Source organism: Struthio camelus, chromosome 3 (genome assembly GCF_040807025.1).
Source record: "Struthio camelus isolate bStrCam1 chromosome 3, bStrCam1.hap1, whole genome shotgun sequence".
NCBI classification, from domain to species: domain Eukaryota; kingdom Metazoa; phylum Chordata; class Aves; order Struthioniformes; family Struthionidae; genus Struthio; species Struthio camelus.
Window position 1 is genome coordinate 10,414,080 of NC_090944.1, and position 567,659 is coordinate 10,981,738.

At 45.1% G+C, this 567,659-nt stretch overlaps 6 protein-coding genes and 3 long non-coding RNA genes across 15 annotated transcripts; 6 read left to right on the forward strand and 3 right to left on the reverse strand.

Annotated features, from left to right (window-relative positions):
• Positions 1–9,055: 9,055 nt before the first annotated feature.
• C3H8orf74 (chromosome 3 C8orf74 homolog) lies at positions 9,056–30,509 on the forward strand. Its single transcript, XM_068936395.1, has 4 exons — positions 9,056–9,178; positions 15,396–15,588; positions 27,958–28,358; positions 30,291–30,509. Exons 1-4 carry the CDS (start codon positions 9,056–9,058, stop codon positions 30,507–30,509), a joined length of 936 nt encoding a protein of 311 aa, XP_068792496.1.
• Positions 30,510–41,749: 11,240 nt separating this feature from the next.
• SOX7 (SRY-box transcription factor 7) lies at positions 41,750–46,032 on the reverse strand. Its single transcript, XM_068936889.1, has 2 exons — positions 45,708–46,032; positions 41,750–43,970 (listed from the first exon to the last, which is right to left on the reverse strand). The coding sequence occupies exons 1-2, from the start codon at positions 45,928–45,930 to the stop codon at positions 43,075–43,077; spliced, it is 1,119 nt and encodes a 372-aa protein (XP_068792990.1). The 5' UTR covers positions 45,931–46,032; the 3' UTR covers positions 41,750–43,074.
• A 7,231-nt stretch (positions 46,033–53,263) lies between these two features.
• On the reverse strand, positions 53,264–118,781 carry PINX1 (PIN2 (TERF1) interacting telomerase inhibitor 1). The gene is made up of 7 exons (XM_068936890.1): positions 118,671–118,781; positions 113,795–113,904; positions 111,312–111,404; positions 110,490–110,568; positions 106,681–106,770; positions 103,856–103,932; positions 53,264–55,296 (listed from the first exon to the last, which is right to left on the reverse strand). Exons 1-7 carry the CDS (start codon positions 118,687–118,689, stop codon positions 54,700–54,702), a joined length of 1,065 nt encoding a protein of 354 aa, XP_068792991.1. The 5' UTR covers positions 118,690–118,781; the 3' UTR covers positions 53,264–54,699.
• A 55,782-nt stretch (positions 118,782–174,563) lies between these two features.
• XKR6 (XK related 6) lies at positions 174,564–389,427 on the reverse strand. Its single transcript, XM_068936891.1, has 3 exons — positions 388,576–389,427; positions 199,478–199,674; positions 174,564–177,418 (listed from the first exon to the last, which is right to left on the reverse strand). The coding sequence occupies exons 1-3, from the start codon at positions 389,340–389,342 to the stop codon at positions 176,454–176,456; spliced, it is 1,929 nt and encodes a 642-aa protein (XP_068792992.1). The 5' UTR covers positions 389,343–389,427; the 3' UTR covers positions 174,564–176,453.
• LOC138066665 (uncharacterized) lies at positions 190,028–200,400 on the forward strand. Its single transcript, XR_011139956.1, has 4 exons — positions 190,028–190,396; positions 190,551–190,616; positions 199,519–199,655; positions 199,985–200,400. It is a non-coding gene; the product is annotated as an uncharacterized lncRNA (long non-coding RNA).
• On the forward strand, positions 388,833–433,380 carry LOC138066664 (uncharacterized). 2 transcript variants are annotated; one of them, XR_011139954.1, is made up of 4 exons: positions 388,833–388,943; positions 392,033–392,111; positions 420,885–420,939; positions 433,251–433,380. It is a non-coding gene; the product is annotated as an uncharacterized lncRNA (long non-coding RNA). The 2 variants fall into 2 exon arrangements; XR_011139955.1 differs by lacking the exon at positions 388,833–388,943 and adding an exon at positions 389,161–389,264.
• A 27,083-nt stretch (positions 433,381–460,463) lies between these two features.
• Positions 460,464–486,771, forward strand: MTMR9 (myotubularin related protein 9). Of its 2 annotated transcripts, XM_068936892.1 has the most exons (11): positions 460,464–460,556; positions 461,367–461,678; positions 464,524–464,632; positions 465,560–465,685; positions 472,886–473,059; positions 475,052–475,269; positions 476,897–477,058; positions 479,443–479,584; positions 480,202–480,422; positions 481,866–482,017; positions 482,935–486,771. In XM_068936892.1, exons 2-11 carry the CDS (start codon positions 461,494–461,496, stop codon positions 483,096–483,098), a joined length of 1,653 nt encoding a protein of 550 aa, XP_068792993.1. In that variant the 5' UTR covers positions 460,464–460,556; positions 461,367–461,493; the 3' UTR covers positions 483,099–486,771. The 2 variants fall into 2 exon arrangements, with proteins under 2 accessions (XP_068792993.1, XP_009665216.1); XM_009666921.2 differs by lacking the exon at positions 460,464–460,556 and having other exon boundaries at positions 460,860–461,678.
• Positions 486,772–507,899: 21,128 nt separating this feature from the next.
• Positions 507,900–520,877, forward strand: LOC104138996 (L-threonine 3-dehydrogenase, mitochondrial). Of its 4 annotated transcripts, none has more exons than XM_068936895.1 (9): positions 507,900–508,030; positions 513,544–513,745; positions 514,094–514,136; positions 515,576–515,646; positions 516,411–516,560; positions 516,666–516,838; positions 517,727–517,817; positions 518,283–518,552; positions 518,784–520,877. In XM_068936895.1, exons 2-9 carry the CDS (start codon positions 513,562–513,564, stop codon positions 518,921–518,923), a joined length of 1,122 nt encoding a protein of 373 aa, XP_068792996.1. In that variant the 5' UTR covers positions 507,900–508,030; positions 513,544–513,561; the 3' UTR covers positions 518,924–520,877. The 4 variants fall into 4 exon arrangements, with proteins under 4 accessions (XP_068792996.1, XP_068792994.1, XP_068792995.1 ...); XM_068936893.1 differs by having other exon boundaries at positions 507,985–508,064; XM_068936894.1 differs by lacking the exon at positions 507,900–508,030 and adding an exon at positions 510,316–510,333.
• A 7,158-nt stretch (positions 520,878–528,035) lies between these two features.
• LOC104138995 (uncharacterized) lies at positions 528,036–551,687 on the forward strand. 2 transcript variants are annotated; one of them, XR_693023.2, is made up of 3 exons: positions 528,036–528,269; positions 531,742–538,324; positions 547,539–551,687. It is a non-coding gene; the product is annotated as an uncharacterized lncRNA (long non-coding RNA). The 2 variants fall into 2 exon arrangements; XR_693024.2 differs by lacking the exon at positions 547,539–551,687 and having other exon boundaries at positions 531,742–538,034; positions 538,151–539,058.
• Positions 551,688–567,659: the final 15,972 nt, after the last annotated feature.

A 567,659-nucleotide genomic window follows, 5' to 3' on the forward strand; every position in this document is an offset into this window, starting at 1 on the left:
GGTAGAGTTGTTAATACGGGTACCTTGGCTGAAGTATGAATTTGTTAATTTCTGCAACTTTTGCTTGTCTACACTTTTGACATAATAACTTGTTCTTTGTTCTCCTGCTATTGAATCTCAATGGCAGCTTCTCAGATAGAGTAAGTCAGCAGGAGTCCCTTGAGCTCACATGATGTCTTGGGATTAGCATTGGCTGAACATCTGGTCCGGCTGGGCACTGCACAGGAGCAGAACGAGCAATGCTTTCCCTCCAGTGCCAGCTGCATTTGAGCAGTAGGTATTTCCCATACACACACTCCTTCCCAGATGTGTTGGGGACATTCTGGAGGAACTCAGTGTTGTGGCGGGGCAGCTGGCCAGGTGGCTTCATGACCCAGAGAGGTTTGGAGAGATCACGTGTGGCAATATCAAGGGTGGAGACTAGGATCAGCCAAGGCCTGGGTGCTGTGGGACAAATACAGCATAGCTGGGCAGAATACCTTGAACTGGATATGGATGTCCAAACCTGGAATAGTTTCTCCAAGCTCCCTTTGGAGTCATCGGAAAGATATCAGCTCTTCTCAGCTAGTCCTGAACTGAATGTCTCAGAGGGAGTTTATCTTAAAACTATTATTTCTCTCTACTTCATTAAATTAAAGGAAAATTTTTGCCTCATCTATTTCTCTTGTAAATCTATTTCCTCTTGTAAATCAACTGAAAGAAAGTTCGAAGGGGGGAAAAAAGCAATTTAACACTGAAACATTCAACATTTCATGAACAGAATGGTTTAGGTTTATTTTTAGCTCATCAGAAAAAAAGATAATCAAAAAGGATGAAATATTTAAAAGACTCCAAGTTTGAACTTGACAAAAAAAAAAATTCTTCTAAATTAAAAAAAAAAAAATGTCCATATTAAGATCCCTCTCCTGCTTGAGCTGCACCTGAGACCCAGCTCTTCTCCATATTGATGGACACCACGTTTGTTAGCTTTGGTCTACTTTGTAAGAGACTAGCTATCTTTGTCGTCTTCCCTCTGCATCTTCTTCAGATGCTCCAGCGCATCAGCTCATTCTCTCTCCTACTGATGCTGTGCTCCATGTGATGTCACCCTGTCTTGTGACATCCTTCTCCACACTCATAGTAGCAGGTAGCAACTGTAATTCTCTACTGCTGGTCCTCTTCTATTCTTCCTCTGAGCTATTTCCCAGCTGTGGGTCTGCCAACACTTTCCTTGCGGTTGAAGAACACCTCCTTATCTTCACCACAAACTCTTCCCTCCCCCAGCCCCTTTTACTGCAAATAACCAGAATGTCACTGAAGCTCACAACCACAGTGTCATGTTCAACACCTCCCTCTCCTTCATACCAAACACTCATATCTGGATCATTGCCAAATCCTACAGATTCTTGGCTGCAATCTCTCCAAAATCTCATCCTGACTCCTGTCATCCCTTTCTGCTAAAACATCTTATCTTTTTCTGAGTTAGCTTGTTTTTACCTTTATAAACTTTCCTCTGGATGTGCCAGCTTCCACAGTATTACCCTAGGTCTATTCAAAATCCTGCCTATAAAATTCTTCTCTTCTGGAATCTGGTGTTTCCCTTCTGTTTTCCCATGTTTTTGCATTCACCCTTACCACACCCTGCTGCTCTGATCATCTTCGTCTTCTGCTTGCTTACTCCTTTCTCTCCTGAAGATTGCCAGGCTTGGACCATTCAGCTCACACCTCACAGTCCACAGAGCAGGAAGCGTTCAGATATCGTGGCGATAGGGCACTTGTGAAAGTGAAGGGGGAGATACAGTCCTCCTTGCTGCTGTGCACCTCCCTTCGCTGGCCTCACCCTCATAACACAGATCTTCTCAAATATGGAGGAGTTAATGCAAAGCTTATATAATAGCGCAGTCATCACAGCTCCTCATCACCACCATTTCCCAGCCTACGTCTGATCCTGACCTGGATTCAGATGTGAACACTGTCCCATTTGTCCTGTCTCTCACTCAAAGGCAGATGTGATAAGAAATAGCAAGATTATTTATTAAGAGGCTTTGTGTACCTTTGAGGAAGCTTAAAGTGATAGGGTGTTGAAATGGGCAAGTGAACCCGGAACAAAGAGGGAGTAGATCTGGAAGAGTACTGCAAAATATACGCAGGCTTATTTGCGCTAAGTTCTTCATGGATTGGCCTCATGCCATGTTTATCTCTCTTTAGTGTTCACTTTGCTTGAACAGTCATATGGCTGAACTCTAACTGCAGGGGCATTTGCCAAATGTGTTCACGGGCTCACTGATGTGCTCCAGGAGTGCAAATCAGAAGTAACTCCCTGCAAGACCTCACATCCAGATTCTAGTGGCTCGAGACTTGCTTGTGCAGTCAAAAAACAAGGACAACAATAAGTGACTTGGTGACTAAGCCTGGCCCGCCAACACAGAGGCGTTTTAGACGGAAAATATCAAGAAAACAATCCCCTGAGCAGAGGAAAACTGTGAGCTATTTGTATGGCATAATTTCAAATAACAAACTTTGATGCAGCAGCAAATGTTCCCTCAAGTAGGGACAAAGGGAAATTCTGCCAAATTGTAATAATTTATTGAACCAACTGTAGTGGCTGACAGTTACCTTTTTGTATTTAGGAAATTTATATCTCATTATTTTAAAATACAGTTTTAGTATCAAAAGTTACTGTAAATATGAGTGTTTCTTCCTAGTAACTCTAGATCAAATATTCTAAATTTATAAATGTAATGTGTAGGTTATTTTTGTTACCCATGAGAACCTTATTGCTTTGTCTGGGCTCTCAAAGGCATACTCTCTGTTCTTCTGTCACTTCCAGTGTTACCCAGTGCCATCTCAGCAACTGGATTTAGCAAATGTATATATTTATCCGTAAGGCGGCAAAGAATCCAGTTCTCGTTGTCACAGCTTTGTTGACTGCACCAGGCTAACAAGTATATAAAACATAAAAACATGTATTTGTTTAAAGAACAGAATTGACACAATGTGGCTCTGGGACACGCATTGTGTCTGTTAAGTAAGATGATATCATTTCCACAGATTTATTGCTTCTTTGGATTCCAGCAGTGCTCCAAGGCTGCTGCTGAGATGACTGATGGTAAATGCACATGTTAGGACATCCACACTGCCAGTTAACATGGGTCCAGGCTTGTTGTCAGGAACAGACTTGCCCACCACCATACTGTGATCAGGCATGCATGTGCAAAGAGGTCACCTCAGCTCTCTGGATGCTGCAGCATGAGCCAGGCGGTCTTTGCTGAGGGCTGGCTGGGCAATGTCAAGGTGGTCCTGCACGTGTCACGATCAGGCTATCAACCGATATCCAAGGCTGGGCCCCTTCCAACCACGTTATGAATGCCCAGCCCCAGCTGGAGCCTGGCACAAAGCCCAGAGGTAGGTAGGAAGCATGCAGGTCAGGGAGCCTGGAGGTATCTCTCTCTCCCAAGACTAGGGTGGACACAAACATGGGTGACAGTCACATGCCTAGATAGAAAATGCGGTCAAAGGCTAAAAGAAAAAAAAAAAAGAGGTACTGACAAATCGAGTGAGTTGTCCAATAGACTGAACAGCATTCGCAGCACTAGAAACCCTTGTCTCCTTGATCTTGGTATAGCGATTTACTCCACCTCACCAAAGTAAGGAGAAAGACAGGGCTGGTTTCTGGCAGAACTGCGTTTTTTTCAAGTGAGCTGTTCTGAAACTAGCATGGAGGGACTTGCAGCACTATCTCAGTAGCCCTTCCCTCCTGCTAAGCCTTGAAGTACATACATGACTCTGCTCACGCAATCCAGGCCACCAACGTCAGCGTAAACACCTTTGAAAGTAATGCAACAAACAACTTGCATGCCCTGTAGGATTAAGAATACCGAGGATAATGTTGGGCAGCCATAAGCCTGCAGGATGCCGACAATTTTGAGAGGTTTTTGAGAAAAGCAACAAAATGATTAGGCAATTGATTAGATGAGAAAAAGATTGAAAGCGCTAAACATGCATCGCTTGGCCAACCAATGCCCGAGGGAAAATAAAAGAGCTGGCAGGCAGGAGGGAACAGAGAGCCAAGGAAGAAGTAGGATCTCCATTGTTAAGAGCACTCACCCCTTGTAAATCAACAATGGAGAATGACTGCAAACTGCAAGCCAGGAGACAAGTTAGGCAGTGCTACAAAGCTGAGGGGAAGGTGAAGTGTAGGCATTACACAAATAGATGAAATCAAGGCTCCTTCTAAACCAAGGAGGGCTTTGGCATTGGATGCACTTGGGTCATGGTTTTGTCCTGTGATTTTCTTTCTCTGTATGGCCTAAACGATAAGGCGCTGATTCTTCTCGGTCATGCAGAGGAACTGCTTAACGTAGTGCAAAAGGGTATAAATAGATGCAATGAGATAAAACTGAGAAAAGGGGAATTGAGGTCATTTGGATTGGAATAATCCACAAATGAAGTAGTGTAAACCCCTTCTTACAGGTTGCTTAAAATTAGACTAGGGGAAAACGGGTTTTTAAACGCAGAAAAGGCTTCAGGAGAAAATTTTTGCACTTTCAAGGGAAGAGAGGAGGGAATCCATTGACTGTGTCTCAAAAAAAAAAAAAAATTAAGCTGTGGAAGTGTCACTTTACACTTGAACATACATTTGTTCCTCTTTTCATGTCACGGACACACATTAATAACAACAGTTGATAGTAATAAAACACACCTGTTCGGACAAATGATTCAGATTTCTCCTGAATAACCATAATCATAGTTAGAAGGACGTAAACAAAGAGATGAAAAAAATCCATTTAAAGCTCCGAAAGCCACAAAAGCAAAGGGAGATCCAATGAAGCAGGACAAAAGCAGCAAGAGATGGAAGGACTGTCTTGTGCCTTCAGCTGTTCTAAAGAGCAGTTTTGGGGAGCGAAAGGTGACAACTGATAATCGATAATAATCGATAATCATTACAACCAATAATTCATAGTGATTAAATATATACCAAAAAACTGCTGTGGTTTCAAGTGTTTGAAAGCAGATACAGGTGTTCGCCACAATCTTACAGGAAGAGTTGCCACCAGGCAATATTATTTCAAAACAAAAAGATGAAATTAGATGGCTTTTGAGCAAAAGCTGACTGAGCATTGCAAGGGTCCTCACTTCAACGGTTCAGCGAGCAGCTGACCTATGGCCTTGTCGTAAATTTATATCAGTCCTTTTCCTCCCTTCCTTATGTCTTGCCGAGCAGTTAATCAATCCCTAAAGACTCAAGTCCTGGCATTATGAGTTTCCTAACACAAATATAAAGACTGTAAACGTAAGGCCAGAAGTTGTGGGATGAAATTTAGCGCAATTCAAGAGGTCAAATTCGATGATCGAAATGATCCTCGTCGTATTAATTGTATGAATCCACATTCAGCCCAAGAAATGAATTCATTTTTTAATTATAATTCACTCAAGAACAGTCAAGGGTTAATGACCTCAGGCCTGAATCAGCCAAAACACACAAGGTCCCCCTCTTGTGTTTAGAATTACTAAGGCATTGCAAAAAAAAAAGAAAGAAAAAAAAAATCCTTGTGAGCTATTCAGATCATACAGTTCTGGTTCAGACCCCAGCTGGGACTGCGGTGAAAGTCACAACACTCTTCCCACAAGGGACCAGTGTCAGTGCAAACCTGCAATCAGCCTGGCTCCCTGCCTGGCAACGTTGCTTAAAATGGACAGGAGTCCCCTCTCTGTGCTTTGGAGCCCATATATCTTCTTACGGCCCTGATCCACTCCTAATCTCCTGCTGTCCCTGAGTAGCAGGAAAGACGTTAACTGCCTGCACCAAGTTATATCAGGAAAAACAGAATTCCTCTCCAGGCAGAAAGGAGACCTGTTTGCTTGGGAAATACCTTGCTAAGGATTGGATCTAGAGCCCACTGATTTCAGTGCAAAGCCTCGCAGGGAAAACAACAGCCTCTGGAAACCCTCCAGTGATAATATCTGCGTTGCTCAACAGAGCAAAATACAGCCACCAGCTATGGCTTGATCACATCAGCAGCCTTCCCCCATAAACATAGTTTTCATTTAATGTGGGCGCCTACTTCTCCCACACGAACTTCAACATATCTTGCTTTCCTAGTAGGAGACAAAGGATGACAGAAGAGAGGACAAGAGAGCCGCCGAAGAAGGCAATCAATACTAACATTAGATCTCCTGCAGCTTTCCGTTTTCTACCTGTCCAGTGTCTTCCTTAGTGGTTCCTTTTCCCCGCATTGATTCAGAGCAGGAAAGACCTTCATAATAAGCAGCACATAGTTCACACATGCACATGCATAATTCACACATATGTATGTAGATACATATACATAGGGACAGAGAGAGCAGGAGATTCTACTCACCGCGCTGAAGGTAATCCAGGAACATAGCTTTGCTCAGGTCAGTAATCCATCTCAGGTCTGGCCTCCCCCAAGCGTGCACGGAGGAGGTCAAAAGCCAAGCAGAAAGACCTCCCTTTTTTATTTTGCAAGCCCCTACGAACAAAACATGGAGCACGTCTGCTCCCTTGCCACCTGTTCAGGGGGACAGGCCCCAACCGCCCTTCCTAAGACTTTACATCTCTCCCCTCCTGCAGCCTTCCCCACAGCCTTCTGCTCCTATGCTGAACCACATCTCCAGATAAAGAAACAAGTGGGCTATTCTGCCACTTTGAATTGGATTAAGATGAGCGGAAAGGAGCTTACAGCTGGCCACCATCTGCAGCAGTGATAATTAACTAATGAGGTTATGAAGATGTTTTTCTTGTTCCTTGCACAGATTTGTTTATTGAGAAATTTGCACCAGTGCGTGCATCATGCTTTCTGCTGCCCCATAACCCTGACTCAGTGCCACCTTCTCCTCTGTACGTAGGTATTCAAGCTACAAGCCTGAGCACAGGGGAAAAACTGGCTCCTTTGCCTGAAATACCTGGTGAAGCTTTCTTGCATTTTCTAATCATGAAGCACATATTTTAATCTGTGGCCTGTAATATGCAGGAAAGAGATGAAATGATTGTAAAAGCTCCTCCCAGCCTGAAAAAAACTCTATGTCTGGCAAAATTGAGAAAAGAAAAACTCAGTCCAGGACAAACTTTCATATATTCCATAAGAGGATCTTAAAGAGCATCTATAAACCCTACAGAATGTTTCCCCCCACAGGGAAGTGGGGGAAAACATCATTCCTCATTCACCAGTGAGAAAAGAGAAGTAGATAAACTCACAGATTTTTTTCCAGAGTCAGGCAAAATGAAAATCCCAGATAACCTGACAGCTAGCTCAATCCCTTCTCCCTTGGATCATGCTTTCTTGCTAAAATACTCTCATACCTTTCTTAAATAAAGCCATTCTCTACCTGTTCCAAACTACTATTTTATTTTTCCATTAAATAGAAGCTCCACTCTGCTCTCACAGCAGCTACCTTTAATTGGGGGTAGTGGGAAGGAAATAAAGCCTTCCCCGAGTGCCCCATTCCAACTTAAATCATGAATAAATCCTCAAAGGTCGACTACGGAAGGCAAGACTCTGATGTCAGTGGCCACTTTAGATGGCCTTTTTGGTTTCAAGGGCAATTTTACTTGGTTTTTAGTCAAAGGCTGACCTCCCTCAGCTTTAGAGCATGCGTGTGAATCGTTGAGGGGTACCTAATATTCCTACTCATTATTTCTGCAGTCAACTAGAGTACAGAACTGACCATCACTGCCATGCATTGGACTGCACCATTCTCATACTGGGCACAATTTATAATCTGTCCTTTCCTGACTCCTTCTTATTGCTTTCAGAGGAAAGCAATCTAACCCAACATTTTTCAGTTGGAAGCATTACCTAGTGGTTGCAGTGAACTAGGAGAAGTTCACTAGGAGTGAACTAGGAGAGTTCAGAGGATGGACTTTAATTTTAGCTCTATTTGGTAGTATTTATCTGACTTACAAGGCTAGTGTGCTCTGCAGTCCCTGCTAATGATCATTCATGCCAACAATTTGCCAGTGTATACTGAGACTCCATTCCAGCTTCCTTACCTGGGCTTCCTTTCTGTTGGACCAAGAGCACTCAGAGAGGAAGACGCATGGCTGAGTTTCATCCCCCCCTCATTGTACTGGTACATAGCACAAGTGGAAGCTACCTGTGAACAGGTATTTAAGGAATAAATGGCTTGACCCAGTATAGACATCTACACTATAGACCCTCTGAACTGGCAGCCTACACTCTCTATTCAGCGTGCTCTATAGGCACAACTCTTCACATGCTACAGCTGCTGTCAATAACAGATTAGATGATGCAGCCCCAAGCGTGCCTACTTTTCTCCAGGGAATAAGGGAAGCATGAGATGTTAGCTCAGATACAGACCTCTACCTTGTAGACATCTAGAGTTAAATGAGGTGGATCCCTATTCTCAGCCTCCCCAGCCATAAAATGGAAGTAAGGGTAAGCATTTCAAAAAACTTTCCATATCCTAGAGTGAAGGTAATCAGCTAACTATGATTCTGAATAACTATTATCTAGTATCATCTAGTAATTGCTACTATTATTTTGGTGGCAGTCAGGAATCCATATTGCAAATCATGGCCTCCGTTATGCTTTACCTACAAAAATGTTGGTGATGCCCATGTTTTTCTCAAAAATGTAACATTCTTTTATTTTAATAAGGTCAGAGGCCTCCTAACGCCACCTTAGTTGCAGATGAGCTTATGCCTAGTAGCGTCAAACTGCCAAATCTCAAATAAGGTTTCCACACCCCATTACAGCAGAGCCTAAAGAGACTCTGTGGACATCAGTGGAATAACCTGGATTTATGCTAAAGTAAGAGATAGCACAGTCCCCTTTGGAGGTTGATATTTTTTTTTTTTTTAAATTTGGGGAGGAGGGAAATAAAACTGCAAATTTTGCAATTTTATCTGGAGGAAAGCAGACACCTCTGGGCTGTCTACTTTAGGATGAGCTGGACCATACTCCAGGCTCTATTGACCAGGTCTCCACCTGCTGCTAAGGGAGAACAAACAACAATTATATGCAAGACACACACAGTAGAAGAATAAAGAGCTCAGTGGCTGAATTTACACAATGAATCCCACCCTTACTCCATGGGGGCTGTAGCCCAAACAAGCAGTCCCAATAGTCATGGCTTAATTTCAGATACTTCTATTTCTTCTCCATCAAAGGAGATCAAAGTTGAGTCTTCAGCCAGGTCTGAATTACCCTTACAGGTGAGTATTGCCCTGCTGATTACAAACCAGAGACTGCTTGCAACATATCCTTCAAGGGACATAACCCAATCAGAATTACGCAGTTCTGCATAATTTGCCTGGAATAATACTCCAAAATAAAAGATCGAAAGGATAGAAAAAGATTTTCCTTTTGTGTATTGTGCCCCAGCTTCTCTCCTCACCTTGCCCTCTCTGAAACTTCAGTCATGTCTACTGTGCTGTTTAGAAGTGCAGCTGAGAAGCTGGGGTCACGCCAGACATGTGTGAGGACTCCACATGGTGCGGCGTGTAACTTTAGACCGGTGTCACGTTCAGTCTCTTAAGGGATTGATTGCTGTTTGTCGTAGGAACCAGAGGAATCTCCTGAGCTTTAGCCTGTGTGAAGGAATGGCTTTGCAAGTTAAAGCTGCACAAGATCAGCTTTACCTTATGCTGTGGCAGTTCATTGTTTTTTTTTCCAAAAGAAGATTACATGCCAAGTTGCTCAGAGTGGGGATTTCCAGCTCTTTTCTCCTCTGAGATACTCGTAATGATTAATCATTTATTATCATTAATTACATTTTGGCAGTCTCCCGGGCCTATTTTACCTGTAAATCTCCAAGCAGTCCCAAGACATTAATGAAAATGGACTCATCTCAGAGAAGACTGTGAGTTTTGTGATTAAGTTTTTTGGAAGATCTTCTTGAGGAAAAGGATATTAGAACACATGTTAGTTTTGAGAAAATTTCTGCTGGGGATGCTTCTCAAATTCAAAACTGAGCCCCAGGCAAATCTACAGAGAAGAGAAAACACCACCAGTAGATAGCTGTTAACCCAGACTCAAGCCTTTTTTCTGAATTAGGAATCACATTGTAAGTCCCTGCTCCACACCCACAAAGGCTGTCCTCACCCTGTCCCCTCTTTGGGCAAACAGTCCTATAAAGTCTCAGCTTGACATGAGCCCAAAAACAAAGCCACAATTTATTTTAGCACATTTTCCCAGCTGGCCCTACTCACAGCAGCACCGTAAGACTAGTCGGCAACATTTTCCCTCTTTTACCTTTGCTGTGAGCAAAAAAGACATGAAATAGCCTGCTGAACATGACACAGCAGCAAGTCATGTAGCAAACCCAGAAGTCCCCATTTCCCATCCCTTGTATCTATTAATAAACACTCCTTGCCACACAATGAAATTAGGCTCTTTAGTAGAAGACTGGAGAAATTTGCTGACTGAGAGCTACAAACTAAGATCTTTGACTCCCATAAAACCTTCTTTACATTGAGATATTGTTAGCACCTGTTTCTAATCCATTATTTAAATATTTAATACCTTACAACTGAAATTGCCAAAAGTGTTAGGTCTCACTCAGAAAAAGAGAGTAGAGTACAGCTGGGCCTATTTTGAGCAAATCACCTGTCCTCTGTTCATAGAGGAATGTGAACCAGCACTCCTCATTTCCAGCAGATGCTTAGCACCCTCTTAGGTTGTCCTCCAGTGAACAGGACTTCAATTTCTCTGTATAGCCCTGGTTTACATATAGTGAAAGAACATCGTTCCCGGCCTCTCAAATGTATTCATCAAGAGATAATTGTGTTGCTCAGTCTGCATAGCAGAAGGGAATGAACACAGATCTCCCTGATTTTCTCAGCAGTCATTTATTGCTATCTATTAAAGTAATTTCCAGAACGAATAATGCTCAGTGGGCTACACATACCTATGGCAACATGTCAATATCATGTAATATTAGGCAGACTGCACTGAAGGTATAGTTTGCTCAGGTGATCCCAAATGTGGATGATTAACTTCATCTAGGAGTACTATGAAGCCTCAACATTATCAAGAATATATGAGAACCTCTGGAGAGCCTAGAAACTTGTGAAATCCAGCTGCAGGCAGATTTCTGCCCTAGCTCCAGCAGATTCCCTCTTTCCAATTGACACTAAATTTATCTCTTTACCAAATCTCCCCTCCTTCCTTACCAAACATGTATCCTGCTTCAGTATTTCCAGGTTACTTGAAATAGTTTCTAATGTTTTTTTGTTTGTTTGTTTTATATAAAAACACAAGCACCTGCAAAACTAACAAACTATGAAACTATGTCCTGAAATGCAGCTGTACAAATGCTCTGAACTATCAGGGGTCAGTGAGAGTGAAAATGAAGTCAGTTACTCTCCGCAAACTTTCATGAAATAGCTCTGGATTTTCACTGCTGGGGGTGATGGAAGAATTTAAGCCTTCAGCATTTGAAGAGATTATCAGGTGGCTAATTCAGGTGAGAGCCAGAACAACAAGTTACATTGCTAAAAGGACACAGATAGAATCAAGCACATCAGCTGGAGTTTATTACAAAGGTGTTGCTGCCTCTAAAGTAGGAAGCACAGGGCTGTTTTCTGAACCTGGCCAACAACTGGCTTTTGTGAGCCAGGCCACAGGCAATGGTTGTGCACTCTTCTCTCCCCGATAGCACCAAAATAGACACAGCAAGGTGTGCAGCAGAGAGACTGAAACCACAGGGCTCTGCCTGAGGGCCCGCATTTCAAAACATTGATTGTATTTGAATCACAGGGCTGCAAGAGCACCTTGCTTTGGTCTGTTACAGAGATAAGTGATTGATGGCTGTGAGATGCTCACACATCTCCTCAGACCCCACCTGCTGCCCGGGCCCCTCTCTAAGAGTAGCCCTGGTCTCGCAGAGGGCCAGTGACCACAGTGGAGAAACCTCAGCAGGACCCTCAGTGATCAGCAGCCCTCCTGGGAAAACTGAGAGAGAGATGTAGCTTTACCAGGCTTTGCTGTGCTTATCTTATCTCTGCTGGAAGCCAGCCCCTTGCATATCTGCACAGGTTCATCTTGAGTGCAGTGACACCACCAGGCAGAGCCTATGGGTAGATGCTTAGGGTGATATCGCTGCCTCAGCCAAACACTTCCACCTCACCGTGCTCTCTGTGCAGTGGGCTCTGAGATAGGGATCTTGGGTCACTGTCGGGAGGCAGCTGAAGTACCACAAGCCTTGTTTTTCTGAGAGGAAGGCCTTCAGCTTTTATGCAGTCACACTTGCAGTGGATAATCTTCAGAGTTTTTTCAGGACCGTATTTTTCACACTCCAAAGTGCTCTCTCTTGTGCTAGAACAGACTGTGCAACGCACAGAGAGATGCAGAACGCAAGGGCAAGAGATGATAGCCCTTCCCTACTAATCTCCTTGCACCCAAAATCTGTATGAGAGAGAACTGCCTTATATGCTAAAGCATTAATGTATTAGCACTAAGAGCATTAGGGACTCAATTAGTTCTGTAACCTCCACACCCACCACGTGATCATGTTCTAAAAAGCTCCATCCTTGCCTGGTCCTTGTGCCTTCCTGCAATTATTCATCATCTTCTGCAGCTGTATGAACATACAACCATGTATCAGCAATAGGAGTGATGTCTCCAGTTCTTCCTGCATGACACAGGCTCCTCACAGGAATCAGACGCTTTGCAAGCACTTGTGGTTGATTTCTATGGCCATACCAGAACAAAATCCACCTTCAGATCTTGTCTTCAGTCCTAAGGTAGTTTCTGCAAAGCAAAGCTTTTCACGGCTAGATAGTTTTCACAGTCTCTTTCCCTGCTTATCTGCATAAGCCTGAATTCATCCGACCAAGCTTCAGGCATGCAAGGACTAGAGATGAGTGTTCCTTAAGGAAAGTTTGGTAGGATGAATTCAGGCCGAGTACACTAGACGCAAATGGGGCACCTCATATGAGGAACGCTCCAGTTGAGGGATGATATATTTTTTCCTAAATTTGGACCTCAAGATTTGGCCCCAGTCATCTCAGCACATGGGGAGATCTCTCCCATTCAACCTATCCCATGAGCTCCCTGCTATTTTGAACATTTTGAACTCCAAATAGGGGTAATGGGAATGATACTGCTGAGCAGCTTACCAAAACCTCTGGTGCTCTCCTAGGTGTGCTGTGAGCCTTGAGTGCTCTAACACTTACTCCACAGCCTGCACTCAGACTCTTACCAGCTCACCTGATCCGCAGCCATGGTGAACAAGAAGACACATGGCTTGAACAGCACCAGGCACCCTTTGGGTGAATATGCCTTGTCATGCTGGAGAAAGTCCTCTGGGCTGTGGGAATTAGAGAGAAATGACCACAGGACCAGCTATTCAGATATATGTAGGGACTGGGAAAGGAGAGGATGGTCAATCTCAGATTCCAGACAAAAACAGTTACTGACATTCCAGTTCAGAGAGAACTGCCAATAATAGCCAAGGTTTGCTCATGCCAACATTTTCATATATCAGTTGTGGAGATACTACATGGATACAGAACAGGAAGATGACTTCTCTACTAGGAAACTGAAGAGTACTTATGCCCAATTACTGGTCCTAAGGCCAGAGCTGGCAATGTCTACGCTATTAAACTCCCTCCAATACAAGGTCATGACCTCCTAACAGCCTGGGATTGGAGATACCTTTTGGCCCATGCTATCCCCCAGTGTGAGCCTGGGACTTACTTGGCCTGGAACTGTGCTAGCTGTGTAACAGTGTAGGCAGATCGATCTCCTCCAGCTGCCTGTGCCCTAGTGCTGTGTAGTTTGCTAGAGTCAGCCTAGACACTTTGCTGGATTCAGAGAGAAGGGTAAAAACCTGGAAGCTAAGAGGAAAGCAGGAAGCATGATGAAGAACCTGGAGGGGGTTGAACCTTGAGGAAGATGAAAGCTGACGAGATTCAGGCTTTGAACTGCCCAAGGGTATGCAAAATAGTGCAGAAACACTTCCCTGAGGAGCTGCGACTGCAGCCAGCCTAGAAAATCCTAGCTCACCTCCAGCAAGGTGAGATGCGGCTCCCATCTGCCCTGGATGGCCACACTGGGCATGCACGGCTGCTTGCCAAAGGCACAGACAGGGCTGGTGTCCCCCCTCCTAGGGGCCCATCTGAGCCCTGAAACTTTTCAGATAGGGAGAATCCTTGCATCCAGACTTTTGCCCTCTTGGATCCTTGCATCCAGACTTTTGCGGGTAGACATTTGTTCACAGCTCTGGGACCTGAGACATTCAATAGCAAACTGTAAAGGAGTGGCTGGGCAGGGGAAAAGGGGCTTGTTATGGCTGCCGGGAAGGCTGGATTGCCTCTGAAAACGTTGCCAGGAGTAGAACCAGGGTGTCGCGGAGCCAGGGAGATGGGCTGTGCTGCCTAGCAACCCAGCCCAGTAAGGATGGTGCTCCTATCAGCCGTAGGGGTGAGGGCAGTTGTCCAGCTCGAGGTAAAAGTGCCATTTACTAATATAAATGTTCTAAAATAGCAATATTCCCATATTGGGCAGTAGGTGGCTGGGGGACACATGTCACTCTGCTGAAGCCAGGGGAAGTGACCTGAGTTTCTCCTGGCTTCACCAAAAAGGGAAATGGCTTTCAACTCCCTGACGGGGTAACAGGACAGGATCTACCATGTGTCCTTATGGGATTTAAAGTTCACCCCCTGAGCCACTTTGCTGAAACTCTGCTGAAACTCCAGACCCTCTTTCTCTTTTTTTCTTACTTTCATTTTGCTTTCCACTTTCAGGGACTAGTTTGGTTGTATATTCTTTCCCCCTGGAAACAGCAGCAGTGTTTTCTAACCGGAAGCCAGATCTTGGCTCTAGCTTCCCATAGCCTCCCCTCAATGCCCAAAGCCCCCTCACAAACACAGAACGAGTCATTGCAAAGGGACACGATGAGTTTCCAAGCCTTTTATGTCCTTGACACAGTGGATATCAGTGCTGGGAGGTGGCCTAGTGGCAACCACATGCATGGAGCCAGACTAAACTGCCCATTCCTCCCTACTAAAATGGAGACGGAAAGATGTTTGGCCAGCCTGCTTCTCCATAGCATGCTCCATGCCCTCAGGATTAGGAAGAGGATTAGCCTGCCCCCCCAGTGCACTCCTCTGCAAGGAAAGCTTGGTCTGATGGCCTCTAGAAGGCCACTAGGAAGGGGGCAGGATTGAGGTCCACCTTATTCTCCTGCCACAGCCAGAGTGAGCAGGGGCAGCTCTAGACTGGAGAGTTTGGCTTTCAGCAACCCCGAGTCCTGAGGCTTGCACAGCCTGATGAATAAAGTTGGTGTCCACCTCGTAGTCCCTTCCTGGGGACATCCTCCAGGGCACCTCGAAGCAGCTCCTCAGAGGGTCCCGTCCGGCATGTGGTGTGGGCTTCGGGGTCCTGAGTGGGCTGCCACACTGCACTTATTTTCTGCCTTGGTGCTAGCGGGAGGAAGGGCGCCAGCTTCTGCGGGAGCTCCTGGGATGGGAGCCCTTCGATGAAGTCTGGGACCTGCGGCGAAGCATCCGGCTGGACATCCTCTACAACAGCATCATGTTCGCTGCGAGGAAAGGCCTCTCCTGGGCAGCAGTGGCAGCAGTGGGGAAGATCGCACAGGAGCTCCTCGAGGAGATGAAAGGTGAAGGAGGGCTGAGCTGGTGTGGCCCAGGCTGAGCTTTTTGCACCTTGTGCCTGACCAAGGAAAGGGAAAACTGAGAGGAGACTAGTACCTTGAGGTCAGCAGTAGAAGAAATAACCCCAAATACACCTTCCTTTTGTTCTGGGCACTCATTACTTTGGCTGCACCTACAGCATGGTGAGTAGTGGGCCAGATCCAGCTCTTGGGATAGCCTCATCCCGTTTGGATAAGGAAACAGGGGATGATGTTAGGCCAGCATTTGAAATCTACAGGTGTGTAGCAAACTTTGGGTCTTCTGAGCCAATTAAGAGGAAAAATTGCCTCCAGAGAAGTGTTTATGTAAAGAATGTAGGATGGTTACCCGAAATCCAGGCCCTAGGAGGTAGGCCTTGTTTCAGAGAGGGAGTACGTTTTGCACTGTATATAAACAAAGGCAGAACAGTCCATGGCGGTCTGAGAGCTGCCCCAGCTTGGGAACAGCTCTGCGAGTGAAGGGTTTATTCAGAGCTGTGGTTATTGGGGACACCAGAAACAGTCATGCTCTTCTTTACTCTGAGTTAAATGTCTGGGAGCGCAGCCCAGTAGAACAAGTCGGGTAGGGTTGCCGGCATATTCATACCGGTGTGATTGGTATGAAATCATGCCCTCACCCTACCTCCCAGTGAGCTGCTGAAGCACTTCCCTGTTTTGTAATAATGATGACAACATCCATCCATCCCCTGCCAAATGGGGACCTGAGTGCAGCGGGTAAACATCCCTGCACTTCCCCATGCAGCTGGCCAGGGGCAGGCAGGCAGTAAGGGGTCTGAGAGGTGTGTGAGAGCTTGCTCCTTTGTAAAGCTTATCTGTAGATATTTTCCTTCCCTAGAGAGGACATTCAGCCTGGAGGATAGCACTTTACTGCTCATATTACCTCAGGGGGCTACTTCTTAGCTCAAACAATGAAGCTTTGTGCTTTGCTCTCAGGTTCCATCTAGATGCTTTCCTTCATCTTTGTCTCAGCCTTTTCGAAGTATACCTAAATCACAGCAGAAGAGAGAAGTCAGATTAAAGATTGAGACTTGGGCCCCTTGTGTGGCAGCAAGTAATATTATTTCTGATTTTATTTGCATCTTCCATTGTTTTGGACTTACTTGCTTGGATATCAGGTCTAGATACGTATTCTTCATTACAGAAGGGTAAATCTAGAATAAAGATATTAAAGTTGAAGGAGCTACTAGGGTTTTACACCACTGAAATGAACCCAGAATTCAGCCCCTCCCTTGCCATGTTATAACCATGTTAGGGCATAATGGCCTGGCCAAGAGTAAGAAATGAGGTCTGCTGTAGGGAGTTTTGTGGATACTTGGCTATGACACTGCTGCAAATCCCAGCGGAGACGGGTTATTCTTAGTCAACAAGTACATCCTTTACACTGTTCTTCTTCCAAAATCAGCATCTCTGTCACTGAACCCTCCTCTCCTATGGCTGTAGGCAAGTCACCCCCTAACCCAACTCTGAGTGTTCACTGTGGTGGTATTGTCAGTTCTTTAATGAGAGGCATGAAGATTCTTAATGGGACATTTTCTACTCACTTCCAATAGCGGAGTCCCCCAGAAGTCACCACAGATGTGGATATATTGGGATCTTGAGGGCTTTACCCTGCGAGAATCTCAGTTTGTATTGTTTTAGAGGTTTCAGTACTCAGTAGTGCACAGTAATGCACTGTTGTGGCCATTTATAGACATCATCAGACTGTTTGTTTCTTGCCCCCACTTGCTGCCAGGAAATAAATTAGGGTTAATACTTTGCTTATTTGCTTACGAGATAACAGTCACTTCACACCACTGGGTGTGTCTGGTGTGTACTCAGCACAGCTCTGAGCAGTGATGGGCAGTCACCTTTCACTGTGGAGCTTGGTGTGAACTTCCTTAAAGTTTCCTTTACATACTGTGTTGGCAGAGAAAGCCTGCAATTTGGGACTTGTCCTAGGCTCTTGACAGACTCACAGGGTGCTACAGTTTGGAAGGGATCGCTGGAGGTCTCTGGTCCAACCCTCTCATTCAGAGCAGGGTGACTCTGAAGTTAGATCCAACTTCAAAGTTTTAACACATGGCTGAGGGTCATGCCTAGCCGTGTTTTGAATATCTCCAAAGATAGAGATCCCACTGCCTCCCTGGGTACCTCTTACAATTTTTGATCATCATCATGGTACTTTTATTTTTCCTAGTGTCTAACGGGGATTTCTATTGTTGCAGTTGGTGTCCACTGCTTCTGGTCCTTTCATTATGGACATCCAGGAAGAGCCTGGCTCCACCTTCTCTATACTCTCCCATTAGGCCATTGGAGACAGCAATAAGATTTCCCCTTAGATATTTCTGCTTAGGACTGAACAAGCCCAGCTTGTTCGGTGTTTCCTTGTGAATTCTGTGCTTTAGCCCCCTAGCTGTCTTGGAGACCCTCTACCAGACTCTTCCCAATTTGTCAATGTCTTTATTGCACTGGGAAGCCCAAAACCAGATACAGTACTCCAGATACAGTCTCACAAGTGCCAAATGCTTCCATACAAAGTAGAATAAGTCTCTGCTGTTGGTTACACTCCAGAAGGTGTGATAAGGCTGATTCTCCTTGTGGGCTGTTTTTCCATCCATCTCTTTGTCATCTTGAAATTCCTTCTTACTTGAACTGATACATTTGAGGCAGGAATCACACCTAAGCTAAGCTAAGAGAGAAACAAGGATGATGATAGATCCTTTTATCCTTCATTCCCCCATTGAGAATGGGAAGGATGGAGTAGGTAATGAGAGAAATCAGTAGCCAAGCCACATCAACACAGTTCAGCAGGAGATGCCCACCTAACAGAAGGGGGAAAAAACAGTTATCTTATCATCTCCTACTCAGGATAGAAAGAGAACAGGGAACAGTACTACCTCAAGGTACCAAGTTTTGTGTGATATGCATCTCGCTCATCTTTTGGAGGTGGTCCATGTCTACCACACTGGAAAAGAGAGATGATAGGGTTTTGTGCTGATTCCTGAGTAAGCCTGCTTGCCCCCTGGGGTTTTCACTGTACGTATGGAATGAAACTAAGATGTCAATGCAAAATCCATAAGAGAGCTGATGCCTCTGGCTGAATGGCACTTGAAGTCCACAGGCCCTAAGCACGACGATATTGAAGGTGCTGAATTGAAGTGAATGCCCTAATCTGCCCTGGATTAGGCCCTCCGCAGGGATGCCTGAGAGATTTGGTATTCCGGCACTCACAGAGCTGTTTACTCATAAAATAATGCAGGGCCCGTTCATGCAAATTAGGGTGGGTCACATTTGCATAATGCTGATTTCAGAAGTGAATTATTGTCACAGACAACTTGTTTCTATCGCAGGCTTTATCCATTCAACACATTCGATATGGGATGAGAATCTCAGCTTGATGAAATTGCTGCAGGGTGGATTTTGAGGGGAAGGAAAGAGGAAAAGGGATGCACAGCCAGAAAGGTAGCTGAGCATTACTGCATAATTGCTTCTGGATTGCTAGGTTTAAGCAGAGTTTATCAAAGGGTTTATAATGTAGGTGGGGATTGCCTGCTGACTCTTTTGATTAGAGAATGAGTTTAATAATCACTCATTCCTTATTTATTTTGCAAATAATACAACTTTAGTCATGTATCAAACAGCCCCCAAACCTCCCTGTGCTTCTTGACCCAGAGATCTTACAATCTGGCTATCCTCCCTATAAAAATGTGGCCTTTCATTACTTTCCTGACACTACACAGGATCAGGGCACCAACTTTTTCGTGTTCTCTTTGAAATAAAAATCTATTCAGGACATCCACTTCTTCTTAACAAATTAGATTAAATTTTAATTAAACATCACTAAGAAATTAAGTGTCCTTGTGCAATCAGCTAGGTCAGGAAGGGCTATGGGGCATTCTGACCAAGTTGCAAGCTTTTCTCAGTTTTCAGAGGGGAGGGATCTATGCTGATTCATTCATAATCAGCCCACTGAATAATGCATGTGATGCTAATGATAGACTGAAGTCCTGAGAAGGAGCCAGGGTGCACCTCCACAACTAATATTTTTGGAGGGGAGGAATGGAGGGGGGGATTAAAAAAAAGTCACTTCAGTTTAAGAAGCCAGGATAGGACGTGCACCTTCGAGGACTTCTTAGTGAGTGCCTGACAAATATTTGGAGGTGTCTTTTCATGGATATTTCAGGAACTGCCTTCTGTGCTCTCACTCTGTTACTGCATTTTCACCTGTCTCTCATCCCTGCAGAAGTATTAATAGAAAATAAGTCCTGAGACAACCTATGCTTTCGCTGAATCCACACAAAATCAGAGATCAACAAAGGAGGAAATCAGAGGTGCAGGCTACTGGGACAGAACGAGGAGGCTATGGGGGATCAGGAGCAATGATACCTTAGGAGATGCGGGGCTCTAAAGAGAACTTCCTCTCATATTGCCCCTACAGGCCTCGAGATTATCTCTGATTAATCCCTGATTAGCAGGATTTTTTAACAGAGACCCTGAGGTGAATGGCTAGAACCACAGCGCGTCTTTGACTAAGCTATACTTTTAAGCCAGGCTAAATTACTCATTATTCAGAGAGAGGGAAGGGTTTTCCTGCCTTGCCCCATTTTCAGGACATCTCCAGGGTGAGGGGCATTTCTGAGCTGAAGGAGTGAAACCAGCTAACGTGGCTTTAGCACAGAAAGGGCTAGGCCTGGCAGCAGCCAACGTCTGGACGAGAGGAGATGAAAAAGCAAGTGTCTGAGTAGTGGAAGTATAGCCTTTCTGGTTTATTCCCTGACCTTGCTCCTTGCTTTACTGTCTTTATACAATGGAAGGCCAAGATTATCTGTCTCAGGGAGGAAGCTCATTTTAACTGGGGATTTGAAGAAAGAGGTGGAAGTGTAGAGTTAGGGGCAGATTGTGCTCTCCTTTTCCCCCTAACCTAATCTTGGCACCAGCAAGTGGAGGTGGTTGGGAGTGCAGAGTGGAGGGGCTCTAAGGTAGTGAGTGAACAAAGGCAAGAGCAGAGGTCCGTTCTGTGTATGGCCACAGCATGAAGGAAGACGGAGCCAAGATGAGACCCGTAAAAGTCCATGAGGGCCTTTTTGCTTAACAGTGAAAGTCTAATGAGGGAGCAACAGGCTCAGATATGGCCCATAAGGGAAAGGACTTGCAGTAGTGCAGGAGGGATTGAGGGGTGCTAGGAGTGTGGGAGAGAAAAGAGTGGTTGTAACTGTGTGGGCAAGAGGGACCTACCACGGACTTCAGAGGTGGTTTCAATGGGGCTGCCTGATTTTAGAGGCTGAATGAGTAAAGACATGCAGGGAGTGCCATCTGGCCGGAAGGTCAGACAATCAATGCTGTTGCTGTTTTGCTTCCTAGGACCGGCTTCCTAGTACTGGCATAGCAAAGGATGTGTCCCAGCCCACGACGTAGTCTGCAGAGGGATGGTCATGTTCCCTGAGGTGTTGTTACAGCCGCTCGGTAGCTCCCTGTAGCTCATCCTTCATCTCGATCTGTTGCTGAAACCAAAGGAGTGGCACTGGTTACCTCCACACAGCTTTGCTCTCTCCTGAGAGCTACAATCCCGCTTTTTAAGATGTGAATAGGAATTGCCTCCAGCATGGTTTCAGCTCCTCCAAGGCTTCCTGAAATTCCCAGCTTACCCCCTTAACTTCTTCCTGCTGTTGCCATGTGTGGGGCATGGTTCCTAATCAAGTCCCTCAGCACAATATCACTGCCGTTCCTCATGCAGCGTGGTACTGAACTATAGGCCATGAGTAGTTTTAAACATCGAGAGATCAGCTTCCCTCAGTCTCTTTTCAGTCTCTAAGCAATTTCGTTGACGTCCACCCACTCTGGGCTTACACTACTATACCAGAATCAGCTTCTGGCTCTAGACCCCTGGTAATGTATATAAGTGGACTGCGGAGCAGACGCCAGCATGGATGTTGTCCTGGAGACTAAAGGCCAGACTCCAACTTAGAAGTACCAGAAGATACCAGCCCCACATAACTTCAGGCTCACAAGAGGTTGTCTTAGAAGTGCATTAAAAGTGTATTAAATATAAGCTTTTTGTGCCCTAGTGAGAGGAATGGGCATACCAGAGAGCAGAATTTGGACTTTAGCAGACCTACGGGCTGTGCTCCGTCTTCTCCATTGCTCTTGCATAGCTGGGCAGAAGGGCCCAGGTCCTCTGCAGATGGCTACCCATAACTAGTGTGACCACAGCCCAAACTGCCTAAGCATTAAGCAACTTTAACAGCTGCAGGGAGCTCAGGACCTTCATCATTGACTTGACATCTCTTTCCGCTGCAGCTGTCCTTTTCTTTCAGCCCTGGGGTGCTGCTAGTTCTTGGTATTACGTGCAACTTTCCTGTGCAGGTGATCTTCAGTGGCTCTTCTGCCTGCTCTGGGATGCCTCCTCTTTGACTAGAGGGAACTTAAGGAAATTAACTCAGGCTTGGACTTTTAGGTTATATCTCTACTAGCAAACTGGGAATCCCATGGCACCAGCACTGGAACGCCACCGTTCACTCTGTTGAATAGGTAGCCCAGACCTTGACACGTTCTTTGCTTGGGCCAACTAGCAGTGACTCAGGCAATTGCTGTGCAGTTTGGGAATTAGCACTGACCAGGGACTTTCTCAGTAGGCAATGTGGGTGTGTCACCCTGATAGGGAAGTTAATAGTATGGCTGAAGTGAGATAACGGCAATTTGGCCAGGGAAAGGGCCTGGCAGCATTTAGGTGGCTAACAGAGATGTAACCCTAAGTGCCTACATTTAGGTGGGCAAAATAGAGCCCTAAATTTCCCTATGATGCTATGATTGACGCTTTTTCTGTTGCTTTCACTACCTGAACATTTGCCAATGTTGTGAATGGAGCTGTAGTGTAAATTCGAAAGAATATTCTCTTGCTTTCAGTTCCCCAGGTACAGTATGAGTAGTCGTGATAATAATAAATAGTGGTGATGAATTCTTTCTCCTCTTGCATCGCCAGCTACTGTGCCTGTTTCAGCACTAATTGCTGTGGAGCCAGGGCTGTATTGCACTGTGCACCTCAAACGAAGACCGTCCCTGAGAATGGCTGGCACTTGTGTATCATATGACGTTGATAACACAAGGATTTTTGTCTCCTACTGGTTGTCCTGCCGAGAAATGTGTGCAAAGCTGCTGGATTTGGGGAGTAATTTGTTGCAAGGTTTCTCCTGGATGCATGTGCAAAGGATCTGGGCTCTACTTCTGTGTATGAACCCGTATTGGCAAAAGGTTGGTGAGGTACTCAGACACTTTACTCAGTAATAACCCATTCTTGTTCATCCAGTGGGATTGCTGAAGGATTTGCATGCCCAGGCAGAAAAAAGTGTACACGCTCAATTCCTGATCATCATTGCCCTAACCCCATTCCTGCAATATGACTCATTCATGGACATCAAGCCTGAAGAAAGTCAGGGAGATTTGCCTCCAAGTGAGATCGGTGGGTGACAGGCTCCAAACCCCCTTGAAATTCAGGTCTTTCAGACTTTCCTCATCAAAAAGCATCAAGGGAATGGTGCACTTAATCACCACATCAGTTTGTTCAACACGGCTTCTCCTCTGTTCCCCTATAGACTTGGTTGTGCTCTTGCCATGTGTTGCTGGAAGGACCGCGGATCTTTCTTACTAGCCAAATATCTTCATGCCAATAACTTCATCTCCCAAGGCTCAACCTATTACTACAGACATTTCTCCCAAAAGGCACCACTCTCTCTCCAACTCATTATTGTCAAATTGGAGGAAATTGTAATAACAGCATGCGTTCACCCATCTCTTTAGGATTTTGCAGAGCATAATGGAAGCTAAGTAATTAAGCTTCCCAGTTCCCTTAAGGGAAAAATTATCATTCCTGTGCAGCAGACATGTTAACCAGCACTCACCGAGCTTAAGAGACTTGTCAAAGGGTATGTGGTGATTTGGTGGCAGAAGCAAGACTGTAATTGTCCTGCAAAAAGTCCTGACTCACTCCACTGGTAATTATTGTCTGCCATTAACATAACTTAGCCTGTAATGTTAGGAAGGGGATCACTCTTTCCCTACCATCTCCAAATGTGTGTAGCCTCCACACCTGATTTTTAGTATTCACCAAGTCTGTAAATGAAATTTTGTGACTTGGCTGAAATCAATAAATAATTAGACAATTTGAATTGCTCTCTCAGTTTAGAGCATCATAATTCTTTCTTTGACAAAAAGCAGCCTTTCTGAAAAAAATTTTCTTATAAAATTTTCATTTTTTGGCAAAAATATATCTTCTCTGATCCCATTTTGTTTATTTTAATTGAAAATAGTAATCTATCAATCTTATGTTTTTATTGAAAACCTCATATTTTTAGTCAGGAAGAAAAACTGTTCACTAATTAATGTTAAAGTATGGAGTTCTTTAGGAGGCTTTGCAATATTTCCAACACATTTTAATAATCTGAAAGGCATATACTTAAAAACAATGAAATGAGAAAAGGACGCCTTTCTATTTGGGAATACTGCAAAATGATAGTAAGGTGGAATTCTTGAAATTTCCTCACAAAGCTTCAGTGGTTTGTGTTGGCTTCTGAGAACTCTGCACAGACTGTGAAGGGGCTGTGTGATGGAAACCCCATCTCCTTCTAGCTTTATTACTGTTACACTGAGTGTCTAACCATTGCCAAGGTTAGGTGTAATATTTTTAATATCCTCTCACTTCCCCTCAAATATTTCCCTCAGTCTGGATGTATTAGGAACAGTCTCCAATATTAGAAGATGCTCCCATCAGAAACCTTGGGGTGGATTATGATCTTTAGCTCTCAGATAGTTTCTCAGATATACATCCCATCAATTCCCTTTTCTTTGTCATCTATAAAGTGAGTCTTGTTCCCAAGCTGATGTCTGCTTATAGGCATTAGAGGTGGGATTCAGCTCACCTACTTTTAGATGTCTCCATTGAGTTTGAACCCTGCTCCTGAACTTGGGGACATAAAAATCCCATTTGTCCAGGTTCTCCCCTTCCTACCTGTGAAATAAACGATCCTTTAATCTTGTAAGATGCCTCAGTGCCAAAAGCAGCCCCAGTTTTACAGGCTGAGAATTGAGAATAAGAAGGATGTTGTGATTTGCCCAGAGTCATGTAGCAGGTCATGGCATGACCAGGAATTGATGCCTGGAAGCCCGGCCAGTCCTGAGTAATTCTGCATCATTCAAATGTCATCCTGTGAGGAGCTCACCTCAAAGCTCATCTTGCAGACCAGGCACTGCTCATAGGATTGGCCTGTGTACATTCTCTAATGTCTAGTAGTACAGTTGAGCATGTCCTGTGGCCATATCCTCAGAGGGGGAAGCGTTTTGGGTCTCTGAATTCTGCCCAGATGTATTTCACTGAAATTATCTGAACTTCAGATCATCGGGACTTCTTCCACTCTCTTGAACTGGATTACAAAACCACAGAATGACTGCGGTTGGAAGGGACCTCTGGAGATCATTTCGTCCAACCCCCCTGCTCAAGCAGGGTCCTCTAGAGCACATTGACAGGACCCTGTCCAGTAAGGTTTTGAATATCTGCAGTGAAGGTGTGACTGTGACTGTGAGGGTGACTGAGCATTGGAACAGGTTGCCCAGAGAGGTAGTGGAGTCTCCTTCCCTGGAGATATTCAAAACCCGTCTGGATGTGATCCTGGGAAATATGCTCTAGGTGACCCTGCTTGAGCAGGGAGGTTGGACTAGATGATCTCCAGAGGTCCCTTCCAATCTAAACGATTCTGTGATTCTGTGATTCTGTGATTCTGTGATTCTGTGAAGGAGACTCCACTACCTCTCTGGGCAACCTGTTCCAGTGCTCAGACACCTTCACAGTCAAGAAGTTTTTCCTTAGGTTTAGATGCAACTTCCTGTGTTTCAGTTTATGCCCGTTGCCTCTTGTCCTGTTGCTGGGCACCACGGAGAAGAGACTGGCCTCATCCTCTCGACACCTTCTCTTCAGATATCAATACACATTGATGACATCCCCCCTGCATCTTCTCTTCTCCAGGCTGAACAGGCCCAGTTCTCTCACTCTTTCCTCATAGAAGAGATGCTTCAGGCCCTTCACCACATTAGTAGCCCTTTGCTGGACTAGCTCCAGGAGCTCCATGTCTCTCTTGTACCGGGGAGTCCAGAATTGGACACAGTACTCCAGATGTGGCCTCGTCAGGGCTGAGTAGAAGGGGAGGATCACCTCCCTTGACCTGCTAGCAACACTCTGCCTAATGTACCCCAGGATACCATTGGCCTTCTCGGCCACATGGGCGCACTGCTGGCTCATGGTCAACTTGTTGTCCACCAGGACTCCCAGGTCCTTCTCTGCAGAGCTGCTTTCCAGCAGGTCAACCCCCAGCCTGTACACAATTGAAACTGGCCAAAAGATTTAAAAGTAGTAAAGGAGGAGGCAGCAGACATAGATAAACAGTGAGATTGCAGAAGCCACATTTCCATAGGAAACAAAGTGAAAAATATACTTCATCACATACAGTAAAACCAGATCCAAAGGAATCTTGACAGAATGTTATCTCTAAAATTAAGCTCCTATGGCTTTATCTATTTCTTAGAGGCTAAAGGTGTTTGCTAAACAAGAAAGGTTCAGAGCTGGGCATTTTATGTTTTCATTATGTTCTCTTTAAACTACAAAGATTAGATTGGCTTCAAAACTGATATATCTGATTATTATAATAAATCTTAACTTGACCAAGAAACTCTTAATTACAGCTAATGAAAATAGAGAGGTACAGTGCATGAAAAATATCAGTTTTCCCATTTTCTATGAATGTTCTGCAGGAGTTTGGGTTATGCTATGAAAAAATGTTTTTTTAAAAAGAAATACGCATCATTTTTAAAAAAATTCAAATAACCTCACTCTCATGAGTCAATCATCGCTTTCTTTTATTTTATGTATGGGGGCCATTAAACAGTAGAGAAAAGTGGAAAAAGTTATATAAAATGTATTTTCTCTTTAAGTGCGTTTGAGGAAAACTAAGCTAAACCTAGAATTTTATTTCAATTTCTTTTTTTTTTTTGCTTAGAAGGATGTTTTTTGCAAGGAAATGATCAATGGAAAATGTTTGACCAGCTGTACTCTTATCTTTCTATCTGGAAACACATCCAATACATGGAAATCCCCACCTCACTTGAAGTTTCGAGGGGGTGACTGGATTTTGCGCTCATGCTTATTTCGATATGAGTAAGTGTTTTAGTATTTGCTTTTGTTTGCTATCCATCCACTCCAGTTGAAGGAAAAATACAGGAGAATTTCCACTCTTGCCGTGACAGCGCACAATCACTCTGCAGGGATCAGCAATGTCTCTGCCTGTAAATCTTTTCAGTCCCCTGAATTAGGCCTCAACCTTGGCTCCTTCTTCAGTCTTCAGGGAATTTTAATCTGGCGATTAACTTCCAGCTAGCAGGAAATAACAGAGACCTTCTGGATACATCTATTCATCAGAGTCAAGACATGGGCTGGCCACCAGAGCTCAATCGTTCACATTGTTGTTAACACAGTCCTTGGCTAGGCTTCGGTCTGAGCCCACTGAAACAGGCTCTAAGAGTCCCCAGCCGTGGGTCAGGAATTAGCATGGGCCAGGGACCATTTCCAATAGATTGTTTAGAGAAGCCACCGTGTTTTGGAGAGGGTTTAGCTCTATGGGCTTGGTCAGACCAGGCCAGCTCGCCACAAAGCCAGAACATGGGCCCTGGCCCTGGTTAGTCTGCCTGTAAGCAATCATCATGGAGTGGTTTTCTTTCTCTGAAGATACTGACTCAGGTACATTTTTGTATCATGGAGCAAAGTAGTAGACGGGAGTTGTCCTTGGGTGAATATTGAACTACCAAAATGCATGTCCAACTGCTTCAGTAGTCATATGCCTCTAGGCAGAGGCTTCTGGGTTATTGAGGAGCATTCTTAAATAAGAATTGATTTAATAGTTCTTTGGAAACAACAGCCTCCCACCTTCTGCCCAGCCCAGGTAGAAACTGCAGGAAACGAAAATGAAAATAATAATAATAAAGGCTAGGAGGAGGTTAATTTACTTTTTCCCATGGAGTGAACATCAGTGGATGCTAATAGCTGCATCATTTCAAAGAGAGAGTACCAAAATAGTGCACGTTGATAGCTGCAGGGCTCTTGAAGCCTCATTTAGGCCTGCATTCACTCATCTTTATGCACATACAAAGTCTCTAAATTAGGACTGTAGCTGTCTGGTTTCCCTCTGGAGTCTGTGGAAAGAGCTGGCCACCTCTGGAGAGCTAGTAAAATCTTAAAGCAGGAGACTTTCCCTCGGAAGATCTTCTCTCTTCTCGTTGGACTGAATCCAGGCCTCAGGAGCTGTTTTAATCTCTTTCCAGGTCTAACCATCTCCCAGGCCCTCCAGGTCTTCCAGGATAAAGTCTCAGCATGTGAGCCGAAGCTGAGGCCACTCAAGCCAGGCATTCTGTGCGATTACTTTCTCAACACGTATTTCAAACATTTCCACCTCTACCAATTCCTGCTATGCCACAAGAGGACAGTGCAGCAGCGCTACGCCACCCTGGAGGTCTGCGTGCCCCCACATCCCCTCCCGCTGGAGACTGGCATAGATGCAGAGGTTGAAAAACACCAGCAGCAAATTGCTGCCCTGTCAGCTGCCGAGACCCAAAAACGTACCAATGTGCTGCATCTCCGAAAGATGCTAAGGGCAGAGAAGAATACCATCCTGGAAAAAGTGTACAAAAAGCTGGAAGACCCAAGCGAGAAGCTAGACAGAGAGGTAAAACGTTATTTTTACTGAAAGAGATACAGTCAGGTACAGCACTTGAAGTAGGCCAAAGGGGTTGGAGGTGGCTCCAAGCCTCTCCCACCAATTCACTCTCTGATTTGGGGCAAATCACCTGATGTTTCTATCTCCTTATTTTCCAATATTTCATGTATGAGGCTGAGGGAGAGAATAAGACATGCCCAGTGGGACTTGTCTTTGAGATATAGAAATCTGTTTCTTTTGCCATCCAATGATGTTGAGTTTGGATTTCCTCTGCATCTCTTTTTTTTTTTTTTTTGCCAAGCTTTGACTGTAGAAACTAATCTGTTTGCGGGTGACTCCTCTAATTCCTTGTCCTAGCAGCTTCTGCTTATATATCACAAAGAGAACGTGATACAAGATCCTGCCGTTCTTCCAGGAGAATAGTGATGTCAGTAGGAGTGGGTGCATGAAATATGCAGGATTTGGCTTTTTTTCATGCAATTTGGACTGTATTGCCCCTTATGATTTTAGTTCATGCCCCAGCCATGAAGCATTGATAACAGTTTGGGAGAAAAAAAAAAACACATGCTCAAAAAAGAAAGAAAGCACCAAAAAACAGACGCGTGCGCACACACGCACACACACACACGTGCACATACAGACCTGCTTCAGCTTGCTTTACAGGTTCTTAGCCCGGGAGCAAATCGCTTGGGAAATTTAATTAAACTTTAATGAGCTACTTTGATTGTTGGGCCGTATGCCTAGTGGAATTAATGTACAATGAAGGGGCACCTCATCATGCTGCTGGCAATAGCTGGCAGGTTCATGTAGAGCAGAGCATGTCATCCTAAATCACCTTTTGAACTCAGGAAAGCAGCAGGGAAGAACAACCAGGAAGCTCTAATGGGTTTTTTAATTACAGCGAGCCCCTTACATGTCATTACCATGCATTGGAAAAGAAACTCTCTCTGAGTCGCTTTCAGGCTTTCAGGAGGTTGGGGAAGGCAAGGCATGCAAGGTACTCTTGATGGTGGTCTCAGTTGTGGGTTTTCTTCTCTTCCTTCCTCTGGAGTCAGCAGGGAAGGGCTGGTTTGTAATGTAATGCTGGTTTGGAAAGGAACGTTCAGCCTCATGAGATTCATGCAACCAGTTCCCACTTCTTTTTCCCCTAAAAGCTGGGCCTCTGCTTGGAAAGAAGATCCATCATGCATTCCCTCCCATCCCATGCAGGATTTCCAGAAGTCCCTTCCAACCTCAGCGGTTCTGTGAGAGATGCTGCACCAGGCTGGACCTGTGACTCCCACGCACTCAGCTCTGTTTGGCATATGGGGTTCTAGTGAGACAGGAAAATTGCACACTCACCACGGTGTTCTGCTGCCCAGGACTCCTTCCAGAAAGGATGCCTGTTTGAAAGGGATACCCTCCTCTAGGCATCCAGGGGGGTGAGTTCCACATGCTAGGAGAAAAGACAGTTGGAGGGTTTACGATGGAGAATCATTGGATAATTCAGGTTGGAAGGGACTTCTGAAGATCTCTAGTCCAACTCCCCCCCCTTGCTTAAAGCAGGGCCAACTAGAACAGGTTACTAGAGCAGAACCTTGTTGAATTGAATTTTGAATAATCTCTGGGGATGGAGACCCCATGGTCATTCTGGGACCTTGTCCCCACACTTAACCACTTCCAGAATTTCATTTGATGCAACTTGTGTCCATGACACTTTATTCTTTCTCTGTGCATCTCTCAGAAGGTACTGTCTCTATCCTCTCCACAGCCTCCCATTAGGTAACTGAGCCTTGTTTTCTCCAAACTGAGAAAACCCAGGTCTCTCAGCTTCTCCTTACACATCATGTGTTTCAGGAGGATTACCCATACTGGGAAGCTGGACTCGTTCCAGTTTGCCAGCAAGAAGCAACTCTAAAAAGAGAAAACTCAACCTTCCTGTGTTTCTGTTTGCTCCTTTAGAGACTGGCGACCTTAGTGGAAGAGGTGATCAGAGTTGAGGAGGAAACCACACGTGAGATCTTCCAGGCTGAGATCCAGGCCACCTTTGAAATCCTGGAGCTGAGACTCCAGAAGAAGATGCTAGCCTTGAAACCACCTGTTCCTAATCTTCCACCTCTTGCCCCTGCTGTCCAAGCCAAGAAGGCACCTAAACCTCGGGAAAGAAAAAAGAAGAAATGAAGAGGTTTTGGCTTGTGCAACACCTGGTGGAAATCCTCCAGAAATACTCTGTGGCCATGGTTTATCCTTTTTGGGTTTCTGAGTTGACTTTTGGGACATGGCATACACAGCTTGATGCTGCTTTGTTCTCACTAGATTAAATAAAGTTTAAACCGCCAAAACTAAACTGATACGGCAGATAAACCTCTCCTTGGCGGAGACTGAAAGGGATGGGGGAAAGTTATTGTGAATTCAGCTCCAGCAGCTACTGTTTGATTTCCTCAAAACTTTCCCAGGCAACAGCCAGACTGGCCCCAAGCTAGTAACAGAATAGGACAAGCCCTCTTCAACATCTTAGAGTGTCAACCCAAGGCAGCCCTAGACATCCCAGTTTGGAAACACAGTACCGCTCTGCTCTCACTCACATCAGCATTGCAATGAGCAGACACAGCAGGGGAACTGGGCAGTGGCATCTTGCTGAGGGAAGAGATATTTTCCAACTCTGGGCCTCGCTTCTAGCATTCATCACCAAGGCAATGAACAACAGCAGTTCCCACTGAGGATTGCTCCTAGGAGGATAGCTGTGTTTAATTCGATGCCCGAGTGTGAAAGGCTCACAAAGGACTTGCTATTCCTCACTCCATCCAGAAGCGCTGGGCATACTCCAGCCAGGATACCGAGGTCACACTGAAGCTCCTGGCCATTGCAAAGTCCGAAGTAGTTCAGCTCTGACTTCTCCTGACTCTCAGGAGACCTCAGGGACATGGTATTGTTGGCATGTCTTGGGGTCATCAAACTGTAATGAAATACCCTAGTGCTCTGCAGACCCACCGGGACCTGCTGGACACATTATTGTAGGTCGGCCCTCCACAGTACCCAGACAAGATCCTTTCCCCTCCTCTTGTCTTTTTACTCTGTAAAAATGAGCTGGAGCAGTGCTGGGGGCATGTCCCAGGAATGGTTGCTTAACTTCAAGCATAGCATGAACTCCTGAAATCTAATTCAGCCAGCCAGGCTAGGGCAGAACAGAAAACTACGCCTGCACATGCCAAGATATAATGTACTATATTATTGGAAATCTTGAGGCCACCGAGTCAACAGTAGTATTTCTTGGCATTTATATAACGCCATTCACCCGTGGTCTTACAAAACTGAGACTTCAATGCACTGATGTGGTATAGCTGTTTTATGCCCTCCATTGTTCTTTCAAAGACCTGTCCATTCCTGCTTCTCTCCCCAGCAGTGGGTGACAATCCAACTTCTCCACTGCTAAGGAGGCATGGCTCCAACATAGTCAGGATTTTGCTGTGCAGGGTGCTGGATGAACATAGAACAAAAAGTGTCCTCTTCAAACTACATTTCTTTTCCTGGTGGCAGTGCTTCCTGATGCAGCCTTTTACTACCTCTCACCCTGTCCAGTGTCCAAACCAGGATCACTCCACTGGGTGGCCCAGATACCTGTAATGAAGCAGGACATTGTCTCTAGGACCACTGCCTTGTCGGTGGAAGACACAAGAAAGTGTAAGATGAATGAGGCAGGGATCCTGGGAGAGTGTGGATGTCCTTTCTCAGCGTTCAGATGGGCACAGGCTGCCCTGAAGAACCAGTTCTCTCTTTACCTCTGCCATTCAGACTCTCCGTGAGGGTTGGTAGGGGACCATTTTCCTGGAGTCACTGGCAGCAGGTCTTTTATTTCTGGATGCTCAGCTTGTGACTTGGGTTGCTGGGCAGAAGATGGGTCGGTAGGCATCCAGCATCCTAAACTCACTGGCAGTTCCTCCATGTCTCCCTGTCTTCTCTGTGAAACAGGGAATAAAACCAACACCTTTCTTCACTGGTGTCCAAGGAAATGACTAAGTTTGTGAAACACCAATGTATTGGTGGGACAAACATCAAGGAGACACCCCTACCCAAATCCTCTGCTTTTGCAGCAGGGCACAAAGAGTAAGCAAAAAAAAAAAGCCTGAAAGCTGGGTGTCAGGAACAGAGAGAAAAAGTCCAGCAGATGCTCATCACTTGGTGGCTGTGGTCTAGGTTCAGCCATTTAAATGACAACTCTGCTGTGGTGTTTAAGTTGGGAGCCTTGTTACTCTGGGATCTCTCAGGAGAGAGAGCTGGGCATGTCTAGGGAGTAAATCTCACCTTAAAACACTTATGAGACTTACCTAAATCTCTGCAGTCATTGGGGAGGGACCTGGAAAACACAATTACATGTTAAACATAGAGTGGCTGCATCCCAATCTGTCTGCGAGCTGAAAGGAGCAATGGTCCTGTGGGAGGGGGGAGGGAATTCACACATGATCCTGCAATGTGATCATGTAATGAATGCCTTTTGCTGCATGATCACATCACGGGATCTCATGTAATCCCAGCTCTCCTGGCACCTGGAAGGAGCGGGGCGGTTACACAAACATGCTCAAGTCTGGCATTTCCTAATCCTGGAGCACTCGACTTTGCAACTGTAATACACTTCTTCAGCTATAGTGTGCATGGGGTGAGGGAAGTGGGAAGGGTTTCTAAGGTTATAAAGAACCTAACAGACAAGTCCACCCAAATCCCATCCGGCGGCATTGTCCAGCAGCCCCGATCTGCATCTATACTCGTAAACGGACAGGCCAGGATCTCCTCCGCACATGCTCCTCTGTGATCGCTCTCCGTTTATTTTTAGCACACTCCCTGGAGTGATTTTTACCCAGGCCATGTAGCACTGACCCAAGCAATGTCCAGGTAAAGTTCAAGGCTAGCTCAGGCCAAGAGTCATTCCCAGTGGGCACTCTGGGTGCTATCATCCTCTTTTGGAGGCTGAGAGAGTTTAACGCTAAGGCTGGATGGACCAGCTGGGCTCAGGCCGGGAGAACAGGCCCTGGGCTGGTTATTTACCAGCACAGATGCGTCTGTGTGAGCCATCAGGGCCTCAGGCATGGTCATGCCACCTAGGCAGCAGTAGGAGGCTGTCATTTTCCCCGGACCAGCTTTGAAGGGGATATGTGGGACGTGCACTCTGCCAAGGCCTTCATCAGTTTGTGCTGACAGCTGCAGAAAGAGAGACAGGGGATCCTGCTTTCCCCAAGCTGCATTTAGTCTGCCCCATTCCTGTGGCTTGGCCTTTCATCGGCAGCCCGATCCCTTCTCCATCCTGTGTGATCTATCTCCACCCTGTTTTTTTTCTATTAACAGTCCTGGGCCATACTGTAAAGACTGCCATCCCAGCGTTGTCCAGTAGATCCCTCGTCTCACTCCCTTCCCTTTCCCAGGCCAGTCTCCACTCCGGAAGGTCCTTTCCACTATTCCAGTCCTTTTTCCCTCTACCGTCCTCCTCATCCAATGTGTCTCCTTTAGATCATGCTCTGTTCCTTCACACAGTGTCCCAGCTCTGGTCTTCATTGCCAGATCATTGGTTCACATCCACCCCCTCCTTCCTTGGCTGCTTTCCTCAGCCTCTTTCACCAGCTAGTCCTGCTCCTGTCCCTGGCACCCCAATTTCTTGTCTCCCATCCAGTGTCCCTCAGTGTCTCTTCTACCCAGTGTGCCCCTACATAACGATAGTTTAAAGCTGTTGAAACTTGATAATATGTAAGTCTGCCTTTGCAGTACCTTCCCCCAATGCTTGACAACTGTTCCTGGAGTGAACAATGAACAAATCAAGCCTCAGTGCTCCCAAGTTAAACTAGCACCGAGAGAGGAAGACTGGAGCTCTTCAGGCTGGAAAAGAGGTGGCTAAGGAGATGAAATATGATTTATGGTTACAAAATCATGAGTGGCGTGGAGAAGGTAAACAGGGAATAATGTAACATGAGAAGTAAGGCACCAAGGGAACCTGGCAGCTGGGAGGATCAAAGCCAACAGAAGGAGGTGGTTCTTCCTATAGAGAGGGGATCTGACGGATACTAAAATTTTGAACCCACAGCCAAGGAAACGTGCAGAGGAAAATCCCACCAAACGTGATTCAGTGCAGAGATCTCACACCTGCATCACAAAGTCCTGAGCTGAAAACTGTCTGAAGTGGGAGAGTTTCTGGGGTGGATCACTCCTTTGCCCCATTCTTATACTCATTTTTAGATGTGCATTACTTACACCATCAGAAACAACATCATGGGCTGCAGTGGCCTTGAATATGGCCTTTGTATATGTATCATACCTATCTCCTGCAAATGAGAGAGGTAGAGCTGGGAATACCCTCCCCTCTGGACCAGAGCCCATGGTGCTCTTGGGTTCAAAAACAAACTAGATCTTGGGTTTTTTCTACTCAGGAGGGGGCTGAGCTGTGATTACCTTTGTGGTATCATGTGATGCCCAAGAAAACAAGTCTGCCACTGACAACAGAGAATTAAATAGCTAGTCCAATCTCAGCGGTATTGAAGAGTTTGTTTTAAACAAAGTTCTTCAGTGGTCTCCCCGGATTTTGGCTGATGCCCACATGGGCAGCATGGATGGAGACTCTTCATGTGATTCCTTCACTTCTTAGGGAAGCCAATCCAGCCATTTTTTACTTCAGCCACAGAAAAACGGTAGCAACATTTTGTTTTTTTGAAGTAAAGAGATAGAGTAGGGGAATGATTTGGTGTTAGAATAAAGCCACACTAAGAAAGGAGCAGTCCCCAAAGTCAGGAGCAGTCCCCAAACTGTCTGGCTGGGGAAGCTGACTCCCCCGCCCTGCCCAGCTAGGCAGGAGCGGAGCTGGGACCTGCTGTCCCCTTGGTGCCTGACGTCAGCCAGCAGTCACCGTGCTCCCTGGGATGCCAGGGCAAGGAGCAACTGGGAGTGTGACTCAGCCTGTCACGTGAGCACCTTTCCTTCCTGCGCCACCAGCCTGCGCTTCTGATGTTTTGTTCATTGTGAAGCTCTGGGGGCCAAGCATCGCAGCAGATGCAGGAGCTCCTAGAAATCAAAGGGAAAGAACAACATCTTGTGCCTAGGAAGCCTTGAAGTGTCCTGGACGGCTGGGGAGATGGGGGAGACTTTCGGGGTGCTGGTGGAAGAGAGCGCGATGGAAGTGGGAGAGCTGGTGGAAGGGCACAGGTCAGGTCTCTAGTGTGGTCCTTCTTAACCCCAAACTCTCCTTGCATGTAGCAACATCATGGCTCCTCTGGTGCCCTTCATACCAGCCAGGTCCCTCTTCCCACCCCACAGGGGGGCTGGTGCACCCTGGATTGCGAAGCTCCTGAGGGGGAGGAGGGGAAGGGCTCTCTCCCTCTCCCCTTCTTTCTTTTCAGGGTCTGTTTGGCTTCTCTCTCTGTCCTACAGGGTGAGAAACATGACCCCCAGCTATCCCTCTTGCATTGAAATGGAAGTCAATAGGAATGGGGGGGCCCCTGAGGGGCTCCACTGTTGCAACCCACCCTGGTCTGGAGATTCTCAAATCTTCTCTTTTATCAGATTTTTTTCTCCTCTGATGCTAAAAACAAAACTCTCAGCCACCCTGACAGGCCAGGATTTCTCCCTCTGCCCTGGAGAATCGTTACCTTGGGCACTGTTTCTGTAATGCAGTCTCATCCCGGCTCCGACAACACCTTGAATACGAGACCTTGGAGATTCAACGCAGCTCAGGGTCCATGGCTTGTGAAGACAGAGCGTGGGTCCTGCTCTGTGGTCCTCAAGTTAGCCCGTGATGGCCCTCATGATAAGCACAGAAAGAAGGTTGGTAATACCCTGGAGTTCACTGCAGTGCTCAAATTTGTTGAAAGTGGAAGAACCTGCAAACTTTTCACCAAAGAAGAGCGTTGTATGATAAGCAGCCGCCCACTGGTACAGCAAATGCTCAATACTAGCAAAAAGTGTGTTTGCAGATTTAGAGGGTCCCTCTCTGCTACTGGCTGGGCTCACTGGCCCTGAGGCCACCTGAGCTGGTCAACGCAACTAAACTCCCCTCCCAAACAAGGTGGCCACATCCAAACCTTCCCTGGGGTGTGCCTGCAAACACTGCCACAGGAATGAGACAGAACTCATTGGCCTGGGCACTTCTGTGTTGGGTCTGTGATAATTGCACAGTGTAGACAGCTGCAGTTCAGGGCTTGGGATTTTCTCTTTCCTGGTTCCTTGACTAGTGTGAGCATAGCTACAGGTCTCTCCATGTCCTCCTCTCATGCAGAGGAGGAAAACTGTTGCCTACATCATGCAGATAGCAGAACGTTTACTTCTTTTTTTTCCAGCAGCCTCTTATCCTGCCATCAACCAAGGCTAGTTTTCACCTCATGAGGAGAAAGGTGGACCTAAGCATGCACCTAACAACATAATGTCCGTCCATGCTGCAAGGTGTTAGCTTAGGCCCACGGACTCCACCCTAAGGGGCTAGACTGAGGGTGATGAGTCCTCCAGGACCTCTGGTCCATGATGGGCACATAAAGGGGAGTGTGGGGGACCTCACAAGTCTCTGAGGTTGTCCTCCAGAGAAGTCCCTGATCATATGCCAGCCTCCAGTCAGTGGGGAGATTTTCGCTTGGGCTCTGTGGACAGACCTAGGAGGGATGCAGGTGCTCCCAACCTCCATCCAGAAAATGGAGATCTAAAAGATTATCTAAAAGAGTCTAGCCAGCACTGGATTTTACTAATTTATTGCAAAATGATGAAAATTAGTCCCTGGGAGAAGATCCCCATTTGTCCCATTCCCTCTATACCCACTGCACACCCTCTCCATCCTCCCTGGCTGGCTGGGCCCCACCAGCCTGCCAGATGCAGCTCTTCCACCTCCTTTCATCTTTCAATGTCTCCAACTCCCTGTAGAGCAGAGATGGACATGGAGGCAAGCCCAGGCCTGGAGACAGGGCAATTGTTGCTGGTTTCCTCAGCTCCCACCTCAAAGAGGCCCTCCGTCCCAAACCCACACGCTGGGAGAGCTGAGCAACTCCTTACTGGAAGATGACTTTCATCCAGGTGGGTGCCAGTGGGGCAGGAGTAGATGACCCTCCAGGTTTGGCCAAGTGGGCTGACAACAGAGAGATTCTGGATTGATGTCGAACCTGAGAACACGGAACTGAGCCTGCAATATCCAGCCGTGGGCTCGTCTCACCAGCTCCCTCTGCCTTTACCCTGACACCTTCCCACCCTGTCTCCGGAGGGGAAGGAGAGGCACCCCAGTCTGCCCAGAGTCCTCCTGCCCTGGGGCTGAGACCTTCTCCTGCAAGCACCCCGTGCCTTTGCCCCTGTTTTCCCATTCCCCATGTTTATTCTCCTGCATGTAGCCCTGGGGGAGCCATAGGATTGTACGGAGGGAGAAGTTATTTTTCCTTGACATAAACAGCCAGGCCTTTCCTCAGCCCCTTTGCTTGAAACGTGGAGGTAGGACCTGGACTCATAACATCCGGCAGGAGGGGCTGGCCTTATCTGCCAGGAAACACTCAGCTCCGGATACATCCTCCCCTGCTCCCGACACCAGAAGCAGCTCCCATTGGCAGTGCGGAGCAGGAAACCACTCAGCAGCTTGTCTCATTCCCTCCTCTGGAGGGACGGGAGGGAGGGCCTGATCCTGCCCTCTGAGCGCCGAGGAAAGCGCTTGCCAGCGGGAGCAGACGTGGCTCCCCGCGGGGTGCAGTGGGGTAGGGGAGCAGGAGGGAGCAAGGAGAGATTGAGGGAGAAGGTGCACATGCATGAGCAGAAAGGCATTGTTGGGGGCAAAAGGGAGTTTTGGGGGAGTTAGGGGCATTTGGGGGTTCCTCTGGGCTCTGCCGCTGATTTGCTGGGTGATCTCAGTCAAATCTCTTCACCCCCTTCCCTGCCCTAATTTCTCTTCCCGTGTATTTGCCTCCTACTTTGAGTCAAACTAGTAGCAGTATCTTAAGCTCTCCCAAGGGATGAAGACCCATCATGCGAGGGGCTGCACAAAAACAGTTCATGTCCCAACCTCTATACTAAGTAGGCTCTCCCACTGCCTCCCCACCAGCCTGAACCCCCTCCCTCTGTCCTGGTGAGCGACAGGGATGCTGTCTCCCTTCCCATTGCTCTGCTCCCACTGTGTCCCCAGAGCCCATCCTGTCGTCAGCAAATGAGCTGGCCCCAAGCGCCAGCCCAAGTGCACGGTCCTTGCTCTTGCTACACTGGATGATGCTCTCTGCAACAGGCAAACCCCACGTTAAACTATCCCCTTCCAGGATTTTTTTCCCCCTCCTGCCATCTTGCTGCCAGGGCAATATGGGGCCAGAGGTTGGGGTGAAGGGTCCCCCAGGGACAAACTTTCCCCATCAGGGATTAGAACAAAATTTTGGCTTTGCCTCTCGCAGGGCTCTACGCTCATGGAGAAGAGACACCACCTGCTCCTTGAATTTGAAGGAAATTGCCCGTCCCAGGAGGGTCAAAGCATGACAACACACGGCAGCACCCGGCTGGTCTGGACTGCAGCGCTATCCGGGAAGGTGACCTCATCTCGGCTCATGACGGTCAGTGCCGTGACCTGGGCTCTGCGCCAGCCCCGCGGGGCCACGACCGGCCAGACGCTGGGGAACAGAGGGCTTGTGCCCTGGCCACCTCTTGGCCTGGAGAAATCCAGCCTTGGCCGAATCTGGTGAGAGCTTGACCGCAGCTCAAGGTCATTTCAGCCCATCTTGCAGCCCTGGTTTGGTCTGCTGTGATTTTCAGATTGATTCCCAGCCAGTCCTGGAGACCGCAACCCACAAACCACAGGGCTCTCCAGCCTGTGCAGATACCACCTTGGGCTCGTGGCTTTGGGGCCGTAAGGGGAAAGTACTGGCAGGACCAACACAGGATGAGCCCCACTGCAACTAGAAATGTCCCTGTGCCGATACACCACCACAGCGACCGGTTCTCCGATGGAGGACACCTGATTTCCAAGCAAAACAGGCTCCTTCCCACCTCTGCTGACCACTTGCTATTTTTTGACAGCAGTGTTTCTCTTCCCAGCTCGCTGCTAAGCTGGGGTCTGGTGGTCCAGGCAAAGTGCAGCTACCTACCATCCTGCTCGCCCTGCTACTGTCTCTGCCTGTTCCTAAAGCACTGGATTTTAAAAAAAAAGTGCATATGTATGTACGTATATGTGTGTGTGTGTGTGTGTGTGTGTCTGTGTACATATGTGTGTATATATATATATATGTATATGTATATATATATATATATATATATATATATATATAAAACATATATATAAAATATAAAAAGCTTATTTTGACTTGGGCCAAGCAGGGGAGAAATCCACGCTGTTGCACTCCAGCATGCTGGAGAAGGAGCGCCTGGCTCCTCTGCTGATTCTCGGCTCGGCTCCCGGTGTCCCGCCAGCCGCCGGGAGGCGGGAGCCGGCTGCTCCTGGCGCTGGGTGTGTTGCCGGATCCGGCTGGCGAGTCCTGGCTCCCAGGGAGCCGCACCTCGTCTTGGCTTCAGCTCCAAATGCCCTGCGGGGCCCCAGCTCCCGGTTGGGGCCTGCAGCCCTTGCTGCCGTGCCGAGCACGGGGTGACATGCTCTCGCCTTGCCTCGAGTGGCTCCGGTCCGGACAAGTGGGGACAGATCCCCCTTGCAGCAGTCGCCTGCGTTGCAAGGAGGGGGTTGAGCCAGCGCCTGGCACGCAATGTGGCTCCGGGGCTTTCTGACGCCGGCGGGATGCTCTGGGGGTGGGATGCACATAAAAATCCTTTTCCCCAGGAAACCAGAATCAAACCTATCCGTCTTCCCTGCACACGCGGCACATCCCGTGGGTGCCAGTTGTGCGTGGACTTTGGTATAGCTGTCCCACGGCCAGGCTCAGCTCTTCATGGGAACCTCCACACCACAGATTTGGGGTGCTGCAATCCCCATGGTCCTGCCACCTGAGTGACCTTCGCGCTGGAGTTGCTGAGGAGCGCTCACATGTTCTGCCCTGCCACTGCCACCGTGATGGGTAGGATTGTCTAGCAACAGGCTGGGACCAGCCATTGGTGCCCTGCTGCTTTGGGTTTGGATGCATGTAGCCCCCCTTCCCATCCCCGTGGCTCCAAAACAGCTTTTACAATTCCCAGTGGACCCTCCTGCAGCAGCTCGGGTGCTGCAAACATCCCTCAGCTCTGAGGCACCGTCAGGGCTCATGGCCGGAGCAGGAGTCAGGAACAGCAGGATTTCTCCAGTCCCTCTCCTGTGCAAGGTGCTTAACGTCACCGGGCAGCCCTGTGCTGAGACATAAAATGAGTCCACCTCTGCAGCGGAGCCAAGCATCGTGCACCCAGCCCCAGCCCCGGGCGGTGGTGCTAGTCTGACACCATGCAGGTGCTACGGCTGTTACAGCCTGGGAAACGCAAAAGCACCCACTTAGCAGCAGGACCTACAGAGGAACCCCGGCCATGCATGGTTAAGTGTGGGTTTGGGTGTCTGACCGATGGGCAGTCAGAGAAGGAAGTGGTGGGAATGCCAGGAGGGCTGTCTCCAGGGTCACACAAGGGAAGAGGATAAGCACCAGACTGGCACCTAGATCGACGCCTCCTCCAGTACTCACTCAGCCTCCCGCGTTTTGTGACCAGGGGCTCCCTGAATCAGAAATGAGTGATTTATTTTCTGTGGAGGTAACCCAGACCTTTGGGTGGGAGGTAGGGTTGGGTTGGGTGACCTCCAGAAACCCCTTCCAGCCGACGCACATGGACACTCATCACAAGGTGCCTTAGAAAGCTCACTCCTTGGCTTTTTCTGGGCCAAGCAGGTTGGCTGGGAGGAAACAGCCTTTGCAGTTGCATATGGGTCAACAGCTCAATCTCAAGGACTACAGGGACAAAGCTTAATCTACCTTCTAGTAAGATCAGGCTGTGATCTTGGTCTACAAGAAGGACTGAGCTTTTCTCCCAGTGTTTAGGAAGCTGGCTCTGTCCACGCGGCTCTTCACTAGCTACGCCTGAAGGCACCACCTAGCCTCCACCCACTCTCTGGACCGGCGGCCTCCCAGCTCCCCAAATTTCCTGTTTTGCAAGACTCACAGCCTTGATTTGCATTTGCGGCAAGGACCCTTCATGTGGCCCTTGTACCACAAAGCGGTCTTAAAGGGTACATGAGCACGTACTGTGGAAAATAGTCCTAAATATGAGTTTAAAAAAAAAAAATCATGTTCTAGAGATTGGTACTCTTTCCGCAAAATAAGCAACATCGCTTGTGTCCGTGGACACACCAAAGGCAAACTCCATGTTAACCTCACAGCACACATCTACGTAGCATCCAGCATTAAAAGGCCCCGTGATGAGATGACGAAAGCAGGATCCAGCCCATTAAAATGATTTGCCACCCGTCAGACACACTGTGAAAAGTAAAGGTATGCTCAGCTCATGCCTCAAGCCAGCTCGTTAGAAAGCAGTCCACAATTTGTAAAGATAACCACAGATCTTTTTTATTAAAAAAAAAAAAAAGGAAGTAGAAAAGTTTGGCTGAAAATACGAACAACAACAAAAATAGCATTCACACAAGAAATGTTTCTCCTTTGAAAACTTTGTCAACAGCTACAGCATTTCAAATCATAAAACAATCATTGTATAAAAACATATTTATTTAAATTAAATATTTTATGCAAACTCATATCTACACTCATTCAAAATGCACAGAGTCACACACACAAAAAAGATGGAATGTATTAGCTTAAAACCTGTGAAGTTGTGTTTTTTTTTTTTTAAGTATTATTTGCAATTATTATTAATACATGTTCAGGACTGAAACCAGAAAAAATCATAGCCACGCTACTAACTAATCATTACCAAGTGCCATACAGTAAACACTAAGATTAATCATGTCATATAACTGATTTAAAATAAAGCTTCATCTTTATGAAAAGAAAGAGAACTCTAGCAATACAAAATCTGAGGGAAAAAATAATAGAACGTATAAATCAATGTACAGCTTTATTACAAGCAATAATACGCTGAAATTAGAGGAGACATTGGGCCCTACGTCTCTAAACAGTAAGTGTTTGCCTTCAAATGATGTTTGAGAAAAAAAAAATTGTGTCTGCTACATTATCACCTCTTTTCCAAAGTGCTCATCCAAATAAATTCTCCCAGCCTGGGAAGGAGGGTGGGGGAGGCCCAGACACAGATTTAAATTCGTGGCGGTGCCTTTTTACACGCCGGGCGAGACTCGCTCGTCCCCGAGCCCGACCGACAGCCCGAATCCGCACGGGCGAGCGACAGGTTCCCGCTCGTTTTTTTGCAGCAAAGTCGACGGGAAGCCGGCAGCGGCCGGGTCCCTCCTTCTCGCCCTGATCCCCCGGCTGCAGACACAGCTTCCCGGCGGGTTGCGCCACCCAACCTTCACTTTTCTCCCCCCCCTCCATCGCTACCCTTTCCGCTTTCACGGGGTTTTGCCCGCGTCAAGATTTCAGGGCAGGTACCCGCGGGATGCTGCGACCCTCCCGGCACCGGAGCAGAGCCCCGAAATGCGGCCCGACCTTCCCGTCCGTGGCGGGAGCATCTCTGGTTTGGAAAAGGGACTCGGCCGGGGGGCTTTTGGGCAGCAGGGAATCGCGTCCCCGTTTCGGAGCGGGGGACCCAACGCTTGATACCAGCCGACAGCCAAAATCCATTGCCCAGGCCACCAAGGAGACTCCGCAGCCCTTCTGGTGTGGACGCAGTCGCCCCGCGGACGGGCAGGCGACCTCCCCCGGGGATGTCCCTCGTAATACTGTCGGGTCTTCCCGCTGGCCTAGGAGACGCTGTAGTTATTGTAATAGGTGGCCGTGGCGTCCGCCAGGACAGAGATGAGGCTGGTCTCGGAGGTGTGGGAGCTGCCGGCCACCGAGGCTGCCGGTGCGTGTCCATTGAGCAGTGCGCCGCCATGGTCGGCATGCCCGGGGGTGTTGAGATACTGGTCGAACTCGTTGCGGTCCATCTCCCCCAGGAGCTCGGCTTGGCTCAGCTGGTCCAGGCTGTCGAAGCTGTGGTGCTCGGGTGGCGGCGAGAGCTGGCCCAGGTGGGCATGGAGGTTTTGGGGGTGGACGGGGTGGAAAGCAGGCGTGTAGTAGCTGGGAGGAGGAGGAGGAGGAAGGGGAGGGCAGCTGGAGGCTGGAGGGATCATGCAGGCACCAAGAGCGTGGGGGTTGCATGGGAGAGAGGTGGCCGCATACTCCGGGGAGAAGGTGGCTCCGGAGAGGTGGGAGCGGTGATGGTCCTCGGGGCAGGGCGAGGAGAAGAAGCTCTGCTCAGGGTCTATGGCGTCCAAAGGAGACATCTCTGGTGGGGTGGGCAGCCCGTAGGGGTAGGTGTCCACGCTGGTATTGCTGCTGCCGCTGCCACCGGCTGGGGCCTCCCGGTAGCCCCGGGCAGGTGGCAGCCCTGGGCGAGGAGGGTACTCACCCGGCCCCTCTTTCTCGCCTGCCGCCCTGCCGCAGGGCCGCTTCTCCGGCACAGCGTTCTGGTCCCGCGCCAGGGTGCCCAGCAAAAAACCCGGGTCCACCCGCTTGCAGATCCGCTTGACCTGTTTCTTCCGCCGCGGCCGGTATTTGTAGTTGGGGTAATCTTGCATGTGTTTCACCCGTAACCGTTCAGCCTCCTCCACGTAAGGCCGCTTCTGCGCGAGGCTCAGCGCCTTCCAGGATTTGCCTGTAACAGAGAAGGAAACTCCCCTGAGTGCCTGCGGCAGCAGGAGGAAGGGGGCTGCCTCCTGGGACACCCAACTGAAAGCCTAGGAGATCTCCCATAGCTGGGACAGGGCCTCCCGTTCACCGTGCGTGGAGGACACGGAGCGTGCAAACCCGGCAGGAGAACAAGACGGCGCCGGGATGGCAAAGCAGCAGGGGATTGAAGCGTGAAGGCCAGGTCTTCATGCCACGGTAGGTCCACCTACCCCTCCCCCCATCCTAAATCTTCAAAATGGGTTGGGAACGTCCCTGAGCAGGGCTGAGCCCTGCCACCACGGTGCTGTGGGGTACTGGAGCAAAGCAATGCCCCCGATGCGGGGGACATGCGCAGGGGGAGCGATCTTGCGATGTCTCTCTAGGATGGGGAGCCCAGCAGCAAGCCGGTGCAAAGAGAGGGGACGGGTGAGGACATCGTGGTGGAGCAGGGCTTGGGACGTGCCCATCCCGGTCACGTCCCAGCCCTGCCACCCAACAGCGCCGGTCCCCTGTGGGGACGCGCGTAAAGACCCACTGCTGCGACCTCGCCGTTCATGCCACTCTCCGCTCCAAAAAACGAATACACAAAATGCCTCCAAGACACGCAACAGTCGCACGGACAAGAGGTGCTGGAGGTGTCTGTATCCCACAGCGAGGGTGTCCCAAGCTGTTTCCCAGGGTGGGAGAAGAGGGAGATATGTGGATACAGCGCAGAGGGAGATATGTGGATACAGCGCAATGCGTTTGATGCCTTCCCGTCTACCAAAGAGGCTGCAAAAATGACATTAATAAGCTGAGATGCTGCTTGGAAAACCCAAACCACCAAGGAAAACACCGCAAAAACTGTCCAGGGAACCACAAACTTTGGGCAAGAGAGCAGACAGTAAAGCTGTGTTGCAATCCAGGCAGCTCTCTCTCGGACTGTTTGGGTTGGTTATTTCTGTTTTCCCTCTCAGTCTCATAGAAGAAATTGGGAAGGGAGAGAAGTGGGAAGGAGTGGAGGAGGGCTGGGGAACCGGTCTGTATTAAAAATGGATTGTGACCCCTGAAAAGAAACAGCAGAAACTCCCGCTGCCTGGCTATGCGATATTGGGGTGGGCTGGTGAGTTTGGGGGAAAAGCGGGTCAGTAAAGAGAGGCCAAGAAAATTTGGTGGGGTCCCTGCTTGCGCTGTTTCCTGGGGCTCCCACATACTGGCAGCCCTGAGGAGGCCAGATGGGTGCACGGTGTCTGCCGTCGGGTGCCGGACACCGGCAGCGTTGGCAGCCCATTGGGTGCTGGGGGGGGGTGCATGGGTGTATGCCCCCCAGGATTTGCAGTGTTTGCAGCCCAAGGGCTGGCAGGGTGCATGCAAGGGGTGCACAGCACCCAGGGCTTGCAGACCGGCTGGGGTGACAGCCTGAGGGGTGTCTGGGTGGGTGCACGGGTACCTGTACCCCCGGAGTGTCGGACCCGGGCAGGCTTTGCACCCCGAGCGGTGGCCGAGTGGGTGCATGAGTGCCCACCGCTGGGGTACCGGACCCGGATAGTGGCTGCACCCTGTGGGGTGGCCGGATGGGTGCACGGAGCCAAGTGAGCTTTGCACTCTGCGGGCTGGCCGAGTGGGTGCATGCGTCCCTGACCCGGCTCGCACCCCGTGGGGTGGCTGCGTGGGTGCAGGAGCCAGGGCTGCAGGGACCCCCCCGCCCCGACGCCCTCCCCAAATACCCCGCGCCGCTCCTCACCGAGCATCTTGCTGAGCTCCGCGTTGTGCAGGTCGGGGTTTTGCACGGCCAAACGCTTCCTCTCGTCCTTCGCCCACACCATGAAAGCGTTCATGGGCCGACGGATGCGGCTCTCGGCACCTTTCTCCCCCGCTGGGGCCCGGGGGGGCGGCCCCGGAGGCAGCCCCTCGGCCGTCCCCTCCAGCCGCTCCGGCCAGGGGTAGGTGCCCAGCAGCGCGGCCATGGCCCGGCCCGGCCCGGCCCGGCTCTGCCCGCTGCGCTACCCTCGGGGACGGGGACGGGGGCGGGGGCGGGGGGGGGGGGGGTTTGTTACCGGCACAATCGCAACCTCCCGCCCGGCCCCGCTGTATTTATGAGCTCCTTGGGAGGAAAAAAAAAAAAAAAAGAAAAAAAAAGAAAAACCCCTCCTCCAATGACACCGAAGGTACTTGCTGCTCCTCCTTGTTTGCAAACTCCCGAGCTCCGGCCAGGATGGCGCGGGGGAGAGAAAACTTCTCCCCGCCCCGCACCGCCGGCGAGCCGGGAGGCGGGGGGGGGGGGGGGGAGCAGCACCCCTAGAGCCGTCCCCCTCACCCAGCACCTTGCTTTCCCCCCCCCTTTTTTTTTTTTTTTTTTGGCCCGCTGAGCGCAGCCCGAGGGGGAGCGGGGACGCCCGGCTCCCCCCGCCCCGCACAGCCCGGCCTGCTCGGGGCCGCCTCCTCGCCCCCCTTGCTCCCCAAAGGCCCGAAACTTCAAGGCAGAGAGAAGATGGAGCGAGAGCGCCGAGATTCCTTATTTTTTTCTTTTTTTCCTTTTTTCCCCCTTTTTTTCCCTTTTTTTTCTTTTTTCCCCCCCTTTTCCCCCTTTTTCCCTTTTTTCTTTTTTTTTCTTTTTTTTTCTTTTTTTTCTTTTCTTTCTTTTTTTTTTTTTTTGGCGAGGCCGAGCGCTTTCAGCCCCGGGTCTAAAGAAAAAGGGGAAATAGCCCCCAAAGAAGGGTGCTCGGGCTGGAGCCCCCTCCCCAGCCTTGAGCGAGCGCCCGGCGTGCCAGGGGAAATCGGGGCGCAGGGGCAGGCACCCCTTTCCCCCCTGCTTTGCCCACACGTGGGTTTTCACCCAGCCGCCCCACATCCCCAGGTCCCCTCGTATGGGGGCCGATGCTGGAAGCGGGAGGACCTGCTGGCAGGTGGTTGTTCAGCCTGGTTGGGCTCCTGAGCGAGTTTTGCAAGGGATGCACGGAGCAGGGGCAGGGACTGGGGGGGTCCCAGAGGGGCTGTGACATCCCCAGTTGCTCCCGCTGCCCAGCTGCAGGGCGCTGGGAGGTAGAGGGCCAGCCCGGCGCGTTGCAGCCCTCTCCTTGCTGCGACCTCGGTTGCATTTTGTGGAGACCTCCTCCCGTTCTGCAAAGGCCGGACAGGATGAAAATGCCATCGTTGGGCCAGGTTATTTCCAGGGAACCAGCGCTAACCCCCCTGGTTGGTGCTGAGAGGGCCGTGGGCAGGAAAATCGCCCCCAAGAAACACCCCCGCGGCCAGGGGTGGGATGAAGGACCTCCAGGGAGTGACAGGGACCAGGAACCCACCGGCAATCTCCCTCCTCACCCCGTCTAGCCCTGCAACCCGCCCGGCGATATGTATATTTAAGTCGCTTGAGTCCTTTATGCTTCTGACCCGCTGACATGGGCTGACAGAGCGGCTCCGAGCGATCGCGGATTTCCCATCCGGGCTGCCAGAAAGCCGGTGGTGGGACAGGGCCCAGCGCGGGAAGGCGTTTCCTCGGGACGGTGCGAGCCGTGGCCGGGGGGGAAAAAAAAAAAACCCCAAAACCCCCAGCGCGGGGTGTTGGGGCAAGTTAGGCAGCGACCGCACACGTGTCTGGGTGTTCCTATTGACTCTTGTCAGATTACAAGTGATGGAGAGCGCGGTATGTAAATGCAAGCTATGCGGGGTCAAGATCCGCCTCGGTTTCCTGGTCTCTCCCAGTCCTTTGCACGGGAGCCGAACCGCTGCAAGACGCCGCCGTTCGGGGTTTTTTTCGGGTGCTTGCAGCGGTTCGGGGCAGGGGGAGGTCGGAGCCCGACGGGGGACGCAAAGCTCGCCGCGGCGCGGCCGGGAACGCCAGCTGCCCCTTTCTGAGCTTTTCTCCGGGACCGAATTAAAACCGGGCGGAAACAACAACATTTTCCAAAGGAACTGATTAAATCTATTAAGCTATTTACAAGTGAGCTCCATCAGAGCCCTGTTATCTGGGAATACAACAGGAAGGCAACTTCTCTTAAATCTCAAAGGCGCGGGAGATTTCCTGAGCTCGGGACAGATTTATAAACCCTTTGCACACACGTACATGCAGCCCGGCACATAGCGACCGCCGCCGATGCGTGGCTTGGGGTGCAGTGCTGCGGGGCACGTTTTTGGGGACGGGCCACGGTGCCCCCAGATTTGGAAAAGCGGGTCCCCGTCTCGTGCCTCGGCGCACCAGGACAGGGCAGCGGCGGCGGCGGAGGATGCCCGACCCTCCGTCCTGCTCCCAAACGGGTCTCCCGGGTGCCTTTTGCAAAAGGGAGTTGCTGCAGAGCTTGTCGGCAAGGATTTCGTCCCTCTTTCCTCCTCCCTTTTTATTTTGCCTGGCCACAGTCAGGTTTTGCACGGAAACCTGCAGATCCGGATGCCCGGAAGAGCCCGGTTTATGGTAGCAGAACTGGGGCTTTAGTTTAATTCCAGAAAGGGCCATTGCCGCGGCCTTGGTGACAGGGCTAAGTGGCCTTCAGGCCGAACTTTCCGTCCTCTTGGAAAGCCAAGGGGAGAAAATCCATAACATCCTTTTTTTTTCCCCCCCCCCCCAATTTCTCTTTAGTAGGTGTTGAAGCATGCCAAAACACAGACTTTCCTGAGTTGCAAGCTTTTCTGTTGTATTTGGGATTACCCTGCTCAGTGTCGTTTTCAGACTGTCAGGATGCACAAGGCCTGCGTGTAATTACTATTTTAAAAATATCACCTTTCTACCTGAGGCCCCGGAGGCCGGAAAATTGCTGGGGGTAGCATAATATGTCAACCCTAGGGGGAAAAAAAAATTGATTCCAGTCGAGCCGTGTTACATGACATATGGCAACGATTCCAGCCCGCATCGCGTTTCCAAGGTGCATTTTTGCAGGGTGGGATGCTAAAGCGCCGAGCCGGGATGCAGGAGACCCGCGCTGAGTTCCCGGCTCTGCCGCAGATGCCGTGAGCCTTTCGGAGCCAAAAACTCACCCGGTTTTCCCGATCCTTACAATTCCCTTTGCATCGTGGGGGTCACATCGCCTGGTCTCCTCTGGGTATTGCAGGGGTGAACTCAAGTGCGTTTCAAGCATGCTGAGATGCGCGCTGGGACTACTAGATGGTTCCCGGACAAAGCAAATAATACAAAAGATTACTCACTTTGGATCGTCTCCCACTTGCAGAGGCAGCACCTTCCTAGAGGCCCCCACACCGCATCTGGAGTGCTCTAATGCAAACAATAATAAACTCTTGTTCCCCCCCCCCCCCCTTTAGCACCTGGCATTCTGATTGCATTAGTAAGATGGGTTTCATTCTGCACCCTACTTAAAATGCTGGTTAAACCTGTCCTGGAGCAAGCTCTGCATTACATAAAGGCAGCTGGGGCCATGTGAAAATGCCACCTTCGAATTGCGAGCGTATCAGGGTAATTAGCGGCAGTCTGGAAAACTCATCTTTACTTTTTATGCTTACCTTTCGTGGCGTAACGCTTACCTGTATCTGGGGCACAGGAAGAAGCAGAGCTCTCACAGGGCTTTGAGAGCGGGGAAATTACTGCTAAAGCTACACGCTACAATAGACCGAGCAGACAAAGGGTGGAAGAAAGCTTTGTTCTCCCCCTTCCACGGATGGGGACCAGGGGCCGTAACTCCCATGGGGTCACGCAGAGAATCCAGCTCCCCTTTCCGCCGCTTTCCCTCTGCACGGGCAAGTCCATCCTCGCTCTTTAAAACTATCCCCTGCTTGACTTTTGGGCTGGATCCTGACATATGGCATTTTATGCAGCTTGCAAACGGCGAGTTTATTTTCATGGTCCCCCCTCGCTCCCCGACACACACACACTTCAAGACATTACAATGCGTTGAGAAAGAGCAAATCCTAAATTAGCTCAATATTCTCATGCTCCTTAATTATTGATGAAGCCCTCGTCTCCCAGGGGCCGTTTTTTTGCAAGAGGCAGCTGGGGGCTAACCGCAGAAGCGCCGTCTCCGCGCCGTGCAGCTCCCAGCCAACCCTGCCCGCCTCCCACCTCCTCGGGTCCCCCACGCCTTCCCCGCCAACCGCTACTGCGATCACCTTTATTTGCTAGCAGAAGAAATCCGAGCTTTCCCCTTACGCACCCTGCGGCGAGAAGCGAAGACGAAAAAAGATCACGCTAAACTCTTCAGCGCACACGCAGTCATGATGCTGGATATCGCTTTTATTACTCTCTTTTTTTTTTTGAAGTGCAGTTTTGTTTTTAACAGCTCCCAAATGACACAGATTTTATTTGGTTAAAGGGGACTGGCAGATTTTCCCTTTTTTTTGCTTTAAAATTCAGAAGAAAAAAAAGGGGGCTTAAGATCAAAAATAAAAAAAAAAACTTGAGTGACTCAGAAGCAGAATTTTTAACTTCTGACTTGATGAAAAATTGAGTTGCAATATGGAATTGGGACAATCTTCCCGCTTCTGCCACCCCAAATGTTTTGTACCACGTTCACCAGTCCCACATCACTGAAAGTTTCAGAAGTCTCTGCTACGGAGACGACAATCTTGGTTATTGTCCGGACACTTGGTGAGCGCTGATCCTTCCTTGGGGCTCCTCGGCCACCAACCCTGTGCAGACGAGATCTACAGCCCTTACCGTAACGAACCTCAGAGCGCCCAGGACTTGGGAGGAGTTAAGCAAAAGACTGCTTTAGATGCTAGCAATCCGCCCGCTGTTTGAGGACGCGCTATTATAAGATCTTTTCTTAAGATAGGCGTGATGCTATGCAGGGTTTCCAATTGACTTTGTCTGGTTTTCCTCTCTTCTCACGGCTTCCTTCCTCCTCTTAGTGCTGGCAGGTTTGGAAGTTTCGTGACGTAAATTGGGCCTTTTGAAGGTGGATGCTTTGGGAACTTCAATCTTGTGTGTTTAAACAAGAGAAAATTGGTTAATTACATTGGTGCATTCAGTTAATTTTCTTTGCTGTGAGCTTATTATTTGAAAGCAGCCAGCACCAGAACTATCTTCTTGCTTAAAGGGAAACTGTGTTAATTGAAAAAGACACTGAACTGGATGGATCCCCAAGTACACTTGACAAATTTCACAAAAGTAGCTGCATTTCGGATAGTATCTTATGGACTGAAATACCCACAGAAGAAAGGCTCTGAGGTTCTGAGCACAAATCTAAAGGGGGTGGCTTGAAACGTGTATGAGATAGTGTCACCCAGCTATGCTTTGAAATAAACCATGACCAGTGTGAAGCAAGAGAGCTAGTTAAGTCTTGGAAAGAAATCCAGGGAACGGCGTTCAGTGCCCATTCCTGTGATTCGGGTTCTCGCCCAGCTCCCACCACTGCAATCTCCCGTCCTCGGCTCAAGGAAGGCACTGAAGAGTAAGACACCAGTAAAATCCAAATAAGCATTTAAAAGCCTATAAAGCTCATACAGAAATTGGTCCGATGCTGGCAGCAGACTACTTTTACATGGCCTCTGCTTTCCAGGACACAGTTTTGTGCTTGCAGGTAATTACAAGCACAAAAGTTAGCTTATATATTGCCACTGACACAACGGCAATTGCAAATCACGCAGCTTGGCATATAGCAGCCTTTGCACCCACAGTTAATTTCAAGGCTCAGAGCAAAGAACAACACTACACCTGCGACAAATGGAAGTAACTCACGGGCGACCGTCATCTGCATAAGGCCCCAAATGCGTAAAAGCAAATTCTCTTCTACGTCACTGATGATTTGGGATTGCTAAAACATGTTAGTATCTGTATGCTGCTTGTGCATCACTCTCAATTTGGAAGCAAAGGCAGACTGGTGACTATCGTTTTGCTTCGTTTCTAGGTAATTTCACTTGGAGGTACGTTAACTTTGTGCTTCAACGTATGGGCACAATGTGCAAATATATAACAGAAGATCCTGCTGTTTAAAAGTCCTATTTTCACAGAAATAAAACCAAATCATTTCTTTGTGCTTACATTCTGCTAATTTCGCCATTTGGGTAATGACACAATTCTTTCTCTTATGCTTTCTAAAAAAGACCTTCTGGCCAAACCAGAGTTTGGTTAAAACTGGACTGACATCCCACTATAAGCACAACATCATTTATTGCTTTGAAATATGTTCTTGTTGATTCACTCATCCATTTCACTACACAGTATCTGCTAAGAAGAACTTATTGTCAAGTACTGCAAAATGTGTTGATGACTAACATACAAAGAGAAGCGCAGCTAAGAAAATCACTTTTCCCAAATTTTAGTCCATTATACTTTTTAATCCCCATAACCCATGTTCTGTATAAGTTTTCTGTTCGCGTTAGGCATTATAGGCACATTAAAATAAATAAAATCACGCGTTTCCTAGGTTAAAGTGAAATTCACACTTCTTCTGCACAAACAGAGAATTCTCTGTTTGTAGCTGAAATTTAAATCTGAATCAGATTTAAATCTTAGGTGTAGTGTGCTTGATTGTAGTAACTCCATAAATTTAAAGATTTATTCCTGTTTTTATACTTTCTATGACTAACACTGGAATTTGGCCAAACACTTTCCATAAGAATTAGCCCTTAGAAACTCACAGAAGCTTAATACAGAGAACAAACACAAGCAAGCCCAGTTTTATTTGGAGAGGAAACCCTTTTCCTCTACTAGCACCTTTTTAACTTTAAATCCCATAAAGACTGTAAAGTTTAGCTGCCTAGGAGTTAAAAAAAGATATTGGAAACAGTTCGCTTTTTGGCTCTTACTGATAAGCAAAAGATCTTAATTTGTGGTGACCAAGAAACTGCAAGGGTCGCTTTGAAGGAGACCTACAAAATTTAGGATGCGTCCATGAAACATGAAAAATTATTCTGCTGCCTTCCTCCACCAAGAAGATTTTTTTCACCTCAAGCACGGAGTTTATTCAGAACTCTATAGCAGCCTCACCGTGTTAAGTGATATATTGTTTAAGGAAGCCAGGGAATAAGCCCAGCCATAGCACCATCGTGATGGCTAATATTTGTTTAGCACTGAAAAGCAAATGCTACAAGAGTTTAAACACACCAGCCAGCCAGTGTGCAACACACTGAAAGGCATCTTGTGCTCCCTTACAATAGTGTAAAACCACAGTAATTTTGCTGCAATAAAGGAGCATGCCCTGGGGGCAAGAAAGGTGCATTTCAAACCAAGATGTCTTTAAAAAGTGAGAAGTCCAGTTAAGCTGCACCTAAAAAACCCAAAGCCATGTGGACCGTGTATTGTCGACTGTGTTTCTCTCAGTGGACAATAAAGACAGCTTAAAGAAATTTGCTCATGTTGCATCTGCATCTTGATGGTGTTTTTCAAGCCATGTTAAGCAACTGAGGCAACACAAATAAAAAATGTACCCATTTTATTCAGTAAAACAGGACAACCGGATGTTTTAGATTTACATCAATGAAACACAGCCAGGCTCAAAGTCAGCAACGAACAGCTAATGGACTTAAATTCTGCTCAGCTACTCTGGATTATGCCACGATAACCAGCCTCAAGGCTGGCGACTGCTTCTTCCCATTGCACGACTTCACTTCCGGCGCACTCCTCTCTTCTGGCAACTCGTAGTTGGGTGAGATGAAAATCCTGAAATGCATCCTGACTCTTTAAACCCTTACATAAAACTGCTTTTGCGACTGCTGAGTTCCAGCATTACTTATTTGCAGGTCTGCTGTTAGAAACAGGCTCTAATTTGGTTATAAACTTAAATTACGAGGTTTCAGTGTGCAAATGGCAATATTAATACATCTGACCAGCTATGCTTTTAAAATCTAGTTGGCCTCCGAATTTCATAGAAAAGCTTTCTCCATCCAAGGCAATGTTTTGAAGGTCAGATCCATCAGTGAAGGTACCATGAATGTTGCCTGGGAACCAAAGATTTAGATATGGCTAATAAAGGCACAGTTCCAACAGCTCTGTTGCAAAGTTACACTAGCTTAACAATAGTTAACTGCTGGCTAGGGTAGAAAGGGAGTTGTTTTGTTTCACTCTTTAGTACTCACACTCGGGCATAATCCTTTCATTAAACTAAGTATTTTGGGAAGAAACAACGTTTATTTTATATATATATATATATATATATATACACACACACACAAAAGGAAATCAATGAAAAAATTACATACAACTTTGCAAAACCTCTCCTGTTTCTACAAGCAGAGTTGGGCTATCACAAGTGAAAACAGAGGTGGCTTTAAGAATAAAGGCACCGGTAGGATGACTTTCTTTTTCTTTTCTCCCTGGATTGAGAAAAATGCAGTCAGTGTGGTGGAGTGGATAGCAATTTACTGGCTCTCACAATTATAGCCTACAAGGGCCTTATACACAGCAGCTAAAAACAGGCGTGATTTTGCTTACGGTCATGTTACATGAATGGAGTCACACCAGAGTGAATCCGGGCTTAAGGCAGCACAAGGTCTGCTGCATTCAAACATAGCTCTTGCAAAGTCAGTAAGGGTGAACAGTTGGCCATACTCAAAGAGACAAAGCTTAACTGCTTTTACCAAGGTTGCTCTGCAGACATGCAAAAATCTTGGCCCTGTGCGTGCAGATCTTTATAACATGGCTCCGACACTCACGTTGGCCTGTCACTGTGTTCCCACCTCCTTGAAAGAGCTATATTTAAACACAATCTGTGGTTTAGGCTCGACACCGAGCAGCATGCTGAAGTCTGAGTTACAACCTGACGTCTGGCTGGTGCATTTACATCGGCTTCTCGTCCAACATGATAAAGCTCAAGTCATCTCAAAGTCACAGCTTGACTGCTAAATGGTTAAATCTACTTGCAGTGTTTCTTTTTCTTTCTCTGCGTTTCCTCAATACACTCATCCGTCTCTTCCTTTTGCTTTTTGTGTTTCTTATGGCGCTTCTTTTGCTTTGCCTCAGAGTCTTTTACGTTGCATTCTTCCCCATCAGATATTCCCGTATAAATTTCTCCACCGCCCACATTTTCGTAACAACTATGGCTTTCCTTTTCATGTTGATCTTTAACTTTTCTTTTCTTTTTTCCTGGGTGACATTCTTTGTATGGAGCATCCGGTTCATTTCCATCCAAGCTACCTATCTTACATTGTTTCACTTTTGGTTGCTCGTAATGTTCTGTATTCTCTGCCTCATTCCTCTTCTGTTTCTTCTTTTTCTTTTTGGCTTTGGTTTTCAGTTCCTCCGAAGGCTCTAAGGCTTCGTCTGCTGTTGGACAAGAATTGTCTAACTTGGTTTCGGTTTCATTTTGGGATCCTTTCAATTTTGCCATGCGCTTGGCAAAATATTCCTGTACAGTGAGAACACTCTTCACTGTGTTGGCACTTTCTGCAGGCTCAGATAGCCAGGGGTCTCTCTGCTTCTTTTCCTGAGACTCAAAATTGGCAATATCCTCCTGCAGAGGAACAAAACAAAGAGGAGCAGCAGTGAGAGTCACAAATAATGCCTTTAAACATAAGGTTATTTCTTTGCATGCTCACAAGAAAAATATTTTAAAATCAAACGCTACTTTGGAAATTAACAGAAGTATAGACTTTGGCAGAACTTGAGAGGCAGCTCTTAATGCAAAAGACGGTGTAGCTTTAGGAAGAAGAAAGGGTGGCTGTATGGAAAGCAAAGAGAAAATATATAGTACAGTACTTCAGGACAGGGAAGGGGATATGATTCTCTGTTGTTCTGAATTTCTTATTGTTTACCTATGCTTGTGCAAGTCATGCAGATTATGTATAATACTATCACACTCAGTGTATTATATCCACTTTGCAAAAGCACATGTCTCTACAAGATATAAAACAACCTGGAAAATAACACAGTGTGATCTATTAGCCTGTGGCATAAAGGAAATCCCATGCCTGGAATACCTCTACAGCAAAGCGCAAGAACTTATGGTATACAGAACAATTCAGCACTGATGCATCTCCTCCATCTTATCTGATCTTTAGAAATATTTGTTTCATAGCTGGTTCACTGTCCTAGATGCTGTTATTTAAATAGGCTCCATTTGATCATAGAACAGCTTCAAATGTTATCAGATGGCACAAACAACATGATAGGTGAGATCTTACAAGGCTTCTGCATACACAAAACAAACAGTCGCTGAACTGCAGCTGCAGGTGAAGATCTATAAAAAGAGTCTACTATCTACAGAGTAAATATAAAACAAAAAGCAAACTATAGCCATTCAGCTGAATAATGCAAGTATGGCATGAGGAGAATTGACTCTGAGAAAGCAGCAACTGCAACGAGATGAAAATACCTAACTTGTTAAATTGCCTGTGACTTACAAAACAAACAAGCCAAAAAGGCAGCTGAAATTCAGACTTGTTTACATGGATACTGAAGCAGTCAAAAAAAAAAAAAAAACCCCTTTGTGGCATGTCCTTTTGCATCGGCAAAAGTCATAAATAGGCTCTCTGGATATGTCCCAAATTTTACATTGCTTTCTTTCAAATCTTGTATGAACTGCAGGTAACTAAGTACGTCCCTGCCGGTTGGGAAAGCTGAGCAGGTAGGAATTGTGCACAATCCTTACCAGTGGTTTGGCCTACAGGACACAGGTCTTGAACAGAAGGCAATCCACAGCTATTACAGGCAATCGTGGTGAGCGTAATGGAGATACTACACTTTTTCCATTCATAAATGCATATATAGATAAGAGCATCCACTATGCCCGTGCATCTTGTATGTGAACTGAACTGACTATAAAACACAACCAAACCAGAGCAATAAAATTTTACACGCACATTCACTGGCATAAACTGATACACAGGGTGAAGGCCAGCAGCAAACTGGGAGATATAAAACCACTTATCTCAACACTTTATAGTTATTGCATGATGGTGTAGATAAGTGATCTGGCTCTCTTTAGGGCATCATTAAACTTGCTGGCTGAAGTGGGTTTTATTGGAGTTTCTAAGTAAGGTTTAGCAGGTCTGACTCCTTACAGATCAGTAACCTTTACTCACACGAGCAGGAATGAAAAAATCTGTGTCATTAGTGATGCATTAAGAGTAGCGATTTCCTCATACATCTGCTTTCAAGAGAGCTATTCCAGTGGAACGAAAGTAATGCTACACTTGAGATTCCAGTAATGTTTGTGTGGGCATTTACAAAAATTAGGTACTTTTCTTCTACGACTACCTTGTAGGGTATCTTGAATTAAGTTTATGCAGTAACTGAAACTATTTGACTTCCATCAAAAAATTCTGCAAAGAAATGTTGAACACAGGGAAAAAATATATGTATCTATGTGCACACACACACACACACACACACACACACACACACACATATATGGAGTCTACATTTGAAAGGAGAGCTGCAGCAGAAGTTTGACAAGATAGAATCCACAAAATAAATGGTCTGAGCTATGTTTATAGTTGCTGTCTTTTAAATAAGATACATGTCCCAACCCAGGCCCAGGCAAGCAGCATTAGTGCGGATCAAAAATAGATGCCCTGCTAAAGCAAACTTAAACAGGTCACTTGCTTTTTCTTCTACCCACAGGAGGATTTTGACACCTTGTATTGCAAAATGACAAACAGTCTCCCAGGTTTCTTGCCATAGATGCCAGCCAGAACTGTCTAGCTCCCCACCCCAGTACATAAAATGTACTTGCAAGCAGAAGACCAATTACCCTCTGGCCAACCAGGAAAGGATTTTCTCAATCCCTTGGTGAGTTCCAGTTCTGACAACTTAATTACTGTAATTGAAGGCAAATATTACTTGAACTCTACACATTTCTCTTATAAAATACATTAGGCATAGAAAAACGTTCCTTTGGTTAAGCTGAGGAGTTCAGAAGGTATGCATGATCCCAGAAAACAAGAACCCTACTCAGAAACTCCTGTATTGATAAGAATTTTAATAACCATGGGCCACTGAACACAGAACTAGCAGGGCATGGAGACAAGCAAGGAGGTGCCAACCCTAGAAAACCTCTCAGTTTAGGAAAAGCTTATGCAAAACCATAAATCATCTGGAAGGGCTGTTAAATACCAGAAGTGTTCCCCCTCCCGTGATGTACCTGTCCAAGTAGCCATGGGAACACTGTTGAACTCTAAACATGGTTTTTCTCTGACCTCTCGACAGGAGAGAGACAGTTCTAGGCAATTCCTTCACTGTCTGCCCCAACACACATGCACACACGCACAGAGGACTCGACAAAGAAAAACAAGGTATACATACTAAATGTGTACTGTTTTTTTTTTTTAATCTCTGAAAAGCAATTAGTTTTACAGGATAATAGAAAGCAACACTCCTGCCCCAAAAAACTGATGATCATGAAAAAGGAAAGGAGCGATCATGCTGTAACAGGTTGGAGGTATGAAGACTGGACTTTGGAGGAGATTTCTTTCCCCAAGCTATGAGGTGCCACAATTGCCAAGGAAATCAGGTGGAGAGGATGAAGTTAAAAGGAGCTGTGAATACTGGCCTCTAGGGAAGTGGCAGAATGGTCCCATGCAAGAGAAGAGGACTGCTGGAAACACGGTGTGAAACGCGAAGTGATTAAGAGGAAACAATACGAAAATTGAAGGAGAGGCTGGGAAGTTCACAGGAAAAGATGAAGGTCATTTGTAGCCAGGAGTCACCTGTAAATATCATCTGTTTATATAATTGGTTCAATGTATGGAAAATATTTTGAAGGACATAAAGCACAGCAAGTACTAGCAGTTTTTTTCTGCCTGCTTTCTTCACTTTAAAAAAAACAATGCTGATTTAATCATTAAGTTAGTACAATAAACCTATAGAGTGACATCCTGGTTCCCTTGATTCTTGCAGGATCAGGATTGCATCTATAATGCATCATACTCTCAGAACATCTTTCAGGTCTAGCTATTTAGTGAAGGAAAAAATAAGGTATAGCAGTCAATTATATATAAAAATGATTCACGTCACAATGTGAAAACAGTTTGGTAACAGTAGGAGGGAGAAAACAAATGGTATTTAGACATTTCATAAAATCAAATGAGTTTGAAACCCAAATATCTTTGCAGATTGAAGAACTTAGCTTGAAGGATTAAGGCCTAAAAAGAAAAACTGCATCTCTTGTGCTACTCTGGGACGAAAAGCAAGATATAACACTCTCAATGGTTGCCAGTACATAAGCAATAGAAGGAGCTTGGATAAATTCAGTGAAGTTTCCCTCCTCTTTGGACAGCAAGTGTTTCTTTTTTAGCATTTACAGCTTAAAACAGGGGAATCAAAAGATCTACAGTACAGTCTAACATCTACCACATATGAACTACAATTACTTAAGTGATTTCACATCGTTGCTTCCTCTCATTTGCAAACAAGGGTGCACTACTTCACAATTTTGTTAGCACAAATTCATAAAAATGACACAAAAGGACAGAATAAAGCTAAGCTATAATTTTAGTAGATTCTCACTTACAGTATAGAAAATGGGCTGGATGAAGCAAGTACTGGCTATAACTCCAGCCTGTGTTACAAGGCAATCACACGAGCATTCACGGCTTTAAAACACAACCCTCTTTCTGTGGTCTCACTAAATCATGGTGATTAGCTACTTTCTTGTTGAGAAACCATAACAATAAGATTAATATAATCCAGTTCTATTCCTGCTGCTTCAGATGCTCACTGCAGAGCTGCACGGGTATGACCCCCATGCCGCGCACACAACTTGACAGGCAAGAACTGAGGGCATCCCTGTATCTTTCCAACACACGTCTAGCTCTACTGGAGAGAAGTACAGAAGATTATTGATAAATAGTCACTTTGGAGTTTTACAGACATTAAGGATGACAGTCTTGCTTTAAGGAGTTGACAACTTAAGTACGAGCATAAACATTTGAACTGGGATCAAAGAGACAAGAGAGTGAGCAAGTACTCGTAGCATGATGCGTTTAAGCAGGATTAAAACAAATACATACATAAATAAGGCCATGTACTATCAGTTCTGTACCATTCAGCCAATTCTGGCATAAGAATTGGTACCTCTACCACGTTCAATTCACTGGATTAAGGTATACTGCAGACAGCATCTTATGAAGAGCTCGTAACAGATTTCCAATACAGAAAAGGCTGCTGCAAAGAGAAAGGGGACAATTTTTCCAGTGCCTATGATGAAGGGGACAGGAAGGAGTAGGTGTAAATCACTATCAAACTTTGCTAGTAGGACAAATCTTCTAACGGTATATGTTGTGAAGCCTCCACCACTGAGAGTCTTTAAAAACAACTCAGACAAACACCAGTCAGGAAAGCGTTAGGTAGAGTTAATCCTTGCCTGGACTTGGAATATCCGGACTCCAGAAGCATCTTCCAGCCCTGTAATGCCTTAAAACCTGAAACAGGACACATCAGGAGAGATACAAGCTGACTTCCTGGTAATAAAAGATGGTTTAAATGAAAGAGATGAAAAGCAGCAACACTAAACCAAAAACGAAGAACTGCTGAACATTCAGGAGTTCCCTCCCTGCCATTTCCTTCTTTCACGGACCCTGGTATTTTAATTACCCTGACACCTCAGGCAGCCATAGTAATTTTTAATTGTGCTGCTACTTACACTGAGTGCCAATACAGCAACGATTCCACTTATGGCAAATGGAATGAAAATCCTGAATGTCGAATACTTGGCTGGGCTGCATGACATGATAGCATTTTTTTTAACGGACAAGTTCCAATTACTATACAGACACACTTCCCTATTTGACTCCATTAAAATAAATTCTGTGCTAAAACATCTAGAAAATCACCTGCTATCTTGAAGTTGAAAACTAAGTACTGTAGTCGACATGAACTATCAGGTCAGCTCTGTCCCTTACCCAGTAAGAGCAGACACAGAGAGAGGTTAGGAAATAACGCATAGAAAAGGATAAGGAAAAAACCCTTAAAAAAATCCAACTCTTTTATCCAGGGAATTACGAGGATCCATTTTTGCTACGTTTGCTTCCATCTGCAACTGCAAAGAAAGAGCAGTCAGGCTATTCCTGTTACAATCCAAAGGGCAAGGAATTTTACTGTAGTAAATCTCTGCTTAGAATAATTTTTTTTTTAATCACTGATTGGAAGCAACCTCCGGAGGTCTCTAGTCCAACCTCCTGCCTGGAGCAGGACTACCACCCTCACTAGATCAGGCTGGCTGTGCCTTTTTCTAGCTGAATCATAAAAACTGCTAAGGATGGAGGTTCCACAGTCTCTCCAGGTACCTGCTTCAGTGTGGCACTGTATCCTAGGGAGGAGGTTTTATTACTGCGTAACAGCACTCATTTCATTCTACTGTATAAATCTATAGGTGCTTGGTTTTCAAGTACATTTACATTATATCTGCTGACTCCATTTTTATTCAAGTTTTAAATTCAGTGGTGATGCGTTTCTGTTAGAACCGCACTGAGCATCTCCGGCTGTCCTGTAATTCTATTTTATATTTTTGCCAAAAGCTCATCCCATATCTCAGCAAGAGGCCAATTTTAGCATTTTCATTTATTTTCATAACTCACACATTACTACTGCTAAAATAGAAAGCCACTGTCTCACTTGCTGGATGCAATCTCTAGGCATCCAAAATGCCATTTGCTTGTCATATAAACAATACATTTTTACTGCTGTACCACATATTGGATTCCAGCCTGTTTGCATCAATGAAACGGGAGCCGTCCAATCCAATGTAATACACACAGTCAGGTTTTGCCTTTGGCCTGAAAACAACAGTGCAATAGGAAGTAACAGGGTTGCAAAAGTGCAACAGATCAGATTTTCACCAGTGTCTTGATTACAATGATACTCATGGAGATTCTTTCCAGCTGTCATTATCAGATCCTGGTCAGTCCTCCAGCTCTAACGGTTACAACACCTGTATTTCTAATGCAAACTTGGGAACTCTGACACTGTGCTGCACAGAGAATACAGAAACTTCCTCCTACTGTTCTTACACTTTTCAGGAAAAAAAAAAAAAAGCATTCATTTCTCTTAAGTGTGAGCAAACAACTGCAGGGAGAAGCATCCACGAGCAGAATGCAGGCTGCGAAAGGCTAAGGGAGAATACGCACAGTGAGATAACGCCCGAGAGGAGACTGAAGGCACATAGGGAAAGAGTTAAAAAAGAAGTCAGAACACCGCAGAAAAAAGTCCTTTTCATATTTTGAAAGAGAGACACTTAAATATCTTTGTGACATCTCATTTCACTGTAGCTACAGTGCTGAGGTCAGCACAACCTCTCTTCCTTTGCATTTCCCTGCAAATTACATCTGTGTGTGAAACTGAACATAAACAAAACTAACGGAAGAGATTTCCCCTAGGATCTCTCTGTTGGCACGATGCAGAGATCCAAACACAGTGACTTCATCTTCCCAGAAGTATCTAAACCAATTCTAACTGCTCTGTTCTCACCTTGAATAACAGAGGAAGCACGGTCCGGCAATGGGAGCGCAGGGCCGGGAAGGTCACGTTCCCTGCTCCAAAACGGAGCTGTTGGGAAACCCTGGAGAAGGAGTCATTCCCTCCAGCTATGGCACGGGCTATCAAAGAGCAGAACATGCCTTATCAATGCTGTAAAACTTGCAGCAGAGCTCCGAGTTTCATTGAGTGTTCCTAAAGTGCTTTGGGATCCTTGAAGGAAAGAGGTATCGCATACGTGCAAGGCACTAGGCAAGTACTGAAAGAACTCGGTTCCTCCTCATGTGAATGCGTTGTGGAGCTAGGACACTTAACAACAAACAGACATATCGCACTTTTTGCGGGGGCAGGACTATAATCGAATCAGTGCAGACTGGTCTTTTCAGCCTGTACCCACAGTCTGAACGTCAATGCCACTAAGTGTCTGGGACAGTCATTCCAGTACTGTAGGTATTATTCATGTGGCAGTAGCACTGTAAGGTACACTCGGCACGGATCAAATCTTTCCTCATGTAGTTGTTTTACTACTGTCACACCATTCCCTGGGCACTTTTCATTAGCCCTTTGTAAATGTGTGTGGTTAATCCCTTCTAATCAGGATTCAGAAAGCCAAATCCTTCTTGATGATCCAATTAAAGATTCCTTCCTATACCCCACAGATACAGAAGCAACTGAACGGACTAGATGAGAAATAAAAAGCCAAGCTGTAGTTATAAGCAAAGGTATTGGCAAGGGGTATGAAGATTTAAGTTGCCAGGATATGCCACTGGGAGAAAACCGTTGGAAATGCTCAGAAAAGAGTTCTGGTAGCAATGCTACCAGGAAGCACAATCAGCATCAGAGCTTGCCTTCTGGAGGAGGAAACCACATATATTCTGAAATCTGAAAATAGTATCTACCTATGTATAGAACCCCACTTTTATATCTTTGCTAGTAATAAATGTAGAAAATAATGTCTAGAGTGCTTCAAGGAGCATTTGAAATGGACAGTTTAAACGGCCCAACCTTCACTCTTTTCCCCTTCCCCTTATAAAATCCTTCTGAGAAGGAACACGCACACTTGAAACTCTTCCACTTATTTGCTCTGAGAGGGGAATATGCTAGAGAACTGATCCACATAATCGAAATCAAGCCAGACCTCTGTGCGAGGGTACAGACATTTCCTGTTTTTCAGCACGAGCAGTGGCAGAAGAGCTGCTGAGAAATAACCTTCTTGTGTCACCTTTTAGTCACTTATTTGTTAAGTATGCCTTCATCATGACTTGGTTCCTTTTCTTTAAGCAGGTGTGCAAAAGTATTCGTAGCACAGGAAAATGAATCAGAACATAATAATTTAGAGCTGCACGGACCATAAACACCAGCAAAGTCCTCCTGCCTGAAAATGTGCGGTCTAAAAGACAGATGTAGAAAAGCAAGGCAAGCTGCAAGAACCAGAGAAGAAAGCCAACATCTGAAATACAACTGCACAGATGTGCACATACAGTATTTTCTTCTCTCTTGTCTTTAAGAGCGTCAAGGAAGATCACTCATGTAGCGTACCTACGGTTCATATGGATATTGTTCTTGATTTCAGGAATTCACATGGTACAGCCCTGTGAAGTTCCACCTCCACAATAATCAAGCCAAATACAATCTTTCTGCTGCCTTCTTTCATAAATTTCTCCACGTTTTTTTCATCATCACCTTTAGTTTTGGTGCTTCCTTGTGCAACAGTTCTAACGAGTCAGCTCCACAGATCAATTCAAATTATCACCCAACCTCTCCTGCCGCAAGCCAACCCAAGTCTTTGACAGTAAGCTTCATAATCATACTCAGTTTTCAAACATACACACGAGTGTTTAACTAACCACACTGCCTGTGTCCTACCTTACCCTTTCGCTATCTGGTATGTGTAACATCCTGCCCTTGTTCTGTCCATCATTTGATTGTAAGCTCTCTGGGGAAGCAATTAGCCCACATGTGAGCACTACAGAACATAATTAACAAATAATAACCACTGAGAAATGTAGGCCAAAAAAGCCAAGTTATCAGAGCAGCATTTCTGCAGAGACTTGTATTGTTCTGTACTCACTTGCAACTTTAGCTTCCAAGTTCCTGGAGGCACATAATATACTCCACGCAGCATAAAAGCAAAAGTGAGCACAGCGCTTTACAGAAGGCATACAATGTTCTGACTTTATTTGGATTTACAGGCTTTGCTATTTTTTCTACCTTCATTAACATTACTAGTAGTACATATTTACACAGCACACTGCAGTTAATAAATTTTGGAATTGGAGGTGAAAGGCTTATAAATTGGATCTAAATTACCTTTGGCAACAAAAGTATCAAAGGAAGGAAAGGTGGGATGAATGTAACCATGAGCAAGATACAACACAAACTCTGTATGTGACATCACTTAGTACAGAAAAACTGCTTGAGGAGGCACGGACATAACCTCTGTTCTTAGTTATTCATTGCCACACTCCACATCAGCTAGTAGGGCATGGCAGCAATTGTTGCTGTCCTAACAGGAGAAGCGTAAAAATGCCCTCTTATTTCAGGAGGAAATGGAAAATATTTCCCAGTTCTGAGGCTTCCTACTACACGACAGACATTTCAGCTTCTTGTACTCTTGCTAGAAAGTGAAAAGACCCTTGGGCATCCCTTCAATACTGTTTCTACCTGTACAGCGCTGAAAAATAAGTCTGACCAAACATGCCAAAGCAAGCAGACAGAGGTTTCTTAGAAGCCTGAATTACGACTTCCCCTTCCAGGGGGGGCTGGGGAACTGAGGAAGTCAAAAGAAAGATGAAAAAAGGGAAGAAAAGGAGAAAGAATCTGTTTTGAGTGATCAGTGGGAAGAAGAAAGATGGTGTTCTGGATGTACGAAAGGAGAAAGAGTTTTCAGGAAACAGGAGGGAGAAAGTATGTGAATGCATCTCTGAGTTCTCATCCCTGAGTATGCCAGCAACGGAAATCATACTCTGAAATACTGATTTTAGATTTAGCAATACGTGATCTTGTCTTGAAATACCAAAATAAGGTGGTCCCTACTTGAGAGCATGAGAATAACTGGTCAGATTATTTCAGATGCAAAGCAGGTGCAAGATTTGTCAGGAAGCAGCTGAAGCTACTTCTCAGGTAAGTCCACGGAAACTACAAGTCCCAGCATGACCTATGCAACCTTGTTCTCGGAGCAAGACAGAGCATGTCTGCTGTGACCTGCAACAAAGATGCTGGCTTTTCACGGTCAGTTTGTGAAATCTGCAGTCTTTAGCAGAACTTTGGCCTCTATCAACCTATAAAACAGCTAACCTGTTTTAATCTATGTAAGTGAGCCACTTGAGGAGAGAATAACTTAGATCAGCATGTACGGTAGCTATACCACCGAGGCCTGCTTCAATGCCAAAGCAAATCTTAATGATACATGTGAAGAAGCCAAGTCTTGTGCTTAGGAATTGACAGGCATCCCTATGATGTGGAGATTTTTAAAATTCTCTGTTATTCTACCCAACGAGGTAGCCAAGTATTTCAGTTATCAGAAGATGGTAGCCAAAACTATAGAGCAGAAAAGATGCCCATGTGGATATCTCCAATTTAACACCCTCTCTTCTATTAATGCTGCTAAGTTTGCCATATGCTCTGTTCTCAGCCACGTTCATTGCCATGAAGATCTCACTTCCATTCTGCTGGCTTGCCTTTCACTCTGTTCAGCAGGCTATTGTCCCTTCTCAGTCCACCTTGGACTCATTATGCAGCCTAGGAGAAGATATCCACGCTCTCATCCCATTGCTTTTTTAATGTACCCTCACAATCACGGTCTTATCTCAGATTTTTCTGCTACGAGCCACCAAAAGCTCGTAGGCCATCCTATTCTGATTTCCCAAACAGTAAAGGTACAAACACTTAGCTTATTCGTGGTTCACATATTTGCCTATCCAAGCTGTCCCAGTGCTTTCATAACCGTCCTCCCCTGGGAGTAGAGAGCCTCACTCTCCACCTTTGAACCTCTCCTTAGACTTCATTTCCTTTGGCTTGCTTTCCATGGCCGACTTCTGTGTTTCTGCTTTGCTTTTCTTGCCTCAATGTGATGTTGTACCTCATAAACTATAGGCTTCATTTCACACCTTTCTTCACAGTTTCCTTTCACCCTTACCTTGTCTGTTTTTTTTTTTTTCTTTTTGTGACGGTTGCTTCCAAAGCTTACCGAGGTCAAAACTGTAAGACGCATATGTATGTCATTATGGTAAGCATCAGCCTTATGGTGCTGAATAAATATTTAGCAATAATGTCAAAAAGACAATGAAAAAATCCCTGTGCCTATAATTCCAAGTAGATTTCCTAGGATTTTATTATTAACACTTTATGTAATGCCCTAAGGGGAGTGAAGTGCTCTATGGTTGCTCAGTGAACCACACAAAACACATAACCTGTGCCTCAAGGGACTTGGAGGTTAAAGCTATGAGTGGGTACAAAACAATTCAAATAATTGCCAGGTAGGCAATCCCGCAGGGAACACGTGTGTTCCAAGCCACAATGTCTCCTGGCATAGGAGCTTTGAAAAAGGAGCGGGAATAGGATGCTCCTCACAGCATAATAGCAAATTGCTCCAGGAATAAGCAGCAAAACAAAGAAAAGTGAAAAGACTCAGGAGGCGATGTCAGGTTAAAGGAAGAGCCAGTTTGTTCCCAATGCTCTACTGTCTATGGTTAAGGAAAGATGCAGAAGCAAGTAGAGTAAGTTGCAGCTGCAGAAGCCATGTCCTGGGAAGCTGTCCTCTGCTGAAGAGAGATGTGGTGTCGGTCAGGGTCTCAAACCCTCAGTGCAAGACGTGGAGCAGTTTTCACTTGGATGCCCTAAGCCTCCTGAAAGAGAAACTGGATGCCAGACAGCAGAGAAGCTCTCTCTGGATATCAAGCACTGAGAGGGTGTAGAGCAAAGAAGATCCCTGCCCAACAGATCCAGCTGGTCTAGAATTCAGCAAAAGCAGAGGCCAGATAGCTTTACAAGATTTTTTTCCTCCAATTAGACTTTCTTAAAAGCCGCTTTCTATTTTTGGTTTACCTCCTTTCAATTAATCTTCCTATTACCCTGCCCTCCTTCCATTACATGAGCCCTCCGCTAGTCCCTTTTGCACCCTGCAAAAGCTGGGTGCTCCCTTCCTCTTGAGAGGAGCTCCAACAGCAAGTCAGTCAGCCTCAAATCACAGCAGTGACTCAGCAATGCCAGCTCAGTTTTATTTCTTCTCTTCATTATCCCAGACTTAATGTCATAAGAAAAGCTGGGGGGTGGAGCTACCAAGTTTTTAAAGAAGTCATTCCACACAGAGATGAAGGTCATGGCTGCCCCAAGGTCTGAGCTGCATGTTCCGTTTAAGAAAAAGTTACAGTGGTTCTATGAGCAAAGGAACTTGGCTTCCTGTGGCTTTGCACCTTGTGGCTGGATGACCCCCTATCTAATGAAGTGTACGTTCTGATCGAAGCTGTTCCTGTGGCTAGGGCACTCGTAACGGCTTTCCTCTGTGTGGATTCTCTGATGTCTAACAATACAGTTGAGCCTAGCTAGCTGGGAAAACAATTTGTCTTTCTCTTTATGTGACTATTTATTTTCGCAAAGAACAGGGACTCAGTATTTTTAAGGTTGCTACCTCCCTGTGAAATTTGGTTGAAATCAGTGGGAGGAGAGGGAACAGACTCACAGTATGAACATACATGCTTAATTTCCCTGAAAACTAGGTTACAAATTAGGTAGTACTTTAAGCAATCAAAATGATAGCAAAAGAAACGTGATGTTGATAAAGAGAGAGTAATGCACTCGGGTGAAAAATAACCTAACAAGCAGTATACTACACAGATAAAGATTAAAAAGAAAATCCCTGTAACACTGATTAACGTCACCCATTAGTAAAATTAAGAGTGCCACCATTGCTTGATATTGATGCGCGCATTCATACTGTTCTTGAGCTGGTTTCTCAGACATCTCTCATCTCCCTCATGAGAACATGATTTCTGCTAAAAGGCAGATGTTGATTTACCATGGAAATGAGGCTCAGTGAGAAATAGGAAAACACTAATGACAGCATAACCCACCACTAAAAGCAATTTAAAATAACCAGCTGACTTTGTGCTGAAGCAGATGAGAGGTGGTCACAGAGTCTGCTCCCACACCTCTGCTGCAGAGGAAATCACCCCTGGAAAAGGGAAAATAACATAAAACTGAAAGTGGTGAAGGTAAACTGCAGACAGCAACTATTAACATGACTATTTCTGCAGCAATCAACACCTCTTGAAGAAAAAAAGAAAAAGAGGCACCCCCCCCCCCCCATGCAAAGTCATAGGTGGTAAGAAGCCAGCACACCACTAAAGAGGAGGAATTGTTCAGTTATTACTCTGGATATGAGCTTTGCAAACGCAGGCACCAACATCCATGTTACAACCTGTTAGCAACCGCAGCATGTTGAAGGGATTAAAAGCTAATGTTGCACCACTATTGCTCTTAAAATCCTGTGCCAGGCCAGGGTCTTCCAATTTCTCAGCTTAATATCCATACGGTTGCAACATCAGACCAACTTTGTTTGTTCTTAATGAAAGAGGTGATTCACTTCCTTTCGAGGAGCTACACCATAAAATGTTGATTAGAGTGCAAACTGTCCCAAAAATTTAAAGCTGAGGAAAAAAGAAAACAAAGTGAGGTGTAAAAGAAGATGGGAGTCGAGGGGAATATCAAAGCACAGAATTCACCAGGAGGTAGAGATTTTATCAAAGCGATTGGTTCATTAGGAAGAAAATTTGACTGTGCATTAACACTGTACAGCCGTGTTTTTCGTTAGTGAGTTCTTCAGGGCAGACACCTTTGTCTTTATACTTGTAAAACACCAATTAGTATCTTGGGCAGACTACAAACAAATCAACATTAAAACAAAGCAGCAAAATAAAACCATTTGTATATCCTGTTTTGCCTGGAGTCACTAGGACAGATTCAATTCTCTAGAGAGAGCCCATATTCTCCTTTTCTCTAACTGCTTTTGCCTGCGTGTTCCACGCATCTACAGTAGTTAAAAAGTACAAACTTTGATTTATCTATATGCTTCCGTTCCGAAGGAGTTCACCGCAGCATGCTGCTCTGGGAATTCTTGTTACATGTTTTGTGTATGTGTACTCAAGCTAGCTTTAAACCACCTGTGACAGCATAACTGCAGCAGCAGAGTCCTCTGCAAGGTGCAAAGCCCACTCAAGACCCTGTTCAACATTGCACAAGCCAGCCTCAACACTGCTTTCCTAGCATGAAACCGAGGGTGCCTGTTACACATCCTCTGAAGGGACAGGGGATGTTTGGGAGTTTAAGGCATGCTCGAATGGTATTAGGAACTATATGGGGTGGACAGAGCAAAACCTGGCCTAGTCTTGTCCACGCTGTTGATTGAGAAGTGTCTCTGGACAAAACTATCTCCAGAACTGCAGAGGGGGGTTGTCTGGGAGGGAATCACCTGTTTCAATTCAAAGGAAAGCCTAGAAGGGAATTGATATTGATATGGGTGACTGGTGACCAGGAGGGAAAAGGAGGCCCACCTTATATAATTCAAGAGCACTTAATAATCCAAAGCCAAAGCAAGTTTCCCTTTCAACCTGCCCTTCCCAATGCTGCATTACTGCACACACTTTCCAAACTGCATAAGCTATTCAACATTGCGTCAGCTCTTTACTATATACTCAGAGGTAAAGGCCAGACACACAGCAAAATCTGTTGTTTTAGGGTCATGGCAATGGTTAAGAAGCTGCACTACAAATCCAGAGGTGTAAGTCTGAGTCTTCCCCTGATTCACACTAAGGACTGGCCAGGTCAATCTTGCTCTAAGTAGGTAGGTGGTGATTTAGGCTCACAATTGAAAAAAGCTGAAAATATGCCAGACGCATCTCTGTCTCGTGTGCCAGAAGCTTTAAAAAGCACTAACCAATACCACAACCAGGAAAGTACGATGTGGGGTTTACAATTTCTAGAATAAGCTTAATGTCAAAGGTTGGAGGAGAATATCTCCATGTTCTATTCCCCATGTTAAAGAAATAAGGATCTTACATTTCTTTTGCTACTCTTTAGTTTGAGAGTTGAGAAAGTCTTTCCATGTTTAGCATAGTCACGCACAAAAACAGGTTGTGCAGACTTTGCAGAGTTCTTGTAAGACAGGCACCCATTTGGTGGGTTTTTAAAAAAAACATCTGTCCAGAATGATACAAGCAGAGTCAATCCTGCCTAGAGAAAAGGTGGTCCTTAGGGTCCACTGCAAACTTACCTCTTAGAAACAAAAATGTATTAATTTACAAAACACAGAAGTCAGAAAAGAAGTAAGTGCATCCTGTGAGTGAGTGATGGTTCCAGATCTTGTCCTGAGAAGTGCTGGCAGACAGCAGCTTGGAAACAGAAAGGCTGCGATTTAGAAATTTCATGAAAGAGTTAAATATTCACACAGGTTAACTTCTGAATTTTGAAAGAATTTGGCCACCAGAGTTATTTCTCTGCAACAATTACAAGAAGCTGCTGCCAATGTTAACATCAGAAGGCAGATACTGACAGGTCTTTTTGCCCAGTCAGATGCCAGTATTGACACTCATTTAGACAAGCCAGTACAAACATGCATAAAAGGACATTTTCTATAGCAACGGCTTCTCAAGTAACTAAGGAATTTACTGACAGTCATGAAATCTCTGGCAGGCGGGTGGAAGACAGTGGGGTTAGCTTCCCAAATGTCTCGGGGCACGGAAAAGCTGATGCGACTCACATAACAACGGTTCCTAACAGCCTGCCGAAGCCGAGGCAGTTTGAGAGATGAATGACAGTCTCCCCGAGCTGGGCAATACGCAACAGGAATTATCGAAACTCGGTAACGTGCCCTTTTGGACGCAGGCCAAGCGAGGTGGAGGAAGGGTGATAAATCACAAGTCCAGGTCAGGCTCCTCATGAGAGGACAGATATTTGCGCTGAACCAACAGCTACTTCCCCCCCCCCTTTTTGACTGGAAAGCAAACAGCAAGTTTCCTTATACAACTTTGCATAAGAATTACTGACCAGTTAATAAAACTCATTAAGCAATAACCAGTATCCTTTCTGTGGGAAAGCCTCAAAGTGCTTTATCAGTGTTAGACCTAACAGGACCAAGCTGTTGTGAAGGAGGGAAACTTGCCAGTGGCAAAGAAATAAAAATAATAAAGGGTGCAGGGAATTACTGCCCAAATTTCTGACCCCGCACCTTGTGCCACAGTTTACACCACACCATCTAACCAGAAGCCCTGTAACTTTATGGCTAGTGCAGGAGGTAAAACTGATTCACGGAGAGGAAGCTGATCTAATTTGGCCAAGTCTAGGGGAAGGGTGAGCTATGCACAAGGTGCGGTACGTTCCCTTGCAGACTGGGATCTCCACACCCAGTGCTCAGACCAGTTTCCAGTTTTCCTGTCTGAAGGAAAGGGGATGCAGCTATGAGCTTGGAGCTGAACTCCCAGCTCAGGCTGCTCTCTGTCGCAGAGGCTTAATCTCACCAACCCTCCAGGTGGATTTTGAGTCCGTAGCTATCAACATATATGCTTTTGGTCCATCGTTAGGTTTGAAGGCAGAAGAAAAACTTTAATCTCGACAAGTTTAATCTAGTCTGAGATTCACAATGTTTCAGGAAAAGATTCTGTAACTTCTACCACAGATGGGCTTTTTTCTTTAAAGCAGAGCTGAATAGAACATGAATCCTGGAAAGCTGATACCAACGTGGGAAAGGTAAGCACATGAAAGGTTCCAGGATGATTTTTTTAAATATCAGAAGAGAAGGCCTAGACAGGTAGTTGAGAGTCTGCTAGAGATGACAGATTAGCCAACTCTTCAGGGTACAATTTGCATCCGATTCATGGGGACTGGATGAGAACCAGAAAGTTGAGATTATAATGAGATTAATCATACTACTCTAGGGATCCCACCCATCCTGCCCCTCAAAGGTCCTAGAGCCACTATATTACCTTAGCTACATTTAGGAAGCTATTGGGGGTTTGCTGGGAAGAAGGAGGGAAGAGAGAAAAGTTTGGTGGTTTTCCAATCAAAGCTAGTCTGTATCAAAGTTATGTGACCATGAGCTGGGAGTAAGGAATGTGGTAAACCTCAGACTCCGTACTAAACCTGAAAAGCTTTGAGATTTAATGCTAATTCATACTGCTCTCACATTTACCAGGAGTGACTGCACAAAAAAAAAAAAAAATCAATCGACCTGGAGAAACCGTTCTGCATCCTGAAACAAAGGGAAAGGATGAGATCATACCTATTTCTTCAGCCTTAGCAAGGTCTCAAAACTAACGTAGGAAACAGATGAGGAGACTCATTCCTAGCAGGGCATGCCAATGTTGTAGCAATAAATACGCATTCAAATAATAAGCTGCACCTTCAGCTGATGTGGCAGCACGCTACACTGCTGTCAAACCTGGGCAAACTGCATTAGTCCCACGACCCTTTGGGAACTGAAGATCTGGCACCACACTTACCTGGAGGTAGACTTCAGAGCACAGCTACTATATAAGTCTTGGGTTTGCCAAGCAGGCAGTTAGCCGGAAGAGAAATACTGTGCACATCTACAGTCTCTTTCCTACTGTGATCTTCTATGTTGAACTTGGCGTTACCATTGAGTACTTGGGCTGTTCTACCAGTGGGGACACCAAGGCCCAGAAAGCAGTGAGGCAATCTGCCCCAAACCTACAGTGTCAACGGGTGATGCTGGACTTCAGGTTTTGTTCCTGGATTTCCAGTCCTGGGCTTTAGCAACTGACATGTGCGTCCAAATGTGGGCAAAAGAAGAACTGCAAGCCTGTACTTCTTGTGCCTAGCTTAATGGAGACAATTAGGGAAGAAACTTAAGACCAGAGCATAACAGAGGTGAGCCTGTCCAACCAATTCATAACTGCAAGTGTATTTTTCTAAGGATCAGTTACTAACCCAGAGTCACAGTACAGATCCTGGCTAAGATCCTGCATTTCAGTCACAGAAGCCTGGACAGTCCTGGTAGAAGGTTCTCATTCACACCACCTTTTACTTAGAGCTTTCATTTCATTTCTAGGTCAAATAAGGACCACATGTAAAAGAAAATCTCTGATGATATTATATAAAAACACTCACTGCTCAAATACCTCCTTTCTTGAGGACAATTTCTGTCTGACCTTGGTTCCAAATGTGATAGCATAACCTTGATTTTTATGAAACTGTCTGTTAAGAAAACCAGTTAAATCCTTTTTACTTAATTCACCTCCTGGCAGAAGTCTAAACAAACAATCAGGAGTCGTGCTGAATTTATGCCATTACCAAAAAAAAAAAAAAGAAAAGGTAGCACAATGTATACAGAGTCGCCTATTGACCCAGGAGTTATCAGAATTTTCTCTTTTTTTGCTGGCACAAAAACAGCTTTCTAAACAGCCAGTGACCCACTTTCACCTAGCTGGCCTCTGAAGTTCAGAGAAGATTCATACCCTCTAGACGTTAGAGGCTCTGTTTGAAGTCACTGCTGTCAGGAGATGGTCAGTTTACGTCTCCTGTCCTAGGACAGGAAAAGGATGCACTCTCAGCTCCATGTGTTGCAGTGAGATAAGCACAAAGATTTCTGTCCTATGCCCTTATCAGCTTTTCCTGCTACTCTCCAGAACAGACACCACCAAGACTGGCAGTAAAAATTAAACTTGCTTAAGCAAAAGGGGGAAAAAAAAGCCCTCAAGTATTTCTGATAACTGTTTGTAGGAGAGCTGCTGAACATACAGAAGGTTGAAGTTTTGTGCAAAATTTCACAATAGGATTTTTTGAGAGCACTCAAAACTACCTAAAATCTTCTGTATCCTCAATATAATCTCATCTCCTCCTCTGACACAGCCAGAGTGACTTACATTTTAAAACATATTTCACTAGTTAAAATAGCAATCTTTACTATACCAAAGATAGAAATTTTCCCCTTGCAAATAAAACCAATTTGCTGGCAAAATGAATGCCTTGCACAAAGAAATTATCCTGATATAATATTAAAATTTCTTTTCCATGGTTTCCCTTGCTTGCCTTTCATTATTTTTCCTTACTGCTCCCTTATTCTACGTCACTTCTGTCCCTCCACTTCAGTTTCTTAGTGTGCAGAGGAGAGATTAGACAGATATTTCAAGGACCTCAGTTTATCTCCTATCCTGCTATCGCTTGCCTACATCAGGCAAATTATTTCACTTATGGGTGTTTCAGTCTCCACCCTGTATAAAACTGGTGTTACTCCTTGTTAAAACATTGTCATCCGCAGATGAAAAGGAGTCGACATCTCAGCAGCACGTTGGTCTAATAAAGGGATTTCACAAAGTTAGAGTTAGGTTTTCCTAACCTAATTGGAAGATGGGATTGTGCAGAACCCCATGCTGCCCAACTTCTCTTACTAAATTCTCTCTCCCACTCTCTGTCCCACTCCAGTGGGCAAGCAGCGCTGCTGGGATCATACACCCTCACCTAGGTATACATGGCACTTTTTGACAACCACTGACACAAACAGTTTTTATCTTCCAGGGACTGTGAAAAACGCTTCAGGAGTGCAGGCCCAGGAATAAGATCCCACCATCGCTGGCTCTATATCGATGGCCTAAGTGATAGCAAGTGGCATTGACACTCATCATGGTAGCACTCATCACCATGCCGACAGATATAACTCCCAGGTACCGAGTCAACACATCAATACCACTTAAGGCAGCATCCTCAACTAAGACTTAAACGTAGAGATGACAAATAAATTCCAGATAGAAACTAAGTTCTCAGTCCCTCTACAAAGCCCCACTTTCATCTGCCAAAATATATAAAGACAAACAATGTTCAACATATACCCAGATATCATTGCCATATGATGTATTTCAGAAAAATCAGCCGTTGCCCTTATGTTCCTCCCTAGCCCTCAGTATACAGCATTATTACAACCGCTGACCATCTACTATTGCCTTTCTGAAATACCAAAACCCAATCCATTCTTATCCAGAAAGAAAGGAAAGCTGGTAGCAGTATGGTCATTTTATATGTTTACAGAACTTTATAAAACACACTAGATTTCACTTAAGCAGCTATTAAATAGGTATATGTCACGGGCTGTCATAAAAACAGGGGAGAACTTCACTACTCTGAGAGAGAGCACAGCAGAGACAGGCACGCCCCAGGAAAGCAGTTGGGTACTTCCTGATTTCTGATTTCTAGACTCACTTCTGCTACTAATTTCTTGTAGAAATACAGACAAGATACTTCAGGTAAAGTTTAAAACAACACTTGAGTCCCATTTTTAATAGCACACAAGATCCTTAAGCATTTTAACTTTCCATGTGGCTAAAGACCTACCTACCTACCAAGAAGAACACCTAGAGAAGAAAAAAATGCAAGCCACTGAGTTATAATCACGATGACTCCATATATTGATTCACCAGTATAAGTAGGCCTTTTCTGTAAACTCTAATGCTTCGCTTTTAAAATTAATATGCTCCTGATATATTATACCCTTAAATCTGACTCAATTTCCTCACTAAAGAAAAAGTGAAAGCAGCATTTCCCTACCTCCATGGAAGATCACAATTTAGTTTGTTAATCTTACTAAAATCCATTAAAATTTTCAAAAGGAAGAAGTTGATATATCAGCATTTCTCAAAGTTACTCTGCCATTCCTCTCTAATTCTACTATAATAAAAAACATTTACTCAACAAAATAAAAATATGAAATCGACTGAACATAAAATCAACATTTCTTGGCTAAAAGCTTACCGCAAAAACAAATCTCTCTAGAGATTTTTTAAAAATATTTTCTACATATCTTAATTGTTTTAGCTTACTTCAAGAGAGTAAGGGGATGTTTAGCAGAAACACATCCTCATAATCACATGTTGAAACCTTCATGAGATATAAAGCAGGGCATTTCACATATAGACATTTGCCCACGCAGTCGGAAGTTCAGAGGCTGCAACGATCCTCGGGCAAGACAAAATGTATGGTGATGGCACAAAAAATGTAAAGGACTCCTTCAGAACCAAACTGGAATGAATCAATTATTTTAAGACTAATATGGAATCAACAATAGCATTATATTCAGCATTCTGGATAAAAAAGTATGTGATGTATGTGCTTGTGTCCGTGTGTGTTTATCTTTAGATATCAGACAGAACAGGAAAGGAAGAGCTGAAACACTTGTCCAGAAAATCCTCAAAAAGAAAACACAGCCAGGCCAAATTTAGAACCTTTACTTAGCTGTAATATCAAAGGCAGAGTTGACTGTAAAAGCAACCACCTCTCAAGAATGGCAAAATAAACTCACGTAAATCTCAGGAGAAAAACACCGATCAGAGACTGGATATTGTTAACTGCTGCTGTTTCGGTTAGGCAAGGTCTTTTTTGACACTACCAAGATAATCTTGTCAAAGAACAACAAAAATGAAAAGCCAAAAAAAAAAAAAAAGGCAGAAAACAGCCACTTCAGGGGGATCTGTTTGGCAAAGCCTGACCTTCTGAGCTGGCGTCTGAAGAAACAAAACCCTGCACGAACTTCCAAAAACGTTTTCTGTCTCCTTTGGAAAAGTGATGTAGGGCTTTTTGCAAGTATCGATGGTCTGAATGGCAATTTGCTTCTTGATCAAAGCAAAAGCTTAAAACACACTTGAAAAAAAGGTGTGCTGACAAAAGAAAAAAAAATTCATGCTCGATTCTAATACAAGGAAATTTCCCTAGAAGGAACTAGAGTATTTGCTTTTAGGTTAACAGGAGAAAAAAAAAAAGGTGCTTCAAATATGATCATCGAGACGAGTTAAAAGTCTTTAGGAAACAGCAGACACCAGTGTAGGTTGCATAGATCCATATGCATTACTTGGGCATTATACCAATGTGCTGAAATCATGATTTGAAACTCTGGCTTTCCATATAGCGCAGATTTTTTTGCTTGCATTATACAGAAGAGAATTTACCTCAGACTCTGAAAAATATCGGCCGGATCTATTCTCTTACAGTAACCATAAGCACACACGCTCAGAAAGAGCATGCATTTAGACAAAAGTGCGGCATCTGTGCATTTCTGCCAAAAGAGCTTAACTTGGTCAGTAGCATGCCTTGAAACTGCTGCTACTTCACCTGCAGAAGTCTACCTTGAGGATTTAGTCAAAGCAATAAAGCATGTGTGTCAACATGACCTACACCATCCAATGGATAAAACTGGCTTCAGAATTCACCCTCGGAATGCCAAATTCCCGTTGTCTAGATCTTCAGAAGTTTAAGTGATATCAAGCAATTTCCCTTGGCTTAAAGTAATGCCAGCAGACAGACATTCTGACGCCAAGTAAGGATGATCGCGAGATAGTACGTCCCCTCTCATTTTCACAAGAACTCGAGGGAACTGCTCCCATATCTTTTGCAGAATTAATCAAGATAAGTTAATGTGTGATAACATGTATCTGAAGGGCTCTGAAAGAAAGAAAACTTCAGCAGCTTCTGGCTCTCCAGGACTAACTTTAGCAGCTCTCCAAGAAACACAAAGCTTTCCTTTTCTACCCCTATCCACTCCCCAAAACAGAATTCATACTGCGGAGCCTGAGAAATTTTGAGAATAGAAGTGTACGGTCACAGGAATGGGACGTCTTGGAGTAGCATCTGGTAATACACCAACATACTATTGATGCTGTTGCACCCTGGAACAGAAGTTTTTACCTAAGCTGCAAATACTGCTCTCGCTTTTCCTCTTAAAATACTGCACAGTAATAATACATAAATGGTTTCTGGATATGCAAGCATGGATGTTTTGGGTATTTCAGAGCCGTTTAACCTTTTTTTTTTTTGTTTCTACACGACAAATGGGAGGCATTTTACATTAAATGCAGAAGTCAGAAACTACTGAAACATTTGACTTCTGTGGAAGGGAGGAAATCGAAACAATTTTTTGATGAAATACTTCAGTTGCGACCAAGTAAATCACAGCGAGGAGTATCAGCAGATAAGAACCACCTCTCCGCACACATGCGTGCTTTCTCTCTGTAACCCAAGTGTTGTTCCAAGCTGGCTGCTTCTTTTACAACCGGGTCTTACCTTTCACACGACATATCTTTTTAATCTTCTAAATGCTCTTTTCACAAAAACCGGTTGAAGGGACAAGCTCCCGTTCTACCTCCTCTATACCGAACTCATTAGCACTCTGGTTTGCAAGACACTAGAAGGTGGGCCATGGAATGATTGCAAAATCCCCCACATACAATCCTTCTGCACTCAGCTGATGGGGATGAGTCACTGCATGCTGGCACACATAGGCAAGAACCAATTCCCCACAGCAGTCAGTACTTAATTAAAAAGCTAACTGAAACAGTAAAATGGGGGTTTTGTAAGATAATATAATTTTGCTTACTTCAATATAAACTACTTTGGTACCTCACTCACCCCCAACCGTCAAACATTTGGACGTAATACAGTCTGCAGGATGTTTCTCTCAAAGGGGCTGTGGTCCTTTGATTAAGGACTTGAGAAACACTGCCTTCCCCAGTGTAACACAGCAATTAACACAGTTCTCAGCCAACTATCAGCATCTAAAGCCTCTTGTATCTCTGTAGCTTTATTCATCACAAATGAGGTACTTTCTGCAGATTCCAGAAATCTTCTAGCCACATGACACCAGTAATCACGTGCTAGCAAGCAAATATCTGCATCAAGCGCTTTGAAGTGTTCACAGGGAATTCCCAATGAGTGCAACAAATCAGACTGAATTAATAAACCACACTAGCAATACATGGGCTGTCTGTGTATTTGTGCTTACAGTTACTTCTAGGCACATACAAGCACAGATGTAGCAGTAGGCAAGCACCAGGAACGTGTACTTTACATGCAAAGATAGCATATATAAAGAGTTAAGACAGCTGAAGAAGTCCAAAAATATCACTCAGTATTTTTACAGAAAACTCTACTTGAATGGAGAGCTTACATGCTCCATTTTCTCACCTGCACCATTCAAAAGGTGACACATATATAAGAAGCATCCCTGATGGCATGGATTAATAGAGTAACTTCAGAGGATGAGTTTCTACCCAGGTATTTATATCATTTCCCACCATGAGTGAGCTGACTGTACTTATACAAGAAACTGTAACCCAAAAAAGGCAGACGTCACAGGATCACAGTGTCAATGTATCAAAAATGAAACCAAATAGGAAAAGGAAGAAAAATCCCAAACTTGTCTGTTTTCTATGCAAACAGACATGCTGGATACTGAACAGCCTTCCAAACGAAAAGCGACTTGACCAACATGTTTCCCTGAGGCATAATTTCCCTCTTTAACAACACAGTAACTTCTCACTGTGCAGTCGTGAACAATATCAACTAAACGAAGGCACATTTCTTTAATCTAGCAGTATATGGAAGGATGAAAAAAACATTCATATGAATAGCCAATCAACAACAAAGCAGCCAGACTGATATCAAAATCACTCTCTTCTTGAGTATTCTTGCCATTCGCTAATAGTAAAAAACTAAAACTTCTCAGGTCTAGGTGTGTAAATCTGCGTTTCTAAATCTTTATTACAATAGAGATAATTTTCAGAAGAACTGAACACTCTGAACAGTCACAGAAGTCTGTGAGTGCTTTAGGGATCACCATAACCCAGATCCACATGAATACTCGGTGTTCAGCTCTCATCGGTTTCAGCACCATTGTGCTTTTGCATACTGATACCATTTCAACTATGTAACTACATGTTATGTTTTTTGCACAGGACCTCCCTTCATCCAGTGAGCAGGACAGACTTGTCTGGAGATGAATCAGGGGTTTACAGTGCAGGAGGCGGCATGCTACAGGACCCCATCTCGTCTGGTGCAAAATGCATAGAACAAAATGAACAAGAGAGATCGGGAAGAGAAAGGATGGTTTTGTGGTTTAAGATAGCAGAATACCGACCGGACGAATTGTATTCTGCTTTGGTCTTGGCCATGGAGCACAGGGCATGAAGTCAAGCCCTTCATTTCTGTTCCTCTTTTTATGGGTGCCTGTAGAAAACCTCAATCAAGAAACCATTCAGAGCTCTACTTGAAGTCAAGAGCAATCGTACTGTGAATATATGCAATCCTATATAATCTGAAGGTATTAACGCAAAGAAGCTGAGGTCCTAGATATCTCAAGTTGAAAATGTAAAATCAGTAGGTACTTTAGACAACATCCATACTACATTTTACAAACTGGGGCAGCACCACCCAAAACACCTCCTAGGAAGAGACCTTGTCCTATGCTAAACATGTCTGGGCATTGCCTGCAACTGTTATTTGGCCAGGGACTCTGCTCCCAGTTTAATAGCACGGCCAATTTGAGGCCAGTGAACAGGCTGGTACCCCGGCCTTTGAAGTTTCCCACGAACAGATGCAGCTTTTGAGCCCTAATCCCCACCATCAAGCAGGGATTGCACCTTTTCCATCTCACAGCAAAATTACAAAGATTGGCTCAGGTGGTGGGGGGAAGGGATTCTCCTTGCTCGGGCCCCTCCAGAGGTTGCCTCATCCTACAACTTCAAGATATAATGATCTGTCTTCTAGGAGTACCTGATTTATTCCCCAGAATAGAGAGGAAACACTGAAAAGAAAGGACTTAGATAGTACTGTAGCAAATAATGTAGAAAGCCAGCAAGAATATTAATAGTTCTGTCTTCTGAGCAGTGTTCGAACAGTATGCAGTAAATAAAGCCCAAGGCCACACCCTAAATAAAAACAAAATACTGAATAGCTGTTCATTATATGAGTGCTATTTCCAGAGGAATGGACAGTATATAATTAAGTAATCAACAACTATTACTGCCTAAGTAATCTTATTGCAGAACTGGGGGGGAGTCAAGTTACTCGATCAATCTCAGATTCAGCATTTTCTAATTTTGGAGTACTTGCACAAACAGTAATATTTGAACGAGGTTTGGTATAATACATTCTGCACTGAGAAAGACATTACACAGTGTAGAAAGAGCATGAAATAAACATCAAAATCCTAACTGTAAAATAAATGTTTTATATAAAGGCTTCCAGCAGGCAGTCTGATCTACTTCAATCCACGCAGGCTAAGGGCACGCGAAGTTTTTAAAGACACTAGAGAGTTTTCTGTCAATGTTCCCCCTCCCCTCCAAACCCCAAAGAGCCCCCCACAAAACAAATAATTGTAAAACATACTGCTTGCCACCTAGTAATGGTGAAACTTTTTATAATTCCGAGTGCAATTGAAGTTCAAATGTACATTAAAGACTAATTGAAATAAATACATACTGGACTCTGTTTAACTCTTTCCACTGCAAGCTGACTTATTTCAAATACAAAGAAGCTAAGCGTGATCTATTAAATACAGCACTCTTACGAGCAATGCAAGAAATGCAAACTGCACTGAAATTTAGCAAGTCCCCTTATATACGGTATATTAGAGAAGCAATCGTTCTTACAAGTAAACATTTCATCTTGTTTGGCTTAAGAAGGATTCTTTTTGTCAAATGTCCCTTCAAGAATCTTTGGAAGACAATGGATTTCTATGGTTCTTCCTATGATTTCCGGTTCAGAATTGACCAAAGCCAACATTTCTTTCAAATAAAGCCAGCTATTCCTCTAGGCGATGACATTACCTACGCACCATCCCAGACAGGTGCTGAAATCAATGTTGCAGGGCTTGCAAAACAGAAAGTCACTTCCCACTCAGATGGTTCAAACCTGTCTCTAGCCTGGAGTTCCTGTTGGACTCCTCAGAGCAACTGGATGCTCCGATAGTTTTGGCAATACACAGCCCCATTTTCACTAGGGTTAGCCAGAACAAGATTAGACCGCATTCCTGTTAGCCGACTTGGGCCGTGGCAATCTACGCTTGTGTAACTTCTGTACAAAAGTACGAGGAGTTTATATCCATGTCTGCATGCAGCTAGTCCGCTCTGCAGAACTGCCTGCAGTGAAAAGAGCAGCTTGGTCAGCAAGCAGATCTCCAAAGCCTGGCAGCCCCCTGAGGAGAGAGTTCAAGGTCACTGGCTTGATAACTCAGTAACCCTCCTTAGGATCAGTGTAAAATACTCAAGAGACTATTTCCATTAACAAGCATTTAGGGCAGTAAGTCTCTACGACAACAGGGAAACTCCAGGTTGCCAGGAGGAAGCTTGCATGTGAGACAAGGTCTGTCTTGCAACAAGATTTAGGTGATGGAATTCATCTCCTTGTGACAGAAGGAGAAAGGGACAAGGTACCGTTGTAAGAAAATCACTTGCACCTTCCAACAGCTCAGGGATTTGTTTGCACATCGGCAGATATAGCAATTAAGGCAGGAGAAGAAGTCGTTCCTTTTTATTTAAAGAAGAAGAAGAATTAAAACTATATTAAAATGTTTTAAAAGTGTTTAAAAACGGTTTTAACAAGAACTTGATCCACCTTACAAACAAATAATAGGTGCCTGGGAGGCAATATCAACTCTAGTAATAAATTTTTGTTTAAATTCTCCTGAAGAGAAAGATAACAAATAATACTAGAATAAAATACAGCATACCCTATTCAGGCTTTTCAATGGCAAGCAACACAGTTTTGTGTTTAGGTACTCTGAAAGATGATCAAGCAGCTTAGGTACTTCCCAGCTGGTTATGGGAGAAGTAAAATAATCTTTTCTAGTCTCTATACATCAAAAACCTTTTTCTCCAGCAATCTGCAAAAATAATGGGGAAGACGTTTTGGTTCCAGTTGGGGCTAAAACTAGCTTCTTTCAAAAAGATTACTTTAGAGAGGCTTTGCTTGTGTAAGAAGCCACAGTCTGGCGTTAAAGGCTCTGAATGAGCCTCAAGAAATCTAAATTCTCCCAAATACTTGTAACTCAGGACAGTCTTTGGAGGCCTAAGCAATTAGCACAGCTTGCCTCAGTTTCCCTGAGTGTTAGAGGGCTACCTATACATTACAGGGATGTCAGGGAGTTAATCAGTTAAGTACTCCAAGCATTCACAGTTTTGCTGCTTTAGCAACAGTCTCCAGTGACTGCTAATTAACACATCTTTGATGACCTGCTTCTTAGAGAGACCCCAAGGTTTGATGCACCATGCAAATCTCCTTTAACGCCCCCCTGCTGCCCCTTGGTGAGAGTATTCCATGGTTCTTCTGGCCAGCTTTAAGATGCTGTCCCCACCTCCCTCTCCCCCACGCACTCTCATAAAAAAGTTTATTTTCTAAACTTTGGAGCATTTGGTACAAAGTAAAAAGCAGCAAGCTACATCAAAGCCTCCCCATTATCACTCCCTAGTGAACTGTGAAAATATAAATTCAAAGCTGACAAGCTAGTTAGACTTTTAACTAAAATCTGAGTGCAATTAACTTTAACCATGCCACTCTGCTACTGTACTTCTGGCACCAACTTTGAGAAGTGGCCCAAATTCTTCTGAGGAACAGAAAGACCATTTATCTACTATATTTATTCAGGGCAAGCCTCCTCCTTTATGTCAAGCAGGGAATGTAGCGTTGCTGACGATGACTGGCAGTGATAAAGGAGTTGGTGTGATTTCCAAATGAGTAATATGTCCCGCTTTTCCAAATGTTAGAAGAAAGTGAATAATATGCCCTCCTAAATAACAACTGGGCACCGATTCTGAGAAACACAGTCGGGAAAAGGTGCCTGTAAATTACTGGACATAGAAAGCTGTTGCCTTAAGAAGGCTTCCTGCTTAGATCGCCTACATACAGCCATTTTTATTTATAAAGACAGACAAAAGTAATTCAGAAAGAAGAAGAAAAGGATCATCTTTCTATGGTGAACTTAGGAAATGATATCAATTTACAGAATAATTTGTATTCATGCAGTCCCTTCCAAGGTTCCTTGAGGTTCTATGTACATTCTGTGTTCTGATCCATGTTAGTAGTACCAAATCTGTAAGACAGAAACTGTCACAAACATAATGCGTTCTCTCAGCATCCATATAGAACCAAAAAAGTGTATTTGTTATGTATCTAGCTATAACTATAGATAGATAAATGGATAGATATGGAGAACAGCACCCAAGGCTCAATCCATTCCAAATACTTACACCTAATGGAGGCTTTGAATCTGGAGGCCAAAATCATCATATTCAATGGAGAGAGGTGGCATTCAAAAGCACAGGTCATACCTAACATGGGCTAAATGGCCTTTTGCTGGTGCTTTTCTCTTCCCCTGTATCTTAGCTCTTACATCACTAAATTCAACCTCTCAACCGGGACTGATCCCACTCTACTTTAGGCACCTAGCTTAACTTTGAAACAATTGAAGAATACTATCTTGCATCTGCAACTATCAGCAAGTCTCCACAGCAACAAGATAACCTGAAGGACGAAACAAGAAAGCTGAGTGGGTACCTCTTTCACAACACCCTGCAGATGACTGTGCCTTAGGACCCTTAAGAGGTATTAAACCCCATGACTCTCCCTTGAGAGCAACCTCATGTTTTCTTTCAAGGACTTCAGACCCAGGAATAGAGGCTACCAGACTGACATATAGACTCCAGAGAAACTGGTTACACAAACGAGTTGTGTAGCTTAGAATTCAAAACTTCTAAGCATAAAAGGAAAGCGTCTCAGAAAAATAAGTACAAAAGTACTTTAGACAGTTCCATGATTTGTTGCCTGAAATTCAGCTCCAGCTAATTTTTCCTAGTTACCAACCCTGCTAACCCCTGAGAGAGTTGCTGGTTCCTGTCCCTTCAGCCATCAGTGTCGCCTTCCCATCCAAGTGCTTTCAGGAATTCCATCTACATTTTTCCAGATTTTGCCCCACAGTGGTCTGCCTCAGTGCTAGTCCAACGACTTTAACAGGTGAGTGCTGGTGAATCTTGCTGTGGTGATTGAAGATGTCAGCAGATCCAGTGCTCTGCACATGTCTTTGCTGAAGGTTACGGTCCTCTCTATAGTGCAAAACCAGCACTGGAAAACATCTGCCTGTACATCAGTCACTACTGCAAAGCCACTTCACTCACGGGTTGAGCCAAAAAGCCACACTTCATACTAGGGTGGCTGAGGCATATGTACGCTATTCTCTTCAGCTGACTGCTGCAGGGCAGATTGCTGGGAACAGGAACATCTTACATCCCTAACGGAAAGATTTACCCAAGCTCTTCTGTGCTCAGGTGAAGAACATTTCGTTCCAATAATACTTACTATATTAAGGAGAGAAAGAAGATTCAGGATTAAATGCAATTTAATTCTAAACTATGATTCGACAACATCTGCAAAAGCCCTGCAAGGCTTCTGTACTGTTATGATTTAGATGTTATCAAGCCTGTGGAGGTATGAGACTTTGAGGTACAGAAGGCATCTGGTAGCAGACAGGTGATAAAGCTACTGTGCCACCTCCTACAAACCATGTTGTGAGCTCTCTCACCCAGGGCCAGCTCTGAGGGTTAATGCAGAGGGGCAGCATCACCACCACGCTGGAAGGTTCCCAGAAAGCAAGCACAAGCCAGCACTGGGCATGAAGCCCTTTATTGTTACCAGTGTTTTTGTAAAGTCAGTTGCCAGGAGTGACAAACCTCTGTTTTCTAGTAGCAAGTGTTAAAATCAGAACACCCAGACTTCTGTTGCTGAAGAGCGAGGGCTATACCAATGGGCGTCGCTTGGAGACACCCATTTCCCTACGACAATGGAGGAAAAAGGAACAGACCATATTTTGTGCCTTTGGATGTGATCCATCGCAGTTGCTACACATAGCATTCCTTTGCCATTTGGTAACTGAGAAACACTAGGCTTATTAAAAAGAAAAAAAAAAAAAAAACCTGCAGTGCTCTGGTTGGTAAGCGCTGGTCAGAGGAGGTCTGCTGTAATGAATGGATGTCAAAGAATCAGCAGCCCAAATGATCCATTAAGTACTAGCTGTCAAAACAAGGGCTGCTACTTCACTTTACCAGAAGCAACCAATTATACAAACACTCCTGCAGGTAGATACTTCTTCACTTCTTGCTTGACCTCAACTTTCCAATATGCAAGTAACTTGGTGCTCTGGAGCATATTCCCTCCTCCCATCCAGACTTTAGGTAAACAGCCTTGCTTTTCCAGGTATTTCAGAAAAGCTGGAGACAGTCACGCTTCAGGAATCTCCGAAAGTTTAATTAAAACTTACAATGTCCTAAACCCACAGTATAGCTTTTACAGGCACTGTGGCTGTAAAGTTCAAAAGGTAAATAGGTAAGCACGAATAGTACACTTCAAACAACTCTTCTAGTTCTCTAGAAGGAACTCTCATGAGAAACTGCACAAGCATGACACACATCGCACTTAAACATTCCCACTTATCTAAAGATTTCAATGCGCTTCATAATAAAGAACTACACACTTAACACAAACCACCTACACGGGGCGAGCGGAACATCTCTAAATTTAGGGAATGGGAAACTGGAGTGCAGAGAAGAGACTCGACCCAAGGCTGCACAGCAAGTGAGTAGGACAGCGGGGAAAGAGAAGCAAAGAGCACTGACTACAGGCTCACAGCGCCTCACCTGAACCATACTCCTGGGGTCTACTGCGGGTGATGTCCATTATATGCAAATCTCATGCGCAATTCCACGTTGGCATAAAAATACCAAGGGGCTGGCAGAGAGGAGTGTAAAGATCAGTGATTAATATAAGGCTTAACAAGGCATCAGTTAAAATAGGGACATCTTGACTTCTACCTCGCTAGTGTGCAAGTTCCAACAAAAAACTTCCTCCTTCAGTCGCTTGCTTATGTGTAAGATTACACAATATTCTCTCATCACCTCAAAGTTTGGCCCAGCACTCTCACTGCTTTTAAGATGCAATGTAAATGAATGCCTAGGCTTTCAGCATTGCCTCAATCACAAATATTAAGAGACTGAAAATCCAGCCACTTTGGTCAGTGCTGAATTGCTCTCCACAGAACAGTCATTCTTAAGTTCATGAGGATAAGCATTTTTAGGTAGAAGCAAACTTGAGAACCGCATATGTGACCAACGTGTGACTGACAGTCACATGTTTCATTTTATCACTGGCCCAAATTTAAGCTGAGTAGCACCAAAAGATTTACATATGTGGACTATTATGGTGGTGTTCATGGAACAATTTGAGTTTTCAATTGATTCTGTAACCGGACAGATTGAGAACATAGAAAAAGGAAGATATTTAGAAAGCTTAATAACCACTGGACTAAATACGTTGCTTACTAACTAAGGACCTGATTCTAGGAAGAGCTGAGCCAAGCAAGTAAAAAAGGATTTGAGGCCGTTAGATAATCTGAGAATTGTTGCATTAGTGAGGGAAACAGCTTTTGTTTGAATGTGACAGCAGTGGTATATAGACTATATAGCACCTGATACGCTTTGCATCAAAACAGAATTCAAAACGTTATCTTTGCTTTCTGTGGCACTTTTCATATCAGATTCCTTACTGTATCAATACTTTAGTATTTGCAGAGATTCGAGTTATCTAACTGAATGACAGGTAAACCCAGGGAGTATTCCAGACAGCTTTGAAAGCATGATTTGAATAAGTGTCTGGTGCAAGACTAAGGTGCTTTTTGAATCCAGGTAAGAGTTAAAGGAGAAGATTAGAGGTGGGGACGGTGATGAAAATACTCCTGCTTAATTGCTTGTGCTGTTCCTCTTGTTCTAGAAATCAATGAAAAATATGACGTATATGAAATATATACATTCAGATTAATGAGATAAAACAAATACTTTATATAAAGGATTACCTGAAATGATAAATAACTAGGATTGGATTATTTTGTTTCCCATCTAAGATTTTTAGTTCCATTAGGAGATAGAGCGGTCTGGTGAATAATAATAAAAAAGCACTTGCAAGAAACATCAGATCTAAACAAAACATCTTTGTAGAAATTCATATTTCTCCAATTAAAAATATTTGTTGCAAAACACAGAAGTTATCTATTTTAAATGAAAAACAATTTTAGAACATTTTCCAAAGAAAAATGATCATTTTTTCCTGGGAACTAAAAAATATTTCCTAATTAGATTTAGCCTCTGACTATCTTGCTCTACTATAGTAACTTTCTTCTCCCTCACAAGCTTATAGAACTTTCTTTGTAAAACGTATGTAGAAAAAAATCATTTTCTTTCAAGTATTACAGAATCACAGAATCGTTTAGGTTGGAAGGGACCTCTGGAGATCATCTAGTCCAACCTCCCTGCTCAAGCAGGGTCCTCTAGAGCATATTTCCCAGGAAAATATTCAGGTATTGAGCAACATTTAACTTCTTTAGTATTCTGGAAAACAGGATTTTAAAGCAAATAATATTTCTGATCTTCATTTGTTACAATACAATCTGTAACACAGGGGCACAGGATCTTGTGACCTTGTACCAGGTTCAACTCTGCTCCTGCCAACAGTATGGCCCAGTATTCAGAGGCAATCAGCTCATGTGAGAACATGGCGGATCCAAAATAAAATCCAGCAAAACAGAAATAATAAGAGAACTAAATTTGCAGAACTCTTCAACCCCACAGATAGCCACACTTCTCTCTCACAGTCCATTCCAGTCTCCTTGGTCAAACCATTCTTGGTGCTGTCCCTTTCATAGAACCTTGGCGGTCAGTGGTAAGGGCCAGATCCAACAAAACATTAGTGCTTCCACTGAGGTCAGTGGAAGAGCTGGTCACCAAAACAGCCTTGGTGAATCTAGGTCCTCACACACACCAGGATTTTCTACCAGGAGGTGAAAGCTCATCTGCACCAAACTTTCTGGAGGTCTGCCACAGACTGTGCAATAAACTTGCACAGAAACTAGTTATCATAAAGCGCATCATCTTCTGCTCCAAAGCTAGAACACACTTCAATTTGTCTTCACTAATACCCAGTGGGTTAGTATTACTGAAAATATGCCAAATCAAAACACCTGACTGCACAATCAATTTCCCCCAAGGACAGAAAGAACAAACCACACACAACAGACAGACGTCACATCACTTAATCCAGTGCTGGGAAGAGTTCAGACACTATTACATGTATGGAAACTTCAGCATCTGCGCAGTATGGTGCCCAAACACCTTCCAGCCGAGCAAATCTCCATTCTCTTTTCTATTCTTACTTCAGCCACTAGACTCTTGCTTCCCTGCTCTCTCTCCCTGCAGACACACAACCCAGCTTGCACTGGCTTAGCATTCACAGTTGGACAATACTCATCCTCAACATCAAAGCTGTGTTCCCTTCAAAAAGGCATTCTGTGCTGGGGAACAGCAAGGCACCATCACGACACGGGCAATATATTTTAAAGATGATGCTGAAGTAAACAGAGAATAAAAGTTATCTACTATCACGCTGCATGATCATCTTCTCCATCATACTCTTCCTTTTTTCTTAACTGAGGGGTACATGCAGTCACTAGCAGACGGCCAAATTAGTGGCATGAGTCAGCAGGTAACATTTGCCTTTATAAATGGCAGCAAGACAATCACTCAATGGAAACACGCTGGAATTAATGATAGCTGGCAGAGTGAGGTTGCAGAAGTAGGGAAAGACACAGACAAGGGATTTCTTGATCTTGTCTTATTGCTTTGATAAAACTCAAATGAGCCCAAATGAAGGCCAAAGTGTCAAACTTTTCAAATATGCCAGCTTTCTCCAAGTCACCCTGGTGGGTAAGTTTACCATAAGCTACGCTCCACCACTAGATATTTCTCCTAATGGGAGAGAAAAAAAGCAAATGGTCACAGCTGAAGAAAGAACAAGTCAGTAGAGAAGTTGAAATACTGGATTGGAAGTGGAAAAGCTTGTTTCTTTGATTTTAAGCGCATTTGCAGGTTGAATCATTTATTTTCCTCCAACTTCTGGTTTGCTCAACCCATCTGAACCAACTAGCAGTTTCATAATCAGTTTGGTAAGTCAAATCCAGAAAATACTCTTGATGAAAGTTTAGGTGCCGTTTTATAACTACAATTAGCAAAAATAACACCACGCCTTGAGCATCCAACCCTTCTGCAGGCTAGCTGAGTGGATCTGACCTTCTTTGTATAACAGAGCACAACAAAATATATTTTATTACCTAATATCTGAGAGAGAACATATGCTGCTATTTGCCTCTCATTCCTCTAGCAGTATTATTTCCACAAGATACTTCATCCCAAATGCCATCTCACACTGTCCCTATTCCTTGTGCACATCATCCATCTCTGTGCTGTATGGCAGAAGGAAACTGCAGCACACGCTTACACCAGGACATCAGAGAAAGCAGGGCAGGTAGGAGCCTGCTAGATCAACTGGCTGTCAAGAACGTGTCCTCTCTGCACACCTGGCTTTAACATTAACAGGAAGCCACCTGCTTAGCTCACACTTCCATATACAAATCCGGTTGTGATAGGATCAAAAATGTACTTTTTCCTTGTTTTGAACCGCTATGTCGGAATTTTTTTTAAAGAAAAGTCTTTGATCAGCCAAATATTTTTAAAAGGAAAACCAACAACAAAGGCGTCCTATGCAGGCCCATGACAAGGGCTGTTTGGTAAGAAGGGATTACACAAGATAAAATTAAGGTTAATTTTGCTCTCCAGTACCTGAGCCCCTATGCTTAGGCAGTGGCTTGTTACTTTCTCACAGAATACACACTGTAATAAAAAAAAAAAAAAAAAAAAAATTTGTTCTGCACACCCATTTAAACAGCTATGCCTTTTTGCTTTTTCTACCATCATTGTTTTATGGTTCCTTGTATGGCTACGCTGCTTTAACCTTATCTACACATACCACGCGTAAGAGTGGCTCCAGATCAAATTTGTACGCAATTTCATTTAGAACTGCAAAATTTAAGGATATTTTCTCCCCTTTATAAAATCCACAGTGAATAACCCTGCTCAGGAACCATATTTGCAGACTAAGGTTTTATTCAGCCTACAGATGACAAAATTCAGCACAAAGATGCCAAAGGCAGGAACTAACTGAACTGGGCAAGGTAAAGCCTTTTACTAACCCAAATCTGCACCTTGCTCCATATGTTTCACCAATTATCTTGCTATGGCTGTTTATGGATGTTAGTTTTGTCCATGCAATGTCTGAGGGCTAGATATGACCCACTGAACAGTCTCAGTATATTAAAATGACAAAAAGCTATCAGACGTTATAATTAGAGACCCACTCAACTTCTTCAATGCAAAGGTAGGACAATGATTTTTTTATCTTCTTTAAATCTAAGAGGGGCATTTTTATGATTCAGAAAACAGAAAGAACAATCATAACAGAAAATCTTGTCTGGGCTTTTCCTCTTGAAAATGCTCATAACCTAAAAAGCCCCACAATGCAAAAAGCAAGGGCAGCAAAAATATACCTCCAGAAATGCAGTGCAGCTTTCACACAAAGTGTAGTTAAAAAATGACTAAGTTTTCTTGATATATGAATTTGTGGGTAAACCATTTATCAACGACCTGTTTACCTGTGCAGCAGAGTCCCTCAAGCCGAGGGCCATGTCATTCCCCTTTGACTGATTAATTAGCCAATAAGGGGATATTTTTCACCGTGAGGCATGATGGTTTACTCCAGCTAATGCATGGTCTCTAATGGCAACACACTAAAGCCAACTTGGCTCTTTAAGCCTATCGAAATGACCAAAAGGGAAGGAGAGAAGATAAATCAAAAGAGCTCCCCCCCCAGTTTTGTTTCAATCCCTAACAACCCCCACAAGGAAATAACGCTAGAGGCAAGCCTCTTCACCAATGAAGAGAGAAGAAAAAGCACCATTTCTTCCAGATTAGGAGGTGTCTCTTCCTCTCTCTCTCTCTCTCTCTCTGCTAGTATCTGAACAGCAATAATTTATCCTCAGTTGATTAACAAGGTGCTTATAGAATAGGCAACAAAACATCAATACTTTGCTCTTCCTCCTTTTATCAAAAGCATGTCTAGGACACCACGCCAGGTAAAGTAATTCTTACCAGTGCTCCTGAAACAATCTCATCTGTATGGAAAAGTATTAAAAATATGGCCCAAATTAACACCTTCAACCTAATTCAAGCTTGTTCTGACCTGCTACATATGTTGTTGCAAGTTATCAGCTCAGAGCAACAGCATTTTAGACCCACTTTACAGTAGTCTTGTGTCGCCAGATGAAGATTCGTTCTACCCATACTGCTCTGTACGTACTGTTCTGAGGATCCATTTAGCCTTTCAACTATACAGACATGCTGTCCCTGTAAGTTTGCATCGCTACCCTGTACTGGTTGTTCCATAAGCATTGGCAAAGGCCTTGTACGGCTAACCGCTGATGGAATCTGTGTTTTTAGGAAAAAGACCTCTTTGAGCATTAGCAGCCCACGGCATGCGATACAGCAAAACTGGAGAGGCCAAAGAAGTAACTGCAATATTACAGGTTTAGGACAAAGCACTTGCTAACGGTAATTTGAATGTGAGTGATTCAAATGGACAGAAAGAAAGAACGTAACAGGTGAACACAAAAGCCTATTGATCTCCCTTTACATTCATGCTGCAGAAAGTAGAGAGCTCCCACTGAAGTCAAGAACTACGTCACTGTTTTTAAAGGGAGCAGAGTCTAACTATTTCTTAAATCATGCATCTAAAAACTGTAGTGAGTAAGCTATGCTGGTCAAGGTAGCAGCAAACTAGAGGCTCACAAAAGCCTTGCCTAATCAGAATCTGGTTCCTGGGGATATCAAATGTGAAAGAACACCATTACATCGTATCGCGGACTTTGCCAATAGGTCACCAGCCTCTTTCCATGATCCCACATACAGAAAAAAGAAGAGATGCAGCCTTCGTAAGAACTGGATGGTTCAAGGGGGTTGAGCAGTAATCACAAGTTCACAGGAAGTTTTTAGTCAGCTTTTGCACTGAAACAGGATGTCCAGAATATTTTGGATAGGATGCACCTCACTGTTATATGGCCAGATGTCCTCTACAATCAGTGAAAAGAGAAGCAGGTCCCTCTCCAGGAAGGATTCAGCTTTGTACATTTTTACCATGTTTGGACAGAGTGAATCCTCCTTTGTGGACACCTATGCTTCACCATGATGGAGGGAGTCTTGAGAAGACGCCTACATCTTATACTAACAAAGCTGGAGTGGGGGGTAAATCCCACCTTTTGCCACCTATGTTTTCCTTTCCCTTGATTCTTGGGTATTATTATATTTACTCTTCTCAATGCTACAAAAACATTACCTACTTCTGAGCTGAAATGGCCAAGTCATATTCAGGAATAAGCACCGCGTGGTTCTAAATTTTCACATCAAATCTGACAAACTCTATAGCCCGGGAAAAACTAAAATAACTTCCAGGAACAGAGCATCTAACATGCTAATACTCTCTCTGACAGTTTATGTGTAATAAATAAGAATGAAACACATGGAAGACACTATCTCAGGGTTCTCCTACCTTCTTCTTCTGGAATATACTGTCAGCAATTACATTTTTACTTCAGTTTCTTAAGGAAGCAAGCCTTCCATGACCATTCTGCCCAAACGTGTACATCGTACACTCCCGTCTCCCCAGCAACTTTTTAATCCAACCTGACAAGAGCTTAGACATTTCAAAGATATTAAGGGTCTATACAATATTTCACAAAACAGGCTGGACACAGAGGGCCAACAGATCGGAGTACTCACAGGCAGGGATTTCAACATGAGCTCATCTCCTTTTAGACACCACAGAATCCAAGCACAGCACAACCACAGGAAATCAAGCTTCATTACTGGGAGACGTTTTATCCAAACTGATTCATCTCTCCCTATTCCAAAGGGTCTAAAAGTGTTAAATTCATTTTTTCTTGGCTTCGCTTCCTAAGGAGCTGGGATTTCCCTCAAGAGACTCTTCCATGGCCCTGCTGACATCACTGCGAGGAAGCCTGCCGAAGAGCTAGCTTGTGTCTTCCTTTTTCTAATTGAAGGTTCTCACCCCTAGTCCCATTCTTAGCTTCTGCCTACCCTGATTACTATCCCTTCCCTTCCTCTGTTCCTCCCTCCCCCAGCCCCCAGATATTTATAGGCAGCGAGGTCATCTTTTTCTGCCTCTTTTCTAAGATGAACATATCCAGTTCCTCCACTCTCTCCTTCTAGGACATGCCCTCTAACCCTGTCGCCCATTTTACTGAGTCCTTTTGGACTCTCTCCAGGTTTTTGATGTCCTTTTTCTGTTCTACTTCTCAGTCCCAAATACCTCATGCTAGCTGCCGTCTCCAAAGCAGAATAATAATAACCTAAGTTAATTTTTAACTAACTTTTCTCTTCTGCAGTCTTTTGTATCCTAAAAGCGCTGGGGAAAAAAAAAAGAAATAAATAGTGAATTAATTTTTATGCTACCTCTGCAACAGAGACTTTTGTTTCAGGTAGAAAAAACAACAGATGGAAGTTGTGACTTGCCTAAAAGTTACAGCTGTCAAACCCACAAACATAAATATCACCATGTGCATTTTGCAGAGAGAAAGTTGAGGTGCAGGGAATTATATCAGTTTACCCACAGCTTCAGCAAGCCAGGGGCAGAGCCAGACTCTAATGGATTTTCAGTTATGTCCCTTAAGATTAGCCAACAAGCTTTTCTGATAAGTGCTGGGAAATGCAAGTCAGTTGAGGAAGTTCTGCAAAATGTGTCAGAAGACAATTTCCTGATTAAAAAAAAAAAAAGAAAAAGCAACAGGGTGGTTAGTTACATTTCTAATGACTAACACGGAAGAAATCACCACTAACTTGAGACTTTCGGGCTACTTGGATTAGATGGTTTAAGGGAACTTACGCATGATTACATCCAAGTTACAGAAACTCAGAGGAAGCAGATTACTCATCAAGTGGCCTAAGACATGGAAGTGAGATGGACACAAAACATTCAGTTTTCTATGCATCTCATGCAGAGTTATTACAAATGCACTAGCAAATCAGAACTACTCCCCCAGCCCCCAAAGCAAAATCAGTGCCAGAATCATGTTGTTCAACAACCAAGTTAGGACTGTCTGTAACTCATTCCCAAATCCTCAGTCTCACTCAGGAGTATTTTCTCCAGTGATAAGGCTTCATCAGGAAACACAGCTGGATGGAGGAAGGAAATTCTGAGAAGCAAAAAAAATAGTGGGGGTTCCAGGAAGTTCAACCAGATAGGAACTAATGGAATTTGTTTTTCTGTCTCCCCAGCTCCCAGTGTTCCTAAGTGAGAAAATTAGAGGGAAAGTTTTGGGGGGGGGGAAGTCTGGCAGATCTTACCCTGAAAAACAGGACCCCATCGCAGGTCTCCAGAAAACATCATAATTACAATTCAATATTTTTGATCACTTTCTCCGGGAAAAACTGCAGACGTTTCCAATTTAGGTCCACTCCTAAGCCCAGCCACTGTTTTCTTCCCCTCACCTTTTTTAATTTGTATTTTTTTAGAAAGGTTCCTGTTAAGGAGGTTTTATTTGGACACACGATTTATCAAAAATTTAAAAAAAGTCACTTTATGTTTAACATTCAGGAGAATTAAAGGCTGCAAGTGCCTAACATTAACAACACATATCCCAGAACCATTAAAACAACAGCTAAAGTAGTGTCTTGATTTCATTACTTCTACAGAAACTCCTTTCAGCCCTTATGGTGAACAGAATTTTCTTCCCTATCCTTTGCAATTCCACTCTTTTGCAAACTTTACAACCCTCTAGCCAACTCCCCCTTCCTCTGATAAGATAGATAATCCAAATTTCAATATCCCCACTTACTGCATGGGTGTCAGTGCGACACAGAGAGAAGATCCATCAGCCAGATCAGTTCTGGGTTACCGAGAGAGTTAAAATGTGGGTCCAAGATCAGCTCTCCAGTTAAGATAGTTCAGCTTAAACCAGCACAAAAAGTCTCAAGCCCAAGATTCAGCATTTCACAGGTCAAAACCATAAAGAGATTGCTGATGACCACACTAGGAAAGACTGTATATGACACTAAACAGTGTCCCTCTGACGTATGCGATTTGCTGAGACACCGTTTATCACAACGGCAGTTCAGAGCAGGCATATTTTTGACAGGTACTTCAGAGGAGCCCAGGATTATCTTGCTGGGTCAGCGTCCTGACCATGTTACTTGGCATTGAGTCCTTCTACTGGTTTCCATTTTAGCTTAAGCATAGATAAAGTTTCCTGGGTTTTACTTTTTTTTTCTTTTTTCTTCTTCTTTACGCTTGGTATAACCCTAGCCTATCAATCACATCTAGTACCGCAGTGCTGATTAACATTAAAATAGTACCACTGCCAGGATGTACTACATGTTAGGCCATTTGTACATAGGTAAAAGCTCAGGGGCAGCGTATGCAACATCTCTTGAAGTAAGAGAAGCTTCATAACCCTCAGAGAAGAAAAACCTGGCCTTAATGCCATCAGACAACGACATGTATACTCGAATTTTTCAAAAATTTTCACATCTCTGATGTCTAGAGAACTGCCAGTGACCACCCAACCAAGCCCATTTATAGTATAAGCATTTTATTATGCCAAAATGTTCCCTGCTCCTTAAGTGATCTGTTCATTCCATCTACTTAATCTTATTCGAGGCTTACACTGGAGGCTTTCAAGGCAGGGAGATATTCAAAAGCCAGCTGGACAAGGCCCTGAGCAACCTGCTGTAGTTGATCCTGCTTTGAGCAGGGGGGTTGGACTAGAGACCTCCAGAGATCCCTTCCACCATCACAATTCTGTGATTCTATGAAAAGCAGTTCCTGCATGTTTGCATAAAGTTATACCTGAGATAGTCCTGATCCTTGACTGAAACTAGAAATCTGGGGAAAAAACTATGGTGAACATCTTTGTCAAAAGATCAAGAGTGGAATGCTATCTCTAGTGAGAGCTGAGGAGAGGTCATTTACTCCAAATCAAATCTGTACCGACTGCTCTAACTGCATCTCTGAAAAAAAGAAGAAGAACTTAACATCCGCGAAAGAGCTTTAAAGATCAGACTTCAATCTACAGGACCAATACATAACAAGTATTTCCATATACCATCTCAGCTGCAACTACAGCTGGGAACGTGACTAAATTGCTTGATTGACAAAAAGACGTTTCAAGCTCATGAGAGCAATACAAGCATCTCTGTTGCAATAAAGCTTTAAAAAGACAACTGGATTTATTGAGAGCAGCAGTTCTAGCACATACGCAAGTATGGAAGCTGTCCTCATCTGCTTTGAACACAGATGGCAGCGTACAACTCTTACTATCAGTTGCAGGAGCGGCAATTAAAAGTGACTGTAGACTACCACAGCTTGAAGGCATACCCCAGGACTCTGATGGACACCAGGACTCTTCCTATGTTATCTCTGCACAGGAACAGATATGAAAAACTAGCTTCCAGGAGAATGACAGCACCTTCCTGCTCCTGTAGTGCTCTCTCTGCCACATCAGGGAAATGCCCAGTGCCTAGGGATTTCAAAACCAAATGCAAACAAACACAACGAACAGCACTGCAAATCCTCACGGGGCAGTTAGCGCCACCTTAAGCACCAGGCTCTGCATACCAGAAAGGGTAGGAAGAGTTCATGAGTGCAATGAAATGAAAATTGCTCAGAGGGGCTGAGCAACGCAATCTTCTTCTGGGAAAACTCCACAGATCTCTGATCCATGAAGAAAAGAAGAAAGAAAAAAGAAAAGAGAAGAGAAGAGAAAAGAGAGGGAAGGGAAGGGACTAGGGAAGGGTGAGAAAAGAGCAACTGTGCTGCCTCTAGCTTTTTCACCCAGTAGCTGGTAGCCAGAAGACGACAACGCGGCTCCAAAATTACATTACCTCCTGCCTATTTCTGCATGTGGAAATCCAGGCACTGAACAGGGAACAGTCTGTGACGTTTTACCAGAACGTCAAACCATTAACTTAGTGTTCAGTGAGGGAAAGAGGAAAATTTGCATCTAAACCTTCAGCCACTGGACTGGTCAAGGAATTGGTAAAATCATGCACAAGTTGTTATACGCTTCACAAGCAGGCACGAGCAGGCACGAGCAGGCACAAGCACACATGATCCGCAGCGTGTTCTATCACCAGAGGAACAAATGCTCTGCAGGATAAAGTCCCTGAGGATGCAATAGCACTTTCCAAACTTATCATTAGTTTCCAGAGATAGGGAGAAGCAGAAAAAATAAGATCTATTATTTGGACGGCTTCTGGGTGGGCAAAATCTACTGCCCTAACCATAGCTTTATCTCCTGTTGATTTGCATCAAATCCCAGCTTGTCTTGTTTCATATTGATCTGATAGCAAGAGAACTGAGAAGTAGATCCACGGGCATTCCGGCCAATCAGAAATGTTAATCAAGGGGAGTCTGCTGGTGAAAGCTTATTTACAGCATTTGAGGCCTCTTACATTCTCACAGACTTCAAGTCCCAAAATGCCTATTTCAAGACAGCAATAAATTAAGACGAGTTCTGTTGTGGCTGATGGCCTCTTCCCAAACTCTTACCTTTCAAGCCAAGGTATGTGACTTGCAACAAAGGTTTGTACTGTTATCCACAGTGGCAGACAAGACAGGACAGTTCTTAATTTGTCTACGTTTCTTTCAGCCTCCCGGTTTAATTAACTGTAATTGTAATTTTGCAGTTTAGAGAACAGTACTCAGAAAACACAGATTTGATGCTTTTCCCTGTCCTACCAATAACTTACAAACCTACACCACATTCATTGCAATTATAGCACTATATAGGATAGCAGTGAGACCAAAACCTTCAAAGAGTGTCCAAGACATCCCACTGAAATATTTTTTGTTCTATATTAATAAATCTTTCCCGTGAAGAATCCCTAATGAATCACTGTTTGCCCTTCACAGCCTCCCTTGTCATTCCACCCAGCATCTAGACAGCATACAAATATTTTATTACTTGCATTACTACCCAAGATTTCTTAGTGCATTCCCCCTCCCATCCCTCTCCTCCCCCAAAGTTCAATGTCACTGGCTTCCAGTGGAGTGCTTTCAAGCGATGGGATCCACTGAAGTGAGTCAAGAGCATCTTTGCCAACAGGCTGGCTAACCTGGTAGAGAGAGCTTTAAACTAGGAACAAGGGAGGAGGGAAAGGATGGCCAACAGTAACGTGAGGAAGTGGAGGACCAGGTTGGCAAGTAAAGCGTGTGGGGCAATGTAAACAGCAGGTACCTTGTAATGAAAAGAAAAGGGCTGAAAGGGGCCCAGCCGAAGCATGTCCACATAAACAAGTGCCTACCACACAGAACTATGGGGATAGCTCTTGTACCCCTTCTGGGAAATCAGTACAGCTGGGCAGCTCTCTGAAGCGCCTGCACACTAATGCATGCAGCATGGGGAACAAACAAGAGGAATTAGAGGTCGACCTTCAGCTGTGGAGTTATGATCTCACCGCGATCAGAGACATGGCTGGACAGCTCACGCAACTGCAGTGCTGCAATGGACAGATACAGGCTCTTTAGGAAGGTCAGGCTGGAGAGGTGAGGAGGGGAAGTTGCCCTTTATGGGAGAGGGCAGCAGGAACACATAGAGCTCTGCCTGGAGATGGATGACGAGCCAGTCGTAAGCTTATGGGTTAGGATTAGAGCGCAGACCAACGTGAGTGATATTGTGGGCGTCTGCTATGGACTAGCTCATCAGGAAGAAGATGATACCTTCTTCAGACAACTGCAAGAAGCTTCATGCTTCCAGGCCCCGGTCCTCATGGGGGACTTTGACAACTCTAATACACGCTGGAGGGACAACTCAGCGTGGCACAAGCAATCCAGAAGGTTTCTGAAGTGCATTGATGATAACCGCTTAATACAGGTGATCAAGCAGCCAATAAGGGAAGGCATCCATACTCAAAAAAAAGGAAGAACTGCTGGGGGTGTAAAGGTTGGGGACAGCACTGCCTGCAGTAACTATGAGATGGTGGAGTTCAGGATCCTGAGAGGAAGGAAAAAAGCAGGATCACAACCCTCCACTTCTGGAGAGTGGACTTTGGCTTTCTCAGGGAGCTGCTTGGAAGAATCCCATGGGAGAACACCCTGCAGAAAAGAGGGGTCTAGGAGAGCTGGCTGATATTCAAGGATCACCTCCTCCAAGCCCAAGAGCAGTTCATCCCAACAAGAAGCAAAACAAGCAAAGGTGGCAGAAGGCCCGTATGGATGAACAAGAGCTCCTGACAAAGCTCAAACATAACGGATGGTTGATGGAGCAGCCTGAGGATAAGAAGGGCATCAGGAGTAGTCAGCACGCATTCACCAAAGGGGAAATCATGCTTGACCAATCTGAGAGCCTTCTATGATGGAATGACTGGCTGGGTAGAGGAGGGCAGAGCAGTGGATGTCGTCTACCTGGACTTCAGCAAGGCTTTGGACACTGTCTCCCATCACATCCTCATAGGCAAGCTCAGGAAGTGCAGGCTGGATGAGTGGACAGTAAGGTCGATTGAGAACTGCCTGAATGGCAGAGCTCAGAAGGTTGTGATCAGTGGTGCAGAATCTAGTTGGAGGCCTGTGGCTAGCCGTGTCCCCCAGGGATCAGTACTGGGTCCAGTCTTGTTCAATGTATTCATCAGTGACCTGGATGAAGGCACAGAGTGCACCCTCAGCAAGTTTGCTGATGATACTAAACTGGGGGGAGTGGCTGACACACCAGAAGACTGTGCTGCCATTCAGAGGGACCTGGACAGGCTGGAGAGCTGGGCGGAGAGGAACCTCCCGAAGTTCAACCAAGGCAAGTGCAGGGTCCTGCACCTGGGGAGGAATAACCCCAGGCACCAGTAAAGGTTGGGGGCTGACCTGCTGGAAAGCAGCTCTGCAGAGAGGGATCTGAGAGTCCTGGTGGACAAGCTGACCATGAGCCAGCAATGTGCCCTTGTGGCCAAGAAGGCCAAGGACATCCTGGAGTGCGTTAGGAAGAGCACTGCCAGCAGGTGGAGGGAGGTGATCCTGCCCCTCTCCTCAGCCCTGGGGAGGCCTCACCTGGAGTACTGTGTCCAGTTCTGGGCTCCCCACTACAAGAGAGATATGGAGCCCCTAGAGCGAGTCCAGTGAAGGGCTGCTAAGATGATGAAGGGCCTTGAGTACCTCTCCTGCGAAGAAAGGCTGAGAGAGTTGGGACTGTTCAGCCAGGAGAAGAGAAGATTGAAGGGGAATGTGTATGAGTATCTGAAGGGAGGGTGTCAAGAAGATGGGGCCAGACTCTTCTCAGTGGTGCCCAGCAACAGGACAACAGGCAACAGGCACAAACTGAACCACAGGCAGTTCCATCTGAACCTGAGGAAAAACTTCTTTGCTGTGAGGGTGACTGAGCACTGGAACACATTGTCCAGAGAGGTGGTGGAGTCTCCATTCTTGGAGATATTCAAAACCCGCCTGGACGTGATCCTGGGCAATGTGTTCTAGGTGACCTTGCCTGAGCAGGTCCCTTCCAACCTCAACGATTCTGTGATAAGCAGGAAGCATACATGAGGCAGAGACAGGGAGAGCTGACCCAGAGACACTGTCTGAGCATGCAGGTATGGGGTTAAGAAGACAAAGCGCACATGGAGTTGTATCTGGCAAGGAACGCAGAGGGTAACAAGACGGGTTTCTACAGGTACATTACCAGGAAAAGGAAGACTAGTGGAAATGCGGATCCACTGACGAACGGAGACCTGGCCATAAAGCAGAAGGCTGAAGTACCAAACACCTCAGTCTGTTCTCCTAAGACTGGCCTTCAGCAATCCCAGGTTCCTGAACCAGTAGGAAAGTCCAAGGCAAGGCAGACTTACCATCAGTGGAGGAAGATCAGCTTAGGGAATATCTAAACAAAGTGGATATGTACAGGTCTACAGGTCCTGATGAGATGTGCGGCAGGAGCTGGCTGATGTCATTGAAAAGTCACTTTTGATTATTTTAAAAACTTTAAAAGATCATGGCAATTAGGGGAGGTTCCCAAGGACAGAATAAAGCAAATGTTACTCCTAACTTTAAGAAAGGCAAGGAGGAGAATCCAGGGAACTACAGGCTGGTCAGACTCGCTTCTGTCCCAGGAAGGTAATACAGTAAATAATCCTCAAAAACATTTCCAAAGCAATGAAGGACAAGGAGGTGACTGGGAGTAGTCAGCATGGATTTATGAAGGGGACTTATGTCTGACCTACCTGCTAAGACTTCTACAATGAGCTCACTGGCTTGGTGGATGAGGGGAGGGCAGTGGATGTTATCTTGACTTTAGTAAGGCTTTTGACACTATTTCCCATAACATCCTCATGCACAAGCTGATGAAGTACAGACTAGATAAGCTGACAGAGAAGTGGACTGAAATATGGTTGAAGTGCCAGGCTCATAGGGTTTTGATCAGTGACATGAAGTTCAGCTGGAGGCCAGTCACGAGCAGTGTGTCCCAGGGCTCTACACTGGATCTAAAACTGTTCAATATCTTCATTAATGACCCAGATGATGGGACAGAGTGCACCCTCATCAAGTTTGCAGATGATATAAAACCAGGAGGAGTGGCTGACGGACCAGATGGGTGGGCTGCCATTCAGAGGGACCTCCCCCTCTACTCAGCCCTGGTAAGACCACTCCTGGAGTGCTGTGACAAGTTCTGGCCACCCCAGTACAGGAGAAACATGGACATTTGGAGATGGTCCAGGCAGACCATGCAAATGATTAAGGTACTGAAGCATGTGACATACAAGGAAAGGCTGAGAGAGCGGAGACTGTCTAGCCTGGAGAAGCCCACCTTTGAGGGGGATCTTATCAATGTGTATAAATATTTGTCCAGAGAAGTTGTGGCGGTATCTCCATCTTGGAGATATTTAAAGCCCAACTGGACCATGTCCTGAGCAATCTGCTCCAGCTGACCCTGCTCGGAGCAAGCAGGTTGGACAAGACGATCTTCTGAAGTCCCTTCCAACCTCAACTAATCTGTGATTTTGTGAAGTTACGGAATAATTTTCAAGAGTAGTGCAATGAAAATTGTGTCGGAGAACACACCACATATTTCAGAAATTTCCATCCAAGTTTTCTGCTGCTTCTCTTCCTCTAACTGTAAGAGACTTCAGAGACCCTTGAATTAGCAGTGCAATTCTAGAAGCATATTAATTTGTCCTTCAGTAGATGTTATCTTTTCCAAAAAAGTTTTTGGACGCAGGAGTCATTTCCCAGTGTAAATCTGACATTCTGTATACTAATATACCAGACTTATTCTCTGCAAGTGCAAAATTCTCAGAAAATGCTACTGCAAACTTTGATTTGATTATATGTTCAGTTGGGGAAAGAAACTTTTCATTTAATATCTGTCAGTGTTCTGTGCATCTTTGAATCCTTTGTTCAAAAATGAGCAAACCTTTGAAGCTGCTCAGCCTTTCCCAAAGCTTGTGAAAATAAGGCCTGTATGCTGGGATTGGTCAGTTGCTACTGAAGGCCAAATTTTGTATTCATAATATTTATGGCACTGTCAGTCCGATCAAGCAAAATTTATTTACTTTGCACTGTATATTGACGGACAGTGTAAAATTAAAATAATGAAGATTCCTAACTGATTCCAAAGAAGTTCTATCACAGCAGTTCATAAAAACATTGTGCATTTATTAAATGCACTCTTATTTCCTAAGAGTTCCGGCGCAGCCCTCCATCTACAAGCCTTCACATGGAAACAGTCAGTTCACAGGCAGCAGATCCCTTGTTTTGGATGAGTGCATGATAATCTCATGAGCAGAAAGACATTTAAATATGTTTTTGTTAAAAGAGAAAACATGCAAACACTCAGGAGAAAGGTGAAGCCTCTTGTTTACCTGTGCCTTCATATTCTTCTGTCTCTTCCCAAAAATACAGGACAGATCATCTTCACTGCGGGAAGAGAGATCCTTACCTGGAGGGGGTAAGGGAGGAAAAAAACCCCACAATCTTCATATCTGGTGATGACAGGTAAATTTAGTAACATAAACCATGGCCCAGGGAATTAGAGAAATTGTTTTTGGAGGTGAAAAAGGAGGACAATGTTAAAGACACTTAATGAAGGCTGTCCATATGCAGTAGGAAACATATTGCTCCAATAAGCAGTAGGAAATATGTGGACAAAAAGGCTGCTGAGGGGACAGCCACAGCCTGCTGGTGTCTCTCCACAGGGAAACTTGTAACAAGTCCTGGTTTCCTCGCCTCGACTCTGTAACTGGCAGAGCAACATGAGGGAAGCAGCCTGCACTGCTCTAGAAGGAAAGAAAAGCTGTATCCCCCTACACTCAGGAAGAGTCCAGGAAGAAACTGCACGTCCTGAGGCTCTCGTGAGATTTCCCTATCTCTGACAAGGTTAGTCTCCTCCAGATAGTGAAAAATCTGTCTTTGCTCAGTGGGGTCTTTCCTCTGATTCATGAAACTGCTTCTGAAAAGCAAAACTCTCATCTGTGCAACATACTGGGTTATTCTGACTAAAAGAATTTCAAGGGTGAAGTAGAAGTTTCTCTGATTTCCAGTCGGAGTGTTTTCCCCATCTCACTGTTGTGTAGCTAGTCAAATACCAGACATGGAGCTGTGAGGGGGAAGAAAAAGAGTGTGATATATTCTGAGATGTCAACAAAAGTTCAGTTGGGCCCACAGTGCAGAGGCCTCTACATTCAGCTGCCCGCAGCTTGTCTCAGAAAATTACAAAAAAAAAAAAAAAGTCAGTAAAAGTTAAAGAAAAAAAACACAGTCCAGATAGGTCAACTGATATCACGCAAGGAGTCTGCTGGGATCTAATCTTATTCCACTCGATTGTCTGATTCCAGAATCACTGATCTCAAAACCAACCTAAGCACTAGTAATGGACAAAAGAATGAAAACCTGACTATTTCACTTGCTTTTTCTTCTCAAGATCCTTAATCGCCCACAGATGGTAAGCAGACACACGGACTTAAAGGGCAAAGCCTCATCTAACTTTCTGACGTCTCACTGCAGCAGCCTCTATGAGATGTCCTTACCCAAGTGAGCCAGATGAGATTGGTATCTCTGCTGTTTCCAGCTTTACCTTCACCATGGCTTGGAACATGAGACTTGTATTCCTGCTACTCCTCTCATCTTATGCTTTCTTTGCATGCTGTTTTTTTTTTTCTAATGTAATCCCTCTCTTTTTCTTTCTTTAACAGAAACCCAGCTTAGCTGACTGTCCAAATCTTTTGCAGTATCACAGTGAAACAGCTACTAGAAAAGCAGTTGAAATCAGTCTTAAACAGTCTTGAATTGGTGCAGATTTCCCAGATCCTCATGTGGCTGCTAAGACTGTGTGTGGTGCCTATGTTCCTCCAGCAGCAAGGATGCAAAACAGCACCAGAAACGGAAACTGCATTTTTTATCATTGCTGCTCCCTTCTCCCGCTTTTGTGTTGAGCTCGTCTTGTTTAGTCTGCAAGGAAGCAGGATCGGACTTTTAACAACAAGAGCCACAACAACAACATTAGCCTTTCTCAAATAACTTTTCCTCTTTCACTGAAAAAGGACAATTTCCCTGTTTTACAACGCAGAGGCTACTGTCAAACAGGGGGCCTACCTTATAGAAACACTACAGCCAAATAAATAAGGGATATTGATAAGATGAAAGCCTTGCTCCACATTTTACATGCTCAAATCACATTTCTTTTTTGTCTATATTTAGTAAAAGGTTCATTCCAAATCAAAATAAATCCTCTTTGCTACTACTTCAAACAGGCCGTGGTCTCCATACTCAAAACCCTGAACCAATTCAATTGTTTAATGCTGTAAAGTGGCAGGGTCATGTTAACATCTTTAACTCTCTAGGTTAAATTATTTCATCAAAAAATCCAAAGCTCAATACTAGAATTTGGCCTCCATTCAGAACTCAATTACCTGTGTTTTAGCAGAGGTATTTGCTATCGGAAAACATTAAATAGAACTTTAAGTTTTATAAATTAGCCATTAGTGGAAAACAGCATGGCTCTGATCCTATCCATATACAGAAAAACATATATACACACACAAAGTGTGCAGGGTGTGTGATATGGAAACATAACCGGCAGAGAAATAAGGTAAGTGATTGAACAATGGTCGAAAGCAGAAATCAGATATGGCTAAGTATTCAGCTATCATTCTCTAAGAAAAAAAACACAAAACTCCAGGAGTTCTTGATATAGTTTTTTTGGCCACTGATTCCTGTCCTAATTCACCCAACAAATTAGCTGGTAGATATAAGAGGGCTTTCCTCTTCCTGCATTCAGGTTTAATTTGATCACTGATCTTATCCACATGATCTCTTAGCAGGGGTTATTGGAGACTGCAGAGGATAGTGCCATACAGACATCCAAGTAACTCTGTTATCACCTTTGCATCCCCCTTCCCATTCCCTGCCCACACACACATCACCCAGAATATTTATCATTCCTCTACTCAGCTGATGTTTCCTACAGGCAGAAATTGAGGTATTCACTAATACTAGCCTAAAGCTATCCAAAGTTGCCCAAAATAAGAAAGAAATAGTGTATTATAGCTTTAAGCAGGTTGCTGCAGGGGGTAAAATCAAGATTTTACTTGCCAAATTTAGACCTCAGAAGGTAACAGAGATCACCCTGACATATGTGTTTTTCTAATCTTGGCTAGAGATCATGAAACAACAACAAAATTCCTCTTACCTTTTGCAAACTTCATATAATGGACACGTTTCTTGGAGGATTTGGACTTTTCTTCAAGACTAAATTTCTTCTGATCACTTGCTGAGGACTCTTAAAAAAAAAAAACAAAACAAAAAAAACCACCCAGGCTCCAGCTCCATTAGAGAAATGCCAACCATAGAATTCAAACATCAGTATATTTAACTTTCCACCTTAGAATTAAGTCTCAACAACATATCACAACACATTACTGAAAAAAGCATGGCAAGTCTTGTCTGAGACATGTTACTGCATGACTTTTTTGCCATGTTCTCTTCCCTTCTCATTTCCGACCTAATGCAATTTGAGAAGGGAGATATAGGTACTTCAGGTCAAAGGCAAAGTCTGATTTAACATCACTTCTATGGTGAGCAGAGACTAATCAGGTCAGGGTCTATTGTGCTGTTTTTTACAAAACCATTTCCACTGCCAGAGTCTGGGAATGCTGTAAGAAACACACGATACAAAAAATAGAACAGTAAACATGAGTGAACAGGAAAAAGAAAGAAAAAAATCACAGCAGATAGGCCTTCCACTTCTAACAGTACTCAAAGTGCCTCTATCTGGACGTAGTGAGATACACCTATGAAAGGAAATTAAACAGCAGCAGAGCTTCAATATCCCTAAGGCTAACTGGAACAAACTGCCACATCTGAACTATTTATGTCTCCTAGCTTCCAGAAGAGACAGGCTGCATCTAAACTGCCCACTGGGAATGGTCTACGAATCTCTCTCAACTAAGCCCCAAATATTGCTCAGGAGTTGCTTGGGAGAGCTCTTGCTGGTGCAGGCCAAAACCCTGCAAACGACTAGTCTAACTACTCAACAGTAGAGAGGAATAAGTTTTTGTGCCTTGGCAGGTTAATTTATTGGTACAGATGAACTCTTTGCCTGTTAAACAGAGCCTGTTAATCTACAGGAAAGTCTCAGAAGGAGGTATCCTGCTGTCCTGCAAGAATTACTTTATTGGTGCTGTCCTGAAAAGGAATGGGCACTATGGGATTCTGTGCTCAATGACTCCAGAAAAAGTTACGCAGGTGCGATTTTTTTCTCCCAGTGGCAGCTGGGATGGGTAGGAAAAATCAACCCATACCCTAAGGGCCAAGTTGAGTCACCTTTTTCATATGATTCCACCCCTGAACGCTCTGCAGACCAAGCTTTTCTGACACTGGAATTACAACTTTCCACGGTTTTACAGATAGTGCCACCTGATGATAGGCATTGAGCTAAAAATGAAATCTACAGCCTGCAGCGGGAGAGTTTACTGCCAGAAAGCAGCCTCAGATCTTTTCTCGCATTTACAGGATAAACCCTAAAGAGAGGAAGAAGGACTAGCAAATCTAGTTTCATATAGAATCTGCGGTCAGCCTGACAAATCCTAAAAGAAAAAAAAAGAAAAAAAATAGTAAAATATCCTGACCAAAGATTAGGTACTTCTGAGTCTGCTCTCTAATCCACTTATACTGAAGGGAATATCACACAGCAATGGATATCTGCAGGGCTTCCTGCTGCACTTTTTTCTTACAGCAAAAGGGGCACCAGCACCGCCTTGTGCTTTAAGGAGGAATTTCACTACTGTGCAAAGGGGAGGTACATCACTGTCTCTTCTAGTGACTGCTAACACCTCTGAGGAGCTGAGCAAGTGCTGCAGGAATATTAACACACTTTTTAAAGCACTTCAGTCACAGCAATAAAGTCCTCTGGCATTTCTATAGCAAGTATGATACAGATGAGTATTTCAAAGCACATTACAGATATGGCCAGCATGTTTATCCCATTTTACAAATGGGAAGGGGACACAACCATCATCACTTAGGACCCCAGCAGAAGAAGCAGGAATCAGATCTCCTCACTAGGTGATTGGCTAGAAAAAAAGAAAGCTAACACTATGTAGATTAAGGGTATTTGAATGCTGGCATAAGAACCCCCACATGGCCCTTCCTTCCCAATTTCTAATTGCGATCCAACTCCGGCAACTACACCAGTTATTTAAGAACAATGAACATTTTCAGCTGACTTTTAATGCAATTTGAAGCTGGACGATGGCCAACTATATAACATTTGATCCTGGAGCACAGCTGCAGGCAGAGTTATCTGGATGAGTTCTGCCAGCTTAAACAATCGCCAAAAACCAAGTTTTAGCGCAATGCTTGCGGTCTGCAAATCACCAAACTTGATTCTTACTGGGACCTTTCAGCTTGCACCCACATTTGTCCTCGGTGACAGAAATCTCCTGTCACGGTTGCTAAAAAGACCACAGAAAAATAACCCGGAACAACAGAGAGAAATGTGGCTTTAGGGGGCCACTTTGCATCAGTACAGATGACCCAGGGAATACAGCACAGGTTTAAGAACAAGTCAGTCTTGCTTAATGAACCTGCCTCTGTGCTGACTCACTGTGTCCTTGGGCAAGTCATTTCAGCTCTCTGCTCATCAGTTTGCAGGTTTCTCACCAGTTACACCTAACCGATCTTCCCATAGCTCAAGTTGGAACTTGGGTAGGATTTATACATAAAGATAGACAGGAACTTTTGGAATTTCCCTACAACATGCTATTTTACCTCTTGAGGATTTTAACTACGGCACATAGCACTGTGTGGCCTCAGATCACCATTAGCACTCCAGTGCACAAGAATGACTAATATAGCAACTAAAAAAAAAAAAACTCACGTCTTTAAGCTTTAGGTCCATAATTTTAACCCCGGTTCTCTGAACTGTCACCAGCTACAAGAGGTAAGGAATGAAATTTCTCCCTAAAAAGAAATTTGATCCTTCTTGTAACTGACTTCCCTCTTCCTCTCTCTCCCCTCCTTCTCCTAGGAAACCTTCTGCTCTCAAATGTAAAGAATTAATTAACAGTTACTGAATTCACTAGGGTGACAATTCTGCCACTGGCAGCATGCGGACAGGCTGCTGTGTCCAAACAGAACCCCCTTGATTTAACGACACTCCACAGAGGCTTGTTCAGCTATATGGTTAGAGTCTGAACTTGAGAGATGTACCAATCTAACTAAAGGAGAGAGATGATAAACCAGCTTGGACGTGTGCAGTTCTTTCTGTAAGCTCACATCCACCAGTCAAGCATTACTTCACTCTTTAAACAAAGGTCAGACTGTACATACACCAAGAGCTTTTCCAAATTAGATGACTTTATAAATAGCTCTTTTTGAGAAGTTGTGTAGTTTCCTTAATTGTGTGCTCTACACCAGGGCTACAAAAATCACATTATACCATATTTAAAACAGAGATGCATAACTCTGAGTCAAAAACTAAGAAGCAGTTCTTGAGGGTAGGAAAAGTAGGCATTTAAGAAACCGCTAGAGCATGCAAGCAAGATGTGACAGTTCCTTAGCTAACGGAAGGCAAATGTGTTGCAATGGTGAATGTTTTTGTTGTGAGCTCTCGTATTCGCTCTAGCTGCTTTTCAAAGAAACAAGTGCTGCCGTAGTACATCCCAGTAACAGGTCCTCTGTGCTGTGGTCTTGGGTAAAATGCAGAAATTCAAAACTTTATCTTTGCTTTCCCAATAAAAAGCCTTTAACAGGAGCCTGACCCACAGCCAAACCAATACATTTAAGATTTACACCTCCAATCAGACAAACTTTAGCGTGATCATGGATGACAACATGCCCTTCTGCTCCCACTGATTTTCAGGGAGAGGGAGAAGGGGAGTTGTCCATCTCAGCAAGGATACTATTAGCAGCCCAAAGGATTAGGCCCCAGCTAGCCTTTTGAGACAGAAAGAATGGAAAGCCTGTTAAGCTTCCTGCATCTGACTGAACAAAGCGTACCTGTTTCACCCTGTCCATGGCAATCATTCAGTTCAGCCAGAAGCTGGTTGAAGTCATCCTGATGAGCAATCCAGCTGTCCTGTAAATATCACCCACATGAATACAAGGCAAGAGCTTTCAGTCCTAACACAAGTTTTGCTAAAACGCGTATTAAGACTCTGCACTCCAAGAAGTAACTTAATTGCAGGTATTCAGCCCTTCTTGGTGGGAGGGACCCTCTGAAGCTCCACAGGTGGCAACACTAAAAAGAGCTCGCTACAGTCACTCCAAAGTGCAGAAGTGGTAAGGCTTGTGTTTGCACATGTTCAAACAATACTGAGCTGCTGTCGGCTCTGCATGTCCCAGTCTGGGCAAGATGTTTTTAACAGTAGGCAGGAAATACTAATGTGATTTTCCGGCAATGTTACTTGAAATGTTGACTCAGAGTCCAGCACCTTCAGGACCAAATTCTGCTTTCCCTGTATACTTGAGCTCCACTCAGGAAGGTGACTGTTCCAGAAAGAAAGGCAGAAGGCATAAAGCTACGCTAGGTAGTCTTTAGAGAAGAGGCACAGAGGAAGCAAGTATTTCGGTCGTTTGCTAGGACGCAGCTATTCTTTAAACAGCCTCCTGTACCCACTGTTAACCTTCCCAAACAGCCACTTTCTCCCAAAACACCCAGTACAGCATAACTAAACCGAAGGTCAAGAGTTTCTGCAGAGACATTCACATAGGTGTACGCTGTCACCAGGGGTGATGACAGATTTCACTAAAGTCCCATTACAAGTATTGTGCTTTAGCTGAAATGGGAGCCACATTTTCTCACCCGAGTCTAGTGCTCACCTCATAATTGACGGTTGCTCCTAACCCCAGCATGTTGTTTTTCACGTGAACCTTGATATGTTCTGTATTCCCTTGTTCCTGAGCCCCGAGACCCTGAGGAGGATTTAAGGGCAAAAACGTGATTTTTCCGCAGTGACTAAACAACTAGAGCTTTTGTACTGTAAGACGATTTGTAACAAAATACAGCAATAAACCACACGTTACTATTTATTTGCTTGCCTGCAACTTAATTCATTTGCAGGCACTAGCACCATGATATTATGTATTTTTAATTTACTACTAAAGCCTCTAGCAAAATATCATAAACACTAAAATAGCAAAAACATTATGTAGTTGGGTGATTAATCAGGAAGCCACCTGACATTCCAGGCAACTCCAAAGTGTTTACAATTTTAAAACAAAATACTACACAAAATGAACACGTCTCTCACCAAAAATACAGCTGCCATTGGGAAGGCAGCTGCGTAACAACAAACAGCTATAAGACACAGGATAGCCCATACTGCATAATGAAATTATGTTGGGATGAGGGACAGAGAAATGATCAGAATGGAGTTAACAGAACCTTGAAAACATCTTCTATAGCATTCACACCCACAGCGTAGTAAAGAGATGGGGGCAAAAAAACATTGGTTTTATCTATTCTAAAAACTCTAAGCGTTCACATCTGGGAAGCAATCTCCAGGCCCAGTATTATCCTTTTTATCTGTGTGATCGAGGGGAAAAAAAGACAAAGCATTTGGTTTTGAACTTTATTCCTGGCCTCTACCTGTATTTTCCCTAACCTGGCCCCAGTAACAAATCATCAGGTAAGTGTATGGCTATAATAAACACACACTTACGAGGCTAGTGGAGGGAAGTAGAGAAAAGCCCTATGAGTAGATCCTGTGCACGTGCAATATGTGAAGCAACAACCCATAATTAAGCTGTTGCTACCACTGACCCAGTAGAGTTTATTTGGTCAGTTGTGTGCAAAACTTACCTTGAAACTTCTGCTAACCAAAAACGAAGGATACAAGCAGGACACTTGGCTACACTTCCTGCCTGATCCAATTCCAACACAACTAATAACAAGGCTAGTGCAAACTGCTTAATTTCATAGCTCACACGGGCTTTTATCCATTTACTTGACCAAGCTGTGGTTCCATTTGTCTGAGTTCATACTGAAATGGGGATATAAAACCTTCCGGTATAGCTGTGTATAACTGTGGTAAAGGAAGATCCTGCAGCTCAAGCTAGGAAACTTATTGTGAGGAAGATGAGGGGAGATGAGCAGCACAAAGCAACACAGAGCCTTCCTCCCACACCCTGATAGAGTGTTCGTAATGGTAAAGGCATCATCTACGCTGAGATGAGCTGGCTGCCTAAAATACAAACAGGACATTTAACAACATTTTTTCTACTCTGGGTTACACATCTATTTTTATCTTACACACAAAGCAAGCATGCATGCACCTTCACACAGCAAGACAGTTCTCAGCCACATACGTTAACAGTTTGGTCTACAGCCTATTGAAACCAATGCCCAGTTCCTTGATTTCAGTGGCCTTTGAATCAGGTGCCACTGGTTGTTTTTGAAATTAAAGGTGGGCAGAAGATTTATATGTACTAACTATAAGCCATTTTTTTGAGGCAACAGTAGGCTACAATGAAAAATCCAAGAGCAGGCTTATTTTTGTCACTACGAGTTTTCATGTGTTCACAGAGTTGAAAAGTAGTCCTAATTTTATTCCTTTTAAAAGGGGCAAGGAGAGGAGATGAAGGAGAAGAGTTAAATATATATTGTGGATTTTCTTTGTGCGTTTCATTAGCGATTCAAGACCTGAAAAGACGCTGACACGCAAGTTCAACTCCCAGCTTTGCTGAAGCACCTTTTTGAAAGTTAAACTGCTTTTAAGGGAGAGCAGAGATGTCTGCATTGACCTAGGGAGTTATTCTTAGCACCAAAACCAGTCACCTCACCCCTGCACCCCACAGGTATAGGCTGGAGGTAGGAAGGAATACAGCTCACATAATACATTTCCGCCATTCAGGGAACACATCAGAAGTAACTTTTAAAAAATAGGTGAAAGATTATAACAGATCCTGGGGGTGTTTTAAACAATATAAAAGGTCAAGGAGACAACTGAGGGAATAAAGGCAACTTAAAGACTTCTCTAACTCTCCCTGATTTTATATCCCTGCTCCTGCTTTCACTGGGGGACATTATCTTGTTTGGTGAGACGGGGAATGGAAAGCAAGAAAGCCACAAGTTGGTGAGCACCTGTGTGAAAAACTATAAAAATTTAACATTGCTCACATTTTCTCTGCACTCTCAGCAGACTTCAAGAATAAATCATATAAAAAGAACGTGGTTGTTTAAATCCTGGGATCAAGAGTCACCTGAAAGTCTTGCACCCAGATCGCTCCTTTTCTCAGCATTTTAATTTCAGAAACAACTTAGTTACAACCTTTCAGTTAGACAATTCCTCTTTAGATCATACCTTTCCTTTCGACCAGCCCATCTTTTCCAGCATCTTCTGGCCAAATTTAGATTCATCTTTACTCCAGGCACTGTTTCGTGGATCCACAGACCACTTCTGCCTTCTACGGGCTACAGCAGGAAGGAAAAGTTAGGCTCCGTTTACATTCCTACAGTGCGCTCGGTATTTATCTTTAATCATTTCAAGAGAAGTCCTTCATTCCAAAAAACAGAACCTATGCCAGACCAAACATGTTTTGGAGTTTTATTTTTGCTAAATTACATAATGTGAAAAATTATAGTGAAAGTTTTTACTATTAATGTGAATAATGCCACAGTGAAATACCTATGGAATTTGTCACCCCTGGGGATGGGCTGCACTTTAGCAAAGGCTTTAAGGAAAGTCATTTAAAAGTTGCGGTCTAAACTCCATGTGAAGTTATTTTACATTTGGCTTCAACAGGTAATCTGTAGGAGAAGAGATGTCAATGCTGGTTTTCCTAGTTCTGGAAAAGTGTCTACTGTCCATCCTTCCTCTTACCCAGAATACAGGAGATCTAGTATCTGCTTTCATAACAGAAAGCCAAATCAAAAAATCAAACCTAACCACAGATGCGGAATGACAGAACAGAAATCAACTGAACTTCAGATTTTTGATTTGCCACAAAATGGCTTATTCAGAAACCTGCAAAAGTCAATGGAAATCATTGAAGGTGTTAGAAATCCTCAGGATCTGGGCTCTTGTGTCCTAAATGTACTACTGAATGAACTACAATGCCCCATGCCCATATACTTATGTTTGCCTGTATCACCATGAATATCTTCATTGAAATCAAGGAAGAAGAGTTAGTACAGTTAACCAGTCACATTAAGCACGCACCTAAACATATGCAGGAAGGGAGCTTAGATAAACAAGATGAAAAGAACGGGAGCCAGGAAGATTTACAAACTTCATTAAACAAGTTGGGAAATGGGGAATCAATGTGACCAATTCACTCAAGGCCATAAAAAGTCAGCAGGAACCCATGTCCACCGAGACATTTTCACAATAATCAGGAAGTCATCTTTCCCTAAAACGCAGTACTTATAATCTGGGCCAGAGGGAGAGACTATTATAGGGATGTTCAATTCATTTTTAGCCTTGTCTTGGCTCTTTCTTAAATAAAAACTAATACTACTAGAAAACACGATGGTGGTTGTTTTTTCTAACGTTCTTCTGGAGCTTTGAAGCTCAAAATAGGCTCTGTAGGGCAGTCCCTTAAAAAGTGAGGGTCTGATAAAGATTTTCATAAAGCACTGAACAATCCATAAAAAAGATTTTACAGTATAAATGACTCAGTGCTGTGACAGAAATCCATATAGCGCTCGTTTGGTCCACTTCTCTATAGACAAATGATTGACCTATTCCCATCAGGCATCCACTACAAGACCTGTGCTGCTAACATTAGGTGGTGAAGTGCTACTGTGGACTGTGATTTTTAAATGTGCCCAAGCAAATTAGGGTTCCCAACCGCTCCACTGTGAACAAAACCTCTGGCTAGGTGGTTCATGGCACTCATTTATTGTGGTGTTTGAGACAATCAGCTAGGAATCTGGGGCAGTTCATCTTCCCTCACCCAACATTCAGATGATTTCTAAGGACCCAGGTTTCAGAAGGCTTATGGGAGGAATGAATTAAAAAGATATCAAGCTGCGCACTGAAAGTTAAAGCCTACCAAACCTGGGAAAATCTCAGCCATTGCTTTCCTCAATGAAAAAGCTGAGCGTGAAACAGAAAACATTATGGATAATAAAAAGAACCAATTGAATAAATAAGGTTTTGCAGCCCAGCTAAGCAGCAGCCTTGCTTTTCAATCACATTTCTTAATCACTCCCTTTCTTTAAAATCTCTCAATTCGCAACAACTCTCCTTCACTGAGTCACTAAAACCAACTTGCTCAATATTTTTTTTTAATCTATCTTTAACAACATACCCAGTACGCTCATCTACTATTTCATTCTCTGTAACTAGCTCCCCAGGTGGTGACGTTGCAAACCCCAAGAAATTAAAGTCAATGCAATTCACACAGTTGTAAAGTACAGGGTGTATCTAAGGATTTGTCTACACAGTGGAGGTAATCTATGTCAACTGAACATGTGAATTTAAATTAACTTCTAACTTGAATTGTTTGATGTACTTCAGCTAATCCACTTTAAAAGTTAATTCTGATTAATTTTCCTGAATCTCTCTCTGTAGACAAGGCCTGAGACGTTTTACTCCCAGCAAAACCCTGGTAACAAAACACAAGACTTAATGACGAGATTTCTCAAGTTTGAAATGTTAAGAGATCTTTGTCTTTCCACCACTTCTGACCCACATACTTCAAACCTTGTAACTACTGCAAGGGGATTAATCCTCACATTTCTGTCATGTTAACAGAGTCTTATTTTCAAATACTGTAAGCTAGCTGCAGGAAACCAAACAAAGTTGCTTATACCTATCAAAAGTATTTAAGAAAAATCAGGAACAACCTCATGTCACACATATTAATCAGAAAATCATCTACCCTCTTCAAATAAATGATAAAAAAGGTATTTAGCCTAAAATTTGTCAGAGATGTTTGCTCACAGAGGTCTTTTAAAAACCTACTCTCCTCCAGTTAAAAAGTTCAGCTCTGAAGTTAACACCAACGTTCCGGGCTGCTCTTAGAAAAACGATGCTAGAGATATTAATGAAATTCTGGGCAAGTAGCACCATCCAGTGGAGAAAAGTGTCGTTTCTTTAGATACTTCTGCTTCGCTCTTAACTCAGGTGCCCCACTATTTGGAAAAGGTCAACTGCTAAACTGCCCAGACAAATATGTGCATCAGACAAGGAATTAAACCATAATTTTCCAAAAGTAAGATAGGAGGCACTCGAGTTCTGGTAAACCCAGTTCAGTTTCCAAAACGACCAAATCCTATGTTTTCATTCATAAATCCTTCTGACACAGTATCCCATCTTCTAGTTTTGCCCGTATCTCTATAGCATCTGGGATTATGGGATCCCATCCAAGCCAGAGCTGTGGGTCTATATATGGTGATAACACGGACGATAATAAACAGGTGGAATTTGTCTTCAATGACCGGGAAAAGAAAAAGATACAGTTCACAGATAGGATTTTTTTTTTTTATTTCAACCTAGTAAACTCATCAATACAGGGTTTTTTTTTTTACCCCCAAAATGAGAATCACTAAGATAGACAATAAGTTTATTAAAAATTTTGATTTAAAAATAAGTGAAAAATAAAAGCTAACCTTTTGCCCGTTTCTGCTATTAATATGCTTTTTAAATTTAAACTACATAAGCACAAAGTTTTGGGTTTACCCTTTATTTGTTATTTTAGGTTCGTGAAATGCATGTGTTTTCACAGATGTAGTAAAATCAATTAAGCCCCACCCATATGTCTCCTTCTCTTTCTCAATATGAGCATCTGAACTTGATCCAGAATTGCAAACAAAAATACAAGTGGGTAACACAGCCTTACTGCACTTGCAAGTGATAAACAAAAACATACAATTCTGGGAAGGTGGGTCTCAGTAGCTAGATTTGTTTTTAAGATAATCGATTTCCAAAGCATTTTTTTGGGGGGGGGGGGTGGGGGGGGAGGGTGCTTTTCACTAGGTACAGAAGCATTAACGTAGCATTACAATATTGAAAACTGCAGGGTCAAATTGCAGGGTCAAACTAAAAAGAAAAAAAATTCTCAAAAATGGTACCACCAAAGTTTACATCTGAAATAATCAGAAAATTATATATGTAAAAGCAATTTTATTTTTAACAATTCAAATCTGTATTTCCCAAAGGAAATCAGATTTTCTATTTAGTCATTATCCTTATGTCCATCTTTCCCACAGTCAAGGAAATGAATTTATTAGACCTTCTGTCCTGATTTTCAAGGTGTCCTGACAACAGTTAATCTTACCAATACCACCTAAGGACATTAGCAATCACACCGAAGTATACTAGAGCTGTTACACAGAAAACTGCACTCATGGAAGATTTTATAACTATTATTAGAACAACTTCTTGTGTCATTTGCACTCTGCACTAATAAAATGAAATACTGTGTGTGTGTAATTGAACTATTTACATGCAATTTTAAACTTACTACAGAAAGCTACTTTGCAGAAACGCTTCTTGAATTTGGAAGATAAAGTACCAAAAGTTTTTTGTTTCTAGAAAAAAACAAAACACCATCATTCCCACTTTGGGCCAACCCCAAGAAAGTTCTTAGTCTTGAACAGACGAACTTTACCCGAAGAGAAGTTATCAACTGGGATATTCACCCCAAGGCTTTAATCAGCTCTGTTAAGATATAGGGAGCCCAAGCCTTCAAGCATCTCCGAGATATGAGCGAAGCCCTCTTTCATTCCAGCATCAGGGAAAAAAATAAATAAGAAAAAAACACTCAGATAGCTTGTAACAACATGGAAAACCTTCACAAGTGCTTTATTCAGCAACACATTTATGCGAAAGGCTCACAAGAAACAGCCTCGCCTTGAACACGAGCTCTCCCAGTGAGTCCAGGGGATCTACTACACGTAAAAGATCCACGCAAGCTGGTACCTTTACTGAAGCACCGGCCTAAAATCCTTTATAATCTGCTCTCTCCTCCTGCCAAGCGGAATTTAGCCCTGACCCCCCAAATCCCCGGCTTGGGGGCACCGGCCCAGGGAGCGCAACCCCCCGGCTCCCGCCACGACCCCCTCAGAGCCGAGCCCGGCTCGGCAGAAAGCAGCGGCCGCCGGGGCAGCTCTCACCGGCGTAACGGCTCCTTCCCCTCCTTTTCCCGCTATCACCCCCCGCCGCAGTGGTATCGCGTCTCCCCTGCCCCCAAGCGGTTCCTCCCCCGGGGAAGCCCCGAGAAGCGACTCACGCTCCGCCAGCATCGCCATCTTGGGGGCCTCTCTCCCTCCCTCTCTGCCGCTGAGGCACCGCCTCGGAGGCCGGCGGGGGCCTTCACCTCTCTCGGGCGCAGAGAAAGGCGGCCGGAGCGGAGCCCGCTTGAAAAACCGCGGAGCAGCCGGCAGCAGCCGTCACCCGTGGGGAAAGGGAGGGTGTAAACCTACCTCCCGGCTGATAAAGCTTAAATAAAAAATGCGTAGCCTGTCGAATATCGGCTATTCCTGCGCATATCCCCGGGGATATGAGACAGGCGTTTCTGCGGGCAGCTGAAGCGCTCGCGCGTGGCGGGAGGGCGGGAGCGCGGGAGCGCGGCCGGTGAGGGCGAGGGGGGTGTTCGCGGCCCCCACGGGCGGCGCGGCGGCCTGGCGGCCCCGGGCTGCCTCGGAGCACGGTGGGGAGCTGCTAAAGCCGCCTCACCGCGGGGGGAGGGGGGGGTGTTGGTCGGCGGGGCCGTTTGGGGCGTTCAGCCGTCTCCACAGGCAGAGCCCGTCGTGAGGGGCGCGGGGGGCGGGGAAATGACCTAGAAAATGGGTCAAAAGCAGGACGAATCGTGCTGTTTGGCCGTTCTCTTGCCCTCCGTCTTCCTTGCTCACCTTTCACATCCCTCCTAAAGCTCTGTTAAGGCTCTGCGTTCCTGTCGTTCTCTTGCAGGGCCTTGCTGAGAGGCTCTGCCCTCCAAACAGCTCTGAGCCCTGCAGATGTCAGAAGAAAGTGCCCAGGTTCTTCAGGCGGGAAGAAGCTTTTGCGAGTGCAGATTAGCTCAGTTTGCTCCTTTCTCAAAGAGCTGTAGAGCTGGAAGGGGCCTCACAATGCTGCGTTGGCCATCCCGTGCTCATCGTCTTGTCCCAAGACAAGTTCAGCTTTGTTGCGTGGTCAGGGCAGCTCGTGGTGGTACCTAGTTCATACAGACATCCAAAGCAGAGCCTCCAAAGCCTCTTCAGGCAAACTATGCCTTTATTACCTTCTCATGATTTTCAAGATTCTGAGATTCCCCTGCCTAAATCTTCCTTGCTGTAATATAAGCTCATTGCTTCTTGCCTTACTCACCTTAGATGCGGAAGCAATTTATTTTTTCCTTCCTGCAACAAGTTGTTAGGCGTTTGAAGACTGAGCAACTCGCTTCCTTGGTCTTTACTTGCTGAATCAAAACCACCCCTATTTAGCAGCCTTTCTTTGCAGGTCATGTTTTGGAGCCCTCTAATTGTCCATGTCTTATGTTTTCTAGCCCCTTGCTAGTTGTTTCTCATCTTATTTGAAATACAGCACCCAAAACATAACACGGGGGTTGCTGTTGAGTTTTTCAGAGCACTTACTGGAGTTGTAGGCTGCTTCCTCTGTGTCTGAAGCATTTTTCATCGGAATATAATGTTTTGTTCTGTAACCTCCAGATACCCTTCAGGGAAGTTCTGTTTAATTAGGGGTTTTGCATTCTGCGTTCGTGCAGTGGATTAATGCTCTCTTTTGCCCCTGCTGAATCAATACTGATTTTTTCCAGACTGTGTTTGCATTTTGTTCATATTGTTCTGAATTCCAGACCTATCTTTCAGTGTCTTTGCTATCTCTTTCCCAGCTTGGAGTCACCTGCAAATGCGGTATGTGTACTCTGTACCATAACTCAGGTCATTAATGAAAATATTGAATATGATTTGTTCTTGGCAAGTCTAAAACCTTACAAATAGTTTGTTGATTTATTTCAATAGTTTAACTTCAGTTCCTCTTAAAGTGACTGCCCTGACTGCCCCAGTTCTTCCCTTCCCGCTCCGTCTTTAAAGAAGAGCATCAGACTGGCCCTTTCATAGTCTTCTAATCTCACATCCAACCTATACAGGTTCTCACAGTACATACTCTCACCTGATGGTTTTGTCAATTCTCTAAGCGTTTTCAGGCCAAATTCATCAGGCTTGAGTGCTGTGAAAACAAATAAAATACTTTCCAATCCTTTATTGCCTGAGACACAGATCTTTTGTTCTTTGTTTCTGTTGCTAATTTTGTTAGCTACTTGATCGCTATTAATTCTTTTAGTGAAGACTAAATGGTCTTCTGGATGGATGAATCACGTCATGCCCCCTCTGCTCTCTGGTGGATCAGCCTTGCCCTTGGTCTTCCTGTTTTGACTGCTGCGTTATATAAATGTGTCTCATTGCTTATTCCGTGCCTTGACTTTTCTCATTCTATCCCTTATACTATATGTCTGTATGCAGTCTGTCTGACTTGGCCTTGACTCTGCTTGTTTCTTTCAGCTTGCGCTGGTTTCTTATCAGTGTTAGCTAAAGGAATGGCTAGCTGCCATTAATTCATAGACCAAGCTGCTAGGAGACTTTACCCAATAATTTTCGGAGCTTACTGAGGTCTAGTTGAAATCTGTAATTTTTATTTGGCGATTTCTCTCCCTTGCCCTAAGAAGAGGTACTGGGTGCCATAGCAGCTTTAAGTCACTTTCACTTAAAATTTTGCTCCAGGAGGAAATTCCTGGAGGTCAGAATCAACCCTTAGAAGAGCCTTCTTTCTGTTTGCTTCATCTCCTGCTCTAAAAAGATAACATATACACCACACACCTGCTTGGACAGTCTAGAACATGGTCCATCTACTCCCTTAACTGTATACAATGCAGGCGTCTAATCTGAACTCCGGGTGCCTATCTGTCTCTGCTGACCTGAGGAGTTTCGATACCCAGCTGAATCTTCTGATAGCTAAAGCTGAATCTCCTGCTTGGTACCTCCAAGGTACTAACCTTGCTAGTGGAAGTCAGGCGAGATGAAATCTCTTGTCACCTCCCACTTTGTCATTCTGCTTATTCTCAAAAATCATTTGCCACCCAGTCTGCCTTCTCGTGCTCCCAGGTCACCTACCAGGATCCTCTTCCCCTTTCATTACCACTCAGGGACTTTCAGCAAGGGCCACCCTTTACCTAGTGTCTGTGTCTGAAATACAAGGTGTTGTATCCTCACCTCAGTCATCCGTGTACCTGTGCTTCCTGACCAAAGTACTCCTCTTCACAGTAATAGCCATTTCTATGACTTGTCTGTCCGAGGTCTGTAATCCGTCGGTTAAATTGTAGTGTCGTCTGTGCATTAAGAGTTCTAATGGCCACTTTCCTGGGTGAGCCATTTCATACGAGCCAAATCCTGCTTCCATTTTTCATTCTACAGAAGTTAAAGTCTCTTAGCTGAGAGTGCTGGTGTAATATCTTATCACTCCAGTAGATAGCAGCATTACACACATTTGAGTGAGCGTCACTGTGATCTTAAATCACTGAAGGTGATCCACCAGAGTACGTGTTGTCTGCACGGTGGGCTCATTTCCCTCTCAGATCCTTGTGCCTTGAGGTTTGTACCCTCTTGTACTACTCCCAGGAGCAGAGCGAGCATCCAGCAGGTGACAGCTTCTCACATTGCTGGGCTCAGTGCCTTTCTCTACCCAAAACCAGACCATTCCCGTGTCCAGCAGAAAGGCAGCCACAGATACTAGCAGTGTGCTAATGGCACAAAAAGCTCTACACTGGTCACTTGCCACTTGAGGACGCTGCAGTGGGATCCGTGAGCAGCTGTTCACATTAGACATGTTATAGCCCCTTTGGAGCTGATGGAAGGAGAAACAGGCACTCACAGGCAGGGTTTGGGTCCCTTAACACTAACTAGATGCCTGCAAGAATTGTCTAGACCTGAATACATCGCAGTTCGCTCAGCTGGAGAAGAACCAGCACCCATCAAAACACCCATTTCTGACCCATTCAAATGCCTCATCAACCAGGGACATATGAGGAGGGAGAGGAGAAGCATCCGGGAAAAGAAAAGATGAAAAGTGGCAAAAAAGGACGAGAAAGGCAAGTAAAGAAATAGGATGTGAATCCTGGCTGTGCAACAGGTCATTTGTGAGGCAAATCAGCCTCTGTTGTGTGATAATGGCCTGAGGCCAAACTGGAAATGCTTACTGAGCGAGTCCTAGGAGAAGTGTGATGGAAGCACGGGGGACAAGGACTGCCTAGAGACCGTAAAACGAAAAGGCAGGTTTGATATAGGACAATGATTCAAAAGAACAGGCGAATTAGATGTGAGCTGTGGTATAAAGCTGTATTAGCAGAGCAGAGAAGCTGCCCATCAAGCGCCAGGCAGAGAACAAGAGATTAACAACATCTGACCCATGGAGCAAAAGATGTCAGAACAAGTGCCCGCAGCCAGGAGACAAAAGGGTTCAAAGAACAGCTACTAGGGCTAGGCGAGGACCAGAAACTGACTCCAGGCAAGAGGGTGATGTTATTAGAAATGCTGCCAGCAAACAACTGAGCAGTAGGGTGCAATGCCTGGCAGGGAACACTGGAGGGAGTGTAGGCAAAAGAGACAACAGCCAAAAAACCAGATATTTTTCCTTATATCCACGACCACAACGTGTTTTTTTATTACTGTTACTATTTTTGTTGTTATTAATATTCATTAACCTGTGCTTTATGGGGTGTGAGACTGAAGTTCTGCTCTAAGCAGTTTGTTATCCAAACAGAGAAAGGAGATAGGTAGCAGATGAAAGAGCAGCAATGGTTTAGGGGGAAGGAGAGAAACAGAGGCAAGTCAAGGAGTTAGCAGCTTGTGTTTCGTGTGGAGGTATTTTAAAGAATAAAGGAGTGTTAAAGAATTGGACGCTACTGAGACATTAGGCTCAATAGTCACAGTTATGTTATTTCTGTTACAGCTGGTTTTTGGGTGGTCAGATTTCATGGCTGGGCCATACTGAACTTAAGTTGGAAGTTCTTACATAATCAGTTCAGTATTTGGCACTGAAGGACGAACGTGGTGATGGTGAACAGCCTCCGTGACCTGCTGGGAGCAAGTCTCAACAAACTAACTTAATTACTATTTCTGACCAAGAAGGTGGCCTTGGTGACCAAGGTAGTGAGGTTTTCCTCTAGCCAAGAGCCAGAGACACATGGCCCACACCTCAGAGAGACAAGGATAAGGAGAGCTTTAGAGTCACCCACAGATGCAAAAGGACTGGAGCTCTTCGGAGTTCCATGGCCCCAAGACAAGACAGGTCTGAACTGAAACCCCAGGAAGTATGATGGGGTCCCAAGGTGATGTGGAGGTGTCAGATCCTAGTGCTTACTTCCTTCCACAGCCAAGGATTTGGGCATCCCAGCAGCCTCCACTTGCTGCTGATAATGTGGCAAAGTTCCAGTATGGGATTTGCTCTTGTCCTTCCCTCAAGCTATTTGCAGCTCAAAAAGCCACAGCTTGAGCATTCTTACTGAAAAAAAAAAGGAGAAGTGGTTTAAAAGATGACCTTCAACACCATCCCACATGCAGACCTATATTCCAAACAGTATCTCTGTAGCATGGGTGCACAATGTGTCTAGTCAGTAGTTTGTGAACAACCTGGTGCGGGACAGACCATCTGTTGATGCACCATGCATAGGAGAAGAGCAAGCAGTTTGGAAGGTTGGATCAAAATCAACTGATGACTTTCAAGTGGAGGAATACCCTGAAAAAGATGAGGTAACAAGCAGCAGGACAAGGCTGAAGCCCTAAGCGTGGGAAATTTCATACAAACAGGAACTGGGAATTACCAGAAAGAGCCAACACTGGGAGGAAACAAAAAAAGAGGAAGGAGCAGAAATAAAAGATAACTAAGGAAATGACAACCTATAGTAAAATACTGTTGTGCACTTCGGTTTACTTCTGGGCAACATCGCCTGTCTCAGAAGAGATAATTGCACCTTGACTTAGAGATGGAGAAGCCAGTAGCTGTAACACCATGTCTGTATCTGGCCACGACCCTTTAAGTAAATTTGGGAGAGATTGGAGATAGAGAGGATAGGAATTGGGACAATCAGATGATTAGAAAGGAGAGTCTGAGGAATAGCTTGAAGGAACTAGGCTTGTTTGGTTTAGAAATGAAAAGCAGGCAGAAACTCTGGTGCAGGCTACTGGGAATGAGGGTGAACAATTGCTCTCCTTGTCCACTGTGATCTGCACAAGCAGAAATCAACTTAACTTACCACATCAGAAAGTAACCGGGGTACCAGAAACCCTGGGACTGGCTAAGAGGTGGTGGGATTGCCTTTTTTGGAGGTTAAGAGCATGACAGTCCTATGTGTTGTGGATGGTCTGTTTGACCCTACTGCGGAACAGGAAGATGAGCTAGGTGGCTTCCCAGAGCTTCTCCAATTCATCCAGTTCTTCATGTCTGTCATTTTAATGAATTGTGTAATTCAGGAAGCCTCCTCAGAACCAGTCTTTCCTCAGGTCCTATGCAATATGTTAACCACAAAACCAATCCTATTCTATTTACTCTTCCGTAAGTGCCATTTACTCTTCTGCAAATTAAAGTGTCCCATTCAATCCTGTGAAACGCTCACTTGCTTTGCTCAAAATGAGAGGGGGAAGCAAAAAAGGATTTCCTGCAGATACTCATTCCAATTTCAAAATGAGTTCCCTTCCACCATCATTGTACTCATTTTCTGAGAAGCAGCTAGGCAGCAAATTTCATTCACACAGAATGTATTGCTTCCAGCAAGGTTTAAGTGTTATTCCACAAACCTGGGATAAAGAAGCAAATGATACTTTTGTACATCTAAGAATTGCTCATCTGGTCAGGAAGCAAGAGGGAGTAGCTGAGCAGCGTGTAACCAATTCCAGTGGCTCATTTCAGCATGATCTGCAAAAAAAATTCATCATGACATTACTGAAATAAAAAACATTCCTCCCCTAGATATCAAATACTTTTGGATTCGCAAATGGATGTTAGGGAAGTTCATCACTTTCTGTTAGAAGGAGAAAATGCTAAGCATGTTTAATACATTAATCACCAGAAATTATATGCTGAGGGCTAGTCAAAATGCAGTAGCAGCAAGCAAGGGTCAATAGTGAAAAAATACATGGATCTGCAAATGTTTTTAATTTATTTTAATGTACTGAGTTTATAGCCCATTTTATTAATTAGCTCTGCATGTCTGCTAAGTTCTCAAGGCAGGATTGAGGCTACTTCTGAAGATGTCAGAACCAACATTGCTCACATTCTCAGCAGGGTTCGTCTTTGTAAACACAGCAAATTAGATTTAGGGCTTCTGAACAGAAATAAAGAGGGAAACATGCAAGGACATTGCTCACTTTTCAAAGCGTAACTGTACTTTCAAGACTGACCCAATCCTGTCATTTCGGGACTGTTTGAGCAACCACTGGAAAATAATAGAGCACTAAAAATAGCCAAAATGGGCTCATTAGCTCTTTAATTGCACATTAGTTTTTCTTTCTCTAATCTACACTTGCCGCTTTGCCCTATGATCTCACCACTGACATTGGTTGAGGAGTGCCTGGAGCTGTCTTGGGCTGGTGGACAGTTTACTGCCAGTTCTTTGTAGGATCCAGTCCATCTTCTTCTCCCATTCTCTGAAGACTGGAAGAATGTGATTCCCCCATGAAGCTCCTGGAAAGGCAAGCAGCAAGGAGATGAAAATGCAGAGAGAACAGGGTAGGAGTGGCAGTAACAGCCTTTGAAGTGCTCAAAGTTTGTCCCGGTACATGAAATCCATGTTCTCTTCAACAGAAGGCATGTGTTAAAGAAGCAACCATGACTCCAGCTAAACAGACATCCATACAACTTAAATATCAGCAGTGTGACCACTGTTCCCTGGGACAACTCCAGTTTTAAATCCTACTCAACAGCTATAATTGAATAACATATGGCATTCTTTACACAAAGGTGACCCTAAGAGGATCTAATTAGACAAGGTAGTGGATGTGGCTAGGGTATTTCCTGCCACATCATTTCGATTTGCTAACTGCACCAATTCTAAACACCAAGCTGGGCTCAGGCCCTGCAACGCTATTGTCCACACTGTTCAATTATTAGCATGGTCATTGGCCTGGTTTTGGCCCAAACTAACTAACATTGACCTAAACGCTGCCCAAGGACTGTTTAGGAGTCAGCAAAAGCCAAGAATTATTCCCAAGAGCAATGTGAACCAGGGCACAATGAAGGCAGTGAAGCACTGATAACTGCTTGCCTTAGAGCTGCTGGTCTTGCTACAGGCCTTGAAGCAGCCACTGGTGGGCTGTATCGTGAGAAAGCTGAGCGCTACGGCAGCCACAGCGCTCACGGGCATGCCTCTGGAGCAGCAAGAGGGGCAGGCAGCTCCATACAACCTTTTGTTAATGTCACAAATAACATCCAAATTTTGCAGCCTGGGCTGGACATCTGCAAGAGAGGGGGAAGAGGAGATGTGTGAATTGTGCCCATCAAAGAAATCAAAGAGGCATTGTCTTTTCTGCAGCAGGAGGCCTCTTAAAAGTGAGGGTGCAGGAATGCACCTTCAGGCTCAGCTGCCTAGGGGTGGTTGGCAAAATGGATCTCAATAAAACAAGTGCTTCCCCGTTGTCAGCAGGTTAGACCCAAACTTATTGGTCCTCCATTAGGGATTCACTGCAGGTGCTGAATCAGGCACTTGTCAACCTACCTGCTTTTCTGTTTGCAGTGCCGACCCAGGAGCCTCCTTTTTGCCACCGTTTCTTCCCATATCACAACTGCTGCATTGTGGTACTCACTGCTGCAGGATGCTGTGGAAGGATACAGGGGTTGAGAAGGGATCAGACACACTGCTGAAGGGCAGGTCCACCAGGAGCTATTGAACACAATAGCTCAAGTGCTACCTCTAGCTCAGAAAGTCTCTAAAGACATAATTATTAGAAGCGAAGGATATGTGCCAAACAGAAAGACTGCTCCAGGCTTGCTATATTTCTTATACTTTTTCCTAGACATCAACCAATAGGCACTATTTCAGGCCGTGTGCTGGGCTAGATGGACCTTTGGTTTGATGCAACATGTCTGTTCTTGTGTTCAGATGCTATTGAATGAAGCTTAAAAGGTGCTTTCTGTGGAGCCCAAAGACAACAAATCCACTGGTTTTCACAGCTTATTTAGCTGCTTGCATCCATGACTCTGCTCACCTTACCTGCCCCTGCAAATAACCTTGATGGGCTGACAAGTTGGGATACAACAGCATCTCTGAGCTACAACAGGAAGAAGAAACCGAATGGCTGAGTGATCTCATGCTCTTGCAACTTCCTGAGCAGCCTGGAAACACTGTATACCACAATCTTCAGGACATTTCTGTTTTTAACGCTGCTAACTTTTTAATTTTCACATGCTCCTTGTAAAACAGGAGCTGTGCTGGAGCTTTCATTTGTTCGCTCATCGTAGAGTCAATGAGCCAGGGAACGTATCATTGCACACTTATCCCACAGACGCATTCAAATCCTCATCTAACGCAAATGGCAGCACTAATAGTGCTTGTAAGTATCATTGTTTACTTAGCGTTTCCTGAAGCACTTGGAAAAGTGCTCCGCTTGAAAAGAAAATTTCTGCTTTAACTCAGCAATCAGATCCCAACTTGTTTTATATAGAAAGAGAGATTTACAAACAGATAAAATTCACATGCACACATGATCAGATGTTTTATTAAGTTTTAGGCAATCAATTGGGAAAATCACAGCTCAGTCTAGTGAGGTGTATGCCTACTAAACCCTGCATTAGAGTGCACTTTCCCAAAGGCACTTAGAAAGAGGGGACTGCAAGGGGTCACCCATGACAGGATTGGTGCTACCTAAGCCAGTCCTGACTGAAATGAATCTAACCACTTCTTCATCTCCGGTTATGAATACTCTACTCCCACCCAGATAACCTAGCCAATGTTGACTTATCCTATCAAGACAAAGTTTCTCCTAATTTCTCACAAACCCCTCCTTTGCAGACTGAGGCCCATTTGTTCACTTTTTCTTCACTGGTTGTTTTCTGGACTATTTGTCTTATTGCAGTAGGTTCCGCAAGCGGCCCTTGTGCCAGGCACTGTATAAACACACTGATCTTCAATTAAACAGTTATTACGTGACCTGGCAGTCTTCTCTGTGATTATAGAGATGCTGGAAATGTCGGCTATTTCTATAAGAGGAAATTAAACTCTGTCAGAGCCCATGTCTGGTTGCTGTAGTTCTACTGTTGCTTACCATGGTCTCCGTACATAGCTTCAACCCAGGCCAGCTAGCAATGACCCAAACAGTCCCTAGACACTACTAAGGAGTTAGCACAGGTCACAGATGGGTCCCAACATGTGGTTTGGATATAGCCATTTTGACCCTCTCCATGGGTCCATGGGCATATGTACCTCCACCCCTGTGAAAGGAATTATTTCCAAACCTTTCCCTTGAACCAAAGACTGGAGGAGTCTCCAAATAATTCACTGTGAAATCCTGGTCCACACGGAGGGAACTGCTACTTACCTTGTGCATATAATGTGGCAGGAGTCCACTCTGGAGGCAGATGAAGCACAGCAAAAAAAAAAGAGTCAGGTTAAAGACTAACCTGAAGTTATCCTCGCCAAAGCATTTGTCAGTAGCAAGCCAGAGAAAAGTATCAAGGAAAATTTTAAAAGGGAACTTGGCAGACAGATGAAAGGGTACAGGGAGCCTTTTCTATCAGAAGGATGTCCTGGGACACATATTAGAAGGAAACATGGCGATGTAAAGCACTTTCTTTGCTTGTTTTCTCCTCACCCTTCTAGATGAAAATAGGGCTCTACAGGGAGTGCTGCTCTGCTCTGGCCTGGGTGTGGATTAAAACCCCTTGGCATTCTTCCCTTGGCATTTTTTTCTGCTTCCCTTCCCTTTCAGTACTGTGCCATTCAGCACTTGGATCATGGGGTGGCTGGATCAAGCCCATCTCTGAAGCTCTCCTCACTCTGCAATTTTTTTGCATTGCACATCTATCTGCTGCTGTGTTGCAAGCGGCATTTCCAGGCCTGGTTCGTCTGCCTTGGCAGAAGGCGGAAGCGCCAGGGCTGTTGCCTTTCATCAGCTGGTTTCTCAGCAGGAATCACAGTTTCTGCAAATTTGAGGTGCTCCCACACTTGGAGCCTTGTGTCTGTGAGTGGCAGCTAGTCCTAAACGAAAAGGACCTGGTGTTGAATGAGATCATCCTCAATGGTGTCCCAATGGCTGTTTTTTTCATCTTCTCTTTCCTTAGTTCCCTTCACAGCTTCTCCCACTGATCCCTGCATCAAAACCCACAGCACTAAAGCATTTACCCTAGTGTTTGTGAGCAAGACTTGCGGTTGTGCTGGGATCGCATCACTCCTGACACATCTGGGGAGCTGAGAGCAGGGAGGAGTGAGAAGAGATCCTCTGAGGCTCAAGGCTGGTTACGCCATGAGAGTGTTTTTTACAGTGCTAGACAGCTGTTCGGTAGCTCTCAGACCACACTGCTGCCCATGGTGGTACACACAGACCATCCCTGTAGTCAGCATCAGCAGCATGTACTAGGCTATAGCAGGGGGTGAGAAGGGAATGGTGTGTCTCCTTTCTGCTAGAAGTATCTTTCTGCCCCTAAAAGAATAGGTGAGGGACTTCAGAGGGAGGTAACCCCCATTCCCAAAATTGGATGACCAAAATAGACTCTGACAGGGAAAAGAAAGATCACCTACATCTTAAAGATGGAGAAAGGAGATGAGGTGGTTTTCCTAAAATTACAAAGCGTATTTACAGAGCTGGTCCCAGGTCCAAGTCTGATACCTTGTATTTTATTAATTAAAATGAGATCAGCTTTAGAGAGGATTTTGTTTGTTTGATTGTTTGAAAACCAAGCACATTCCTTACCTCACGGAGATCATGCACTGGTTCCTTCCACAGGGTTACCAATGGGTTCCGTGGTCCGTGCTAAATCCTGTACTTTTGGCTGTCTGTCAAGGATGGGATCTTCTGAAACATCAGCCCCATGTGACATACACAAGGCCTTGGAGTGGAGTAAGGGGCAGCATTGGGATCAGGGGCCTGCAGGTCTCAGTCAAGGGTTTGAGGCACTGAGACATTTCTCTTCCAGACCTCCACAACTCTTTCTGGTTGCTAGTGGGAGCTTAATGGAATTTCTCTGGGCAGGGTATGGTGGTCGGAAAGGGAAAGACCTCCATACAGACTTAAGGCATTGAAGTGAAAATCTGTCACAGATGGCCACCCCCCAGCACAAATCCTCCTGTGGTGAAAACACCCCTTTGGGAGAGCAATGTGTAGGACTCGTTCTTCTATCTGAGAGTCATGACCAGGGAATACTCCAGAGCTCCCCCCAACCTATGTCATCTTCCACATAGCAATGGCTCCTTCCCTTGAGGAGGTGTGGATGCAGTGCCGAAGGTGCCTGTCCTAGACTGGCTTGCAGAGAAGTATGAATTACTCAGCTCAAAGAAGATAGGTTGAGTAAGAATAATATCTGGATTGAATGCCCATGCTCCCCTGGTTTTCTTCACCCTGAATCCGATACCTCTCAACACCCTATGTGTCCCCTTCTGTGATGTCCCTCAGGTATAACTTTCAGCTTATACAACTTCATGCTCCTACCTCCTACCTTCTCCTGCTCCCTTGACCATTCAGTATCTCCCAAATCTGCCTCTCAAGGAAAATTTGGCATGAAATTCAGATCCTGCCCAGAACATCCTGGAAGCCCAAGTATATTTGGCTTGTACCAATGTGTGTATGTCATAGCTCTCTTCTTACTGTGTATTCTTTGATAGGCAACAAAACACTGGACCTTCACTGATGCCTGGGGACAGCTCTGGAGTCATGTCACTTCCTTTGCCTATGACCTTTTTTGCCTATGCTCCTTTTGACCTATGACAGATACTGCAGAATAAGTTACACTCCTGCTCTCGGGTTTGTGGGGGGTTTTGTTGTTGTTATTCTTTGTAATCATAGAGTTTCTTAAGAGGAAGTGGATGCCTTGCAGAGCAGGTCACCTGTGTTTTGGGACTGTACCAGAAGTCCACTTTCCCATAATCCCCAAGGGTCAGATGTTTGACAACAGGACTGGTTCCACAAAGCGTTTTAGTTTTTAATGGCTTGGCAAGTTTGTTGAGGAACATTTCTGCAGTCTGTCTATACTGAATTTTCATTCTGCCCTGAAATACATGGGTGGAGAAATTACAGTCATATTCCCCACTGCTAGAAAACCCGCTTCCAGAGTGAAGAGAACAGCAATTCCATGAGGGGAACAGGTACAGACGATGGTGGAGAATGTATTGCATGTCATGGAGAATATTATCTGCCCTTCCTAATAATACCCAGAGGCTGTCACCAGAGTACAGCACCCCACTGGCCCTCTGTAATGAGGGACCACCTTCCCTTGTTATTAGCGTGCTATGTAGTGCAGCAGATTGGCGTGATGTTCTCATACGTTATGTCTATAGCAGGGCAGATTTATGGGCACTGGAGCTCCCATCCACACCCTTCGACTGTTCGCACATTCCTTGGTACTGTTTTAAACCAAGTCAATAGGAACTGTCCTAGATAATCCTTGGACTTGACTCAGGAGTTAGCGTAGACCATTCCCATCAGGCAGTTCAGATGTGACCTGACCACCCTGTTCTGGAGGCTGAGGGAGTCTGATAGCATGGACCTGGCCAGACAATACCTCAGGGCCAGGGATGTAGTCGTAGCCTTTACTTCGTGTCACAGGTGGATTTGCTTTCTCCGTAGAACGACAGTCTCCAGCATGCAGTCTCCCCCATACAATGGGGTGCCATGAAAGGCCTCACAAGTGAGTTTTTCTCCTCACTACTGGCACATCGTAGGTGCCCATAGGCAAGAGTTAACCACTGCATGATAGACCTGCTTCTGAGGGAGGTCTGCTTGCACAGCCCACATGATCCTCTATGAACTGACAGGTCAAGGGGTCAGTTATTAACTGGGATAAACGTGCGTTTGGTTTCTACAGGAACTTGGGAGAGGGGCTCAATAGGAGGCACAACCTGAAGACAGGGAACTGGAGAGAAGAAGCCACAGCACAGGTCATCAGCAGTGTTATAGACACATCCCTCTAAGCAGTGGGTTGTACGTTCTCCAGGACAGGGGTGTGGAAGAGTGGGAGGTGACAAAACGTGGCTGAAGAAGTGCAGGAGCGGAATTTGGGGACTGGTGGAAGAGATGGTAAATCCTTGTTTAGGGACGAGCGCGCCCAGCAGGGACAGAACAGATATCAGCCACTTAGTCCCTGTGTGACTAGGCTCACCAAGGAGTTTCGATGTGGGGACCGCTCCACTGCTAAAGGCTGCAAACTGCTTGACCTGCAGCATACACACAGGAGACGTGGTTTAGTTGTGCCATCCCATTGGGGAATCCACAAGGAGGCAGCTTTACCCATCAGCAGATAATTACATTTGCAGCTACGCAGCAGTTTACCCTAACCCTGGACCCTCCTTACCTACCACTTCTTTTACCCTCTCAGGCTACCACATCGTACGATTTCAGTGCCCATTTGGTTTCCCTGGAGCATCCTGCTAAAGATGCAGTCTTGCTCTGGTCTTAAAGTAAACTCAGGATTGCTGCGATCCAAAATACTCAGATGTGCTTTTGGTTTCATAGACTCTGCGTCCAGCAGCTCTTCCAGTATGGAGCAGAAGGGAGAGAATAAAATGACACAGCACACTGCAAACATGTTATTAAAATGAACTGTTTATATTATCTCAGTTGAGTCAATACATTATAATGTATTAAAATGGAAAGGTACAAAATTGAAATAAATACTTTCTGATTCATGTATAAATCTTTTGTCAAGATGACATTTTGTTTGTTTCTTCATCAGTACATGTTTCAATAAAACATTTAAAATGACATTTAAAGTATCATTTAAAATATGGTTCATGGAAGAAAAGGTTGAAATCAAACAACTTTTGGCTTGTTTTGGCATGAGATCTTGACACAATCTGGGTTCCCCAAAACCACGTAAATGGTGGTAAAATATAAATGCTCAAACTCATTTAAAAAAATAAACAGGCTTTACAAAACCCTCTGATCCTTGACTTAGCCACTTTTCTGTATAGTCTGCACTTACGATATATACATTCATTATTGTCCAAGGGAAGACAGCCACTGACTTTCATTTAAAGAGCTTGGTGGAGAGGCCTAACAAACAGTATGCGGCTGACTACAATTAACACAGTTTAAAAAATTCCTGACAGTGCAAAAAACAGCTCAGAAATCAAAGCATACAAATGGGACAGGGAAGAGGCAAGCGCACAAGTCCAGATCTGAAGCAAAGCTCTAGGCATTTCGGCCAGGTCTACAAAACAGCTTTTGCCAGGATAATCCAACTGGTCAGCTACCCTGGCAAAGGATTGCCAGCGTGCACTTAAGGTAGACTTGCAAATCAGCACATCTGCTGACAGATCATTTCAGGCTCCCCTTCAGCTTCCAGTGGTATTTGCATTCGCAGGAAAATACAGCTGGGCACACAGGGGCCTCTTGCAGAGACTCCTTTGTCACTCACTGTGAATGCAAGAGCCGTGCTAGCAAAATTCAGTGGTGTAAGCCTGGCCTGGGAGAGGGGCACGATCTCTAGACACAAAATTGCAGAGTGGGAAGGGAGGAGGGGAGTGTGAACGCGAGTTCAGGACCTTTGAGGAGAGGCAGAGAGGAATTCACTCCCAGCCAGCAGTTTTTATCAGGATCATGGAGCAGGCTTGTTTGTGTGCTTTAGTCTCAACAGTGTGCTTATTTTTTAATTTGTCGCCGCAGCCGAGGGCTGCTATGGTCCCTCTAACCTCTGCCATGTGCTTATTATTCTGGGGCAATGGACAAGGTGCTGTTTGGGTTGGATATCCCTATTGGATAATGGTGACGTTTTCCTGAGTATTTCAGGAACCTTTCAAGTTTCACCCAAAAGGGGAAAAGAAACACAATTACATGAAAAATAACATGAAAAAGAACTTTCCTGCCAACCTCCAGATGAAACTTCTCCATGCCTGGTACAGATCCTGCAGGTAATAACTGCTACCAGCAAGCTAAACTGCATAAACTGAAGAGTGGGTTTTGGTTGGTTGATTGGTTTTAAGGCAGTAAACGATTTCATCACCTCGGAAAGGAAGTACGGCCACATCCTTGCTTGGGTGAAGGGCAGAGAGGATCAGAGATAGTGCTGCCTATGCCAGTTCTCTTTCGTGCTCTGTAGGTTCATTGGGACCAACTCCTCTTGTGCACCTCGTTGTCCCCATCCGGCACGGGAGGATCTCGCGGCACTAGCTGTTTGCAACGCTCTGAACATTGCCATTGATGCGGGGCTCCCACATCAAAGCCAGACCCATTTCAAAGGTTTGTGCTGTCTGGGCTAGAAGGTCAAGTGATGTGAATGGGTGGAGGTCCTTTGCAGCTCACGAAATCTAACTACTGGGAATTGTTTGGAGAAATCATTTACCTCCTCCCCAAAAAGTCAGTGCATCATAATTAAAGCATCTTGTAGGAACATGCCGGTTTCAAACTGTTCCCTGCTGAAAAACACCACAGCCATTGGGAAGTGGAGGACATGATTTGAGTTTGTTGGATATCTTTTTTGACATTTTTAAAATTAAGCAATTAGGGCTTCAAAACGACTTTTTGTTTCACAATGCAGGGTAAATATTAAAAAAGGAGCACACAAACAGGCAAAGATCAAAACAATTTCTCTCCAAAATACCTAAACAATGTTTTTTACTGGCATATGCATTGTTTTGCATATTTTTATTTTGTGTTTGCTGTTATATTTGAGGTTCCACGTCGACTGGAAAAACAAATTCATAATAAATTTTTAAGGGATGGACAAATTCTTTCCTATCTAGATCTGCTAAGCAGAAAACTTAATTCATCTCAGCTAAAGATCCCCTAATCTGTATTTATCTCCAAGAATGTCCTTATATATTTGTGGGCAAAAAGAGACAATTTTTTTCTGCTGTTTTTCCTTAACCAAACTATGTGGTGCACAAGAAGGATCTTTCATGGGCTCCTTTTCCTTTTCTGGGAGAATAATTTGCACGTATTCCTTTTCTACTGTTTCTGTCCTTTCCATTTTTTCTTTCAGCTTTCAAGAGACCACCCCAAAGGCAGTCTTTGGATCGTTGGGTCCATGGAAGGAAGCGGTGGAAATTCCTGCCCTTGGATGGAATGAAAACTGGATGAGACAAAGCTTTGGAAACAATAACAACTTTGCTGACTATGTGGTAGGCTAGGAACATCACAAGTTTTCCTCTTCTCCAGTGCCAGTTGCTGGGATTCATGTTGCAAGTCCTGTTTGCAACAGCCTGAATCCATTGACTGAAGTGTGTATGGTCAAGGAGGGGCTGTCTCTGTGCATCAAGGTGCTGTGCTCTTAGCAAACCAGTAGGATGATTAAAAGATAAGCTTTCTCTGCACATCCTTGCAATAGCAAGAGGCAAGATATTTCCCTGGCTGTTCCCATGGTGCTACAGGACAACCTGGACCATTGCACAGAAAGCAGTGGCATCTAATACCCAATCAAAATGTGCACTTACATGAACCTTAGTGTCTCTAATGAGATTTTGCAACCCAGAGATTGGGTAGTCGTGGTGACAAAGAGATTAATGATGTGGTTGTTATAGGCTTGGGAGAGTAGGGCAAAACACCCTACTTCCTCGTGTATAGGTACTTTGAGCTAACTCGGGAATAAAAGTGGAGCTTCTCCTGTTGGGCTGATCTCTTCCACGTGCCATGTCCAGCCTTCCCGAGGGTAATTACTGCAAATGATCCAAACTTTGGCACCAGATGAAAGCAATGAATAAAACACTTACGTTTCTTTTGCCGATGCTGATGTCTCAAGAAAGAATTGTCAGGAGTGGTGAAGAGCTAATTTACGAATGTGCGGCATTTCTACCCCACCCTCCAGACAAGGATATCAATAACAGAGCCTCACAACACCCCTGTGAGGTAGATATTATTATACTTGGGTGGGTAAACTGAGGCACGCGTAAAAGAAGTGGCTTGTTCAAGGTTACAGAGCAAGTGAGAGCAAAAGCTAAGAACAAAATCCAGGGACCCTTCATGCCAGTCTCGTGCTCTGAGTAACACTTCCTCTCTGAAAAAAAAGACGCATGGCTGCCTGCTGGAAGGTGGGAGAGACAGGCTGATGCGCTCCTGCAACAACATTCCCAGAGATAATAGCATTCATTTTTCTGGTTGAAGTCCAAGGTCTGGTTTGCTAAAGGCCAAGCAAGGACACTGAGCATAACAGCAAAGAAAGAGATAGCCAAGATTAGGTGAGAAACCAAGTCTGGAGGACATGAACAAAAGTGCAACCAAAATATAGCTCCACGGGGACATTTGTGAGCCCTCTGCAAAAACACCCTCAAATAAACTTGGAAACTGTGACAGAAAGACCAAAAGGATTTGCTTTTACAGGTCCAGTGGCTTCCAGTGAACCTTGTACCTCCTCATCTCCCTGAAGTGGATGTACTTAGAAAGAAAGAAAGAAGACGACATGCACAAGGAAAGCCATATAGTTTTCTCCATGTGTAACCCACCCATGCTTGGACTGAGACAAAGGGGGTATTTTCCCTTCCGAAATTCTGCAAAGTGCTGCTAGGCAGAGAAGATACAGGGCAGACTGTCCCATGCAGAAGGTTTTGAGAGATAGCACCTGGTGCAAACTTTGCTACAGTAAGTTGATTACTTGTTATTGCGCTGGAAATAAAACAGTCATGTAAAATCCTGCATAAATCCACAGCTCTGGCCTGCAAAATCTCAGCTTCGCCTGGGTTTTGCTGAATATTTTCAGGGCTTTTAAGTTTTTTCATTTTGTTTTTTCATTGTATTTAGCTTCAAGAATGCAAATTAATGCTGGTTACAGAATTTATCCTTCTTAGGGCAAGGAAGGGGAAAGTCTATCTGTACAGAGAAATTCTTCTAAGCAGGAGCGTGTGAGTTGCTGTTAGAGAGTGAGTGAAGCAGTTTGCCTGGCTTGTAAACCAATGTATTATTTTTCAGGAGGGTTTTCATCTAACTCCGGAACACACTCCCATTAAGCAGAACAAAACCTGGTAGGCAACTAGAAGATGAATACCTTTCTAGCAGCTGTGCCATGCCCTTGGCTGGTGAGTGTTAGAAAAGCTCCAGTTATTTCAGTGGGACACTGATAGTTTACATCAACTGTATGGTTAATTGCTTACGTTAAAACATATTCATGCTGGTCTTGCAAGAGGGGAGAACGACTGACCATCAGAATCTAACCGGGAAGGGAATCAAAGCAGATGTGCCATTGAGTGCTGAGCTCACAGGTCTGCAGCATGCTGGTCTAAAAGTTAGCTTTCCCTCAAGACATGTGGGCACATAAAGGAGCATGTAGACCAAAGGTGAAAGTGATATTACAAGAGCATACCTCCAGATTGCAGCTCTCAAGGAATAAGCTCTTTCCTAACAGGACACAGCTCATTTTCCCAGACATCTTGAAGACACAAAAGGCCAGATTTACAGATGCAAAATCCTGACTAATAAGAAAGGCCCTTACAAGAGATTGAGTCTGATCCGAGGATGCTCTGCCTACTACCTTGAGGGATCTGAAGTAACAGATCTGGCAGCCTTTGAAAACAGAACTTGATTTTCATAGGAGCTTTTCTATGTAAAGACTTAGAACTCAAGATTGACTGATTCCCATGTAAAGAGAAGGAGAAAATCCACTGAGCATCATGCCATGAAACATCAACTAGGTGATCTCCCCCTGTCACCCGAGAACCATGTTTGGGCTTTTCCACTGTTTTACAGGAGAATGTCTAGATCTGGAGTGAAGTAAGAAGGAAAGCAGATCACTTCTGCTTACCAAGCTGAGGAGATGACTGCCATGAGCAGCTTCTCAGGAAGGCAGCCAGTCCTGCAACAAATCACAAGTTTTGTAGTCAGCATCAAGCCCCCAAGTCAGCTATAGACTTGCTTGACAGCATCAAGCTATAGAGTTTGGCCACACAGTCCATATATCTGCACTCCAAGCAAGGATCCCTGCCAGTGCCTAATGTCAAGGTCTGTTTATTTCTTTCTGAACTAAAACCAGTTAGCAGGAGGCCATCAAGCAGCAAACCGAAAGTGTAATCATGGTTTAAAACAAGTGGTAGAGATCAGAGAAGATCAAGAGAAAGTTAATTGGACAATAGCTATATATAAAGGAGGGAGACAAGGAAAGAGAGAAGGATGGAGTTGTCCTCTGTCTGGAGCAGAGGAGGGGCTGTTTTTTTTTCCCCTATTCCCATGTGCAAAAAGAATGTTGTAAAAGCTTTTAGGAAAGAAAAAGCTGATGAAAGCAAACTGGAGAAGTTTTGGTTACCCGGCCATCTGTCACAGCCCAGCGCTGCGTGAACACAGGTAAAGTGAGTGGAATTACCTAGAAGGGGAAAATGAAACGAGCCGGCCCGTCCTCTTTGGTTGTAGTCTGCACCCAGCCAGGAGTTGGGACTGTCATTCTTGATGAAGTTCCCCCTGAAGGTGTGATCTACGCCTCCAGCGCTAGACTGTTGCATAGAGTTGCTGTGAGCTGGCAGACCTTGGGCAGGTTCTACCCCAGAGGTGGCTGTGTTTTAGTAACAGTGATCTGCCATTTATAGGCTGCACGAGTAAGATCGTGTTATGCTGGAAAAGCCCTTTGAGACCCTCTGGGTTGAAAAACACTATAGAAATGAACAGCTCTATGTATCTAAGTCTAGCTCTATCTTATTTTTGGGAAAGGCCACTGGAGTTTTGTCAGGCATTAATAGACAAGAATGTGTTCACATTAACCAGTTTGGGTTAACCCCAGGAGCTGTTAAACAGTCACTAAAGCCAATGACTTCTGATGGTGTTGGTGCAATCCCTGTTGGAGGCTTGAAAATGTCCCATTCTGGCAGTTCAGCAGAAACGATGGTTGGACACAAACTGATGAGAGCTTTGATGGGGGCAGGAGATGCAAAAACGAACCACGACCATTGCCCGCGTACTCTCCATTTCGACATTTGGTCCTAGGTCTTATCAAATTCGTCGGGCCAGACTCAGCTCTGGAGGGTACAGAGTGAGCTGCTCTCGAACGTAGAGGGCTTGTGCTTTTGGTAAGGGAGTATGGAGTTTATTGCAGATGCTTAAAGGTTTCATTTCGTTTCTTGTGGTGGCAGGGGCTGATCATCCACACTCCGCTGTTGGTACCCTGTTATTTCAGCAACGCTAAACAGCTATTGCTAAAAGCCAGATTTGCCCATTAGCTGGGAGAAAACCCAGGGGATGCCTGCTGTGATCCTGATAAAATGCATGCTGCTGGGAGGAAAATCCCAGCCTTGGTTGCGGAGGGACCAAGGATCTTGCCCTCATACCCCTCCGTTGTCAGATACTGCCAGGCCTGATGCTGATCTCTTATGCCGGTGTCGGACAGGAGCAAGCCGCTCGGTTCATCCTTGTCTTAGTGGCACTCGCAGCCTGGCCTCTAGCATTTCCCAGCTGGCATATAGGATCCCAACGGAAAGTCAAACCTAGACTTCACAGCAAATTAAATGGAATGCAACTGAATCAGAACTGTGATGCAAAACATCATTTTGCCAGACAAAACGCAGTTTCCACAACCTGGTTTTAAGGAACAGTATTACATATAGATAGATACGCTATGCTAGATCTTGAGAAAAAAATAAATAAATATGCTAAGTAAACTAAGACATACAGTATAGGGGATATTCTGATTAACAAACCAATCACCATTAGAATCAAAAAGTAAACCAGCCTTTCACTTAGGACCCTAACAACATTTCTCAATGCACTAAGTACATTTTAAACCATGCAAGTTTACACAAACATCTTAACTAGGTTTTTTTTTTTTTTACTTTTTAAAACACCAACATTATGCATTTCTTTGTTAATTATATTGGTTAAAGTTGCAGCCGTTTGCTGCCAAATATCAGATACATCATATACATATTTTTATACAGAATCTGGACAACACAACATTACACAGCCTAAAGAGAGAAAAAAAGATTATTTGTTCCTTTGTTTGTTTGTTTGTTTTTTCACTTTTGTAAAAAATATGAAATGGTAATAGGAAGGAGGGAGAAGGTGTGGGAAATCTTCTACCAAATTAAAGATTTATATCAAAATAATTCCCAAATCACAATACAACAAGGAAAAAAAATGGTTCAAACTCAGCTCCACATTTAAGATTTTCTTAGCTAAGAAACAAGGCTTTACACACAGAATGTATTAGTATTTAAAAGTAGAAAGAATTGCAACACCATGCTGTCTGATTCCAAATACATCTTATTTAAAAAAATTTGTTTAAAGGGAAAAAAATCAATGAACTTAGTGATTGCAAAGTTATCTCGTTGGTTTAGATTTCCTACCTACTCATAATGCATTGCTGAGTGATGGAGCTGGACAGCCAACGTGGCCAGAACAACGCCAGGATAAAGAAATGACTCAGGATTTTCCCCCTGGTTCTACTGGTCGCACATTCGGGGCAGCGGGAACTGTTAATGGTATCTGAAACCATCAAAGCGTTTGGGGTCCTTGCTTTTCCTTCTGCTGGGATTGTTTGAGTGCATCTTTCTCACAAGAGTGGGGGTGACCTACTTGGTTCCCGTGGCCATATCCTGCCCATCAACATCCTGTAGCAATGCATGCGTTTGATTAGACAGAAAGGAAACAGAACCCGGAAATTAACCATGGAGGATGCTATCGTTGACATGGTAAGTATACAAAAATGTTAAAATTTCAGATATAATCAAAGATACAAAATCAGTTCTGACAAGAGTTTTTTTGTTGTTTTTTGTTTTTTTAATAGTAACCATTACAGTGCAAGGTTTTTTTAAAGTTATTATTACAGTAAAAGGTGTGTATCTGGTTTTACAGTAACTGTATCACTGATTTTTGTTATGTATAGTAAGTCCCTGATGTTAAGTGTATGCACCAGTTTGAGAGAAAACCCCGCACAATAACGGCTCTTTTGCTTTAAATACATTTTTTTTTTCTTAAACAGTTACAAAATAACACATCAGTTTCACAATTTCACAAGCACATACTTTTGCCTTAATAAAAAGCATGAAAACTTTGTCGAAACCCCGACATTTAAAGAAACGTAAATACCGGTCAATGAGGGACATGAGTGTGTGTTTGAGTCATGGCGTTTTGCCACCCCACTGAGCTCTTCGAGTTTGAAGATGCTTTTGTGTTGTCAAACTGCTAGTTCTTGCCCGTCCACCAGTATCTGGCCAGGGGTTCTCAGCCTGGCTTGTGGCAGACAACCTGTTGTTCAGCTCTCACAGCTGAGATTTGAGTCTGTGCATTTAGCATTAAAAATAATCTGCCTTTTGCATGAACGAGATCCCCAAAGCAGGATGCTGTCCATGCTCTGTGATTCCAAGCCACATACGGATTTAGGGGGCTTTTTTGTTTTAGAAATAATCAAGATGAGATACAAATGACTGTGCAGCCCTGGCAATATCCCACTGCGCGGGATTAACTCAAGGAAAATGGTGAGCTCCTACCCTAGAAGAACAACTTCACAGCTAGGCAAGCAGACATGCATAACACATCACGAAAGAGGCAATTCAGGAATAGCTGGGGTGAAACTGATTTTAGCCTATTGATTTGATGGAGTTAATCCAAAATTACGTCAGTGCAACTGACTGTCCTGTCTCCACAGGCTGGATGAATGCAGCTAAGATCCCATAACTTTATACTCATGTCTACTCTGAAAGTACAGAAAACATCCCATCGCTCAAAGAGGAACCATCACTGTGCTACTTGTCTGTCGTTCTTGATGCACTGCTAATACATCTCTTCCCTTTGTACATCTTTGTATGTAGCCTAAACACATGCTGTAGACACACAAATGTGATTCAGTGCCTATAACATGAGACCCTACAGCTCCTTCATCTCTGTCAAAAGGTATAGATAAGACTCCTGGTTTCCTCTAGAAATAAATCTCTACTAACAAGTTTACCTTTCTCTGCAGTATTTACACAGAGTTCTCTACCCTGCTTACATTAACAGTGAAGGCTTAGCCTTCAGGGAAGCCCCAGGTGGATGGGCTATCCAGCCTGGACCACTGTAAGAGGGCATCAAGCACTACCAGACATGACAGATCAGAGTAAGCTGAAGTAATGTCAAAACATTAGGTATCCCCCTCCTACCAAGTCACTGCTGGTCAGACGTTTACGATCAACAAGTTGACGTTAAAATCTGCCTGTTTTGCAATCAATGGGCAGAAACAGCCACTTTGAGAGATTGACTCTTCTTCTTGTAACAGATGTGGCCAAAATGTGATGAATCACAGCCTGATAGTGCCTGTTTTGCTCAGTTGGCTATCGCAGGAGCCTAGATAATAAGTTCAACCAGAGAAGCCTTTTCCATCAATTTAAGATTAGGTGACATGAGTCCCTCTGTTCCTGACTACTATCTGAAAGGCGCTCAAGCCACTAAATCAAACAAGAATGCAAGCTAAAGTAAGGACTATATCAAAGTGCCAAGATTTTGTGGCTAGTAGATAGTCATCTCCATGTGTCAGGTATGGCCAAAGCAGGAAGAACCAGTTCAAGGAGGAAGCAGGAAGCGTGGCTGAAACTCCAGAATAGGTGATAAGGCCTCAGTATTGCCACTGCACCCATTTTTGGCCAACTAGAAGATAAATGTCTGTGGTGATTGCCTAGGGTCCCTTCTCCCATCTTAAAGCAGGCATATGATAGATCAGTTACCACAAGTGCCTGTCTTTTCCCATTGACTAAAGTGGGGATCTAGACAACTACATTAGACCAGGCATCTGCATTAGGACAGCTGAAGTTTGGGGAGCCCAGCTATCTACGCTGGTTATAGCTACAAGGACAATGGTCAAGCTTTTACCTACAGCTACCAAAGCCAAAAGCCATGAAAGACTACACATATCTTCCTGAGAGATTCACTCTCCACCCACTCCAACTCACAGTCTCTGAGTTACGTTCTGCACTAAGGACCTGGAGTGTTTTATGCCATCTCGGCTTCTACACATGCTCCCTGAGGAAGTATCTCCGCTTGGCTAGTTCTTGATCTTTCATCTCACACAGAAAGAAGGAACGGTGGAGAATCCACTGAGTTGTGTTTTCCCTCCAAGAGTGTTCCTGTCCATCAGACCTAAGACATCAGTTTTTGATGTACCCCGTATAAACATTGTTATAAGCACTCTTATTTGTTAATTGACATTACCTGGTCCATTATGAAATGGCAGAATTCACTGATTGAAAGGGGAACAAGTAATTTAAAAGAAAAATAAATGGAACTGAGGGATGTTCAGACCTTGACTGAGTAGCTATTTTTTAATTAGAAATCAATGCCATTTAACTCTGCTTATGTTTAGCAGGGGCTACTGGCTTCCTGCAATCACTTTTGACCCTTCTGAATTAAACAAGCTTTAAAATAGTAGAAGCATGAAAGTTACTTGCTAATTTAGCTGAACAGATTGATCTTACTTTATAACCAACCAGACTTTTAACTAAGGAAGAAAGCAGTAATCAGAAAATAATCAGGAAGATCTGAGGCCAAAGGTCAAATCACAACTCCAAGAAGAGTTTCCCAGCTAACCTCATAATCACCTAAAATACATGCTTCCAGCAGAAATGTCCTGTCCTTTGAATAATAGTACAGAAAGTAATTTAGTGGCTGATTCTGCAATTTCTATCTCCTCAAGCTGCCTTTGCCCAGGTAAAATGATGGATGAGAGTCATCTTACTTCATGTTGCCAACCCGAGCGTTAGATCCAGCAAAGCTGTGTGAGACCTGTGGGATGAATCCCTATCCCAAGGTGCCTTTCTCCTTCCACTGATAGCAGAGGAAACTGATGCAAAGAGATTAGACTAGGTACTTTAATTTTTAGAGAGTGAAAGTTCAGTGGGATTAATCACTCTTTCAGCTTCTCTCCCGCTCCAAATGGCCAGGTAGGTAAATACACAGTACTCAGATAGGAAAGGCTGCAGAATTACTTAGAAGGTATGTTTTGCATTGAGATAAAACACCGTCCTATTTTAAAAATTGCATCTGCAAGCCTAAATGAAGTCCCAGCCAGAGGCTAAACGAAGTTGAATGAACATTATGAGCTCAGTGGAGATAAAGACAAATGTTTTTTCAAAGATCTTCCATTCCTACCTCTTTCCTCTGACCCTGTAGGTATTACTCCTAACACTTTTGTGACTGTAAGAAATAGCATGAGTTTAGCACAAGAGCAGGGTGCTCTTGGTTGTGCCGACAGGCACACATCAGTCCTGTCAGACACTACATCCTCCCATCAGGCCCAGCATCCCCACTCAGCTCAGCCGTTGCTCTTCAGTTCCTCATTGCAAGAGCCGTCCTCGTAGAAACCCACACCTCTCGCCAACCCTCAATCCTGGACTGAGGAGCTCCTTGACACGCTAAACCTGCCAGTGCACCGACTGCTCAGCTACCTTCTTTGCCTGAAAAGAGCCTGCTATCACTGGTGCTATCTACCAAACAAAACTATGGGAGTTCATATCGATCTGGGTGGTAGAGAAAACTTAATTAAAAACCCTGATTAGAAAAAATGCTCATCCTTTTAAAGAGGAAAGGTTCAAGGATTAGACACATACTTTTTCATCATAGTGTTCCTCAGTCTTGGGTTTTCATTAAATGGGAAATTTATCTCGAAGTTTGATCAACTACAGGAAGAGCAGCGGAAGTATAGAGGCATGTGCTAGGTGTGCTAGGCAGTGCGTTCTCACTTTTACTTAGTTGTTCTGAAGCAAAAATAAATTTAAAAGACAAACACATTCAACTGGAAAAAAACCTCTTGTGAAAAAAACACTGCCTCGCTTCCCAAATTGTAAGCTTAAGTGAACCACAAGCCTAACCTCAAAAGGCTGAAAAGTCAGGATCTCAATGGAGACTTTTTTACTGCCTGTCCACAAAGTACTCAGATACTTAGAGCACAAGTTCCCAAGCTGGAACAGAAGTAGTCAAAATCTGATAAGACAAGTTGCTTAAAATTGGACTCTCTGAAGCTGTGGGAAGTTAGTCTGCAAAGTTCGCTGAGAAGGGTAGGCCTAGTTATTCTACAAAACATTTAAGATCTTTACCCTCTACAGTGATTTTGCCTCCTATAAGTTAATGTCTGAACTTCTTTGATGAACCTGGGCTAGAAGGAGGACAGCAGGAATGTTGGCTCATTCTCACACAAGAGACTTTGGCTGCGTGACTAGCGAAAATGCCAGGCAATGTCTCCATTGTGTTAGTTTTTCTAAATAAAAAAGTAGTCATGGCAGTACAGGTGGGATTCACTTTGTCTGGTTTTAGATATTGAAAAGCTGACTGTAAACCTGTAAGAAAATCACCCTTGGCTCCTTTTGTTGTCAGTGGAGAGAAATATGCACTTCCAGAGAGCGATTCATCTCTTTTACTTCAGCTATCTCTGCTAGGATGAGTGAGTGTTATTCTTCAAGAATCAAAGAGAAAGTTAAGGGTCACTATCTTTGACTTGGAAAGTTAGCTTTTTGATATCTAAGTCAGACAAAGTGAATCTTAACAATAATATTCTCTCCAAACTCTTAAAAATTTGTAGAGTTCTGAATTATTCAAAGTACTGACATAATTTAACGCTGTTCTAGTCTATCTTGAAAATATCAGTCCATCTTGGAATAACAAATATTTCACTTTTCCTTCATTCCTCCATTCCTAGGTCCCTGTGATCTTGCCTTCCAAGCACAAAGGCCAAGGCATTGGAGCTTCTCTTCTATAGCAGTTATCAGGACAGCTCGTCTCATCTAAATCTCTCTGCAGTTTGCTTCCTCAGTTGGATCACCTGCGTGCAGCATTTGACTGTAGTCTTAGCCAGTGGCTTTGGGAACTGAACACATCTTTTTGGTTGGCCATGCAAGGGCACTGGCCGCTGAAACAGCTCACAGCATCCAGATTCCAGCAAGAAGCCCACAAAGAAATTGGCAAGATCTGTGCTTTATGGAACACAGGGAGTATCTTATTTCCAGAAGTGCTCAGCTGATGCTATTCCACTAAAACTCCTTTTGAAGATGAGAACAAATGATCTGTCGTCCAAGGAGAAATAGGTACACTGGAAGATTCCCGTTCCAATTGTAGGGTAGCAGTCAGTATAGTTCAGATAATCTGAATTATCTTTACAAGCCACAGTAGAAATCTGGAAGAGGTGCTGAAGGACCTTACATTGCCCCTTTGGAAGGGCTTAGTAAGCTGATCTTAGTTCTTTAAGGCTATAATACCTTGTGTTGCAAACTTACCTGAAGTCACAAGTTAAGTATGGCCAAGTCTGGACAGAAGACAAAGACTGAAAGTGATTCTAGAAATTCACCAGGCAGCACATCCATACTAAAACCCTAAACTAGGGAAGAAGAACTGTGTTGTTTGGAAGTACTGGTATACAAAGTGTAAACTGACTATTAAGATTCCAAGGGCACATTTTGCAGAAGTAGAAATGAAAATGTTATCAACCTGGCTAAGTCACGAGTTGTGTTGAATGCGATAGGTTTTTTTCCTTCTACGGAAACTAGATCTTCTACTGCATCTTCTACTGCATCAGCTATCCCTTCTGCAGATTCCCTGGGGAATGCAAGAAACAGAAGATCACCTTGACTGGTAAGCAGTCTGTGGAGTACTTTTTAAATACTCATCTTGATCTGGAGACAATAGGATGCTGATTATCCGACCAAACATAGATAGATGCTTGTATCTGAATTAGTATCCTGGGCTTCCTCTAGAGTCAAGACAGACACAGACAGTTCTAGGACATGATTCACCTGACAAAGTGCAGACAACTGCTTTCTGATGACAGGCATTGCATCCCAGAAATGCGTGTTCCTTTCTAATAACTGTAAAGGCTGCCTGCATTCATTAACCTAGTCATATGGGGCATCCACACTGCAGATGTCTAAAGTCAGGTGAGATTAATCTTACCTGAGATTGCAAAGTGATTTGTTCTGTATCTTTTTGCCTCACAAAGCAGCCAGGATGTTATAGTGCAAATAGATAGCTAAAGGACCTAGAGTCACTAACATGGAAGAGATCCTGTTCCTAATGGATACTCAGTTAAAATCTTAGAATCTCAGAGATTCCCACTGGAACTCCATGGCAGATGTTTTCATTTCTTGCTAAAGAGAAAGGGGAAAAATAAAATTGTCCAGGGAGAATAACTGAGCACAAACATCTTGCCTCCCATTTATCTGTCTAATTTTCACTTAAGGTACAGAGTGGTGACTAATTGTCATGGCAATGGACACCAAAGATATCTTAATAAAGAACAGCAAATAAGCCATGTACTAAGAGCTTTTATTATTAATACTAAGACAAGTTATCAAAGTACTAGAAAGGCAGGGTACTTTCATGGTGTCCTCTTTAGGGCCTATAAAACCAACCTAAGATGCTACCATGATTAAAAAAAACAGGACCCAGGTGTGGGAAGAACTTCCAACTGCATATTGGGCTGCTAAAGCTCGCAAGTTTTAAGAAGATATCTTCTCCTGGAACTCTGCACGTAGCTAAATAAATTGAGGATGTAGCCACAGGACATGAAAATAACTGGAAGTTAATCATTGCTTCATCAGTTTTTGTAGTTTAGACAAAATGAGAAGGCAGCAGAGAATAGTTTCTTCAATTACATGATACAAACTTTAAAGGGAATCAAATGTATATCAAAGCAAATAGGTTGGAAATGGTACTGCTAACGGATGGAATAGCAGAACAGAACAGAGTAAGTGGCTGGGCTATACTCCTCTTGTTTTCCTAATCCAAAGCCACCATGTACCAAGGAAACTACAGAGAGAGGACAGTCTGCCCATCTCCTCCCCACCTGGGGTGTAATGAGAAGAGATTTTTTGAACAGCAGTATTTTTACTCTTTTCTCATATAGAGTGAAAAAAAAAATCAAAATGGAATTTGGTGGGAGCTGGCTGACTTTGCAAGATAAGAAAGGTCTATGAGATCGACAATCTAGAAATAACTTCATCAGATGTAGTAATATTTTTGTCCAACTTGGATGAGCAACTTGAAATGGTGAATTGGTTTCCTAGTGGACAAATATCTCATCACAAAGGCTGAAGCCACAGCACAGTCTAAGCAGCATATCCACTGGTCATTTCAACCAAGCAGCTGGATAAAGGAAAAGCCAAGACAGCAAAGGTTGTGTCAGCACAAGGATGTGATACATCAGCAGTGCTCAGATGACCACTCTGTTGTTACCTACATTAGTCTTTATTCCTCATTGATACCAAGCTCTCTTTCCTACGTTTGCTTTATGTTCTCCATTTTGAGAAGTGATGCCATCTAGTATAATTCTGAATACCAGCTACATTTCAGCTGACGTTTTGCTCACAGTAAATCAGGCACCTCTTTTCTTGAGAAAAGGAGATGCTGTATGGCTCCAATGTAGGGTGTTATGAGTGGTCTCTGCTGTTTGAACTACCTATCTTTAACTGATATTCTTTGTTTGAAATGGGGCTAGTTTGCATCAAGGCTAGTTGTGTCATGACAAAAGAAGAGGCAAATACATTTTTTTTATCCAATAAAAAAGTTCCAAATTTTGGGAAAAAAACAATGCAAAAGCATCTAATGTGCTGAATAGAGGACCTGATGGAGCAAGCAAAAACAAGCTGGCAGAGAGCTGGGCAGCCATCTGCTTTACCAAAATGTGAGCTCTTAACCCAGTCTCAGGTAGCCATACCAAACACCTCCTCAGGCCTCATGGGGCATTCTGGCATTATCTCTTCCCTGGGAGGACTAGGGAGAGGCGAGTCGCTGACAGTGATCCCTTGCCTTCAAGTTGTAAAAGTCTCTCTAGAAACTGTAAAGAGGAAGGTATCCTGAAGTGCCAAGGTTCATGGGATCTCAGACCTTTGCAGGTCCGATGTTTTCTCTGCCCTGATTCCATCATGCTGTGAGGGTTTTAGCAGGAGATTTCCACATATTCCCATGGTGCCTGCATAGCTGTAACTCTTCACATTTCTCTGAAAACAAGCCCATCAACAGATTCCTGTTGAACTCTGTCCTGAAACTCCCACCAGCTTTAGGGAAATAATAATCGGGACCTCCAAGATGCTGATATTACAGCTCCCAGTCTGTATAGGGCTGGTTTGAGAGCTGAGGTGTACCACAGGTTAACAGAGAAGCATATTCCGCTATTCATATAGCTGCTACAGGCAAAATTCTCCTACCTCTAGATTATGTGTCCTAACACTGGAGGAAACCGTCCACTTGACGGAAATTCTTTTAAGGTTCTTGGCTTTCAGTTTTGAGGAAGCCTGAGGGTGGGTTCTTAGTAAGCATCGGAGCTAAGGAAATACTTTGGGAAGAAGGCAAAGGATTACATTTTAAATGAATCTTGGAGTGGGGAGAAGCTATCATTCCACCAGCCTGAAAAACAAGGGATTATTGCAGAAACGTCCAGCCAGCTGAATAGCTGCTGAATTCTGCAGAAATCTCCTACTCGTCTGAGGGAAATGTACATAAGCGCAGCACATTTTAGACTGTTAAAACTCATGCAGCACTCTGGAGTCTTCAATTAAAAAAAAAAGCAAATGTAACAAGGCCATATGCTGTCCTTGAGACTCTGTTGGCAGGGTAACAAAGGGAAGGCATGGAGCAAAAGAATTCTGGGCTCTTCCTGGAACATGCTGATCCTTCAGTTCCTACAGAAAGAAGAGATGGTATTTTTGGACTTAATAAGAAACCTTTGGCACCTTGCAAAGTTGAAGTCTCTTTCTTTGGTGTGCACCCTAGGACGAGAACCGAGTGTAGGCCTTAAAGATTTAAAGAGCCACAGAACTTTGTTAACTTTGTAGAATGGCAATGCTGAGACAAAATATACTGTAAAACATTTCTAAACACTTCGTAGCCATGTTTTGGTAGTGAGATAGTCTAAGGTAATACAAGAGGCACGGTTTAAAGGGGGAGACAGTTTAATAATAAAATATATATTTCTAGCAAAATAGAAGATCTCTCCCTCAAAACATGCCTCTTTTACTGAGCATGGACTTGGTTCTAGGTCTAAAGTAGTATTACCTCCGCTTGACTATCACATCATAACCTGTTATGTCATTTAACTAGCTTTTGGCAAGGGTCATATTGACTTTTTCTATAATATTAAAGAAAATGCTGCCAGGGCCACTCTGTGACTCTCCCTTAGCCTCCAAAACAGGGTGACCACATCCAAAGTGCCCTTTGTCTCCAGACTCCCTCCTAACTCCTTAAGTTGGGTATTGCTTGGGTCAATGCTAGTTGTTCCTAGCCAAAGCTGTGCCAAGGACTTTGCTTATAATTCAGCAATACTGACAGCTGAGTTCCAGCGCCTCTCCCCAGCTGCTGCCCTATTTCATTTATTAGCGTGGATGTAGACAAGGAAGGCGATAGAAATGGGATAACAATCTGTGGATCTTAACAAGTCTATGGCATTTACATGTTCCGAGCCCATCCAAATGTTATCCAACACCTCACCCCACATCTCAGTGGTACATGAAGAGCACACTAGATTATGAGAACAGACCCCAAGCAGGTCCACCAGCAAGGTGGTTCGATTACTCAGCTTGGAGAGTGAAATTGGCTGGGCAGAGCAACACTCATCTGTGAGATGGGCTTTCTAGTGGTCAGGCAGACGTGTAAGAAATTCACTGACAAGGGATATCATTGGTGTTGAGTTTATGATCCAAAGAGGGATAGACATCAAGAAGAACTAAGCATTTTTTGTAGTTAATGCTATTATCACATCAGGAAAGGTAGTTCAAGATGCATTTTTGACACTTAAGGCAACCTCAGAGATGGAACAGGGATGGTGTCCATTGTGCTGGGAGAAGGTTATCCTTTCAGCATCTACCAGGCTTACACCTTCTTCTGGATCTGGTCTTGGCCATGGTCAGGCAGCACTGTCGGCTGGATAATGTGACTGCTCCAGGGTTTCCAGGCTAATTCAGGCTGAGCTTAGGATGATCCATAGCCTGTCTGAACAATCACCTTTTCCTGACAAGTGGAATGGCCATAATAAATAAAGCGTCACTGTCCCCTACCTCCGTAGCTCACTTTGCTAAATGAATTCCATATTTCAGAGAAGGGTTTTGCTGGGCTAAAATTGTAATGGTTTTTCTATATGTTTTAAGTTCTGGCATCTTATGTAGGATCTTCTGATCAGGTGTTGGTCTCCCCTTTAGCAGTTGAGCCTGGGGCATGTCCTCACACCTCACTGTACAGCCATTAAGGAACCCAGCAGCCCTTAAACCATGATAGTTTCACCATGTGCTGTTACACTTCAGACATGAGCCTGCTTCTTGTAGCACAGGCATCTTCCTCACCCACTGCAACCGTCTTGTTCTGAACAGTGAGCGAGCTGCCTCTGCCCCTCTGCCTCCACGCAGAGCTCTGTGCTTCTGGACCTTGGGAGAACACTGAGAAAGAATAAAACAGAGTCCTGTGGACTCTGGTGCTCTCCAGCCAGAGTTTTTCCACACCGATGGTATAAAAGCTGCTTTAAAAGAATTTAGTTCATTGATTTTGTCCATTGGATAGCTTTCCAGCTCAGGCCTTTCCAACTCATACCTCCTAGTTGTCCTTTCTGCCCATTTTAGGGTGAGGGTCCAACACCATCCATCCCAAGGAGAATGAATTCCTTCAGAAACACTGTTAGCGCTCTCTGAAATCCCCAAGTGATTGAGGAATTCAACTTTGATGAGCTTACAGCTTCAAAGGCAGCTGCTGCTGTTAAAGAGAGGACTACCTGGTTGCCCAGAGATGCTTCCACAAAAGCAAGGTGGCCATCCACTAACATAACCTGCTCAACCTCAGTTATCATCTGATGATCTGTTGCTCCCAACAATGCTTCTGACATATGCCCATGTCAGAAGTTCCTCTACGCTCCTTTTTTCGAAAAGTTAAAAAAAAAATAAATTCCTCTCTGCTGTCACCTCTCTACTCCAAACACAGCCTTGCAAGTGGCAATGAGTCAAAACTTATTTGCTTTTTGAAATATGCTAGTAGTTAAAAAAAAAAATCAAAATGAAACGAGGCTTGGTTTCTCCAGGAGCTCCATCCCCAGTATGTGCTCATTGCCTAAATCTTCTCTTTAGCATGTGGGACTGCAGAAGACATTCCTAATGCTATTGTAAGCTATCTGCCATGTGACAGTCAACTGGGAGGCAACTGCTGCTCAAACGGCACACCATTCTTGCCAAAGCAGGGTGCTACTCTAAGCCAGAGTACATATTGAGTCAGCTCCACCAAAGCTCAAAGTTCTCCCACATTTACAGCTTTGGAGTAAGAGGAAAATTTTGCTTATGGTAAACTCACCAAAATAAATGGGACCTTTGCAGACAAGAACAGTCACAACCTGGAAAAGGGCAGGTAGCATAGCACTGAGCATGAAGTTAGGATGACCACTTCTTTCTCCACAGAGCTATTGCACAGGAGAGAAGGGGCACGCAGGGCTTCTCAGTAAAGTAGAGCTGATGTTAGAGAAGGACAGAAAACTTTCCAGTTCTTCCTGATGTTCAAAGTCAGCATTAATGAATCACCATGATATGACCACTATAACAAAGCAACAGGAAGACCCGACGAGAAAACGCTTCCATGACGAATACCAAAGGCATCCCACTAGTGGTGTCAGTGGAAATATTTAGAGAGTAAATGAAGAAAATTTAGGCTCCATTCAGATAAAGAGGTGAGGACAAAGAAGTGTTTAGGACTTTCCCATTTCATGAAACAACCCACCAGGCCTTTGAACATATGAGGATGCAGTTCACACTACTTCAGACGTTCACTTCATCCAGCACCTATCCCAGCAGCTGTGGAACGCAACGCAGATAAACCTGGCCCCTCGTTAACTATCACCGTTACCCGATCATTTCCACAAGGGATTTACATGTCCTGGTCATTCACATATAACATTTCACTGCAGATGTGATAAAACCCAGACTGACTCTTCCGTTTATTGGATAAACTCTTTGTCACTCAGTTAAAAGGAGACCTTTTTGACTTGATAATAGGTCTCAATGAGAATAAACACTAAGTACAGAATTCCACCCTATTTTTAAAGCAAAGAAAGAACAAATGAGGGCTGGAATTCTGCATGATTTCTGATTAGAAATGAAACAGCTGCATCTCCCTTTTGCCTAATGCAAGACGATTAATGAACAGATACAAAGGATAACATATGTGACGTCAAAACCTGGGGATTATAATGTTCAGATAGGCAAAGAATCAAACCATAATAAAACGATAACAGTTTAACAATAATTGTGCTTTTTGGTATCTCAAAAATCGCAAACCTTCATAAAGTCTCATTATTTCATAATAAGCCTTCCGAAAAGCTCAGTCAAATGACAAAATGCTCAAATTCAAACACACATTTTGGAAGCATACTTTTCATATAGATATTTTTCTCATTGTTAGATTTTTTTTTTTCAAATTAACTCCAACCTGTAATTCCATCTGCTATACAATTTCATGAACACATCTGTATTTCATTCCATATAGAGAAAATATTACACCATAAAAATAGAAATAGCTCGGAACAGACAACAGAAATAATAAAAATAAACCAAAAACCAAGCCAGATTTGTACAGACACCAGATCAGAATGAGGAAAAAAACGCTGTTTGTACTGAACAATTGTGCAAATCTTAAAGAGAAGACAACGCAGAAGAGGACTCATGAAACTAACCCTAAGTTATGAGTTTTGCAGTCCTGTCACACCCTTTAGGTGAAACCCAGCAACATTTTCTCTGGTCAGATTTATTCATATTTGAGTTTTATTTTACTGCATCTTTTTTTTTTTTTTTCCTGCTGGAATATGTGAATTTAAGTTCAGTAGTAGGTTTTCTCCTTGCTTTTAAAGAATATATTGTACTCCACACATGGAGCCACAATGGCAGGTTTGACAAGGCTTTGCTGATGTTTCTGGCAGCGGGATCAGGCTGCCCAGCTCTCGGAAAGGATTTGCTAGGAATAAACAGATGAGAGTTCCTGTCTGTCTCGGCAATCCTCCCCAAAGCTAGTGTCCACACTGCAGGACTCAGCCAGCATTTCTGTGCTAGATTTTTGGTAATTATGGTATTGCTGACCGGTCGCTGGGTCTCTCTCTTCCATTGACAGAACACAACGGGCCATGTGGTTCAGCAATGCACACGACCAAAAACTGAGATGGGTTTTGTTTGCCAGGATTGTATTTGCAAGCTGAGGGTGGGAGTCTCTGAACTTAACTTAAGCCCTTAAAGTTGGGGTGTCTCACATAAGCTTATCTTCTTGGCTCCATCCACAGAGATGGAGAGAGACACGCATCCTGAAGGAGATGCATCCCACACATCTCAGGCAAGTGTCTTAGCACCGGATGAACTGCCATAGGCAACTTTTTGCCTCTCTCCACTCAGACAGAAGGGAGCTGGATGCGTGACTCTGGACAAGTGCCTGCCATTAAACACAAAACATTTCACTGGCTGAAGTTAAGTTAAAAGAGTGTAGTCCACATGCTCAGCAATTTGCCATATTCCATTTCAGTTATTTCAAATAATCAATCCCTTCTTTGCCCAAACGGTAACATTAACTTCTTTTTTCCTCCATTGATCCCTCTCTTTCTTCACTCTCTCTGCCCCTGCCGCCACATTAAATGTTAAGATCAGACAAACTACATCTGAAAGATCAGGACTGCAAATCATTTTCTTTCAACTTCACTGTTTGATTCCAGTTACAAACAGGTTATATTTGGGGAAAAAAACAACCCAAAACAAAATAAACCAATTTATGTTTGACAATTCTGGTGTCTATCTCACATCTCAAAAATATCTCTTAAATGGAAAAGTAACAAAAATAATAAGCATTCACGCATGAACACAATATTGATTCTAGTGTACAGGAAAATAGGATCCAGTCAGGATTTTACACCGAAGAAGGGAACATTACAATAAAGATTATGACATTTTATGAATATTCAGTGTTATAGCTTTGAGCTTTATTGCAAAGCAAAAAATATATATTTGTATATATATATATATATTTTTATCTACATATCACTTCTGACATTGTATACAACACTAAATCACAAGAAATCAAAGAAATCATAGTGAGGTAGATACAAAACAAAGGGATGTTGAAGAATTCAGCTGCTAAATTTGGCTTAACACAACTGTCATTAACATATGTATTTCCAACACAGCAATGAGCTTTGATTCACAGCTTAATCAATGGATCCTACTAGCATTGATACTGATATTATAGCCCATTTAGAAATAATGTCATTTTGAAAGGAGGAAGAAAAAAGAAGGGGAAGTAATTCAGAAGCATTTCTGGCAAACTAGTCATCTCCAGGGGAAAATTTTCCGTTGTTTTTCCATGACTTTCAATGTTGATAAAACAACTCTGAGAAATAGCCTGTGTTCTAGGGGTGCTAGTAGTGCAGTGGAATGAAGAAGGAGGACTCTACAGTTGGAGAGTCTACTGGATGCAGTAAAAGCAAAAGAAAAATGAGCCATTTCCCCTCCATTTTTGCAGGCCAAGGGGAAGCAGCACACCCTGGGAACTCTTGAGGCTACATTCACTGATGCATGCTCATGAATATCAGCTTGGACTTGTTGACAATGGCCAACAAAATAAAACTTTGGTGGAAGGGCAGCCCCTTGATGGATTATGCTGCTTTTTTCAGGCAAGAGCAGATACGTGGCAAGAAAAAAGATATCACCGAAGTGAGAGGGTGTTGGTGCAGCCGGTGTTGGTACCTGATGGGATCTGGCCACTCAGACTGCACTTCCACGTGGAGACTTGCTAAGGCACATGGATGATGGGGCTCTTACGTTAATTCTCATCACAGTAACTCAGGAGGGACTTCAAACAGCTGTGGACTTCGTGTATTTTACATTTAGTCTATTGATCCAGGATGACGTGCAAGTAGTGCTTCCACAGGAGAAAGGGCAGGAGGATGAGAGGCAGTGGAATGTAGCACAGAGGGGAGCCAGGCTGAATATAGGAAAGTCTTCCAATACAGGTGGTTAAGCATAGGGATTGTTGGCAGAAGGCCTACTTTAAGCCATTAGACCAGTCTCATCCACTGAGGTGGTATGTGCAGGAAAAGAAGGGCCCAGCCCTCTCATAACTCACGGCACAGGAGCCGCACAGTCAAGTTTGAAGCTCTGGGCAGCCCATTTTTTGCTGCCCAAACATATCTCTAAACTTCTTGCAAAGGTAGAAATTGGTGCCCTGAAAGAGGTGTGATTTCTCAGCTGTTCTGCAAGCTGTTGCATTTTGACCTCGATTCTCATGTTTTTTTACAATATGCTGGCTGAATTAAAGAAAATGAGGAGAAGGGACCAGAATAGATTGCTACTGAGCAGGAGAAGAAGCCAATGTGATTGTTACCTGTTTGCTGTGTGGCTCTCTTAAAAAAAAAGTCACTGCTCTAGCTCACATTTTACATTTTGCATCCTTTTCACCTAACTAAAAGATGACCTTTAGGAAAACAGCCAGAAGGTTATTGCTTGTGTGTTAACTAATTTACAAGTTTTCTGGTGAACTCCCAGAGTGACCAGAAAACTGTGACAGAAAGCATGTATCACTCAAGAAAAATAAATCTCGAACGGTTCCTACTCTGAATCCCAGCCTACCACTCTCCAGTCTGGGAAAGGGACTTCCCGATGTGGATGTGTCACTTGGGCAAGGGCCATTGGGCAAGCATGGAGCTATGCTGAAGGAGATAACTTTGAGTGGTCTTTGGCAGAGTGAGAAGAGGAGTCTCATGGTAAGCCTCGGTGGGAAATGGTGTGAGTGTGGCAAATCCTGTCTGCTTTGGTTAGGTTCAACTCACCTAAGCAGCTAAATTCCAAAGAGCTAATCTAAACTGGAAACCAAGTGGAATGAATCCCTACCTGGATGTGCCTTGCTGTCTCTCTTTAGTATAGAAGGGACTTTGATAACTCATTAGATCCCCAGCTTTTCTGGCTTCATTAGGTTAATTGCATCCCATGTACAAGAGCGAGCAAGCAAAGTACTTTAGACAAACGTCCTTACATATATTTTCTCAGTGAGTCATGGAGGGAAGAGGCCTTTGCAACTTACTTTGTATAGGAAACTGAGTTGTATGAACTTAAAAGACTTTAACTGCAAGGTTATGGAGTGAGTCAAACTTGCCCTCTAGGTTCCTCCATTCACTGAATCTAGCAATTAGAAAAGTATCTTCATTTTTCCATAAGGTCTTAGTACAAACTGCTAACTGGGGCAGAGGATGACTCCTGTTGGCCTCCTTTTTAGATGGGCATCTCTCAGCCCTGCATTTTCAGGAAAGGAAATTAGATGTTCTGCCTTAAAGAGAATTGGGAAAAAAAAGTACCATCTTTGATTTGTGTGGGGGATTAAACATTAACACAGTCCACAGATCCCAGCATCCTCATGGCAAGTCCAGGAGGTCTGATGACTACAGCTTCTTGCAAACACCAGCCACAATCAGAGCCTAAAACCTGTCAGCACGGGCAGATGCAAGAACCTGTGTCCATGCAGGAAGAATGGCTAAGTAGACACTTGAGGCAATATAGCTGCATCTTGTGTTACACCACTGAACAGACAATATGTAACATGGAAGGCTGAGTGAGGTTTCCTGTGTTCAATTATTTAGGTATTAATGCTAATTTCTAGAGAACTGAGTTACATGTAGCACTTACAGTAGGTTTCCAAATCCACCTGGATTTACAGATAACCAACTGACTGCCAAGAACTAAAGTCGTGATGCTGTGTGAGGTGTGTAGAATGCCCCCAACTTTTCCACTACAGTTGTTTTCCGATAAACGTGGCTTTACCATCACTAGGAAGGATGCTATGAAGTTCCTGTTAAGGGCTCAAAGCCAAAAGGCTGGCTGAAAGAGGTACCCATAGTGCCACAGACATGACACGGACATTTGTATTCTCACTGACACATGGAAGAGATCCCACAGACCCGTCCCCCTTGTCCTTCCCACTTCTGCTGACTCCGGTAAGGGCCCTTGCTGCATCCACAGCTGTACAGAATATCCAGTCCAGCTGTCCAGTCACTTAGAAGGGCTTCACTATACCAGGCATCCAATAAGTAGTGAAGTCAGAGATGGGGGTTTCACCAGCCCTACCCCAAGAAACTCAAGATCTGTGTTTAGGACATGGGACAAGAACGGGCTACAGCAGAGGAGCCACTCCAGGGTGGAAGACCACACTCGGTTACAGGACGGAGGGTGCTCTCAGCTCCCCAGGGTCTTGCCCTTTATCAAGCTGTTTTAGTGCCTGTGAAGGGACCATGGCTGAGGAGAGTCTGATAAAGTGCTCTGAAGAGTTTTCATGCGGTGGCTTTGGGAACCTTTGTGGGCTGTTTGCTCTCAAGGATGGGGATCCCTTGAGAGGAAGGAAGGGGAAGCCCAACAGTGTTTGTTTAAAACGTAATTGGCAGGGGATGAAAGGCAAAGGCATGGACCAACAAGGCAGCAGCGACCTTCTTGGACTGAAGAGAGATGGAGGACAAGGGTAAGCTGGTGAAGACCTCACCGTAAACGGGCCCCAATCACCTCCCACTGGTATCGAGGGGAACCCCATGGTGTTTGCAGAGAGAGGCCATGAGTGCAAAGTGCTTAAAGGCTTGGTAAGCATTAGCAACCCCAGTTTTACAGGCACAGAAAAGTGAGAGTGATGTCCTCTAAGCTGCATGGTGAGTCGGCATCGGGCTGGGGGAAATGGCAGCCACATCTTGTGGTCTCTGTTTCCTGAGCTCATCCCTAAATGACCCTGCTTCCTCAACGCTCTCTCCTCGGCACCCACATGTAAACTGGGGGGAACAATAAAAGTTATAAAGGCGAAATCTCCCTAGATATATGCACGCATTTCTCCCATGAAAAGAGGACAGAGCACCGTGAATAACACAGGAGGACAATATTCTACCTTTTGTCTAAGGACAGGGAAGAAGCCTACCCAGTAGAGCCAGGCTATTTGTTGTAGCTTGAAAACCTTAAAGAAATAAAAAATATCTACTTATATGACATAGATCGATGGGCATGATCACGTATTTGGCTGTGTATATGTATTATACACACCCTAACATGGACATACACTATTATATATTTCTATAATATATAATTATAATACACACGTGTGAGATACTCAAATATCTGAACTCCTCTTAATCAAAACTCTCTTCTTTGAAGGTCAGATAACGCTCACTACATTTTCTATATTGACAACTTTGTACATACAACTTGTAAAGTGCGTTAAAAAGCGCGTAAAATTTTCTATGTAGAAAACTATATACATATAGCACACACATGTACTAAAACACTTGAAGTTAAGCCAAATTTCACCTTCATCTTCACATCCCCAATAACTACAATACAAAACCAGAATTAGGAAAAAAAACCAAATACATAAGGGAATAAATAAAAAATCCTAAAACCCAAGAGAGAGAAAATGAATCAAGAAACAAAACCAAACCCAAAAACAGTCAACAGAAGCCTGGCACATGTAGAAAACATTGATTCACTTAGAGAACATAAAGAGGGTCATGACCAAACCTCCTTTTTCTTTAAAAGAAAACCAAACCAAACCCCTTTTGTTTGTCTGTTTGTTAGCTCTTATCGTTTGAGAAAAGTCACAGTAGCACTCTCACCTTGAACCAGAGTTTGGAACTTTTTGTGTTCTTTGTATAAAAGAAAAAACGGTCTGGGTTATGGAAAATAGTTGGGAAATTTGAGGTTGGAGAGAGGAGATAGAGAGAGAAACTGGAAGATTGCATAGTTGTGAACAGTGGCTTCTCATCAAGGTGAAAAAGTGCATCATCTGATAAAATAGCATTTGATTATTATTTTTTGTTCGGTTCCATATGCTTTTTTCCTCAGTCAACTGTACATGTCACACATGAAAAGGTATATACAGCACACACACATGCTAACATTAAACATCTGACACTGAAACAGCCATTCTTTAAATGTTCCATCAGAGTTTTTTCCATGCAAATTTGTATTCTTTTTAAATACATTTTTTGCTACATCCTAAGACCACAAACTTGTCTAAGCCCATCTCATGTAATTTTGATCTTTAGCAACGTAAAAAGGGGAAAAGCACCAGAATGGCTTGGTTTGATCACCAAACCTCTGCTTTGACTTCTTTCTTTTTGTTTTTTTCATTCCTTCTTTTACTGCTGGTTGTTTGCTTTTTCAATTTTTTTCGTTGTCATTTGTTTGTTTTAATTTTCCGGAGATGGGAAAAAACAACTGACTTTTTTGTAAGTGTTTTTGAGGTAAGAGTTATGCTCAACACCTGGGGCAGGCAACAAAGCTTTCAAAAGCATTTGAGAAATGAAGCGAGTCCAAACACTGTCACCAATGTCGTAAACCCCACCTAGAAAAAGAGATAAACATTCCAGGTTGGCTTGCTAGCTAAACCTCCATCTCCTTTCCGCCCCTCTTTCCTTTTCCCAAAATCACGAATAGAGTTAAAAGGAAATAAAACTGACTTGGCGCATCCCCTCTTGTACCAGCCAAACAAAAAAGACAGGTGTTGCACATTAAAAAGGATACTTCAAAAGCTTTTCAGGCTTGTCGTCTGCCTCAAGTGCATTTTAATATATGTCTGATCATTTACATTTATATAGGAAAGTCATATTTGTTACACTTTATACACAATCTCTTCATTTTTGTCCTCTTTTAACCTTTTCACTTTTTTTTGTTTTTGTTTTTTGGATAAAGAGTTGGTTATAACAATCTACAGTAAGGCTGCACAGGAAGAATTCTGTGTATTTTTTTTTTCTCTAAGAACCAAAGTATATAAAATGAGGTTTGATTCTAGCACCTTTTACAGTATTATTGGTGTTGTTCCCTTTAGTAGAAAATGCCTTCACTCAACATCTGTTCTATCTGAAACGGGCTCGTAGTTTCAGCACTACTTCAACGGTAACGATAAGGTGATGCTTGACCTTGACCCAACCCAGCAGTCCTTCGGCAAAAAGTCCCCCCTGAAGTCAGGCAGAACTACTTGTGTGAGCAAAGCAAACCGCGTTTACCAGCTTCCCTCCTCCCCGTCAGCGCGGGCTGCGGGAAACACAAGCCCATAGCAGCGCGGGAAACACAACAGCGTAATAGAAAAAAATACATCAAGTTGCTGTCTCAGGAAATGGAGATGTAACAGGTCACTGGTGGACACGGCAGCCAGTTGAGCCGACAAGGAAAAAGCCACCTGTGACCCAGCAGGTTGCACCTTCTTGCCCATGGGCTTCCACCCACCCCAGCTCCACGGGAACATGCCGCTTGCTGGCCCCACCGTCCTCCTTTCGCGGCACATACAGACCGCCCCAGGCCGCAGCGGGAGGAAGGTGCTGCCGCGCGGCATTTTCCCGAGAGAGCTGGTGAGGCCAGGGTCTCCTCGACCCTGCTGCACATGGCCAACGGCAATTGGGAGGAATCGCTACGGTGCGAAACAGCAACTTTCACAGAGCATATTTCTGGGAGTTGGGAGGAGGAGGAGGGTGGGAGGCGAGGAAGGAGAAGGGAGCTGGAAAACCAACGTGTAAAAGAGAAGCTCCTTGCCAAGATTTTAACACTTTACAGGACATTGAGCTGTTGATTTTACTCGAGTAGTGTATAATCCTGCAGAGGAATGGTCCATTCCCCATGCAGTGGCATCAGAACCTCAATTATATATATATAATTATAACTATAGCAATATATCTATCTATCTATATTTATATATGTATACATTAAAGTCTGTTACTGCACTGGCACATAATACAGAGGAAAAGTACTGGCATTGCTGTTTGATGCAAGTGGTTGCCTTGACTGAAGTTCTGTGAAGGGTAAGCACCACAAGAAAAGGCACCACAAGGTTTTGAGTATTTAATTGTCACTGCCCTAACGTAGCCGTCATCGATAAACATAAAGGGCTTTTGGAGTTAATGAGGGCAGGTGGGGCCAGGCCAAATTCTGGTCTCAGAGATGGTGGAAAACGAGGGCTTTCCCAAAAAAACCCAATAGGGTTCATGCAGGATGCCCAGTGCCTTGGTGAAACTGAGAACAGAATTTGGTCTTTAAGGAGCACATTGATTTTGCGAGCTCTTATCTAGCACCTTGGACGCTTTTTAACAACCTTCCTAAATTAAAAAGACCACATCTTGCCACATTCAACAGGCTTACACTGGGGTAAAGAAAGCAAAATTGAACTTTCAAAGCATAATCTAACATAAACATGGCATAATTTCACATCATCTGCCTCCTGGGATGTGCTGGATGTGTTCAACTCCCACTAAAGTAACAGGAAGTTGAAGGTGCTCAGCAAATCTGATCTCATCACTTGGGAAGGTCCTGCTCTGAATATCTTGATCTATCACTCCCCAGGAGCCCAGAGAATAAATTGACCTGGACACAGACAATGATCCCATGACGGATTTTAAAAAGCCCCTTTGTATTGAGATGGAGATCAAAATCTGTATGTTGAGTTTTCTTAGGCCTTATCCCGTGCTTCTCATTCACTCCTTACTCAGTCAAAACATCCATTGCAGTAAACTTTCTGTTTGGCCCTTGCTCTACTTCTTTTGCTAATAAACACACATCCAAACGCAGACATATACACACACTCACGCACATGCAAACCTTGCCCTCCAACATGCAGAAATTAGAGGAAGAGCTAGGGAGTAAGACAGAGTACTTACTTAGAGCCCTCCTGTGAAACAAGAAGTCACTACAGATATGCTGTATATAAGCAATGGGCTTCCCATGCATAAGGTAATTGCGTGGTGGTCAAAAAAGAAAAAAAAAAAGAGACTCGCAGGCACTCTGTGCCAAGTAATAGCACCAGTTTTGCATCGTGTTGACACCTGTCAGCCCATCCCATCTAAACCACCTTAGTTTTTCAGACAGCTGCTGACAAGCAGCCTGACCCTGCTCTCGGCTGAATCGCACCAAATCAAGGGGAATGCCACCAAGCTCAGCAGAAGTGCGCTCAGCTGGATGTGAGAGAAGGGTCAGGGCTGTGCTTGGCTGCTTCTCTTGGCCAGCTCAGACCAGGGGTCTTTGGCATTCTTGGTCTCTCCCAAATGCTACATGTGCAGCTTACTGGCAGAAGCTAGGAAGTGGGGTTGAAATGCTGTTATGTGGGAGAAAAGGAGTTGCCTGTGGCAAGACTTGAAGTAGCTTTTCCTGTTCCCTCCTGGGTATTTGTCCATTCATATCTACTTCAGGGGTCTGATTTGGATCCCAGTCTGTCTAAGGCATGTAAGGACAAGAGGTTGGCTCATGTGCGGAAGTGACCTAGGAAAGAGCCGGCCTCTCCTAGACTAAATGGTAGATCTTTCATCCTAACTTGGATGGACAGGCATCTTCACCTGCAACCACGCTGGGTAAGAATGGCACTGGGGGGACATCATTAGATGAATGACCTGGGTCCAGAATGGGCTGAGTTTGGTTAATAAGGCAAGAGTCAAGGCGTGGGCATGACTGAGTTTCAAGCTTAACTAGCAAAAAATATACATCCTACTAGGAAAGCTGAGACTTTTATCTCTGTCTTACATGTCTGATAAAGAGGATCTGGGGTGAGAAGCCCCTTCTTTGGAACATTTGAAGCCAAATAGGATTTAGGATGGGAGAATAAGACACAGGGATGCTTGTGGCTCATGAGACTGCACCTGATGACCCACATGTTCTTTCCACCTCTGCTTTCACCAGTTCCATGCCCAAATGGGACTGTGCTAATTCCCTGGGGTTCTCAGTTGACTTCCCCCAGCCGCTTTCCAGATAGGGAGCAGAGCATTTCAGGGGATGGAAAAAATGAACCCCCACAGAAGCTGAGCAGGGTATCTTGTTTGGGTAATGCTAGTCCTCCTCAAAACACTCAAGTTCAGACCAGCCTGCCTCCCCATCTTTGCCAGACTGCATGAAGAACAGGGACAAGGCGATATGCTGTGTTGCACTTTGATGTTAAGGCCCTGAAGCACTTTACTAACATGGACTAAATAATCCTCACATCATCCTTGTGAGGTAGGTTTTATTCCTCCCACTTTACAGATGGGGAAACTGAGGCACAGAGCAATTACATGACTTGCCCAAGGTCAAACAAACAACCACAATGAAACTGAAAGCTATTTCTGGGCAGGTCCCTATCTCTCTGTGTGTTGGTAAAGTGCTTATAGCACAATGGGCTCCTAAGCCTGGCAGTTCCAGTGCGCTTATTGCAAGGTAATTGGGTAATATTCAGTTATTATAGTTTATTACATAGCCAAAGCAGAAAAAGAACCGAGGTGTCCTGCCTTAACAGTTTCTGTCTACCATTTTGTAGTGTTTTTTGAATTTGTGCTCCTTGAATACGATTTTTCTGAGAAATCAAATGTAAGAATATTTTCCTGACTTTGAACGTTTAACAAAGAGTTCCAGCAATGATTAGTCAAATTTCAATGTTTATGGGAAAAGTGGCACTTCTGAAATGTAAGTATTTAAATTGTGCTGTTCTCTATGGCTGTGCCAGTTTCCCAGTACTATGAAAATTTGCTAATCAAAAATGCGCTTAGGAAGAAAGCTAATTTTAGAAGATACTGTGAACTTGCAGAATTCCTTTCACTCAGAAAGTGCTCAAGAACCTCACAAGAAATATTTAACTAGTCTGTCTTCCCAGCACTTTTGTAGCAGAGACCAGGATTTTTAAACCCACATTTCTATACCTGAGGCAAGTAAGGCAGAGATCCAGGGCTATAGGTGGTGTCAGCGATGGGAGTCAGGCAACAGTCTGACCTTCCCCATAGCACAGGCCCTAGAGCACATGCCAGCAGTCCTAGGGAAATTAGGCAGGGCAGGTTACATCTCCTAGTGGAGACATTTCTAAAATCTCCTTGGTTGTCCCACCCAACAGCTGTGGCAGAGATGGAAAGAGAACGCAGATAGTCAGGCACTGTGATTTTACGTATGTACAGAACAGTGTTTCCAAAATATATATTAAAGGGATGATATTTTCATGCAATTTAAAAATTACTAAAAGCTTCCAAAAGACCTCTTCTTAGAGGACTGAAGGTGGAGTGGAAGGCCTGCTGCATGATGGGAAATGTTACCTCAGGCACACAAGCACATCTCCATAAATCTGTGACTGGGGAAACCACGCAAGGGAGACCACGCAAGGTCCTCAACCCAGCTTTGATCTCACACTGGTTTCATACCATGGGAAACTGCATTAATTTTACTGGAATGGCCTGAACTTGGCCTGTTGAAACAAATGCAAATGGCCAGAACTAGACGTGAAATAGTCCTTCCCTGAGTAATTTAAGCATTTTTGAAACTACTTCCCATTTCATATTGGAATAAAAGGCTGGAATGGTAAAACAGCAGCAGAGCAGCAGAGTGGAAACATCAGCCAATATCTTTTTTTTTTAACCCGAGAGGAAAATGCTTTCCACCAAAAAAAAAAAAAAGAGTTTATATCCATTTTGGGAGGGGGCTTATTTTATACCAAACAGTGAACTTTGATGTTTGATATATAAACTCTCTCCTAGCACTCTCCCTACATAAAGAAGATGGGGTCAGGGGACTTGATTGCAATACTTATTTAGATGCTTTTTGGAAAATACATATCACAGCTGTCTTCCAAGTGGCTGCAATTACACCCAATTTAAGGCTTGTTTCATTGCTAGAGCAGTATTAGCAGGTCAAATGAGAACCAGTTGACTTCCCCTAGTATTTATCCAGAATAAATTTGTTGAGTGATACCCAGTCTTCAGTATTTGTTGGGGAAAAAAAAACAGATTATATGGAAATGGCATGAAACTAGTAATTTGGGGGGGAAGATCTGGGGAATGCTTGGTGTATGGTTTCTCTTATAGCAGTGTCAGCTCAGAGCAAGTCCACTGAAGTCAAGTGGCAGGATTTCAAATTCACGCTCCTGAAAATAACGTCTGGCCTGAGGAAGAAGGCAGTTTCTGCGAGTGGGTGTCTCTGTGTGTGCTTGCATGCCTTCAGAAACTGAAATAAATTCCTAAAGTGAACAGATTGCAGGTGTAATCAGCTGGCATTTGTCCTGGACCTTTGCTACTTGGGAAAGAACAGGATTTGCTTTTAAGGTAGAAGAAAGGGAAAGGAAGGCAAGGGAGGCATGCAGGTGGTGTTCAGCTGTGTTTGAGGGAAAGAGGCTCTGGCAGTAATTGCATGTTTTATTGGTAAATACAGCTAACAAGGAAAATATGAGTTACTTGTCCTTGTGACTGATGAATGGGAATGGCAACTGGAGAGAAAACAATAATCATTCATTTTGAGTGGCATTTGGCTTTTGAATACTAAGGGCTTGAAATCAGATTTGGAGGCTTAATCCCCACAAAAGAGGGTCCCATTAGGTACGTGTATTATCAGGGCTGATTTTATTGTGACGGTGATGCCAGCATCAGGGGAAATAAGCTCTTTTTCAGCTAAGGGCAGAGGTGACACAGGCCCCCGTGTAGGTCAGGAAATGCCAAATTCAGATGGCTCTGCTTGGAAACACCAGATTTTGTCTAAGTTTTGCTTGGGTTTCAACAAATGCAACAATATTGAACAGCAAGTCTATTATCACTGATTAAGAAAAACCGACAAAATGCAAACTTCATGTGTTTACACATCTATGCTTTGTAGCAGATAAAAAAACATTTGTCTTTTGGGTTTTTTTTTTTTTTTCCTGTTTGGCCCCGTGTTACCACACTCAGGGCTGAACTTCCTAGGGCTGCTCAGGGTTTCCTTGGGTGAGTAGAGGATGGCCACAGCTCTGACCCTCACAGCATGTTCATGCTTTAAGGGCCCATAAGGGGCAGGCCTTGGTCTGGCCACGCTGAGCCCAGGTTGGCTTGAGAAAAGGGTAAATTGGAGTAAATCAACCAGCTACCTCTGCCCGAGCTTCTCAGTGGTGGAGAAACCCAGAAGGCTCAGCAACACTGAGTCTGGGCTCGCTGGCACCAGCAGAGGTGACAATTTTGGGGATGAGGAGTGTGACAAGGGACCCGGACATCAATGGAGCTTTTCTGAATTACACTAACACTGTGTTTGGCCCTCACTTATGGTCTGAATTTGGCTTCCTAATTTCATGACAGAAGGAAGATCAGACGATATAGCATTTCCCCAGAAGGACGTTAAGCTTCTGATGGTCTTTTGTCCCTATTTTTACCTTAAAAATATTATACAAGGAATATTTTTTCAACCCTGCCTGCAATCCCCAAATTGCTAGCACCTCTCACCAGAAACTACCTTCGTCATCTCTAAAAGCCCTTTAGAATTCACAATGTATTTATATATATTAAAACATATATACTTTTGCAGTAACATGTCATGTATGCTTGCCTATATTTCCACATGGCTGCGTATATAGACACACACATACATTTACTAGTCCCTTTAATCCTGAAAATTCATAGCCATCCAACTCAGATCAGAACTAATAGGAGGATCTCTCTGTCTCTCCCAGCTCTTTTTCCTTTGCAGTTAAAATAGCCATTCCTGCTTAAAGTGTGTCAAAATAAAATAACTAGGTGTGAACACAGCCAGTTGCATATACTGTTAAACAGTGCATTTTCAGGAAAATTAAAGGGTGATTTATTGATAAGGTGAACTTTTTGTCTTTTTTTTAAATATATATATATATATATACATATATATATATAATGCCCTCAATACCTTATAGGCTATATCCTATTTACTTCTATGAGGTGGGCTATAATTAGCTTTGAAAGCAGCCTGCATTTACATCTTTTTTTTGCTTCACTAGGTACACGTAAGACTTTATTCACTTTCATAACCACAGCTGCCCTCTCTCACCCCTCTCAGTCCATCCTTGTTAAAGACACAGATGTGTGGCACTTCTTAGCACAAGGAGGAAGAATCTGTATGTTGGCCACCATTTGGTTGGATAGACAAAAGCAATTAGCATAGCACCGAAGGAGTTGTTACGTTGCTGTTTTCTCTAGCTTCAGTCTTTTTGTAACAGAAGCGGTGAGAAGAACCCAGAAGCACTGAGCTGAAGGCTTGTAAAAGGGAAAAAATGTGACCGGGGAGACGAACGAGGAAGGAGCAGATCCAAAGCCGATGCATGTGAGAAGAGGCCCACCTGCAAGAACAGGGCTTCTGAATTTGCTCTGCCCTAAGGAAAGATCTCCAGCTACAAGGCTAGTTGTGCGGAAAAGTCTGGTCCGAGTAGCCAGAAGATTGTGAACTATCTGCCCACGGAGGCTACAGAAAAGGGGCAGACTAAGAGGTGGAAGGGGAAGGTTTCCTCGCTTCACTCTTGCTTCATCCAAGGCAAGTCCTGGTTTAGCAAAGACAGTGGCCTCCTGAAACACTGCTCAATTATCTGGAACAGGCCAGATTTCACAGTCCTTACTCAGGAGAGAAAACAAGACCCAACGAGAAAGGAAAAATTAAAAAAAGGAGTTTTGTCTGAGTAAGGAGTGCATGAGCAGACCTCAAAAAAGCTTTTCTAGCAGGCAGCGGGAAACCTTTCCTCTCATTGCATTTCCAAAAGAGACACTATAGAATGGTCAGAACACTAAGACAGTAAAAACACTCAGAAACAGAAAAAAAAGTCTTTCTCTGACATGCTTCTTTCACTTTCGAATTATCTGACCAATGGCGATATTTGGAGGAACGAACCGCCTTCCCTCGCTCTAAAGAAAATTATCCCAGGTTAGTGTCTTTGATGGGGTTAAAGCAGGGACGGATCCACCCCGGCAGACAAACGTTATCAACAGCCAAAACTCCCACTAACGCCAAGGGAAGTTTTGCCTGAGGAAGGAAGGCGAAGGCAGGCCTGGTCTAGTCTCTCTGGATGTGGCACAGATTTTCTCCAGGAAAGCGGGTACTTCAAGAAGAGTTGCACGTGAGCAAGTGTTGGGTCTAGTTCATCCTTTCACAACCCACTTTGCTCTTCACATAAGGAAACAGTCTAAAGAAGCTACTGTATAGCAACGTAAACTGCAAATATTGTGCCGTCCTAGGCAGGCAAGAAACTTAAAGGCAAAATCAAAATGAAAAAAAGATTTGTCACATGTTTATCAGTTGAGACACTAGTTTTCCCATGCCTCTAAGCGTCCTCAGCAAACAGTATACCAGCCTCCCAAATAAGGTCTAGGCTATTCCAAAAGAGCGTGAGCAAATTTTTCACTGTATTTGGATGGAAGCTGATGACTGAAAGATTAGTGCACGTTAACCGTGGCTGATGAGAGCAACTTTTAAAGAAATTCAAGTATTCATCAGTAATCTTTTAAGTTTAGAAATACTTTTGTGATACTTCATTTCAAGTTTTCATAAACAGAAAGGAGAAAGGGAAAGGTCACCTGTTGTGTAAGAAAATAATATTGCAAACAGTGCTATTACATTTGACCGAGAAAGCAAGGCTATTAGTTGACGCACAGCAATTTTCTCCATTCCTTGCTTTTGAGGAGAGAAAAGACTTAAGATCACTTTCTCGACATGCGCACACATCAGCAGGTTTTCTTTTCGCGTGTTGTAACAAACCTCTTTACGTCTCATTCCCAATAACAGCACAAACCCAGCAGGAATGGTGGTTTTACGTCACACTTCCAGCACCTCGCACACGCATTTGCTTAAGCCTCACAACACCCCTGTGAGGTAGGTAAATATTATTATACCCATGTACAGATGGGTAAACTGTAGGCACAGAAAGGTTAAATCACTTGCCCAAGGTTACACAGCAACTTCGTGGCAGAGCTGGGGTTGAAACCCAGGAGTCCTGACACCCAGAAATCTCCAATGAGTTTTACACCGTGGCCTCTTTCTACACTTGCCGTAAAAGACCATCTGACAAACACGGCAATGCACAAATCCAAATAACTCCACATATTACAAAGTGCCTGATTTTCAAACAGTTGCCTTGCTGCATGTGTCCCAAAGGGTGGGAAAATAATATTCATTCTCTCAAGACATTTTTGTCTGCTTGCATTTTTTTTTTTTTTTTAATATACAACAGGAAACAATTGTCCACAGTATTTTATCAGCAAAATCACTCACTGGTACCCTTTCCAACTGGGCTGTATGGACAGCTGTATATATGAAGGTCCAGATCAGTTACGTAGATTTATTTTAAATGTGACCAATCGCCTCGCACCTCATCAGTGAAGAGCCAATGGAACATATGCAGCTCTCCGTTATCTCGTTTTTCTTGTTATCCTACTGTCCCAGCTTCAAGTAAGGAACAAGAGCTGAGCACAGGCAATATATTGTTCGGCGTGAAGGCTCCTACCATACTTCAAACTGCAGCACAACAGAAAAGTGTCACCATACTGTTATTTCCAGGGTCAAACACAACAGAACAATGAAGCAATCCTGAATGTGCTCATGGAGAAATAAGCGGATTGTGACATTCTCTCGTGGTACCCAAAGGTCTGGAAATGTGTTTTGCACACAGTGAAAGGTTTGCCCACGTATATTTGGGATAGCCTCTAATCTTCTCATTCAAACCAGGCTGAGATTCTCTGCACCAGAATACACCTGAGCTCCAAGGGAAAAATAAAACAACAGTCATAACCCTGGGTTACTACCATCCACCCAAACCCCAGGGCTTTAGACAACTGCTAAAATGACAGCATGCAAGCTTCAGTGAGCAAAGGGTGTACAACTGAGTTCACATCATCTCTACCAGCTAACATCCTCTACCTTGGCTCTAAGGGGACTGGCATAGACCTTGTTAGGTTTTTTTTTTGTTGTTTTTTGCATGACCACATGGATCTGAACAGAATCCAGAGAAAAACTAACCCAGTAAGAGAAGAAAGGATCCCAGAAAAGCCTGTCTCCACAATTTTCCACTGACTCCGACAACTTCCAAATTGTCTCCTGCCCAAGCCGCCCAGCAAGCAGGCACTAAAAGGTTTTGCAAATGCACAGTAGTAAGTTTTCCTTTTCAAAGCACCTCTGAGCTTCAATGAAATCATGCTGGACGAACCTTGGACCACATTTTCTGCAGCAGGTTTAGTCATGCTGCAGGTACACGGGTGACAGTTTTTTCATGCATTTCTATGTAGGTATGAGAAGCAGCGATAAATTGTGAAGTGAATCTTGCGTGTGCAGAAATAAATCTGAAGAGCAAGGGACGATTACTCGCTGAAAGTCAATAGCAGCACTCCCCTCATGACAGCTGGGTTTTAAAAGACCACTGGCTACAGCTTGAAATTAATTTTGTCCTCTCTTATCTAGTCAGCTTTAAATAAAAGCACATACAAATGCTGCTGACTTTAGGCAGGTGCAGAGAAAGACAGGCTGAAGCAGACAATTATCTCCAATCCAAAACACTGAAAAATATATATTTACATTTGAAATCTGTGGCTCATTTCCACTGGCAATTATGTAACATCAGCTTGCTCCTCTTCTGCATTTCGGGTTGGCTATGCTTTGGATGAATAATGCCTTCTGTAGGTGGCAAAGCATGACAAGGGCATGGGCAGGGACCTTGTAATTTCTATATTTCCATTGTTGTTTTGGTCGGGTCTGAATAATTCATGTCTCCAAATTAGCTGCCTGCAGATGTATAACGCTAACACACTAGCACGCCAGCCCTCTGACATGGATGGAGGGATGGACGGATGGGTTAATATTGGCATTATATAAGTGACGTTGTTTGTAAAACTAATAACCTCTGCCAAAAGAGCAAAGATACTTTGTCAGTTGGTGTGCAGGATATAGAAATACGCCACGTTGGAGCTGCTGTATTCCACCAAGTCCTGAATTCTGGTCTGTGACAGAGTGCTACATCTTTATTAGTAAATTAAGGACTGCCAGGATCTCTCTGGCCATGAAGCCAACTGACTAATGCTGGCCACATCTATACTATTAAACGCTTTCGTCCTCGGTACAGACTGGCTGCGTACAAGCTGCTGATTGGGGATGGTCTCTGGCCAGTGTTAATGCCTGTACAAGCTGGGCCTGAGCCCGGTGCTCATCTGAGTGGGTCAAAACCATGCCAGAGGGTGTTTGAACAATTTACCAGCACGGCTGGTGGAGTCCTAGCATGCCGGCTTTGCCCTGGCATGGCTTCATTGGCTGTTTTAGATGTTTCCAGAGCAAATCCAGCCGCACAAACGTGCTAGAGAAGTTGCCCGCTGAGCTTGTGATGTGAATAAATATGGATTTAGTTAAAAAAAAAAGCCTCAAAGAGTATCTTCAGGCAAAAAGGTGGGACATGCGGTAAGAAGCCAAGGAGTTAAGAACCAAGCCAAACTACAGCAACTCACCGACCATCCTTCCAAAATACACACCAAAAAGCAAAGGGACCCTGGGCAAAAAGAAGGTGAGGACTTGACCCTCAACACTGGGATTGCCATGAATAGGAGCTCGGGGTAATTTTACTTCCCATACTTTTGGCTTGGTAAAAGACGCTGTTTGGCAAAAAAATTCACAGATAATCCCTAGGAGAAGCGGTTGCCACACCAAGCTATGAACTTATTTGGCGTGGCTGTAGAGCGCATGCTTTACATTAAGGCTGTAATGAAATCCTTCGAAGTGCAAGAGTTCTCCAGGGTCAAGACAGGCTCTCACTGGAAATCTTTGCTGAATTAGGATGCAAGAGGGTATCGTACAAAGCAAAGACTAACACCGGAGGCAGACAGCTTGTGCAACTAAGCATAATGAAACAGTCTTAATACGCCGGAAGAAAAATGCTCAGAGGAGGTGTCTGCTGTCGTTCCTATCCACACCGTGAGCCTCTAGGAAGGAGGACGTCAGAGCAGGGATGTGTTAAGCCCTTTGTCAAGCTGGTTTGACTGCAAGAAATTAGCACTGCGATGAAAGGTAAGGTCACTTCTAGTGTGTTTTGCCCCTCCGCTCCCACAACAGGACCCGGAGGCCGGCGGTCGGTGTCACAGGGGGTCCCATTCCTGCAGGAAGGTGGGCTGCCGAGGCTCAGGAGAGGGTTCAACAGCGCTGATGGGCTCCTCCAGTCTTCCCCATGGCCTTGCCTCAGCTTGTTGGCCCACTTGGTCATCCAGATGTGAAGTGGCAGGGTCCGGCCTTTTGGTGGGGTGAAGGAGAGGACTCGCATTTCCAACCCAGACTTCACAGTTCGTGGAATCGGTGAGGGCCACCCTCTCCTTAAGCTTTTGGAAATGAGTGGGATATTTTGTGGGGGAAAAGCCACCAAGGAGCAGTGGGTTACTTGCCGTCCATCCCTTTGTCATGCTTATGCCAATGAAAATGTTGGTGTATGGGTGAGAGCTGCTCATGGCAGGACTAAAGAATGTCTTTACAAAGGGCAAGAGCCTCGGGGAACCCGATCAGAATAAATCTGCACTACTATTAAAGGTAAGTCTGTTCAGAAAAAGAAAAAAATGTCGTAAGGAGTGAAGTTCTGGTAAGAGAAATGCAGGCATGATGTCAGACGACGGGCACCTCTGTCTTGCCATGGCAGTGGTGCAAACTTGTTCAGTAACCGCTACTGGCAAGTTCACTTCACAAGTTAACTCTTTCTATGGAGATGGCATACTGATTAGCAAACAGGGTGAAACGTAGGACGCTTGAGAAGTAACTGGTTAGGGGACACAGCTAATGGAGAAAGGAAATAAAAGCTCTTCACCAACATAAATAAATAAATAAATAAATAAATAAATAAATAAATAAATAAATAAATGTGCACAACAAACAATAACATATAGGGAATTTAGGTCAGGTATGATGAGACAAAATGCCTCCCTGTGCATGAAAATGTGACCATCATATTGGTTGTAATCAGAGCCCAGAAATATTTGCCTGAAATGGAGTTTGACTGGGAATTACAGTACCAGTGACAATTTGGCTTTTTATAAACTTTGCGTGTGTCTATAGTTTGGCGTGAATGAGTCCTGCCCTCCTTAAAAGGGGCAGATACTAGCTAAAAGTTTTCTTTATAAAACAAAACAACTGAAAAAAACCCCAATGTTTTCTCAGAACACTGCAAAGGATCACTGATGGAAAAAAAATGTTTCTCTTCAGGTATATTCAGGCGAAGAAAGCATTCAGCTTCTTTAAACTGTTATATAAAATTTGTACTAGTTTCTTTAAATACTATTAGAATTAAAAAAAACCAACAGATTCCTCAAATTAAAAAAAAAAAACAACGTAATCATAATTAAAAAATATATCCCCCATGTTGATCTTCTCTTCAGAACAGGTCAACATGGGAGTTTTGCACCCTAGACAGTTACAGTATTTCTGGAATAAAAAATTGCAATTACATACAGAAAATACTACAGTATTCACTTAAAAATAGCTTTTTTTGTTGTTGTTTTCCCCCTCCCAGGTAGAGGGATGGTGGGATTGAAAAGATGCCCTGAAACGGGAATATTCCTTTAAAGGAGCAATACTCTCGACAAGGAAAATGCGATTAGGTAGATGCAACCTGTGATTTAACTCGAAACAGAGATTTCAACAGAGAAACAGAATTCAAGATATGTGAATGTTCAGACACCAAGCAGATTGTTTGGAAATGTCAAGACAACCACGAAACCCTTAGCAGGTAACTGTCTACGCTTTGCCATTTTCGGTGGCGGCAGAATCTCCTTGCGGTGAGAACGCTAAGCTAAGCCACGATGCTCTCGCTATGCTCTTGAATTTCCTGTGGTGTTGTTTCTTGCCATGTACTTACAGTAGAGGGTGACACAAGACAGTTTTATCAGCAGTTCCCCAAATGTACCGAGTTGAAGAATTCTCAGCTAAATCACAACAACAACATCAACAAAAATACAAAGCACCAGATCATCTCTAGATGTGAGTCAGTTACAGGTTATTACCGTCTGAAGAAGTTTTTTCTTTTTTTTTTTTTTTAACCCCGGTTTTCATATTTTGTTTTCCTTAAAAAAAAAAAAATCGAAACCCAAAACCCAAAAATGAAACAAAGGATGCTTTACAATCACTTTAAGGCTCGCACTGAATGAGACATGACAGGTCTTACACGAGATTACAAATAATACATGTATGCCTTTCACAGCCTTAAAATGATGATACAGTAGGTCAAATTATTTTGCCAGTCACTGATCAAGTATTGTGCCTTTAAATTGACTCGCTTTTTGCTACTATGCTGAGTTTTATTATTACTGAAATATTTATTAGATATATGTAAATCTACTTCAGAATAATATTTTTTGGTATATAATTTTAATATTTGCAGATTTCTTTTTTTCCAGAAATCAACTTGGCAGGCCTTATTCTGGACTCAGACTGTTGGTATTTTTTGCACCGAAGTCAGTGGTGCTTTAGCGTGTGCGATTGTATGAAACAAGATCAGATACTTCATTACTGTGTTAATCTGGTGCAAATCGACCATTCTGCACGGCCCATTCGCACGATGAAAACGGTTCTATAGCGGGATCACTTCTATAACATGACTTGGTCAAGGCTTGCAGGCTTGGCCAAATGGTGTTATAAACATGTTGCCAAATTGATTACAGACCTGATTTTGTCTTTCAACTGTTTGAAAATCAAACTCCTTTGGGGGTGTCTTGGCTTCGCTTTCTTTAGACAATTTTCTTTTTTTCTACTAAATCCAATAAGATGAACGAGAAATTTTTCAAACGTTTCTCTCTTTTTGTTGTTGCTGTTCATTTTTTTTCTGTTTTTTTTGATTTTAAGTTTCGCATTTCAGTTGTTTTTTCTTTTTTAATTTTTTTTTCCTGGCATATAATCATCAAAGAGTTTTGCATGAGAAAGGTGACAGTACTTAATGAAACTCAGCACCTAAGGGCATAAGGCAGTTGTAGGTTTGTTTGTTTGTTTTTTTATTTTTCAATCAGCACCAATCCCATAAATAATATTCTACACTTGGTGTACGGTATAAAACTGATGTGGAGATGCCTCCTTCTCCACTTGTGAATCCTAGGTGTGGAAGTTGAAATACTGTTTCTTGTGTGTAAAAAACAAAAGAAAAGTTTTTCTTTTTGTTTTTACTTACAAAACATAGAGAATATCTTTTTTTTTTTATACATACAGCAACCAGAAAGAAAGCTTATCTGAAGTTTTGTGGTTGTTTCATGATCTGTGTTTACCGTAAACAAAAATAAGGTCCCCTCTTTTACTTTTGTTTTAAGGAGCTTAAAGTGAAGATTCATATTGTAGCAACTCATATAAGAGAGGTCCATCTCTATACCTAATACCTACAGCTGTGGGGGTGACATACTGGAGGATGTTGATAGTTCTTCTTAACCTCCTGTCTACAAAATGAGCATCCCATGCAGGGTATCTTTTTCTCGGGATGTCAATCTTAATGAGAGGCCCCTCTGGGGGGTAGGGTCGCCCAGATGGAGTAGATGGTACCATTGCTCTCACCTGGAAAACTGGCAAGCAAGTGTCAGCTGTGAGTTCCTCCTGTTGCTCCGTGACCGCTCTGGTGGGCGTAGCCTGGGCCCCCCGGTACCCAGGGGTTTCGGGTGCCATGGGCTCAACATCGGGGGGCAAAGGAATGCCCCAGAGCAGCTCGGCGCAACAGGAGCTGGCAAAGATCTTAGCTCTTGGCCCCATGGGATGCAGCACACCATAATATAACAGCATCAAAGCTATCCCAGCAGCAAAGCTAAGAAAGACACAACACAGTGCTGGCACGGCATATGAGTCAGTAGTGTCAGGATCTCTGTAAAAATACCAAAGGAGCGTCAAGGCAGCGTTCTCTGTCAGGACTACAGTGTAATATGCAAACATTCTGTATCGAGTCCGCCCTTCCTTGACATTAAACCAGCAGAAAATGTACACAATCCCTACCACCATGTTGAAGAGGATCTCCTCCCACTTAGACATGCAGAAATCTGTCCCACCATGGATGATCCAGAAAGCCATGGCACACCAATGGACCACTACAAAGATCCCAAAGTAGAGCTGGAAGATGGAAGCAAAGAGAGCAAAAGAAATAACTCGGGATGAGATGGTGAAGAGGCGCCAGAAGAGATGGATGAGGGCCCCTCTGTAGCTCATACTCTTCTTGTCGTCCCTAGAGTCCCGAAGAAGCTTGTGATAGGAGGCTAGCACCCAAGCCAGGGACATCAGGGAGGCCACAGAGGACACACCTGCCGGAAGACACACAGATCCACCGAGTTAGAAAGGAGGATTCGTTGAAAACATCATCTGCTCACTAAATTACTGCATCTGGGGCAGGCTCAGTAGCCAAAAGGTTCAGCTCACATCAGGTTCTCCTTACAGCGTAGAGGAGAAAAATACAGAAATATCAGTGTGGGAACTGTAAATGATCCTGCACTCAGGAGTTCTCTGACATAGCCTACGTTTGGTACATTATGTTTATATTCATGAGGATTTGGCTCTGTCACCGCAATCCAACCCTTCCCTTCCTCCAGTGCAGAAACAGCCTCTATCCTCACCCTGACTACATCCACATTTGAGAATTTGAAATCCAGATCCCATCTAAATGTTGCAGCCCAAGGATGAAGGTCACTGTCTGTAGAAAGGGATTCATCTCAGAGTGCAACATTGCAAGAGTAGGACAGCTGTATACGCCTTGTAACTTTATGGGTCTTTTTTATTCTAAAGTACATTCAGGCAAGCTACAGTCACATTGACTTCTACTTGATTCTGCTTTGGTCATTGAACAGGAATCCCTCTTTGCGTTCACACTTGTGAAAAATATGCAGTTAGTCAGTTCTATCTTCGCCCTGTGGTAACACGCAGACGAATATATAAACGCAGGGAATGGTAAGACTGACCAGCAGCCTTAAACTGTTCCAAAACACAGAACCTGATCCCTCCAATGACTGCTCCTTCACAAACCCTCAGGCTCAGTGCCCCTTCCTGCTCCCATGGAAGCTCTCTGGCTTACCCCTTCTCAAATAGAGCAAATCCTGTCCTTGCGAACTCATCTCACTGCTGTCTGCTAAACTGTGATTGCACTGCAGCACCTCCCTCCTTTCCGGCCACAGCTAAGGGAAACGTTCGCTGCCCGCCAGCCTGGTCTCTTGAATGGACTTGGACCCATGTTGTAGCTGTGTCTCCAGCCCTGTCTCCTGGATGGACCTTGGACCCCCGTTTTAGCCTTTACTCTAGCCCCATCTCCTTTTGCTTGATATTGGACCTCCTGGAAGCATCCTGGATGTGGCTCCTCCCCTGGTTGTGTCTGGGGCTGTTGATGGACCCTGTTACCAGTACCCTGCTCTGCCTCTGGTGTTCAGATCCTATGGGACTGCTCCTGTTGGTGAGGGCACTGCCCGCGCTGGGGTCACTCGAGGCTCCTAGATCGTTCTGCTCATGGAGCAGCTGGTCCTCGCTGTGCCCTGGCATGGAGAAGGCACCCTCACGGTATTCCTAAGGGGTCGGATCTTATCCCCCTACTACAACCAACACTCGCCCTATTTATTCTCTTCAATGGATAAAGTAGTGCCCTGTCACATTCTGGGAGTGTAATTTTAGAAATAAGTGTCATTGATTATCCCAAGACTGAATTGAACAATCCAATGACCAAAGCATTTTAATAAGAATCAATTAACAGATCCCCTTAAAAAATGGCTGTTGGCACCTCATAACTTTGAACCCACTGCCTATTGCTTTGCAAGGGAGGGAACAAATGATGGACTAAAATATATGTTTAGAAAGCTAACAAACTTGGTAGCTATAGTTTGACTGGGGCTTTGGCAAGGATTTCTGTGGGAGCATCACCTATAAAACCTAAAGAAAAAAATGCTAGTGGTTTCAAGCTAAACAAACAATAACAATACTCTGATGTATAGCAGACTGAAAAATTGGGCCAGCTCTATTTTGTTTTTACTGCTTTAAGAAACACCAAGCAACAGTTTGCTGCAGCTGGTCAGGGTTAAAAGACTAACGTCTGAAAAGTTTGAATTCCCTCTTTTCTTGATGTCTTCTGAGGTTTCCCTCCCTGGGGTGGCAGCGGAGTCATCTTGTCCTCTCCCATCCCTTGGCACTTCTCCCTAGGAAGAGGTGATGTTGCAGGAGGGTGGCAGCCGCTTCCTCTCTTTCTGCATAGTATCTTCTTTCACTGGGATGAAGCCAATAGCTAGGGGTGGCTTTACTTTAGGCCGGGGAAAACATAGAGTGGATTTGGAAAGCGGGACAGATTCTCCCTGCTTTTCTTTCCGATCTTGTCTCGGTGGGGGACATGCCAGCTTCCACCCTCCTTCCACAAGGACCTGGCTCCCTTGGGGACAGGAGAGAGGTCCACTGGGTTTTCAGACACTGCTCCTCTTCTCTTTGAAGAGCCTACCCTGCAGCACTTGGGGTTAAATTCCCCCCTCTTCCCACCTAGCTGTGTCTGGAGGACAGGTGCTGGCGAAGGTGGTCAGGAAGGCAGTGGCAGACAACCATCTCTGCCCCCTGCTGAAATCTTCCCAGTCATTTCCACAAAAATCAGGGGGAGATGACCAGAAAGAGATGCTCTTAACAAGGTAAATTGGCCATGGGCAATAGGGACATCCCACTGGCATGCAGTCCTAGTCTGTCCTGCAGTCCAAGTCCAAATCAGGCCCACCAAAACTATGCATCTCTGCAGCATTTACCTGCCCACAAGTCTTCTTCTGAATACTTTGGCTCTTGGGCTCACATGAGTGCATGAGCATTTCAGACTGAATTTAAAAAGCAAACCAGTAAGATCAGCAGCCTTATCAAAGCTTTAGGTCACTGGCTTTAAGAAAACCACAACTTCTCCGAAGCTGAGTCCTCAGATGTTGATAGAGATTTGTATAAAGGACTTGGGGACTCTGTAAAGGATTCAGACTTCTGAAAGTGCACACTAATGGCACTTCAGATAGATGTAAATTAGATTTGTTTTTAACCCATTTGATTTTTCCAAGATGTATTATATTTTTGGCAGCCATAATTAGCAGTTTTGAAGATGGAGCAATGCCACATAATAAGTGCTGCTATGTGCCTAAGTATCCTGCTTGCTGCAATAGCTTCTAGCTATATAGTTTAAAAACTTTCCATGCTTAACAGAAAAAATGTCATGCACTGACTAATTTTAGTGTTGTTATACTAGAAATTTGTATGGCCTTAGATGTACCTGTATACTGAAATTCAAGCTGCACCAACCCACAAGAGACAGATGTGTCACACTGGCTTAAAAATGTTTCTGTTGGGTTCATTTATTGCAGTACAGAAAGAGGAATAAAATATATCAGAATCAAAAACCCAGTATGCACATAAAGGCTTTTCCCACTGTAACTTTTTCAATGAAGAAACCTACACTAATCACAGTCTCTGCTGAAAATTGCATAAGCTGGCTGACAGTACATATGTTGAGTCACTCACATTGCATGGTACCATGCCTGCTGCTAGTCATCTGAATGTCTCCTCGAGTTGACAGAGGCAGACACCTCCAGAAAGTGATTCATCCTGTCCTAAGATCCGTGTGTGGGACAGGGCGGTGACTCATGCTTTCGAAATGATGGTCGCTATCCTTTGACAGGGGAGCGCGTGGACTTGTCAACACCAGCAGTCAGGCGAGATGAGTCCTACCTTACAAAACAGTTCTTTGCCTCCTCATTTGCATTAAGATCTGAGGGGGAAAATGAAATATTTCTAGACACTTTGACATATTCCTGCCATTGTTTAACAACTCATGAGCCTGGGCCCAACGTGACTCTTGGCATCCTTGTGACAGGCAGGATCTGGACCTTGCTGTCAAGGGGGATGCAACCAGTAGGTGCATATCAACAGCTACCACGGAGCAATATGTAGATTTCTCTAGTACTGCTTTACTGTGCTGTCACAGAAATGATTCCTTGGCTATTTCCTTCAGATCTAAATTACATACATACCTTGGCCTTTGTCATCATGGCCATTAGTTTCTCTACTCCCATCTTGCCCTGTTTCTTTCAGCCTGTGTGTTCTTCATATAATGCATAATTCTCACAGACTATGTGATAAATTGTTCCTTTCTTTTCCACTTCCTCTCAGGCCTTATTTGTAAACGGCTATAGAGATTTCTCCTAGTTAGAACTAGAACAAAAAGTCCTGGTAAGTTAGATCACATGGGAAGTATTTCTTTATTTTTATTTTTGCACGTGGTGACTGATGCAGCTTCATCTAGCGTGAGTGGGTTTTAACTCTCTTCCAATGTTTATTTTATCAAATATGAGTTGGGGTTGGTCTAAAAATGAAGTCACTTCAAAAAACCCACTCCCTCTCCTCCCTCTCTGTGCTTAGTCTTGCGAGTAGAAAATAACTGCCATGAACTGCTGTGCCTATGCAGGCACTCACAAGCTAGCAGGATATCTGCTGCCGTGGGGACTGGCATCTCACAGGTGGAAGCCAGCACCATTGAGGAGTAAAGTCCATGTGTCTTGAATGAGTCCCCCAGGTCCCTTTAGGAACCTGCCCTGGTGGGACATCTCATAACCTATATTCAGCACGGTGAGGCAGAGCTGGACATTACCCCCATTTGACAGATGAGGCACTAAGATAAGAAGGATTTAACCAAGGTCTCATATGAAATCGATGCTGAAGCAGGGAATAGCCCTCCTTCACATCAGAGTGCACCTAGCTAAGACATTTCAAGCAGGGTTCAGTCCTAATGTAGAGACCCACCTTGACATGCCCAGACGTGGGTATCTATGGATGTTCTAGTATCTATGGGTGAGCGATGTTTCTTATTCTGTGTTCTTAATGCAATCACCACAGATAGGAATCTAGTACCATATGAGATGCTCTAGCATGTTCAAGACCTCTGAGTGGGGCTGGCAGATGTGACAAACCTGCATATGGGAGATGGACACATTTCTGAGCTAGGAGCTGGGGTGAGGCAAGGTACCCAGGGTGTCTCAAACAGCACTAGACAAAAGTCAACCAAATTATTTCCTTAGTCATTACAGCCAGTTGAGCCAGAGCTGTACACAGATAGGTGTCTACTTCAGGGTGAACTGAGTCACTCTCTAGCTTCTCCTGGTTATACTGCCTCTCCATTGATCGCAACGAGAGCTTGGACACCCACGTCACATGGTGACAACTCCATTGGAGACACCTTCACTGAGGTGTCTGAATCTGGAGCTGAACTCACCCACCATCTTGAACTGTCTCAGGCCAGGTAATGCTGACTTCTTGGCTTAGTAATTCTGCCTTTCTCAGGGGGACCTAACAAACAGTCCACACTGGTAAACACAATTGGCATGGAGATTAAGGAACAATAAACAGTGAAGAGACACAAGAAGCCAGTAGGAGATAAGGCATCTGTATAAAAGGCTAAACTTTCTCAGAAAAGAGTTGGACCAAGGAACAGAGTCTCTGAGAAAGAGAAACAAGGCCCGTTGCTTGGGATCATGAAAACATGAGTGAATCAGATATACATGATGTAGGAAGCGATCTGATGTTGGAGGAGAAGTGCAAGAACCACTCCGAGTGCAAGGGAAAGTCCTGGAGCCTCACAGAAGCTCTCAGGGACAGGGTGAGTTTCAGGCTGTTTTTCTCCTCCAGTTCCTACTGATGGCCCAGAAAAAGAAATGGCCATTCCAGGAATATAATGAAGCTCTCTGAAAAATCCACATCCACAAGAAAGACTCGAACCAATGATCACCCTTAAACTCATATTGTTTTTAGAGCCCACAGATGTGCAGGAATAAAAACAGCACATGGAAAGCCATTTCACTCTATCCAGCCTGCTCATACTATGCAGTTATGCATGGCTTTACAACTAGTCTAATAAAAGCCGTAGACAAATCACAAAAAAAAGAACAATATTTAAACTGAACAATATATCCACTTTGACCTAACTCTCAGTGTTAGTCTACTGAAGAGAGAGGATTTTCATTAGGTCTAAGTACAGAGTTTTTGTAAAGAATCCAGCTGCTGGGTTATTTGAGGTAAATAATTTGAATGCACTTACTGAAGCATATTCCCTAAGTATTTACTGTAGTGTCTGCCCCTTTAAAGCTAAAAATTGTATTCTATTTCTTTTTTGACCTCAATTCTCCTGAAGAGTGTTCTAAAAAAATGGGAAGATCGTAACGTTTCTCTTGGGTGAGCTGGACACCACAGTGAGTATTCAGTGCCACATGAACCCTTCCATCAACCACTGTGCGATGGAAATGCTTGCTTAATGCAAAGTGCTACATCTCACTTACCACCCATCACTTGCTGGCTGTTCAGGCCTCTGTGCTGTGAACCCTGTTATCGTGTTTTTCCCTTTGGGTGGCATGTTCATCCCTAAAGCGCATCATGAATCTAGGAACAGGTTTTCATTCTGATGCACACAAAGTGAAAACATAACTATATAAAAGAAATTGAGCCAAATTCTGCTCTTGTAAGAACACTGCCTGAGAGTTGCACCCCCTTACTTTTTATCTGTTATCCTTTATTTCTGCTAGAGTAAAAGGGGGTCAGAGTCAGACTCTAGGTCTATTTTTAATTTGTTCCTGTTTGAGTTTGATGCTTGACCTTTCTTTTTTCTTTCTTTCCAGGGGAAGGAACAACTGTATTCTTCTTTCTTTCATTCTTCCTCATTGTTTTTTACTTTGAATATGGAAGAATACAAATCATTAACAGCAGATAAATCATAAAAGCTCTGGAAATACTCTTTTTTCCATTGATTTTCCTCACAGGACTTCAGAACATTTCCCTAACCAGTTCCTCTAGTGTCACATGATCCCACTAAGGCAGATGAATGCTCTTGTACCTATGCTGAGCATTACTCAAGAGTCTGACCTGGGAAAGACCCAGCCACATCTAAGTGCCACCTATTCCACAGTCACCTAATGTTCTGCCAGTGCTTTGTGGTGCTCTGTGAAATCAAGGCCAAAAGGTGAGACGCACATAACAGGTTTTTTCAAACTTCTACATTCCCTTGGCTGCTTTTAATGGAAAGAATAGGGTCAGCTGAGAAAAACAGGCATCTCCTCGGGGGCTGACTCATCTCACACATCTCAGACACCAAAAGATGAGTCAAATCACCTTTTTGGAGGGTCTGCCTCTACCCAGTGACTACAAAGGACTCAACTTCATTTAGACACTTTAAGATGAAGGTTAAGCTGTCTAAGATGAAATCAGAGAGCTGCTTAGTGAGGTGAGTGAACTCCATCTTCAGTACCTAAGGGAGCTGAGGGATCTGTTTGCCTCCTGGGAATGGTGGGTAGAAGGTGGGGATTTGGCACAGTTCCTAGAGATGAACTGGTCTCCACTTGTCATGGGAGTGTTAGTCTACACGGGGGTCTGCTTCTAGATGTGAGAGTGACAATTTACATCTGTACTCTGCTCAGTGCCGGAGTGACGAGGGATGAAAAACCGGAGCCTGATACTGGGAAGAGATGTGACTGGAACATGGGTTTTCCACTGGTTGCACCAGTGTCCTGTCCCTAGCTCTGTTTTCAGGAAGAAAATATGGTTTTGCTGCAATTTGGGCAGGAGGAGAGTATCAAATCCTCAAGTCTGCTGTGGAGCACAACAGTCCCTTCCCACTTGTCAGGGAGCTGCTTTGAGACCTGCCTCTGAGGAGCCACCGTGACCTTGTTCTCCCCAGGCTCTGACACCCACAGGACATAGCCTCACCAGTCTCTATGGAACAGAAAACCACTGGTGACTGTTTTAGAAAGACAGAAACCAAAGGCAAGTAATTAACCTAAAGGACCAATTTCCAACTAGGTCGGGGCAACAAGAAGAGGTTCTTCTACCACAGAATCCCCTTAGGACTTCCTGACACAACGAGGCTTTGTTTGGGTTTCTATACAGGACAGCTTACGTTCAGCCTAGCACACAAATATCTCTTCCATATTAGTCTGGAAGAACAGCCATGTTCCTGAATCTTTTATTGTGAGACTGCAAAAGTCCATAGCAAGACAGTTTCAGAAGAGTTTGCTCACGTGCGCAGTTGCCATCCAAGCCCTGCCATTTAAAGGCTGGCTCGTGTCCTGAAATGTGAATGCTTCCTAAAACCTTCTCCTTTCACTTATTTAAGATGACTGTAGATATCCTCACTGGCCACAGAAATTTTGGATCCCTTTTTAGTTTCCCATCAGTCTTTGCCTTAGCCTTGTGGAGCCGAGCTCAACAGGCTGACTATGCATTATGTTTCAAAAGGACTTGCTTTTCCCCCCTTTCATCCTGAATGAGTTGTCCTGAATGCCCCTTTCTCTTTTCTGCTAGAAGAGGTGACTGGCTGCATTTGTCTGACCTGTTCTCTCATTATCTCAGATACCTCTGTTAGGTCTCGTCTTATTCATCTCCTCTGTGAACTCAGGAGCTGCCCAGCTGGCTGGGGCCCTGGGGGCGTCCAGTCCTGTATCTTCTGGATGCAAGCCAGCAATTGGTCCTTCCGTGGGAGGCACAAACACCTTAGGCCAAATAGAAATGGGATAATCCGCCCTCTGGTTTGGGCTGTCCTTGAGTGTAGACAGTGAAGTGTGAAATTGCCTGCTGAAAATGTTTGCTATCACCCATCATGTAAGGCATGACAAACCTTCCCCGAGTATTAAAACACTTCTTAATGAAGATCATCCTTGAGCCCCTCAGTGTTTATTCCACTCTGTGATTGCTGCCTGAGAGATGGGATGAGTTGCCTTCTTGAGGTGCTCCTCTCTCTGCATTGACTCTATCAAGATTGTGGATAACTAAACTGAAATGACTAAACAAGCAGAAGCGAGTGAGATGAAAAACACCCTGAATGAGAGTGTTTTGACATCCACCAAATCTCCAGTACCCTCCTGATGAGAAAAGAGTGCTGTGACCAGGGTATATTTGAGCTGCATTTTCCTGAATAGCAGGACAGTTACCAACATTCTCAAGAAAGTGGTGGTGGAAACAAAATATCGTCCAGCTATGTCAATGAGAAGAAGGCAGATCTTGACAGATTTGTATGCACATAGGCCTCAGCCATGCAAGTTCGCCATTGGGTTGCCATTAACAGCCCTACTCCTTTCCTGGGATGCGGACCACAGGTACTTCAGTTTCTACCTACCTATACAGGCAAAAAGCCTGCTGACACCCCTCACAGCTGCAAGATTTCTGGCAGGACTTAACTGAAGCTGAAATCTCAGTCCTTATACGTGGATTCTGGAAGCAAGCCTCACCTCACTTAGCTAACAAGGTATTTGATCCTGTACAAGGGCTCTGCATGAGATAGAGCTCACTAAAAGCCAGCAGAGAGGTGAAAGACAGGCTAGCATACAGGAACTCGGGCCTTGAGAGAGCCTGGGTCATTGTGGCTACATCTAAACTGGCAAATGAAACAGTGCCAGGACTATCTGCTGACCCTGAGCCCAACTGGCACAGTCTGGCCAGTCCATATTATTAAACTCTCTCAGACTCCAAAACAGAACAGCTGTCTCCGGTCTGCCTTTTGGGAATGGTTCCTGGCATTTTGCCATGCCTCAGAAAGCTTTTGGAAACAGGCAGCTGGACAAAACCGCACAAGGGACCACATTAACAGAGTCACTGAGTTCCAGCACTGCTTAACTTACTGGTATAGATGTAGGCTGTGCATAGTCCTCTAGCTACTGTGAGCATGGCTCATATAATCACCTTTTATTTTCTAGGCTGGGCTTTTCAGCCGTGTAAATTAGCCCAGGTGGCTGCTGTTTCTAGACCATTCTGATATTCTAGGAGCCCAGGCATGGCAGCTAGAGCTTAGATAAGGCCTAATACAGATGTGTAAGATGGTCTTATGCCAGCAGAATGCTATTTTGGCGGTGTAGCTTACTCCTTCTATAAATCTGGTCTCAGTTATGCTCTCAAAACTACCTCTCAGAACATGCCGGTGTGACTCTATTGAGTGGTAAACTCTGCCTTATGGAGAAAAGCTCTGTTCTGAAAGTCCATCCAGCCTTCATAATCTTCAGTTGGAGTCTAATGGTGGAGTTAAAGGATGTTAAGTACACAATCACACTAAGACCACCTAGGAATCTGGGGTGAATTTGGTACATAGTTTCAGCCCGAAAGAAGTCGGAGGCAGATAGGTAGTGGAAGAGAGGGAGGGACTTATAAAAAGACTAAATATTTTCTTTCGAGACTTTTTTGACATGGCACTTTTAAGCTACATAGTTCAAAATGGCTCTTTCATTTTTAAATTCTCCTAACATTAAGACAGAGTGAGAAAAAAAAATCACTATCCTCCTTCCCCCATCACCAAAAGTAAAGTGTCTCACTTCGCAGCTATGCTATTTCAGGAGTGTTAACAGAAAACAGTTCTCTCCTTTTGTAATTTTTAGCCACTAAACCAGAAAGCTGATTACTCTCACTGATAGTGTTTTGATGTCAGTGTTCGGATCTGGCTACAGTTGATAGTGTTTCCAACTAGGATGCTGCTGCTATCACTAAAATTGGGGTTCTGCATTCACATAGCCTGATAACCCACTCCCCCAGCAGTGAGGACTCAGCCTATCTTGCACAAGTGCCAATATCTCTCTAGGATCTTCCCACAATGCCCCAATGCGTCCTCCCCCAATGCATCTTCCAAAAGGCATGCTGAATCTCATGTGGACAGAGCTGCAACATGATTCATACAGCAGCTCAACACCAACAACTGCGTGCGTCTCTGGCTCCTAACACCATACATACAAGAATGAGCGATGATCCAGTTTCAGCCCGGGTCTAAATTTGTCTAGGCACCAGTTACCTGGGCCAATTCTCCAGTAGAAAGGTGCTGGAAGAGCAGCAGCCGTGATTTCCTGAGCACAGTTAAGCTTGCTTGCAAATAAAGAGAACTCTTACGCGTCTATTTGTGTCAAAGACTGTATGATGTGCCATGTATTTAGAGTGAGACACCCTCTGCATAGTTATTACTGTAATTGTACAGTCTTCAGTTAAATTCCTGTTAATTTGAATGTCTTTAACTGCTCTCTCAGAATCACACTGAAAAAAGCCACCTGAATCCCCAAAAGTGAACCTCCACAGACAAGAGAATTTGAAGATCCTTAGGAAATCCCAAGGGAATTCAACTGAAATGCTCCATCAGAATGACCCTGCAATATTTCCAGCAAGGACAGGACCTAAATCTATGCACGCAGAACAATATCCCTCTTTGTAGGCAATGTTACAGAGGAATAGGGTCTACCACAGAAACCTGGTTCAACCAGAAAGGAACACAGCCAACCGGAAAGTGGAAAAAGTCATCTCTGTTGAGCTGTTCCCTGCTGAGCTCAGTCATTTCTGACCTCAATTCAGAAATTAGAATAGCATGAGCAGACCCTTACACCTAGGTGGCTGTCAGTCAAGCTCGGCTGGGTGTCTGAGATGGGAGAAAAGTCAACCCATGCCCAGTTTTTACAGCTAGTGTGGAGAGCTTGGCACCAGCACATGGCATGGATCTAACATGGATTCCTAGTGACCAAGGATGCCAGTATGACTGTGCTGCTCCTGTAGTCTCTTGGTTAGATCTGCAGTGTTGAGTGGCCAAAACCTATTGCTGAGATCTACGTTTTCGTCATCTGCTCTAGAAGAGTCTTTCCCAAAGCAAGAAAGGAGAGGAGGTAGGAGAAAAACCATGTGATTTTTCGAAGGAGGGAAAATAAGATGGTAAAATCCAAGAGAATGAGTTGCTTTGGCCACATGTTATCCAGGAGAATGTTTGAGAGAGGGAAAATCGTATTGCACATTCACACATCTGCATCATATATTTGCCAGAGTTTTTTGTGAAAGACATTTAGACACAACTTTTAAGGGTCAGTGCTTTCACTGAGATTCTTGAGTACGTTGAGTATCTTCACAGACTCCAGCAGAGTCAATCCTGATTCACACTCCACTAAGATCAGAATGAGACTCCTGTACTGAGATTTTTAGACCAAAAATAGTATTTGAAGTCTAACAATAAGATCCTTTAGAAGAGAAACACACTTTGCAATACCACCAGAATATACTGACATGGGACAAACTTTGCTAAGGGAAACAGTACATGGCTTGATTTAAACAAAATCTTTCCTCATCATTTTGATGTTCTGAATAAGGACATTTGGCATGAAACAATATCTTATCACAAACACATGCAATATACTTGCATTTTAACACTGTACACTTGACATTTATTACAGCATCTTTATCCTGATATTCTTTTTCAATTTAGATAAGAACCATAACCGTTGAGAAGACTTTTAATCTGCCTAACAAAAAAGAAAGGATTATCTTGAGGATGAGACCACAATATTCGGAAAAATACGGGAGCACATCAGCACTAGAGAGGAAAGCACTAGAAATTCTGCTGTTCGTTTCTGAAAGTAACTGGAGGAATCTCCTTTCTGTAGTACAGGTCTGTGGCAAGTTTTGAACCTGGGACTCTGTGCCTAGAGATCAGGAATTGAGCAAAGCCTACTTCTGTTCACTGCTGCGTCCACATTACCATTCTCTTAACCTCCGAAACAGGATGGATCTAGCCAGGCTGCCTGCCAGGAATGGACCTTGTCCCATGCTAACACCTAAGCCAAGCCTGGAAATAGTTTGGGTTGGTGCTAGTGGGGCTGGGCGAAAACTGTGCTGACAATTGAACCATGTGGAGGATCGAGACTGAGAGGCTATGGTCATGTTCTGATGTGTTTCAACTTATTAGCATCGACGAAACCCAACAGACTTATCATTAGTTTGAAGAAGCCACATGTTCTACCAGGGCTTTGTGAAGGAACTTCTGCTATAAATACAGCTGCCACAGTCAGTTCCTTGAAGACAAGGCAACGCCAAGGCAATGTTGTAAACCACGTGTTGCAAGTATCAAACATGGATCCTGCAAAACCACTTCTGTTTAATGGTTTGGCCCGAGCACAGAAAATTTGCAGACCACTTAGAAGAAGAAACAGCTTCATTCACATGATCCTGGAACTTTTAACCTAATTTTTAAGAAATCTGGTAGGGGAGGAAGAAGGAAACACAACTTGATTCACACTCACTGGCCAATGTAAGAGATCTTCGTTCAGTCCGTTTCGAGATGTGTCAGCAGTGCAGACCATGCCCACTTTATCGTTTATAAATCTTTGTTTTCGTGTGTGGGGGGGAGCTGATGGAATTGTCTCAGTGTAATTGCATGTGAGGAGACTTATTTCCTGAAGAGAGGAAGGAAGAAGTATCTCAAAACTTCTGGAGGGTACACAGGACTGGCACCATGGCAGTGGTTCTGGGTGAGTGTTTCTGTGGAGGGGAGTGACAAAGTGACAAAAGATGCAGCGATGAGATGGTGCAGCGGGTGCTGTCTTGCAAGGGGTAGTTGCAGGCACCACTGATTCCCAAGGATAAGAGCAGGAACCTGTTTCTTCCTTTGTTTCCCACGCTCAGTATGCTCTGCAAAGGCCTAAGTGATGTGCAGAAGACCAGAGCTCAGTGTCATGCCAGCATCCATCGGTGAGTCATGCTCAGGTTTGTTTGTTTCTCCTGGCACTTCTTGCCTCCTTAGAAATTCATGTGTGTACCAGATGGACTTTGAGACTGCTTCTTCAACAAGTTAATGAACATCACCTTCCCAAATGACAGGCTGAGATCAAAATACGCATTCGTTTCCCTATTGCAAATGTCTTGTTGCAAATGTCCCTATTGCACCTTTAAGTATTTCAGATGTGGGCTCCTGCAATAGGGAAATGGCCGTGTCTGAGGAATGTCCCCCTTTCAGTAGGCGTCCGTGCGAAGACATGAACGTACTGAGGGCACTGAGAACATGAGGTAGGTTGAATGCCACTTAGGACAAAAGTCATTTCGGGAAGTGATTTCCACTAGCTCAATAAATCTGCTGCACTCACAGATTCAGGACTGTGACCCTGAGCTAATCATATAAAATAAGTGAGAGTTTCCAGAACAAAAAAATTGTTTCCTTCACAATTCCAGTCATTTTGATCCAGTTCCTTCCCAGACTAATTGTCTCAAACTGAAATTCTTGTTCTTCCACCAACATCAAGAATAGAAATGCGAACGAATTCCCCGCCCAGCACCTCCCCTGCATCTTCCCCAGGTTTTTGCACATCTCAGTAGATATCTGTTCTCTGTTTATCCAGAGTAACAGACTCTCCTGGATGCCTGAGGTGAAGCACAGAGTTGCATACTAGAACAACCTGAGGACAAAAAGAGAAGCATTTCCATATATTTTACCAGGCAATTGCACAGCAGTGTGCAGCCACCTTCTCTTATGGTATAATCATGAACCTGCCGCTAGAGAAAGACTGCAGCATTAAATTACCTGAAAGAGCCTTAAACAGTTTCCTGCCTGGAATCTGTTTGGCAAGAACTTGCTCCCCAGGAGCGTGCACTTTAAAGATCCTCCCCAAGACCTTAGGCTAATCAAACCTCTCTCTCTGTGCCTCAGTTTCCCAGCTAACACCTGTGTAGCGCTCTGAGGATGTAACACCCCTACCCGCCCCCGGTGATTACCACACTCTACAGAGCCTAAAATTGGCAGCGCTGGCTACCTGCCAGTACTGTCCTGTGAATGGTGACTCATATTTATCGGCTGTGCCATGTAATATGTGTGATGGTGGCACGTGATATAGGACAGAAGGGTTTGTATCAGTGCTCCAAAATAACAGAACGAGAGCTAGGGAAAGGTGGTGGATGGAGAAGCTGCAGGTGGGGATGGGCTGAGGAAGAAGGAATGACGTCTCTCTCTGGGCTTGCTCCAAAGCCCTCTGGGAAAAAAAAAAGCTGTCACTGGCTTCAAAGGGCTGCTGGACCCAGTCCTTCCCCGCAGCGCTGGGACAATACGACTGATGACAGGGCACTCTTTCCTCACGCTGCTCCCTGCCAGGGTGCCTTGGGCTTGGCCTGCTCTCAGCATGCCGGAGCAGGACATCCTCTGTGCCCGTTGCCAACTCTGGAGATGGCTTTTTGATGCTGCTGAGAATTGGCCCAGGACCAGCAACTCATTTCAAGCAGGGCACCAAATAGCTATCTATCATCCGGCTTTGGTGAGAAGGAGGGGAAGGCAGGAGCAGAGCCATATGCCCCAATCTGGCAAAGTGCTTGAGTCATATGAGTGGCCTCCCAGGGGAGTCACTTTTGTGTCTGGAGCTATTCACGCGTTTTGGGAGGTCCCTCCTTGGTCTGCGGATGAACATTTAAAGGGAAATTGGGGTTGGATCAGGGCAAACTTTCAATGCAGATTACCCTGATTCCTCCCCATATGCCAAAGTCTTTCATCAAGCACACAGCTGGTGGAGTCCACGTTGCAATGAGCAACTGCTTTTCTGCTTGTCCTCCTTCTGTCACAGGGAACCAGAACTGAGTGATGGATCCCCCATTTCTTTTACTCCCAAAGGAATGGTATGAGGGGGAGAGAGAGAGAGACAATATGCCTCCAACCCCACTGGCAAAGTTTTAGTGCCTTATTTTCCCCATGAGCAGTCACACAGCCCAAGCGAAATACCAGAGTCTGACCCTGAGAGACCTACCTCCCACCCTAGATCCTGCTACCTAGGACTCCATGCAAAGATTTTTAAGTATATCTTGCTGTTATCTTGCTGGGTATCAGAAAAATACCCTGGTCAGAAAAGGGATAAGGATTTCCACTCCTGGAGAAAAGAGATTTTGCTTAGGTCTGCTTCAATGGCTCCCTCATCCAAAACAGAAAGTGTAGATGACATGCTGGGTTTTGGACACTGAGACAGCTGGAATCTAATGCCCACGTAGAAAGGCTGAACCATGCCTTATTTATACTGGTTATAGGACTCTGCATAAATGGGGACAATTTTGCAGAGTGAGGTCACAGAGATTTGCACTTGCATTTTTGGATTCATTTTTTGAGCACTGCTGGAATGTATATATTGAGTTAAGTCTAAATTGAAAAACATTTGTGGAAAACAGGCTGCAGCACCCCACAGCAAGCACTTTTCCCTACATATGCTTTTCCTTTCAAGATGGCATCTCCCACCTTTAGTCCTCTGTGGCTGCATCTCTACTAAGAACCAAACATTTGCAGGGATTGTTCTCCAGCTCTGTGGCTAACTAACTGCCACGTTCTAGCCCCATCTCTTGCCAACTGAAACGAGATGCCTGGGAACTGCCCAGGAAACTGCCTCCTGGGAATCATGCTTGCTCTGTGCTAACTTCCAAGCAGTGCTCGGGGATTGTTTGGCTCAGTTGGTCCAAGCCAAAAGCTCATTCAAGGTTAGCAGTGCTACTTGCAGGATGGGTTTTCAAATCTAATTACTCTCTTATCCATCTTCAGTGGAAAATGGAAGTTTTGCTGGCCTAAATTAAGTAGAGGCCAATGTTGATCATATTTGGAAATCACACCCATGGGCAACCAAAGGCTGAGTTGCTTTCTAACTCAGCCGCTCCACCTAAGGTTACTTTGCTCTTTTGGGACTGAATAGGAACAGGAGTGACTAAGAATTAATCCATTCATTTGTTGTCCTTCAGATATAGCCTTGTTTTCAGATCTCAAACCACTTCCCAACAAGTCCTGGTGTCTTGGGATGTATTTTGTATCCTATGAATATATCTAACAGGACATTTCAGCTGGTATATGCAAGCATTTGCAAGCTCTGCAGCCAACATATGATAACTCCATGATAACCATGATAACTCTACAGCCAATGCATATGAACAGCTGAGATGCCTAAATTGCTTTTAGTGCCTAACTTGTTTCACTCTGCCTCAAAGAGCGACCTCTAGACAGGCTGAAGCTAATGTATGAGCAAATATTCTTAAATGTATGAGCAGCTTCAGACTACTTATTGCAGTCTGTAGAGAGTGCATACACCTCTCAAAATCCCAGAGATTTCAACAGGACTTTGCATAAACTTACATTGAAAATTTCCTTCAGATCAATAGCAGGGCTCTGGAAAAGGCAGTTAAAGCATCGATGGATAGACAGTTCTTTTTGTGGGGGGAAATGCTGAACTGAATACTGCAGCCTGAGACGGACAAATCCCCAGCAAAAGCACTGTATAAAGCACTCATGACACGAGTGGAAGGACATTAGAGGTTCGGCTAAATCTTATTAAGTCTTATTAAGTAGCCATACAAAAAAGTAAGTAAAATAAAACCTATTTAAGAAGAGATTTATGCTGAAAAAGCAGAATCCCTCTCACCTCACTAACTGTCTAGAAGTTGGGTGTCTCCTTTAACCTGGTTATACATGCTCCTTCCCATTCAGTGGAGAGGAACAGGCACCTCTGCAGGGTGATGTGGGTTAAGGACAGTTTATTCTCCAAGAACTGAAATGGATTATCTTCTAGGAGTAATTATGAAATGACAATCTGGGTTATGGGGTTTGGGTTTTTTTTTCGTCATATTATGTTTTCTCCTAAAGACATTGTGTGATTTATATCTGAGTTACATCAGGGAAGTCCTCTGCCAAGTGCTGTCCAGGATACAGAAGAAATGGCCACCCTTTTATTGTATCACCTACAAAATCTCAGGGACAGTTATAGTGAGTGAGGGACAGGGTTGCAGCCTCTTCTGCATCCTGTCACTGCTTGCCTAATGTTAGACAACTAAATGGTATGTATTTAGTCTAAACGCATCATCTAGGTTCCCCCTAGATTCTCCAGAGAAAAGTACTGCTGGAGTGCGGGCATCTCATCTCACCTACTTAGGTATCTTTGGACATGGGCTGATCCATGTTTTGGAGGCATCCTTCCTCCCTCACTCTCTGGTGACTCTATTTTGGACTAACTGCCAGTCTCTCAGACAGCTGTAGTTGTAAGAGAAAAATTGCTTGCATAGGGCCTGTGTACAAATACTAGCTACTTACACATACATATTCAAGAGCTCACGTAGACCCATTTGTCACAGTAGCCACAGAACAGGGTATTGCAGCTCCAGCTCTCTCAGCATGCATCTTCCAGGTCAGATCTGCTTGCCTGACCACTGAGTGCACTGCGTTCTTACTTCTTTTTTGTGTGCGCTATTTTCTGCTCTTCTAGAGCCATCAGGCAATGGCAGCTACGCTGGGATCTAGCCTGACTTGTGTCAGTGATGATGTGAAGGAACAAATTCTGACCTTCATGAAAATTCGGGGGTGGGGGGGAGCTATCCTGAACTTTACTGACGCTGGGGCTTGACCTGAAATTCCAACTCTAGCACTTCTGTTGTTGGCAATGCTCTGACCACAAAGGAGATCACAGAATCACAGAATCGTTTAGGTTGGAAGGGACCTCTGGAGATCATCTAGTCCAACCTCCCTGTTCAAGCAGGGTCACCTAGAGCATATTGCCCAGGATCACATCCAGACAGGTTTTGAATATCTCCAGCGAAGGAGACTCCACCACCTCTCTGGGCAACCTGTTCCAATGCTCTGTCACCCTCACAGTCAAGAAGTTTTTTCTCAGGTTCAGATGGAACTGCCTGTGGTTCAGTTTCTGCCCGTTGCCTCTTGTCCTGTTGCTGGGCACCACGGAGAAGAGGCTGGCCTCATCCTCTTGACACTCCCCCTTCAGATACTTGTACACGTTGATGAGATCCCCTCTCAATCTTCTCTTCTCCAGGCTGAACAGGCCCAGCTCTTGCAATCTTTCTTCATAGGAGAGATGCTCCAGCCCTCTAATCATCTTGGTAGCCCTCCGCTGGACTCTCTCCAGGAGTGCCATGTCTCTCTTGTACTGGGGAGCCCAGAACTGGACACAGTACTCCAGGTGAGGCCTCACCAGGGCTGAGGAGAGGGGCAGGATCACCTCCCTCGTCCTGCTGGCAACACTCTGCCTAATGCACCCCAGGATCCCACTGGTCTTCTTGGCCACAAGGGCACACTGCTGGCTCATGTTTAACTTGTTGTCCACCAGCACTCCCAGGTCCTTCTCGGCAGAGCTACTTTCCAGCAGGTCAACCCCCAGCCTGTACTGGTGCATGGGATTATTCCTGCCTAGGTGCAGGACCTTGCACTTGCCTTTGTTGAACTTCATGAGGTTCCTCTCCGCCCACCTCTCCAGCCTGTCCCGGTCCCTCTGAATGGCAGCACAGTCTTCTGGTGTGTCAGCCTCTCCCCCCAGTTTAGTATCATCAGCAAACTTGCTGAGGGTGCACTCTGTCCCTTCCTCCAGGTCATTGATGAATATATTGAACAAGACTGGACCCAGTACTGACCCCTGGGGGACACCACTAGCCACAGGCCTCCAACTTGACTCTGCGCCATTCACCACAACCCTCTGCGCTCGGCCATCCAGCCAGTTCTCAAGCCACCTCACCGTCCACTCATCTAGCCCACACTTCCTGAGCTTGCCTATGAGGATGTGATGGGAGACAGTGTCAAAAACCTTGCTCAAGTCCAGGTAGACAACATCCACTGCTCTGCCCTCATCTACCCAGCCAGTCATTCCGTCATAGAAGGCTATCAGATTGGTCAAGCATGATTTCCCTTTGGTGAATCCATGCTGACTACTCCTGATCACCTTCTTGTCCTCCAGATGCTTAGTGATGAATGAGATACTAGTTCTCAGGTGAGCAGAGACCCATTTCACTTGTGCACTTGCAGTATTGGTACTAAAATTGGTACTACCAGTACAGTACTGGTACCAAATGGTATTGAGAGTCAGAGGGAGGAATTCCTACTTCACGTTAGGAGATACACAATGGAAATGGAAGGTAGTAGCAATAGCTGGCCTTCCACTATTTTGGAGGAAGCTTGGCATTTGGAGGAGAGGGGAAGGAAGTCTTCTCTGTGTCTCTTTGAAAGGAATAACCTGGGTTGGAGTAAAGACCTCCAGTGGATTCACTCCTCTCATTTCAACAGCTATCCTAGCATGGGAACAAGGAGGAAAAAGTAAAACTTTCCAATAGCCATTGCAATTACTCACTTTCCACAGCTTCTTAAATAGGACACGGAGACATTAGCAGATCTTTCTGCAAAAGAGCCTGGCTTAGCTTCTTGCACTAGGCTTGGGATTGCAGTCTTAAGAACACGGAAAACTGGGGCGTAGGGGGATGTATGCCACAGAAAATGGCAAAGTCCTTACCCTAGGATTGACTGAATCCACAAGGGACTGTGTGAACCGTATGGAAATAGCTGGCGTCTGGACATAGTAGCATGAGCTTTAGCTGAGTTTAAAAGCCCTGCTGTGGGCCATTTTGCCAGTTTGCATCTCCCAGTGATATAGCTGATACTGTTTCTGTTTAGAGGCAGAACTAGCCTATTCCTGGACTGTGTAACAAACCATGATCGTGTAGACACAATGAACCAAAAGAGACTTGATTTAATTTTTAAACACAGCAACTCCTTAATAAAACCTATGCCCATTTGCTTTGGTTTCTGCCTGCTTCAAGGCAAAATCTTCAGTGCTCCCTTTCATAATGGCTCCTCTCAGCATTTAATTTCCTTTTGCATAATAATGTACTGGCCAAGAGGAGGAAGATATACATGCACCAAATTGGCACGGAGGAGCTCAAGGAAATCTTGCACCTGAGTCAGGAATGCTGAGCAAGCTCTCTGCTGCTCATATCCCCCGGCAGCATTTGCCATCCACTCAGCATAGCCCACTGTTCAGAGGGCAGCCTGGAGACACGCTACAGCAGCTTTGGCGCGCACAGTGGAGGAAGGGAAAAGGTGCATTGGGGACCCGGAGAACTCAGCTGCTGGAGCGTGTCAGGGAAAGAGCCCTCCAGGGTTCGGAGAGGCAGGTGCATCAGGCACGGACGTGTGCAGCCTTGGAAGAAAGCACAGCTTGTTCAGTTTGGTGGAGGAATGAAGGAACTGCATAGCTAGCTGAAAGAGGGAGGAAAAATGATGCAGCTCTTTCAGTGGATTAGGCAGTCATGCCTGGAAGTGGCAAACTGAAACAGTCACAGATTTTTAAAGCCTAGAGGGATTCTCAGGCCATGTTGTCTGACTTCCCAAACAGCAGAGGCCAGCGAACTTCATTCAGTGCTTTCTGTAGTGAGTCTAGCAATCTGCATAAGGCTCCAGCAAGCTTCCTAGGTTATGATTTAGATACTTCTGGTAGGGTCAATAATAATTGTTAGAAACAGCAGAAAAAAAGGTACTGGCAAACGCGAGCAGTGCTAGCAGGACTTGTAGAAAATCTGTGCGATCATTGTGTCAGCAGTTTGGAGGTCTGGAGGTCTCGTGATGAGAGGTTTCAGAATAGGACTGCGTAAATAGGAGAAGGGAGGCCTCTAGCAACAGCCATGATGGACAACACTAAGATTGGGAGGAAAGAGAGAGTAGTCCAAGCTTACTCATGCTCTGGCTGAGGCTCATAGTGGTGACCTTGGTCCAACAAGCAAATTTAACCCTGAAGAGCTGCCGAGTTCCAATCCCACTGTCAGAAGACTCCTCAGTTATGCCAAACATGGCATGCCACAAACAGGCAGTCTTTGGGAAGCATTATCTGAGTGTTATCCCATGTGCATGGATTGAGCAGGGGCTGAACAAGGCAGTATTTCATCAGCTGATACCACTGTTGGTCCTTGGAAAGGACGATTTCCCCTCAAGCTGGTGACCCTTAGGCCACCAGCTTGCCAACGGGCATGAGTCTGGTACAGCTGTTCACCCCAGGACTGGGACATGAGCATATGCCGTCAGCTGCAAACTGTAGCTGGGCTGAATGCCTGCGCTCCAGAACATCACTGCAGCAAAGGACATCAGAACTGGCAAAGTGGTCTCTGGTCACTTCCAAGCACTCTGCTCATCTACATAGCTATCTTTGCAGTGACACCTGCACTAGAACATCTCTGTCACTATGCAGTCCCCTCCACTGCTTTTCCTTTCTCTTTTCTTGGACTTGTTGAGAATCATGGTATCAATGATCAAGCTTTAATTCCTGGGCACTCTTTAAAAATGGCCCTATAGCCTTTATCTATAAAACCAAGCCCCTTCTATTACACTTTACACCATTGGAGCATTGCACAGGCATTGAACCTCACAACACAAATCCAAGTCTGGCCAATTTTATCATTCCACATATGTTTGGAGGGAAACTGAGGCAGAGGAGGATTGTGTTTACTCAGTGTCAGGCAGCAAACGAATGCTGGCAACTTGCAGTAGTAATACAAAATGCCTGACTACTCTCAGTAATACCAGCATTTCTCTAGACCGGATTGGGTTTGGAAGAGCTGAATCTCACATTTTGATTGATATTGTTTTTCCTCAGCAGAACGAGCAGAAATTTACCAAGTGAATGCCGTGTGGAGCTGGAATGAGATTTGTCCAAAGTGGCAGCCCCTTATGCAATAGGTTGCGAAGTACGGACGGTTAACAAAACCTCCATTAGCAGCTGAGCATATGGATCAGAGGGGGGAAGCCGGAAGGGTGGGGAGGGAAGGACGAGGGGACCACTTACATGGTAATGTTTCTGCACGGTTCTTTTGGATCATTATGCAGAGCTGTAGCACCAGTTGAGGGGCGCTCTCCAGGAAAGTTTCCAGGAGGCGCAACATATTTACGTCTGCATATTCGTACATCATAGCCCAGTAGAAACGCCGCTGGTGTTCCTTCCGCCTCTGACTCTGGATCCCCAGGTACATGGTTCGTATATACCTGCAGCAAACAGAAGGAAAAGCCAAGTGTGAGGCTTTGGCATGCATCATATCCCAAGGGGAATGGGGCTGTGGGTTCAGTGTATGGGGAGAGGGAAGTTGTATGGGGGAGAGGGAGTCTGGGATGGACATAGGAGTCTCCTTGTTTGTAATACCATCTCCTGCAGGATCTGAGAATCACTTTTGATTTTTGATGCAAGAGTGGGAAAAAATTGACATGCACCAAAACTACAATGTGAAGCGTGGGAGTAGGAAATGCACACAAAACACTTGCACAAGAAGGCAATTCCCTCATTTCATTTTCTTGATAGGAAGAGGAGAAGACACCTGACAAATGCTGGTCATGGCACTCGGCTATGCTTCGACAGCTCATCTAAGCCACTTCAGCACTCTCCCGAGGAGCTCCTCTTAAAGAGCCCAGTGATTTGACTCCCACTTCATCAGAGGCAGAGCAATGAGAGACCACCTTCACCTTCTGTACATGTGTGACCTACGAATGTGAAAGGCCACAACTTGCCACCGGCCTGCTATTGAGCCTTTGGGATTGTGCTGACATAAGAAAAAGTGTCTTGAGCTTAGACAGCATAAGATCTGCTGGCTCCATTTCCATATCAGGTGTGTGAGGGGCCTGCAAACCTCATCCTGGGGACTCTTTTCACTTTGAGTTACTCACTGGCCAACCTTTGCAAAGGGAGGTGACGAGGTCAGGGTAGCACAAACTGCCTGTATTTCATGGGACTAACGGAATTTAAGAAAGTAGGCCTTTCCTAACTGCTCCCTCTGTAGTTCTGGCTAATATGGATGATCTAATGTTGGGTCTCTCCTTATCCTGAGCAGCAGATGTAACCTTGTGCTCTGAAATTCTAGATGGGAATCATTTCACCTAATGCTGACCCTAAAGTTGGTCATCTGACTTAATTAATGGAGAGAAACATACCCTCCCCGGACTGTTTGTCTAGCCCACCTCAGATGTCAGCATGAAGTGGGATGAAGTGCCTTCTGGAGGCACCGGGAGGGACTCACAGCACAGGTCCTCAAAACAGGGTGTCGCCAAACTGATTAGACCACTCCTTGACACCCAGGGCAAGATTGCACAGCCTCCATAGCCCCGCTATCCCCAAACTGAAGCTCGGGGACCAGGAGCTGGGAGAGAATCAGAGGTAGCTCTGTAAGCCTTGCCCTTTCACAAGCTCATTGCCCTTTCTTTCTGTTCAAAGTTCACAACAACAGATGAAAAATCCCGAAAGAAGGAACAGAGGACACAAGAAATGACCCAGTAAAGCCACCAGATGGGGCTCGACATTCACGTAGTGAGCTCGACACTCACGTAACTTCTACATTACTCACACTCGGCATTGGTGTGACAGACCCAGCAGAGCCTGAGTTGGGTGGAAATGCCCACGGAGCAACCTGCTAAATGCCCTGCTATATGACACAGGAAACCCATCTTCCCCCTATGAGTGCATGAAAAGAAATTAATGACATATATCCTGCAAGGCATAGCTGGGGAGAATGAGTTGTAATAACTTGAGAAAGCAGAGAAAAGGTGCCTGCAACTGCTTTTTTATAATATCAGAGATACTGGGCCACTAAAAAATAAAGCTGAGGGAACCTATAAGGAGCTGTCCATTTTGGCAAAGACAGCATCACTTCTACCAAATCCTCTTGAAAGCGATATTCACCCAGCCTGTCTTAAAAGTCTTACATGGACTCTCCCGCTTCCCAGGCCCTCACTCCCATTCCTGCTAGCATGTGAAACCTAAATTCCTTTGCTGAAGGTTAAGCTGGTCATTTCTCATCATTTCAGCCATGGACGAGCAGGAGTATTTACTCCCTTTCTCTCTACAGCAGTCTTTTACCTATTTGTACATAGTTATCATGTAACCCCACAGTTCTCTTTCCTCTAGACTAAATAAACCATTTTCTTTCAGTCTCTTCTCATAGCTCATGTCTTCCAGACCTCTGCTTTTCCATCTTGTTGTCCCCCTACCTGTCTCCAGTTCGTGGTGATTTTTAAGGCCATTTTTGCTTTTCTGTGCACTTCAGATGCCACTGCTGCCATTGGGCCACCTAAAAAGATTGAGGGGGAAGAAACTAACAGAAGGGATATCATGTCCTGCAATGACTTTTTCTTTTTCCGCTTTGATCTCCAGGGATTCAGCACCATCCATGCAGTTTAAACAAGTTCGTATCTAATTGGCCACAATGAGAGAAGATGTAACTTGTTCACATACACACAAAAGAATGTAAAAATGGATTGGACAAATGTATGCCCTGGATCCCGTCTCCATCAGCAGCCAGAACAGCAGCAATAACAGTAACAACACCTAAGTCTCTTGGCTGTTGAGCCCAAAGCCTTTTACAGAAGAAAGTCAGCTACATTATCCCCATTCCAAAGATGGGGAAACCGAGGCACAGATAGCCAAAAGGGCTCTCCTCCAAGTCCTATAAACAGGTGATTAGCAGAACCTAGATCTCTTAGTGCTAACTGAGGCCTCTAACCACCACAACACAAACCCCAAGAGTCGAAGTGCCACTCTGCCTCCTGATGTTCCTACACCCAAGACAGATATATTTCCATGATACAGTAAGACCCTAACTTGCCCAATCTGATCCATGCTGGAAGATCCGGCAGATCTCCGGAGATATCTGTCCCTATCCAGTCGCCAAGCAGGACTGTGACCTCTGGAAACCCTTGACATAATTTTGGCCTAAAATATCACAGCCATCTGAATGAACAAAACAGCTCCAAGGACCACGTACAGCAGGAGGGAAATGAACTTTCCCTTGGTCCTGTCTGCTTCCCAGCTTTAACCTGCACCACTTGCTTAACACCCATGGCATTTTTGCCTCTGGAAAAGAGGGAAGACTCAGCCTTTTGAGCATGCCAGGAGGGGTTTGCTCTAATCTGGGCTGCCTGCAAGCTCTGCTCATCAGCAGCACCCACCTGGGAACAGAACCTGCTTCTCCCAGGTGGCCCATGCTGGTGAGCCACTCAGCCCTCAGACAGGGCACAACATACTAAGAATTTTTTTTTTTTTTTTTGCTCTCTCTTTAGCATCCTTCAAGCCCAAATCTGACAAAAAGAGGAGGGTAGAAGTACAGCCCATTTCTCCTTGAGCCAGTCAGGCAGGCAGTTTTCAGCAGAGAAAATGCTAGAGTAACAAGAAAACAGCAGTATTTCTACCCAGCAGGCTTTTAACAACTCCTAAAAACCTGTTTAATTAATCAATATAAAATTTCACACAGCTGTAACACTGTTAATACTTAATCTGATTTTCAAATGGGAAAGTACAGCACCGGTGTAAGCAGTTTTATTCCATTATATCTGCACCTTCTTTGGGGTATTTTATTTGTTTGAGGTTTTTTCCCCTACTTTCTCTAATACTGGTTAAGTGTAGACAAACTCTGAGGAAAAAAAAAAATCAATGTCATTTCACCTGAAATTTGTTGTTCTCGGTCGAGCTAGTAACAAACAGGAGTCTATAATTAGACTTTCAAATCCATATTCAGGCCTGATCTTCAATCTATAGCAACACGATGCTTCCTCTTATGCCAATGAAAGCCATTCACTGCTCGGTGCTTTTGAAAAGCAGTCTAATTTATTTATTTAAGAGCTTAATTTTGGACACAGGAGCCTAACTTTGGACTCTCCAGTTTCTGAACGCTAGTTATTTTTATATACCAGCGTGTGTATTTGTCTGTGTGCGTGTATTTTTAGTTCCAAGTCCCATCATGGCTTCAAGAGACAGAACTAATTTGGGGTTGGAGGAGGGGGTAAGGGGTGATTTTTTGATTTTTTTTTTTAACGCACAGAGGGCTCGCTGTTCCCTTCCTTCTGGCAGGGTTCCCAGATTTCCTGTTGGTGTAATTACCCTCACGTTTATTTACTACGTATATCACAGTAGCACACAAACTGTGTGGGGCAAAGTCACTGCTGTCCCTGCGCCAAAGCACGTTTGTAAGGAGCCAAAGTGATTGGCTGCAGAAAAGTGGTCAAATAATCTTTGGGGAGAACCTCAGGCTACCTCCATGAGTAAGAAAAGGAGAGACTTATTGCAAAAAAACCCTCCCAAAACTAAAACCAAAAACAAAAGCCTAAGCGCTACAGAAAATGATGGTTCATGCGGATGACCAAGTGTGCTTAGCTGTCTTAGTGAGGGCTGTGGCAGAAATGTCTAGAGAAATTACGGAGTGAAAGTCCATAATGGTCATACCATTAAATAAAACAGGTCAATGACCTGCCTTTGTCCCTGGCCAGCTGGCAAGACTCACCCCCATATGGCTAACTTCTCTTCCCACTCCAAAAGGGTGAGTACACCCATGCTGGTTGGCCTTGGCCAAAACTGCCGGGGAGCGTGCTGACAATTTAGCAGTGTGGACCATTGCAGGAGAATGCCAGTGCCTTGGCACTGTTCAATTTATAGAGATGGCTCTGAATATCATCAGCACAAAGTGTAGGAGGATGCCTTAGGCAACAGGCTGGTTTGAAACAAAGAAGATGCTGATATATAAAAGGGTTGCAGGAGCATGGTAAAGCACATCAGCCCAGGAATTGAAGGCTCTGGGCTGTGTTTTGTGGGTAGTACTGATATCCTGCCCCACACAACCAAAAGTTGCCCAAGGTCAGGAATCTCAGACTATACCTACCATAGTAAAAGAAGGAGGTAGGTAATTTCTCTTCCCCTGAGGCCAACTGGCCCAGACTGATCACAGAATTAAATTCTGTCATCCTCCAAAACCGGGTATCTGCCTTCACACTCTATATTGGGAATGATCTCTGGCCCTTCTCAGTTCTGAACCATGCCCAGGAATCATTTGGGAGAGTGCTAGTCAGCCTTGGCCAAATTGTTCATCATGCTAATGATTTAGCAGCATGATCAAGTTACAGTGTTCACATCCAGGCCTTTAAACTGTCCAATTTACTACTACACACATGTAGAAAAATGGAAAAAAAAATGGAAAGACCTGGGGCACTCAGACCACTCCCAGCAACCTCTGTTTGTGAACCTTTACTTGGTCAAGAGCACCAAGGTTACTACTGTGGAAAGGGTCATTGCAGCTGCAAGAGAACCAAACCTTGGCTTGAAAAATTGGAAAGCTTGTTCAGCATGCGAAGTAAGAAACAGACCTCTAGGGAAGCAAGATGCTCAGCAAATTAACTCTGTTGAGCAGGCTGCAGCCTATGCTTGCAGGGCCTAACATACCCCTTTGGCTCAGTAGGATTTATTGGGACCAGAGAGGGAGGTGACAGGTACATGTACTCTTCCCCAGGACTGGTTAAGAGCAGAGGCAAGCCATGCAAGAATGGGCAGGAGCCCAAGTCCTTGGCCAAGTTTTTGTAACCAATGTGGAAATTCGTTTCGCAGACCAACCTGGTTTACAGCCTGCCACCAGGAGCCTTCCCTCCTGCCAGGGAGGAACAGCCCCAGCAACGCCTTAGCCTCCTTCAGTTCTCTCCAGGCAGCTGTCCTTTGCCTTGACACTACAAGACTGTGGTTATGCTCTTGGGTGTCATGCGCCGTATTGAGGGACACCATCTGCCTCACCAACCTGTTGCACCAACCTCCTCCCTGCTGCTCATGGGATAAGGAGAAATGAGACGGGGTGAGTTATTCAGCTGGTAATTCACTTTCCTGCCATCTCATCCACCGGTGCTTCTGCTAACTCTTGGATGAGGCCATTGTCCTTATGCCTCTTTGCAGTGAGCACAGGGCATTTACAGATTAAAAGCCTACTCTTTGGAAGGGAGGAAATGAGGACGTGTGTAACTGCTCGGCTGGAAGGCTTGAAACAGAGGCTGCCTGAACGCACCCTTAAAATGAGGTTATGTAAGGCCAGATCTCAGCTGGAGTGAGCTGGCATCCATAGGGCTCTAGCAATTTACACCAGCTGAGGCTTTGGCCTGCTTTTTTAACTTTAATGAATTATTTTCATTCTAAAGGATGTAAAAGGAATATAAGATGCAGCATGCAAGCAACAGGGGAGCATGAAAGTAAAATGCTATCTATTAAAAAAAATCAAAATCAAAGTTACCATCACAATTAACATACTCAATATCAACATTTGTTAGAGATTTTTTTCTCTGTAATAATGTTGCCAGCTAGCAATAAGAATTTACAGATGGATAATTACTATTCCTTGTAAGAGTGTCAAAGTAGTATCTATGGGCCCCATCCAGGTGCTGACACACCATGGCCTTGCTGGGCTGCTTCCACAGCATTAAAGCCCTCCAGAACAAGGTGGCTGCATCCAAACTGCCTTTGGGGAAAGGTTCCTGGCCTGTGCTAACCTCTGAATGGCATGCAGGAATTGTTTGGGCCATTGCTACTTGGCTTGGGCTAAAATCAAGCTGGGGACTGGGCTAATAGCTTAGCAGAGTGGAGGATGGAGTCGCTGCTCTGGCCCTGCTCAGCACCCTCGTCTGGACATACCCCATAGTGACTGGAGACATTCAGGGAGCATCACTCCACCAGGGGACATTAAACACAAGCATCCAACTTAGGAAGTCTCAAAACCTTTAACTGCCAGCGGCTGGAGGCCAGACTGGGAAGACCACTTGCCATCTCAGAAGCAAGCGAGCTTACTGGACTGAGTAAGCAGAGCCCAAAGCCTTCCTTCAATCCAGTTTCCTCATAGGTCATCTCAACTATAGAGACACAATTTCTCATGATTTTAGTGGCTTTCATCTGGGCCCTGATTTTAAGAAACAGAATTATCAGGGCTTTCTGAAATCCTTCTACTTTCAGCATTTCTTAATGTGATTCATACCTAAGAATAAATAAAATGCAACAAGAAGCATGTTAATCAAGTATTTCAATCCTTCTACCTTGCAATCTCTTCACTCTGCTGCCTGGTAAATGTGCTTCAGTGTACAACTACCATTTATTTAGTTAATCGCTTCTATCAGCTCCTATTAATTAATAATCTTCAGCCCACATCTTGTTTATTTAAGGAGAATGTCACTAAGCACAGAACAAGCTTGTTCAATGCTTTAGAGACCCTTAAAAAGCTTAAATTCATGGCATGAGATCATTTATCCGTTCTGTGGACCAGTAAGTCATGGAGGACATTGTCTTTCTTGGGACACGGAGTTTTTTGTTACCTCAGTTCCAAAACTGGAACTCCAACAGGACGCTTCTTCCACTTTCCAATTCATCACAAAATCACTGTGGTCCAGGATCAGGCTTAAGAGCTGCTCCCAACTAGATTACATAATACTCACAATATTACATCAAGAAGGTTAGAAAAGTGGATTACTTTGCCTATATTAACATTTTTGAGTTAAACTGTACATCAGTCTGCTGTCATCAATCTGTTTTCATGTTCTCTAGCAGCCACAAGCTCCTTCATCCCACTCCTCACCTTCTCATCAAAGTTGGTGTTAGCTTGTTATTTCCTTATTTCTGCTGGAAAACTTTGTGAATAAGATTCTCAGAAGCATTAGCCAAGACCTGTTCCCTTCAAAGTCAAAAGGTTAAGTCAAATTTTTTGAAAACCCCTAGTTCATAGAGATGATCACCAGCACCTCAGAGAAATACTTGTCTTTATGTGAATTCAAAACCCTATTCTTTAAATGTTTACATTTGAGTAAGATGATTCTTGAACGTACATTCATATTAGAAAGTCTTGTTTTTTAAGAAGCTGAATTATCTACTAGAAAGAATGATAGTGCTAGTTTTCTGCTGTGTAGGAGAAACTGTAATCATTTTGTATTTCAAGCCAGTTTAAAGCTGCTTTAAGCATTGATTGCTTTACTATACAACGACCATGAAAAATACGTCTAACTTATTTTATGAAATGCACATTGGGAGAGAATCACATCACAGAGTCATAAAATAATTCAGGTTGGAAGGGACCTCTAAGGAACTCTGGACAAAATCCCCTCTCAAAGCAGGGATAACTTTGAAGTTTAGTCATGGCCTTGTGCGGTCGAATGCTGAAAATCTCCAAGGATGGAGGCTCCACAACCTCTCTGGGCAACTTGTTCCAGCACTTAACCACAATCATTGCAGAAAAGATTTTCATCATGAGATCATTTTCACTATTTAAAGAAAGCCTACAAGAAAGCCTATTTCATCAAATAGTTGGAAAGAGACAATAAAACCATGATGCTGTGGGATTTTTAGGATCTGATTCCCATAGCTGTGATGTTTGCATGCTGATTTAACTTGGCATTGATTATTTGGGGGCTCTGATACAAAGCAAGGAGCTGTGATTGATAGTTTCAGAGTAATGTTCCCAGTTCCTCCGCAGGAGATTATTACTCTGGTAGGGACATGCAGAACAGGACATGCACTATATTGCCTCCTCCAGGTTATCGTCTATGGTCTTTGTTCTATCCCTTTTTCACTGGTGGTTTAAGCAGGTATTTGGGTCTGTGAGATCAAATGGCAGAGCTGCAGGTGTGCATTTCATTCTGCTGACAGATAAGAGGGTCATAACCTCCAACAGATACGTGGGGAAGAAAACTGGGGCAAGGGCATCATTGCAGCTAAATCTGCTAGAGGCTAAAAAGGCACATACCTGTATTGTTCAGTCTGGGGAATGTTTAAGGAATCCATCTTTGGGACTATTCTCTTTTCCTAGTTGCAGAATATTTTTCTGTGGCTCACTCACCAACTGACTGAAAGATCACAACCAAAAGAAGGGAAACGAAACAGAAAAAAACAAATGGTCCTAAAGAGCCCCACTTTCTCACACTAATTTGTCAAACTTTCCCAAATCTAGGTTGTTACTGATATATCCGTGCTTAGCCAAGGGTAACAACCTGGCCAACAGTACTTTATTTGCAAATGTATTCATGAATGTGTCACTAGCATATTCATTATGGCCCCGATTTTACAAGCTGTTGTGCCCAGGCAGTCTCACTTTGCTTCCCCACGGGCTGTGGGGCTCCTCTGGATATCCAACAGCTTGCAGAATCCCTGTTTCCAGATCTGCACTCAGTAAATCAATACAGCATCAGAGAATAGCTTTGTAGTGGGAGCTGTTACAGTTTCGATATAGGCTTGTAGAGATTGTGTTTATGTTTTCACTTGTCAATTATTTCATGAGGTCTACAGCCCTAAAACAGAAGAAAACCAAAGACCTCTTCAACACCATGGTATGAAAGCCCTTTTTCAATTTTAATGTGGGAAGCATCTTTTATGTTGTGTAAAGGAGCAGGCTGGGTAGCAGTGGCTGCTTGAGAGGGTATCAAAGTGATAGGTGCTACAGAGATATGTCACAGCATCTATCACATGTGGGATGTACTCGCATTCTAGGATGGAGCCAGTCATGGCTTTATCATGGATGCCCCCCAAATCAGTTATGAATACTTAGCAGAGGGACTGGGGCTAATTTTACACATATTTATTTGCTTAAACTGTACTCAGACACCTAGTGCTATCGCCTCCGGCAAAACCTTCTGTTTTACATCAAAGCTGTTAAAGAGCTTTACGCAGAAAGAAAGAAGTTGAGCTCAGACTGAATTTATACTTCAGGTGTGTTTGAGCTAACATGGTTTGATGTCAGGGCTCTTCCTTTGGAAACCAAAGAGGTCCCAGTCCAATAAGCTTTGTAGGAACAGAGGTAGCTGAAGGTCTTGAAAGCAAGTGGAGGTCTTTTGACAGACTTATCTTGCCTTGGCTCCAAGCAAGAGAAGTTTCAGGGTAAGTCCAAGATGTTTGAGGGCTCCAAAATTTGTGTATTCTAGGATATGATACTACAGGGACACATGGGAACAGTCACCTTGTTCTCTCTATAGAGATGGGTACAGTGTTACAGTATTTAACTTGGTCTTGAGAGGTGATTTGACATCATGCAGATGCACTGCAGCCACAAGTTATCTCAAAGGATGACATGTTCACATCGTTTTGGGAGGCCAGAAGAAGACAGGGACACGTCCTCATCTCGTCATGGCTCTCAGCAAGCCTCGAGGACCCCTCGAGGAATGAGGCAGAGCACCAGAAAGGAAAGTAATGTCTTTAGTTGGTTATGAGTTTACCAGAGCTGGAGAGATACTGCAACGGTTTTCTTTGTTATGAGCTTTTCATTTCCCGGGCAATTTCACAAACTGGTTTGGGGTAATAGGCCCATACATCTGAACAGAGCCAGCAAGTAGCCTGCGGTTTAAAACTTCAGAAATAGACCTGAAAGAGGATTGAAGAACCCCAGAGCCAAAGAGGAACATGACTGGGACCTAGTTCCCTCCATCAGAGAAGGAAATATTTCCTATTTCCAGGCTCCGGCTGCTGGGGGAAGCAGCCTATGGCACACAGCTTCTTTTACTTCAAAAAGCAGAAGGCAATTGTATCCATCACGAATGCCACCGCTGCTAGAGAGTGTGGCGCACAGGATGTTGAGGGGGTAAGCACGGTGGTAGTGTGACTGGAGAAAGGAAGACTTCTGCTGTAGCGTCTGCACCAAGACAGCTTTTTGCTCCTGTTTTAGCACCACACTGCTAAGCTCTGCCAACTGTGGGATCTGACTGAACAGCCAAGACATTTCAAGAACCTGATGGCTGCATCCCAGAGCAAATCCTGAAAAGCTGGGCCTGAAGCCTGAGATCATAGAACAGTATTTACAGTATTTACAGCATTTTCTCTCTCCCTGGCCATCAACATCACTGATGCTAAAGTAGGACTCAAATTCACTGGGCAAGACTTTCCTGTCCCTCCTCTCCTAAGCCACCTGGGATGTCCATGGCTTTGCAGAGCTGAGAAGGGGGATGTGCCAGGATAGACTGTCTGCAAGTGAGGGAGGATTCCCTACTGGAGGGTTTTTTTTAACATCATGCTAGAAAAACACGTGCCAAGAGGAGTTTTGAGGGAGAGGAGCCTGCGTAGGAAAGAAGAGCTCATTGTTGAGGACTTGATGATGCTCAAAACCACCCCTGCCTCACTGTGGAGCACCTGCAGTCAGAGCCATACACTAGCTGCCGGCTGAGTCCAGCTCACAGGAGGGAAGGATCAGTCCGTAAAGAGAATGTGAGCATGAGGAGAGCTCTCCCCACCTCTTGCACCCCTTTCCTGGCACATGCCACTGCAGGACCTAAGCTCCTCCAGAGCCAGTGAAAACCTCTGGGCGCTGTTCAGCAGTGACTGGGAATAATAGGGTTTGCCCCAGCCTTGTAAGGGGGCCGTCACGGACCCGGGATTATTCGCTGAGCAGCACGTCCCTGGGTTATCTGTGCAGCATGGGTCAAAGGCATCCCTGGAGCAAGACTCCTGATGTGGCAGTTTTATGCAAGGGATGAGACTGTTGCCTTCATTTTGCCATCCACTTGAGAAAAAGGAGCTAAAAATTGGGTGAGCGCCTGTGAAATCCTGGAAGAACGGCCTCAGATCCCAGCTATTTTTAGTTTCACAGAAGCTGCGCATACATTAGTGAAGGCCTGCCTTTCTCTCTGGGTGCACACGGCTCTGTGAGAAATCAAACGCCTGCCTTCCAGCGTGCCAAGAAAGAGTTTAACCCTTCTTATCTTGCTGCAGTCAGTCCTGTCTAGGCCAACCACACCTTGGTATGGGACCAAAAAGATCTTCATGGACGTTTTGGCTCTAGGTACTTGCATGAAGAATTGGGGGTCTTTGCCCCATGGCCCATTTCTCCTTATATCTGGTTCGGAGAGCAGGGATTTTTGTTGTCAGAGGGCATGAAGGAAGCTCTTCGGTTATCACTTGGGGACCGGAAGGAAACTCCACCACAGAACCAGCATTTGACACACACCACCATCAGCTTTTCCTGAGAAAGAGCCACGCTTTGGCCTGAGAGGGATAGGTAGGACTTCAGAGCCTTTGCAGGACCCATGAACTAGGAGCTTACGCCTCAGCTTTGACACCCCGTCATGATGGCTAAGCTGTGCGACATTCATAAACTGCCATGTACCACCTATGATACATATGCCATGAGGTGCCAAACCCTTATCTACAATCTTCTAGCCGTGCAGTCCTCTGGGAAACAAGACCTCAGCCCCAGACAGGCTGCTCAAACGCTGAGCAGGAGATCTCAGTCCTATGCAAGCTCCCCTTCTTCCTACTGGCTCTGTCTCCACTGGTCCAGATGCATCACACCAGGAAAATCATTGCTTCCTCAAGGAGCCCAAATGAATGGCAGAGGGCTATGGGTAGGCAGCTCAGTTCAGTCACTGGAAAGGAACGGTCCCTCGGCTCTTCTGGAGCACGTGGCAAAAACAGGGATGGCATGCGCATGCAGAAGCAAGAGATCACAAGCTTGCAGAAATGCACGACGCATTTCAACACACTATTAATAGAAAATAATTGCAATGTTTGCCTTAGTTGATTCCTTCACAAAAAGATAAAAAACAATGCCTGCATGAGGTGCCCTCAGTCGATCTCTTCACACCCACAGTGTATGTCAACTCCGTTGCCCCTGCACTTTAACATTTTCCAGCTCTTTAATATTTATTACCTCTGCCGCTTTGTATTACTCATCAGCTATTCCTGGCCAGAGGAAATGTACTGGCGGGTTCTGAAGCGTGTACATACTCTGTTCTTTAAGGGGGTTATAAGTAGAACAGCAGTCTTGCAAACACGCACACACTCATAGGCACTGCATTGCATTTGGGCATTACCGTTTCCTCTGGCTTTTGAGACACTGGGTACAAGAGAATCAAACAAGTCTAATTGTCCCCCAGAATTGTCTGGACTGCTTTTCAAAGGCCAGAAGGACATAAGAAGCTATGAGGAGAGGAGACACAGCACTTTTAGAAGGCATAGGGGCCCTTACCTCAGTGTATCTGTGCTGATCCCTGCAAAAACATCCCTTTCCCCCTCAGCAGGCTTAGGAAGTTCAGATGAGCATCATTCCCTGCTTTACTTGCAGTTATTTTGCAAGTCTCCTCCCAGCCCCATGATTAACCACAAGCCTGCCAGCAGCCTGGCTACTTGCAGTATTTCTTCCAGCTGCTGGAGGCTCGGGGACTCCCAGTAAGGATAAAAGACAAAGCCACAAGTCAAGCTGTGTAGAAGCCCATGGGTGGCTGCACTTGCAGCTTTGTCATTTAATAGGTGACTCCTAATTAAGACTGACTGTAAATAACATGACAAAGAGGGCTACTTCCTAATGGTTATGTTCACGAGAGGAAGTAGCTTGGATATGGTATTACAGTATTTCTTTCTTTTTTTTTTTTTTCCTCCTCTTTTTTCCTACGAATTTAAAAGGAGCTTTCTGCTTGGAGCTAATAAAAGTGAAGCCACCTGACTACATCTTTTCTCCACCACTCTCTGGGCACCGCTGAGTCTTCTCTCTGCAAAGCACACGTGCCAGTGGACAGTTTATCCAAGTGACACAAATGCAGTCACAGGATCTTTCTACCAGCTGAGTGAACAGCATCTGGGCTGCGAGGTATGGGATCCCGGAGCTCTGCCTTAGGGACCAATGTTAATGCACAGTTAGTTGCAGAAATGGAGGCACAGAGGTTAAATGACTTTCCCCAAGCTGCTGGGGGAAATTGGGGTCAGGGTGGTATTTTTCAGTTCCGGGGGTCCTTGTCTCCCTGTCCCTGCTACACTGGCTCCTTATCTCCTTTCAGAAGGTAAGTGCCTAACACAAATGAAAATAAATCCTTCCATTTTCACAGATGTCCTTTCGACCTCCTGCTATTCAAAATGCTTCCCCAGCCCAATCAGCTGCCTCTCGCATGCTGGATACAGCCCATGCAGCTGTCTTGCACTGCGTGGAGGATGTTTGCAGTGACATTAACTATTGCAAATACTCAGATAGGATATATACCAGAAACACCAATAAATTGCTGAACGTATTGATCTAGACATGACTCAGGAGTCACCACTGAATAATCTCTTTAGGCACCTTCCTCTGGCTGAGCCCAGGCAGAGTTTCTGCTCTGATCAGCAAAGTAGTAGAGTCCTCTTCCATCTTGCACTCCACCAGGGGAAGGCCAGCTTAAATGACACGTGGGGGTTATTGATTTCTGTACTGAATGAATGGATTTTCCCCTTCTGTGCTCAGGCCCCCTCCCTTTCCAGCAGAATAATTTAGCACTTCTGTCATATAAAGCCCAAATGCCTCTCCCAAGCGCAAACGTGCAACCTTTCCCTGTTGGCATTACCGCTGTCTCCAAGGCCCTGGCATTGCCTCCTCCATTCTTTTCCTGCCTCCCGCACTAACACAGGCTGTGGAGGGAGGATTTCATCTAGCGTGGCGAGGCAAGGAACCTAGGCAATTGAGAATACTTTTTCTTCCCAAGAAGGAAGGCATGTGACCAAGGAGGTTCGGTAGGCTCAGGCTGTGTTGGCTGCTGCAGAATCAGCTGGGAAAGCTGGGGCAGCTGCCTGTTGGGATGGGCCCAGAAGAGTTTCCAGCACTCCATAGATCTGTTGTTTTACAGGAGCTGAGTGGATGGCCTGGTCCTTTAGGAGCTGAAGGGCTAGGGTTTTTGCAGTCATGGGTCAAAGGAAATGTCCAGTACATTGGAGTCAGCTCAGAAGCAAAGGGATTTCAGCTACAAGGAGTCTCATTGCTAGCCTAAAGTGTCCTCCCCTCCCCTCCTTGCCTCCCCCAGCTGTTCCATAAGGACCTACTCCTGCTTCTCCCCAGCCAGGTCTCTGTTACTTAACTGAAGTACTGCAACTGGTCTCCCGTTCTGAGATCCTGCTCTTTGCATTTGCTCATGTCAGATGCAAGCGATCTGGCCACTCTGCCCAGCTTCCATTGTCCACAGCTTAGGGGTATTGCACTGCAGCTAAGGGATAAGCTATCATGCACCGGTCCAGAAGAGCCGTTTTGCAGGTACACTGCCCAGATGCAGCCTGACACTGCTACATCTCTTTCCCTTCCAAGTCCTTCCTTTCCCTTCACAGGAGTTAGGACCTCCAACATCATGGGATGACACTATGTGTCATCTCCTACATTTGCAAAGAAGACATTTGAGAAACCCGCCATTAGTGACCAGTTTGAACAGGCTGTGAAAGATACCCTGCCAGTAAGACTGGGATGACAGAGCTCAGCAACCCACCTACCACGCTAGGGAGCTGGGATTTAACACAACCCCTCCATTAAATGTTCCAAACCTGTTTCAGGTTGCTGCCTTACCACTCTACTTTTATTCCAAAGTTAAACCCTGACTTGTCAAAAAGATGTAGCTTCTCCACATGACTCTGAGCATCTTGGCCCAGAACGTAAATGCCCCCAATGCTGGTCTAAAACTTCAGGTATTTAAGTCCCCTAGGCAGGTAGGCAGCCACCACAGCAGTCTCAAAGTGGGTAGACACAGGAGACCCTGGCCAGCACCATTTACAGGCCTAGGCTCCAAAAGATTCATAATTTCCTCTTCCACTCTCTCCTGTCTGCAGCACACTTCCAAGCGTTGGCCCAGAGCTCAGCAACCAAATACGAACCAGAGCTCACCGTGCCCCTCTCCTTTCACCCAGAAAAGTCCTCATATGGACTCCATATGGTTCCATCTGATCCTGAGAAAAAACTTCTTCACTGTGAGGGTGACAGAGCATTGGAACAGGTTGCCCAGAGGGGTAGTGGAGTCTCCTTCGCCGGAGATATTCAAAACCCGTCTGGATGTGATCCTGGGCAATATGCTCTAGGTGACCCTGCTTGAACAGGGAGGTTGGACTAGATGATCTCCAGAGGTCCCATCCAACCTAAACGATTCTGTGATTCTGTGATTCTGTGACTCAAATCCCTTCTCTGTCAGATGTGAAAGAAGGGCTTGACCTTGGCTTTTGAATATAATGGGTGAATCCATTAAACATCATGAGCTAACCTATGAGATGAGGCTCTCAGCTACCTCTATTGGGGCTGTTTTGAGGGATATCTAACACTCAAAGAGTTCTGGAGAGCATGTCAGAAAGACTCGTCTGCTGGCTCGAAGGGTTGCTTGGAAAGGAGAATGTGCAGGTCCAATTCCCTGCAGCAAGAAATGCTTCCTCAGTTACACAGAGTGGATCAGCGCCAGCAGGCAGGATTACGAACACTGTGTCATGTGGACGCTCTTTTGAAAAGAGGATGCTGCAGGCTTGAGTTAGCTCCAGGCTAAGAAGGGAACTGAGCCTCCATCTTCTATCCCCTGCCTGCACACCCTGCCTCTTGAGGGGACAGCTAAAAGCAGAACACCGATCCTACGTCTTTTAAAGTACTTTTGTGAATTAATCACGTTTTTGGCCTTTGCTTTCCTCAGAGGATCTTTTGCTCTGGGCTGTGTGGAATATTTTGCGTCAAATGCAGCAAGATCACTGGACTCAGTATTCTGGCATGTTTTCACCTCTCCCACAGCCACATAATTGCTGAGCCTCTGGGGTAGCCCTAGAAGTGGTAGGAGTTTTACTCCTGCTGTTCGCAGCTCTTTGTTGAAGCTCTAGTTCACGTGCCTAAAGACCCTGCCTGGAACCACAGAAGTAGAGATCTAGACCTAGGTCTCCTTAATAGGATTTCCTTTCTTACATCAGCTATCTAAAAGTGGGAAAGATAATCTAAACCTATCATCTGGGTTCTGTCTTTTATCAATGAAGAGAAAGACAGAGGGAGATTTCCAAAAGGCCATTTATCCCATCCTAAGATAAGTGTCTACAACACCTCCTACAGATTTCCTGTCTCCTTCCCTTGGCTACAGAACAGTCCAGACAACTAGCTGAGATTCGATGGCTGATGCCAGATGTCTCCCATCTCCTTGGCATCACTGTGATATCATATGTGTCTCACCTCCTTGCCAACATTTTGATATGCTATTTGGGGATTCACTTGCACTGGATGCATACACCTCCCCATTGAAAAGACTCAGGGGACGGGGAGACTAGGACAGTGCCAGGGACCATGCTAATGGCTGGGAAATGAGAAGTAAAGTTCACACTTGAACTGAATGCATTGCTCTCTGATAGCTAGAGGAGGAGATCCTAGAGCTGCCTGGCAGATATGCAGTTTTATTGTTCCAGTCATCTCTTAATCCAGCCTTCTTTTTCTCTGTGGAGCAAATATGCACCCTTGGGAAGATGACAGACTCTAAGAATGGCTCTTTGCCCCCTGCCCCATAGCTTCTAGGTCCGTCCTCAAGTTTTCTACCTACAGGAGTAGATTTGCCTTGCAATGAAAGTCCCCAGAGAGGACAACTGCATGCACAGTCCCCCAGGTGGCTTCTCCAAGGCATCCCTATAGAAGCTGAAGACCGGGGCAAGACTCGTAGGCATGCAGGACCACTTCTGACAGTATCCAAGGCATCCACAGACTGCTGGCAGGTAGGACACGTGGCCTGCAGAAGACATGTGCCGTGCTGGTCCCCAGCTGGAAGCATGATGGGATATCCATAGGCATCTCAAATGGCACTTGGCACCCAGGTGTGGACAACTGAACTGAGCTCCTGGATCTCAGCTCAGAGGGAGAGTCTCTAACACAGCAGGCCTCCAAGTAAGACAGCCAAATCTGCCTTGACTCAAACAAGAAAGTGGGCTCTCCTCCTCCCCATGTCATTTGTTTCTCTAGCCTTTGCCCCATGGGGACTCACCTAGTTTATTTGTCTCAGGTCTTTCCCCTCCCTGACTCCTGCCAGTCACTATATGCACAGGCTGGAAGAAACTCTTGCTGTTAGACTGACAGCAGACTCTGCATGTCCCTAGAAGCCATGGGTCCTATTGGGACCTTCTGTCCTTTCAGCCTCCAGGGCTGCGAGGACTCCTGTCACCAGCAATGCCCTTTGACAAAGATATCATTCTTCAGGGCTCAGAAAAGAGAAGCAGCATGTAAAGCAGGCTTTGGAGCTTGCTGCTTCGATCTGGGTAGGTTTGTAGACACCAGAGAGCGATACACAAGTGGAATATATCCCTCTGAACAGTTTTGTTTATTATGGCAGCAAATGGAGAAGGCTGAGAAGTGAGAGAGAGCAGGACAGCAGTCATGCATGAGAGTCAAGACGTTATCCTCAAAGCCTTTGCTCTGGTATTGGATCAGCTCTACAAGGAAGTACAACATATACATTTTTTTCCTGAGGACTAGTGATCAGAAAGCTAAATAATATTTATATTAATTATTCACAACTGGTTTCTTCTCTTCCAATCTACAACCCTGCAATAAAGTTATTCTTAAATCGATTTCTGCCCCCCTTTCCCGTTCAACCAGTCCTTCTGATCATTATTTTTTGATACTTCAATCTAGCAAGAGGTAACTTGTTCCTGGCTGCACTGCAAGGTTGAGAAACCTGGGCACAGAACCCAGGAGTCCTGGATTTTAGGTATCACTGCTATTTATATTATAGCAATGCTAAAAGGCTTCTGCTGAGATCAGAGTTTGATTGTACTGAGTACAGTTCACACACATAGTAAGAGACAGTTCTTGCCCTAAAGGATTTACAATCTAAACTGACAAGGACAGAAACACAGCAAAGGAAAGGATGTGTTATTAACAGCAGGGGACCAAGGCACCAAGAGATGCAATAAATTGCCTGCGGTCACAGAGGGAGCTTGTGGAAGAGCCAGAACCTGACCCGTGATTTTTCACCTACACTCCCTCGCCTCAGCCATCAGAGAAGGTACATGCCGGGAATCCAGGTGAGCTGGGAACTCCGCAGCTGTTTTCACCCAGACTGGCCTCTTCTCCCATCCCCTCTGACCCCCACTAAGTGACTCAAGGCTGGGGCTGGAGGTAACAGCACTGTTGCTGACCTCATGGAGCTGAGGGTCCCTGGGGCCACCGGTGTGGAGCCGGCAGCCTGACTCAGCTGAGACATTCATGCAGGGCTGGCATTACTGAGAGTGAGAGCTCAGAGAGGCAGATTTTGGGAGGATGAGGGCTTTCTCGGGGCTCTGCCCAATTTTCCCCTACTACTGTGGGCTGCCTTCTCTGCCAAGAGGGAAAGCGTCCTCTGCAGTGGTTGGAGGCTGCTCGTGCCATTTAGTGCAGTGACGATGTTATAGGAAAATAAAGGATTACTAAAGCATCTGGCTGCAGTAAAGCTGATAAACGACTCCACATACTCCAAGTATTCCTCCCTTTTATCCTGTTTTCCTAGGAAGTTTTCTATGCCTGAGAGAGGAAAACGTTGGGAGGTTTGACCAGGTTTTGTTATGACCTGAGCTCTGCACAGGCTTAGCAGCCAATTCAGCTTGGGCTTTCTGCGTCCTCACCAGGGCAAGCTGCAAACGCTGAGGCCAACCTGAGCATGATCCTCAACAAGCACTCGATGGAGAAACGGCCACCGAGAAATGGACGCTCAGAAAGTCGAAGCATGACCAGGATAAAATGGCCCCAGTGTAAGTAACTGAGCTACGCTAAATGACTGAATTTCTTTCTGAAAGGAGAGAACACAGCTGCTTCTGGGAAGCAACTGGAATGCTATAATCTACATTGTTAAACTATCAGCATGGTCCTGGCACAGATTTGGCCTGGGCCTGTTAATCTTCCCCCAGAGATTTCCCCAAAACAGCTCAGGAACTAGGATAGGTCAGGGATTATTCCAAGGAAAGGTGTGTTTTTAGCCACCCTGCTTTGAGGGATAAGAGAGAATGATATGGATGTGTCCAGCCCATGCCAGTTGGCCTCAGGGCCAGAGAACGGGTGCTGGTGTCCTTTCTTTTACGAGTAGGGAATATAACCTTTTGAGTCAAAACCTCAGGATTTCACCCTATAGCACTGGCCTCAGCTACTTTGGTTTTCCCCTCCATAGCATCCATTTTTCATCGAAACGATGCAACATCATTAATTGCTCATGGTGGAAGACAGCATGCTCTTCTGAGAGAACTCCACTGTGATTATTCAGTTGATTCAGGATAAAACAGAAGTGTGGTTCAATGGACTGCCTCAATTGTTCCTTCATTCACAAATCCATTCACTACGAGGTGAATCCCCTACCTCTTCCTCCCTGCGGCGCTCACAGGTCTACTCAGTAAAAAGAAATGACATTTCTCAGAAGTCCTATTGTTCTAATCAGATCTTGCAGTCACAACTCACTCTTGCAATTGTAAGCATTGGCGGGGCGGGAGAAACAAACCAAACCAAATCCAAATGCAGCCTTTATAAAACAGTCCAGGTACTTCTCCTAAAGACTGGGAAGAAAGAAAAGTGAAACTGAAATTGCTTTTCATCATAAAGATCTGGAAGCACACATGACCTGAAAGAGCAACCCTCAGCAACTTTGCTAGGCTGGGCACAGCACTCTGCCCAAAGATAGATGATATTTCTCGGCCACTTGTCAGGACATTTCAAAGCATGAAGAGATTAACCCAGCTTCCTTCTGTATCTGCCCGGGTACACATGCCCTACAGCATTCGGAGCATATATCTGTGTGTTTGTGTATGTGGACACACACAAAGACAAATATATTACCTCTTTCTACTTGAGTAGAGGGCTGGTAGTAGTTTTCTGAGAGTTGGCCTCTGACATCAATTCCTTTTCCATTAGCCTACCGAAGCACTTTAACTCTCGGGCAGACATACTGGGATGGATTTGAACCATAGCAGCAAGGCAAAGGAGATTTATTCTGCCTAGCTATTCAATTGCTCCATCTGAATGGAACCTCCAAATCTGAAGAGTTTATAATTAGGTATGGTAGGATTTGATTTCAGTTGATAAGCACCAGGAAACTTAGGATTTTGCCTTGTCACATCGAGCCCTGACAGAGACAGACATGTGTCTCACTTAACTACTCATTGTCGATTTCATCGGTTTTGGCCCCAAAGTGGCCAAAAGTCTCTAACTGTCCAGAAATTGTAATGGCCAGATCCGCAGGGTAGAAAGAGGCAAAGAAGAGACATGGTGGGGTTGAGGTTGGGATAAAAGATCTCAGAAGCGACAAAAATGAATATAAATGGTAATTAAAAATAAATACTTGCTTTAATTCTTGCTTAAAAAAAAATAAATGGCAAGTCCTACTGAGACTACTTAGAATTTAAATAGCTGAGCCACACTGTGTTGGAGGGGAAATAGAAACTGAGAAATACTAAGGTCTGTTTCTGCACCCCTAACGGCTGTGTCCCAGCATCCCCAGTCCCTGATATAAATTTTTGTGGTGACTACGCTGGTTACTGTTTTGAAGCTATAATAATCAGGAACTGGCTTCTTGATGGGGTCTAGGCCTCATACAAACACAGCTATAATGTAGGAAAACAGGGTAATTTGCCCGTGGTCATATATAGCAGGTCTTTGGCAAAACCTGTGGCTCTTAGATCATCCTGACTTTGGTCATAACTTCACCCTATTGTGTAACAGCTTTTCTCCCCTGCTATCCTAGGATCTGAATTAGAAATAATTATGATATCAATACAAAGCTTACTGTGGGTGCTCTCAACTGCTGCATGTAAGCTTTCATATGAGTGTATGCAGCCACAGCAACAGGGGATTCAAATGACCTGTCTCATTTCATCCTCTCCTTGCAGTCTGCTGTCGCAGGAGCGAACGTTCCCATGAATTATTTGTGTCAAATCAGAGAGTCCCTGTGTCCTAGCAGGTGCAAACAAGCACCTTTTTGACATGATGTTAATGGAGCAGAAGCATTAGGTGAGGAACTGAGCAGTTTTAGGGCTAGCATCATTTCTTAGGCCCATTAAACAAAACTGAGTCTTATACCAACACATGAAGCTTTATTCTGGTCCCTCAGGCTTCAGATAAACTAACCACACAATGCAGGGTCCTTCTCCAGCCCTGAGGCCAACAGGCACAATCTGGCCAGATCCATGCTATTGAACCCTCTGAGCCTTCAAAACAGAGTGGCCACATCCAGTGCCTGCAGAGAGTGGGATCGGAATTGGGTGCTCCAGACGAGACAGATACCCCGTAGGTAACACCATGCAATGTGCTTTTATAGCATCAGGAAGGAAAGGATGTAATGACGTTGATTTATTGTATGCATTTAATATTATTAGTCTTTCCCCATTTGAAAGCATCTGTAACTCTGTGAGCTAAAGCCAGTCTGAGATAGCTGTTGCCTTTGCAAAGCCCTAGTCTTGCATAGGTTCCCGTCCCAAGGCACTGACAGCCTGCTCGTTCCTGAATAGGGTAGCTCCTCCTGAAGAAGGGTGAAGTCTTCAAGATGGGACCCCACCATTCACTTCACTGACCTAGGAGGGTACTCAGTTCCAATTTTCTTCATGACGCAGACCGATTGTTTGCTCTGAGTGACTTGTGTGCATCACACTCCTGAGGCACCCCAGCTCAAAAAAAACCTCACCCTAGCTCAAACAGGCTTTGTGTTTGAGCTTGAGCCCTTGGTAGCTTTGCAATCTGCCCCCCTCCTTCTCCCTTGGCTTCAGCTTTCATTATCTATGAAAGTTAATTTAGGTTTCTAATCTTGAAGTGATAAATGGTGTTAGGCTGAGAAGCACCAGACTGAGGGCAGCTGTCCATGCGCAGAGGTGGTCGCAAAGAAGAGGCATTCCTTGCTTTCAGGAATATCAAGGACAAATGACCAGGAAGCAAAGCTGCATCTAAAACTCCTGGCTGTTACAGTGATTAAAGTAGGAGATGCTCCTGCTGTTTGCCACAGCACTATCCTTACCAGTGTCATTTCAATAAAACTCCAAAGCAAAACCAAGATACCGTAACATAGTTTTTTTCATGGAATGGGTTACTCTCCGATCAAGGTATTTTAAGAGCACGAGTCCCCTGATAACAGGACTCTACCATAATGTTGCCACCAAAGCCTGACAATGCTACTAAAGAGCTGTGAAAGCTGCAGTGCCTTCACTCATTCTACTGAATAATAGGAGTGTTTCTGCAAGCTTGCCATGGCAATTTAAAATCAATTTTGCTTTTCTATTCCCTTATAACTTTTGCTATAGGAAATTAACACTTTAGTAAATCTTACACTGTCTGCAAAAACAACATAGTGCATTAGAGTGCTGCAAGGTTTGGTTAGTTTTCAGTGAAAAAAACTAGTGGATATTTGTGTTATAATTTAAATAGATACTTTTTATAATTATTAAATAGGTACTTTGGTAGCACATCAGCCATGACAAACACAGGGAAGTTCAGCTGAATCTGGAATGGACCGTAACATCTCCTTACTGATGGGGAGAAGCATACCCAGCCATTTTAGACCAAAAACTACCCAGGGAGGTACTTCTTGCAGGTACATCTTCTTGAATGCATGGGTAATTGTATAAAACAAGTAATTGTGCAAGTAACTGACATCCACACTGTTAAATTGTTAGTGTGGTCCTGGCACAGTTTTGGCCTAGGACAATTAGCTCTCTCCCAAACAACGCTTAGGCATGGATGAAGAATTAGCAGAGGCGAGGGACCATTTACAATAAAGCATCTGGGGTGTTGCCGCCTCATTTTGGAGGCTGAGAGATTGTGTTTGATTGTGTGAGTGTGACCAGACCGCGCCGATCTCCAGGTCTGAGCGCAATCACCGGCACTGATTACGTCATTCGTTTAAACACAGCCACAAAATTTGGGCCTTGAGACCCATATTTCACCTGTTATTGTGAGATAACAAAGAAGCCTCCCTTCTTTTAAAAGGTGTGAGGTTTCTTATAAGGAAACTCCAGGGATGTCTCCAAAAGGCCTTTCTGTGATAAAACAAAGAAAACAACTGGGGATGGAAGCATATCTTTGGGTTGAAAATCAATTTCATTTTCAATCTTTCAGATGGTTATATGATAAGGTGATCAGAGACTGCGGTGATGGATGAGATTGTACCTACCTGGATGGATTTTAAGAAAATCCAACACTGAAATAACTATGGTGCTTCTCCTACTAAATAGAGGCCTAGTGAAGTAAGGTGGTTAACCTTTTTCTTTTTTCGTTTCACTGCTGGTTCTGAAAAAAGAAATTATGATTTTCTATGGTCTTCCCAAATCAGGGAAAATCAAACATTTGTTTGAGATTGAACCTAGAATTGTTTTTAACATCTTCGGCAGAGAAAGCCTGGAAGTGAAGGAAGAGCTCCATAAAGACTTGTCAAAAAGCTAAAATAGAGGTGGTGCTGGAGGTGCCCTTCTGATATTAGGTAAGAACATGAGAGATAAGAGCTCAAATTCCTTGGTCGGGAGCAGGAACTTGGGCGCAGCCTTTACCTTGCTGGGCAGTGAGCACACATGGAAATGACACTGTGCCTTGTGAGTGGGCAATTTCTTCTGCTCACCTGGGAGCAGTTATCACCCAGGGGCTGTATCTCAGTGACCTGCAGATCCTCTCTGGGTAGCCATGGTGGGCAAGGGCTGGAGTTCAAAACCCTGCTCACAAATCAGACTGACACGCCAGGGATGATACAGGCATTGGGGGAAAAACGGGGATCTCCTCAAATGAGGCCATACCTGCACATGTGGGTCAGGTGATGAGGCTGTGGGAGGACACATGTACACACCCTTTGGAGGAGCTGGAAGAGCCAACACATTGCTCTGCTAAGTGCATGACAGCCGTGGGCCCCATAACGAGGGCTGTGGAGTGGCTATTAATAGGCGGAGGCAATCAATAAAGCTCTCTTATGCCTGTCCCCCTGCAAATCTGCATTGAATAGGGTCTGAACCTGGGTCTTCCCATGGCCACCAACTGGCTTCACCAACTGCTTGCAATGTACAGTGGAGGACCTTATTCATCCTCCTGCATTTAGAGAATGATGCTCAAATCTCCTAGGGATGCTAGCATGAAAGCCAGGGATGTAACTGCTGTGGCAAATGCTTCATTCACACACTCCCTGATTTATTTCCAATTGGGCTACTTTTCCTTCCATTTTCCTACAAGGGAGTGGAAATTCCAGAATGTATCGGTGACCTCCAGCCCTTTACATGACCACCACTTCAAGTAATAAAAAGTTTGCTAAAAAAAATACGCACTGAAAAAGTTATCACTTGGCTCTGAGTTCTCCCATTTAAAACGATCCAGCCATTCAAAAGCAATGTGTTTCACGCTGTCCAAACCTCCAGATTATGCAGCCCAGCTCTTTAAATGCACAGGACAAAGGCAAAAAAAAGTAGACAGGCATTAGATTGGGTCTTCATCTCCTCTCTTGATCATGCCTACTTTCAGCCCTTGCTGTCAGCAGTCCCCTCCCACTATCAGACGAATCAAAGGTGAAACCAGCTCCAACATGACAAAAAATAAAAGCACTGGTTCCTCACTCCCTAGCTGCAAGTCATTAGGAACTTCCTTCCTCTCTTTCAGTTACTAATGAGTAGAGGGAGAGATGGGAAAGATTTTGCTGTGTGTTTGAGAGAGAACTAGGGAGAGAGACGAAACCTTCCACTCTGTGGCTTTTTCAGGAAAGTTGCTCCCTTCCCAGGCTCTGAAAACCCTAATCAGAACAGCCTGCGAAGGCAGCTTAGCCCGATGTAAAGGATGTGAGGATGAGGAGGGCTGGTCACGGCTCACTCCCCAGAGCTGTGGGGCTCTAGGGTTTCAGAAAGCCCCTCCAGTCAGACCGTGTTGCCCCTCGGTTCCTCGGAGGCAGAGCGCACCCGACAGGGAACGTACGATTGAAGGGTGCTTGGAGCTGGTGCGAGAGCAATCGTGGGAGCTGTGCTGTCTCCTTGCTTGGGGCATTGTTCATTCAGGCCGGGTGTGAATTCAAAGTGCAATAGGAATTTGGGATACACTCTAAGTGTGCACGCTGTGATGTGCTAATGGAGCAAGCTGGGGTGAGCTTACAGCAAAGCATTTAGTGTGGACTACATAAAAACCTCCTAATTGATATAGCGATCCTAGAGGACCATGGGGGCTCTGGGTTGCCTGCCTCAGTTTGGAAAGGATTGTGAAATGGGAGCACAATGGTAAAATTGCAACAGATGGTGCAGAAAGGCAGTGTTTATGCCTGCAAATAAAATGTTCTCAGGACTCTTCTCTCTGGCCAGGCCTTTGGGTATAAATTCTCTAAACCTCCAAACCCATGTGCTATACCCAAACCATTTATTCGCAGCAGTCCATGGCTTGACATAAGTCCTTGGAAATTTGTCCTTGTGTTTGGAAATTGTTTGGGTCAGTGCTACCCGGCCAGAGACTGTGCTTACTATATAACAGGATGGACAAACACGTTCTGCTTTCTGAGAATGTTCCCCGGAGACATTATTTTACTATTACAGATGCAGCTGAAGACCCACAAGAGACATAGATCACATTTCCATGCCACTATCCTAGCACGAAAGGCATACATCATCCAAATTTCCAAAAACTGCAGCAGCAGCCCTGGATGGGTTCTTTGTGGAGACTTAACCTCAGAGCCAGGGTCAGAATTCAGGTAGATACGATACAGAGTTCTAGTGGGAAAAACAACCTCTATACAGCTGGGGCATGGGAGACCCATGCCACCACTGCTAGGACATACTGCCTTCCGCAGCTGCTCCACAAAGTGGGACACGGAGCAAGGAAACCCTATGTCTGCCAGGGTACTCTGTTCCCACCACAGCTCTTGGAGCTCAGAAATTCCACTTTGGACCCAAAATAAGGCCCTCCCCAGGAAAGCTTTTCCAACGCCAGTACTTCCCCACCAAAAACATTTGCTTTTGGCAAATGGGCATTTTTCCCTTGGGTGAAAGTAAGCAGCTTCAGTGTAAAATTCCTTGCTAGTGTTAACGAGTATTTCACACAGACGCAGCCCCATGCCTCCCCCACGTAGGCCAGTGAAAGCACTAACATATGCTAAGTGATTGGAGCTATGTCAGCTTTATAAAGCCTCTTAGGAAGTGGTGAGGTGTTTCGTAGGCTGCTCAGCATGCTGTAAGCCCTGGAGGATTACTTGTGCGATGCCACTCCACTATGAAGTTGCATGGGTGGACACGTGGAGAAGGAAGCACAATAAAAAACAAAAATTTCCCTGTCCTGTCTGCTATCATCCCCAGTCAGTGAGATGCTGTCTGTGCCAGGGGCGCAACGTCCAAGATAATCACGGCTGGCACTGCCTTTGAGGGATGCTGTCAGAGAGTTTTAGGCTCATAATTCAGCAGAAGGAAGATTTCACTGTAAACGCCACATGAACAGGACCCTTTGGAGAGGTACTGGGAGCGCAACCTGCAGCCGATGTGGCTTAACCTGTTGTCCCCATCCTGCGATACTGCTGGTTCCCATCCTGGAAGATGAGGCTGGGTTGAAGAGGTGGTGGCAGAGGTTGGGTGAGGAGGAAGAAGAGCGAGGCAAGGACGAGGGGATGAAGGTGGTAAGCTGACTCTCAAAGTGGATGGTGGTGATGCTTTGGTGTCTACAACACTGCTGGATGGGGAGATGCCCTCCGTTTCTCCTTCAGGGTCTACATTTTTCTGGCAGTTTCAGTGCTGTAGGTCAGCAGCCTGACATGGGACGGTGGGAAGTGTCGTGGGGTTTGTGGTGAGTGGGCGTTTGCTGAGTGCTTGGGGAGTCCGAGGGGTTGCTTGTCTCTCTAACATTAGACAACTGATGTAGGCCGGGCTTCCTCTGTGGCCGATGGAGAGCAAGGGGCAATTGCAGAGGGTGACTCATCTCTCGAAATTAGCCTCTGACACTGAGTCACCCTCCAGAGGAACCGCCCTCTCAGATTGAGACAAGGATGACGAGGTGGATATGCAAAACTCATGGATGGAGTTATGGCAAGGCTGTGATGTGCTTCCTACAGCTGTAGGATGAGGCTCCTTTCAGGTGGCAGTCACGGGAGCAATTACCGACATCTCCATCTGCGCTGGTAACATGCCATGCTCTTTATATTCTACAGGAAAAAGGAGTCGTTTTCAGCGTGAGAGCCATCTGATGTGTTTTACAGGTCTGCTTTAGGATGAAAGGAATTATGAGTGTAATTATAAATTATATAGCTCATTTGGAAATGTCTCCATTGTCAGCAGAGGTGAATCTCACCCTTTTGGTCCAACAGTGATCCTGTTTAGGAATCATTATATATTCACCTGTATCTCTCTTCCGACACTAGGATGTTGACCCACGTTCCTGTTTCCCAGCATTGTGCCCATACGTCTCCTTATGTAATCATTTGGGAATTAATTTTTAAATAGTCTTGATTTTTCAATTTATAAGCATCAGACTGGACTTGGTATATATACCAAGAATATATATATATATATATATATATATATATATATATATATGTGTGTGTGTGTGTGTGTGTGTGTGTGTGTATATGTATATGTATATGTATATGTATATGTATATATGTGTATATATGTATATGTATATGTATATATGTATATGTATATATGTATATGTATATGTATAAATAAATCATATATATATATATATTTATATATTTATATATTTATATATTTATATATTTATATATATATTGATACCCAGATAGCTAGATAGCTAAACAATTGATACAGACTCATATATACACACATACACACACACACAACTATATGTATACATACATATAGTTATATATTTATTCATCATGTGTATATACATGTATTTATGTATACATATATGTGGTATAAATAAATAAACCACATATAAACCATATATATAAAACTACATATATAAAAGAATAAACTCTCTCTATATAAACATATATATAAAATATACAACATATATATGACTATATGTATGATTTATTTATTCTTTTTTATATCTATACAAATATATTTCCTGCTGGTGGAACAGGTCAGATTAGGATGACTGGTCAAACTGTTTGGAGTAAATATTGGAAATCAGCTTTCTAGACAAGCTGGGATAAAAAAGGAATATTTTGAAAATTTCCTGTAAAAGACTTTCAAAATGATTTGCAAACAATTCTTTTCAGAAACCTCTGAAATGTCATTTCCTGGCAAAATTGTTCTTCCTGGTTGCATTTCACTTTTTAAATTTCATGTTCAGTATGTGCCATCAGTAGGCTGGGTGAGATGACCCATTACAGCATGACATAACTTCATGGCAAAAGGTACTTAAAAATAAAATAGAATAAGGGCAGCTGTCACAATATAGCTTGAATCATCGTCTTTGGTAAAGGAAAGGGTTCCTGCTGGCGATCCAATGGAGCAGGTAGAGCCTGGTACATTTTGTCACTGTTAAACATAAGGACAAAAGCTGTCCACAGATTGTGGCCAAGCTCACGCTGTCCTTCCCCCATCCCCACGCTCTTCTCTCACACGCTACATGAGCTGAACTTTGTTCATTATCTGGCCCTTCTTTCAGCCCTTTCCATTACTCTCTTGTCTTTCTCCGATTTCCCTCCTGTGCTGCAGACGGCGGGTCTGGACAGAGTCTCTCCAGCAGGACTGCAGCTATGCCAGCTGCGGAGATCGTATCGTGCCCTATATCCTGCGCTGGGACCTGCGCCCTCAGTAGCCCTGGCTGCCCCACGCTGCTTCCCCGCTGCAGCACATCCGGCTCCCACGCTTTGTTCTGGGAGGTGTGACTTTGTCTTTGATCTACAAATTAGCATGGAAATGACTCATTTGATTATATATATACACACACACACCTCAACCTGGCATATATAAAGGAATTGCTTTCATGTGAATTCGTAGCTCATATCTAAGCTCTGACATCTAGGAACACGTATTTGGCAAACTTGGAGAGGGCAGAGATGTTCTCCCCTTGCTCCTCCTGCCCTGAGATTTAGTTCGACTTTTGATAATCAGGGTAGCTAGTCAGAAAGGAAAAGCTAATGTCAAGGTTATCGTGTCAGATTCTGCCTTCTTTCCATTTGTGTGTTAGTGATTTCATTTTGTTGATTTCTGTGGGTCTCCTCAGCCTGTGCAACCAGCTGAGGGAAATCAGACTGGGCTGCGTGGACCTTATTGGAATGGCATCTCTGCAATGGGGCAGAAGGGATCTGATATTTCATATTGGCTTGGGACCAGCGGGTCGCTACGGGAAAGGCAGCCTCAAGTCCTGCGTCAGATCTAGTCTCTATGGCTACCTTCTGAATTAAACCGATCTAGTGTTAGCTGGCTTGAGGCGAGAGAAAGACCTGGCCCTAGCTGCCTTGCTAGTAGCAATGTAGCCACTGGCCCTGGACTCCACTGCCTGGTGCAATGGGGAACAACGACCCTCTGGATCTCGTAAAAGAAACAGAGGATATGGATACTTCTGTGACACCAAATTCATATGGCTCTGCACAGAGCCAGCTCAGGGGTCTGTGCACCCAGGGCATGGTTTATCCACCAAGTGACTAGTGCACCTGAGAATAAAAGGGATGGAAGGAGTTAGACTAACCTTGAGGTTGTTTTTCTTGCGCTGCCTAAAAGAACTTGAAACTAGAACCTATCTTTTGGTGGTAATTGTTTTTTTCATAAAAGTAAAGAAGATGGTCCATACCATGACTTTATGCTTGCTAATTAAGAAGGGGGTGGCAAGCAGAGGATGTGATTATTTGTGAAGGGAAGAAGAGATCACATACAGGGCCATCTTGCAGCCTTAGATCTGCTTGGATCCCCCAGCTTTCTGAAGAGCAGCTACAAAGGAGCTTATTAGGACTGGCAGGCCTTCAGCTACCACCCGTAAGAAGTTTTATGGTGGCAGGTCTTCAGCTACCACCCATAACAGGTTTTACGGTATCCGCTTACAAAGAGCTAAGAGCCTGCATGCGGGCAGTAACCAGAGTTGCTGGTGAGAAAGCAGCTCACACACCATGCAAAGGCCCACCCTTTCCCTTGAGGACAAGCAATGAAGGGAAGCAAAGAGGGCTTGGACTGTCAAGGACAGAGGGATTGATCCCTTTTAACGGGGTGATGAAAGGTCTGGAAGGAGGGTAGGGCAAGTGAATTGAATTCCACTTTAGGAAAGTCAGAGAAGTGGCAAGATGACTGGGAGGGTGATATAGAGTTGCCAGCATGCTATGGCTGATGACTGCTTTGGGACCTCACCTCTATATTAAATTTGTTCCAAGGCTGGCCCTATGGCCATAGGCTATATCTGTACACATAAAACAACCCCTGTCTGGCTTGTTCTCTGCCTGTGAGGCCAACTGGTGCCATCTGGACACGTCTGCACTGTTAAACTCTCAACCTTCAAAACCAAGCAGATTCATCCAGACTGATTACTGGGAGTGCCCCAGCCTTAAATAACTCCTGAGCTGTGCTTGGGCACTGTTGGGGTTGGTGCTAGCTGGTCTGGGACAAAACCGTGCCGTGGCCCATGCCAACAACTTAACAGTGAAGACATTGCCTGTGCCTTGGCACTGGTTAATTTATTAATTTTGACATAGCCTTGATATCTGGTAAGGTTGGAAAGCAGATACAGAGTACAAGCCTGGACAGACCGCAAGCCAGGGCAAAGAGGAACGGCTCTGAACGATGGAGAAGGATGTGCTGCTGAAGAAATCTGGTGCGTAAAGCTGTATTGAGTGTCAATACCCATCAACCACTGCTCACTCCTCCTCTCACTTGGCCTCTCTGTGTGGAAGCAAAAGGGAATGACTTGCTGCAGAGGAAAGAAAAACAGTCAGAATATTGCCCTTTGCCTCTTCTGAAAAATCACTAAAGCAAGCAATAGTAATTGGCGAGCTACTTGCAGGCTGGGCATATTCTCCCCTGCTAAAAGCTTGCCTGTAGCACTGAAGGAGTGGTTTGTGATAAAAATATATATATATTAAAAATATCTGCTTTGACAAGCGTGAAGATGGAGAGTAGAGAGGGAGGGAAGGAGGTAAGGCAGGTAAAAATCGTAAATCAGCATGTTTTGCTACTCCTAATTAAATCCACTAACCTGTTTGTAACAAAACCTCGTTAGGTCAATAGGAAAGAAGGGGATGAGAAGCTGCCGCTGCCTGGTGGCCTAGATGGCCAACCACTCCCCCAGCGAGGCTGAGTGTCACTCAGGAATACTGTGGCCTTGGTGTTTTTACACTTTGCTTGCAGCTTTAGAAAACCTCCATCCATCTGTGTCAGCCACGGAAAACAGGAGAACGAAGAGCAGGCTGGGGAAAAGCATTACAGGCTGTAAGAGAGCACTGGAAACCTTCTCATGGCACCACAGCCTCTTCAACCCGACTGATGCAATGTGCTCCTGCCAGCCCTGCAGCCATGACTGCTCTTGCGAAAGCTCCAGCCCAGGACTGAGTCCTCAACCAGAAGTGGGTCAGAACAGTAAATCAGGCAAACAGAAGGACTAAGAAAGGAGGAAAACAAATCAGAAAACACGCTACTGTTTCATCACACAGATTCCTGAGGGCTGTGTGCACTTGTGGTCTCCACGCCTTTCAATGAGGATAGAGCAGAACTGGAAAAGGTTCAGAGCAGGATGACCAAGGTGATCATAAAGAGGAAGGACTTTCCATATGGAAAAGTATCACACAGACCAAGACTTTTCAGTCCAGAAGTGCGACGACTGATGAGATATAAGATAAATACCTTTAAAAACATGAGTGCCGTGCAATGAAAGATTTCCCATCATGTAAGAACTAGGAGCATCACATGAAATGAAGAGATGATAGTTCAAAACTGAGAAAAGGATGGCTCTTCTTTTTTATAAAATGAGCAGCTAAACTGTGCAATTCCTTGTCATGGGGTACTTTGGATGCTACGCATTTAAAAAAAAACGACTAAATAAATTCCAACCATTGAGGAAAATTCTGTCAACGGGTATTAAACTGACAGCAGCACATCTAGCCCAGGAAGGCTCTTCAGGAGCACCCTGGGGATGTAGCATCGTGTGCTTTTCTTGTTCTATTACTATCCTGTTATTGTCCTCCCTGGGCTTGATGGACTTTTAACACTGGCTGCCCTGTATGGCCATTCTTTTTCGCAAACCCAAACTCGGTCAACTTCAAGTTCCCTGCAACTTTGCAGCAAAATCAAAGCAAGAAGTTGAGTTAGCATCTGCAGGGCAGCCTCTGCTAAGCATGCTGCTTGTGAGTGAAGCAAGGATTCAACCCAATATGCTGAAATCTAGGACAGGGATGGCTTTTCCATGGACTTCCCAGGCCTTGCTCTTAGCAAAAAGAATCCTGCCCCAGTCAAAGCAATTGATGGTCCAGCCTTGATCAGGGAGATGTTGTGTTGGCTGAACTGTGTTTTGTCCCCATTCCCTCTTTCTTCCACTTGCAAACGTTATCTCACACCCACCCACCCACCTTCTTTCACCCCAGTTCATGAACTGGCACATGGCAAGGGAGCAGGGCACGCTTCCAGCGCATCATGACATACAAGAGACACATGCCTCAGTGACATGCTCTGCGACAGAGCATGTTGCACATTTTGGTCGTGAAGGGGCTTGGGGCATCAAAGCCTTCTACTACGATTTGAAAGTTCAGTCCCTCTGGGCCTTCTGGACTTGCTGGAAGGCATCTCCTGAAAAGGTGTGGCAGAGCAGCCTCCTTGCTCCATGTCCTCTCTGCATCAGGCCCTACGTGACTACCATCCATGAGGGCAGCTGCAGGGAGGCAGAAATCAAATGAGGGAACCTTATGCCCAAGGGCTTGATCTTGTCAGGCCTGCAAGGCTGTACAGAGTCATAACAACGTCTTCCTAGAGGCTTCAACACCAATCGTGGCCTAGGTCTCTTAGCCAGGTAGTGTGTCAGCTGTCCTGAGATCTTGTGGCATGGCTGCCTTATAAGCAATCAACATCTCCTTCCCCTTTTTTGGTCTTTGCTCCCTGCCTTGCATTCTGGCTACTGAATGGATTAGGGGATCTTTATTAGAGGCTAATGCTTTTCTAGTGATCATATTGATTGCGAGTAGGAATCTGCCGATCTGCTAGAAAGAGAAAGGGGAGTAAAAGAGCAAGCTCTGGAGAAACACACTTAGGTTACTACTATTCAGCAATCGCCAGACAAAATAAACACTGTGAAATTTCCATAGCATCATTAAAGGGCTGTGTTAGTGCTGAACATCGCTGTGAGGTGGGCAAAGAGAATGTGACAATTAAATACTTAATAAATGACTGTTTGGTGTTTTTTCTTCACAGCCGCACAGATTGGGAGGTCACATAACAGGATAGTAATGAGCGTCTGGAGTAATTGCCCTTAGCACACGGGCTAAGGAATCTCACTCAAGAACTTCATCAGATTCATATCTTGTGTTCTGGCCTCCAGAAAGGTATCAAGGCTTGACTTATCCATGCAAGTAACGGAAAAATCACCGTTCCTATTGGTAATTTGTTCCCATTACTAATTACCTGCACTGTTCAAAAATGAGAATCTTGTTTCAAGTTGGAATTTGACTGACATTACTTTCCAAGCATGGGAAAATCACTAAGTGATTTTTATCTCCTTACAGCAGATACTGCCTTTTTGAACGTGAGTAACTAATGGTACCCATTCATGAAGTGGCTGTGCTTTTGGAAATCAAAAGTTCACCCACTGTGGCTGTTCTGACTCTGGAGACAGGAGCCATGGGAACCATTGTTAGCATTTCACAGTAGAGTGGGTTGAGATTTTTTAATCAACATTTTCATGCTTTACATTTTTTTCCACTTTATTTTTATCTGTCTCCTTTCTTTTCCTTTTTTCAGAGGACAAAAGGAAAGAGAAAGGAATTTTTTAATTAAACTTTTGAAGAAAAACATAGTACAAAGCTGTTCTTTTTATTGCAGGAGATAAATCACTGCAAACATTTTAAAGAGCCATCCCTATCCTACCACTGTGGTGCATTGTATCAATGCATTCGTATCTCAGAAGTGCTCTGGAGTCCAAGTTTAGTTGCAGGTTGAAGGAGCCACCAAATGACTTGGCTCTCAATACCTGCTTATCAGATTAAGGAACCAAGCCAAGGTGATGTGATGGTGGCCACATGTTGGGTACTGCTGGCCACAGGCAAGCATGCCATAACTGCACTATCCCGTTGAGCCATGCAGGCTTGCCACAGACCTTGCATTTTGGCATCTTTGTCTAGATTTTCTGGACAGACAGAGGTGGCATCTGTGTTAGTAAACCAGAGCCTGAGGACTGAAACTCTCTCATCTGGACTTTTTTAGGATGGTTCTTGTTATAATTTTTGCCCAAGCTAAATATGTTAACAAATTCTCAGTAAGCTTCGAGAATCAACCTGGGGCAGGGACTACTACCAGCCACTCCTGACTACTCCTGATTACTCCCAGTCTAGATATGATCACGGTGTTTTGGAGTGTAAAAGCGTTTAATAAAATGGAAATGGCCAAACTGCTCTCTTTTCTTTACTGAATATGTATGCATTTGGAATTTCCTGATCTGTGATTCAGCATTTGACTTTCTCCTAGGAAGTATCTTCCCATAGTTACTGGTAGAAATCTGGATTTTGACAGAAACCTGGAATGGGATACACCTCTCAGCTACTAAAACTACTAAAAGTATTGGTATTGACCCACATTTTTCACAGGAAAATTCAACTTTCCAGAGAAAGCTCAAAGCCCTACAGAAATCCTATACTCAATAGAATTTCTATAGCATTTTTATGTTGCCACGGTTTTTCCCAGGAGCTGTGATCCAGATGCTCCGTATTGCCATTCTCAATAGGACAAGCTTGTTAGGCAGACTAGCATTTCCCAGGATGTACAAGCGTTCCCTCATGGGAGCATGAGGATGTTGCATGGGTATGAGTCATGGCAAAAAAGTCTGGAGTCCTTCAGTGAAGAAGGAGGCTATGAGGAAACTAAAATACAGTTTTCGTGGCAGGATAGCTGAAGCTAAAAGTACTAGATATTACTTAAAAAGAAACTCAGTACCATGCATTTGCTCGCAAAACAAAATACTTCACTCCCCCTCTCACATCCCTGCACATGATTTTGTTTAGCGGAAACTTCTGTCGTCCAGTGAACAGTTCTGCCAGTTCCTTCACTCTAGGTTTGAATCCAGCGCACGTGAAGAATGACTCAGGAGACATGGTATTAACCACTGACCAGCTATTTGAAATTAGCTGGTCCTGGCCACTGCCAGGTTGGCAGGCTCCACAGAGCAAGAACAAGGAGACTTGGAGACTGCAACCCTCTCCTTGCTGCAATGTGAGGCTTGGACCCCACTGGCAGCGCAGCCGGGAAAAGAGTTGCCTCACAGCAGCCCACACCATATCTGTGGTGCATGTGGACCATTTGTCCTCCATAGTGCCGACTGAAATGTTTCACTGGAAAGCAGCCTAAGTGAACAGTTACTCGTAACTCCCTCAGCCTGAACAAAGCCATGGACGCATCTAGCACGTGCTACTGCTCCTAGGCCACCTGGCCCATGTTACGGTCGGTCTCTGTCTTTTTTGATCTGGAAACAACTGCCAGGATGGTCATTCTGGAGCTTACTGAAACTGTTAAGTAAAATGCTGGCTTTGATGTAGTTCATGGCATAAACAGAAGGAACTGAGGCCACGGTCTTTACCTAAGCACAGCCTCCTCCATCCCATAGTTATAGGGGGGGGAAAAAAAAAAAAGGGGAAGGGAACTTGCAAGAAAAACCTCTGCGTGGAAAGTGTGAAGGCAGAGAACTCCTGCGGGGCTGGAAGCCGGGCTTCTGTTAACCGCACCACCGGTCACTACTGAACAGGACAGGTGTCTGACTGGCCCAACACCACACAAACCTGCCCTATTGGCTGGCTCCAAACACCCCCCTACCATGCACTTTCAAAGAGGCATCTCCTCTAAGGAGCCTGTGCTCCCCCATCTACTCTTCGCTCCTCTGTCATCGTTTATGCCCTTTCCTGTTTGCAGAGGGCTGATCTGGATGAGGCAGCCATCGTTCATGCAGCCTGAACCCAGGGCAGCATTTCTCAGATAGATGACCAGCGAGCTGCATGATGAATGCATCGGTCTATGTCAAAGGACAGTCTCCCTCCTTGGAGTTTCATGATAGCACAGCGGCACCCTGACTGGGCCTTCTGGGCACAGTCATATTAATGGTTAATAATGATTGCAACTGTAGCTTGTGCTGTAATCTCCACGCAGGAGACTGGGATGGACGAGGCCTCTTTTCTTTGCATTTTGTATCATTTTGCAATGTACGGAAAACATAGCCTGAATCTTTGCTGTGTTAATGTCCCTGAGGTACACGATGTCACTTGTCTAATAACAGTGACAGTGAGGATAGGAGTCAGTTTGTCAGTGGTACGGGTTCATTTAAATGTGCTAATCATATGCTTCAAGTACCCTTTGAGACACCTTAGGAGATCCCACCTGGCCTCTTGCTGCTAGTACAGAAGGGTATGGGGCTCCCGTAGGCCCTGTATCCATGCTGCTGTCCCCATGTGGATATCTCTGGGTATCTCAAAAGAACCTAGCCATCTAGGTTTAGGCATAATGCCCAAGCTGAATAAGTAATAAGTAATGACTATGACAATAAGCTGAATTAAATCAGAGCTATCTAAAATATGCCTACTTTTGAGTTAGTTGCCCCAGGTTCTCTTTGCAATCAAGTGAGAGAAATGCATTTATGCTATTTTTGATATATTTCCCTCCATTAACTTTACAGGGGATCTAGGTGACAGCTCCAAAATAATGTCTACATTGCAAAGGTTTTTGTCTGGTCAGCTATCTCCTAACATTTCTATCTTCTTGCTTTTCCCAAAGGTGGGTGCCCCTCTGCCCTCTTCATGCTGTTTATCCAAGGATACTAGTTATTCTATGTTGTAGCCACCACTGCCTATATGTCATAAATTTGAATGCCTTGAGTTTATAAAACACACTCACAAATGAAGCCTTGCTCTTGTCCATAGCGGAAGGGATGGGTTACTGCACAAGTGTCAGATATTGATAATACCTTATTCTGTCACACGTCTTACCATCAGTGTAGATGGTCCTATTGCTTCTGCTCTGCTGTCAGTGACGGGCCAACTCTGTAAGGACTGAACCAACACTACCTTAGAACTGGGATGCACAGCTGTAGAAACATCAGAGGGATATTTCACGAGGGGAAAAAAAAAACCCAACAACTCTGCTCTAGACTACCAGTAGACTAACAGTAAAGGCTTCTCCAGACCCTCCTCAGCTGGCTCATTAAACACCACTGAATACGATGAACTGAAAAAACATTTCTTCATTAGTGCCAATGGGGGTCTTGTCATGCTTCCATGGACTTTGGAGCAGCATTTTGGCCATCAGACCCAAATCTCCCCAGCCGTTTGGCAGGGTAGCCTCGTCAGCAGTCAGTCTTGCTAATGGGCAACACAGAGAGGGATGCTCCCTCTTCACCACGGCAAGAGGGCTCCTTGGATCTGACGGTTTACATCCTGGCCTGTTCTCCTTCGCACAGGAGTGTTTGCCTGTTAGATTAATAATATAGTCAGTGCAGCTTGTCACCACGCATAAGGTGAGCTGTGATAAGCCCAGCATTTGATAAAGCTGTCTTTGACGCTGACAGCTAGTGTAATTTCCCAGACTGTCGGCAGGGAAAAAATTAAAAAAAATTTAGTGGGACTCTTCCAAAGTATTCCTTGGGCTTGCTGATCCTGCTGCCAGTGGAGGGAAAGCAGGCAGTGAAGACCGGGACTGGTAACACAGTGCAATGTGCAATGCCAGCCTGAAATCCCGACAACAAAATCCTCCCGTCTGTTTTTGCTCAGACACCAGGTTTGGTTGATAAAGGTAAGTGCAAAGGATTTCTGTTAAGCATTTAGTCTTATGCCATGCAATATTCAGATGGAAAATCAGCCCAGCAACATGTACCAGTGGAACTCACACTAACTGTCTTAGCATGGGCTGTAATACATCTCCTGCCTGGTAGAGGTTGCAGAGAATCACAAAAACGTTGGTTGGAAGAGACATCTGGAGGCCTTAGTCTGACCTCCTGCTTGAGGCAGGACTCTGTCCGACACTCGATCAGGTCAGACATGACTTGGACTAGGCTGGTCTTTACAACCTCCAAGGATGGAGATTCCTCCACCTCCCTGAGTACCTCTTCCAGCGCTGCACTACCTCCCAGTGCAAAAGCTCTTTCTAATGTCTAGCCTGAATCTCCCAACATCTTGGAGAAACAATACTTTTATTAAAAAATGTCTAGAGCCAAAGGAAGTGATGTATGACTTTGGGTAACAGTTTTGCATTAAAAGTGAAAAGAGATCAAAAAAAGAGGAGAAAAGTGTAGGAATTCTGTTTTGATACTTTAAAAATCAAGTGTTTCAATTTCCAATGTCAGCAGTTAGCTTAAAATAAAAAGGAAAAATCACCCTGAAACAAAGGGAACCTTTTTTTTTTTTTTTAATCTAAAAGCAGCAGGTCACCCACAATGGGAAGGAGAGGGTCTGTCTATCTAATATAGAGAGGGCAAGGACTCCTCAAAATCATGTACTAAAATCAAGGGTGGATCCCCCTTGGTTCAGTTCTCCTGAATTTCCATGGATGCTTGAACCCACCCAGCACCCTTAACAATTATGTGGATGTACCTCTAACCATGCCACATCCCAGGAGACACCTCCTCCGCTGACCATTACTTTGGAGACCACACCATGCATTATGTCATCCTGGCTCAAGGAGGAGCCAGGCAGTTCTGGAATGACTGCTTTCCTAGCCCCCCCTTATTCAATTCACTCTTTAACAGCATTGCTCCAGAGAAGAACGGGAAAAGGGAGCCTGGCCATAAAAGAAGGGATTACAACAGGGCATCCCATGCCAGGATGCATCCCTGATCCTAGCACAAGATTAAAAGTGCCGTGGTGCAGGATTAGCAGTGGTTAAACTGCTTCTCTAGCTGTTCTTCACCTGACGTGTGTAAAAGCCGGTTCTCTCTCGCTTGCAAGAAAACCCGTGTGCAGCAAAAGGTGATGTCATCCTTTTCCTGCTCCTGAAATCCAGCTCCTTGCTGAACGCGGCTCGGGGCTGGTGTTATTAACAGTCTCTTTTGACACATGCTGTACGCTGATGATTTCTTTTTTTTTTTTATTTTTTACTCCTCTTTTTTCTTTTGCTGCACAGTGACCAGGCTCCCGAGCATCAGGTTGATTAAATTTCTATGCCTAGCAGCTTCCCTGGAGTCCACATAATTTATGTAAATACGAGAGATAAGAAACGAGGGGGAATCACAAGAAAAATGGAGCATTAAGCCGCCAAGATCCATTAAATTCTCCATCACCCTTTTCAGAATCTCAATGTTCAGCTGTACCGCCCCCATGTTTTCCCCCTGCCACAGAAGCATGCATCAAATTAACACTCATCAGGCTGAGGAAATCCAAAGGATCAATCCTACCTCCTGCCTAACATTTGGATTTAGCCCTGCCTGCAATGAATCAAGGCACAAAATTAGCCCTTTTTGAAAAACAGGTGGTGCAGCTGGTTCCAATCCTCTTTGCCTAGTTGTATTGCAATGCGATATAGAGCAGTTGAGGCTTCCTTCCCCACCAGACAGAAACGACACTGGGCACATCCCAGTGTATGCTGGTGTTATCAGGTGAGACCAGGTGAGCAGGGCTCCTCCATTTCAGCTTACTTGGGAGACCCACTGCATTCCCTCAGGGTAAATCCACATGGTCAGCTAACGGAGGGTTAATCTGAGCCCACTGCTGCGACCAGACTTACCAGTACCTGAAGTTTGCCTGAAGAAAGCCCTTTAACCCAAGCCTTAGAGAGCTCCGCTGGGAAGGAGAGGGGATAAGGTAAGTACCCTGTTCTCCTTCATGCAGGGAGGACATGCATGAAGGGCTGTGCCCTTCCTCAGCACAGTGTAGATGCTCTGGGACTGGATTACAGCGTGCTGGGCTTAAGCCCTGTCTTGAGCCCACTCATCACTTTAGCGCTCCACACTCAACGGAAGTCTATAAAAAACAGTGCCTAGACATTGACACTTCAACTTGGTCTGTCTCACGAAACTGTTCCTGGTATGGTTTTGGCCCACACCAGCGAGCAATGACCAAAACAATTCCCGAAATTGGCTTAGGAGTTAGCATCGGTGAGGGACAGTTCCCAGTCAGCAATTTTGATGGACATATCCCATTTTGAGAAGGATACAAGGAAAACAGGGAGGGGACACACAGAGTTTAATAGCACAGGGGCACAGGCATGACCAGACTGCATCTATTGGGTTCATGGCCGGAAAACACATCTGGAAACCTATTCCTAAGGCAACACTTGGTAAGTGCCATCCCAGACAGGTCCATGTGTGTGCGCACACAGGCAGACCACTGTTGCCTGCTCCCAAGCTGGGCACTACTAGCTGGTAAGTGGGGCTGAGCTCAGCATTTGCAGATGGCAGTCACCATGGTCACAACTTTCACAATCAATAGCAGTGCTCGAAGGGTACCTGCTTTCACAAAGAGCAGCTGACACTGCTTCTGACAGCATGGGGAGCCTCGGGGCAGGCTGCGCTGTTTAGGAGTCACTCAAACCCAGAAATCTCCTCCTAAGCACAGCCATCTGCTTCCCTTGGATTTTCAGTCCTGCATTGAAAATAAAGCTAACCCCGAATCTTTAAAAGTTTGTGTCTTTCTCTCTCCAAAATTGTGGCATTGCTAATAATACCTCAGACTTTTTAGTTAAGTTTTGAGCTCACAGGCAGCACTTGAATCGCTTTTCTTAACAAGTGTGACAGACAGAAACATCTCTTAAATGGAAGCTAAGATTCTCCCACAGTAGCATGATTTTAGGATGCTGGAACTTGAGGAAAAAACCCTGTAAATCCTGAGTGATGATAAAGTCCAAAACCAGAAGTCATTAGCTCTCAGTCAGGACTGTCCCTAACCTGGATACCGCAGAATTAGCTCGGGTGTCTCCGCTTACAGTGCCTAATGCTGGGAGTCTATCCCTGATGCTGATGCCCAGGGCACAATTAACCACTCCGGTAATCAATTATCAGCTTATAGCTCTTTCAATAGTCATGCAGGATCAAGTTCTAATTAAGACTACACATGAGTTAATCATGTGTGATGAAGCCTTCTAAGAAAATTATACCCAAGACTTGCACTCTTCTTTCCCTGCTGTAGGTACTGTTGAAAAAGCCCCAAAGCAGAGACTTACAGAAAAGACTAAATGGAGTGATGGGCGTGGAAGACAAAACTAGACAGGTTTCACAAAGAAGCCTACCTATAATCTGCATCTTGGAATGCTGAATTATTTGAGCCAAATTTGATTTGACAGATTCCCTTGAAATATCTGTTAATTTTGCAAATTACTTTGCCCGGCCACTCAGTGCCCAGCAATTGAGAGAGACCTACTGAGTCTCTCCCCTTGCACGGGCAAAATGTCTAACTTTCAGCTGTGCGCAAATGAAACACACAACCAAGACTTTGATCACTGCCAAAAAAGGCCACGGAGAAGTGACAAGCTGTTTGAACTTCCAAACCAACACTGGGAACACATAGCACAGTCTAAAATGCCTTGTAAATAATACGTGTGCCTGACATTAAACAGGGTTTGAAAGGTCTGTTCCCTGGCTTCATCCTGTCCCATGGATGCATCATTTGCTGTGCTATCATGCTAAAAATGACTACGGTCATTAGGAACAATTTATGCTTAGGAAAATAATTATGGTCATTAATGGGGCTGAAAGCAGAAGCCGTTAGAAAGTAGGAGCGGAGTTCCGAGAGCCAACCGTGCATGCGACGTGATTGACGTGCACGGCAATTATGATGTTCACATGATTAGGCATTCTGACTAACTCAAGTTAAGGCTCAGAAAGGAACCAATAAGTGATACATCTAAAGGATCTTTGGGAAAGGCTAATAGCATCAGAATGAGGTAAGCCACAACTAGCTTGGAGAGCTAGTGGTAAAAACCATATGAGTAGCAGCAGCCAAGAGCCACCGTTGATTGCGATAGCGTACCAAGTATGCCTGCATTTTTAACCTATTGATAATAGAGTGTAAGTAAGTAAGTGGCTCAAAAATGAAGTCGTGTCCTGCTACTGGACCTCAACATCCTAGAAATGTGATGTCTGCACAGAGATGCCTAAGCTTGTAATTAATCTTTGGGTGAACTTCAGGCCAGCTGATGGCCTTTTGGGATCACTCAGTGTAGGGCAGGATTGAGCATGGCTAGCCACATGGAAGAACGGGCTTATCCTCTGGTGTAGGTCCCCCAGTGAAAAACAATGGCAGCAAAATGAAATCTTTAAGCATCCAGCTGGGATCACATTTTGAAGGCAGGTCACAGTCTGTGATCCAGAAAACACTGCGCTGAGAAACTCAATGAGAATTCAAAGTCCTGCTTGCATTTCCTTAGGCTCCCTCTTTCTGTGAAAAGCATGGAATTATTGGCAGATAGTTAATAAAGGTCATTTGGGTTGTCTGGACAGCCTCCCAGTGATTTAATATATTACTTAACAAAAGAGCGAATTTGGAAAGGGTACTGGTTAGTGAAATTAGCTAATGATTGATTGATGTCTACACTAGTAATACAAATACTTGCTGTTTTCATTGAGATCAGCTAGGAAGGGAAGTTCATCTGTTCATATGAACAGTATAAGACTGTTCATATCGAAGGCAAGTAGACACTACATCTCAGTATAAAGCAAGTCTCTTTCATGCCAAATACAGCAGCGTGAAGTCAATCTTGCTGTGTAACATACGCAACCCAGAACTGTAAGCAGAAGGAGGGTGTCCTGGTCACATGAACCAGTTTCCGGACATGGATGGCCCCAATTTTGCTCCATGGAAGACAGCTGTGATGTGTCAGCTGTGCACGGACAGTTGTGCATTCACACAATTCACCCAAAGTTACTTTCTGAGCTGATCTCTAGGAACAGTCACGCTCATCCAGGAGCCATCCAGTTCTTTCTTCTTTGCAGGTTCTAACACCTTCCTCTCCCTTCCTTAACTCCAAATCCACAGATCATCTCACCCCATCTACTGCCCTTCACGTCAAAGGTGTATGTTTGAAGGGCAAGAAAATTTCTGGCTGCCTATATAGACATGCTGAAAAAATTCCTGCTCCTTCAGGGGAGACAGAGCCGACCGCATTTGTGCCCCTACTCCATTGCAATGAAAAGTCTTTAGTCTAAGCAAGCTGTCTGTGAATAGGGAAGGCATCTCCAGAGGACTAAGGAAGAGAAATCTCACCCTCTGTGTTTCTACCACTGAGGGCCCATCAGTTTGTCCCTAGGTGTAAGCAGAATAAATACATTAAGAAAGCAAGGAGCTCAGATGAGCAAAATCAACATGGCTTTGGATTACAAGGCTGATCAGACAGGAGGGGGGATTACTATTGCTGTAACAGACATCACGTCAGGCAGGATGCAAAGGTTAAGTGGATAGTCAGGCTTCGGTGCTGCCTTACAGGCTTCAGCATTTCTATAAATAGTTCATTTTAAAAATAGGCCATTTAGTTTTGCAAACATGGAGTCCTTCCACACTATATTCCATCATATGCTACACGGAACATGGTGGTAGGAGGCAGCATAGCCAGACTTGCTGCACGAGAAAAACTGGTAAACTGGCAAACTGGCAACTGGCAAACAATCCAGCATCTCAGCTGCCCAGGCAGTATGGAGAGATTAAGACAACCAGGACCAGAAGCTTGACAGAGGGAAGAGCCTTATACAGGCATGAGAGCAAGAACTGAGGCTAACTGCACAGCTGAGCAGGGATGATAACAATAAGTAAGAAAATACATATATTTTTATTACTACATATTTGTGGGCAAAATTGTACAAGAACTGAGTGAGATTGGTGCCAGTGATAAGTTCCCAAAACACAGTTATTTGATGAGTTTGGAGCCCATAGACAAAACTGGCCCATCTAGAAAAAAAACAGTACTACTAGAAGGGTGAAGGCAGTAAAACTTGCCCTTCCACAGTATTAGATTGTTAGCCTGGGCCCTGGCACAGTTTTGGCCCACATCACCTAGCGCTGATCCAAACAACCCCCAGAGGCAGCCTGGGAGTTAGCACAGACCAAGGACTAGTCCAAAGAACAGTTTGGGTGCCTAGAGCTGCAACATCAGCGTGGCAGGCCAGTGCCCCACACAGGAATAAAGCTGCTGGCCAAATTCCTGGGACCAGAGCTGGGGACTGGCTGTCTTTCACTCTGAAGATGGGCGGAAAGAAAATCTGTGAGCTGAATAACTTCAAAGTCACTGCTACAACGCAGAGAGTTCAAGAGTACAGTCCCACTCCACCAAGGATGGGGGGATACATGGGACAGGATGTGCACTCAGGATGCCTGATGGCCTGGCATATCCAAGGGGATCTACAAGTCCTGTGACACTTTGCACTACCCCAGAGGAGGTAGCTTCATGCATAGTAGCACCCAGTGTCACACGAGGTAGTAGTAAGCTACCATGACCTTTCAGTCCTGGGGTAGGACCTACCAGGTGGCTCTGGGTACCTGACTTCCCAGGGAGACAAGTTCTAGGTCAGGATGCTCGACAACCAGCATACACGTGCAGAAGAGAAGAGAGGGGAGAGAAGGGAAGAGGAGAGGAGACAACACAGCATGAGATGACACGGGATGAGAGGTTTCCAGGCTGGAAACCCACATGAGCAGGGATGCCAATCTGGTGGCACGGCTATCAAATTCTGTGAAACTGGAGTGCAGAGCCTGAAACACCTTCCTATGCTTAGTCGTCCAGACCATGGGGTTTCTCTCAGGTCTGCTTATGCATTTGGCCTTAACACAAATCCTATGCAAAACTCAGGAAACTCTGGACTCCCTTCCCATGCCTCATGAGTGCCATCAGATTAAACAGTCACAGACTTCCCAGCCCATGGCTCTTCCTGCTTCACTGTCCAGCTCAAGCAAGGCTGCTTTGAATCCTTCAAAATCTGTGGCTACAGCACTGTCCCGGACTGTGAGTGCTCTGAATTCAAGGCTGCTGGAGATGATGCAAGGCAAATTATAAAATCTCTCCTTTCCCCAGGGAAGTGCACAAACCATGCAGCTCTGTCTAAAAACCTTGTGCTGTTTTCCATCAGCCTTGCTACATGACTAGGATGATCAAATGGAGCTCCGTGGGGATTTAGGCACCAGAATACCTGTTTTCTGTGTCCCAGCTGGCTTGCAAGAGACAAACAGCAAAGTCAGTTTAGCAAAGACAGGGATGCTATGGGACCTCACCCAGTTTCAGACAGCTGGGGAAGTTTCTGCCTGCGACTGAGGGTGACTCAGGCTCCTGTTCTTGTCATATATGGAACATGCCTCTAGTGGAGGATGTTGTGTCCATGGACTGCAGCAGAATCCCTGTCATCCAAAGCCAGAGGGAAATGTGGGTACAAGGAATCACTCGCGAAGCAGTAGGAAGGCAGCCTTGTTGGAAAAGATAGACAGAAGTCTGATAGCAAAGACAAAATGCAGAAATGGGAGTCCCTACCTGGATTCCCAGAACTTACTTCCCCCAGTGAGTTAGACAATAGCTCAGCACAAAGGCAGACCAAGAACCAAGACTCTGCTTCCCATTAAGGACAGCTCTCTGCAACACAGCCACAAAGGCATGGAAAGCCCACAGAAGCAGGAAAGAGAAAGGCCACCAGTCATAAACAAGCAAAACACTTGTGCCTGCAATGCACAGGTGAATAAGATCTGGGTCAAGCCATCAAATAGCCACACTAGGTGTTCAAAGCAGCCAAATATGGGCCTTTGGAGGCAGACAGACTGTGGAGACAAAAATGAATGTAACTAACTGCAGAGCAGTGGCAGACAAGAAGCAGCTTGTGAAGGCAATATGCTCCTAATGCACAGAACAAGAAGTGTGGGCCCCAGCCCTAACCAACACCGAGCACGCAAAGAAAATCAGCTGAAACTAGTACAAAAGCCAGTGCAGCTGAAGGAGGCCTAGCAGGCCAGGCCATGACCTTACAGTGGGCTTTGTATTAGTAACCTCTGGCCCCTGCAAGCCAGCAATCACTTGCAAACAGAGACACAGCAATAAAAAAATATGAACAAGAAAGCTGTAACAGCCTGAGTAGAGCACAGGGGAAGTCAAGTTGCAGAAGGAGGAGGCATCCTAAGCCTGTTCGCCTGCATGTGGCTGGAGAGCTGCACTCACTCCTGGCCTCTTTGGAAAGGATACGTTTAGAGAAGAATCCACTTCATTTTAGAAACATTAAGCCTTTTGTTACACTGGTGCTCAAGGCAGCCAGGGCAGCAGCCCCTGGCCTGTGCATGCTAGCAAGAGCAGGTGGAGGCGGCATCTCTGCAAGCCTTCCAGGCAGGAGAAGGCGGACGGCTCCTTGCTTCTCCACTCTGCCTTTGTGTAACGATGTCCAGAGTGGGAGGCAGGATGATATACTCGTTTTGTGCTGAGTCCCTCTTTGGGCTCCAAACAAGGCATTTTCAAATGTCACTATTCCCGAGGCTCCTGTTCAGTTTATTTATGCTATCTCAAAATGACTGGATTGCTTCATCCTTTCCCTCCTCTTCGGCCCCCACCTGTCTCCTTGGTTCACCTGGGGCTAAAAGGGCCGCAAAGGTACTTTGAGAGATGCAATGGGAAGAGACAGCAGCAGCTGGACTGCTCACAAGCCCCAGCTTTCCAAGGGGAGGAGGACATGTAGTGAGACAGCATCCACTGCCATTTTGCTGCTCTCCAGCTCCCAAGAAACAGAGAGCCGGATGCCACCCTTGATTATGGATGTAAATCCATCGATATGATTAGCGTTCCTCCAGATTTAGGGCTGGATTATTGAAATCATGCTCTCCCCTTTCCCCACAAAGAAGGATGGGGGAGCTGGGCTTTTGGGCATAGGGCTCTATTTGGTAGGCATATTTATTTATTTGCCTGCTTGGCCAAAAATACTAGCTTTTCAAACGCTCTCGGAATCAGCAACGATCTGCTCCCTCATTGATTTCCGAGGTATAACCCCTATTGACTTCAATGAGAGCCGAGTTAGCCCAGCGCTGAGCTGCTTTGGAAAATCCTACCCTAAAAGTATAAACTCTATTAATCTTTTTAAAAAAGATTTCTATAAAAACTATTGCCACACACATTATCACAGGCTTTTGGCATAGCTCCCACAAAGCCAAAGACCTTTTCACTATATCTTGTGAGGCAGTCATAAAGAACCTACTGTCTGTATTATCGAGCTCTTGTAGATATTTCTTTGTCCTTTACTTGCGGCTGTAGCCTAACAGTTGTGACAGATTTCATTTAAGGTCCTTTATTTACAGCTACGATTCACTCTCATTTAATCAGCCCTGTCTATCCCACTTCGTACATTATAGGTGGCTAACAGTGCTTTTTGGCTGGTTTGTTCACCTGCTGCTAAGAGGACAGGAGATACAAGGAGTGACACTTAGTGCTCACCTAACATTTGGCAGCTAATGTCATTTTTCCCCTCCCATAAGTACACAGTAGGTGCCATGATGCCTTCTTTGATGTCAAGTTTCCTCTAGACACTCGGCCAGAAATTGCTGAGCAGATTGCAAGGGCAAGTGGACATCAGACCAAGATGTAGTCCTGAGTCCTGTTAGTGAACATATGCTTCCTTCTCTGGTACCTCTTCTATCCTTGTTCACTTATTCAAAGTGGCCAAAGACGGTGGGACGCTGCAGACTGACCTGCAGTAAGCATCACCCCCGAACAGGTGAGCAACACTCTCTCGATCCGCTGAATGGTGTACATCACTTTCTGAACACAACGCACCTGGTCCTGCAATTGGACCACATCCTGGAGGATGCTGGTGCTGATGCTGTAGTGACTTCTCACCCCTGCCTGTATGGGAAGCCAGGTCTGGCTCACCTGAAGCACAAAACCACCTGGATGCCTTGATGCCCTCTTGAACTTGGAAGCCAAGTAACACAGGACACCTGAATTAGTCCTCCCTCATAGGTGGTCTGAGCATGACCCCTTTGACTATAGTAAAGCTCCTAGACACGCTCTGAACCAAAGGGCCACTTCAAGTGTTTGAACCTGTGCCTTGGGCTAAACTCTTGGCTTGGTGCAGTGGCCACCGACACAACAATTTAGGATTGCCGTTGCCTGGCTTTCAACACACTGGCCACTTCTTCTGGAAGCTGCCTTGACTTATGAAGGTGGAATGGAGATGCCATTCAAGTTTTGTCCACTTAACACATAAGGTAGGGTCTCGTTAAACCACGTGTCAGATGTGCCTGCACTTTAGGACACACGCTGGTAGAGGGGGCACAGCATCAGCCTCCTTGTTCAGCGCCACTGCTAGCACCCCAGCCATCAGCTGTACTACAGCTTCTCCACTCTTCAAAGCCACAGGCTTCATCCCTGACTCACATCCTGTCCCACACATGGGACAGCAGAAAAGCTGTGGCTCGGAGCTGCAGAGATGTAAGGTACAGGAGGTCAGTGCAGAGGGAGAACCAGGAGAGAGACCATCATGTAAGCCTCAGCTTGTGCTCATATGAAGAGATGCTAAGATGGATAGTCCTGCCCAAAGTTTGACCCAAAGCTACTTTGGCAAAGCTACTTCATCATGTTTGTGATTTAACTTTCCTTCTCCCAAATCTCCAAATTATCTGAGCAAGCAAATCAAGAAAAGATGAGAAATACAAGGAAAAAGCAACATGTGGCTTCATGAGTGGTGTCACATAGCTAGATCATCCTTCTTGTCCAGAAGCACCTGTCTACAAGCACCTTGTGCTATAAAGTGCTTGGAGATCCACCAGGTAAGAGTACTCTATGAGAGGTGGTTTCCTATCAGAGCAAGTACATTTGCAGTGTGGTTCCTGGGAGAAGAGCTGTGGCCTCCCCACCACCTCGGCATGCTCCACCTTCAAATCACAACCCCCTCGCTCAGCAAGTACAGCTCCTCTCCTTGCTGTGGACCTGGCTGAGAAAGCCTGGCTAGTATCTTTACATTAATGTCATCACCATAATCGTTCCCCTAGGCAGCACATCATGAGGAAGTTAATGTGAAGAGATGGGCCTCACCATCCTCTGTTCCAAAAAGTGACAAAGATCTCTGGTCATCCTAATCTCTTGAGGATTGAGTCCCACAGCTGAAGGGCAGCTTTGCGAAAGGTCTGACCTCCTTGCATTTGAGAAGTTCACCCGAGGCCTTGTTAGCGCCAGCCTCCCTGCGGAACTGAGCTGTCTTAGTTGGTCACATCATGGGGGAAGAAGACAGATGATCTAACATTTTCCCTCCCCGACTCCACATATTCTGTATTTCACTAATCCTGCTGCCTTCTCTCTGCCCCAGAAAGCCCTATGCATCTCAACGCATGCTTTTGTTCAGTGGTAAAAACCTGGATGGGATTTCAATGAGGAAGCACCTTCCTCTCTGATTCTCCTTCCATAATGGACTGTCCCAGGACTATCCCTGCCCCATGCTAACTCCAGAAGTGCACCTAGGAAGCACATGGGCTGGTGCAGCTGGCCCCAAACCATGTCCTGGCACTGCTGAATTCATCTGTGCCCCTGTACAGACTAAACAGACTGTAATTTGAGTGTAGCTCACCGAAATGATGGAATTCATACCTCAAGGCACTTTCAGACACTTTTCAAACTCAGGCCTGATATATCTTGGCCATGTTTCATCACAGATAGTGACTGGTGGGGAATGATTCTTGACTCTTCGTTGGCTTTATATTATGACGTGGGAGAGAGACGTCAGGCCCTGAGGACTTCCTGCCCTTCCCTGCACTCCTCTCAAACTGCAAACACAGGTTCAAATAAAAAATAAAACAGAATGAGTAAAGTGGTGTGTCTAACAAGCCTAGCCACACTCTCCTAGCTAGGAAAAGGCAAATAGCAGCTATAGTGACTGAAAGGAGTTGAATCCAGTAGTGGAGAAGATGGTTAGAGAAGAAATTGGGATATCCAAGAATGCACTACTGCTGCCTCAGGCAGAGGAAAAGGAATGAGCTCCAGAGATACTAAGCCAAAGGCATAAACTCTTCATTTCTCCTGGTGTCAATCTCACACCTGCAACTCAGATTCTCCTTCAGGATAACAGAAAAGGCTGGCCCTGGGAGATAACTGGTGCAGATGCAGAATTTCACCACCAACATCAGTGCAGTGGGAGTTGGATTTAGCTTGAGAGAGTCACCATTACCCGCAGAGCAGATCTGGCCTGGCACCAGAGTAACAAGTAATGTGGGACTCAGCTTGGTGGGGCAGACCCAAATGCTGCTGGCAGATGGGCACATGGGTGTCCTCCGGCACAGAGAAGACAGCGTGGATGCAAAAGGCCTGGTGAAGCTCCCTCATGACTGGTTTGCAGCAACTCCAGCTATCCTGGGACGAGGATTTCCCAGCAGCCTTCGCCAACCCAGCGACGACTTGAGGACATGGGAGACCATGCCCTTGCTGAGGCCAAGTGGAGGTTGCTTGGGGACAGCCTGTGGAATTCAGCGCCAGCCGGAGCCTTCCTGGGAGGGAAGCCAAATCCAGCTGGCCTGTCATGGTTTGGCTTTGAGAGAGCTAACAAGCCAGTGAGCCGAACACAGCAGGTGTCCCATGCACAGGGAGGTGAAAGGCTTACGATGCTGCCCCTGGCCTGAGGTTTTATTTGTGCTCTGGATGACTTAGGAAGAGCAGGAGCATGCAGTCCGGTGGGGAGTCTAGGAGCTGTATGTTGTATGGGACTTTTATTAATATTGGGGCAGAGAAAAGTTGTTTTACTGGGCCAGCTCTAGGCCAGGACACAGGCAATTCTGGAGGTCTGAAGACCTCAGGACTGGAGGAGATCATGTCATTCACTTAGCACAAGCCACCTCAGGCTGGCAAAGCAAAATACCTCAAACGCCTCTTGTTGCAACCTAGAAATCATGTTTTACACTCTCTGGAAAGCTTGCAAGAGTTTCTTGGAACCAAAAGTAAATTCCCAACATTTAGGAGGATCACTTGCTACTGGGCTTAAAATCAGAGGTGAGATGCTTTGTGTCTGCTTGCTTTCTTGTCATCACTGCCCCCCCGACTCCTGAGAGAAATTCCCACCTCTTTTTTCCCTATCTTTCCCTGATAGCAGAGTGACTTTCTTTACATTGCTCTGCAGCTGGAAATCTGTGTGGTAGTGCACAGGGTTGCATGCCCAAGCACTTAACTCAAGATTAATTACTGACTGGACTTCTTCTTTCTCCATGAATAAATCAGGACTCTGCTTGCAATCTCCTTTGGGACTGTTCAGAAGGCTCCTACCTGGACTCAGGCAGGAATTTGCTTAATTCATGCCAATAGGGACTTTTTGCAACAAACAATATCACAATCCCATCAAGCTGAAGAAAGCAACATGAAAGGAAAGGGAAGACCCTCTCCTCATGGTGGTTTGTCATGTTCCTGCGACAGATGCTGGAGACCACAAGGTCTCTCTGCCAAGCTCCAAGCTGTTGTCGTACTCACGAACATGAAGTCTGACACAGGGTCAGATGAATGAGGTGTGTAGCATTGTCTCTTTTGGCTAAATACCCCCTGGAAACTGTGAAGTTACCCCTTGGATACAGACCCAGTACGCTCGATGCTTTCATTTTCTGAAATGATGACTGCACACAGTAGTCATCAGGTGAATTAGCACTGACTCAAACAAGTCCCTAAATAGAGACCTTTCCTATCAGGCAGTTGGGACATGGTCACACTTTTCAGGGTGGTAAAAGAGTTTAATATTATGAAAGTGGCTGTTGCGTGTTCAGGGTCAGAGGACAAACCCAGGGAGGTTAATTATCTAGTCCCCACGTAGCCAAAGAGTCGGTTACACTGTGGTCAACTGGGCAAGGTCAGGGGACTCAGGAGACCTAGTTCCTGTTCCAAGTTCTCCTGCTGGCACAGTGGCCGTATCTGCACGGCCTGCATGCACATGGCCAAGGATCCCCACGCTGCTTTTGGGGCTATCAGAGCTTAGACATCCCACCCTGTCCCAGTGTCCTTTGCTGGAGGCAGCTTATATCAGTCACGCAATGTTGTCATCTTATGGAAGAAATGGCATAGGTTTGAGCCCTTTGCAGTCATGCCCAGGCTGACCACTGCTCTAAAGCTTGGATGAGACTCAAGGTCTCCTCTCCCCACCCCTCCACCTTTGGCCTGCCCAAACCCTTTCAGTTCAAGGGTTGGACATTGAATATAGGCTCAGACCTCCACTCACAGGCTAATCTAAAGTACTCTGTGTGTCTTCAGACTAGACATGTCCACATTCCCTGCCCTCTTATCACAAGCATCTCCTTCTGCCCTGTGCTTGGTCTAGTTTCCTTGGGAACAGCACGTTTCTTACGGTGGGGGTTTATCAGCCTCTAGTAGAATGACACCTTGAACTCACTAGGTTTCCCTACCAGAAGCACAACAAGAAGCAGTTTGGTTTAATTATTCCCCTTCTTCATATTAAAGAAATTGGTCTCAATTCACCCCATTTCCCTAACTTGTCCTTTCTATTGCCGTGAAAGTGCTTTCTGCCACACATCAGTGCCCCGTTTCTATTGAGAGCATTACAAAGGGGAGAAACGCACCAAAGGCGACGCAGTGAGTCAGTGGCAGAACCAGGATCAGAACGAGTAATGTCAATATTGGCTTCTATGAACCAAGAATTAGGAACCAAACAGGGTGATGGTTAAAAAAGGATCGTTGGCTGTTAGCTGCCCCTTTTCTGTACACTTCCCTCCATGCCACAAACGTGAAAAGATGAACAAGCAACAGAGTCACCAATCAGGCTAATAGTGGTGACTATTTGATTTAACGACCCTCCCGTCTGCCAAACACAGCAGAATTTGCTGCCTTTTTGTTTCACCTTGATTGGCTGTTAAGAAAAGTACATTTGTTAATGGTACCTGGGATGAAATTTCACGCCTATTTCAAATTTAAAAGTTTCTTACATATAGGAAAAAAAACAGTAAAAACACAGAAACACCTAATTGCTGATTTATTCACTTTTAAACCAGGTGGTAAAAGAATTGGCAAACGATCAGCAGCCACAGTCACAGTGGAGCTCTCCTAATCCCTTCTCCTAATCAGGAGAAATCTACGAATTTTCTCTGCAGATTTATTTACATGGGCAGAAATCACTCAGATTACCGCTGGAAGTGAGTTTAGAGTGGAAAAGCTATTTCCCGGCGGGTGCTTGGGGCTCATACTCTATCACATCATGACAACTTAAAATATTACCATACATCAGCTGAGACTCAGTTATTGCTCACGCGTGTGTTTTTTAGTCAGATGCAGGTACTGCTATAAGACTTTATCCTCTGCTCTGATAAGCAAAATTAAGCTGAATTCCTTTCCATTTTCTATGGGCTATGTCTACATATCTGGTTGGTTACCAAGGCTCAGTGTATTTGTGCTAATTTCTTAACCTGGTTTTGTGGCAGGGTCTCATGTGGATTGAACTAAATTGGAATAAGGCATGTCTGATTCTAGAATAAGAGCATCAACACAGGGAATTAATTATGAACCATTAATGTCAAGACGGTAGTCCAGAATAAGTCCTTGGACAGATGAGGCTTAAGGCGAGCTCTAGTTTCTTCTCAAAAGAAATTTTTTTTCTTGGCCTCTCTCTTGATCTTACTAACAGGAGTTATTCATGCGGATATTTTGCCTCATTTCGGCCCATGACCCCTTAAGATCACCTCCGAGAATAAGCGTGCAAAGTCCTCCATACGCTTATGGCTTGATCACGTGTGGGAAAAGGTTGCCTCCTCATCAGGCTGTGCCAGCAGTGCTGCCTTACGTGTGCGTGCTTCCTCAATTGTGTCAGCCAGGAGCCAGATCAGCAACCGGCCTTTTACGTGACTCTACTTATTTTATCTAAAAGAGGTTGCTGAGATCACAGTTCCCCCCCACATGAGAGTTCAGTCAAAGAAACAGAGATTTCTTCAAATTTTCTTAAAGACTGACTGTATTGGAAAACCAATCTGAACCAGTGGAAACTGATTTCAAAGTGAATGAATTATTCTGCAGTCATCTCCATGCAGACGCCCTCTCTCAGGATTATTTCTGTTTATTTGATTTCATTTTGAGTCTAACATAAGTAATTTTATTCTGAGTATGCATATACGTATTTGATGATGTTTTAACTTACCTATCTTAGAAGGCAATCAGGTTGACCTTCTGGAGCATCCCCATGAAAATTCAACCTCTTAAGCTGCCCTTAGATGTAAAAGTTACCCTGGTTTCAATTAGTCTGCTTTAATTTACACAGTATAGGATCTCCACTTGCACCTCCACCTCTCCAGGGAGAACTCAGTCAAATCAGAAAAATAAGGTACACAATAAAAATGGCACTTTTATACTGCACACAGGGCTGTCCAAGTATAACTGCACAAACGTACCAAAGTTCCCTCTTCCCTCTGCCACCTGCTGCCCATGCATTTTTCCCTGAGCACACTCACCTCCAGGCTCCTAAGCTCAAGGAAAACCCTGGAGTGGGATTACGTCAAGCTCGAAAGCATCAGCGGCCTCCTACTTCAGTCGCTCTTTTCCCTACCATCCTGCTAGGAGGGATGAGGACGACCAGGTTGGCTTGACTTGACCCAACACCTAAGTCTCCTGCACTGATATAGACCCAAGTAAAGCCTCAATGAAACAGAAAAATCTTTTCTTTGCTTGATATCATGCAGAGCCTGCCCTGTTACAGCCCTCTTCTGTGTTGGCCCCACTGAAGGGTTTCAGCCTTGTGGAAGTGCAAGCAGGGGAAATTCAAACCTCAGAAGCTTTCTTGGGATAAGCAAATTGCATTGTGGGTATGCTAGCATACAGACACTACTCTATTAGCCATGAAAGTTTCAGCAGCCTTGTTAGAGAACACTATAAAGATATGACAATTCCATTAAGTTTGTCTATTAGTTGCTCAAATTGTTTTCAGATAGAGATGAAGTGCGCGGGCAATTTCTAATAATATAACCATGGCAGTGTGATGAAAAATACTAAACTTAGTTTGATGTGAAGTGATTTGAAGGGCCACCAAGAATGATGCTGTAATGTATGAATGTGGTAAAGGCTTCCTTAGAAAAATCCATGTGTACAGTAGATGAAATAAGGGGATCATGCCGGGCCGATCCTTTGAAGCTCTCCCATAGGTAAGGGAAGGTTTTTTGGCCTCTGTGCCACACTGCTTTTGCCAGCCTCTGATAAAGTAAATGGAGTGAATGATTGCTTTGATTTTTAGCAGCAAGAAAGGGTAATTGTGTGTCTTGATTTCTGCTTGAGTAAACCTGTGATTCTCTTTAATGGTTTTGGTGCAAGCAGTCATAAATAAACCCAACAAAAGTAACAGTTAATTGAGCCTTAATACGATCTGATGGCCAACATCTATCTCGAGAAGTAGTCACAATCCTACCAAGTGCTATAGGGCGGGCTGCAATGATTGCTGTGACTGGATGTATGTAAACAGGGCTGTCGCTGTCCACTCTCTTTCCCTTGAAGGTGGATGTTTGACACCCCCAAACATGACAGTTAGGTCACTAGCTGGGGCGGTTTAGGGAGCTGCTCTGCTCTGATTGCAGCAATGGGCTGCCAGTAACAGTGCTTCTCTCTCAAGAAGCCCAGGCCAGGCCAGTGGAAATCCAGCTGTGCCAGAACTGTGCTCACTAGGGAAATGCATCTGCTCCTGGCGTAGAGACACTGGAGAAGGCAGGAAAGAAGGTGGATGAATTTACCTGTTTAGAGAAGAACAGCTGCCTCTGAAAATTGCCCTCATTACACCACGGGCCAGTTTTGACTTCGCTGGTGGCATCCTCTGTTCTCAACGCCTCATGTGGAGCCAGAGTTTTGCCCCTGAATTCAGCTGGGCTGGGATGACTCCCTGCTGGTTTAATGGTAGTGTTGGGAGCCAGCTATTGCCCCAGGTCTTCTGCTGGGAGCTCCTGGCACAGCAACGATGGACTTGGTCATGGTGACTGCAGACCATGGCCAGCATGTAGAGTGCCACCAGTTTCCACATGTGTAGCTGGCAAGGAAGGCGCTAAAGAGATTTTCCTTTTATAAATGGATTTTCCTTTTTTTCAATAAAAACACATGATGAATGCCACTGATTTCCCTGGGACTCGTAAAAAAAATCAAGTGGTTTCCAGGTATGATTCTTCTGTACTTTCTACCTGCCTCTCTAAAATACACACTCCTGAAATTGTGGTTTCTTTGTTCAAGGTGGGGGAAAAAAGAAGCAGAAACCACTGTCTTCCCCAAAGCACCTTCAGAGGTCGTTCCCTTCATGTTCTGAGAAAGGCTCTTATGCTAATCAGCACTGCTGGCTATTTAGCAACTACTCTAGGATGAAAGCTGCACACACGTGCGCGCACACACGCTCTCCCTAGCCCTGCACGCTCCCCGGCTCAGCCAAGAGCGTTTTGGAAGCAGATGCATGCATCCTCTGTGCAGCGCTTTCGCATCGTCTGCACGCCTCTTCTGGGAATGGCAGGCAGCCGAGAAAGCAGTTGCCAGAGGCTCCTGCCTAGCCAAAAACGCCACTCAGACGGCTGCTCGCTCTCCATCTCCCACAGAAAGCTTCCCTGCACAGCATGGAACAACTGGCTGGGGAAAATCTCCTGCTTTTTACGGGAATGGGTAAATCTTACGTGCCCCAAATGGCCACAAAGACTGTCAGCTCAGCTCCCAACCCCACCGGCACCTCCTGACCTCACTTGCACTGCAGTGAAGCTGCAGGGATGTCCCTGCAGCCCTGCTAGTGCCCAGCTGCCTGGCATCCCAGGCTTGTCCCTGGGATCCCTCTGCTGTGGATGAGGCTGGGTTTCTGTGAAGTCATTTTGTGGAGGAGGGAGCCATGACGTCAGCTTTTCATTGCTGCAAAAAAACGACAGCTCTCCTGCACACACACGCACACACACACAAGCACGCAGACGTGGCTTCTCAAGCACCGGTACTTGCTGGCTGAATTTTCTGCCTTGAATGCAGAAGAAGCAGGTGTAGTCTCAGCCAGACTGCAGGCAGTGTCCTGAAAAGCAGGTTACAGGCTATCCCGGGAGAGGGCAGCTTTCTCCATCTTTCCCATCAGCAACGATTGACTTCACGCGCACTATCACGAGAACAGGGTTTCAAACACCGATCTTCTTCCCCTCACCCTCCTCATTAGATAAAACAGACACTGAATCCCCTTCCAGGGAAAGCACCTCTTTTGGTGTATAAGCCTGGAAGGGCAATCACAGCTTGAACAAAAGTAGATGCCACCTCAACTTTGATTGGGAAGCCTCAGCTGTACCTGGGCACGTCAACGGGCCTTGGTGAACTGCTCCTCATTCTGTGGGCTGACTCCCAACACAGGAGAGGAGGTTCAGACACAGATGTCAATCCAACAGAGCAGGTAAACCTCGACACAGAGTCAACAGACCTGTTGGTAACCTTGACCGCTCACCTTTACTACACTGACCACATTACACACATACCCGGGTGTTCTGGTACAGTCATTGCATAACTGAGGTGGCAAGGGACCTCTGGAGGTCCCTGGCAACCCCTCCCATCCAAAACAGGGCAAACCGTGACAAATAGATCAGGTTAGATCAGCATTTCCTGTGCTGCAACTTGTGCCCATTTCCTCTCATCCTTTTGCTGGGCATCTCTGGGAAAAACGTGTTTTGGTCTTTTCTGTAGCCTGCCACTCAGTAGCACCCCCCCCCCCCCATTCAGTAGCAGAAGGCAGCCATTAAGTCCTCCCTTGGCTTTCTCTTCTCTAGGTTAAACAAACCCAACATCCTCAGTCCCTCCTTTTATCTCAGATATGAGTAGACAAAGGACACTGTTCAGCAGCTCCACTCTATAGCCAGGGTAGACAGGTCGCCTCCAGGACCAAGGAGTACACACTTCTCTGCAATGAACCAAGGCAAGTCACTTCACTCATTCTGTGACTCAGTTTCCTCTTATTTTTTTAGCAATCTTCTCAACAGCTGTACACAGCAGACACTGTCACCCATCTGCGTAGCATTCAGTTGCTTTCTGCCCAGGAGCTCCAAACACTCCCTGGTCCCCTTGAGAAACTTTACACCTCTGGATCACTGCCTAGTTCATATCAACTCACTTTTCTCGAGCACCTCACAGTCCCCCTCTAAGACAACCCACAGGTTCCAGAGGTTGAAGGACACTGATTCAGGACAATACGGCCATGACCCTAAGGTACCCCACCAAACACTGCTGTAATATGAAACCTATCAAAGACACCAGAAATCAGGAGGACATTCAGCAAGAAGCATCTGATCAAGTCTTTGACGAAAATTCCTGGAAACAGAGAAATCCTGATTTTGGCTATGGATTCTTCCACACTAAGATTCTGCAAACTCTGACTTCTCCTCCTTCCCATTACCTCCCCCCCCCATCTTTTTTTAAGAACAGAAAGATTGATGGAGCTTAAAAAGAGGAATTACCTGATCTGCATATTAAATGAAGCTCAAATACTTCATAAATGCAACATGAGTTTTAACATTAATTAATAATTCTTTAAAGATGTCAAACATTTGCAGATTTAAAAAATTTTATAACCTTCAATAAATTCAGTGGGGCTTAATGAATTCTTTCACATTTATATATCTTCTGAAATGTGCTCCATCTCAAACAAATGCAGTAATGTATGCAGGTTTAAAGGGGGAAGAGAGAAAGAGAGAGAGAGAGAAAGAAAGAAAGAAAAAGAAACAGAGAAAGAGGCAGGCAGGTAGGAAGGAAGGAAGGAAGAAAGAAGAGAGAGAGGAAAAAGGAAAAAGAAAGAAGGAAAGAGAAAGGAAGGAAGGAAGGTAAGGAAAAAGGAAAGAGAAAGAATGATAAAGACAGAATGAGAGAGAAAGTGAGGAAGAAAAGAAAGAAAGCAAGAAAGAAAGAAAAAGAAAGAAAGAGGGAGAAAGAAGGAAGAAAGGAAAGTAGAAAGAAGAAAGAAAGGAAGAGAGGCCGGCAGGAAGGAAGGAAGGATGAAAAAGAGATAAAGAAAGAAGGGAAGGAAGGAAGGTGGGAAGGAAGGAGGACAGAAAGGAAGAAAAAAGAAAGGGGAAGAAAGGAAGAAAGAAAGATGGAAAAGGAAGGAAAGAAAAAAGAAAAGGAAAAGAAGGAAAGAAGAAAGAAAAGGGTGAAAAGAGACAATTTATTAAGTCTTGATTTAATGGGAAATAGGTGTATTAAATCACTTCAGCATTTTATTATGTTACTTGATTGGTCTTTCAAGCAGCTCTTTCCTGCAAAAGAACTCTTGACACGAGGAGGGGTGGGGAGCTCCCAGGCTGCATTAAGGGGCTTGGCTGACACAGCTGCTGCCACAACCATAATAAACACGGTGTATGATTTCAGCTCATCATGTCTCACCTGTTCAGTCTGACTATTGCTCAACTAGGAAATTCAGGCGCACAGGTCAGGAGCTGCACAGGCCAGGTGCCGCCCCGAATAGGCAGAGAATGCAATGAAAAATGCTTCAGCGTCAATGAAGAAGGCTTGCAGTGAGGGGTTTTTGCTTCCTGCACGCGATGGGCCAGGAAGGCATGTAAGATCAGCCACCACAGCTTGGCTGGAAGTCCACAGCCGCTTGGCAGCTTGACCACAGACCTCAGACCTGAGCACCTTTCATGCAGGTTGGAAGAGAGAGCCCAACACTGAGCTGACCTGGGACATGACGCTGATGTTTTGATTCAGGAATAGCACAATATCCAAACGGCATAAATCCCGCCAGGCAACAATTTTCTGCAAAGGAAAAGGTTGTTCTGCAGAGCAGTTAGGTACAGGATCTCAATTTCCTTCTCCCAGTCTGAGAAGAAGACAAGAGCTGAAATATTAACACTTGCTCTTGGACAGAATTTGATTTTGTGTTGGTTCTAGAAATTTTACTAATTCAGAAGATGGTCTCTCTATGTCTCATATACCAGTGAGATCCTAATTATTTGTATTAGGACAGTATTTGCATTCCCCTCCTTAGAAAAGGGATCACACACAGCTGGAATCAATCCTGCCCCAGATAATTTATAGTTATTAGTAGGAGCGGAAGAGTTTTCATTTATGTCATTCCACAGCACAGAAGCACCAACTTTTGGTGCCAGAGTTCTCAGTCTAGGTCCTAGAAAGGGATGCAGTGGTCACTATAGCTGCTGGGATTTTATTTTGCAGCTGGATGGCTCTCCCCAGGCACGTACCATTTTGTAAAATCAGCTATTTCACTGAAGTGTTTCCATCCTGAGAAATATTTGAAAACATCTGTAACCAAAATAGGAAATTTCTGGTTTTGGCTTTCCATTGTATTAGGATTACTAACTTCCAAAACATTGTTCTCATTTTATAGGATGATGTTTTGACCTTTTGGAATCAGAAGGCTTCAATAATAGCAGCAAAATGAAGCCTGTCTATCAACAAATATTGTATGCATATGTGTATGCATACATATATATCTATATATAGATACATCTATATCTGTATCTATTTCACCACACATAGGGAGAGAGTCACACAGCCACAGACATACGTGAATACACACACACACACACACACACACACACACTTATACATATTTTGCTGGTATTATTTCTGAAACAAAGTATTTCAGAAATCCAGTTCCACAAACACATGCTAAATGCTGAGTACTTGTATCAATTTGGTATGAACACAAAGTTTGGATATTCCATTTTCTCCCCACCTTTGGTAATTACACGTTTCAGAGAAGCACTTTGCATACCGAAAAGCAAACGTGAAAATCAGGCTTAGGGCTGAAAGTACAGCAGGGGAAGAAAATAGAATATATCTTCATCAGCAAGCTACACATGAAAAGAGACTGGGATTTGTCTTAAAACAACTTCCGTGCCCCCATTGAAAGAAAGACAAGAAAGACTGTAAAACCAATGAGTTTAGAGAGGCGAAAGAGCCTTTGGTCTACCTTGTTCAGGGAGTTATTGATTCTCCAATGCATCTCACAGGCCTTCTAGTCAAGATCATTCATCCTGCTCCTAAATCGTATTGGATATATAAATCTCATGGGACAGTCACTGAAGCGATATCCCTACCTCCACAAAGGCCAGTTACAAGGGAGTGAGCAGATCCGCCGCAGGGCACATTAGCTGTTCTTAGATGCTGGGGCTGGCAGAGGAATCAAAGGGGCACACGCAGCCACCGCAGGTTTGCAAGAGGGTCGGTGTCACCAGCTGTTACTCATAATCGCCTCGTGGCAGAATCAAAATGGCAAGAAAATCAGGGGCAGAGTCCCCACACAAAATGCAACAATGCAAATGTAGATCAGGATCAAAGATTCGCTAGCAGGGACATGGCTGTGGTCCCTTGAAGGCTTCCCAATGAGAGTATGCATGCTTGGGAAGGCACAAGGAAGAACCAGCTGGATTTCTAGGACACAGTGACATGTAATGCAAAAACCAAGGGCTCATTCAAGCAGCAGTGCCTCCGAGAAGGTTTAATTACAGCTTAATAAAGATATGGGAAAGTTTAAGCCACTTGCCTCATCCCTCACACCCCTATCAGTTCAGTGTCCTAAAACTGAAGCTTGTGGGTGCAACTGTAAGCAGGTTGGAGGAAAGGGAGGGCTCCGGTGATGTTGCATGGCCATAGCAGCCTCACTTAATCCAAAGAGTGGGCCCTGCCCTCGGAAGTGTTATGGGGGCTACACTCTTGTATGAAAGTCAGGCCCCCTCAAGAGCATCGGATACACTTCCCCTCTGTGCAGAAAAGCGCTTCTCAGACAGAGGAAACCCTTGCACATGAGAGTAGGGCAGCAGTCCAGCTGCCTGCATATGGGTTTCCAGAGACATCTGAGAGGCTTGGAGGACCTGCCTGGCCTCCAGCTACCCATCCAGAAAGGCAAAGGTCTCCCAGAGGTGCTGAAGCATATCTCCCTGCACAGCAGTGACGTCTCAGACATCTCAGGGTGTCACTGCATGCCTAGGATGAAGCCACTGAAGGAAGCCCTCAATGGAGGAGGAAGAGGTGTGTGGATGAGGAAACCCAACAGCAACAGTCTTGATACGTTTTTGGTGTATTTTAATTAACTACTGAGTTCTTCCCAAGCTAATGACTCCAGTCAGAGGAAAGAGGTCAAGGACTGGGAAGACTGCTCTTCTGATTAATTTTATCAGGCCTCAGTCCAGAAAAAGTTCCCTACAACAAGAGGTTATAGCAGGGCCATGGGTCACTGCACTCCATGTAAGCAGTCCCAGTCCTCCTGTAGCTAGGTGCTTGTTTTTTTTTATGATGGTATCAACAGGTCATCAGAAGGAACCAGCCTTGGGAAGGTAGAAGAAAAGACATTGTACAGTAGGAGAGGCAGGATGCTTCTCTGGAGAGAAGCATGTGAAAGCAGGTTTGGAAAGAGGCCAGAGCAAGCTCTTGTACTTGTTTGAAGGCCTGATTCACGACACAAGCCGCCAGGACAAGCTCTGTCAGGAGAGTTCAGTGGTGCCCTCATGAAAGTAGGGAGTTACTATAATTCACAGGCATCTTCTCATGTACTCTGAGAGACTAATAGAAGAGCTACTGTACCAAACCAATGGTCCACCTAGCCCAATATCACATCTCTAGCAGTGTCCTGCAGCGGGTGCCTTGGAAGGCTTTATAAGTGACAGCTACCTTCTCCTGTATCCACTAGACACTGCAAATCAGCAGTTCAGGGACCCTCTGACATGAAGTTTGCATTTGCATGCACTGATGGACATGTCCTCCATGGACATGTCCGCTCCCTGGTTGAAGACATTTCCAGTCCCAACATCCACAGCATCTTGCAGCACTGCGTCCCACCTTTTAATAGCACCCTGCACCTCCTTCTGTTTGCTTGAAGCTGATCATTTCACTGACTACCCAGATCCCTTCTGTTGCAAACCTTCTCTGAGACAGTCGTGATTTTAGAGAACAGTCTCTCAGGCACCTCTCTTCTCTTTTCACCTTGAAGCCAATCATCCTAAAGGGAATGGAGTCTTCAGAAGGAAGCTGGTCCAGAACCCTGGGCTGTGATCCCAAACTCAGATAAGAGTCCTAGTCCCAAATTAGCTACTGACCTGCTGAGGAGCGTTGCTTTCCTTTTGTGATCTGTACCCTTCAGAATCAGGATTAGAAGGTATGCTTCTGTTTCTAAAAATGTACTATAGCAAGGCTCCAAATTCAACTTCTGCAAGCTCCTGTCATGCAAACCAAATACTAGCAGGTGCCTCTCAGGCTTACCATCCTAGGGAACTCTGTCTGTGCTGGATCATTGAAGACTGTATGGCATAACTAGTGGAAGAAAGGGATGGAGAAGAGGGGCAGGAGGGGAGGTAAATAATGCAAACATTTCTATCCCTTCTACGCCCTCTTTAATGCAGTCTTCATTTAGCTTCAGTCACGATCCTCCTCGGCAACCACTTCTCGTTTTCAATAACCTCAGGTTGACCTGCCCACAACCACCACCCAGCTTTGCCCACTACCCCGCACACTAGGCACTGAACAGAGCACTCAAATCCTGCTTGTTTCCAGTACAAAGTAGAGACACTGTATTTTGGATCTTTCTCCCCCTGTGCTTCCCACATTTCATCCTGTCTCCTGCTCATCACTGGGGAAAAGAAGAAAGGAGCAAAGGTGTTCCCGTGGCCCCAAGCCCATATACAAACCTAGCTCCTTTCCTATGGCTGTCAGATGCAACAGCTGGGATGCTATCACTGTCCGTCAGATAGCTTTGGCATGGTCTACTTTCCCTGCAGGCAGCTGGGACACTGAGTCCCCACAAAGGGACTCGCCAGGATGCCGCCATCCATATGGAGATTCGCACCGGGTGTGTATGTTGCTGACGTGTTGCTGCCTCCGCTTGGCCAAGGAAACTCAGCCGTGAGTCTGGCTCACTCAAGTAGTTATTTGGCTTTTTTGCTTATGAGAATCAGCTGCTTGGACTCACAGCTTCCTGGGAACTTTCTGGCTATCAGCTCTGCTGGCAGGCTGAGTTAAGAGACAAAAAGAGGAAGCAAGACTACAATTGCAACAGAGGGGAAAACTGTAGGGGAGTTTGTCTCAGAATGACAAAGAGGAGCTGTAAAGGTAAGAAGAGACTCAGGGAAAACGGATCAACAGTAGTGAGCATAACTTGACCCGTTGCACTATACTATTTGGGGCGAAGAGCCCTTCTTCCCTGAGGAAAATGACCAGAGTGCCCACGGGTTTCTGAGAGTTCCCATCTGGGGCTCATTAGAAGGAAAAAAAAAAAGGGCTAGGGACCAGTTTCTGGCCCTGAAGCCACCTGGCATGGCAGGTCTCCTGTTCATACTCTCCCTTTTCACCTCCTGGAAGAAGGTGGCCCATCCAGGCTGCTTAGCGGTGGCAGCTCCTGGGCTGTGCTTGCTCCTAACTGATGGCCAAGAATTGTTTGGGTCGGTGCTAGTTGGCCCAGGCCACAGCGATGCAGACACTGTGCTAACAGTGTGATGGTGAGGACAACGAGGGGGACCAGCCATGCACTTGAGCTCTGGCCCTGGTTAGTCTGCTAGCGCAGACTTAGGCAAAATGACTGATCTGCAGGCCAGCATCCCCATGGGTGAAAGCCCCTGGGACCTTGCAGCATGTCCAAATGGACTCGGAGAAAGGAGAAGCTGGTCTCACGAACAGTACTCAAGAAATCAAGTCCTGCTGTAGATCCAGCTGTTCCGTGTAGCAGGACAATCTTCAGCCCACCCAAAGGGGCTGTGCTGCCTCCTGAAAGGTCCGTCCATCTGGACACTGGGCGAGCAGGGTATTAGGGAACACCATCAGTCACATCTGTCCTGCAAGGTGGGTATGGCCAGCTTCATTTTCATCGGAGTTCAGGCTCTCAAATTTATGAAAAAACAACTAAAGCAACGCTATCGTAGTTTTAGCGCTGCTGACCAAGGCTGGCACCCATTATACTAGACCTTGTGTGTGGACAGAGAGATGCAGCCAAGCTGATCTACTGAATCTACAAACACTGGGAAACTGAGCCATAGGGCAGTGAACCATCTTGCTCAACACTCCTCTAGACTAGATCATGCTACCTTTACAGAAATCTGCCTTCCAGGGAAGCGTCAGAAAGGAGAGTACACTCCTCTGAAAATACAGAAGTTATATTCCCTAGAAACAAAGCAAACTTCGAGCACCAACTGGCAAGAGATGTAAACATGAACAGCAACATGGGACTTTAACGAGTTAGTCTAGCTGCTGAAACACAACCATGCTGGTGGCAAATTCTGTGACTGTTTCATTTTCCAAGATATCTTCTGTAGGAGGGAAAGCAGAATAGCAATCTGCTCATCCTACCCAAAGCTGGAGAGTGACCGCGTGTTGCCTGCTGAGTGAGACCGACATGGGCAGTTTGGGGCAGGACAGCTCCAGATCTCTAGCAATCACCAGGAGTGAAGCACAGCAAGGACTCACCTCTCAGAGGGATGGAGGTGGGAGGAGAGAGATACCAGACTGGCTGATGTAGGGCTGCTCATCTTTCTCAGATTCAAGGGGACCACACAGAGGAAAAGCAAGTCGGGAGAGGTTGCCTACTCAGATGCATTCAGGAAAAGAAAACTGAATGAACTCTTGGGAAAAAGATTAGATGCTCCTGCAGCGCCTTCTGCCGTTCTTTGTTCCTGGCCCTGCTTGAAGGCTTGGGTACGCATTGTTCTGAAGCTGGGGCAATAAAAAAAAAATCTGTGGCCTTTTTGGATAATATAATAAAGACCTAGATGCTTTTCGGACGTCAGCTGCTGCCAGTAATCAGTGCTTCCCAGCTGCTGAGTCACAAATAGCTTGAAAAATGTTTCCAGTCCTTGCTCTCCTAAAAGCTAATCCCAGATCAGCCAGTCTTAAAATAAAAAAAAAAAAAAACCAACCCTGAATTATCAGAATGGCCCCAGAAATTACTTTTAAGGATATCAATTAGATGTTGGTTCTAGATTGTCTTTAGATTTGTTCTTTCTCCTCCACTTCTGCCTCCTCCCCTCTTTTTCCTCCCTCCTGCCACATGTATCGAGAAAGGTCGTTCTGGCTGCAGGGCTGGTCCCTAACCTTACCTGTCCTCTGCTCAGTGACAAAAGCTGTCTCCAGCCTCCAAATCACCCTCAGGATCAGCTCTCCTCCTGGTATGAGCTCTGCCTTTTTCTAATACCCCATCCCTGCCCTGGCCCCCTCAATGTCTGTCCCCTCCTGAAGATCAGATAAAATATCGCATTTAACACACAGTGATTTTTGTTGCTGGTTTTTTTTTTTTCATTTTTCATAAAGAATAGAAAAGTTTCTATGTGGAGTTGCCCCCAAATTTTCAAGTATCCCCTCAAACTGAACATAAACTAGAGGCAGACCTGTTTGCAAGAGATCTTATTTTGGCATCCGAAGGGCTTCTCTAAGTTTGTTTTAGGCTTGTTCAAAGTTGGTTTACCAGTATTATTAAGAAGAAACAGAAAAAGTTACCAGCTCCTTTATGATAGCCTTCTTTAGGCAAATGCCAAGCACCCTGCTAAGTAAGCAGAAACAAGGCAAGTTGAAAGCAACATGAGCATGTCCACCTGGTTGTTTGCATCAGTTTAAATTAAAAAAAAGGGGGGAGAGGGGGAATTAAACAAAGCTATTTTAGGGCTCCTTCTCTGGCCCAGGCCTTAAAATCACTCCCATGTCACTAAATTCTCAATGAAGCAGGGGAGCTGCATCTAAGCTGAACCTAGCAATTGCTTGGGTTGGTCCTTCCAGCCACCACAGTCCCATGTCACCATGGTGGAAATCACACCTGAGCAGCTTGTCCCACTTCACCACTACCATGACTGCATTGCCTGGTATCTCCCATGTTGGAAATGAGGTGCCTGAAATTGCATGGCCACAGTTGGGTTGAGGCTGCCCCAAGGCTGGGAAAATGGGAAAGGCTCCAGTGACAGGGTAAAGCCGTCCATACTTTCTACAGCCTCATCCTAACGCTGGGCTGTAGCAACAATGTGACCACACACCAAGGCCTGAGGGGAGCAGTGCGTGGGCTGCCAGGGTGGAGGAAAATGGGAAATGAGCATATCCCTCCAGTAGCCCATGGTCATGAGCACCAGTTGTAGTGCCAATGATGGCATAAGCCCCCTCAGACTGCAAAATAGAGGCATAGGAGTAGGTAGATGGCACATATGAGCACCGGGGTGTTCACCTGAGCTGAATTTGGCAGCTAGGTTTCATGCATGAAACAGGTCTCTGAGTTCCCCCCTGTTCGGTAGTTTAAGCTCACCCAGGATGTAGGAAGGTATGAGATGTGCGACATGCACACAGAGACAGGCTATCAAGAGTAAAAACCTCTATAACTCAGCACAGAATATTCTTACCGTTAGCAATAACAACCGGATGGCCTGGCCTACAAAATCCTGCTACAGGGCATCCATCCCAACATGGCAACACTCCCGAGTGGCTGCTGGGACTCTATGAACTAAGTTTAGCCCTGAAATGATCTCAGATCCCTTGCTGAGGTCTCTGACTCATGATCTCTTAGCTGAGCCCATGGAAGAGGTTACTGCTTTCCCCTTCCAACTCTGGCTGTCCCTGCCACAGTGGCCTCCCCTGCTGAGATGTTGCTCTCTACCCCAGAGCAGAAGATGCAGATGTGCCTGCTGGGTTTCCAGAGTGTCCAGCTGGGGCGTCCCCCCACTCCTGTCTCCTTTGGTTTTCTCATCCATGTTCCTGGCTGCCTGTTGCATGTGAAAAAAAAAAAAACATGGCCAGAGCCAGACGGCTTGGGCAGCTCGGGGCTGGAGTTTTGCCAACAAACTGGCTTCTCCTTCTTCTCCCTCCATCTCCCAGAGCTGGGGGTGATCAACAAGCAGCCTTGAACCTGGAGGCAAGGGGAAGCGGAGGGAGGGCTATCTGCCTGCGAGCTAAGTGCCAAGCAGGAGGCCTTCAAGGGCAAAGTAAAAGGAGCCATGGACAATAAGGAAATAAATCAGGAATAAATCGAGGTGGGGGGACCCCAGAAGACCTCATGGTGATCGCTACGAATATGCACATGTGAAGTGGCGGGGTGGGGGGGTGAGGTGAGAGCTTGCTATTTTAAGGACAAGCTCCAATAGTAAAGTAATCATCTCCCGAGCAATGCTATTTTCTGGATCCGTGCCCTCGAGTCAGCACGAAGCCACTGTGTTTTCTATTCCAGTCACACCAAACGCTTCTTACCAACCTATCCATCTTAATCAGAGCCGCGGCAGCCGCGCGGCCCTGCCAGGGCTGGGGGCCGCGAGGGCGGAGGGACGAGCGGACACGGGCAGGCAACGAGGGGCACCGGGGAGGTGCCGAGGCAGGTGCCCGCCTGCCCTTGAGAGCAGCTGAGATGGTCCTGACTGCGGTCATCCAGTGTGGGTGGGAAGGGGAAAGGGAGCTTGGCCTGGGTGGATTCAGCTGCCGGGGAGGGACGCGCTGGAAATGCAATGGCCCGCGAGCTGTCGCTGCGGCGAGTGCCCTGGGAAAAAAAGACATTTACACCGTGCGGATGTAAAAGGCCTTCTGCTCGTTTCATCTGCATTCTCGCGCCGCCGCCGGCGCTGGACAAAACGCCGCCCACGTAATCATTTTCCCAGACTCCCTCGCTCCTTCCCCCGCTTCGTCCTCCCTCTGTCCTCTCCTCTACTGCACCACAGCGCCAGCACCTGGGAATGGCACTGCCCACGGGGATGGGGGTCGCTTCTGGACCGGCGCCACCGGCACGGGAAAGGTCGACAAGCACAAAAATCCCCTCCCCGCTGCCTGGCTCCAGCCCTGAGCGGCCGGACCGATGGGCAGGAGCCACGCTTCACGCTACAAGGATTTCCCTGCAAACTTCACCTTTGCCAGTCAAAGTCCCTAAAGCCCCGATGCACAAGGTTGCATCCTGTTCAGTGCTAAAAAGTGGTTGTTTTTTTTTTAATTTATTTTTCATTGTTTCCTAAAAGTAGGGTTTCTTCAGAAGCCCCAGAGATTAAAAGCTCTGCAGAATTTTGCAAATGATGAGACGTTTATATGAACAACAAAGATACGGACCTTAAATAAGCACGCACACACATGGGTGCAAGAACACACTGCCACACAAACACACTTCTGGAAGGGCCCTGACCCATCATGGACTTAAAGTAACCTCTAATTATTGAGCTTTGGTAGGAAACTTTCCCCAGGGCTGTGTGTTTCCAATCTATCCTGACAATGCCTACATCTTAATCATTGCCATAGAAAATATACTGCATTGAAAAGTCCGACCCCCCCAGGTAATATTGGCATCCCACTGCTCCCAGATGCTTGGATCCGAACCCCAGTTTTTCCATCAAACTGACCCAGCAGCTTTGAACTCCAAGATGCTTCTCCCCACCGTGCCTCAGTTTCCCCCGATGCCTAATGGGCTCAGCCCCAGCAGCGAACTCAGATGAAATAGCCACAAGTTTCCTACATGTCCAACGCATTTTTTCCACAGAAAGAAACCATGCGCAAATCAAAAATCAAAGCTGAGAAAATGCTTAGGGCAGTTTCTTTTTCGGAGCAATTCACAATGTTCTGAAAAATATATTTAATATCATCCAAAAAGGGCCAGAAACCACTCACAAGACATACAAAGTTTAAAAAAAGTCATGATTTATCCCAAAGTCATGGACCAGCTCTGACCAGCTTACACAGGGGCGGTAATGACCTTTGGTCATTAAGGGCTTTCCAGTCCGGAAGGGATTACTATTTTGGTCTTTACATTCATTTTCCCTCTTCACACGTTCTTTTCTCCCTCTCATCCACTTTGCCTCCAGCTCTGCAAAGCATCTGGAAAGGTGATGCACTTTAAAGAGCTGCATATATGGGGGCTGCAGGTACGGACTTGGCCACCTCCCTCCGTAGCCTTTAAATCCCGCTGAATCTAGAACTGTACAAAAAAGCAAGATTTAACCCTCCTCTGACCAGATCTTACTGCAGCAGAGCTAACTATTTACACATAGACTCGGTGGGAGGATTCAGGCGAATGGAGCTGATGGCGATGACCCTCCCAGGCATGTGCCCTGCGAGGGAAAAAGAGAAATCCCGATCACCCCACCCCCAAAACCTCGGCTTTTGCATCGCTTCTGGGCTTGCGCTCTGTCCCCCGCTGACGTCACTTGATAGCGTGTCTGACCTTTCCGGCTGCTCGCCGCCTGCCCTGCCTCAAGGATGAAGTGACGCTCTCGCCACCCCGCTCAGCGCGAGAGGGATGTCCGGGTGACACGCCACCACGTCTCCGCAGCTGTCCTCCCGCGGACAGGAACAAAAACGACAGAGGTATAAATTGAGGAGCTAAGTCCTGAAAACTGGCGTTTGTTCAAATGTTTGGCTTTTTATTAAAAAAAAAAAAAAAGCTTCCTTTTGCAAAAGGTTGAATTTTAGGGTGCAAACTCCAGTTCTGGGCTGAGATGGAGACAGCAGAGCTGTGCTAGGTACCCTACAAGGTCTCCAAGGGACTAATCAGGTAGGGGATGCTGATTATAAAAAGCTCCATCAGCAGTCAGGCAGGCAGTTGGGTACTGGCACATTCCTCTCCATGGGTCCCTCTGGCCTACTCTGCTAGGATTTATCTAGGGTGCCGGCCTGATTTAGGGTCACGGAATAGGATAGGAAGAACACAAAGGCCAGTTTTGGGAGGTAAAGCCCCAACAGCTATGACATAGTTACAAAGATATATAGATATATATGCACACAAACACTCAAACTTAGAAACACTTAGGATTCTTTTCCCCCACCAAAAAAGGGAAAAAGAAGGAGTTAAAATGGCAGAACAAAATGACATCTAAGAAAATAATGGGCAAAATGAAATCTTGCTACGGAGTCATATCAGGTCCCTAGGACTAAATTAGAGCGGGTCCCTAGGAGTCACTGTAGCAGCAGAGAAGAGACAGAGTGATGCAAGATCCAGCGATATACCCTGCAACTGGCAAAATAATAACAGTAATAATAATAATAAGCCATGTCCAATCAGCCCTAATATCCATCACCACCATCAGGTTCAATGCAGGATTAAAAACTGGAAGTAAATAAATATGCCTGTGATCTCCATTGCTTTTAGACACTGACCGGAATTCCCGGCGGAGGTAGCTTTGCAGCCAAGGATGCATTTCAGTTGCTTCTCCGAGTTGGGGCTACTGAGGCGCTCTCTTCACCGCACTCCCAGTGCCTGACCCTATTCCTCTTCCTCGCCTCTCACTTGAGTTTCACAGTGTTCTCAACCATAGCTGGGGTCATGCAGGGTTGTAGGCCAAGCCAGAGGGGCAAGACCAAGCATCTCATCTATTAATGGAGTTAGGCATTCCTGGGACCTGCTCTATTCTACATTAGTGCCCCCTGCCCCGTCTAGGGTTGGGCTTATCTTGTCTACCTCCAGGCATGCAACCAAGGCCCCTGACATCCCTGCTACGGTCACAGAAATAAGGGGAGCCCCTTATCCAGAGAGTGATCCAGAGCACAGGATGAAATGAATCGTCCTCCAGAAGTGGCTTGTTCTCACTACAAAGGCAGCTTGGGATTCAGGTCAGTGCCTAATATGAACTAGGATAAATCAGGCGTGTTAGGTAGGATAAATAACTTTGCTTGTTATTAGCTCTGCTGCTCATAAAATGCTCACCCCAAGCATGGCTGGGGATGCATTCCTACAGTTGGCCAAAATTTTGAGTTGAGGCTGGGGTTCAAGTAATACCTTGTGCTGCTCTTAGTGGAGCGGCCAGGAAAAAATGCAGTAGTAAATTTTTACCACTCAGGTGACATTGTTCTCCTCTCAGCGCGTTATGAGCAGTTTTGACCTCATGATAGTACAATAAGATGACAAAATTTATTTTCCTCATGGTGGTACCGTCAATACATAGGATAAATGCAATTTTCTCTCGGTCTCTACAAGACTTTGCGTTTTGGTCTCTATCAGACCTAGGGCCAGGGATCTCAAGGGCCCTTACAACCACTCAGTAGATGGGACAAAGTGGAAGGGCAGGGTCTTGGCAGTCTGATCTCAGCCCCTGGGAAAGGTAGCTGAGCATTCGCCATCAACAGGCAAGCAGAGAAATGACACTACCCCTCATAGAGAGACAGGGCCGAGAAGAGCACCTAGGAGTCCTGGAATTGCCCCTCAGCAAAATCTAGTGGGTGTCAGCAATGAACAAATGTCTCAGTGATTGGGAAAAAAAGAGATAGAAGCATTTCACTTTCCTTTGGATAGGCCGAGGAGTTCTGCTGGTCAATCCTAGGCCAGATTTCATCATCTTGCCCTGAAGCTCATGTAAAGCAATAGGAAAATCCTCAACAAGGTAATGTACCTGAGGGAGAGGGTGGAGATCTAGAGAAGCTGGACACGGGTGGGATCCAGCAGCAGAGTAAGGCACCTACATTTAGGTGCCTACATGCAAGCATCCCCAAGTGCATAGGGTGTCAGCCCCAGACAGGAGAACTGTGGTCTGGAGAGCTGGTCAATACAGGTGGTGGAGCTCATGCTTATGTAGACACCTGCCCCAGCCAGCTGAACCCTTCTGTAGGCTCCACGGCCTGGATTAACTGGCTCTCCCTTGATGACAGCAGGTGTTCAGAGCTCACAGATGGAGATGCCCAGATGTCACCTCTGCCCCGGTGAGCTCAATGCACCTCCATCTCCTCATTCTCTGCTAGTGCTTCCTAGCGCCTTGCTTATGAACATCTCCATGACCACTGGCCAGTGAGGTGGCTGCTGGACTCACCAGAATAGCTGAACTGCACCAAAAGTTTCCTTCCAGGAGTCACTCCTGGCCAGCGCTTCAGGGTCCTGCACAGACACCGGTCCCTATATGGTCTTCTGCAGCCAGCAGGTTTCTGCCAGGGCGCTCAGGACGGGTGAATATCCTCCATTCCTGCCTTCTCAGCCAATTCTACATAACTCAGAGCTGTGCAAAGAGTCACAGCCACAATGCCTTCATCTAGAGCGATGAATTAAACATTGCCAGGACCTGGCATGGGCACTGGCACTTCATTAAGTCCCTACTCAAACGGCTAAAATGGTCCTTGGCACAACTCTTGCCGGTCCAAACTATTCCTGGGCTCAACTAGGGAGCTAGCACAGGCCAGGGGCCATTCCCAAGAGGCAGTTTGGACATGGCCCATCTTGTTATGGGGCTGAGAGAGCTTCATGGTGCAGCCTGTCCAGACCAGACCAGCTGGGCTTAGGGACAGAGAACAGGCCCTGCAGTTTGTTCTGCTGGTAGAGATGTAGCCAAAGGGGTTCGATCAATCATTTCTCCATCAGACACACACCACAAAGACATGCGGCAGCTTCCCTCCCTGCCTTTTTCAGCTTGGCAAGAGGGGAAAGAGTTAAAAAAAACGGGTGGAGGAGGGGAGAGAAGAAAGCGAGAGTGTGCAGCTTCTCCCCAGAGCATGGCCAGTGCGATTACGAGAGCTATGCGCCTTTACTGAAACAGCCCATGGTCTGGGGCCCGGGGGACCCGGAGCCGAGCACAAGGTTTGCATGCTCGCCTGCCTTTGCTTCAGTAGCCCTTGAAATCACCGTCTGGGGAGACGCAGCGCAGGCAGGGCACGTCGCGGTTCACCCGCTCCCAGCCAGAGCTGGGGAGCATGGCATGCGCGCGTGGGTGGGTGCGGGTGCCTCCCGACAGCCAGGCACGAGGGCCTGAATGCGGCATTTATACCTCAGCAGGGAGCTGCTTGATTCAGCCCTTTTGTCATTTATCATGTGGTCTTTTCCCGGCCGCTAGCTTGCAGCTTTGGAAGGAGGAAGATAAAGAGCCTCCCTTCCCCTTTTCGCAGCCGGCTCTTCCCTCCCTGAACACAAAACGGTGAGGTCGAGCGGAGCACGGCAGTGCGCAGAGAGCAAGCCACGTCCTCTGCTCGTGGCAGATGACTGCTTGGCCATTTGCGCCCCAGGATGGGCACCTTCCTGAACTGGGGTCCTCTTGCTCCCTTCCGGATGCTCTGGATACAGACCCCAGGGGAAGGCAAAACTGGGGATCTGCAGCTGAGGAAGGCAACTCAAAGCTTTACCCATCAGCCCCAAAGTCCTGTGGGGCCCCCAAAAGCAGGGGGAAATCCCTGAGAAGGAAAATGTGGCATCTTTCAGGGGCACTTAAGGAACATACTCCAAAAAGCACCCAAAATGTCTCCACTGAAATCCTTCCCTCTCCCCCTCCTTCTCTCCCCACTTTCACTCCCTCACTCCCAGATGTCTGCCCTGGCTCTCCTTATGCTGCTCCAGTCAACTTGCTGGAGTTGCTGGTTAGGCACAGCAGGACTCCTCTACCTGCCTTTTCTCTGCTCTCTCCTCCTGTTGCTTCCACTCCTGCTGTCCTGTATCTCCTGCCGGCAGAGACAGCTAAGCCAGCTGGAGCCAGGTGCAGGAGCGCCTGAGTCAGCACCGACTTCTGCAAACATTTCCCGCAGGCTGGGAACGCTCACGGGCCCAGTAGAGCTCCACAATGGCTACGATCGTGTACCTCAACCCTAGCCATACCTGTGCTAAGCTTCTCACGCACCCAGCGCAACCAAGCCACTGCAGGCACACTTCACATAGTGAGTCATTGTTCCCTTGGGGAACTAACTGCCACACAATGCAGCAGGCACCAGAAGTCTTCAAGGATCCAAAATACAGTTAAACAAATACATGATAAAGCAAAAGAGCTGGTGCTGATACTCCAGTGCTTACTTTGGGGTTTTACTTAAGGCTAGATGTAGCCTAGTCCTGTGGACTGAATGTCCTTCAGAGGGTGAGAGTGTTAGGTGTGTGCTGGAAAGGCTTTTTGGTTTAGTGTCATCCCAGAAGGTGTGGCATGTGCCAACACTGCTCTGCAATGTCAATCAGAGCATGGTAAGTGGGGACAGCTGAAAGAGGAGCTTCCAAGGCACGTTCCTGATTGAAGCATTCATGCAGACGCACCAAAAAGTGCCAAAGAATGTCTGCGGGCACCAGAATACAACCATCTGGACTGTTAAATTGCCAGCATGGTCCCATGGCATGGTTTTGGCCCAGGCCAACAAGGTCTGACCAAAATAATCCCTGCGCTTGGGTCAGAAGTTATCATGGGCCAGGGACAGTCCCTAGGAGGCCACCCTATTTTAGAGAGTGAAAGTTTAATAGAAGGGATGTGGCCAGACCAGAACAATTGGCCTCAGGGCTGGAAAGGGGGCTCTAGTATTCTTTGGTTTACTAGCGGAGATGTAGACAAAAGTACCAGGCTTTGGTACTTGCTTGGCATCAAGTATTTTAATACACAAGTGTTACAGCAAGGTGTCTGAGGCGCAGGTCACTGGGAGGTGCAAAGAGAGGCAGTGCCAGGCTGGAGACTCTCTCTCGCCTGATCCATTTCAGCCGTTTTCAATATCCCCTATCTCGTTTGCACAGCTGCACCCATGACTGCACTGCATCACTTCCTCAGCATGCCCTCGTGTCCTCGTTTGAACCTCTGCTCCTGATCAGGGCTTCTTACAATGTTGTCTCCCCTGAAATGCAGCAAGAGGCCAGACTCAGCCTTCTTTTACCTCCCGGCAATCTCCCCGCGTGAAGGAGGAGAGCATTCGATGGCCAAGAGGCAGCACAGAGGCCTGCTCTGGAAATGCAGTCTGTGTCCCTGCTCCAGCTGCCCCAAAGATGTCCAGAGCATGCCACCACGTCCCCTCAAAAAGGCAACGACAAGTTCGGTCAACATGATCTCTGTAGCCTCCCTGCAGGCAACGATGAGATGTCACTTGGATGCCAAATCTTGCCACACCTTGGCAATGAGCTGGGTATAACCCTCTGGTCTTTTTTGTCCAGAAAGCACAACCCACCATGATTTCTCTCTGGTATTACCATCCTGAATGACTGAGAAATGACTAACTTGTCTCTGAAGGGAGGTGCGACAGCAGGTCACTTGAACAGCAGGTACTGACCCATGAAGTCCCACCACGCTGACCGGGTAAATAGGGAAAGGAAAGGTCATGAAGGCTTCTGCACCACAGTGAGGTCCTGCCTGCTGTGCCAGTGGTCCCACACTGCCTCCACGGTGTGCAGTCTCACAGCACTCCCCGAGGTGGGGAAGAGTAAGCATCATGCTGTTTTCTGGGGAAGGAAGGCAGGTTGCGAGGGAGAGGAAAGGGTTACTGTTTGAGACATGAAGCACTCAGTTAGTGATGGGCTGATCCTCTATGCTGGTGCCTTGCAGTGCCACCCTGCAACATGGGAATCATGGGCAAGGGCATGGTGGAAAGCTAGCATTATTCCTCCATGCACCTCTGGATTCTTTTTCTTTTCTTGTGAAGAGCCTGGGTTTTTTTGTTTTTTGGTTTTTTTTTTCTACAGGGAGGAAGAAGTTGACTCGGAGAAGGAACAGTGCAGACAGATTCATCAACTTCAGCCTCGCCAGCAGGGAGGAGCCGAGCCGGCAAGCCGCTGAGCCCCGGCGTGGAAAGCAGCAGTGAGCTGTCTCTGCCTTGGGGGATCTCTGCATTGAGGGACGATGGGAGAGCCCCTCGTCCCCTCCGCCTCCCGAATCCTCCGCACTCTCGGCATCCCTCTCCTCCTCCGCCGCACCAACTCTCTCGTTACCTTGACAACGGCTGGCTCACATGAGCCTCTCCACGATGCAGCACTCACCCACCCCAGCGCAAAGGACAGCCCGTGTTGCCTGTGCATCATAATGTGGGATTTTGCAGGGCTGCAGTGAACCTGGCACCCTCAGGCTTGTGCTCAGAGGAATTTCCAAATTGCAATTGAACCTGGGAGCCGAAAGAAGCCCACCAGGTTGGGGATCACCTCTTTTATCCAGCTCCTACAAAAGGCTATCAGAAGAGAGAGATGCTGTGAACTGCTGGGATGCAGGAAAGGCAGAGACAACCCCTAGCAGTGCTCAGCGGCAGAGCTGATGCTCAAGTTACACCTATGCAAATGAACTAACCCATGCCAGGGCCCGTTTTCCAGACCCCAAGACCTGGCCATGTCCACACTATTAATCTTTCTCAGCCTCCTAAAGAGAGTTGCTGCATCCCCCTATCCCTGCTGGGAACGGTCACTACCCTATGGTAGCTCCTGAGCTGTGCCCAGGGATTGTTTGGGTTGGCCTGTGCTGGCTAGCACTAGGGACGGCGGTAGGAGTTCAAGAACAGAGAAAATCGAACCCCAGCACTTGTGTTCTGACTCTGCTTCATTAACAAGTTACAATAAGCAATCACTTAGCCATGCTAGTGGGTGGCAGGGTCTGCGCAAACCTGAGCCCATCTCCTGGCTGCTGGCAGCACTCTTAATTCATCAGTGCCCCTGGCTGATGTCAGGCAAGGTGCTCAGAGCAGTGGTAGTGACTTTCATCAGTGAATAGATTAAGATGGTGACTCATGTAACGTCCTTTCAGTTGCTTGTTCTCTGTTCCGGGGACAAATTCATGCACCAGCTACTTCGGCTAAAAAGTCACCGAGGACAGAAAGTTACCTCTACGGGCACTGCTAGGAGGGTTCACCACCAGCAAGGGATATGTCTATGCCTATGCCTATGACTTCAGTTGCCAGCATAGTCCGTGGCACAGTCTTGGCCCTGGCCAACAAGCAGTGACCCAAATTGTCCCACTAAATGAAACCTTGAGAGGACTCATGTCCAGGTGCTACACATGGTGGACATAGATGAGACGTCCCACTTGGTCTCAAGACCATAGAAAAGCCCCCGGCTCTGCTTTATTTAACCATACAAGCACAGTTCATAGCATTCAGATTACATCAGGGCCCCCTGTGAGACATTAGTCTGGGTAGCACACAAAGCACTTGTGCCATGATGTGGCTGTGGTATTCTCCCAAAGAAAGATCCATTTGTTCAGATCTTTATAACCAGATTAGACAAGGCACTAGAAAATTCAATGTGGAGAGCGAGCTCCACACTGTGTCCTTTGGGAGCAGCAAAAACGACCTGCTAAGGGTATCTGCCTGATTTCTAAGAAACAGAAACATGGGCAGCTGTGGCAAGCTGTCACTCTCTTACAGGTTTTTATCCCATGGGTCAATTTTAACCACATTTGACAGAAGACCAGAGATCTCCAAAATCTTACATCCCCATAAATACCACAAACCTAGGCACCTAGAGAAAGTGAGGCAGAGAAAGATGAAGAGAGAGACCATATCTCAACCCCCTCTTTCCGAGGAAAAGATTATCCCATAGTCTTACCTCTGAAGAAGACATCAGCAACTCCAAGTGGGATGGACAGCCCTAAGCAAGTTTCACTCAGAACTTGCACCTTTTGAGACACCCAGCATCATCAGTCTGTGGGAAACAGAGCTGCGCTTGCTTTACTTGGCCAAAAATCTCTAAGACAACATTTTGAAATGGCAGAGGGTATAACGACTTATTTCCTCATTCACATTAACTTGGACAAACCTGATCTGAAGGCACAATCCTGCGTTCCAGTTAGGGCTTAAGGACCTGCCCTGGCCTATGGAAATAGATTAACAGTGGGGAAAACATACCTCTGTGTGAACCTTGGACCACTGGAGAGGAAGTTAATTAGCCCCCCCTACAGCTAATTATTGCCATGAGGTCAAGTGTTTTGTGCTTTTTGGAGGATGTCAACCATTCAGTGAAAAGATAAAGTGGGAGAAAAGCAAAAAAAGCATTGCACTGTTGCTTCTGGAATTTGTTTGCAAGACCATTTTACTAGCACCAAGAGAAAGGCAGGCTGTTTTACTCTGCAGAGGCCCAAATCACTCAACTTCATAAAAGGCGGCTTGCTGGAGGATGAGAGCCTGCTGCTGCCAGCTGAGGCTTGTCCTAATGGGGCCCAAAGGTGACTGAGACATTACTTATGGGTAGCCAAATTCCCCGTGCAAGCAGGAAAAGACTGGTGTGGGTAACCCTTCTGTATCAATCAAGAGTCCTGGTTTTAACCTGGGTCAGGAACAGAGTTTGTTTCAAGATCTGGACCCTTGGCCTTGGTGGGAATACAGTCACTAGCAAAATATGTGTTGACCTCATTGACACTGAGAAAAAAGCTGATTCTCCTGGTCCCCAGGAGCACAGAGCAGCTGTACACAACAGCATCAAGATACAGATATATATTATACACACACAAACACACACACACACACACACACACACACACACACACAAACACACACAAAGCTGTCCCTAGCATTAACATTTCATTACAAGAAGTGTACCAGGAATAACCATTATCAATTATACATTACACTGCCTCAGTGGATTGAAAACTGGCTGAATTACAGACTCAGAGGGCTGTGTGTGATCAGTGGCATGAAGTCCAGCTGGAGGCCAGTCACTAGCAGTGTGCCCCAGGGGTTGATACCAGGGCTAATACTATTTAACCTCTTTGTTAATGACCTGGATGATGGGACAGAATGCACCCTCAGCAGGTTTGTAGATGATACAAAACTGGGAAGAGTGGCTGATACGCCAGAGGGTAGTGCTGCTATTTAGAGGGACCTTGACAGGCTTGAGAAATGGGCAGAGAGGAACCTCATGAAGTTCAACAAAGGGAAGTGCAGAGTCCTGCACCTGGGGTGGAATAACTCCATGCACCAATACAGGCTGGGGGCTGACCAGCTGCACAGCAGCTTGAGACCCTGGGACTTGTTCCTAATGGACAAGTTGGCCATGAACCACAAATGTGCCCCTGCGGCAAAGAAAACCAACGGTATCCTGGGCTGCATTAGGAAGGGTGTTGCAAGCAGGTCAAGGGAGGTGATCCTTCTCCTCTACTCAGCATTAGTGAGACCACATCTGGAGTGCCGGGTCTAGCTCTGGGCTCCCGAATATAAGGAAGACATGGATTTGCTGGAGCGAGTCCAGCGAAGGGCCACAGAGATGATGAAGAGATGGCAGCATCTCTCACACAAGCAGAAGCTGAGAGCTGGACTGTTCAGCCTGGAGATGGGAAGGCTTGAGCTGGGATCTTATCATCATGTGTATAAATATTTGACGGCAGGGTATAAAGAAGACAGAATCAGACTCTTCTCAGCGGTACCCAGTGACAGAACAAGAGGCAATGGGAATAATCTGAAATACAGGAAATTCCAGTTGAATGTAAGAAAACACTTCTTTACTGTGAGGGTGGTTGAACGCTGCAACAGATTGCTCAGAGAGGTTGTGGAGCCTCCATCCTTGGAGATGTTCAAAAGTTATCTGGACACAGTCCTAGGCAATATGCTCTAGCTGACCTGGCTGTTTGGACCAGACCATCTCCAGATATCTACGCCAACCCCAACTATTCTGTGGTTCTGTGAGAAGAAATATAATCATTTGAGGCTTCTGCTGTGAGAAGAACTCTCTTGCAAAATTTGAAGCTGCTTGTGTTGAGGAATTTTGTGATTCTCAATACATCTGCCCACCATCACCCAACTAAACTTGGATCACTATTGTGAAGGAGGGTACTGGGAGCTGGAGGAAATCACCACAGGAGGTGACTAGCAGATTGTTTCTCCTGCTCCACGGAGGTCTTGCTGGACTTTGGTCTCAGCACTTCTTAGCTGCTGATGACTTCAGTGCTGGGCTTCTCTTAAGGTCAAGCCCATAATCCTGTGGGAACTTTCAAAGAGGCCAAGGAACCAAACCATTCCCCCAGGATCCTGTGAGGCTTCTTTTTGTATCATATCTTCTCCTTCCTGCAAGAACTTTCTCAGACACTCTCAGACACTCCTTTCACTGAAATTTCTGCTGCTCAGATAAGGCTTGGTCACTCCCCAAAGCCCTAGTATGACCCTCCTGACAGCTCAGGGCCAGAAAGAGATGCCCACAAGGAGACCTTTTTACGCTTTCCAAGACCTTGGATCTACCGTCTCACAGGCAGCATGGAAGTTCACAATGCCCAACAGCGTTACACTTCCAACTTCCATGCTGTGGAACATGGCTACAGCTTAGCCTCTACAGCACCAGGTCACTTACACAAAACATCTACAGTACCCATCTACTCAGCAGCAGAAATCAAATAGGGCTATGATCTACAGAGATGTGCTGCTAGGGCTTGCAAATGCACTTGTCATGTGAGTACGACACTGATGGAGTTCTGCTCACCCAAATTTAAGTGTCTACCTCTGATCTAAAGTATCCAAGGACTCTGCTTGTGACTGACAGATATGCTATGGGGTCTGTTTCTTTCTGGAACAGCAAACAAAGATGAGGAGCAATACATATATACCACCAGATTCTATGTGTCACATCCCATATATCACTGGATACCTATATTAAGACAAGAGGATTGAGGCCTAGATGTGAAGTCACTTTAGAGGGAGTCTAGGGGTGGCATGCTCAGATATCGACACACACGTTTAACCAGGAAAAAAAAAGAACAAACACACTTTTTGTCTTCCTGAAGCATTAACTCATGCTCCTCCACATCTAACAGTTTTCCCCATCCTTGGTCCACCCAAAGATGCCATTTTTGTTTTCTCTAGGGCTGGGGGCATTGAAATAGCCCGGCTGTGCCAGTCAGGGATGGGAGTGGTGTCAGCAGCAGGAAGGAGGATTGCACTTTCTTGACCATATGTGTGAACTTGGGCCGCAAACGATCCTGTAGCCTGCATGCTGTGACAACCAGCCTCTGCCCACCCTGTAGACAGTGCCACATTGCTGTGGTCCATATTTGTCCCACCTCACATGAGCTATCGGAGGAATTTCGGTGAGACACCAAGTCACCCACTTGAGATGCCTTCTACAGTCAGTGGCACCTCTGGAGGTAGTTCATCCTGTGTCCTGGACACCTCTGTCCTCTTTTAGACACTTCTGTCTAAGCATGAGACAGAACCCAGGCTTACCCACTTCCCAGATCTGCAGCATGTCTATGATGGAATTTATCCCATACCATTTATTTTTGATAACTGTGATACTCCTATCATCTGTGCTGTTTGCAGTAACAGATAGCTACCCACATCTCCTATGTCCTCCATCCTACCACGCTTGAAAGCTTAGTGGCTTTTAAAAAACAAAACAAAAGAAACAACCTTATCTGTTCTCAGAGTGCTCTTCATCCCACATCCTGCCTTCAGCCATTCAGTTTTAAGCAGCCTTTGACCTGGCCCTATTGAAAAGAATAGCTGGCTTCCACATCTTAATACTGAGGAATAAATGTTTGCATTGTCCGAAGGCTTTCCAGTTAAATGATTCTCAGATCCTCCTTTGTGGATGGCAGAGAGCGAACAATCCAAGCGTCCTGATAGATGCCGTCTAATAAAAGATAATGACAGGAACACTAAGCTGTAATGGGGTGGAGGGAGGGGCTGCAGTGCTAAAATCTTAGCGCTGCCGTTCTGATATTTTAATCCAATTAGTGCCCCTGGGTATAACAAAGCGGCAGCTCTGGTGAAAACCTCAGTGCAAAGGCAGACAAATGGGTAGCGTCTGAGGGCACTCTGGAGGACTTTGGTCATCTCCTCCCTATGTTTCAGGGAAGATCAGAGAGGCAAAGAGGGAAAGAAAACCACAAAACCACTTGTTCGGTGGTTCACTGTTTGGGAAAACACTGCCCTGAGGACTTTGCCAAAACATGGCTCAAACAGTGTGTTTCTTGTAAAAAGCCTACTTCATCTGTTTTAGGGCAGGTTGGGGGCCACAAGGCTGGCAGAGCTGGTGGAAACATCCATCCTCATCTCCAGAGGTGTGAGCGAGGATGCTTAACGGTCCTCACCTGGATGTCCCAGGGAGGAAAGGGGAGACGAACACTACTTTCCTGGGAGCAGAGAGGTCCAGCCACATGTGCACACAGCTTATGGTGAGCCAACAAGCAGCAAAACCCCATTCACCCCATTGGCTGACCTGCAGACAGCAGCAAGGTTCTCAGCATGACTTGACAACCATCTCACCACTGCTCTTGTGGACATGTGCAGGGATCCCCCAGAGGATGCCAGCAGGACTTGTGTCAAAGACACTTCCCTGCTGCAGCATCTGAGTTCCTCAGTGCACTGCACTGAAGCAAGAAAAACCAAGGCATAGGCTGCCCAGGCCTGTAAATTCAGAAGAGCTAGGCTAGCTCCCTTCATCACCCGTGTTGTTTGACTGCTACCACAGCCATGTCCTGGGCCAGCTAGCTCACTCCCGAACAAACCCAGTCCTGGAGGTAGGTTAACCAGAGACCATTGCCAAGAAGCAGTATGGGTCTGGCCACCATGTTCCTGGGTGGGAGGCAACAACACGAAAGGGAAATTAGTCACATGGACATTAGCTATGTTCAGGTCCACAGAACGAGCCCTGTCTTGTTTACTACGTATAAGCAGGGTAAATATCTCCCTCTCCCGGTAAGTAATTCACTGAAAACCGTAAGGATGAAGGAAATGAACCACTGTCTCTCAAGTGCAAAGGATCCTCTTCTGCGCTGTCCTGAGCAGGTATAACAAGCACCAAATTGAAGTGGGTCCCACCTTTTGTTCTTGCCAACAAGCTCATCTTATGTAGGGTTGCATTTTGAAAGACCTTTTTCCTTTTCCTACTTAGTGGATCATGCTTGGGGAAGTGATTTCTCAGGATGCAAACGAAAGCAGAACACCAGCGAGCCCCCAGTGCAATTATGAAACGGAAGTCATAAAAAAATAGTAATTAAAAGTCATATTTCTTCTGGGTAAATGCCTGGGCAGAGCATGGAGCTGTCAGAGAAAAACATGCCTGAAAGACAGAGGGTGCTGTGGAGGAAGAGACGGGACAGAAAGGCTGTGTCTGCACCAGTGAACGAATAGCACCAGCCACAGGGATTGCATCATGCCCACTGCTGCCCTGTTAGCACAGCCCCTTGCATGGTTTTGGTCCAGTCACCTAGCCCTGGCCCAAACAATCCCTAGGCACAGCTGGGAGTTAGCACAGGCCAAGGGCCATTCCCAGTTGGCAGTGTGGATGCTGCCACCTTGTTATAACGGGTGAGTTTTTTAATAGTGTGGATGTGGCCAGACAATGCGAGTTGGGCTCAGGACCAGAGAGCAGATGCTGACAGTGTTTTGCTTACCAACAGAGAAGTAGCCAGCAAACCCGGGTTTGCCTTCTTCTGCACTGTTGTCCCAGGCAGAGAGAGCCACAGTGTCCCTACCTCATTGCTCAGCACCCCTTTTTTCTCCCTTTTTTCTGTGGAGGAGTCCTTGCTGCATCCCACCTGCACAGTATGAATGCAACCCACTCGTCAGGGGAAGCATGACCTCAGCCAAAATGAGGACTCCCCAGAAAACGAAAAGGAGTGGGCCCTTCTGCAGATATTGGGGGTGCTCTTTGCCATTGGCCCCTGGCAGAGAAAGATTCTTGTGCTGGTTCAATTCAGGATCGCCCTTTGGAGTCTTTCCGTAGCACCTCTGTGGCCTATATAGGGAACTCAGGAACTTACTTTACCTCATTTGCCCCTGCTATATAGATGCCAATTTAGGATTCAAGCAGAAAGAACAACAGGTCTTATCGCTAGAAGCTTAAACTTCCCCTCTAGGGAAGAGGATCTTGTGGCTGAGGATGTCTCTCGGATCCCTTGGATCCTGGTCTCTGCTGTGACTTTTCTTTGCCTCAGTTTCCTGTTGCATCAGCCAAGGGTGCTCATGTGTCTTTGGCTGTCCTGTCTGTTTAGATAGTGTGACAGTGGGATACTCAGCCGTCCTGTGTGCCTGCTAAACTGGAGGTGGGGAAAAAATAAAGCACCTTGGGTTGGATGGAAGTGATTTCTCTCACTGAAATGAAGACATGGGATTTTTATTTGGTTCAACCCTAAACCAAGCACACAATTATGAGAAAAGGCCCCACAACCAAAGCCCACGGCTCCCCGGACAGTTACATGAGCAGGAGGCAATGTTATCCCATTGCCCCTTTATCCAGAGCTTGCCATGCTCCCTGGCTATTGGTGTTCGAGCTACGAGCCTAGCCTATCTCAGACACTAAGTGCTGACGTGACACTGCCTCCCTCCATTCCTCAGTGCATTTCCCCGCCTGGCTGGGCAGTCCTGGGGCAACCAGCTCCAAGCACCCCAAAGCAGCCAGCCCACTACACCTGGACTGAGGAGTGATGGGAGAAGAGGAGAGCCTCCTACTGCAGTAACTACTGCGGCGCTTCAGTAGACCAAGATGCCCACAAGTAGGCACCCAGTTCCATCCGAGGTGTTGCAGGGCTATTCCAGGGCTGGCAAAGAAGACACAAACATTGTGTGACCTCCTGGACTGACAGCCATGGCATAACCAGAGAGCATCTCAAATGACATTCGGCACCTATGTTTGGGCAGGTGAATAAGTAGTAAAGACCTCCCCCCCCCCCCCCCAAAAAAGCAAAAGCTGTACGAGAAAACCAACCAGTGCCAGAGCCTCTTTTCTGAGGTCTGGAGGACTTCTGATTGAACTGCTCAAACTGCAGATGCTCTTCTGGGTCCTGACCGTGGCAGCATTGCCAGGATCCCTCGCAATATCTCAGGCCTGTGATGTCTCCTCCATCCCTAAGGGAGATGGGGGTACTTCTGTCCACTCTCTTTACCTCTCAGGAAGGCACTGATGCTTGCCTCGGCAGGGCTGAAGGTGACATACAGTGATGGGCAGTCAGGAGCCCTTCTCCTCAGCCCATTGGACCTGGATAAAAAAAAAACCCTTTCAACAGAGGGGTTTGCTGGTGACAGCAATTCTAACACACTGCTCCTGGAAACTTTAACCAAGCTCCTGCCATGGACGTAGAGGCAAGAGAAGCTGCCAGTGGGACTATTACGATATCTTCCCAGGAGAAGCTTCACGCACCATCCGTCAGCAGATTTCAGCATAACACGGTGCCAGCCCCAAAGGTAACAGATGATGCCCTGCCTACAATGATCCTTTCAGGACATCTTTTGGGAAACGCTCAAAAAAATCGAAAAGCCATCAACCCTAAAGCCCGGTGGGACTCTTTGCCATCCTTTTGCTGTCCTGAATCATCAGCCATGCGGACAGAAAGTATTAAACAGAAGAAATAAGAATGGAACAACAGTAAATGGAGATTGTAAACAAGAGCCAGATTAAAAACTTAACAGATCTAAGTAGACACCAGGGGAAACCAGGAGTGGGAAGGAAAAGGGCTGAGAGTGACGGAGGATCCTGGTTTTGTCTTGTAGCTGAAAGGACTTAGGGAAGATCAAGAAATCCCACTGCACTCAGCGGAAAGGAAACAGATGCTCAGGGAGTGGGAGGTGGAAATGGAATTACTCTCCCTGATACGCAGCTGCCACTGTTCTGGACTGGGTCAGCTCCAAGAGCTTGCAGGAAATCTGGAGGGAGCTCTGTATGTGACAGAGTAGAGGAGAGTCTGTATGTGTATATGTCCTCCACCATCCCATCCCTGGCTGTGGTCTCCATGTGGATTTTAGGATAGGGGCATGGACTGACAGAGGCTATCTGAGGGATGATTAGAAATAGTGAATATGGTGGAGGAAAAGTTTTTCAGGTCCTATGTAAATGTGCCTGGAACAAAGTAGAGATGTGCTCAAGAAAAATGACCTCCTCACATATTCTCATAAAAAACGAGAGTGATTCAGCCAACCCAAAATGAGCCTGGTGGGTGAGACATACCTCAGATGTGGGACGGCAGAGGCTCAAGTCCCTGCTTTACTTATGCCATGCTAGTGCAGATGAGCATCCTGCCTGCGAGGCACTCTGTGATTTTTGGGTAGGCTGTTCCAGAAATTCTGCTCCAGACCAAAGAAGTAGCATCTCTGGGTTTTGACATACCAGGATTGTCCTAGTGAAAAGCCATTTTATCCATAGATCTCCATCTGTCTTTGTGCCACGAATGATTCGTTCCGTGGCTTCATTTGCTCTGGGAAGCAATGTGCTCCAAAAGCACTGTGTACAAAGCTCCTGAACCTGCCATTTTCCAAGGATGTCTAACAGCCCACCAAGCAGCCTCAATCACATCACAACTAAACAACCCTGCCACTATTTTGGAAGAGAGAATATTTTCTTTGCTGACATCTCAATGAATTTCCAACTCATGCACTTATTTTTTCCTCGGCAAGTCATTTGGAAATGATCTTCAGACCAGGAATGGGCCAGATGTGGCAGGAGCTGGGACCTTGCCCTTCAGAGGCTCAGAGGGCTGTGGTCATTGTAGCTCTCCTGAAAACACTGTGGCACGCTAAAACAAAGGCTTTCCTGGCATAACTCTTCCCATTCAAAAAGAGGAAGCTCCTTCAGTCTCTGAAAACATAACCTTTCTGGCTGAAATAAGAAATACTCATTCTGAGAGAGCAAGTATTCTTGTTACCATACGTAGGATTCAGATCTGCTTTTCAGGTGTTACTTGTCCCTCTTGCTCTGATTTCTGGGTGCTGGTCTGAGCCCCAGTTTGCAGAACGCCAGTGCGTAGCACTTGCTGAGCATCAGGTTTAGGAGAGCTCCAGGTTGGTACCATTGTAGTCGACTGGTCTTAGGGAAGTTCAGAAAGGACGACCACATTGCAGACTTGGAGCCCATAAGCTTGTCTACTTTCTCTAGCTGTATCAGCCAGTGTAATAAAACCATTATCCCTCCCTACAAACTACCCTCTCATTACAATTTGTGTAACCATATTTTTGACACTGTGCATAAATACGCTTTAAGTTTCACTACACCATCCAGAAAAGATGATTGAAAATGAAAGCAACAAACAATCACGGCAACATCAACTTTACTATTATTATGGCCGTGATGAAATGTCAATGTTCTTTCATTTTCTCAGGGTTCAAAAGAAACCTGCTTTTCCCATTTTTCTTCTGAAGTGTTTCTCCACATGCTTTAACATGAAATCATTATCAGACCTCTCCCTACACTAAAATGCAGCTAAGAAAACAAATTGTTCTGCGAGTAAAACAACAACGCAAAGCTTGGTTTCCAGTGTCCAACAGAGCACAAACTCCAACAAAAGATTTACCTAAGGTTGTGACATTCCTAATGTCTCCCTAATGTGTGCTTTTTCTGGAATTTAGGAAAGGGTATGCTTCTGGGCTGCATTTCCCTTTCCTAACTGAGGATATTAACTGGTCTCTCTTCCCTATTCACGTGCCAATTTCCATGAAACTTGTAGAATTTATCCTTGCCAAATGCAGTTCAAAATGACCAGAGCAGTATAAAAAGATATTAGGGGCCCTCCGCTGCCAACAGACAAACATCCTCCATCATTACGTAGGGCTACTTTCCTTAGGGAACCAAAGTAAAGCTGTGATAGTCACTCTAGTGAAAAACACAGCACAAAAACAAACATGGAACATTTGGAAATAGATTTTTGCACCTCTTAAGCTAAGATGGGAATTTTAAATGTCTCTGAGGTGAGAAGATTTGGCTTGAAAATTTTCCTCCAGGCTCAAACACCAAAGGGAAAGAGAAAAAAATATATAAATATCCAGAGCTGATGACTTTTTCACCACTTGCCTAGCCTTAGTTTCTGAAGGGCCGATTTACATCCGGGAGGGCCTGAGATGGGCAACGCCATAGGGGCGGTGGCTACACTTTGAAGCCCGAGGGAAAGATCTGGCTGACCCCCGCAGCGTGACCTAGTGATGGGACAATGACTCTGCATGGTGGCTCCAAGCACTGAGCCCTGCTCAGCACCCGCCTCCTGGATGGTGGCCACCGTGTCACGTCTGTGCCCTGTGCCCATTTCCCCAGCCTATCTCCGAGACCACCTTGGAGAAGCCCCAGCGCGAGCTGTAGCTTTGCTCTGCTGCTCCCATACTGCATGCACAGAGGCACCTTCCAAAGGGGGCACTGCATTGACTCCATGGGAACAGAAAGGGAAGGACAAGAAAATCAGAAGTCATCTGTCAAGGCTCAGCAAAGCAGGGCTGCACTTCTTGGACCTTCTCTGAGTGCGTGTGAGCCTTTTTCTCATGTCCTCTTCCAAGAAGGGATCACGGTCCTGCACAGCTTCCTCTGTCCCCTCGGGGAAGAGGGGTCAGCTACATGCTACCTTGTTTGAGCTCATTTCAGCTCGTGCATGTGTTCCTGCACGTGTGCTTGTGCTCATGTAAGTTTGAGCATGTGCCTATGTGTTTGGGGATATACACGTGTTACTGAGTGTATTTACGCATGCAAGTTTGTGTATGTGCACGTGTGAACGCTTGCTCACCTCTCTTTGCCCATTTTTGCATCTGTGCATGCACCTGGGTTTACGCAAGTTGATGCTGGTGTGTGTGTCTGTGTAGAGCACTCTTGCAACAATGTGAGTGTGCACACGTGGATGAGTGTATGAGGTGTACTTGTGCACACAGGCTTGTGTGTGTGCCCCGAGAGCGAAGTGGTCTGTTTGCACTCCAGAGTGTGCAGAAGTATATGACTGCGTCTACCTCCGCGTTGAGTGTGCGTTTGCTGTAGGTGCCGGCAGGAATCACGCACACATGTGAGTGCATGGTTGTGTGCATGTGCGCATGGGTAAAGCACGTGCTTTGCAGGTACCCACATGTGGGGGTGTGCATGCAAAGGGTTGCATGCAAACTCCTTACACGCATATCCCCAGCTCTCAGCAGAGCTGGGCTGACTCGCAGCAGAGCGTCCTGCTGACCTGCACCGCGCAAGGCGCAAGGTATTAACAAACAGTAATGGGATCTCGCTGTGACTCATCATCACGGATCTGACAAACTGTTGATTCCATTAATAAAAGCCTGGAGGGTTTGGGCACTCAGCCAAATCCCTCCACTTCATTCATGGAAAGGAGGGCTGAGGAGGGAAAGCGGCTGGGCTCAGGTCCAGGGAACAGAAGCACAAGTGGCTCTGGCTATTGCACAGGGCCCTCCGATAGCCATGGATGGAGGCCAGAGGATGGGCAGGAGACGAGAGCCGTAGCCATCCCAATGCAGTGTGGCTTCAGCCAGGAAACAGCAAGGCAGCATTATCCCAGGCCAGAAACTCTCCTCGGGGGGAAGAGGAGCAGCCCCTTCTGCACAGCCCTCTCCCTGGGAAGGGTTGAGTCCCTCTGCCCTCGTGCAAATCCCTCCACCGGCACTGTTAACCCAGGCAGGGCTATTTTCCCAGCGGGATTTAGAAAACAGACTGCAAAGGGGTAGGGGGATGTGGGAGGTGACTGGAAATGGCTAAAACCTCCCCTGAAAAGAAAAACAAAAAAGAGCCGACATCACTAGCGAGGTACAGTTAGTGTTACAGTTATCTCTAGCTTTAACAAGAATTCATGGACCTGCAGTGTTTGGTATGACGGTATCACACCTCACACGTACCAGCAAAACTGGGGCCATCGCTCACTCCCAAAGACTGGCGGAGTGAATTACGGCCAAGCCAGCGGCTGTCCAGGAACAGGAGACAACTGTTTGGGTGGCACTGGCTTAAAAACCTACCATGCCAGTAATGGTCAGGTCAGCTTTGGATCTGCATTTTACAGGTCATGCAGGTCCCAAGGTTTGATCTGGGCCCACCCTCAAGTCCTCTAGCTGTCACAGAGAGCTGTGAGCCAAACAGCCACATTTTAGGCAGCTCCAGGCTCCTACAATTACAGGCACTACAGAGGCACCAAAGGTCCCTCTTCTTCCCCTGAAAAATTTGCTTTGGGGTACAAGGTGCTGCACAGTGCAAGCTCAATCCCTGTTTCGTGAAGATGTCCCAACTTGAGTTAAAAGAAAAAAAAAAAAAGGACAAGAGGAGAAGGGATTTGCTTGAGGCCATTCAGCAACTCAGTGGCAGAGCTTGACCTGAAGGCTCTCCTCCTCTCCCGCTGTTACTCCTACAACCTTGTCGCAGCCTACCATCTCCCCCCGAAACATGGAAGAACAGCAATGCTGAAAACACGTGCTTAGGCTGAGCTCTCTTAGCGTAAGCCTAACTCCCCCCCCCCCCCCCCCCGGAGCCCTCCTCCCACCCACCCGGCTCCGCTACCCAGCCGCAAAGTCTCTAACCTGCAGAAATCACAGGCAAGGATCAATACAGTCTTCCTGCTGCACCTTGTACTAATTAGAAAGTAACCAGGCAGTGGGGGAGAGAGCCACATTTTCTTACTCATCCCCAGACAGAGAGGCAGATAAATGATTCATGAACCATCGGATACTGCATCGGCTCCCAGGGTGCCAAGGAGGCCACAGCTTGCTTGCAGCCAGGCTGGCGCGAGGGCTTGCGTCCTATGCCGACCTCATGGGGTCCAGGGACGCATTCACATCTTTGTGGGTGCTCTGGGTCAGGGACTGTCTGCTTCTCCGTGCCTGTGCAATGCCCCACACGTATCAACTTCCCCAGCTCTCTAGGCTCCCTTGGCTTCGGGAAGCACATGCAATATTTCCTGGTAGCCTTTCTCATGGGCTGCTGGAGAGGAAGAGGTACACCCGGAGAGCCCTTTCACCCGCCTGTAAGTGATGTGTTAGCCCCTGGGCAAGCTCTGCCCTACAAATGAATCCCTCAAGCCCTGTTCTTGTGAGGCTGGGAAGTTCACGGGTTACTGGAGCATACTGCACCCATGCACCCATCACAGGGGAAAAATCTCAAATAAGCAGTACCTGAGAAGAAGACAGAGGGAAGACTTGATGCTTGTCACCGTCAGTATCTGCACTACCAGAGACTATTAGCTCAGAGGGGTCTTTCCTGGTGAAGACTTTTCTTGAAACAAGTGCTCTCCAGGGAAAGGGATTCTTTGGCTGAATCAGTGTTTTCCAGCAGGGAAATAAAAGGCTGCCTTGAGAAATCCCCAATCAGCTTTCTCAGGAGATTCGTGAAGCCACATGAATAGGGTCACCGAAGGAATGACTTACACCTTAGTATGAACTGCTTAGAAATGGGCTGAAGAGGCAGGAAACTTGCCGTTGCCTTAGGCAGCAGCTGGACACGCTGCTCTGCCCTTCAGCACGGAGCTAAGGCGTGAGCACTCCCCGGCAGAGATCTGGTCGCGTAACTCTGTGCGCAGCTGGTCAAAAAGGGCCAGCTTAGTTTACTGTGTAAAGGAGTAGGAGATTTTGAATCCTGAACATTTTGATAGACCAGGCCAAGAGATCAGCCACGTGCAGTGAGCCTGGAGGAAATGATAATTCAAGGAGGAGTTGTACTACCTTTACCAAGGGGATCTTTTTCCTGTTTCAGGTGCAACCAGAACAGACCGTGTCACACACCGTCTTATGTCAAGGCCTCAGAAACTTCTCAACGGGTTTCTTTTAAAGTGCCAGGTCAAGAGACCTAATAGGCAGAGACCTTGTTCTTTGTTGTTCTGTGTCACTTAAGCTGTGGGGACAGGGCAAAAGAATGTGATTTCCCTTCTCACAGACACTCCAAGTGTCTACAGACTCTTGCAAAGCCATTTTTTTTTTTTTTTGTGCTGGTGGAAATGACAATGTGATTTATCTCCTCAGAGAAAAGCCTGAGGGGAGGAATCAGGTAAAACATTGCCTTTCCTGCTCCCAGCACTGAAGCAAGGCCAACGCACTGAGACCTCCTGTCACTTCCCCAGCATCTTCCTCCTGCACCACTTTGTTAAACTTTGTGCACCTTCTTGGCACAAGCCTAAGCCCATAAAACTGTTTTATTTTGTTATCAGCAAGGAATTCACCCCAAAACAGCCACCATAGAGAAATAAATACCTACACTGAACATTCAAGCTGGCTGGGGCATCTCTCTTGTCATATAGCCAGCATAGCCTCTCCATTACCCACTCCTCTCTGGTATCCCCAATTTCGCTGCTCTGCAACTGCTGGGGTTGATGCATTTCCACTGTAAGTGAGGATCAGTCACCTTGTCCTTCTGTTGTTCTTAAAAGGACTCAAGTTGGCTGCAGTGTCCCTGAGCCATACCTCCTTTGATGTCACCCAAGGTGACATGTCTGTGAAGGTGCATGCTGATTCCTGAAAGTGTTAGCCAGGCAATGGAGTTGCGCTGGAAGGGAAAGTAGGAACGATAGCTTGCAAGCAAGCACAAGGCAAGGTTAAAGTATCTACGAATACCCTTCTGAAAAGAGATGCTGGGTGCTGGAAGAATGTCCAGCTGGGAAGCAGAGTCAATTCCACCACCCACATGAAATCACCTTTGCCAAAACTGTGATCCCTCAAGAGACAGCGAGGCTGCTTTAGAAAACCAGGGTCTTATACAAGGCAGACATACAACAACAAGAGTGAAACACCTAAAAAAACCCTGATCCCACTACTGGATCAAAGCAAGCAAACCCTTGAAGAATGATCTACACCATCCCCTCATATCCTCATGTTACTTCTGCGCCTGGAGGCACAAATTACATAAGCACCTGCCTAAGTGCCGATGACTAACCACATCAAGCAGAGAGAAAAATTAGTACTTTAGGCTCATACTGTAGCATTAGTCACGAGTTTTTGTCCCTGTGTTGTGCTTTACCCACATGAGTAGTCCCATTGAGCTCCAGGGGTTACTCAAGCGGGGAACGTTAAGCAAAGAAGTGAAGATGTGTGGGTAACTTACTTTCACAGTGCTTTTAAGGTAACATTTGATGTTGCCATCCATTTTTTTTTCTTCTTGAAATTCACTGAGCAATTTTCTCCCTCTTGTAATCTTTTTTTTTTTTAATCGAAATCCGCATTACAGAGAAAAATGGCAAGAAACTATAATTGTAGAGGAGGGGAGTGAATGCAGAGAAGGGAGAGAAGGCAGCTGTATTGACCATCTGCTATACCGCTAAAAACACCCACTTAAGTATCTGTTTACAAATCAAGTTGCCTGTGTTAGTAGAAACAGAGGCACTTGCTTCAGAAGTATCAGACGATTGGCTGCCAACATGCTGAGTTCATTAGGTAGCAGACTGGCTCTTTGTGAAAATGTGTTGTAGGAGGAATAAAACCAGAACCTGTTCTTAACAAGGAAATATTGAGAGGCACACATTAGCAAAAGCAGTGCTAGGAAGAAGCTTCCGAGTGTCCACCCCTGAGTCAGCTGCTGTTATTGGACGAATCCGAGGCTTTCTTAAACAGGAGATGTATTTTAAAGAAAGATAATGGTAAATTTACACTCAGCTCCAGCTTTGCCTCCTTTGTTTATCAAGGGCCACATCCAGCAGTGCTGTGCTGCCACAGAGACATCTCACGGCCGGCTCTGCATACCGTTAGCAAACTGAATTATTCCCTTAAAAAAACCCACAAAGTTCATGCTTATTTTAATATTTCTTTACATCACTGACTTACTGAGGTGTTCAGAACCTCTCAGGAATAGGGCCTGTATCATTCAAGCAACAATTTATCTTTAAAAAGCTCACATCCACTACTATTTAAGGAATATATTTGTGACATTTTATGACTGTTGCTACAGGATATGGTCTGATACCCAACAGTTTCAAACCAGTCTGGCGGTTTCAATTCAATTCCAAGCAAGTGGACAGAAAGGCCTCTGGAAGTCCTCTCTAAAACCATGAGCCTGAATATTTTCAGAATAACCAGTCCAAGAAATTTGGTCCTCTTCTGCTCTCTGTACATGACCAGGCAGAACCAAAAGAGGAAACTGGCCCCCCTTTTTCATACAAAGATTATTATAATTAAAACTGTCCAACTGCTGGTGGATTCAGGGCTTAGGTTGTTGGATAGCCTCTCAGCCACAGATGCCGAGTTTCATGCAGTTGTAGGTAGACGTACATGTCATGCTGCAAATTTGCCTCGGAAGCTGACTCCGTCTGGTGGATACTTCCCTCAGAACAGGTCTCCGCTCTATGGAGTTCCCATTAAAAAACTTGACTTCAAAACACTTTGAAAGAGACCAGTGACTCGAGAGCAGGACTTCGAACCTCCCAGACTACCTTTAGGCAGAATTAGACCTCTGTTTTTAGGAGCACTGGAAAATAGCAGAGGAGAGCAAGTACATGAGGCTGCACAGGCACATGGGAACAGACAGGAAGAAAACATGTGGTTGACTGCAGACACCTCCATCAGAGTCACCGGCAGAGGGAAAGGATCAATGAAAGACAATGGATTCTGGCACATGAATCACCCACTGTAATGTAGATACCAAAAATAGGTCAGATGAACTGAATCCATGCAGTGCTCACTTCTGTCTGTTGCCTATAAAAAATATCTAAAGAGGTCCTCTCAGATGGAAACAACTACACTGCGGACAGTAGCAGCACTGTTCAGTTTCTTATACATAGCAATTTCCTGCCATTTCAGATGTCCTGAGGTATCTCAGACACTCACACCTGCCATGCCTTTCTGTGGCATCACCCGGCGGCCAGATGGGAACCTGGGGGCATCTCAGATTGCACTGGATGCTTACCAGTGGGCAATCAAATCAGTTCACAGTGATGGGTGTCAAGTCCATATTCAGAAACCTACATTCATGTTGCAGGTGCCGCCATGCATGCTGTGTGCCTAGGACCTCATCCTAGTCAAGGGAGAACAGTCAATGACTCAGGTTGTCCCACCTGGCTTCTAGCCATTGCTCCAGACTGCCTGGCATCGTAACGAACAGCCCATGTGGATGTTCAGACAACCTGGTGTGTCTTAGGTGTGCCTAGGTGTGGACAAACGCTGCTCCCTTAGGGGCACCATAGCTGCGGCAGAGTCAAATGCAGCGCCTAGATAGGTGAAGGACCAGAGGAATGACTTCCACGTGAGACCATCTTTCCCTGCTGGACAGGTGATATCATATCCATTTTACACAGCAACATTAAACGGAAAGGCCCCAGATACCTCCTGGCGGTGCGTTTAACCACAGCACAGATAATGAAGCATCCTGAGCCCTGAGCTGTCAGGTCAACACTCATAAATGCCTAATGGCGCAAACACAGTGTTAAAGATGCATTGCTAACTGATGCACGTTTCCATTCTTGCCATTGCTTGAGAAACAGGTGCACGAGGATACAGCTGCATTTTGGGAGGCCAAGGTTTGCACACACAGGTGAGGTTGCTTCAGTCTAAAAATGAGAGGCTGTACACATCTGACAGAGCTGCTTCTCAGATGTGGCCCAGCAAGGTGGGGAAGTGGGGTCTCCGAAACTGCCTCACCATCCCATTCCACCCTAAAATGGTTTTTAGGGTAACCTGGTAATGACATCCCTAGGCTAGGAAAAAGCCAGAAGTCAGACCGAGGAAAAAAATCTTTGATTACAGAATACAAGGGTTGAGGCCTAAAAAACAGGGAACAGTGTAGGTAGAGTTGTCTCTAGGACTAAAGGCACTCAGCTCTTCCAACACCAGTTTTGAGGAGTCTGTGAATAAGAAAATATGCGCTTGCTATGATGTAAATGCATCCAGTACGTGCACAAAGTTCCAGTAGAAAGGTGTTTTAGGCCCTGGATAGCAGTCAATAAAGCTTTAAAAGTGTTGCCCTGACTCCCAGCTTGGCCACTGCTGGGCAAACATGGCAACAAGTGGAAATAAAGGGTATGACTAGCATTTATTTTGTGAAATAGGAGCCTTTTGCCTTTTCCTGAGGCAGCTGAATGGTATGGACAACTTCGCCTCCTATGCAGCGGCATCAACATAGTCCCTTTGTTGCTACAAATGGACTCCAGATTTTCACCAAAGGGGCTGGAACTGCAATATGAATCTGAATACTTTCATCATCATCAATCAGTGGCCATGACATTAACGTTCAAGACAACCACACCCTCAACTGCTATAAATCAGAGCCGCTCCATGAAGGGCACTGGATTAGTGCTGTTTTACATCCATGGAAGATCTAGCTTGTACTCCATACCATTAAAGAGTTGGGAACGGCTTCCCCGTTTGCTGCAGAAGGAAATTCCTCTTTCATGCACGTGCCCTGACCTCCCTCCAGAGCAATTATGGATACCATCACGGCCGTTCTGTCAGCCTGTCGCCACGGCAAGGCAAAAAGTCTTTAAACACTGACCGTGCACCTGCGATGTGAGTGAGGATACTGGCCTTCTCCTGCAGTCCCTCATTAGGCCTGGCAGGCCTGCATTACAGCGTGGTCTCAGATCCAGGTAACTACCAGCTATTCATCTCCTGCAGCAGAGAATATTCCCTGTCTCTTTGAACAACTGTGTTTTATGAGGGAGTGAAAAGAGCAGACACTGTCGATCAGCTGTTAATGCTCACTCCAAAGATGAAAACATTTAACATGAAATCAGATCTTAGGGGATAGAATATTTTTTTCTCTCTTTCGCTCTCTTTTTTATTCCTTTCCCTTTTAATTCACTCCTTTATCTCCCACGCCTTGATAGTGTCAAGAACTGACTGATGACTATGGTGTTAAGTTGCCTCTGGTTAAATCAAACACTGCTTTAAGCAACGAGTGTCTGGCTAGGAGTTGTTTAGGAGTGACGAGGAGAAAGGGAATAGGCTATGCTTGCTTTTATGGGTGGAGGGAATCTTGGATTGATGGGAAAAAGAAGAAAACATCCCTGCACCAATTATTCCCTTCCTCTGGCAGAATGGAGCTACCCACAGTGAGGGCAAAGATTATCTGGGCAAGAGATGGCATCTGTGAGACTAGTCCAGGAGAGGAACGGCGTTGTAAGAACGTAGTAAGAACGAAGGCTTGTAGAGGTTACAAAATCTTCTACTTGATCCGAAGAGACAGCTTTGTGCTTTGTCTTCCCAAACTGAAGCTGTAAATATAGGTTAAAAAAAAAAAATCCTACTACAATGAAGCTCTGTGCCACACAGCCTCCTTCTCTGCAGGAAGAAATCATCAGTGGCAATGTTAAGCAGGGGACTCATTTCACTCAGTGTTAGCTGCTGCTTCAGAGGGCCATTCATCCTGCCTTTCTCTGAGACTACAGTTCGGGTAGGACAGCCTGGAGGCACCTGTCTTCTTTCACTCAGCGGACTGGGATCCTGGATGAGTAATTTGGGTGGTGCAGCTAATTATAAAATGGCCAGGACCACATGGGAGGTAGCCATGTTCCTGAACAATACCAGGCTGCTCAGGAGCTCCCATAGTGAGGAGTTGGCCTGGGGATTCCTGTGACACAGGAGATGGTCGAAGAGGAAGGGGAATGGATGCAGCACCATCCAGTTGTGCGCAAGGATGTACATGGTAAAACATCACTGCAATACCGATGCCTCAATTTTTCAAGCTGCGCACAGCTGTCCAAATCTGAGGTGAGTTTTCTTCACAGTCAATTCCTGCCTGTACTCCCACCAGAAGCTCCACCTGATGAGCTTCTCTGAAAACCTAGCTGCTGGCAGACTCCTCTCCCTCCACTTCAGGCCATTTTACGTTAGCATCAATGCCACTGAGGCCAGTAGAGCTCTGCTCTTTACTAACTCAGCAGGGCTGTTAATCTGTGTTACGCAGATGAACACCAACACATTTGGAAATGCCCCTAACGAACAGTACTGGGAATCAGTCCCTCACTTACAGGAGCACTTTTGGTTAACACAGTGAAGTGGAAAAGGGGACCTTTTTAGAAGCTATGTGGTCTGCAACGTATGAGGTATGAGCTAGGCTATGCATAGGGAAGGCTGCATTGATTCAGACATGTCCGCAGAGACGGACCTTATCACCTCAGTGGTGCGGTGTGGAGCTTCCACCATGGCTCTAAAGTTGCACAACAGTCACAATCCTGCATCTGGAGTATTTTCAGGACCTTGGGGTATGAACACTTCTCCTGAGGCTGTGCACAGCCCTCTGCGTGCCATGTATAGAAGTCACCATGCTACACACACAATTTAAACATTCAAGACATGTTCACAGTCAGATCACAAATCCAAAGTCCTTTGAATTGCTCAAGCTGGATCAAATTACGTAAGATCTTAGAAACAGCCGTACTGGGTCAAACTAGTCCATCATCTGTCTCCTCTATAACAGATTCGCAAGGACAGCATAAGAATAGGGTAAGAAAATATAGTTCCCCAGAACTCTCTCTATCTCCAACAATCTCCATATCAGACACAGCCTAGGTAGTTCTTTTTTCCCGTTAATGTGTCTACCCACTTTTTTAAGCCATATAAACTTTTAGCACCCCTAACACTCTGCAGCAAGGATTTCCACAGCTTAACCTACACATCACATGAGGACAATAGAGTACATAGCAAGATGTTGAGGGCAGATATCTCTGCATTAAATAGTATCCAGACTACAGGTGATTTGCAGCTAAGTTTAAAGTTAGCATGCAGATGCCCTGTCACCCTGAGGGATCACTGACATTCCTGTATGAGAGGACCTAGGAAGACCAGATAATCCCTTCTTTGTGCTGCCGTATTATTTATGCAGCAACCTGGTACCTGACATTACCTTTACCTTGAATCACCTAATCCAAACCGGTCACCCATCTCCAAAGTGCACCTTTTGGCAGTGGTTTCCAGTGTATGTGGATCCAATCCCTGCCTGTGCAACCCGTGTGATCCTGGTAAGTCAAAGGATTCCTGTGCCTCAGTTTCCCCTGTGTAAGGTAGGGAGGCAATTCTGTTCTGACTGGAAACGTCCTAGAGCTGGGGCTTAGGTGTGTGCATAGAAAACATTGGATTTTGGAGCAATTTTTTTTTTTTGCTACCCCTGGGAAGGGGGGGGCAGCCAGCAGGGTTTATTTTCTCATTAACAGTGCCTAAAAATTCCAGACACCTGGCAAATGGCAGCTTAGCTTGCACAGTCTGACAACACAGCACACAAATCCAACACCTTCAGGACACACAACCCACGTCCATACTAGGAAATAAAATGGGTCACGGCCAGTTCTCTGAGGGCAAGCAGCATGGCACAGCTCACATCCATATGGCTAAACTCGCCTTTCCTCCCAAACAGGTTGGCCTCATGCCTATTGGAAAACGTCCACGCGAAACCCTTAAGCATGCCCAAATATTGTCTGGGAGAAGGACAATTGATCCGGGCCAAAACTGTGCTTGGGACCATGATAACAGTTGAGTGGTATGGGTGATCATGGGCCAGGATTCAGCCTCATGCCCTTTCCCCGTTTTGTTTGTCAGTAAAAATGTACAGAAACTGCTCCAGTGAACTTTCAGCAATGAGCAAACTAAAAGACAGACCAAGTCTGCAAGGACCTATTGCCATGGACTGCCTGGCTACATCCACGCACACTGAATGGTGGCGGTACCTAAAAATTTAACATCACGGTAACTGATCTCCAATGTCCACGTTTTGGCAGTGTTTTATTTACTAATATAGACACATCCTCGCAGCCTGGATACGTCTCCCGCGTGCCCTCTGGCATGTGTCTCATGTCTGCCATCCTGCCTGCAGCTTCCCAGAAAGAAGGGGCTGGACTCATGTGTTCCTGTATCCTACAAGACAGTCATGGCAAAGTGGCCAGTAATCCACACACACACAGGTAGGGGCCATCCCCGCTCCGAGCTAACCTAATGCCAATGCACAGACAGCCACAAGTTGGGTGACAAAGGGGGAACACAAAGCCTGAACGTACAGCACTGCTGGAGCGTATCTCCAGCTTGACTGTGTTCTTCTGCTCACGTGTGCAGTATGAGAACCGGCCTCTGCCTCTCCATTGTAAAACCCAATTATCTCACAGGAACAAAAGACCAAGGAGCAGGGAAAAGGGAGAGATCCAAAATGTGGCTTTGCATTTGAGCCAAGCAACATTCCTCCTTCTCCTTTTGCCAAAACCAGCTAAAAATATGCTTGAGTCTTAGCCTTTACCATTAAGCTATTTACCATTATCTATAACACTATATTATTTTGTGAATTGGGAGTAGCAGCCTAGGAAGAAGAATAGATTTTTCCTTCTAGCAGTTTTGACAATACGAACCTCTCCGCACTGCTGAAGTTCTGTACAGAAAAAAAGAAATAATTTGGGGGGGAAAATAGCCTGCATCAGCCTGATATATCGACTTCAGAAATGGCCTTTTGACAGCTCCTATTCATAAATGCACCCAGACAATCCAGAAATGCTGCCAGCCTCTCAAGCAAAACCCTGCTACGGTGAGGCCTGCAAGCCTCGGTCATTTCAAGAGGATGATCAGCCTTGCACAAAGCAGCACTGCGGCGAGACCTTTGTCAGCTCTAACCACACCAGTTCAAAGCTTGTACTAGCACAGCTGCATTAAAGCAGGCTTCACCTGACTTCTGCTTGCACCATGGAGATGTGCCCTCAGGAATAAATGATTCGATCCCAGAAAGTGCTACTGGAAAAAAGTTAATGCTGCCCTTAATTATTTGCAGAAGTGCCCACTTTGCTTGGGGCCCTTTCAAAATGATGATAATTGCCACCCTTAATACGAACAGATGTAAAGATTTAGCAGGTATTCTGCGTCCTGGAGGGCTGAAGCAACATGAGCCTGCCTGGCAGAGGAGGGAGGGCTGAGGACTCTGAGCTCAGCGCAATCAAGGGAGAACATCGGCCACTGTCCAGGAATCAAAGACTTGACCAACTCAGACTGGAATCAGATGCATGTTTTCTACGGAGAGAAGAATTAGCCACTAGAACCAATTACCTAGGGAGGTGGTAAATGCTCCATTCCCTGCCATACTTAAATGAAGATGGACTATCCTGCTGAAACCACCCCTCTTTGGCTTGATTGGGGATAGACGAAGTGACTTTTTGACTTAAAACTGTTTAAACTAGCTGACCACATAGATTCACCAAGATTTTATACATATAAATGTGTATGTACATCCAGGTATACAAAACGCACGAGTACCTGTAGACACACATATATGTATGCTTTAGGAAAAAATTCCTGTGAGCATTTTCTAATCAGCTCTGGTTCTTCCTTTCTGCCATTCCATGTCTATACTCTCCTTCCTTCTCCTCCCCTTTTGAAGGATCTCGGCAGGTACTGCCTCCTGCATTGCCTTTGTAGAGGACTTAGCACATGGCGGCCCTGAGCCTGGTTACAGGCCAAAAATACAACTGCAGTATTCAGCATAGTAAAGACACAGCTGTGCAGTGGCTGTGATATACTAACGGAGAATGGCCCTAGTAGCTGTAATTAGAGGAAACAATTCATGTGGGTCTAGCTGGCTGGGACCTTCTGTACAGTTGTGAATAGTTTGCTTGCAGTGAGCCAAGGTCTTTCTTTGGAAATCCACAGAGGGGAGCGAGTTGCTGAGGTTTGAAAGGGAGTAAGAACAAACCCAATCGCTAGGAAAGCGCCGTTAGCAAATGAGGGCCACAGCAGAGGCTGGCTGGCTGGTAGCCACATCAAAGGAGCTAATTAAGGTGGTCTGAATGGTGCCAAAGCTGGGGGGAACAGAAATACAAAGACGTGCTTTGTTGGTGCTCGTGAACAGAAGCAACTTCAAGTGGGATTACAAACTGTCCAGAGGAAATTGTTCTGTGTAAACTGAACTGATGGAAACAGCATCAAAGCGTAGGGAGCAAAGGCACAGTGCCAGTGAGGATTCACCCTGAGAGAGGGAGGGGAGCTGGTGAGAGGACCTCCTCGATGTGGCATTGCCCATCAACTCACTGCAGGGGGACTAACAAGAACCTATAGACAGTAGAGGGTAAGGATGAGAATGAGACCCAGAGGAGACATCCGTATTGCAAGCCATTAAGGAGACAATCGGTGTGATCGTGGTTTGCTCAGCTGAGTGCTAGAGGGTATCCAAGGAAAGCTTGGAGCGGTGCTGGTAGGAGCTGAAAGGACCTAGGGGTATGGTCAAGAAATTACAGCCATTTAGCAGGGAAGATGCTGGTAGCTGAGGTGGGTGGAAAGGCTCAGGCTGATACAGTCAGCCAGCCCCATGCGTCCAGCCCGGATGGACCCAGGAGATCTACCGGAACTAGAAACAACAATGACGTGGAGAAGGAATACGAAAGAAGCGGTTGTTACCTGGCTAGATGTTACCACCCTGAGAAGGTTCAAAGGTTTGGTGGCCAACCCCAGGGGGGACAAGACTTGGGTACAAATGTTATAGCAAAAATTCACAGCTGGCCAACTCTGAAGGAAACAATTTACACGCAGGGGGATGCTGGTGTCCGTCTCCAGCTCCCACCTCGATCACCAGTCAATTACATTAATTGTACTACCCAAACAACTCTCGCTCCAAGAGGCAATCTTCATCTTGCTGGCCACGTGTATCGTAGCATATAAAGCAGTGGAGGCACCATTCCCTGGCCGTAAGGGCTTGCTGCAGCTAAACTCTTCCCCAAGAGCAGGGAGGTCCATCCAAATTGCCTACTGGGAATGGTCCCTGGTTCAAATTAACCCCTAGACTGTTGCTGGGAATTTGGGTTAGTGTTAGTTGGCCTGGGTCAGAACTGTCAAGAGCTGTGCTGACAATTCAACAGTGTAAACAATCACAGGGTGGTGTTTGGGCAAGCACTCTGGCCTTGGCTTGGACACTGGTATGGATACAGTCACAGTGTGCCAACAATGTGTAAGGCGACTCCAAAGAAAATATTCCTCTTACCTGCTTTGAGTTCACTGCCTAACTCTGTGCATGTGTGTGTACGCAGACGCACGCCTTGTTCTTCGAAGCAAGAAGCAGAATAGCTCCTAGTAAATAAAGCATTATTGTGCATGCTTCATCACACAACTTCTTATTCACATCCTCTACGGACATGGAATGAGAGCTTCAAATGTGTGCACACTACAGCTCTACTTCTGTGGTCTTATGCCCTGGTTCTGCAACACATCTGAAAGGCTTCAAATCAGTCCTGAGGGGATATTTATTATTACAGCTTTCATGTTTGTATTTTTAACCTCCTTGAAGAGTTCCCAAGGATAGCCAGAGGATGGATACTATTTTAAGGGCATGAAGCAAATGAACAAACACAAAATTAGCACTTAGTGCATTTAGTGGACTGGCAAGTAGAGGGTATGTTCTGCTCCTCAGGCTGGAAAGCATTGGATTTGTACAGAAGCCTAACAGCATCCTCCCAGATAAAAATCTCAGCTTCCAGTACCATCTCACTGGCTGTAGCTTCAGAAGATGTTTGCAACAGCCTCTCCCCCCTTCCCTCTGCCATGGTAGACAAACACCCATGCAACAGTGCAACAGTGCAATTGCACAATTGTTTTAGCTTAAATATGAGATGCAGCGCTAGAAAAGCTCCAGTGCATGTTGGCAAAATATTAGTGATCCAAATTTCTAACAGGATCAGCCTTAAGGAGCTCAGGGGCAGATAAACACCCCAGGCAGAAAGACGACGGGTATTTTTTACTCAAAGTCTTTGTCTCGCAAGGAGGTACTATCAACCCTACAGTACTGGACATAGCAAAAGGAGGTGAGAAGTTTCTCCAAAGACATGTAGAAAGTCTGGTGCTGAGTAGGAAAGTGAATGCACGCTACCAGGCATTTCTAAAGCAGAGGGTGCAGCCTTATTAGCAATATAAACTGTCAGAGGTCTAAACGATGTTAAGAAACAGCCCTAGACAACCGATCTAATAACCTACTGTAGAATTTCTTGTGCTTTCCTCTTACCTAGCTGGTAATGGCTAGGCTGAGACAGACGGAGGATTATAAACTGGGGGACAGAGGGAGGTTGTTTCCCATGAGCCAACATAATCTTTTGCTTCTCAAATTTTCAACCACTCACTGCTAACAGTCATTCTCTGTTCAGATCTTTGGGTGACATGCTGTGGCTTTGAGGTCTGAACTCTTGGAAAGAGAGACCACAATACTTCTTTTACAAAGGCTTTTCTTAATTTTTACATTAATTTTGAAATTATTTTAAATTTAATTAATTTCAAATGGTATGGTTCCTAAACCATTTCACGGAAACTGTTCATGCAGGCCATCAAGCAGTCAAGATCATCAGCCTGGGACTCAGCTCGAGGTTACAGTATCTAAGGTGCCTATCTGTGGGTGTCTTAGCTTCCACCACTGTCATGGGTGACCTAGCCCCTACAGTCAGCAGAGCCAGGGGCATGGTTCAGCTCTCCCTAAAGCAGATATTTGCTCTGGGCCAGCTGAATTGTTCTCTCCAGGCTCCTCTGTGCTTGAGTCTTTTGCCCACAAGAAGGCATCTGGCACCAACAGGGATGCCCCAAGGTATTTCTCCTGGCCTTCAGTTGCTGCTTCAGAGAAGCACTGCAGTCCAGTAGGCTCTGTGTCATATCTGTCAGTCCTATACAGACGTCTCACTGCCCTGGAGATGGTCCTACAGGCCTGCAATTGGACAGCCGAATAAAGGCTTGGACGTCTACTGAATAAATCTGGACTTAGGTAGTGCACACACTACAAGTAGGAGATCTCAGTATGGCCTGTCTTCACCTTCATACGCTGTCCCTAAACGGACTCCTTTCTGCCTGACACCCATGGCTTGTGATCCTTCCTTTCTGAAAGCAATAATCAGTGAATATGTTCACATCCTACCAGAGGCTGGTCTAGCTAGTCTGCGGTCCACATGCTCTCTTAGATTGTTGGAAATATTTTGGAAATGTTTCTAGCTCTGGTCAAAGATACGAGATGGTGTGCATGTGTTTGCTGAAGACAATGAATAAGTTAGTGAAGAGGCTAAGAAAAATGGACTTGGCAAACAGAGGCAGAAGGTAAATGCCTTGGCTGTAAGCAGAGCTGATACACGCTTGAGCATCTGCCAGCAAACCTAGCACACCCCACTGGGATCCGGAGGAGCAGGGGCAGCCAGAACTGCTTGGGGAGAGAGCCCAAGGGATGAAAGAGGGCTTGCAGGCATTTCAGAAGACTTTAGCCTCCATGTCCCAAAGTGTCACCTCTAAATCAAAGGTAGCTTCATATCCTTTCTCCCATTCTCATCCATCTGGGCTGCGACATTCCCTCAGAGCAGCAACCATCTTGTAAGGATGTACAGCACTATCATCAAGAGTAATTTCAGATGGGACCTCTAGATACCATTGCAACACTACTTCTGGGAGGGGTAGCAGGCGAGAATGAGGCTGTGGGTGTGCATGTGCTGGGGAGCGTCAAGACAACATGTGGGACATGCTTTCCTTTTGTGGTGCAGGTTTACTTGTTCTCTGTGGTGGTTGTCACTCCAGCTGCGATTAATTCTGCAAATCTCTCAGGGATGCTAATATTTTTATTAGTGTGCTGCTAACAAAGGAGGTTAATTAGTCCCTCCTCTCTCTCAGCTGCTTGGAGGTGATAGCTGTCCTGTTATGGTTTTAGCCGTTGCAGGCTGTGATAGCATGGCTCACACGGGAGGCTGCAAATTTCTCCCTTCTCTGGACTGGTTGTAGCAAGGCTTGTGACCATCTCTGGGGGCAGCAGGGAAGCTCAGGGGTTGCAGCGCCCTCCTTAACCAGTGAGAATCCTTGAAAGAGCCATTGAGGGGAGGGTAGAGGCACAGATGGTGCCTGTGCAATTCTGGATCTGCAGCAAGTGGAGCACCACGTTCAGCCCTTCAGTTCACTCGACCCCAGGGTCTTCCTGCAAATGCTGACTCCCTGACCAAAGGGGGACCCTGCCCCTCCCCCCCCGGCTCCTAGCACGATGGTCTCCTTCCTGGCTGTTCCAACTCCATGGGGAGACAGTAGGTGTTTGCAGCTGGTATCTTACCACTTCCAGGATCTTCTCCAGTCCAATTCTGGGCTCCCCACTACAAGAGAGACACGGCGCTACTGGAGAGAGTCCAGCGGAGGGCTACAAAGATGATGAGGGGACTGGAGCATCTCTCCTCTGAAGAAAGGCTGAGAGAGCTGGGCCTGTTCAGCCTGGAGAAGAGAAGACTGAGAGGAGATCTCATCAATGTGTACAAGTATCTGAAGGGAGGGAGGGTGTTGAGAAGATGGGGCCAGACTCTTCTCTGTGGTGCCCAGTGACAGGACAAGAGGCAACGGGCACAAATTGAAACACAGGAAGTTCCATCTGAACATGAGGACAAACTCCTTGACTGTGAGGGTGACAAGAGCCCTGGAGCAGGTTGCCCAGAGAGGTTGTGGAGTCTCCTTCCCTGGAGATATTCAAAACCCACCTGGACGCGATCCTGGGCAATGTGCTCTAGAGGACCCTGCTTGAGCAGGGGGGCTGGACGAGATGATCTCCAAGGGTCCCGTCCAACCTTGGCCATTCTGTGATTCTGTGAAGTGCTTAGCTACGATATACAAGAGAGAGCTGTCAAATCCCCTCTCCACTTTTGTTTTCCACAGCTAGGCAAGTCCAGTCCCTCACAGCTCCTGCCAACAGACAGAGTCTCTGTTTCCATGGCCCTGCTCTATTCTAGCCTGGATTTACCTTTCATGAACGGGGGTGACCAGAACTAGGCAGCATGTTCCAGCAAGGTCTCCACAACATCCTGCATGATGGGATTGAGCCTGTCTCTACTAGGGATGCTTCTGATACACAGGACGATCCCCCCTCCTTTTTCCTCTTCTATGCTACATTTTCTACCCTGTGATTAGTTCACACCTGGGCCTTTTCCTTCTTCTGCCATTTCTAATCGACCAGTATCTAGTTTGTGACAGAAATTACCGCAATGAGTTCCAGGTGTGCGTCCTTGACCTCTATAAGCCCAGTTCCACCCTGCTTTGCTCACTGCTCCTCCAGGCCGGCCAGTTTTACTTGATGGTACTCTGCTCCTCTTTCTATATCTATGCCATTCCATCATTTAAGGCTGTTTTGGAGCCTAATCTAAGGTTTGTGGGGCTAATGGAAATCATTTCATTTACTTAAATTAGCAATAGATCAGGCTTTTGTCAATGAAAAGAATCCTCTGCTCTAGCCAGCACATTCTGGGCATTTTTAGCTTGTAATACAAAGCTTCCTGCAGCACATCATGGTGGCTGTGCCAATACCTTTAAGAATATGTCAAAGAGCAAAAGGAGTGGTAGCAGCCCCTGTGTGAAGTGCCTTATTTCAGGAGCTCTCCTGCGAAGGTGACTGTCCTGGTGCCTCCATTATGTTGTAGGACTGGGGCCTCCTGCTTTTCATTTTGAGGGAGTCTGTAAATCCTTTGTATTTCCCCTTCTCTCTCCTGATGAGGCAGAAATGTTCATTCTTAGCTCCTGGAGCACGTGAACCTTCTCAGACGAAATATATCTTCAGAGTAAGGATCTCTAGGAAAATGAGATACTTGACGAAAAACTGCAGAGCCTTATCTTCTCCCCAATTATTTGTTAAGTACTATACACATTGAATAAAATATTTTGATTAAAATGTCACCAAGTAAACAAAAAATCTGAAGAGATATTCAGCAATAAAGTCAAAATCAACTCTGAAAAACTAGCAAAGCACAAGAGTTAACCCCAGACTGCAATTTCTTTCCTAGGGAGACAGCAAAGCCTCGACATCTCTCTGTACAAAAGGGACTACTGCAAAGACTGGCATTATTTGATTTTATTATTTTCACTTCAGAGTAATAACAGCCCTTCTCTAAGACCGGGGCCTGGATTTGTCCTTATAAAATGACCTTTTTGTAACATACCGGTATTAGGAATACGACAAATTCTGGCAGTAAATGGACAAGATCTCTTGCTTTCTGCTGGAGAAAAGTCATGTTTTGCCTAACCTTGGCTCTGAGCTGCTTTGGAGATGAGAGCACAGTGATCTCCACTTATCCACTCCAATCTGCCGCTTCTAGAGCTCCTGCCAGGAACCCAAGGCAACAGCAAGATTTAAAACAGCCTTTCACCACCTTAACAGCTTCACATCAAACTCCTGGGACAAGGGAAGGATTGTGCCTTGAAAGCCCTCTCATATCCCCTACGTGTTCTCAACCCAGCCCCTAAACCACCTCCAGACGCATGCTAAAACAGCCTAAACATATTCTGCATCCCACCCTAAGTGTGACAAAAAAGATTGCATTCATTTCAAATCCCGGATTAACACTTTCTGTGACTGCCATTGAATCATAAAGGAGTGGGGAGAAGGCAGGGAAGCAGGCGGCCAAGGAGTGACGTTAAAAGGCTGATTGCTATAGTGGTTTTATTGCTGATGTTTGCTCCTGCTGGTCTGATTTCCTCACCACACTTCATGGTATACAGCCGTGGCCCTTTTATTTCTCCTCCACACTTCAACCTGCATTCTGATTAGCTCTCACTAGAGCTTCCATGGCTTGAAACCTGTCTCACTCTCACCAGAGAACAGCCAAGCACACTTTCATGCTGTGGTTTTCAGGCATTTAAAGATCTGTATTTCTTTTATTTTCTTCATGTGATTTCCTGGAAAAGAAGAAGAAAACTACAAGTTCACTAGTTCTGAGGATGTGTTTCCTGAAATCCTTTCAATCAGCTGAAAGCAAAGCGATGTGATCTCCACCTGATCCTTTAGTTTACAGCTTGGATTTCCAGAGAACAGATAAATTGCATCAAAATCTCAGGCTTTCTCAGTCATACAGGCGAGGGGCTGGGCTCATCTCCTGGAAAGACCTGGCCAAAATTTTGGGTGAAGACCTTTGCTGGCCATCCTGACCCTCCAACCTAAAACCCTCTGTCAGGAGAGCTTACTTGTCTGCAGTGCTGACTTCCACAGCATCACAGTGACAGAGATGTGTCTGTACGTACGTGCAATATCCTTAGGCACCTGCTGTGATCAAAGGATTATTCAGGTTATCATCTTAGGGACATCACAGTTGTGGCCACACAAACCAGAAGCTTGTGTGGGTCTGGAAGTGATGCAGGTATGGCCAGAAGTGATGACTCTCAGTGGCATTTCCAGTTGTGGTGCAGGGGTGAGACTAAGGGGGTCTCTTCAGCTCCACAGACAACTCTGCCACTCGTCTTCCTGTACTTCTTTACCCTACAGTTGAATTACTGCATAGCCTAATTAAAAAAAACAAAATATTTGTGGTTTCTGACCCACTTCTACCTCCATACAGAATACATGTGACACTTCTAAAGGTACCTGCACTTCTGCTGGTAAGTCTCTACAGGTCTGCAAACCAAAAGATAATGAAATCACTGTTAGATTAGTGTTTAAAGACCCTCCTGACAAAGCATTTAGTACTATTGATATTTGACTCCCCTAGAGCGCTGCTTGGAAGAGTCCAGCTCATTCTTGCCCTCCTTCTTGTTCAATGAATGTTTAGGAGGAAAACATTGAACCTGGACCTTTCCCACTGAAGAGAGCACTGCATGCCCAAAGCAGCTGTCTCTATGCAGGAAAGGGCTCAGGACCAGGAATTCCCATCCAAGACAGACATCTCCCCGAAGCTGTGAGTAAGGTGCCTGGATGGCAGCAGTGCTTGAGGCCAGTGGGGTGATGCTAACCCTAAGGACCTAACTCTCCACACATACGGTGCGAAGAGCCAGCTGCCCAGGGACAGGAGGACTCAACTATCTGCTGTGACAATGCATTTCAGCAAGGGCGACGTGAGCGAGCGAGGGACCTCTGCTGCCTCCTGCCCCTGAGAGGCCATGTCAAAGGAGGCATATATGTCTCCTCCCTTCTGCTGCTGCCCATGGATGGTGGTTAAACACCAGCAACGATGGGGCTGAGTAGGCTGTGGGGGTCACACCCTCAAGGAGAGAGACAAAGTGTAGGAGGAGAGGCAGAGCATGCCCTGGGGCTGGAAAGAGCAAGGGCGAGGGGGTCTCACAGCTCTGATGCTGTGAGAGAGGATAACCCTGCTCGTGCTTTTGGCAAGATTTAATGGCCAGTCCCTGCAGTGTTTCTGCTTTTTTGTAGTGATTGAGCAATCGCTCCTCGCTTTTTGTGAGGGGAGTCCTTCCCCCTTGCCAGACCAACCCAGCAGCCTCCCAGCTTTCCTACAAGTGCCCAGAGCTTTCCTGCACGTCTTATGAGTGGTCTATTCTTATGTGAGGTTGGGGAGGACCCCTAAGGATGCACTCCAACATGCTCCCTCTCCTGTAATCACACTAACTTCCTGCAGGAACATAATGTTTGTTCTCCAGAAGTGGAAGGAATCACAATAAGCTGGAAAATGCAAGTGTTCCTGCCTGTATTAATTCAACCAAGCTCTTTCATCTCCTGCAAACCTCCAGTAAGAACTGCAGACTCCAGCTAGGGGCTTTCTTGCTCACTCTCCTGAATGGATTTCATCTCTCTTCCTGTCAGCTGTTCATTTCTCTCCCCTAAGAAAATCCCAAGGAACTATTCATTCTGTTTCAAAAGGCAAAGAAGCAAATGAAAATGGCAACGTACTGAAAACAGAAGGATAAATTGCTTCCTTGGGTAAATCGGAGCAGAGCAGTGCACTTTGGTCTGTTTCCATTAACCATAAAACCCATCCCTCCAAATAGTGCTAAGGTAAGGAACTGATGGGACCAATGGTGGGACTGGCTCATCTCTTAATGTCACCAATGAGAAAAAACTTACTTATGGTTTTCAAACACATGTCTAAGAAGCGGGAATAAGATACACTTTCAACGAAAATACAAGGAGAGGGAATAGGGCAGAAAACGGCAACCTATTTCAGTATGTAGAAAACACGAAGACCTTCCCAAACAAACCACCTGAAAGGTCAGACAAATCCTTACTGAAGGAGCGCATCAGTAGGTACATCAATCAGACAACCCTTTCTTCCATCAAGCACATGAATGAATAAATACCTCAATTATGGCTGCGTGTTTCATTGAGCTTGACCTTAAGAGTCCAATGATTTATATGAAGGCATTTAATTCAATTAGCACACCAATAGGGTTTTCAGCTGGACTACTAACTGACCAGATGATGTAGAGCATTTAAAGGCAGCACTGGAGCTCAAATGTACAATCTTTCCCTGCTTTCCATGGGGTAGTCCAAAACAAAAGGATGCTAGCAATCCCAGTAGAGGTGGTATTTGTTGCAAAAACATTCCATGTTTGTTTTTGCAGGTTTAATGGCAAGAAGTACTGTAGGCTTTCAAAGTATTTTCAAACACTGATGCATACCAAAGCATTCACAAAACAAGGAGAAAGCCAAGTCCACAGAACACCTAATGGAGGGGTCTTGTGTTGATATCAAAAGACAAGAGAAGATGTCCTCCTGTTTGTTTCACAGCCTGCTGGAAAAGCTGCTTTGCAGTTTAGAGCAGACATATTCTCACATGGGGCAAAGATGGAGATTTTTGTTTTGAGGGAGGAGGGTTTTGTGCTGGACAGACACCAAGCATTGGAAAAGGCAAAGTCCATAGGATCGCACAAGACTAACCTTGTCCACTGCAGTTTTCCAGTCCATTTTTGAATCTTTGGTCTGTTTCTGGAATCACTGACTTCCTGCAACACTAAACTTCCCTAGAGAGATGAAAGAAAGGATGAAATGACTCTCCTAAAGCCCAAAATGGCAAGTGAAATTGGAACCAAGATTTAAAGCTAGGATCTGCTGACTCTCAATCTGCACTTTTTTTCCTGTGGTACTAGAAGTGCTCCCAAGATCAGAACTTGCCCATCAGCTACAATGCAATGCCTGGAGTCAGTGCTACAAGGCCACCTCAACCCAAGCCATGGAGGAGGACAGCCTGAGCACATGCACTCCCTGGTAGAACCTGACCTTGTTCATGCCATGGGGCCAGCTCGCGCAAATGGGGGCCAGCAATCGTACAGCCCACTCTGCCACCAGCTATCCCAGGCATGATTCTTGAGCACCCTACTGCTAACTAAAACAGGCCCAGAGCACGGGCTTCCGCTCTGGGAAGCTGATGATTCACAGTGCTACCTGTGAGCAGGGTTCAGGACACAGTTCTGGCTGATGGAAACTCACATTGACATAAACAATTCCCGGTCAGTGACTCTTCCCAAGAGATGGCACAGAAAAATTGCAGCAGGTTGCTTTCCTCCATCCAGCAAAGTTTTCCAACATTAGCCCAGCCACCTTCACTTCCCGATTTTAACAGCACAGACATAGCCTTTAAGCCAGAAACATGGGGGAAAATACGTGGGTCAGCAGCTTAACACCCATCGTACCCTACTCACCAAACCTCGTCAGAGCTGGGAGGGATCACAACACAGCTGTTTTCTTCTCATTGCAGAGACAAAATTTCGCTCCTTGCTTTTAGGGACAGGGATCATATGGTCATGTTCTGTCTATTTAACTGTGTGTTTTACCTCATTATTTCTCTTCATTATTTCTGCAACTATTTTGGATATTCAGGTATTTCATTTCTGCATGCTTTGTGAGAAGATGGAGAGAGACCCCACAGCATCACCTCGCTGAGTGCAAATGCGCACAAGGTCTCCTGAGCATCAGACCATCCACCAAAGAGAAAATACTGGAAACCATTTCTGTTCCCTGCAGTCCTCAGAGAACAACTTAAGGAGGGGTGGCAGAGCTGGTCCTAATTCCAGAACATCAAATTCCATCTCAGTTCAAAGAAACTTTTTTTTTTAATTCCCAAATCTACATGCAGATTTTTTTCTAAAGATGAGAAAGGAAGGTCACGCTGGAAGGTCAACAACTTTTGAAACACTAGTGTTACCACAGAGTCTGTAAAACTGGTGGCCAAATCTCACTTGTGCACCGTGGAAGGTGTGGATAACGCTAGATCCTTTCTCTTTGGCCAGAATTCATCAGCACAGTTGCATGTGGGATGTCCTTTAAGGTGTGCATGTTTGAGTGCCCAGCAATGTCTCTTGCCTTTTAGCATCTGGCCTTTGCATAGCTCAAGCTGCACTGAGGAAGAGGGGTGGGCTGCACTCAGAGAGGTCTACCTGCAAGGCCAAGAGCAGAAGAGGGAGGTAGAAGGGAGGGGAGATGAGATCTCAGAAAACACTGAGGAAGTATAGGGAGCGATGGGAATTGCTGAGGCAGACGTGAGCTGAATACCTAGAGGAATGGGCAGATGCGGAAAAGCAGCGAGGGGAGCCTTTGAAAACTAAAGGCAGGTTCCCAGTGCATTTGCTCTGAGGATGGCAGGGAAGCAACAAGGGAGCGCGCTTGGCGAAGCAGGGGGAGGAAAGGGCACTGACAGCTCTGAATCCTCTCTAGGCTATCTTGGAACCGTGGAAAAAAAGGAGACAAACCATCCAGCGACCTCGTTGAAATTAGAAACTTAACAATGAACACGCTCCACGTACAACTCGCCTGGCTCTGTAACCATGGAGACGGCTACAAATCTGTGTCAGGCACAATCCGCTCGTGAGTTCCTAAAATTTAAACGAAAAAGGAGGGAGGGAGAGCCAGGAGGAGGGAGCAGGAAAGGGGGAATTCCTCTGCACTGTTTGTCTTTGATGTGCATCACGTTTAAAGGCACAGGGGATTATCAGAGCCTGATGCTGGATAAAGCTGCGGCTGTGTCGCAGCTGATGTGTGCTGGCCACGTTTCCCTCCACCAGAGCAGTTCCCGTGACTTCATAACAGCCATGTCGAAACATTTCAGTGTCTGGGATGAACTGAGCACCACAGCATTCCCAGGCATCCTCCTTGTCGAGGCAACAGGCTGAGGCAGAGGATAAAAGGGGACGCTGGGACCCAGCTTGCCAGCACACACGGGTTAGGTGCAAAGTTTTGGAGAGGAAACACTTTGTACAGTGCAAGGGCAGAGTCGGAGAGGAAATCCCTGCTGCCAGGATGCCATAAGAGGTGCTGAAGTAGGAAAAAAGATGGGCCCAAAGACTCGTCTCTCCTGGGCTTTGAAGATACGGCTGGGATTTGGAGCACAAATAACACACCCAAAATTGGGGACTCTTTTGGCTGTCTCTCTCAATAAAACAGCAAAAGTACGGATGCCTAAATTTTTGGGGAAGGTCGAAGTAACTTACAACTTCTTGGATGCGTAAGCAGGTTGGAGGGTGAGTTGGAGAGGCATACGGGATCTGTGATTATACAGAAAAATCATGGAAAAGCAGTATGTTGAATGTGAAACGCTTACAGGCGAAACTGGAATAACCCTTTCAGCTAGGCAAGAGCAAAGCCTAGGGATAAAAGGAACAATGATAAGCCATTCCCCAGCCTTTCTTGGAGAAATTCTCCCGCATCTTGACAAAGAACAACCAAATAAAACCAAACACTCTCCCTCCAAAAACAAAACAAAACAAAACAAAACCCCACACTCAAAAAAAACAAAACAAAACCCAATACAGACTGGGATTTAGGTCATTTTTACTTCTCCATTTCCTTTGATTTATAATTTTGGCTATTTTGGGTTGTTTTGGCTCATTTTTTGCAACTATACATCTTGCATTTCTGCTACTGTATTCAGTTTAAGACAACATATCAAATGAAAGGAAAAGGCTGCAGGAGACTCATTGGCACAAGGAAAGATTAGAGGACTCTGAAACTCTACTGCAATGAAACGATGTTGAAGGCTACACTGCCAATGCTAATTTATACAATGCCTTCTTCAAACTGCTCTGTGGTGAGGATGGACGATCTACTGAGTTACAAAAAAGGAAGAACTTAGGGCTGTTCTCAGTGTTACATCTCCAAAGACACCCTGGGGAAATGCTGTATGGCTTCCCATCAAGGTCACCAGGGAAAGCTGGAGATTATTCAAGTTTTCATCTCATCAGCCGCCAAGGAGCCATCAATACCACCAAAGTTAGAGCAGCATCAGGCTTCAGCATACATCATACCTACAGATTGTGGCTACCACCCCAGTTGACTGTGAAGTTCATGCCACCATACCTCTGTGATACAATAGGTCAAAGTCAGCTTGGGAACATCTATCTCTGTTTCAAGTGTAGCTCCCTGCTGCAGTGATGGGAGACACTGGGTGCTGCTGGAGTAGAAGTAAGGCTTCAGCAAATAAACAAACAACTTGCCTTCCCTGCGACATTAGGGGCTGCCCACTGTGTCAAGATCTCGGCTATGGATCTATATGGATCTCAGCTATAGCTCTTCATTCAGACAGTTAAAAGAGATATGGGCTATTCCCATCTGCTTCATTGTTTCAAGTGCTAGCTCAGTAAATCATCTCACGTGACCACTGCATACTATAGATTGAAGCCACGATGATGGAGAAAGGAAGCTCAGTTCCCATTAATGTCTGTGTGACTGGAAGATGCTACTGACTCATGATAATCCCCCAACAGTAGTCCTACAATACTTTTATCATTTTCCTGTGCACTCATTCCCTTCTTCATCACATTCCCACTAATACTACAGGGAAATTTTGGATGGATAGGGTTAGGAGGCAAGAAAAAGGTATCCAGTAGAGCCAGACTCTCAGAAGACTATCTCTTGGGCTTCTGCCTTCCAGAAAGACATGAATACGAAAGAGAAACACACAGCACAGCAACTGTAATAACAGAGTGACCTACAGCTCCTAATTCATTAATCACTTCTATGGAATAAGCCTGTTCCAACAGGGGTGAAATTACATAGCTCACTGCAATGCACTGTCAAATAGGTTACCACCTGATGAAGGTCTAAAATGCGCATGGAGGATTTATTGAAATGGTCTCATTTACTGCAATGCAATTAATTAGAGATACATTCCCAGTCAGGTACATTTTTAATGCTATCTGATCACTCTTCAAAAAGAGAAAGAGAAAGGAAAAAAAAATGGGACAAGTTTAGCTCCTTTTAAATCAGGAAATTAAATGCATCAGCGTAACTCTGCTTTCCAGAGCAGAGAGGTTCGGTTTTTCCTCTCTAAGAAAAACCCTTCAGAAGACGGTTTTGCTGAATCTTGGACTTCCCCCATCAGTGAAACGTAGCTGAAAACAGCACTTAGACTGGAAGGAAAAAAGTAAACAAGAACACTAGAAGTAGCCTGTTGAACAGAGAAACATGAACGCCACCACGCCAAGTAATTAGCACGGATCTACTTTGCACGTGCACTGCAGTAATTTTCCAATTAATTCATTCATATTTGCAAAGCCATTGAAAGATATGAAGCATTAAATATAGATACTAAATAAAAACGAATAAATAGTAACCAATACTTAGGTCTCCAGGTTTTTAGGCCCTGTCAGCAGGGACATTCACTCACTGTCCAGCGCCAACTCCTTAACTAAGACCCATAAGTGCATTATTAATTTTTCAGAGTATCTATCAGACCTAATGAAGATTCAGTTATGTTATATATGAGGACTCTGCCCAGAAGAGCTTTTAAATCTCCAGTGTCCTGGCTGGTTATGGCCCTTGCTGAGCTATATCCCGGCTGTAGGGTGGTCTGGGCAGAGATGCATTTCTTCTTTGCAACCCATGCAAAGTAAAGACGGTTACAGCACCAGCAGTGAATTAGAGCCAGGGACATCTCTACAGCCCCGAGACCAGCTGGTATGTCTCCGCTATTAAACTGTCCTGGCATCTAAAAGAGGGTGGCCATATCCAGACTGCCTATTGGGAACGGTTCCTGGCTCATATGAAACCCTGAACTGTGCCTGGGAGTTGTTTGAGACAGGGCTAATTGGCCCAGGATGAACCTATGCCAGGGAATGTGTTGACGCTCTAAGTGTGGACAAGTGAGTTTCGATGCCTGGCAGTGTTAATATAGAAGTAGCCGGTAAGGATACAATACATTGTCCACTGGCTTATAGGATAGATCCTAACATATCCTGGATGGCGTCTAAAGACCCATATTGCAGCCACACTCCAGTGACCAGCAGGACTCTACAGGACTACTCTTCCTAGATGAAGGCTCTTTACAAACGCTTGTTCCTACACCACAAAGCCCTTGTTCCCCTCTCTGACCCTACCACCATTTATTAAAGAGAAAAAATAACCATGTCATTGTGAAGAAACACCTGAACACAGGATTCAAGACCATTCCAAAGGCTCTTAGCAGGCAACAAAAGCCACCATTAAGCCTCGGACATTGGTGGAGATGCACTTTTTTAGACTACAATGGAGGTGTGCCTCAGAGTTACATACCTCTTGCAAAAGAGTATGCTGCGAGTACTGCCTTCATTTTTAATTCAAAGAGATTTTCAAATCCAGCACAAGGGGCTGCGTTGCTGGCATCTATAGCACGAAGGCACCAGGATCCTTAAATTCAGTCACAAAAGTCACATGCTATCTCCTTCACTCATTAACCGATGTCTTCCACAGAAACCCACATTTATTGGCTAACCTCCAGAGAACGTAACTGCTTCCTGAAATCCATCCCCAGAGTGCTTCTTACGAAGACCATGGGGTTTCCAAATTGGCTCATATGTCCCTCACTCACATCACCTGCTGTTACTTCATCACACATGATGATTAGGGAGGCAGCATTCAAAAAGTAACATACACTTATTGCGTATCACCCCATGATCTCCATAGGTTGAGGAGACAGGCTTGTAATCTGTGCAGTCAGTTGGTACGTTCCCTTGGTTTAGGATTACATCAATTATCCCTATTTTTAGGCTTGAGGGTCAAGTCCTGTAGCTCACAGCACAGGCAAACAACTGCCAAAGAAAAGGTATTAACATATCTTTATAGTCTGTTCTTTGTTAAGCTCCATGAGGGATCCATCAAGAACCAGAAGCCTACCAATTTTCAAAGCCTGGAGTATTTCCAGGATTCAGTTCTGCTCCAATCCAATTGTTTTTTTCCTCTTCTTTTTCTTTCCTTGTTCTCTGTAATCTGCGGGAGTTCATGCGCCTTAGAGTACCTCCTTGTATTTCACTGAGCTTGTGCCATTATTATCCTCATTGCACAAATTCTTGTATAGAGTTTTGAAATGCATGATGCATTTCTTCATTTATAACTGCACCTCCATTGCTATTAACAGCTAGAAAACACAATGTCTTATTAGAATTTTCTCTTTGAGCAAGCCTATGAGCTAATCACTTGTAGACCTGCCCCCAAGACTTCCCAAAGTTCTCCTACGGACCTCCTTATTTTTCAAGGCATTTTAATTCATCTGCATAAGTGTTAAGAACTCTGTACCAGGCACTGCACAGCAGAGACCACTGTGATGCACGAACAGAAACATCATCAAGAAGGGCTAGAAAGCCTCTGAATGATGCTCTGGACTCTTCAGTCATACTTCTGCTCTAGATGTCTTTTTGATATAACACTACCAAGATACAGCACTAGGAGTATGGCAAGGTGTGTTATGCAGTAACCTCCTAAACTCAGGTTTTAATGTTGAGAGGACCTTTCTCGTGTCTTCATTTTTTCCTCCAAGACATAATTTTGCCTTTCAAGGGCAAAAAGCAAAGAGAAAAAACTTTTAAAATCATTTCACCACCTGGTTGTCCTTGCTTTGTTTCTTAAATCTCTGACACCAAACCTCATGGAAGAAACAGAGCAGCCTTTATACAGTCAGCACTTCCAAGTGTTTTTTGAAATCCACTCTCAAATGCTGTGTAAGGTTGGGGAATGATCACAGGCAATCAGAGTCTGGCAGCACTACTATTTCCAGTCTGAGACAAGCTTTGAAGTAGGACAGAAGAGCAGGAGGGTTGGTGGTTAGAAGTGGTTTGGGGCATCCCCCTCAAGAGAGGACGAGCAGCTCTCTGCAAGTCACTTTCTGCTCAATATAAAAGGACCCAAGGTGAGTGGTTTGAAATATGCATGGACTCAGGTGCTTAACTGTAGGCATCTAGAGCCACTGCAATATTGCTGTCCAACTAGCCCAGTCAGGCCTCATCCATAATATTAAACTCAGCCTCTATAACAGGGTGGTTGTATTAAAACTGCCTGTTGGGAATGGCCCCGATCCCTGCTGACTTCTGATACGCATCCAGGAACCGTTCGGGAGAGGTCCAGCCAGCGTTGGACAAAACCGTGCCAGGGATCACATCAACAATTTGATAGTCTATGCGACCAGATCCCAGTACCTGCCTCTAACTAGTCTGCTAGTACAGATATATTTTACTACTTAGTCTAATAGCATAGGTGTATTCACTACTACAGGAACAACCAAATACAGGTTTTTTCTAAGGACTGCATTCACCCTCACAGGTTTTTAAGTAACGCAACACTAAACATTCTCTAGGCTGCAGCGAAGTGGCTGTCCAATATCCATGTCTTTGCTTTGGGACTCCATAGCCTCCGCATATTGAAGTGAACAGGGAATGAATGACACAAAACACAGCCAGGGTCAGCATATGTGAGTTTTTCACAACTAGTTGTGATATAGTCTAACTATAAGAAGCTGCACTGAGGTGGAGTACAAGCTGCAGGGAACACATCTATTTAAAATACATCTTTTTATTAATGAAAAGGCTAAAATATCCTTGCAATGGGAAGCAGTTTATTTTAAGTGAGAAAGAAGGCTTGATACCGCAATGACAAGTCCTGCGTATGCAAGGAACAGGGAAGAAAAAAACTTCAATGAGAACAGATAGGAAGGCCTGGTGAGATAGCATCTTTGCTAATGCCTGGGGGAACTGTTGGGTTCAGGTCACCAGTCAAAATATGTCACGTGAGCCCCTCTCTGCACTTGGGCCATCACTCCCTTGATACGAATTTTGGCTCTGGTCCTCAAAGCCATTCAGGAGACTATTTTCAAAGAGAGCTGGCTGCCTGAATATGTTCTACAAGTGCAGAGCAGCCTTCTCCCATGTCTTTGTAAGGGATCTCTCTCAGGAGATACTGTCATCAATGACCCCTAATGAAGGGGCTAATACAGTAAAGCAGTAAACCAGAAAGACCTCCCCTACAAGCAAGGGGACTGGTTAGTATCACAGCTCTTGGGTAGAATTCATCCAACCAAGTGTGAAGGTCTCCAGCAAAGACATCCATCACCGAAAAAGTCCATAGAGATCCACCCAAAACTAGGACATCAGAGACAGAAAGAGACAGTGTCTAGGTTGGATGAAGCTACAACAGCACATGAAGTTGCACAGCCACACAACACCTCCTGTATTACATGGCCCTGAACACGGACAACGTGCCAAGTCACATTAAAGAGGTGCAACTGCTCCCTCAACCTCCTACCTCTTCAAACTCATGAGTGAAGTCATTTAACATTGTATAAAAACAATGTCTAGACTGCCTCGTTGTGTCACATAGGTCACAAATGTCTAACAGGCAACAGATCTAGTCCCCAGAAATTTATCACAAGGTTCCATGGTAGATCCATAGGTCCCAGATCCCAATAAAGCATTTCATCCACTGTATAACGCTGATTTTCCCAGCAAAATGTAAAAAGATATTGCCCACAAACTAACCCAGCAGGAAATTCTAGCACTGAAAAATGTAATGCATGGCCTGACTTTTTGCACTCAGATGTAAATCACCACATGCTGCACCCAGGCTTCCTGAGTGACACTATTAAATGGAAAATTAATATTAAAAAAAATGCAAAACAGTCCTTTTAGCAGAAACAATTCCTGATGCAGAACAGAAGTGGAGGCTGCGCTGTCGTTCAGCTGTCTCTGTACTCACAGCTTCTTTTGAATTCAGAGTTACTAGAAAAATAAGACTCCCACTCAGAGCTTTCATTCTTCACATCTCACACTCACTGAGAGACTCCGTTGCAGTTTCTGAGGCACCGATGGGTCTGTTCCACACACAGATAACAGGCTGTGTGCAGTTCTTACAGGATCCTCTTCGCTTTACACCACATCCCACACAGGAGCACACTGGGATGTTTCGGTAATGTGTGATGGGAACAGCAGGCACAGATCCTTTAGTCCTTATCGGGGCTTTCTGATAGCGAGCTGGGAAACAGGTGAAACACTAGCCTCACTGAGGTCACTGGAGGTTTTCATCTTGATTTCAGTATAAGCCTAGTCTCGCAGTTTCACTGTTGCATTTCCAACTCCGACTCTATCAGGTGCCCTGTCGTGTTCATCAAAATCAGGGCTCCCAAAAAGCAACGCATAGGACACCTGCAACCTGGGAACTGCCATTTGCAGCCTACACAGAGACTATCACGACCACCCAACAGAACCAATCTCCCTCACAGCCCTGTCCAAAATCACACAACGGCCATGACTTTTTCTTCTGCTCAGCTGTTATCTCTGTTCCTTCCTCATTTCTCAGCACTCCAAGCACCACAACTTAGAGATACAGGATGTGAATCCCCCGGGAGGAACTGAACGCAGAAGGTGTAATACACCTGAATGAGAGTGGTTTGGTGCTGAGCATCAGCACAAAGCCAAAACATCCACACCACTATTTGGGTTTGCAGCAGGGCAAATGCATAATATGGTGGTTGCGAGATCTGCCAGGGGTTCTTTGCCCATGATGGCACTTCCTCACTGAAAATGAACATTTTGGCATAAAAAAGAGATGGAAATATACACCTGAACACAGCAATTCATTCTGCAGAAAAAAACAATGGGCGCAGCAAAGGCGGGAACAAGCTGGTATTGAATTCCCATGGGGTATTGTTCAGTGATGGATCTCAGATTGCATTAGCTAGTGATATTCTTCCCAGAGGCCTTGTAATCAGAAAACATTAGGACTGAAGGAGACCTCAGGGACTGAAATCCACCCAAAAGTTCACTGACAGCTGAGCGTCCTCTGGAACTGGTTCTGGCTGTAACATGCTCCTGGAAGAGCTGCTTTAGACTGGGCTCTACGTATATGCATCTATGTGTGTTTGTGTCAATGCTCTAAATCGCACTGGGATGAAGCAGATGTTTTCGTAGGCAACAATGATGAAAAACTCCATGTCATTCTTGCATTCTAGAATCAAAAACGTGCATATACCTGGCTACTGGAAAAATCTGAAGTCATCTTGTCTGCCCATCCTCTCCAATTCAGCTGTAAGCTCTCAGGGGCAGAGTCTGTTACCTCTTACAAGTTTAGTGGGAGACCACCAGGGCGTATCGCAATCCAACATCTAACGAAGGAACCGGAGAAATGTTTCCAAACTGTGAGCAGCACTTTGGAGCTCCCACCATCTTCCTCTGAGAATCGGAGCATCCTGACTCATTTCCATCAGATGGAGAGGAGCCTCTTCCGCGGACAAGACGTGGTCGAGGTTTATCACAGGCAGTGCTGCTGGGTTTGATGTACCATCTGGATAGCTGTCAGGCCTCTTCTCTCGGCAATGAGAGGCCATGCTGGTTTTTTCACCACTTCCAAATCCCATATACTATCATGTCTTAATCTGCTTGATTAGAGCTGTGGGACTCCAAATCAAAGCAGCTGCACAAAACGACGCTGGGAAATTTTCCCCTCTGTCATTCTGGCTGGGACTCTCTGTTAATTCTCTTAGATGCCAGAAGCTTTTGAGAGTTCTACACTAAGAAGAAGTGTTTGGAAAGCTCCCCTTTATTCTCTTCTTTATTGAAAAGGCAGCACACAGAAAGGCACATGGTGAGGAACACCTTTTCAGACCGGGCTCCGGGAAGTCCCCAAGCTGTGGCATGCACTGCAGCCGGTACAACAATCAGAGCCAAGCGGCTCCCCAAGCTGCTCAACACCTCCTGCTGTTCTTGGGCACAGCGAGCATCCAGGTAGGCTATGGTAGATGAATGTGGTATGTTTGGGAACCGTGAATGCTGAACAGAGACGCCGTCCTATCCCCATGGCTAAAGAAGTACCAGAAAGCTAGTAACTGCTCCTTTATCAAGTTGGGTCACAGCACTGGTGGCCTTCTGCACTCCTGAACAACTTCATGGCATCATCAGCAGAAGCCACGGGTCTAGAGGCTATCTCAAAGCACCAACATATTCTGCAGAGCCTGCCTGTCTTTGAGGGGAGAGAAATCCACCTGCCCACCCATCAGGATAAATTTTGCAGAACACTGAAAGTTGTTGATCTGTTCTGGGAATTTCTCCCCAGGTTTGTATTTTTCCTTTCAAGAATAAAAAGCATACTTTTGGTGGTAATGCAACCACAGGATGAGAATGCTCAAAAGGTTTCAAAACACAGTTTAAGAAAAGGTTCATTTAACAATCACATCTGCAGTTTGCAGAACAACTCATTTATAGTGAAGAAAGGATGAACACTTTATACAGATCAGAAGACATTTGTAACAGACTAAGCTTCATGCTCAGAACAGGTTACATGAACCTCTAACGCAGACCTTTAACAAGAGCGAGGCTGTCCCACCTCTCACTTTTACAGCACCACAGTTATGCAACTGCTCTTTTACAGGGAGAAACTCCAGGCCTGCACATATCAAATCACACTGCTGTCTAGCTGTGTGTGGTACCCAACATGAGAGAGCAGCTGTCCCCACCATGGCTGCTCACAGTGACCATGACACTTCCCTCTCCCTGCGCTCCTTTTTCCTGCCACAAAACCTGCTTCTCTCCTGAATCAGTTACGCCGTGCTGCTACGGATTAGTTAAGAGTAAACCTGCCTAGCTCCAAAAGACACACTGCCTTTCTGAAGCATAAGTTTTTGCTGTAAACTTACCTTGTGTTTGTGTTTTTGGTGCTGTTAACTCAAGTGCTTCTTTGCACAAAGAATCTCTTTTGCCAAAAAATTAAGGTGTTTTTAAACTTATTTGACTGGCAGGACTGAGATTTGCAGTGGAACTGGGGGGAATACAGCCCATTGCTGCTACAAGCAGTGCTGCAGGGTGTGGAAAAGAGCAATTTCAGCCCACAGGACCATTTCACAACCCATCCCTAAAGAATCTGCAGTATGCCTCCATTCACAGAAGTGTTAAAACAGAGGGGTCTGTCTTGTGGCTCCACAGGATGTAAACACAGTTTCAAGTTACCTCAAACTGCATCAGAATTTCCACAGCTCCCTGATTCAAAGCACAGATCCAGCATGAACTCATCCCGCTAGCTTGAATTTATTAAAAAGCATAACATCTCCATGCCACGTTCACTGTTCTCCCATAGACACATAAAGATGAAAAAATTACTGTATACTGGGCTAATTCAACAGGAATGAGATCGCAGGCTCACCCTGCTCAAATTCATCATGGCTAGTGATCTGGACATGCACTGATCCAGTACTAGGGAACTGAGCACCATGCTGGTGAGTGCAGGATCAGCTGCAGCGTGCTAAGGCAGAGTTATTTTGCAGTGACTACCCTCTCTTGAGCTTGGCTGAATGGAGAAAGGCACCTTCCGCACAGATGGCTCCAGTCAGCTCTGCAGAAAAGCTAAGAGAGGTTACCCTGATAGAACAAAATCAGCTGTGTTGCCTCCAGGAAGACACTCGTAGCTCAGTTTCCAAAGTGCTAAACAACACTACCACCAAGGGGCAAGTACGACAAATTTTGGGCAGGTTCTTGCCAAACTGCTACAAGGTTTTTTAGATGAGACAAAACCTCACAGAGGCTCTCAAGACAGCTCCAAAAGTCATGTGCTAAAATGAACCTCTGGAGTCCCTCATAGTTCTTGGCGATCAAGGTGCTCCAAGCTCAGCTGCTGCACTTCCACACGCAGCACGTTCCCAGACCCATCTCTCCTGGCCATTGAAGCCAAGGAGTTGAGGTAGCTGCCTCGAGCTGAGGGACAGGGTGCAGAGATGGGATAGTGGCATCTTAAACCACCACAGCTGGTTTCACCAGCCCTTGCCTGCCAAGGTCCAAGGAATTAATACAAGGATAGTTAAGTGGCTTCTTAAGAACATTTCTCAAATAGCCAAATTTTGTTCAGTACCGGAAGCTACAGCCTTTACTGCATCTTAGATTTTCATTCTCCTGAGATAGCGATTGAGAGCCACACGCATGACTCAGGATTGCACTTAAGGAATAACATGTATTTCAGCAGAATCAAAGGGGAAACAGCCTCGATCGCAGCACCGCACTCTCACAGCTTCCTTCTCCTGCTTTTTGAGTCCTTATTTCATGCAGTAGATTCAGTCTCTGCCTCAGTGTCTACATATGCTGCTGCAAATGCTGTACATCTCACACAGGGTCTGGCATACACTGGAGCCGTGCTGTAAAAATCAGGCTGTGCAGCTCTGAATGACACAGGAACTTACTACAGGAAGAACTGCACCTTAAAAGCATGAGACTAGCCACGAGAGTCATTCAGTTCAGAGAAGAGCCTGATATTTAGGCTGCAGATGAAGAAAAATTATGTCAAGAGCACAGTTCAAACCACTGCTGTTTAAATAACCTCCTCCAGGCACCTTTGGTAAATGTAACGCCATAAAGGAGCCCTTCCGCTGCCCACAGAGCGATTCTGAAGTTACTAGACGATAGTGATAGGTCATCTGGATTCCTCTGCCTGTGTTTCTCGACCACCCTGCTTCTCTCTGAGGGGAGATGCTCAAAGAGAACAAAGCCTAGCTGGTACTCTGTGATCCGGAAATATACTGCTGTAAACTGCAGATATGATTCCCCGCTGGCTCAGTGATGCCATAAATCAAGGCTTAGGTCTTACACAAAATGTGCAATAACCTTTAAGTAATGCTTAGCCCTTCCCTGCTATCTGTCCCTCTATTTCTTTTCTCGGTCCTCTCTCATAGACACTAGCAGAAGGAGTGACATTCTCAATCAGAAGTTCTGCAAGCAGACCTGGATATATGCCCTGGCCCCCATAAAGCACAGCTTTGGTCTTGTTAGCTCCAGCATTACCGCTATTATTTTAATTGGCCTACTTTGCGTGCCTGAAATACCTTTATTTGATTACACTTGTGCCCCTGGCGCCAGACATGGCAGCCTTGGTTAACAGGTACAGCACAGAATTTATGAGCAGCAAACGCCACCCTTAACATCGCGGAGTCTTTTTCATGGCAGTCTCATGTGCCGAAGTCATCTGAAAATCCTTCCTGTTGATTTGAAATTTCCCATGCTCCGTCTTGGCCCTGAAGCGATTCTGGAGAAGGGAGATGAGGGAAATCTCCAAGCTCCAAGTCATAAACGCCAGCAGGTTAAAAAGTGCAGCTGGAGAGGTTGCTGCACGCAGCTTTCAAGCCTGCCCTGTCGTGGAGGGTTTTTACCTTTGCTGCAAGGTACAGCTCACCAGAGACGGCCGAGGGGGATGCGGAGGACTCCTCAGCACACAGGACTGAAGTTCACAGCTGGTCAGCAGCTGCTTCGGACACAGCCCAGGGCAGCACCCTGGGAGGCAGAGCTCAGAGCGGATGGTGACTTTTGCCAGCATTGATCTTGGCGAGTCAGAGCTCAAATTCAACTGGATTGAATTGCTTGACGCTATAAAACAGCCTGCCCTGCTTGCACGCACCTCACCTCACGTGCATAGCATACAGTCAGGTCCTCAGGGCAGGGAAACCTTAATGGTACTGAGCCAGTGCCTAATGCATTTGAAAGGGAGCTTAATAAGGGGGAACGCTAATTCCAGAGCCCAAGAAGGGGAACACATTGGCTACAGGCTAATAGCTCCGTCAACTTTTTCTTTTACGTTTTGAAAACAGAAGAGCAAAAGGGATCTGCCCCCTCCCAGGCTCACCTAAAGTACTTTCTCCCAATTCCAGGGAGGCAGGGTGCTGCTGACAGGGCTGGCAGTGTGGCTGGTGCTCCCAAAGTCCCCTCAGCCCGCTGGGACCTAAAGATGCTTCAGCAAGTCTCCAGAGAGCAGCAGTTATTATAAGTGCTCATTTGGGGAAACAATGGCAGGGCAGATATCAGACAATGCCATACTTGTTTCTACTCCGTAAAACTGCGCTTGGACAAGCAAATGCCAAAGGCTGCGTTACTGCGTGTTCCCTAAAGAGCATGGCAGCAGCCTGAACTTCGAAGGGCTGTAAACAGGTAACATTTCCACCTTTTCTTTCCCAGGCAGGTTATCGCGGACTGTTCAATGCACTAAATGTGCAAGGGGGAAGGCTGAGCATCCCCTCCTGAGCACCCACGGCTCCCCTTTCAAACTGGTGAGCCTAAACCAGATTCCTAAAACCACACTAAGGGAAGAAAATAACAGCATCTTAATTTTCAAAAGCGATACGGCCTTGCTGACTTCCATAACTGATGTAAACACCACAGTTAGTGTCTATTTTAGAGTATATTATTCAGTTTTAATACTTTCCAAGACTGATATATATATATATATATTTTTTTTTTTTCTTTTGAATTGTAACTCCACCTCTGGGATTAGCGATTTGATTTTATGATGGGATATTAAGATTAGGCAGCCAGCCTTTTATTTTTTTCCAAGCTACTGGTTAGAAGGCATAGATTAAATCATTAAATACGCACAAGCACAGGAAGCACTGGAAACTCTTAGCCATTATCCTATGAAGAGAATGCCAATGCAGACACTGTAATAAAATATTCTTCACTAAAATCAACACTAATTTTCTGAGGCAATCAAATTCATTCCTGTGATGCCTCCTCTTAGGGAAAACAGCCAGCACAGCTGAATTCAGATCTATGTGGGCCCATGCTTAAATTCAGCTCAGGCATGTTGCAAATCAATAACTTCAGAAAGACTTTCCAAGGAAAAAGTCCCAATAGGCAACATTTGCTATAGAACATGGCACATCTCCCAGTGGAGCGGCAAAGAGCATGGCACGGCATTGATCTGGGCCTCCAGAAAAGGCTGAAGCTTCAAGCACTGCTACAAACAACTCAGCTAACCCAGACCCCCAGACCCAAGGCCTCCATGACCACTGTTTGGAGATGACTGTGTGTCATCCGAAGGTCCAGCCTCCAAACAGAGCTCATGCCTGAATCATGCCTGAAGGACGATGCTCTACCAGGAGCCCAGAAACAGCACTGAGCCTTTTACACCTCCTCCTCTTTCCCAGGTAATCCAAAAAGAGGAAGAAGGGCATGCTGATAGAAAAATACGGCTAGAGCAGGCACGAACAGTAAACTGGCCAGCGTCAGAAGCACACGGGAAGAGCATACACGTCCTCCTCCAGCAATCTGCAATTTGCACCGGCACAGGTTGTCCAGAGACGTTGTGGAGTCTCCATCCCAGGAGATATTCAAAACCCAATTGGACGTTGCACTGGCAACCTGCCCTAGCTGACCCTGCTTCGAGCACGGTAGTTGGACCAGATCATCTCCAGCGGTCCCCGCCAGCCTCAACGATTCTGTGATTTCCTGAGCCAAAGGCTGTGCTCGCTTTCTGCACGACACCCACTGGCACTGCTTCCACAACTTAATGATGATACCAATTACAAAATTCCTTTGGTCTGTTTCCAGAGAGCTCTTAGATACCTTTCTTTGATGCCCCTGAAGTCTTACAGGGTAACAGTGAATAACTGTTCCAAAGTCACCTTCTCTTTGCTTCTTGCTGTGTTACGTCCCTAGGTAAAATGGGCAGGGATGCCTCTCTCCGTTCAGTTACAGCCCAGGGCAAGAAAAGGCATCCACAGCTTCTTGAGCTGAGACCTATCCTTGAACTAAGCTACCAGGCGACAACCTTTGGGGTGAATCATGCCTTGACGCTCTGTTGCACTAGGCCTGCACTATGCAGATAATATTCTAGCAAGGTACCTCACAGGGGGCGCACCCTCAAACATCCAAGCAAAGGTTTCAGTAGGACTGCTTAACTCAAACTCCACACATGCTCATGCTCATTTAGGACAGGAAAAACACAGCCCACGCAAGGCACTTGTTCTCCCTTTGCTGTTCCCCATTTTCTAAGTCATACCTTATATTCAGTCTTAGCACTTCAGCACTGACAGCACGGATAAAGACTCCAAGTTTCCTTCAAGGATCTTGCAAGAAACTGCAACACTACCAAAGAGAAATAGTTAAATATTCCTCCCTAGTGTATGAACAGTAACAATCCCCCTGGATAGAAAAAACTTTTCTTTTCCTCTTCATCAGAGATGACCAAATAAAACTGCAATTGAGCAGACTGCAAAAATATGCATCAGTAGTAACACATCATAATGATTTTACCATCTCTGGAGAGTAGCAGCGGCCCCAAGATTCAATCTGCCTACATATACATTTTAAGAGAGCCAGCATCAGGATCTAATCTCTGGTCATGGTGTCAACAGGCACAGCCACATCCTATTATTAAACCCCTTCTCTCCAGAAGAAAGCAACTGTATCTAAAATGCCTATTGGGAAAGAATCCTGGAGCAGGCTAACTCCTGAATCAAACTGAGGGATCATTTAGGTCAGTGCTAGCTGGTCCAGTCATTGGAGCTTATACCTAGATTCAGGAAAAATACAGAATCCAAAGTGGCGTGTTCTCTGTGTCCTCCAAGGTGTCCTTCGCATCGCATAGCAATATGTCCTCAGGCATGGTTTAGCTAGAACACAGAACTCCCATCCTTATAAGACTTATTTCTGTTCAGATTAATCCAGGAAAAAAAAAAAAAAAAAAAGCAAAGCTTTTGATGTACTGCAGAAAATGCCAGAAATACTTCTTTTCTTTTCACATAACAACACAGAAGTCAGGGTGCAGTTAGTATATTTCATTATGAGAACAGATGCCAGTTTATTGAAATTTCGGTAAAAAGAAAAGGACGTGCAAGTTAAGACGAGGAGCAGCAAGAGCACATTTATCTGCAAGATGCGCAGAGATGCACCAGAAGAGGTAAAACCATTGCAAAGGGACTTACTTCACGTGTGCTCCCTCACTCTTTCAAGCCAACTCTAAAGCACTTTTGGTTGGAGGCAGAGCAGCCTTTGGATACTACAGAATTTATCTGAAATTTTCAACTGCTTGGGACACCCAGGGAAGAGACCAGTTTATGAGCTCTCAATAACAGAATGTCACCTTGCTTATACTAATGGGACTTTGCAAAAAGCCCACAGAACTCTGGGGTTTTTCCTAGCTTTGGATCAGGCTGGGTGAAATCCTGTTTCTGCAGAGGTCCCTGAGAACTTTGCTTTCAGATGGACTGACATTGCACTCCCCTAGCATGCTGTGGTCAGCTTTAACCTACGGAGGACTGTGGTGCTCCATAGGTCCATTTCTATTCTACGTGCCGGAGACCAGGACAGAGTTGCCTCAAGCCCAGTAGCTCCAAAACCAAAGCAGGTCAGTGTAGACCCACTGAGTGGACGTACTACCCTGGTCGGGGCTGGCACAGAGCCTATTTACTGCATTTATTACATACCCAGCCGCGTTACAGCTTGATGTCCTGAACTCGCAATGAGTGGCGGTGGGTGACCACCTCTTGGCTGTGCAGCGGCAGCTCTGTGCTGTGCAGAGCTGTGTCATCAAGCGCTGAAACAGCCAAGCAACTCCTGTAAATCCTTCCCCGTGACAGAGGCTGAATCATTTCTCCTTTCTCTATCTACAGCACAGGATCAATTAACCTTCGCTATAGCTGCTTCTGTGAATCACTTAAGAGGGGTAACAGTTAAACTGCTTCATAGGAAGTGGTTTTAAAAATGCGCTACTCTGCTCTACATAAGATGAGAGAGTTTGCCACAGAGAAGGGGAAAAAAATACAAGCATGTTCAGCATCTTATGGATTAATCCTAGGCCTTGAGCCAGGATAATTACTGCCAGAAGGTAAAAAGTAACATAAATATAGGTTAACACACAAAGGATCCAGTTTGCAAGGTTTTATACATCACCAGCTCAAAAGCGGATTTGTAAATTTAATTATAGAAAGATTATAAAAGCAGGTATTACCCAAATGGTCATAAAAATAATTTCACCACAGCAATGAGAGCAAAATAAAACAACCCAAACATTTTAAATAAACTAGGCCAGCTCTGAATGTTTAAGAACTTCCACAGGATTCAGACTAGACTGTTCACCAGGAATATGCACATAACATACTGCTAAAGGAGCATCCGCCATGATCTTCAAGAAATGCTGCTGCCAAGGGAGAAAAGGTGAATCGTTCTGATAGCCTTGCAACCTTCCACTGCTAATTTCCTTAAAAATTCACGTAAATTTCTTTAGTTATTTATAGAAGATATTCCCAAGGTGGTAAGAGCTACATACGGCAGTCTGGTGAAAGCCATATTACGATGGAGGAAGATACTTCTAAAACCACCTTTTCTGCATGGGTGATGTGAAATTCCTTATCACACCAGTTCTAAACAAGATTCACAGCATTTCTCCACTAGCAATAGCTTTGGGGGAGGAGGATACTGCACTAAATGTCATTCGGACTGATTTGGGTTCTACCCTGCAACAGTGCTGAGCAAGCTGTTGCCAGTGAGGAAAAGGGCAGCAATATGGACTATCTAAGCAACTTTGCTCTGAAAAGGAAGAATATAGACTGCTGTCCTGCCTGCAATGGTGCCTCTTTCACAAAGTTCAAAATTATCTGAGATGCATATATATCTCAAAGTGTCTACACATATTAATTTACTGTAATACTCCAGCATCATCTGCAAAGAAGCCATCAGTGTACACAGCAAAATATTAAAGTTAGCTATTGTATTCATCCTTTACCATCTTTCTGCTTGCCCTCTCTCCTTTCTTAAAAAAGCTGCAGATTTTTCCTTTCAATGCTGTCTGCATTCTTTAAGAAAAATGAAATAATACTGAAAGGTATGAAAAAAGGTGAAGACACCAGGCAGGGAAAACAGATATATCGGCTCAGTTCTCGGATCTGTCAGGCTTACGAGTAACAGAGAGATACCCTTAGCAACCGAGAATTTTAACTCTTGATCTATAAATGCATTTTTGGTCTATAAATTGCATTTTGGACCTATCCAGTACTTTCTACTCAAGAGGACAGTTCCTGAAATGTCCCTGAGACGGATCTGGGTTCTTACCTAACACAGCGCTGAACAAACTTTTGTCAATCCAGCAAAATACTCTGTCATTTTTAAAACGCATCGCTTACGTACTTAAAATAGATCATGTGCTTAAATGCTTTGCTCGTCTGCTACCACAATGCCCAGCGTGCGTAAGGAGCTAGCGTTCTGAGCACGCTGCCAACACTTAATGCTTCTAAAAAGGCACATCAAAGGATTACAGACAAGTATTTTTTAAGCCTGAAAATACAGATTTATTAGAAAGAAAATTTATGGTTTTGCAAACTCAACATGCTTAAAATGCAGTGCATTTAAAAGCTCAGGACTGACCATTTAGACTTCCCAGTGTAGTGCTAGAAAACCTGAAAACATTACACAACCCTCCTCTTTCCTTGATTAGCAATATTTCTGAACCCACAAGGCTCCTCTTGCTCCATGCCAATTATTTTCATGCGCTATTATTCATATTGGACACTAAAAGCCCTTCGTATGTGAATGACACGTTTGACAGTTCAAACGAACTACGTGCAAGTTACGCACAGTTGTTTGCAAGACTGGGGTTCAACTATATACAGTCTTACTAAGCATGCAGTAAACATGTAAAATAGCATGAGCATGATAATGATCCATATGCCTTTGACAGCCATACACCACAAAGTGGCGACATTATGTATGTGGCACAGGATGAAATGCCATAATGGAAACACAAGTTGAATCTCAGTATCAAGTAAGTACCTCTAAATTCGAGGCTACACCACACAATTGCTTTCCAGAAGAAGTAGGAAGCCCGGTCCCCAGAGATGTGTAAAACTGCACTAAACATAAACTTCAAAAAATGGTACACTGTGGCATAATCCTATGCTGGCAAAAAGGGATCACAGCTAATTTCCATCTCTGATTTGTTTAATCTTCTGCAGAGATTTCTGAACGCCAGACACACACCAGGCATATCTCTTCCATAAGGTTCAGCAATGGCCAACTGGCAACAGAGCAAGTTCAATGTTTCAAAGAGCAGAGTATTTTCAATGGGCTTTTACTAAAGAATACTGTGGCCAGGGACAGCAGGTACGCAGTGAAGGAAAAGCGCTGTTATACAGGCTTGTCCAACCGGTCCCTGTCAGAAAGCCATCATTCACATCGCACCATGTTTGATCACACACGCAGGAATCTCAGGATACATTTAAGATTTGCTGACAAAGAGGTATTTACTACTGCAACCAGAAACACAGCCCACGACAACCATCATATCGTTCTGGTGTAGAATGGCGAGCGCCTAGGGACAAGATTTAGCGCTCTGCTGAACAGGAAAGGATCTGAGCACATGGGGAAATTAAAAGCACACTTAAGTGCTAGAGGGGTGAAATCTCAGCTCTGCAGAAACCCCTAGTGAAATTCCCACCACGCTCCATGGTGTTTTCGACCTCACCTGGGGCTTCCAACAGCTGCTTTTATTGCCTTGAGATTGTGTCGTTCCAGCAGATGCTGCTTCAGCCTTGTGTGCCAAGCACAGGAGAGAGACTTCTCTCTCTCATTTTGTTCAGCATAGCAGAAGTCTTGCTAAATCTCACGCTAAGGTGAGTTCAAGCTGACTCAGCTCTGGTTATGAAAAAAACTCCGTATATATCACAGAGTTTATTCCGTGGAAGCTGGAAGATCGCTTTGCTAAAAGAAGTTGCATTTGGTACGTTGGTATCACAGTTTTCATTGTGCTTTCAATACAAATTGAGTTTGAACAACAAAAAGCTTCCGGTAAAGCTTCCCTTTTCCCCTTATTGTCCATCATGCCAGCTCCTTGGGGCCTTCTCTGCCCTGGGATGGTTTCGCTTACTGTGTATGGATATAGTGTTGAGTACGTTCATACATGTAAGCACAGCTCACCTAGACTGATTTAGACCTGTAATTACATTAACTTAAAAAAAAAAAATTCTCCCAACATTAAATAAAACACATTGATCCAAGTACTGGAACATCTCACCACCCATAAAAAACTTTCAGACCTAGAAGAAAAAAAGAAAAACAAAAAAGTAAATAAATAATAACACTCAAACATTAACTAAATCACCATCATTAATTAAAAAATAAACTAAAAAAATAAAGTAATGAAACTGAAATACTTCACAAAAGCCTGTTTCCAAGTTCACCAAGAAATTTTTTCCACCCTGTGACCCCACATTCCCATCTACTGGGGGAGGAGGGGAAGGAGAAAGAGGAATGAAAATTCAACAGAACTATAGGAAGAAAATATTTTGTCGACAAAATAAAACTAGGGGAATTCTTGGCACTCCATCAACACTTTGTGAGGGTTTGGCTTTATATTTAGATTCCACTGTCTTAAAGTGGAATATCACCAGCAGGAAAAGAGCCTCATACTTCTCAGCAAGGAATGCAGCTGTAAGAGACAGTGATGGCTGCAAACTCAGCTGATTTGCACCCAAACAATGAATCGTCTTTGGGATTTAATTAGCGCTACATCTCTGTGAATCTATACCCCGAACTCGTGGCATGCCAGCAGTAGAGACTTCCTCTGTCTACAGAAGCGTGGCATTCGGTCATGAAGCCACAAGGAGAAGCTACGAGCAGAAGTCTTTCCATCAACTTCAATGAGCACAGGATTTTACCCTAAATAAGGATTTTCTTCCCTTTCTGCCCTATACTACTGTTGCTACATAGTGCACTCCTGGGTTTCTGGATGACTGAAAATGGCATCTTGAAACCAGCAGCTGGTTTCAAGCCTTCTCTGTTTGTGGCCATTTAACCTGACGGCAGCAATGCTACATGGTAAGACTGAAGCTTTCCAGGGCTTCCATCCCAGATCACGGTGTGCTTCTGTAGTCAGTGCATCAAGCTTCCCATGTGGATCCCTGACCCTGGAAAGTCCAATCTGCTTGTCTGCAACCATAGCTTCTGTCAGGATGGCTTTGTACAGAAGCAAAAAAAGAATTAATCGCCCACTGTGACAGTCAAAGGTCTTCCTCAGCAAAGGCAGAATGCCAGCAGATAGCTTTGATTAAAGCAAACATTGACATACATCCCCCAGCTAGGGCTGCTTGCCACACAGCTCAAATCCAAAAAAAAGACGCTGCACTGAAATCAGCATACAAACATCTCTACTGCACGGCCAACGCCGTCCTGTCGAAGCAGGACCAGGTCTGCAGCCATCAGTGGGTTATCTCAGCTTGCATCAACTCAGAAAAAGAAATGTAAAAGGTACAAGTGCACGTTCAGAGATCAGCAGCTGTTGAATGGGTGGCAGAATTTATCTCGCCACACTTCAGCTGTCAGAAAGCTGGCTATCTACTCAAAGTGGGAGTCAATGGAGAGACAAGACGGCTGCGTTCGGTGCCAGGACAGCTCAGGTGAACTGCCTTCTCTTCATGACAAGACGCTCAGACCGGATGTCCGACTTCTAGACAAGTGAAGTTAGCCGGAAAAAAAACCCAGCAGGGTAACTAGCAACCTCAAAGATTTTAAAAAACATTGAATTGCTGGCTAAAGTGTCACAGTCCCTCAGCACGGATGCAAATAGATTACTACAACTATACTTCATAACGGGATAGGAGTGGGGAGATGTAATTTAGTCTGAGACATTCTTCCATAGTGTAAGTGGACCATTAGCTGTGCTAGTAAAATGATACTGCTAACTAAGAAAAATAGAAATACTCCAACAGAAATACTCTACTTTCAAGCACACATCAAGTCTTACACTCTCATCTAAAAATATCCTGGTGGATAAAAGGCACAAAAAGTTAAATACATAAAGGCTAGGTCATGTCAAATAATAATTAGACATAAGCATAGACATATTTGTAACATACGCACATCTTTGATCTATTAAATATTAATTTAAATGGACACATACTTAAAAATACATATACTTATTATATGGACAAGCACTTTTTGTTAGAAGAGAGCAGCTCCCATTATTGGATATGAAATGAACAGTTAGAGAAGAGAGCAAGCAGTTCAAGAATGGGGAAAACAGATAGTACTGTAAGCTGATATGTACAGTTTTATGACATGCACAATAAACTTCTCATATGCATATATTTATATGTATTCAGTGTGGCTCTTCTAAATTAATTCCTTTTTATAGGACTTATGTTAATCCTGAATTGCAAGCTATCAAGTATTATACATTGCTGTCCTTCAGAAACATAAGATTATTCCGTTTGAAGAGATTACTCCACAGAGTATCAAGTAGCAGTATGTTAAGACATATGTTCCTGGATCTATTGGAAATGAGTGCTTAGTTTAGCTACAACTCAAACTAGACAGTGCTAGCCGTATGCGTCTCTCACTTCAAAACGAGGAGAAAACTCTTTCAAAACCTTCACATACACAAACCAAATATATCTTGTGCCAAAACACAGCAAACAGTCCCTACTAGAAACCAATCTGTAAAGCAACTCTTTTTCACTGCATTCTTAAGTTCCAGCTCCAAGAAGTACTCAGGTATATCCTCGGGCATGCATTCAAGTATTAAATGAAGTATCGACCTAAGCACATGCTACAGTTCTTTCCTCAAAGAATTAAGACTGTTGCTGCTTACAGACAAATTTGCTAAATTTGCTAATTGTATGCCTGTCTTCCTACAAAACTTAACATCGTCCTTAATCATGCTGGCTTTTGAGTTTAATGTCCCCTCTGCACCAAAAGCTTTCAGGGGAGTTACAGAACGCACAGTGCTCAGGACACAGAAGTAGTCTGCAGAAAAGTAAAGTGGAGTTCTGAAAAGCAGCATTAGTTGGGTCTGAAGACAGAGAAATGAAAGAATAGCAACATAACAGAAGCCTCTCTCTTTCATTACCATTTTGTTTGAAGTTTTTCAGAGTGATGATCTCCTACAGCACCTTCTATGATGAAATCAGATGATCTCAAAATAACCCCAATTCAGCGTTAATGCTTCTTGGCTTTGGTTTAAGCTAAAAATAAAGATACACATGAATAATTATGAAATGATAGACACAAGAAACTGAAAAAATGCTTTGTTTCAGGATTCTGCATTAACATGAAGTGTTAAAAATAAACAAAAAAAATCAAAGATGCTTTAACTTAAAGAATAAATATAAAGGCATATGTCTTAAAATATATACATTGGAACAATAAATGGCTCATCAAAAACAAATAATGGAAATATTGGGTAAAAATGTTTATTACACTGTTAATAGATGATAGAAATGACTTGCCAGTTATAGATACAGAAAACACATCTGAAACAGTGTATTCATGATTTAGGATAACGGTATTTTACCAGTTCCACAGTTACAATTAAGATCATCTTGGTCACAAACAGCAGCACTGGGAGGAATTATTAGTGGCTGATTTGTCATACTGAATTACCTGCAGTGTGCGTGTGCAGAAAGTACCAGCTTAAACATTCAAATGAATTGCCTCAAAGAAAAGTCATCTTTATTTTCATTGTCCTCAATTTCACACCCAGACCAGCAACATATAACGTATGCATGTCACCATGAAGTCTGCATTTTGAAGAATCTACAATGACACGACAAGAACTAATCCTATTATTTCCTTAACGGTGTCTGAATAGGCATTTTCCAAGTACTGCTACTTATCGCAAATTTAACTCGTATGTTAATTCTCTTACTGAGATCTCAAGCTGCTTTCTCTAGAATCTGGGCTTTAAGGGAACAAAATCCCTTCTATTCAGTTTCATATTTAAGAGACACAAACCTTTCCAAATTAAATAGAAGTCTGCAGGCCTTTTGCCTTAAAAACATTACTCCTCTTTCCAAGGCATTAGAAAATATATCTGAAGCCAATTTTCGTGCATAGAAAGTAACTTTTCAGCGCATTTCAAATTTTAACCTATGCTAGACTGACAGCAATTTGGGCAGCTGTCTTTAAGTAAGAATCAAAATTGCAAAAAGACAGTGTTGATAGGTTTCCAGAATGATTTTAATGACAATTTGTTGCGTAAACCACCAAGCAATGCTCTATTAGAGTGAATTATTTCTTACTATTGCTATTCTCCTCCAGTAAATCACAACATTCAAAGATGATCAAGTGGGAAAGGACTTAGGAAAAACGGACTGCTAGCAGTGACTTTCCTTTTCTGAAGGAATTTTTGATCACATCATGCTCAGTGGAGTTTTCCTCTCTATAATCAAACATTAAAATATGAAACATAATGAAAACAAACACTGAACCCTACACACACACACTATCCCTGCTTTCTGGTAAAGCTGAAATAGCAGATTGGCTGTGGGTATTCAGGAACTTATAGGTAGTATGTTAAATATTGATTAAAAACAAACCCAAATAATTAAGCTTAAATTTTAATATCCATGTACATTTCTCTATAATTCATCATGAACAGAATTTTGTGAGGTTCCACAGGAGGCTTTGGGTTTAGCTTTAATTGTGCATTTATTATATAATTCACAAAATTCAGTAATGTGCAATGAGTCTCCCAGCCATTCAAGTGAGTAACAAGATTTATCAGCCCAGTTTGTCACACAACAAACAGGATTCACAGCAGTTATAAAGACGGGTGATGAAAGATACATGGAGGGAGGGAAGAACCAGAAGCAGTTTTATTTCCATGTAATAATGCTAATAATATGCAAATAATTCCCCATCTTAATGAATACTTCAGATGAATACCACATTCAAAACTCAAATTGCATGCTGAAAGCTCACAGTCAAAGAATAAACAAGGAGGCTCAGCTGCTGTACTTCTTCAAAACCCTCTTGAAGTCATCAGGTTATGACTGCACCAGTAAGAGTCTGTCGACTCAGAGCTGCATGAAGTGATGCTGACACGTAGTAAAAGTTTTCTAAGGTGCCTAAGTTCCTTAGACGCTTACGTCCTGTTTTTAAAAGTGGCAATCACTTCAAAGCCACCTTAAAAAAGTGGTGTCATCGTCAAAGTATGCAAGCAACCAGATGCACTTCTGGGAATCTAAATCTGGCTTCCAGAGCACGGCTCTTGAGGTCTATAAGAGAGGATCTTAACTGCCCAAGTGTCTTTTGGATTGTGACTTGCTCTCCTCCGTTCTTCTGGTGACTTTTCAAACTTGCATCGGTCTTTGGTATTTTTTCCAAAATCTGTGCATGGATTAGAAGAACAAGTCTCACTGTCCTACAATGAACGTTATAATTAGCTGTCTTTTTTTCCTGTGCTTTTGAAAAATCTCTCTCCTTAAGCAGGTATCATCTCCTCTGGGAGAACGGGTACATATGCAGAACCAGGTAATACCAGCTATTATAACATCCATAAACTACTGTGTTCTTGCATCCCATCCTCCTCCCCAAGTATTTTATCCTGCGGTATCTTCTAGGAACTCTAATATTTAAGACTTTTGCATCTGTTGCAACTTGTTTGCACAATAAGAACAACCACCGACAGCAGTGTTCCCTCCTTCGTTCTCATTTGAAAACTACTTTTTTTGCTCCTCTGTAGACATCCATCTCATTCAGCTTCCCACATCCATATGCGTCCTCCCTGATGTCTTTCTATCAGGGTACCTTCAACCAGGGTGCCTGATCCCTCCGCTCTCTAACATTTTATTAGGACTCAGGCCCATGCTATTATTACAGACACTTATGGACAGTACTACTTTTTGTCCTCTTCTTTTCAGTGGAGATTTGCCACGCTCATCCTCAAATGTCAGACCTCCTTTTTCTTAGGCACTTGCTCATTTTGCAGCCACTGTTCCCCCCCTCCCCAACCTTGAAGTCTTCAATCTAGCCACAACGTGGTCCAAATTCACTCACATTCCTAATACGCCAAACAAATTGTCTTCTCTGCAAAGTCATTTCTGAGTTTATCAGAAGCCTTACCCCTCAGTAGCATGTTTCTTCTCTTACCTCTACAATTTCAAAGGCGCTTCAGTAATCAAAAAGCATTACTGCCCTGCTCCAGCTGGATGGTGGCCTATGCACCTGTTACCAAGACAAGTGGTTCAGCTCGAATCCTTGAACAACAGGGTTTTTTACCTTCCTGCTCTTCCAGGATTGCAACTTTCTTGTAGTTTAAAGTGACAAACTTACAAAATTGCTAGATTTAAAAAAATCATATAAACGTACATTGGGAGGGGTGAACTTTTTACTTCTCCATTTTCAGCGTTTCAGACTCGTACTTTCAAGCCTTTTATATATATGTGTGTGTATATATATATATATATACATGCATATCTACATATGTAAGTATAAAACTAACATCACAAGCACATATGTAAATTTCTTAAGTACAAATCAAGTTTTTTCTCAAGTGATCGCCTCATATTGGCAGCTGGAGCCTTGGAGAAAGAACAAATATTCCCCAAAATAATAACATTCAGGGTTAGCAACTCTGCTTTCCTGTAGGGCTGCTACATCAGCAGTCCCACTCTCCAGAATATCACCTGCATTGTTTCTTTTCCCCTCTTATGCAAGGAAAGGCATGAAGAAGGTAGATGGCTTTCAAGATAGTTTAATGAGTATCCTTTTTGCAAATCCCATTATGTACCTCAGCTTCATCTTACGGCACACCTGATAATTCTGTATTCATGTAAAGTTTAACCTGATATCGCAACTCTAGTTCTAAAGGCATTATGTCAACTTTCTTTTTTCCCCAAATAGTTGCATTTGTCACACTTCTCCAACTTGGAAGCAGCCACGCAGCAAAACAATAAGCACCGGTAAGTTTTGCTAGTCACATTGCTGCTTTTACCTTTTTGTTTAGTTTCTTACGGACAGGTAACGTACCTGATCATACTGCGTGCGCATGCCCCATGGACAACACAGCAGGAGAAATCTTAAATATAACTGAGTTTGTAGAGATCCTTTATAAGGCACCGAAGCCACCTGCATGGAAGAGAGACCTAAAAACAACAGAAAAAGCTTCCATAGGTCTGCAATGCCCTCCTGGAGTCCAGAGCAGCCACCCACGAGACACAAGCCCCGAGGAGAGAAGGTTTCATTAGCTCTGGCACTCACAGCACAACTTTTCAGACATCCCAAACGTAAGGCAACAAAATAGACCTTTACTAAACAGCTCCCCTCCTAAACCCTAAGTGCTCCAAAGCTACCATATGACTTCAACATGAACAATTGCTGGCCTATCAAATATTTTGCTAATTTTGACCTCAGAGAGGGTAATCCGTTGACTTTGCCGTACGGTAGAAACAGCAGAGATGGGATTTCTTTGGCATCTTATCCAACATGAGAATAGCTCCTTACTGAATGTGCAATGTACTCTTGGAATTAAAAAAAAGAATCTCATTCCTCAACTTACATCTAAAGGATGACTTTATTCACAAACAGAGTGTCTGGTTGCCACATATTTACCACAAAAATACCACATTATCAAAGTCACTGCAGGAAAGAAGAAATCCTGAGATAGAAAAGCACCCAGAGATTGCACTGCACCCACCGAAATGCATCAATTGGAAGAGGAGGAGCATCATAAAAAAAAACCAAACCTCACAGCTGAGAACTACTTGATTGCTTGAATGCATTAATGTCAAAACAGGAACCATTACACGGTCATAAGGAAGAAGCAACATTTCAGGTGCTTCCTTTCACAACGCAGCCTGTTATATGAAGGACAGGAGAAACGCCTCGTTTCTACAGTCCAAAATCACATGATGGATGAACTACTACTATGTCAAAATACACAAGCTGAGTCAATGACCGGCCCCATCTTGCCAACGCTGTGGTTCAGTTTTTGTTTTTTCTTTTCAGATGTCGATCCAGTCCTCCGCTAAACTTCCACTCCGTAAGAAATCAGCAAGGCTGCAACTTGCCAGGACAGACGTAGACAACTACAGTGGACATTCATTGCTGAACTATCTAGATTCCCTCTATATTTAACAGACCCAGCATCTTCTGCTGCCTTCCCTTGACTACAAAGGAACTCCTGACAACAACCGCAGATTTAGATGTCTGCATTACCTTCATGGCGAAAGTGGGATGGATTCCAGCTTAAGCACAGAGATGGCATTGAAGCAAAAAGCAGACCTGCAGGAAGGATAGGAAGACTGGAAAAACCCTATCGTTTCCACAATAGAGTGTAAATTTGACAGGTCTCATAACTCCAGACAGCTACAAGTCACTAGGCCAACAGAAATATTTAGGAAGGATATTTTCTAAGGTTGAAATAAGTCAAACTACACTTCATTATTTCCCTTCCACATGTGTCACAGGTAATACAAGAGTGAAGAAGGGGTGGCAGCTGCACTTGGAAGCCAAAAACTGAGGCAGTCAAAAAAAAAAAAAAACCACACACACAAAACGTTGTCTCTGGAAAAGCCTGACGCAGAGATAGACACAGCACTGCTAACTAGGGCACTGTGAAATTCATCAAACTCCAAGTGACACGTACTCCAAATTTCTGATAACCTATGAAGTTCATGATTTCTTGCCAAGATCACTGCTGAGCAGATCTAAGCTCACATAGGAAAACAAGCAGCAACAATTTTTGGCACAAGTTTTGAAGGGGCCATTTCAATCTGTTTATATAGCTTACAGAACACAAAATAAAGGAAAGAAGAATGACAAATAAGCAACGAGAAGAGCACATCTAAGCTACCAGAAGGGGGAACATCACTTAACACTGCAGCTTTGCGGGTAGCATCGGAGCTAGCAGCCTTTATTTTGGCCTTCACAATCACCACTTGAAACATTCTGTTGACACAGAACGGAACATGGCTCAATTTCAAGCACTGTTGAGGTTGAGTAATTTCAAACATCTTTCAATGTTTGTAGATAGTCCAGAGGGAAGTTGGCTGAAAAGACCTCAAAGGCAGCCACGTGAAAATCTATACAGAACCTTTCCAATTGTTACAACGCCAGTCGGACAGGATGAAAGGAGAGTGGAGGAGGAAAGGGGTAAAGGTGAATATTCAGATTTCTGGCTAAGTTGCTTGAAGCATTTATTTATGTCCAATCACAGAATCACAGAATCGTTTAGGTTGGAAGGGACCTCTGGAGAACATCTAGTCCAACCTCCCTGCTCAAGCAGGGTCACCTAGAGCATATTGCCCAGGATCACATCCAGACGGGTTTTGAATATCTCCAGGGAAGGAGACTCCACCACCTCTCTGGGCAACCTGTTCCAATGCTCTGTCACCCTCACAGTAAAGAAGTTTTTTCTCAGGTTCAGATGGAATTGCCTGTGGTTCAGTTTGTGCCCGTTGCCTCTTGTCCTGTTGCTGGGCACCACGGAGAAGAGACTCCATTACGAGGTTATAACGTGTCTCTGGGAACAGTAACAAACCATTTCTACCAACCCAGATTGGTACTTCAAAAACAAGCATAATCTGTACCTTCTTTCTTCTCCTGGTGTGAACAGTCACATTAGAGGGATGTTATTCTACTGTTTTCTGCCGGTAACAAAAATATTGCATGAGAAATCAGGTAAGACATTAATGCAGCTGGACTTAACCAGAATATTACAAACCTAGGCACTGTCACTTCTAATAAAAGTCTGAGAAAGCTTACCGGTAAACTTGGGTTAAAAGCAAAGCATGTTAGGGAAAATGGACAAACCAATCCATCTATAGTACTTCCCTCAAAGTTGTCAGGTCAAGGGAGAACCCTCTGAAACTGTTAATTAAATTTACAAAGGATAAAATTAGCTGTTCAGTGTTTTTGTTAATATTACAGCATCTTCTCAAAGGTGATTCAGCAGCAGGACTACATTGTGCTAAGTGGTGGTCAAACGTATTAGAAAGACAGGGACAAAATACATGCCCTGTGGGGAAACTGAGGTACGGGAATGAAAAAGACCTCCAATATCTCAGTATCTTCTAAATCTAACCAACGTCTCAAATCAGGTTTTTGGAGCCACAAGATTAACCTGAGAGCAGTAAAGGGCCATTCAGATATTATTGGTCACCAAATCCCTCGACTCTGAGTTAAAACATTCTTCTCCTGTTCACAGACATCACCTTGCTGTTGAGGTCAAGCCAAAATCCCAGCAGACTGTTTCAGGATAACAGACAGTAATAGCTGAACAACATTCAGGGTTTTTTTTTTTTTTGTCATTATGAGGATTCAGAACAAGCAAATCTATCCCAAGCACTACTTAAAGGGAACTGCAATATGAATTGCCTGCATATATTTGTGTTGAAACAGGGTTCTCGTGCAAACATGTCTACGCATGCTACTAACGGATCACTCCTGCTCTTGTTTGTCCCACTGAACTGAGCCAAGCAGTGAAGGGTGTCACGGAGAATAGCAACAAGCACCTCTTGTGGCAGGATAGTACACCGACACTGTAGAATCTGAAACACACAAGTCTAAAAGCTACTTGAATCTTCCCAAGTTCTGATTTCTTATTGCCCTTGTAATCCAGTGTATGAAGTAGGTTACCAAACCACTCCAGTGGCTGGCTGGTCCAGAAGGAAGAGGCAGAGAAGTTGAATCCAGCAGTAGAGGAAAACAACAACAGCCAGAAGTGGCACTGGAAACCTGAGCTGCACATGAAGTGCAGTCTTGCTCATGAGAAGATCAGTTCAGACTGTTCACTTTTCAGTGCTCCTCTGGATCTCTCCTGCTTATATGCTGAAAAACTCCTGAAGCTTTTAATTAATGCTTAGCAGTGGTAAAGCTCTAAGAAGTTAAAGTATATTAAAATATTAATAAACCAATGCTTACATCACTGTTGTCACGTACGGAGATGGATCTGTTTTTATGGTGGGAAAATAAAATGCAGTAGGACTGTCAGACTTGCTCCGACACAACAGACAGAGATGACTGTACAGCTTCAGTGTGAGCCTTTGCGTGTCTGCTCTGCAGCTCCAACTCCTTTGGACATCTCTTGTTGCATCTACCCTTTCTGAGTGCCTCCGGCAGCATCATTTTTATAGTTTCAAAGAAAAACAAAGTGGAATCCTTCCTACGCCCACGTGTCTGCAGCAACACAACCATCACACGTAGCACTTTTCATCGGGAGATCAATCATCCCATTGGATAGATCCACACTATCACCCCTAACAAGATGAGGCTGGCTTACCTTTTCCCCTAGAATAGCTACTCTCACCACCCAGTGGCCATACATCTACGGGTATTCAAGGGCTGAGGAATGCAAAAGGGTGGGCAGAACAGCAAAGGCCCCTTCCCACATTAGCTCTACCCAGGAGAGATGCTCAAAGGCCCCACATCTAATGAGTACCAGTGGTTGTTGAAAAGGTGTTCCTCCCAAGAATCTATTGATACCTAAGTATCTGACAGTGAAACACTTTCCCCTAAGGGAAGATTTTGCTCTATGCAGCCGGACAGAGCATAAGAGACTCCACCAAGCCCTTACTCATTTGCTGCTTGCTCATAAGTAGCAGAGGTAGAGCACAGGAGTAAATCAGCACCTCAATAGTTTTCTAACAGATGCTTTAGGAATTCCTAGACAGACAGATTGTAAGTGGTGCCCTGCTGGGATACTACACTTTTACGTAAATGGCACACAGAGGCATACAATCCCAGCATTATTTGTGTGAGTGCTACCAAGGAGTAGCTATTTTTCAAGCAAGATTTCTCCAGCTCTTGCCCTTCCCAGCTTATTTGGACTCTTAGAGTGAGCAAACTTATTACTGCATCTAACTCCGTCCATCTGGCCCAGACACCACGTTTGTTCACACAAAACTGCGTCATATAGATTTTTCCCTTAAAAACGAGGAGCGTTGCCACTTTGTATTACTCTTCTAGAGCAAAAGAGATCTGTTGCTGCCTGCAGTCAAGAGATGTTACCGCACAGCACAAACATCCCATACAGACAGCTGCTGTTACAGCCAAGTCAGTAGTCTCCAAGCACCCAATATTTCCTCGTGTTACTGCTTAAGCCTTTTCTTGAAAAAAAAGTAGTTTGTCCTTATATTAAGACAGCAGAATTCGCCCCCCTCCCCACTTTTTTTTGCCCAAAAGAGCACCGCAGATGTCAGAAAAACACTTTAGTATGTGCTCAAGTAGCCCCAGCTCTTGGCATGCTTAAAATTAAGATGCGCTCGACTGTTTTACTGAGCCTAGGTCAGCATATGCAGGGCCATGCAGAACTTAATTTAATTTAATTCCCATCCTTCACCTCAGGTGGATACATGTAATAATTATTTAAAACCCCTCTTCTGAAAGCAGTAAGAAATTTCATGAGAAATTCATTTCATCAGTGAAGTCACAGATTAGCCGGGCCACTGTTCGCAGGCAGAAAAGCAGCTTTAAATGAGTTTTAGGATCCACACCCCTGGGAATTCAGAAAAAGAACTTTTACAAGTTCAGCCAGAATTAAGATCTTCAGTTCTCTATTTTCTGCATGTAAAGTAGTCTCAACTGAATTTCACTAATTCCTTCAAAGGCTCTCTTACATTCATCTCCACAGATCATACAGTAAACACTCTTTAAAAAAGCACTTTGTAATCCCAATACAGCTATTCAAAAAAAAAAGCCTTAGCCAGTTGACCTCGGATTAATTTTGGCATTTTACCACTGCCCACTTTCACCCATCTGTCTCCAACATGAATTTTTCTGTCTCAAAGCAACACTTCCTTAAGCTGATGGCAACCAGATATTAATAATTACAAAGCCATTCAATACTTTAAATGAATTGCTGACATGAACCTCTAACAACCTCATCTGTCCTAATAAAACTGAGCAAGGAGGCCAGGAACTCCGGACCCCTCCTGCAAAACACTATATCCAAGCAGTATGGAGGACAAGAAGGTGATCGGGAGTAGTCAGCATGGATTCACCAAAGGGAAATCACGCTTGACCAACCTGATAGCCTTCGAGGATGGAATGACTGCCTGGGGAGAGGAGGGCAGAGCAGTGGATGTTGTCTCCTTGGACTTCAGCAAGGCTTTGGACACTGTCTCCCATCACATCCTCATAGGCAAGCTCAGGAAGTGTGGGTTGGATGAGTGGACAGTGAGGTGGCTTGAGAACTGGCTGGATGGCAGAGCTCGACTAGTCTAGTTGGAGGCCTGTAGCTAGCGGGGTCCCCCAGGGGTCAATCCTGGGTCCAGCCTTGTTCAATATATTCATCAGTGACCTGGATGAAGGCACAGAGTGCACCTTCAGCAAGTTTGCTGAGGATATAGAACTGGGAGGAGGGGCTGCTACACCAGGGGGATGTTCAGCCGTTCCGAGGGACCTGGACAGGCTGGAGAGCTGGGCGGAGAGGAACCTCCCCAAGTTCAACAAAGGCAAGTGCAGGGTCCTGCACCCATGCACCAGGTCAGGCTGGGGGTTGACCTGCTGGAAAGCAGCTCTGCAGAGAAGGACCTGGGAGTCCTGGTGGACAACAAGCTGACCATGAGCCAGCAATGTGCCCTTACGGCCAGGAGGGCCAACGGGATCCTGGGGTGCATCAGGGAGGTGATCCTGCCCCTCTCCTCAGCCCTGGGGAGGCCACACCTGGAGTACTGTGTCCAATTCTGGGCTCCCCACTACAAGAGAGACATGGCGCTCCTGGAGAGAGTCCAGCGGAGGGCTACAAAGATGATGAGGGGACTGGAGCATCTCTCCTCTGAAGAAAGGCTGAGAGAGCTGGGCCTGTTCAGCCTGGAGAAGAGAAGACTGAGAGGAGATCTCATCAATGTGTACAAGTATCTGAAGGGAGGGAGGGTGTTGAGAAGATGGGGCCAGACTCTTCTCTGTGGTGCCCAGTGACAGGACAGGTTCTGCCTGAACATGAGGACAAACTTCTTGACTGTGAGGGTGAATGAGCACTGAAGCAGGTTGCCCAGAGAGGTTGTGGAGTCTCCTTCCCTGCAGATATTCAAAACCCACCTGGACGCGATCCTGGGCAATGTGCTCTAGAGGACCCTGCTTGAGCAGGGGGGCTGGACTAGATGACCACAGAACCTACTGTTCTGTGATTCTGTGATTTCTGCATTTGAGTACTAGAGCCTCAGCCGATAAATCAGTGCCACCCTATTAGGATCCGGTCCACTATGTGCAAGTCTAACACTTGAACAAGATTAGCCCAAATTAATGAGATGAACCCAAACCCTTAGATGTTAATTAACTCCCACATGATTACTTTAATAAGAAACCTTTCAAATAACTCTGCATTTTGTAGTGACAATGTTTACACATTTGGGAGCTGTGAATAAAATGGGAATCACTCAACAGCAGCTTTCATTAACTACAACAGCCTGCAAAATAAGTCAAATTTGACACACACTGAGAATTAGTGAATTGTTTGCTCGCTAGCTCCTTCAGAGACGAAGGTGCTGGCTTCTTCTTCCTCCAGCTCTTCAACGCCGTCCTTCTTCCCTGACACCTTCTAAACTGGTCAGTCTGCAGCACACAGGCTGCAAAAAAATCATTATTCATCAGCAAATGAAGGGGTGTCTCAAACCTACAGGGTACTACAAATGTTTTCCTTTTACCTTTCTGCCCCAATTTAGCTTTAAGGCTCACTCACTGTGTTTAATTGCAGCCAGGAACTCATTCTGCCACCACTAAAAATAAGAGGAACTGGCGGTGACACCAAGTTAAGACTCCTGAACCTCTTCTAATGTAAGTTTATTTTCAACTGCTGAGAACTCTGCCAAACCGGCATCTCCTGTGCCATGGCCTGAAGATTCAAATACTGAGCAAGATAAGAAACCGAACAGGCACCTTGCTCACGTCCTCCAATCTACCCTGTGAAAAGTACTCAGACAACCATAGTTTGGGCTTTGTCAAAAGAGGGTTCAACTGAGGGGGCAGAAATAACATGTGCAGACTTCCAGATTTGCCTGAATCATAAATCCTTTGAGAACAGCATCTGTCCTTCCTCTGCAGAGCTTGTTAGGCCCATAGCGGTTCTGCTTGCACTGCCCGTAACAGATATTCCTGAGATGCTGCCACCCTACTGATGGCTCCAGACCCAGAGTGAGCGTAAACCCGGCCTCTAGAAACTCTGTCACACCCTTTCCAGCCTCAATCGCATACTAGTTAACATCTAGTAAAAGATACTGTAAGCATCTCTTGCATTTGAAGGGCTTCCACTGAGAGTAAAATTACAAGTTAGATTTTATCTTGCTATGCCTTTGGATAGCACCTCCTGAGATCCTGATCTTAGCAGAGCCTGAGGCCCATTTAAATTACAAAAGGGCGGGGGTGGGGGAAGGCACAAATACAGCTCAAAGAAGTGGGGGGGGGAGGGGGAGGAGGAGGAAAGCAGGACCCTCCAAATGGTTGTGCTTTTGTTAGAGGAAAAATCTGCAGAAAGAGGAAACCGCAGAACACCAATCTGGGAGACAAAAGACCAGTAAGAGGCTGATTACTGCCTTGATTAGCAATTGCTACTCTGAGGCTGGCCAGATTACCAGGGCTGGAGCTAAGAAAGCATTCAATAAGGAAGCTGCCTAGCAAAGCCACACCTGCAAAGAGCCGAAGTATGAAGTACCTGAAGTACCGTGGTGGTGGTGAGATAGTTTGATGCTTTCCAAGCAAGGTGAGCTATAGGGATCCTTCACACATCCCTTATCAGCAAACACAAAGCACAGAGCAACCTGTTGCCCGTGGAAATGAATCTTGGCTCAGGAACGACAGGACACTGTTACAAGGGAGGAAGTGCCTACATCCAATTAAACTGCCTTAATGACTCTAAGAATAGATGAATATTTTAACAGTTTTCACCCTCAATATTCATTTCATTCATGAGTTTTTCATTTCACTAGAGGTGGAGGATATGAGTGTACTGCACAGGCATGGTGGGGCTGCCAATTGGTTCAAAAAGATCAGTTTACCTGGACTCGCATCTCTGAATCCTGATGATGTAACCAGATCATGGATCCGGTACAACATTTAAGATTTCACCCCTCAGTCTGAAGCCTGCTCCAGCCTCTGCCACCAGCAGGATAAGGTCAGACACAACTCTGAGATACTTCCTTCTAGATGGAAGGGGAGGAGGTGATTGATTGGGTGCAGTTGGAGCCAACTCCAAGGTTTATGCAAAAAAGAAAAAAAAAATCTCTGCTCATGATCCATAGCCAGATCTATCCTCTTAGATAGAAATCACATGATATAATGGAGCATCCACCTCTTACTGCAGGTGTCTGCAGCAGTGAGGGCTCGCACGCTCCTTTGTACACTCACTGATCTGGGTGATGCTTTTCCCAGCAACTCTCCCTATATGGTGGTGGAGCATACCCTGAGCTAACTAAGACCTGTCTGTCATAATCAGTTTGGGAGCGTGTACAGGTTTGCCTGATCACCCTGGGCAAAACTTGCTCCCTCCATCTTGAATCAAAACTAAGCGTGAAGCAGAAGTGGCTGCATTTGAGTAGTGATATGTGAAAGTATTTGTAAGGCATTTTAAGATCCTTCAGGAAAGATGCTAAATATCTGTTCCATAATTCAATGTATGTTAATATATTCACAGTAGATTTCAACTCCCAAATTCCACAGGAAGGAAAAAAAAATCTGTGCTAGCTGAAATGTTATGATGCCAAAGTATGGAACAGATAGAAATGGTGCGGGGTCTGAGGATATTCGATGAAGTTTTGCAGTGGGTGCTCTGAAACATCCAGTTGCAATGGACATACAGAGCCTGCACCGGGTAAGATAAGGAGAGTTCCACACTCAAGTGCACTCTTTCTGACCTGCAAGTGCTGAAGCCGCAAGTCGGATGCTGTTTCACATTTCTGTGGTCACCGTGATCAAAATTGAAGCCTGCCTGAGTCCTCATACTCTGACAGCCCTGCTCCTACTTCATTTCTCTGCTGCTTGCCAAGGGGAGAGATACGTGAAGCAGCCTTCTCGCTTATTTTTCACTATGTCCTCTTCTCAAAAGCTGTTTCTGAGGAGGTGCTTACAGCTGTAGGCTGCTTTTGCCTCAGATGACCTTATGAGGCTGGAACTTCAGACCACAAAGCAAGATGACTTTCACTCTTTTTCCATAAATTAATGCCATTAGTTGCTGCATCTTCTAGACCGTGACATATATTTGCTCACTGCTTGGAGCAACTTAGAGCATGTAACCGCCAACCGTTGTTTGTGCTCTTCAGAGTAAATGTGAAAAAGGAAAATCTAGTGGTTTTCCAATGTGCTTAAGCATTAAGACTCAAGCAATATCGTACGTTTTACAGAATTACAACATATTATTTCAGTATGTGCTAAATTAGGGAAGTATTGGAAAAACACGTAATCACCACTCACACACCACCTGCTTTAACAATTTGGGCAAAAAAAAATATCACTGACGCAGCACGGTACACAAGGAATACTCTTCTTGACTGTCCCCCTTTAATTTTCCTCAAGTCCCTCATAAAAGCCCTACAATTTGTTTTCTTCCCTAGGATCCTTGATTTCTCAGTGACCGTTTAAGCAAGTCACTTTTGGACCCCAGCCCTTACTTCAAACCTCCTCAGTTTTGCTGCATTGCTAGCAATAACTGTCGTATTTCAGCCTAACAGTTGAAATACTGCTGTAGTGCCTTAGCAGAAGGGGCAGAAGGAGCACTTTAGACGTAAAAGTATTATTCGCTTGCAGTGAAGAACCCTTTTATCCTGCCTCGAGCAACAGCAAGCCTTCCGTTCCTTTGGTTTCTAACAACATCTTTCTCCCGCTGTAAAGCTCCAAAAGGCACAACCTGAAATCAGCTCTTAAAACAACTGTCAGCAGTTTTTAAACCCGTTAAGTAACACACTAGAAGGAGAAGGGGAACCAGCTCGCCTCTGAGGCAAACTCCTGTTTAGCTTCACTTAGCCACAGCAACTAAAAAAATAAATAAATAAATAAGAAATAAAAAAAAATGGGTCCACATTTGCAAACGTGAGATGAAGTCAGGGCACAGCAAAACACAGGGTTTGCTGGAAGATGGGTCGCCGCAAGCACACCCTCGCTCATGAAACGGCTAACGGAGCAAGAGACAGCGTCTCCAGTCGTGCTGTGGGATGCCAGCAGGAGCTGCCAAAGCCTGATTCTACCTGCCTTCATCTGGGGAGAAGGAAGAGGAGGAGTGTCTGCTAATAACAGGGCACACCTCCATCTCTCTTAACCAACAGCAGCCCTCACAATCAGCTGCGAGCCTCACCTGGAAAGGCTCCAGAAGATGATTAAAAAAACCAACCAAACAAACAAAAAACCCCCCAATAACATGCCTTTTTTTTACAGCTTAGCTCTAACCTCTGGAAATCCTGGCAGATCCTCACCTGCAAAAACACCAGCAGGTGTCACGGGAGGTGGATCCAATTGGTAAAAGTGTTTGAAGACAGTGCGCTTGGATAGAAAATGTTAGAACAGAGCAAGGTAATGATGCATATCTGCAACAGAGCTGCAAAGTGACAGCGGGAAGCAGGTATACAAAAAGCATATGCTGCATTCAGTCGGCTTTGAAGCAGAGAGAGTATCTGTACATGTGCCATCAACAATGCATCAAGGATTTATTTAATTTTAATACACTTACTGGCAGCGATTCAGTGATAGTTCTGTGACCTTCATTTTCTCATTGCCCACGTGTATATTTCACAGACCAACATATTATATACCTCTAGGTAATGAAAGCACATTTATAATCTGATAAACCACTATCCCTAGCTAGGTTCAGATGAACAGTTTAGGAACTCTACTCTTACCTTTTTTTTTTTTTTTCCCCAAATGGAAGATGAAACCAAGAAATCATTTTCTTCTCAAGCATGTTGAACAGTATTTTGCATGTACAGAGTCAAGAGTTGCAAATTCCCAATTCCAGGGAAAACTATGAAATAGGCTCAAGAATCACGGTAGGGTTGCAACTTATTTTTAATACCTGGTTTCTTTTGGATGCTACCTGCAGAGAATGTTTGTAAAATGGCCATATAGGAGTCAATCTTTATTATCTCAATATCTTGTTCATTTTGATTCTTAGTAAATATAAAGGAATATTTAGTTGTCGTCTTAGAGTTTCAAGAATGAAAAACCATTTGAATGTTAACAGATCCAAAAAAACCCCCATAAATCATTTCAAAGGAGTTGTTTTTTGCGTCGATATTGCCGAGCTAAATTACTTCCATCATTATGGAAAAGTAACTGTGTGTGTGAGAAGCAAGCAGCGGCATTTTGGCGGTAAGGATAGAAAGATATTTGTACTAACAAGGAAAAGTAAGCTCCATTTTAACACAGACTCAGCGCAGCCGTAACTCCGGAGCCGTTAACAATGTCTCCTCGGCATTCTCCAGGGACCTACTCAATATCACTATCACATACTTCTCTGGAGTGATGAAAGCACATTATAGGCTGATAAAAGGCAATCTATGGTATTTCTTACAGGCCTCCAAAGATGAACAATTTATTAAAAAGAGCTTTTCAGAAAGCTGGCAGAAACAAAACGTTCTTAATCAACACCTCGCACCAAATCCATCTTCCATTAACCCATTACTAGAGTCTATGCTACAAAGTCACTCTTCCCTAATTGCGGCTGTTGCGCATTTGCAAATTACAAGTGGTAATGCCTTTCCGCTTGTCTGTGAAGATTTATCAACCCAGGTCTATGTCAAAAGGTCATACGACCAAATCCAAGCGCTCGGTCGTGCATTTCCTAGTAAGCTGCTTGAGCAAGGATCCTTCCTGTCTGAGCTATCCCATTGATAACACTGCAGAAAAACAGGACGACGGTAATGCATAACAAAATAGCCTAAATAATTAAAAGTAAAACTATAATTATCAAAGTAAAAGAACAAAGCATCTCGGAGATATAATGAGCCTTGCTTTTCTTATCCTCTGTTCCCTTACTCGCAACAGGCCTCTCAGGCACTACTGTGAATTAGTGTAATGAACCAATGCTCCAGGGTTTGGTTAAAGGCGACTGTATCCAGCTGTGCCTTCTTCATTAGAACAAAAAGAAACACAAGAAAACTGAGGGTCTGATTCTCATTTACCACTTTAAACCGCTCTGGCAGTGTAAATGTGAGAAAAAAAATGATACCCACACCTCCTCTAACAGCACTGTACATTAGCTGCAATGTAAATGACGATCCAGCAGAAGATTTCAAGTTAAAAACTAAAGGAAACACAGAGGCCAGGCCTTCCGTGGTCTTGCGCATTGTGCATACGCTGTTTTTCTCCAGTGATGGGATTGTTCTTGTCTCCTTTGAGGAGTACATATGAATTACAGCATCAGGTAAGGCAGTGAAAAAACAAGGCACAGAAGTGCCCAGTAAATGAACAATCTAGAAATTCCTTTTACTCTAAGTGTCTGCATCTGCACTGACATAGAAATCTCCTTCTCAGCCCACCAGCAGCTGTAGTGCTCTCTGATTCACCCACGCTGCTGAGAAAAGCTTAAGCAGAGCGCTTCCAGGTGAAATCGGGTGAAATTAGCCAAACTTGCTAAGTCAGGGGAAACCAAGAGGCTTCTCTTACCATGCATGACACCTCCTCACTCCTCACCTTTGCATTTTTATTCATTAGAGGTAACATCATTTAATTTCAAATGCATTATTCCTTCTGCTCCACAAAGGACTCTGCAGACTGAATGATAACTTGAGTTGTTTCTGCTGACCAGGGTCATCACTGGACAATTCACCCAACATAGCAAGATGTCACCCAGACCAAGAGGTGACTTTACAGTGATGAACTGCCTGGGATTTGGGAGAGCAGGGCAGAAACGAGGCCCAGCACATACACCTTGCCCTGCTGCCTTCCCAGCAGTGCTTGCTCCAGTGCCTTGCTTGACCTTAGCCACAGCAGTAAGGTTAGGTCACCCCATACCTTGCTCCAGAAATGACAGCCCCACACAAGCTGCTTTATAACCCAGTCTGACAGTCTGTAAACTTATTCTCTTTTCCCTCTAAAAATTTTGAAGGAATCTAGTTTGCCATCGAGATTCCAGAATATATAATCTGAGTCATTACAGGAGACTGAAAGCAGAAAAAGTCACAATATTCTAGTAGTATACTGTCATTCTAGTAGTATACTGTCAAATTTGGGGTGGGAGGAATCCAAATATTTTACCAGAGAAACGCTTGGAAACTCATCTTCTAAATTACACTGCTGAGCAGAAAGCAAGTGGCACTCAGCACTTCTGGACCTCCGTCAAAATCTACTCCAATTTTGCTCTGATCCCAAACCCAAAACCCTTTAAGCACAGACTTCTAAACATTCTCCACGGTCTTCCTCACCCCTACCACAGAGGGCTGGTCTGTGTTTTCAAAGTCTATGTGAAAGCAGATGGCTGTCACCTAGTTTAGATTCAATGCAATCTGCTACTGAGAGAGACAAAATCTTGACTATCTTTCATAGAGCTGTAGAACCTGGGAAGCTCAATCCTCTTCCTAGTTTTTTCAGATGTTTTGTAACAGTTTTGCCAACAGAACCAGCTATGTTCAGCAAGAACACATGCTTCTTGTTCTCACACTCAATTCAACAGTGAAAAATCTTTCAGATAATTCAAGGCGCTGCTAGTTGTCTATTTGCTTAGCTCAGTTATTCTGACTTTGGCTGGGTCCGCAATCTGCACACATACCATTCATGACAACAGGATATAGCTAGACTGATGAAGCTAATCAAGTTCATTTTTTATCACAGCATCTAAGATTTTTTTACAGTAAATGCATACATATTACAGGTTAATGTTTTTTGCTTCAAAAACATAACACAGACTTCACGATGGAGGAGACCTCAGGAAGTCTCTCCTCCAACCTCCTGCTCAAAGCAGTCTCAGCCACGAGCTCAGACCAGACTGCTCTAGGTTTTATCTGGCTGAGTCTTGAAGACTTCCAAGGACCGCACAACCTCTCTTGGCAATCTGCTCCAATGCTTGGCTGTCCTCCTGGCGAAAAACTAACCACGCTGATGACCCTCTGTTGAAACCTCTCCAGTTAGCTGAAGTTCTTCTTATATAGCAGATCCCAAAGGCCGAGCAAAGGGCGATAAGCCTCTTCCCTCTGTCTACTGGCTGTGCTCCTGTTTGAACAGTCCCGAATAGACCCCTGTGGTACCTTGTATACCGGCCTCCAGGTAGCTAGAGCATGACCTTCTGAGCCTAAACATATGACCAATTTTTTACCCATCCAGTTGTCCACTCAATCCTGACCGTAACATTGCATCTCGGATACGACGATGTTGTGGGAGACAGTGTTAAAGGCCTTGCAAAGCTGAGGTAAATGAGATCCACCACCTTTCTCTCACCCACAAATCCAACCGTGCTAACCTGGAAGGCAATCAGCCTGGCTGGGCATGGTTAACTCTTGGTAAATCCATGCTGACTGCTCCTAATCACCATCTTTTCCTGTACATGACCAGAAATGAGTTCCAAGAGGACTCATTCCATTATTATCTCAGGGACCAAAGGGAGTCTGGCTTGTAGCACCCTGGACCATCCTTGTGGCCTTTTTTGAAGAGAGGTGCAATATTCACCTTTCTCCAGTCACTGGGGACCTCCCCCAATCTCCATGACCTTGCAAAGATGATCTAGAGCAGCCTCGCTATGATGTAAGCCAGTTCTCTCAGCACCTGTGGATGCAGCTCCTGAAGTCCCATGGCCTTGAATGAGTTAAACTCTTGCAAGTAATTCCGGACTCAATCTTCATCCACTGCTAGTAGTTCCTCTTCTTCTCAAGCCCTCTCACTTACCACAGCGGCCTGGAATACCTTGCTGGTGAAGACTAAGGCAAAGAAGGCATCGAGAATCTCAGCCTTATTTGCGTCCATCAGAACTAAATCACCCAGTCCATATAGCAAAGGGCCCACATTACAAGAAGAGTAGAAGCTCTTCTTTTTCCTCTTGTTATCTCCATGCAAGCATCAACTTTAGGTCAGCTCTGGCTCTAACACCATCCCTATGTGCCTGAGCAATGCTTCTAGATTTTTCCTTTTGTAGCCATACTCTGCTTCTACCTCCTGTATATTGCTTTTTTTCTAATGAAGGATATTTGTTCCGCAGCGTCCTGCTGTGCCTCTAGTGGAGGTCATAAGACGCCTCAAAGTGAAAAACCTCTTTGACCCCACTAAGAACTCATGGACTTGACAGTTCTTCAGGAGACGAAAAGATGGCTAAAGCCTCTAGTGATCAGTCAAGGTCCTTCACAGCAGGCTGTAAACAACCCTGGCTTGACACAAATGCCAGTGGTCACAGAGCTATAAAGTTATTCCTCAAAACTTGGCAATATTATTCAACTTGATTTCCCCGTGCAGGAATGAATTCTAGAGGCTGATTCTTTGTGATACAATCAGGATATTTTCGTTCCTGGAGATAAGATGACACTTTTCCTCCTACCCATAGCTATAAACTTTAGAAGTATGACACAGATTTCCTACGAACCTACAAATGTTTGCTTCATTGTCTTAGCAGCCTAGGAGTGCATTAGCTGTATTTAAAAAAAAATCACTAACCTAAAGTTACAACATTTTTGTGATCCCTGATATTTCATGAGCATTAAATGAAGCTTTCAACGACAGCAGTCAGTTTCTCACTAGCAGAGAGCTTCCTTGCTTTGACTTTCTCTCCCAAGGAGAAGCACAGCTCTGAATTCCTTCACAAGTGATGCCAAGAGTAAAAGTGGAAACTGGACAACCAGCTGATTAGCGGGGATGGGCTGGGGAATTCTGTGGAATACTAAAAAACGTACCAAGGCAAGACACCAGAAAACTCTACTAGTCAATCCTTTCCTTCACAAAACTGCTTATTTCTGTTCCTGCAACACTATTCCCTGGCCCCATCCCAAACAAATTACGCTTTTCAATACTTTGGCTTATAATTTCCTCCTGTTATTGCTACCCTCAACACTCATTCATATAAAGGAGGTGGGGGACTCAGCGATATGGGAACACTTTTCAACATAATTGATTCATTTTCTGAGTGCATTAACCTGTGTCACATAAGTAAATGCTATAAATAAAAACCACACCTAAACTCTGAAGTTATTCAGTATCAAAGGTTTTTTTTAATTATTACGTTTATTTCAACATTATGCTGCTCAAACCATCAACAGCCACCTTCAAGATTTTAGCAGAATTAAAGAAGGAAAAACCTGATTAAAAGAATGTGCATTTCTTCCTCTCAGAGGCCCTTATACATCCCAGAATGTCTTTAATCCTAACCTTTGGATCCAGGTCAATCCCTTTTTACACCTCCGTTGGTTGAACAAATAACATCCTGCAGTCATTCTGGGCAACACTGTTAGGCTAAAGCTAATTAGACTGAAGGCTGATGTCCTATCTTCATAAAGGACCAAAACTCTTCAGGAGACAGTAAAGGAACCAGTTCATCAAGCCTCCCCTTCCCTCTCCCAAAGGCCCTCCTCTGCCATGAGGTTTGCAGAAAGAATCACTGGAGACCGCAGCCTGGAAGAGGAGCTAGAGGAATCCCTACTACTTACTGGCTCCTGTGCTAAAAGCTAAGACCAAAAAAACAAAGCCTTTTTAACCCATTTGGATCCATCATATCATGTAAAGACTTCACCTACGTCACTGCTTGATATATTGCTTGGTGAACAGAGCAAGAACACCCTTTCTCAAACAATGCAAGATTTTTATATTTCTCCCCTGTTCTATCGTGGAACAACTTCTGTGGCTGAACTTCAAGTGAATCACTATAATCTCGTTCATTGCGAGTTGTCCTAGATTATAAAGTTTGGAGGGGCAGCTAGCACGGATGGGCCGTGCCACCTTTCAATCAAGGAGAGGTGCTACCAGGTGACGCTGTACCGCTGCCAAACCTTGCTCAGCCAAAACAGCTTTGGAGGCTGTCTGCAGTGTTAACACCATCAAAAGAGCTAAACCAAGGTTTATTTACGTCTTTGGAGATGGCCTGATTTCCTTGTGTTATAAGTCATATGTGACCACCTGAAGGACTATCCTTAAACTCAGCACAGACGTCCACCCTCAGATTGTACTAGTTAAAGCACTTAGCGTGGGTACCCAGGAAACCAAAGCTGTACTAAACCCAGCGCAATACAGTCACTGTGGGCTTGAAATGCATGTGCCAGCTCTGAGGCATCAGATCATCTGAGGGTCTGAAGCCCCTGAGCCAAGAGACAGACTATGCTCTTTCTTTCAACAATGTCATTTCACAGAACGTGCCTATCCAGAAGCGTTCTTGCTCACTTTAAAGGCTAGATATGGTTTCACAAGATTTATTTCCATTAAATGAGATTTTATCCTCCTTCTTATAAATCATCTGACCTCACATTACACTTCAGCTGTTACAGTCACTGGATAAATTCATACAAACCCAGGCAGAAATGTTGAACAACCTTTAGGGGACGGTCAAGAGCTAGAGAACGACATGGAGCTACCTGAGGGAACGGACAGATGCTAGGCTAAGAGCACTAATGCACTGAAAAATACGCAACTGTCCTTCATTAATAATGTTGAAAAGTTTTGGGGAAGACGAATAAATCAAAGGTATCATTAAGAAGGGATTGTTTTTGAGAAGTGACTGATAATCAATGTGTATAAAACACTGAGTACTCAAAGAAGTCAACAGCCTAACACCTCCTCCAATAAAGCCTTCCACTTTCAGCCTCGCTTTTACTACCTTCACCTGGTAGCAATGAAAGCGTTGCTCAAAATGGGTGTATAAACATGCAGGAGCTCTTTTTGCCTATGCATGCAAACACTTCCCCGTCGCTGCTAGCAGAACTGTGCTCCTACCAGACCAACAGCAAAGGTCACTGGCAATGCAACCTTAATTCAAGAACGCAGAACTTATTTTAATAGACAAACAACCTTGCTATACTGGATCCGGAAGCCTTCCACTTGCTATTAGTTTTTTCAGGAAGAAGAAAAACGCACAATATTGAGAAAGAACCTCCTCTTACGCAGAAGTTCAGCCCAAAGGGAAAACATACTACTCGGATAAAGTGCTTTCTTCCTGAGTACAGGTCAAATTTTCAAATCTGTTAAAACAAACACCAGGCTTTACCCTATTTTCAACATATCGATTCCAAATATGCAAAAATCTGCAGCTATAATTATTATGGGTTTTGGAGGCAGACATTTTGTTTCAACTTGGACGGAAATTACACATATTAATGAGCAGTAGGTGGGATATTATTGTATCCCAGACTAGTTGACCTGAATAGTAATAAGCCTGTGTGCACAAAACAGGGAAAACCACAGTCATCTAATATGAATGCAGTCTACAGTCTCAGAATGCAGTTCTGGCCAGATCTTAATGCTGTGTAAATTACATTTGCCTCAGCAATCAAATCTTCTTCTCATTACTTCACTGCTACTAGACTTCTGAAATAATTGACACAATCACTTGTAACAGTTAGGAAAGTTTTGATTTTAAAACAGCCAATCTTGCCCTCTTCTTCTGCAGTACTTAGATTCATCCATTGATATAATCAGAATCCTTTCCGTTTAAATACTCCTTTACAGGAAAATAAGTTCAAAATAGTTCAGAATTCCTAGTAATTAAGAATATAAATGCAGTCAAAGTTACAAGAAGAGCTTCTGAAGGGACAAAAAACTGCTTTTTCACCTAACAGGACCAAGTTTTCTGATTATTTCTGCTTGCAGAAGAGTATGCCCTCAAGACAGCAACAGTGCGACATGCCTCTCCGAATACTCTCATCATACCTGGCCCTACCATCCTGCGGTGAAATCCTGCAATTCTCCCCCTCTAAAGCACAGGTCAGGGTTAGGACAGCCCAGACTGTGACCCATCCTTCAGGTCAGGCTGTATTATGGCCCCTATAAACCCAGTGATAAAACTGCTTCTACAAGAAATACTTCTCACAGCGGTGAGAACAAAGTTGCTCGATATAAAATCCTATCCCACTAACAAGTTTGGCATAAAGCCGTATCATTCTCTGCTGGCAACCAAGGCAGGTCTAACTTTTCCAAATGCCAGCAGCAAATCTTTACAGCCTTTAATCCCAAGCCCTCTCTGCATGAATAAGTTCCCTTCGCTTGAACAGGGACTCTCTTATTCCTAACGCAGTTCTTTCATTCATTTGTGTTCGCAGGCCTCCTCCTGCCCTACTCAAAACTGGGCTGGCTGAAGAGTCAGCAAAAAAATGAAAAAAAAAAAACAAAACAAAAAACTCTAACGCTCGTATGTCTGTTTTTTTCAGGTTAACGCCTCTTCAGCATTCGCTGTTCATTGCGCCTTACAGTTCCTTCTCAAATAATCTCCTACCGAGTTAAACCAACACAGTTGAACAAAATCTTAGTAACCAGACCAATGTACGGAGCTCATGTATATCTGCAAAGCCTATCTAGATTTATCACTTACACCTGCTACAGCGCAGTGCTCTGCAATGCCTTGGATTTTGCATGTCAGAGCTATGAATGATACCAACCGCAAAAAGAAAACCAGAGTCCTGAACTCGAATTACGGTATCACTTCTGCCAAACGTGTACTTGTAAAAGCATGGTTTTTCTTTCAGCTGAACAGATCCATGAGCAAAGGTTTTGATGAAAGTTAGCGTACTACATATTTGTATCTCCTGGTGAACTCACACGTGGATCCTCCAACACTCAAACAGGGACGGAACGCAGGGCAGCATTTCCTCCACAGGGACAGGAATAGGTTTTTCTCTCTACTCAGTTTTCATGGAATTTGCAGCAATCTGGAATCTTCAAAGTCTGCACTGAAAAACCTGGTTGAAATGGGTCAAATTCAGAAGTTACTGTATGGGCCACCTCTACCTCCTACATACATACAGACTGCAGTAAGACTCAATTGCATGGGAAAACTGACTACGCCGCACATGCTTTATGCTGTGTATTTCCATGCTTTGGCTGTATTTTCCTTGAAACAAAACTATAACAGGACATCAAGAAAAGAAGCTAAAGATCACTATGGAAAATGCCAATCAGCTTTTTTTCTAAGTTTTTTAAGAGGTAACATAATTAAAAAAATAGTAATTTGATTTAATAGTCATCTTTTTTGCATATATTTGAGGCAAAATAAATAAAATTGGCAAGGAGTAGCCTTACTTGTCTCCTTGAACTGAAAGAAAAATCTCAGTGTACTACAGCTTTTACAGTAGAGTGATACTGTCACCACAGTGACAAAGCTCCCACCAGCTCTCACCACAGTGCTGGGTTCATATATCACTGCTGCTGACTTATAAGCTCTTTCTTATTTCACCTGACCCCAACATTGTCTTTTCCCGGCCTCCCCACCATGTTGCTCTGTACAGACACCATCTGCTAGCAAGGACGTGGGCTGTCCGGATACTCCACTGTCCCACCTCTTGGTCTAATTTCTGCCACGTATCCTTTTCCAGAGCTCCAACCTGCACATATTCGCTTTACCATTTACCTCCTCAGGAAGATGATCCTTTCAAAGTGCTTATTTAAGCAACTCAAGAGCTGTTTGGACCTACACAAAAAAAAAAAAAATATTATCAGCACTCTGCGTTCTACTGCTTCAGTTTCTTCACCACCTTGGAGCATTCCTTGGGGTTTGAGATGGGAGCATCAGAGATACCATCCCTCCTTCACACCTCCTATCCTCCTGGTCACCATCCTTCTCATATACGGCTAGCTTTCTTAAAAGCTCCTGCGGTCAATGAGGACACATGTAGCAAAAAAGCAGAGCCTTCTGTCCTCTCCTGCACTCTTCACGGTAGCAAAAGTTACAGACAAGTATGTTACTCTATTTCTTTCTGGTAAAAAGTCATCTGCTTCATTTGCTAAGCATAAAACACGGAAATTGGAGAAAACTGGTTTTGCTAGAGAAGCAGGAATCTACCTTCCTAGAGGCATTCTGCCAGAGAGGAGTTACTCACATTAAAAATTGTTCCTGTTTGGGAACGGACGTGATATGAGTCTCATTGCTTCTCCATTGGGCTGTTCAGTGAGACAGCACTTTCCGAAGAACAACCAAAGCTCACATGTTGCGTGTGTAGAGATTCCCTGAATAATCATACGCTAATCAACATCATCCTTTGAAACATAACAAGCAGATTATTTTCTCCTGGCATATCAAAATAATATTCAAGATCAGACACAGCTCCAAATCACTACTGCTGGTTTTCCACTTTTCCCTTGCCTCATGTATCCGTTGCAGAAGATTTTAAGTGAAAATATTAATTTCAAGCTAAACCAATTAGAACGAGATACTCAAGCTCTCCTTCTCCTGACATAGGGATTTCCCATTCTGGCTGCAAGGTACGCAAGGCTGTGGGCTGAGGACTCTGCCAAGGCAACACATGGATATCATGGGGACCCTAACAAAAGCTGACGGGATACACTTTTCTTATATTCTCTGCCAGGTTTTCTGTGTGCCAGAACATCAAACCTCCTATACCTCCCTTCCCTACAAAATGCCCCCCAGCACTGCCTTACCCTAACTGATGGGTGAAGTCAATTCTCGGAACATTGGTCGGCAGAAAACAGCAGCCTTGGTTACGTCAACCAGCGCAGATGCTTATTATTTTCAGGATTTAGATGTTCTGAAGTCATCTCTAATGGCTGCTGAACAAAACCTGTGGAGTCTGGCATTATGAGCTGCATTCCTGCTTTCTTAGAAAGCCAGCAGTTAATGGCATTCAGCCTGAATCTACAGTCATGAAAATATCTTTATTAAGCATGTCAGAAAATGTTGCAAAATGCTGTGTTGAACAATTGGCCGTAGCAATGCTACTCAGTTCTGCAAAGTGAGTCTGTATCACATCTGATGTGTTACATAAAATATATGTCAGCATTTTCCTGGCAATAGCAATACAGCAGCTCCTGAAAACCTTAACACAAAATAAAATATTTGCAATGCATTTGGAATTGTGCAGCTTACACACACTGCTAGACACTCACATGTCTCAACAGCCTTAGAAGAGCGTTGAATATGCCCACCCTTTTTAGCTAGACACACTACTGGGTCTTCGGTCTTCTTTCATATGTTTCAAGTATGAAAGAAACGTATCATTTCTACTTAGCTCTATCTACACATTCCTGTACGTAAATATATACCCACTGAATAAATTAGAGATGAAAGTCAGGCAGGAGGGCCCGCATAAGAAGACCCACGCAACAGAGTATTTTACGAGGCTTGAAAATTACTGTGAGTAGTCAAGCTAAGAGAGAAATGAGAAAGATTAAGAAAACATGGATGGTTTATCTAAGGACAGGAGAGAAAATACAATAGTGAAGGGATGAGAAAGCAGAGAAGAAAAGCAGAGAAAGGAAATGACTTTAAACAAGATAGAGTATTGCCTAGGGTCAGAGAAGAATACCCGGAGCAAGGAGCATACCCTTAAGAGTTCATTGAGCATATGATTTCTGCCTGGAAATCTGTTCAGCTGGAGCTCTCGTTGCTGTTTATTACAAGGCTTCGAATCCATTCGGCACCGCTCACCGCCAGGCCCAGGCATCCATCAACAACGCATCTCCGCACCATGCTTCCCCCAAAATAAAAGCTGCTTTCAGCACTAACACAGATGGCAAAATCCTTGAACTTAACCCAATCACAAATCAACAGACACGGCTCCCTGCGACTTCACACAATTTGACGCTACCAGACAAACTCCAGTTGATGCCAGAGCTCTCGCTGGCTCCTTCAGGGCTCAGATCTCATCTTAAGGGTCTGAAGAGTCCTGTTCATCTTAATGTCCCATTACGAACCCTACCGAAGTGCTGATACTTCACTGCTGAGCACTGAGCAACAACCTCCTCCCCTAAACACGCTTCCCCATCCAGCCTCACTTGTCTCACGCTCTGAAAGTTTCCGCTGCCCATCACTCAAATGGCAACCAACAGTAACGGTCAGTAAAAATATCCCTGGAACAGCAAAAAACAAGTAGAATAATTCAGCTTAACATAAAAAGGATCACATGGACATGCTGCACTGATTCAGTACCAGTTCAGATTAAATTCACCACTTCATTTAAGTGAGAAAAGGGTAAATATTTCCAACTTATCACACTGCAGTATCCTAGAATCATCACATACACAGGTCTGGAGCGCTCAACTGGAAAAGGAAGCGCTGTGCTCAGGATATATCCAGCTCCACAATCCTCGCACCCAGCAGCATCAGTAAGAACAGGGTTAGGTCTGGCACGAGACTCCTGAAGCCATCGGTGGTTGTGTTGTTACGGCTACCTTTGATGGACCCCAGAAGAAACAAAGCGCTTGCATTTTGTGTGAGTGCAGTGATCCCAGGAGAGCAATTCTGAAAGGCTTAGGAAGTCTTTTGATTAGAAGGGAACTTGGAAATCCTTGCGAGAGAGTCCAGCACATAATAGGGAAAACCTGCTGTCATCAAAACTACCTATTTAAATTTCTTCACAGTTGTACCAGAAAATAGGCTACACAGAAAGCAGATTAAAAAAAGAAAGAACAGAATGGACTGTTAACATGGGCTCACTGTGATTGCCACAGACATGCCCTGCTTTAGGTATTTCTATCTTTGTCCAAGCCTACTACAGAGAAACTACTGCATTTACCTATTTCAACTGTGATTTCTCTTCAGCGATGACATGACTGGGTTCTGATTTTGATGCATCTCAACATTTGTCAAAGCTCCCGATCTCACAAATATTGCAAGGTGTCTCTACCACCCTGTCCTGCTCTGCTTCCTGCTTGAAGAACTGTGTTATATGAGGATTTTAGTCCTTAGCCCAAGAGCTTAAGTTAATCAGTCCTTCCAGTGAAGGATTGTATCCACACACATGAAGGGGCTGAACCTTAGTAGTATTCCCTTGCTATTCAATAAAGAGTCTAAAAGAGAGAAGAAAAAAAAAAAAAAAAAAAAGAGAGAGCAGGACCAGTCTTGAGCCAGAAGAGTCCAAGTGGCTCTCCGAGTCATTCATCTGCAGGCTCCTCAGGGCTTTGCAGTGTGGGGGACAACATGTACACCAAGGCTCCATCAAGGAGAAGCTAGCATGTTAATAACTCATCTTGTGCAAAGGGAAGAGCTGTTTCCAGGCCTGTCTCTAGCATCCTGGGCAAAGACCCAGCTCGTCCTGGGATCTGGTACATCTGGTGAGGATAGCAGTCAACAGGCTCTAGAGGCCAAGAAGAAAGGCTTGAGGAGGTGAGGTTTAGAGGAAGAGGGTGAGAAAGTCTGACAGGCCCATGGGGCAGGCAAAGTTTGGGGTCTCCCCCTAAATCTTCCTTGGCTCTGTCTTGTCTAACTCTGGCCTTGCCAGACACACTAATTTTGCCTGCCCAATCTGTTTGGATTTGCTTACTTACTAATTTATACAACGTCTATCTCCATAGTGGCTAAGCATTTTAATCACAGTGATTAACACACTGAGCAAGAACAAAACAAAAATGGTTAATCAAAGGCTATTAGCCGTATTTGAATGTCTAGACGCTGCTTTTTACACTTGAATGCTGGTTAACGATCATCTCCCCATAACATTCATACAAGCTCTGATTTATTCACTCTTCTGCCAGTTCTACAGTTTGCCATAACCACATCAGGGATTTTGACCCATTTGGCACCAGGAGAACACAATACACTCCTGGAGGAAATACTCACGGCTTTTCAGTCTCTCTGAAGTGCTTGATACTACGATCATGAGCAACACAGAGAAACCTCGTGAGAACAAGCACGGTCCGTGTCAGAGCACGATAGAGTACCCGAGACGCGCTCTGCACTGCGATGTGCCAAACTCCTCACGCCTCCAACAGAAAAGAGTCTTCCCTAAACTGCACAGAGAGAGAAGAGTAGGTCGTGTTTATAACGCTGAAAGTGCCAAGTACTGTCATTATCAGATGTACAATGTCATAACTAGTGTTTGCTATGACAGGAGTATTCTATACAGCTTCCATTACACACATGCACACGGAGTTTGGTATTAATGCAAGTCTGAGTTTGCCCCTACGAACAGCCACCACCACGAGGCAGTAGCTCACCTTGCTGCATACAGCGCTCGCCTCCCGCAAAATTATCGTCAGCATCAAAACATAGCCCAGTGCTCAACTGGGAACCGGAGCCCCATGGGGTGAAGCTGTGTTCACAGCCAAAAAAACAGACCCTAGCCCAAGGACTGCTCAGAGGTGTCTAGCAGAAGGCATACAGGGAAGCCATGGGATGCTCTAATACCTGTACTAGGCAATAATGGCAAGGTACTAATCTGGAAAGTCTGAGCCCTGAAGAACGAGCTGCCTGGGGCAGAGAAAGCACATCTTATCTGTGTTTGTAAAGCCCTGTGTAAATTAATAGCCTTATACAAGCAGGATTTAAAATAAAAATACAAATGCAACGACAGGGTTTATTGCTCTACATACATCTTCAGTGGTTTCCATTGTGACCATAGAACTAAATGGCTTTATTTATGAATCACAGCTGTTTAAGGTAAAGTATACATGCAGGACTGGCCTCTTTAATAGTTAACACAACTAAAAGCAGCCAAAAAAAGAGTGGCTACTTTTCTATGCTTTCAATTCAGCTGCCTCCAACTAGTCTTCCTGTTGCTTCTTCCTCTTACTGAGATCATTTGGGCCACCTGATGAGCTCTATTTTTCTTATGAAGTAGAGGGCACCACAGTTGCAGTACTGGACGTTGGTTACATAAAGTAAAAGCTGAATGTTGAGGAAATGTTCATGACAGCCACTAAAGCTAGAAAAAGCTGCAATCCTACCACTGCTCACAGATATTCTACTCTCTCTTGCAATAACAGAAGGTTTACTTGGTGGCAAACTAGAAGGAGATGAAATAAGCATCAGCAGGAGATACTCAGAGTAAAAGCTGGTCTGGTTTTTACGTTGCTCCCCTTTTCCAACAAATCATCACTTCAGGGACATCAACCATTTGAGCTATATCTTTGCTTTGTTTTAAAAAAAAAAAATAGTAAGTGTATGTTTACAGCAAAACAGCAGTTTTGAGGTTCTTACCTCCAAGTGAAATCCTGTGGACACATCTATCCGAAGTCAAACTACAGTGAGATAGAGTGAAGAATGAGCAGCTCAAGATGTACTTGGACTAGCTAAACCTAGATACATCTCCAGTCATTATCTCCACTAGAATTTGATAACCAGGTATCTCTGTGAGCACAAAAACCCCAACTTTTTTCCTCAGCACTAAGTACTTAGGTCCCTTAATACAGCATTACAAGCCACCGAAAACGTTAATAACCACACTGAATCAGCACATTAGTAATTTAAACAAGCTGACTGCCTAGATCCTTGCATTGACTGTCGCAGCTTTCCACCAGTTCCACTTGATCCTCAAGCGACTATCAAATGATAGTCATTATTTACTATCTAGGTGGACAACTTAATGCAATAAGATCATCTCTCATCTCTTCCGTGCTAATGAACGTAATAAATAACTACAGTAAGCATTATAATCAATATTACACTCTGTTCATATCCCAGAGAACATTAGGTCTGTGGCCTGAAGTCTTACTAGAGCGAAAAGATCTCTGTGGGCGCAAGACCTGCTTAGTATTCAGAAAAGAGTATCTGCACCAGTGGGTTGGCCTACCAGAAGATGATTCTGCTCTCTAAAGCACTGTGGAGGCATCACACTACCAATAGTTTCAAGTTTTGGATGGCATATGAAGCCAGGTGCCTGCCCACTCACTGAAGATACACTTCAAAAACAGTGGTAGTATGGTCAGCGCCCTGCAGGAAATCCAACAGGAGGTTGTTCAAAAAAAATAAAATATACAAAAAAGGAGGGGAAGGGGAAAGGGGAAACATCAAAAGTTTACGAGCTGAGTAACACATTAGCAAGGCAGAGCTGAGGTACTATGGAAAGGCCTACGTTTTTAAGCCTCCTAAGGATTAGTCTCTGAGAACAGAGAAAAACAATGCTACTTGTACAGTACGGATTGGATCTATTTGGGATTTTCCTTCCTATAATGCAGAAGCAGGGAAAGCTTTCAAGATCCTGAATTCAACTGCTGTTTCATATCACTTCCTGCTCTAACTAATTCAGAAGAACTCCGCAAAAGGATTTCATGCTGCCCTTTGTTGATGTAACAATATTCCTCAAGTTATCCATGAACCCCTCATCCACTTCCTGACCCATTTCTGCAATGACAGATTCAAGATATGAGCTATCCAGAAGTTGAAATCGGAGATGAGCTTTTTTTTTTCTTTAAAAAAAAAAAAGGTATCACCTTCAAGATCGCTCATTAGATGACTTAGTAGCCTCCCGGAATACATTTAGCCAACATATCTTATTTTAACGTCCACACTCCTTTCTCACCGCTTGCCTTCTTCCAGAATTTTTTTTTCAAATTACACCATACATCTTGTAGCTGGGATCATAGCCTGCTGCATCAACATCAGTGGGGACCCAGTTCTCACTAGATCCTGTAGCAAGTACTCCAAACAGCAAAAAAAGAGAAAAGTGCACAAATCCGTATCGTAATGCATGAATCAGCCAAGAATGTCTCTTTGCTTCCCAAGTTATTCTTGGTTTCATAGCCAACATATCTATAAAATGACCTAAGCCATCCTGCTCAATGGGACATGCTTCTCAGGTGGGAAAGTGTCTGACCCTGGGAGATAGTAGATTTGAGAAAAGGTGCTCAAATCTTTTTGTACTATGAACAGGGAGCACTGGACCTCAGTTTCAAGTCCTGATGTTCATTCTGGGAAAAGCTGCTCACGTTTAAGTTCTGCAGCACTCAACCCGTAGGCGGCCTAAACTCTTCAGTGAGTGTGGCCCTGTGTATTTTTCAGATGCACTCCCACCTGTAAAATCCCTCACATTTAAACACACTTCAACTGTATTTATGCATTATGCAGAATGCATTATGCATTATTAAGTAAATAATGCATTTATGCTGAAAGAAAAGTCCCACAGTGAAAGAGTACTTTCTCTACAAATATTCATATATTTCAATAAACACATGACATAGCTATCTAATAAAAAGTGGCTAAAAACAAATGAAAGCTAACCTCTAGCCAGAAAGACTGTATTGCACAAAGAAACCTTAAGATACTGGAAGTATCTTCAGGACTTTTCAGTACATGCCAAACTCTCAACTGATGTTATTCTGCTGATTTACTGGGGTTGTCCCCAGGAAAGACTTGGTCCTCCATGTCTATGCTATAGAGAAGCTGGAAAACAGAATTTGCAATATTCGGTATCTTGCTCCACTCAAAGTCTTCGCAATTCATCTATGAAAAGCTACTTCTTTAACAGGCGTTTTCTGCCTCTGCAGTGGGTAGGAACTCACACAACCTGTTTCAGTTCTTCCAGGAGAGCGTAATGTGTCTAAAGCTTTACCGATTGAACAAGATGCCCATCACACACATGAATTTATGTGAAAAACCAGCCGCAACTGTCCCATTCTCAATTTTCTCATGGAATCAGTTTCAAGCCCTCAGAGTTCATGCACATACATAAGTATCTCCCTAATTAAAATAGCAGCGAGATTCCAAAAGAAGTAAAACTCTCAGAACAGCACTGAAGAAAATTTTGCCAAACTCCAAAAACCCTCAGACGACTAAAACGCTTTTCATGGTTCTTACCTTGAAGCTTTTCATGGTTCTTACCTTAAAGCTTTGCGAAGCTTTGCTCTTTTTTTTTTTTTTTTGGGGGGGGGGGAGGGAAGGGGGTGGAAAGAAGTGTTGAGAGGTGAGGAAATCACATCGCTAAAAAAATACAGTACCATCTGTGCTTAATGACCATGCTACGGGCTGCAAAACAGGCACTACAGTCTTGATTACATTGGGAGCGCAGCACTACAATATGATCTTGTGATCACTGTCTTGTGGGAAGCAGCCCAGCTGGGCTTGAATTTTGGCAGATCTGGGTATGAGGAAGAGTGAGAGGGAAAACACCCATGGAAATGCTGGAGGTGCAGCAATTTCATGGTGCTCTGGGTCGGTCACTTAGTTCCACTCTCCCCTGGTTGGTCCTCAATCACGGTGACACTACTTCCTCCTGGAGATGAAATCTCTGCGCTCTCTCCAAATGAGATCATAAATCCATCCACACCAGTACGGGTCACACACCTGGCAATCTAACAATTTCAGCCTGAACACAGAAACCAGAGAGATGACATCTGTTGAGCGGAACAAATTTACCAAGGGCAATTTTTTCCTGAATGCTAAAGCGAACATGCCAAAACTTTACGCAGCTTCAAAAAGCGATTAGACAAATTCACAGTAGAAATATTCATCACAGGCTATTAAACACATGCCACCTCTTGCTCAGAACTTTCTAAGCCACAAATGCCAGATGACGGCAGAACATTCTGGAGGAAAATCACTACCTGCCTGCCGCGATCTGATGCTTTCTCTTAGGCCACCTGTGCTCTTTCCTGGTCACCGTCAGAAACACGATATGAGGCATTTAGCATTTTGATCTGTTCCTCAAAATCTCTGAAGACACAAATGCTTTGGTTGCACAACCCCAGACTCCCAGAAAAGCTCTTTCAAGCCTCAGGAACTGTTATCAGTAACTGGTAGCATTCAAATAAGGTGTTTTTATGCTATCAGAACTCCATTAAAAACACCAAACACTGACGTTTCTTTGCTGCTACTTCCTTTAACTCCAGGCGATCATTAGAGATCACAAAGCTCCACACAACAGCTAGTTATACCTGTCACCCCGAGCTGCAACCCATTCAGCAGACAAAGATTTCTTTAATTCACCAAAGACACGACTGTCGGACAGCCAGGGAACAGTCCCCGTCAAAGCTCCAACGTAAAGCACAAAAAGCGAGGGGCTGAGGTGGGAAGGCTAAGGTTGCACACAGCCTTGGATAACCGGTCTGCTTTGACCCAAGGTGATACGATCTTATCAGATAGCAGAACTCTCCAGGAAACAAAAGCGTTAGCTCATAAACTGACAACAGCTGGCTTTGCTGGCTGACTCTAAAGGTTTTAGACGTATCTGCCTCTTTGCGTCTGCACTTCAGCCCTGTTAATACGGTTTGTGCAGCTGGGGAGATGCACAAAATAGGAAACTATATAAAGGGAAATAACAGCTATTCTTCAGAGTTGGATAAACAACTTAATTTAAAGTAATTTTTTTAAAAATATAATTCTACTTCTCATAAAACCAGGAAGATTAATATGTTTTTTAACGGGCAAAATCTCATTTCAGTGTTATCACTAGAATCATCGAGCAAAGGACGCATGACTAAATTTTCTGTTTGGGATGGTAAAATTTCATGGTCATTCTTAGCTCCTAAGAACGTGCTTTTTTGAAATCTAATACACTGTGTAACAGTGCTTTCTGTAAAACCCTCATTCATTTGTCAGGCTTTTAAGTTGCATTTCTATTACGAACCTTCTCTTTTGTTGCTCTCTTTTCAGTTAATTCTTCACTGTTGGTAGCAAGATTACCTTAAATGACCTCTCCTGCAAGGAATGCCTCTTTTCTGACTCACAAAGTTAGTTTCCAAGCCTCAAACTTTTTAGAATTTATCATCCTTAGAAGTATAGTCCCTCAGATTTGTGTTACGTTAGAGGAGAGAAAAAGGCAAATGGAGCAGGAAGGCTGCCTGCCTGAAGACCCAACCATCCTCAGGACTAACAGGGTGGAAAAGTCGGGCTAAGAGAGCTGCAGCACAGTCTGCGGGTTTAAAAACTGCTGTTCGAGAGTTTGAAGAGTCTCTGGCTAAGAAGTTATTACGTTAGGTTTTTCTTCCTTCGATTACCACTCGTTCTCGCCTATTACAGCCGGACTGTCTGCTGGAGAAGACGGCTGAGCTCAGAAGGGCTATGTAACGATACAGGCAGCCGGGCGTCAGACACCGACTCTGCACTTGAGACAATAATGGGAAAGCAGCCAAGACCCCAAAAAACTTGAAACTTCATGAGGATCAATGGCTGGATCTAACCACAGCAGACGATGCCCAAAGAGCTGGCAAAGTCAGCCTGGGCTGCCAGGAAGCTCACCTAGTAAATTCCTTAGGTGACCCAACAAAGTCTGCTTCTGCACAGCATGAACAAAATACTGCAAACTTCAAAAAAAAAAAAAAATTGCTCTTTTCTAGTTTCTACCACTCAGTTCCATGAATACAACAAGTAGCCCAAACCCTGGAGATACTCCATTTAAAAGAAAATAATGAACACAGCAATTCAATGTACTGATTACACAGAAACCCCAGGTTTGGGAACAGATAAGAGCGCAAATAAAACACTGTGACCTACCTTAGCAGTATTGCTGAAGAAAACAACAATACCCTCCAAGACAAGAAACTGAATACACTCCCATCAGAAGGGGAATAGGGAAAGAGGACAAAACAGAAGCCTGGTAACGCTCAGGGAGGATATTGTTCATCTTGGAGTTCTTGATAGATACTGCAGAACTGCACCTGCTGTGCAAACACGAATACAAACTTGTAGTTACAGTTAATACAGATTAAGTCCCCTATTGAAATGTTGCCTCTGTGAAAGGGGATTGGAAGAAAAATAAATTTCTTTAAAGGTGACTGCTGTTTAAGTCTAACTGGTAAAATCCACAGTTTTACGACAATGGAACTGCTCCTACGAATACACAGTTCTATTTTGAGTGACTAACAGATGTTTTCACTGAGGATTTAGGACAGAAAGAATATAAATGCAATGATAATGGGAGCTTAATGAAGTTTAGCCCTCAGTTAATTCACACACCCAATTAATACAATACCCAAAGGAAAGTAGTACCAAGACAAGAACCCTTTTGTTGATCGTAAGGGTCAGGCAAAATATCCAACCTAAACACATGCATTTTAATTCTTTATTAAAGAACAGGAAGTATGCTATTAGAGGGCTACAGTCTTTTATGAGCAGTAGCTTCAAAAAACAGTGTACAAGAACCTAGTACTGGATCTCAGTTAGAAATACTACCACTGATTACAGTCCACTCCCTAAAGGAGTTAGAAAGCTTGTTCAGCTTTCTCTTACAATGGGACAAATTTCAGACCTGGAAAATAGCACTAACTAACAAGTTTTCAATTGATATAACTGTATTCATAAACTCCTATGTGAACTATTTCAGCAGCTCCCCCCCAAAATAAAAATAGGATTTCCCAACTCCCCCCTCAAATGCATCCACACAGCCTTAACAAGTAGAAAAGTTTCTGAGGCCAAAACCAACACTTTCTGCAAATCTATGTTAATGTATTTCTTACTTTGAGGACAGCAAAATCAATTCACTCAAAATAAACAACAAAGATGTGACCTTTCTAGTTCTTTAGATATTTCTGTTAGGAGTGCTGACTTCCAAATCCTCTAATTGCTAATAGTGACTGCTGTAGTATTAAAAAACAAAACAAAAATGATTTCCAGGCGGAAAAGTCAGAGGAAGCATCAGCCATGAAACTTAAATCCTAAATTATAACTTTTTGCTCTAGTTACACAGCTCCCAGTAATTCTAGCAGCTCTTTCATGCTGAGAACACAGTTAAATACCACCAACAAAAATATAAGGATCACAAATAAGTTGCTCTTACTACTGAAAAATTGGACACACTTCCCAGTAAGCACAAATAGCTGGTTCCTGGCTAAAGGAGCAGTAGTGTATTACAGTAAGATTTGCATGTTCAAAAAGAAAATTTAGTGGTTCATTCCGAACAAACTTTTTGTCAGTTCAAAGGAAAAAATAAGGAGAGCCTTTAATGAAGCCCTAATTATGCAACAACCCACACCAGGAAAAACATTTTTATAAATGGAATTATTAAATCCAGAGCAGTAAAACAAAGACTAAAAACGTTGTCTGCATAAATAGGAATAAAGTATCTATTTACGTGATGTTTTGAAGCATAGCAATTGAAGGATTATTCAGATAAATGATAGGCAGAGTCTTAGTAATAAAACACAATGTTTAATCTTACTTTTTGCTCTCCTGAAAGCCCCTATAGATTCTCCTGCAAATTCCGAGATATGGAGCATTATCAGAAAGGACTAAACAGTAAGACAGTCCCTATAGGGTTTATTCGCGCTTACAGACAATCACATTTTAAAACAGTGTAAACCATCCCATTTCTATTACAATCAGAGAAGCTCCATCAATTAAAACTAGCTGAGGCAATGCTCCCGAACATTTGAACTTACAAACGCCAAGGTTTTCACACAAGACGACCGTAAAAGATCAGCCACAATTTTTGGCAAAACTGTAAATGACATTTAAAGTCCTGGCTGTGTTCATGTAATGAAGGATAATTAAGTTGAAAAGCTACAATTACTTTTACTCTTAAATAACTGAGAGCTTTTTAACTTCCAAAATACAATATATATGATGTGATATTACTGCGAGCCTTTTGAAACAAATCAATAACTATTAAAGCTGGATCCTATCAGCTACCACCAGGTATTAGTCGCTTTCTCAATATCTCAAGTATTCAGTTATTCTTAGATACAGCTAAAGTGGTAAAACGAAGTGGTCTCACACTGGCACTGTGATAAATATGAAATTAAATATAGAACAAAATTATTACTCCCTGAAGTCCCACTGAGCGTCCTGATTTGTTCGTATCCACAACAGCATAGTTTACTTTGGTGTGTTATTCCAGATCTAAAGCACACAATTGAAAAGTAAAGAGTCTGTTGGTTCAAAGACCTAATCTAGTGATGCCAAGAATAAAGTAAAATGTCAAACAGAACCTAAATATCAAGACGGTCACCTTCAGACAGCCATTGTATTCGGCTTAAAAATCAGTGGCATACACACAGAAGTGATTTTTGACATCCAGTTTGTGACATACATCACAGCACTTCTGAAATGCCTGTGGGCTGGAAAAAGAAAGTGGAATAACTCAACCCATTTTTCAACAACTATTTTTAAGGGCTCTGAGGAATTTTTCAATAAATCAGCTAATTATTCAGCTTGTTTAAAAACCCATTTAACCCAGAAGTTAAATTTGGTCGGGTCTAGGTGAAGACAGGTTACTTCAGAAGTAGGCATTTCTGGCTCTCTACCTGTCCCGTGCTGTTCGCGCATAGGATGGCAAGGCTCATCTTCAACCCACAGGGTTTTCCCTGTGGAGCAAAATATAATAAAGAAAAATGCAGGAGCCATGGACTGCATCACCCCCCATCAGCATCTGAGCAAGCACGGCTAGACTCGCTCGTAAGGACGCGAGTATTTGCGTATCAGCTAGATGGACGTGGTCAGGCATTTCTTCTCCCTGGATTTCACCCTGGAGCTGAGTATTAACACTAAAGCCGGTCCCTGCCAGAAAAATTAAGAGCCAAATTCTGCAGAATTTCCTTCCAGATTTGAATTTCATTGAACCCTCTTGACTCCAACTCCTTGCCACTTCGAAAAATTGTACTTAGCAAGTAAATTGAACAGAAAGGTTCATCTCCAGCCCCCTCCCTTCAACATGAGAAGGACAGTCCTCAGAGTTTATCCTAGTAGAGGACACTCCAGTGTTATGACACCTGTGCTCCTGAATGTTAGCTGTTTCCCAGGAGAGTGAACAAAAAAGCGCTCCTATGCAAAATCCTTTGTGCTGAAGAAAGCAAAGTTACCATAGAGAGAGGGGGTATAGCTGAAGGGGTAGCTGAAGAGGGAATAGGAGGAAAAAAGGCAGTGGCCCACTGAACAGAAACCTCCCAAAGGCGATGTTTATATGGTCTAATCAAATGATGGGATCTGGGTCCGCTACTGAAGTCCCTGCGACACAGACAGGTAATAAAATAAATGTGAATTTAAACAAATGGGAAAACCATGAGGCCAAGTCTGAAAGCTAGACATGGATTTTACCAAAGATGTTAACAGGCTGGATAAACTTATATCAGTTGGAGGGGGGGAAAAAAAAAAAAGCATACTCCCTTTAGAAAATAAAATTTAACCCAAACTAATACTGTCTTTCCAAAAACATTGCATCTGTCTTGGCTCCTGGCATTCTTGTAAGTTAGGCAGTGACAGGGCATCGGCATGCCACCGCCTGTGCTGTTCAACTCTTAGGACTGTCCCTGGTACAATTTTGGCCAGGGCCAACCAGCCCGCACCCAAACAGCTCCTCAGCTTAGCTCGCTATTAATCAAGGGAGCAACATGAGTAAGAAGAAAGTAATGGGCCTGACCCATGGAAGGACAGCACGGGGCACCAATGGTATAATGTTTTTCCATCATTGTGCGACAGCGGAACTGAACCGACAAAAACCAAGCCACGATTAAGTCACGAGCAAAAAGCGTCCTTCACAAAACGACGGCCTGAAAGTCTATTGTGCTCCTTTTGGATAAAGCCACTTGCAGATGTGGAAGTCTCAACCCCTAGCTACTGATCTGGGTGTGATGTACAGGCTCAGTAAACCCAAAACGCCAGAGTAACCAGGGCACTGCTGCATATTTCCCTAAATAACCCATTTCCTTCCCAGCCTGATCCTAACAAACAACAGGAAACAAAGTGTTAAAGCAACCCCTTGCTATAACCAAGGTAAGGTACCAGCACAGCACCCTCTACATAGTGACTTTACACTCCAAAGTGAGTTCACACCCTTCCTAGCTTAGGACATGACTTGTAGTTTTACGTCTCCTAGGAGGAAGGAATAGATGAATTTCTGTAGTCGGTGCTTCCCGAGCAGTCAGTGCGCACTGCTCTAAAGTATTTCCATTTCTAATTAATATTCATAAATGAACTACAATAGTGCGCCTTCAATCAGCAGTCAAACACCGCCCACGCTAGATGAAAGGACAACTACATGAGATAAGCAGTTTATTGGATCAAAAGTCCTCTTTAGATTAGAAGACAGCTATTTCAACAGCATAAAACTGATAGCATCCAATCACTAGTAAATGCATGGAGTAAATATCAGTAAATCTCTCTCTTTAAACCAGAGACTCAGCACAGAGAATGCACAACACAATTATTATGTTAATTAATCTGAATTCTTCTGCCTACTTGAGGCTTGAGCTGAAGGTAGTATCTTACGTTATAAAAGCTGTCATTTTGTGTCACTGAAAACGGCTATTTCTAAAACTCAGTCAACACAACTATACCATCAGCAGTTTACGTTCTCTTTCCTATCCCAAACCTTCACGCTACTGTCCCACCAGTACCAAACGTTTTGGGCCAGATCTTTACCACGTACGCTTAACAGTAATATACTTACAATCTCCACTGACCCACAGCAATTTAAGAGAGGGGAAGACCTTGCCCTTTAGTTTTTGTTTTTATCTTCCAATTACATCACTACTTAAACTTTCAAAAACCATGCTCAGTAAACTTATCAATTCATTTCCTTCCCCAAAGACCTCGTCAGAAACAAGTTCCTATTCTACTTCACCTTCACCAGCCGCTGCTCAGGCAAGATCTAGAATGTGCTTTTGTTATCCTCATCCCTAAACTAAGTTTATGTGGCAGAAACCAATGATCTTGTCTGCCTGCACAAAATGTGGCCTGGGGATGAATAATTGGCTGCAGCTGTCGATTACTAGCTCTGCGTGGACAATAAATTAATTAAAAAGATACCTGACAAAATCATGTCAAGCCCACATACAGTGACTGAAAGCACGTAATCCATAATGCAGCATTCCACTCTCTACCACATGGTAAACTAACAATTCCCAGTGATAATGGCAAGATGGTTAAAACGAGCGGAGAAACGTTTATTGCCCACGGCTGCCCAGAGCTGTTCTGCTCCTCAGTAACAGAGGATGGAAATGGGCTGCCCAACAAAAAGCGTATTCACACCCATTGCCAGAAAGGGAAAGTATAAATATTTCTGAAGCTTTATGAAGGCTAGTACTTACAGTCATGCTTTGAAAGGGAAAGAATAAAGCAAAATATTCAATTAGAAAAAATTACTATAATTGCAGGTTCTATTTTATCCCTACATTAGAGCAATAAAGTGCCTTGAAATATTGCTGAGCTGGGATACAGAGCTTAGTGCTACTTAACATTTCAGTATACATCCAGGGGGCTAATTTAATTTAGATCTGCATGAGGGTCTCTTCTCCTCACTGGCCCCTACTGCCTTCCCCAACACCACTTAAAATATGGCTAGATATATTTTAAATATACCTCTCCCCAAGGGATGTGCATGCAAAGATGGCAGCAGACGTAAATCCTGACACATGCCAGCATGTCTCCACCCTGAAAAAGGAAATCAGGGATGCACATACACATCTCAGAGGCATGTAGATGCAGAGTTAAAAGCATGTTTGCCCATATCTGAAAGCCTGAACTCTGATGTCTGATTTTTTTTTTTTTTCCAATTGGAGGAAGATGTCCGATGTCTGCTCCCCAACCGCCAAAGAAAATCCTCTTGGAAATAAATATAAAATCGTATAAATTTTGCTCTAATAGTACATTAATCACATGGAAAGGAATTTGCTATTGCAAGTCTCTGAGCAAGTAAACACTAAAGATGAAGAAAGGGACCCTTACTCCTCATCTCTTGCTTTTACCACGCTTTCTCTATGTTGCTACAAGGCATGGTTTTCTGAATATAACCTCATTCCTCCCTGCAACGGAAGATAAGTGAATATTATTTTAGGGAGCCCTTCATCTTATTAATTAAAAAAATTAATATCACTTTTCCATATCTCAGAGCTTCTATTATCTTTTGTGAACTCTTAGAATTCTGCTGTACAGATATATTGAAAAAGCACTAATTGAGATAATCTCTGGAATTCGAGTTGTTATATTTTTAGTTATGTTTTAAAACTATTTTCCCTTTGTTTCTGGAATGCCTCCCAACTTTCCTCCCATGCCAGACTGTTTACATTATTTAAATGCCTTCTGCTTATACCACTCTTTACAATTTTCACTTCAACAACATCGGCCTCCGTTGCTCTTTTTTTCTTCGCTTAGACATAACTGGGATGAGTTCCAATCCCAAACTCAAAACCACTCTTGGTGCTTTACTGCTGTCTTCTGTGTTTGGTACATCAGACAACGCACTGTTGCCAGTCTTATCACACGGGACTTCTTGCGCGTGTGGGGAAAACAAGCACAAAGAGTCAAACCGTTGTTCTTTCACCAAAGAACAACAGAAGCAGAGGAAATAGCAATTTTTCCACACTCTGGAATCCTATGAAAACTCACGTGAATCCTTGTCATCCCTGTGCTTTAACAGCCGCACACAAGTCATCCCATTGATCATCTCCCTGTAAGGAAAGTAGCTGAAAGAACAAAGATCAGAAGTATTTAGTTCATGCCATGAACGTACACATGCACCCAGGGTGCGGCTCCAAACCTAAGGGTTTATCTAGAGCTTCATTTCACGTTCTTCCCCTGCTGTTTTCAAGTAACTTCAAAGACGGAGCACAAAAAAAAATGGGGTCCCAGCCCCAATTTGGGGAGAGCAATTTCTACACCCTATCTCTACCTGACCGAGAAAACATGGAGAAGCCATCCCTCCTTTAACTTTACCTTTGTTGAGAGGTGTGAACTGCAGTGCTCATCATGCAAGCAGAAGCACAGGCTTTTACCTGTGCCTACTGCTACCATATAGAAAATTTTGTTGAACTTTGCCGCTGGCTCTCCCACCAGCTCAGTGAACTAGCAGGAGCTGCAAGCTGAAGGAGGATCCGGCAGCTGGCCGTGTTTTCACTGTCACTTTAGTTAGCTTTGCTTTTTCTGCAGGTTTAATGAAAAAGGTGAGAAAGACAGCTCCAGGTGCCCGAGTCTTGTGCACTGTGGCTCCCAAAAATTTTAATACCTGTTCTGCCAAATTGGTGCACATTTTATGGCAAATTGCTCCAGCACTGAGATGACCCGGCAGAAGGCACCTTTAAAGGTGTGGGAAGGGTCATATAGCACAGCAAACTACTGAGTTTTCTAACATAAGCACAGACATCTGCTGGGTTAATTTAACCCTCTTTGCAATAGCTTTGTTTTTTTGGTGCCAATTCACGGACTGTCCATGACAGGCAGGATACAAAAGCAACGTTTACAATGTACTCCTGGCTTAGCCCCACTTCCCACGGGGCTTCAGGACAAGTGACAACACACCCATTCCCTCAACTCATCCTGTGCAAAAGGGGATACAGATGTATGTATTTATCTGGGATGCTAAAATGCACAACTGATTCTGCAGCAGGTACACCAAATCATGAAAGTGTGCAATCACCCAGATGGAGTGGAACAGAGGAAGAGGAGGTCCTCATGATAAAGGCACCAGGCTGGAATACAGGATATACTGAGTATTTCAGTTCAGCTGCCAGCTCTGCAAAAGATCTTCTGGGCAACTCAAGTCATTTAAGGACAGATTGTGAATATTTCATAGGTGAACCTGAGCTCTCACTGATTTTGGAAGAAAGGAGATGTGAGGAGAAGCAGAGTCTTCAGGTCTATTATGGTTTTGGAAATACATTTAAGATGGCCTTTCTCCTTATTTTTGTCAGTTGGGCAAGCTCCAATTGTGTATAACTCAAAGCCCAGTCCAACGGGACTGCTCGTTCAGCTAGGGCTTATGGATACAAACGCAAAGAACAACACACCCATTTGTACTGAAATAACGAAAGCAGACATAGACACAAAGTTTAGCCATTCAAGCATGTACATACTTTAGATGGAGTACGCAGGCCATGGGTCAGATCTGCCCAAGGGCAGACAAACAGCAACTCTTGAGATTCGGGCAACTCTGGAGCAATGTAGATGTGGCTCCTGCGTGACTACACATAACCAGACATAGGCTGAAATTGGAATATAGGGTGGTGGGCAATACATGTTCCCACTGTGGGTAGCAGGGGAAAAAAATCCAGCCACAGGAAGTTGCTGAGAGCTGGTGCCAGCCACCCTGGGACAGCAAGAAATGTTCAGTCCCACCTTGCAGCAGCATTTTGGAGCATCCTTGCCAACCCTGCCACCACCAGTCCCCAAAGACACGGGATACGGTTCTTGTTCTGTCCTGCACAGATCGTGCTCTTCTGCTCCATTAGGGTGAGAAAGAATAGCTGATCCTCCCACAGCCAGACTGCCCCGAGACTTGAGAATTTGGTAAAGATCCTTCTCTCTCTTCCCCCTTTTCTGCAGTAGTAATATAGAGATTGTCACTACTAGAGTTGCCTACTTCCCATTCAAGCTAAGGTTTGTTTCAAGAACTAACTTCTTGTCTCTTTAAAAAAAGCTATTAGAAACTCTCTCTCGTGTTTTTCCCCAGGTTGCTTCTTCTCCCATTCACCTCCAATGATTTTTTTTTTTTTTAAAGAAATAGCAAAGTTTTAGAGCACCCCTCCATCACCCAGTTTTCAACCGCATGTGATTTTTGGCAATCAGTGGAGAGCATTCATCCACCTGGTCTTCTGCAGACCAATCTAAGGTGGTTCTTAAAACACATTCAAGATTCAGCAACTTTGTCTTCAGTGGCAACCAAAGCCTTTGCATCGAATTTAACCAGCTAGCACTGGCAGGGTCCTTTTTTCCCCTATTTCCTTGGGCTCTTGTTTAGAAAAGCATTGCAGTGATCTAAACAGTCGTAGCAGATCATGAATCTGTTCTGAATCCCAGCAGATTAGAAGAAGGTGGGTCAATGAAATACGAGTATTTGGCACATGTTCCTTTTGCTTATACTTTTAATTATGATTTCATTTTAGCTGTAGCACAGCATTAACCTGATTCATAGTTCCTACTACCTAAAGGCTTTCAGATGGCAAAACACTGGCTTATATCATCACTGATTTTCAAGATAGTGAGCTGTAAAAATCAAGTCAGGATTCAATGGAAGTAAAGGAAAAAGTTATGTGAGGAATCTAGACTTCTCCACAGGCTCACCCTCAATCCCCAAGGAAAATCATATGTTTGACATCCAATTTCTTTTCCTTGTAGTCTCAAGATAGCAGAAGCAGCGCTTCTCCAAAGAGATGCTTTATCACCATCAGTTCTACCTACATCCTTTTCATTAAAGGAAATGCTCCCTGAATAACCTACATTTGTACTGAGAGGAGAACCACTGCAAGGAATAAAACTAGCTCAATGCAGCTAAAAGCAAAATGGAAGTGTCTAGAAAGGTGGGAAATAGAGAGCTCATAATTTTAAAATAGGAAAAAAAAAAAAAAAAAAAAGAAAGCCTAGCCATCTTTCCTCCTCCCCTTTGTACTCTGTCTCCCCTCCACCAGAAAGAGTACTTTCACATCCCCATTTGCATTAGAAATAAAAACTGTAGGGCACCTAGAAAAAGGGCAAGAACATCATTATCAGAGCTTAATATGAAGCCAGAGTAACTAAAAAAGGGATGTTCTGGTCAAAAACCATATGTACAGCAGCACTGAAGAGAGCAGCCTGTAACCCTACTTTGTAACCCAAACTGTAGTTTTCCTTGATAGTTTTTACATTCCTGAAGATGGTTTCTCAAAAATATCAAACACCAAGATCCTCATTTGCTCACACTGAAATCCACAGAAGCTTGTTCTTACTGGAGCAAGTGTAAAAGTGAGGTCACTGAAACATTTCTGCTTCTCCTCCCTTCTCCCCGTATACTGCAGTCCCTAAGCAGACAGGTTACAAGATGTCACTGCCCAACCACGTTATCCACAGCCCACAGGGCAACTCATGCCCAGACAGCTCTTACTCAACTGCATGCCCCAGGTCTGAAAGGGAACCAAACTCTGCTCTCTCCCCCAAATACCGCTTATCCACACAAGTGTCGCACGCTGTCGCTAGGAGAAATACTGAACTGCGTGAGGAGGCGAGCGCCCACCAGCTCACGGAAGCATGTACATCTCCAAAGGAAAGCCTGGAGAAAGCTCTGCCCTCCCAAGGCTGGAACAGCAGATCTGCTTCAACATCTGTGGTTTGACCCCCTCTAGTGGGTAGCGCTCAATAAGACACGGAGCCTCGCCACCACGCCGCAACCAATGGTGACTCTACTACTGCTCAAGTGATAAATCCTTTTTTTCTCCACTCCACACAACCTACCTACCTGGTACTTTAGAGTCAATGTCTTTGGCACATTCTGGACTTCTCAGCCTGCAGCTCGGCATTTGATTAAGGAGATGCCATAGAAAACTCTTAGAAACGGGGACAGAATGGGTAAGGTTTCTGGAAGGGAGAACCACCTCACCGGGAAAAAAGGTTATATCCCAGACCTGATTTTGTGGGGAGAAGATATTTATCGTTTATCCCAGCATGTCTTCCCTCTGCCAACTTGTCAAAATCTGACACAACTCCATACTATAAAAACAAGCTGTTAAAACTTGGCTAAAGGGAAAAACTTAGCTGCCAGACAAGCTAACCAGGAAAAGCTGAAAAAAATATTCAAGAGCGCCAGAACAAGCAGTAAATTTAAAGAAAGGATCTATAGAGCTGAACATCCCAAACTAAGAAAATGAGGCAGTATTAGGTGAGCAGCTTTTAGTTCATCTGTCATTTGACAAGCAGATGTCTCCCACTTCAAGTGACTTGGGCTGATATCTAAGAGTTGTAAATGCCTGTATTTCTAAACCATCTAATGTAGCCAATATCTAAGTCAGAGTTTATCCCGGAACAAAGTATTTTAGTAGAACCAAAACCCACTCATCACGTAGTCATTAAATACCACATATTTCATTTAAACCCATTGATTCATCCCTCCACCTCCAGGCATACCAAAAGATGAACAACTCATAGATTTGGTCTTTCCACTAATTAACAAGATGTCAAGTCTTAGCCTAAATTTTAGAAATTTGTCTTTAAAACACACACACACAAGGTACTTTAATGTCAAGATAGTGACAAGTTTTTTTCTTTTTTTTTTTACAGAATGCTTAAAAAAGGAAACCCACAAACAATACATTCAAGTCACAAACTTTATCATAACTGACAGTTTAACAGACACAGTAAGATTTTCAACTGATCAGTATTCATTTCAGCCCAAACTCCACATCCTATTAATCCAATGGAATTCAATGATGTTTTCTTTAATAGTAGGCTACAACATGAAAGATCATACTTTACACTCTAAGTATTTCAGGACAGCAGTCATGACCCACTAACCCACTTACACCAGAGGTTAAAGAAACGTATATCCGATACAGAAGTTACACTCTTAATTGTCATACATACAGCTTGTCTAATTAGCCAAGGTACTAAAACTTCAAGTCAGAACCACTTCTTCCTAAATTTACACGGACGAATGACTTCAATGAAAACAACAGCCCTGACAAGCTAGGACCAACCTGCCTTCAGCCTGTTTCAAGTAAAACCACAGCACTGCAACATCCTTCCTCAATGAACATCCCTTCTGCAGCTTGCAGTGCTGAAGCACAGTAGTGAGCCTAACATGCCCAACTGGCATCCTCTCCTTCGACAGCCTGCCTGAATTGTTCTAGCCTTCAAGATAATCTATGAAATGAAGACGAAAGGTGAAAATTGTAGACTTTATGATAAAGGTAGAAAAACACCCAGGACCTAAGCTTTATCAGTGGGAATGTAATTCGAGATCACATCACTTCAAGGAATAATTAGAAATACATATATACATGTATAACACATTTTTACACTGCGTATGTACACTTTTTCTTCCAGAACCCATTGTAGATAGGCAGTATTAGCATAGCCTTGGGTTTTCAGCTGAGCAAAACATGAACCTGGAATATCATCCACCCCCCCCCCCCCCCCCCATATTTCCATTAACCCACCCAGCACTCCTGCCTGGTTACAATTTAATCGCCGAATACGAGGACAGAGAACATGAGCGAAGACAAACCTCCACCCACAATACACAGAAACAACTAGCTACTCCCCACACACTTCTGGGAAATGAAGAGACAATACTATTATTGCAATATATATTTCTGCTACAAGAATTTTATTTATCAATCTCCTTATCGCAGAGTCTTTACAACGTCTAGGAAAGGAAGCCCCTACAGGATGACAAATTGCGTCTTATCCCCTAAAGTAAAATACAGATTACGTAACATTTACCAAGAAGCAAGCCCCTGGCAATTCAAGAACAGGATTTCTATATAACTCCAACCTCCCTCCTCCATTCTCTACGACTTTGTTTCCAGCTGCTGAGCAACAGCTATAACAGTCTCCACATAACATACAATTCTGATTATACGACGTTCATGCACAGCGCATATCCATTATCATGCGGGAAACCAGGCTCGATGCATTATACCCTGAACTCACATTGTTCTAGGTCTTCCTCCTCCATCCCCTTGTATAAACTTCTTACCAGCATGAAGCAATTTAGCTGCAGGCAAATACTGCTAAAACAGTGCTTTCCAGTATTAGTCCCATCACCGCTTTCAAGATTAATTTTAATGACATTTGCAATAGCCAGAGTGGGAATGTAAAAAGACACTCTCAAAGATTCATGACGGCTAGCCCACAGATCCCGGTGAAGTTATTCTTGCTTTCTTTGGTCAGATACCGAGAGCGAGCTTCACGCCAGCCACGCTGCTCAGCATACCTTAAAAAGCAGCAAGCGCCATATGCTATTGCGATTAGCAATCAACAGGAGAGAAAGCTCCCTTATTTTAGCTAACGTGATGTGGTCTGTAGAGCTCCCTTTCGGTCCCTCTTTCAGCAGTCCCAGCCCCGCACAATCCAGAAGGGGGGAAAAAAAAAAATCTTTCTCTGCATTAACAAATCAGGGAAAAGTCTGGACAACTCAAGCCTCTTCTCTTCACGTTACAAGTCACACAAAAATCACCCCTCCACATGCAGCACCTCTGTCTCCTACCGGAGTCACTTGACGTTTCCCCCTCCCCACCTTGTGGGAACCTTGTGTTCACTCAAGCGTTCTGGGGGGCTGCTTTTGCCAACGCAGACCTGCACCACGGCTAAATACATAATCATTTCTTTTGCCTGGCTCCATGAGGAAAGAAATCCAACTTGCCAGAGGAGCATCTGCATCGAGAATTGCTTTTGCTAATGTGACCAGCGCTTGGGAGTATCAGGGAAAGAAGAAGAAAGGGTCATGTACCAATTCGTCTTCCTCACTTACATAACATGCAAACATTCCCCTTCAATGACCCTCCACCCCAGTCCACATCTTGGCTGAAAAAAAAAAAAAATCAAACAGAAGTTGAGAAGAAATGCGTTTTAAATGCTACGCAAATGACATTGAAGATGCAGAAGAAATATGCATTTGCTGTTGTGCTGCATGATTGCATGGGCTTATTTCCTAGGTATACGTTTCACGCAACCTTCCCACACAGATCCCCTCCCTTCCACCCCCTCAGCTCCTCAAAAAAAAAAAAAAAATCTTTGATGTGTATATTCATTTTATCTCAAGAGCTGTGTCCTCAGAAGAGGTGTCAAGGCCCTCCCCTACCTCCACCCACGCAGCCTTCCCCCCCCAGGCTCAACCATGCTGTCTCCATCTTAACTCCAGCCACTTCTTCACCGATTTCATTAAGCAGCAAAGTTAACCCCTTCCACTACCCAGAAAAAAAACAAAAAAGACCTTCCCCTCAATCCTTACTTTCTGCCTTCCTCCTTCACCTTTCTTCTCATCCATACCCCAGGAACAAGTTCCATAAAATTCATCACTGAGGTTATTTTTCACCCCACTAATTCATCATGGAAACAGCAATGCAGGGATGCTAACCCCTCCAGCCATCCCCTCCAGGGCTTTCCACTGCTTCACCATGCAGTGCCATCTTCTCCCCCTCTCAGATAAATTGGGGGTGGTCTTCCTAAAACCATCTCAAACTGATAAAACCCGATCAACCTCTTCATCCACCCCATCTGTAGTCTCTTCTGCATGGTCTCCCCCGTACTCTTGGGGCTACATCCATTGCCCCATGACAACTCAATTTTCATTCCATCCTCCACCACCCACGTCGGACATTCCTTCAATCCGATTAACCTATATCACACCCAGACCTATCTTAGAGGACACAGGGCCACGCTAGATCTTCACAGTTGTCCTTACAAAACCCCTCTCTGTAAAAACGCCATCTCTGGAGAAGTGTTTGTATCTCCAGGCTTTCATCCTGCCGAATTCCCTCATGCCTCCTCCCAAGCCTCTTTTGGGGGGGATAACGTAATTTCCAACTCACTCGGGAGGATGCACTCCTAAAGCCTTTCATTCCGATCAACCCTGGAGGCGTCTCCAAAATCCTTCCCTCGGCCGGTATTTCCTCCCTACCCGGGTCTCTCTCCTTCCAAGGTTTCTCCGAGGGGATAATCCCCATCTCTGACCTTCAGTCTCTCACACTTGCGGGCTGAAAACCTTCCTCAATCCCCTCTCGGAGAACTGGGTTTCTCCTCTCGCCAAGACACCACGCCGCATTTTCCCACTCCGCAACGGGCTCCTGGCCTTCAGAGAGGGGGTCGACCCACGGGGCAGCCCCTCCACGGCCGGCGGCACCCTCAGCCCCTCGTCGCCCAGGTGGGGACGGGACGTCACCATCCGCCTCGGGGGCCTGGCGGTCCCCGGCGCCTTCTGCCCACCAGCTTTAAGGGTGACCCCCCCTCCCCGATTTCTGCGGGGCCCTTGGGTGCCGCTCCTGTCCCACGGCGCGGGCCGGCCCGGCCGCCGCCGCAGCGCTTCCTGCTGCGCCTGGGGTCACCCCCAGCCCCGGGCCTACGTCCCCACCACCGGCCTTCGAGGAAGCAGCGGGGGACGCGCGCAAGCACAGGAAGGAGCAGCTGTCCCCAGCGTTGCCCCAGGCGTGTGGGGCAGCAGGAGCCCCTCGAAGCATCGTTTCCAGCTGGCCACACGCCGGGGGGGGGGGAGCGAGGAGGGGCTAGCTGGGGTGACAGCCACCCCCATGCTCCCACACGTGTTTTGGGGGGGGGGGAAACGCTCTTCCTCTTGGGGCTCTCCTCAGGGTGTGGTTGGGGCGCTTTGACCCCCAACCCTCCCCCTAGCAGCGCCTCTGAGGTGGCAGCAACCCCCCGCTGCCCCAGGCACGTGTTTTGGGGGAGCGGGACGCCCCCAAGTCTCCCTTCCTTTTACACCTTGGGAGCTCCGAGGTGACAGCGGCCCCCTGGCACGTGCAGTGGGGGGCTCCACCGTCCGTCCCCTCGATGCACCACCATCGCCACCACCGTGGAGGGGGCGGGTGTGTGTGGGAGGGGGGTGGTGGCTAGGAGGACAGCGACGGCTGCCCCCCCACGGGCAACCCCGAGGGAAGGTGGGGGGGGGGTGTGTCTGTGGGGAGGGGGCGTCCCGTTCCTCCCCACCCCTTACCTCCAGACCTGTCCCATCTGCAGCAGGTGGATGACGGACTGCCAGACCCAGACGGAGATCCTGCAGAGGCGCTGCGCCCCGGGGGTGGTGGTGGTGGTGGCGGCGGTGGTGGTGGCGGCGGCTCCGGCTCCTCCTCCTCCTCCCCCGCCGCCGCCGCCGGGTCCCCCCCGGCGGCCGACGGCCCCCATCATGGGCGGCCCGCGGCTGCTGAGGCCCTGCACGGCGCCCAGCCCGCCGCCCGTGAAGTCCTGCACGAACCAGCGGAAGCTGAGGATCTGCACCAGCACCGAGGGCAGCAGCACGAAGGCCAGCGTCAGGCCGCACCACAAGTAGTCCCGCCGGCCGTAGTGGTGCAGCGCCAGCCACAGGTCCGTGCCCACGTCGCCCACCAGCACCAACAGCGCCAACACGATCCACAAGCAGTCCAACCAGGGCCGCTCGGCGGCCCCGACGCCCTCCGGCGGGAGCGGCGGCCCCTCGGCGGCGGGGGGGCGCGGGGCCAGCGGCTCGGCGGCGGCGGCGGGCGCCCGCCCGAAGAGGCTCCGCAGGCAGGCGCTCCGGCAGCCCCAGTAGCACGACGACGTGTTGCAGCAGTGGCAGATGTGCAAGGAGCTGCTGCCGCCGGGCTCCTCCGCGCACTCCGCCGCCGCTGCCCCGACGCCGCCCGCCGCCGCCGCCGCCTCGTCCAGGTTGTGCAGCTGAGCGAAGCCCACGCCGCTACCGCCGCCGCCGCCGCCGCCGCCGCCGCCATCCGACTTGGCCGCCATCTTGCTGCCGCCGCCGCCGCCGCCGCCGCCGCGTCTCCGGCCCCCTTCGCCGGGCGCGCTCTGCTCGCTCAGCTCGCTCGCTCGCTCGCACGCTCTGCCCCCCCCTCCCAACCCCGTCCCCGCTCCCGGCACCCCCCCACCCGCCGCCCAGCCCGCTGCCCGCCCGCTGCTTCCGGGGGCGGCGCTTCCCGCGCACGGCGCCCCGGGCCGCCTAGCGACCGGCAGCGGCTGTGCCGGGCCGGGCCGGGCCGGGTCGGGCCGTCTGCGACCGAGCCCCGCCGCACCGCTCCGGATCGCGCCCGCCGCAAGGGAGCCGTCCCCCCCCCCACCCCCCGACCCCCGGTGCTCCCGCTGCCCCGCAGGCATTGCCCCAGCACCCAGTAATTCCCATTGCCCTGGCGCCCATTGCCCCAGCACCCAGTAATTCCCATTGCCCCAGCACCCAATTGCTGCAATATCCAGTAATTCCCATTGCCCCAGCACCCATTGCCCCAGCACCCAGTAATTCCCTTTGCCCTGGCGCCCATTGCCCCAGCACCCAATTGCTCCAGCACCCAGTAATTCCCATTGCCCCAGCACCCAGTAATTCCCTTTGCCCTGGCGCCCATTGCCCCAGCACCCAGTAATTCCCATTGCCCCAGCACTCATTGCCCTAGCACCCAGTAATTCCCATTGCCCCGGCACCCATTGCCCCAGCACCCAGTAATTCCCATTGCCCTGGCGCCCATTGCCCCAGCACCCAGTAATTCCCATTGCCCCAGCACCCAATTGCTGCAATATCCAGTAATTCCCATTGCCCCAGCACCCATTGCCCCAGCACCCAGTAATTCCCTTTGCCCTGGCGCCCATTGCCCCAGCACCCAATTGCTCCAGCACCCAGTAATTCCCATTGCCCCAGCACCCAGTAATTCCCTTTGCCCTGGCGCCCATTGCCCCAGCACCCAGTAATTCCCATTGCCCCAGCACTCATTGCCCTAGCACCCAGTAATTCCCATTGCCCCGGCACCCATTGCCCCAGCACCCAGTCATTCCCATTGCCCTGGCACCCATTGCCCCAGCACCCAGTAATTCCCATTGCCCCAGCACCCAATTGCTGCAATATCCAGTAATTCCCATTGCCCCAGCACCCATTGCCCCAGCACCCAGTAATTCCCTTTGCCCTGGTGCCCATTGCCCCGGCACCCAGTAATTCCCATTGCCCCAGCACCCAATTGCTGCAATATCCAGTAATTCCCATTGCCCCAGCACCCAGTAATTCCCTTTGCCCTGGCGCCCATTGCCCCAGCACCCAATTGCTCCAGCACCCAGTAATTCCCATTGCCCCAGCACCCATTGCCCTAGCACCCAGTAATTCCCATTGCCCTGGCACCCATTGCCCCAGCACCCAGTAATTCCCATTGCCCTGACACCCATTGCCCCAGTAACTCCCATTGTCCTGGCGCCCATTGCTGCAACATCCAGTAACTCCCATTGCCCTGGCACCCATTGGCCCGGCACCCAGTAATTCCCATTGCCCCAGTGCCCATTGCCCCGGCACCCAGTAATTCCCATTGCCCCAGTGCCCATTGCCCCGGCATCCAGTAATTCCCATTGCCCCGGCACCCATTGCCCCAGCACCCATTGCCCTAGCACCCAGTAATTCCCATTGCCCCGGCACCCATTGCCCCAGCACCCAGTAATTCCCATTGCCCTGACACCCATTGCCCCAGTAACTCCCATTGCCCTGGCGCCCATTGCTGCAACATCCAGTAACTCCCATTGCCCTGGCACCCATTGGCCCGGCACCCAGTAATTCCCATTGCCCCAGTGCCCATTGCCCCGGCATCCACTAATTCCCATTGCCCCGGCACCCATTGCTCCAGCACCCAGTCATTCCCATTGCCCTGGCACCCATTGCTCCAGCATGCACTATTTCCCATTGCCCTGGCACCCATTGCCCCAGCACCCATTGCTGCAACATCCAGTAACTCCCATTGCCCTGGCACCCATTGCCCCAGCACCCAGTAATTCCCATTGCCCTGGCACCCATTGCCCCGGCACCCAGTAATTCCCATTGCCCTGGCTCCCATTGCCCTGCCACCCATTGCCCCAGTATCCAGCAATTCCCATTGCCCTGGCACCCATTGCCCCAGCACCTAGTAATTCCCATTGCCCTGGCACCCAGAGCTTCATTTTGCCCCGGCTCCCATTGCCCCAGCACCCACTGCCTGGGCACCCAGCACTTCCCTCCGCCTTGCACCCCTTGGCCTGGCACCCAGGGCTTCCCTCTCCCCTTTGCACCCATGCCACTAACCTTCACGCCAGCGCCCATCTCCCCTGCCTTTCCCCTCCGCCCCTATTGCACCAGCTGCCGCTGCTCGTCCACCCCGTCCCACTGCGTTAGCACCCGCAAGACCCTTTGCGCTTCCTCCGTCCCCACTGCGCTGACACCAGCATCCCCCAGGCCGTCCTCAGCCCGGTCCCCACGGCGTGCCTCGTCCCTCTCCCAAACCCGCACCCCCAGCTGAGCACCCTGTGCCCCACCGCACGACCCCCGTCCGCCGCTGCGACCCCCCAGGTCAAACTCCTGTCCCCTTGGCTCCCCTCCTGCCCGTGTGTGTTTGTTCTTTCGTCATCCGTCCTGTCTGTGTTGTCTTGTGCTGTCCTCTGTAGGTTATAATCTCCCCTCTTTTCTCTTTTTCTTCCCACAGATAAATGCGCTCCTTCCAGATGCTCTTTCTGCAGCTGCGCTACTCTTCTGTGGGTTCCTGCTTCTGCCTTTTTCTCTAAGTGAGTGTTTGCATTCTGCCCTGTTTTTTGGGGGGAGGAGGAAAAAAAATTGTTACAAAATATCAGAGATGAGTTGCCAGAATCAGGGCTCCCCAACAGCGGCTGCAGAAGCTGCTTCCTTGCAGAGTCTAGCCGTAGATTTCAATGAGGGGAATAAAAAAGGAAGGTGGAAAGGTGCATAAATGCAGATAAAATGTGTTTTCCCAGAGAGGAAAAATTAATTTAATCTTGAGAACAGTTAGAGGACTTGCGTATATTAAATAAGATGTTGGTGAAGCATGTATTTGGTCTTTCCAAGTGATTTCCTAAGGAGTTCAAAAGTTTCATCAAGTTCTAAAAGACACTGCTCTTTTTGAAGCAGTCAGATCCCCTTGTGCTGGGGAAACAGAAGAAAGGAAACAAAAAGCAAAGCTTTATATATTGTCCAGACGGACGGCCTCTGATGCATGTCTGTATGTGGCCAATTCAAAGTCATTAGCACTGTGTGAAACGCTGGCACAAAGTTTTTCGAAAGGATAATACTAGCATTTAACAGTCCAGGATCAGAGAGGACATGATCCTGCAGGCCCCCGTGATGCTGAACTCAAACGTTGCAAATCGGCCCTTGTTTTTTTGCTGACTTAAGCGGTGGCATGAAGCCGGGAAGAAATATAAATATGGAAATAAATGAGGCAAACCCCAGCCCTCAACTTGACAAAAATGAATGTACGTGCATAAGGCATATATCCCTCTTGTGTTGGACACTTAAAACCTGAGCAGTAAATATGTGTGTTAATTCTGACAGCGCTAAGAAAGAAGGACTCAGTGACCTGTGTTGCTGGGTGAGAGACACCCATTTTATGCTTAAACTTTTGTTTTGCAGTATGACAAGATATACATGGAAGCATTCGTCATTTCTTTAAACTTTTCTATCTGGCAAATTTGATATTTTTGGTTTGAAAGCAAAGAAGGGCACAGAAGTAATAAAACTATTTGGTCTTATTATTTAAATAGGTGTGTAGGTGCACATTGCGTTCTGTGAGCCAATAAGGGGGCAGAAGACTCATCTGTTTTGATACAAAAACAGCCCAAACTTGTGAGATGAGACATATGGGTGGGAGAAGACAGCAGTTAAGGATTTTAGCGTTGGCATGCTAAATGAGAAAAGCAGATGCTCGGGCAATATATGACATTATACACTATACTGGCAAGACCGCCTCTGAATTTCTCGGTGCAGTTGTGGTCACCTGTGTCCGAGAAGTATGAATTCAGACTGGAATACACGCAGGCAAGAGCCAGGCACTGAACAGAGATTGTAAATAAAAATGAAAATGAAAATGAAATTGAAGACGGAGTATGTTTTCTGCCTAAAAATACATCCTGCAAAGTAAATACCAGGTAGGGGAAAGACCTGGTGACGCTGAAGGACAGTAGCAGAACAGTGAGTGAATATGAAATGGCCTTGAAAAGAAAATTAAGAAAATTAGAAGATCTTTCCAGTAAGAGTAACAGAGGCAAAAAAAAAAAAAAACCCAACAACAACCACACTAGTTTTCAGACCCACCTTCATAATTTCATAAAGGAAATTGTATACCAGTCTGAAACAATGAACAGCTGGTATGAATGACCTTGAAAGATATTCCAAGCCCAGCCGTTTCTCCTTGGAAGGCTCCTGTCCATTTTGATGCACAGTACACTGTGCTCCTTTCTGCATCGGGGGATGAGTCATGGATACAGCCTTTCTCTGTGGGTGGCCACAAGCGGTAACTCCATCGCTTACATCTTAATTCTCAATAATCCCATGGTGTTCTCCAGCTCCCTCTCACCCACTTGGCGCAAAGCAGAAGGGCGGCCGTGTTCGACGCACCCCAGAAACCCCTCGTTCTCGCTGGTACCCGCAGCCACCACTGCATGGTCACGCCAGCTACGGACACGAGAAAGATGCTTTGCCCCTTCAGTCTGACTGCAGTCCCGTTTTACTGTAGCGCTGGCCCTTATGGAAAGCTAGAAGAGTCCTTAGTCAGAGCCTGTTTCTTTCTTTTATTAGCCCAGGCTATGTATTTTTAAAGCTGCTTTTTTTCCTGAAGTTATGAGTGTTAATCATACCCATGTTGATATCTCTCTTAACTCATACATTGGAGAGGATAAAGCTTGTCTCTGTGCTAAGTGGGCGACCCACACTTCCGTCATGCTAGAGGCGCTTGTGTCAGGCTGTCCGGGGAAACTCTGGATGCCCCTTAGAGCCGTACGGTATTTATGAAACATGTTTAGCAAGGGGTTTTCTCTTGTAGCAGTCATAGCTACTGTTTGTTTCTGTTTTTAAAAACCACTGAAGAGACACTGGGAAGAAGGAGGCGTATGTTTGGTGCTCGGGCAGTACACAGCAAACCAAGGCACAGGAACGCACACTTCATATGCTGATTGGTTAGCGTCTTTCTTAGTCTTAATCAATATACTAATTGAGCTGTGTTGTCTTTCATCTTCTAGGCATTTATTCACATCGGAAGAAAAAACACTATATATAGAAAGGTATATAAGCCAGAATCAAGAGTTGTGTAAGTCTGGAACTACCTCATTTAAAAAACTGGGGGATCCAGCTGAGCGTTTGGTGTGTGTGGCGCACTCTGCTACCACCACAGATAATTACAGTTAATGGGGATTTACTTTAAGCACAGTAGGTCAGAAAAATGACATCTTATTGTGTCATTAGTTTCCATCAATTACTTCCGTGTTGTTTGCTCAGTTTCCAAGTCAAACGAGTGTGGGCTACCTGACAGCCTTGCAAGCTCAACTTGGTATTGTCTCTGAAAGTCAAACTGCATTATTTCTGCCTCATGCATCATCACTAACAATAAAACATCCACCACTGGAATATAGCAGGTGGCTTTGCTATTCATGCATGAGGCAGAAAAGACTCCAGCTTACTTTGCCCCACTGTCAAAGTCTCTGCACTGTTAAAAGTTGGATGTGTTAGTAAACTTAAAAGGTATTATGTGAGTTTGATTTAGAAGACACACTTAGGTCAACTCTTCCGTCGATTAACTTGTGTACTTTCTATTAGACTTACTGAATGCTACATACATGCATTGGGAGAAGATTAACAGGATCCTGTTTTTGCTGTTATTTGTCTCCATTTCTGCTCCTTCGTGATGTTAGGCTCTCTAGGAAAGGTGCAGAAGGTGCCAAACATTATGTATTAAAAAGCCAACTCGCAGTCGTTCCATGAACTGCATCCAAGAGAGGATGAAGAATGTTTGGTAAAGCTTCCAGTTCCAGCACTTCATTTTTGTTAGAGGGGTTAGCTCCTGAACTTTCAATTTAAAAATGCAATTGATGATTGATAAGTGTTATCATTGACTATCAGTAATCATGTATTAGCCCCTACTGATGTCTTAGAGTAAGTGACGATGGTATGTTCTCACAGCTGGACCAGGTGCTCGACTTCTAATCCAAGTTCCTTACAATTCTGAGGAGAAACCAATAATCTTAGATGCAACTAAGTCGTTTTGAATGGCTTACATTTTCAGGGAAATATGTTGTAATTAAGGAATACGTTTTGTCTTGTCACGAAAGACTGTTTTGAGGAGTCAGAAGACAGGGTTCTATTTGCGGTCCCTCCTCTGAATCACTGCGTAATTTCTTGGGATGAAGCTCAAAAAAAGGCTCTGGCGGTGCGGCCAGGGCAGGTCCTTGTCTAGAGTAAAGATTCCTGCCAGCCATGCTCGTGTCACTAGCTGGGGTTTTAGCTGAGGGCCTATCACAGAGGAGGACATCTTAAAGAAAAAGGTATTCTTTAGAAATAGAGCTTCTCTAGATCTGACTCCATTTTTGGCAAAACAGAGTCACTAGTATAACCCAGAGAGACTGGGAAGCTTGTTAATGCCCCTAAAACATGTTCAGGTCTTCAGATGTTAAATGATAAAAGCCGGGTGGTTCTTTACTGACTATGTAATTACCTGAATCTCACACTTTTTTCTATTGGATGTTAATACTATGTTTAAATCAATTTACACCTCCTGATGAATTTAAGAGTTAATATGGTCTTGGGAAATGTGCGTTAGCAAACTATATAGTTCCTATTATCCAGATTTTACCTACTGTGACAGGGTTTATTTAGCTCTTTTCAGCCTTTCTTTAATCTCCTGAGATCCGCAACTGTTTTCATTTATTACAGTGCATCAAAAGAAACCTCTTTCTCTGCTTTCAGAAGCATGCTTTTGTAGGACACCTTTTAGAGGCAATCAGCTAACTCAGTGACATCAGATGTGTGATCATAGGGCCGCATGGGGACTGGCTTGTGCGGAAGCGGGTGACTGCAAGAACCTTTCCGACCTGCCTGCCTTTTCTTTGCAAAGTCTAGCCATTCCTTATAGCTTTCTTGTTAAACCAAGCACAGACTAATGTTGGTTGTGCTCTTTGAGGTACTGGCTACCCATCAGGAAGAAACAACAGGACTTAAAGGGGGTGAGTGGCACAGGGAGAAGTATGTTTCTCCTCTTGGAAAAGCATTAACAGCTCAGATCTCCAGTTTGACAGGCTGGTTTGAGACTCTTCCAAGCTGGTCCTTATGGAAAGCAGCTACACAGCATTCCCCACTTCCCCTGTGGGGCTCACCTGGAGAATGATAGTGAATGGTGTGAAGCACAGCTTCATCCTCTTCCCCAGCACCCTGCACATCATTAAAAAAAAAAAAAATAGTACCTTGTGGTCCATGAACATTTTGAGGAGGGTTAGCTTCAGCGGTTTTCCCTTCTTCAGCGTGCAAAGGAGTCATCTGCTACGGAGAAATAATGTAGCTCTTACACCCAAGGGAACAGATTGTCCAGAGTTTTCCCATTACCATGGAGGTCAGACAGCAGGGTCAGGAGTAGTGGAGCTGACCTTCAGAGACGAAGTTGAGGAGAAGGGTAGGGCTCGGCTGTACTGCACAGCTTGCTCTCCTGAAAGGTGGTAGGAACCAACATGGATTAAAATGTGGATATATCTCATACAATGGATATCTAATGTATATCTCATACAATAGCTAGCTTCTATTGTCAGCGTGCCATGCCGTTCTTCGGAGCTCAAAGAAAAGTGAAGAGTTACCAGGCAATGCCCTTCCTTTCTAAACTGGATGCATATGAAGGTTGGCCACTGTGCCGATAGGTGTTGTACAGAGCACATAGCTTTATTGTTCTTCTAGGTTACTGAGACAGCCAGTGTGTAGCCTTGGACCACGGGAGGAAGTGAAAATGGATTCCAGACTTTAATTACGGTGAAGTATATAAGTAATATTCTCTGAAACGTTATATACACAACCCCCACACGCAGACCATGCTGCTCATTTTAATACCTGGAGATGCTGTAAAGCCCATCCAAACCCATGCATGTAAGAGAATCAAGTGTCTTCCTATAATTAATGTTGCCACTGCAGAGTTGTTAATTAAATTCATGACCTTTTCTATCAAACGAAATAAAGACAGAATGTTGCACTAATCCTAACCTGCCTGCATTTCCCTTGGAAAACAGCAAGAAAATGGCTGGCAGCTGTAGCCACTATGGTAATTGTAGCTAGTTCTATCTTCCTTTTGCTGAAATATCAGCCCGTGCATTGCACATTTATTATGTGAGCTACTACACCTTGGTCTCTCTGCTCTTCCTCTTTTCTTGGTCCTTCCTTCAGTCAAGTACCTCAAGGTAGTGCAGGGAAACCATCTTCTCTTGGTTCCCTAATGATCTTGTGAGATCCTCCATGGACAGCCTCCCTAAACCTCTGCCCACACCAGGTCTCCTTGCTTTTGTCTCCTTTCTCCTCTTGAGGACAGAATTTCCACTCCCATGTTATTGCCTGTTGGTTATTCCCTACTGGATCTTTGCAACCCTTCTCTTCTCACCATGAACCGTCCAGAACTCCTCAGTTAGGTGACCTTTTGCACTTGAGAAATACTTTGACCCTCACCTTGGCTCCACTACAACCACCACCTCTACCGCTTTGGTCCTGAATAAATCCACCAGCTCAATCCACCAGCTCCTATTCTCAGTCAGTGGAAGCTGGATTCAGTCTCTCCTGACTGAGACATCTAAATGTAGATGTCCATGTGTGAGTGAGGTATCTGAGTTCCCATCATGGTCAAAGTGGAGCTCACCAGTGGCTGCGAGCGGTTCCCCACATGTAGGCATCTTGTGCCATTTGAAACACCCTAGAGAATCCCCCTGGCCTCCAGCTAATGCTCCAGAAGGCCTTGGGTCTCCCCTAACTCCTGCGTCATACCTGTCAGTCTTGGAGGAAGATGTCTCACACATCTTAGGGCATCTCGAACAGCATTAGACATTGGGAAACTGCAGCTATCTATGGGTGTTCTGCCATTAGTTTGGGTGGGAGCAGGGTTAGGCCTCCAAATCAGATCCACAGACACCTAAGGCTTATGTTGTCTGGGCATAGACAAGACCAGTTCCCCCTAAGAGCTGTCAGGTTTTCAATAGCAGCAGAAACAGCAAGCTGGCTTCTCCAGGGATCTTCCCACTCAGTGTCTCTGTCCCCTTCTGGCTTTCTTTCTCTTGGCAAGTGCAGCTAGCTCTAGCTTCAGGTAGCTACACGGAGTTTTTAACTATTTTGAAACAAAACCTTCACCTGACTTTGCCATTTTGCATTAACTACTGTAGAAGATAGGACGCAAATACTCTTTATTCTATGACTGGGCAAAGATCTCTCGCATAAGGTATCAAAAAACACTTTATTTCTTATTCCCTTCTGTTCTCTCACTGCATTAAAAACATCACAATTTCCCTGACTCTCTTTTTTTTTAAAGCTTTTAATTAATTGGTTATGCACAGGTCATTTGATATCTCAGGGGACAAAAGGGATTTGCCCAGCTTTGAAGTGGATGCTTAATAAGTGCTATAGAAGGTCTCATCTATGTGGTGAAAATGATCATATGGCTATTTCACATCGTGTCTAAAAATTAGATATTGTTATTCTGGAGTCTTGGTTCAGGCACAAACTGTGCTTTCTAATATGTGCATATCACCAGCATATCCAACTTTGGCAAGCGCTCTTATCGTTTCTTCCATCTGCCAGTACACACAACATTTCTGAAGCTGTTAATTAAGGAACTGAAGTTTTGCCCTAAGATACTAGAGAAACTGGGTGAGTTTTTTCAGCAAAAACTACTGCTTGCCTTGTCCATAATTACCTAAATTGTTGAGAAAAATTATTCAGATTTCATGTTGATTCACTTTTGTAATTTCATTGCTGAGGCTAAGCGTGGCACCCATTTAAATTATCTCCTACTCTCATTTTACTCAAGACATGCTATTTGCTAACAAAGATCCAATAAGGAAAAACTAAAAGGTGACAACTACCTCCTTCATCAATGCAAATGACAATAATCTCCTCTCCTCCACCATGTAAAAATAAATATTGAATCATCCCAGACAGAAATACCCCTCTGCATTTAGATACAGGGATGTGGAAAGGCGGCACCTGCTCTCATTTATGTAGTCGTAAAACTCAAGTTTCTCTAGTGGTTCCATGGAAAATACTTCAGGGGATCAATATTAGTGTGAACTCAAACTGAACGTTTCCCCAGTGTTTTTTTCCAAAAAGCTGTACATTCTTCGCTGTTTGATTATACCTGTGTTGGTAAATGGAAGATTAATTTTTGTTCCTGTTAAATAATTGAAGTGATTTATACTGAAAATCGCCCCAGACAACAACTCTGCTGTAAATCCCTGCTTTTGATAGCTCTCTGATATTAGCTTCTGTATGACTTCTAAAGCTACCTTAAACGGGAGATTATTTTTAACAGCCTTCCACAAATTAACACTTCCTGTAATAAACTCTGTCAGGTGAGCAGACACTTGTGGTGGGGGTGGGTTCCAGGTGACACTCCAGTGAGAAGCTGTTGTCAGACACACAGCTGCTGGGAAGAGCTCATGGAAACCTTTGCCAGCAGATAAAACATGGTGAGTTTATTAGGTATTATCATTCAGAACTCCAGTTACTGAATGTTACTTCTTAGGAGAGCCAAGAGTCCAAAAACTTCGCTGAGAACTAGAAATGGCATATGGAAATACTGTCATAAAATCATCCTGGTCAGATTTGCCTTATGCCTTAACCCATCAAAGCAGAGTGGAAGGGAAATTCTGATGGCCAGAAGTTTTTTGCATAAGCTACTCAAAAGTAACTGTGTAAAATAACACCCCATTTCTTCTCAGAGATTATATCCATCTTAGTAAATCCAATAGTTATCCTCTCTTGGAGTTTAGGAGTTTTTGGAGTTTCTCATTGCATGGACATGACCACACCAGGCCAGCTGGGGCCAGAGAAAGATCCTGACGTTGTTAAGTTTGCTAGTAGAGATGTTGTGTGAGCCTGGTCTGGGAGGCTCCTGGAGGTTGTCAGCAGGCACCATGGCCACAACCAGTAGCTGCTTATACATTGTTTTACTTTATACTGGTGTTCAGCCATAGCAGCAAAATGTAGGCCATATTGTGTCATTACTTCCTAAATAGATCTAATAGATAAAACCTGCTCAGCCGTTGTATAGAAGACAAGAGTCAGCTTCTCTAAAGACCTTCTCTCAGGTTGCTGAAAAGATGAGCTCTCCAAGCTCTGCTGGTGTCTCAGCAGTTTGATTCCTCATTGTGGTTTGAGCCATTCTTGTTTCCACAAGGATGGGGTGTTTAGATGCTCACTTTCTAATCAGCTGCAATTACAGCCTTTTCCAGTATCTTCTGTTGCCAAATTGGAGGGGGGGAAAAGAGAAAGGATTTTAAAAAAGAGAGGGAGGCTAATGCTTGAAAAGACATATGTGTTTAGTGTTGTTGGCAGATTTGTAAACTTATTAGTGCCTCCACACACCATGTAATTAAGATCTACTAGTAATTAGTCAATAGTTAAAAATAGGGGTTGGTATTGTGCTACTGAAAACGCCTACAAAATAATGTGTTCTCTCTGCTCAAGATGCAGTTAATGTCTTTAAAAAATGCTAATTAAAAAAATATATATTTATTTCAGAGCCAGATTTGTAGCAAAGTAGATTTCAGTGTGTGTCGGTGTGTGCGTGCATGTCGGTTCAACCTATTTATCTTTGTGCATTTATATGGGTGTTTGTGTGATGTCCAAGTAGACTGACTGCATATTTTGTCTTGGATAAAAATGTTAAGCTATAAAACTGCAGACTCAACACAGCTATAGAGGGAATGCGAGCTTTTCTCATTTGTAGATTTCCATTGAAATAAACCTGCTCATCAAAGGAAATTGTTCAAAAATCCACAGGAATGGCAGATGTGCAGCACCATGGGGCAGATGTCTGATGCTTGGAGAGTCGTGTATGTACTTTCTAAATATGCGGGGATTACTACAGTCTATAGATATAATCCTTTAGTAACCTGAAATGTCAGAGACGATGGAAAAGCTCTAATGCCTTGTAGCAAATGTTTGGCCAAACCGCCGCATAAGAACGGGTGTACACATGCTCATTTGAAGTCGCTTGTCCTTATTCTATTAAGGAAGATCCCAAATAGGTTGTGCGATCTTCAGATTTCTTAAGCAGTGTTTTATCATGTGGTCCAGAGCTGTGTGCGAATTGCTGGGTGATGTTCTGAGAGGGTGTCTCATTTGGCTGTCATAAGCAATCTGGAGTGATTTGTTGTGCAGACAGGCATTTGCCTGAAGTAATCCAAGGGGTTTATTTTGATTGCTTGATGGATCCAAGGAATGTATAGTCGACTCAGTGGGGGATTCATTTGTTATGCTCCCCAACCATCCCTAAATCTTTCCTGTGTCACGTCAATGGATTTGTCAGGCCACCCTCACATAAGAATAATTTGAAGAGGGAAATTTACACTTGCCAAGCACAGTTCATTGCTATGTTCATATACCTGTTTCTGAAGTACCAGTGGTGAGTGACGTTCTGCTGCAGGAAATAACTAGACTTTGTTCTGTGCCTTTGAGAGCAGCATCTTTTGTGGATCTTAGGAAAAAGCTTCTGCTCCAGTCCCATAGTAAAAAAGAAAAGACCAAGCCTAGAGAGTCCTAGAAAGGGCCAACAAAATGATTGCACAGGTTGTTCCTATGATACATTCTTGAGTTCACATCTATAAAGCAGTCTGAGGATGCATGCTATGCAAACACCAGGTATGGCTAGCTTTGAGTTCACAGCACGGTTTCTAAGGTTTGCTAGACGTTGAAACTGAAGTTTGATTTCGCTGTGTTCAGCTTTTGAATTTATAGAGTTTTGAATTTTAGAGTTTTTATTCGATGCTTGAATAGCCATTGAAACTAAACTTCAAGCAACATTTTCAGGTATGAATGTGTTCTTCCTTCAGCCTATTCTAATGTCCTTTCCCCTGATTGGGGATTAAGTAACATGTGGTAAATGCTTTGGGAAAGTTAGTTATAAAGTTAGTTATATCGAACTAGAGAACAGGACTACATGATGATAGTATATACATTCATGCATATATACATATATATATCCATATGTATATGTATGGATGCTATTTTTTTTTTAAATCGAACAAAACTGTTGAATGCAAAAAAACCCCAAACAAATAAAATGAAACTAACCATCTTTGAACAAGGAGTAGTGTCCAGAATTGCGAAATAGTTGCGTACAAGGAAAAGACAGACTCTTTTACAACTGCAGGAGAGTCTTTTTCCCCGTGATTACCCTTCCATTAGAAAACACAGGTTTAAGGAACATATGAGTGCTATGGTAGAAGGACAACGCAGAAGGCATGCTCATAGCACAGAGCTGACCGTACAGCGTCATAGCCCCACGGTGGAACCAGCAGGTTCCTTCAGATCTGTGCCTGTCATTTGTAGCCTTTAGTGAGGGCAGACATTAATAGGATGTCTCACCTCTCCTTGACGTTCACTTGTCATGAAGCTTCTAGGATCTAGTAGAAGCTGGCCAAGGGATGAAACAGTTATTGGAGGGGGCAGAAATGATAAAGACAGAGAAAAACAGAGATGCGTACTCCAAAGCCTTGTTGCCTTAAGAAAACTGGCTGAAAACAGACATAAAACTGCCTTCATTCCCTTTTCTCTTGCCTCATTCATTGCTTCAAGTTCTTTTATATATCTCCATCCCTGAGTCTTACTTTCCGGTTTGGGCTTACTCAGGACTCGAGAAAGAACATAATCTGTAGATTCACTTAGGGGCCGATGGACTTTTCTTTTGGAGAAAAGCTCCATTCCTCAGTGGCTGATCACAGTCATCACTGTGGATCGTCAGTTGAGCACTGGTCATGCCAGTGCTCGGAAACAAGTCACAGCATGCAAAACTGCTGGCGAATGAGAACATATGGGACACCCAGCTGCCAAGGTTAGATGGTGACAAACTGCTCCAGTGGGACACCCATCATTTGCCTGGACTGACCCTGTGCAGCACTGTGCAGCAGAGAGATGTAGCACTCTGCAAAGTCCTGGATGACTTCAGGACTGTGAATATGGACCAACTGTTCACTATTTCTTCCAAAGTGAGATCTAGCAAAAGGCAGGCAAATAGCAAAATTTTCAAGAAATCCTCTAAGGTGAAAATGGTGAAAAGATGGGAAAAGAGCAGGGTAAGTTTCATATGGGCTTGCCCTGTTCTTCCTTTTCTTATAGGCGTCTGCTAACAGACAAGACTGGAGAGAAAATAGTAGGCAAAACCTTAGTGTGAATCAGTCCAACTGTTTTAATGTTCTTGGGGCAAGCAGCTCCCCAGAAGGATGCATGTGCATGTCCATCACTTCGGCCTGCAGTAAGATGAGGTTGGAGCAGACCTTGTGCTAATGACTGCAGTCTATAATTTACTATATATGTTGGTCCTTGCTTCACGGTGATGTCTTTTCTTCTCAGTCAGAAGTTCTGTGTAGAAAGGCGATTCTGATGACCCTGATTTACAATGACAGCAACTTCAGTGGCATTTAAAAAGACTGGAAGGAACAGATAAATAAACTTGAAGATTGCTTGATAAAGCAATGGAAAAAACATAAAGGCTCTTCTATAAATTGCTCTTCCCCATAAAGTTTGTAAAATACCAAACCAGCCATGGAGATTTGCCTCACTGTGTTTCAGCCATTTAAAAATGCGATGTCTTGTTTCAGCCATCTAAAAATGAGATGTCTTCTCCAAGTTAGTCCTTTACAATCTCTCTGTAGGCCACGGAGAGGAGATTAGCACATCTAGAAGGCGATCCTCTCTCTGTTTTAGACATACACTTTGGGACAGGATGAACCATGCTCTGGAGATGCCTGTCTTCTTTCTGCCGGTTGCGGAGGGAACATAGAGCACTGTACTAGAAATCAGACTTCTAGATGGCTGAAGTTAAGTGAAGGGAATCCAAACAGTGCAACGAGAGCAGGAATCCTACGACATACTGCATGGCAGAGAGTAAAGCCATGTTCAGAGACAGCAGGGCTGTCCCCTACCAGCTCTGAATGCTTTGATTAGGCAACACTTTGAGTCTTGCTTCTTGAGTTGCCGGAGCCTAAGAGCCGTGGACAATATGCTTGGTCTTCGGGAGGTGTGAACCTTCCTTGCTATATCTCTCAGGGAAAGCCTAGCCAGTAGTAAAGAATACTACTACCTCCAGCTACCTCCAGCTCTCCTCAAGCGCTAGTCAGTGCAGTGTACAGAGAAACCTGAGAGGGTCAAGGAAAACAGGAAGATAGCAAGGAATCCTCAAAGGAACTGAGGAACACAGTTATATGCTAGTTAGGCTGATATAAAGGGGCACAGGGGATTCTACAGCACAAATGCTCGGGTTAAATCTCGGAGAGAATAATAAGCTTTGGCATTTTTAGGGCAGAATGAAAAGAAAAAAGAAGCTGAAACAGCAGCAAACAATAACTCTTGATCTGAATCTTACAGACCACTGTACTTGCACTGAATCTAATGGGGCAACTGTCCAGGTAAAGATCGCAAACCTGGGCCTGTTGAATGAAGCCTACCTTGACCCACAAAATCCTGAGCTGTCCTTCTAGCTCTAACAGAGATCATGCAGCCATGACTAGTTAGTTCCTCTAGTATTTCATCTGGAAGAAAGAGGTAACAATTCCTGTTCCTCTGAGACATAAAATAAGGTTTAATTCATATATTTGAATGCTAAGAGGAATGCTTCTGATCCTGGATGAGGCACATTAGAAAATCCCACCAGGAAATTTCTACATTAGAGAAACTTCTCTTTTTTGATGAATGGCATTCATCGCACTTTCAAGTAACTGCTTACTGTTTCACCAGGTGCTGCAAAGATGCAGCATGGCCGTTGTGCTAACTATTAATTAATTAACATTCCAGGGAGAAGCTGCTGGTGCCACTTCTACAGGCAGGTTCCTTTCTGTGCAGTGTGCTGTGTCCCATGGCTGCCAGCAGGTTTCGGTGTAGGATGGCAGCTGGGCTGGGCCAGCAGGCTACAAGAAAGCAAAATCATGGTGTCATGACGCACCCAGGACTGGCACACAGGCAGGGACTGTTCCTTGCCATACATTTCTCACAGAGAATGCAAGTACAATCACGTACGTTCATATATGCTTCAACAACAGGTCTTTTGTTAGGTCTCGATTAAACAAAGTGTTTAAATCCATATCCCTGTTTAAGCGTAAGCCTGAGACATACGTGTAATGTATGACAGACTATTTAAGCAGTAACTTTCCACTGAAAGCTTTCCATATTTCAGTGCCACTTATTTTGAGGAGCACAGACAGGCTTCAGATGAATTTGGGGTGTCCTGGTTTGCTGAATCAGGTTATTGCCTTTTCCATTGCAAAGGATAGCCACCTAGGTGCAGAGAAGAAATGCAGTGTGGAAGACAACCTCCAGATTGTTGCAGATGCAAGCTGACAAACCGATGTCTCTGCAGAAGCAAATGTGGATGGAAGGACTTTGCAGGTTCTTTCTAAGCCTTCAAGTCTATCTTAAAAGCACACAGTGAACTGATAAATAGAGGTTATGGTGAAGGGTGATTTGGTACTTGGGCCTCGCTGACAATTCAAAGCCACATGTACACTTCGGTTTTACGAGAGGTCTGAGTGTTTTCAGCCTTGTGACGCACGTATTTTCCATCCCTGTTGTTCATCTAGCCGGGTTGAGCACTGACCTCAGTGTACCCACCGTTTCGATTTTTCCGGATGGGGGTTGTATTCACCCCTGACCTTCCCATCCAAACCACATGAATGAATCAGTGTTTGGATCTCAGTCGATGAGTGTGAAACCTCTGCCACACACTCCCCCTGGGGAATCACTGCTGGGATGAGTGCTCTTTGACCCAGCCCACTCCTGCTGTCCACTGAGGACAGATCTACTGAAGAGCATGAAGTGTGCAGAGCTCTGCTGTGGCTGGATTTTAAATAAACAAAGACCTTGGCGTAGGTACGTGCAGCTGCTTCAGTCAAAAGTAAGGAAATATCGGTGTGAAAGTCTTAAGGCCTGATGATTTCAAGGTCTTCCCTTTCCTCACACCACGACAGGCTGGATCTAAAGTTCAGTTGTCCAGCACTCAGGAAGTAATATTAAATAATCCATGGCTTCTTGCCCGTTTTCCAGGGCCCATGGCTTTTTCTTCAAAGGAATTTGAGTTGAAGGGTTTGAATGTGTCAAAAAAATTGTGCTGCTGAAGGATGCTGAACTGAACAGGATCTATGGGCTCTACGAACAGGAATGATTGGTGGGTATCACAGCTGACTACCAGCACCGCAGCAAAGCTTGTCTTTTTAAAGCTATGTGTACTTTAACCTAATGCTTGGCGCTTTGCGAATAGGAGTACGCTTGACAGTGTGAAGGCAGCGTAACAGTCTGGCAGCTCATACCCCAGTGGGAAATCCTGTGCCTGGCTTGTCTGGGCCTGCTACGTCAGAGAGCTGCAATCATGACCGGAGGTGATACTTCCATTTTCAGGTGCAACTGCTCTTTCAGCTATTTGCCTTTCAGAATCACTCGTTATAGCTATGTGTGAAAACCTTCACTACTATGTAAAATTACTGTGTATCAGATGGGAACAGTTTCCTAGCGCTAGTTTTCAATAGAATATTTCACAGCTCTCTGCTTGGTGGGAGACATCTATTTCTGCTCCACTCCATGTTGACCCACAGAAAAGTTACAAGTTTTTATAGCCTCCTGGTACAGAACTTTGGCCTTGTAATTCAAGCTGCAATTACTCATTTAAGTTTGGAGCACTCTAATTCAGTGTCCCCTGTACCAGCCACAGCAGGCTCCACTTTATTTCTCTCTGACCGGTGTTCACGCCACTGGATAATGCTATTTCCTCCAAAATGCTGCTTGTCTATACCATCTCTTTACCTCCAAACATCCCTTGTTTATGTTACAATGTCAAAGAGTTATCTTCTTGTCACATCCCTCTTTTCCTTGCCTCTTGCATGTGGTGGAAATTTTAGTTGGGACAGGCCTTCACTAATTCTGATTTTCAAGGTTTCACGGAATGACCCCATAAATACACACAGGCCACAGAGTCTTTGACCTCCACCAGCGTGTTATGTTCCTCCTCTGGATCGTGGTAGTGATAGCACCACGAATAGGTTTTTCAGTAACGTGAATGCCAATTGCTTGTCATAGGAGGGAGTTTTAGCATAACATCACTGAAGACCGAGGACTTCTTCGTCTGGCCATCGGTCCTTGTGCTTGAATTGGGCAAAGTGCCACCTGCAATCTCCAGGAATATTTCAGACTTCATTGCATAAGTGCCCTCTGGTCTTTTCTCAGTGTTTCTGACTATGGCTTGCCATTCAGGCTATTTCCTGAACCGCATACATTTCCAAACGTGGCAGCAAAATGGCTCACTGTAGCACATTAATTGCACACTTCCCCTTTCGTGATCTCCTCAGTTCTTGCATAGGAATTGCCATACCCAGTTAGATCACCGGCTCATCAAATCCTGCTTCCTGCCTCTAGCGATGGCCAAAACCTGAGGCTTCAGAGATTACCTCCATAGCGCACCTAAATAACTGCACAGTTCTGGGTATGTGGGTGAAAAACCACTTTCCTGGCTGCCGTAGAAGATCCACTTATGCACTGAAGCATGAGATTTGATTACCTTTATTACAGGATCTTCTCGTGCAGAGCTACAAAAGTTCATGGTCATGTAATTATCCAGTCACAGTAGTTGACTCAGTGACCTCCTTTGGCAGTGAAGTCCATAAGTTGACTATTCTTGGTACAGTGGTGGGACCTTCGATTGACTGCACCTCCGCTGAACTTTGCTATCCCCCAGTGGCATCCAGGACCTATATTACACATGGCAGAGTAAAAAGGAAAGAGGATGTAGGCCTGTTCCCTTTATTTCACTTGAATGTCCTCAAACTCTTCTCTTGTATTCACAAAATACTCCTGCTTTTCAGGACCATTTTCTTTCCTCAAATGCATGTATACTTGTGCTGCTCTTCAGGCTTTTCCAGCACCCTAGGGCAAAGGTGAATGTCACCTATGAAATGTCCACGATATCTTTAGCTTCCTTGTACTGCTAGTTTGGGAGATAACAGCCTGTGCCGCTCCAATATCTCATAGCAAAAGGGGATGAACAGGGAGGAAGGGCCAGACCTTAGGGCTATCAGCTTTCCTCTCTGCTCCCCCTGGACAAGACAAACCTCTGTTTGGTCCTATTGTCCCTGGTTTGTTCTTGCCCCTAGCCATGGCTGTGTGTTTAGAAGTGACCCAACCGGGAACAGGGGCAAGCCCAAGCAGGCTCATGTAAGGCAGTTGCCCAAGTATCTGTAAGGTGGCGTCAAGGCTGTGCCATGTTTGGCCCGTGCCCTGTGCTCTAATGCAGCTCATTGTTAGGTGGATCTCAGTCACTTGGCTGCCTAGCTGCCTACGTGTCCTTGAACTGAATGTGGAGGAAGGGACGGAGCATGTGAATGCTGTGGCTGTGCTAGCCCATACAGACCCCTCCAGAAAGGCTGAGGTAAGGAATGACCCCAGTCATAGCCACATATGTAGAGTGAGAGCACCTTGCCAGACTCCTTGTGGTGGGAGGAAAGGGGTTCCCTCTCTTGACAGGCTCTCAGTGCCACTGTGGTCAGTTTAGGATGTGCTTGTGTGACAGAGATTTGAAAGAGAAACAAAGGGTGAAACAGGGGGGCAGGTTATGCCGAACTAACAGGTGGGTTAGGACTTGGCTCCAGTGGGTTATCAACCCTGGCTATAGGGTCGTCCAGACAGCACTGAGGGGCACCTCAGGAACCTGATGAGCCTGAACTTTCTTTAGAGATGTATAATTTAAAAATGGTACTGTGCAGGCACGAAAGCCAAGACAGACTGGACAGCCAGGCTGTATGTACGCTAGTAAACAAAAAAAACAGGGTCAGACCTGCTCTGTAGTCTTCAGGCCACCTGCTACACTCTGGCCACATGCATATTATTAAACTCTCCCACTCTTCAATGCAAGGCAGCCCCTCCAGGTGCTCTGTGGGGAAGGACCCTGGTCTAGGCCGACTCCTGATCTTCCCAGGATTGTTTGGGTCAGTACTAGACGACCTGGGCTGAAACTGTGCAAGGAACCGTGCTGGCAGTTTAGCAGTACTAGTGACTGGGTTCACATATTCTGTCTTAATTCACTTGTATAGATGTAGCCCCAGGGAGTTTAGCCTCACGTACAGTAGAGGTGGACAGTGGCCCTGCAGCGGTTATGACCAGGACAGGAGCTATCCAGAAGGGCCATATAGCAAGGGCTTTTGCTAGCAGTGTCAGCTCGTAAAACGTGAATCAAAATTGTAACTCATGCAAAGAAAATAAGCTTCCTTTTTGCACTAGAAATGAGAATGCTGCAACTGAGCAATTTCTCCAGCCCTGGCTATCCAGTCAGAAAGCATCAGGCATTTCTAAGCAGTGCTGAATGAGCGACCGACGGGGCTGGCTGGCATTTCATTCTAGCTTCCTTTCACTTGAGCAATCCACACTTGAGACCCTTGCTGTAGTCACTTTTACGGATCTTTGCACTCAAGGCTGCTGCAGCATGTGCTAGAAGAGATGCTAAATGTTTTCTGTAGCATTCTTTTGCTGAAAACTTACTTTTTTACTTCTCCCTGAATACCGTTCCTCCTGTTGCTTCTGATACCTGCAATATTTTCATAGTGAAATGTGATTTCTGGTCAAAATTATATTCTGAATCACTGAATTTCTTGTCTATAAATGTAAGTTCAACTGTGTGCATTCGTCATCTTCTCCTGGGTTTCAAGTGGCGTCTACCCTAGAAAATACCTCCCTTCTTGCATTTGCATAATGGCCATGCTCTTTCCCCAGAAATACCTGGGATCTTTACACAAGGAAGCCAAAGATATCGTGGACATTTCATAGGTGACATTCACCTTTGCCCTAGGGTGCTGGAAAAGCCTGAAGAGCAGCACAAGTATACATGCATTTGAGGAAAGAAAATGGTCCTGAAAAGCAGGAGTATTTTGTGAATACAAGAGAAGAGTTTGAGGACATTCAAGTGAAATAAAGGGAACAGGCCTACATCCTCTTTCCTTTTTACTCTGCCATGTGTAATATAGGTCCTGGATGCCACTGGGGGATAGCAAAGTTCAGCGGAGGTGCAGTCAATCGAAGGTCCCACCACTGTACCAAGAATAGTCAACTTATGGACTTCACTGCCAAAGGAGGTCACTGAGTCAACTACTGTGACTGGATAATTACATGACCATGAACTTTTGTAGCTCTGCACGAGAAGATCCTGTAATAAAGGTAATCAAATCTCATGCTTCAGTGCATAAGTGGATCTTCTACGGCAGCCACCCTCTTCCTGTCCTCTGGTTTCATTTTTCACTTCTAATCCATCTTACTACAAAAGGGCCACTTTTTCCTTGCCTTCTTCAAACCCCCTTGCTGACTCACTCTTTCTTCTTGCATCAGGGCCAAGCTCTTAAGCTTTAGGCCCAGCTTAGCTTCAGTTCTTCAGCAATCTTTCCTCTGCATTTCACTGTCAAATACTATTGCCTTCTGCCCTTTTCTTACTCTTTCTTTTGTATTTCCTGCCAAGCAATGTTCTGCCCCAAGAACCCCTCCACCCCACGTCCTTTCCTGGCCTTGCTGGCCCTACTGCTTCCCTTTCCTCTTCCAAGTCCCCCTTATGCTACTCCATCTATTCCTAAAAGCCCATTTGGTCTCGCCCTGCCCTTCCAACACTGTGGGTGGCATAAGCTAAAGGACTAGGCTTCACCACTAATGACCACAGAGAGCACGCCCCCTTGGCGCTCCCCACAAAAGAGGGTACACTATGCACAAAATGATATACAGAACACATTTCCTAGCAATAGCATCGTCTTTTCAAAACAGTCTTTTTTACCTTCCTGTGCAGCCCAGGATTCCTTCCTTCCTACCAGACCACACTCTCCCAAAGGGCATCTCTGCCACCAACCCCCATGATACTCTAAAACCCAGCAGCACTAAGCCCTTCCCCATTCCTCCATTCCAGCCACCTCCCCCACATACTCCTTCCTTCTCTTATCCTTAAGGAGTCATGGCTTTGGAGCCATAGCTTGACATCACATGATATGCTATCAGAGGAGAACAATGCATAAGTCCTGAATGAATCCTCCTGATTTTAGGGCATGGAGTGTTGCTGGAATTCCTTATCTTGCTTCTAATGCTTTCAGTCTTTTCAGTCTTCTCTACTGTTTACTTGCTGGACATTCACAGAATCACAGAACACAGAATGACCAAGGTTGGAAAGGACCTCTGGAGATCATCTAGTCCAACCCCCCTGCTCAAGCAGGGTCCTCTAGAGCATGTTTCCCAGGATCACATCCAGACGGGTTTTGAATATCTCCAGGGAAGGAAACTCCACAACCTCTCTGGGCAGCCTGCTCCAGGGCTCACTCACCCTCACAGGAAAGAAGTTTGCCCTCATGTTCAGATGGAACTTCCTGTGTTTCAATTTCTGCCTGTTGCCTCTTGCCCTGTCACTGGGCACCATGGAGAAGAGCCTGGCCCCATCCTCTCGATGCCCTCCCTTTAGATATTTGTATATGTTGATCACATCCCCCCTCAATCTTCTCTTCTCCAGGCTGAACAGGCCCAGCTCTCGCAGCCTTTCTTCATAGGAGAGATGCTCCAGTCCCCTCATCATCTTTGTAGCCCTCCGCTGGACTCTCTCCAGGAGCGCCATGTCTCTCTTGTAGTGGGGAGCCCAGAATTGGACACAGTACTCCAGGTGTGGCCTCCCCAGGGCTGAGGAGAGGGGCAGGATCACCTCCCTGATGCACCCCAGGATCCCGTTGGCCCTCCTGGCCGTAAGGGCACATTGCTGGCTCATGGTCAGCTTGTTGTCCACCAGGACTCCCAGGTCCTTCTCTGCAGAGCTGCTTTCCAGCAGGTCAACCCCCAGCCTGGTGCATGGGTGCAGGACCCTGCACTTGCCTTTGTTGAACTTGGGGAGGTTCCTCTCCGCCCAGCTCTCCAGCCTGTCCAGGTCCCTCGGAACGGCTGAACATCCCCCTGGTGTAGCAGCCCCTCCTCCCAGTTCTATATCATCAGCAAACTTGCTGAAGGTGCACTCTGTGCCTTCATCCAGGTCACTGATGAATATATTGAACAAGACTGGACCCAGGATTGATCCCTGGGGGACCCTGCTAGCTACAGGCCTCCAACTAGATTCTGCGCCACTGACCACAACCCTCGGAGCTCGGCCATCCAGCTAGTTCTCAAGCCACCTCACTGTCCACTCATCCAACCCACACTTCCTGAGTTTACCTATGAGGATGTGATGGGAGACAGTGTCCAAAGCCTTGCTGAAGTCCAAGGAGACAACATCCACTGCTCTGCCCTCATCTACCCAGCCAGTCATTCCATCCTCGAAGGCTATCAGGTTGGTCAAGCATGATTTCCCTTTGGTGAATCCATGCTGACTACTCCCGATCACCTTCTTGTCCTCCAGATAATGCTTAGTGAGGACCTCCAGGAGGAGCTGTTCCATCACCTTTCCAGGGATGGAGGGGAGGCTGACAGGCCTGTAGTTTCCTGGCTCCTCCTTCTTGCCCTTTTGGAAGACTGGGGTGGCACTGGCTTTCTTCCAGTCCTCAGGCACCTCTCCTGATTGCCATGGCCTTTAAAGATGATGGAGAGTGGCCTAGCGATGACATCTGCCAGCTCCCTCAGCGCTCATGGGTGCATCCCATCAGGGCCCATGGATTTGTGGGTGTCAGGTTTGCCTAAATGGTCTCTAACCTGATCTTCCTCAACCAAGGGAGAGTCTTCCTTTCTCCAGCCTTCCTCTCTTGTCTCCAAGGTCTGGAATTCCTCAGGACTGGCCTTAGCAGTGAAGACTGAAGCAAAGAAGGCATTCGACAACTCTGCCTTCTCTATATCCTTCGTTACCAGGGCACCCGCCCCATTCAGCAGCGGGCCCACGTTTTTCCTAGTCTTCCTTTTGCTATTGATGTATTTGAAGAAGCCCTTCTTGCTGTCCTTGACATCCCTTGCCAGATTTCATTCCAACTGGGCCTTAGCCTTCCTTGTCGCATCCCTGCACGCTCTGACAACGTCCCTGTATTCCTCCCAAGTGGCCTGTCCCCTTTTCCACATTCTGTAGACTTCCTTCTTCTGTTGGGGTTTTGTCATGAGCTCCTTGCTCATCCATGCAGGCCTTCTTCCCACTTTGCTGGATTTCTTACTCAGGGGGATGCACCGATCTTGAGCCTGGAGGAGGTGATGCTTGAATATTAACCAGCTCTCTTGGACCCCCCTTCCTTCCAGGGCCCTACCCCATGAGATTCCCCTAAGTAGGTCCCTGAAGAGGCCAAAGTTAGCTCTCCTGAAGTCCAGCGTTGCAATCCTACTCATTGCCCTGCTCCCTCCTCGTAGGATCCTGAACTCCACCATCTCATGCTCACTGCAGCCAAGGATGCCCCCAGCCTTCACATCTCCAACTAGACCTTCTTTGTTTGTTAGTACAAGGTCCAGCAGCACAGCTCTCCTTGTTGGCTTCTCCCCCACCTGTGTCAAAAAGTTATCATCAATGCCCTGCAGGAACTTCCTGGACTGTTTGTGCCTAGCCGTGCTCTCTTTCCAGCAGATGTCGGGGTGGTTGAAGTCCCTCGTGAACATGGTAGGATGTAATACTGTTCAGATTTTAGAGGCAGCATTTGCTTTTGCTGCAGAAATAATCTAACCAGGGGCAGGATGAAGTTCTCCTGGTGTCGATGTTGTTACAAAGCGGAGATGCACCAGAGGGACTGTGATCTAAATCTTGACACGTTCTGGAGGCAAAATTTGGGCAACAGGTTTCAGTTCCCTTAGAACAAACTCCCAGCTATTACTGACTAGGCCAGACATTCCCAGCATCTGGCAGCTTGATCATCCTCCCATGCCATGTACTATCAAACAGGCTGCTTTAAGGATTTGGCTCTGGGGAGCTCTCGCTTTATTTGCAGTTGATGTTTTGGGGGGAGTAGGTTAAAGGTCTCTACGTCATCAGAGGTGGCAGGAGAGGTCAAGCTATGAGCTGGAGAGCTGCCAACCTTGTCAGGGTGGAGAATACTGGAAGCAATGGATATTTTGACCCTGATTTGATTTGGGTTTTGTCAGATGTTACCTGGACCAATAGGTTGAGCAAAAAGTGCTGTACACTCACGCACTGACAGATCCTAAACACTGTGGTGTTGGCTTGCTAAATGAAGACAATATGGGAGTGGAGAAGATGCTTACAGTGGGATATCCTGGAGGGTAGAGGCAGGGCAGGAAAGGAGTGCAGGCCTGCAAAGTCTCTTCAGCCATGTGAGCAAGAGTGGTGAATCAGGCCATCTCCCCCTGTCTAAGGTGGGGCAAATTCTTCACTCCTTCATGCCCATGCAAAGGAGATGATCAGGCTGGATGCATAAAAGGGAGAGAAAACAGACCACACATCAGTAAGAAATGCTTTGCCTGAGAGTACAGCAGTGGTCCCAGCAGGGAACCATTTGTTCTCAGAGTACTTGCAAAGGGGCTTTGCCCACAATGTATTTAAGCTGCTTATGGCTATTAGACAAATGTTTAATCTGTAGGAAAGTGGGCCACCGGACAAGCAGGTGCTCCGACACATTTAAGACCATGGAGCAGCTGGGTCTTTGTAAAGCTGTTTGCTGTGAGAGAGCAGTGGCAGGGACCAGGGGATGCACAGGTTGTCAGCACAGGTTTTCAGAGGGGTGTAAGACCTAGGTGACCAATATCGGAGTTTACAGACCAGGGGGCAGGAGAGTGGGTATAGCAACTGCAAATCCCAAAAAGGGTTTTGTGGAAGAGCAAAAGGAGTCCTTGAAATCACCTAATGGCTTCAGTGATGGGGAGAGAGGACCCCAAAACCAGCGTACCAAGTTTGTACACTTCTGTATGCACAAACTGTGCCATGTATCAAGCTGAGCCCTTCTTCCACCCTCTCCTCACTAAGGTTTTGATTGTAAGAGGAGGTGTGTATGTTGGGATGGCTAGCAACTTAGAGGAGCCAAGAAAATAGGATGCATGAGGCTTGTTTTCTGATGAAGAAGAAGGGAGACGCATTCAATATTCCTGAGGCAGATGCGCCCATGCAGCCTGGCCCAATCTCAGGCTGGCCCAATCAGGCTTTGAGGGGGGCAGCATTTCCCCTTTTGTCAGTGCTAACTTCTTAGGCCATTAGGGACCCAGATGCCAGAGACATACTCTCCACCCTGATACACTGCCAGCATGCTTCCTGGCATGCTTATGGCCTGGGCCAACTAGCCCTGATCCAGACAAGTCCAAGGAGAGTTTGAGAGTTAGTACTGACCAGGAGTTTAGCCATGTAGAGGCGATCTGTGTTGTGCCATTTGCTGTCTGGGCTCGAGAATAGGGCTTGGCCCATTTTATTTGCTAGTCTAGAGGTAGCTGGTAAGGCCAGGTGTACAAGATAAATAGCCTTCCCCATAGCCAACCCCTGGGGCACATCTCCAACATATCATATGCTTCTCCTGCTTATAGAAATCCAATAATTTTGAGCTTTTCCACTGCTACAGGGAGATGAGTCCCAGAGCTGAGGGACTCCGCTCTTGTCTCTACATCTAGATGATGCTACCTCCTGCCACCACAGCTGAGCTCCTTACAGTGTGAAAGAAGCTGTCCTTACAACATCCTCACACCCAGATGGGTACCCACAGCCCAGAGGGATCCAACGATTTCCCTTGCTTATACAGGGAACTGGCAGCCACCCCTTGGAGAGCTAACTCCAAGCCTCTGCCATGGACTACACCTACTCTATCAATGGATAGAAACTACCCTTTAAATGCTTCTCAGACAGAGCAGGTAACCACTAACTGTGGTCGTTTGGGCCCTGGGCTTATAATGGTAAGTTTATATTTTCTGTGTTAACAAGCACAGGCCACAACATTCATGTACTGTATGGAGAGTCCATACGCTGACATCCAGCCAGCCAGCATTGGCTTCACTGGCAAGGTAGCCCTATAACTCAGTGCTTGGCATAAATCACTAACACCTGTACTGGGCTCCCTGCATCCTCTGTGATGCTGCTCACAGGACCCAAGCCAGCCTGATGGAAGGCAGCTTGAATATTGCTCTCAGGAGGTATGTCACGAGATCCTTGCAGATGCAGCCATTGTTCAAAGGCGTTGTTCAAAGGCTAGACAAAAAATCTGCCAGATCATTTCCAGATCTGATCCTAGTTTACCCTAGATAAAGGTCTGGGTCAGTTTGTGGGAGGCGACCGCAGAGCAGGAATAAAATAACATCAGTCATCTCTAACTGCAACTCCTCCTCCAAGAAAAAGGGCGGACACCTCTCCCATCTATGAAGCATTTCCTAGGCAGGCTCCGTTATTTTGCAGTCATCCAAAAGATGGCAGCCTTCCCCAAATCTTCTACCTTGCCAACTGGCTGGACTCTGAACACAAGATGTTTATCTCAGCTTGGCTACTGGCACTGCAGCCATCATGCTCATGGGAGGCAGAGCCCAAAACCTGCAGAGAGATGTAAAAAAAAAAAAAAACCTGTCTCTAGCAGTGCTCTAGGCATTGAACTAGTGCTGGTCTCTGCCTGGGAAAGGTGATCATGCCTTCCTCCTGCTGGAAGAGGGATTTCCTCTTGGTTGTGTGTGAAACAAGTGTCCTTTATCCTGGGAAACACAGCAACTTATGATGCTGCAGCAGGTTTTTCCTGGCTGTCCATGGTGCTCGGAGCATCTCCTTCAGGAGGGAGGGGGTTGGATTGGGAACCAGAGGGGAAGAGGCCGTGGGAGCAAGGAATAGACTGGGGTGTATTGGGTTGCAGTCCCAGCTCTCCGTGGTTTCTGTGTTCCCAAATTGTCTTTCCTTGCAGAAGGACTCAATGAAATGGCAGGGGGAACTCTACCACCCGATGCCTTCATCACACAGCAAAGCACACCATGCTAGTGAGGGGGCAGGAGGATGACTTCCCTTTGGCCTCCGCAGTGCATCTGCACCCCCTTTTTGGCACCTCTGTTGGTCACCCATCCGCAACAGACCAATGTGTCCCATCTTCAAGCCCCCATCTCCTTTCCCAGAGCTCTCATCTGCGTCAGAGTCCATTGAGGAGCTCTCTGGGATATGGAGAAGGTCACCTTAGTGACCCTGTTCTGTGCTTCTCTATTTTTGGGGCTTTGTCTTTGGAAGTGGAAGATGGGAATATAAACATAAAATCCTTTCTTTACTGAACATCCCTTTTGTCAGATCACCCTTCTTTCCACATTATACTTTTAATCTATGGAAATCTGTAGACAGACCCAAATATGAAACAAGATGGCTACTTCTATTTTCCCTGCCTCTATTTCTCTGAATAAGCTTTTTGGAGAGACAGTGTTGCCCAGGGGATACTTCACCAGTTTGAAATAAATAAGAAAGACATGCAGTGTAATTTCTGACTCTGCTCTTGTGGTCTTGGACATATTGGACACATCCCTACTAGGCAATTAAACAGTGCCAGGCTTTGTTTTCTGGCCCTGAGGCCAGCTGGCACTGCCTGACCTTGTCTATACCATGAAAATCTTTCACCTACCAAAGCAAGGTTCAGCATCTCAGCTGCTGTAGTCCCTGGCAACTCTAGATCCTGAATAGTGCCCTGGAATTGCTTGGTTCAAGCCAAAGCTGTGCCAGTCTTGGCAAGGCAGCTCCCACGCCTTGGCACAGTTTCACTGATGAGTAGAAACGCAGCCACCAGTTCTCCTTTCTCTTCAGCGTAGTTCCTCCCCAGGGCCAGGACAGCCTCAGCACATTTGTACCTAGATCTTGTTTGTCTCCCTGGGCACTGGTGCGTGAGCAGCAATCGTCCCTGTAATCCTCACTTGGCTCTTGCAGCCTCCCTGCCAGACAGGAGATGTCTCTGCTGAGTAACCAGGAAGAGTTTTCTCCTGCGAACAGGCTGTGGGCTTAAATTTTTGGAAGTGAACGTAACTTGTGGAAGTAAAGTTAGCGGCTCTCTGCTGAGCTTGCTGATGAGGCTACAGAGTGACATTCTTGGATGTCTCCCCCTGGTTCCCTTGCTTTGGGTAGGCTGGTGAAGACTGTAACCTTCATTTCTTGGTGACTTGTGCCCTGACTGTTCAGCACGAGTGCAATGAGGGCCAAAGATGGGAACCATTTCTAAGTGCTCCCACAATAATAAAAGCAATAACTACAGCTATAATAATAATGAAAACCCTAGAAACAAGTCCTGACTGTAGTCAGCTGCAGCACTTGGCCTGCCTAATGGTCAGGACATGTGGGGAATCTTGATGATATATTTTGCACTAACACCAAATAAGCTGGAAATTGGCTTTGTGAGCCAAAAAGCAAACTGAACTGGCACATCTCAGATAAGGAGGAAGGTGAGAACGTTGCCTCACTAATACCTGCATCAAAGATAAACCTGCAACAAACACTGCTGACTCCTGGCAATGGGATTAGATGAAGTTATCATTATCTCAATACATTTCTTGTAGTTAGAGCATGTCAGAAGCAGGGACCAGCAAGCTGGGCAATGCACAAACACAGCAGCAGACATAGGTCCCACTTCCAGCAGGCTGCATTGATGCGCCTACCCCTCTGAAGGTCCTCACTACAGCCCCAGGGATGCAGGCAGAGAAAAAATGAGGATGAGAGCGCTAGCAGTATTACTGCCATTGCTCCTTGCTCTGCCAGCACTGCCAGCTTTGCTCCTCTTTTGTCTCAGCAATGGATTCTGAAGCCACGAGAAAGATCTGCTCCCTGTCCTGGTAGAATCGGGGACTGTCACAGCTGGTGTCCTGGAGAAGAGAGGGTGTTCACCACCCCCAGGCCAGGGCTCCGCAGGGACTGCAGTTTCTGCTATAACATTTATTTTTCCAGAGAAATGAAAGAATTTTTTTAAATGAACCTCCTACAAGGTGAAATTGGGATTGGTGGAGGAAAGGCAGAGAAGGGGAAAAAAATTGGTCCAACTGAAATGTTTTGCTCAGATAAAACTGCAATGATCCATTTTCATTTTCAGCTTTTAAATCCTTTTCCTTTGCTTTACATTAAAATAAAGTAAAACCATAATTTCCCTCCCTTCATAGGAAGGCTGGGAAGCCCAATCCCCCCTGTATTTATGATGAGTCCCTCGTGCCTTATAGGAGAGGACACTGGAGTCCACGGCCAAGGAGCCCAATGGGAGGGAAAGTTAAAATTAGCCCAAAACATCTGCAGAAGGGAACATCCCGAGCCACAGTGAATTCCTCTCGAGGGAACCCAGCCAGTCTCCTCTTGAACCCTGGTGAGCTTTTAGCATCCACAATACCCTGCAGCAGGGATTTCCACAGCTCAGCAACCTGCATGTGAAGAACCACCTCTTCGTTTTTGTTTTGAACTGAACATGGGGTGGGAATATGCTGCCCTAAATTTAGACCTTGTGTAAGGGAATAGATACCTCTTTGGTGAGGGCTGGCTGAATTAATCTGTCTTCAGGACCTAAAAGCCTCTTGTGGAGGCACTGCTAGAAAAATAGGGAAAATCGAAGCAACGAACGGGAGCTTTGGTTAGCAGCACATGATGCTTATTTGGGTTGTTTTACACTTTATCTTCTAAGAAAATGATGAGTAAAGGGGAGCCCTGGGTATTTTATTCTTATCTAGTTCTTGTGCTCTGCTTTCTGCAGCAGCCTTCCCGTATTCTCAGAACTAGAGTGGGGCGCACAGAGGATTTCTGGTTCACTGGCAAGCCCCAGGAATTCAAAGAAAATTGACTTTGATCCAAAAAGAAATGTCGTTTTTTGCCTTTTCAGTTTGTTCAAAAGAAAAAAACAACAACAACAAAGAATTTCTGTGAGGTCAGGCGAAATGTTTTCTTTCGTATGTGAGCATTTTAAATTCCAGTTTGAATAACAGCATAAGACAAAAAGGGGAAGCTAAGAGGCCGTGCCAAGGACTGCCTGATTCATCACGCACGGAGCCACAGCAGTAAGGCTGGAATGTGGGAGAATGTGCGAGACAGGAAGGAAATCCCGCTGGTTTGACACAGGAGAGTGAAGCTGAAAGACGCTGAAAAGGATGCCTGAGATGCACAGAAACAGCTATGGATGTGCTGGCCTCTCCCCTTAATGAGACAAGCTGGAGCCATTACATTCCCTGCATGTTCCTCATTTGATTTCTTCTGTGTAGTGGAATCTAAATGAGTGTTAAGAAGGTAAGTGAGTCAGGACTGTTATTTAGCACCTTGGTTGGATGTGCCTTACCCACTGTGAAAGCCCCTAAATTTTTCCAAAAGGCCAGTTACTGGGGGTTGGGACATATTTCTTTGACTATTCCTTATATTTTCAAGCCTCTGCACTGCGTGAGGGTGGACTTTTTGCTGCCATTAGGGCTGCAGCTGTCTCCAGGGGGTCACGAATCGCTTACATGTTTACTAGATTTTTCTCCTTCAGGTGAATTTGGTGTTCCTTAAAGATGCAGACTGGGCTGAGAGTGAGCAATTGGAGGGTAAGTTCGCCACGTTGTCTACTCGGAAAAAGGTCTTGCCTCGCACGAGACGCAAAGGATATGCAGTGTTAGGGGAGTTCATCATGCTGGATGAGCCTGAAGCTGCCCAGTGGAGGCCAGCATCTGATCCCAGGCTAATGCCTCTCCAAGCTGATGCACGCAGTGATACAGGACAGAGCTCTGCCGAGATGGTGGCTGGCCGCCAAAGCTGCAGAACTCCAGTCAAATGCCTGAGGGAATTCGTGAGGGCTCAACATGGGACCAGACACAGCTAAAGTTCTTCTGGGCCTGGAGACGGTGCGGTCACCCTTCTTGCAGGGGTCTCTGCATGATGTGGATGTCGGGTGAGAGAGAGATTGAAAGGACAAGACATAAGCCCTCCCTAAGGAGGAGGCCAGTTTCAATGACTGAATGAGTATGATCCATCTTTTCACATAACCATGACTCAGCGTGAGGCACATGGGTTATTTCTGTATTTCATTAGAACAGCCCATTGTGCAATGTCATTGAGAGACATACCCTGTTTTGGAGAGCAGGCGCGAATGCCTCAAGACTGCTGAGGGAAGAAACTAAAGTCCATTTGGGGAAAATACTTAATTTCCAATGGCAGTTTGCAGGTTCAGAAGCTGCAGCACAATTTTTAGGCTGCGCCAGCCCCGACTAGGTCCAATCTGTTACCTCAGATGTGGACAGATTGCGTGTCTCCCCTCAGGCTTAATTCCCAGCTACTCAGTCCCACGGAGCCTGTGCTTACAAAGTATCTCTGCAAGCATAGCACAAAGCATTTTACAAAGCAATGATACAGATAAATAGCGGAGGAGGAATGGGAGGAAACATCACGGGATATAAATGCTAAGTTAGAAGAAGCTTCACCCTTTGCTCTTCCTCGTTCACACAGTCCCATAGATGCCATGTTCAGGAGATGGTTTTTCACTCTCCATTGCCCATGCCTGAAACTAGTTCTGTCTTTTGGAAAGTCAAAGATGCACTCCTGGAAATGCCCCACAAAAAGGGATAACTTCACTTTCTTTTGGACGATAGTCATATCAACAGACCGCTAAGAAACTCACTCATGACCCCTGCAGTGATAAGGCTGCTATGAGACAGTGCAGTACCTGTGTTTGCCCATGGCATCATAAGAAACATTGATTAATCTGACAAGGCTTACAGATCTTTCCTGATGCTCTCTACATGACTCGTTGCAAGACAATGAACCACACAGGAAGCTTCAGGGTGAGACCTGCTCTTTTTTAATGAGAGCGGCAAACTCCATTTCCATCAAACAAGAAGAAAATACTGCAAGCATCATTGTTTCCCTCCTCCTTTCAGCATTGAAAGTCTATTTCTTTTTCCTGTGTGACATGCAGCAGTACCTCTTCCCACAGCCTTCGGTATGCACCCCCTTCTGTCCTTTAGCACATGTCCTGGAACAATATCCACTGCAGCTCTTTTTTGACTGGCCTTTGCCTGCAGTGACAGAAAGAAAGCCATGTCCGTAGTGGTTAATTCATCATGGTCTGTGGAACAGAAAGCCCACCTCCACACAATAAACTTTCTCTCTCCTTAAAACAAGGTGTCCACGTCCACGCTGATAATTGGAATGGGCCCTGGTCAGTGTTAGTTCTTGAACAACTTTCAGGAACGGTTTGGGTCTGTGCTTTTTGGCCAAGAGCAAAAGTGAGCCAATGAAAGTGCAGACAATTAAATGTTGTGGAAGACTTAGTTCAAACGTCAAGCCCAGACCTCAGTCTTGGCACTGCTCAATTTGTTACTGTAGTCATAGCCTAAGCATTTAGTTTGAGATGAGCTGAATTGTTCTGACTGTATTGATTGCGCGATCACTCTCCAGTGACTGTAATGGGAGTAGAGGCACCCAGCTCACACAGATGCCCCAAGATGGTGGATGTCTAAGTTCAGGGCGGTGGGATTCTGGAGCTAACTCCAATCCTAAAGTCCGGTGCACTCAACCAACCAAACTGTCTATATGACACTCACCGCCCCCACCCACTGTCCTGGAGAAGTCTTTTTTTTACCTTTATTCTTTCATAATTCACTACTATCTCTCATTTCTACTCCTTATAATTTAACACCTTACCTGGGGTGACCATTAAGACCATTAGAAGAGCAGCGAACACAACATAGATGATCCTCATGACTGGATATCCACCAGGATCCCAGCGGGTCTGGGATTCAGCGTTACAGAAAGAGCTTGAATCTGCTGCTAAGCGTAAGGCTGGAGATCCTGATATTTATAGACATTTCTTGACAGAGAGGACGGTATTAGGGAGGAGCGTGACTTCGTTGTTGTCCAAGGATACATTGTTTGCTACTTAGTGGGATATTATGTCACTCCAACCCAGTGGCCATCTCACAATGAGACGTCCACTCCGTTCCCATTTTTCACTGGCTCTTTGATGACATCTCATGTGGCCTATACAGGCGTCTCTCCCTCAGGAAACAGTCTCCTCTTGATCTGTCTGCCAAAGCTCATAGTCCAGAAAAATGAGACTGTCAGTACAAAACCCCTTGGAGCAGGCCTCTAGGTCAGGAGACTTGGTGTTGTCTTGCAGGAACAGCTGAGGTGGAGAGCCTCTCAGGGACAAGTCTGAGACCCCTTCTTCATCCCATCCATAACAGAGATCTGAATGGACCGGTACTGCACTGACCAATGCCACTACATCCATTCCCACATATATGCCAAGACCTATATGTGAATGTCTGGACTGTACAAGGATCTGAAGTGCTGTGGCCACAGACATGCACGTTGTTACAAAGCTTAAGTACCTTTCCTACAAAAAAATTCTGGCTGTCTAAAAGTGAGGTCCTTAGTCTAACCTGGAGCTTAATTTAGCTGCCTAAGCACAGATACTTAGCACTGTTTCAGACCTCCAGAAGTATCTGAGACAGATATGGAGCTGCCATATGATATGACATGGTGTGATATAAGACCTCTAGATACTCTCCTAGAAAGGCAGCTGCAGCCTTGGGGGGAAGTCCCAGGACACCTCAAATGGCACCATGATGGGAACAGATTCAGGTGTCTGTGATTCCATTATAGCTGGTGTAGCTTTGGTCGACATAGTTGGTAGAGTCTGGAAGAATGGTTCGTCACATCCTAAAACAGACAGTGACTGGCCAGCCAGCTCACTAGCTCTCTAAGCTCTGCTGTCTGGATTGGATAGTTGGCTGCACTGAATGTAATGGGAGCTGGACACCTAGCACACATGGAAACTCCTGCACTATGAATAGTTCATCCCCAGTGGAATCCCTCCCTTGTTTCAGAAGCCTAATTTTACAGGAGAGAAAACCCAGTAGTGGTCATAAAAAAGAAGTAACTCAGTAGTTTAAATCAATGTATGAAGAACAAACAGACCACAAGCTGCTTCTATTTCTGTTTGTTTCCCAAACCACAAATTTCTCCTGCCTATCAACCTGGTCCCAGAGATCTGGACACCACTTTCTGCAGATAGTGTAACTAACAACTCAGTCCTAACCTCTGCTACTGTTAAGCCCTCATAATGTTACACATTATAAACACAAGTGAATAAAACAGAATAAAGCACGAAGTGCAGAGATGCTGAAGGAAGAGTGGCAAGCAACATATGTCTCCAGTGCTTACCTAGAGTCTCCTTCACCACAAGCTGGGAAGAAATACTAGCATTTTTTATATACATCTGCACAGTTTGTGATTTACCTGTTTCTTCCCTCTTTTCCTTATCCTTTGTGGAGAAGCAAAGAAATACCTACTATAGCACCTCCAGTCCAAGAAGAAACTGAACCCAAGCAGAAACAGAAACACTGTAGGTGTATTCCCTGGCAATGAGTGAGTGTTTCAGACTGAACAATATTGGTACTGTATTATACCATTCCCTCCATGAATGGTCTGAGATCAGCTTGGGGCTGTCTGTCCTGCATGTATGCTGCTTTTGGAGAGCAAAGCTTGCGGAGGCACCCACTCCAAGTTTAGCCACTCCGTGTGAGATTCATTCAGAGACAAATGCACTTATATTTTGATGTCTCCATGTGTGTGTTTCCAGTTGCTCTGGTGTTTATAGAGTCAATGGTGATCTACTCAGCACAGAGCATGGAACTGTGAGAGTCATTCAGCTTACTGGCCAGGAGGTTTTTATTTTAGGGTGAGCTGAATCACGCTCAACTCTAGAGATCATTGATGGATCTGAATATATCCAGTGACTCAGATATCTCGGAGGCAAATTGGAGATGGATGCAAATTTGAGATGCCCCACCTGACCTCCAGGTGTGTCTAGACGGAAAGGGTCTCCCATAGGTTTCATATCAAATCTGCCAGCCCCATACAGATGTCGCAAATACTCGGTGCTGTCTCAGATGGCACAAAACATCTTCATTTAGGCAACTGAATCAATCTCATGGCTGTACACCCTTCTATGCAAACACTTAAATTTAGATTTCCCTAATTTCCAACTCAGTCACACTCAGAGGATGTCAGACGGACAAGATCATGAAAGGACAAGCACCAGGATACTGTGCCCCTTCCACACTGTCCTTCACATCCAACCTGGACAGCACTAAGGAGCTGAGCAGATCCCAGTCCCTGTGGTCCTCTTGCAGTTTTTCTGCCTTTCTGCAGCAAGTCTGTCCATTGCATTGCAAAGTAAAAGGTAGGACAGAGACAGCAGAGAAGGTAGAAGGGAATAGGGATAAACTCCTCCATGTTCCCAGTGCATCTCTCTTGCTGGCATCTCTCTGGAAGGGAAATGATCACTCAGTCCTTATGGCTCTTCCAGGCCTTGACTCCTCTACTGACGACAACCATCACTGCAGCCACTGGATAGTTCAGTGATGCCTGTCATTAACTCAGAGCAACTTCCTTCCCGGAAAAATACCAGCCAGCAAACCCCCAAATGACCACTGCTGTTGGATATTGTCATCTAGCCCATCCTCAGACAAGTGAAAGCAGGGCTAGCTGCAGCAGCTTTTTGTTGCAGAAGCTGTTTCACTGTTGATCCCTGATCTCCCGATCATCTCCACAAACCAGTGCTATACTGTGTCTTCCCACCTAAACTACATGGTAGCAAGCATTACATTTCTTACTAAGAAGTTTAGAAATGGGGTTACCTCTCCTAAACAGGTGTAAAAGTGGGAGTTTGCAAATCTACTGGTGAGAATCTCTGCACAGGTGCATTTTCTGCTTGAAAAATAGCAAGGGAACATGAGAATAATGGGATTGGACCAGAGCAGAACTCCAGATAGCCTGGAACTTCTGTTTCTGGCAATAGCCAAAGTAGACATTGAAGGAAGGGTATAAGAGGCAAATAATGACTCTTCCCAGCTTCTGACAGTTTTGCGTCTTGGGAATTTCTTGAGGTGGTTCATGGCTGCTTTCTGTATATTTACTAATCATCTAAAGGGTGTTCTTTCTTCACTGTGGCCAGCCTCACCTTGCAGCTAGGTGAATTCCCCACATCAACATGGTCCTATCACAAGGAGTGTCATAGCTTAGCAACACTTGTCTCCCTCTCTGAAGCTCCTGTATAGCCTGCGTAGTTGTTTCTGCTACAGAGCTCTCCCAGATCTTTGATCACGTCCCTGGCTATTCACTATATTTTTTCCTGTTCCACCATACCAGTCTGAGCTAGGCAGAGGAGGAGGAGCCAAGCACTAAGTACGGTACCTATCTTCAAAAAAACCAAAGTACTGACTGGGCAGTCTTGGGACTTTGGCACAAAGAGGACACTAAAACCCATGGAACAAGGTCTGTCAACCTATTTGCTTCTCTGCAGTCCACCTCTGGCTGGTTCCCTGGTATTTTCACAGAAAGAGGGCTACCCTGTGAATATAGAAGATGTTGCTGAACTGCCCACATATTGCAGGAGTGAAATCTGCAGAAAACCTGTAGCCTGGAATAGTAATAAAGAAATGATAGTTTCTCTCTCGTTATCAGAGAGCTGCATTCAGGGGCACAGAGAAGGCAAGAGGGAAAACGATACCCTTTCTTTCCAAATCCCTACCCCTGGCAGCTCTGCAGCTTGTTGTCACTGGAAGTTTGGTTGTCCTTGGTGTTCACAGGCCTTTGGGCTGGGCTCGCAGAACCTGTCCTAATGCTCTGCATGGGATCACAGGGACAGCAGTAACCACACAGCACACACCACAGTTACATCTGCTTTTCCTTTTTTTTTTTTAATTATTGAGAGGAGGGGATGACAATTGGATTAGACAGTTGAGAAACTGCTCCCAAAGCCACCACGGTGCCTCCTCTTCACCAGATGCTTTGTCTTCAGTGCCTATTTCTCCTTCCATCCATATGGGACACAGCAGTAGTACTTGCAGTCAGAGGATAAAGACCATGAGTCTCCCTTGGAGCACTTCCTGGAGCAGTACGCGTGCTTCGGGCAGTACTTCTTTATCTGCCCATAGCCTGTAGGGGAAAGACAAAGGGAGAGTGTCTGGGGTCAGGAAAAGTGCATCGAGGCCTCCCCATCTGGCCCTGCTGTTGCCGCCAGCGTGGAGCTGCTGAGTGGGACGGGACCCTGCTGGTAGGGAGGTCCTGCTTTGTTCTCCCCCACCTCCACACTCCTGCCCACGCCCACCACCGAGGGGCTGGGCATGCTGGAAGGCAGACGCTCGCCCTGCGGCAGAACCTGGGACAGAAGCTGCCTTGTCTGCTCTCAAGCCTTTCCTCTCATACTCCTCCTGCCTCCATCTCTCTTGCCTCTGCATTAACCAAGGGGGCAGAAGGGACCTTGGAGAGCACAAGCCTGAGAACCTCCTTGTGCATCTGTCTTCCCACCAACTCATATGACTATGGGGCCTGCTGATGATGCAGGTGCAGTTTGGGAGAGAGTCGCTCCCAAGGAGAACAGACTCATTCTCTGTGTGAGACACCCCAAAAGCAAAGTTCTCAAGGACACCTTTTGGGGTGTGTGTGTGTGTGTGTGTGTGTTCTCTTACCTTATCCTTTTGCATAAGATCTAGAGTTGTGTTCCTAGACCGCATTGCCCACTCAGGTGCCCGTGCTTATAAAAACATGTGCTTTGAAAGATTGTCCTCTTACTCGGAAAATGCTGAAAGGATGCAGTGGATTGAAACTGGCCTCATGGCAGTCTTGTGCCAAACATTAACCTGGATGATTAAAACTGGGCACCCAAGTGAAAGACTTGGCCCATGGTGGCTGAAAACTGATATATGAAGGGAGGATGGAGTTTCTAAAGCCCATCTGGGAAATTACGACCCAGAATCCTCTATTGAATCTTGCAGAGGGATCAGAAAGCCAGAGTCTCAGTTGGGCAGTTACAGCTATATCATATTAGTAGATCAAACGTGCCCAGACTATCCTTTGACACAGAAGCCAAATTGCATAAAACAGTCCCCTCTTCTAATATGAAGTTCCCTTAACCCCCAAGACAGGTGGCCACATCCAAACTCTGGGAGTAGCCTGGCCCGAGCTCACTCCCAAACTGAGCCTAGGGCATTATCAGGGAGACTGCCAGATAGCCCCGGCCAGATATATGCCAGGGACACTGCTAAAAGTCTAATAGTACAGGCAATCAAGTTCCAGTGTTCTAAGTGCTTCCTGGTCTTTTTTCATTTACTAGCCTGGACATAACCTGCACACTCAAATACGTAAGAACTGGATACTGAAGCCTTAACCTCAAGTATTCCTACACAAAGGCTGGAATTTTTCTGAGCTAATTCTTATTTCACAGTCCCTTGAAAAAAATAACTGACATACCTGACCAGGTTATAGCAATGCCCTCAGATGATGATGTCTGTATTTTAGTAAGCTAAAGCTTCATGAAATGAATCCCAGCTAATATCTGGTCCACTTAGCTGTGTTAGCATGAGAATAATTGATTCATTCCCCTAATTTTCATCTCCCCCAATATGCCATCTTACCTGGGGTGGCCAGGGAGACCAGGAGGAAAACAGCGAAGACAAGGTAGAGGAACCTCATGGCTGGAGCTGAGCTGAGATCTCAGCAAGGCTGGAGAGGGGAGTCAGAGAGATCTTGGAGTAGAGCTGGTATGCAGTGAGGCTGTGATTGCTGGTATTTATAGAGCGTTTCTCTGCAGAATGGAGGATTCTGGGGCGATACAAGAATTCATCCAAGGTCATACAATTTACGGCTGGACACACAGTCATGGTACCAGCACCAGAACTTCCAGCATCCACTCAAGTATGTCGGCAGGAACCTCCCTCCCTCCGATCCAGTTACTCAATATCAGATACCATTTCAACACACAGCCTTTGAATAGAGCACAAATGAATAGGGACTGCCAATAGCAGGATTAAGCTGATGGGTCAGAGGGACCTGATGGAGATCTGCAAGTATAATGATGAGGGGAAAGTGAGATCAATATCACAGGGTTTCAGGCCTTTCTTTGGCAGAGATGCAGCTCAACAGGGCTGAGGAGCTGCCAGGGTGTCCTGGTAGCTCTTCCTCCTTTGTCTATACTGGTCATTGTGCGAAGCCAGCTATGGTGAGAGAGACCCTGGTGTGAGTAGCGTAGGCCTGGGAAGGATCCTGCGGTCTGTGTGCCGTCCCTGTCAATCACAGAAACCATGGCTGCAAAATCACACAAACAAGTTCAGCAAACTCCATCTTGCTGCCCCCTCTCACCCCACTCATGGGGAGGAGTTGTTGAGGCTGAGTATCTTTCCCCAGGAGTCTGGATGGGCTGACCGCTCATAGACGTTTTGATTGTCATGTTCCTCATCCCAAACCCTCCAGGGTTTCAAGCATCTGCAGAGGAGCTTGTCCAACCTCTTTTAGCTGGGATATTTAATATCTTTATAAACAATCTGGAAAAAGAGGCAACAAGTGAGGGGATAGAAGCTGCTGCTGATGCAAAATTACTGGGTGTCATCAAAACTAGATCTGGAGAGGTTGGCAGAAGGATCTTACAACACTGAGTAACAGGGTAGCAAAAGGATAGATGTTGATTCAATGTCCGTTAGTTCAAGGCTGTGAGTTTGGAAAAATACATATTCTCTGTACATATTATGGGTCTGAATTAGCTGAAGCCATTGGAGAAGTAGGTTTAGGAGCCCTTGAAAAGGATGCTCTGAAAACATCAAATAAAACAAATGGAAAACTGTATGTTAAGAAATGTTGGGAAAGCTACTGAGAAAAAAAGAAAACACTGTACCACTGTGTCAATCTCCAGAGCACCACATACTGAACACTGTGAACACTGTTCATCTCCCCATCCCTGACAGCCTATAGTAGGGCAAGAAGAAATTAGAAGAAAGATGGTAAAAGAGGGGACTCATTTCCATAAAATTAGATATTAAATATACGAGCACTTGTCTTCTCAGGGAAGATATAGTTATATGGAAATGTACCAGGAGGATCTAAAAAACAAGACAGGCCTAGGAAGAGAGAACTGTTTTTCTCTATTTTTGATAACCCGGGAAACAGGAGAGATGCAATGATGAAACTATGCATTTACTGAAAAAGTAACCAAAGAAAGTCCTCTTCCACATCGTATGTAGCTGAAATGTGGAGCTTGTTGCCACCGGATCTTTGACAGGTCAAAATGATAAATATATTGAGAAAGCAATTCATAAATTAGTGAAGCAGGTACAACTCAGGAATTAGATATAAATCCTGACTGAGGGAATCACTGAACTTCACATTACTAGAAGTGGGAGAATTTCACTGAGTGCTAGCCATTTTCTTAGAGTCTCCCTCCCCATACAGCCCTTTCCAGTGCTTTACTGTTATTACAAAAGTTTTCCTGCATCTAACCGTCCTTATCATTATAAAGGTATTCCTGCATCTTCAATATGTGTCTGTTGCTGCAACTGAAGTCACTGAATTCTCATCCTATATATGCTGCCCATGGAGAAAAAATTATTCCCTTGCCTTTTCTGGATTTGAGGACTGTCATGTTTTCTATGTCTTTACTTTCCTAACCATCATTATTCCACTTGCTTCAGTCTTTTGTGTCACATTTTCTTGACCTCCCCCCTACCATTTTCTTTTCTGAACCCCTTTCAACTGTGTCACTGCTTTCTTGAAGCATGATGAAAAAAGAGGATGCAGTTACTGATGGGCACATAGCGCAGTGGTTACTTCTCATGTATTAGAAGCTCAGCTTCTCTTTATACATCTGTGACAATTGGTGCTGTCTTCCCAATGCCATAGCATTGCTCATTTGTGCCTGCCTGTGATCCACTGAAACCCAAATTTTCTCATGCGCAACCGCTATACAGCCCAAAACTCCTTGTTCCGTATTCTCCAGCTGAATATTCACACCTGTGTAGACAAGGTAGCTCTCCCAATTACTTAATCGTAATATATTTATTGAATTATCTCTTTAGCATGAAAAGATCCACTAGAATGCTAATCCTGTCCTCTAACGCTTTGCAGTTTCTTTCAAGTTCTCATTTGTAAATTTAGTAAGCACAGTCTCTAGACCACCATGAAAATTATTAGATAGAATAGCACAGGACTCACAAAAGATCTGTGATGAGATGTGGTGTCGTAAATGATTACCTTATCTTCATGTACATGTTTGCCTACATCGCCTTTAATCAGTACCATAGTCCTTTTTGAAAAAATTCAGACAAAATACTCAGCTTCCAGACAAAAAAAATACGATGAAAATGTAGAGCATCAGGTTTGGTAGAGATCCTCGAGGAATCTCAATAGCAACACACCAGTCAGAGATGAATGTGCACTGAAAACTACTCCCTGTGATCGATTCAACACCTCGATGTTATCCATTGTGTCTGTGCCCTGCAGACAGCGTCCACTGATAGCGTCTTATCAGAAGGACGCCCAGACCTAATTCACGCACCTCTGGAGGGCAAATCTGCTTTAAGTAACTCGCGCTGGCACCCTCCGTCCGCCAGAGCTGTGCTTGATGGCTCTGTTTGTGCTGGCAGCCGGATCTGGAGGAGGGAGATGTGCACCCGAATGTCCGGGTTTCTGAAAGCGGCAGGCGAGATGCGAGGCAAAGCCTACTGAAGCGTGGACCCAGCAGCCTGGCGCCTTTGTGAGTGGGCCCAGCAGGTCGGAGTGACATTGCATCTGTTGGAAGGCAAACAATGTGTCTTTGAAGATGGTTTACTGAAGTTCCTCCTCCGTCCTGCCCACTCTTGTCAGGAATCACCCTATAAATTTCAGGGCCTGCAAAGCCAACCTATGCATCTGTCTCAGACCTGCTTTGCTCCTGGTGCACTGAGATCTCAGCTCACCTCCAAGCATGAAGCTCCTCTGTGTGATGTTTGCTGTGTTCCTGCTTTTCTCTATGGCCACCCCAGGTAAGACAACAGCTCGTGTGGGTTAGAAAGCAGGGCTGATCCCAGAGGCTGAGGTTACTGGCCTGTGGACAACCTCTGGTCGAACATTTTTTCAAACACTTTGGTGTTCAGTTGTCTCTGGGTTTCAGATGTTCATAGTTACAAGGGATGTTCTGGAGACACAGGCACTTCCTGGTCTTCTCTTCTCTCACTCACTTTTTCACTTTAACCTGAGTCCGTTCTCTCCCTTTATTCTTCCTACTGCAGCACCATGTGCCACTTGCCTTTCTTTTCTCCTGTCTTTTTTGTTTATGTCTTTCTTTTACTCATTTCTGGCTTACCCTCGTATGCAGCCTCTAGGGCATTTGGCCAGCCAATCTCTTTCCACAACTACCTAAAAAGCCTCTAAAAAAATCACATACGGCAGGACCCCCTTTTCCCTCCCAAAGGGTTGCTTCCACATATGGCTTTCTGCTCCATCTTGTCACAGCACCAGCATATCCAGCTTCATCTCAGGGCTAAAAGGTTGAGTGTCTGGCAGGGGAGCACCAGCCCCAGGGACTCCCAGGGGACGGACAGCTTCTGCCTCACCAGACATCCCCGTCCAGGCACTGACTGCCAGCTTTGTCAGGGAAGATGATTCATCACACCCAGCTTTGGCAGTGGAGCTCACCTACCTGCAGTCAGCTCTGGCTAGTCACCCCCTGCTCCCTTCAGCCTCAGCATGGTTGAGGAGAAAAAGGCACTTTATGGAATGACCTAGCTCACAGAGCTGATTTGGGATAAGATGAATGCCACACGGCAAATGCCTGTGTCTTTCCATTTGTGCAAAGGGATCTTGCCAGCAAGCTGCAGTGTAGACAACTTTAGAGAGATGAATATGACTCAAAGTGTCCAACAGTCACCCAGGCACAACGGAGCCAGAAAACAAGGGTGCTATCCTACATGAGCTTAAACCCAAAGGTAGCCCGTGCAATCAGTACCACCCTGGTGCCAGCAAGGAGTTAACTTTTTGAGCTCTGCTCCCCTATGATATCTGACGTTTTCTCTTATAACCTGTCTCCCTCTCCCTCCCATTGCAGGCTACGGGCAGTCGAAGGGCATTTGTGATGGGTACTGTTCCCCCGCATGCACCAAAACAGATGAGTGGACTTTCAGCCAGTCCTGCGGGAAGATGTACTGCTGCATTCCCCCACCGAAGAAAGGAAAGTGATTGCAAAAGAGCATAGCCATGGAGGAAGAGAAGCAACTCATGGAGGGGCTCACAGCATTTTATTCACTGCATGACAGAAATGGTCTTCACTCCTTTGAAGTAAATTTGGCCAGATATGATTTTTGTGTGTACTGTGTTGTTCATTTATCTACAAGGAGCAGAGGACTTGGAGGGGTTCTGTCAGCCAAACTGGGGGAGAGACATTTCATCCTAAAGCTAACTTCTGTAGTTGGCCAGACGAACTAAGCCCTAAACGCCTCTGACTGCTATGGGAGTCTGAACACATGGCGCCCGCAGCCGTGTCTCCATTGCAGACCGGTGAGGTGAATCTGCCCTTTACATCTGTACATGCAACATAAGCTGCTCCAAGGGGGCTTGATACCAACTACTAGCATCTGCCTGGTTGTGTACTAAGTAACTTGGAGGTGAACAGAAATAACCCAGTGAGTGGTCTTAGAGTCAGTTACTTTATCCTTAGTCCATAGGAACAGTCTGCTACCGGTTTGCGCTCCTCCTGGACTTGTAAGACTGGTGGCAAGGTGGTGTTCCCATGTCCCCGTTTGGCACTGCGCTGGCATTTTGGACTCTTGAAGAGGGAGCCCAGAGGGAGCCCAGAGGGAGCTGAGATGTTGAGGGAACACTTACGGTAAAGCCTCAGTTTGGGTCAGGAGGAGATCCATCTCAAAACAGGCACTTTTTTCTTCATCATTTTTCTCTCATCATATTTTGGTTCATGTTACGGGGCAGTGCTGGAGCATGCAAATTGGGTGAGACCAAACTGGAAGATGTGCTCCACAGTGCACCTAATGTGCTCCAACCTCTAAAAGATGTTCGGTTTGGGGGACCAGATGGGAATGAGTCTTGGGAACTAGTGAATTAATGAAATTTGTACAGTGCAGACATTGGGGCCGCAGCACCCACTGTTCCGCTCTACAAATCCCCTCTTTGGGCTGCACTACTTGCTAATGTAGACATGCCCTGAACAACCCTGCTGGGACCACACAGCCCCACTCCTGAAACAGAGGACAGGTAGCCATAAAACCATACCCATAATAGTAGATCAGGCAGAGTTACATCAGTTCCTGGGTAAATCGTGGGAAACTTGGTAACTTTAAAAACTGTATCAGCTTTAAAACTGTTCAAGAACACGGGAATCCTGACAAAGCTGTGGCAAGAGTGGGATTTCTACGATGCTGTTTTTGATCATAGGAATGAATCTCTTCCCAAACTAGCTGCACACTGCAAAATATTGAGAGTGAGTGGGTTAACATGTAGTCTAGGGTGGGGGCTAAGATCGGAGAGTGATAGTTAGCAAGTCCTGTCAAGAGCTAGAGGCCGTGGCCTTCTGCTTATCTGCAAACTAGTAAGAAACAATTTGTCAAGCTTCATCTGAGCCCAGACAACAGGATATGAAAGAAGGAAAATTCATCTAAAACAACCATTTTTGCTGAGCAGACTACATATGAACACAGAGGGCTGATAAAATAATAAGACTTGCAAAAATAGAAAAGAACAGAAAAAAAACCTTGCTGTTTTTTTCCCATTTTTCCCCAAGAAAAATTAAAAAAAATTGTGATGAAAGTGCAAAGATAAGGTATGTTAAAGTGATCTCACTCTAAGTGAACTGCAAAATATTTTCGAGAGTGATGGCTCTGCTGGATCTCTCTCTGCTGCCTCTGAAGCCTTCAAAATGTTTTCTGTAACTGAAGAACATTTCTGATACCAGGAGCTTATTTCAAATTTCCACTGTTAGGGGAACGACACTTCTCCGCTACTGCTGTATCTGGCATCTGCAGCTATGTAACTTTCCAGGGCATTTTATTACAGCCTCTGCGGGAGCAGAGGGACCCATCAACTGTACTAAACCACAGAAGGGAATGCATGGGTCCCTTTTTTTGGTTTTCAGCTTGGACTTTGGTGTGGATGTAATGCAAGGAGGTGAGGAGATGGACTTCCTTCATCTTCGGATCCCACCTCCTTTATCTGCAGAAACGGGGATCTAGGATCCCCAAGAACTCACTCCTCCTCGCAGCAGATGAGCTCTCAAATGCAAGGCATACTTTTTTTTTTTTTTTTTAAGGAAGGATGATATTTTCTGGCTCCTTTGACAGAAGTCACTTAAATGCTCACCCTACATGTCCTACTTGCAGAAGTAGCAGATCTCATAATTCAGGAGTTCATCCACAATAACTTGCTATTCTCCTCATTGATGACAGAAGCATGGAAGCCAAATGGGAGGTAGCTCCATTATACTGAACGCTTAATATTTTATATGTGTGCATTTTGTATGCAATTAAATATGCATTTTTTAACCTCTTTCAGAAAGGCAGTGCATCCATCTAAGATTTCCACGGTGAAAGGCACTCAAAGGAAAAATAAGCTGTGTTTGTCCTGTCCTGACAGCCAGAAAATGTATTTCCAAAACCTTGCTGGCTAACTTATCTGTTCTTGCAACTATAAAACTTCCTGCACACGTTACCAATTCTTCAGGAGCGGGGAGGAGGGAGCAGGGAGCGAAGGACACCAGCTGCTCACAGCAAACCTCTCGGCCGCAGCAGTGCTCTCTGTCTCTGTTGTGTTTAAATGCTGTGTGTCCAAGGTGTCTTCACTGAAAGAAAACAAAAGACTTCTCCAAAAGATACTCATTGGCTCCCTTTGGGGGCAAGACAGCAAGTGATGTGAACAAAAACTTGACCAGTCTCTCGAAAGAATGGTCAATAACAAATTAATCTTGATAGGAGACATTTTGATCGCCAGGATGGTTATTCCAGCTACATAAGACATTTTTTGTGCTTGCTTTTCCATGGCTGGCACTTCCATCCAGCTGGGTAAGTGCACCAGCTAGGAATCATAAGTTTGCAGCAGGCGCTTCAACCAGTCTTACACACACTCAAAGTATGAAGAAGAGAGGTATTAGTGATGAGATATACAAAAGAAAAAAGTAAAAAAGGGATGGCTTGTGCTCTGGTGAAATCTGAGACATCATTAACAACAGACCAGCATTATGAGGGATAAATTTTCCGGTATTACTTCAGTAAGAGGAGCTTTCCAGGACTAACCCTTCCTCTTGGCATCATGAAGCTGAGCATACAGAGAAGATATGCAATCAAACAGCACTGAATACACAGAAGCTGCTTGTGGCAGCTTCAGCCTTTCAGAAGAAGGATGAGCAAAAGCATAGAGGGACTGAACCAGTAACGCCCAAACTTTCTGTTAGCACAAGGTGCAGAAGTGCAGTCAAAACATCTGGAAGCTTATTCTAAGAAGGAAATAACTCTTCAAGAAACAGGGAGAACTGAAGAGCTTAAAGTAGCAGATGGCAGACAATCATCTAGCTTGACAAGTTTAGTAAGCCGGAAGCCACAAGGCATATTAAAGAGCCTTCCAACAAAACAGACGTTCTCCTGAGTCCTTCTTTCAAAATTTCATCCAGCTTTGAGGTGTGGTGGAAGTGTCAACAACACATGTGGAGGACCAGAAGCTGGGTGGGTAGATGGGCCCAGCTGCCTGGAGTAGAATTACCGCCTAAAAGCAAATAAAATGCCCAGAGACCTATAAATCCATCTTCCCATCACAGGGATCGTGTTGGAGGACAGTCCTGTCTTCCTGGATTAAGGCTCTGGTGCAGAAGATCTTGAAAACTGCACCCAGTCTTCCTCTTGGAGAGAATTAGCTGCTCGGGAGTGAATTAGTGTGTGCATGGGCAAAAGACTGGGCAATTCGAATTGGCGCTGCGTGTGCTGAGTAATTGCAGGACTACTATGCTTGAAGTATTAGGACCCCATTCAAATACATAATTAGACCTCTTATATAGCACACACATGGCCATAACACCACTTCATCCTGTACTGAATTCAGTCTTTTTTGGTTGACTTAGATATTTCTTGAATAAAGATATCCAGGTGCGAGTAGATATCCAAAAAAAGAGAACATATCTTTTCCCTAGCATGGCCAGTCATCGTTACTGCTAAGAATGTGAGTTCTTTCTAATTTCAGTCTTTTTCATATTTTAAGTACCAGTTATGCCAAGAAGCAGATTTAGACCTTGGAAAGCACCTTTTATTGGAGTAGTAGCTGAATATTTATACCTTATATTGGGAAATTACTGGATTAAAGGGTTTTCACATGCTTACAGGGAGAAGACACGGGTGACTAACAGGCTGACTGGCCTAGCAGATAAAGACATAACAAGTAATTTTTCAGTATTGGCTTTGGTATGCAGCACTAGACTGACTAACATACTGGGCTTAGTTCAAAGTTTTAGCATCAGAGCGTTACTCTGCAGCACAGATTATGCAGTACTTACACTCCACGCCTTTTCAGGAGCAACAAAGGATGAAAAGGCCACGATTTTGTGCTTAATTTCAGTAAGGGAGCTACATAAAAATTGGGAACTTAAAAAGAAGACAAAAGGGACAACTAAAAGAATTAAATTGTTGCAGATAGATTCTTTCCAGGCACCATGGGGGCTATTTAAGGCCACTGTACTGAAAGCTCAGGCAAAATGTATGACACCTATTAAAAAAAGCCCTGAGAAAGAGCAAAAGGAAAAGGTCATGGTAGAACAGTAGGATGAGGGAAGTTGTAAGAAAGAAGAAGCTGAAATTGCGTCCAAATGTGAAAAATAGAAAAGATAATAAACTGTATCTGACAAAGCATAAAACCCAATAAGGTAACTCAGTGGAGAATTGCAGGAAGAACTTGCAAAAGGCAAAGAACCCTACTGAAATAACTCTTTTTTTCAAACACATCAGGAACAGGAAGCCTAACAGAGAGTAGATGATCGGAGTAGAAAAGCTAAGGCCACTGCACAGAAGCGAAGTGAAATGTTTGCACCTGTGTTCACCTTGCAAGAAAGCAGGCAGATCTTCATGCTGAACTTCTCTTTGTGGGGACTCATCAAATGACTTTGAATATAAAAGAGGTGGAACAGAAATAACAAACCACCAGCATCAGACAGTTTTCCCCAAATGTCCTAAGGGAACTCAAGGATGAAATAGCTGCCCTCCTGACCACGGTGTGTGATTTCTTGCTTAGCATCCCTTTGCCATGCAAGCACTGGGAGATGCTAATGTTATGAAAAAACTTAAAAGAGGCCCAGGTTCTACAGGCCTGTACCCCTGATGGCGGTAACAGACGTAAATATAATATCTGGGAAAAGACAGAGGGAAATCCTTTCCTAAAAACCTGCCAGAGTTCTTAAAAGGAGTCAACAAACATGAGGACCAGAGAGATCTGGCTGATATGAACCCTGCTTTGATTTCCAAAAGATGTTTGTTGAGGTCCCTTATTAAGGAAAATGATGAGTAAGAAGAAAGATTTTCACAGAGACTATGGACAAGTGCAGAGGAAGGAGGCTGTGGCCAGTGGTACATGGTCATTCATGGTCAGAGGCAAGTTAAGGGTAGTGCTCCAGGGGGTCACTGTTGGGGCTGCAGAGGTAATCCGATCATAAAGATCTGAAAAAGGGTTTGAATGGAAAGGTGACAAAATTTACTACTGGCACTGTGTGTTGTTCCGGGAAATAAAGACAGCTAACTGCAAACCTGCAGAAAGACCTCACCCTTTTGACTGGCTGGCTGATAAAACGGCAAATGAAAATTAGTGCAGATAAATGTAAAGTGATGCACAACGGAAATATCACACTAATTTTATATGTTGAATGAGTGGCTCTTTGTTGACTATTTCACTGATCAGTAGAGGTCAGGAATGTAAGCAACTAGAAGAGGAAGGGAGAACAGGGAACAGCATTATTTTGCTGTATGGCTTGACAAAATCTTGGGAATTTTAACCAGTGATTTTGGCAGGTTTGTTCTTTTTGACTTCCCCGTTTCGGGGAGGAAGTCTTTACCTTCTTTTAATGACAGCCAGCATCCCTGTTCAAGAAGACGGAACAGTCTTCTCCCAGAGACTGCTTGTCTCTCTGAATCTCATGCCACCGAGACTCACATGGGCCATTCAGTGAGTGAAATGTGAGATCCGGGGGGCCTTCAGTCTCACTCATATCAAGAAACTGGGAAAAGCCCCAATGGGTCATTGCTTTGTTATTCATATGAACTGCATTCAACCAGAAGGGTCCGTATCCCGATGTGAAATGTCAGCGCAGACTCTGCCCTGATCACTGTCTATGATTACACACAGATACAAGTGACAGAGAAGCAGATGGGCATATTTACATGAATCATTGCACCAGACGTTTCCATTATGCCTGGCATTCCTCATTCTTCCAGGGCAGATGTACTGACTGTCACCGCAAGAAAAGACAGATCTTGCAAATGTATAGCACCAGACAATATGGTATCTCCAGATTTGTGTGATAAGTGTTTTTTTGCCGCTGTATGCAGCTTGTTTCCTTTAAAATGTTTCTGCACAACTCATTATATTTCAATGAAAAGAAGACACAGAGGAAAAAGTAGGAAAAATCATTCTTACAGTCAGAATCTAATCTCTTATTACCCTGCATCTTCCAGAAGCATGGTTCAGAAATGCAACTCTTTCTTTTGTAGCTGTAATTTGTGTTTGCTGTTTTAGTGAGCATTTACCATAATTCCTCAAGTTACTGTAGCTGAAAGTAGCCAGATATAAAAGACAAAGAATTTACCCCAAATCTCTGCCTTTCAAGATGGGGAACACTGGGAAAACTTCACATGAGAGAGGTCAATAAATGACTGCACTGAAGTGATGTGTTTTAAAATGAAAAAAAGTATAATTCATGATCACTTAATTATTCCACTCCTGCACATGCTCTTTACTAAGTAAACTATAAATATGAGGGCATCTCTGCTTTTTTCACTGAAAAATATAGTTTATTTTCCAGATTTGCTGCTATCCCATTGAATCCCAAGTCTTAAGGCTCATCACTTTCCATTTGTTTTTTCTTACTAGACACACTAACCAATAGGAAACGCATTAGAAGGGAAACATAGATTATGACTGAAGAAGGATTGGCTGCTGAAATGTTGAGAATTTCCAAAATGACTTAAGGTTGCCAAGATCAGTCTCCTGGTTTTAGCCAAGCTGGCTGTCTATTTACAGTAAGAGGAGTAGGAAGTTTGCTGTGGAACAGTGTTGGTTTATGCCTAGAGGTAGCACCCTTCAGCTACCGTGGGTCGCTATTGGATGGTCTCTCCTCAGTGCTTCATTTTAGTACCCCTATTTTTCCACTTTCTCTAAATCCCTGTGTGTTTCATTGTATCCTCTAACAGTTCTCAGGTTTCTCCAGCCCTGTAGCTCTTTTTCCCCACGATCCAAGGAGGCCTTTTGAGGCTATGGGGTTTCAGTAGATACTTGCACATTACTGGCACTCATATAACTACAGATAGGACACAGAAACACGAAAGAGAGAACGTCATTGAAAGGACAGGCAGATAATGACCCAGTTTTCCATGATAGCCAGTATCCATGGTGTCTCCAGAGCTGTTGAACAGCCATGCTTTGCTGCAGAAAAGACATTTTGCACCATTTCAGAAGAAAGTGAGGATGACAGAGCATTGGACCAGGTTGCCCAGAGAGGTAGTGGAGTCTCCTTCCCTGGAGATATTCAAAACCCGTCTGGATGTGATCCTGGGAAACATGCTCTAGAGGATGTTGGACTAGATGATCTCTAGAGGTCCCTTCCAACCTAAACGATTCTCTGATTCTGTGAAAGTAAAAGGGAGTAACATTAAGGACTACTACACTCCTGACACAAGGACATGGGCACGTATTCTGGGCAGCAAAGTCTTATGATGAATTTGAAGCAGGACGAGAAAGCCAACCTGATCAATCACCTGGTAAAAAGAGCTCCCTGGGGCGGTGCTGCCTTCTCTGAGTAGACTGCAGCCCTTCCCCAAGGCTAACCAACAAAGGCAGACTCCCACCACTTTAATCTTTCCTCTAGGAAATGCAGCAAAATGGTCCGTTGCACCAAAGAGCTGAAATTAGACAAGGATGGACATAATCATCTTAACAGAAAAAGCCCCTTTATGGACCTTGAATGGGCTTCTATATGTCCATAGCAGACACCAGGGAACAACTCCAACAGGTGCTGCTGTCGGAGGTCTCAGAAGAGAAGCCTTTGGGAACTAGTGCGGAGGACTGGCGCTCTCCCAAGATCCTTCTACAGTGGTTTTCAGTAACACACTGAAAGAAGTATGAGATACTACACCTATCATTTCCTGCTCACTGTCCAATCATGCTAATGACAGTCTTGCCTGGATATCAGAGGGTCATCAATTTTTTGGGCCTCAGAGTCTGAACTAGGCTCTCTTCCACTCAAGATGCCTATGGGTTTTGATATAGAAGGATGTTATTCCAGCCAGTCCTTTTCCATCCACTGTTTTCCACTGACTAAATTCATTGTGGGAAACAAAGAGAGGAAAATTGCATATATTTAGCTCATTTGTTACCCATTTGTGCAAGCAGAAGGAGATCTGCTGCTTATAGGCCTTTGGGCTGGGCTCACAGAACCTGTCCTAATGCTCTGCATGGGATCACAGGGACAGCAGTAACCACACAGCACACACCACAGTTACATCTGCTTTTCTTTCTTTTTTTTTTTTTTTTTTAAATAATTAAGAGGAGGGGGTGACAATTGGATTAGACAGTTGAGAAACTGCTCCCAAAGCCACCGCGGTGCCTCCTCTTCACCAGATGCTTTGTCTTCAGTGCCTATTTCTCCTTCCATCCATATGGGACACAGCAGTAGTACTTGCAGTCAGAGGATAAAGACCATGAGTCTCCCTTGGAGCACTTCCTGGAGCAGTACGCGTGCTTCGGGCAGTACTTCTTTATCTGCCCATAGCCTGTAGGGGAAAGACAAAGGGAGAGTGTCTGGGGTCAGGAAAAGTGCATCGAGGCCTCCCCATCTGGCCCTGCTGTTGCCGCCAGCGTGGAGCTGCTGAGTGGGACGGGACCCTGCTGGTAGGGAGGTCCTGCTTTGTTCTCCCCCACCTCCACGCTCCTGCCCACGCCCACCACCGAGGGGCTGGGCATGCTGGAAGGCAGACGCTCGCCCTGCGGCAGAACCTGGGACAGAAGCTGCCTTGTCTGCTCTCAAGCCTTTCCTCTCATACTCCTCCTGCCTCCATCTCTCATGCCTCTGCATTAACCAAGGGGGCAGAAGGGACCTTGGAGAGCACAAGCCTGAGAACCTCCTTGTGCATCTGTCTTCCCACCAACTCATATGACTATGGGGCCTGCTGATGATGCAGGTGCAGTTTGGGAGAGAGTCGCTCCCAAGGAGAACAGACTCACTGTCTGTGTGAGACACCCCAAAAGCATCGTTCATAAAGATATCCATCTGTGCAAGACAATATTTTCTTGTCTCATACCTCTTTTTAAGAGACAGAATCAGTGTTCTCAAAGTAAAATAGCAAAAGCCACACCAAAGTGCTTTCAAAAGCTGAGCTGGTTTTCAAAAAACCCCAGAGGGTTGCACATGTGGATTTCCAGTGGTACTCAGAAATCTGGCCTTCATGTGTTAAAAGATGTTTAGGTGCTGAACAGTAGGCACCAAGGTGGGAGACTGTTGGCCGAAAATGGCTGCACAATAATGTCCAGAGAAAATGGAAAACCTTTGGGCAACCTTTTGAGCCCAGAATCTCCCTTTGATTCACTGAAGAGGGAGGCAAGAACCAGAATTTCAGGAATATCTGTCAGCACTGCATATTCTAAACACAAGGGAACTGCACCCTGGACCCTGGACTGAGAATTAACTTGTTGGAAAGGGTGGCATCATCTGACCAGAGAAGACATTCAGTGGGCTGGTGTCTCTGAAAAGAGACAGCCAGTGCTTGCTTGGTACTCAATGGTTTGAAATAATAGTGCTAGGTCCCAGCTCACCTGGATCTAAAAGCAGATGTCAAAAATGCCTAAAACATCCTAAAAGTGCCTCTTCCAGTACTTTAAAGGGAGTTTGCCTCTAAAGAGAATATCTGTTTTCTAAACACAGGGTGCCACACAGCTGTCTGCACACTTAAGACAACCTAGAGTTGTCCTAGGCACAGTTATAGGAGACCTGCACCCATTTGCATACTCTAGGGACTAGACATTTATATGTGGACAACTACATCATGACCTCTGAGGTCATGTGAGATCACCCTTGCTCAAACTCATTTAGAAGTATGCACCACTCCTCTGCACTGCAGTTCTTACCCTCACCAGTAGCTACCCCGCCATTCTCCAACTTAATTTTCCAATGAAATTTACTGTCTTACCTGGCACAGCCAAGGAGATCAGGAAAAAAACAGCAAAGACAAGGTAGAGGAACCTCATGGCTGGGGTTTTGCTGGGAGCTCAGCAAGGCTGGAGAGAGGAGAGTCAGGAGGAGCTTGAGCTGTGGTACTGCCGAGTGGCTGAGGATCCCCATATTTATAGTCTGATCCTGAGCAGAGAGAAGGGCTCTGGAGGAGGTCCTATTGCTCACCGTGCTTCTCAGTTCAGTGCACAGCACACCCACTGGTCCCTCCACCCTGCACCTGGGTATTCTGGCAAAATGTTGCCCTCTCTAGATCTGGTATCAATACTCAATTCAAAAGAAAACCATTGACTGTGACAAGAGCGAACGGTAAATAGATAGAACAGAGCTGCTAGGGCAGAGGGACCTGATAGAAAACAAGATCAATATCATGGGGTTTCAGGCCTTTCTCAATCCGCCACTTTTTGGCACAGATGCAGCTATATGCAATAGGGCTGAGCAGTGGCCAGGATGTCCCAGTCACCATCCCTCTATCTTCCACACCGGTCACCCTTTGGAGCCAGCTACAATAAGATGGACCACAGTGTGAGCCGTGTAGGCCTGGGAAGGACCACAGGATTCGTGTGCCGTCCTCAGCTGTCATGGGAATCACGGCTGCAAAGTCATGCAAATAAATTCAGCAAACACTGTCTTCAGTGCAACCTTTTTTATTGCCCCCTCTTGCCCCACTGATGGGGAGGAGCTGCTGGGGCTGAGTGCCTTTCCCTAGGTGTCTGGACGAGTCAGCCACTCACAGACGCTTTTATCGTCATCTCCTCTTCTCAAACCCTCCAAACAGAACTGTGTTTTTAAGTGTATTTGCTTTTTGGGATGGAGACAGCCTGATTCCTACTGCCAGGGAAGTTCTGATGTTGACAGACAGTTATTCAGGGTAGTGAAACTAAAACTGACTGCAAGGAGTCTGCAAGGCAGAAGGAACTCACAGCACTGAGTGACAGTGTAACCAGATGCCAAATGAGATTCAGTGATGACAAGCTTACTTTTACTTTCCAGGAAATAAGTGCTTCCAGATAGTACTTCAGAAAAAAAGTCATCTCAGATATGACAGAGACAGTCAGAAAGGAAAACTGAGCATTAGGAATTACTGGAATGGGCATTGACAAAAATCAGTGTGTCACTCTACCAGCTTCTGGGGTACTACATGCTGAATACTGCACACCCTGCTAGCCTCCCTGTCTCTGCCAACCTGTATTAGGAGAAGAAGAGGTACAAATAATGGTAGCAAGCCTAGTGAGAGTTGGCGACTAATTTTCATATAGTTAGACAATAACTATACTGGGACTCTTCCACTCCAGGAAGAGATAAATATCTGGGGATACACAACAACAATGTAAAAGTCTGAAGTGTCCTCACAAAGAGAGAATGATGGTTCTCCATTTCTCATAGCCAAAGAAGTAGGAGACAACCTATGAAAAAATTATGTACTTTTCAAAAAGATAGACTTTTATCAAAGAAAGTCTTCTTTCACTCTGTACCTAATGGGATGGTGCAACTCATTGCCACAGAATATTGTGGAGGAAGAAAGTGTAAATATGTTCAGAAGGCGATTACACCATTTGATCTCACTTTGAAGTTTGCCTTGCTTTAAGCAGCAGGCTGGACCAGATGACCTCCAGAGGTCCTTTCTACTCTAGATTATTCTGAGTCTACGAAATTCATGAAATCCATTGGGAGGTTTTCAGCAGAAAGATATGGGTCCATAACCAGTTCAACACCCCCCCATATCTCACAGTGGTGGAATCTGAGGGGTTTCCAAACACATATACTACTGTATGTTTGCCATGTTCCTCCACTCTTCTAAGCGTCAGCTATTTGCCAGACTGAATACACTTGGCTACATGGGCCTCTGGCTACATCACAGTTTGCTCTTCCGTGCTCGTCCTCTATACTAAGAAATAAATAATCCTGGAGCCTGACTGAAATGACAGTCCCCACTGGCAAATTTTTAGCAGGGCCCCAGCATGCTTTTTGCCCAGGCCACCTGGCACTCTCCCAAACATGCTTCCCACCACAGTTTGGGAGTCAGCATGGGACAGGTATGACTTCAAAGACAGCTGGGATGTTGTCAACCTGCTTTGGGTGGGAGAAAGTTTAATACTACAGATGTGTCCAGAGTGTGCCTGTTCACCTCAGTGCCGTAGAGTGGTCCCAGGTACTTATCAGCTTACCAAAAAAGATGTAGCCATTATGATTTTGTGTGTGTTATTACTGAAAATACAGGGAACTGTAGATTCCCTCAGAGCCATTGTCCCCCACCTCCCAAGGCAGAATCCACTATAAGCCTAAATCAATCCTTTCGGAAAGGTGTCTAACCTCTTGGGGAATATTGTCAATAACTGGCCTTCCACACAATATTTTCACTCTTTCAATACACCATACTCCACCCCACTAGGAACACTATCCTATATGCAATACTGAATTGCCATTGCTGCACTTTAAGCCTGAAATTTTTCACCTAGCCCACCCTAATTATGGGGAACAAACTATTCCCTTCCTATGTACTTCCTCTTCTGGATTTGAGGGGCATCCTGGCTCCCATATGTAGTTTTTTCTCATCATCATGATTTCAGCTCTTCCAGTTTTTTGTTATAGATTGTATTTTCAGCTCTAGACTCTATCCAACTATTTCATCTCATATTGAAGCTCGGTGCCCTGAATTGCAAGCAGTATGTCATCTGAAAAGCTAGCAGTTTTGACTAATAAATGAATTATTTTACGTGCTTTATAAGTGATACCCCTACTTTTTTAGAAAGAATGTTTTCTGCCTTTCCCATAACAGGATGACATCGTTCCATTACGTCCACCTTGTTACCCACTGCAGCCCCACACTTCTCCTGCAGAACTCTACATGGCCAGATATTTCCCATTCCATATTCCTCACCAATTGTTTCTGACATTTACAAACAATGTAGCTCTACATTGTCTTCCAACACATTACAGTCCCTTCCAAGCTGCTATTTGGAAATTCAGTAAGCACAATCTCTATTCCAATATGCAATTTGTTAATGAAGATCCGAGACAGTAAAGAACTCAGAACAGCCCTCTGAGATGTCCTCCTACCGTCACCATGGTAATTGCAGTTTTATTAACCCATATTCATAAACCATTTTGCCTTCATTTCCTTAGGCCAATGTCATTATTGATATTGGGAAAAAAATTGAAACAAAATGCCCAGATAGCTTCCAGGCAAAATGAATATGATGAAAATGTTGTAGAGCATCAGGTTTGGTAGAGATCCTCGAGGAACCTCAATAGCAACACACTGGTCATGCGCACTGAAAACTACTCCCTGTGATCGATTCAACGCCCTGATGTTATCCATTGTGTCTGTGCCCTGCAGACCGTCCACTGACAGTGTCTTATCAGAAGGACGCCCAGACCTAATTCACGCACCTCTGGAGGGCAAATCTGCTTTAAGCAACTCGTGCTGGCACTCTCTATCAGACAAAGCTGTGCTTGATGGCTCTGTTTGCGCTGGCAGCTGAGTGTCGGCAGCCGGATCTGGAGGAGGGAGACTTGCACCCGAATGTCCGGGTTTGTGAAAGCAGCAGGTGAGATGCAAGGCAAAGCCTACTGAAGCATGGACTCAACAGCCCGGTGCCTTTGTGAGCGGGCCCAGCAGGTCGGTGTGACATTGCATCTGTTGGAAGGCAAACAATGTGTCTTTGAAGATGGATTCACTAAAGTTCTGTCTCCATCCTCTCTGTTCTTGTCAGGAATTTATCTCTAAGAACCAGTGTCTCTATCCGTGGTTTTGATGGGTATCATTCTTTGTTCCAGGCTTGCTGAGATCTCAGCTGGCCTCCAGGCATGAGCATTTTCTGCACTGCTTTGCTCTTCTCACGCTTTTCCCTACAGCCACTCAGGTAAAGTGGCAGCTTGTGAGAGGCGGAAGCTGGAGAGGACAGAGAGGGCTGGAAGGTTAAAATTAGGAATTATCACCTTCAGAGTATTTTTGTCTGGGCACGCTGCAGTGGGACCATTTTGAATACAGAGATCTCCAGTGGCCATGAATTACATATGCTGAGATCCCTGAAAAGTAAACTAGAGAAAGACATTTCCCAGTCTAACATCTGTCACTTCTTTGATCCCTTTCCAGCTTTCTCTGTTCCTTTTTTCTTATGTACCCCTCTCTCTGACTATTTGCCACTACACGTACATAACCTTCTAGCCCACTCCTTCACTCTTTTTCCATCCCTATAGCTTTTACTTACCTACCCACCCATTAGGCTCTTTGGCTAGAGATACCCTGCCTCTGAATGATAATCTAAAAAATCAGTCACAGCAGTAATATCACTTCCCCTCTGCAGAGGCTCCCATACTTCGCAGCCTACTCACATCTCCCGTAGCTCTCAGACCACTGAGTGCTTGTGGGAGCAGTTTTCCAAGGATGAGGTCACAGGGTGCGATCCTACTCTCCCATCAGGGAGCATGAGCCATACAGAGAGGGCAGCTTCCAGGTGTCATAAAAGCTCCTATTTGGCTGAAACCACCCCCCAGTCTGCCCTTCTTTTTCAGTTGTATTTGTTGGCTTTAGGGAAGTAACTCTGCAAGTGAGATTCTTTTCTTCAAAGTTTTGGCTGATCTCATATCTGGGCACCCTCTACAATCGGCAGGGAGGGAGAAACACGTAACCTCAGGACACAATTTCTGTAACTTGCTGGACATCTACTTCTGGATGATGGAAGTTAAACACTAGGAACACCTGTATTTCTCTATTAATGACACTGCTGTCTAGATTTCTAGGGTGTGTATAAACACATCTGTTTGGAAAGGTGAATGTGTACTAAAGGTGGGATTCAGTTTGTGTTTCAGGCACCCACATTGGGGTGTCTCAGATGTACCTGTTCCTACGTGTGCGGTATATCTCAGCTCCCTTCACTGTCAAGGGTAGGCTGGTCAACACAACTTCATGGACACTGGAGAGTGGTGGAGCTTACTCTACACCAAATGCATACTCCTGGCTGGCTGAATCACTCTCCAGGTGCCACTGAGATATGACACCTACCACTCCTGGGTAATGAAGTGTGCATGACTATAATCTGCAACCACACCCTATCCCATCTCAGGGGTGTCTAGTGCCACGTGAGATGTTCCTAGACATGCCCATGGGGCTGTCAGGTAGACACAGGATCTTCATGGGACCTCTGCCTTTCCTGAGCAGCTCACAGAAGGTGCTTGTTGACTTTCCTGCCAGCTCCACCATAATGCATAGTTGATAGCTTTATATTCAGTCAAGAACTGGGGAATTCATCAATCTCTATGTGCCTTCAATCCAACAAGATGTTATCCAAAGTCTACCTTGCTGCATACAAACAAAGTAAAGAAGAAGGGAAATTGCCGTCAATTTTTATAGCTGAAAAGCCTTCTACATGCTCTCTGAACATCCCATTCAAGTTCAAACTACGTTTGAGTCTTCCGAGCTTTCATTTTATCCTTAAACACATTAGGATCAAAATGATCAATTATTCTAATCCAAGTGGTGCAGGCTTTCAAAGAAAGAAAACAGACGAAGGTCTCCACTGGCCATGGGCATGTTCTGGCCACTGAGCTACTTTGAGGGGGCCAATTCTCTTTTCCAGTTTCCCATGAACACTACAGGCAAATAGCTCTGCTCATTTCTGCAATCTGACCAATCATAACCTTTTAAGATAGCTTATTGGAATTTTGAAGGAAAAAAATCATTACTCCTAAGCTGAGCAGCTTCTCTTTTCTTTGACAAGCAATTGTTTTTTTGGATGCAGAATTTATTTAATAAATATTGAATGCGATTTTACAAATATTCAACAGGGAATCTCTAATTCAGACCATTGGAATGATAATTTCTGGATGCAAAACCAACGACTTTAATTTCTTCCCTTGAGCTAAGGCATAAAGATTGTAAAGACACCCAAAGTATGAAGGTCAAGATGGTAATTGCTGGAGGAGTCTACAGATACACAAATGAAACATCACTGGGAGATGCTGAAGCACTTTGAACCACAGGAGAAATGATAGAGCTGGAGAAAAGCCAGCAGGAGAAGGGAAGGATCATTTCTGTTTCGTCACAAAACATACTATTCCCTGTATTTTTTGAATTAAATATGATCTACCCTTGATGTAATTTTGTTTTCTTGAAGAAGTCCAGAACCTTTTGTCTCCATGCAGATCACCCAGTCACCCTGTGTAGATATTATCATGGGGCTTATTTCTCTCCATCTTCCTCCTGGTAAGAGTAGTGACCTCTTTGATTCTTGCATCGTTCACACAGGCTGCATCTGCACCAGAAAATCAAATATTTTCCAGAGTAGTAAGAAATGTTGAGCCCATCGTCGTGAATGTAAATTTGGGCTTATTTTCCCCTTGTTTGTTATCTTGCAATTATCAGGGTAAATTTGGGCTTATTTTCCCCTTGTTTGTTATCTTGCAATTATCAGGGTTTGTGAACATATCCCAAAATTCTTAACAGTGAACACAGACTTGGTCTAGCAATATGTCTACCTCAGTATTATGAACTGAGGACTTCAGCTGTGCAGCAGCGGTAATTGCCAGATTAATTAGACTCTCATGATACTGTTAATTAGGTGCTTCACGAAAGGGGAATGCAATGGATGCAGTTTTAGAAAGTGGATACCTTGACAGCTCTTTAAAAGTAGAGTGAAATTATCCATCATGTTAAATGCTAATGGCCTTTGCTGGATTTAAGCTAGAGCCCATATTTTTCAATTATAATAAATTATGTAGGGAACATACTCAAGGAAGAGGGAGGGCAGTAAGCAAACTGTCCTATCTTATTGCCTGTCAGGGGTGTCAGACACAGAAGAGCTATCCATGAAAACCTTTTTCATATAAACAGATAAAAATCGTAATCTAGTTCTTCCGACAAGATGTGGATTGTTTTTGTGTCTTGTGGTGCCTAGAGGATCTCCATTTTCCACTGCTCTTGGTTCATTTTATCCAGAAGGGGAAAAGACAAGGGGATGAATGGCTCAAGTAATGAGACAGCAAAGGGAAATAGGATCTCTTGACTCCCCTCTTCTGGTTCTTTGAAGTTGAAAAATTGAAGCCAAGTCCTTGGGATGTCTGAGTCTGCTGAGTCTTCTGCTATGCAGCAAGATGTCAAAAGGGTGAGTTAGCTTGGCCGTTGAGGCAAGGATGTTTGCAACCTTGGTTCATCTTACCTCCTTTGCTTTTCCACTTGGCTGGCTGCTCAAAGGTTTTCATTCGCTACAAATTAAGCAGCAGCAGGAAGCAGCACCATGGCCAGTTTCCTGGTCCATAGACCAACTGGCCTGGTTTGGCCATCTCCATACTATTAAACTCTCTCAGCTTCCAAAACGGTGTGGCTCCATTCAGACTGCCTATTGGGAATGGTTCTTCGCCCATGATAACACTTGATCTTTCTAAAACGGTCAAGAGAAGTAATTTATTTCCCTTGTGAGCACTTGTGAGACTTTATCTGGAGCCCTGTGTCCAGTTTTGGCCTCCACAGTGCAAGAAAGATATCAACAATGTTATGAGTCCCGCTTTGTTTCTACTCAAAGTGTGATGTTTGCCTTCTCCGCAGCTACATCAAATCATTGGCCTAGAGCTCTCCTGTGATCATATTAATAGATCCAGGCAGCTTTTCCTCTTAGCTGTTCCAGTGACGAGCTATTTGTAAAAGCAGAGAGTCTTGGTTTTAGTGTTCTGGCACATGAACTACAAATTTACACTATGAATTTCATCTCATTTCTATTATTTCGGTCCTCATGATGATTCAGTTCTTTCTGTACGATACTTGAATCTTTTTCTGTATTGATAGCCACCCTAAATCTGGGTCCAGTACATTTCCTTTTCACAGCTAGATTTTTTGCTCTAAGAATGACTCTTGAGGAAATTTCTCAGTAACCTCCCTCCTACCTGACACTTCTTCTTTCAAGATTATACTTTCAGCCAGTTACTTCGGACAAATTGCACTGCTTTTACTAATCCCCTCTACCCCACCTAAAGTAGTTTTTCATGAATATTTTAATAAAGTGCAGGTAGATGAGATCTGATGCCTTTTCTTTACTAAGAAATCCTGTTTCATCAGGTCAATCTGATAAAATCTATTTGCAGGGAATCCACGCTGCGTTTTATTTTATAATCCTGTTCATCTGTTTGTCCTCAAAGCCTTGCATAATATTGAGATCACATCATAGCTGCCTGGATGATTTTTTTTTTTCTTTTCGCTCTAAACTGAAATATTGTGTTTGCTATTCTTGATTTTTACAGTGCAGTCTCAGACTTAACAGATTCCTGAGAAGTTCTTGTCATTTCAGCTTGGTTTGTTGTGCCACTTTTCTGAATTTGGAGAAGGATGCTATTGAATAAGGCTCTCCCCTGCAGTACTTAAGTTCTCTGAGACCAACTTCCAGGTGAGGCCATTTCCAGTTACTCTTAGTTTTCCGACCCTACTTCTTCTTGAACACCAAGGTAAAACATCCTTCAGTTGTCTGTGCAGGTGCTCTCTGCAAAGCCATCCTACTGTAACAGCAGCTCTACTTTGTCTCTGATCTTATGGCTAAAGAGACTTCTACTCTGCTTCAGCATTGCTGGCAAGTTATAGCACAGCTTGACTTTTTCCAGGGCTCACTTTATCTGTGTCCTTTTTGATTTCTAAAATGACAAGTCATTGCTCTAAATTTGTTCCACTCCCTACAACAGGGAGTTGAATAAAAGGCATTTCAGCAGGCAGGAGCACGTCTGACCCTACTGGGCTATCCTATCTCTAATGTCTTTGTCACATATAAGCAAGGGTACTTAGGGTACGCATTCTTTATTAACTGGAACAGTTAATTGGATTCTGAAGGAAAAGATTTTCATTCCTGAACATCCAACAGAGAGATCATTTGCTCTCACACTGAGCACCTTTTTTTCCTGATGAGCTGTATTTCATACAGAGCCTTAAGTTACTACAGATGTAGACAGACTGAGTGCTATAGATACTCAGCCAAGCAAACCCTAATTCAGGCTAGTCAGATTTGAACTTGCTCTGCACAACCTAAACAGTGACTGCTGAATTAACAAAACCGTCATACTGTTCCAATTCCTGAAATTTAAAAATATATGTCGTTTCCGCTGTTTGTGTAGTTTGTGGGACCTGTAGAGACACAGTGAGATGTGCAGAAAAAGGTGCCTACTGTAACCCAAAGTGCACAAATCTGCAGACACTTGTAGGAAAATGCAGCTGTGGGGAGTATGACTGCTTTATAGAGATGTTGCCTCAGACTGACTTCATGCCAAGAAGGTGTCCAGCTGCATCTGCTGCTTCCCTGCTGTTCCACAAAACATGCTATTCACTGCTCTTTCTGAATTAGCCATGATCTGGCTTCGCTGTGTCTGGTGTGTTTTACTCTACTTTGATGGGCCTAAGGCAACTATTCAGTCCTTGTGACCTCCTGGTAATAATGACTCCATGTGAGAGTCCAGTAGCTTGTACCTCTCCTGCTAACTCGTCCTGAGCACAGCTGGCCAATTCTCATCTGCCATGCTCACACCAGGTCTACGAAACCTGTAGTTCCTCCAAGTCCCCCTGTCTACTTGACCAAAGTTTCTAAGCCTTGGAGTCAGACTTACAGGCTGCCAGGCGTGAGCATCAAAAGGGCATCCTGGAGTTGATTAAAATGATTCCTCAGGTCCTCTTGGTGTTGTCTGTTTAACCCGCAATGACAGGTGTCTTCAGCAGATACTTAGGTTGGAGACTTTCCTCCCAATCTGTCGGGGCTCAGATGAAGGACCAGTGCTATACAACATGCATTTGTGCCATAGCCACGGCTAAGAAAACATTTGGATGTGCAGAGAATGTAAAGGGGGAAGAAATGACGTCTTAAGCCCCCTAACATTGCTAAGACCAGCCTATTCACATCACAGAGGTGAAGTAATGGTTAAACAGGCCACACACATCTTCATAGATGGCAACTTGCCAGGTTTCACCAGTCTTTTCCTCCCACATAAAACCCTTTCTTTTCTTAAGCAGAAGCTTCCCTCAAGTCTCCATCAAGTCCCACGAGGGTATGGTTTTGAAGATATATTGATTTATATTCTTCAAGAAGCAATTCATGATGCAGCTTTCACAGGAACTATCTGGTAATTTCCTAAATTTAGTTAAATCCCAAGAACACAGGTTTGAAGAAATGCAAGATTTCCCCCAGTGTAGCCACCTCCAGGGACATAAAGAACTGTGCACAGACCCTATGGAAAAGCCCCCAGAACCACTGCTTTCAAAGTAATATGGCTTTAAATAGAGAAAAATGTTCAGTTCACAAGCAAGTTGTTTTATCAACTTACATTGTCCTCATTTGCCCTTTCAGAAAGTGGTGGGAGAACAACCCTGTTCACGGGGAATGACACAATACTTTCTTGCGAACTCTAGAGAAATCATAGTTGTTTCTCTTACGAACTGAAATCACTGTAAACATGTCTGTTTAATTATCTTTCTTCTTATCTTCTTACTATCTGTTTAAGTACCTTTCCATTGAAAATTATATGCAGGTCAAGATCATTTCATTAAAATCCTCTTTTTCGTAATGCTGTCTAGTGGAAAACCTTTTTTACTGCAACGATTTCCCTTTTCTGCTGTCGAATTCTCCTTCTCCCTGTTTCTCTCCCTCCACATTGTGAGATCTCAGGGCTTCCTTTGCTTCAGCCAGCAGAAAGCTCCTCAGAAGGCAGATATGGAGCCTGATAAGGAGAGATAAGGCCATGCTGTAATGCCTCGTCCAACAACCTAATCATTAAATTCTATCCCATCCTAATCCCATTAACTCTAGAGCTAAGCTGTCAAAACATCTGTGCTTCCACCTAATAAATCATGACATGATTTAAGTCATGATACTCCGATACATGAAAGATTTATCAGACCCATAGAGTGTCTGACCATACATAGAGTATCAGACCATACCAAGTTTATGGTACAGACAGCTACGTTTTTGAAGAGTTCACTAGAACTCAAAGACAAATGCAGGAATCAGAAAAACTTTCCACAGAGGTCGTACCGAGTGCGGAGGAAAGTTTGGGGGACAATCTGTACCAGAGCAATTGCTTTGACTCACTCAGAATAATTGCATATGACTTTGGCAAGCCAAGTTGTGTTGTTTCAGATGGCCAGCCCTAAAGACATGAGAGTCCAGAGACCTACAGGTCCAGCTTTGTTGAGTATCTATCTGGCTACTTCCAGTATGAGAGAAGTTTCCCAAAGCTAGGAGAGAATGAACCTAGAATCTCCTTTTTCATTGCCCAGACTTTTCCTAGATTGGTAAATGAAAATTGAAAAACTTGAGGTGGAAAATACAAAAGCTGTGTAAAAAAACGTTAAATTTCTGATTTGGGGATATTATGTAATTTCTCATTAATTTGACCTCCCTTTCCTTGTGATAAAACTGGAAAGCTTCACTAGAAACTAGCTATTCCCTGTGAAAATTTCGCGTTCTGATAGAAATAATTTATTATGAAAATTAGACCTAAGGAATACTTCTGTCTGCACTGTTGGGTACATCTGTCTGCTCTATCACAGTCACATCCTGCCAGCCTCCTTCCCTCTGTAGCCTGATTACAAAGACTTACTCATTCACTCTTTGATTTACTGCTATGGACACGGTCACTTCAATCACAGCTGATTTTCAGGCACAAACACCTCTACCTTGCTCTTGCTGCTTTTTTACTCTTCTCCCTAAGAAAACATCAGAGGGTAAACGGTTGGGTGTTTGGATAACAAATTCACAATCTATTTCAGGAATGAAAACATGCAAGTAGCCTAGCCTTAAAAGTACTTGTGCTTATCTAAGAGGCAAACGGCCATGGGATTGTAGCATATGGAGGGTGATTCCTCTGGTATTCTGCAGCCAATTACTTTTTGGATTTCACAAGTGAAACCCTGCCGATAGGTGTGCGTGTAGCAGAGAAGACTAACGTAATGCTAATTACCTTCCGATTTGGGAAACGTGGTGTCATCAGTGAATCCAGAGCAATGACCTGTAACCTCAGGAGAGGAGCCTCTACTCCCAGTGATTGCCCACTGCTCTGAGATCTTTCAGGGACACACTGTGAAGAGTTGCCAGACACTGGACATTTCCTTATTGTGCTCTCCAGCCAGCTTCTCCTGCCCAGGCCAGACAACCCTCCTGGCGAACCTCTTCAGGACGTGCTCAGGGATGGAGGGGAAGCATATGGACAGGCGTTTATGGATCTGGCAGGAGGAATCTCTGGGCACTTGGCAAACAGCACTGCATTTAGCTGCATTCCTCTCAGCCTGGGTGGTCTGTAGATGTGCAGGCAACTTCTGCTTAGGAAGGATGTTGTTTTTCAAGAAACTTGTCCTACCGGAGTGACCAGGCATGTGAAAGTATGTAGTGCATGTAGCTAAACTGCTTCCAGAAGCTGATGAACACCGATTAACCTATTATCTGTTACCCGTACATTTCTTCTCCCTTGTGCAGGGAAGGCTGTATCCCCTTACCACACACGAGGTTATATTAAAAATACTGGTGTGTGCAACCCAGCTGTGGTTTGCTTCTTGACACAGTGAACAGAACGGGGAGGAGCAGCTACGGGTTCAGGAATGCAGTACAAAATAATCTGTACAATCTGCAGGACCAACAGAAAAAGTTCTCAGGCTGTTGTTTTTCTATATCACTATTAGAAGAGACATGCTGTACTCTTCATTATGTCCTGAAGAATCTTTCATTCTTCTTTAGAAGATCATAATAACATTTAATGACTGTGATATCAGGGCTCTGTTGCAGCAGGCAATGTTGAAACACAGGAAGAGAAGGAGTCTGCTCCAAAAGTTATTAATCTTTATTTTACAGGAGGGAAAACAAGCCTAGGAAAACAGGATGACTCTCACTGCAATATGCAGGGGTTTCTGTGGAAGGAAAGAGATTTGAGGCAAGATCGTTTTACTACAAGTCTTTCAACTTTGCCACACAGCAATTCATCCTCCTAAAAGCACACGGCAAAAAGACAGAAAAAAAAGTATACAGTGAAACCCATCTGAGTGCCAGTCACTTCCCTTCTTAGATACATTTCTAAAGCACCTCATGCTCGTTTTTGTCAGTGTAATATCTAATATGCCCTCAATTTGAGGACTACATTTAACAGGATTTTTTTCTGAGCTGGGGGATAGATGATCCAAGGGCTAACTCCAGCCACAACATGCATCACCTGGGGATTGCAGAGTCTCCAGGACTAAAACACAGGAAACGCTGGGCTGGTAATTAGCTTCACGGTGTGCAGCCACTGCGTAAGTTTGCCTTCACCCTTCTTCACTAAAGCAACAGCGGTCTTCCCCCACTGCCAAAGGGGCTGAAGCCAGAAAGGTGGCGTTTACTTTCCTTTGCGGTTGCTCTTCAGCCAGTAATGAGGATGCCCTTAATAAATATGCCCCTGCTTCAGTGAGATGGAGGCCATACCCAGAGGGAAAATAGCCATCACTCCAGTCTGTAGGGTTCAGTAGTGCTTTGTGAGGATGGGGGCTGTGGGAGGGCCAGGGTGAATATGTGGGAGCCCAGGTTGGGTTAAGCAGCCGTGGGTCAGGAGGGCTTGGGGGCAGTGAGGAGATCTGAAAAGAGAAATAGAAGGTTTAACAACTGGTCTGCCATGACACTTTGTGGGTAGTGACCCCTCCTCCATCCAGGATGGCTAATTCCCATAAATTGATTGCAAGGATAAAGGAGCTGCACAAAGAATCCAGTCACCTGTCCTGATTTTGAAAATATCCCCAAAGAACACGAAATGCTGAAAAGAGTTTAACTTTTGTGGCTCTGGACCTTCAGGACTATTTGAGGCTACCCAGGAAATCAGCAGCAGAGCAAATGTCAAACCCTGGGCTATCATTCTCAGGCTATCATCCTCACCGTACCCTTTGGCCTGGTCTTGGAAATCACAGCAAGTGAAATTCGGTGCTGATTTCCACCAGCATATGCCCTCCCAGGTTTCTTTCCCGGAAAGACTGTACTGTACAACACAATTGCATTGGGATCTCGAACACCCAGTGTGCATGGTGTGGGTGATGCAGATTCTCATCTCGAACCAGGACAAACTGTATAGGCAAGAAGCACTTTGACAGTCCTGCCCCATAGACAGGAGTTGGAGTTGATAGCCCATTCTAGGCCATGTGAAGTCTGGATTCATACCGAAGGCTTCCTCAGTTCATCCAGCAAAATGCAGAAACAACTGCAACAAAGACAGGCTGCAGTAAGTGTCAGGTAGATATTACCAGGGGGTCCTAACCAGTGAGACAGGTACTGAGAAATCTTCACCACGTACTGGTGGCTAACCCGCACTCCTCCCCTTGCATCCTGCTGTGTGTTACAAAACGGAGTGTAAATGCTTTTATGATATAACGTGTTGGTCTGGTGCTTTTGACATCTCAGCCATATTTCACCCACTAGATCCTGCCTATCCTCTCTGTTGTTCCCTTGTTAGTCTCCTTGGTGTCTGCAGGTAGAAGAAAGAGAAATGATAGTATGCAGCAGGACACTAAAACGGTAATATAACTAAGTCTTCAATTCCTCTGTGCCTTGGAAATGGGAAAGATGGAATATCAACAATCACCCAGCATAATGCTTCAGTCTGCTTTAGGGCTCGGAGGAATGGGAATGGCTAATTGTAAATGAGAAAGGGAAATTTCCTACAAGGAGGGTTAGTAATGGAGTAGGCCAAGGATCCAAAACAACGGCATAAAAGTTTGCTGTGTACTGCCTGTAGCTGATGCCCTGGGCAGAGTCCATGGCAGTTGTTTAATCAGCAGCCAATGGGCACTGAACGATTCATTCTTTTTATTCTTCTCTGCAGATCAAGACACACATCCCGTTGTGTGTCTTGATAGAGATACCATCTGACCGCACAGTCTGCTGCCCTTCATTGCCTACATGATCCCACTCTGAGGGGGGAATGCGAAGCCCAACCACTGGCTGAATTTTGCTCTCCCAGAGCATTAGTGGTCTTTGCAATATGAGGGCAATCTGTGTTGATCTCAGGTCACTCGGGTTATGGGATTCTCACCTCAAAACAGATAGGCCAGCTGAGATCCCTGAGATCTCTAAGCATGGTCAAGGGACAGGGAGAGGAGATGTCAGCATGAGAGCAGAGGTGGGCTGGGCCGTTTGTTGTAGCTGCTGGCTACACCACTCTGTTTGCCAGAACTTCAGACAGGATGCTCTGAACACGTGTCTTCACTGGGGTCTCCAGCCTGTGCCAAGAAATCCAAGTCAGCAGCGATTGCTGTGGCAGGGTAGCCACCATAGCATATTTACCTGGGGTTAATTCCCCTAGGGTCTCAGCAGGGATAATGAGTCCTATGCTGCTTCCAGGACATGACCTACTTTGGCCATCTCAGAACTGGGCTGAAAGCAGCAGTGTAGATATGTTTTTATTCTACATTATATGTGGGACTCCCATCCCCTGGTAGCTCCAGGCTTAGGAAAGCCCACTCTTCTCTTTTGGAGCAGTTGACGATTTAGATCAGTGCAACTACTGTAAGGAGAGAACCAAGCTTCCTTATTACGAACCTTTGCATATATTTACATGAAGAAAACATCATTAATGAGACTTTCAAATCATTCTCAGCTATTGAAATCACCTAAACCGCCAGTATTAATGAGACATGCAAATAAAGTCATAACAACTCGGACAAATTCTGAATGAACTCACCATCAGGGGTGAATATAAAAATTCAAATCATTCCGTCTGAACAACAATGCAATCTTTCTCATGTGCCTAGAATGAGCTCTCATCAAAGCTGCCTGTTTGCATCTGAACAGATCCAGGCTGTTTCCATCAGGCAGGGCCTGAACAACCTTGAATTTGCACCGCCAAAGTAATCACGGTAGGATGGTAACAAATGGGTATTGATCTCTTCCAAAGGGAGCTCTAGAAACGTCTGCCTGACACTACCTCAACGTTTTGTTCTTCAGGGATAAAACCGGGTGGGGATAAGGAATCTGAATTTCTGCAAGGTGAGCAAGACTTGTTGTTGTGCATCAAAAGCACATGCCCACCCAGGTAGTCCAGCAGGCCTTTTAGGAGGGCAGCCAGTGTCAGCCGTATGCAGCACAGCTGGAAGAGCCCCTCTTCTAGAGATATCTGGCATTTGCTGTCAAAATGAAGGCTCTTCCGTTTTCTTACCACCGCTTACAAGTTGACTTTTGCTTAGAAGCACAAGGGTTTATAGCCCTTCTCAATCCCACTAATACCCTCCGTGTAGATGCTGGATTTCTGTTACCCACGTTGGATTTGGTTTCAAATGTTGCGAACTTACTTTTTTTCAGTGAAACCCCTCCACTAGTGAACGACCCCATGCCAACCTGTTCCCTGGACCTTGGGCTAGCTAATTTATTTTTTCTTTTACCTTTTTTTTTTTTTTTTGGAGTGAGAGAGCGGCTCACTCCAAAAAATCCCAAAATCACTAGAGACCCTAACTCTGCCATATAAATGTTTTATTCAAGCCAACTCCTGCGCCCAAACTCGGCGACTGAAGCCACACGCGGCACGTGCTGCCGCGGCGCTTCATTGACGAAAAACACCTTAAAACAACCCGTCCCTGCCGTCATTCCCGCCCAGCACATGCAGCAAATCCAAACGAGGAACAACAAGGAGGCGTCTGGGCCTGGATCCCTGCCAAAGCCTAAAATTTTAGGCCTCACACAGCAAAAAGCCCCGCCCCCTCTCGGCCCCGCCCCCTCTGCCCCGCCCCCTCGGCCCTGCCTCTCCACCAGGCCTGGCCTGGCCCATGGCTCCGCCCCCTCACCCACCCCTCTGGCCTGAAGCCACGCCCCTTCCCCTGCCGCCGTTCCTATTGGCTCCCCCCTCGAGGCTCCTCCCCTTCTCCGGCCTCCGCCTATCTTTCTTAAAGGACTTAGGGAAGGGGGGGGGGGGTGGAATGATTGTTTCGCGGCCGCGGGCTGCGCCGGCACCTTTGGAAGAGCGCTCCTTCCGGTAAGGGCAGGCCGCCCCAAGCCGGCTTCTGAGCCTGTTCCGCCCTCACAGGAGAAGAGCGGGCGGGGATTGGTTCGGAGGGTGGTGGTTGGGAGGGGGGAATATCACGTGGGAGCCACGGCGGATTCGTAACATCCGGGGTAGGAGCCGCCAGTTTCCGGCTGTTGCCGTTCGGCCGGCGCCTCCTCCGAGCGGCGGGGCCCGGGGTCCTGGCGGCGGCCGGGCCGCGGCTGCCCCCGCCCCCGCCTCCTCGGCGCCCCTGGGGCTGGGCCCCTTTAGCCGGGCACCGAGGGGTTCCCCCCCGCCCCGGCCAACCGCCTCCGGGGCCCCCCTAACCGCCCCCAGGTTCGCCTCACCGCCGCCTGCAGCCCCCCCGGGCTCCCCTCAGGCACCGAGGGGCCCCCTGCGCCGCCATTTCCTGCGTCTCCCTCTGTCAGGCATCGAGAGGGCTCCTCTGAGCGCCTCAGCCCGTCCTCCGGCAGGTGCTGGGCACCCCCCCCCCCCCCCCCGGATCCCCTTGAGTCAGGGGCTTGTGCCGGAGCTGAGCTCTTCCCTCCCTGAAACGGGGGGTTGTGACACCCACCCCTCATCTCTAGCGCCCCCTCCTCACCTAGTTGCCCTGCTCTGACATTTCTCCTCCTTAGCTGCTCTCTCCCTTCTGCCTCGCCACCTCCCTCCTTTCCTTCCTCTTCTCCCATCTAATCTTTGCATCATCCCCCAGCTGTGATAGGGATAGGGGTGGCTGTCCCCAGCGCGGGAGCTGGGCTCACCCCTTGGGTTATGAGCCTGACTGTCTTTGGGATCTTACAGGGCTGTCTGCCAGTTACATACTGTCCCAGGATTGTCCCACATTCTCCATCCTGGCCCTGCTGGTGCTTCCTCTCCCAGCTAGCTTTAGGCAAAGGCCTCCCCAGGCCTGTTATCTTCACTAGGAAGCATGGAGTTTGCGGAGCTAATCAAGACCCCTCGAGTTGATAATGTCGTACTGCACCGCCCTTTCTACCCTGCCGTGGAGGGGACTCTGTGTTTGACTGGCCATCACCTCATTCTTTCTTCGCGGCGCCAAGATGACGCTGAGGAACTGTGGCTGCTGCACTCCAATATTGACTCTATTGAAAAAAGGTATGTGTCCTAATTCTCTCTGTCTTCCTGTACCCAATTGTTCATTTTATTATGGGATGAAAAGTGGTTGTCAGGACTGGTTCACACTGCAGCTTCCCAAAATCCAGGTCTAGAGAGGAGAGTAGCCTAGTCAACTAGAGCGTGAGGTGGAATATTGTCATGGACTAACTGATTCTCATTCAGTTTGGAAACTGTTATGTGACTGTTGCATCTTAAGATTTTTTTTCCTTCTGTCATGTCTTCTGTGTTTAAATTTCTTGTATCAATAGTATTTTTAGTTAATAGTACAATGTATTTCATCAGCAGCTCTTAAAACACTTTATAAAGGATGCATCATTATCACAGTTTGTCAGAGGTGGAAGCTGAAGTTCTCATTAAGTGATTTGCTGAGGGTCACACAGCAAAATTGGAGCAGACTTCTGGCTCTGCCATGAGATCTTCTCGGTCCCAGATCAGCCCTACTGCTAGATTGTAGGAGTAAGAGGTTGATACTGCTTATGAAAATCAATAACACTTTAGCAGCATGCACCTTGTCAGAGTGATGTGGCTAACGTGAGTTGTGACTGCTGCACTTGAGTGTCACACTATTCTTGCCCATCCCCTTGTATCACAGGGGCTTCAGCGATGAATCTTCCAAGCCTTTCCTGGGTTGCTGATGTCATCTCTGCTGACTGTATTCTGCTTGTTTATCTTAATCCTTTGCTCAGTTTGGTCATAACCGTTTTTGCTACAAAGTCAAACCCTGTTTTCCTTGCCCTTTAAAGTAGTTTGGAAGAATAGATTTCCTCCTTGGCAGTAAGACAGAAAAATCTAGCAGCAGTGGTTAAATTATCAGGCTTCCTCAGAATCTAAGAATAGTAAAAGTATCAGACACTGATTAAGTTTGTTCCTGTGCTGCAGTTTTCTCTTAGTGTTTCTGAAAAATCATGCCACTTAGCCAGAGGGAGGAGAGGAGCAGAATGGTGGGAGGCTCTGAAAATCTATTGCCATCCTACGCCGCTCAGTTATCAGGGCGGTTTGGTGTTGTCCTCTTCACTGCCTATACTAAACTAGCCACAGCTGTATTTTGAATATGATTATAGACAATCTTTTTTTTTTTTTGAAAGCTTTTTTTTGAACTTTGGCCTAATGAGAATGCATGATTTTTAGCAGTTAGCGGTGTCTGCAAATAATCTTGGTCAGTAATAATGACCCTAGTTTCTAGAAGATCCCTAGGGTAGATATGTTTGTCCTTCAGCATAGCTTTGTGTGAACACAATTGCAATTAAAAAAGATGAGTGTATATTCTGTTGAATGTTGGAGGGAATGGAGTAACAAGGCTCTTCAAATCAATCAAGATTGTAGAAAGTTCCAGTATGGCACTGCTTAAGATTATTAGTGCACAACCACTGTGACACCACAACAAGCTTAAAATCTAGTCTCCCGTTTTTTTGTTCAATAACATATTTTCCCATAACTGTAAAATGGTCATCAAGCTGTCTTTTACTTTTTAAGCAACTCAAATTTAATCTGTAGGGTTTGCTGAGGAGGGGAGCGGTTTCTGATCTAAAATGGAATTTTTGCTTAAAGAAACATAGAAAGGAGAAGCAGCCCCAGTAATGCATTGTAGTTGTAATATATTATCGCTTTGGGAATCTGTGAAATAGCACTACGAAGAGGGCATATGATGCACAGACTGACTCTGCTGGAACTGGAGACCTTTTCTGTCCAAATGCCTGCAGTTCTTGCTTCAGCACTACCAAAATTATAGTTGGTGCTGTGTGTTAACCTTTGCACTGAAGAAAAGGATAACGATCTTTCATCTGTAATAATTCTGAAATAATTTATGGCTGCCCTCATATGCAGTGCAGGTGAAGCAACCCAGAGCTTAGTAATCAGGTCTCCTTTCAGAGCACGTACAGCTCTCCCCTTGTATATGCATGGTCTAACTACAGGTTAAGTTTAAAGGGACCTTTAAAGGTCCCTTTAAACCTAAAGGACTAAAGGTCCTTTAAAGGTTAACCTTAAAGGTTAAAGGACTTGATTCCTCAATTCTTGTGAGATTCTGCTGCTTTCATCACCCTCTGCTGGTGCAAGCACTGTTGTGGCCTAGAAGGCGACTTTGCTGCTCTTCCTTAGTTCACTGCTAAACCTAAATCATTTCTGTGAACACTAGCTGACAGTTAGCATGAAGAAAATGCTCATTTTTCTGTTCTGGCATCATCCTTCTTTCAGGTATGTGATGGAGACTGGAGAGGACATCTGTGTGATGGATTCTTTTGAAACATAGAACTCCTTCTGGGTTGACTTACGTTAATACCACCAGTGATAACAACCAGTACTTCTGAGGTCTGCAGAACAAATAGTCCCATGTCATTACAGATATCAGAAAGCGAACTCTTCTTTTGTGAAAGACAAGGGAATGTAATGTAGCCAGGCTCAGAGGCTTTTTAAAAAATTAAATTCCGTTCAAATACTTTTAGCAATTCTAAGTTTCAACACAGCACGCCTAATGAATCTGGAAGCTTCCACTTGAATCTTCTAGTGTCATCAGAAAATAGCTGGGTATACCTTTTCTCTTTTAATATTTTAAAGCAAAATTAGGAGGAAAACCTTTTCTCTCAGTCTTCTAATACTTCTGCTCACTGCCATATCACAAGAACAAGATAAGAAAAGGCAGAGCACAAATTGTAAATACCTAAATAGATTTTTTTTTTTTCCTTCTCTGCTGAATGGATGATATTGCACACAAATTTGTACTAATGGAATTCTGTTTTCTAGGCATATGTTGTGGGGAAGAAGCCATCATATCTCCATCTTAGAAGATCCTGTTCCTCAGAGACTCTTTCTTTGTATCTTGCTGTAGGTTTGTGGGCTCACTGGGTACCATCGTCATAAAATGTAAAGATTTGCGAATTATTCAGCTGGATATACCTGGAATGGAGGAGTGTTTGAACATTGCTAGCTCTATTGAGGTAACAATTCATAATGATACATAATGTTCATCTAAGTGATTTAAGATGTGTTCAGTTGGTTATACCTGCTCAGTGTTCATCTTTCTCATTCTTTGTTGCACTATTGCATAGTGTAGCCCAAGTGCGCGATGCTCTGTGGAAAAATCCATAGGAAGCAGCTGGGTGCTCTGTATCATCTGCTCTTTTTATGCCGCTCTGTTTATATTATATGGCTGTTAAACTACTCTGCATCTGACTGACAGTCACTAGGCGTATAATACAGTATACTTTTTCTCCTCCACCCCAAGTAAAACTTGATTTATATTCTCACAATAACTTTTGACTACCAGTTCTGCTCATGAATTCACCAGCTTACTATCAAGTGAAATGGTTTCAGCCTTTTTTTGAAAAGCGTTGTGATTCAGCAGCAGTCATTTAGCTTATGTGGCAACAGAAGGTGGCAGATAAAATCAAGGACATGCCATGGCAGGCCAGAACATGCTGACACAGTGATGTTGGAGGGTTTCACGCCTATAGCCGTTTTCTAGTGTTTCCCTTTTTGCCACTGGACAAGTGCTATTGTTCTGGCTCATCATTGTCCTTTAAAAATGACTGATAATTTCTGTTAATGATGGGCTGAAGCTCACATGTGCCAAACACTCTTGATTGAAGCAGAGGACTGGGCTGTTCTGGGAAAGCTGTTGCTGGCTGACCTGTTCTGTACATGTCTCTGCAGTTGTGATGGTGTGGCAAAAAAATACATCAAACTAGCAATGAATTCTGCTGCTGTATTGGCTTTTATATACTAAAAGATAGTAATCTAAATCTGTATATATAGTCCAGTGACTTCAGTTTGCATCTGAGATGTTAGATGAAGAAATCTAACAGTCCGTTTTGCTTTGAAATGAGTAGCAATTTGAATTAATTATATTTCCCTCTTCCACTCAGGCTCTTTCCACCTTGGATTCTGTCACTCTCATGTATCCGTTCTTTTATCGACCCATGTTTGAAGTTGTTGAAGATGGCTGGCGCTCTTTTCTGCCTGAGCAAGAGTTTGAGCTTCTCAGTTCAGTAGTAAGTTGGATCTCGAGGGTTTGCACAGATATTCAGATATATCAGAAAAGTTATTTCTTGTTTGATACAAGAAGATATATTTGTGCAAGTAGCTTTTGAAGCATTTCACTCAGCAGTGTCTGGAGTGGAGATCCTGGATGGTAAAACTAGCAGCCTGTGCCTGGGTGGAAAATGAGTGTGGTTGAAATACTCACTCTTTAAACATCACATATTTCTGGTTTATGTGCTAAGTATACCTGTTTGGCACTCACAGCTCACCATGTGCAAAGGGAGTTTTGAGGCCTATGTAAAAGTTACTGGGAAGATATGAAGGAAGTGTTTTTGTCCTTTGGGGATGGCCCTCTCGTTGAAAAAACAAGGAACTTTGGCCTATATTCCGGTTAAAATTTGCATCTGAAGTGGAGCAGGATGAATCCTGCCCTTTGTCAACCTCTTTATTGAAACGGAGCAGTGTAAAATTGCCAAGGGCTTCATAGCTCTCTGAGAAGATGAGAGTAGGTACAAATTACCAATTCAAAATGTTCTTCACTCTAGTTCATAATGGGAAAATATTGGGAGGATTCAGAGAGCTGGGAATTTCCAGTCTTACTGTTCTAGGTGCTCTGAGGTCATGTTGACGTTATCTCAGTACCTGTAGGGTAGGAATTGTTCTCGTGAAATTCTGTGTTGTGTCTGTGTTGGTCAAACTTGTTTTTAGGATGCTGAACTTAATACAGTGGAGAACCAGCTCAGTTGCAAGATCCTATCTAATTCAATAGTGGCTTGGGTTAGTGTATCCTGTTGTTCCAAGTCTCTGTTACATTAAATAGTGCGCTTGCTGCAATTTTTTCAGGTTTCTGAGACCACATCCATTAGTACATCATCAAAAAAACATTTTTATCTGCAACCCAGCCCGTCTGCAGCATAATCACTTCCTGTATATGACTAATAACTGAACAGTATGATCAGTTTGATCAGATTCTGCTTTCTATGCAGAGTTGAAATCCTTTCTGGATTTCAGGAATCTAATCACTTTTGATTGTTGTATTTAACACCATGCAAATGCAGCAGCTAGTGCTAATCCATTGATTTGCTGCTTTTTCTGTGTAGAGGTTTAAAAGAGCAGTGACAACTCTTGGCTTTCTGAATATGTGCCCCTTGGAAGGGTTACACTTTTAAAAAAACAAATTACTTCATAGTGCTAGGTTTCAAGGGCAATAATTCATTCCTTTAAATAAGCATATCTAACAGCTGTTGATTAATTCTTGGCTTTTGATTAATTCTTGGCTTTTAACCCGAAACTTCAACTGCAACTCCTTGTTGAAATAATGGCAACAAAAGCTATGTTAAAATGATTTACTTTTCCTGAACAGCAGCTAGAAATATTGTTGACAAGTATTTCTTGTTGTGTAATTATTCTAGCCTGTCGTATAAGGAAGTATAAGTAAATGGCTGATTATTTATTTATTTTCCCTCTGAAAATTCAAAGGAGTGTAATACAGAAAGTTACTTCCCTCTCCATTAGATCACCCATCTGGGTCTGTAGTGCCTTACCTCCCTCAATATGGAAACATCTTGTCAAGAACTGCATTTTGCCCTCAGTGCACCTCTAGTACTGTATGAATTCCACATTTTTCTGTTACGTGTGAGTTTTAACTCAGACGTTCTCTGATGGCAAAGTGAAACTATAAAGAAGTTATCATTTATATTTCTAATATAATTTAGCTATAACTATATAATAATTACAATAATATATTGATTATAGCTATTTTAATTACAATATAATGATTCATGTATTTCTAGATATTGATATGACTATATGTGATAACAAATAGATACAATTCATCCATTTATCTTTGCATATGTTGTATGAAATACATTGTCCCAATACGGATATCCCCCTGCATGATTCTGTCCAGTACCTTGATTAACAAAGTGTCACCTCGCGTTGTGCTCAGAATTTGATGGCATGCATTAAAACACTGTGCCACAGCAGCTCAGCTCAAGGATTACAGAGGTTGCTTAGTTATGCTACCCTACCACACATTCCTGCTTTCAGCCCATGAAGGTGTTAAGGCTCTGTGTGCTAACTATCCTCTTGGAGATAGGGCTACAAAGATGATGAGGGGCCTGTAGCATCTCTCCTCTGAAGAAAGGCTGCGAGAGCTGGGTCTGTTCAGCCTGGAGACGAGAAGACTGAGAGGTGATCTCATCAATGTGTACAAGTATCTGAAGGGGGAGTGTCAAGAGGATGAGGCCAGTTTCTTCTCTGTGGTGTCCAGCGACAGGACAAGAGGCAATGGGCAGAAACTGAACCACAGGAAGTTCCACCTAAACCTGAGGAAAAATCTCTTTCCTGTGAGGGTGACAGAGCATTGGAACAGGTTGCCCAGAGAGGTAGTGGAGTCTCCTTCGCTGGAGATGTTCAAAACCCGTCTGGATGTGATCCTGGGCAATGTGCTCTAGGTGACCCTGCTTGAGCAGGGAGGTTGGCTAGATGATCTCCAGAGGTCCCTTCCAACCTCAACCATTCTGTGTTTCTGTGAGATAATCTGCAGCATGGGTCAGCAAAGCTTTTGTCAAGTATGTAGTCCGTGCACTGCTATTCTGATAAATTCAACATATCAACAGACACAATAGCTCAGCTGCAAATCTAAATCAGTGAAATGTTTAGCTGATATCTTTACATAAACGTCACAGGAATGGAACAAAAGACTACAGTGCCTGCAGGCTCCAAATTACTGTACTGTGAGATGAGACTTTAAAGATACCATTGACAAATATATGAATGGAGCGGGAGATAAACAAGACAGTTCATGTTTGTTCATCCAGCTTATTACTTTTTTTAAGCACTGGATAGTGCATGAGTTTTGGGTTGGTTACAAGCATGCCAGGCACCATTTGTATAAAAACTGCATTCCTTACTGTTCTACTGCGTAATGGAGTGGCTGAATGGAATTAGAGTATATGCAACGGGTTTCATGTTTTCTGAGGAGTCAAGGCTTGACGGGAGGGAAACATCTCCATCCTGACCTGTTAACTCCTGCAACTGCAGGATATTGCGAGTGAGTCTTCTAAATTCTGGAAATCCAGTTTACTCTTAAAGCTATATGAAGTCTCTGATCCTGAGGAAAAGTTTGCGCAATAACTGTGTGTTTAACATGAAGGTGTTTCGTTGTCACCAAATTCAATTTCTTCATTCTCTATATTTTCATCATGTTGTCAGAGTAGGACAGAGCGCCGGGTTCTGGTCAGCTTAACTCTACTTTATGTACTGTCTTGGGGCTTCTGTTTGGTGGGTGTATTTTTTGTTTGTTTTTTGGTTAGATTTTTTTGGAATTTTCTGATTTTTTGTGCTCGGTTTGCAATGGCAGGGTAGCCCATGTTTTACTGAAAAGCATCAGTCTTTGCCTGCATCTGTTGTTATGCTCCTGGTCTTCTTGCAATCTGTTATTAAGCAGGGCTTACTGCTTCCTGCCTCTTCCTTGGTAATGCTTTCTGTTATTGCTGCTTTGCAAGTTTCTTCCAGATGCCTGCTCGTGTCTTGACTTATCTTGAAGGCTTATTAGTGAAGCTTGAATTGTTTTACAGTATTATTTTGTTGAGAAGGGCTTTTTTTAGGTATTGTAAGTTTTGGGAGGATAGACAACTCTGATTTTCAGATGGTACTGAAAGGCTAAAATAAGTATCTCTATACAAGTGCTAGGACAAGAAAAGCAGAAGCATAAGAAAGAATTAATCCTCTACCTTGTGCAAAACCCATTGTTGATTCTTGTTTGTTTTTCCCTGTCAAGTCCTCTCCCCCTCCCCAGTCCTTTGCCACTGCCTACTTTAGCTGAATTCTTTTTTTTTTTTTTTTTTTCCCTGAATGCCTAAAGAGTACAGATCTCTTTTGCTGGGAGGAGCAGAAAATGCTAGCTTTCTACTCTGTCTAGATATCAACAGCAGATCATGCTAAATGAAATTCAAAGATGAAATCCACTTTTTCATGCTTGCTTCTTCATATGTGCATAATTGAATTGCTGTTCCCCCACACTTCCAGTTAGTAGTAGCAGATGCATTTTCCAGAATTGCAGACAAACCCTAAGCAAAGTAAAAGAAAAGAGAATTTTGCGCTGGTTGGGTTTTACTGTCGTCTAGTTCATCTTTTAGCAATCTGAAGTAGGCACTGCAGAGGTTAACTGGATCTCTGCAGAAGTCTGTATGTTACAGAAGACAAATGGTGCTAATTGCTGCCTTTCTCCTCCTCCTTCCCATAGAGCAGTAAATTATAACTAGATGACATAACAGTATCATCTGTCTCATGATACAAATGGTGAGAGGAGGAGGTTATGGGCAGAGTTAAATTACCAAAGTGGGAGATAAATCAGGTCAATACTCTTTCATTCCTTTTCATACTGGTGATATCAGTGACAGCCAGTCTCTCAAAAAGCATACCACAGAGTTTTCATTTTACCTTCTCTGCATCCTACGTGACTTTACAGTTTTAACAGTTCTTTTCTATATCCCTACAGATTTTTTCACTGTAAACAGATTGCACACCATCATTGGATGAAGTCTACAGTAATTTGACATAGACACCCAAATAAGCTGTAAGAATTATTATTGTTGGAGCACTAAAAGTGTGAACTGTGGCCAGCAGGCCTCCATTATGTGATCTAGTCATTCTTTCATCTCTGCTTGTGACATGATAGCTGGAGGCAGTTTAACTTTGCATCTGGGAGAACCTTGGCATTTTTATAAAAACTAGATGTTCAGAGAAGCTGTTTTGAGGCTAATGAATAATGAAACACCTTGTAGCTGGGCTGATGCAAGACTGTCCAGGCAAGCTACTGAACACTGATAGCAATTGCAGTTGTTAGTAGTAATACACAGAAGCTGTACCTTCCCCAACGTCTTTTTCATAGGCTACAGTAGGCTGCCACCAGAAGGGACAACTGCTTTCTCCCAGGTCACGTGTCCCTTGCATTGCTTACACGATCAGCAGATCCATATCATGAGTCAGATCAGCTTGTTCATCTGATGGAAAAACTTCACTTCCAAAAAACCTTCCAAGTCAATCCTAGTTTTCCACTGGATCAGTGAGCCAGTCGGGCTGGTCTGAGAACCATGTGCCTGCAGGAGCTGTAAGGTAGTAGTATGTGGCTGGACAAAGGAGAGAGGAGAAGAGACCTATTTCTGATCAGAGCTGGGCAAGGACAAGTTAAATGTACATGGAACTAATGTTTCTGAATCAGGTTGAGGTTTTTTTTGACATGGGGTATTCTGTAACATGCTCCTCTCTCACTTCCTCTGATATGTACTTTATCCCCTGCGCTTTTGTCTAGCTGCAACTTTATTTGAACTTGAATGAGCAGGGCTGTTGTGGCATTTGGGTGAGGTCTCTGCCTGCTGCAGTGGCACATCAGCTTCCTGATCTGTGCTGAAAACACCTCAGCTGAGGAATTACTTAGGGTCCTGTTTGCCTTTTCATGCCTGTCTCATGTTGGTGCTTAGTAATAGCTGCTATCAAGGTCTCCTTTTCTATCTGTTCCTGTTCGAAAGGCTTTCTTTATTTCCATTTATTTATTTATTTTTTTTTGCCTGGAGCGTTCCACAGACAAGTCTGACTGCCGTTCTGCTGCGACTTTTAAAAGAGAATTTGACGCTGTTGTTAAAATCAGAGCATGTTTTAGAGGCTCCTGGGTCATTTGTCTTGCCAAAACTTGTGCTCACAGGTTTTGTTGGATATAACAAACATAGAATAAGGATGCATCAACTGAATGTGCAGCTCAGCAAAGCTCTCTGCTGTTGAGGGCACTAAGAGCTCAGTCCCCTGCCAAACTTTAGGCACTGTTCTGCTGTGAGCTCCCTTTCTGTACTTCTGGGGCAAACATATGCCTCTCAGCCATTTGATGTTCCTAGCATTTACTGAGCAGCCTCTCTTTTCTACTGAGTATAACTACATTTGAGACTAAAGGTCTGTCTTGACTATGATTTTGCAGTCACTGCTCCTCGTCTGAGGGTGGTACCCTAATGCAGCAGGCGGTAGCGTGCTCTCAGCCTAGAAGCTGTTTTCCGCCTGTAAATGGGCTGCGGCCAACAGAGCGCGTAGGCTGGGCTTGTTTGAGTCTGCAGCCAGAGCAGTGTCAGCAGTTCCAGCCTGGACTGAAGAGTAAGTGAGGGCTCTTAATCAGTGTGGCCACTTGCTGACCTTTGGTTTTGCTGTGGACAGAGCCAAGTCCTGTGTCTGACCCTGGGTATCTGATAGTGTGTGCTCTGCCAGGTGTCTGCCAGAAGTGTAACCTGCAGGATGCCAGTATTCAGCAGGTTCTTTCACAAGTGTTTGCCTGTTGGAAGCTATGAAGTTATATAACTGGAGCTCATGAGGAGACCTTTGTGCTTAGATGCCCTGATAGTTCCAGGAAGGGCTTTTGGAGGAGAGCTGTACTGGTTTACATAAGGCAGAGCCCCTAGAAAAGAACCAAATTGGAAATGTTAAGTTGCAACTTTAACCTCAAAGCAGCTTCAGCATCTAGAATAGATGGACAACTGTACCTTTCTTGGTCTTCCTTGCCTTGAAGATGGTGGAAGACTTCAGAAAAGTGTGACTAACTCTGTTGTCAAAACAGAAGGAGGTTTGAGCAGATGTTGCCCATATCTAAATCAACCTTTACCTAAATCTGTAGATACAACAGTGTGTTTCTGTTCCAGGGTCTTCCCCAAGAGTGAGAAATATTGTGTTGTTACTTGCAATAAGTTTGAAAGTATTTGCAAATGCAGTAAATCATTTTGTAGCGTATACTGCAGACATGCTGCCTGTTGTGCCTGTGAAACAATTAAAAGCAGCAAATTTCCATTTCTGACAATGCAGGCTTGTTGTGTGCTGTTTATTTGGGATGTTGATAAACGAAAAGTGCAACTATTCAAAAAAATCCCATATCTCAAGAACAAGAGTCACTCAAAACTTGTAGGCAGCAGAAGAAAGTAACTGCACTGAGGATAATGAGCCGCTACAACAAGATATTGATGATGTATGCAACCATAATGGGTTTAAAAAAAAAAAAAACAGTCAACAGACCCATAAATGGATACTAAAAGGACTAGGTGCGGATGTACCTTCTATATCTATAACACGACATTTAAGAGAGGCAAGGGGATAAGGAGTGGACTGCAGAGAGCGGCCGTAACAGCAATATTCTGTTTTTTGGCACAAAACCTAAATGTTCTCATCTCTTTCAGACAGATGAATGGCGTCTAAGCTGCATCAATAAGGAATTCTCTATCTGTCCTTCCTACCCTCCATTCGTCATTGTCCCCAAATCCATTGATGATGAAGCACTTCGGAAAGTTGCCATGTTTCGCCACGGCAGTCGCTTCCCAGTCCTCAGCTATTATCATAAGAAGAATGGTATGGTAAGTTGCGTTTGACTAATAGTTGTATTTGAAGGAAGTACGTGAGTTCAGCCTTGTTTAATGAAAAAATAACTCGTGCTCTAGATGTAATGCAGTTCACGAGGCGTTCACTTCTCTTATTTTTCCAACTCATTTCAAGTGTATGCGTTGAAACTAGTTCTGGGTGATGGAATGAGTAATCTGTATTCTAGAAATAACTATTAATCTGCTTATTTAGCAACATATGTGGCATGAGCTTGTCCTCAGCAGTGAGAGCAAGATGATACTTGTAAAAGCCACCAATGGCAGCCTTGCCTCTTCTGCCAAGAGGCTCCATGATGAAAGGATGGCAGAAACCACATTTTCTTATTTCTGGGTAGTGGGCCATCTCCACAACCTAGTCACGATGACAGCAAGTGTGTATAGAGCCAGGACTGCCTCCGCTTCTGCTGTGTAAGTGTCTGAGGAGTGATTGGAGCAATCTGTTCTTCTAGGCTGTCAGTATAATATGTTTTAGGAGTAGCAAATTCCTACTGTCGCACAGATTTTTGCCCCTTTTTAGCAAGCCAAAATCTAATTGAGGTATTGATACCCCTGAAGCATGCTGTAATTAAAAAATGCACTTTATGAAATAGTCGAGTAATTCTTTGTATCGCTTGCTGATATAACCATTTCTGAGGATGCTGGGGTGTCTAACTTGCAGCCTATAAACTTGATCCAAGCTTCTGAGTCAACTACTGTAATATGTTCTCACCTGCAGTTGCCAAGGTTTGTAAGTCCTGAATTAGAGGATGTCTAGTCTGACCCAGTAGAATGTTCTGTCTTTTTCTTTTTTTCCCCCCCTCTCTCCTTGCCTAAAAATCAGCCATCCACTAATTTCATAATACTCCTGCTTTCTGCTTTTTCCTGCTTGACTGAAAACTGTTGAAGGGAGATTTGCTCAATTTCATTTCTGAACTGTACATGTTTCAAGTGTGCGGAATATATTAGTGTTCTGCTTGGAGTTCTTGAACTTGTGACAATAATACTTTGTCACATGTTGCTCTCCTGGCTTTGAGTTTGAGTGCAGCTAGACTTGCTGACTGGCTGCCTGCTGACTGGCTGCCTCACACTTGAGCTGTTGGGATGCAACAGCTCAAATGATGTGAAAGGCACTTTCTGAACAGAAATCTCAGCTAATACTTCTGGGAAACTAGAGTTTTAGTCTAGCCACTGAATGCAACTGTAACGAATAGACATCTTTAAAGCATGAATGACTTGAGTGTTTTTAAAACACTCAGATTAAAAATCCTGGTCCTAAAAATGTTGGTTTCTTAAGGAGGCATCAGCAGGAAGCCAGTTTTATGGCTTGCAAAGATGATGCTACAGGAATAATTAAAGGGAATAGACCTCTGAGAAGATATCTGTAACTTACAAAGTAGCTTGCTGAATGATTGCTTAATTCAAGGATTTCTAGTTTGCTTTTTAGATAAATTAAGTGCAAGCACTGACAGAGAGTGAAAAGAACTAAAAGATCTGGGGCAAGGGAGAACAGGAGCTATAGGAAGAACCTGAGAAGCGTGGGTGTGTCCAGATGTACTGGATGCAACTTGAAGCAGAGGGAGGTGGGAAGTGCAGTGGGGTCAGAGCTGTGCTTGCTGGTGTAACTCCGCAGAGAAGAGCTGAAGATGAAGGAGGGCTAGATTTAAATTTTGGTGATAGAGGAAGCATGTTAAGGTTGATGTATCTCATCCTAATCAGCGTTCGTGACCTGAGCTGTAAAGGACAGCAGGGGTATCCTTTTTGAATTTAAGCCGCGCGTTTCTCTAGAGAGCTCCCTGGAGCTCAGACCCAGTGATCTCATGCATTGGTTTGTAGTCTATTTACAGACTAAAAAACGTAGAGGTGGCTACTCTGCACAGTGAATGTAAGCCTCTGTTCTAGACTTGGACCTTGACTTGGACCTACTCAGTGGCTTTTAACCTTAAGCTTCCCCATTTCTAGGGCCTAATTAGTGATTATTTTTCCCCACAGGTAATGATGCGAAGTAGCCAGCCTCTTACAGGTACAAATGGGAGACGATGTAAAGAAGATGAGAAGCTTATTAATGCCACACTACGGGCAGGCAAGCGTGGCTACATTATTGATACGAGGTCCCTGAATGTCGCCCAGCAGGCCAGGGCCAAAGGAGGAGGTTTTGAACAGGAAGCACACTATCCGCAGTGGAGGAGAATTCACAAATCTATTGAGAGGTCGGTGAAATCACACAGGCCCCCCTCTGCTTGTAGGGTGCCACCACTTTGTAGGGTGCTTTGGCCATTCTAGTTCTGGTGCTGTAAGAAATGTCCACGTATCCTGCTTGCTGTCAACAGTCATGTTTTCTTTGGCAGAAAAAGGGTATGTGGATAATAAGGGTATTTGGTTTTGAAAAGCTGGTTTTGGTTCCTTTTTCTGAACAACGTGCTGCTGCTGCTGAAGCTTTCAGATGTCAGGCAGTCTCCCTGAGCTATGTATTTCACTGTTGACCATCTACAGCTGCAATCCAGCCTTCTTTTGTTTGTCTTTGCAGTGCACAGGAAGTCCCTTGCTAGCAAATATCTGGAGGTGAGGACCGTGCTTTGTGGCAGAATTGCACTTTTCCTACCCTGCACTTTTCTCGGGTTATCTCATAGTGTTTGGCAACTTGGAAACAAGTTACTAAGTTCAGTAAACTTTGCTCTGAGCTTTTATAACTGCTCTTAACCCTTAGTTTCAGAGAATCCTTCCTTAGGGGCTTGCAGTAAAGTTGCTGGAGCTATTGAAAAGCACCCATTCCCTCCATCACTGTATAGGCCAGCTTTTTAAGAGCTAGCAGAAGGAATTCCTTGCTCTGTGCTTTTAACTATTTTTGCTTCTGGAAAACTTATGGGGAATTGAACTTGATGTCAATTTATTTTTACAGGCGGACTTGGACATCAGAGTCTTTATACATTTTTGTTCTAGTCATTCCTCTAAGTGACACACTATTTGTATTAATCTCCTTGCTGCATCCTTTATTACACCTGAGCACATGTTCTAATCTGTTATTTAAGCAGTGCTTGATCCATCAGTAACTTGGCGCACCTGGAAAGCATAGTGTGAAACAAGAACAGAGGAACATCTGTTTTTACCAGCTGCATGCTGGACACTAGCTTTCTAAGGCTTGAGGACATATTACAACAAAGTAAAAGTAAAACAAAATATGTAACCTTCCTCCCTCTTTTCTATTGCAAAGAATTCAGCCAAACTAATGTGGCTCTATGCTGAGAAGTTGAGTTTGTCTTAAAATTTTCTGTCTTAGTGATGGGATTATGGCCTTGTGATAATGACTTTCAGGTCAGTGTTGCATTCTGTAGTTGGAGCTGGGGGAGCAAAAGTGAGACTTCTAGTGTAATACAGAGAATGAGGATATGGCACTTGAAGCCTGGCTGACATTTGCTTATGTCCATGCCAGATTACAGTCTCACTTGTATTTAGTAATGGGAGCGAGATGTTTTGAAACACATTTTATACGGAAAGTCTAAGATATACCTGAACACACAGAGTTCAGGTAAAATAAGGAAAAAGCTATAGTATTGTGATGCCTCATGAAACGGTTCCTGTCTTGAAAGGAGAGAGATTGCCTGTGCCCAAAGAGGGGCATTCTGCTGGCTGTTAGCTGTGGCTTGGAATTCCCAGTAGCAGCAAGTTTGCTGAATAAGGAGATTTGAATTCTACAAAGTCATGCTGTTTGACAGAACAGCGTCTAAACCGTAGTGCCTAACTTTTACGTTGTGATCTTTAAATGTCTTTTTGTGAGCCTGTTGTCCTAGTTGCTATGCTGCTGCTTGTGTTTTTAATAATATTTTACTTTTCCCAAAGGTTTAATATTCTGCAGGAAAGCCTCATCAAGCTTGTGGAAGCTTGTAATGACCAGTCGCACAATATGGACCGTTGGCTCAGTAAACTGGAGGCTTCTAACTGGCTGACTCACATCAAGGAGATACTAACTGCAGCTTGTCTAGCTGCTCAGTGTATTGATAGGTAAATCATTTTTCAGAAGCCTTGAGTTTCTCGTTCACTTGTTACAGACTTCTTACTAAATACTGGAACAGAAAAGAGATGTTTAACAACTGGCTACCATGAACCAGCTTGCTTGTACCCATGAAAGATGTTATTTCATCATCACAGTTAAAGAATGTTCCTCCCGTGCATCATGTTCACATTTTTATGAGTACAAGCCTGAGGGGGAAAAAATATTAACTGAGAATAGATATTAGATCATCTACTTGAGATCTATTCCTATGTCTGATTCACTCAATCTAATTTAGTTTGCTTTACTGAAGGTTTAGATTAGAACGTGCCCATCTGAAATGCTGTTGTCGCAGCCTAGTAAAATGAGAATGCGGTGTTTTTTAAAAATGATCTTTTTTCGACAGAAATTTTCCAGTACCCCACCTTGCTTCTAGGGTTTAAAACAATGATATTTCCTTGTTTCCTCCAGGAGCTGGTACTGTGCTTTTTGCTCTTGAAACTTTTCTCCCCGTAGTCCAATCTGAGCAGTCCTTCTCATCCTTTATAAATGGTTTGTGACCTCTCTTAACCTGACAGTTATTAAATAAATACTGTTAACTTGGTTAAGTTGTCCTCAAAATGTCTTCAGGCCTCAGGCTGGAGAGCTAGCTTTTTAGCTAGCACTCAGGTGCCAGGGTTTGTAGGACTGAACACAGTGCTCTGCACATAGTCTCTTTATGGCTCTGAAGGGGGGGACGATCTTCCCAAAGCTCAAGGAACCCCTAGGTTTTTTTGTAGCCACAGAATGCATTATACAGATATACAAGTAGAATGAAATGCAGTCTCACTGGTAAAACAGCATTACTGCCTTAAAACATGAGCTGCTGTCTGCTGTGAAAGCAGCAATGTCTGTTTAGTTATGGACTATGCCAGGAAAGGATTGCTCCTGATCAATAGTTTTATCTGTAATTCTTTCCCCTCATGTATGATGAGAAAGAGCAGTGATGAAATTTCTCTGGCCTGTTCAGGCAGTAGATGGTTTCATCGCTCTTAACCTCAGCTTTGGTTTATCTGTTTACCTGGAGTTGTGGCAGGCCAGCTCAGAACTGCTGCCTGGCTAGCCTCATTCAGAGCCCGGTGATTACATTTGAGCTGACAAGGATTTTTCAGTTACATTGGCCCCAGGGAGGGAATGGCTGGGAGAGATCTCTGCATCGCCTTAAAGGTCTGAGGCCAGAAAGATGAAAGGTTACAATAGCATTATGCTAGCATGTCCCACTTTGGGCAGTGCGTAGATTTGGCAGTTGACCTGACTAACTCTTCTGAGCGCAATTGCAAGTAAGAGGCCTCTTGATCCCTCACTTCCTGGGGGAGGGGAAGAAGAAAGTATGTGAAGACTATTTCATAGAGGCATTGGTGATGTTTTAGACATCAAACTGTGGATGAAGATGTTGCCGTGTTTAAGGTATGGATTCTTTTGCTTTTGACTTCAAAAAGCAAGTTCTGTCTGCAGGGTTACTTGTTTCATTGATTATCTCTTTTTACCCATACTTCACAGCTTAGCTGGGTCTCTGCACAATAACATATACAACCTGCAATTAATTTCCTTTCTAGGTGCAAGGATTCTACCAGAAATGAGACATATGTCAAAGTATGGGAGGAGTAGGAGGGATGAATGCCACTTAATACCCTGCGCTCCTTGTTCAGGAGTACTTGAGTTAGGTTCTGATGATGTATCCCAATACAGTCTGGGACGCAGGAAGAGGGAAGGGGACAGTTATCTTGGACAGTGACCATGGGAGGGTGGGGAGTGATAGCATGTGGCACCCTAGCACACTCTTTCTCTTTCCTGAATGGGCTTATGGGCTTTTGTTTGCAGTAATACCCAATTAAGGTCCAAATGCAGTCAAGCCCAGATGTGAGCCAGAATCTCGTAGTAATGTTTTGCAGAGCATCTGGCAGGACCGGAGGTCTTCATTGCAAATGTATATGGGACTGTTTCAGGGTACTTAGCAAAATAATAAATGGCCCAGCCAAATTTTGAGATTTGGCCTTTGATACTATAAATAGAAGAGGTACCAGCTCAAAACAGTGAGCTTCACAAAAAGAAATTTCCCTGCACCTCTCCAGTGCACATGGCAAAGAGTCTGGATTTTCAGAATGTCTAACCAAAAATGAAGCCTTAAGTGATGCATAGCTCTGATCAGTGCTGGTGAGGATCTAGATGGAGGAGTTTGCTGTGGAGGTGTGCTTAAGGGATGGAAAGAGAAGGGGTAAAGAGCCAGCAAAACCTCAGCATTGTCAGGGTAGTGACATGGGTGTCCATGAGATGTATTGGCATCCATTGGGATGCCTACGTCCTTGGGACATATTGTACTTGTTCATACTCTTATTTCTTTCCACCCTTCTTACAGGGAAGGGGCATCGGTGTTAGTTCATGGGACTGAAGGAACTGATTCTACGCTCCAGGTAACTTCTCTGGCACAGATTATCTTGGATCCAAAATGTAGAACCATACGTGGCTTTGAATCTCTCGTTGTGAGAGAATGGCTTCAGGTAAGAAATGCCTTTGAAGTAGCAATATGTGTATGGATGAAATGTCAAGCTATTCAAGTGACATTTGTATTGAGAAAGAGTTTGAGAGGTGGCACACAGGTTGGAATTTGTTGCAACCCTACTTAGTGTGAATGGACCTTGTCCTAAGGAGCAACGTCATTACTGAATCATTTGTCCCTCTTGCATTCCATATATAGCCTCTGCCCCTCATGGTAGTTCTTTGGTTTTAGGGAATTGAAGTTTTGTGTGTTTAGTCTGAATTTCTGTTTTGAGAACACTGATCAGGGTGAAACACAAAACCTCAATTCCGCTCTTCATAGTCTTATAGCAAATATCCTCAGTCTGGTCCTTCAGTGACCCTTCACCAGTTCATTCTTGGTAAAATTCTCTGATCAAATGCAATGCTACTTACATAGCCTGAAAAGAGCAGTAAATTTGGGCACCATGGCTAGCAATTTGCTCCTGGATGCTTGACCAAACTACAATTGTAGAAAAGAGTAATAATAGCATAGAAAATAAGAGCTGTATGGACAGAAATGGCTCCGCTGAAGTCTTTTTGCTAGATGTAGTCACATCCTATTACACTGTGTATGATGCTCTCTGATTCTTATTTATAGGCTGGTCACCCTTTTCAGCAGCGCTGTGCCCAGTCAGCCTACTCGAACAGCAAGCAGAAGTGGGAGGCCCCAGTGTTTCTCCTCTTTTTGGACTGTGTGTGGCAGATCCTTCGTCAGTTCCCTTGCTCCTTCGAATTCAGTGAACACTTCCTCATCATGCTCTTTGAACACGCTTACGCTTCGCAGTTTGGGACGTTTTTGGGCAACAATGAAAATGAGAGGTTGGTGAGGATACTTTCTCAGAACTCTGCATCTGGCAAAGAAAAGAATCTCTTGGTTTGAAAAAGGGTGAGGGTACTTATGTAGTCTCTTTTAGCACAGGTAAGGTTCTCTTGATGTGGTGAAGTAGTCTGCCCTAATGTTAGGGAGCTCCTCCTTTTACAAGCGGGCCATTGTGACCAGAGAAACTTGTGGCTTGATCAGGGACTTGAATTTGTCCTCTCCAGGTCTAAGCTAATACCTCAGACTGTCTTGTCTGTCTGCCTGTGTGGCCTTGAAAAATATCCACCCGTTAGCAGTGTATATAGTCTCTTACACAGAAGCTCTTTCCGTAAAGGAATTAACAGCTGGAGTTCAGCAATGACAAAAGTCATAATTATGGGAAGCAAACCTGTCAGCACAGGGCTGGAGGAGAAGGTGAAGGCAAGACCTGTATGGGAGTCTTCTAAACTGAAGACCACCTAATGAGCGGAAGGGAAAGTAGAGCTGATAATACAAATAGGTGAAGATAGCTTAGAACTTCCTATAAACCTCTCTGCCCTTAAAGTGACCTCTGTTTAGAAGTCTTCTGTCTTCTGCAGGGCTGCTCGGCTGGTCATCTGTAAAACTAAATCAGACTTAGAACCAATAAAACCAAATCTGAAAGAGCATTGAATGTTACATGTAATAATTTGCCTGTCACATCTGAATATGTCTGCCTGCGAGCACAAAACTTTAAAGGCTAATGTTAAGCTTGTGTTGTCTGAAGTATTCACAGGGGTGGCAAATCTCCTGCTTGGGTGGCAGTTCAATTTGCTGACACGAGCAGACTGAGGTTTGCCAAAATCTAAGGAATAGGGACCCTTATGTAGCTCTTGGAGTGAGTTTAACCCAGGATAACAGTATTGCCTTCTTTCTGTGCTCTGATGTTTCCTGCCACCAGAGGGAACTAATCAGACATGCCTATTGTGCAATTCCAGCAATAATACTGCTTTAATTTACCCTGAGAACTATGCTATGATCCTTCCTTGATGCAAACCTATCATCCCTCACGGCTCTACTTTGGCAACATAATAATTCCATTTCTTTCTAAATGCGTCAGTCAGACCATTTCAGGGAGATAACTGATTCCTCATCTGGACAGAAGACAGCTAACTGCTCCCCAACTTAAAAATGTTATTTCCACATCTCTCTTCCCCCCCCCCCCTTTTTTTTTTTTTTTTTTTTTTTTTTTAGAATGAATTGTAATGGACTAGGTTGAGTAAATTGCTTTATGATTCACAGTTCCACAGCTATGCTGGTGAGGTGCTATTAAAGAGATTAGCCTGAATTATTCACCCTTGATTTCTCTGGGCTAGTAGCACATGGGAAAGCTTGTGATATTTTAACTTGCAGGGTTCTGATGAAACAAAGTGAGTTTGTATAGTTTAAACATGAAAGCTAATTTGGTCATATGGGTTTGTTAGGTCTAAACTGAAGCTGCAGCAAAAGACTATGTCCCTGTGGTCCTGGGTGAACAGGCCTCAAGAACTGAGCAAATACAAGAATCCTCTTTTTGAGGCCAACAGTCTTGTCATCTGGCCCTCTGTTGCCCCGCAGAGCTTGCAGCTCTGGGAAGGTAAGCCAGACTCTTTTTTTCTGCTATTTGTAAAGTGTATTTAGTCGCTACTTAAAAACTTTCTTAAGTGTTAACTCCTGTTGTCTCTGTTTCATGCTTAGTCTGTCTCAGCTGATGGCAGTCTTGCTCCCTATGAAATCTAAGAGCTAGATTACAGGATTCTTAAAAATTCTTGTATCTGTTACATTCTAGACTTGCTGGGTTGTGGATTGGGTTGCCCAGCATCCGTGAAGGGCTCCTTAGTTCCAGTATGGTTCTACTTTCTCTGTCGCTTCCTCCTGATGAAGAGTACATGCTGCATCCCGAGGCTCTACTCAGCTCAGTGCTGCTTAATGTTGTCCTTACTTGCACATGCTTGTGCATTCTTGCTTGCTTGTGCACGTGTTCTCTCTCTCTCTCACTGTCACTCATTCCCTCTTAAATCTTATTTTTGAGTTGCTCAAAGGTAAGTAGACAACGTATAGCCTAATCTAGGTATGTTTTGTAGGTCTCAGGTTTTTGTCCTGTATAAACTGAGACTCTTCTTTTTCCTTAAGCCATATGTGGGCCAGGATAGTGGTAGGTAGTAGCTTCTCTGCTACAGAAACTTTCTTCATCCTGTGTCAGCTGAAGTGTTAACTGAAGTGAAGCGTGCAGGCTGTCACTGCAAGTTAGAAACTGTTCAACTTCGTCTAATCAGTGCATGAGGAAAAAAGGAAGGCAAAATAACTTCTATTTCATGATTAACCTTATTTAATAGGAAATGGTGAATCTGAGAGGATGCTCAGGACTTCAAAGTGCTGTTTAGGGGAGAGGCCGAGGGAAGAAATGTGGATTGTATGCCCACTGCCTATAAAAGCTGAGGAAATTTGAATAGTACTTCCAGCTTGGAACAAAGAGCCTTTCGTGACTTTCTCTGGCTTTCTTTGGGCTTTCAGGTGTCTTTCTTCGGTGGAACAGGTCTTCCAGGTTCCTTGACGAAGCCTATGAAGAAATGGTCACCCTTATAGAATACAACAAGCAACTGAAAGCAAAGGTTAATGCATTGAGGAGGAAGTTAGCAGAGCTGGAAACAGATGATCGAATGCAGGAGAACGCATGAGCTTGCAGGGCTTTGGACTCGGGTTTTTCCTTTCAACTCCTCTTTACACTAAAGACTAGACATGGAAAGTGCATGTGTTGCAGAGCCCTCTGGTGCAACTGATCCTCAGTCCTCCCACTGCTGAAACCTTCACTTCACACTATGTACGTCCCTGCTGTTTGGGAGAGATCTCTTTTGTTTACAGAAGACGTACACAACCAGGCGTGGTATCCTCTCTTGGCAGCTTTTCTGTCTCCAATAAATTGTGCACAGTGTCAGCATAAGCTGGAACTCTTACCTCTGTCCAACTCTGTTTGGATGACCAGGATGGGCCAAGAGACGGGATGTTTCAAATTTGTCTTGGACCTTCTCTGTTGAACTCTCTAAACACTCCGTTTGCAGGAATAAAATACAAAGTTATAGGTAGATAAAGGCATTTTGTCTGAAAGCACTTTTTTCCCCCCAAGAGTAGGTCAGGCAGCTTAGTTCTTTAGTGTCCTAGAAATTCTAGAACTGGTAGTTAGATCATACCCTTTTCTACACGTTTATACAACACCTTCAGAAGCCTTCACATCTAACGTTTGGTTGTTGTTTTAAGAATTGGCTAGGGAGCAGTGCTTGAATACCGAACCAGGGCAAGAAACTTCAGTGCAATACAGAATTCAAGCAGGAATTCTTTTAGCTTTTAAGCCATGACCTTCGGGTGGAATTGTCCCTCATGGACAAATATCTCTCAACAAATAAGCTTTATTTTATTCCACCTGGAAAACAGAGGCTAAATAGTTGGCAGAGGTGTTCACTTGCTGAGTAAAACTGTGACTTGGAACTGTCCTTTTAACTAGAGCCACGCTGCCCTCTTGAAACTTCTGGTTGCACTGGCTGTTTTTGTAAGTTTAAATAGATTCACAGCATTGCTAGGGTGCAAGGGCACTTACAGCACCTTTTAATCTACATCTCAACAAAAGTTTTTGCTCAAAAAAAATTTTTGCTTCAGGTGTAGTTTTTCCTCTCATGTTCATACAAGGTATTCTACATCCTTTGTGTTACACAGTCAAAAGCAAAAGGTGGGACTAGGTCTGAGCTAACATATCAGGTATCTTTTGCAGATTAAAAGGCTGTCACGCTACAAAAACGCTCACTTGTTTAGATCGCTTGTAGCTGCTAAAACTACTTCTTGTAGCTGCTAAAACTACTTAAAGATACTAGGGGTCAGCTTTTTTTCCCCAAGTTAATGTTGTCCTTTGTAGCTGTTCTTTGTTTCTGTGGCTGCAATCTGCCTCCCTTTTAATTCAGATCTTTGCTGGAGATTCTTTTTCTTCCTTTAAAAAGGCAGTCGAGAATAGGTCTGAAATACTAACTCACCTAGACATTTGTTCAACTTGATTCCATTGGTAGCTGTACATGACTGAGAAGATTTGAATTAAACAGATTGTTTGGCTGGGATTACTTTAAAAGTTGCTCACTGTTAGCTGCTTTCTTCTGAAGTGAATGGAGCTGCATTAGGTCAATGTTGACCACTGTGGAAAGCGTTGAACTTCTCTTAGCCATGGCATTTTCTGTTTTGGAGTGAAGATGCCTTTATTTAAAAGCTGCTTTCACAGAAATACATGTGTGTGTATATGAGGATGGAGGGTATTTAATTGTCTTAGAAGCATCTGGAGAGTGGTGATTTGCAAAAATCCTATAACCTAAATATGTTCTAAAAATAAGTGTTCCATAAGCAAGGAAATCATTTATATAAAATTACTCGATAGTGATTTTTAAATGCTACCTTAATGCCTTTTACTTCAGTCCTTGTTTCCTTAAGTATTTTCTTCTTGACTAGCCTAAGCTTGGTCCTAAAGTGTTTGTTTTTGTTTTTTTGTCTCTTCTCTCCCCAGAAGGGTTAACCTGCATGGTTTCATTTTACCAGGGCTGGTCTCTTTAAAAAGAGATCCTTGTTTAACAGAAGTAGCCTGAGGGCAGATAGGTAATTCTCCCCCCCCCCCCCCCCCAATTTTAATATTAAATTATTTTTAGATTTGGAGAAGAATAGTCTTGTTCACTAAATCAAGATTGACGTAGGGAGTAGTTTTCTGGGCAGGCTAGTGATCTTTATTGCATAATGGGGAGACGCAGGTTGGGCAAGCCTTCCTCCCACTGCCAAACCCCTGATTTTGGAACTGTCTTCCAGATATTTAGATGTAGGCCCTTGAAATTACTGCTCACCCTTTAAAGTTATGGCTATGTTGTCTGCACCTGCCTTGGAGGAGTATTCCTATCCAATTCAGCATTTCTGCTGTGCCTGTCTGTCTGAAATGCACCATTACTAGTCAGATGGGAAGGATTCAGAAGGGACTGTTTTTTTTCCCCCCATAATAGACTATACATAAAACATTTAAAGGTTATGTAATTTCCTAACATAGTAATTATATATTGAGCTAAATAATAGAGAAGCAAAGAGGTTTTTTGATCTAATTGCCTGGCTGTTCTAGTCTCTCATGCAAACTGCACGCATCTGAGAAAATTGGGTAACCAGCTGTGACAGCTAATAAAAGGCAGAATAATCTTTGAGCTGGCATTTTATCCTTGACTTATGTTTCAGGCCTGAGTCCACCCTTAAGTGGTGTGTGTGTTTGCCTTGGCTTAGTGGTAGTGTGGATCACAGCCTTAACGTTAAAATGCTAGTGTAGCTCCGAACAGTGACAGTAGCTCTTTCCTGCTTCCTCTGCCATACAGCACCTTGCATTGACAACAAATCACAAAACTTGGAGGCTTAAGTTAACTTCCAAATAGTCGCCTTCCTGAGACGCTGCCTGGGAGCAGTCCTGCAAGATATTGCATGTGCTGGAGTTAGGGTAGGATGTTTGGACCCTTGCAGGTCGTCTTGGGAGAACACAGTTCCCGAACCTTTTGTGGTAGCCTATTTACATGTTCTTTTTTGACCTTTTCATCCCCAGCGCCTTCCAGGCTTGAGTCTGGTGGCTACTGATAATACACAGTGGAGCCCTCCAGTTCTTTGCTTACCTGTACGTCCACAATCTTTATTCACATACTTAATGCTAATGATCAGCCTGCTGCTTCTTAGAGAGGGAAGCTTGCTGGACTCCTTGCCTCACAACGTCACTGACACGCTGTTCACAGGTTACCCGCGTGTACCTGAGCTGTAAGCATTGTGGTAGCGTCCAACTCTGGCACTTCAGAGTGGCATTGCCTTACACTATTGCTGAGACACCTGCTTCTGTTCTTTAGCACATGGCTATCCACGTAACAAGCTGGACACAGAGCCCCCTGAAAACTCCAGGGGTCAATCAGTGTGGGCACTCTGCCATTTACCAAAAAAAAGGGAAGAAGAACTAACTTGCACAGTTTTCATAAACACAAAGGGAATATATACCTTCAAAATTTTGATTGTATTGCTCTAACTCTTGAATGTGGCGATCTGTTGAAGTGCACTATTGTCCATGTTGCATATGATATAACTTAAATTGCACTGTATAGCATATTGGCGTCTCACGTATGCTTTGCTAAAGCCTTGGAAAGTGCTATCGTGTACAGGTTCCTGTACGAGGGAAGATGTCTATACTAGCAATTCTACCTTTTTTGTAACTGTGACATTGAATAGCACTGTGTGAAGTCGTGTATTATATATCTGTTACCTAGTTCAAATTTGTGGAGTGCATTTCTGTCCAAACATCTGGAATTGCTAATTGGACTTGGCTGCTGCTTCAATCTTGATTTAAAATGAAATAGTAACAGGGTTGGGAGTTGTGTGCTATTGTTAGAAGCGTGCTGTATGTGTACACAATTCCAGCCACTATGGTGTTGAATATATTGCCAAAAAGGTAACAAATTCAGGAAAAACTATAATGGCTGAGATTGCTTAGCCATTCGGGGGAAATTACAGATACAAAATGGCTGTAAACTTTTGCTGTAGATTTATTGAGAACATAGTGGAAATGTCTGTCTGAATTAAAATCTTGAAGACTCTAAAAAGTTCTTTAATTACGGTGCGGGATCTTCCCTATCAATATTGCCTTTGTTTTTCAGTCGGTGGGTGTGAGACTTGGGTGCAAGCTCTTGCCTGAAAACTTTGATTCTCTTCAGCTCATGTGCATTTTTCTCATACTGCTTATCATGGGTTGTGGTGGTAGAGAGTAGGTAGGTTCATGCTGCAGGGCTGCGTACAAAGGCGAAGGTTGAAACAGTGAGTCTCTGCAGGCTTTGCTGAGCTCTGCTCCCAAGGCTTGATCCTTCAATACCAGCTCTACTGGGAGCTGTAGTTTTGCTCAAATAGTATGTGATGGATACACAAATTGGTTAACTAAGATTTTTACACTTGTGTTAGACTTTCTAAAGGAAGAAAGGCAGGCTCCTTCAAAGGGAGAGTGATTAGCACTGAAGCAAAACCTTGTAAGAGGTTCATTAGTAGAGCTGGGGTTCTGTTACTCCTGCTTTGTGGTGGTGTATTTGGTGGTGTTGCCATGTGAAGGAGAGGGGGAAAGACAAGCAGTGCTCAGGAAATCAAGGCTGTGAACCATGAACGAGATCTGTCCTGGCTGGTGTGTGAATACCCTGTGAGCTGCTGGGCTGTCCATCTCCCTTGGGCATCACTGATGGTTTCCACCTCTCCTCTGGAAGATGGAGAGTTTGAGTGTGCCTTTTGGCTTTTCAAGAGATGGAGACTCTGGGTCTCAGTCTTGCCCTGCAGTTTGCAAAGTGCCTTATGCTAACGCAGTGAAGGGTGCTGAGGGTTTTAGTTTGAAAAGATGGGTATTCACTCCCTATTTGTGCAAAAAGACTGCCAAATCCAGGCTGAAAGAAAATGGGTCTATTTTTAAGTATTTTTAGCTATTAAAATTAAGCTCAGGCCAGGCAGCTTGATTTGGTTTAAACCTCCTCTTTGGAGAGGAGGGGGAAAAAATAACTATCTGTAGATTTCTCTTTATTTAACGCTTCTTAAGACCAATAGATCTTCGGAGGTTTTAGGGTGGGGAGATTTCAGCTGAGCATGGGTGAGAGGACATCGTTCATCTTGCAGTTTAAAGCTTCATGTGTAGAGGTTCTGGAGTGCTTAAAAGGCATAAAACAATTTGTTGGAATCAAACTATAATAGAGATATCACACGAAAACAGTCCCTTTAAAGAGCTTGTACTGTACTAAAGGGCAGCTGTGATGGGTTCCTTTAACCCAGATTATCTGCAGGTTAAAAGTGGCATTTGGATTCAATGTGTATAAATACCTGATGGGAGGGAGTAAAAAAAGATAAGAGATAGGTCCTTCTCAGTGGTGCCCAGTGACAGGACAAGAGGTAATGGGCACAAACTGGAATGCATGAATCTAGTTTAAACTTTTTTTTTTTTTGACTGAAGGTGGTCAGATACTGGTACAGGTTGTGTAGAGAGACTGTGGAGTCTCCATCCTAGGAAACGCTCAAAACTTGACTGGATACGGTCCTATGTGCAACCTGCTGTAGCTGACGCTGCTTTGAGCAGGGGTTTGGACTAGATGATCTCCAGAGACCACTTCCACCCTCAGCGATCCTGTTCTTCACTTGAATTTTAGCCTGCCTTTCCAAGCCTCAATTCTCAAGCCTCGCCTTATGTCGTATCACTGCTGATCTGTCTCATCTCACCCCTCTCTAACCTGTTCACCAACTTGGACCAGAGTTCAGAGTAGAAAACTGAAAGGCAATTACGTTCCTACAAGCTTCATGAGAAGCAGCAGCCTGGCTGAGGTGTTGAAAACCTGTTAACCCACATGGATGGGATATGCACAAGCTCACCTCCTACTGAATGTTGAGTTCCTGTGGCTGGTGATGATTGTGCAGTATCCAGATTTCAGCATCTTGCACGTGCTGCAGCATGAGCAGGTCCTGTGGGAGCTGGAAGCCAGAAGATTGCGGCTATAGGTATTTCCTTCTCAAAAGCCAAGTGCTTTTGTTCAGTGCTGTTCTAGGTCTCTTTTCCATGCTGCCAGTTTCCCCCAAGCAATGAAGAAGACAGTGAGGAGAAACTACCACTGTGCCCTGAATGAGGCTCAGAAAGATGCATGTCTAATGCTGGACTGTGCTCAATTGTTCACGGTTCTTTCTGTTGTGTAAATGTCACGGCAAGCCTGCAGCATTTGTCTTCCAGAGCCAGAGATGATGACCCTTTGATGTTCTGTTGCAAGAGTGTTGCTGGTGGTTTCAGATCACTTTATCTGATGCTGCAGGTCACGCTAATGGAGGGTTTGCTCTTACAGCTCAATATCTGCTTCCTCAGTATCTTAGAAAGTAGTGGCAGAAAGCCTGGCCACTACTCAAAAGAGGAGAAAACCTCTGTTTTTCATATAATACTTTTTTTTATCTGGTGAGTAAAACTTCCACTTGGGATAAAAATCAGGAGAGAAGCTCCAGAGTTGCTGTTGGCTTCCTGTGGGGAACTCACCAGGCTGGTGAAATAAATTCAGTGTTTGCTTCTGCTGCTTTTGGGCAAAATCTGGTTTTGTGCTGGTTAACACAAACAGGGTTGAAGCTCTGTCATCTTTGTTGTACTGCTGCTTATTTTTTAAGCTAACCTTGCGCATCTTAGGTCATGGCTGTCTAGGTAACATCCTCTGCTGTAAACGGTCAAGGTTTTAATGTTGCTTTGCAGCGTGCAGACAGCTGTAGCGTGAGGGGCAGCATAAGAACAAAATGCCCATTAAGTTGACTAGTCGACTTACTGTGGTAAAAGTGCCGGTTATTTTAGTCTTAAAAACACTGGGCATAGTTACCAAAATTAGGTTTGTGTTTTATAGGAGCTGTTGTATGTGCAAGGGCCACTTGATTTGTAGCTCTATGTTAGTGCCAACAGCATTATCCTCCTTGAACTATAGGATGAAAAATTCAAAGCACTTTACATATCTGTTCAGGGGTCTGTACCCCTAACACTATGTAATTTGGAGTACCTAATTTGGGTAGCTAAAAGCTGATCTATTACTTGCCTTATTGTAAAGCAGAAGCTAGTAGACCCTGATTTAAAGGGTAGGCGTATTTGCAGCTGCTAGTCTTGTAGCTCACTAGAGGATAATGTAATTCCCCAACTAGATGCAGCTCCAGGAGTTTTCAGTACCTACTTTTTCAGGCCACGTTTCACAAAACTGGGATGGCTTGCTTCCCCCCTCCCGCACCAAAAATGATCCCAATGGTCTAAGCTTGACAAATGTGTGTAGGATATAAATCTTCACACAAGGAAAATGTGTGGGAGGAGGGGAACCTTCTACGAGGAGGTGGATAATTAAAAGCTTCCCAGAAGATGCACTTCAGGGAGATGCAGATCTAGGGTTTGTGCTGTGCCAGATGCGAGACCAGCTGGGCTGGGCATGGTGCATCTAGGTAACGGTACCACCTAGGGTAATAGTTTCTGGGTGGAAGGGTGTAGCCTGTGGTCAGGAAAGGCTCTCAGCCTTTTTGCAGGTGGCTATTCCGGAGGTGCCTGAGATACAGGATACAGGAACTTTGCTTCCTGATATTGTTTGCCGAGATGGGAAAAATAATTTGTTGTGATGCACCAGCAAGGAAGGTAGAACATTTATAAAGGATGTTTTGTGTTTTAAACCATTTTTTTTCTAGGCTTGTAATTCCTTGGTGGTATGAAATATAAATTTTCTTACCAAAAATGCTTTCTTTCTGGCAGGAATAGGGTTGTTTTAGAGTCAGTTCTTGGAGCAGAGAACTGCTTGCCTTTTGGGTACTGCATTTCCTCCATCTCTGCCGTGTTTAGTGCTGCTTTGGGTATATAAGCTACTGTGGATATATCCTAAGTGGCTATGGGTAGCCTGTGCTGACAAGTGGAATAGATGTGCTGTAGGAATGGCTTTGCCTAAGTGAAATGCTAATGCACTAGACTGAGAACTACGCTTGAACTGAACACGTTTTTTTCCCTCAGGGCTTGATGATATTGTTGCTAAAGTGAAGACGACTCGCTGTGTTTGATATTTAATCAGTTGTTGCAGGGAGAAAACAGCCCTTTGGATGATAGTGGGGTAAGCATAGGATTCTGGTTTCTGCAGTTCCTCTAGGTTTGCGTTTGCAGGGGGAAAATATAGCTGCGCCTTGCTGGGAAAAGATTTTCTTCTGCGGATCCTTAAGGGACACTTATGCAACATCAAATTTATAAGGTATTTTGGCTGTGTTGCCAGCAGTTTGCAAAGTTGTAATTTCACAATGAGGAAGGCTTTGGTAATGCTGAATTAAAATGCTGCTGTTTCCCTCCACCCTTTCTTTCTTCTCACTTGTGCTGGCCCAGCTGTCCGTGATGCCATGTGCCAGATTGGATTGGATAAACTGGTCAGGATAAATAACCAGGCTGAAAAGGAAAAGCTCCACAGCCTGAGTCAGCATCTGTGAGGATGAGTGCTGTGATGATGCTTTTGATAATTAAGTCACGAAGAGGATTTGTTAAATGTAAACCCATGTGGATTAATGAGCTGTCATTTAAGGCTCTGACACTGCAACTGGATCCCCATGTAGACAAGAAGGATAGTTGGATTTTAATGCACCTGACTGGGATTTAGGAGGCGAAAGTCTGAGTCCTGCCACTGCCACAGACAGACTGCTGGTTTGACCTTGGGTGAGTTACTTCGTAGCCTTCCATCTGCATCAGTCTTGGCTACAGGGAAAGTGTGCTTTCTGAGTGAGTCCAGATGAAATTCCTTAATTCTCATGTGCCTCCTGTGTGTTTACTGTTTGGGACAGAGATTGCTCTGGTTTTGCATGGCTTTGAGCAAAAAGTGCCTCTAGGCACTAACTGGGGACTGAGCTACTGAGTGTATAGAGAAGCCCAGATAGAGCTAAAAGGGGACAAGGGAGGGGAGACCTTGCCAGCCACTGTCATGTAGCATGTGCACCGTTCTCAACAGGGTTAAATAGAGCCGATCTGCAGAAATACCATACTCTGTGGGCACAAGCCTTGTGCAGACAAGCAAACCAAAGGGATATGATGTTTTTACAGCTAGAGCTGTGTTGCAGCTTCAGGAGGTGTCCTGAAAGGTGAGGAAGAACTCCTTTGGCTCAGCTGTCTAAGCACAGTGGGTTGCAAGGAAGATGTGCAAATTCAGCAGGTGGGCAGAAGGGGGAGCAGGGGTGCGATCTCGAAAAACCCGGGAGTAGGAGGGGCTGGGAGTGAGGTGAAGCCTAAGGCTCTGGGAGAGGCTGAGTTGCAGAAAGCTTTGAACAAGACAAGTGATTTTGGATGCTACGTGGGAAAGGAGAGGGAGAAGAAACCAGCGTGAAGTAGTGGGGAGAGAGACAAAACCTTACTTGAAGCCATCAGCTCCGTGGCATGGCGCTGCTTACGAGGCGACTGCTGGTCGTTCTCTGCTGGGGACTCTTCCCAGTAGAAGTCATTCCCAGCAACCCTGGTCCCTGCTCTGGCCATTTCAGCAGTGTTACGCACAAGTCCCAGCTCCGAGGAATTACTCACTGCAAGCTGTGCAAAAGATGCTCCGGAGTTTGCCAGCTCAGTCTGTTTTTTTTAATGACTAGTCCCCCCTAGGAGAAGGGAATGCTCTGTACTCTGCCATGGCTTCAGATCCGCATTGTACCCGAATGGCACCTTGGTAAAACTTTCAATTGCTGTTTTGGAACCGTTCAGAGGAAGGAAAAAACAGACAAACAAAAAATCCCACTTAACTACAAAAGAACCAGATCACTTAGGGAGGCTGGCTGCATACAGTGCTCTCCAAACCAGAAACATCCTTAAATCTACAACTCTTCTGCCATTACAGGATGGCACCTTCTGTTGGAGAGATGAAGAAAGGATAACACACTGTAAGGATCATGCTATCACCCTTCCAGAGTTAAAAACAACTTCTCACCGTCCTTCCTCCTTTTCTTCAGCTCCCTGGATTTCTTTCTGACAAAGTTGCCTCAAGGCCCAGCCCAGGTGTGACCTTCCTTTCCCTGTAATCTGGGCCTTGAGAGGCAGAGCGGCTCATTGGGACATATCCTAATCCCTTCCCCTTGGCTCTCTTAATTCACATTTCCAATTTTCCTTCGTTAGCATGTTTCTTAACGTCACACTTTTTTTGTGTTTGCAGTCTTTCAGACATTGATTTATATATAAGTATATAAATAAGTATAGATAAGTGTATATATATAAAAATATATATAAAAGAAACTTAAAAAAACTGATATGATGAAAAATATAGAAAATGCAAGCTTCTTACTAGTTTATAGCCCTCCCTCTCTCCCTGGGGCACTTTCTTTGGGAGCTTTTTGTCATGCACAGAGGCTCCATAAGCGGTATACATATGACTTAAAAGTGTAAAGAAGTAATTTATTGGTTAATGCATATGAAAAGTAGCCAAGACTACTGAGCTACAAAGCTATACTGACCACCCAGTAAAACACCCAAAGTGTCTTTGCTGGCTGGGCAAGTGTCGGTCAGGTGGAAGGGTCAGCCTCTGCTCCTCCCTGGACTGGACCATCCATGCTGCTGAGCTGCTATCTTTCAGCTCGTTCAGTTGGGATTTTTTTCCCCTCTAGGATTTTATGTCTTTCCATGTCAGTGTTTTTCCTCTTGGACCGTCTCAACGATCCTACCTCCGCCCTCAGTTTTATTTTTCTTATCTTGCAGGGCTCTGTGCTCTTTCTCACAATTTGGCAAATTCTTCATCAGCCTGAGACAGGGTTATCCAGCTGGGCCATATCAGGGAGGCCTTGGATCACAGCTGAACCCTGAGGATGGGGGCGGTTACAGATCCAGCTTGCTGCAAGCTCCTTGCAGCCTGTGCTCAGGCCAGTTTAGCACTCCAGATGGTTGCCTTGTTGCTGGAGGAGGACATGTCCTTAGATACTAAACCATTCCTACTCTGCTTCTTTGTCAGTTTTGGGGATCTGCTGTCATGGCATGATACTGGTCTAGAGGAGCTGTGCTTTGCACTGGTTTAGCAGATATGGTAAAACCACTGGTGAGCAATTTCAGATGCTCCGTGCACCATCTTTCATAAGTTGAAAGAGCACTTTCCCTCAGCTGTGTGTGTGTATCAGGGCCCTGGAGCCACCAGAACTTTTTTTTACCTCTGCACTGGGGCAGGTGAGGCCTGTTGTCTCCTCCCCGTAAGGTTTGATCCATGGTGCCCTTCCTGAGAGCAGGTATGAAGCAGTGCTAGAGGCTCTGCTCTTCCCTTGCTTTTCTTTCATTTGGTGGCAGGCTCCTCAACCTGGAAAAGGGATTGCTGGGGTGACGGTAGGATGGAGGCCTATGAAATATTATCATGGAGAAGGTAAGTAAGGAACAGCTATTTGCTCCGCCTCATCCTACAAGAACTAAGGAGCACCAGATGAAATTATCAGGTGGCCATCGAAACAAAAGGAGGTGCTTTTTCACAGGGCATGCAGTTCAGCTGCAGAACTCATGGTCACAAGACATCATAGATGCCAAACATGATAGAGATTCAAAAAGCAGGTCTTGGGAAGTCTCTGAGCAGTATGGTGTCAGGATGCCAGGGATGCATAGCTATAGGTTCTCCTTTCTGCTGACCATTTCATCTGAACTCATTTGTCTTTTGTAGATCTAATGTGATGTGGTTTAGGTTCCTCCCCTCCTTCAAACTGTGAAGATACTGCACAGTTTATAGTAGTTGAGGTGACATTGCTGAGGTGATATTGACTTCCTTATCTTTGGTCCGCGAAGGGGTTAAATGCATTTTCAAGGCTCTGCAGTACAACAGAGGAGTTCTTCGTTTTCCTACTGTAGCTTTTCCTCTTTCAAAGAGAGAGAGATTTGGTTTTGTGAATGGAACTTAACAGGTCTTTCAAACTTGCTTAGGAGCCAGAAGTTGCAAGCGCTCAGCCTCTCCCGCTATGAAAGGACTTTCCCCTGCAGCTTGTTTTACCTTGATTTTTTCCAAAGTGTCCACCCTTGTGGACTGAGCTTTTAAAAATGCAGCCATATATTAGTGTCTGAACACTGGAACCCTTGGAAATAGTGATCTTATTGGGCACTCCTGCTTTGTTTGCTCTCCTAACTTTCAAACGGTCTGAAACCATGAATCACTTCCTTAAAAATCAGGCTCTGTCCCAATCCAGAACTGCCTTGAATCTTCTACCTTCAGGAAACACCAGCAATCTTTTTGACAGACTTGTCAATAAACCCTTCTTCCATTTAAAATGGATGCACAGTAAAATGGGAAGTGCTTTTTGCTTATGCTGTCAGTCGATACCAGGGTGCAGTGTTCTGTATAGGGTCTTCTGCTTGTCCCCTGCAGCTGTGTCCATGCACTGCCCAGCCACGCATTAAGTGAGGTGATTAACAGCTGTCACATGTGGTTGACCTTTTCTCTGATCTCCAGCTGGGGAGATCTGTGTGTGCAGTGGAGGGTTTTATTTTGATAGCAGGGCTACATGAAAAGTTTCCCTCCCAGAAAATTGTTTCTGATATTTTAACTTTGCTCTTTGTCCTAACCGAGAATTAAGGCCTCAAGAAAGATGTATACATGTATATTTTTGTATGGTATGTTAAGTTTTTTTTGTTTTTATTTTTTTAATTAAGTTTGCCAGAGCGTTTCCTTTTGGTACCTTTAACAAAAGTGTTTTAATATTTCAGGATTCCTTTTTGGGTTGCTGAGCTGAAAGGTTCCAGCTCAGTGAATTGTATGCTTATAGGGGGCTAGGAGACTTTACAAGCCATATTTTCATGTTCTGGACTCCTTCCCAGACAACATCTCCCAAGATCCAGACTCAGCACCCAGGTGAAGGGATGACATTGTGCCCTGAGAAACAGAGCTGAGCTGGCTTAACTAAATTATGTAAGAATTGACCATGCCAATCAGATCAGAGACAAGCAGCTCCACCATGCTTGGTCTCCAGCAACCATGAATAGTAGACATTTAAGGAGAGAATACAGGAAACGAGTTCTTCTCAGATTCCAGTAATAACTGATTTGATGGCTTCTTGGGAAGAAGTTATATCTGGATTGTCATGTTTAGTAGTCACTATGGATATCTGGATTGTCATGTTTAGTAGTCGCTATGGAACTATCCTCTCCAAATTGTTTCTTGAGTCCATGTTCCATTTGGGATTTAAGTGATCAAATATTTGAATTATACTTGATGTGTGTGTGGCAGGAACAATGCTCTCCTGTCATCACTAAGCATATGGAGGACAAGAAGGTGATCGGGGTAGTCACCACAGATTCACCAAAGGGAAATCACGCTTGACCAATCTGATAGCCTTCTATGATGGAATGACTGGCTGGGTAGAGGAGGGCAGAGCAGTGGATGTTGTCTCCTTGGACTTCAGCAAGGATTTGGATGCTGTCTCCCATCACATCCTCCTAGGTAAACTCAGGAAGTGTGGGTTGGATGAGCGGACAGTGAGGTGGGTTGAGAACTGGCTGGATGGCCGAGCTCAGAGGGTTGTGGTCAGTGGCGCAAAGTCAAGTTGGAGGCCTGTGGCTAGTGGTGTCCCCCAGGGGTCAGTCCTGGGTCCAGTCTTGTTCAATATATTCATCCATGACCTGGAGGAAGGCACAGAGTGCACCCTCAGCAAGTTTGCTGATAATATAGAACTGGGAGGAGGGGCTGCTACACTAGGGGGATGTTCTGCCATTCAGAGGGACCTGGAGAGCTGGGCGGAGAGGAACCTCCTGAAGTTCAACAAAGGCAAGTGCAGGGTCCTGCACCTGGGGAAGAATGACCCCATGCACCAGGTCAGGCTGGGGGTTGACCTGCTGGAAAGCAGCTCTGCAGAGAAGGACCTGGGAGTCCTGGTGGACAACAAGTTGACCATGAGGCAGCAATGTGCCCTTGTGGCCAGGAGGGCCAACGGGATCCTGGGGTGCATTAGGCAGAGTGTTGCCAGCAGGTGGAGGGAGGTGATCCTGCTCCTCTCCTCAGCCCTGGGGAGGCCACACCTGGAGTACTGTGTCCAATTCTGGGCTCCCCACTACAAGAGAGACATGGCACTCCTGGAGAGAGTCCAGTGGAGGGCTACAAAGATGATGAGGGGCCTGGAGCATCTCTCCTATGAAGAAAGGCTGCGAGAGCTGGGCCTGTTCAGCCTGGAGAAGAGAAGACTGAGAGGAGATCACGATGTATACGTGATCAACGTATACAAATATCTAAAGGGAGGGCATCGAGAGGATGGGGCCAGGCTCTTCTCCGTGGTGCCCAGTGACAGAACAAGAGGAAACGGGCACAAATTGAAACACGGGAAGTTCCATCTGAACATGAGGACAAACTTCTTTCCTGTGAGGGTGAGTGAGCCCTGGAGCAGGCTGCCCAGAGAGGTTGTGGAGTCTCCTTCCCTGGAGATATTCAAAACCTGTCTGGATGTGATCCTGGGCAATGTGCTCTAGAGGACCCTCCTTGAGCAGGGGGGTTGGACGAGATGATCTCCAGAGGTCCCTTCCAACCTCGGCCGTTCTGTGATTGTGTTTATTCTGTCTTTATTTTGCAAAGAATAGGAATGTGTGGCACCCAAAACTGCAGTCCCAGAAGGCAAACAATGACCTGGAGTCATGCAGCTGAACACTTCAATGACTTGAAACACTTTGGCATTTTGTTGAACTAAATCCAACTGTTGACTTGCATCGAATGTAAAGAAAATCAAATGATTTAGGCAAAAACCCCTTCTTTCCCCCTCCAAGGACAATTCAGTTTTTTGCTGAAGCTGCTCTTTCTGTGGATGGAAAATTCCCAACCTGCTTGAGTTGGCAAGCTCTTGTTTTTAGTTAAAGCATATGCTGCTGTATGTTTGTATCCTGCTCCAACAAAAAAACTATGATAAATAGAGAGCTAAAGGCAGCACACAGTTCCCTTCCCCATTCCAGCTGTCCTCACATTGCCAGTAGAGGGAGATGCAAAAATTGTAGTTGCAGTTCAGTCTGCAGGAATGACAGCAAAATTATACCAATTAAGAAAATAAATAAAAAAATAATAATCCTAGCTCCATCACCTGTCCTCGAGGGGACTTCAGTGCAAATGCAAAGAGATCCTGAAATGCTGATCTGCAGAGCCCATTGCCTGAGAGAAGAAAAGTGAAGTGAGAGGGAAGCATAAACTGCATTTTTTTCCCAGTAAGAAGAGTGTTAAAATTGAAGAATCAAGTTTTAGCCTCATTGTGCTAGATTATAAAAAGTATCTAATAACTCTGTATGGAAAATGGCATTCATAAATGCTTTGCCTCTCCCTGCCTAGCAACACAGTGCCTTATTACCCTCCAGCAAAGGCAAGCACCACTTTTAAATTCTTAAACCGATTTTCACTGATATGCTGCGTGCTACTTGCAGCTGCTCTGTTCGATCTTAACAGCTGTGCGAGCCTAGTGAATCTGTGGGAAAGGTGCCTGCCTGTTCTTGTGGAAGCATGAAGCATGCTACTAGCACTTGATAGATAACTTTGCAGCCATGGTAATGGCTCCATTTTGCAAAGATGGCCATTTTAGATTTCATTTTTAAATAGATTTTACCTTTTGGCAGAGGACCCTGAAGGGAAACTTCTGATAGAAAAGTCAGTTTTATTTTAAAGTGAAGGAAGTTTGAGGTTAATTGAACAAGGCACTTTGGGGATGAGGAATTTAAGTCTATGAGATTCCTGCAGACTTCATAAAATGCATCGATACAGTTTGAGCAGGCTTTACTCAGGTAAAGTTAAGATGGTCACGTTCTCTAAGACCAATAAAACCCAAAGGTTCCCTCGACCCTAATAAGCTACATCAGCTACACTGAACTGTTTTGACGTACAGAACCAGATTTGGGAGTAGATGCATAGACTTTACAGGCTTTGCGCCCCTAGACAGAGGCCTTTGACTTTATTGTCAAAGAATGTGCAGCTTGGTCAGTGTTGAGATTTTCTTCCTCTCTCCTATAATGTTCAATGCTTGCTTCTGCTGTGCCCCTGAACCCAAGAGCTTACTACAGAGCAAAGGACAGGGGATCATCTTAGTATAGTAATATTGAGTATTTCTGCTAATTACTGGGGTTGTTTTGCACTGACAATCTAGAAACGCTATGTCCAGGGGGCCTGCGATGTCATTCTTGCACTGGGATGACATCATCGGCTCTGTTGCTGTAAGGGAGTGGACACCCTTGTCACTTTTGTCCAGCTGTCTGCAACAGTGAGGAAGGAACTGAAGGGATTTCAGGACCTTTCCTACTTATGAAGCCAGCTCCTGTAGTTGCTGTAAGCATAGATTATATTCGTTGCCCTGTATGTATGACAGCTGCACGTTTACTGGGTGAAAAAAGACTATATGTGCTGATACATTTATCAGAAACTCTGTAACCCTTTAGCGTCCAAAGGACAGAAAACCACAGGTGGCTCATCCCCTTTGGATCAGATGGTCACTTCTTCTTTTCTTGATGTCTGAGCTTCTTAGAAAGATGCATCGTTGCACTGACGGTGAACCCAAGTTACAAAGTTGTGTACAAAGACCTTTTCCAAAACCTGCTGGTTTGTCTTTGGCTGCTTCCAAACCTTCTCCCCTAAACATCAAGGGATCCATCTTCACGCCAAGCTTGCTAGAGCAGCCTGCTCCTGCTTAGCTAAGCATCCCAACAACTGTAATGCTTTCCCTGAAAGGCACGGCAGCGGACGCTGCCAACGTGAAACAAACACCGTTTGGCCTGGAAAGTTACTGAAGAATTAGTACTGTTGAAAGGGAGGAAGGAGAAGATATTTCTGTGGCTGTAGAGCATCTTTTCTAGCGGAAATTTCAAGGCTCTTCTCTTTTCCTGTAACTCAGCGAAGGATTAAGCCTAGTTTCCTCTCCATTGAAGCTTCCCCATTCTCATGAGAAAATGGGGCTCACTGTGCGGTCTAGTTTGCACCAGCTCACATACACTCTGAACAGACTGCTGTTATCCTGGAAGGCCACATCTAGATGAAGCTGGATAGAGGTGGACAGTAAAACTCACTGCCTTAGAGGACACTGCTCTTTATGGTGCCCGATAAGCTTGGTGCGAGTCTTTGCCCCAATTTTTGCATAAGATTTTCTGGTTTTTGCCTCTCTCAGGGTACATTCCTTAACCCCTATTGTATTGCAACATCTGCTCATCTCAGAGACCTGTATGAGCCTGTTTTCATACCAAGTAGTGTGCAGTTTAGAAGGGTACAGGCCTTTAGGAAAGCAGACTGTGACTTACTGGAGGGAGACTTCCTGCAAACAAATTCTTTTTCTACTGGCCTGGGAGCTCTCTGAAACACTGCTCCCACTTAAACTGAAAACTGATCTTCAGGTTAAATGTAAGCTGCACAAAGCGTGTATTTCACTTCCATAGCTTGCTTTGAATAAATCCCTGTGTAGAGACCTGTGCTGTCAAAGCCAGTGAAGAAGAAAGATGGACCCTGTGTGCGCTCTGGAATGGTCTCAGTGCATTTGCTTCTGCTTCTGCCCCTCTAGACATTGTTAAAATGGATCCAGTTCTGCAAAAACAGCCGCTGAGGGAACATTAGGTCTCCTTACTGCCTTTGGTTTTGGCTGTGGTTACTCATGTTTGTTGCAGGACGAAGGTATTTGGCCTTTATAGACGCTTTGAAGGGCAGGGAGATTTGTTAAGGACTCACTGTTTTTGTCCTGAGCCTTCCCTGTGACTTTCTCAGGGCTACAGGAGCTCTGCAGGGAAACCATGAAGTCAGCAAAATGGAATCGAGGGTCACTTTGAATTAAAGCATCTGCCTGCCCCTTGTGAGCTCTGTGTATTGACTGCGATGTGTGAAAACCAAACCTGAGGGCAAGCACCAACTTGCAGTGGATTTCTTAATAACTTTATGGCCTCTATATGGGCAAGTGTGCATGAAGGGTGTAACTCGGGGCCTGAGTCTTCCCTGCCTGGCTTATTAGCTACACATGCAAAGATATCTCAAAACCCTGTTCTTACATTTTGGATGCATCCTTCCTCTATTTTATTCGCTTAGATGTGAAGGTGAAAGGCAGCAGGGAAGCGGGCCTGCATAAGAAAGTCTGCAGGGCAAAAAAGAAATTAAGTTGTTTCCTTCCCAAAAGTAACAAGTGCATCTCTTGCTGAAGTCTAGGAACTCCTACTAACCTGTTGCAATGCAAGCCAGGGCTTCTTGACAGCTGCGTGACTTACAAAACTTGAATTAGTGGCCATTTCAGTACATTCTCAGAATAAACTACCACCTTTTTTTTTTTTTTTTTTTTTGCTAGGTGTTTCTCAGTTATGAATTAAATTACGGGCAATTCTATGGCTGACATCAGTTTATATGCAAGCAGAGCTATACTGCAAAGGCTTTAGAGCCGTGGAAGTGGCAACCACGAGGAGAGACTGAGGCTGTAAGGAGGAGGTTGTTAAGCCTCTGTTTGCCTCAAGACAGGATCCACTAAATACGCATAATTGCTGATGGAGGCTTACCTAACCTGCTCCTAAAACTTCCAGCAGGGAACTCTGCTCCCTCCTCAGGGGATTTTTTCCAGGATTTCTTTACTTCTAAAAGTTTGTCCTAATGTGTAAGCTTGCTATTATTTGAGTGCATGGCTTCTTGTCCTAGCCCAAGCAGTTGTAGAAAAATATCTATTTTTGTTGTTTTTTACTGTGATTGTTTTATCCGCTGTAAGATTGGCTCTTTGTCTCCTTCAGCCATCTCTCCTCTTGACAAAACCACCTCAGTTCCCTTCCCCCTTGCCCAGGGTTTTCTGATTACTCTTGCTGCTCTGGACTGTCATGAATTGTGTCTCATCCCTCTTGTAAAACACTTTGCTGAGAAGGAGGAAATTAGCATCACAGACATAAAAGAAACCAGATAAAATATCTGCCCTTAGTACATTAACAGTATTCACTTGATCCTCGCACTGTGGTGGACAAGTCAGTACCTCCAAGGGGAGCTGCCCTTGCAGGGTTGTCATCGTACGTTCGCAAAAAGATCCTGATTATAAGAAGGTAGCAATGCTAGGAAAGCACCTGCGGAGCACTGAAGGCTTTATTTATCTTGCTATGCTGGATCCTGCACGCTGCCCTCACGGAGAAGTGTGCCTGCAGCTTCTGAGGTCTCTAAGATACATGCGCATCATGCTGGATTAAAACCCAGTGCAGAAAATCCTACTTTCTCTGACCAGCTGGAATGGAGAAAGTGTTACCTTTCAGGCAGTGATCTTGCACTGAGCGCAGAACAGCCAGGCTGAAAAATACTACCAACAGCTTCCTCCTCCTCAGCCTACCTGAAGGGCTAACACCTGTGTGCGTGCTTTGCACGCACTTACAAGAACTGGAATGATGCCAGATGAAAGATCTTAAAAACAAAGCGTCAGTGGTTCACACGGTGGTTTGTCTCTCTCTCTCTTTTTTTTTTTTTTAAGGCAAGACAAATCTATCAGAACTAGAGAGGAGTATCAGGCTTTAAACAAAAGAAAGACTCTAATTAAAATCCTCCCCTCTCTATTCCTCCTCCAAGGAAAGGGCAGTCCAGTTCAATGCACGTATTTGGGTGTAAAGGCAACACCTATCACCCACAGAGGGAAGATCAGACTGACTTTGGTCAGGACTAGGTCCTCCCTGCCTGCCAGCAAAATGTGACACCTTCTTGTGCACGAGCACAGCCTGTTGTCAGATCTGTTGGGTATGATGAACATCAAGGTTAAAACAGTTCAGTGCCATGAGGGAAGATGTTTCTTCCTTCCGCTTTCTGAGTGACCAAGCTGTCATTGAAGTGAAATTCAGTCTCCCTCCTTGGTGGCTCTCTGTGGCTACTATGGCATTTTTGGAAACCACAGGAACTTGTAGTACCTAGAACTGGCAATTAATTACTCGTTAGTACCGGCTCCTACAATCTGTGGGACATAAGATGATATGAAGTCAAGCCAAAAATTCACTTGCTTATTAACCTGTCTCTTTAACAGCGGGCAACTGCCGAGGCTGGTGGAAAACACATGTGAATGCAACATGGGGTACAGTGATCCTACAATACTACATCCCTCCATCCTCTCGTGATCAGATCATGCCTTGCTACGTTCTCCAATTCACATGGGCCTTGTGAGCCAATCAACCACCACAGCTTTCAGATCAATATGGTCCTATGCTGTGATATATCCCCAGGAACAAATTTTCTATGAAAATTTTTAGGATAAATATAACAAATCAGGCTATACCACTTTTTTTCCTTTTGTGGAGACTGCATAATTTCCCTCCCTTGACACGTGAGCTGGTTTTGTTTTTCTCCCAAAGATATGCGTTATACTCCTAAACTGCTATGTAACACTGCCTCTATGGGAATTATATATACATATCTGAGGGCAGAAATTGAGTCTAATTTGGCAGGTACCAAAATACAGGGGGGAGGGCCAGCAGTTACAAGTGAGCACAAACCAGTATTGCTCTACTGATTTATGCAAGTGAACGATATGGTCCTAGAGGCTGTGTGACCTGGATCCAGTTTCTTGCAGAAAGACTACAGCTTGTCCTCTCTGCTTCCCATTAGTATGGCCTGACTCAATCCCTGTGTTCAAAAGCCGTTCTGCAGAGTCAGCCCTCCGGATGAGGACTGCAGCTCATCACAGAAGTGATCAGCTTTCCTGGGCTACCTCCAGATCTTTGGCTGCCCAGACATCGTAAGGCTATAGCTAACTGTTCTTACACTTGCTGTTCCTCATCTTCACATTGCAGACTTCCTCTGTTTTCTTTCTGACTTTACCTCCTTTCAGCGGCTCTTCTGCATGAACAGCTGGTAAGAGAGTTATTCTCCCCTCTTTAGTCTGTGGTTCCCAGTCTTCCCACTTTCACGCAGATCACCAGCCTCATGGCAGTGTGGAACCCCTCAGGTCAGGGTCTTGTACAGCACTTCTGAGTACGCTTGTGCTCCATAAAAGAATGATATGAAGAGGTGGCTACTCCTTCCCCAGCCCAGCATCTCATAGTTATACAAAGTCCTAATTGGCTTCTCTAACTGAGGCATCAGCCCAGCAAAATGAGTCACCTGGCTGGTCTTAGTTGCAGAAACCAATGTAGGTGGGACTTTTTTCAGTTGAGAGGATCGTCCCTGGAACAGGTGCCTATGGCAAAATCATTATTTTGTATTCGTGTTGCTTGCAGAGCCTGACAATTATGCCATGCTTTGAAACCGGATATATACCCCATCAATTATGGCATGCTCCGGTTTACACCCCCAGCTGAGAAAGCAGTTCAGCAAACTCCTATGCAATTTCTATCGTATCACTTGAGAAAGTCTGTTGGCTTATTTTGTGCAAGAAGATGGGCGTTGCCATTCCAAGAAGAAAGCTCATTTTATCTGCATACGTGGTGTTCTGGGTAGGGGGCCATGCAGAGAATGGAGTTAGCTGAGTTGCACGTCCACAGTAAGCCAGCAAGAATCCCATCTCGCGTAAGACTCTGGGGTGAGCCTAACGCTAAAATAATGATAGGCTCTCTAACTAAAAACTAAAATAGTCTTAGAAAGGGAATTCATACTGGTATCAAATGGAGCTGGGATAGGACGGCACTTGCCAAGGGTTTTTTACTGGAGACTTTTCTTTTTAGGCTGTTTTGAAACACACGGAAGGTAAGTTTCTATACAGGAGGGGAGCGCAAGGCTGTGAATGGTTGGGGGATTACCATTAACTTGGGCTCAAAGCTTTTAGATCTTCACCTGAAGGAAGGTGTCCTGTGAGCTGACAAGCCACCTGCAGAAAATGGAGCCCTACTGTCTCCTCTTCCCAGGTCCTCCAAGGACCTCTTTGTGTAGAGATTTTGGAGTTGTGCCCCTTGCTTACAAATCCTGCTTCTTCTTTTTCCTCTCTGGGAAAATAAACTTTGTTGAAGTCCCAGCCCCAGCCCCAGCCCAGCCTCAGCCTGGGTATTTTGCGTCAACTCACTCCCTCACGCTGTCTCCTCATAGCTTCACTGCACTCCTTTGCCCTCACTGCTGCAAGCCCCCTTACCTTCTATTTTTGGCCCATCACGTTGCCCCCATCTGTCGTACTCCTCCTCCCCAGCCCACGTCTGCCTGGTTTATTTACAGCGAATGTCCTGAACTGCCTGTTCTTGTTTGCACACAGCCCAGCGAAGGGCAATCCCATCTGTCGGGGCTGATAGGCAGACACTCCCCAAATCTATGTGATTAATACCGCAGCTGTGTGTTTCTTGGGGCACCGGTAGAACGTCTTCATAGAAAGGGGCCTTCATTGGCCAAAGCTGAGGAAGCCCGGTGACGTGACCTTAGTTCGACATAGTCCCAGCACTCTCGATTTCTTAAACTCCCCATTTTGATTTCCTAGACCACTGGTAAAGCCGCAAGTAGCAGGAAGTTCTTCATGAGCAACCAGGAGGGATTAGAGAGCCTGGAGCAGTTTGGGCAAAGTATCTGGACTTAAATCTGATCCCGTGTCGCACTTTCTAAGACACTTAGCAGCATCCTGGTGCGCTGCGTTTTTGCAGCCTAGGGGGCAAGGCTGGATGTGGGAATCCTGTTCCTAAATCAAGATTCCCAGGCTTGTTTCTGGCTGAAGGAATAGGTGACTTCTGACAGCGGAAGGCGCTGCTGGCGGGGGAGGCTTGTGTGCTGTTCCCCCTCCTAGGGGAGCACTTGCGATGGAAAGACTGAGTTTTCTCATATCTTTCCTGAGTCGAAGGTCTGAGGAGGGTCTTTATCACTGGAATAAATTATTTATCCTATGTCTAACATTGTGACTGTGTGGATTAGGAGGCAGTCCTCTGAAGGACAAATGAGACAAGTTGCTGGTAAACAGGACACTGTGTTTGATGGATCATTAATTTCATGGACCACGGCAAACCCTAAACAGGGAGGCGTGTCTGCCCAGTTACGGGCAGCACTTGACTTGAATCCTTCTTTCCCCGAGCCGATCCTCACAAGCCTTCTGATTTCCAACAGCGGCCACACGAAGACCTGCCACAGCTCCAGTCTCCTTCTCCTCCTTACTTCTGCTGAGCTGTGTTTTCTAGCAACCAATATTGCTACTTTTTTTTTCCTTATCCTAAGCACTTTTATCTTTCAGAAGCACAAACAACATTAACTCTCCCAGCAATCTTGAAGAACAAAGGCTTTGAGATAAGATTAGCCTTGGCACAGAGATGTTTATGAGATTTTTTTTTCTTGCCTCCTGCTGCTGAATTTCACCCCTTGGCAGGCTGGTTGGGGATTGCTGAGTAACAGTTTAGCTACAACTAATTAGTACAAAATTTTGTTTGCAGCAGGCATAGCGTCCAGTATAGATGCTAAAGCTAACCTGAGTTTAAAAGGCATCTGGATGAGATCATGGAAGAGAAATATATTGATGAAAAGCAGCTATAAATATACGGACTGTAAAGATACTGTGTCTGGTTCAGAAAGTCCTTGAGCTGCCGAGTCCAGAGGTCTGCGAGAGTTTTGTGGGGAAACAGCTGCTGTTGGAGACAAAAAAAAATGGTCTGAGATGATCTTTGCTTCATTCTCTGTGTTCATTTTTATGTTTTTAGTTCACTCCACGGGAATACACAGTGATGAGCAGTACCTGCTCAGCCACAGCGAGTTGGAGACGAGGACCTCAGAGAGCTTCCCAGACAGTAACATCTAGCCACTCTTTACAAAAAAGCTATTTTTCAAGGCCAGTTTTTTTATAAGCAGAACGCTGAGGTATGAGGAGACTAAGTGCAGGAATTAAACTTCTTTAAATACTTTAATAACTTGCCAAGCGTGGGACCTTCCCGTCGGCTGGACCCACTCGGTGTTATTTGTACAACAGAGTCATTTCTGTGTGGCGTCTGAGCTTGTCAAATTTTGTTTCAAAAATGATTCGTGCCTTGAGTCACGTTTACCCTCAAACGCTCACCTTTCCGCAGTTGTTACTTTCTGCATTTGAAGGGCTTCCCGAAGGCACCAAAGCACCTCTGACCTGGATTTCACATTTCGACATGCAGTTTTGAAACGTCACCCTGTCTTTTGGCGAGTCTGTTGTAACCCACAGCACAGCGTTTCCCAAATTATAGTCTTTCCACCTGGTCTAATTTCTGCCCATAAACATGAGTTAAACTGCTCACAGTGGAGGAGGGGGAGGGAGATGAAGATTTTTGTTTTTCTGCCAGGTTTTGCTTTTTTGTCTCCCTCCCAAGTAGGCAAGCAAAATGTCTGTTCTTTTCTTATCCCTTAAGTTTCACCATTAATTACCACAGAAGATAATGACCACCATCTTGGAGGACATCTCCATGTGTATCTTCTTCATGACACAGCTCCTAAATTTTTTTTTTTTGGAGTGCCCCAAAGCCTTTCTTTCATTTTAACTCTGACAAATGCACCTGCTCTTGAACCTCTGTAGGAGTTTCTTGGTGCAGGTAGAGGGATCTTCCACCTGCGCCTGGTTGTTGAGCAACCTTGTTCCCAGACAGATCCATCCTCCAGCAGCCACCGCCTTGCCACGACTTTCCCTATATTTGAGTGAAAAGTTTGCTTTTTGGCGCACGAGAAAACAGGCCAGTTGCTGGCTCTTCTCTCTCATCAGAAACCATTCAAGGAGCTGCTGAGAAACAGGTAAAACAGTAGTTTTATACTTTTTTTTTTTCAGTGAATCAGGCTTTGCTACATTCCTACCCCACGGTCAAATCTGGAAATGTTTTGGGGTTCGACAATTATTTTCGGTCGTGTGTGTAAGAGGACAACCCCAAGGCAGGGTAGGGCCCAGGCATCCGGGCTCCCCTTGCCTCGCCGAAGGCGCTGCGGGCCTTGGCGTTGCCCGGCGATGCCCTTGCGGGGAAACTGGTGTTTTTCCCTCATATTTCCCAGTGTAAATCCTCGTATTTCCGGTGCGATTCCGTCGCTCTCCTTTTGTCCGCAAGGCCCCCCGCCCCCGTTAGCGCCGCTGGGACCTTAACGCGGTTGCTACCGTCCGGCGTTAGTAATACGCCTCTCAGCCCTGGCGTGGGCTATGACGTCACTCCCGCTGGCGTCAGAGCCTCCTGCCCCGGCGGCCGAGCGCCGGCGGCGGTGACGTCAGGCGCTAGCCCCGCCCCCGCGCCCCCCTTCTCAGCCTATCGGGGCGCGGCGCCGGCGGCCGAGGAGAGGCGGCGAGGGGCTGCGGGAGCTCGGCGGGGCGCGCGGGTGAGCGCGGAGCCCAAATGAATGAATGAATGAATGAATGAAGGGGGGGGAGGGGTGGGGTGGGGTGCATCGCGCGGGCGGGCGGGCGGGCGGGCGGTTGTTGCCCTGTAACGGCCGTAACGGTCACTCGCCCTCAGGGGCGGGGGGCGCGCGCCGCGGCCGCCCCTCAGGGCGCTCCCTTCCCGCCCCTGCCGCTGGCCCGGCGGCGGGAGCGGCTGCCCTGCCCTGCCCGCCGCTATCACGGCGGGGAAACCGTGCTGACTCACCCCGGGGCCGGCAGCCTGTGGGGAAAGAGCCGTTTACCCCCCTCCCCCCCCACGCACCGGGGGGGCTGAGGAAACCCCATCCCTTTGGGGCCAAAAAGCCACCGAGAGTCAAAAGCTGTGGTCTGGCGCGCTACGGTTTTTACTCCCCAAATGCTTCTAGCCGCTTGTCTCTAGGCCTGCTGTTACCACACCACCACCAAGCAGCTGCTCTTTCCTCCGCGAGCCTGTTTCCCTTTCCTAGGCGACTGGTGTCCAGGTCTCCTTTCACTAGAGATGTGGCATGGGGTTACGGTGTTTTTCTTCATGCCTGTGATTAACTCTTTGTCTTTTTGCATCATCTGAAGAAAGTAGAGCTTTCCTTATCCTGGCCGCTCCAAGCGCATCACGCTTTTCAGTAACTGATAATAAGCTGTGTTTTTTTTTTTTTTTTAAAGTCCTTAGGGTTTGATTTTGGTTGTTTTTTAACTAGTCATACCCAACCTGTTTCTTCATGGCCTGAGCCAGGGATCCCGTGTCATCCCCTGGGCTTGCGTCACCCGTGAAAAAAGCGCTGCGGCGCTCGTGCGTGCGTCAAGGTTATTCTAACTTGGGTTAGCTAACGGCTGTCCGCCACCGGCTCGTGTGCTCGCCAGAGATAACAGACCCGCGCTGCAGCCCCGCCGCCCCTCCTCTCCACCCTGGCGTCCACCGTGCCGGGGAGCACAAGGAGGGTCCAGGTGCCCCCTTAGTTATCAACGGGGGACTTGAGCGATTTGAGTCTTTCTGCCTCTTCGTTAAGCACTGTTATTTGAGCTAAGAGTGTATCCCCTAGGTGTTGCTGCTTGAGTGACCTCAACTGTGGTCATCTGATGGACTTTCCAGGGGTGGCGCTGGCTGCCACTGAGTAAGGCTTTGCTGTGGGGTGGGCAGGTGATGCATGCTTTGTCTTCTGGATGCCTGAGGCTGGCAGTTGCTTTCCACTCTTGAGCTCTTCTTCATGCAGTTGGAAAAAATAGATGAGCTTTCATATGCACAAGCCCTTCTTCAGGCCTGAAGCAGAAAGGCCATGCGTTTTGGAGACAAGTGTGAGTTGAGAACAGTGGCTTGGAGTTCGCTGCATTGGTTTAGACCCTGCTTGTGATGTTGCCAGCGGTTTTGAAAATACCTGGAATTAGTAATCTGCAAGATCCTGTATCCTAGAGACTATCGTAACTGTCCTTAAAAGAGACAATTTTAGACTTCTTTGGTTAGCTCTGTGTAGGAATGTCCTGTGGCAGCTCGGCGGCTGTGCAGCCCCCAGAAATTTTGTTGGAAATTTTGTTTTTGGTGCTGAATTTTCTCTTCTCTGTTTTCTCTGAAACTTAATGTTGTGGGATTTTCCAGATCAAACTCCTGAGGTCCTTATCTTTCTTATCGCTATAATGTTCTATTAATAGCTAATATGTAAGAAACTACTAGCTTCTAGAAACAGGTATTATCTTTTATATGAGCGACAGGTGTTTGTGTTTTATATAACACTTACTTGTGAACTCTCACAAAGGAATAGCAGCTGACTGTTAATTTACTAAATGTCAGTCAATTCTGAAGCTGTTTCTCCCCCCTTCCCCCCTCTTCAGTCTGCTTATAAAACTTACACGTTTTATGGTGTCCAAGGGACATTATTGCTTTACATTTGAACATGTGTTTGCTTTATACTAATCCTTTGCACTGAAAACAATTAGTTTAAAACCTGTCCTTCAGAGATAACCCCAGATTGTATGCTTCTGTTAGTTAAAGGAGCTGGTTGCAAAGCTTCAGTTTCCTGCCTATCACAAAGTTACAGACGTTTCAAAATTAAACAAATGTGAACGATGTGATATCCCTGGCTGCTGCTGCTCTGGCAAGTGCACACTTTCTTTTTTTTTTCTCTCTTGTGGGGGACAACTCCTACTTTCTGTAAGGTTTTGATTGGCTTTCAAAAGAGGCAGTGTCCTTTAAATTGCCCTCTCCTTTCTGCTTCTGCTGTATTACCAGCTGAGGGGAAGGTAAGGACAGAAGTGGAAAAATTCCCTGGTGTACTGCATAAACCTTAAATTTAGCGTTGGTTGTTGATTTAAATTAGTGGGGTGGGGGGAAATAAGTCTCCTGTTTTGCGCTAAAGCTTCCTTATTTCACTTAATCTAGAAAAGAAAGGAATTCATGCTTCCATTACCAGTTTGGGTAATGAGTAAAACCACTTTTTATTAAGCTTGTAGTCAGAAGGTATTGCATTATATCGGGGGGGGGGGGGTTGTTTGCTTTGTTCCCCCCTCCCCATTCTTCTTTGTGGTGGTAAGAAAGGATAAACCTATCTGAAAATAATTTTTTTGACATCACTAAGAGTCATACCTCTGTGTTCAGAGCTATTAGTAATGCCTTTAAGTTATCTAACCATAGTCCCGCAGGAAGTTTGCAATAGCAGCTTGGATGGAGAAAGCAAATCACTTTGTGGCAGGGCTAGCTTTGTCTCAGGATTGTTTGGTGAAGTTTTTAAGTGGCACTCTTAATTTCTTTACTATCTGGACCTTTGCTAGCAGCTGTTAGTATTTAATAGCTAGTTACAACAATTTTTTTTTCCCTTCTTCATATTTGAAATAGAGGGGAAAAAATGCATATTGTAAGTGGATTTCTTGCGTATGACTGTACTGCATGGTGATGCAAGGATTTTTCAGTGACGGGAATAAAATATGTTTACTGTTCCGAGACAGCCTTGACTTAAAAGTCAATTTTCAGCTTAAGCCTGTATGTTTTTATTGCAAGTGAATTTGGAGAAACCAGACCAGTGGGTGGGAGACTGCTTTCATCCTAACATGGCCTTTTTAGTCGCAAATAGCTTTGGTACGTGTACTTAGTTTCGAGAGCTCAAAACGTGAATTGCCTTTTCAAAACATGAAATGTCTTTTTAGCTACTCTAAAGGGAAATTTTGCGGAACCGAGATCATCTGAGGCTCTCCTAGTGCTAAAACAATTTTAGTATCCCCTTCTGGAACAAGAAAGGATTACCATGGCAACAAAGAACTAATATTGCCAATATTTTTTATGCTAGTTTCCTAAGGAGAAACACATCTAACACATCTTGATCTTAAGAGATCAAATCATCTGTGAGGGTGACAGAGCATTGGAACAGGTTGCCCAGAGAGGTGGTGGAGTCTCCTTCGCTGGAGATATTCAAAACCCGTCTGGATGTGATCCTGGGCAATATGCTCTAGGTGACCCTGCTTGAACAGGGAGGTTGGACTAGATGATCTCCAGAGGTCCCTTCCAACCTAAACGATTCTGTGATTCTGTGATCTGGATGTGTCTGTCTGTCTTCCTTCCTTCTTCCCCCTCTTTTCACCCTAACTAGTTTTGCACGTGTTGAGTAATTTCAAGTAAACTTGACAGGGAGTGAGTCTCAAAAATAGTAAGGACATGTCTGTTCTGTGAAGGTAGGCTCATAGAGGAGAGGAACTTTATTAGTGCCCTGAGTGAAGATAAGCAACACAAGCTGAATTGCACTAATTGACACTAGAGAATTCGGACAGGAAAAAGATCTCAAACTGCTGCATAATTTCTTAGATATCAATTAGTCACCTCTGTCACTTAAGTCTATGCTATCAGTGCTCAACAGCTTGTTTGCTCTAGCTTTGTAGGTAGAGTTAAATGTAATTATATTGGGTTGGTTTAGGACAAGGAATTACAGGAGAGCTGTGCAAAGCCTAGAGAAGCTAGAGCAATTGCCTCTGTAGCCCTGTGACAGGGGAGGTACGGCCCTAAAGCAAGTCTATATCAGGGAGAATGATGTAATGACTTTATGGCTTTGAGGTGCAGCAGAGGTTTGGCTAATTCATCAGGCTTCTAATTGACCACGCTTCCCAGTGTGATAAATTGGTAAGCCAACAAGCAAGTCTAGAAAGGAAGGAGAAAGAAAAGAGGTGGTGCATCTCAGAGTAAGTTTTTTTCATCAGTTTTAACATGTAAAATGGTGTGTTATTAAAAACCACATTTTTTTGGTGTCTTATTAACCATGTGGCAGATGGTTTAGCAAGTCTTCTGTATTTGAATAGCAAGACTCCTTAATGTATCAGAAAAATTATCAGTCTTGTATGTTACCGTAAGTGAAAGGAACACTGGTGTGAGTTACTTGCTTTTCTATTCTTACTAGAAATTAGTGCCAGAATTAATCGGCAACAATATTTGGTGCAATAATTTATAGCTGTGGCCTTCCTTCTTCCCCTTCATAGCATGTGCAACGAGAGTACATACGAGAAAGGAGGTGACAAGGTAATCTTAGGCAAGCTAGTTTAAAAAGACATTATCATCTGGGAATTTACTCTTTGTATCACTTTGGGGCAGAGAGCTAAAAATCAGTCAAAGGAAGATAAGGAAGGATTTAAGTAATTGTACATGAAGAATTGTATTTGAAAGAAATAAATGTAACCGTAGAAAAGGCCTGTTGTGGAAGCATGTGTAATTTCTGTGGGTTATATTATTCTACTTTCCTATTCCCACTGTGAAAGATTTGGAGAGAAAGAAAACCAAACTTGCGTGTAGCTCATGAAAATTTTAGGTTATTTTTGCAGTGTGTTACTGTAAGCAAGCCACGTCTTACTTTTGTGAAATAATTAGGACTCTTCATGAGCCCTTGGTAAGTCAAACACTGGTTCTGCTTTGTTTGTGTCCTAGTACTGTCTTATCATGTGCATTAAGTTTGAGTGAAGCTGTATTCCTTAAAGAAATTTCCCATAGCCTCTGTTGTTTTAACTGAGTCATACTGATGTAATAATAAGAAGGTTGGATTATTTGTGACAGTCTACACAGGTTCATTGTAGGTACTTTTGAGTCAAGTTTCAGCTACCATGATTAGAAACTTTGAATTCTGTATTAGTCTCCTTTTGTGCTTGAAATCATGGTTTAAAATGACTTTCAAAAAGGTTTAAGGTCAAAATTTGAAATAAGACCATTTTCTATGTTCACTGTTCATTATACTAGGCTCTTTGTGCTGGGGCGGTGGGTATTTTCTTGTGCTCACTCTGGTAATACATCACCTCTGTTCATGTTACTTCATAGGCAGCCTCTAGCAGATGTAGCTCTGAGCTGGCACATTAGCTGGGAATGAGATTGCATCAAACTCCTCTTAAACACTCCTTTAGAATACGCTAAAGAGTTTAAAATGTTGAAGAAGATGATTGAGTCATTCATGACTAACAATTTTTTTTTTCCCCTTATTCTTGCAGTATACTTAAAGGAGGAAGATGCCAATTGTCAAAAACGTGAGCAGAGCTGTCAGCCAGCTGCTTCAAAGCTCTGGTTGCGGATGTGGGGTTTCTGTAGTGCCTGTTCGATGTATTGGAATCTCGCCGCGCCAGGTGGCCTCCGATGCTAGCTTTCATTCCGTGTCTTTTTCTGAGTCTAATCATCCTCGGGTGCTAATTACAGGTCAGCGTTCCTGTCATAACTGTATTCTTGCTCCAACTTCTCAGTCAAGTTCCCCACTCCCTTTCTTCCTCCCCAGTGAGCAGAATGCTGAAACTGGGAGGGATTAAAATTTGTCAAAATCTCGTGGAATGGTGATGGTCTTTCCCGTGTGGTAATAGGATCAGAGTCCCACGTGGACCTTTTGTACTACTTTTATTCCAGAAATCTAAAACCAGTTCTTTGGGCGTTCTTTGGGAGTCTTTTTGACTCTCTGGGAAGAATAGTACTCAGTTATATTGTGCATATAAGAATGGAACTCTGTATTTTGATAAAACTTTTTCTCTGATTGTCTCGTCTGTTGTCTTTTAGGGGGTCTTGGCCAGCTCGGGGTGGGACTCGCTAAACTTCTGAGGTATGTCATGATTTTATGACCTGCTATTAATGAGGAATTGAACATTCCCCCTCCCCCCACCCCCCCAGACTCTTGGTTTCCTAAATAAACAGATAGAGTAAATTTAAAGTTGCATGTTTTTTGTGTTTAGTTTAGGTCTAGTGGTGTACTTTCTGTATGTATTATGGTCATGATTCCCAAAATAACATAATTTTATGCAAGTGACTAGCCACTGAGTTTAGTTTGACTTTAAATGGAAGTATTCACAATCTGAATCCTCAGTGTATGGTCAGCTTTTTTTTTTTTTTTTTTTTTTTTTTTGCTTGTCCATAGTCTAGCAAAATGCTGCTGGATTTGAGTGCTCAATAGAGAGGCAGAGACTGAGATTTTAAACAGGTACTGTGTGGGGAGAAAAAATGTATAAAAAATCACCTTATTATATATATCACCTTATATATCATTATATATATAAAAATAAAACAGTCCTCTGCTAATACCCAGCTGTTGGACTTTTTGACTGACTTCTGTCTGGCTAGAGAATTTCAGTTCAGTAGCTTCAGGAATAAGGTGCCCTATTTAGTAGAGTGCGAACAAAAACAAAGATTAGGATACAAGATCTTGAGTGTGTTATAATTTGGTGAAAGATGAGCTGATGCAACAAAACCAGTAGATTGAAAATGTCTTCTGGCTCTTTCTCTTCCCCTCACCGTGCATATACACTTACCTCTTTTTTTATTTTTTTTTATTGTTTGGTTTTGTGCTGTCTTTTCAAGAAATGTAAAATGTTCTGAGAACTCTCCCTTGTCCATGTCGTCGTTTGCCACCTACGCAGCTCCAGAGTATCAACTGCATGTAGACAGAGTTTATTGTAGAGAATTTGAACTATGATGAAAAGTGAGCAAACTTACTTCATTCAACACTATTTTGCAATATGAGTATTTTCAACCACTTCTGTGATATATTTAAGAATCCTGCAAGTAATGGAAAGCTGGAATGTATTCCAACTCCATCAGACTTGCTTTCTAGGTCAATCTTGTGCTGATTAGAACAGTACAAGACAGAGATTACTCTATCAGTTGTATTTACCTGTTGATATAAAAGCAGCTGCAGTTACTGCAAGCCCAATGGCCTGTGCTTTCTGGGGTCTTCAAAGGAATATATTATCTCTGGGGAAAATTTCCAACAAGAAGAAGATAGAATGGTCTTTCTTCTGATCTTATTTTCATGTTCTAAATGGTTTGTGTGTCTTGCTGCAGCCTTTCACTGCCATTAGAAATAGTTCGTTACTTTTCTATGATGCTATATTGAAGTTTAAGAAAATATCTTTTAGTGCAACAAATGATTTCCTTGAGGAAATTACTATTGTTCAGATATTGCTGCTACTAAACGAAATAGAATAACGAGTAACATATTATCTTGAAGACTCCGAACTAACTGAAAAACGTGGGTGTTTTATACAGGAAACGTTTTGGAAAGAACAACGTGATCTTGTCTGACATTAGAAAGCCTACAGATAATATTTTTTATAGTGGTAAGTGACTTGGGTGAGCATATGGAAAAAATCTTGACCTTACCTCTCGTATAAATAAACTGATCATCAGTCTTAAGTGATGTGTGGATTAAATTCAATGAATTGCTATTCAAAACTTCTGAATAGTTCCTTTCTGCTTTGAAATCTTGGTAAGACATTGATACTTCTGTAGGACGTTCCCTTTTTCTAAATACGTTTTTGTTTTTCACTGTGTTTTTTGCCATTTTCTATCAACCGAAATGAATACTAGAGTCAAGTTGGGCCTGGCTTTTGTGCCTCTGCTGTAAAAACTGATACACTTACTCTTTTGGGGTAAATAAGTTGGAAATTAAATTTTGCTTTTTTTCTATACTGACACAGTTTTTATGATAAAATGGTTGTGGAGTAGTTTAGATTCTTATATTTTCATTAGCGATTGGGTTATTTTTTGCCCTCTTCACCTTTTAATGATGTGCTTAGATACTTGAATAGTATATGCAAAATGTTCCCTGTTCTCATGCCATTGACTAGATAAAACAGAAGTTTTTGGATCAATCTCTTGTTGAGGTACAGGTAACAGTTTCCCTTAGTTTTAGCTGTGCAATTGCTAGTTTGTTGACCTTTGCTTCTGAAAGGTACACATTTTGCGGTACAGTTAAAACTTGAATAGAGATATATATATATATATATATAGGCAAGAACCAGCCATCTCAGCTTCATCTCGAATTTTTCTTCACCTTCATTCTTCTTGGCATTCAGTTTCCTACTGGTTCCATTTCTTCTAGGTCCTTTTATCTACTCGGATATCTTGGACTACAAGAATTTACGTGAGATAGTGGTGAATAATCGGATAACTTGGTTGTTCCATTATAGTGCTTTGCTCAGTGCTGTTGGAGAAGCAAATGTCCCTTTGGCCAGAGCTGTAAATATTACTGGTACGTGATTTCAGTGCTCTGCAACAACAGTTTCAAGTTTGTGACTTCTACAGAGGCTTGAGAAAATGCAGTGTACGTTCTGATAAATCCTGTTTATCGTTCCAGGTTTACACAATGTTCTGGATATTGCAGCTGAGCATAATTTGCGACTCTTTGTTCCTAGCACTATTGGAGCCTTTGGACCCACCTCTCCTCGAGATCCAACTCCTGATCTCTGCATTCAGAGACCAAGGACAATCTATGGAGTCTCCAAGGTTCACGCTGAGCTCATGGGCGAAGTGAGTGTGTTTTTTGTTTTGTTTTGTTTTTTCTTCTTTCTTTCATGAGAATTCCAAAAAAACCCAAAACAAAACAAAAAACTGTTGTGATTTTTGCTTCTGGAAGACTCCTCGCTGCAGTGTGTGTGCTCCTTCCCCCCCATCCTTTCCTTTCTGTGGGCTTTACTACTTAGTAGTACTCTGAGGCAGTTGTTGAGCAAAAATGTCTTTTAAATTTTGTTGGAAGAAGGACAAGAAATCGGAAGCTGGCAAAAACCATTTCTTTCCCTGGTTCTTTTGGCTTTGACTTCTCTGCCTCATCTGCCAATGTAAATGGCATAGTATAAGTGAAAACGTACAAAACTGGGAAAGCATACTAGAAAATGGGGACTTTTGCCAAACATAATGAAATAACCTTCCCCTCCTCTCCTTGCCCCCCTCGAAAAACAGCCCCCAAGATCAAAGCTTTAGGATTCTTTACATGTGGAATTTATTACTGACTTTGATTTTTTTTTGTAATCATAAAATCATAAAAGCTGATACTTTATATATGTGTTCCTTTCACTTCAAAATTTTATGCAGGTACAGGCTAGATCTGGAGTCTCTTACCCTGAAGTGTTTCAGAAACTTAGAAATTACCAATTTCTGAACACTAGATCTAAAGTCTATGTTATAAGCTGATCCATGTCAAGAATCTGTATCTACTTATGTGAATGGAAACTAGAAAAGGACAAGTGGAGAGCTCAGCTACCTTGCAAAGAATGGGGGCTCTCTATTTGGTAGTCCTGCTCTTTCATTCCTGGCCTTGGAAGTTTTTAGAATGGGGCAAGCAGCTTTACCTTGTGGAAACAATGAATCGAATGGCCTAGTCTTGATTTGTAAAGCTGTGTTTCCCCCTTCCTTCCACAGTACTACCATTACCGATATGGCCTAGACTTTCGATGCCTAAGGTATCCAGGAATTATATCTGCTGACTCTCAGCCTGGAGGGGGAACAACTGGTAAGTGACTCGCTTCCATCTCTCAGTATTACAGGCAAGAATAGCAAACACACAAGCCATGTGTTTGTAGAAATGTAGTCCTGGACAGTACAGAGTATTAGTGTAGATATGCTATTTCAACAGAGGATTGTCACGATATTTATGTCCCCTCCCAGATTAGGAGATTCTTTTGTAGTCTTTACTTCTTAAAGTTATCTGAGGAAGTTTGGGTTAATTACATTCATTGAGATTATTCCCTTTAAACGTTATTTTAAGCTCTATTATCCTGCTGCAGTGCACAAATGCCAGAATAGCATCTAAGGTTTAAGTTGGCTTCTTACTCTTGCTGTACAGTATAAATCATACTTACTCTTCTGCCAGGTTTTTGGACAGGAAGCTTTGGGACGAACTAGGACTGTTGACTGTCATAAAATGAACAACAGATGGAGGCGAATGAGCACACACGTCCATTATCTTTTTATACAGATTATGCTGTCCAGATTTTCCACGATGCCATAAAAACTGGCAAATTCCAGTGCAACCTAAAGCCAGACACCCGTCTCCCTATGATGTATATTGATGACTGTCTGAAGGCGACGCTAGAGGTCATGGAGGCCCCTGCTGAGGCACTGAGCATGAGGACATACAACATCAGTGCCATGAGCTTCGCTCCTGAAGAGCTGGTGCAAGAGGTGCAGAAACATGTTCCTGAACTCCAGGTGACCTACAGTGTGGATGCAGTCAGGCAGGCCATAGGTGAGTATCTGCTTCTTTGGTGATGGGTGAGGGAAAGCCTTACCATATGTTAAGGGCAAAATGGTATTTTCTTTCTTTTTAGGCAGTTGCAAGTTGCTGCTCTACGGTTGAAGTCTTAGATTGTGAAGTTCTGCTTTAGTAGCTTGCATGGCCAGTGATGATATATCTTCAAGTTTCAAGAGATCTTTCTTACACCTCATGCTTTTTGTTTGTTCTTTCTTTTCACTGCAGCTGACAGTTGGCCAATGAACTTTGATGACAGCAATGCTCGGAGAGATTGGGGATGGAAACATGATTATGACCTCCCTGAATTGGTGACGACAATGTTTAGCTTCCTTGGGTCTGACTCCAGGATTGCTCGAGCTAACTGAAATACTTTGTAAGATGTTTCCAGATTTCCGCAGAGGACCAGGAAGAAATGGCTAAATTCGTTTATAATCTTCTGAGCCTTAGAGCATGTCAATTACCACTTTTCCATAAGTAGCAGTAGAGTTGGGCAGAAAAATACTGTAGCTGGAATTTACTATTGTTGGATAAGTTAGATAAAATAAGTCATTAGGTACTGCTTCCAACCATAGCACCAATGACAAACATGGAGATCTTGAACTTTCACATTTAAGCAGCTAGAAAGAAAGCACATACTCCTGGCTGATGACTCTGCAATCATTCCTGCTGCCCAGTGTTCTTTAGCAAATGATGTGGGCAATATTGTCACACCTGCTGTTTCAGGCATATTGTGCAGAGTTAGCAATATGCTTTTTCGTTTTTCATTTTCTTAGTGGGAGTTACTAGATCATAGTAAGATATGATTCTTTCTTCTCTCTTTGCCTACAGCTGAGAGATTAGAACTACTTCATGTTTCAAAATTGCAGGGATTGTTGCAATTTCAGTTCGAAATGAAACTTTGGTTAATAGTTCCCATTTACATATATATATGTATACGTATATATAGAGAGAGTACTATGTAAACCTACACTTTTCTATATGTAAGGCATACAAAGTGGCATTATTCTTTTATCATCTATAAATGTGAAAGGGAATAGGACTTGAATTCTCATTATGCTTTAAAAATACCAGGGTATACAAGCTAAACTTTGACCTGTTCTTTGAAAATGCTGCTGCCTTCAGTTTAACCTCGGAGGTAGGCTTGAAATCCTAGGAGCTGTTATGTACATGCAAATCTAGTGTATAATTCAAGAAGGCAATGCCTGGGAATGGGGTTATTGTTAATTATCGCTACCTTTTGGTTTTCCCAGTTGTTTACCGTGCTAGCATGGTCACATGCTACCTGGAGCAAATTTTAAAGATGGGCTGATCAGATGGATTTACAGTAGAGTCATGTCAGCCTTTGAAATCATTCATATTTACTACATTTTCCATGTGAGTTTTATATGCAATTGCAGATACTATGTATATGCAACTATCATATGCTTTTATTCTTTAGAGAGGAATTCAGAAGCTGAAACCATACCATCCTATATTTATTTATTTCAGGGTTTTAATGGCAGCCCTGTCTGTTGTCTGAATTCATCGCTTAAAAACAAAAAGTCAAGTTGCTGACTTAATGTGAAGGATTGACTGTTGTTTAGAGCCGAGAGGCCTAAATTATGACTTTGTCCATCTGTTCCCCTTGCTATAAAATGATGAGGATTTCCTAATCTTTTGCTAGTGTTTTCTAGCCTACAGTTAAGGACCATTCTCTTCATTTGAGTTTTGTATGCAAGACATTCTGGGATTAATAAGGGAGTCTTAGTGGATGCATACAAATAAGATATGCCTATTCAGAGGCTACTGAAGAGACTTGGAAAACAAGAAATGACAAACGGGAGATACAGGCGAGCCATTTTATGTAAAATATCAGTTTTCGTGGTGTAAATATGAGCCATTGGCTACTGTAGTAATAGCATGCCTTGAGGAACAGCATCTGGGAACTTGGATTTTTTTTTTTTTTTATTTTGAAGAAAAATGTCTTTCACTTTCAAAATAACTGGAAATTCCTTATGTGAAGTTCTCCTTTTTTTTTTTTTTTTTTTTTTTTGGTCTTGTTTACTCCACTGAATCTTGCAGGTGACATGTGCAAATATTTTCTTGCCTACATCTTGTTTGCTATGTTTTCTGTGACAATGCTTTGGTCGTTCTTATTCTGTTAAGCTCTCTGGAACCCTACAATGTTTCTTCAGTAAGTAGATAACTGACATGACCTGATCCCTGCCTTTTTGTGAGGGCATCTACACACTGCAGGGAATACGTTTTCTCATGAAAGTAGCCTTCCAAAGAAGATTCTATGGTGAAACCCAGTTGTTCAATAAATGTTTTAAACTTTTATCTCTTGGTTTTGTATGGATCTTATACTGTTTAATGGATTTCCCAGGTGTTTAAGCTTAAAAACCTCCAGGGATGTGGCCTATATTGAAACTTTTTAATAGTGTTTACATTTCTTAAAAGACAATTTTTAAACTGGGGCCGCTGTTGTAACTATCACATTGTTCAAATGTAGTATTTGGCCCAGTGGGCCAGCAAAGTTAGTCTTGATCATACCCTCCAAGAAAAGACTGGCTCAGATTTTGTTCTCTGCCCTGACAAAACAGAATTATTTTCCAGTAAACTGTTAGCCTGAGGCATCAAGTAAAGGCTTAATATGATCTCAAATGTCTTGTCCATTCCACTCGTTCATAATCCACTCTGGGGACTCCTTATACACATATAGAGATTGTGTGTATGTATGTGCACACACACACACACACACACACACACACATATTCTTTACATATATATATGTTTATATAAATGTAGAGAGCTCTTGATGGGTCTGGCTTCATTTCCTTGCTTCAAACGAAGTTATGGGTCTACTACTTCCTTTATTCTAGTTTAAAGCTCTGGTTAAAACTAGTAAAAATGAAGAGCAAAAACGTTCTTTCTTATATAAACTGTTCTTTGTTGTGGTGTTGCACAAAAGCTTTGAATAGGGTGTTGCGGTGAAGATGAAATTCAAACCTATGACATTTTAAACAAATTTTATCTTTTGCCAATAGTCACTGACTCCATTCCGGAGTAGCCATTTAAGAAACTTCTATTTTGCAAAGTATGAAATAAACTATATTGTAATAGGTAATTGTTTAGGGGTAAAGATATGATAGTCAAGGTATATGATGAGATACGGCTACATAGTCTGGTTCCTGTTTGAAATTCTGGTTTTCAACCTGTGACCAATGATGCATGTTTTTTCCCTTCCCCCCACCCCCTTTTTTTCCCATATATTCCCCATAACCTCCGTGGCTATGTTAAAAGTATTTTCTGCATTAGACCAGTTTGACATGGTGCAAAATATGTAACTTTTGCTACCACTTTGGAGTTCAATTTTCTGGGCAGAGACTTCTCTCATAACCTTTGAGCACTGTACCTGTTACGTTACCTATTCAGGAAAAAAGACTTTAAGAGTATTTTTTTTTTCCAACTATTTCTATTGTAAGCTGTGGAAGATGCCTACTTTAATAAAATCCTGTATAGATGTGTCCTGGTTTTGTCATCTTTGTTTAAAACACTTAAGAACACTAATCCAAGTGCAGAAGGATGCTCCTCAGTGCTGAAGCCTTTTCTGCAGCTGCGGAAGTGAAACATGATATGAAGCATAAAGAAAGATACAAGCCCCTAGTCTGTGCAGTGACTCTGTGACTCAGAAATGTTTGTCTGTGTGTTTTAACTTTCTTCTGATTCTTCCAGTTGGTCTTCGTTGCAGACAGTTGCTCAAAAGTACAGAGTGATTACCCTTTAATCTTTGATGTGCTACTAAACAGGTGTACAGACTATGCTTGTAGATGGCAGCAGTCCAAAAAGTACTGGGTTTCAAATATTTCACCTGTCACTTCTAGTTTTCACCTGTCACATCCGTTCTCACGTAGAGGATGAAAATCCAGTTGTTCTGTCCTCAGCCTTATTTCTATCCCTCTTTAGCTCAGCGTATCCTTGAAATTACAAGGCAAAACCAATGATGATCTGACAGAATAACTTTAGAAACAAAGAATTTAAGGTTATAGGGTCTTCATTCCTTCTCTTCTGTATAGATCTTTTCTGGTTATGCAACAGCTGAGTAAATGTTGGTCATCAGGAGGTTTGTACATGCATGAGTGAGAATGAGGCACATGTGCTCCAGTGTGTTCTTTTCATAACTTCTCATCGTGGACCTACCCCGCCTCATAAATCAATGATTAAACGCTCCCTTCTTGTTAAACAAGGCCTTTCCCTCCTACACTTCTACTTTCTAATGATGGGAGTTTCTTGTTGTGGAGGAGGCATTGCATTTAACCATGATTTAATGATTAGCATAACCACTATGTTTCTCGCAGAACAGGTGTGGATGTTAGAGCACCACACTCTTTCCAGCTACTTCATTTTGATAATTAGTTTGAATCATGTTTCCACATGCTCTGTTTGGCTTCTGTAGGCACTTCAGGTGGCTGTGCCTCATCCAGAGCTGCTGTAGTCTGGGAAGGGATCTCCATTACCTTTAAGGTACTTCATCAGGCCCTGAAAAAACAAGTATTCCATTACTCTCATTTTCCCTCTACCCTGTTCTTCTGAGACTTAAGAATATTTGACATCACAGAATCGTTTAGGTTGGATGGGACCTCTGGAGATCATCTAGTCCAACCTCCCTGCTCAAGCAGGGACCTCTAGAGCATATTGCCCAGGATCACATCCAGACGGCTTTTGAATATCTCCAGCGAAGGAGACTCCACTACCTCTCTGGGCAGCCTGCTCCAGGGCTCACTCCTGAGAAAAGTTTTTTCTCAGGTTCAGATGGAACTTCCTGTGGTTCAGTTTGTGCCCGTTGCCTCTTGTCCTGTTGCTGGGCACCACGGAGAAGAGCCTGGCCCCATCCTCTTGACACTCCCCCTTCAGATACTTGTACACGTTGATGAGATCCCCTCTCAATCTTCTCTTCTCCAGGCTGAACAGGCCCAGCTCTTGCAGTCTTTCTTCAGAGGAGAGGTGCTCCAGCCCTCTAACCACCTTTGTAGGCCTCCGCTGGACTCTCCAGGAGTGCCATGTCTCTCTTGTAGTGGGGAGCCCAGAATTGGACACAGTACTCCAGGTGAGGCCTCCCCAGGGCTGAGGAGAGGGGCAGGATCACCTCCCTCGACCTGCTGGCAACACTCTGCCTCATGCACCCCAGGATCCCACTGGTCTTCTTGGCCACAAGGGCACATTGCTGCCTCATGGTCAACTTGTTGTCCACCAGGACTCCCAGGTCCTTCTCTGCAGAGCTGCTTTCCAGCAGGTCAACCCCCAACCTGACCTGGTGCATGGGGTCATTCTTCCCCAGGTGCAGGACCCTGCACTTGCCTTTGTTGAACTTCAGGAGGTTCCTCTCCGCCCACCTCTCCAGCCTGTCCAGGTCCCTCTGAATGGCAGCACGGTCTTCTGGTGTGTTAGCCTCTCCCCCCAGTTTAGTATCATCAGCAAACTTGCTGAGGGTGCACTCTGTGCCTTCCTCCAGGTCATTGATGAATACATTGAACAAGACTGGACCCAGGACTGACCCCTGGGGGACACCACTAGCCACAGGCCTCCAACTTGACTCTGCGCCATTCACCACAACCCTCTGAGCTCGGCCATCCAGCCAGTTCTCAACCCACCTCACTGTCCACTCATCTAGCCCACACTTCCTGAGCTTACCTAGGAGGACGTGATGGGAGATAGTGTCAAAAGCCTTGCTGAAGTCCAAGGAGACAACATCCACTGCTCTGCCCTCCTCTCCCCAGCCAGTCATTCCGTCATAGAAGGCTATCAGATTGGTCAAGCATGATTTCCCTTTGGTGAATCCATGCTGACTACTCCTGATCACCTTCTTGTCCTCCAGATGCTTAGTGATGACCTCCAGGAGGAGACTTGGCATTGCACGAATATGATTGCAGAAGCCTCCTACCCTTCTTGCTTTTACTTCTCAGTTTATTTTTCCCTTCTCTTACTGATTTGTCTTGGAGTCTGTCATTGACTTCATTGCCTTCATTTCACTGTTGTACCTATTTAAGAGAAAATTCATGGTTTTGAAGCAATACTGATGCTATGGTACTTGGTAGACATGCTGAAAAGCTTTAAACTAAGGAACTCTGTTGCTTCTCATGATGTGGCTGCTGATGGTGTACGCTTACTTAACTTCCCACAGGTTTTGAAGTTGGTACTGAGCTTATGTGCGTCTGTGGCAACAGGCTCTTAATACCTAGACTGCCGAATTGGAAACGGAGCCTGCAGTCACTACTCAGGCAAGATCCTTTTTGTTGTGCTGGAAATCACTATCCAAGTGTGGGGTAGAACTGGAAATCCAGCATGGGTTTGGTTTCTATTGCAATGACTTATTCCTAAAATGTCAGACATTTGAACTTAATTCTTTTGTTTCAGTCCATACAAATGCAGCTGCTCTCCATTCTTCGATGCTTAAGACAGGAGGGAGAAGTAGAGAGAAGAAGGAACCTTCTTCCCTCACAGATATGGTGCAAGGGCTGTGCCCCATTAACTATTTCGGGCTTTTGGAATATTTCTTATTTTGCTCCTCGGGACAAGCAGTGGCAGGTTTTAACATCTGGTTGCCAAGGGCTCTCTCTTCCTCTAGGGCAGAGAAGTCAGGCCCAGGGACATGGAGAGACAAGAGAGGCAACGTTTGGGGTTAGCCAAAGGGCACTTCTGGCTGATCAATGCCAAAGCACAGATCTGCAGGTCTGGGATGCCCGCATTTTATCTCCCATTCATGAAGCCACATGCAAGGCTTCAGGCAGGGCAGGGGGCTTTCCCAGTGTTACTCCAGGCGGGTTGTTTCTATTTTAGATAAACGCACACTTGAGTTGTGAACCTCTGCCCTTCTCCTGGGGGCTTGGACTAGACAAACATTCATTAGACTAGATAAATGCTCTTCAGACTATTTCAGGCTTCATACCATAATTGTATGTGATTCTAAATTCATCATGGGTCTATGTGCCTGTAGCATGCTGGGGCTGAGGGGACCTGTGGGAGGTGTGCAGAGGCATGTGCTTGCACGTGTCCTTTGGGTAGCAGCAGCTACATCACAGGAGCAATTCTGTTGCTGTGCTTCCTTGCTATGTTTCATGTATATAGCTCTTGCATCACTGCGTACAGAAATGTTATCTCCTCCTCAAGCCAGGCCCAGCTTCTGGGTTAAAAGAGGTTTTTAAAGATCACTGTAACCTCATACAGCAGCCGAGAAGGGAGTTGGCGCTCACAGCTCCAAGTGGAGATAGGGTCTGCTCAAAAGACACTTATACTTCAGCTGTGCAGTTGAGGACCTTAAATTTGAAGTGGGCATTGATCAGCCAGAATAGAAATTTGCTTCCTGCACCTGAGACTGCAATTAAGAACAACTTAGGAGGATTTCCTTCAAGCTGCCTGGCAGTGATTATCTGTGCATATCTGAGGACTCAAACCGAAGGAAGAGCAGTTCTGTAAACTGAGATCATTTAGCAGTGGTGCTGAGCTGGAGTGGTTGTCCAGTGATTTCCAATAGATCTGTCTAGCTCAGAATCCAGTAAGGACAGTGGCCAAAAGCACCTGCCATGGGAAGAGTAGCAGATCAGGGCAAGCATATATGCAGTCTTCTCCTTTCACCTTAGTCTCAGCTGACAGCTTCATGCAATTCAGGGACATCCTGACCAACAAGTTATTCCTTTGCATTTAATAACTCTCAATAGATTTATTTTCCATAGCACTTGTGCAGTATCCCTGAGGAGCAAACTTACGTTCCTGGGGAGCAGTCAGCTGTAAGGGAATTTCATGTTTTTGCCCCCAAAAAAGAGCTGAAGCCAAGTACACACGATGTTGCCCTCCTACTCCCTCCACCCATGGCTCCCTGCAGCAGAAGTCTAAAATGTGGGATGATATTTCTTCCAGTCTCAGTAGAGCTCCAATACCCTGCCAAGCAAAGTCCTACAAATCAATCAAAATTTCCACAGTACTTCTAGCTTCCCTCTTGCCTCGCTGTCCCATAATATGTGGGTCCCACCTTGTTTATCCTGCATCTTTCCAAGGGAGCCAGTGTGAGGGCCCGCAGAGATCTTCCTGAGAACTGCTGGAGATATTTCCTGCTAAATGCTTTTCTGATCAAAAGTGTCAATGAAAAAAAGTAGAGCTGATTTCAATGACATTTCATGTGGAAAATGTATAGGTTTCTTATGTTTTTGAGTGAAGTCAGAAACTTCCCCTATAGATATTATTAGAACAGGACATTCAGTCTTACTTTTCCAGAGCAGCCTTTTATCTTGAAATGTGTTTCATCCCTGAGGATTTCAGACAGTGAGAAATTCCATTCCTTTTCTGATCCCGAAGACAATTCCCCAGCGCAGAAATACTAATTTCTCTAGCTGCCACGTCTTCCCAGGCAGTTTAAGCAGACTGCATCTGAGGGCTGGGAAAAAGCAGAAACCCCTTACAGAGCTCAATGCTTAAAGGTCTTACTTCTTTGCGTTTTTGTAGTCACTTTGATCTTCAAAGATAGAGCAAGCCCCACGCCACAGTGCAGGCACAGGGCAAAAAGATCATCCTGGTCATGGAGTTTTAAAGTCTTACTGTACAATGAGAAGTGGATATAGATAGATGGGAGAGACCGGAAAATGAGGGCTTGGTGTCATGTCTGGAGGCAGAAAGAGCTAGGTGGTTCAAAGCCATCTCTGCACAGCTCTTCTGAAGGCTTACGGAACGGAAAACTGCCACAGGGGGGTTATTTCATAGCATAAACATAACCTTGCATTTCTCAGCCCTGCTTCTCCAGAGCATCTAATGAGAGCTCTTTGTGTGGGCTTGTTCTGAGCCTGTGCAGTGGTTCTGGATGTACTTGGACCCTTGACTTGGACTGACTCCAATCTATCACCCTCCTTAGGAGGGAAGCAACTGAGGGTTGCATGGCACATAAATCCTTCTCAGATTGGGAGTTAGGAAAATATCCTTGGGGCAGGAAGGGTAGTCCTGGGGAGGGGAAACAGTGTTTTACCCAATTATAGCTGATGCATATTCTCCATACATTACCAGCCAACCCTATCTGCATTTCTACCTTGCTGCAGGATGCTCAGCACAGAGCCATCTGCCTTGGGCTAGGGCAGCCTTTGCTCCCAGTTCTGTGGGCCTCTGCAGCCCCCTCCTTGGCAAGGGGAACGCCTGGGACCATGTTCCTGGCAGGATAAACACATCCCCGAGCATTTCCCTCACACAGTGAGGTCATACCATGTTACTGGATGGGTGGGATGATCTTTAGACCAATCCTCAGTAGAGGAGGTTCTTGGCAGGGGACGTCAGAGTGTAGCTCCACGGTCACTAAAAAGCCGGTTGTTTTTTGGCAAGAAAGGAGCGTTGCTGCAAGGATGATCTCTTCTTGTCTGTCGTGTGCAACAGGCACTTAATCTAATTGGTCTTTTAGTGTAAAGAACGATCATCAGTAGAGCTGTCCTAAGTCCAACGTCAGAGGAGACAAAGCAAAGTCCAGAGTTCATCCATCAACCATCCATTTCCTTTTCAACCGATGCTGTCGGCTCTTTGGATCTGAAACCCAAAGGTCGTTAGAGTTCGTGCATTTTTAAAGACCCACCTCCTGGAGTCCTGTGATTCTCAGACACTCTCAGCTGAGGTTTAGCAACAATCCACACATTTCTAACCCTTCTCATTTGAAGGAAAACAATCTTCTGAAAATGCATATGCACTATATGAGCTCAAAAATCTGTAAGTAAATAAAAAACCCCTGAGATTTAATATTGTATTGTTATTTATAATCATCATTTATATTTTTATTATCTTGTTTAATTCAATGGACTCATAGTTTTTTCAGTTAGAGATTGTAGCAATATTTGTACATTCCCCTGGTAAATACAGGAATTACATTGTAGTCTCTCTGATATGGCTGGCCAGCATTCACTAAATTATGTTGAACTGATAAATGACATTTTCTTTAGTGTCTTATATGGAGCTCATCACAGAGTGTCTATGTTTAGTTACACAGAAATAACATCCCGAGGGTGCAGTTTCGTGGAATAAGTGGTTTATTGAGCTCCAGCACTAGGGAAACCTGGTTTAGTATGGATTTGTGTCTTGCAACTGATTGATATCGGTGTCTAATAAAAATTCCTGTAGTTGATATATTATTCAATCTCTCTCTTGTGGGTTGATTCTCTGGTGCCTGATGAAGGATTAGGCTGAAAGGGCAGGCCCTTTGCTTAGTGGAGTCCCTAAGCAAGCTGTTTTTCCCTTACCCGGTTGCCTGATTTTTCAAGAACTGGTAGCAATGTATTATTTCTGCATCATCTAACTGGGAGAAGAAACAGCACACAGAGAAACAGACCCAGACACTGCGGAGTTTGTTTCTGTATAAAGGCAGGCTGGAATAAATCTAGAAAATGAATATACTGTTCTCATTCCACTGGTTTCAGGCTCTTTCACAAGGTAAGCTTTTCGTGAGTTTTTAATGAGATCAAAAATGTTCCTTTTGCAAAAAGACATCCCTTCCCTCTGCCTGTGTCCAGAGGGAACCCGCATGCACGCACACGTCCCTCCACACCCTTCTCCATTGTGTTTGCCCTTGAAGAATGTAAAGGGAGGGAGGACAAGCAATGAAACAGAGCAATTTCCCTTTTTTCCAGTTACCCCTTTTTTGTGTTACACCCTCCTCCCTTCCTGAGTACGTGGGTTTTTCCCATGTGTGCGTTATGTAGGCCTGAAGCTGTGCCAAGCCCCAATGCGTGTCAAAGCCTGCCTTGTTCCTAAATGTACCTTGGGAACTGGGAACGACCTCATTTTCTATTTTCTCCTGGAATCTCTTCCCTGCTTGGAGGTGATATGAAACCTGACATATTTAAAAAAAAAAAAAAATCCCCAGACAGGCAGAAAACCATCTTTACCCACGTGAAAGTGTAGGAGGAGAGTCAACGAGGTGCAGGTCTGTGCCCAGGGCAGCTGGTTTTGCAGCCAGTCTCTCTGTTGTGCCTGGAGGAGGGCAGGTGAATCATGGTCTGGCTGTTTTGTGGGGCAGTGGGTGTCCTAAGGCAGGGTTGGAGGGTGACAAACCATGCCCTAGGGTCCCATTCCTCATTGCTTGGGTCAGCTTTGGTCACTGTCACCTGCCTCAGTCTCCCTGTCAGCCTGCACAGCAGCCTCCCTGCAGAAACATCCCATCAGAGCTGTTGCTGCTCTTGCACTAGCTCGAGCTTGCTGATGGAGATTAGAGCAATGTGCATCCAGGATGTAGGAAGAAAATGGCCTCTGGCAAAATCCAGCCTCTTCCTAGCAGCGGCAGGACCCCAGGACTCACTGAGGGCTCAGCATGTCTCCCCCATCCCTCCAACTCATTGCTAGTGTGTCTGTCCACACTTCCCCATGGAACCCAATGACTAAAGTTCAGCCCTTGGTTTGGATGAGACAGCACCATGGCACCACCTCTTTCAGCCCTTGTCAATGAATGTTGCCTCCTCCATTAACAGCAGAGGGAATTGCAAAGCCGCGTCATGACACGTAGCAGAGGACAGAGCCTGCCTAGAGGTTTATTCAGCTGCTTTTTCTGCTGGCTGGCAAGAAAACAGCAACGCCTTTATTTCACAGGCCATCTGACTCCAGTCTTGCCAGGTGGAAGGACTGCCCCAGCCGTTCCCCAGAAGCGGCAGGGTCTCACTCAAGACGTGCCACAGAGGATACAGCAGATGTCTGAGCTCCTGGTGACCCAGGACTGCCTAGTGGAATTTGTTCTATTGGCAGCACGTCCTGGGAATTCATGCCAAGAGCAGATTTTCCACCTCCAGCATCTAAACTTTGTGACACCAGCTGGGCCATTTGCCCAAGATAAGTTGAAATTTGCTCAACTTTCGAGAGAGCAGAGGGACATTTCCCTACGTCCCCAGACATGCATACCTGCTGGTGACCCCCTCGGTTCCTTGGTTGGCAGGAGAGTGAGAGCAGTGAGATCCACATTGCGTGGAAATGGTTGTGCCTTGGTTCTTGGGGAGGCACTGCAGCCTGGTCCAGATAGTGCATCTATGCAAAAGTCCAGGTCAGTCTGGAGGGATCTGACTCTGCAGTGATTGTAATGGAGATACAGCCACCATGGCAAAGAGGGTTGTGGCTGAGAAGGGCAATTACACAATGCAGAGGAGGAAAAAGGCATGGTAGGGCTGGGAACCCAAGGGCATCTCACATAGGGATGCAGCAGGAGTTGAAAGACAAGGGGATTTTGGAAAATCATTCTGCAGTCATCTCAGTCCATAGCCCCCAAGCCATTGTCTGGAAGCTGGGACCCGCCACTGTTGGCTCACCCATGGTGTTGGGCTGAGAAACAGACCGCCCTCCTTTTGGGACTCAGCCATGAAGTTGCAGATGTGACCCCTGGTGCACCTCAGTTTTCTGCTTCCTTTGGCAGAAACACTGGAACAGGGGTCTGCTGCTTGTCCCCAGGCTGGGGCTTTTTCCATCCCTCCTGTGTCCCTCTCCCTAAATCATTCAGTACTCAGTGGACTACCTAAATAGGCCAAGTGGAGAAGGGGTGAAGACCCTAAGCAGCTTGGGCATTGGACAGTCCGGGAGTCAGCAACAGCTGAAATGGGTCTGCCTTTGGGATCCTGGAGGAGGGAGCAAGGAGGCGAGGGGAAGACATGACCTTTGGTTGCTGGCCCCTAACCTGGCATTTTGAATTTCCCCCAAAATGCTGTCTAGACAGAACATGAGGAGCTGAGCCCTCTCCAGGTCTTCTGGGCCTTGCAGCGAGAAGAATGCCACTAACAACAGTGGTGACGTTGCCAGCAGCGGTAGTCTAGGAAGTCAAAACCTAGACACTCTCCTGAAGTTTTGCAGATACTACCAAGACGTTTCTGTTCATTGCTCTGGCCAATGTTTCTGCCTTCCTTCATGACGGCTTTTTTTCCGGGGCTAGCAATTAGATATTTGGTGAGCTCAGGACATGAGCTATTTGGGCACTGGTTTCTAAAACCCTTCATAGTGCTGCCACTTGCCGTGCCACAAGAAAAAGCATCTCTGTCTCTTCCAAGACACACTAGTGACTTCCCATTGAGTGTGTCACAGCTTTATTTGTTATGAGGCCAGGACAGGGGTCTCCGTCCCCGCCGAGGTGGCTGTTGAAGTGGAAAGTTTAATTTAAGGCTTGACTTGTCTTCTCCCAGGAAGGCATTAATTAATTAGCTCTTTCTTTGGCTAGGAGGTGGAAGAGGACACGGTGAACGCTGCTGCTGATGCAGGCATGGGAGACACTTGGCCACGCATCGACTGCCAGGATTTGGGGCATGGATGGAGCAAGCGATGCTGCTAGAGCAGAAGTCTTTGCTTGGTGGAGGAGTAAAGGCCTTTCCGTGGCTAAATCTGGTGTCAGAGATACAGCTGGCTCTGTATTTGCCCCAGATTTCTTGTGTGTCCCCAGAATTTGCTTACGGAGTGATTTCAGAGCAGTGGGGAGAGGCAGGGCAATTGCCTCCACCCTTAGACAGCCAACCTGGGTCAAATGAGCTGATTTATGTTGCTGCATCCTCTCCTGTCCCTATCCTGGATTTGGGAGGCCTTGTGCATGCTGTATTGCAGGGGCCGACGACGCAGGGCAAAACTTTTCTTCTTAAAGGAATGTGATGGTTGCATACAAACTGGGCTATACGTGTTTCTGTGACACCAGCTTTTCCCTCTCTCCCCTTCCCAGCTTTTCAAAGCAAATACTATCACTGTTTTCATTGCCTTTTTTTTTCCTGTCCATCAGTGGGTGGATCAGCATTTCAGTGCAAATCCAGCTGCTGATAGATGACATTACACTGTAATGTGAGCAATGGAGTTACTCTGCAATGCAATGCATTTTTTTTTTTCATCTGTTCTTCTTCCCTTTTTATCCCTTTCCCAGCTCAGACATTCCCTGCTGCTGGTTGGAGAAGTCAATCTCCAGGGTCTGTGTGCATGTGGGGAGGGGGGGGTCTCTGATACTGCCTCCGTGCATGGTGATAACTCAGGGATAACCATGGTCACATGGTGGCTCTCATGACACCTAAAGAGTCCAGAGTCACACAAAGCACTGTCAGGAGAAAGCGAGTACCACACTGCTGCTGAGCCTCCATTAGCTGCCAGGAGAGGTTACCAGCATGGCCCCAGGCATGGAGAGAGGAGATTTCCTGCCCTGAGCTATGTATGGTGCTTTGGAAACCCACATGGCACCATAAGTAGAAGGACAGAATGGGAAGTTTAGGGAGAGAAAGAAGAAAGTGGTCGCTGGAATAAATCCCAAAGTTATTAAAACTTTGTGAGTGAACCAAATCTCTCCTGAGAAGCCCAGATTCAGGCAGGGTTGGCAAGGAATGCAGCCCAGTGGCCTGCAAGGGGGATTGCAAGGGGCCAGGCACTGCTCTTTCAGGTTTTTTTTTTTTTTTTAAAGGATTGGAAATCTGGCCATTCCCCATTACTCCTCCCTTTCCCCAAACTCCAATGCCATTGGCTTTTTTAAATCGAGTTCCTAAGGAAACGAAGCATATGTGCCCAACTGGCTGGCTGCCTGCCTGCCCGTCGGCGCTCCCCCAGCAATAAATGAGTTCAGTGAGCAATGTCAACCAGGCTGAACCAAGGGCTAGAGAGCTACAAAATGCCAGGCCTGTAGAAATTTTGGGGCAAAGGCGACTGGAAGGAGCAAGGCTCCTGCACTGAGGGAGAGGCCACAGGGTGAGCTGAACCCTGTATTAGACACCAGAGAAGCCGCTCCCCAGCCAAGACCTCTCTCCACCACCCTGAAACACGGGCCTGTCTTGCCATCTACTGGTGAGAGCTCGGCAGAGGCAGCTGGAGCAGAGCAGAGGACAGGCAGGAGAAGAAGTTGCGGGGGGGCTCAGCCCCACTCGGAGATCCTGTCCCTCCGCTGACAGCCCCACAGGGAACACGCCTGCTCTGGAGGGAATCGAGCACAACCTTGCAAGCAGCATTATTCTTGCTTTCCAGAAGGCTTTCACTGCTCCGGTAGTCTACTAATACCCCACTTAAACATACTCCTGGCTGCTCCTTGCCTCTTTATCCTGGTGGTAGCATTGCCCCTCACCTAAACCTCCCTCAGGCTAGCTGCACTACAGCCACCTCCCTGCTCTGTCCCCTGTTTTGCTCAGGGATGCTCCCTTCCCCAGTTCTTCCCCTCTGCACCTCTCCCAGTTTCTCCTCCTTGGACACGGAGGTCACGAAGGTGAACCATAGGCAGCCTGGGGGTTAATGGCTTTTTAGTGGGCCAGCAGGCTGCAAAACAGCGGGCCTATTCCACTGACCCCAGGAGAGACCTCGGGGTGGCAAATGGGGCTTCGAGAAGCAAGAGGAGTTCTCCCAGCTGCAAATCCCTGATGCACCAGAGAAACACATGTGTGGGGGAAAGCTCGCCCTATGCTAGGTCTGTGGGATAGGGGTATAGCCTATATGCATGCTAGGCACTGCACTGGGGAGTGCTTGGTTTGACTCAGTGTGCTTCAAGTTTTTTTGTTTTTTTTTTGGATAGAAGCTGTGCCTAAATGCCAATTTCTTCTTAAAAGGTTTCCGTGCTGTGGATGAGCCACCACCAACCTGAATTTTTAGGGATGTCTGAGCCACTCAGAGGTTTGGCTTACATCTCTTAGTGTGTTCATGCTGGAGGTCCATAGCTGATGCATGTAGAGCGATCCTCCCCCTCCCCCACCCCACCCCAATTCCTTCCCCACCAGCATTTGAGAGGATTTTTGGAATAGGAAAAGGTGTCAGGAGGGGGAGCCAGAGCCTCAGTCTGGGCAGGGACCTGGGCTCCCTGTTCAGCTCTCAAAGCAGAGGGTCAGAGGGGCTGTTTCCCTTAAAACATAAAAGAAAACATGGGTGGAAGTCTGTGGCTTTGCCACATAAGCATGGCCAGAGAAACTCCCTTCGGGCCTTCATCCCTGAGCAAGAGTCTAGGAAGAGCCCAGCAAATATGGATTTGCAGTGACTCTGCAAAGGACCTTTGAGGTGTCTTCGGGTGGAAAAGGATTTCTGTGGGCCTGGTTGACCCATGCTGAGCTGGGCTGGCCCTGCTTGTGCCCCGCTGTAACAGACCTACAAAGGCTCTCCCGTATCTCCTAGTCCAGCCCCAAATTTAGGCGGCTCCTAGAGCTGCTGGAAGGGGCTGGCTCAGCCTCTCTATGGTGCACCCTGCAAGTGGACAGCAGCCACCACCCTTTTGAAGCTGGTCTCAGTGGCATTTGAGGATGCTCAGAGTAGGCCCAGCACATCAGGTTTTTCAGGGCCCTTTCAAGACGCTTAATTTTTGGAGAGTCATCCTCAAAAATAGTCTGAACAAAGGCACCCTGTGAGACAGCAGGTTTAATCCCTACCAGAGTTTTGCTCTGAATTTTAATTATATTGAGTTCTGCAAGGACTGTGTGGTTTAGGAGGGATTTTTCTTTGCTCCCTCTCCTGCGGTGTTAGGAACCTAGGTGTCAGTCAAATCGACTTCTGGGCCCCTAAATACTTTCTGGGTTAGACTTTCTTTCCTGGGGTTTTGCCAGGTTGCCTGAATTTGTTTTCTAGTCCTTAACGTACATGGGCTTATGCATGTAGGGTAATTTACAGGATGAGCGGGTGCCAGAGCAGATCTCTGCTGCCTTCCAGTGGTTAGCAGCTGATTGGCTGGTGTGACCTGGAAGCCACAGGAACTGCTCACCATGATAGTCAGTAGAAATGGGCCCAGGAGCCCTTTGCAACCTGGCTGGGGACAGATGGGCAAGAAGGATGTGGGCAAGAGTTTTGCTTTTCAAGGGGGAGAGAAAAAGGCAGAGCTCTGTCATCTCAAAAGTTCATCAGAACTCACCTAATAGCAAGAAAAACATAAGAACATGGCAGTGGCCCCCTGGCTTTGGGTGTTCGAAACAAGGCAGAAGGAAGGGTGGGGGTGCATAGCAGGTGAATAATATGCAGGGCACTCTTGAGTCTTGCAAAGCTGTCAGAGATACAAGCGCAGGAACTGTGTGCTAGAGCCCATCTTCCAGTGCACAGCGGTGGCTGATGGATCCTCCAGTGAGTCCTGCTCTTCCTCATCCTCTCAAAGTCCCACTCATAGCCCCTCTCCCAGGTCTGTAGCCTCTAATCACCTGAACTTTGACCTTATCTTAGAATAGTTAGCCTGAAAAAAATCTTTCTTTTCACTAAGGTCCATCTCTATGCTCAAGGCAGTGGAGAGAGTTATGGACAGAAGGAGAGCTATAGCAGCAGGCATCGCTTTTAATGACAGCATGATATCCTGTGTGTTTGTCCAGTGCTCTGCCACCCCCAGCCCCGGGGCAGAGTGGTGTTGGGTGCTTCTGCAGCTGAGCAAGCGCTGTCCTGCATCTCATCTCCAGCTCAGTTTCAGAGCTTTCTGAATTATTGATGGCCCTAATGCATTAGTCTATAATTAGCTCTCCAGACCTTTTCCCCGTGGGCTGGAGCTAGGAATATGTTTTCTTTCTTTCTGTGGCTTTTTTTCTGGCTTGAGCTGATCGGGAAGGGAGGAGGGGAGCAAGGGATGTCCAGGGACCTTGTGGAAGGGGAACATCTGCAGGTTTGGCAAGCGACCCCTGAGGCATTGCCTGAGCTCAAAGGCTTCCCCAAGCCAGAGCCACAGGGAGGGAGGGTCAGGAAGGGCTTCAGACACCTGGGGCTGTCTGAGAGAAGAGCGGCTGGGGGCATTACATACTGGCAGGGAATGAGGTCTGGAGACAGCCAGGGCTGTCCGAGGGGTCTTCAGCCTAGCTTGTATGGGGTGGAAGTCCTTGTTTGGAGAGCCGGGAGAAGGCAGGAGGTCCTGCATTACACTTTGGGGCCTCCTTAGCAGTGGTCCTGGGGGGTCTACAGGTCAGAGGGAGAAAACCACTAAGCCCCAGCGCCTAAGAGAAAGCCCATCTAAAGTGGGCAGAGGACTGTGTTTATATATAGGGGGATACAGAAAATGCTAGGTTAGATGTACAGATTTAAATACAGGTGGCAAAGGGGCTCTGCTGCTAGCGAAGAGCAGTTCAGGATCTGGGTGGGTTCTGCCTAAGGACTATTCATAAAGAGTCTAAAAATGACTTCCAGCTTTTAGATGGTTTCCAGGAGGTTCGGGTGCATTAAATGCTCATTTCTCAAAGCTGTAAGTCCCAATCAACAGAGGAACACAAATATTCTATGGTTTCAAGGTTAGAGGCAGTAGCACTCAAGTTTAACTCTATATAGTGCTTTTCTGAAAGACAGACTGCTTGAGTTGCAGCAAGCGGCTACAGCAGAGATGGAGAAGAGTGTGACGGATACCTGCAAACTGTCTCAGCTCCCCCAGCCCCACTTCGGAAGCTCTGCAGTTATGCTGGACACGTTTTGTTTAAAGTGGACAAGGATTAGACATTCTTGTAAAGGGAAAGGCTGAGCAGCAAGCACGACATTCCCACTACTCCAGGCTGCTTTGCTGTCCCTTTTGAGATGCTGGGGGAGCAGTTCATGCGAGTGCCCCTGAACCAGTGCCTGGTGCTATCAGCCAGGTGAACTGGAGAAGTGGGTCTATCTACATGAACAGCAAGGGGACCCCCACCGTGGGATGCAAACCAGAAATAGGGATGCTGTTCAATAAGCCATTTTGCAGGTGCAGCTCATCGAAAGAGATCCCTGCAGTAGCTAGGCTCGGGGCTGCATGAGGACCTTCCCTTTACAGTCCGAGGTCCCCCTTTTTCAACTAGTTGAAACTCCACCACACGGTGCCAGTGGGAAGGAACAGATATATGAGGATGAGGTGCTGGGGTTGCAAGATGAGCTGTGTGATTGAGTCTGAGGAACCTGAGTTCCCCTTCCAGGCCTCTGAGTCTGTGGTCGTCACAGACCCAACCAAGCAGGGCACAAATCTTCCCGAGAGCCCTTCCTGCAAAAGCCTCACATGTGGCACAGAGATCAGCCATACTCAGGAGCAGGAAGGACTCAGGATAAGATTTGTGTTGTTGCTGCCCATGCTTGGCTGGGTCTGGGGACGATCACAGAATAGAAGGGCTGGAAGGAGAGCTCCCATTTCCACCCTGTTGCTCCAAGGTAGCATCACTCCACCTGCACTATTCCTGGCAGGTGCTTCTGTGACCTGTTCTTAAAAATATCTAGGGATGGAGATTATGGGATTCCTGTTTGGAATGAGCCCTCTTGTGAGACACCCTGTCCCAACCTCTAATGCTACTTCCAGGGACTTGTCATTGCCACAGGACTGGCCACCCAGGGAGGTGCAGCAGGCTGAAGAGAGGCAAGGGAAGGACCTGATTTGTTGACAAGGAGGAGGTGACTTGGTGAGTTGTCCTAAAGAACCTCCAAAAGTCTTTGGCACCCACTTTCTGGGCCACAGCATGGTGAAAGGGGCTTTGCCTCAGAGAAAGGCTGATGCCAGGGCCAGCCTGGCCTATGCGGGATGGGGAACAACATGCTGAGGACCGCTGTTGTCCAAAAGGGCACATCCTACATTCCCCTCAGCTTCACGAGGACTTCAGCACAGAGATCTGGGTAAGACTCTTCAAACAGCCACAAACACACTCCAGCAGGAAACTGCATCTATTTTTAGCATATTTTCATACTTTATGGCAGAGCTTAACCCATGGTTTTTCTCTTGCACAAGGCAGGCTGAAGTGAAAGGCAGTTTGCCTTCCCTCCACCTCTGTGGAGGACCCTGCCCCGATCCTGTCTGCTCAGAGATCCCTCACTCAGCATTAGGAGATCTCTGCAAACCTCTTGATGCCCAGTACTGAAAAGTCTCAGAGACCAACACGGCCCACGCCACACTAGACTTTCTTCCTGTAAGTACTTGCCTAAAGATACACATTAAACATGTATTTAAGCACATTTCATAGAAAATTATCCCTTTTTGAGTATCCTGGAATAATTAAAGAGTTGACTTAGTTTCAGCTGTGGGGGAAAGGCAGTACTGGAGCCACCCTAAGGCTGCAGGCAGACTCAGAGCTGTGTTCACACAGTATATAAAAGCTCAGAGGGACAGCGTGGTCTAGTGAATGAAGTGCTGGGGGAGTGGCACAAGAGGGAGCTAACGCCTGCTGGGGGAATGTAAGTAAATCACAGGTCAGTGCCTCAGTTTTCCCTGCTGCAGAAGGGGCTAATATTGCTCTCTTTGAGATCTCCAGTAAGACCTGCATGAACAAAAAGCCCTATTCACTGCCATGCTGGCACTATTCCTATTAACTGGTGTCTGAGACATGACACTGTCTATTGGGGCCCACCAAGCAATGTGAGGGTCCAGCTCTGAACCTGATCACCCATTCTGTTATGGGCTCGGGTTTGGCCCAGAACAAGTTGTCTCAGCAAGTCTCAGCAGGTCGAGGGAGGTGATCCTGCCCCTCTCCTCAGCCCTGGGGAGGCCACACCTGGAGTACTGTGTCCAATTCTGGGCTCCCCACTACAAGAGAGACATGGCACTCCTGGAGAGAGTCCAGCGGAGGGCTACAAAGATGATGAGGGGCCTGGAGCATCTCTCCTCTGAAGAAAGACTGCAAGAGCTGGGTCTGTTCAGCCTGGAGAAGAGAAGACTGAGAGACGATCTGATCAATGTGTACAAGTATCTGAAGGGGGAGTGTCAAGAGGATGGGGCCAGGTTCTTCTCCGTGGTGCCCAGCAACAGGACAAGAGGCAACGGGCAGAAACTGAAACATAGGAAGTTCCATCTGAACATGAGGACAAACTTCTTTCCTGCGAGGGTGAGTGAGCCCTGGAGCAGGCTGCCCAGAGAGGTAGTGGAGTCTCCTTCGCTGGAGATATTCAAAAGCCGTCTGGATGTGATCCTGGGAAACATGCTCTAGAGGACCTTGCCTGAGCCGGGAGGTTTGAACTAGAAGATCTCCAGAGGTTCCCTTCCAACCTCAACCATTCTGTGATTCTGCGTTTCATGGACCCAAACAACCCCTCTACACAGGTGTGTGGGGATGAGGGACTGGAAAATAGACTTTTTAGGGAAAGGAGGAGATGGGAATATCCAGAAGACAGGGCCAGGGTGTGGATGCAGATGAAGATCCTTGCTATGGGCCTCTCTGTTTTGTGGGTATTGTCCTGGGCTGAAAAGCCCAACCAAAGGGTGAGGTCACCAGGGCAAGCAGAGCAATGGGACTGAGCAGGGACAAATGGGATTGTTCAGTCTACAGCAGAGAAAACCCAGGGCATACTTGACAGGAGTCTTTGGACAGAAAGGAGGGGAAGGAGGTGTCCATCGCGCCCAAGGTGAACGAGGCAGGAGGCTCTGAGTTCGGTGTACTACCTGGTGGAGGGGGTGGAGGGTGGAGAGGAGCTGTCCAGGGAGGCTGGTGTCTTCATTGCTCGAGGAGTCCGTCAGACGGATGTTGCCAGCAGGGATATTGGTGAAGTTTCTCCTCCTGTGGGGCAGGGAAAGGGATCCTGAATGACCTCTCGGGATCCTTTTCAGCTCTATTAATCTGTGTTTCCTAAGGGCCAGGCGAAGCTTGCTAACCAACAGGCTGTCCTTCCCCTTCTCCCAGCTATGTAAAAACCCGGAGATGAGCGGATAAGAAAACAAGGAGGGGAGGTTTAAGTTCAGGGCGTGGGTCATGGGAGAATATTATAAATAAACAGGACATTTAAAAGATGATATATGCAGCACTAATATTGTTCCCAGTCTCCCACTCAGCACTGTAAGCAAATTACGCTTCCTGGAGCCATCAGACTTTCTTTTGCATCTCAAATACAGTGAACAAGGACAGGGATATGATGTAGTAGCTTGTGGCTGGCCCTTCTCTTTAGGTTTTTTTTTCTTCTCTGCTGTAATGACTCATGTAATTACACAATAATAAAATATGTCTGGCCTCTGAGGAACCCTAGGTCCCTGCCATGTTTTCCTGAAGGAACATGGGGTTAATATAAGGTGAAGTCCCACATAAGTTTCTCATAAGGCTTAATGCATCCGGATGCAGAGAGCAAAATGGGATTTTGTTGGCTACATTTATGCCGGCAAACAAAACAGGGCCAATGAGCACCCGCTCATCGGACCAAGGCCACCTCCACTAGGTCAGCATCCCTGGCGGTTTTGGCCCAAGCCAATGAGCACGCCCCTGAGCAAATCCACGCACGGATCAGGGGTTGCCACTGTCCAGGGATCAGGCTTTTCACTCATTTGGAGGATATAGCCAAACAGATACAGGCTTCAGGGCCCACTTGGTCCCTGGTCTGGTTTATTTACTGGTCAAGAGATCACTTGGGGTTGTCAAGAAACAACCCCATGCTGTCCTTCACAGGACTTTTGCCCTGGGCTGCCCCAGGACCTTGTATGCACCGAGGAGCCTGAGCCCGCAAGGGTTGGGAATAGGACTCACTGCTCCCAGACCACTCAGACATCACCCACTGACAGTGACCTTCTCCCTCCAGCCAAATACAGAGCTGCACCCCAGACAGACACTGTCAGAATAACCTGGGTTTACTGAAAAGCTTACAAAAGCAGAGACTTTATACCCCAAATCTGGAAGGAAAGGGATTAGTGGTAGCAACAGGGGATGGGGAGAGACTGGGAACAGTGAATTCTTCCCAAATATTTAGATGTAGGGGCTCTGAGAGAAAAGGTGGTCCTTCTGCCAGGGGTCTTCATGCTGGCCAAGCCTGGCAGTGTGACCTAGGACACATCTTCTCAGGATGGAGGACAGCAGTCCTTGTAGTTTGTTTTCTTTCTCTTTTAATTTGGTCCAGGTTCAAGTTTTTTGAGGGACAGCTTTTGCAGGCCTGGCATCATAGTGGGCAAGGCATGTCCCCTAGCAGGTAAGTCTCTATTTCATGCCAGCCTCTGCTTTTGTCAGACTAGGATCTGGAGGTTGAAACTCCCTCCTGAAATCAGTCTCGTTGGAAGGGGGAATCTCTTCTGTCTTTAGTAATGTCATGAAGGTCCTGAGAGGTGGCTTTCAAACACATCCTTGAGGCCTGCAGACCCTAATAGCTAGTTAAGGGTCTCTTGGCTTTGGACAGTGGGTGTTGTGAGGTGCCCAGCTCTCCTCAAACCCCCTGGCCCTTACCCAGGGCTCAGGAGAGCTGCTGGGATGTTGCCTTTAGGCTGCCACAAGCCTTATCAGCAGAGGTTCACTCTCCTGGCTTGAGTGACATGCCACAAAAAGCCGAGGAGATGCCCAACAAAGCAATGGATGGCTAAATTGGGGATTTAGCCATCCATTCTGAGAGGTGCAGAAGGTGCTGATGTCTAAATCATCTTTTTAACAGTGGTAGTTGGTTCATAGAGGCAATGTGAAAGGCTGTCGTGCACATCCCATGGCAAAGGAACGCCTTCCCTCAGGATTTCCAGTAAAATGTGCCATCAATCTTTAGCAACGGGCCAAGTCATGTAAATGGTTTCACTGGTGAAAGCAGACAAAACCAGTCCTGAGCGAAGCTATCATCCCCAGAGCCAAGTTTCGGCAGCTGACAAAGGTTATTAAAAATATCTGACTCCGGGCAAGGACAAGCCAATAAGCCAGGGCTGGTGGTGGGCCCTGAGGATCCCCCTGCCCAGATTGCACATGTGGTGCCAGGGCTCAGCACTGAGCTCAGCCCACCCCACTGCTTTCCATCTGCTTGTGAAACGCCAGAGCTGCTCATGCTGCAAACCTCACAAGCCTTTTTTTTTCTCCTCCTTCTCCATCCTGCCTGCATAATGGATTAGTGATGCTAATTCTGTCACTCCAAAGCTGTCTCCAGGTGAAGTGAGCTGGGGGCAGGTAATAAATCTGCCATTGCTCCGATCCACAGCACCTCTGGTGTTTAGAAACCCAACTTGTAGTAAATACGATGCAGGGCCTGTGCACAGATGGCTTAAATTCCACCTAACGCCCCTGCACTCTTTCATACTTTCTACCTGAAAGACTCCTGAAAGTCAATGCAAAATGTGAGATGCAAGGACTTTGAGGTCCTTGCATCTGGAAGTAGTGCACAGCTGGTTGCTCTAGGTTTCATGGCCATTGTTTTGCGATGTGCTGTGGCCATGGGGAGGAAATCTGCTCCTCTGGAGCAGCAGATGAGACCTTGAGGAGTACCATACTAGGCTGTGAGCAGTGTGCGATCTGTCGGAGACATGGCTGAGTAGCTCACATGCCATGGTGTATGTGTGAGGCAGAGGGATGGTCTCACTCCCTTCCCCCGTGCACACTCGCACCGACTAAACTGCAGCCCTGACCCGCATCACTGACTTTACTGCAAGGTCTGGCTGGAAGAGAGGCAGTCTACACTTATCCGAATACAGATAACATCCTTCTTAGTCACAGGTATTTAGCCATTAGTCAAGGACATTCTGCGGGTATAAATAAAATCCCAACCCCAATTTAGCTCTGCTACAAATATCTGCTCAGACCAGAGTATAGACATCTGTGGATCAGGTATGCAGATGTGTGATTGGGACTGGTTTCTTTCATGGTTTCCCTCCCTTGGACTACCAAGAACTCATCTGGGAGTCTCTGGAGTAACACACAAACCCCACCAGTTTTGTCTCCTCTTGGGAGGGAGCTGGAGCCCAGTGGAAGCTACCTCAGGCCTCTATTTTGGGAGAAACTGCCCCTCTAAAGCCAAATGCTAAGTCCTAGAAATTATAATGGACAAGACAATATGCAAACAGGAGTCTAAACTGCATGAGTCCAGAGACCAAAGAGCACAAATGTCTCAGTTGGAGTGGGGTGTGCAAAACCAGGTGGGTCTGACATGCAAGCTTTTATCTACAGGCATAAGATCAGCTCTCATTGGTTAGGTGTTTCTCCCCATATCTTATCTGAAACAGTGTCCAGAAGCTGATGCCTAGGGAATGATATAAGAATAAAGCAAACCGAAATAATCCTTTCCCCAAGTCCTCTTCCAGACTCATCAGGGTCTTCCTGAACTTGTCCGTGGTTTCTGTGTACTCACTTACCGTCACTGAATTTCACCTTCATGAAATTATCTGGTCTCCCATTGAATCCATGTCAACTTTTAGCAGCAATAACATCCTGCAGCAAGGAGCTCCACAGTTTTGCCAGCCCAATCTGTGCTTAAACACTGAGTAGAAAGGGAACAGTGTCATGCCCATAGGAATAATGCCTATAAAACCTCATTGCAGCTTCCCAAACTGAATTAGACCTGAGTGGAAAACAAGCTCACAGTCAGTCTCTGAGCAACGCAGATGCCTTCCTCTGGCTTCTGAGCACAGGCATTGGCTTCTGTCCTTTGGAAATGCTGCTGCCTCTGGAGCAAAGAGGAGGATTTTATACCTCGGCAGGGAAAGGAGCAGGGCTACAAAGAAAAACACCCAAATTTTCCATGTTTTTAGGACAGAGAGGTGGAAAACTGGACTGTCAGCAAAGCAAAGAGGGAAACCCAGTCATTTTCAGTGCTCCTCATTGCTCTGGTCAAATTCAAAATTCCTCCTCTTGAAGGTTTTAAAATAGCTCTTCCTGACTCTTGAAGATTGATGGGTTCGTTCCTTCCTTTCCCAGATATCATTTCACTTATTTTGACCTTATTCTAGCAGCTCCAAGTGTTTAATGTCTGGGATATTTTCCAGATAGTTTAAACACCAACTTCAAGGGCTGACTTGATGATTTCCTGCTTTAGTATATGCTGCAGTTGGATGACATACTGGATGCAGGTGATTTCTGTCTGGCTTTCACCATAGATGAGCAACTCTCCTTGGGCTGATGTCATTTCACCCAAGCTCAGAGTCTGGCTTACTCTTTCCGCACATAACACCTGCTTCACTTTTTGAAAATTGCTCCAACATGCTGAATCTGAAGAGCCCTCAAAAGAGCCCCACCCCCATCACTGGAGACCATCCTGTGAGGGTCTGCCGTGACATTTCTAGATGAGTGGTTCACATCTATTTCAGGTATTGGTGCCACGATAGCAGTCTTTCCAATTAAAGAGAATGCCTTTCAGGCAGGCTCTTCAAAAACAACCTGGAAAAATGTTAATTAAAAAAAAAAAAGCTACAGAGCAATCTGTTTACCTGCCCACATGTAGCCCCCCTAGGGATGAAACTTATTTCTGGCCCAGGACCTAGTAGTAGTTACTTTATCTGCACTGATCAAAACAGCAATTTAAAATCATGGAATAATTTAGGCTGGAAGGGACCTCTGGAGCTCATCTAGTCCTATGCCTTCCTCAGTGAAGGTCTAATTAAATCAGGTTGCTCAGAGCTGTGTCCAGCTGAGTCTTGAACACCTCCAAGGGTGGAGATCCCACAGCATCTTTGGGGGACACCTGGGGAATTTATTTCTACTCTTTTCAAGAAGCTACTGTCCACAGAAAAGCCAGTAACAGGTCAACAAATCAGCACCAATCTGCCTTCATGGCAGCCTCCCATACACTGGGGCAGGGGATGGATGAGGTGTATGTGTGTCCCCTTCTGCTTTGGGGGTGGCAAATTCTAGCAGCAGAGAAAGAAATGAGGGCACAGACAGCAGGTTCCTTAACTGCTGGATCTGCTAGCGCTTGTCTGTCAGAATATTAGTGTGGTTTTACTGATGGGCTTGAACTTGGTAAGATACCCACCTCCAGTGCTCAGAGGAGCGTGACCATACCCAAGGAGACATGCCACCCTCTAATTGAGAGGGTTTGCTGAGCAAATAACTCTTTGTAGGAATTTTCCATGTCCCAAGTTGACTCCAGGCAAAGCCAGAGCCCCTTGAGGCAATGATGTAGCTTCTTGTCTTTATTAGAGGAAATGGCAAGGACTTTGCTTGTTGTTTGGTATTTATTTTTATGCTAAAGGTGTCCACATTATGACTGTTTCATCTTGGCAACTTATCCCAGGCAGATGGATGTGATGTGAAATGACTGCCCCGGAGCTGTGAATACAGTGCTCAGCCCCTTCAGAGGTCTGCAAAGGCCTGAGGAGACCTTCCAGGAGCCAGCCTGGATCCTTTTCCAGTCTTGTTAAAACCGAAGACTAAAACAACAACCTGCTGTCACATCTGCCCTTCCTTATCTCTCTAGGTGTGGTGTTCACTGGCTTCATCTGTGATATTTGCATGGGGTACTTAGTAGATAGCAACATGCTGTGTATAAGGTTGTTATCAAAACCTGCGCGAGATGGCACGCTTCAGAGCTTAGAGGCCAAGAAGGGCCTGGCTACGGTCACTAAAGCTTTGAGAAAGGGTGAGGGCCTTTTTCCCCTTTTCTGACATAGTCTCCCTAGCTCTGTGGAGGCAGGCTGGGGAGGCAACAAATGCCAACATGCTGCCATGGTCTCCACGGTGCACCCAGATTTGCTGTAGGAAATGTCCTGTGTTGCCACGGCCTTCACAGATCTGGGCTTTGGAGGTCTGTGTCTTCTTTAGTTCAGGAGAGCTAGCACAATGAACGACCTCTGCAATCATTTTGTCTCCCAGAGATGAGCCAGAGCTGCATCAGGCCCCTTGGTAGGGTATTAGTCTGCCTCCAGGACCCCTCCTTCATGGCTGCACTGGAGTTGTAGGCATGGTACCTTCTAGCTGGTCCGATCTGAGCAATGGGGCATACAGCCTTACAGCCTCTTCTCCTCCTACAGACGCAGTCAGCCATCTCTGTCAGTCACTATGAAGATCCATCAGTGCAAAAAACAGCAACCTGTTTTGTCTACGGGCAAATGTTCCAGGCCTAGTTTGCCCCTAAGGCTGCTTATTCTGCAGAAGGAGTGCTTTGTGGCTTAGCTGGCTTGAGAAATAGGTTAAACTAATCACGAGTCTGCACAGGTGGACTGGAAGGTCAGACCTGAGCCTTACATTCACACCTTTCCTTGTTTTACAGTAGCCACACAAGGCAGTCCTGCCTGCAGCAGGTGAAAAACTGGTGGCAGAGCTGAACAAAGGCCTTCCCGTCTGTGGGACATCTCAGTTTGGAGTGAAATCTCAAGGTGCTTATAGTCTCCACGAAGAGAAATATCCCCTAGAGCTAGCCAGGCAGAAACCCTGGAAGCTGGACAGACCCGGCCAGAACTGCCTCCCAACGAGAGGCATTTCCAGGGGCTATGGGAGAGGAAGAGGTGTGAGTTGCATATGTTGGACAGGAGCCACTGACCTCCAGCCAAAGGACACTTTCTGCTCTACCAATCTGTTCACTTTTCTTCCTCGTTAATGCCTAAGCTACTTCCATGCTTGGCAATTGTAATTTGAATAATTTAGACTGATTAATGTTTACATAGTAACATTTGGAGGAAATGAAACCACATGTCAGCCAACTAAAGGCTCTGAAATGCTGTTTTGTTGGATTTCCTAAAGAAAGAGGCTTATAGGACCATGCAGACTTAGCCACTTGCTTGTCTGTGAGGCTAATCATCTTGAAATGTATTGACAAATCACGGCATATCAGGTAGGGGTGCAGATCTCAAAGATATTTGATTCTTGTAAATTTTAGGCAGAACTGATTGCTGACTGGAGAAGAAGGGCTGCATTGCTGTTGTCACTGAAGGAAGGGCAGGGGCAGCAGTTCCTCAGCCTGCCTGGTATGCTCTGGAGCAGAAAGACAGCAACTAGCACCTATACCCTTCTGCTCAGCACCTGCATAGCTCCAAACAAGGCCAAGACATGCTGTATCTGCAGCCAGAGGGCCAAGGATGGGTGACAAATGGGGGAAGGTGATGAGAGGGCAGTGGGAGCATTGCATTTGAGTGACCAAGGGGACTCAAGAAGGAGGAATGAGGATTATGGGATTATCTAGGGGTCTTGTGGGAGTAGGTGAAAGATGCCTGGGAGATATGGGATGCAAACCTGCAGGCTGTAAAGATTTGTCCATTGCATGGAGCTTCTTTGCTTTTTACCTGATGAAAGACCATTTTTCAAAGGTTGCTGGGGATGCAGAAATCCTTTTAGTCAATCCTCTGCCTTTCTTCATCTCCGCAGGCAGAGAGACATCATGTGATCTCTGTCTGGGAAAGCTCACAACCTGCCCCCATCTTCAATGGTGCTGGTGGAATCTATGATCCTTTAAAATGTTGTTTGCAAAACCAGGAAGGTTCTTCCTACCCAATCCACTTTTGACCCAGACCACCTCTGCTTTTCATTATTCTCCTTTCAGCTTGGCAGTTTACCTTGATTGGCTCGGATGACCCCAGGAGTGTCCTAGCAACTCAAAATTCCCTGGAGAAATGTGGCAGGGGGATTTCTGAATTACTGTAATGGAGCCTTCGAACTCTCCCAATTAGCAGTGGAACTCTGAATACCAGCAACACTGAAGAGACAAGGACGTAGGGACAGGGATCGGATTAAGTTGCAAGCTTCAGGAATCCTTTCGACTTTTGTTCCTTGTGGTATTTACAGTCTGCGCACTCTGCCCAGCAGATGAACGTGTCCAGCCAGCCCACCAGCCCACATCATAGCGTTCATCCAAAATGGCACTGGATGTTTAAGCAATGAAACCTGCACCTGGGGTATGAAATGATTTTACATTCAGACATGGTATTTTGGTGTCTGCAATAAAAGCAGCCCACCATGCACTCCACCTGGGGGGCCATTAAAGCTATTGTAGACCCTTGGGTCTGTTCCTCTGCTGACGTGTGGGCATTTACGCACGTGCCAGTGTCATCAGAGATGCCCAGGTATCTGAGACAATCACACAGGACCCAGCGGATGTGACATTCGTCTTACGGGAGGCCCAGCCCCAGGAGAGCTGCTGAAAGGTAGGATATACCCAAGAGCACGAAAGACCCACAAAGGAGCCCTGGATCTCCAGTGACTATAACAGCAGCAAATTTCTGATGTTGAATTGTACCCTGTCCCCCCAGGTGTATGAGATCCCCAGTAGTGAGCAGAGACCTAACTTGTGCTGTTGGTTTCCATCAGCGAACGCTGTAGTCGAGCTCCTGTGCTGGTTTTCATGTGCTCCCATGCTCCTGTCTTCCCAGGCTGTCTCAGGGCACTGCTTTGGCTGGAGCTGGAGCTAAAAGCAGTGCTGTGCCTGAGACCAGTGCTTTATACCCGCGTGAGCCTCCCAACTCCGCCAGGAGCTTTGCTGACGTTGGCACCTTCCTGTCTCTTCAAAATCTGGCCTGCAACTCCCCCACTACATGGCATTCGCCTGATGGGGCGTTTCTCACCACCCTCCCTCTCCCATAAGCCTCAAGTAACCAGGAAAAGGAGGAGGGGATTTAACAGAAACTGAAATAATACAATGCCAAAGCCCTCCCCCAAAGCTGATCTTTTATCTCCGGGCAGGAGCAACTGCGGAGCCTCCATGAAGCCTGCTGGGAGTTTGAGCCGACTACTGATTTTATTCAGGGGATGCTCTGCTCTCCAGCAGTGGGCTGAGGATAAAATCCTAGGAGAACTGAAGCAGCCTTCCCATATTTACTTATTTATTTGACACTCTGGGTATATGCACGCATGGGTGTGTAGGGATTTATAAATGAACACGGGTTTGGACTGTCTTGTTTTTTTCCCTCTAAAAAAGGTTAAAAAACACCCACCAAATTTCGCTAGATCTGAGCATTGGCAATGTTCAGACCAGAAGCTTACACAGCAATTGCACACACCCCAGGTGCTTTCGTACTGTCTCCCCAGATGGCTGGGAAGAGCCCCAGATCGGGCTAGGAGTCCATGCGCTCTTTAAATATGGGAGAGTCGATGTTTCTGCCTTTTCATTTTCTGCCAGAATTGGATACTGCCAAGGAAATGAGAATGCATTCCCTCCTGGCTGCAAGAATTAATAACTAGTATACTGAGACAAATGATTCCAGCTTCTCTATGTTTGTGGCTCAGCAAACACTGATACTCAGCTCTCCAATGCTCCCGGCTTTTCTGTGCATGTGACACCCGCAGAAGACTGAGAACTGCTCGTGGAGGATAATTATCTCCCCAAAGCCCCCCCAGGTGTTTTCCGAGGCCTCTCTTCTTGCAGGACTTCTGCCTTGGACCGTTTATCCACAGAGACCAGGCAGCACCCAAAATCAGCAGTGCACCGTGTTAGTGCTGTCACACAGTGACTGACCAGGTCCAGAGCTGGTGTAAAGTGCTTGAGCTTTGCAGGGGAGGGTCTGGAAATGATCCGCACAGCACGAGCCCTGGTTACTTCTTCTCATTCTGCAGGACTTCTACCTTGCTGCTGTACTGCCCTCATCGATTTGTGTCCCTGCGTCCCCTTTGTTGGCCATCCTGCTCCAACACAGGGCTGTGGGATGCGCATGTACAGCCCCTAGCACACTAAGGCCTCAGTCTCAAGAAGGACTGCAAGGATCTGGGGTAATACAAACTGGAACTAATATAGGAAATGTATCTGTGGGTCAAAGCGTGGTCCCTTGAGCCCATGCTGGCCAAAGAGACGCTTTTTAGGGAGAGCATACGAACCTGTCAGCTGGCTGTGGACCACTCCTCCTGCACTGCCCCAGCGTCTACACCTCTGGGATCTAAGATGCTTGAGAGGACATCCCACTCTCGTCTTCAACATCTATTAATGGACCTGCTGTCCATGAATTTTTCTAGCTCTTTTTTTGATCCTGCTGACGCTTTCTGATACAGACTGTGCAAAGGGTTACTTTCTGTTATCTGTTTTAAACTGATCTCCTTCCCAGTTTCATCACTTGCTTCCTAGGATTCGGTGAAATTCAGTTCTGCATTCACCTTATTCCCCACTTTCACGACAGCTGAACATGGCCAGACCAGTCTCTGGGGCAGAAGACAGGCCAAGACATCAGTATCGTTTACTGATACAGATGTAGTTTGAGTAGTTAGCCTCGAGCACGTTCCACTGCTGCATAAATACACTGACCGAAAAACACTCGAGAAACATTCCTGGGAATGCAACCTCTCTGAGATTCAATGCTCTATCCAATCTGGCTGGGATCAGTGGGTTCAAAAGTTATGTGGAGGGAAGAGGGGATGGGCTGCAAATAGAGGGATACACAATCAGCATCATCTCATACGTGTCAAAGGCTTAGGGAAAAAAGCTAAAAACAGTCCATGCATCAACAATCAGAATAGACACCAAGAAAAAGAAGATCAGGACAAATGGGGAAATTTTATGAGGCGTAATTAATGTGATCTACCAAATAGATCACAGTTCTGCTCTGAGGAAGCCAGGGAAGCAGAAAGGCAGAAAACGAAGCTGAGTGTCTCCCTCCCGCATGCAACATGCAAATCCATCCTGAGCAATTCCTGGAGCAGCTGAAGGTCAGTAACTGATTTGGAGACCTGGGTTTCTGACTATATCACGATGCAGATGTGCTTCCCAGCCCAGCTAGAGGGCTGCTCTAGCTCCCACTGTAATAAATGAGCTCAGAATATGAATAGGGACCGCTGGCACTGAGTGGGGAAGGGAAAGGAGCACATTCTTCGCTTGACAAGTGAGAAACAGGGAGACAAAAGCTCTTCCATGCCAAATTAACACACTTTTGTCTTGAGCTGCAACCCCTGCCCGCCTCTCTTTCCTCCCAGAGCAAAACTCCAGGCTTTGGGTATGCTTCCTGGGCTAAAAGGAGGAGGGAGGAGGGGTAGAGGTTGTCTTGGGTTGTTTTTTGCTTGAGGTGGAACCTGCCTGCTTTGGAAATGAGGATTAGACTTAAACCGCTTGGATGCTTTCAGCCTTCCCCACAACTCATGTCAGAGCACAGACGAGTCTCTCCATTGCCGTTGGGGGTGTGGAGAGCGTCTCAGCACAGCGAGCTGGCGAATCTCTCCCAGACCTTCATCCCAAGGCAGAAGGCGTGACACGCAGCGGAGTGGAGAGGACTGTCCCCAGCTCTGGCTGCTGATCACCAGCCTGGGTTCGCCAGGGAGGCATTTCCTAGCCTGGATGTTGACATTTGCCTTTGGGAGTCCTCAAAAACTGCCTGGCTCCTGGGCTAAAGCATCTGTCCTCTTTAATAAGATACCATCTTTGCAGAGCCCAAAATTCAAAGAAGGAACTAGAGAAATTCATGTGGGATTGGTCTATCATCAGCGACGTTTGAATCGTCTCACTCAGCAGACCCCTACAGTGAAGGCAGAAGCTCAGACGCGGGGCCAAGGGTGAAGATTCACCCCTAAAACAAGGTCCTGAGGAGGGATGGCACTATAGCCATTTCCTTGCCCTGCCTGATGGTCCAGTAAAGGCTCTTGCGATGAGGTCACTGGTCCTTTGAGACCTAGATGGAGAACACCAGCTTTGTTTAGTGGATATTGTAGATCCAAACCAGTTAAAGCTCTAGTTAAGCCTTAGGCCTTTGGTACCTAGAGACTGCAAATGCAGGGAATAAAACAGCTGCTGATGGAAGTGACTATGTTGGGAGTTTTTGCCATGGTTTTAGGCAGTTCGGAGATCCTCTAAGTAAAGGTGTACAGGATTTAAGCCTGGCCACCATGCTTATGTACTATGAATTTTGCAGCATCTTGGCAGGGTGAGAACCTCAACAGCCACTGTTAAAAACCCATAATAAAAAGAAAAATGTTTGATGGGTGCCCAGAAGAGCTCTGGAAGCGGCGCCCTCCTGGTTGTCACCGAGCCTGGCAGAGTCAGCAGCAGATGGATGTGCTGAAGCAGCACCACAGAGGCAGCTGGGGCTCCCTTGCCATGTGAGCCAGAGCATACAGAGGAGGCCACAAGTCCAGAGGGAATGCTTTTCTTTTTAGTCCTTAAGGAGTCATGTAAAGGTCAGCTCTTGTTTTGCATTCCTACCCACTGCAGACTTGAATTTTGCTTTCACTTAATGCTCCAAACCCCATAGCAGCCAACAGCTTTTGGATCTGGCTGGTGCAGGACAAGCACTAAGAGCTGAGCAGAGGGAATAATGAGGAACACCACTCAACAGTAAAGCAGCGAGTAGGACCAGCATGTTTTCTTATCTATTTCCTCTTTAATTATTTCCTCTCCTTTAATGAGTTCTACACTTATAAGGAGGACAGATGGGCTAGGTGAGCTGAGAGAATTTTGTCTTTCTTTCCCCAGCTCTTATTTCTACAAGGAAATGATACAAGGAAAGGCAAATATTTGACTGTTTGGAATGCGGAGGAAGAAGCAACCAAAATGCAAGCCAGCATGTGAATCCCCAGCCAGGCAGGGGTTTCTATGGCATTGGCACTATCATCAGTCTATCGAAGTGGCTGGAGTAGGAGTGCCTGGCAACCAGCTGTAAAGCAAGGCAGAAAAAAGGACATTCGCATCTGTTTCAAACACATGCCCTTATCTTACTGCTACAGCTGAGGGTGTTTCAGAGAAGAAACAGCATTGGAGGGAATGTCAGGGAGGAAGATGAGCTGGGGGACAGGAGCTGGAGAACAGCAACAAAGAGTAGGCTTGGGTAACTGATTTAGAGGAGCGGGAGATTTGGAAATGAAGAGTGCCACGTGCAGGAGCTGGAGGCTGCAAGAGGAGACGCACCGGCCCAGTGTCATAGGGGGAGCCAATGGCTGCAGAAACAGCCATTTACTATCATCTCTTCTCCAGCAGTTGATGTTTACCAGGGCAAAGGGCCAGTGTCCTGCAAAAACCCTCAGTGAGTTTCAGGGGGGATATGGGGCTTCAGCAGAATTCCAACACCTCTCCCTTGGGGGATGTAAAGTGAAAAATGTTTGTCCTTTGTGGGCCCAAAGGCCCATCTGCCCTAGGATCCTGGCTCTGACAATGGTAGAAGGAGAGATTAGGAGGTATTTCTCCTGCTTTCCCCTGACTTCTGCCAACTTTGGTTTGGGAACTGCTGTAGCCAGTTTTTGTGCTTGCATTTTTGAACATGGAGCCCTTCACGGGGCCTATGTTGGGAGAAACACCAGCTGCAGGTAAGGAAAACCTTGCCTGAAATGCGGCCTGCAGGCAGGAGATTGAGCTGAGCTCCCACAGCTGGGCCGCAGTGTCTTCTGCATGGCTGAAGGACCATGAGCTCTCATTTGGGAGATGCTGTTTTTTTACCAAAGGACTGTTCTTCACTCCTCTTCCCAAGGACGGCCAACACCGGTCTTCATCTTGTAACCTGCCTTCATTGGCAAGGCTCTTGGGAGTGTGGTGGTCCAGCAGCTCCCACTCGGGGTTGTCCCTTGTCCTTGTGCATCTGCTGGGGTCACAGGAGCACTAAGTAGGCAGTGACATAGTGGCTGGAGTTCACAGACCAGTCACAGGACAGTAAATTTTCCTTTGGCCCATCTGACAGCCCAGAGGGTGACGTGCATCCAGGGCTGGTTTACTACCCTTCAGAGCATCAGCATTACCAACATACACATGCAGAGCAGTACACATACACACTCTCCTTCCACGCACTGTGGTACGCACACGCAAGCACACGCACTGTGTTTCACGCTATTGCATACAGACGTACATACACAAACACACAGACACACCCACACTGGTATCCAGCAGATACATCATACTCCTGGAAGCCTAGCCCCAGCTGGAGAGCTCTTTATGTGTATGAGACTAATTAGTGGGTTTTAGCAACCAGCTTAGTAAATTATAATCCCTTTATAGCAGCGCATGGAGCCCTCCAAACCCCATGCTTGTTGATGTGTGATTGCCTTTCTGAATGCTCGATGCTGGCTCTGACTCCTTAGATGTTCTGCGCTGGCACCACCTCTGCGGGTCATTGCCCTTGGTCGACCAAGACAGCAGGGCCCTCAGGAAAGGCAGCAACGCTAGTGTTTGGCTTTACCCTGGTTGCCTTTCTGATGCTCCATCCCAGCCCTCCAGCTCCCTTCAGGCCCTGTGCGCTTTCTGGGTTAATCACATCTGTCCCTCTGGCATCAACTTGGGGTGTGACATGGGGAGGGTGGCTTTGGTTGTGTCTCAGCAGGCTGGAAAAGGGGCAGCACAGACATGCTAGGCGGTTGTCCTCCTTCTTTCGCAGCCTTCCTCCACCACGGTAACTTGCAGCTGTACCAAAGCACGTCCTTGACCACTGCCCTGACACTGCTAATGCTCTGCAAGCACTGGAGCGTGGTCCTCCTGTCCTCCTATTTGCACTCAGCTAGCAATGTAGCAATATGTTCAAAACAGACACCAGCAGCGAGACACAGTGCTTGCAGGGCTGCATGGTCAGGAGATTAAGGGCTTCTTAGTTTCCCCACCTGAAAAACAGGGCTAAATGAAAAAATGAGCACTCAGAGGAAGGGAGGTTCAGCCCAGGCTTAATTCCATCCTGCCCAGTCCAGCTAGACAATAACATCCTGAACACCTCAAAGAAATAGGTGCTCACAAACATGTGCCCTTGCCAGGAGACAGAAGAAATAGGAGGAGGGATAGTTTCATGGAGGGAGGAGTGTTAATGTCTGTACTTCAGGAGAGGAGGAAGGCTTTGGAGGTTTCTTTGGGATCTGCAGAAGTCCTGCTGCCCCAGGGGGGCTACAGCTGTGGGCAGGCTGCTGGACACACAAAAATCCTGGCTGCATCATCTGCTCCCACAAATTATCTCTTCCCATCATCTGCACAACACATCTGACACTGCCTGGACCTCATGGGAAGACCTGTGGGAAAACGTGGCCGGAATGGAGAGCCCAGCCAGGGTATGCTGGCTTGCCATGAAGCAGGTGTCCCTGGTGCCCGGAAGCAGTCTTTGACCTCCTTATTTCCTAGCATATTTTATACCAGTGAATTTTGGCCCTTTGGGCTGGCACGGCCACCTGACAGATGGTCGCAGGAGACAGCTCAGGTAGGAAGGCAGCTAGTCCGTGTGCCAAACACCACCTTCCCTTCCCTTTGCTACCGGGTGGAGGAAGCAGCCGATTTGTGCAAAATCCATGGCAACACAGCCGACAGCCTCGGAGCCATCCCCTCGCCTCCCTCCCCTCCTCAGCACGGCTTTGTCTGCTGCTCACACATCCCTGAAGTTCTCACTTTTTGTTTGTCTTGCGGATTTTAACGGGAATGTCTTTGTTCTTCCTGCTGCACGTTGCTCCCGTTGCTCCCGCAGGCAGTGCCACCTGGGGACAGAAAAGACAGGTTTCCCCCCTCCTGCAGCAGAGTCTGAGTGGATTTAGCATGTAAGAGACACCTTCCTGCCTTTTTCTACACTGCCAGAATTACAAAAATGACTGCTGATGTGCGTGAGTTATCAGGATTCATGGCTTGCTCAGGAGGTGGGTAAATAATTGGGGCTGCACCCCCCCATGCCAAAGATTTCTTTCTGCAAAAGAATCAACCTGCGACTGTAAGAGTCTTGTCACCAGCAACAACAAAGTGTGTTCCCCTTAGAGGAAATCCTATAATAACACACGGGTGAGGTCTCCTCCGAGCTTAAGGACGTTCCTGCATCAGTGGAGCAGTGTATTTTCCCCTCTGGGATTCACAGTCAGCTCAGGAAGACTAACTGTGCACGCAGCCCACTGCCTGCAGGCAACCCTGTCAAAACAAGCCCAAAGCCCACGACTCGCACGCGAGGCTAGAGGTCTGTAACTGCAGCCCGCAGAGGAGAAATGCATAGCAACAAGAGAATTTGCCACCTTTCCAAGTAAAAACAGATAGAGGGAATCCTAAAAAAAATCCCTTCTTGCTGAGCCCACTGCAGATATGAAATCCCTGTCTTCTCTCTTAACAGCAGTCCTTGAAAGAAATGATCCCGAAACCATTCATCTCCTTCATTCCTCAGTTTCCACCAGGAAAACAGCCTCCTCTGCAGTGTGTGAAAACCCTCCAGGCACCTGGACATCATGAAATCAGTGTTTTCATCCCAGGGGGAGCGCCAGCATGGTGCTGGTGCCAGAGGCTCCTGACTTTCCCCTGGCCCCAACAGCAATTGCCCTGGGAGACGGGGGTGAGCCCTGGAGGAATCCGAGCTGGCAGGAGCCTTTCAAAGCTCCGACGGGGAGCCTGATGTCCCCGCAGCCAGTGCTAGTAAATCACGGCATCTAACTGGGGTGGCAGGAACACTCTGTGCTGCGCTGCACTGCACTGCACGTTCATGAACCCCGAGCACAGCCCCAGAAGAAAGAACAAAAAACAGGCAAATCTTTACCTGGAGTTTGCATTAAACAAGCAGGTCCCAAACAAACCCAAATCCCAGGAGTATGGTCGTCCTGAGATTACTCCCCCTCTCCACCAGCACTCTTCGGCTCCAATTTTTAAAGAGGAAGGGTTGGTCAATGGTTAGATCGTTGTCCCGGCACCAGTGAGTGCTGGCGTCACCACCCTGCTGGCAGGCTGGCCTTTTCTCACGGCAGGGCTGGAGACCCGTGCAACAGCACAGTGTGGTTGCCACAGGTGAATGTGCTACAGGCATCTCCATGGGTGCAGCGAAGGTCAGGGTGGAGATGGGTCTCATTGCCATGAGCTATGAAAGAGGATGTTTCTCAAGCACCCAGGGGAGAAGCCCAGATGCCTGGCATGATGCATTCCTTGTGTTGGTTTGAGAGCGGTCTTGCTGCAGTGAGGAACGCTGCTTCTGCTTAAAGATAAGCATGTGCTTACAGCCTTGGCTGGCTCGGGCCCAGCATGAGCACAATGAGAGCTTTGTGCGAACAAGCTGCACCAGGCAGCTGGGCAGAGCTGCTCTCCGAGGAAACTGAAGGCCTGTATACAAAGTGGGTCCCTGAGGAAAAACTAAAAGGGGACCTTTCTTTCTTTGGTTTTTTGCAGAGACAGAGGAGAGCAGTACATTGTAATTAACAAGCTGCAGGTGATTAAATCCCCACAGCCGCAAAGCAGTGAAAGGGAAACAAAGAGTCGCATGAGAGGAGCAGAGAAGCAGAAGTAAACACTCTCTGCAGGGCACCACTCCTAAAGAAAGGCGAGCTAAGTTCAGAGGGGCGGGAGGCTGACCCATAATGGCATCTCTCAGATCTGCTGGGCTTGAATTCTTTACTCGCTCTTGAAAAGCCTTATTCCTACTGGCTGCAATGCCAGCAGCCAGGCTTGAGATAGACTCTCCCACCCATTGCAGCAGAGGAAGAAGAAGGCAGCACAATATAAGGAAAAAGCATGCCCCCCGTGCTCTTTACATGACCTAATTCCTCATCCAGGCTGGTCTGAATGTCTGACCGTGGTAAAGAAATGCAGACTCTTTCAGTGCTCGGGAGGAGGGTAAAGGTAAATATAGTTGCTCGTGCTAGCAGTACAAGCTGGTGCTACAGAGAGGAGCGGTCCTGTCCTTGTCCCCTCACTCTCACCCCTGTACAACCCTCATCTCTGCATTGGCACAAACATTTGTGCAGCCTTGTGGGGAACTGGAGTGATGAACCACCTTAGATTTTAACACGGCTAAAACATGCAAAGACATGAGCCATGAACTGAATCTGATGTACCCCACCATGCTTATATGGGAGAGAAGGAGAAAACGGCAAAAAGTGGTGAGCAGCCAGGTAAGACGACATCTAGAAGGGATCCAGGCAAGTTCCAGTGAGGACAGGACTTGCCCTATTTCTAACCCAGTTTTCTAAGAAAACCTTGCACCATCAGGATCTGCATGTGTCTGTCTTTTTAACTACCACCCTTACCCCCTAACATTAACTTTCAAACTGATTAGGTGTCCTCAATCAATGCCAACTTCCCCATCAGTCTGCTTGACCTGCTGCTCAAAAATGGAGAAGAACAGGGGTAACTGTGGTTATGGGTTGCAGCTTGGTTTGTGGTAGCTGTGAGATGATCTGGGCTCATGATCTGGAGAAAGGCTTGAGAAGGAGAGCAGTGAATTTAGGGCTCTGAACTTCAGGACAGTTCACGTCCTCTTATTCAAGGAGGTTGCTATGATGGGAGAAGGCATCCAAGACAGCTGGCTGATTTTTAGAGAGGACTTTTACTGAGAGCTTGGGAATAAACCTTCCCTTTGCACAGAAAGATCAGGAGCACAAAGCCTGCTTAGCTAATCAAGAAGTTGCTTCATGAACTAAGCTGCCAAAATGGAGCATGCAAGAAATGGACAGAAAATGAAAGAAGAGTATGAAAGCACTGCTTGGGTACTTAGGGATAAAAGTAGAAAGGCTAAGGGCCAGCTGGAGCTAATGTTGGCCAGAGATGTTAAGAATAACAAGAAGGGAGTCTGCAAGTATTTTGCAGAATATTTCAGGGAAAAATGTGGATGTGTTTTTGAATGGGGGAGGTAGCATAATGATGGATAATCATGGGAAAAGCTAATTTTTTTTTTTTGGTATCTGTTCTCACAGGCCAAGCCTGCTCTAAGCTTCTGCACAAGGCAGTAGTATTTGGGAAGGAGAAGGGCAGCCAGCAGTGGGAGAAAAACAGGGTAGGGTCTACTTAACGAGACTAGATCTAACCACACTGGAGATTGGATGGGATTTTCAAAGGGCTCTCTGATATGATTGTGAGGCTGCTGTCAGTCATCTCTGAAAAATCATGGTAATTGGCTTTTTTCCAGCCATTAGACTTCCCCCAGTGTCATGCACATCTTAAGAAAGCAAGAAGGAGGATGTGGAGGACTATAGAGGACAGCCTTGCTTCTGGCTCTGTCCTCTTGAGGTTCCCTTCCTGACAAATGAAGTATAAGAGGCTAAGCAGGGTTAGCCAAAATGAATTCCCCAAAGGTAAATTGCCTTGAACTACCTTATTGCCTTTTACAGTGAAATGGCATCTTATATGGTTACTTTGAATTTATTAAGGTCCTTGACATCATGTGATACGTCATTCTCATTTGGAAGCTGATGAGGTACAGGCTGGAAGAAAGTGATGTCGGGGTAGTTGAAAGTTGGATGGACTACCAGTCTCAAAGAATCATAACCAATGGCTCTACATCTGACTGAAGGCTGGTAACGAGCAGGGGACGACAGGGGTCAATACCAGGGCTGGTATTGTTCAAATATCTTTTGAAGGCACCTTGGTAAACCTGAAGATTGGGCCGACAGAAACCTCATGAGGTTCAAGAAATGCAAAGCTCTGCTCCTGGGGAGTGATAACACCATGCGCCAAGGTGGGGTGGTGCTAACTGAGCAGTAACCCTGCGTGAAAAGGGCCTGGGGCTTACAATGAATGCTAAGCTGAAGATGAACCAGCGGTGTGTTTTCACCTTGAGTAGGGCAACCACATCAGGAGCGTATCTAGCAAATTTAGGGCAGCTGCCACCTGCCTCTGCTTGGCACTGCTGAGGGCACACCTGGAGTACTGTGTCCCGTTTGGGGTCTGCAGCTGAAGACGGATGTAGAGAAATTGGAGAGGATCCAGCAGAGCTACTGAAGTGAGGAGGGTCCAGCAGAGAGCCCATCGCACTACAGGGTCTATATTAATGTCCCCATTGAGTGAAGGCTTCACCATCACCACTCCTGTGGGAGCAACCTCAGGCCAGCTGGTCCAGATACTGATCTCTGAAGCCCTGATATGAGTCCAGGACTTTTTATGAAGTGCTGCAGGCCCTTTTCCAGTGCACAGGGAGTGCTTGGTGCCTTGGAATGGAATCCAGCAGGGAGACTTGCCCAGCAGAGGCCAGAGACCTTTCCTAATAGGCAATCTGCACATGATCACCCTATTTTGAAGGCTGAGTGAGCTTAGCAGTATGGATGTGGCCAGATTGTGCCACATGGGCGAGAAAGGGCCATGGCAGTTTACTAGTAAAGATGTAGCTACTGTAGACAGGACCCTATGTTGCAGGGACCCACTTTTCGTACCTAAGAAAGTTACCCTGAACGGACTCTTCTTCCAAGAACTGAACGAAGCTCGGTGTCAGCTTATAAAACATCACTTCTCTGGTGTTCCCCTTGTCTCAGCTGTAGCCCGCTGGTGTTGGAGCACGTCCTTAGAAAATAAGAGTTGTGGCTCCATTCCCTTGTTTTTCTGAAGGCTGCAGCTGGGCCCAGAGACCCCAAGCTGCAGGGTGTTGTTCTGTGGAGGTTGCTTTACAAGCTGCTATGCAGAAACTAATTTGAGACTTTAGGGGAAGGGAGAGCATACAAAGGCATATGGTTTTGTTTTTCAGTGATAAGGACTCTTAAATAAGGGACAGGAAGAAGGCCTGCGTTTTAGGGGTATGAAGAAACCCTTTGGTACTGAATGAAGTCCAGATAATAAATCCTTTCCTTCACTGGCAGAACCCTAAAGCAGGGAAGAAACCACAGAAAAGGTGGCAAGTTTCACCTTGTGCTGTGATGCCTGACAAATCCTGAGGTTGGTGTGCACTGAGGCCAGTCTCTGCACCTGCTCATCCCCCCAAAATATGTGTGTTCACCCCATGAGACGGTCCCTTCCTCCTCAGAAATCGCTATGAGCAAGAGAAAGAGCCCTTGCAGGAATGTGGTCTGGCTCAAGCTGAGCAATACTTGCTAGCTGGCTCCCAGGTCTCACGGTGTTTTGTATTAAACAACCATTAGATGAAAGCACAGAAATGGAGAGAGGAATCCAGCGTTTCCACTCTCCTAGGGGAGTGCTCTGACCACTGAACCGTCACATGCCTCTTCTGGCCTGGGTATTTTCCAGTAAGGTTCACCACATTCTTCTGTGCAGCTTTTAAAAGGAAGTAGCAGGTGCTGGTGCATGTTGTTGGTAGTCTTTTCCTATGGCTCTGTTTGCTGTGTCCCTCAGGGGTTTCAGGAAAAGCAACTGCCTGGTTTCCACATGCCAGTGGCTCACCCATAGTTTGGCTGCATGCTGCTCAGATTTATCAACGTATGGCTTTAGGGCCATTCCAGCCTAGCTAGGAGGTATTTGTAGACTTCACTTTGAGGTAAAGGTGGCAAGGGAGCAGGGGTGTTCAGGGTGAAGATGGGTTTGCCACAATGCACTGGGCCGTGTCCAGGAGTGCCTGAGGGGGTGGATGTCTGCCAAATCTGCTGCTAAATCTGCTATAGGGGTAGTACTGTATATCAGAGGGTCAGGACAGAGGCAATAATGCCTTCAGTGGATGCAGCAAGATTTGACAGAAGTTCCTTGGCAAAGCTTGCAGTCAAGGGGATTTTGAGTGAAGTGGAGTCGTCTGCTGTGAGCTTTCCTCTCCTCCCTCTGGATAAGAAAATGGATGCGTGTTTCCCAGGGGCAGATGAAAAAGCTAATGAAGGGCTGTTCCTAGATAATATGACTTAATATAGCCCTCCTCTCACTAGAAGCTTTCATCTTTGCCCAGGGAAAGGGCTCAGTGCACGCTATTCCCAGGCAGCTAGAGATCTCCATGCTTTGTTAAAGAGCAGAGCGATGACACTATTCCCTGCCCAGCTGCCTCTTCTTGGTTGCTGCATGGGATTGTGCCTGATCCCACCCAGGGGAAACAGCAAGGAATCTTTCCTTTGCTTTTGGTGGTTGCTTTTTTGCCTGCAGGAGGGATTTCCAGGAACATCACAAAGCACCATTCACCGGAGGGGGTCCTGGAGGCTGCCACTCCTCCCATCAGGGCCTCTGGACTATCCTTCCATTGCTGCCTGTCCTATGTGGCAAGAAACCATCTGATAAATAATTCCCTTTTTTTTTTTCCTTTTGCATCTTATTACCAAGATGTCTCAGGAGTGCCTTGGCATCCCTGGGCTCAGCACTCAGAGCAGGTTGTCGGCAGCTGGCGGAGATAATTGAGAGTTCATCATCACCTTTCCAGATGAGCTGGCCAACCCTCCCCACAGGTAGCTGAGAGGACTCTATCGAATGGGCTTGAAAGAGATCCAAGCAGGGAAAAGCAAGTTCTTTGGCACATTGCTTGCTGCTTCCTGTGCCATGGCTATGTTTATGCTAGCAAGCCAAATGACCAAGGAGCATTTCCAGGCACTGCACTTCGAGTGCCCACACTGCTTAGTGGTCAGTGCAGTCCCTAACACAGTTTAAATCCAGGCCAGCAATCCCCAGGCAGGCTTTGGGAATTTGCATGGGTCAGGGACTACTCCTGAAAGTGAGTCTGGCCTCGGCTGCCTGGTTTTGGAGGAGAAGGAATTTAATAATACAGACTTGGCCAGTTTGGCCGCGTGGCCTAAAGCTAGAGAATTAATTGGTCCTGGCTGCTGGTGGTGGAGATGCAGCTCTTGATGTTCCCCTCTGAATGAATGGTAATACCTCTGGATGAGTGCTTTCAGGTACATCATGAATCAACAAGACTCTGTCCCTACAGCCTTGGCTTAAAAGTAGGTAAAGGAACTGTCCCTCTGCAAGACTCATGAGTCATTAGTGATTGCTGCACTATGAAAATGATTAATTGCACACTGTCCTGACTGGGTTTCTTGATGTAGATGTTAAACTCTGCTAGTGAACTAAACAGCACCATGGTCCCTCTTCTGGCGCTGAGGCTACCTCTGGTATGGCCCAGCCAGGTTCATATGGTTAAAGTATCAAACCCTAAAAAAGGTGCCTGCACCCATACTGCCTACTGGGGATGGTCCCTGGCCTATGACTACTCTTGAGCCATACCTGCAGGCTGTTTGAGTCAGTGCTAGTTGGCCTGGACCAAAACCATGCCAGGAACCATGCTGATAACCCCTTTCCATGCCCCTCTATTGACCCCTGCTCACCCCGCTGTGTCCCCAGGTCATACTCTACGGCCTTCCTGGTCCCTTATGTTGCTTGGGCTCACAGAGGGCAGCTGCCTCTCAGAAAGGCCTGAGTACTGGCAGAGGAAAGGGGGTATGGGACTCTCTAACGAGCTGCTGATTTCATAGGGTGGGTGTGAACATAATAGTGTTATTATAGTAGTAGGAGTAATCAGCATGGATTCACCAAAGGGAAATCACGCTTGACCAATCTGACAGCCTTCTATGACGGAATGACTGGCTGGGGAGAGGAGGGCAGAGCAGTGGATGTTGTCTCCTTGGACTTCAGCAAGGCTTTTGACACTGTCTTCCATCACGTCCTCCTAGGTAAGCTCAGGAAGTGTGGGTTGGATGAGTGGACAGTGAGGTGGGTTGAGAACTGGCTGGATGGCCGAGCTCAGAGGGTTGTGGTGAATGGTGCAGAGTCAAGTTGGAGGCCTGTGGCTAGTGGTGTCCCCCAGGGGTCAGTCCTGGGTCCAGTCTTGTTCAATGTATTCATCAATGACCTGGAGGAAGGCACAGAGTGCACCCTCAGCAAGTTTGCTGATGATACTAAACTGGGGGGAGAGGCTAACACACCAGAAGACCGTGCTGCCATTCAGAGGGACCTGGACAGGCTGGAGAGCTGGGCGGAGAGGAACCTCCTGAAGTTCAACCAAGGCAAGTGCAAGGTCCTGCACCTAGGCAGGAACAATCCCATGCACCAATACAGGCTGGGGTTGACCTGCTGGAAAGCAGCTCTGCCGAGAAGGACCTGGGAGTGCTGGTGGACGACAAGTTAAACATGAGCCAGCAGTGTGCCCTTGTGGCCAAGAAGACCAGTGGGATCCTGGGGTGCATTAGGCAGAGTGTTGCCAGCAGGTCGAGGGAGGTGATCCTGCCCCTCTCCTCAGCCCTGGGGAGGCCTCACCTGGAGTACTGTGTCCAGTTCTGGGCTCCCCACTACAAGAGAGACATGGCACTCCTGGAGAGAGTCCAGCGGAGGGCTACAAAGATGATGAGGGGCCTGGAGCATCTCTCCTCTGAAGAAAGACTGCAAGAGCTGGGTCTGTTCAGCCTGGAGAAGAGAAGACTGAGGCGATCTGATCAATGTGTACAAGTATCTGAAGGGGGAGTGTCAAGAGGATGGGGCCAGGCTCTTCTCCGTGGTGCCCAGCAACAGGACAAGAGGCAACGGGCACAAACTGAACCACAGGAAGTTCCATCTGAACATGAGGACAAACTTCTTTCCTGTGAGGGTGAGTGAGCCCTGGAACAGGTTGCCCAGAGAGGTAGTGGAGTCTCCTTCGCTGGAGATATTCAAAACCCGTCTGGATGTGATCCTGGGCAATGTGCTCTAGGTGACCCTGCTGGAGCAGGGAGGTTTGAACTAGAAGATCTCCAGAGGTCCCTTCCAACCTAAACGATTCTGTGTGATTCTGTGATTATTACTGCAATTAGTGTCCCTCTAATTTGGTTAGCCTTGTGTCAGGCTTCTAATTTTAATTTACCTCCAGGAGATGCTTTCATCTAAAATCCCAGTCTCAGCAGCTCCAGGCTGGCAAAGGACATGCTGAGCATGTCAAGGTGGTCACCTCTGACACCCAAGGCCCAAAGGCCCTTGGCTGTATGTCTGACTGAGCAGCCTGGGAACTGCTACTCAGGGCAACCACTCAGCCTTCCCGCATCTCATTTTCTGCCTCATAATATGAGAACATTTGTTCTAACTACCTTTCTGGGGTGGTAGGAAGAGACAACTGATAGAGCTGGCCTTTGCAGATAGCCACAAAGTATTGTTCACAGCACTTCTACAAGAAGTGTGCTCTGACATATGCTTTCCACTGAGTTGCCTTCTTAACTATTCAGACTGCAATATAAAGCAGTTGGGGGAGCTCTCTCTGCCTCCCCAAGCAATCTCCATCCTAAAGACATCCCCTCATAGGATATGTCATTTTTAGAGCAGCTCCTTCCCGCCCCTGTTGTTCCCAGGGAAGAGAGACAAGGATCTAAGAATTCAAAGCTCTTGAAACCCCTCCAGAAAGCTGCAATTTATGAGAAGCCTGTTCCAACTGGCACAAGGAAATCATCAGTTGAACAAAAACATTGTGTAATGCTCCCCTCTTCCCCCTGCCGTGCACACCTCCCCCTCAGAGAGGCAGGCAGCAGCCTGCAGGGAAGCCAACAAAGCCACCAGAAAGAAGAGGTGTTGGGGGAAGAGCAGTGGTGAAGCACTGGGCCTCTCCCACTAACATCTCAGCACTGTGGCATTTGCAGACCTTTCATGGCACTGAAGGCAAAAGATGACAAGGGAGGCTTGGCTGCTGAGGGGGTTGGACCACACGACTGGGGAGGAGTCTGCATTGTCCTCCTTTTGCTAATGGGCATTGGGCAAATCCAGCTCTCAGTTACTCTGAATGAAAAGTGGATGGAGCTGGCATCTGGGTCCTTCTTGATAAAATAGACTGAAAGGACAAGAGCTGAAATCAAGAGCAGCCCCCTGCCACTGGTTTACCTGGGACATGAGCTTGCCCCAAATTTGAACCTTGACTACCTTAAAATCCACGTCTAAATATTGTAGCACCGGGCCCAACTTCACATCAGTGAGTACAGTCATCTGAGGCTCAAGCATTTCACCTGGTAGGAGAGAGGAGGGGGGTGCCAGGGCTGTTTGGCCTTCCGGATTTCACAAGTCAGAGACCAGTGAGGATTTATGGAAGCGGTTTCCCCATCTTTCAGTGTCACTCTTCCTTTGAGACATTGCCCAGGCAGTTGCATAGGTCCTCTGGAGACCTGTTAAAGTATGAGTAACACCTGACGATTTCTTTCTGGGCTTTTGGTTGTAATATGCGCAACAATGGAAGTGTATCTGATTCTGATCTTGCTGTGCCTACCACCTCCCCCTTACGAGCCTTTCCACACACACACACACACACACCCATCTGTCTTGCTTGATCTAAAATAAAACCCGCCTAACAGACAGCTTCAGTCTATGAAAACATAGAATGCTGGGAATACTCCAGCTGGGGTTTTATTCAGATGTTAAAAAAGAACGGTCAAACCATGGTATCTGCAACACTTTGGAGCAGAGGCAATCTGAAAATTCAGTGTGCAGCTCCATAAACATATAATCCCCTCGCCTTTCTAGTGTAAGTGGGACCTATCAATCAGGGTATTTCTGGGATTATATCTTTATTTAATTGCGTTAATGGTAATATAGTGGGAGACATCAAAATACAAATCATTTGCTGATCATATGATAGCACTTTGTAGTGCCAAAAGAGTAAGGAATGAGACAGTTTCCTCAGCAATAATGACCTTTTTATAGAGGCTGAATTGGGGTTGTGACAGATGAGCAAGGTCTTGTCCATTAGTATGTTCTCACGGATCCATGCCAGAGAGCATGGACAACTGATTTTAGTTTAAAACATATAAAATTGCTTTATGCTTCATCTTAATTGACTCAGAAGAGGTCAGAAATCAAGCTGGGCAAGTTATTTTCAACTGGTTTTCTCATGCTGAAAGATATAGTGTTTTGAGTTGATTAAAACTGCAGGAATTGGATGTAGTTTGAAGAATGGCTTCAACCCACTGAAAGAAAGGGAGCAAGTAGAAAAGTTTCATTAAGACTTTTGCAGGGAAAAAAAATTGGCTGTTTATTACAAAAAAATGTTTGAATGAAAATGAGCTGTTCTTAATGGCTTCAGTTTTAAATTAATATGTTTAGAATTCTTTAAAATAAAACAAAAAGGAAGCCGGTTAAAATACTAGACCAACTCCTCCCATCCAAAATTTGCATACGTGTGAGCTTTTGGGGCAAAAAAAAAAAAAAAATTATGAAATCTGGTGTTCAAGTTAGCCTGGGGAAAGTTGTTGTCTTCCAGTCTGGCCATGTAATTTAAAAATCAGATCAATTATTTGTGTAGTCTCAGACTCGCTCTTTATTTTCAGTGAGGAGCATGCCTCACAGCTAGGGAGCTATGGACAATCTGAGAGAGCTTGAATCAAAGTCTAGCGGAGCCCTGCTTCAAATATAAATGGTCCAGCTGGATGCCCATGCCGTGAAACCTGAGCAGCATCTGAAATGCAGCCAGTTCTCCAAAGACGGGTATTATGGCCTTGATTCAGATGATCATGTTAAGGGTTACATCCAGGATGGACCCCAGAAGCACTGTCCTTGGCTGTCTCCAGCCTTTCTTTGCAGTCACCATAGGGGACGGTGGACCTACAGGACTGGCTGGCTGGGTTGCATTGTTGCCCTGGCTTCACTGCTGTTCTTATTGCTTTTGACAGCTGTCTATTTCCTCAAAAAGGAGAACGTGGCTCTTGGACACTTGGACAAGGGGAAGACCTGGCACTTTGAGGGCATGACTTGTCTCGTTGTGGACAGCTGAGCCCTGATGAATCCTTTCCCAGGATTTTGTAGTGGGAGTAGTGACTCAAACTCATGTTTCTCAAGGCCCAGCCTTGTATACCAGCCTTTAAATGACTCTATTTTTATTTTTTCAAACAAAGCTCAGCAAAAATCAGACACTCATCTATTTATTTTTCTTCCATACCCTGATATGTTTTTAAGTGTCTGAACCCACTTTTGACTCAGTGGTTGAGCAACAAAACCACACCTAACAAAAGAAGACTTTTTTTGGTTTTTTTTTGGCTTTGTTTCCAGCACATTTTTGCCCAAATATGCAACATTCTCACACCTTAACTTAATTTTATCTCCTATAGATTGTGTGGTGGAGTAATTGCTGGTGAAGCTGTAAAGGTATCCACATGATGCGCATGGATAGAAAAACCTGGAGAAATTTGACTGGAAATCTTGTGTACCTGGAAACCAGCACCAGACCGATGCTTCTTAGTTCACAGTTGCTAATACTGCCTGATACTTCACATA

Excerpts from the sequence above, each read along its gene's own strand:
- LOC104138996 (XM_068936895.1), top strand. The coding sequence starts at position 513,562 with ATGCCAATTGTCAAAAACGTGAGCAGAGCTGTCAGCCAGCTGCTTCAA. Across the intron at positions 513,746-514,093 it reads TCCTCGGGTGCTAATTACAG|GGGGTCTTGGCCAGCTCGGG; the intron begins GTCAGCGTTCCT and ends GTTGTCTTTTAG. Across the intron at positions 516,839-517,726 it reads ACGCTGAGCTCATGGGCGAA|TACTACCATTACCGATATGG; the intron begins GTGAGTGTGTTT and ends TTCCTTCCACAG.
- SOX7 (XM_068936889.1), bottom strand. The coding sequence starts at position 45,930 with ATGGCCGCGCTGCTGGGCACCTACCCCTGGCCGGAGCGGCTGGAGGGG. Across the intron at positions 43,971-45,707 it reads GGAGCTCAGCAAGATGCTCG|GCAAATCCTGGAAGGCGCTG; the intron begins GTGAGGAGCGGC and ends TCTCTGTTACAG.
- PINX1 (XM_068936890.1), bottom strand. Across the intron at positions 111,405-113,794 it reads TGGGCTGGTCGAAAGGAAAG|GGTCTCGGGGCTCAGGAACA; the intron begins GTATGATCTAAA and ends AATCCTCCTCAG. Across the intron at positions 106,771-110,489 it reads CCATGGACAGGGTGAAACAG|AGTCCTCAGCAAGTGATCAG; the intron begins GTACGCTTTGTT and ends TTTTTTTTTAAG.
- XKR6 (XM_068936891.1), bottom strand. The coding sequence starts at position 389,342 with ATGGCGGCCAAGTCGGATGGCGGCGGCGGCGGCGGCGGCGGCGGCGGT. Across the intron at positions 199,675-388,575 it reads CAGATGGGACAGGTCTGGAG|GTATATACGAACCATGTACC; the intron begins GTAAGGGGTGGG and ends TGTTTGCTGCAG. Across the intron at positions 177,419-199,477 it reads CCGTGCAGAAACATTACCAT|GTGTGTCCTCTGTGGCCTCC; the intron begins GTAAGTGGTCCC and ends GTCTTCCGGCAG.
- MTMR9 (XM_068936892.1), top strand. The coding sequence starts at position 461,494 with ATGGAGTTTGCGGAGCTAATCAAGACCCCTCGAGTTGATAATGTCGTA. Across the intron at positions 465,686-472,885 it reads TTGAGCTTCTCAGTTCAGTA|ACAGATGAATGGCGTCTAAG; the intron begins GTAAGTTGGATC and ends CATCTCTTTCAG. Across the intron at positions 475,270-476,896 it reads ATTCACAAATCTATTGAGAG|GTTTAATATTCTGCAGGAAA; the intron begins GTCGGTGAAATC and ends CTTTTCCCAAAG.
- C3H8orf74 (XM_068936395.1), top strand. The coding sequence starts at position 9,056 with ATGGGGGCTGTAGCCCAAACAAGCAGTCCCAATAGTCATGGCTTAATT. Across the intron at positions 15,589-27,957 it reads GCTCCTCGAGGAGATGAAAG|GTCTAACCATCTCCCAGGCC; the intron begins GTGAAGGAGGGC and ends ATCTCTTTCCAG. Across the intron at positions 28,359-30,290 it reads GCGAGAAGCTAGACAGAGAG|AGACTGGCGACCTTAGTGGA; the intron begins GTAAAACGTTAT and ends TTGCTCCTTTAG.